We start from the raw sequence: 576716 nt of genomic DNA on the forward strand, positions 1-576716 counted from the left end.
CACTAACTTTTCTGCAGTTTAAGCATTACTGACTTAATCCTAAATCCAGTGATTAAAGCAAAGAGGCCGGGCAGCCTGAAGCGACTCTGCCCTGTCAGGCTATTAAAGAACAATTCTTGGATTTAGCAATAAGAGCCCAGCTGTTTTCTTGCCTCCAAAGGAGGCCCTCTTTTTCTTGGTCCTGGAAGTCACCCAACCTGACACTGGTGTCTAGGAATCTTGCCATGGGTTACCAGGATTCAGACCTTGCTGTTCATGGACAAACCTTAACGATAGACCCGCCCCCAGGCAAGCTATTTCCAAACGTCTGCATGGAGACCTTGTCCTTAACAGGAGTCAGAAAATCCAGGATGAAGCCAGGTACTTTATGAGCTCTGAATCATCCCCTGGGTAAGAAGAGACACAGACCACTAGATTAAATGAAACACAGATAACAATCCCTTCCAAAGTTCTCCAATTCAACTCCACAAGTCAGAGATGGGAGGTCTCCACATCACCTCCCCTTCCCATTGCCATGTGACAGAAGCACACAAACCGTCTGTTCAAATCCCAGGCCTGCCTTTAACTAGCTATGGGACTTTGAGCATTTTACCTCGAGACTCAGTTCCCTTATCTAGAAATTAAAGACAAGTTATAGCTACCATAGGAGAATTGCATGGAGGTTGAAATGAGGACTTAATGCATCATCAGTACTCCATAAATAAATATTGCTACCCCTTTCCTTCTCCCCACCCTCTTCACAGCTGCCCCAATGATAGGTCCTCAGGGTCCAGAGGGAAGTGGTTAATGACTTGTTTGGTGAGCACACATAGACCAAGTTTTTGTCCTTGAAACCTAAATACCTATACCTGTTAAAAATGATGTGTAGACAGATGTCAGGATATTAAATTATGGTGGTGAAGAGAAATACGTCAACATAGCTCGTGGAAGAAACTCCATCTCCTCCCCCTCTTAGGTTTGAACACCACTGTTACAAGACCTGTCCTCAGAAGACCTACAGTGAAGAATCTGAATGCAAAGCGTGTGAGACCAACTGCGGCAATTGTGACCAGCATCAGTGCTATTGGTGTGAAGAAGGCTTCTTTCTCCTGGGTAAGCCTGAGAACCGCATGGTGCAAAGGAAGAACAAGGCTCCAGAGCCCCACCCAGAAATAAGAGCACTCGCTTGATTGGCTTCAGACTCTTCCCGTGCCTCTTGTCCAAGGATGGATTTTAATTTGGTTTGAAAATAAACATTAGCCGGACTACTTCCTTCTGCTTTTACTACTGAAGCAGAGTTCCTATGTCACTCATTCATTTCCAACATCTCCAAGCTGATGGAAACAAGAGTGACAGGGGCGGGTGGGGGGAACGCTGAAGATAAATGCCTTAGAACAAATCACCTGGAATATTCAGAACTATGACTCTTTCCCGGAGACTTAACCCACGCTATATATTCCTGAGCAGTGTTAAAGATCAACAAGATCCTTTGTCTTTGGTTTTGGTCAGATGGTTAGGGAAGAACTATGCTAGCAGCCTTCCAGTGGAAGGACTCACAGCCCAGTGCTCTCGAACGTTTGCAGGATCAGCCCACACTGATCTCCAGTGCTTCTACACAGAGATTCGTTTGATTTGCACTTTTTCAAGGCCCTGAGAATTTGAAGTTCTTTACTCTGTGCTCTTCACCCCTTCACCCCTTGAGCAAACTGAAATGCTTGGTTAAGAGAGGACTGACATGTTGGATTTAAGACACGTTTCTTGGTTGAAAGAAGCTTATGCCAGTTTGGTTTCTTTAAAAACAAATTCAAACAAAGGGTGTTCCTGAGATTCCCCGCGGCCTGTTTAGAACTCGGCCTCGCATAGCGCACCAAGCCAGCCGGGGACCCACCCTCATGCTCCCTCTCTGTGTGCCCCTGCAGGTGGCTCTTGCGTGAGCACATGTGGTCCTGGCTTCTATGGCGACCCAGAGCTGGGCCAGTGTGAGCGCTGCCACCCAGCCTGCGTGACCTGCACTGGCCCTGGCTACCATCAGTGCGGCAGCTGCCGGGAAGGACTGCAGCTGCGACACGGGACGTGCTCGGAGCCTGCCCAGACCCAGGTGGAAGGCAAATTCTGGAACGGTATGTGCCTCCCGAGACAGAGAAAGCAGGTGTCTGGCCACCTTCTCTGCCTGCCTGCCTCCCTCCCCCTTTAACGCTTGCTTTTGGGATATCCCAAAAGAGATGAAGGCAGGGCAGTGAACCAAAGCTTGGAGTGGGAAAGGGTAGGAGGCGGTGGTTCATTGTCATCCGACCTGGAGGGAAACCCAAAGCGCAGCCTACGGTTGGTGTGGCCTGTGAGTTCCTATCGGGAGGAGGAGACCTCAGATCAGGTAAAGAGATGGCCCAATGACCATTCTCAAAGATTTCAGAATAGCTTCTATCTAAGGTAAAGGAAAATGACTGGTAAAGGTGGGCTTTTTCAGTTGGACAAGGAAGACCTGCTCTAAAAGTACTGGACTTTAAGCTGAGACAGCTGATCTTTCCGGCTGGCTGATTAGACCTTAGCATCATCCAAGCTTGCCTTTTAAAAGATCCCCTCCAGGGGCACCTGGGCGGCTCACTCAGTTAAGCAACCGACTCTTGATTTCTCCACGTTGTGAGATCGAGCCCAGAGTCCGGCTCCATGCTCAGCGGGGAGTCTGCTTGAGATTCTCTCTCCCTCTCCCCGTCACTCCCCCCAACTCGTGCTGTCTCTCAAGTAAAATAAAAGTCCCCCTCCAGTTGCAGTTGGGGAAAGTGGGGATTTTGATGGGGGCTGGAGGAAGGGTGTGGGAGTTTGCAATCTAACAGTAAAGGCTTGCGCGTGCTCATTCCTACCTGCGTCTTCAGTACTGACCTCACATTGAAGCCTCAGTCACGAGCTTCCTTGCAAGGTAGTTACAAACTCCAGTGACCTCTCTGTGTCTCTGGTGGTTAAAAAACCAAACCCTCTTCCTGCTGGAAAAATCTGACTCACATTCTATGCAGAGACGCTCATGAAAACAAGAGATGCTCTCCGTTTGATTTCAAGGCAAGGATTTGTTAAAAAGGTCATTTCAGTGCAATGGCAGTGGAGGTCTGCTCAGGATGAGTCTTCAAAGGGCCCGGGGTGAAGGATAGATCCCGGGCAGGAGAGAGGCTCTTGCCGGGTCTGACGAGGGACATCCATGGCGACCGTCCACCACGACAGGGTTGCATGTGTGACTTAAAGGAAAAGCAGCTCAGAGACCATCACAAACCCAGCAGCCAAAGGCCATGGAGAACACGGGCCAATTTCAGAGGCATAGCTGGGAAGAAAATCATTCAATCCAGATTGGGATATCTTCCGTGAATTATAGCTGGACCCAAATGCTGAAAACGAGCTTGTCTGGCATTCAGGCATTTAAGAGGCAGGGCAAGCCAAGAGGAAAATAGTCTGGTGCTGGGTCTCTAGCTCAGAACATCTGTATTTTATCTGGCATCCAGATGATGAAAAGGTCCAGGGATCCAAGAGTCAGAGCAGATTTGATTCCCCAAATGATTACACGTCCCTTTCAACTGGACTACGCACTTTGCAAGCAGAAATCAGGCCTTGACTGCTCCCCTTTGTCAGAGCACCACACCCACCCCTCTGCATTTTCTACTATCAAAATACAGTGTTTTTGAAGAAAGGAAGGAATTAGTCCATTTGGGGAGTTAGCACTACTAAGGGATTTGGGAAGCAGATGAGAATGTTTCTCATGGCTGGACAAAAGCAACAAAGTCAATGCCATGGCTGCACTTTTCTATGACCTAGGAAATCAGACATGCAGACTATTAACAGTGAGGAAAACTCTTTCTTCACTGAGCAAGGTGAGGCCGGAGCTCAGCTTCCCCAGCAGAGCTTAGACACCACTGAGGGAGACAGTAAGTGGGAAATGCACTCCATCAAGTCCTGGGAGTATTTGAGCCAAATGCCTACATCTTTCCCCTGACTTCTAACTCTTAAAAAACAAAAACAAAAAAACAAACAAAAAAAACCCCAACAAGGTTGAGGGTATAATAGGAGGGCAGAAGTTTCCAGAAAACAGGCACTAATTAGCCACCCCTTTAAGATGATGCTAAGCAGGTTGCAGTCATCCTGGGTCAACTCAGTGGGAGCCCAGACAATGGACAGAATGATTTTAGAAGAAGAGAGCTGCCTAGGTGCTCTCAGCAAGGTGGTGGTGTGGTTTTCAACACGGTTGCAGAAACACATAGGAAAGGTAAAATGGGACAAACTTCAGTCCACTCCTCCACCCACATGACCTCCCAGAGGAAACAATCAGATCCTGTTTGCATCCAGAGACTACAACCGCCCCCCACGGTCTGTGCCGGTACATGTTGGGGAAATAGCCTTGAAATAAAAATCCAACTAGACTTCGCTAAACCCCTCTCTTAATAAAGGGTCTGCTCACGATGGGAGGGCCATAATTCTTCGTTAATTACACACACGGTGGCATCACCTCCTGCCCCAGTCCAAGGATGGAGATTTCCCTACACATTGGACCATGCCTGGCCAGGCCTCCAACCAAGACTAACTCATCTCCAAAGATGGCGGCTCAACTCTGTTCTTCCTGCCAGCAAAGAATCACGTGCACCAGAGTACGGATCCCTACCAGCTCCCCTGTCCTAGTCACTAACACCCTGTGAAGATTCCTAGGCCCGTGCCCCTGTGTGGCAGCAACAGACCCAACGTGAAATAGGCTGCTAATGGCTTCCACAGGGACTCAGGCATCACGAGCCACCGTGGGTGAAAACGTTCAGGCGTGGCAGGCCACAGGTTCGGCTGCTTTCCTGAACCATTGTTGGGAATGGAAACAGTTTACTCTATGACTGTTAAATCATTTGGATTTTCTTTTTCTTTTTTTTTTAATTTTTTTATTGTTACGTTAATCCCCATACATTACATCATTAGTTTTAGATATAGTGTTCCATGATTCATTGTTTGTGCATAACACCCAGTGCTCCATGCAGAACGTGCCCTCCTCAATACCCATCACCAGGCTAACCCATCCTCCCACCCCCCTCCCCTCTAGAACCCTCAGTTTGTTTTTCAGAGTCCAATCATTTGGATTTTCTTAAGTGGTTTTCCCCCTGGTAGTGCCGGAAAGTCCTAAGAATAATTCCTGCACATTTCCCCTACCCACCTATTTCCATCATCGATTAAAACCGCGTTTGTAGCAGGCTCTAATTACATATGCTGATGATAGTTTAATCTACAAAGCGCAGACACAGGGAATTAACTTTTTGACCACATCCTAACAATTTCTCACTAGCCTGTCTTTTGATCTTGATTCCTATGCCTGAGGAAGCCTGGAATCCCAGAGCCAGTCACGAACACTGAGAGCCGTATGTAAAAAATAAATCTCAGCGGTGGGCAGATATGCCGCCTATGTGTAACTGAATCTTCGAGGGCTTTAGAGATGCCACGAAAATCTGATTTTTAGAAGGACTTTGTAGATATACACAGTTGCCTCGCGTAGAAATGAGCACCTCATTTTTACTTAACTAACCAACAAGAACTCCGTGAAGAAAACACAGGACTCTGGATGAGTAAATGATTAAACCTTTGGCCCATGGGATCCCTGAAGGAACCATGTGTCTCCACTTGCCCTGATTGTCAAATATCCAGGAATTTCAATAGGGGATCACTAAACCATCGGCAGCTTGAAATCAACTACGATGGGAGTATTTACACCACGGAAATCAGCAAACACTACAATTTAAGGTTTTTGTCATGTGTTCCAAAGAGCCATTTTACTGGTACACCACTGCTTTGACCTCGACCGAACTATTTTAAAATCCAAATTAATTACTAAAAAGTCTCTCTAGTGGATGTAGGCTTTACAGGTAAGCATACCAGGGTTCAAACCCTGGCTCTGTTCTTTACTGGCTGTGTGACCTTAAACAAGTTACTCATCCTGTCTGAATCTTAGTTCCCTCATCCATAAAATAAGAACATGGAACTGCTTCAGCCAAGGTCATTCTGAGAATTAAATGGGAGAGCCCACATAAAGCTCCCAGGACAGAAGAGGACACAAAAGTTAAACTACTCCCTTGCCCTTTAACCTGACCCAGTCTTAACACGGGAAACACTAGTTCACTTTCAAAACAGTCTTCCCTGTCAAAAGCAAGTAATTTGGGGGGCCCTAGGTTGGGGAAGAATAGTCCCAGAAAGAAGGCAGCAAATAGTGGTCAGCTGGGATGCCTAGGAGCCAAGCAGGGTCCTGACTTAGCCAATACTGTGTATAAAGATGTCAATGGCAGCTTTATTTATAATAACCAAAAAAAAAAAAAAAAGATGGAGCAATCTAAAAATGTAACAAAAGAAAAAAATTAAGTGAATTATGGTTCATGCAAATACATAATCCATTAAAAATAGTGTGTACTAAGAATTTTAATAGCAAGAGAATATGCCTATAAAATTTATAATAGCAAATGCAGGGGCGCCTGGGTGGCTCGGTCGGTTAAGGGTCTGCCTTCAGCTCAGGTCATGATCCCAGGGTCCTGGGATGGAGCCCCACATCCAGCTCTCTGCTTGGTGGGGAGTCTGCTTCTCCCTCTCCCCACCCCCTGCTCGTGCTCTCTCTGTCAAATAAATAAATAAAATCATTAAAAAAAAAAAACGTAGGGTCGGTATTATATACACAGAAGACAAATGATTAAATACATATACGTGATTATACTCACACATTCAGGATGAAGATGGGAAATCTACGTGCTGACGTCCACATCGCAGGCATCTCTGGGTGGTAAGGTGATAGGCGAAACTGACCTTCTTCATCTTTCTTGCATTAAAAAAATAAAACACTTTATTTTTCTTTTCTAATAAAAAAGAGCCTGTGCCCACTGCAAGCCCATCTTTGGTGAGGAGCCTGCCACAGAAGCGACGGCGGAAGTTTCAAATCAAAAGAGGTAACAGGGAAATAGGGAGAAGATCATCACACTGAATCAAAAGCCTCTGTGACGTAGAAACCAACCCAAAGAAGCTGGGCTACAAGGAGCAAATGGGGGTGCCCAAGTAAAAACAGAAGGAGGTGGTGACCACAACGTAGGTGCTCAAAGGCCAAAGACCCGGGAGGAAACTCAGCAGTGGAGCTTTCTGGAACATTTAAGGGCGTTCCTGATGTGCTGAGTGGTTATATCTGGGAGAGGCTATCAAGAAAAGCCTCTGTCCTTGCAGATCTGTAATAGGCTGGAAAAGCACCTTTGGCCTTCCCAGTCACTGTAGTAGTATTTGAAATAGCAGAGATTGGAAAAAAAACACAAAAAAAACCCGAAGTGGTCAGCAACAGTTACCAGTTAGAAAAATGAAGTATGATACATCCATGCAATGGAATGCTGTGGAGTCATAAACAAGAGGGGGTTCTTTATGCGCCGATAGAGAATGAGCCCCAAAATACATTATTACCAAAAAAAAAAGCAATGTGATAAACAGTGCGAATAGATACAGTTTATATAAAAAGGATGGAGAGATACTTTATGATATATTCCCTTTCTTCAGTTTTGTTGGCTTTTTTTAACTGTGTGAGTATTGCTTATTTAAAAAAAATTTTTTTTAAATAAAACTCCCGTTTTATATGGTTTAGCTATAGTCATTTCTAAAGGACAGACACTATATTTTCTTGGTCAAGGTGATTTTTTTTTCTTTGAGGTCTTGTCCAGTCCAGAATTTCTGGAGTGGAAAAAAAAAGAGAAACTATGATCAAAGTCAAAATTTACTTGTGATTAAGTCACTAATCTTTTATGATAAAAAGCTGTGGCGGGGAACGACAATCCCTTGCCCACACTTAATTGCTGTTAACTGTGTGTACGGAGCATCCTCTAGTGGACATACGCTGACATTACAGAATTTTATATCCAGGGTATCCCAGTAAAATCTCAAACTGCCAGAATGTGAGATACACGTAATTATAAATACATATGTAGATATATACATTATATTTTACAAAAATGTGAGAAAACCCATTAAAGCTCATGTCTTTCTAAATAAAAAATTTAGTATAAAAATGATAAAATCAGGGCGCCTGAGTGGTGGCTCAGTCAGTTAAGTGTTTGCCTTCTGCTCAGGTCATGATCCCAGCTTCCTGGGATCGAGCCCCAGTTCCGTCTCCCATATCGGTGGGGAGTCTGCTTCTCCCTCTCTCTCTACTCCACCCCTCCACTCGTGTGCTCTTGCTCGCTCCAGCTCTCTCTCTCTCTCTCTCCTTCTCTTTTTTAAGATTGTATTTATTTGTCAGAGAGAAAGAGAGCACAACCAGGGGGAGCGCCAGGCAGAGGGAGAAGCAGGCTCCCCACTGAGCAAGGAACCCCACGTGAGACTCAATCCCAGCACCCTGAGATCATGACCTGAGCCGAAGGCAGACACCAACCGACTGAGCCACCCAGGCGTCCCTCTCTGTGTCTCACATAAATAAATAAAATTAAAAAAAAAAAAAACAATAAAATAAAAAATTCAAACCCTGAGGGGAAAAACATTCAACCCCTGGCCTAGACATATAATAGTAAAGATGGTCAAGGTGTTTCTGATAAGCATTATTTTGCTATTATTTTTTAAGAACGCTCAGCCATTAAGTATCTTTTTTTCAGTTCCATTGAAATACAATTGACATACAACATTGTCAGGCTTAACCAGCATAATGTGATGACTTGATATACATATATATTACAAAATGATTACCACTATGAGGTTAACACATCCACCACCCCCACAGTTACCTTTTGTGTGTGTGTGCATGTGTGTGATGAGAACTTTTAAGAGCTACTCTCTCAGCAACCTTCATGTACCCAGTAGAGTATTAGCTGTAGACACCACGCTGGACATTACATCCTCAGCACTTATTCATCTTATAACTGGCCATTTGTACCTTTTGGTCCACTTTCACCCATTCCCCACCCCAACCCCGACACCTGGCAACCACCAATCTACTCTAGGTCTTTGGTTTCCTTGTAGGTTCCACATATAAGTGAGATCATATGGTATTTGTCTTTCTCTCTCTGACATACTTCACTTAGCCTAATGCTCATGATTTATCCCTTTGTTGCAAATGGCAAAATTTTGTCCTTTTTTATGGCTGAATAGTGTTCCTTTATAGACATATGACACATCTTGATCCATTCATCCATCGATGGACACTTAGGTGGTTTCCGTGTCTTGGCTCTTGTAAATAATGCTGCTATGAACATGTGAGGACAGGTATCTCTTCAAGGCAGTGATTTCATTTCCTTCAGTTATATACACGGAGTGGAATTGCTGGATCATAGGGTAGTTCCATTTTTAATCCACAGTGGCTGTGCCCATTTATGGCCCCACCAGCAGTGCACAAGGGTTCCCTTTTCTCCACATCCTCGCTGACACGTGCTGTCTCTTCTCGATCCTAGCCCTTCTAACAGGTGTGAGGTGATCTCACATTGTGGTTTTGATCTGCATCTCCCAGGTGATTAGTGAGGACTGATGTTGGCAACCGAATTGTTGCTCATCTCTGCCGCCTTCTCGTTTGGGTTAAGTGAGACTGTCAGTTTAAAAAGGCCTCGGTCCTGTGGAGCTTCCTGTTGTCTGTGAGAACCCTGTGCCTCGCAGTGCTCCGCACAAGGCTAATTGAGCTCTTAACAGCTCCCCCCAGGGAGAGTACAGCAGTGAGTCAGTCTCCTGGAAAACCAAGCCATATTTCTCTCTCCAGACTAGGAAGACAACAGCCACTTAGCATGGCAGGATGATCATTTATGTCTACACATCTATATCTATATCTACATCCACACCAATCTGTCTGTCTACCTACCTACCTCTGAGTCTAGTTTCCTCTGGAGCGAATCTCAGCAGCTTATTAACCATAGCGTCTTCAGGGAAACCAAGCAAACCCTCCCGGTGCCACTCGGGTATGGAACAGAGGGAGAAGAGAGAGAACTAAAGCCTAAGGTTGGGAAATGGGGAAGTATGGTAACCAAGGAGGAAACTGGGAGGAAGGAAGCAGAAGGTCTAGCATTTACTGAGCCGCTGTGTGTGCACGTTACACACTGTTTCATTTAGCCTCCACGACAGTTCTATAAGGGAACGATCGTTTGCTCTCATTCTAGAGACATGGAAAATAGGACTCTCGGAGTTTAATTACCGTATCCATGGTTACCCTCCCATAAGTGGCACAGCTGGGCTCTGACAGCAGGTGTACCTACAGAACCCACTTTGTCAGACTGACTCTCAGGAAGAGCAGGAAGGAGCAGGAAGCAAGAGAGGGACGGTGATCGTAAGATGCCAACAGTAACAGTCAACTGAGGGTCTGGATCATTCCTATCACACGTCCTGAGCTAGATCTTCTTTTTCTAATTCTCTCCTATGAGACTTAGGCTGATTCCCAAGCAGCTCCTGAGATTTGGTCAAGATCTCGTGGACTCATTGAGTGATGTCACCAAGGCTATTCTGTAGGTCTTTGAAATTGTCCTGTGGACTTCCTGACTCCCTGGAAAAGCCTGGTCACCAAAGGAATGCTCTTGGGGGGAAAGGGAGAGAGGAACACCTCAAATGTTTCCCAGGGGAATGGTGTATTGACCTGGGATGGCCTGCCTATCACCTGACCAACCAGAAAGCCCACAGGTGGCTCCATTAGGTGAATGTTTAATGATGATTTGAGAGGAGATAAATTTAGGTTTGCATTCCACAGTGATTACTCTGAAGAACACAGAAACCCAAACATTGACGGATTTTGAAACCTGGTTCCAAAGAACAAAAAAAAAAAAAAAAAAGGGAAAGAGAGGAAGGAAGGAAGGAAGGAAGGAAAAAAGAAAGTTACCCCATAAAAGACACAATGAATTCTGTTATCCTCTTGGAGTGAAGAGAAATGGTCATCTAAGACTCTTGGTGAAAGAAGTGATGACCTTTAACTAGAAAACTTTCATGCATGCATGCACACAAGCACACACCCTCACAGATTTTTAATATATGAAAGAAGGAACACCTGTTAGTTCAAACAGCCCCGTTGCATTTAAGACTATCCTGTCACTGGAAGTTTGCAAACCATGTCTTGATAATCAACTGGAAGGAAAAGAAAAAAATAAATGAAATACATGAATAAATGAATAAAGCCCACCGTGGAGGTTTAGCCAATGCAAAATTGAAAGGATTCGATTCTGGGCAGGGAGGAAGATGAGATTACCCATGAGATCCTTTCCAACGCTGTAATACTATGAGCCTGTTCAAAGGATACTGACTTCTGGTTTCTGTCTACACAGACATTATGAGAGGACACCAGCCTTGTCATCCTTCTTGTAAAACCTGCAATGAATCTGCGACCCTGTGCACTTCGTGTCCAAAAGGTCAGTATGGAGTATGATAAGAAGTGACTGTGGCCAAGCCAATTCACTGTCACTCATGTGTATTGGCATTTTTACGTAAAAGGTTTGCAGGACTTGATCCAGTCCTCACTGTTCCTATCACCGTGGCTACTCTGGAAAAATGCAGGGACCCAAACAGTGACCTCTAACAAAAACTGGTATTCAGGAGTGCATGGTGGGTTCAGTCGGTAGAATATGTGACTCTTGATCTCAGGGTTTTAAGTTCGAGTCCCACATTGGGTATAAAAATTACTTAAAAATAAAATCTTAAAAAAACAAAACTGGCTTTCAAAGGACCAAAAAAAAAAAAAAAGAGAGAGAGAGAGAGAATGAAAAGAAAAATGCCAATGTTCTTATCCAAAGGCATGATGAAGTCATCTGTTGATCTGGCCACAGATTTTGTTAGGGTCTCTGGGTACCTGACATTTCTAGAGGCTCCATTACTCTTTAAAGTGCATTAGCCAAAACAAGAGAACTTAGGGTAGAACTTAGGGTACGGTAGAGGGTAAATACCCTACTTATTCTTTCCTTCTTCATTTCTGAATTTAGGAGAGAAAAAAAAACCCAAGAACAACAACTTTTTTTTTTTTTTAAGATTTATTTGAGAGAGAGCGAGAGAGAGCGCGAGCAGGAGCAGGGGAGAGGGGCAGAGGGAGAGGGACAAGGAGACTCCCCACTGAGCAGGGAGCCCAATGCGGGACTCAATCCCAGGACCCTGGGATCATGATCTGAGCTGAAGGCAGATGCGCAACTGACTGAGCCACCCAGGTGCCCCAGCCAAGAACAACAAACTTAACAGGTCAACAGATGGACTGCTTCATCATTTACAATAACAAAACATCAGAAATAGCAACTTCCCTGAATTCTGGGGATATTTTATTAACATGGTACACTAACAGTGAGAAGTTAAGAATCAAAAGTGACCATTAAAGTGGTCATTATGTTGGAAGGTGCAATGTTCATCGTGAGATGGGGCACAAAAGTTTAAAATTTCAGGTGTGCCATGATTCTACCCCTACGAAATATAAAAGTTTACAACCAAAAATTGAAGGAATTTTCTTGGGATTTGGGAGTGAAGGGTGATTTTAAAATAGTTTTCTTCAATAATGATGTTATCTGATTTTTTTCAATTAAGAAGCACTGGGTGTTACATGCAAACAAGGAATCAGGGAACACTACATCAAAAACCAATGATGTAATGTATGGTGATTAACATAATAAAATAAAATAAAATAAAAAAGAATAAGTAGGCAGACCGTCCACTCCAGGTGGCGCTGGGTAGTGGAGGGGTTGCCACTATGTTAGTGTCCTAGCAGGAGAGGATTCCAGAAGCAGAAGAATAGACTCTATTGAGCTGCACATGTATAACGGCCTTACACGAAGACAGACCAAGGTGTTAATAGACAGATCAACTGGGGAAAGGGAAGCCCCATAGTGACCTGCACCAATATCAGCAGGAAAGTAAAAGAAACAGGGCAAGCGGGCACCTGGGTGGCTCAGTCAGTCTTGATCTCGGGGTCCTGGGATCGAGTCCCGCATCTGGGTCCCTGCTCAGCGGGGAGCCTGCTTGTCCCTCTGCCTCTGCCCTTCCCCCCCATCATGCACTCTCTCTCTCTCAAATAAATTTAAAAAAAGAAAGAAAGAAAGAAAGAAAGAAAGAAAGAAAGAAAGAAAGAAAGAAAGAAAGAGAAAAAGAAAAAGAAAAACAGGGCAAAAGCCTGTTGTTGGTTTCCTTTCTGGAGATTTAACTCGATGTGGAAGACCGAGCCTCACTAATAAATACTTTGGTTTGCCGGAAAGCAGCATTCCACATTCTCGGGTCTTTGCAGAGGTTCAAAAAAGCTGCCGGGGGCATCCATCCTCTGCATGGACCCCTGCGCCATTGGACCCGACACGTGATGATGGTCTGCTCTGCCTTCTTCCCTGGGTTTCTAGGCACGTATCTGCTGGCCCAGGCCTGTGTCTCCTCCTGTCCTGAAGGCACGTGGCCCTCGGCGAGGAGTGGCCACTGCGAGAACTGTATGGAGGACTGTACCTCCTGCTCTGGAGCCCATCTCTGCAGAACGTGCCGGACGGGGCCGGACTTCCCTCTCTTCCTCCACGAAGGCAGGTGCTACACCAGGTGCCCCGAGTAAGTGTCCCTCTTCCTTCCATGTCCCGCTCGGGTTCATTCTCCTGCTGTACTTGGAGGGCAATTCCTTCTCGCACCAGAGGACGCCTCCCCGTCCTGGTTACAGAGCCTTTGGAACTGTCCCCTCGACACGCAGTCGCTCTCGGCCACGGCAGCCAAACCAGGCCCTTGTGACCGTGATATGTACGTGTTTTTGACCTTTGTGAAAATACGCTCTTTTTCCACCTTGTGGTTATGATCAAGGAGTTGTCTTCCTTCCGTGACAAAAGTTAAGGCTGTGAATACATGAATGTCTTCTTAAATGTTTACAGTAGGTGAGGTGTGAGGTATAAATAATAAATATGGAATCATACCTGGTGAATTATTGATTGATTCCTCATGGTGTCCTCAGTCCTCTGGTTTATAATTCCTCTTCTCTTCCCATCAACGGGTCCAGCTCCAGGATGTAAAAAAGAAGTGGAAACAGCACATGGAAAAGTTTATCTGGGAACCTTCAGTGACAAGCAACAGAAATTCTAAGTAGAATGACTGAGACAATGTGGGGTTTACTATCTCACGGAACAAAAAGGTTAAAACCCAGCACTGGTCACATCAGTGGCCAACACTTCATTAAAGACCCACAATCTTTCTGTTTTGTCCTTGAATCTTCTTCAGCTTGTCCTCCCCTGAGCCCCTGAGCCACGTTGTCTGCCCCGTTTCCAAACCTCACCACCCTACGTGACAACAACCAGAGACAGAAAAGGGCACGTTTCTCCTCCTCCATCTCTTTTTAAAAGGAAAGAAAACTTCCTCTGACTTCCCTTCACATCTCATTAGCCAGAATGCTTCACTTCCGTCTTCCAAAAATGATCTCTGGCGAGAAGGACGGAAATAGAAGGATCGGTTTAGGCTACACAAAATTCACCCCTGCACACCCCAATAAAATCAGAACACTGTCAGGCAGGAAGACTGGAAAGAGGGAGGTGAGGAAGGAGTTTGGGGAAGTGACCAACAGAATCTGTTTGAAGCAATTAGAAATTTCCCATTGATTAAAAGAACTAGATGGTAGAGCTACAAGATCTGTGATAGAGGCAGATCATTAGTGTCTGTACCCACCGCTGAAATAGATCCTATAGGGTAAAAACATAAGTCAGGGTACTCAAGAAACTTCCAGCCCAGTGGAGAAGCCAAGCATATTCAATTCAGTTCCGCAGATAAGTAGTTAGCACCTACTAGGTGTAAGAATTGACATCGGAAGCTAAGTTATAATCAACTGAAGGTTCTCCATTTGGTCCAAAAAAGCTAAGACACTAGATACTACTGTATAAGGGAGCCTGGTCTTAGCTTTCATCTGGGTACTATTTGGTTTCCTCTCTTCTACTAATCTGCTCCTTCTCCAAATTTTCTTTCGTAAAACTACATTAGATACGTAACCTTTATTCACCCCGTCCCATCTCTTCCTGATACATTCAATACATTTTTGTTTCCTGAATAAATATAAGAATGGCTGAAAGAATGACGAAACAGACGTGAATGAGTTAATTAAAACATCAAGTAGAGATGCCGTATAGGATCCCTTATTGGCATTGATTCAAAAAGGACTCTAGCAGACTGAGTTACTTGCTACAATTCTTCACCTCCCCATGTACCTGTGCCCCCTGCTCGTCACTTTGCAGCAACTTCCACAGACACAGAATGGACTTCCCTGACCCTTGACTTTGGGCCGGGTTGATTTGCTTTGGCCAACAGGATGTTAGCGGAAGGGAAGCAGAGAGGCTTACAACCTGTTTGTCTGGATGAACTTGCCCTCTTGTGCTCTGTCATGGCTAAGAGAAGAATGTGCCCCAGGAGGTCCCTGTGCAGGGAAGATAAAGGGACAGGAAGAAGACCTGAATCCAGTGTGTATCTCAGGGCCCAGCCTCCTTCTCCCGGAGTACATGCATGACCTCTGCCCCTACAATGACATAGGCCTCTTTGAGCGCAAGCTCAGCCTAGATCTGCCTTCCCGCAGATACATGGGTGATGAGTTTGGGGGTGTCCTGCCACTCAGCCTATTATGGCAACAGCTGACAAATAGAATGAAAATTATAGAAAACAACTGGAATAGATGCCTAGAACATCGGGGGGCGCCTGGGTGGCTCAGTCGTTAAGCGTCTGCCTTCGGCTCAGGTCATGATCCCAGGGTCCTGGGATCGAGCCCCGCATCGGGCTCCCTGCTCGGCGGGAAGCCTGCTTCTCCCTCTCCCACTCCCCCTGCTTGTGTTCCTGCTCTTGCTGTGTCTCTCTCTGTCAGATAAATAAATAAAATCTTTAAAAAAAAAAAAGATACCTAGAACATCAGAAGTCCATATTCTCTACAACGGTTTATGATTTTCCTGCTTCTGCACGTTCCAGTTCTTCCCGCCAGCTTTTTTCTTCAAAAAACTGTCGGAATTTCCCCCATCTTCCAAATCTATTTGAAAAGGTTGAGGTTTTCGTAGTTACTGTGTTCATCAGTCAGTGAGAGATTTCTCTGGCGTGATAATGTAATCACTAGAGGTACAATATATATATACAGACGCCAGATTCCACCTGGAAGAAAGTCACTCTTATAAACATATCCTCCACGAGCAGCTACTGCAAATATGTTTGATGCTGTGTGCAGACATTATATGTGCATGTTTGAAAAAAGCCACCAGAGGCTGGCTGAGAGCATCCGAAAGCAAAAGTGGTTCCAATTTTATAGGGCATTAAACCTTTAGAGCTTTGTAAAAATAAGTTTTTAATTATGAATGAACATTTTATATTAAGGACTAAATTCAGTAATTTATTAAATTAAAATTTTTCATTAAAAATGTATTGGATAAAAAGCATTTTCTACTCTAACATAAGGCTCTAATTTAAAAAAAAAAGAAGAAAGAATAAAAATTGGGAGATAAAATAGGGAAACCAGAAGGTGGCTAAACTATATACACATTAACAAAAGTGGTTTTCAAACCAACCAAATTCACAAGGATAACACCTGTCCCTTTCCTTTTTCTCTTCCCGGATTTGGCTTCTGACCCCTCCTTCCTCGGCAAATCTGGCTGCCTCGTTCTGCCCCACAATAGCTGCCGTCCTTCCGGTGTCTTTCAGTCCCAAGCCCTCTGCCACCAGGCGGGACTCACTTCCCTGGATGGAAAGCATCTCCAGTTGTGCTCTGTCTTCCCCACAGGGGCTTCTATGCAGAAGACAGCACGTGTGAGCAGTGTAGCTCTCCTTGCAAAACATGCGAAGGAAACGCCACCAACTGCCACTCTTGCCAAGGAAGCCTCATCCTGCACCAGGGAGCATGCCGGGAAGCCTGCCCCGAGAGGCATGTGGCCGTAGACGGGGTGTGCAAGCATTGCCCTGAGATGTGTCAGGACTGCATCCATGAGAAGACATGCAAAGGTACGTGGGAGCATCCCAGGGGAGAGTGTGGCTCCCCCAAGCTACCGCCCCTGGGGACCAACCATGGCGGGGGGGGGGGTGCTATGCAGAATGGAGGGAACCAGTCTCCGTATCTTTCCTGAAATATAACCATCTCCATGCACATCACTGAGGCAATCAAGGGCGTTCTTCAAGCTAAGACAAATGAAAGCCCCTCTTCTGCATGATTTCTTCTGCACAGGTGTACTGAGCACTTAGGGATGCTCAGTCCCTTGGCAGCACCATCCCAGCTGCTAGAGATCTAGATAAGAACCCGAAGTTCCTGCCTCTTTGTGCACAAAATCTTATAGGGAGGCTTATATTAATGAAACACAGAGGAAGCTAGAGAATTGCAAGTGTTACAAAAGATAGGAAAGAGAAGGTCAGGCGAAGACAGTAAGACTCAGAATAGCACTCTGGCTAGGAATTCTTTCTCTGGAATTATCTCCAAGAAGGGCTAATTTCCTCTCCAGAGCAAGACCCACTGAACTGATGCTGTTCTATCAAAAGGATTCCCTTGGTGTGACCCAAAGCGTTTTCTTGGTTTCCCCCCAAATAAGAGAATGAATACAGATGAAAGAAACCCACAACGCATGCCTCACACTGAGTTACCATGTCTATGTCACTGACCTACCCTATCAGTGAATGAAAACATAACTAATGCAAGAATGTTTAAGCCGCTTTTGGGCTGAATAGAGCATGCTTTTCGGGTTTTCAACAATACCTCCAGCATCTCAGCCATAGACGGTCTGCCACAGCTCTGCAATTTTTTACACCTCTGAGGGGCAGGTCATTTCGGGCTGTAAACCCAGCACCATGTCATCAGGCCACCGTATGTGGTCTTCTCTCCCAAAGCTTAGAGATGTGGGGGATGTGCCCTGGCAGGCTTGGCATGGGGCATATGCATGGAACACTCAGGTCAAAGGAGCCAATGTGGTCCGGACAGGCTAGCCCACTCCAGAAGGAATGAATTCCTTTCTCCTGTGCCCAAGGGGGTAACTTGCTGCTTCCTCCTTCCTCCAGAGTGTATGCCTGGGTCCTTCCTGTACCAGGATATGTGTCATCCATCCTGTCCCCACGGCTTCTACGCGGACATACGCAAGTGTGTCCCCTGCCACGAAGACTGTCTGGAGTGTAGTGGCCCCTCAGCGGATAACTGCGACCTCTGTGTCGAGCCATCCCTGGTTCTCTATGATGGACGGTGTTTGGACGAATGTCCAGTGGGAACTTACTATGAAAAAGAGACTAAGGATTGCAGAGGTAAAGACTTGCGTGTGTATGGCCAAGCATCCCAGGGAGCCTGCCACAATGATGGGTTTCTGCTGAGACAAAGCAGGTGCTGGGGTTTGCAGGGTTCCAGCCCCGGAGCTGTCATCCCATCCGTTTCCCTCCTGCTCAACAAAGCAGATTTTTGAATCTGCTCTAATTCATTATTTATTTTTTAAATGAATCATTCATAAGCTTTGACCATGTAATTTTTCTTAATAACAAATCAGATTGACCCTCCTCACAACATGGGCCCTGAACTGCTGATAAAAAAGAATTCTCGGGCGCCTGGGTGGCTCAGTTGGTTGAGCGACTGCCTTCGGCTCAGGTCATGATCTGGAGTCCCTGGATCGAGTCCCGCATCGGGCTCCCTGCTCAGCGGGGAGTCTGCTTCTCTCTCTGACCCTCCCCCCTCTCATGTACTCGCTCTCTCTCATTCTCTCTCTCTCAAATAAATGAATAAAATCTTTAAAAAAAAAAAAAAAAAGAATTCTCATGTGAAGTTTCACAGCAGAGATGAGCCTTCAAAAGTCACCCAAAATGGAAGTTGGTTGTTTTTTTTTTTTTTCTTAAACCTTGAAGCCACTAAAGGTTGACAGCAGCTCAGGGAAAACTGTGCCACAGAGGATTTTCTTGGTGCCTCTTGGGTCCCTTATCAGTTTTCTCCCTGCGGTCCCCCCCCCGACCCCGTGGCTCCTCATCTGCTTCAGCAGCTCCTGCCCTGGGACCCCCACTCAGCACATCAACCCCAACCCATTCAGGGAGGGATCTGCTCTCGTTTATGCCTCCTTATGTTTTCCCTAGGTATCAACTGTTGGCCTCAGAACAGGAAAAATAGCAGGTCTATTATGAGAATTCTCAAACCACTGAATCACTCTGGGTGAACTTCTCCAGAGTTTCAGACTTCACTCCAGCTAGGCGGCCAGGGGTAACCTCGCCCCATGTCGCCACCTAGCAAGCACTAGACAGCTATGCACAGGTGGTCCCAACAGCAGCGAGAGCTTGAGGGTGAGAAACCCCAGTGCCCCCCCCTACGTTCCAGAACGTACTCAGGAGACTGATTTGCATGTCCTAGGACATGAAGATGGAGCTGACTCCTCACAGCTTTCTGCTCTAGCATGATGATCAACACACCTTGTTGTGTGTTTTATGTAAGGTACTCTTTACTGTCAATGTTCCACCTGAAAGACCACGGACTAGAACATGGCGGAAGACAGGGCAGCAGTGAGCTTGGGGCCAGTTTCCTTGAGAAGTTTAGCAACTTGGCCAAAGGCCGTCGTGCCTGTACTCAGACAGGAACTAAGGGTCAATTTCTGCCTTTCTCTGGTGTTTGCCATACAGAGAACTTTGCAGGCCTCACAGTACATTTACTTGACTTAATCTTCTCATTGAGAAAGGCCCCTGGTTCCCATCCCTGGTTGCCCATTAGAATCACCTGGAGAGCTTCAAAAAAAAAAAATACCACTGTACAGATGCCTGGGCTCCCCTCAGACCAACTCAACCATAGGGAACTAACTTGAGGGCTTTCCCTACAAGGCGATGGCTCCTTCCACCAGTCCAAAGGCAGGCTGAGGGAAGCTGGTACTGGAAGAAACAGGGTGGCCACCGGACTTTCCAGAAAGAAGAAACAAAGAACCTGACCTGAAAGATTAAGATTTGGGTAGATGTGGAGAAGCATCCAGAACCAAGCAGGATCTCCTCCAAGAAACACAAGGGCTTGGGATCCATTTGGATCATCCAAATTATCCTCTATGAGAGAGCATAGGCACCTCTAAGAATCCCACACCTATCCCAAGGCACTGGGGCAGAAATAGCAAGAGCTCTGATTAAGGTTCTGGGTTCAACTTCTAACCCTGCCCATTTCCAGCCAAGTGACTTAGCACCTTCAGCCTCAATTTCCTGATCTAGATAACATGAGATGACCATAATGCCATGTGTCTATTCATTCAGGGAGCACTTACTGGGGGCCTCCTATGTACTGTGTGCTCCTCTAGGCCTAGGGAAAAGCAAGGGACAATACAGACAGAATACGGGGCGGGTGGGGGGGCAGACAGACCCTAAAAAAGATAAGTCAAAAGGAAAAGTTAGTCAAGGCAGGGGAACAGGAAGTTGGACAGGATGGAGTTGAAATTATAGTGAAGGCATCCTGAAGACCTCATAGAAAAACAGAGGGAACAAGCCACACATACATCTAGGAGAACCACACATACACTCTAGGCAGAGGGAATGGCAATGGCTAAGACCCCGAGGTAGGAATGAATTGTTTTGATTTTATTTGTCTAAGAAAAGTTACTGAGTGCCTGTTACATGCCCGGTCCTCTCACAGGTACTGTGCATTCATCAATGAATACAAAAGAGGCCTTTTTTTGATCAATAGGCAATTACAGTACATCCCAACAACTGTTGTTAGTGATAAGCTCGAGTTGTTCCAGGAGGTCAGTGGAGGGCCACAGAGTGAGAGTTATGGGGTAAGCAGGCCACAGATCAGTGTATGACCATACCCTACAGAATTGCTTATTGTTTTGTTGCAGTTTTGGTAACTACACTGAGTCTAATATTTCTGGATGTGGCAAGAAGGGGTTCTCTAGATATTACAGAGAATGTGAAATGGCCATTTTTCTTCTCATTTGACAAGAATGCTCTACCCAGAGCCTAAGGGCTCTACCCAACTAGTGGCCCCCATGCCCTGGACCCAGAACCCTAGAAATCTCTGAAAGAAAAGGGGGAGGGGTGTGAACACACCTTCTAGGGGCGCCCTGGACCTCTCTCACTTGGTCTTCTGCCCCCACCATGCCCACAGATTGCCACAAGTCCTGCCAGACCTGCTCATCACCTGGGATTTGCACGGCCTGTCAGGAGGGCCTTCTCATCAACCACCATGGGGACTGCGTGCCTCATAAGGAATGTGCCCCCGTTGAGTACTGGGATGTGGAGGCTCTGGGATGCAAGCCCTGCCATGCTAAGTGCTTCCGCTGCACGGGCCCTGCCGAGGACCAGTGTCACACCTGCCAGAGGGACAACCTTCTTTTCAGTGAGTCACGTGTCCTCTGAGGAGGGCTCTCTCTTTCCCTCCATCTGGGAAACCACCTTGCATGACGCCTGGTGCCCAGATGTTTGGTGTCTTTCTAATTTTTCACTTTGTATTTGGAAAATTTTCAAACCTATAGAAAAGACAAAAGTATGAAGAATGCCACACACGTGCCCTTCACCCACTTCGGCCACCACTAATTGGGTGTCCCATTTGCTTAATCATTCGCGTGCTCGGTCTTGACTGTCTCAATGTGTAATGCCTACATAATCCACAACAAATTTTTTCCTGACCATCTGAGGATGTGATATACACATCATGACTCCTTTTGCATAAATACTTTAGTATGTATTTCCTAAAACTAAGGATACTTTTTGACATAGCCATGGTACAGTTGTTGATGCAAGTGAATTTAACATCAATACTTCACTATATCATCTGTTCTATAATTTTGGCAATTCCTCCTTGGAACAGGATCCAGTCTCCAATCAGGTATTGCTTTCAGGTGCCAGGTCTCTGAAGCTCCCGTTAAACTGAAACATTTCCACAGACATTTTTTCTATAGAATATTGACATTTTAGAAGAATACAGTCCCTATTCCTCCATTGAAGTGTGAGGTGTCCCACAATTAGACAGAGATGATTCATTCTCAGCCAGAATACTTCACAGGTGATGTCGTGTCCTCCTGGAGACCCAGGATGTCACCTGCCCCTCACTGGTGACGCTAACTGTGGTCATCTGTTCAGAGTGCTGTCCAATGTCTCCACTGCTTAGTTACTATTTTCCCTTGTGATTAATAAGCAATCTGTGGAGAGACACTTTACAAACATGCAGGGATTCAGCCCCTCATCAAAATTTCCCCTGGATTTTGCATCCAGGGATTAATAAGTCTGGCATGGTCTGAGGTTGGCCACCTTCAGCAGATCTTATCACAGATGTGAAGCAATGCCCTCAGGTTTCCAGGGATTCCATGATTAGGCTAATACAGGTATGTGAGAAAGAAAATGAGACAAAGCGCACTCAGCTAAAAGAAGGAGCAACGGAGGGGCGTAGGAGAGAGGGAAGGAAGAGATGAACATGCTGAAGACCTGGAAAGGGTTAGCATCTATCTCCCCAACCCACGCAGATCTGAGAAGCAAGACCCTCACAAGGACACCATCTCATTCCTCCTGCATCCTCCCTTCCCACCATGGTTCACCCTAGGGAGCACAGAGAAGAGGTCTGGGAGACGTTCATCATACTTGATACCAAGACAGACTCTTTTCCTTCCTTGGCAGACAGGACCTGCGTGCAGGACTGCCCCGAGGGCTACTATGCTGATGAGGACAGCCACCAATGTGTCCCCTGCCACAGCTCTTGTAGGACGTGTGAAGGGAGACACAGCACACAATGCCTCTCCTGCCAACCAGGCTTGCTCCAGCTGGAAAAGGAGTGCCTGCTGCAGTGCCTGGAAGGGTAAGGTGCCCAACACACGTTTCCCTCATTTAATCCCAAACCAGGCAGGCAGCACTAACAGCAAACCCATTTTGCAGATGAGGAAGCTAAGTTATATAACACCACGTTGAAGTCTCAGTGCTAGGAAGAAATGAAGATCAGAGGCCAACCAAGATCTACTGATCTCTAAAGGATTTCAGCTAGGGGCACCTGGGGGGGCTCAGTCGGTAGAGCACATGACTCTTGATCCTGGGTTCATGAGTTTGAGCCTCATGTTGGGTGCAGAGATTACTTAAATAAATATCTTTAAAAAAAAAAAAAGATTTCAGCTAATTCATAGTAATGGATGAGGACATAGGAGAGGCAGAGTGACCCAGTGAGAAAACATGAAGGGTTGATCATCAAGTTAGAATCATGCGTCAAACTTCACTACTAATTTGAAGGTACAAGCAAACCCAAGGCAGAGGCAAAGCATTCTTCCCTTAGAGAAGTCTAAGACCATAAATGTAGGTTCTTCCTCTTCTGCATTAGGATTTGTTCTGATCACATTTAATAGGTGAGGTCTAAGCAATGTATGCAGAGCATTGATTTTACAAAGGGAACAATTTCAATTAAATATTCCCACTCATATGCCACCAATACTCCAACCTACCATGCCCCCATACATCTACAACTTACAGGTTTAATTACATAAGCAACCTAGATACACAGATGTATGCTCCTAAAAGCACGTCACAAATAAGAACTCTATCATTTTTTGCTAGGAAAAACTTTTAGTGTATTTATTAGAAGGTCTGGTTACCAGCATATTTGAAAGAGGATTTGAGTGGGTCATCCCTTTTCTCCCGCCAGGAATGCCCAGTAAAGAGAAAGATGGATTACAGGCCCGTTGCTAATTCTTCCTTCCCAATCAGTAACCTAAGGCACTGAGCGTTTCCAGACCCAAACTGAAAGGCTACCACCTTGGACTTTCCCCAGTGCTTCTGCCCAGATGAGACATCACGTTTCTTTCCTTCGGTTCTATAGCAATTCCTGTCTGCATTACTCACCATGGTGCTTTACACGGCCCTCATCCATTCACCCATTCATTCCACACATGTCTAATGAAGAGCACCTGGATGTAAAATACAAAGATTTTGACCTTCAAGAATTAATTCTTCCTGGGGCGCCTGGGTGGCTCAGTTAAGCATCTGCCTTCAGCTCAGGTCATGATCCTGGGGTCCTGGGATCGAGCCCCGCATCGGGCTCCCTGCTCAGCTAGGAGTCTCCTTCTCCCTCTCCCTCTGCCCCTCCAGCCCCACTCATGCTCTTTCTCTCTCAATGTCTCCCAAATAAATAAATAAATCTTTTTAAAAAAAAGAATTGATTCTTCCTATATATTTCTTACCAAGAAAATTATAAGCACCTGGAAAAAAAAAAAAAACCCTCTTATTTTTCACACATATTTACTACAATGCTCAGCACAGAGTCACACACCTCAGCCCTGAAAAACACCAGCTATATGGATCCACGAAGAAAGGGCCCTACCCAACAAGAAACGGAATAGGGCCACCCGGCTTAGCCTTTCCCCTTCATTCCAGAAAGTGCCCGAAAAGATCTGGATCCAATGAAAGGAATCTCCATCTCCCCCAAATCAAGTCATTAAATACTTTTTACACAAAAGGGCATAATCCTGTCATCTAAATAGTTGTAGACCATCAAATTAAGAAGACATTTTTTACATTGGGAAGTATGTGAAGTTACCCACTGGGGAGGAGAGGCACGGGTTGCCATAAACCTCTTTAATGGGGTATTAATGAGGTATAAGTGGAAATATTTAACAGCAATGGTTCCTTTTATAAAATTGATGTTCCATGTGCGTTGCATCAATCTCATATGGTAAATCTCCTTGCCTCGGAAAGGCAGGTATATGATCCTCCGAACCCTTTACCCACACCCATAATTATTTTAGTGTTTAACCTCAGAGCAGGGTTTTTTTTTTTTTAATTTTTTTTAAAGATTTTTATTTATTTATTTGTCAGAGAGAGAAAGAGCACAAGCAGGGAGAGCGGCAGACAGAGTAGGCAGAGGGAGAAGCAGGCTCCCTGCTGAGAAGGAGCCCGATGTGGGACTCGATCCCAGAACCCTGGGATCATGACCTGAGCCAAAGGCAGACACTTAACTGACTGAGCCACCCTGGAGCCCCAGGGCCTTCTATCTTAAAAACAACTTATCACATTAGTAACATTAGTAAAGAACATGTATGCTGCTTTGGAGTTTACAAAGTATTTCTACTCAGAATATATTTTTATATTATGATTTGGTTCTCCAACAATCCTCGGAGATCGACTTATTCTCCCCATTTGACAGATGACAAAATTGAGGCTCAAAGAGGTTAAGTGACTTGCCCAACGTCACAAGGCTACTCATACACAATGGGGCCAAAACAAGAAATCAGATCTTCTGACTTCACGCCCCTGTATTGTCTGTGTGGGAAGGTGTGCGTTTCTACCTTTTCCCATGGCTTTCTCTTTCAAGTCTTCTGTGGCTTTTATCGGCTCTTTAGTTCCCGACTGATGCTTTCTTTGTCCTCCCTTCATCACCCTGTCTCTCTCACCCCCCAGGCTTACTGATTGACTCCGCAGTACTTTTCCTCACCTAATGGCAGAAGGTAAAACAAGGCCTGATTTGCCACAAGCTGGGCCACTGAGGTACAAGTGCTCAGGTCAGGGACAGGTGGCGAGGGAGAGGCAGACTCAGCACTGCCTTGCCCTGCTTTTAGTTTCCAATGACTAGTGGAACTGAAATAAGCTTTAGGGAACCTCATGTGGCAAATAGTTTCAGGCCAGAGAAGCCAAGGGCAAACCGTCAAGTTTCAAGGAGAGCTTCAATGTGCCGGGGTCCAGAGATGCCAAAAAGGGTCAGATGACGTCTAGAAGTTCATCTTTGTCAACGATTTCTCTTCTCTCCTCTATCTAACTTGAAAAATTTTTATTTACTTTGCCCTGCTTTGTTATAGCGGTAAACAGGTTCAAATCACATGAGCCCACTTCATGAGCTGTTTGACATTAAGCCAATTGTCTAAATTCTCTGAGCCTCAATTTTTACTTATATAAAATAGGGATGATAATATCTAAATCATGAGGTTTCCTTTGAGATTTAATCATACGATTCATAATTATCATGAATATGTGTGATTTATAATGTGCCAGGCGCTGTTCTAACAATTTTCTCAACAATAACTTGTTTAGTTTTAGCTACTAACATTAGCCACGTATTACAGACCTGAGACACAGAGATGTTGTGAGACTTGGCCAAGGTTGCACAGCTCATAAGTGGAATTGCTTGGCTTTGACCCCATGCAGTTTGTTCCAGAAGGCAAGCTCCAGACTGCATGGCTCTAGTGTCTCCCTTTTAGGTTCAAGAAGGTGAAATAATGTCTATGAAGTCCCTAGTGTACTACCAGGTACATAGTAAAACGGCAATGAACAGTGATTATGGTTATATTTAGCCTCCAAAAATTTTTTCAGAGGTTACATCTATTATGATGTAAACATTAGCATCATTCATGTCATTTTCTATTTCAAGATAAATTTTTTTCGAAGATTTTATTTATTTGTCAGAGAGAGAGACAGCATGCACAAGCAGGGGGAGGGGCAGAGGCAGAGGGAGAAGCAGACTCCCAGCTGAGCCCGATGCGGGGCTCGATCCCAGGACCCTGGGTTCATGACCTGAGCCAAAGGCAGACGCATAACCAACTGAGCCACCCCCAGGCGTCCCTCAAGATAGGAGATGTTTTTTAAAATTGCGAAACTAGAAGAATCACTCAGAGGCACATCAAAAACATCTTGCATACCCTGATCCCAGTCAACAAAACGTGAAGCTTGAATTTTCCAGTGGAGAAGCACATGGGTATAGAGAAGGTAAAAGTAGTGAATAATTACTGTGGTTCTACTGCATGTGATAAGTCCTTTCGTGTGTGTTACCTAATTCAAAATTCACAAATAGCAGAGGAGGGGTTGTAGTGCCCAATTTAAAGATAAGAAAACTGATTTATATTGTAGTGCCCAATTCAAAGATAAGAAAACTGAGTCATTAGATTTATTAGTGTCATTACAGGAATACCTTGGAGATACCGCAGCTCACTTCCAGACCACTGCAATAAAGTGAATATTGCAATGGAGCTCGTTCAAATGAAGTTTTCAGTTTCCCGGGGCATATATGTAAAAGTTAGGCTTACACGATACCGTAGCCCATTGAGTGTGCAATAGCATTATGTCTAAGAGAGCGATCTACATACCTAAATTAAAAAATGCTTGATTGCCAAAAAATGCTAACCGTCATCTGAGCTTTCAGTAATCACTGATCACAGATGTCCATAACAAGTATTGTAATAATAATGAAAAAGTTTGAAATATTGCGAGAATTACCAAAATGTGACAGAGACATGAAGTGAGCAAGTGGTATTGGAAAAATAGCACTGAAAGACTTGCCCCAATGTGCAATATCTGCGAAGCGCAATAAAGCAAAGTGCAATAATATGAGGTGTGCCCACAGTAACGTATCTACTGAGTAACGTTAACGAGTAGAGTCTTAAGTCACCCAGCCTGGAACCGAACACCCCATGCAACTCACCCTGATTTTTCCACCACACCCAACTTAAGAGCAAAGCTTATTCAGTCTTTGCTTCCCCGCTTGGTTTCAGATACTACGCAGAAATCTCCACGGGACGGTGCAAGAAGTGCAGCAAGAGCTGCAAGGCATGCCGGGGCCCGCAGCCCACCGACTGCCTGTCTTGCGATTCGTTTTTCTTTCTGCTCCGCTCCAAGGGAGAGTGTCATCGCACCTGCCCAGAGCATTACTATGCGGAGCAAGGCACACAGACGTGTGAGAGATGCCACCCGACCTGTGACAAATGCAAAGGTGAGGGTGTATCTGTCATTTTGCCTGTGTAGATGGGAAGATGAGGATTCCTTTGTGCCTGGCCCCTCTGTTTCATCACCTGTAGAGCTTTCTCTCGCTTGCCAACCCAGCCAATCCTCTCCAGCATCAGCACCTCTCCCCTGGGCCGCCCTGCACTATCCTGCCGTCTCTTCAGACCCTCCCAGCCTTCTAGGCCCAGATACAGGCATCATCTCCCCCAGGAGGTGCTTCCCACCTGCTCTGTCCTCTGCTTGTTGAACTTGGAATCTGCCTAGAGAGTTTTATTTTTATTATTACAACAGCTACTTAAGATGTCTGTCTTTAGCTCTCCCAAGCTCCGTTCTCACTTTCCTGAGACCGACTTCTCTGTCCCAGAGAACCCTAGAATCGACATGTCCCAGAGTAAACACAATCTGGGTTTCCTCTGATAGTCACTCTTTCTGTTAATGGACCCGCTATCCAACCAATACCTTAACGATATCCTCCCCTTGCCTCCTGCCCAACCCACCTGCTCTCCAACAAAGGTAAACTTCAAGATCTGCTGATTTTCTCTCCTAAGCATTTCTGTACTCAGATCTCTCTCATTCTTACTATCCTCGTTCTCCATTCTCAGCATCTCTCAGTCAACTTTCTGAAGTACCAGCAATGTGACCTCGACTCTGGTCTTGCCACCCCCAGGTCATCCTGTACAGTACTGTCAGAGTGATCAAAAATTCCCATCTGCTGGGCATGGAAAGATGATCAGTGTGAATTACTCTCAACACTGAAGAAATACCTCCTACAATGTTTTAATTGTTAAAACTTATTAGGTTAATATTTGTAGTTGGTACGGTACATTTCTGCTATCCTTTTCAAAATTATCTTGGCTATTTCCAGCCCCATTTTTTTATAAGATTTTATTAATTGATTTGACAGAGAGAGAGAGCACAAGTAGGGGGAACAGCAGACAGAGGGAGAAGCAGGTTCCTCGCTGAGCAGGGAGCCCAATGTGGGGCTTGATCCCAGGACCCCGGGATCATGACCCAAGCCAAAGGCAGTCACTTAACCGACTGAGCCACCCAGGCGCCCCTCCAGCCCCTTTTCTATATAAATTTTATACACAGTCACATTTCATTTAAAAAAAAAAACCCCGGGGCACCTGGGTGGCTCAGTCGGTTAAGCGTCTGCCTTCGGCTCAGGTCATGATCTCAGGGTCCTGGGATCGAGTCCCGCATCGGGCTCCCTGCTCCACGGGAAGCCTGCTTCTCCCTCTCCCACTCCCCCTGCTTGTGTTCCCTCTCTCGCTGTCTCTCTCTGTCAAATAAATAAATAAAATCTTTAAAAAAATAATAATAATTAATAAATAAATAAATAATCCCTTGGATATTAACTGGCTTTAACTGAATTTATTTGGGGGAGGGGAAATCCATCTTTATGATCCTGAGTCATCACATCTATGAACATGGTATATCTCTGCAATCTATGCATTTACTTTTTGTCCTTCAATAAATTTCCAATAATTTTTTTTTTATTTTTAAAAGGTGATTAAAGTCTTTCCCCAACCAGTCCTTTTAGCTTATGACCTTGTCTCTCTTTCCATGTACTCTAGAACCTAGAGCCACTCAGCAGCTACCAAACACGTTACACTCTTTCATGCCTCTGTGCCTTTTGTCTTGTGTTTCCTCTTTCTGGAGAATGACGCCGTAGGCAACTCTCAACTTAGAAGACCCAGCTTGGGCGTCATCTCCTCCGGGAAGCTTTTCTTGGTCCTCCCAGCAATGTTCTTCCTTCTTCTGGTTCTGTAATATACTGCTTTATCATAGCTCTTTTTACATTAATTTTAATTAATCATGTCCATCTCACCTAGTAATTGTGAGACCTTCAGGGCTAGGATTGTGCCACATTTACTTTGTATACCCTGTTCTAGTCTAGACTGTAACACATAGTAAGTGCTCATTTAGTGTTTGCTGAATGAATGAATGAACACAAAACAAACAAATCCTAAAGTCTTTTTGCAAATTGGAAAATTCTCCATTATTATATCTCCAAATGTTGCTTCTCCACCCTTTCCTCTAATCTCCTTTTCTGGAATTCCTTATTTAATGTCACTCAGACTTTCCTGATCTCTATGTCTCCTACCTACTATTTTATATTTCTATTTCTTTGACTCTCTGTGGTTTATACTAGGTTAATTCATCAGTACTTTATTCCATTTCCCTAATTTGTTCTCTGTGTTTAGTCTAAAGTTCAGCCCATCTATTATTTTAGGGTTTTTTTTAAATTTACATAACTTACTTTTAAATTTTTAAATTATTTCTTTATACCCATCTCTTTTTGTTTCATATCTTCCTATTTGTATTACCTAATATATCCTTTCTTTATAGGTATTATGTCTTTTTATTTTTTGAATATCTTTAATATACTGACTTTTAAAATTTGTCAAGCTTCTCTATAAAATTGAAGTTTTTTTTTATTTGAAGTAAATTCGTGTTCTAATTGTTGATTGTGTTTGTCATCTTAGTGTTCATTTTCTCCATATATTTTGGATTTTTGGTCCTGAGTTCCTTCTGAATGGGAAATTTCATCCTTCATTCCCCCCTTCTCTCTCTCTATCCTTACTCCTTTCAGCCTAGCAGTATTTTGGGTTAACTCTACCCCTTCCTCCCACCCTGAAACTCAGTCCAGAAATAGGACATCCCAGCATTCCTGAAGGGGATGCTGATGACAATGAAGATCCCATCAGCAACCCAACTGGCAGCCCCGGAGAGTTCCTGGTCAGGGGGTGAGGTCTATAGGGGCAGTGTCCCCCCTTTGACTCTTGTTTTAAGATCTCAGCCTGGATTTTGGCCCACATCTAACATGAAACACTTTTAGTTCCTATTATGATAGAAAAGTTAAACTCACAGCCACCATCCCCTATATCTAGACCCAGAGCAAAGCAGGTGGGCAGCATGAATCAGACAACTATTATATATTTATATTCCTTTTCTGGTCCAAAGAGATTTCATCTTATTTTTGAGCCCACCTAGCCTTTTATTTATTTATTTTTGGTTCTTTTTATATTTATTCTACCATTTCAGTATGTGGAGTGTATGGGTTAGGTCAAAATCTGAATTCACATATGATTTTTTTTTAATGTATGTGTGTTATAATGGATAATCAGATTCTTAGAAAAGCATTATGCCCTAAACTATCCTTCTGCTAATACAAATGCCTAGGGGGTCAGTATATTTTAGAGTGTTTGTTTTGGTTTTTTGGAATATAATACTTTTAAATGAAATAAGCAAAGGCCAACCTGTTAGAGCCTGCTTCTAATCTTTCTTCCTTTCCCTTCCAAAATGATTCATCTTGGAGCAGTTAGTTGACCACATAGAAACATCAAGAATGGAGATGAGAAATCAGCTCCTTCCCCACACTGGGAGAAGATCATCAGCCACCTTTGCTGTATACCCACTAAACTGACCTTCCTAAGTACTATCTTGATGATATTTTAAAATAACTTCTCCCTAGGTGCTTCTCAAGTACACAGGAATATAGTCTTCTCCAGATTGAAAGTGGCTTCCATTATCACTTATGCCTTAATGCCCCCAAATCTACTTCTTTCCCAAATGGTTTTCTGGAGCTCTAGTTCCATACATCCAATTGCCTGTTAATCTAATGAGTTGCTCAACACCTCGAACTTGAAATGTAAATGCATTTTTCTCCAGCCCACCTCACCCCATCCATAGACACCTTTTTCTATGCTCCCCATCTTGATGAATGGTTCTACCACCTACCCAGTTGCCTGAGGCAGGAACCTGGTCATTACCTTCTTATCCTCCTGTCTCAACCCTCACATTCGATTTGTCCTCAAGTCCTGTCAAATCCATGCCTATCTCTTAATTCCCTCTCTCCTCTCTTTGCTTTGTGGTATTACTGCCTTAGTTCAGACTTGTATGTCCCCTTACCTGAGTTATTCACCAATCTCTAATTGACTTTCTTACTTCCAGTATTAGCCACTCTATAACCAACCAGTCCTCCATTATGTTCTCAGATTGATCTTTCTATGTGACAAATACCATAATGATACTTCTCTGCTTAAAAATGACTCTCTGGGGTGCCTGGGTGGCTCAGTTGTTAAGCATCTGCCTTCAGCTCAGGTCATGATCCCAGGGTCCTGGGATCGAGCCCCATGTCGGGCTCCCTGCTCAGCGGGAAGCCTGTTTCTCCCTCTCCCGCTCCCCCTGCTTGTGTTCCCTCTCTCACTGTGATTCTACCAAATAAATAAATAAAATCTTTAAAAAAAAAAAAAAAGATTACTTAAAAAAAAATGACTCTCCATTGGGGGCGCCTGCGTGGTTTAGTCAGTTAAGCGTCCAATTCTTGGTTTTGGCTCAGGTCATGATCTCAGGGTCCCGGGATCAAGCCCTGCATCAGGCTCTGACTCAGCAAGGAGTCTGCTGGTGCCTCTCTCTCTGTTCCTCCCTCATGCTCACTCATGTTTCTCTCTCAAATAAATGATGCAATCTTTTTTAAAAAATGACTCTCCTTCCATTGACTTTGGGATAGAATCTTAACTTAGTAACTCTGCATATGAGGTTCTTCATCCTGGGACTCATCTCACCCCTCACCACCTTCACCACCTTCTAAATCCAGGCAAAATTAGTTTCTGTAAACCTGAGCCAACCTTGCCCTTTCTCCTCTCTGAATACTTTCTCCAGCCTACTGTGCATGGCTACCTCTTTCTAATCCATTACAGTCAATATTTCCTCTACAAAGCCATCCTTAATCCCTTTATTTTGTGTTCCTTTAGTACTCTGAATTCATCCATCTACTTAGTTATTCAACAAATGTTTCTCCTGCAGTATGGCCCAACAAGGATTCAACTGTGAACAAGGCAGTCAGGGCCCTGGAGCCCAGAGGGCATATTTTATGTTATTTATTCTTTATCTCTCTCTCTTGAGACTGAGGTCCTCAAAGGCACAAAGTAATATGTCTCACTCACCTTTGTTTTTTGTTTTTGTTTTTTAATCTATTTATTTATTTATTAGAGAGAGAGAGAGCATGAATGGGGGTGGGAGGGGTAGAAGGAAAGGGACAAGCAGACTCCTCACTGAGCAGGGAGCCCAACATGGGGCTCGATCCCAGGACCCTGAGATCATGACCCAAGCCGAAGGCAGCTGCTTAACTGACTGAGCCACCCAGGTGCCCCATCTCACTCACCTTTGTATCCCTACCACTTAGATGGCCACAGGGACAAGCAGTGGCAGCAGCCAGTGGCTCTAAGGGCACCTCCAGCAAACAGTGGTGGTGCCAGGCAGGGGGGCCATCCATGCCTGCTGGGCTAAGGCAGCAGCTACCATAGTCCACGACACGTCTGGGACAGTGGAGCTCTGTCCTCTGTAGGCCTCTATCTCCAGCCCATCATGAAGGTGACAATCAGCGTGGCCCTCCACGGCTGAAGCAGCAGGGGAAGTCCATGTCCAGCAGGTGGGGGCGGGAAAGGCTTAAGGCCATGGTGCACAATCACCAGTTCTCCACCCTGTGGATTTCCAAGGGCACCATGGACTTCATCTACTCGGAGGGCAAGGTAGGCAAGAATGTGGTCACGTCTTTCCTGGCCTGCCTCCACGGCAAAGTCATTAAGCTTGGTGGCTTCTGGAGTCCTCAAGGTGCTGCCACCAAGTTCAAAATCAATTTCCCCACATGCCAGGGGACTCTTTCTTCCATGACACAAAGGAAGAGAATGAAATGCTGCCCAGAGAGAGGCCAGGCACGAGTCACCTGGAGCAGCTACCCTGCACATTGTTTGCCCCAAGAGTCAGCCCAGCAAGGAGGTCCTGGTCAAGGTGCTTGAGAAGTGTGGGGAGATGGAGAACATGGACATCCCCACGCTGGACCCACAACAGGAGGAGATGACAGGCCAGAACTTCCACACCTTCCGTTTCGGGGACACTTGAACTTCCAGGCCAAGGTCGCATACCGCGCGAACGGATGTGGGCTTCATCCAAGCCCCAAGCACCCTGAGCCGCCTGAAGCTCTTGTGGGAAGGCAATGAGCGCCAGGCCACTCTGCCTGCTCCGTAAGGTTCCTCTTGATTCCAAACACCTGAGGGACGCCTCGCTGAAGACACAGCAGCTCGAGGGGCAGAAACTGCAGGAGCTGGAAGAACAAAGAAGATCAAAGCACCAAGAGAAAGGAGGCAGAGGAGAGGCAGAGAGCAGAGCCAAGGAAAGACAAAGAACAAGAAGAATTGGAGAGAGAAAGAAAAAGAGAGGAGAAGCCTCTGTCAGAACCAGAAAAAGCTCGAGAAGCTACAAGCAGAGGAGCAGAAAAAGCTACAAGAGAAAGCGAAGCTGACAGAGCGGAAGTTGCTGCTCAGGATACCCGCCCGCGGGGCGTGGCTGGTCATGATCTTCAGCTCCAGAGCCACCTGAGGGTTCCTCTGACATGCGGGGTCAACGTCACGCCCCCCCCCCCCCCGCTTTCTTCGGCTGCTTGCAATCTTAACCCCCTCCCCCCACAAAAAAATAAGTCTTAATGCCAAGAAGAAAAAAAAAACTCGGAATACTCAATAATTTTTTATTGTTTTAGAGTGACTATCCGTGACGTAAACATTAAATTACTCTTAGCTACAAAGTGCTTAGACTAGTGGACAATCTAAACTTAGCCTGAGAGTGGTCACGTGCTATTCATACCACACCTAGAATTTCTTTTAAGTAACTCACAACATGGTGTATCAGCACTATCCAACTGAAACGTAATGCAAGCCATACACACATTTTTTAATTTTTCAGTGGTCACATTTTAAAGAATAAAAATAAATGGGTAAAATTATTTTTCATAATATATGTATTTAGCTAATATATCCAAAATATAATCATCTGAACATGAAATCAATGTAAAAATTGAGACTTTTTTCTTTAAAAAAATTTTTTTTTATTATGTTATGTTAGTCACCAGACAGTACACCGTTAGTTTTTAGATGTACTGTTCCATGATTCACTGTTGGCATATAACATCCAGTACTCCGTGCAATACGTGCCCTCCTTAACGAAGTCTTTGCGATCCGATGTTTATTTTACATTAACAACACAACTCAAGTTGTCCTAGCCACATTTCCAAGGCTCAGTAGCCACATGAGGCTAGTGGCTACTGCACTGGCCAGCACATGTCTAATTTAGAATAACGGTTTCAGATGGGATTTTAGTGGCAGACCATCTTCTTCAGATAAAATCTTAGGCTGGGTCCTATGATGTAAATTGACCAGAGCAGAGCAGCTCAGATTGGAGCGTGGAGCGCAGGCGGAATCTCAAGAGCCCCACTTAGAATGCCCTCATCTGCCCCTCGTGCCACTCCCAGGCAGTCCTTGAGCAAGTCCACGAAAACTCTGCCATGCAGTGGCTCTCACCCTTCTATTGCGCAATTGACTCCAATCTTTGAAAGAATTGGCCTTCCGAACACACTTGCATTAAGTAACCATACACTTGTGTTCTCTTGTTTTCATTCCAGAAGCACCTATAGTCGCTGCTCAATACTTCTAATCAGAATAAGATAAATGAGAGAATACATTGAATTGGGGGTGGGGGTGGGGTGGGAGGGTGGTGGAAAGTTGGCATTATCACTAGTAAATGTGGAGTTCGCTTTCCATTAGATTTTCTGATACCACCATTACTAGATGTGTGGGGCCTTTATTCTAAGTAAGATTGCCAGATAAACCCTATACTTTGATGTACTAAATCTGACAACCCTAATCCCAATGCCCTAGGGCGGTGCAGTGGGCTGGAGCCCTTGGGTTTTTCATCAAGACCAGGCAACCATCACTAGGTTAGTTAATGTCTCAACCTCAGCCAATCAAAACAGAACACCAGCTTTTTAAGATTTTTTTTTTTTTTTTGCAGGGATTGTAGAAATTATTAGTGATCTTGTAAGCACAGTTTGAAAAACTATAAATTTCTTTAATTGGGTTTGAGACTTCCCCAGTGGATTAAGGATGATGGTTCTTGGGATTCCCAGTATCAAAAGTTCATCAACACATCCAGACAATGAAATCCTCTCCAGTGCTAAAAAGAGATGAGCTATCAAGCCATGGAAAGACATGGAGGAAGCGTAAATGCATATTACTAAGTGAAGGAAGCTGATCTGAAAAGGCTACATATTGTATGATTCCAACGATAAGACATTTTGGAAAAGGCGAAACTATGGTGGAGACGGTAAAAGGTCAGTGGTCACCAGGGGTGATGGGCAGGTAGAGATGAATAGATGGAGCACAGAGGATTTTAGGGCAGTGAAAATATTCTGTATGATATTATAATGACAGCTATGTATTATTATATATTGGTCCAAACCCATAGAATGTACAACAGCAAGAGAGAACCCTAAGGTAAACTAGAGACTTCGGGTGGAAATGATATGTCTATATAGGTTTATCTTTGGTTAAAAAAAAAAAAAGTATCATTCTGGTGATTGATGTTGATAATAGGGGACCCTATGCATGTGTGGGGGCAGAGTCCATGGGAAATCTCTGTACCTTCCCCTCTATTTTGTTGTAAACCTAAAACTCCTCTAAAAAAAAAAATAGTCTTACAAAAAAAAGTGCATCAACACATTCTCCCTGAGAATGTACTCAAAGGATGGCTGGTCCAAGCTGGGTGCATCTTGCAGCCATTCTGAGGCTTGTGCCTCCTCCTGTATTTGACTTGAACCCTCGATGTGCCTGGTGGAAGTTTTCCACATGTGGGGCTCATCGTGTCTACCATCCTTCCTTCACCATGCCACACACGTCCTGTCCTGCTTAGTGAATCTTTGTGTTGTCTTCCAGTTTTGCAATATCTAGATTATAAAACTTGGGTGCAGGTTTTCTCCTAGGTTATAAACTGGGTGGAAGAAAGGGTGAATTCCGAGATACCTTCCTAAAACATTAGCTGTCGTACTAAGAAATGAAGAGGCACAAAAATTACAGGGAAAATTTAGCGACCTAAATAAGCAATTTACCAAGCAGATTGTATTTCATTCACATTTGACTGCCCAATGGTATCAGAGTAGTAAAAAAATACGCCAAAGCACTGGACAGGGTGAGGGTAGGGCAGAGATGGCACAGCAAGGCCTAATATTCCCTTTGTATGCGGTTGGTTCCTCCGTAATTCGCTCATTCCTTACCTTTACACAATTAACTTTTTATTTATCCTCCTCACAAAATTGTTTGAAATAAAAATCCAGGCTGGTAGCCAAAACCGCCTAAGTCTTTCCAGCTTCCTCTTCCTGTGCGGAATGACAACGTGGATGTCCCCGGGGGTTGCTTTGCATTGCTGAACTCATCTTGTGGGGGTCAGTCCAAGGGAAAGCCAATAGTGAGTTCTGAATTCTAAAGAAATATCAAAGCCATCTTTATGGGTCCCACGGTTCCTGCAGATCCTTAGAAGCAACGATAAATGTAGGTTGTTAAACTTGGAAACAATAGAAAACAATCTGGAAATTAACAAACTGCCTTTGGCAAAAGACTGTGTACCCCAGGTGTACAGATTTTGCAATAAATCAATGTAGGAGATGTAACTTGTGACAGGTAGTGCCTTTGGGGATCACCCATGATATGAGATTCTGCCGAATTGCTGCTGGCCTTCTGGAAAATAGAAACAATCTTAACACACATATGTTGTGACCTAATCTTTCTACTACACTTTTCTCTTTTAATTTTTCCTACCCTTCATTTCTCTTCATTAAAAAAAGAACTTTAGTATTTTAAAAATTGGAGTAAGCCATCTAAGCTATGTTTTAGAAAAATGTAGGTTGGAAAAGGAAGAAAAGGAGGGGAAGATTCTTTCATCAGAGACCACAGTTATGTTCCAGAACATGTAAGAGAGTCTGTATGGGGCGCCTGGGTGGCTCAGTTGGTTAAGCGACTGCCTTCGGCTCAGGTCATGATCCTGGAGTCCCGGGATCGAGTCCCACGTCGGGCTCCCTGCTCAGCAGGGAGTCTGCTTCTCTCTCTGACCCTCCCTCCTCTCATGCTCTCTCTCTCTATCTCATTCTCTCTCTCAAATAAATAAATAAAATCTTTAAAAAAAAAAAGAGAGAGAGAGTCTGTATGAAGCTAGAGGTAAGATAAAAATAGAATGGCTTTCTCAGATTTCAAACTATACTATAAATCGATAGTAATCAAAACAGTATGGTACTGGCACAAAAATAGACACATAGATCAACGGAACAAGATAGAGACCCTAGAAATAAACCCATGCTTACATAGTTAATTAATCTATAACAAAGGAGGCAAGAATATTCAATGGGGAAGAGATAGTGTCTTCAATAAATGGTGTTGGGAAAACTGGACAGTCACATGCCAAAGAATGAAACTGGACCACTTTCTTACACCATACACAAAAATAAACTCAAAATGGATTAAAGGCTTAAATGTAAGACCTGAAACCATAAAACTCCTAAAAGAAAACACAGGCAGTAAACTCTTGAACATCGCAATATGTATTAGCAAAATTTATTAGCAATATTTTTCTGGATCTGTCTTCTCAGGCAAGAGGAACAAAAGCAAAAAATAAATAATTGGAACTACATCAAACTACAAAGCTTTTGCACAGCAAAGGAAACTATCAATAAAACAAAAGGACAACCTACTGAATAGAAGAAGATAGTTGCAAATGATATATCCAATAAGGGGTTAATACCCAAAATATATAAAGAACTCATACAACTTAACAAAAATACAATCTGATTGCAAAATGGGCAGAGGTCTGGAATAGACATTTTTCCAAAGACATGCAGATGGCCTACAGTCACATGAAAATATATTCAACATTATTACTCATCAGGGAAATGCAAATCAAAACCACAATGAGGTATCTACCTTAGACTGGTCAGAATGACTAGTACCAAAGAGACAAGAAATGGCAGGGGGGCGCCTGGGTGGCTCAGTCATTAAGCGTCTGCCTTCGGCTCAGGTCATAATCCCAGGGTCCTGGGATCGGGCCCCGCATCGGGCTCCCTGCACCACGGGAAGCCTGCTTCTCCCTCTCCCACTCCCCCTGCTTGTGTTCCCTCTCATGCTGTCTCTCTCTCTGTCAAATAAATAAATAAAATCTTTTAAAAAAAGAAAAAAGAAAAAAGAAATGGCAGGTATTGGTGAGGACGTAGAGAAAAGGGAATCCTTGTACACTATTGGTAGGAATGTAAATTGGTACAGCCACTACGGAAAACAGTATGGAGATTCGTCAAAAAATTAAAAATTGAAATACCATATTATCCATTAATTCCACATCTGTGCATTTATTCAAAGAAAAATGAAAACACTAATGTGAAAAGATATATGCATCCTAAATTTATAGCTGCATTCTTTACAACAGCCAAATTATGGAAGCAGCCCACGTGTCCATTGACAGATGAATGGTTAAAGAAGATGTGGTATATTTATACAATGGAATGTGACTTACCCATAAAAAAAGAATGAAATCTTGTCATTCATGACAACATGGATGGACCTAGAGGGTACTATGCTAAGTGAAATAAGTCAGACAGGGAAAGACCAATACCATATGATTTCACTTTTACGTGGAATCCAAAAAAAAGATAAACGAACAAACAAGTATATTTATAACTACAGAGATCAAACTGGCAGTTACCAGAGGGCAGGGGGTGGGACGATGAGTACAATTATGAAGGGGATTAGGAGGTACAAACTTCCAGTTATAAAATAAGTAAGTCACCAAGATGGAAAGTACAGCATAGGGAATATAGTCAATAATATTGTAATAACTTTGTATGGTGGACAGATGGTGACAATATTTAGCGTGGTGGGCACTTTATAATGTACATAATTGTTGAATCACTGTTGTATACCTGAAACTAATATAATATTTTATGTCAACTACACTTCACTTGAAAACTTAAAAATAATAAAATGGCTTTAAATTTCTATCACTACAGGCAGCCCCCAATCTAAGAAACAGTTGGGTAATAAAGGTTTATTCTCTAAACTGTTGTTCAGAGCTCAGAATTTTATTTCCATAGAAACATCATAAATGATTGAGCTCAAAAATAAATAAATAATAAATAAATAAATAAATAAAAATAAATGATTGAGCTCATAGACCAGACATGAAAAGTTGATTTAACTCCATAATGATTGTGAAGGACAGGACTCATGGATCTACTTCAAATTCAACTAACTACTCTGTACGGTATTCTTCTGATGGTGAGACCTATATCACGTTCTGACTCAGAATACTAGGCACATTCCATGCCCCACCCCCCCACCCCCGCCATCTATCTCCTTGCTCTTGTTTTGAAATTCTCAGCAGAAACACCAGGACCTTCCTAATGGAATGAATGAGAATACAGGTCTCCTGTCTCCAAACCCTTTCCAGAAGTTATCCCTCAATATCTGGGTAAAAGGTAACACTTGGGTCAGTCATTCTTGGGGTCTCTGAATTAGGAGAGTGGGGTATTACCTCCACAGAAACAGAGCCTGTAGATTCAGACCTCCTCTACTTGGTGGGTCATAAGGTGTTAAGGTAGATAGTATGACTGAAAGAGCATTGGACTGTGTGGTCAACAAAACTGAATTTGAATCTTGACCATTACCTATGTAACCTTGAATGAATGAGTTGACATATCTGGGCCTTACTTTTCATTTATTTAAAAAATAATAAATAAGGGAACCTGAGTGGCTCAGTCGGGTAAGCATCTGACTCTTGATTTCAGCTCGGGTCGCAATCTCAGGGTTGTGAGATCCAGCCCTGCATGGGGCTCCATGCTGAATGTGGATTCTGCTTGGGGTTCTTTCTCTCCCTCTCCCTCTGCCCTTCCCCACCTCTCTTCTTCTGTAAAAAAAAAAAATAAGTAAAAAAAGAATAATAATAATAAATAAATAGTATGTCCAATTTTTGAAAAGAAAGTTTTTAGCTTTCAATAGAATTTCAAAGGAATCTATCACCACCACCACCACCCTTCCCAAATTAAGAACAACTGGACAAAATGATGTGCTAAATTCTTTTAACCATGGCATTTTAAATTCTAAGTCTAGTATTTCTTAGAATCTGCCTAACCATGATTTCCTCACCAACTGAGTATCAGGACCCTCCAAATCATCTGGTATCATCCTCCTCCTCCATATTAGTTAAACAACAAGCAGAATGACAAAAGTTTTATAACCTTTCTACATGACTTCTCATTCTCTGAAAACCTTTCTTTTTGCTGTCATAAAAGATCTATCACTTCCAAACCCTCAATTTCCAAATGAGAGTTTACTTTGATTGGACTAACTGGTAATTTCTAGGTCTGCACTTGGTGTCTTGTAGACATTTTTTCCCCCATCTCCTCAATCAATTCATCCTTCTGCTTCAATTTGCTTGACATGTTCCTTGCTCCTTAAGAGTTTTGGACCCAAGACAGAGGTTGAAATCTAAGGTCAGCCCTTATAATTTAGAATCACTCTTTTTTTTTTTCTTTCAGGAAAAGGAGCATTGAATTGCTTATCCTGTGTGTGGAGTTACCACCTAGTGGGAGGAATCTGCACCTCGGACTGTCTGGTGGGGGAGTACAGAGTGGGAGAGGTACTGAGAGCTGGGCATGCTCTGCCCTCCCCCGTTTCTGCAGAGCCATGGGAGCTCGCTCCCACAGGTCATTCTGGGCAAAGTCAAGAAGTCCCAAAATTCCTAAACTTGCTCTAGTTTTATAATCTTCTACCACTGCATCACAGAGGAATGGTGCTACCCATCTGTAGCCTTAATCCCAGCCAAAGGAACTGAGATGACCTGAGATAAATAATGGGGAAGTTAGATAATGAGCACCCCAGATTTACCTCTACATTCATTGCTCGTGACCTTAGAAGTTTCAGGTCCACTTAAGAATATTATATCAGGGGGTGCCTGGGTGGCTCAGTCGTTAAGCATCTGCCCTCAGCTCAGGTCATGATCCCAGGGTCCTGGGATCGAGCCCCGCATCAGGCTCCCTGCTCGGCGGGAAGCCTGCTTCTCCCTCTCCCACTCCCCCTGCTTGTGTTCTCTCTCTCGCTATGTCTCTCTCTGTCAAATAAATAAATAAAATCTTTAAAAAAAAAAAAAAAGAATATTATATCAGAAATAAGAAATATTGGGGTGCCTGGGAGGCTCAGTCAGTTAAGCATCAGACCTTGATTTTGGCTCAGGGTCATTATCTCAGGGTCCTGGGATCAAGCTCCAGGTCGGGTTCTACGCTCAGCGTGGAGTCTGCTTGAGATTCTCTCTGCTTCTCCCTCTTCCCTTCCCCCACTCAATCTCTCTCTCTCTCTCTCAAATAAATAAATAAATCTTAAAAGAAAGAAAGAAGAAATATCTTCTCTCCTACCCCTCTGCTGTCTAACCTGAAGTGCCTGAATAATGTCAAAACTACACAACTGCTGTTGGTCTTTCATTTCCTCCACCCCTGCCCAGTGTATTAGGAGAGATATATTTCATTTCCTTGCCTAGAAACCATGGATATTCTGAGTTCACTAACTTCTTGTGTTTCCAAACTGTAGAAATTAAGTAAATCTCTCCATGGTGAAATTAACATGACCCAACCTATTCACATAGGAGCTCTCTTCACATCCTTACACCTTGGAGAAACTCCTGTTTCAGAGAGATTAGATAATTTGCTAAAGATCACATGAGTAGTAAGTAACAAGGCTGGGATTGAACCCAGGGATCCTGACAGCTAACCCAGGATTTGATAAGATAATAACAGCTGAGAAAGCACCTTATCAGCACCTGAAACATGCCCAAGTGCTCAATAAAGGCAATTTCCATTCCTTAATTTTTCTACCATCCTTCCAAAACACAGAAAAGAGGAAGACCTCTTCCCTCATCTACATTTCTAGCATCACCGGAGCAGCAACTTGTCAGGAGGGAAGCCACTTTCTCCTTATCTCTTATTTCACTGTCTTAGCTAACCAGTCACAAATATAATGGGGCAGGGCCACAAGCATCTAACAACCACAGAGGCCAAGCTGATTAGTGTACCTGAGTGAAGGGTGTTGGGTCAAAGAAAACCCCAGCGAGGACTTGATGACAAGTGGAATTTGTTGGTGACATTGGAGCAAGTGCTGGGGATTCTATCAACTAGGAGAGCACAAAAAGAGGGTCACTGCCCCTCAGCTGTCTGGGATGTTGCCACGTGGGAGTGATGACCGTGTTGACAGTCTAGTTTTTAAAGAGAAACTAGGAACTGACTGACAAGTGAAATATCCCAATTTTGAAATGTGGGCAAAAGAATTGAAAATTTTTTAAAGTGTGAAGGTCAATTTTAGTAATGAGCCAGACACAACTTTTCCTTGACCAGGTACAGCCCATTAGCTGTCAGTTGGTAACTTGAGCCATTCTAGAAGCCTGTTCTCCCACTATTGTTACCAGCAAATCTCAGATGGAGAGACCCAGAGATGGTTTCCTCCAAGTGCAGACAGTTTGTTCTTTCACCCTGAACAGTTAAAATGGACCCAGAACAAGCTATCTTTCTTCTGTCCCCCACATGCCTCCCTCCCTCATGGAGACAAGATGGAACTCCCACCTGGGAACCCCGGTGGCTTGTTGATTCCTCCACACTCAAAAAGAATCTCCCGATTGTTCTTACCAGGGCGAGAAGTTTAACTGTGAAAAATGCCACGAGAGCTGTGTGGAGTGCAAGGGACCTGGCACCAAGAACTGTACCATGTGCCCCGCCAGCCTGGTGCTGCTGATGGATGACAACCGTTGCCTACACTGCTGTAACATGTCCGATCCCGCCAACGCCCAGGACTGCTGTGACTGCCGGAACACCACAGGTGAGCAGAGAGGAAGAGCAGCCTGCAGAGGAAGGGCCTGTGCTCTGGAGGGGGATGAGAGCAGAGGGGAGGGGAGGAGAGTTCCAGAGAATAAATAAAGCTACCTTCTTCTTGCATGCCTGCTGTGTACCTAAAACTTTCTGTCAATCACCTCATAGAAGTAGATATTTTTATTTTTATTTTTTATTTTTTTTAAAGAGTTGTTTATTTCAGAGAGAGTGTGAGAGCACAAGTGGGGAGAGGGAGAGAGAGAATCTTCAAGCAGACTCCCTGCTGAGCGTGGAACCCGACTCGGGGCTCAATCCCAGGACCCTGAGATCATGACCTGAGCTGAAATCAAGAGTTGGCCACTTAACCAACGAAGCCGCCCAGGTGCCCCTAAGTAGATTTTTTTGAAGGAATCTCTACACCCAACGTGGGGCTCTAACTCATAACCCTAAGATCAAGAGTCGCATGCTCTACCTACTGAGCCAGCCAGGCGCCCCTATAAGTAGATATTATTAATCCCCTTTTGAGGATGAGGAGACCAAGACCCAAAGGGTTTGATTAGCATGTTCAAGTCCATAGCAATGTTAAGGGCTCATCTGGAATTAGACTGTAGGCCCTTTGGACTGCAAAGCCTGCATTCTTTCCACTGGTGTCTGCGTCTAAGATAAGAACTCAAGTCTGTCTAGAATCTCATGTTTTTAAAAAGATTTTATTTATTTACTTCAGAGAAAGAGAAAGAGAAAGAGAGAGCAAGTGAGTGAGCAGGGTGAAGGGCGGAGGGAGAGAGAGAATCTCAAGCAGACTCCCCACTGAATGTGGAGCCTGACGTGGGGGCTCGATCTAATGACCCTGAGAGCATGACCTGAGCCGAAACGAAGAGTCAGACGCTTAACCGACTGCGCCACCCAGGCGCCCCTAGAATCTCATCTTTATAACTTTACTTTCTTCTTTTTTATTCCTCTCTCCTGGAAAAACAAGGAAAAGAAACAACTATCCAAAAAGTCGATGCCAATATTACCTTGATTCTGCTGCAGACTCATTCTATGGAAGTTAGCCAAATTCTAGGACTCCCCTTAGAGACTTAAGGCATTTTAAAAATGAAATTTCATCAAGGGCTAAAAAGAAACAAAACCCTTTTTACCAATTCCCAGGCCCCCAACTGTCTCCTACCCCCGACCTCATCTATATGTATATGGGTACTTGGACTTCATAGGCCACAAACTCAGAAGGATCCCATATGGAGTGATACATAAATATAAAATATTTTTATTTATATGTTTATTATATATTAGATATTTGTTTTCTTAAAATACATTCTCTAGTCCAGAAGCAGATCATTTCCTTGGGGTTCAGATGTATCGTGGACTGACAAAGAGACATCATATTTATTTGAGCCTGTCCATGTATAAGTGAGGTAAATCTCAGACCCATAATTGCTACTAGCCATTTCTTTATTTTTTTATTAGCCTTTTCAATTAAACTCTAAATATCATCTTTCCAAAAATGAAATATTTCCTTCTTTTAGCTTTCCTACCCCCCAAAACAGCTGGTCTCTCCAGCCCCTCATACATATCCACCTTCAGGGTCTGATTGCCTAATATCCACGCTATGTCAGCTAAGAATAATAACCCTCATTACATCAATGGCTTTAAATGAAACCAGAAGTGTGTGTGTGTTGGGTGCAGAGTTTCTCCAAGACTGTTCCAACTATTTAGTCAGCTTTCCTGGGCCTTCTGTGGCACTTGAAGATCCACCTGGGGCAACTCTGCAAAAGTCTAAATACTCTTGATTACCTGCTCATATTTTTACTGAGACTCTGCTCCTTTAAAGAAACCAGATCACAGAGGCTGACCCTGACTCTGCAGACCTACGCCTGGAGAAGAGTAAGACATGATTCCATATGGCGCCCTAGTAATTGAAACAATCTCGAAACATCTTTTATTGATTCTCCTGCCCTAGGCAGTATTTACCTCCAAGTACCACATACAGATCGCGTATCCATCCCTCTGGTGCTTTAATATTTCCTCCAGAGAAAAATTCTGTGCTGATATTGTTAATGACAAAAACAATTATGATAGTGCTATTATTTTAGAAGAGGAAATTCTGCTTGATGGGCAAAAATCCCATGAGGGTGGAAATTTGGATAAAATAAGCAACTTATTTATCACTAGCAAAAAGAGAGGGAAATACATAGTGGTGATGAATCAGACCTAATTGGCCAGTATGTAATAAGCAAAAATAATGGCCCCTAAAATAATTGGCAGCAGAATTACATCCATTAAGCTAGTATATGTAATGTACCTAAAATCTCATAAAAGAATCCTGGGGGCAGACCCAGGTGGTTCAAAAACCACTTATGGAAGACTACCCTGTATTTCAACTTGTACATCCTACAGAGCCTGCTAGTTTTTTCCCTGGTGTTCTCATACTCTCTTTCACTCTTCCATTTGGCAGGTTGAAGAATAGGGGGAAAAAAAGTGGGTATCTTACCCAAATCATACCACCTGAATAAATGAGTGAAAAGTAAGAAAAATGAGCTCATCACTGAATTTGTGGCTTGGTCCTTCCTTTTGTGACAGTTTTGGTTACTCCATGTTCTCAATCAAGGCATCAAAACAGAGGCTGGTGGATGAACGACAGGGAGTAGAGCTCTCAACTTTAGAAATCTTAATTATGACACAAGAGTCCCCTATCACTCAACTTGGTCATCAGAATTTAAAGAAGCTACCTCTCTTCCTGTCAGATTAGGGCTACAGAATGCATGACCCCAAAAACACAACTGTCAGAGTGTTTGCCTGAACACCTCCAGTCCATAGCATGCAATTTAGATTCCTGGGTTTGATTTTTTTTTTTTTAAGATTTTATTTATTTATTTGACAGAGAGAGATACAGCAAGAGAGGGAACACAAGCAGGGGGAGTGGGAGAGGGAGAAGCAGGCTTCCTGCAGGGCAGGGAGCCCGATGTGGAGCTCGATCCCAGGACCCTGGGATCATGACCTGAGCTGAAGGCAGACGCTTAATGACTGAGCCACCCAGGCGCCCCTGGGTTTGAATTTTAATTGTTCCACAGACAAGCTTTTGCCTCTGACAGGCAGCTATTCACGTCCTCTCTGTGGGCCTCAGTTTCCTCAACTGTCAAGCAAGAGACTGACCTAATTAATTTCTTTTTTTTTTTTTTAATATTTCACTGAGTTCTACTTATTTACCAGAGTAAGTTAACTTGGTATTTAAAACAAATCTTCAGGGACGCCTGGGTGGCTCAGTTGGTTACACATCAGCCTTCGGCTCAAGTCATGATCCCGTGGTCCTGGGATCGAGTCCCGCATAGGGCTCCTTGCTCAGCGGGAGCCTGCTTCTCTCTCTGCATGCCACTCCCCCTGTTTGTCCTCTCCCATTCTCTCTGAGACAAATAAATAAAATTTTTTAAAAATCTTTTTTTAATTTTTTTTTTATTATTATGTTATGTTAATCACCATACATTACATCATTAGTTTTGATGTAGTGTTCCAAAATCTTAAAAAAAAAGAATAAAAGAAATCTTCAGGGGCACCTGGGTGGCTCAGTCGGTTGAACATCAGACAGACTCTTGATCTCAGCTCAGGTCTTGCTCTCACATCATGAGTTCAAGCCCCATGTTGATTTCCACTGGGAACGTGGATCCTACTTTAAAAAATTAACAAACGAAAAATAAAACAAACCCTATTCTCCAGCTGATTTGCTTTTTCTCTACATTTAGCTGTGGAGATTCTCTTCTGCCAGTCTTCAGGTGATTTCCTGGGTTACTTACACTGATGTGGGTGTTATCTAGATGTGATGAGGTGAGCCTAGGATCCTCCTACTCCACCATCTTCTCCAGAAGTCTGACCTAATTTATTTCTAAGGCCCCACACAACTGTAAGAGTCAATGATTTGGGGGCACCTGGCTGGCTCAGTCAGTAGAGAGAGCGACTCTTGATCTCAGGGTCATGGGTTCGAGCCCCATATTAGGTATAGAGGCTACTTAAAAAAAAAAAAGTCAATGGCTTTATAAATAATCTTCTCTGACCTTGAATGTTGGACCAGGTTGAAGGGTACCTGGGGAGAGGAATCAATCTTAGAGAAAGTCAGAGTTGAAACGAAAAATAGAGCATTTAGCAGTAACTGAAGCATGGCCCAAGATGGAATATTTCTCTTAAGAAGGAGATAGAAAAATCGATTGGTCAGGTTGGATACTTGGTGACTGACTCATGAGGTATGAGGATGAGGGGACTCTATTTCTCAAACTGACCTTCATCCTAGAAGGGTTTGTTGGTATCATCAGACACAGACTGGGACTCTCAGGGGGTACACAGAACAATTCTGTCGAGTGGTGTGCCCTCTAGGGAAATTAGAGATAGGGATTCTACCATTTTAGTTTTCAAAGATAAAGCAAAGCTTTTTACCTCAGAAGCTAATTTTCCTCATTCCATTTCTTCTCTCCCACCCTTCCCCTCTCCGCTCTTCCTTTGGGGTCTTCTTCCAACAGAGGAGTGTATCCTTCAAGCAAGTGAAATTGGGCCTGCGGGCAAACAGACCAAGATAGCCCTGTTCATCACCTCCTCTGTTATGCTGGTGCTTCTGCTCGGGGCAGCTGTGATTGTCTGGAGGAAATCGCGGGGCCGAGTCCAGCCAGTAGCGAAGGCCGGCTATGAGAAGCTGGCTAACCCTAGCAAGTCATACGTTTCCTATAAGAGCAGCCCCAGCTTTGAAGAGGATCAGGTGATTGAGTACAGGGACCGGGACTATGATGAGGATGATGATGATGACATTGTCTACATGGGCCAAGATGGCACTGTTTACCGGAAATTTAAGTATGGGCTGCTGGATGATGATGAGGAGGATGAGCTGGAATACGATGACGAGAGCTACTCCTACCAGTAGACAAGAGGCCACCCGCCCCTCACCCTTCCCCATTCCACTCACAGGCATGCATTCGAGCGTTACAGTTTTGGAGTTTTATCCCCACACATCAGGCTGATGGGTGGGTGTTTGTCTTTGTCCTCTTAACCGTGAGTCCAACTAGAGTATGTAAGAATGCTGAAATAATTTGTTCTTCTTTTGAGTGGCTAAACTCAATTAACCATAACTGAGGAACAAGGATAAAATTCAGAGAGATTTCCCTCAAAATAATAAGTCAAAATACAGGAAGTGAAAAAAGTGAGATTTGTACATTTCATGAGATTAAAAAATATTGGACCTATAGGAATTCTGTTTCTCAGCTGTCTTGTGGAGATATTTGCTGCCTTCTGGGATTCTGATATTTCTGTAAATGATTTGGGGGTATGGGGAGACAAAAGAGTTGTTTGTCTCAGGGGATTTTTCTCTCCTGTCAGCCATCTTTAGGCAAAGGTTGGTTCTGCTAGGGCCAGCTAAAGAGGGTTCTCCTCCTCGTGCCCTTTATCACTCGCCTCCAGACTGCCCCTGGGGAGCAGAAGACACTACCTGTGCTAAGGGTGTTCCCAACCTACTTGGAGTTGAGGAAAGAAAAGGGAGCCAGCATTAGAGCCAAGGAACCATGTGCTCCCAGGGCTCTGGTTCTTCTCCAAGAATCCACAGCCATCCTGTTCTAGGGACAAAGCAAGCTCAGGCAGGACATAGATAGCAGCAAGCCAGTAGGACAGAAATCACTACATTTCCAAGAATTGCAGCATTACACCCTCATGATTTTCTAACAGCTTTTGTGGTGGGAAACACCAGCTAAGACACTGAGTAATAAAAGAAAAATGGTAGTGTTAACCTAACATAAAATGGGATAAAATGACAAGAACTGCATCTACTCTGAGAGGAAAAAAAAAAAACACAAAACGTTTTTAGCTACCAAATCAAAAAGATTTCATTGACAGCCTGTCATGGAGCTGAGAACTCCCTGTAGAAAAAGTTGGAGCGGATTCTAACGTGGAAAATCCCAACGTCCTGCTCACGAGCGTAATCCAGTTGCCCACCAGCCTTCCAACACTCTCTACCACTGTGATCCATTTCTAGACATCCTAGGCTCTCCTTGGTCCACTCTCCTGTCAAGTACAAGCTCGGATTTGGGCACAGGGCCATTTTCTACCAATAGTAATACAGAGAGAGGGGCTTTTACTCTGTGAAATCATGTAAGCAGGGTTTTGCAGATTTTCTTGTCCAAGCAGAAGCTAGAGCCAGAACTGGGAGGAGATCACGAAAAAATGACATTTTCAGATGACAATGTTAAAATGTCCTTAACTGGGTTTGAGATTTCCTAAAAAATTTATCACACACCTCCTATGTAATTGGTATCGAGCTAACTAATTTGTTTAAAAAGTCACCTCACTTAATATCATGACTTCATGAGGTTAGCACCATTATACCCTGTTTTTATAGGAAACCTAAGACTCTTGCGAGGTTAAGTAAAAGAATGGCCCTGAAGTGCAAATTCTTAATAGCTATGCGATACTGGCATAAAATAAGAAGCAACCTAAATATAGTATAAAAGAGTGTATATTATTTTATTTCATGATATGACAACTATATTATCTTTACTAAATTCATGCATTTTGCTTTTCTTTTAACATAACGTATCACTGACACGAAATCTCTGTGAAGAAGCCTTCCGAGTACTGAAGGCCTCCATGTTTCTTAGGGGAATGCTCTTAAAACAAAGGTTGGCAAACTTTTCTCTGGAAAGGGCCAGATAGTAAATACTTGAGGCTTTGCACAACGATCAGCTCTGCCATATGGCCCTAATGCAGCCAATCCAGAACAAATAAGTGGGCTACGTTCCAATTAAACTTTATTTATGGGCACCGAAATTTGGATTTAAGGTAATTTTCACATATCATGAAATACTGTTCTTTTTTTTATTTTTTTTCTTCCAGCACTTAAAAATGTAAAACCATTCTTAGCTCGGGGCAGTACAAAATCAGGTAATGGGCCAAATTGGCCAACAGGCTGTAGTCTGCCGACCTCGTCTTAAAAAAAAATCCTTAAGAGCCCATGTTGTATTTATACACACTTGATATGCTTCCAACAGTTTTGATCATTTAAAATCATCTCTTCCAAATCTATCTGAAGTTCTGATAGTGCCCTTTTCGATTCTTAGAAATTAAAAATGGATGTAGGATAGCCATCATATCAATGAGAGACTTTCTCATCCCTTGCCGTGTAATTACAGAGTGTAGCTTATGCAAGAGTAATTTTGTTCATTCTGTGTTGTTCTTCTTCCCTGATAATTCTGAAGCCCTGATAGACTGAGTTGGACATTTCTTTGTGTAGCCTGGAAATGGTTTTCCAAGAAAAATCTGTGTTTATGATACACAGTTAAAGATTAAATGAGGTTGAGATGACCTTGAACACCAAGAAAAATTGTGTTATTACCTTGTGTGAGCCCGAAAAAAAAAGGCTTGTGCTGTGTGTTGGAACAGTTTGACATTTCCTTCTTTGTTCTTGGTCCTGCCACGTTATCCTCAGACTTCTTCTGAATACTATGCTACCTACTGTCTAAACAGATAAATGTGTGCTTGGAAAACAATGTCCCTTTTTGGTTTTCTGTTTGCAAATAACTTGGAAATATCAAGAGGATCCTTATAGACTGGAAATGCACCAAGACGCTGAGCAAGGGCTTGGAAAGTTCCAGTTCATAGAAAGCAATTTTAAAATTGGACACAAAATTAAATCAAGATCAGAGAAGGCAATGGGGACTGGCTTATTAACAGCCTATTTCTGAGCACATTGCATGTGTGGTATTATGCTTTACCAAGTAAGAGACACAAAACTATGCTGTTTGTTAAGAGCGCTGTTTTTTCTTTTTATCTTTCTACCTCCAATGACTGGAGCTAGTCATAGTAGTTATGAAACTTCTTCCTAAAAATCAATCCAATTCGTCTGTCAGCCCCACCACCACTGACTCGTTAGGTCCCCAGTCTCTCTCATCTGGACGTTTCCTGCTTCCTCCTGAATTTTGCTGAACTTCAGTCTTTTTTTCTCCCAATTTACCCTCCATCCCTATATCAAAGATCCACCAGGTCTTTGGTCCACCAGCCCACTGCATTCAGGGCTCCCCACCATCCACGCTGACTTTGACATTCAAAACGTTGCAGGACAGAGCCGCTGCCTCTATCGTCCACCATTTCCTACCCCTCCTTGTTTCCCAGATCTCCCATTTGTCCTGAATCGCTTCTAAGTTCCCCAGGATAACATCCTGTTATCTCCTGTCCTTGCGCACACATTGTTCACTCTCCTTAGAATATTCTTTCCTCACTTTGACCAATAGGAAACTTTCTGACCACCCTTTAAAATCATGTTCCCTTCTTACAACCTCTCCTGGGAGGTCTCCCCTGACTACCTTGAAGATGAATCACAATCTCACCTCTCTGCCACCTAGGTGCTCTGTGCATACAGTTCACATCATATATCTGTATCTACTAAAAGTGGGGGCAGCTACTTGATTCCTTGAGGTGGCTACTCTTTCCAGAGCTGGCACAGTGCCCGGAACTTGGTAAGCAATCAAGAGCTCTTGGTGAAATGGAATTTTAGGAAGACAGGACTCACATATATGAAACAACTAGACAACGATAATGGTCCTGAGAACAGTGTTAAGAGGGAAGGGGGAGGAGGGGTGGTGTCAGTTAAGCAGGAGGAGTACAAGATAACTGCAAATTAGAGCCTGTAGGGGGTGGTTTCATGGGGGAGATTTGTGCTTTGACTTGATTTGAAAAAGAGGATATAGAAGGTATTCCTCAAAATACCCACTGGAGTTAATAAGTAGTTGGTCTGACTTTCATGATGATAGTAGTGATAATATTAACTTATCAAGTATGTATTAAGAATTGCCCGTGGGGTCCCTGGGTGGCTCAGTCGATTAAGCGTCTGCCTTCGCCTCAGGTCATGATCCCAGGGTCCTGGGATCGAGTCCCGCATCGGGCTCCCTGCTCAGTGGGGAGCCTGCTTCTCCCTCTCCCTCTGCCTGCCGCTCCCCCTGCTTGTGCATGCTCTCTCTCTCTCTCTGTCAAATAAATAAATAAAATCTTAAAAAAAAGAAAAACAGAATTGACCATCTGCCTGACATTGTTCTAGATACTGGGAAACACCAGCAAGTGGAACCAATCAGATCTTGGGTCTTAAGGAACTTGCGATCTAGTTGGGGAGAAAAAAAATAAATCATAACCATACAACTATCATACAACTATCATTTTTGATGCCTTCTATATGCCAGGCATGGTCTTAGGCACTTTTTTCATTTGATCTTATTTAGTCTTTACAACACAAATGCTATAGAGCAGTTATGAAGCTTCTTCCTAAAATCAATCCAATCTGTTAGCCCCTACCTATGTCTACCTTGCATTGTTCTCAACACAGGCCAAAAAAAAAAAAAAGGAAGGGGTGGGGAAGGCCAAAAAACAGTCATAAAGATGAAGAAAGGTAAGAGGGATGGCGTCTGTCTTGTTTAGTTCTATTGTCTTAGTGACTAACACATCCAATGGTACAAAGGCAAATATTCATTGAGTAATTCCTGGTATAAAAATAATTGTGCATGTTTGTGCTTCTGAGCTCAGAGTACACACCAGAACTAGGTCCTGTGGCCACACTCAGCTGTAAGGAAGGCTTGAAAGCAAAAATCTGATCAAGAGTAATGAGATTGATTATCTTATTGGGTTTATAAAGCTCATGACTCATCTGGGACTTTGCCACCCACAGTAAAAGTTTTCTGTTATCAAGGAAGAGGAGAATAGTGCAGTGGAGCTGTTACATAACCTAATAAGAATGTCTCCCACTCTAACAAAGGAGTTCATTGATAAGAGCTGATCCCTGCTGCCAAGGGAAACGATAGAAGGCTAATGAAACCATTCCATGGAGCAAACATGTGTTTGTAGAGCAGAGAATTATAAATCAAGCGCAGAACAAGATGGAGGTCAGGAGGATTCCCATCTCTCTACGTTACGGTTATCAGTGAAGTCTCCTCCCTAGCTAGGAGTGGGATTCTGTGCCTGATAGAAATTCTGCGGTATCCTTGAGGCGGCTGTTAGTTAAAAATTACAGAAAGGTCAACCCAAACTGGCTTCAAGACCAAAGGAATTTAGTGGGGCTCATTTAATCAAAAAGCCTAGGGTGGGATCGGCTACTGCTGGAAATGGAGCTCAAAGCATGGCCCCAGGTACTGGTCGATCCCCATCGTCCCTCTCTGTCTTTTGCTGTGTTGGCCACTTCTAACTGGAGACCTGCCCTCAAAGTGGCAGACATTGCATTCGCTTGGGTTCCACATCCAATAGGAAAAAGGCACCACCTTACCCACAATGCAAGTCTCAAAAAAACGTTCATGGTATCTCATTGGTTCGGAAAAGGCATTTGCCAGTTTCCGTGGTGTAAATACACCCACATGGTGTATTATGTGGCCAATTTCAAGGTTCGAATGTGATGTGAAGCCTGGAAGAAACGTGAAGAAGCAAACCCTTACAATATTTCTGCCATACAGATGCATGAGAGACAAAAATAGCCTCAGGAGCATAACTAATAGTAAAATGTAAAATGATTAGGAAGTGATGAGTTTGGGGTATTTGTTACCTGTGTTTCTGATATAACATCTTCAATTGAAGGTTTTATAACTGAATTTTTAATAATTGCCATGTCTAACAACCGACTCAGAAGATTCCTGAACAATTAACAACTGGCTTTCATAAGCCCAGACGAGCCAGCTTCAACACACCACTTTTTTTAGGTAGAATCTCTCCCTCTGTGATTTTTCTCTGTCAAATCTCTTATCCAGAAATTCCTTTTTTTTTTTATTAGTTCCCTCACTCCAATGCTATCAGAAGGCAACAAAATAATGACTTGTTTCCTCATTTCCATCAGCAGTCAAAGAAAAACAAACTTAACAAATAATAATGTTTTAGCAAAGACTTTTAATTGCAGCACATGATTCCGGAGTTCTGTCCACTGCTACCCGTAGAGATGTGGACAGTCTCGTGTATTACTTTGTATAGAGTAAGACAATGTATTCATTTGTATTACTGCATGACAAACTACCACAAATATGGCAGCTTAAAATAATACACATTTATTATTTCACAGGTTTTTTTTTAAGATTTTGTTAATTTATTTGGGAGAAAGAGAGCATGAACGGGGAGAGGGGCAAAGGGAGAGGGAGAAGCAGACCCCCTACTAAGCACAGAGCCGGATGAGGGGCTCAATCCCAGGATCCTGGAACCATGACCTAAGCCGAGGGCAGATGCTTAACCGCCTGAGCCACCCAGGCGCCCCTATTTCACAGTTTTATAACCCAGAAGTCCAACTAGGCTTGACTGGGTTCTCAGCTTAGGGTCTCACAAGGGCAAAATCAAGATGCAAGCCTCTTACCTGGAGGCTTTGGAGAAAAACTGTTTTGCAAGGTACTCAGGTTGCTGGCAGAATTCAGTTTCTGGTAGCTCTAGGATGGAGGTCCACGCTTACTTTTCTGGCTGTTGACCGGGGATCACTCTCAGCTCGTGGAGGCCACTCTGGTCTTGCGCATGGTGCTCAGCCCTCTTTCAAGGCCAGCATCCATGCACTGAATCCTCACGCTTTGAATCCTTCTGACTTTCCCTCTTGCTACCGGCTGGAAAAAACTCTTTGCTTTTAAAAGGCTGGCGTGATTACATTAGGCCCACGTGGAGAATCTACCTTTGGCCTTAACATAGCATAATTACAGGCATGAGATCTCATCATATGCACAATCCTGGGGATTTGAATGGGAAATCTCGAGGGGCCACTTTACAACTCTGCCTACTATAGCCAATAAAACTCTTTTGGAAATCAATTTAACAAAAACTGTGTTGAGTCTTTTCAATATTTGTTCTATTTGAAGCCACTAAGTCCTTGCCAGGAAATATAAACAGTACCAAAGCATTTACAAAAAAAGTTTCACTTTTGTTTGTAATTTAAAACTACTTTACAGTACTCTAAAAGTAAGTGTATAAAGACTATACAAAAAAAAAACCCTTCCAACATAAAAAAAAGACTATACAAAATGTTATAATAGTTACATGTAATAATAAGCAAGATATAAAAGTTTATATACACTGCCATTTCAAGTGTATTTCTAAAATTAAAAACCTATGTGGATTATGTAATCTGAATGGTAGCAACAAACAAATGGTAGCAGCAAACAAACAACATTATCTGCCCCCAAATAGTTTAATATTAAGGTAAAAAAACAAACAAACAAACAAATGTGTACACAGGTAACCACAAAATGAGGGACAATGCAAGCAATGCAATTAGGGGGAAGAAAAAACAAACCATTAGAACACAGAGACTATGAGAAAAAGCAAATTGATGCCTCTATGTGCTTTTTTGGGAGAAAAACTAAGGGAAGTGTTTGGGAGAATAAGTGTCTGCCAAGCTCGGTAAGAGGGAGCACTAAGTCTCTATCTCAACTTTCCTGCCCTCTCTAAAATGACAAGCACAATGGGGGGCCTGGCTGGCTCAGTCGCTAGAGCGTGCGACTCTTGATCTCGGGGTGGTGAGTCTGAGCCCCACGTTGCATGTCGAGATTACATGATAAAAAATAAAATAGAATGATAAGCACTTCTCACATGAATTTGAACTCACAGCTCTATTTCAGCTACATGTGATAAAGGGTATCCGTCCTCCTGCAAACCAGGGGTTAGTAGAGAGGTAAGGCAGACCTGGTAAGCAGACACTGTATTTGGGGGACCCCACCTTCCCTTCACATCATTTCCCCCTCGTGTTCTTGTTTCTCAGAGAACCCAGCGAGCCTAAGTGGGAAAGCTGCTCAAATGTCCGCACATTCGGCTCAGTGCCAGCTCCACAAACTATGGCCTCACCTCAGTTTCAATAATTACATCTCATCCTGTCCATTCATAAACTGTTCCTAAGTAGGAAGCCCCCCTTTTTTTAAAATCTTGGTGGGTGATGCCCTGATTAGACTCACCATGTCTGTATTCATTTTTATAAAGATGATTCAGCGTAACAGAAATGCCACGAGTTTGAGAGTTCGGGATTCCTGGGATAGAATTCCGGCACTGACCCTTCCTGGAATCTTGAACAAGTTACTGAAGTCCTGATTCCTAAGTGTGGGAAACTTGGAACTCCAGACCTCGCAAGGTTGCCCTGAGGAATGAATGACATTACATATGCAATGGGCCCGGTATATAGAAGGGGTTCTACAAATGCTAACTCCCCCCCACTTCCTCCCATATCATTTTAGTAGCAGTGAAAGCTTGTTAATAGTCCCCCTCCCACGAACCTGTATTTTGAAAGGATTTGTGAAGCAAAACAACGCGGATGGAACTAGAGGGTATTATGCTGAGTGAAATAAGTCAATCAGAGAAGGACATGTGTCATATGACCTCACTGATATGAGGAATTCTTAATCTCAGGAAACAAACTGAGGGGTGTTGGAGTGGTGGGGGGTGGGAGGGATGGGGTGGCTGGGTGATAGACATTGGGGAGGGTATGTGCTATGGTGAGTGCTGTGAATTGTGCAAGACTGTTGAATCACAGACCTGTACCTCTGAAACAAATAATACATTATATGTTAAAAAAAAAAAAAGATGGCAGGAAGGGAAAAATGAAGGGGGGGAAATCGGAGGGGGAGACGAACCATGAGAGAGTATGGACTCTGAAAAACAAACTGAGGGTTCTAGAGGGGAGGGGGGTGGGGGGATGGGTCAGCCTGGTGATGGGTATTAAAGTGGGCACGTACTGAATGGAGCACTGGGTGTTATACGCAAACAATGAATCATGGAACACTACATCAAAAACTAATGATGGAATGTATGGTAATTAACATAATAAAATAAAATTAAAAAAAAAAGATTACATGAGGGAGAGAAAAGGAGACTTAACCTGCTCTACATACTTAATCTGTAAGCAAAGACACAACGGCTCAGCACTTTTTTAACAATGCCTTCTCAGCAAAGCAAATACGTTGGATGAGTGGTTTTTAGTAAGCATATCATTAACTGGATTGTCTTACTCAATTTCTCAACAGGTAGGGAAACAGGAGATTGTTCTTTCAGAAATCCAGTGATTTGCTCCAAAGCCAAGAGGAAATCAAATCCTTTCCTCACTGAAGTGATGAAAGTTCTGGTTCAAGGGCCATATATTCAACAAACACGTTGGTCAAATGCTTGACCTCTGATGAAATCTGTTCATCTCTCCACACCTCCTCACTCTCTAAAAACCAACCGTAGTCCCCCCCGCCAGCAGAATAGTGTTCTGTTCTTGTTGTATTTAGGAATCCCCACACCCAGCACGGGGCTTGAATTCACGAGCCCGAGATCAAGAGTCGGGTGCTCTGCTGACTGAGCCAGCAGGAGCCCCAGAATAGTTTCTTAAGGTTATACGCAACTAATGAATCACAGAACACTACATCAGAACCTAATGATGTACTCTACAGTGGCTAATGGAACATAATAAAAAAAAAAAAGAAAAGAAGTAAACTTGGAAAAACATAAAAAAAAGAAATCCTATGCATACCTAGACTATCCAAGAGAATCCACGCTTCTCCAATAAACCCCTCCTTTCTCCCCAAGTCACGAAAAACCTCACGTTGGAGTTTGCCTACGAAGCCACAGGGAATCTTTGGCACGTGCTGAGAACATGGACAAGGAAGGACAGCAATGCAGTCTGTTTTTGGGTCACTTTGTGACTCCATGTAGAAAAGGTGACAGGATTTGACAGTGGACTGAGAAGAGTCAGGAAAGCAGGCCTGTCCGACGGCTGGTGGGGCTGAGAACTCATGCCAGCATCCTCTCCTTTGCCTCTGTGGTCCCCAAAATGGCTGTGAGTCGAGGACAGCCTTGCGGGCATCCCGGTGCCCAGTGAAGGCAGCCAGCATCTGACACCCGGCAGCAAGGAGCAGTGGTCTGGACCTTAGACGTCAGCTTGCAACCGGGGCTGTAGTGACAGGCCAGGCCGGGGTGGGGGATCATAAAGTCAGGCAAGCAGGTGGAAGCAGTGAAGACCCCCAGGCCGTGAGGTGGTCCCCAGGTGCTCCAGCTGATACTTGAACAACACGGGTTTGGACGGCGTGGGTCCAACTTTCATGTGGATGTTTTCCCTAAGTACAGGGCAGTATCGTGCATAGGTTTTCTCTTATGATTTTTTGAATGATGTTTTCCTTTCTGGAGCTTTCTTGTAATACAGCATATAACACATATAACATACAAACCGTGTCTGTCAACTGTTGGTGTTATTGGCTAGGCTTCCAATCAACGGTAGGCTAATTAGTAGTTAAGTTTTAGGGGAGTCAAAAGGCAGAGGCGGAGATCTGAAGCCATGGGAGATGGGCGCCCCAACTCCAGTGCTGCCCAAGGTCAATTGTATTTAGTCTGGGGCCGGCCAGCTTCTAAGGGGGCTTGAGCAGTGTTGTCAGTATTGATTTGTTCCTGGAACAAAGGAACACAGAAAACAAACCAAATTGCTCATCAAAGAATCCTTGACAAAGGAGTTTTCAGCCGGACTTGGTGATGCACATCCCTGAGCCGTGAGGGACCTTGAGGGATCTTGGTGACTGATGCTCTACGGACACGGTCTTTCTCTCTCTCTCTCTCTCTCAGCCTGGGATTGGAATTTTTATTCCCTGTGATCCCTGTGGTCAAACTCCACGCTGAGTCCTTTATTGCCTCCGTGACCTCCCTTTGCAGCACAGCTGTAGAGCATCTGGATAATTTCTCCGTCCTGGTTTTCTGTTGATTTTCACTTTTAAAGAGCTGTTTGCCTGTGAAATCGATCAGTTTCGTCCCCTGTAGGTGGATCTCCGGTGGCCTTACATAGGCTTGTCTCCGTACATTTGCTGGTGAGCAGGAAATGACCTCATGCATGGGAAAGTCTGTTGCAAGCTGGAAGGTGCTACACCAAGGTTATCGTTCCTCTGTTCACCTGTGCTCTCACAGGGTAGAAACGGGGAGAAATCAAACAATATCCTCAGGCCAACCATCTGGAGGGGGTTTCTCACAAAACTGGGCAGCCACATAATGCGTGGGGCCCGGTGTAAAACTGAAGCATTCCGGTGAGCAGGAGAGCACGGAACCCGAGCCTGGGGCCCTTGCCCCACTAAGCCGCAAGCCCTGTGTGACTGCGTAGGGGGCTCGCCCCTGAAGCTGAGCCTGATTTCCATAGATCTTCAGAGCCATGCCAGGCTTGCAAAATGCATTAGTTGCTGCATCTACCTCCACCTGCCAGGAGGTCAAAGAATTTAGATACAAGGCTGGTAGGGTCGGAGGAGAGGGAAGAAGAGCTCTTTAAGAGCTACAGAACATGGAGCCTTAAGGAAACCCCTCAAGGAAGGTGGCTTGGTGTAGAAGGAGAATTTCTTTTCTGACATGAGAAGCTGCATTGAAAGAGAGCTGCTCTCCGCTCCGAGGCTATCTGCGTTCTTATCTTAGCCTGTGTGACGCTGGCCGTGTTATCTGAGGTCTCGGTCGTGGCTGTTCCTCCTGGATTGTATTTGTAAACTGCACATCAGCTGAAGTATAAACTCCTCCTGGTGCCGTTTTAAAGATGGTTCCTTGGCCCTTTGGGGGTCATGCTGACTTGGGGCCTCCCCTGGGTGCGGCTGTATACTCCTTTCCAGGCAATGGGTAGGGAAGGGCTTTACTTGGTCCCAACTCAGCCTTTTTTTTTTTTTTTCCCTCCTGGTTTCACTCCCTCTGGGCTACAAACGAAACCAAGAAAGAGCCCCCCCCCCCCCCCCCCCCCCCCCCCCCCCCGTCAATTTGTTCATTTCCTCTGCCAGCTGCTCGGAAGTCTCCATCACCCTTGGAAGGGCAGGAGAGGGCGGGAGGGGCTGGCTGTGCTTACCTGGCGTGACCTCCCTGGGCTTGTGACATCAGAGCTCTGTTTATAGAGCCGAGGGACTGGCAATGCTGGAAGGGAGGGCCGAGAGCACGGCACATCCCCCACTCTTTTTCCTGCCGGCGTCTCAGCTGCTCTGAGCCAGCAGAGTGGAGAAATCTGGGACTCGCCACTCTCATTTGGCACCATCTGTTTCCTTTCTCGTTCTTTTCCTGAAAACTCTTTTCAGTAAACACTGTGAAATAAAACACCAGAGGATGTATACAAGAGCAAATTCATCTTTTCCTGAAATGCTGGCTTTTGGAGACCTTTGGCATCTGCAGGAAAGTCTCCAGGGCTGCTTTTTCTTCCACATTTGGAAGGTACTGGAAAAAATGAAGGGACGTGATGCTCCTTTATTTACTGCAACTGGGTGAGGTAAGGAGAGTCCATGATTCCTTCCCGGGAAATGCACTTAAATCCCCTATTTCCCAGAGACCTAAAATATACCAGGAACCACACGGAGGTGAGGACGATAAAGTCAAATAAACTGGAATTTCTCTGGGAGACTGCCTGTAGGTAACACACAGTAGTCGCTCCGTAAATATTTGTGCATACATTTTCTGCTCACAGAAAGCATTGTCTACCGCTGACCAAAAGTAGACTCTGCATATAACCTAGGGAAGAGTTTGCTGTGTTCTTAAAGTTGCAATGTTATCTTTGGCCCGAGGCAGAAATAACCACCTTGCAAAAGTAACCAGCACTGGGTTTCCGGGACTATTGGAAGCACTTTGCATGGATCAGTTTGTTTAATCCTTATAATCATCATAACAACCCTATGAGGCAGGCACTGTTCTTACCCCTGTTTCACAGATAAGACTCTAAGCCACAGGGAAGTAAAATAACTTGCTATAAGGCTCAGTGTGTAAAGACTTTCCCTCTTGAAATAGGCTGGGCTCCAACACCCAACTCTGAAACTTTCCCTACACAGCTTGAGTTGGACTGAGTTGATGTTTTCATTTCTTCATTTGAAGAGTGGTAACAATATCTAGCTAGATGGCTCAGACTTACTGTGAAGAACCTTGAAGTGATATAAGTAAAAGCACACTGAAGTTCCTGTTGCTACAAGGGCTAAAATTTACCTCTGTTCCTAGATGGACTGTAACCACTCGTATCTTGACTATGGTGAAACACTGGGTCCTTACTCTTCTTTTAAACGTTCAATGTGCACCCAGTTACCTGCGTTTGACTTTTAAAACTGTGCTCTTACAAAAACCATGATATCCTCAGTGTAGTGAAGCTGTGACAATAACAGATATTTCATTATCATCCATCCTTTTGCAAGACTGTAAAAAGGAATGAAGAAAAGAAATTTTAAGGGGAGGGAATCCAAGATAACACTTCCTTCCATCTTCTAAAACCTCGAAAGAAGTACTCAAACGAGTTCTATACGAAACGGTAGAGAACAGGCCCAGCTCGTCGGGCTATGGGCCAGGGAAAGTCCTAGTTTTGAAATACGTGGAAATCTCAGAATAGTAGGTTTTGTTGGGTTCGGGAGAGGTTTGAAAACACAACAAAAACTTCATTTGACAGCAATTCCGTACTGGTTGGAGAGCCTTTAATAAACTTGAAATTCCAGCAAAAAAGATGAGGGTCTCCCACAGACGGCAATAGTGAGAGCTCAAGACTGTACTGGGACTGGCACCCACCCCTTCCCCACACCCCCCAGCAGCTCTGCCCCCCCACTGTGCTGGGTAACCCACAGGACTAGTGCTGGTTTACAGCACTGATTTTAAGAACACAATAAGGACTAATCTCCTGGAGGACGGCAATTTGACATCTCAAATCTAGTTCCAAAGCAAAAAATTACAAATATTTTATAGATGATGCCTTTGTACCTTCTTCACTCTCAACCCAATGGCTCACACCTGTTTCCATTAGAGAAAAGAGAGGGGGAGACAGAGGAGGAGCGGGGGGGAGGAGGAACGGGAGAAGGGAGAGGAGTGCAGGGAAGGAGGCGGCCATCTATTTTAAGCTTCACATCAGGTTTCCTCTGTCTGTTCAGGCTTCTATAACAAAATACCCCAGACTGGGTGACTTAACGAGGACAGAAACTTCTTTTTCACAGTTTTGGAGCCTGCAAGTCTGAGCCAGCATGGTCAGGTTCTGATGAGATGCTTCCTAGGTTGCAGACTGCTGACTTCTCCTTGTGTCCTCACGGGGCAGAAAGAACGAGAAGTTCTCTGGGGTAACATTTTATAAGGGCAATCCCATTCATGACAGCTCCACCCTCCACCAAAGGTCCCACCTGCTCACACACTGGGTGTTAAGACTTCAACGTATGAAGCTGGGGAGGGGGGCACAAAAATTAACTTCCCATCCAGCGTTGGCATCTTGTAATCATCTACACCTCCAACTAAAAGAGTAAACATTTAAATTCACCTGGACATTCCAGATTTGAAGATATGAATACCACTTTAAATTCATGCTTATTCTCCCCAGGTTTTTTTTGGGGGGGGGGGGAGTGATATTTATTATCCTGACATTGATTTTACAAGTATGTATCCATATATCGAAACTTACCAAGTCATACAATTCAAATACGTGCAATTTGTTATGTCAGTTATACCCTAATAAAGCTATAATGTATTTAAATTAACATAGTGTTATATTAGTTTCAGGCGTACCACATACTGATTCAACAATTCTGTACGTTACTAGTGCTCTCCACGGTTACGTGTAGTCACCATCTGTCCTCATACTTTATTAATTATATTCCCTGTGCTATACTTTTCATCTGTGACTTATCTTACAACTGAAAGTTTGTACCTCTTAATCCCCTTTATTTCTTCATCCCCCACCTATCTCCCCTCCGTCCAATTTGTATAGACCCTCATTTTACCGTTTTTAACACTCATTTCTTTATACATATTCAAGTCATGTCAAATTCTATCTGATAATCCCTGTATCTGTCATCTTTGTAGAGCTTGTTCCTTGCTGCTAACTCTTGCTTCTGATGGCATCTCTTTACAGGGCACCTTTACTTATTATTTACGGGGCGGGGAGACAGGAAAAGGCTAGCACTTTTACCAGGAAAGCAAAACTGTCCTCCTGAGTTCCTAGTAAACTTCCAGCTTACGTCTCCCTGATCCCAGCTGTTCCAACAGCAGCCCTAGCTGCAAACGTGTAAGCCCCCAGTGCGGATAGTGCTGGACAGGTGCTGAAAGAGCAGCGTGTCCCTCTGCATATGCCGGACACAAGCAGGCCTTCCCAGGGGCTGCTAATCACCGAGACTGCAGAATCGTTTTGGAGCAGGAGTTATGGAAGGGAACTCAGACTTCTATTCCTCTGGCTCTTAGGACTCAAAATATAATGGGGACCCTCACCCTCAGAAAAGTAGACTTTTGAGAACCCTGTGAATAGATTGCTCTCCAGGGGCGGCGGGGTGGCTCAGGTGGTTAAGGGTCTGACTCTCGATTTTGGCTCAGGTCGTGGGATCCAGCCCCGTGCTCCCCCAGCTTGTGCTCTCTAAATAAATAAAATCTTAAAAAAAAATAAATTAGAATGCTCTCCAAATAAACCTGTGCTGCAGGCCTCAACAGGGGCTTGTCAAGGCAACGCCCCTGGTTCTAGAACTACCACTGCACGGCAGGTTCCCCACGAGCGGCCAACTGCAACTTGCCAGTCAGACTCTCGAACACACTGGCAAGGGACCACCAGCCGGCACATGAGGAACCTACACACAGACAGGGCAAAAGATTCAAACTGACACAGGGAAAGAAACATCATTTAGATTTATTTCAAGGCCTGAAATCAGATTAATCAAAAATGATACTACTGCCATTTCTTATAATACATACTTAATACAAAACTTTAAGAGAAGTATAGACACTATTAACTAACTCTTAAACCTCACAATATACGATTTTCAAGTTGTCAGGTGACAATATCCAAGACTTCACACATTTAATGAGGACATAATTAGCAGCAGGCTATTCAAACACACACAAATCTGTTTTTACACTTTCCATGTCTGTTTTTGTCTTTGCTTTATAAAAGCCACTAATAATCGCGGCTTCTTTCAAGTATAGGATCTCTAACATTAAATTACATTTTCTAAGTCTTTTTATAAAAGAAAGTCACATACTACATTGTATGCCATAAATTCATATACCAAGAAGTAAAACACAATCCAACTGAATTTATTCATGCTTCCCCTTTCTCCAGATGTTTTAGGTGTTTTTCTAAATACTTTATATTTTTCTTAATATCTGTTCTCTATGCAGATCAGGGAAAATGATTGATAATGAGTTATTTTTAAAATTACCTTCTCTATACTTCTGCTCCCTTTCCCCACACTAAATCTGGTGCTTAAGTGAACAATAATGAAAGGTACTGTTTCAGGAGACCCAAACAATCTGTAATCTTAATTTCCTAAATACCCAAAGATTTCAACTTCCTGCCAATACAAATAAGAGTCTCAAGTAGCCAAAAATTACTTCTTAATCAGGGGGAAGAAAAAATGCGTAGTATGAGGATTATGTAACTAAAATTTTATTATTTACGCCTTTCCCCCAAGCTACAAGCACTGCTTAGCATTAAATCACATTGTGCGTACACAGCTACAACAGTTTACATTTGCTCAGGAACATGTAATTGCATTAAAAATAAACAACTTCCATAACTTAATTGGTTCTTAGATGGCTTCCCTAGGGGGAAAACAAATGTTTTGTGTTCTTTAAGAAAATGGTATATACAAATGAACTGCTGTGTGCTCATTTAAACTTGAGGAAACCTAATGAGGTTTTGGGGATATTTTTCCTAAAATGCAATATGGATATGCACTTAATCACTGCTTATATAGTGAAGGGATGGAATGGTAGCTATAGATGCAATCTTTTGTCTAAGTGAACAGTTGTAAGGTATTCTAAATGGGATAGAAAAAAAAAAAACACGGACAATTGTTTCAAGGAAAAAAGAACCAAAGTCAAGAAAAATACTGAACGTCGACCCTTAAAACGGAGAAGTGCTATACAACATAAAAATGAGACCTAGAGATTAGAAAAATACTCATTTTACCGCTTCAGGAGGTAAACAAAATGATAAGGAGGGGGAGTCTCCAATTAGAACTGAGGCAGCTGTAAAACAAAATGGAACACAGTGCAATGATTTGACCTCATAAAGGAAATGACTAACAACAATGAAACCACACAAGATGGAAAAAAAAAATTCACACGTCTACATGTTTGCAATAATATATTAACCCACAAATTATCAAAAATATAAAGTCTGGATTTTTCCCCTCAGGTTTATAATCAACTCTCAAACCTCTGTGGAATACATTTACTTTCATAAGCCTCCTCTGTTTAGCAGAACATACTACACAAGTACAGACGTACTACGATGTACCATGAGAATTATTAGTTCTCATCTCAAATCTAGTGACTTGCCTTTTTACCCATACTTATATACATTTTCATTTCCATTCTAAGACACTTAAGACCTTTCTAGTGGTACATTTTAATCAACATATTACATAAAAAAGAATCTTGATTTTTAAAATGAATCACTTTAGTACTATAGCATGATGGGTTTAATTTGAATGGTTGAAACATAATGTGGTAAAGACACTGTACTGTTTAAACTAATTCACAGCTGTAGGAAAATGTCTGATTTTCAAAATATAACGACTGAGGAGTTATAAGCAGTAAAATATTAGAAAACAGTGAATGAATAAATAAGAATAAGATGATTTTTTTATCAGTGGCCATTCATTATTTTGTTTTTAGGAACCTGGAAGAAATTGTCTTCTTTGAATTTCAAATGTTCTGGTAAGTCTAGTCGTCTCTTAGCTTCCTCAATATCAGCTTGAATTGCTGAAATAAGGGACTCTGTGGAGAGAAGAGAGCAGGGAAATGATGAAAAACTGCTGCCACGCCTTTGTTCGGACTCCTAAAAACCCAAAGGCTGGCAGCGTCTTCAGTGCAGGGAGATGCCTGATAAATGTTTATTCTATCCCTTCTTCCAGACTTAAGGAAAAGTCAACGGTCCACAAGAGATGTCCCTGATCTTCTCGCAATTTCTTAGAGAAAGGCATTAGCACAAAGGTATGTCACAAATACCAAATGGAAGAAATACCTGTGGACCAAGCCTCTTCAGTATTCACATTTGTCAAATTCTACAGAATTGACACAACCACACTACACTAACATCCTTGATACCATTAGTTTCAAGTATCGATTTAGTTTCGTACACTTTAAGCATTGCAAAGCATCCATTATTCATCTCAGCATTCATTCCCACTTATTCCTTAAAATATGAAAAGGAAATAAAGATTTCACTAACTTCACACTGTTGGGAGAGAAGCAGCCAGCCTGCTGGGTTTGAATCTAGGCTCCATCACATACTGATGTGACCCTGAGCAAATTACTTAATCCCTCTCTGCCAATTTCCTCATCTGTCAAATGGGCAAAATAATTCCTCATATATTTCGGTGGGGGTGAAAGGACTTAATGCATGTAAGGCACACAGTAAATGCTCAAATGTTCGCTCTCCTGCCATGCTGTTACTAGGAGAGCAGTAGAAGTAGCTGCAGTAATACTTAAGAAGACCTAAACAGAACTTACCTAAAGAATCAAAGTTCTTTTCTGGTCTGAGGTAGCCAACAATGGCCACATTAAGGATCTCCCCATAGAAGTCCTCTTTGAAGGTATGCATGATATGAGTTTCCTAGAATTAAGAAATGTTAAAAAAGGTTACCATCAAATTATAGAATACCTGCAATTTGAAATATGTCTCCACATTTATGGTGGGGATAATTTAAATGAAACAATCAACCCTTATGAAATTTTTAAAGACAGGTTAAAATCTAAGTGCAGTTTTTTCCTGAATTCTTCCATCAGTCCTGTTCTTGCCCCTGACCTTACATATAAACATTGTAACTGAGTAAGGCAGATGTTATACCACAAATCTGGTATGATTTGCTGTTTATTAAAAAAAAGGGGGGGGGAGCACCTGACTGGCTCAGTTGGTTAAGCGTCTGCCTTTGGCTCAGGTCATGATCCCAGGGTCCTGGGATCGAGCCCCATGTCAGGGTCTCTGTTCAGCGGGAAGTATGCCTCTCGCTCTCCCTCTGTGTTCTCCCTCTTTCTCAAATATATAAAATCTTAAAAAAAAAAACAAAAAACTAACATGCAGGGGCACCTGGCTGGCTCAGTCAGTAGAGCATGTGTCTCTTGATCTCAGGTTGTGAGTTTGAGCCCCACGGTGGGTGCAGAGATTACTTAAAAATAAAATCCTTAAAAAAACTAACATGCAGAGTAATTAAGTCTTATCAAGGCAAAAAAAAAAACACAAAAAACAAAACAGCACCAAGTAAGGAGCAAAGTATTAAGAGAGATTACTATTAAAAGAACCATTTCTGGGGCACCTGGGTGGCTCAGTCGTTAAGCGTCTACCTTCGGCTCAGGTCATGATCCCAGAGTCCTGGGATCGAGTCCCGCATTGGGCTCCCTCTCAGCGAGGAGTCAGCTTCTCCCTCTGCCCCTCCCCCCTGCTCGTGATCTCTCTCTCTCTCTCAAATAATTAAAAATTAAAAAAAAAAAATAGACACATTTCTGAAAAGGCATACTATCGAAACTTGCTTAAAGAAGAAATAGATGGTGATTAACGTAACATAATAAAAAAAAGAAGAAGAAGAAATAGATAGGGGTGCCTGGGTGGCTCAGTCATTAAGTGTCTGCCTTCCGCTCAGGTCATGATCCCAGGGTCCTGGGATCGAGCCCCACATCAGGCTCCATGCTCAGGGGGAAGCCTGCTTCTCCCTCTCCCACTCCCCCTGCTTGTGTTCTCTCTCTCACTGTCTCTCTGTCAAATAAATAAAAAATCTTAAAAAAAAAAAAAAGAACCATTTCTAAGGTTAATCAGGATCCATGTGTCTCTGACACACACCACATTATAGAAACCTCCTAGGGTTAGGCAGAAGTGAAGACTGACATGTAGGCAGAAGAGCCAACGCAGGATCCTGATCAAGGAACAATGTTGACAAATGGGTACGGGACATGTCGAAGCAAAATGGTGGAGGATGTAGATGATGTTCTGCAATCTGAATTTTAGTAGACTTTTACAAAGAAATCTAAGTCCAAAAGCAGGAGAGCCAATTAAGAGAACAAACAAATACAGAAGATGGTTGAGACTGGACTAGGATGGTGGCACTGGATGTTGAGAAGTTTAAACAATCTCGAAACATGAAACTTAGTGATAGAGGCATATTTTGTGTAGGACTTAAGAAAATCTAATATATGAAGTGATACTTAAGACGGAAGCATCAACAGTGATCATTATAAAACATTACTGAGAAAAATGGTAAAGATGTCTACTCTTCCTAAATTCATCTACATATTCCACGCCACCCCTGTCAAAATCCTAGTTGTTTTTTTTTTTAATGATGGAAAGTGTCAAGTGATTCTAAAATTTATAAGGAAATGTGGAAAGTTGAAATTATCCCCCCAAAATCTTGAAAATAAAAGTAGAGGACTTACACAGTCAGAAATCAAGACCTAGGGGCGCCTGGGTGGCTCAGTTGGTTAAGCGACTGCCTTCGGCTCAGGTCATGATCCTGGAGTCCCTGGATCGAGTCCCGCATCGGGCTCCCTGCTCGGCAGGGAGTCTGCTTCTCCCTCTGACCCTCCCCCCTCTCATGTGCTCTCTCTCTCTCATTCTCTCTGTCTCAAATAAATAAATAAAAAATCTTTAAAAAAAAAAAGAAATCAAGACCTATTATAAAAGCTATGAAAATAAAGACAATGTGGTAATGGCCCAAAGACAGATCAGGAGACCAAGTCTGTATGAGCGCATTTTGGACTCTCACACATATAAAGTCACAGGGTTTATGCTCAAGGTGACAGTGCAGTGCTGTCATGAAAGAATGGTATTTCAAGAAATGGGCTGAGTCAGTATCCAAATGGGAAAAAATTAATTTTGACCCTTACTTTGCACCATACTCAAAAATCAATTTGATGAGAAAAGTTTAAGACAAGTTTTTAGAAGAAAACAAAGGTATCTTTATGACTTGGAGTAGGCAAAGATTCCTTAAACAGGATATAAAAGGCACTAAACCATAAAAGAGAAATGATGAATTGGATTACATTAGCATTAAGAACCTCTGTTCTTCAAAAGACACCACTCCATTAAAACAAACCAAAAAAAGCAACACAGAAAGCGACAATATCTGCACACATATTCCAACAAAGGAAGCGGATCTAGGACATACTAAAGAACTTCTTTAAGTCAATTAAAACAGCCAATCCAATTTTTTTTAGAAGGGTTTGAAAAGACTTCAACAGGCACATCATAGATATCTGATATTGGCAAGAAAAGGAAAAAGAAAACCTGAAGAGTATGAACCTCCTACCGATAGAAAACTGAGTTTCTTCTAACTCTGGCAGGACTTGGAAGGCATTCCTTCACTGGCTTGCCACAGTAATAGTCCTGTTACCTGAAATTTATCACGGAATAGCTTTCCCTCTACTTTTCATTTCCTCCCCATCTACAGAAAACTATTTTGTGTTTTTTTATTCGTTCTCTTCCTTATCTACTCCAAATAATTTCCACATCCTTAATACTCAAAACTAAGAAATACTGAACACAATGTTAAGCAATTCTGCACCATTTCTGTTTGTACCAGGATTTAGCCCTGTGGTTTTCCAACTGTGACAGACTTCTACAAACCCTTCAAAAAGGACGAAATTTAGATCTACTCGTTTTTGTTTTTGTTTTTTTAAGATTTTATTTATTTGACAGAGAGAGACACAGCGAGAAAGGGAACACAAGCAGGGGGAGTGGGAGAGGGAGAAGCAGGCCTCCCGCCGAGCAGGGAGCCCGATGCGGGGCTCGATCCCAGGACCCTGGGATCATGACCTGAGCCGAAGGCAGACGCTTAACGACTGAGCCACCCAGGCGCCCCTAGATCTACTCGTTTTTGCCACACACTTAACCTGACCAAGATCCAGCCCTATCTAGCAGATTAAGCTCTTAAGTGGCATGTGTACTACAAAAAGAGAAGGGTACACCCTCAAAGTAGTTTGAGGAAAAAAAAAAAAGCATCACCTCGCAATTTTATTAGAAAGCACCATCTATGAAGAAAGCATTTCTATCTTAGCAGGGTGAGCAATTAATTAAAGGGTGAATGAACTATATTAACTGTAGCAAGCTCAATTTTATCAAACATGCTCTTAGGTATTTCACTTTTTTTTTTTAAGGGGAATGTGGAAGGAGAGGGAGAGAGAGTGTCTTAAGCAGGCTCCACGCCCAGCACAGAACTGACGAGGGGCTCCATCTCACCACCCTGAGATCATGACCTGAGCCGAAATCAAGAGGCAGACGCTTAACCAACTGAGCTACCCAGGTGCCCCAAGTAATTCACTTTTATCTCCAGTTGAGGTAAACACATGGACAGCTATAAAAAATATTACAATTAGGCTTGAAACTCCACTTTTTATTTTCTACATGATTTAAAAGATACATGCATAAAAATATTACTGTATGTTACTGGGCACACAATGTATAAGGATGTAATTTGTGAGTTTTATGTACTATCAAAATTGTCATAAATCCAAATTAGATTTTATAACTGTAGAAAGTTAAATGCACTCCTCATGGTAACCGCACACACACAAAAATTCTATAGAAAGTACACAAAAGGAAATAAGGGAATCAAAATGTGTCACTACAAAAAAAAAAAAGGTTAAAAAACAAAAGGCAGTAATGGAAGAAATGACAAACAAAAAAGCTGTAAGGCCTATAGAAAACAGCAAAATGGCAGAAGTCCCTCCTTACCAGTCATCAGCTTAAATGTAAATGGACTGAACTCTCCAATGAAAAGGCAGAGATTAACAATGACCAAAAAGCACAATCCAATTATACTTCCCCTTTTACAAGAGACTCACTTTATTTTCTAAGATTCACTTTAAGATCTAAAGACACAAATTCACTTTAGATCTAAAGACACAAACACACTGAAAGTGAAAGGATGAAAAGTTAATCCAGTCAAACAGTAACTAAACCCTTCACTTGAAAATCCTTCAAGAAAACTGCCAAAAATTCTAGTTATTTGGCCAATTTGTGAGTACCACTGATGATTTCTGTGTGCCTCTAATACTGAATATTACCTTAAATTACTATCCCATTTTCAGTGATAGAGCTAAATAGAATTCTTACCATAGACTTTTTTGTATTCTTGTAGTATGGGTTCCATCCTATGCTCACCACCATCTTATGAACTTCTCCATTTCCAACACTGGCCCAGCCATAATAAATGCCAGTGGATACATCACCTGGAAGATTATCAACTACTTGTTCCGGAAAGTTAGCTAAATAACAGAAATAAATATTCTGAGTGTTAACAGTTTCACAGCAAATATTTATAAAAATCGCATGAAGGCTAGCCTAAATTGTTATGCTCATAAATTTCCCGGAATCCTACCTATGATTATCAATCTCACCATTCTACAGTCTGGCTTGGGTTTTTTGTGTTTTTTTTTTCTCCTCTTCACGTGGCCAGGTTAAGAACAATTAAATGTATAAAGCTCTCCAAAAAACAAAAAACAAAAAACACAGACACACTCTTGAGGTAGATGAAAACAGGTGCATGAACAGCGGGGGTTTTTTTAGACCTAGTCTTTCTTAAGGAGATTCAGAATCTCTTGAAAAGATTCTTATTTTCAAAATATACGTGGCTGGGTCCCAAACTCAAAGACTAGGGACAACCCTGGGATGTATTTTTAAGGATGAATTATTCATACAGTCAGGTCCTGACTACTGAACCGAACACAGACAGACCAAAAAAGATATCTGATTCTCATCCAATTGCTAACAAGACATACAAAGAGAACAAAAAAAAAAAACCCCTTACAGTTGGCTTAGAAATTTAACCAATCTGGTTCACATTACGTTTCCTAACCGGGATGACGCGTGCCATGCCTGGCAGCTCTAGCCTGGTTGGATAGGGAGGCGGGAAAGGGGGATCCCCGGAACTCAGCTCGGCTTTCTGCCCTCACCACCCCTCAAGCCGGGTCCCCGGTGAGCCCCGAGCGGCGGATAAGGACGCGCTTCCTCAATCCGAACAAAGATCCTCCGCCTCAACAAAGCAAGAACCAAGCAGAGGAGAGGGCGTCACCTCTGCCCGCAGCCCCAAGTCCCGCGTCTGACGTCGCGGCTCCCACCTGACCCAAGCCCGGGAGCCGGGGGCGGAGGCGGGGTGCGCCGGGGAGGGGGGCCCCGCGACCTTCCGCGCTCACCTGTGGGGATGCCCAGCTGCTTGGAGCCGCGGCCGAAACCCCGCACCACCTGGCCGCGGCAGAAGTACGGCAGGTGCCTCATGACGCCGTCCGCTCGGGGCTCGGGCTGCCACCCGGTCCGCGGGGCCGGCGAACCCGCCGTCGAAGCGGTGCCCGAATCCCCCGGACCGGCCAGGGAACACCCGCAGGAGCTCGGCTGATGCCCGAATCCCCCCAACGGCCGGCCGCGAGGGTAGGCGCGCAACGGGCCAGGCGGCGCCGACCACACGCCGCGGTGAGCCCCTCACGCCACTGAACCAACCGAAGCCGCCGAGCGACTAAAAGCTTGTGTCTCCGCCCCGAGAACGGCGGCGAGGGCGGATATAAGTGCGGGCGTGGGTGGGGAGAGCGGAGGGTCAGCGGGGGAGGGCCTGAGCCCGCCCAGCGCCGCAGGCCTGCGCACACTTCCTCAGCCAAACGCCTCGCAGCCCGCTCGGCTTCCGTAGCCCCGCCCCCGCGTGGCCCCGCCCCCAGCCGTGGCCCCGGAACCGCCGGTCCGCCCCTCCTGGGCTTCTCCGGGCCCCCGGCGCTGGAAACCGTAGCGGGAATCCCTCTTCGATCTTGGTTGCTCTGAAAATGCCGTTCTCCGACAATCCTGAGTGTTTCTTTTCCCTTTCTCCTTTTCATTACGATTCTGACGCCATAGACGTTCTTTAGCTTCTTGGCAACCGCGAGCTCGATGGTCATTCGTCATTCATTCGTTCTTTAAACATTAAAGTTCCAAAATTCCAGCTCAAGATCACCACTTCGTAGAGGCTTTAACTATCTGCCGGAAATGGCCCTCCTCTCCCCCAGACCACCTGCCCGCTGTCTGAAGTTATATGGGAATGTAAGCGCCAAGGGAGCGAGTCCTAGTCTAATGCTGCAACCCCGGTGACTAGTGCAAGGTTGCAGTAATGCAGTTTTCTTTCAGGAGGGGTGCAGCTGCCTACCTAACCTTCCTTCCGGGAAGTGTTACCTTGAGAATTTAATAAACCCGACAAAAGGCGTCATCTCTACTGCAATGCAATTTGTGGGCCTTCTAACCCTTGGAGCTGTAAACATTACCTAGGGAAGTAACTCAAGGGAAATGTCTTTGTCGCAAGAAACACAAAGGTCAGTCACAAGGTGCATCCTCTTGTTCTTGAGAAAGAAGTTTTCATTGTTCTCTGTGCTTTTCTCTCTGAATCTGTGTGAAATCCTGTCCAGACTTGGCAGTCGCTTGTACCTTACGTGCATGTAACTATGATAATGCTTACCCAATGGTAAAATTATATTCTCTCTATATTGGTACTGAAGGGGTCTTTGTGGGCAAGACTGTCCTATTTCCCTAGGACTAGTGTAGCACGTGTTCATAGCAAACATGCCCTAAGTATTTGCAGAAAGACCGAATTAAGAGCCCAATGTGTGCCAAGTACAGTGCAAGGTGCTGGGGGAGCAAAGGTGACTGAGACAAGTTCTTGGCCTCAGAGACTCAGTCTAGTGGGAGAGACTAACTGGTGAGCCTGATTCCGGTGCTATGCTGTCAATACTCCCAATAGAAGACCTGACAAAGTGCTTGGAAAGCTGCCCTTGTATAGTTAATGGTTAGGAGCACAGGTGCTAGCTAGATAAGCCAGGGTTTGAATACAAACCGTGCTTGCCTCATTTATTTGCCGGGTGACCTTGGGCAAAGTACGCTGAATCTGTGTCCATATCAACTAATTGGGAATATTAATTTTGTGGGGTTTAAGTGAGCTCATGCATGTACAGCACTTAACAAATTGCCTGGCCTGTCCTAAAAATTATTATCATCATGGTTGTCGTCAGTGATATACCAAATAAGAAAAGCCTGGAGGTGAGAGCCTGGTAAAGCAGCCCCGGGTCCTAGTCCTCCACACCCCAGAGTTCCAAGGAGGTCTGGGAATTAAATGAAATAAAATAATTAAATGAGTCATGAGAAATAAATGAGGAAGGGTGGTCTTAAGAATTAAATGAGATAATGCTAGATACTTTACATACTATGTCCTATAATCCTCACATCAGTTTTGGAGGAAAGAATTAACCCCAATTTATAAAGAGGGAAGGGGGGGTTGGGGAATTCCTAAGATGGAGCATTTAGGCTCCAGTTGTTTTTTTTAACCCTGGTGACATTTCAGTGACTATGCATAATTACTGTGTAATCAGCATAGGCTACGGAAGGCAGCAGCCTGATCCTTTTCCACTCCTGCTCAATAACCTCAGTGGCTCCCCTGTCACTCTAAAATAAAATAGCCTCTCAAGGGTTCCCTTCAATCTACCATTCTGAGCTTTATCCCTAAAGTACTTTACTAGTTAAATCAGACCTCTGTGTAGAGGCTGCTTTTAGACAAATAGGCGTGAACGGTGGAATGTAGAAAGGGCCCACAGCGACCACCTGGCTGAATGCAGACAGGCCCCTCAGGAAACCACCTCAAAATATCCAGAGGCCCTAACTGACCAATGGTCTACTTACTTAACACCAGGCACAGTTATCAAAAAAGGGAAAATTCCATATGTCACCCTACCTCCTCACCTTCCCCCTTTAAATGCAGCCCCCCAGCCCACTGCCTCCTTGTAGACAGCCTCTCTCTCCTATGCTGTCCTGTTCACCACTACCTTGCAGTGTATTCAATAAGCTTCTATCACCTTTGTTCTGCCTCTGGTGAATCCTTCCACTGCCCTCGCCGCTTGCTTCCACCCAATGGATCATTGCCCCACATTTGGAGCCCCCATCCAATCGGGAGAAACACCATATTTTGACACCCCACCCTGCACTCCACCTCAGTGGCCAAAGGATAGGCTCGCAACAATTCAGGTGATTATTCTGTAGCCTTGTAGGATACATCCCTTTTCCCAGTCATTTGACTACAAAAACACACTACCTGGCATTCACAGTTCCCATTGTATGTGTAAATCTACAGCTGAAAGAGTGTGAGTGTGTGAGTGTGTGCGTGTGTGTGTGTCTTTATCAAACTTAGTGCTTTTAACCAAGTATTCAAAATATGTCTTGTACTTCCCTGTCTGAGCTGCTTTAACAGCATCCTTTCTTCTGCTGCTGGGCAAAGAGCCTGCTTCTCTGATGTTGAGTTTTCTCTCTGCGGGAAGAAAGATCACAAGTGGGAATCGGGAGTGAGCAGAACTGAGGAAACGTGAAGGGAAGAGAGAAGGCCCACACTAAGTAAACAATAAAGAAATGAGTCTAAAGAACTCAAAATTTGACAATAAGTAAACAAACAACTCAATTAAAATGTGGTCAAAAGGTCTGAACAGACACCTCGCCAAAGAAGATATCAAGATGACTAATGAGTGTATGAAAGATGTTCCACATCATGTGTCATCAGGGAATTACAAATTAAAACAGTAAGATACTGGGGCGCCTGGCTGGCTCAGTCAGAAGACCATGTGACTCTTGATCTCGGGGGTTTTGAGTTTGAGCCCCATGTTGGGTGTAGAGATTACTTACACAAATAAAACTTAAAAAAACAGGGCGCCTGGGTGGCTCAGTCGGTTAAGCGTCTGCCTTCGGCTCAGGTCATGATCCCAGGGTCCTGGGATCGAGTCCCGCATCGGGCTCCCTGCTCTGTGGGGAGCCTGCTTCTCCCTCTCCTCCCCACTTGTGCTCTCTATCTCACTATCTCTGTCTCTCTCAAATAAATAAAATCTAAAAAAAAAAAAAAAAAAAAACTTAAAAAAACAGAAAACAGATTCCACTACACATCTGTAAGAATGACCCAAATCCAGAACACTGACAACGCCAAATGCTGGCAAGGGTGTGGAGCAACAGGAACTCTCATTCGTGCGGGGGAGGGGGATGTAAGACGATACAGTCATTCTGGAAGACAGTTCAGCAGTTTCTTACAAAACCACCATATGAGCCAGCAGTCACACTCCTTGGTATTTACCCAAAGGAGTTAGAAACTTATGTTCGCACAAAAAGCCACTCCAGCTTGCCAAAATTTGGAAACAACTAAGATGTCCTTCAGTAGGTAAATGCATAAAAGCTTGTGGTACATCCATATAATGTGATGTTACTCAGCAATAAAAAAGAAAGCAACAAAAAGACATGGAGGAACTTTAAATGCATATCAGACTAAGTGAAACAAGCCAACCTGGAAAGGCTATGTATGACATGATTCCAATTATATGTGGTTCTGGTGGGGACTAAACTCCAGAGACAGTAAAAAGAGTGGTTCCCAGGGCTTAGGAGGAAGGGAGCAAGAAGTAGGCGGAGCCACAGAGGACTTTTTGCAGAAGTGAGACTCTTTAATACTGTAATGAAGGGTACATGACATTATATATGTGTCAAAATGCATAGAAGAGTACAGCACTTAGAGTGAGCCCTAAGGTAAACTATGAACTTCAGTTAATGATGATTATCAATATTAGCTTATCAGTGATAACAAAGGCCCCACACTAATGCAAGATGTTAATAATAGGGGAAACTGCGGGACAAGGAGGAGGTGGAGAAAGGGCCACATAGGGGAACTCTCTCTACTTTCCATTCATTTTTTTGGAACCCTAAAACTGCTCTAAAAAATAAAGTCTATTTTTAAGAAATGCATCTAAAAATTGCTGATCTTTAAGTCTGACATCAGAGGTCACAGCCTCCATATCTAAGCAGTCACCAAGTGTCTCCTGACCCATCTTTCTCCCTCGCACCAGCTGAATCCAGGTCACCTCCCCTCACCTACGCACTAGACGCAGCCTCTTTTCTATTCTCCCAAGCCTTAGATTTGACCCCAGTCAACCGCAATCAGTTATTTGAGGTTCAATGACCTTTCTCAAATGCCATTCTGATCAAGCCATACCAATGGCCCTTCCATGCTTCCCATTACCCTAGGGTAAGTCTAAACAAAACCATTATCCCTCCCTACCACCCTCCCCTGCTTCTGCCTTCATGCCTCTCCTGAACTTTTGCAGGTCCTCTAACACACTTTTGGGCCTTTGCACAAACAGGCTTCCTAGCATGAACCAATGCTACAGTGGACCCGAGAGGCGGGGGAGCCCCACAAATCAGGCAAATTGGAACATGCTTTCCGGAGGTAAGGCTTGAGCTGGACCTTCAGGATGGCTGTGAATTGGCTAAACAGGGAGGAGGAAGGAATGGTGTCAAGCTGAGGCAAGCTGCATTAGTCTCCTTGCTGAGGCAGGAATGTGCAATATGCACACCGGGGCAGGAAGATTCTACGTGAGGTGACAGAGCTCCGTAGCAGGTAAAAGGGGGACCCCGGCTTTACCACTTCCTTAGGCACCTCAATTCACCTCTTTGTACCCCAATTCCGGACTGTAAAATGAGAGTAATAACACTGGCCACCTCATAGAGCATTGGAAAAGATACAAGAGTTAATGTGGGAAAAGCCACTAAATCAGTGTTTCATGGATAGTAAGGCTTCGGTATTAGCTATACTATTAAGATTACCTGTTGGTCTGTTGTAGAGAATTTATTATAAACAGACTATAAGACAAATGAGCTAGCTGAGGGGTACAGTGTCTTCAGAATTCCCCCCTTGAAAACAGACATGTAGAATCTCACACGGAATCCCTATATGAAAAAGAAACAAAGAAAAGTGATATTTTATTGCCTCAAATGTATTTTGGAGTTTGAACTTGGAAAATTTCCTTTGTATGCTATAAATTTCCTCAGTGAGGGCACAAAAACATGCTGAGAGCCTCAAACACATGCAACTTTGGGTCGTATCCCTGTATATACTTTCGTAACATGATCAATTCAGAAATTTTTGTAATAATATTGTGGAAATGAAACTGATAAGATATATATTTATATTGAAATTTGAAAAAAAAAGAAATTTGGATCAAACATTTTGAAACCTCTTGAAACACACAGTTTGCAAATAACCAATCTAGTCTATCATTTTGTACAAAGGGAAACTGAGACCTGAGCCTGGGACTTGGTAAACCCAAAAGAATGTAAAGAATCTATGAAATACCAGAGGGCCATCCAGTCCAGAATTCAGTCTTCAACAGTGGACCTAAGATCACCCTTTCTGGGAGAGTTAACTCATCTCCTGGTCTTCTAGACCCATCTATCCCATAACAGCCCATAATGAAATGTTTGTTTAGTTGATTAATAAATACACCCCTCTGGGTGCCTGGGTAGCTCAGTTGGTTGAGTGTCCCACTCTTGGTTTCAGCTCAGGTCCTGATCTCAGGGTTTTGAGATTGAGGCCCCCCCCCTTTTTTTTACAGGCTCCATGCTCAATGGGGAGTCTGCTTGAGATTCTCTCTCTCCTTCTCCCTCTGCCCCTCCCCCTGCTCTCTCTCTCTAAAATAAAATAAAATACACCCCTCATTTGGAAATGGACAGTTATCAATAGTATTAACAAATAATTTTTATACCTCTGTGGAACATAAACATAATTTTATCTTCTAGCCAAATGGGACATGAATAATATTTCTGGAAGGTCAGACCCTAATGTCAGGCCAGGCCTGGAAGCCAACAGCTGACCTGAAAAATCAGATTTAGAAAAATTCACTCCTTCACTCACTATGCTGCTTCAATAGGGTACACTCCAAATCAAGATTGGGATGATTACTAATTTTTTTAATACAATCCACTCATATTTGAGTATCCACTGTTCTTTACGCTTTTCCTTTATTTTTCTCAGTCAATAATTATTCCTTCTGTAATTGGGAAAAACAAAAATACAGTATTAAATTCTCCCTAGGAGGAAAAAACCCCAAACCAAAAACTAGGATAGTTCCATTCCACATGCATCCACAAGGTGGCATGTTACCACTTTGTTTTTCCCTTCACAGGTGTTTGCCATGAAAAATGCAAACAAAAAAATTCAAATTAGGGAACTGCACTATGCCCTGGAGAATTCTATATGGGAAGCCTGCTTCTCCCTCTCCCAATCCCCCTGCTTGTGTTCCCTCTCTCGCTCTCCCTCTGTCAAATAAATAAATAAAATCTTAAAAAAAAAAATTCTATACTCTGTAGAAGAGTCTGGCTTACTCACTGCTTCACACACTTGGACTTGGTTCCTCAGTGAGTCATGGCCGTGGTAATGTCTCCTCCGTCACAGAAGTATCTGGTAACAGATTGTTTTAATTTGAAAAGTTATGCTTTTTGAAGCTTCCTTTGAATCTATGTTTCATTAAGAAGTATAAGGTGGAGAAAAGAAGCCAAAATTATACAGTGAAAGAATTCAGATTTCTTTCCCATCAACAAAATATTTGAAATTACATATTTGGTACGGTGACGGTACAGAACCAGAAGATATGCCAAAAATTTCTGAGAAGAGGATAAGAAATACTTCTTATTCTTAGGGCCCCGGAATATTTTCACAATAATTAGTAAATACGTTTCAGGTTCTGGATGTAAATTTCCACTTCTCCGAAAACTTCTCCCTCGTAGGGCAGGATGTACTCATCCAAAAAATTAGCCATTCTTCAGCTGCAGTGAGACCTCCTATTCCGTGTTCTCTCACCTTCATGAAACCTCTGCCACATGACAACCATGGCAAAAGTACCCATGTTACCAAAAAGAATTACATATTTACTCATTTGGGTTTGTCTCTGCAATTACTGGTGTTTCCTTTTTCCTTTTTCGCAATTGAGATATATAATTTTAGGCTCTACCGTTTTATTCTACCCAGTATACAAAATAACAGCTGCACAGAAAAGTTCTCTAGAGTTGTTTTCGGTCTGGACTACAGCTGTATTTTGAAGAGAAAAAAAAGTGGGGCACCTGGGTGGTTCAGTCGGTTAAGCGTCTGCCTTCGGCTCAGGTCATGATCCTAGGGTTGTGGGATCAAGTCCCGCATCCAGCTCCTTGCTCAGGGGGGAGCCTGCTTCTCCCTCTGTCTGCCGCTCCCCCTGCTTGTGCTCTCTCTGTCTCTCTCTCTGATAAATAAATAAATAAATAAATAAATAAATAAATAAAATCTTTAAAAAAAAATAGACTTTGTTTTTGGGGTGCCTGGGTGGCACAGTCGGTTAAGCATCTGACTTCTGGTTTTGGCTCAGGTTGTGATCTCAGGGTCGTGAGATCAAGCCCCGAGTTGGGCTCCACACTGAGCCTTGCTCTCTCTCTCTCTCTCTCTCTCTCAAATAAATAAGTAAATCTTTAAAAAAAAAAAAATACTTTGTTTTTTAGAGCAGTTTTAGGTTCACAGCAAAAATGAGCAGAAAGTACAGAGGATGCGGAGAGTACCCCCACACAACTTCCTTCACTATCAACATCCCTCACCGGAATGGCACGTTTGTTACGAAGGATGAACCTACATCAACATCATTTTCACACGAAGTTCCTAGTTTGCGTTAGGGTTTTCTGGATGTTGTACATTCTATGCATTTTTGACAAGTGTAAAATGATTCTATCCATCATTGTAGTATCATACAGGATACTTCCACTGACCTAAAAGTCCTCTCTGCTCTGCCTGTTCATCGCTCCCTTCCTCTGACCCCCAGCAACCACTGATCATTTTACTGTCTCCGTAGTGTTGCCATTTCCAGATGTCATAGAGCTGCAATCATACAGTATGTAGCCTTTTCTTCTAAATTTGTTAGGATGTATTTTATGACCAGAATGTGGTTCTTATTGGTGCATGTTCCATGTGAGTCTGAGAAGAATGTGCCTTCTGCTCTTGTGGACTGAAGTAGTCTATAGACGTCAGTTAATCCGGTTGATTGATGGTGCTATTGAGCCCAGCTATGCCCTTACTGATTTTCAACCTGCTGAATCTATCTCTGATAGATGGCTGTTCAAGTCTCCAAGCATAATAGTAGATTCATTCATATCTCCTTAAAGTTTTATCCGTTCTTGCCGCGCATATTTTCATGCCTTTTTGTGAGGTACATATGCATTAAGGATTATTGTACCTTCTTTGGATAATTGACCCCTTTATCATTATGTAATACTTGTCTTTCTTGCTGATAATTTTCCTTGCTCTAGAGTCTGCTTTGTCTGGAATTAAAATAACTACTCCCACTCTCATTTGCTTAGTATTGGCATGGTATTTATTTCTATTTTCTTTTACTATTAACTGATATGTGTCTTTATATTTAAAGTGGGTTTCTTCTAGACAAAATATAGGAGGTTGGTTTTTGACAACACTTTCACTCAGTTGCTATTATATTTTGAAAAATTATTTGTTTGATCAATTAAGGATAAGAAAAATAAGAGGCACCTGGCTGACTCAGTTGGTAAAACATGTTACTCTTGATCTAAGGGTTGTGAGTTTGAGCCCCACATTGGGTGCAGAGATTACTTAAAAATAAAATCTTTAAAAAAATAAATTAAAAAAAAGAAAAATCCAAGTCTTTACTTTTTATTTTACTTTACTTACTCTTCTTCTATTGGTGGTTTTTTCTTTTTGACACTTTAAATATTTCACTCCACTCTCTTCTAACTTGTGTGGTTTCTGAGGAGGAGTTGGATGGAGCTCTTATCTCTGCTTCTCTACAGGTAAGGTGTTTTTCTGTTGTTATTTTTTTTTAAAGATTTTTTTTTATGTATTTGACAGAGAGAGAGCACAAGTAGGCAGAGCGGCAGGCAGAGGGAGAGGGAGAAGCAGGCTCTCACTGAGCAGGGAGCCTGACGTGGGGCTCGATCCCAGGACCCTGGGACCATGACCTGAGCCAAAGGCAGTTGCTTAACCGACTGAGCCACCCAGGCGCCCCTAGGTAAGGTGTTTTTATCTCTGGCTTCTTTTAATTTTTTTTTTTTTTTTGTCTTTGATTTTTCTGCAGTTTAAATATGATATGCTTAGGCATAGTTCTCTTGACATTCATCTCACCTGGTGTTCTCTGAGCTTCCTGTGGTTTGGTCTCTGACATTAATCTGGGGAACTTCCCAGTGATTTTTCCTTCAAATATTTCTGCTGTTCCTCTCTTTCTTCTCTGGTAATCCCATTATGCATATGTTACATCTTTTGTGGTTGCCCCATTGTTACTGGATATTCTGTCCCAATTTTTTCCATCCTCTTTTCTCTCTGTTTTTCAGTTTTGGAAGTCTGTATAGACATATCCTCAAGTTCAGAGTCTTTCCTCAGCCCATCAGAGGTGTTCTGCTACAGATTTTTATTTTTTAGCTCTAGCATTTCTTTTTTTTTTTTTTTTAAGATTTTATTTATTTATTTGAGGGAGAGAATGAGAGAGAGAGAGCACATGAGAGGGGGGAGGGTCAAAGGGAGAAGCAGACTCCCTGCTGAGCAGGGAGCCCGATGTGGGACTCAATCCCAGGACTCCAGGATCATGACCTGAGCCGAAGGCAGTCGCTCAACCAACTGAGCCACTCAGGCGCCCAGCTCTAGCATTTCTTAATTCTTTCTTAGAATTCCCATCTCTCTAATTACATTGCATACGTTTCCTTGCATGCTGTCTACTTTTTCCATTAGAGCCCTTACATATTAATCTTAGTTGTTTGAAATTCACTTTCTGATAATTCCAACATCCCTGCCATATCTGGGTCTGGTTCTAATACCTGCTCTATCTCTTCAAACTGTGTGTTGTTTTTTTTTTTACCTTTGGTATACCTTGTAATTTTTTGTCAAAAGTCAGACATGATACACTGAGTAAAAGAAACCACTGTAAATGGGCCTTTAGTAATGTGGTGGTAAGGTGTGGAATGAAAGGAAGCATTCTATGGTCCTATGATTAGTCCCTGGTGAGCTCCAAACTATGTAAGGCTTGTTATATAGATGACTTCCCACTGGTAAGAGTTCTTAAGTTTCCTCTCCTTCCTAGTACAGGAGAGAGAGACATCTTTACAAATGGAAATTTTTTTAGAAATATAAATTTCCTTTACAAAAGGAAACCTGTGTCCTGTTTTTACTTTTTTTTAAAGATTTTATTTATTTGAGAGAGAGAGCACAAGCAGGGGGAGGGGCAGAGAGAGAGGGACAAGCAGATACCCCGCTGAGCAGGGAGCCCCATGTGGGGCTTGAGCCCAGGACCCCCAGATCATGACCTGAGCCGAAGGCAGATGCTTAACCGACTGAGCCACCCAGGTGCCCGTGTCCTGTTTTTAAAGCTTTTCCTGTATCTGCTGGCTCTCAGTGGCCTTTAGCTCAAAATAATGCATGTGCCAAAGAGGCATACTTTTGGGGTGGCATATTCTTTTTTTTTTTTTTTTAAGTTCTATCCATTTATTCGAGAGAGAGAGAGAGAGCACTTGGGGAGGGGCAGAGGGGGAGAGAGAAGCCTGAAGCAGACTCTGCACTGAGTGCAAAGCCAGATGCAGGGCTCAATCCCAGGACCCAAGATCATGACCCAAGCAGAAACCAAGAGTCAGCTGCCCAACCAACTACACCACCCAGGCGCCCCTGGTGTGGCTAAGTCTGATGCCCCTCACTGTGTAGGATTTTCAAAGGAATTTGCTGACAAAGAATTGCACAACTCTTGGATCCCTGATCCAAATCAAGTTTAAAAATAGAATATGGAGGGGCGCCTGGGTGGCTCAGTTGGTTGGGCGGCTGCCTTCGGCTCAGGTCACAGTTCTGGGGTCCTGGGATCGAGCGCCACGTCCGGCTCCCTGCTTGGCGTGAAGCCTGCTTCTCCCTCTCCCACTCCCCCTGCTTGTGTTCCCTTTCTCGCTGTCTCTCTCTCTCTCTGTCAATTAAATAAATAAATAAATAAAATCTTTAAAAAAATAGAATATGGAGAAGAGGGAGAATTTATGAAGAGGTTTATTTATTTATGAAGAGGGCTATTGTGGCTCTCTCAGAATCCACTGCTTCCAAAGGGAAGAGGTGTGGCAGTAGGAAGCCTCAAATTAGTTTTGAAGTTTGGGTAATGCATGTGACTGAACAAGCAAATTACTGGACTGAGAACATGTCCCCTGTTAGCGGCATGTGGCTGAGCCTCATGCACCTGCTGAGTGTTCATCCCAGAGCAAGAAAGTGAATCCTATCACGTAAATTTTAAATGGGCAAGAGGAGGCAAATATAAACTTTAAGCACACCCCCAGAGTCCTGTGTACCCAAAGTGTCAGATAGATACAGAATGCTTAGATATGTGCACAACTTCTTACACAAGAAACTGGTTGTATTGACAGCTGGAGGTGGAAGGAGGGGGAGTAAAATGAGGTGGCAAATACATTTTTCACTATTGCATGTGTTTCCTATCAAAGTCAATTTTTTTTTTTAAGATTTATTTATTTATTTGAGAGAGAGAGAATGAGAGAGAGAGAGAGCATGAGGGGGGGAGGGTCAGAGGGAGAAGCAGACTCCTCGCTGAGCAAGGAGCCCGATGTGGGACTCGATCCCGGGACTCCAGGATCATGACCTGAGCCGAAGGCAGTCGCTTAACCAACTGAGCCACCCAGGCACCCTATCAAAGTCAATTTTTAAAACTTTGATTATTTTTCAAAATATAGTCCTAAAAATAAGCTGCATGAAGCATATATTTAAATATGTACTAAATGAAAGTAAACGTTCTATAATATAAAATTTTATGCATTGTTATGGAGTCTTGTGAGTTCTCCAAATTGTTTGCTCTTTATGTTGCCAGCTAACATCACAAGTTAAGTTGTTATCAGGTGTGAAAAAACAAAATTCAAAGGTCTTAATGGCTTTATTCAATAATTCATGGATCAGGCAGCATCCAATATAGCAGATGGAAAAGAGCTCTGAGGAGATGTACAAAATGCAAGAATTTGGGGCGCCTGGGTGGCTCAGTCAGTTAAGCGTCTGCCTTTGGCTCAGGTCATGATCCCACATTGGGCTCCCTGCTCTGCCAGGGGCCCTGCTTCTCCCTCTCCCTCTGCCTGCCGCTCCCCCTGCTTGTGCTCTCTCTCTCTCTTTCTGTCAAATAAACAAACAAAATCTTTAAAAAAAAAAATGCAAGAATTCTATAGGCAGAATGAAGCAGGAACAAGGAAGTTATACTGGGCACAAAAGCAAGTTGGTTATTACAAGATTCCTTTCCTTTAGGGGATGGCCAGGGTCTCTTAGGCAGATGACCTAACTGGTGCTGAGTAGGCAATTCCTGATTAGCTGGTTTAAGGTACCATTTCTGAGAGAACCAAAACCATAAGTAAGTTAAGTCTTGGTTTGGTGACATGGGGCTTAGCATTTTGAGCCTGTTGTCTTGTCTTTGACCAACTGTTTTTTTTGTTTTTTTTTTTTTAAAGATTTTATTTATTTATTTGAGAGAGAGAATGAGATAGAGAGAGCATGAGACGGGGGAGGGTCAGAGGGAGAAGCAGACTCTCCGCTGAGCAGGGAGCCCGATGTGGGACTCGATCCTGGGACTCCAGCATCATGACCTGAGCCGAAGGCAGTCGCTCAACCAACTGAGCCACCCAGGCGCCCCGCCTGTTGTCTTGTCTTTAACATGGGTAAACAGTGAGGTAAGTTAGATATCTTTCTGAATGAAATTAGAATATTTACTATTATAGCAAAACTGTTTTATAAATCAGTGTACCAGTTTTAATGTTTTTCTTTTATAGTTAGAAAAGCTCTGACTTGAAATATACAATTAATATATTCATAACATTAATATGAGTTGCTTAGTTAAGAACTTGGTCCTTTTTTATCTCATTTGGTTTCTATATATACCAGACTGTTCTGATTCCTCTAGCAATATACATAATATAATTCATCAGTACCAAAATATAAACTTTAATATATAGGGAAATTAAATTAGCTTCCTTGAATAAGAGATTTATATTAACTCTGTTATCTTAAAAATAAGTTGTAGCATGATATCAAAAGACTCTTTTGATATAAAATTTGCCTACATTCTAAAAAGTTTACTTAACTGCTCTAAATTTTTCCAGAAATTTTATTAAAAATGTGAAAATAAAGTGGTCAAATTTCCTTCATAACCTTGGGGCTTTGCTTAGAAGATTGAGCATTGTTTAATGACATGGAAACATGTCTTGGTTTTGAAAACAAATAGCAGAAGGTAAACTCTTAACAGTTAATGGGTAAGGTAAATAGATACCAAGAATAATTTAATACTGTGCTAAAGCATTTCTCTCCACCTTCCTCAAAACACAGTAACAAAACAAAACAACAACTCTTGGGATTTCCTGTATGTCTTTACATTGTGAATTCCTCGTCTCTGCCCTCAAATCACTGTTATTCAGTGTTTTGAGTTCCATTCCCAAGTTTGTTTTCCTGCATCCCAGCAATAAGAGGGGATTCAAGCCATCACAGCTACCTCATATTTAACTAAAACAAGCCTTGCAGGGCTTCCTTTCTGTTTGTTTACATTATAATGTAGACACCATTAAGACTTTTTAGTTTTGAGGAGAATGAGAACACTTCTTTTGTGATACTTAGCAATTAAGAAGGTATGAACCACATGTGGTCATGACTTTGTCCTTTACTTGCCTTAAATCTAAACAACGAAATAAGAAATCATTTTCTTTGGAATCATTTATAGTTAGCTGTTGTTAAAAAGCAAGCCAACAGGCCCCAAATGAAGTCACTTATGCTAAACCCCACGTCACAAAACCAAGACTTCATTTAATTATAATTTTGGCTCTCAAAGAAATAGGATCTTAAACCAGTCAATCAGGAATCACCTGATCAGCACTACTAGTCAGGTCATCTGCCTGATAAACCCTTGCCATCCCCTAAAGGAGAGTGACCTTGCAAGAACCAACCTTTTGCCCAATATAACTTCTTGTTCCTTCTCCTTTCTGCCTATAAAAGTCTTTCATTTCATACAGCTCCTCAGAGCTTTCTACCTGCAAGATTGGATGCTGCCTGATTCGAACTGATTTTTGCTCAAGTAAACCCTTAAAATGTTTATTATGCCTCAGTTTACCTTCTGCCACTATGATGTTTATAAAATTATTTGCCTTAATAACTATAAGTAAAATAAAAGGAATCCTCCCTCAGCTCCCTCTTTAAACTATAAGGCAGGGTTATCATTTACGGAGACAGCAAAAGTAGCATGTGGATGAAAAAGGCCATCTTGGCAGCGGTCAAGTGTGATGGATATTCAACAAAATGCATCCTCATCCTTTTTCATGCACCTCAGTGTTCATCCCAGTATTTTCCCAGCAACTCATTGCAACCCAGCAAGATTATAAAAAATCTCACCTGTTATTCCCATGTGTGACTGTTTTGTGGGTTCCTGCTTAATCTGCCTAACTCAGCAATCTCTCTTTTCACTCTCTGTGCCCTTCATGATCTTCACCATCTTTCTTACATAATCATTGGTTGATGACTGCCACAGAGTTGTTACTTAAATATTTGTTGAATGAACAAATGAAACAAAAAATAAATTGTCTAAAGTGTAAATTGTTTAAAATGTAAATCCGTTGTTTCTATCTGGTCCAGATCATATTGTTATGCTCTCACTTGCATTTATTCCAAATGTAAATTAGCCCTAAGGTAAAAATTACTGTTTAGAAATAACGCTTAAAAGAACTAAGTCGTTTGAATATGTGATACATGCACATAGTATAAAATTGGAAAGGTACAAATTATACAGAGTGAAAAGTAAGCTTCCACCATTATCACCGTCCTCTGGCCTCTAACCACCACCAAATTTTCCTTTTCCAAGTCATCACAATTACCAGTTTCAAAAACATCTCTCTCCCTCTCTTTCTCTTTTAAGTAGGCTTCATACCCAATGTGGGGCTTGAACTCACAACCCTGAGGTCAAGAGTCACATGCTCTACCAACCAAGCCAGCCAGGTGCTCCCCAAAAGAACTTAATGAATAAAAGAATCATTAGATTTGTCTCCCCAAAATGGCATGTTCCTTGCGTATCTGCAACAAGAAAAGCTCCTGATTTTTTTTCATGCCTCCATGAGATGGGTATTCCACAACTCTCCTAAGAATATCATAAGCTATAACATAATTACATGAAATCCACAGACATGAGTCAGTGAGACACTATGGTTAAACTTTCCAATGTGGAATGGCAAGGAGTTTATTGAGATAGAATATTTTTGTTTTTCTGAAACAATTTGATCAAAGGCTTGTTCTTGCTTCAGGAAGCCAAGCTGACCAAGCTCCTTCACAGTGAAATTTACCGTATTAGAACTATGTTTTGACATTTTTCATTTCTACCTTGCATTCGGCACAAGGTGGTACAGATTCCAAAGCGTGGTTTACCTTTGAATCAAAGGTAATGGCAGTTGACTACGTAAACATTTTCTTAATTGTGATGGTTTCTAAGGAGTCACCAGGGGTGGGGGAAGGAATAAAATAGGCTGCTTTCCCAGTCTTGTGAAACGAATATCCATCCTCATGATAAGACAAAAATCAGCCTCTACTCTCTTGTTGAGTGTATGAAAAGTATCCAGTACTTCAATACTTAAAATGTCTGTTCTTTTTTCAAAAGCTAAAGAGAACCTGTAAAATAAAGCATTTGTATGCTGCAGAGTGCTCTGAGTAATACAGACCTGGGTGATAGGTAGCTAAATCTTTCTTTTTTTACCCTATTCAAAGTGGAAAGGCCAAAAGTTACATCTTGGTGTTAAGGCAAACATGATTCATTTATCCTACCTCAGAAAACAATAAAAGTGAAATCAGCCAACCCACAAGTTGACAAATTTTGACAAATCAACAGTCAAATGTACTTTTCTAGAATTTTCAGTAAAAAATGTTCATTGAACCACCACAAAAGTTCACACGAAAAACATTACCAAAAGGCTAATAAGGGACAGTAATTTTATTTTTATTTTATTTTTAAAATACTTAATATTTACCCAAAATATGGGCTATCAAGTTTAGGCAACTGGCTAAATATTTAGGAAAAAAATGAACTTAGCTCTAGACTTCATAACGTACACTAAATGAATTCAACCTGGATTAAATATTTAAATGTAAAAAAAAAAAAGTTGTGTTTACACGTAAAAAAAAATACCGCAAAAGTAATGTAAATTATAGGTAAAATTTATCTATAAATTATAAGTAAAATTTCTTAGTGTGTATTAGATATTTAGATATTCATAAAACTTTTTGGGACCCTCAATGCAGAAAACTATAAAGGAAAACATTGTTTCATTTGACTACATAAAACTTCTGCACAGAAACAAAATCCTTATCACCTCACAATTAAATAACCACTGACAAACTGGGAAAAACACTTTGTTGAAGTATTTTTCAACAGATGGAGGGTGTGGCTCCTGCCCAGAGTGCCATGTCAGCAAGTCAAAACTTAAATACCTTCCATTTTCCTGTAAATGCTCAGATGGACCGGAAACAGAGTATATAGCCAGGCAGCCAATCCCCAAATGCCAAGCCAACTTTGTGCTCTGTACTTACTTTTTGTTCCTTCTCACTCTAAACAAGGTTGACTATATGGCCCCAGCCAAGTACATATTTTTTTTATTTTTCTCTTCCTTGCTCTTTATTCTTTATCCCATAAACACTTCCTGCCTTCTGCTTTATTCTGTGGTTTTCTAAAAGAACCCTACTTCATGAAGTGCCAAATAAAGTTTGTTTGTATCACCTAAATTGTCTTTTTTTTTTTTTTTTTTTAAAGATTTTATTTATTTGACAGAGAGAGACACAGCGCGAGAGGGAACACAAGCAGGGGGAGTGGGAGGGAGAAGCAGGCTTCCCGCGGAGCAGGGAGCCCGATGTGGGGCTCGATCCCAGGACCCTGGGATCATGACCTGAGCTGAAGGCAGACGCTTAACGACTGAGCCACCCAGGCGCCCCTAAATTGTCTTCTTTAATAATTTTTTAATAATATGCAGATTTATGACAAGTAGTCTAACATATAATAAATTCTTATAAATCAATAAGCAAATGTCCCAATAACAGGATAATTAAAAAAAGCAAAGGGGCTCCTGACTGGCTCAGTCAGTAGAGTATGCGACTCTTGATCTCACCGATGTAGTTTTGAATGTAGGTGAGGTTTGGTGGGGTGAGGTCCAGAGCCAACGGCCAAGAAAGAATTCTTGAGACCTCTTTGGGGCAAAATGGTGGCTTTATTAAAGCCTGGGGACAGGACCCGTGGGCAGAAAGAGTTGCTGCACCGGGGTTGTGAAGGGTGACTGATTATATACTTGGGAATTGGGGCTAAGGAGAAAGGGAAGTTTTCAAAAGATTTTCTGTATGCTAAAGAGGACCTACAAGATATTGGAGCCTTGCCATTGTCAAGTTAAGGTTGTTTTTCCCTCTAGTAAAGCATTAACATTAAGACAGTTGGGAGTTTCCTTCTGGAAGTTAGGTTATTGATAAGATTGCTTTTTTTCTTGTAAATCACTAAGACATTTGTAAACTGAGGGAGACTCCTGTCTTGCGGGAGTATGATCTCTATTATTTAACCATTTGTTTTTCCTTCCCTTAGCCTTAGGGCAGCCGGGAATGCTTGAGGAATGTCACAGATCCCACCTGGGAGTGGGAGGCGGGGGTTGTGGGATGTCAGCTTGTGCTTTGTCCTCAGCTAGCCTTCTGCTCCCTCATCATCAGGATCATGAGTTCAAGCCCTACGTTGGGTATAGAGCTTACTTAAAAAAAAACAAAAGACACAAAGACGAAATTTTGCAAGAGAAAAATTCAGTTGGATAATAAATTTATGAAAAAAAGTTCACTGTCTGTTATGGCCTGAATTGCGTCATCTCCAAATTCATCTGTTGAACTCGTAACCCTCAATATCTCAGAATATGACTATTTGGGGGTAAGGTCGTTAAAGAGGTAATTAAGTTAAAACGAGGTCATTAGAGTAAGCCCTAATCCAATAAGACTGGTTTCATTATATGACAAAATTGGAACAGACACACAAAGAGGGAAAACCACATGAAGACACAGGCAGAACAAAGCCATCCACAAGTCAAGGAGAGAAGCCTTTGAAGAAACCAAATCTGCTGACACCTTGGTGTCAGACTTCCGGCCTCCATAATCGTAAGAAAATAATTTTCTGTTGTTTAAGCTACCTAATCTGTGGTAGTTTGTTGTGGTTGTCCCAGCAAACTAATACACCATCACCATAATCAAAAGAATGCAAATTCAAACACCAATTATAACTCTCAGATTGGCAAAGAGAAATTACCAACTATATCAGCCAGTGTTGATAAAACAGTCATACACCGCTAGCAGTAGTATAAATTGGTATTCCTTTCTGAAGGACAATGTAAAAACAAGTATTGGAAATTTTAAAAAGTGAATACACTTTGACCCACCAATTATACTTCTGAGAATGAGTCATATGGAAATAATCAGTGCTACACAGAGATGTTCATTACAGCCTACTTTAAGCATGTGAAAAATTGTAAATCTCCTAGACAACAAAAATTAAAGGGTTAGTTTAAGAAATGTTAGCTGCTGAAGCTGGAATATTAAGCAGTCATTAAAATGTTATTTTTGTGGATGAATTAGAAACATATAAAGTTATTAGTTTGTTTTGAGAGCTATTTAAAACACAAAAAATAAACAGAATAATATTTTGAAAATGTTAATATTTTGACATACTTGCTTTGATTAAAGAAATAACACATTACAGATCCAACTGAATGATCTTTTTGCCCTTCTTCAACAGTATTTTTCTTCTACTACCATCCTCATCTCCTAAAAGTTAACTTTTCTTAAAAATTAACACTCAACATTTTATCTTCAAGATCCATTCATTTTGGGGACACCTGGGTGGCTCAGTCGGTTAAGCTTCTGCCTTCGCTCAGGTCATGATCCCAGGGTCCTGGGATCGAGTCCCGCATCAGGCTCCCTGCTCAGTGGGGAACCTGCTTCTCCCTCTCTCTGCCTGCCACTCTCCCTGCTTGTGCTCTCTCCCTCTCTCTCTCTGACAAATAAATAAAATCTTAAAAAAAAAAAAATCCATTCATTTTGTATCATGTAGCTCTAGTTCATTCCTTCCAACTGTGACATAGTATTACATTATATGAATACACTATAATATAAATTTGTCTTCTTTTGATGAATCACTTGGGTTTTTCCGATTTTTTTCCTATGACATGTGCAAGGCTGCAATGAACATTCTTTTTTTTTTTTTTAAAGATTTTATTTATTTATTTGACAGAGAGAGACACAGTGAGAGGGAACACAAGCAGGGGGAGTGGGAGAGGGAGAAGCAGGCTCTCCGTGGAGCAGGGAGCCCGATGCGGGGCTCGATCCCAGGACCCTGGGATCATGACCTGAGATGAAGGCAGACGCTTAATGACTGAGCCACCCAGGTGCCCCCGCAAAGAACATTCTTGTGCATATCTCTGTGGGCATATTTGTGACATTTTCTCCAAGGTATATATTTAAGATCTGAATTGTGGGACACTAAATAGATGCCTCTTTAATTTATATATATTTATTTATATTGCCTCAAAGCTTTCCAAAGTGGTGGCACTAAAGTTACACTCCCATTGAATATCAGTTAGTTTTTGCTGTATGATAAACCATTCTTTAACTCAGTGGCTTAAAAAACAAACATTTGTTATTAAATGCCTTTTCCAAGAGCCCTGAATTACCTGTGCCAAGTAGTGAAATGTATTTCTTAGTTACCGTTAGAAATATCTTAACTCTGAAGGGAGTGAGGCATATTCTGGCAAGACCTTGTATTATAGCGTTAGTATAAGTAGTACTTTTGATTTCAATTGTGGGAGTTTGTTAAGCAAGAGATTCCTAGAGTTTTATTTTATTTTATTTTACCTTGAAGGGGAATATTTTTAGGTAATGGTTTAATAGTTTATAATAAATGTGAAGATGGGATCATTTGTTTGCCAAGGCATTCAATGCCAAGATGACTACCTGAAGTTCGGCTAAGTGTATCCTTTCTCAGATCCCATCCTTTATTAGGAATATCTTGGCTGAGGGATGAAAAATGGCAACATTCCACTGAGCTCCATTACATATGATTGTTAGTGCCATTAGTATGGTCCCCCATCTGCCACTGCTGTTCACTTAATCCCAAGAGGCTCCTCAGATAACCAAGGGCCTGGGGGAGGGGTGTACCATGGCATCTATCAAGGGACTGAGGACAGGAGAAGCCACCCCTCCTCCAGGTGGAATATACCTGAGTGTCCAGCTTTGGTTCCATCTTGCCTTAAGGAGGTCTCCATTGCTGACAGCACTCATGTTTTAAAATAACATACATACACACAGAAAAAAGACTGGAAGAATATATATTGGAATAGCTCTATTTGAGGAGGGAATCACAGGTTATTTTTATTTCCTCTTGTTTGTATTTTTTTTTTTAAAGATTTTATTTTTAAGTAATCTCTATACCTGGGGCTTGAACTCACAATCCCCAGATCAAGAGTCACATGCTCCACCAACCGAGCCAGCCAGGCGCCCCTCTTGCCTGTATTTTCTAAAATTATTTACTATTAGAAAGAGATTAAGAAAGTAAACTTACATGTTAAAATATTTTGGGAAAATTCCCAATGAACTAATACCAACTAGGTGTACTGCAATTCCGTTCTGACACTTAACCACCCAGAGTTAGCATCATCCAACTCCACAGATAATGGGCTCAGTCCTCCACAAGACTGCCCTCACTTCATATGCCAGCCCTAAGTGGGGTTCCCAGGAAACCTAGCAGGGTTCCACTTGCACTTCTGACCTATTGTATGCAGATTTGGGAGTTCCTATAACCCACTCACGTTTGATGATTTGTCAGATCAATTCATAAAACTCAGAAAAGTAGCTATACCTATGATTAGAGATTTATTATATAGGACTCACACAAGGTGAGGTCTGGGAGGGAACACAGAGCTTCCTTACCCTCTTCTTGTATCATCAGGGCACATCATCCTCTCTGCACATCAATGTGTTCACCAAGCACGAAGCTCCAACGAGCTTCTGTAGCCAGAGTACTCATTGGGGTTTCATTATGAAGACATGGCTTGTATAATCACTGGCTACACAACTCAACTCAATATGCAGCCCCTCCGGAGATCAGGAGGTTGGTCTGATATCAAAATCCCAACCCTCTAATCAAGTGATTGATCTTTCTAGTGACCCTTCCCCAACCTGAAGCCACCTAGGGCCTGCCCAGAGTTATTTCATTAGCATAACAAAGACACTCCTGTCTTTCAGGAAAGGGTTCAGAAGCTTTGGGCCAGGAACCTGGGACAAAAACCAGACAAATTTTTTATTATGCAATATAAAATATATTACATCAGTCCAAAAAATATGTGAGCGATCGAAAGTAAAATTGAATAGTGAAAAAACAGTAACTGAATTTTAAAAAGTCTAGTATCTACTTTCATATCTTTCACATACCAGACAGAATAACATGTGATAGATTTAAATAACATAAGACTGGGGCCCTTCTATTTTTTTTAAGTAAACTCTACACCCCACATGGGACTTGAACTCATGACCTCTCCCAACTGAGCCAGCCAAACACCCCCTCCTATTTTCTAATGGCTATGACTCTTCCATTTCCAGTCCTCCAATAAAACTTACATCCTTTAATCATTGTGAAGTGCACAATTATGAGGTCAGGAATAAGTAGGCTAGAGCGAGTTCCCTGAGCCATAGGTCAGGGGTCATGTTCATGACCCAGTGGTTCCAAGTTCAGCCCCAAAAAAGAAAAAAAAAATTATATTAGTCAACTTGGGTTGCCACAACAAGACACTACAGACTAGGTGCCTGAAACAACAGAAATTGATTTCCTCACAGTTTTGGGGGCCAAGATCAAGGTACCAGCACAGTTGGTTTCTGCTGAGACATCTGGCTCGTACATAGCTGCCTTCTGGCCTTTCCTCTGTGCATGTACAGAGAGAGAGAAAGGGCTCTGGCAGGACATTGGTCCTATCAGATTTGGGATGCAAACTTCTGACCTCATGTAATCTTAATGATCTTTTTAAAGGTTGTATCTCCAAATGCAGTCACGTTGTGGGGTTGGACTTCAACATATTAATTTGGGGGGGGGGAACACCATTTAGTCCATGATCCATTCAGTCCGTGATAAAGACTGGAACCATGAGTGGGAAAGAGCCCCCGAGATCAGGGTTGTCACAGAAGAGGACCTTAAATTTATCAATAAATTCAGCCCCCAGATCCCTGCCTTTAGTAATAAGAATGGCAAAGTGCTCATCAGTAGTTCCTACACCTTTTAAAAAGATATCTGTGAGACAAATTACGGTAGAGTTCTCCAAAGGGTGTCCCTGAGGCACAGCCTTCCATAAGTAATAGAAAGGTTGGGTTAGTCACAGCTTCCCCTTAAAAAGTCACAATGCACAATAGCATACTAAAGACAAAAAGTTTGGGGTGCCTGGCTGGCTCAGTCAGTAGAGCATGCGACTCTTGATCTCAGGGTTGTGAGTTCAAACCCCACACTGGGGGTAGAGAAGATTACTTAATATTTAAAAGTTTAATAAAAAAGAAGAGAGACTAGGGGCTCCTGGGTGGCTAAGTCAGCTAAGCGTCGGACTCTTGATTTCGGCTCAGGTCACGATCTCAGGGTGGTGGGATTGAGCTCCGCATTGGGCTCTGCACTCAGCATGGAGTCTGCTTGTCCCCCTCCCTCTGCTCCTCCCCCTGCTCTGTCTTTCTCTCTCCATCTCTCAAATAATAAATAAATAAATAAATACAATCTCTAAAAAAATTTTTAAAAGACTAAAGATTTCATTCTTTTACTCACATAATATTAGTAGGCTACTATTTTCTAGACACCTTTCCAGGCTGTGAATAATTCAGGGAGTAACAAGGGGGACCTAAACTAGTGTAGGAAGTTAAGGCAATAGGTTGGTTTTGTTGTTGTTCTTACCAATTTTTTTTTTCCTGGTTTTATCAAGATGTAATTGACATGTAACATTGCGTAAATTTCAGGTGCACAACATAACGATTTGATATACATATATATTGTGAAATGATCACCACAGTAAGTTTAGACAACATCTATCACCTCACATACTTAACAATTTTTTTTTCCTCATGAGGAGAATGTTTAAGATTTTTTCTCTTAGCAACTTTCAAAAGCAATAGGTTGTGGAATCCTGGCTCAAAAATGCCATCAAAGTAGGCTGTGGAGAAAGCCAGGCTTAGCTGAATGCTTGTCAAGGTAAGGGAGTTCACTACTGTTACAGACTCTTCGTAGTTTCTCAGGAGGTTGAGGGCAAAGGCAGGATATTTAGGAGGTTTTGGGGGTCTGGATTAAGGTGGCTATTTTGATGGAGAACTTGATCAGGATGAGGCAAGTCTGTGACATAATAGTTTCAGATAGTGGATACACCAAGGCGAGAGTTAAGAGTAAATAATGTTTACATGCTATCTAACCTCCTGGGAAAGTATATTTACTTTTAGGGCAAATTGAATCATCTGATGTTTGGATTAATGGGTTTTCAGACAGTTCCTGGAACAAACAATAAAATTATTTCCCATTTCATTTTTCTGGTTAAGAATTTCCTGGAGGGGCGCCTGGGTGGCTCAGTCGTTAAGCGTCTGCCTTCGGCTCAGGTCATGATCCCAGGGTCCTGGGATTGAGCCCCGTATCGGGCTCCCTGCTCCGCGGGAAGCCTGCTTCTCCCTCTCCTTCTGCCCCTGCTTGTGTTCCCTCTCTCACTGTGTCTCTCTCTGTCAAATAAATAAAATCTTTAAAAAAAAAAAAAAAAAAGAATTTCCTGGAATAGGAAAGTCAGACAAATGCAGACAGTAGGCTGTTGCCTGTGTAGGCAGTAAGTTATTTCAATTTCTCAAAAGAAACCTCTTTTAACTTCTTTTAATCCAGTATTTTCCCAACTCATTTGACAATGACACTCTTCCTTTCTCATGAAACCTGTTAAAAATTTTTTTTAAAGATTTTATTTATTTGAGAGAGAGCAGGAGCAGTGGAGAAGGGCAGAGGGAGAGGGAGAAGCAAGTCCCCGTTGAGCAGGGAGCCTGATGCGGGGCTCGACCCCAGGACCCTGAGATCATGACCTGAGTGAGACCAAGTTAGACGCTTAACCAACTGAACCACGCAGGCACCCTAAAACCTGTTTAAAATTTTAAAGACCTGACCATAATAAACACTAGACCAGGAAAGAATTTCTATGAGAGCATTACGAACCAGTGGTTCTCAAAGGGTGATCCCCACCCAGACCAGCAGTGTCAGCATCACTTGGGAACATGTGAGACCTGCGCCCCATCTACTAAATCAGAAACTCCGCGGGCGGAGTCAGCAGTCTGTGTTTGTCACCCTGCCGTGACTCTGATATGGGCTCAAGTTTGAGAACTGATGCCCTAAACCTTCTCACCCCTGACTTCCTTGTTCTGTTTTCATTTTTCTGCCCGGTGCAGAAGAGAGACATGAGGGTGTTAAGCGGGCTAACACCTGGTATTCCTTCAAGGAAATAATCCTTGAATATTTGTCCGTATGAACTTAGTGGAGATGAGGGGCAAACCCAAGTCTGTGTGCCCCTTTCTTTCTATGGGATTCCTACTCTGATGTTCTATCATCTTCTTTGAGCTCTTCAAAAACCAATATTCTCCTTGCACAAGGATTAATGCAGCAGTGCACTAAAACCTTGCTCAAGATTTTAGAGCAGACCTGGAGGACAGGGGCTGGATACCATGGTAGCAGGATTTTGTTTTTATCTTATTTATTCATCCACTCATTCATTCATTCAGTCAGTCAGTCAGTCATTGTAGAGAGTGGAGGGAGGGGCAGAGGGAGAGAGAATCCTGAAGCCAACTTCCTGCTGAGTGCAGAGCCTGAATAGGGACTCAGTCCCAGAACCCTGAGATCATCACCTGAGCTGAAATCAAGAGTCGGATGCTTAACCGACTGAGCCACTCAGGCACCTCCCAGATTTTGTTTTTAAAATAATATATCCCCCCACCCTCACCCCAAGGTGTCTCTTTTCCCAAACTTCTCTTATTGGCTTGGCAACTCTTGGGTGGCCTTTCTCTTCCTGCTCCTGACTCCACATCTTCTCTCTGACCCTGACTTCTAAGAGCAGTTCAGTTCATTTCCCACAGAAGTTTTGTAAGTATTTACTGCACTTACAAGTTAATACCTACTTTAAAGAAATAGAAGGAATTTTATTGAGGCTGAACACATTGTTTGCTTTGTGAACAAAAGCTTCTCCAGTTCCAGGGCTTCACCAAAGCTGTGCTGAGTGAGGATAATATCAATTTTTACATTTCCCCACCTGGGTGGGGAGGATTTCTGAGTTACAATGGTGTCATGTTTCCAGTTTGTTTGGGTCAGATTCCAGGTTCCCTCTAGGACTGTTGTTTCCACTAGACTACACTTCCCTTACTGTGGTTCAGGTCCTATGCTTCACTGTTCTGCACCCTCCTGGTGGTTATTGGGAGCAAAGCCCAGCAGGGAGAATAAAGGCCATGCCTATACGTGCAGACTTTGTTGCACATTAGAATCATCTGGGGAGTTTTAAAAATGCTGATTCTCAGGCCACACTCGCCCCCCCCCCCCCCCCCGACTTAAATCAGAATCCTTGGTACAGACTCCAGGCACCGGAAATTTTTAAAGCTCCCTAGGGAATTCCTGTGGACAGCGAGTTTGGGGACCCCTGGCCAAACGGCTTACAAAATCACACACTATGCTCAGATGTTCTAACCATTTTGTTCAAAGCACTTTAAGTAACTGAGAGTTACAGCTGTGTCACACTGTTTCGCCCCGTATCGGGAAATTTGAGACACATGCAAAAAATATGACTCAAATGAGAAAGGCCACAGGTGAACCGTTGAAGGGGGTACAGAAAGTGTGACCTTCTACCAGTTATTGTTCCCATTAAGGCATAAGATGTGGGAAATGCTGTTATTATTCTCTGAGGTTTCCTGGGACCAAAAGACTCTGTAGCATCTTAATGCTGATGCAGGAAATTTGAATGGAATCATCATGCATTAATTTCTGAATTAAGGCTTTATACCTGAGAAACCTAACGCCTGAAGAGGTTAAGTAATCATGATTTTTTTTAAATTAATAATATGGTTTTGGTTTTATTTTTTTATTTAAATTCAATTAACCAACTTACAGTACATCATTAGCTTCAGATGTCATGTTCAATAATTTATCAGTTTCCTGTAACACACAGTGCTCATCACATCACATGCCCTCCTTAATGCCCATCACCCGGTTACCCCATCCCCCCACCCACCTCCCCTCCAGCAGCCCTCAGTTTGGTTTTGGTTTTAGTAGTACAATCTGACAAAGAGCTATGGAAAATGCTCACATATGGTCAGACTCAACATCAAAATAATTTAACCTTATTCCATAGCAATTCACACCATGTGATTCCAGAGATACTTTTGTTCACCGGTTCTGGCTTGAAATAAGTGTCATAAAATTCACACCAAAGGCACTCTCAGGCCACAGAATCCATGTCTTGGTGGTTATAGGATATTTAAATTATAGTGGGGACGGTATGAGAGGAAATGGGTTGATAGGGGTAGAGTTTTTATTCTAAAAATTAATGTTTTAAATTTAATTTCATATATTTTAAAAAGATTTTGTTTTTAAGTAATCTCTGCATCCAACCTCCGGGCTCGAACTCACAACCCTGAGATCAAGAATCGCATGCTCCACCAACCGAGCCACCCAGGCGCCCCATATTTCATACTTTTAATTAACCTTTTTTTCTGATAGAGTGCTTAAGTTGTAAATTACTAACCTCATCATTACCATCGTTGGACCGGTGAAAAAGAAGGCCATGGATTAATTTGAGCAGACCTGTATTTTGGTTGCTTCTGTCATTTTCCTGTTTTCTTTCCATAGTCGAACAATTTCTGCACTGGAACAGGCAGGATAGAAGACACTTGCTGGAAAGGAGAAGCCATTCGATTTGGGATTATTAGAGCGGAAACCTCCCGCAACCCCACTGAAAACCGGTTTTTTTGTTTTTTTTTTTTAAGATTTTATTTATTTATTTGACAGAGAGAGAGACAGCGAGAGAGGGAACACAAGCAGGGGGAGTGGGAGAGGGAGAAGCAGGCTTCCTGCTGAGCAGGGAGCCTGATGCGGGGCTCGATCCCAGGACCCTGGGATCGTGACCTGAGCCGAAGGCAGACGCTTAACGACTGAGCCACCCAGGTGCCCTGAAAACCGGTTTTATCTGGACATTGTGTAGGATATCCTACAACTATAGGAAGGGAAGGTCAAAATGGAAACCCCTAGACTTTGTCACAGAAGAGTTCCCCCACCAGCCTGCCATTGAGTCCTGAAATTCTTCCACCAGCAGCTCAACTTTAAAAAAAAAAGGCCACGGCACCTGGGTGGCTCAGTTGGTTAAGCGACTGCTTTCAGCTCAGGTCATGATCCTGGAGTCCCAGGATCAAGTCCCGCATCGGGCTCCCTGCTCGGCAGGGAGTCTGCTTCTCCCTCTGACCCTCCTCCCTCTCATGCTCTCTGTCTCTCATTCTCTCTCTCTCAAATAAATAAAATCTTTAAAAAATAAAATAAAATAAAAAAAAAAAAAAAAAAAAAAAAAGGCCAGTGCTCTCACAGCAGATCTTGTGAGTTCCCCCACTCGGCATCCCCTCCTTCTCCTTGCTAACCTAGGGTTGCCAGAGAAAGCACAGAATGCCCAGTTAAATTTCAATTGCAAATAAGTAGCCAGTGATTTTTAGTATAACTATGTCCCACATACTACATATTGATACTTAAAAAAAAAAGCTTCGTTGTTTATGAGAAAATCAAATGGAACTAGGCATCTCATATTTATTTACTAAGCCTGACACCTCGATGCTGACCAAATGGAACTTCTGTTTGCGGCAGCAATGTGAGCGTCTGCAGACATCAGGATTAGTCTAAATCAATCTGTGATTATACAGTCCTTTGCTTTCCCCGACTTCTTGCAGCGGGGAGTGTCTGTGTGGTCAGTCCTGGCCATTGAGACATTAAGGGAAGTCTGAGAATGTGTGGGGTGCAATTTGAAGAGATTTTTTTTTTTTTTCTGGCAAGAGAATGACTAGTGGTGCCATCTTTGCTCTTCCTTCTTGCCCAGAATGCGGATCTGATGATGCCTGGTGGCAGCAGCCCCATCCTGGTTATAAGGGCAAGCAAAGACAACCGTAGAGACACCAGTGGAGGTGACATCAAGTCCTTAAAGTCAAGGCCAGCGGCTGCTACTTCCAGAGACCTTACCTGTAGGAAAGACAAGCCCTTCATTATACAAACCATACGTTTATATAATGTAACTACAGCTAGAAAAACCCTCTTTTTTTTTTTTAAATGTTTTATTTATTTATTCATGAGAGTCAGAGAGAGAGAGAGAGAGAGAGAGGCAGAGGCAGAGGGAGAAGCAGGCTCCCCGCCCAGCAGGGAGCCCGATGCGGGACTCGATCCCAGGACTCCGGGACCATGACCCGAGCCGAAGGCAGACGCCCAACCATCTGAGCCACCCAGGCACCCCGCTGGAAAAACCCTCTTAAAGAATGCAAATACCTGAGGAGAGGAAACCTTTTTATGCATACCTTGATGTGAAGTCATTTATTGGCACTGACGATTGGTCAGCTGAGAGGGAATTTTCATTGAGTGGTCACTGGGAGGAACCATCAGCTTGGAGCAGGAGGTACTCCCCAGAGAAAGCAGTGGAGGAGATCCTGCCTGGCAGGACAGATTCCTTCACAGAGCCACTGCTTCAAAGCAACACTGATCCACAGGGCTCTTGGTTGATCCGGAATGAGCTGTGAATCCTGAGGAATTCTCGTGGATTCCCACCTGTGGGGGGCAGAATAATGTCCATGCCCACATCCTAATCCCTGGAACCTGTTAGTAGATTACATTACATGGCCCAGGGGAATTAAGGTAGCAGATGGAATTAAGGTGGCTCATCAGTGGACTTTAGGAGAGGGAGATTATCCTGGATTATCTGGATGAGCCCAGTGACATCACAGGGTCCTTCAAAGAAGAAAACAAAGGCAGAAGAGGGAGACAGAAAATCAGAAGATGGGAAAACAGTACCAGGTGTGGGAATGATGTAAGACGCGACTGACCATTGCTAGTTTGAAGGTGGAAGAAGGGGCTGCAAGCTAAGAAATGTGGGAGACCTCCAAAGGTGGAAAAGGCAAGGTAATGGGTTCTCCCCTAGGGCCTCTAGAAGGGAATGCAGCCCAGGTCACAGCTTGATTTTAGACCAGTGAGACCCATGTCAGACTTCTGCCCTGGAGAACTCCCTTATTCATTCAGCAAATATTATTGAGCGCCTACTTTGAGTCAAGCACTTTTATAGACGTTGGGGATACACTAAGAATGAAACAGACTAAAAACAACCTCTTTGGAGCATCTGGGTGGCTCAGTCGGTTACATGTCTGCCTTCTGCTCAGGTCATGATCCCAGAGTCCTGGGATGGAGCCCTGCATCGGGCTCCCTGCTCAGCGGGGAGCCTCCTTCTCCCTCTCCCTCTGCACCACCCCCAGCTCGTGCTTGCTCTATCTCAAATAAATAAATAAAATCTTAAAAAAAAAAAAAAATACAACCTCTACTCTGACAAAAAGCTTTCTATTTATTGGAGGTGGAGCAAGGTTTTTTTTTTTTTTAAATTAAGTGAAACCTACTCGTATTATGTATTGTAGATGCTAGAGGTGCTATTGTGGAAGAATAAAAAGGTGAAAGAGGACAGAGAAAACTGGGGAGGGGAGTTGTCATTTTAAACCAGGCATTCCGGGAGAGAGTTTGTGGAGCCGGCTTTATAGAGGACACTGTGAAACCTCTGGCATTTACCGTGAGTCGGGAGCCCTGATCTGCATCTGAGAACGACCGCTCTTGTTGCCGTGTACCTATCCGGCTGCTATGGCCAGGAGGGGAAGCAGGGACATCTAGCAAGGAAGGGGGGTGGGGGAGGCACCGGTTGATGAAGTGGATCTACACCATGTGAGACGGAGAGCCAGGGCAGGGATGACTGCCCAGTGTTCGGCCTGAGCAACTGGGTGGATAGGGCTGTGAACAACAGAGTCAGGGGACAGCAGAGAAGCAGGTTGGGAAAGATTAGAGACTGCACGTTGGACATATTTGAGATGCTGATCTAGCCTCCAAGGGCAGGTGTCAACTGAGTAGCTGGAAATAAGCGTCTGGAGTTCAGAGGAGAGGTCCAGACTGGTGATCAAAATTCCGAAGATGGCCATGTTAAATACAGGTATATTGAACAGCCTGAGGCTGGGTGAGTTCACAGGGAAGGACCGTGGAGAGAAAGGAGAAGAGACTTGAGGCCTCAGTCTGGAGGCTTTGCAGTGTCAGAAGGCCTGGGAGATAAGGAGAAACTAGCAGACTTGGGAGGAGTGACAGGAGAGAAACAGGGAAGATTTAGTGCCCAGTTGAAGAAGGGGTTTCAAGGACAAACTGATTGTCTGAAATGCTGCTGAGAGGACCCATCGGATGAGTTGGATAAATGCCTACTGGATTTAGGAACAACCTGGACCTGACTTTGACAAGGATGGTTTTCCCTAGGGGCACGCGAGGAAGCAACTGGATTAGGGAGAGTTTCGCAGAGTTTGGAGACGGCACACACAGCCAGGTTCTTCCAGAAACTCCCTTTGCCATCTTCCCCGGGGAGGTTTATATCCGCTGGGGCCCTCTGCACTGTTCTGGAGATCCCAGCTAGAAGCCTGCTGAGCGCAAGGCACAGGAACAGCTGCGGCTACATCCTGCTGGATCGCCTGGAGCAAGGGTGAACTCCTGCTGGTCTTCAGGAAAGTGAGGTCAGGGAGCTCGGAGGAATGGCAGCCCCCCGCGTGTTCACTTCTGTGACAGAGACCACACAGCCCACAATGCTTACGATATTTACTACCTGGCCTTTCCAGGAAAAGTTTGCCAAGCTTTGCTCTAAAATAGAGAGAGAGAGAGAGAGAGAGAGAGAGAGAATGAAGGAATGAGGAAGGGCTAAAGAAAGAAGGGGCTCTTGAAAAGGTCTTAAGAGAAGGGAGTTGTAGCAGAGAGGATTGTGGGTGGATGTTCTCAAGTACGACAGAAGGGTGGGGATCTCTTCTTTTACCTAGGCATAAGAAACTTGTTTCCCCTGCTGTGTCTGATGCTATCTTTTGCCAGTCACCTTCACCCTTGAAGGTAACAACTCAGAGGGTAATATCTATCAACTTTTTAAATGTGCATACATTTTGAGCAAGCAATCCCACTCCTGGCAATTTATCCTACACATATATTTCACACATGTATGAGGCTCTGCATTGCAGCGTTGTTTGTAATAGCAAGAAACCGGAAACAACCTAAATACCCATTAAGGATATATTTAAACATCACGATACATCCCCTCCTCTGTGCAGACATTGGGGGGAAAAAAAAAGAGGCTTTACATAAACTGATGTAGAATGATTTCCAAAATTTTATGTTAAGTGAAAAAAAAAAGGTAGGTAAAGAACAGATATGTTAGACAGGTATTGCTAAATTGCCCTCTATATGGTTCAAGGGTGAAAAGTATCGTCAGAAGCAGGCAAAAGATATACATTTGATAAAATGTCCAGAACATCTCTGGAAAGATATCAGAGGGAAAAAAACCAAACCAACTCCCCCAAAACTTCCAACAGTGATTGCCTCTGTAGGGAAAGTGGAGGGCTGGAGGCTATACCCTTTTATATATTTTTGAATTCTGTATCTGTGCATGAATGGCACTCAAAAAAGAATATATTGGGGAAAAAATACATGTTTTGATAGGGGAAAAAATGAAGGGAGCCCTTATTAAGTTCTTAAGTAAGAATTTACGGATCAAAACTGTTTTAAAGATTAGTCAGGTGGGAATTGCTATGCACTGAGTGAATTGAAAGAAGAATTACAATGGAGATCATCAAGTTATTGAAGTATTCCATGCTTGAGGTGTTAATGGGTCTAGACTAGAGTGGAAATGAAGGGAGGTTAAGAGCCTAAGACCAGACCATTTGGCAGAAGTTATAGAGAAAACTGTTTCAGCTTAATATGAGAAAGAGGGGTCTAAAGATTAGAGCTGCTGATGGTAGAATAGAGAGGGAAAAGTACCCATCATGATGGTGTTTACACAAAAGCTGGACAACTATATGATAAAAATATTGTAAACATAAATCAAATGTTCAACAATAAGTGGGCCAGACTAGATAGTGTCTACGATCTCTGCCCAACCGTGAAATTTTGTGACTTTATGACAAAGGCTTAGGGATACCCAAAATTCAGGGGCAGAGGAGGGAAGGAATCAGATGAGTGACGCCGAAGTTTTGGGGGAAGGCAGGAAATTTATCAACTTCAAAGAATGAGGGTAGTAAACAAGGATTAGGATTCAAAGATTGGGTAGCAAACAGTGTTATTTGTTGCCAAGAGGTTGGAGAGCCATTGGCTTTCACAGGAAGATGGAGTTACATGAAGTCTTCACTGTGTTCAGTTATTGCAGATCTATTTAAGAGTAGTTTTAGTAGTTTGCGGGTGGAAGTTTGAGGGATGAATTGTGTTGTTTTTTTTTTAATGGTGAAAGTGGACACAGTAGAAAAAAAGAGTTTGGAAACAGAGTGGTTAATAGAAAGGATAGTAAAGACTCCAATTACACATACACTATTCTATTAAGTGATCCCACAGCCGACTGATGCTGTGTTCATTTCTTTAGTCTTTTTTCTCTCTGTGATTAGTTTTCTATTCCTATTATAGTTTCTATTGCTGTTTCTTCAAGTACACGAATCTTCTTTCCTCCCTAATCTTCTGTGAATTCCAGCTAGTGTATTTTCTCATCTCAGATATGATATTTTTGATCTCCAGAAGTCCAATTTTAGATGATCCATATTGCTACTTAACATGCTCAATCTTTCTACCTTCTTGAACAGATGGGATATAGTTATAATAACTGTTTTAATATCCTTCTATCATCATTTAGAAAGATCTCTTTCTATAAATTGATTTTTCCCCCTTCTTATTATGGGCCATATTTTCTGGCTTCTTTGCACGCCTAGTAAATTTTGATTGAAGGCCACACATTGTAAATTTTACTTTGTTGGGTGCTACGTTATATTTTGACTCCTACAAATATTCCTGGCCAAGGAATGCCTGGCTAGCTCAGATGGTAGAGCATACAACTCTTGATCATGGGGTTGTGAGTTCAAGGCCCATGTTAGGTATCTATCTATCTATCTATCTATCTATCTATCTATATATATATAAAATATATATATATATATATATATATGTATTTTTTTTTTCTTGGCCTTTTTCTGGGACACAGATAAATTACTTGGAAATAGTTCGATGATTTTGAAGTTTGCTCTTAAGTTTTCCTATTCAGGACCAGAACAACTATTATTCTAGGGATAGTTTTGCCCTACTACCATGTTCTTTATCTAATGTCTCTTTTTTTTTATCTAATGTCTCTTGAATTACAACAATTTCCACTCTGGTGGTGGAAGCAGGCACTGTTCTCTGCTCTTTGTGAGCTCTAGAGATTGCTCCCTCTACTACCCCCAGATAGTTCTTTCCTAGTACTCAGGTAGTTTTCTCATAAACATGCAGTCTCAGATGAAGACTTGAAGAAAACCCTCTGCAGATCTTTGCAGTTCTCTCCCTTTGTTGTTCTCCCCTTTCTAGTATTATGCCCTGTGGAGTCTAGCTACCTTGATTTCTCTGGTCTCCTTGATCCATTTCTATATCTCAGGAGATCTGCTGAGCGCTGCCTGAGTTACCCTTCCTTGAGTGGTGGCCTGGAAACATTCTCAGGGCAATCATTAGGCTTACCTCACCTTTGTTTCCCATTTTTCAGAGATCACTATCCTGTGGTGCCTGATGTCCAATTTCTGAAAACCATTATTTCAGAAATAATTTTAATATATTTTGTATGATTTCTTATTTCAAATGGGAAGTGTTAAAACACAAAATTCAACTGAGTAAATTGTAAAGATCTTACTGGTTTCATTCAATGGTTTATAAATAGGACAGTATCCAATCTAGTAGACAGAAAGGATCTCTAAGGACCTGTACAAAATGAAAAACTTTTCTGGCAGAAAGGAGCAGGAAAAGGAAGTTATACTAGGCAAAGAAACAAACAAACAAACAAACAAAAGGTTGGTCATTGCAAGGCTACTTTCCTTTAGGGGAAGTCAGGGCTCTGTAAGGCACATTACCTAACTAGGGCTGATCAGGTGATTCCTGATTGACTGGTTTAAGATTCTATTTCTGAGAGAGCCAGAACTGTTATTAAGTCTTGTTTTGGTGACATGGAGCTTAGCATAAGTGACTATTCAGATCCTGGTGTTCTTTTTTTTTTTTTTTTTTTAAAGATTTTATTTATTTATTTGAGAGAGAGAGTGAGAGAGAGAGAGAGCACAAGAGGGGGGAGCGGGAAGAGGGAGAAGCAGACTCCCTGCTGAGCAGGGAGCCCGATGCGGGACTCGATCCCGGGACTCCAGGATCATGACCTGAGCCGAAGGCAGTCGCTTAACCAACTGAGCCACCCAGGCGCCCAGATCCTGGTGTTCTTAACAGAAGGTAAATCTGATCCCTGTTACTCCTTCTTGACTGGAAATGGAATTCTACCAAGCTCTTTATTTTAGATAATACTAGCTAAGTGTAGATTTTTTTCCATGGTAAAAATCGACTATATTTCCTTCTCACATCTAATACACATAAAAACTAGAGATGATTTTCATCATATTTCTCAACTACTCTATGTTTACACCTTTGGTTTCAGATTCTACCACCAGAGGGCACCTTGGCCACATGTCAACCTCCACTTGCAAGTCAGTATTAAACAATTTTTTTATCTGGGACATTCTTGTGCATCTAGCATGAGAATTATAGTGCTTGGCTTGAAATATGCTGTGAGCCTACCTGATTTTTATGCCTCCTTTAACAGAGCAGCCCATTCCCTGATGTCCAGGATACAGCATTCATGGGTTTCTCCTCCACGCTCTCCAGCCCTTTCCTCTTCCTATGCTGTGCCAGGGCCTCATAATAGTAAAAATTCCCCACAACTGGGGCGCCTGGGTGGCTCAGTCAGTTAAGCGTCTGCCTTCGGCTCAGGTCATGATCCCAGGGCCCTGGGATCGAGTCCCACATTGGGCTCCTTGCTTGGCAAGGAGCCTGCTTCTCCCTCTGCCTGCAGCTCCCCCTGCTCTCTCTCTGTGTCAAGTAAATAAATAAAATCTTAAAAAGAAAATTCCCCACAACTTCTCCTAGGGCCCTCTCGCCCCCAAAAGATTACATTTAGTGTCATGGCTGCACCATGCTTTTCCAGGTGGCTTCTAAGTAGGAAACTCTGGAGTCCAGGCATATTTCCAGAAACCTAGAACCCCTCTGCTCCTTGAGAGTTTATCATCATTGCAAACTCATTGTGTTCAGATCCTCCCCAATATATGCTTTCCCCCTTGTTTACCCCTTCTAGTTTTCTCAAACAGGTATTTTTTTAAAAATCAATTTTATTGAGGCATAGTTTACATATGAAGGAGAGCAGAATTTGTCACCCCAACACATGCCTCCTAGACATAAAGATTATATCTTGATCTGGTTATTTTTGAGAAACAGCAGATACAGGAGTAGCTCTGAAAGCCCTGTAGAAGCTATCTTTTGTAAAAGATATTTACATTTATAAAGGAAATCTCCATCTGTAAGGGTCTCTCCCTTTCTGTACCAGGAAGAGAAAAATGACTAAAACTATAGAAACCGGGCAACGGAGAAGGCAGCAACTTAAATCTACTTAAAAACCTTACCTATTTACTGTGCTTTTTCTGAAACTTCCCATAACCACCCCCCACCCCTGCAACATCTTTTTATCTTTTGCTGGTGATGGCATTTAAAGTGGTGGCTTGGGCCATTTCAGGGAGTTACCCCATTTTCCTGGCTATCTCCTGTCAGGGAGGAAAAATTTTTCCTTTGTCTTTCAAGGTTCCTCTAACTGGACTAAATTAAATTGACATGAGACAGATCAGAGAAAATCAAACTTAATTTTGTATGTCTGGGGAATCCACATAGACATAGACAGGCAAAATGAGGTATATATGTCACCCTGAACTAAGAAGAAGGGGAAAGGAATCTGATACTTCAAAGGGAGGGACTGGAATTCACAGGAAAATGAAACAGAGTAAATGTTTGGTAAGCAAATGTTTGCTGGGCCCCTCAGAAACAATGGGACAAGCCCTGCTAGGTTCCTCCCTGTCTACAATACCTAGCTCATATTATCATGTAGTTAGCTATGATGATAGCTCTCTTCCTGGAGCAAGTCCTCTAAATTCTTTTAGGCAGTATGGGGGTAGGTCGAAGTTTCTTTCTGAGTCTTTTGGGCTTTGATTGTTTTCAGCTCAGCATGATCTGCATGCCAAAATGGTCTGTCTTAGGGTAGCTTGCCCATGGCTCCTACAGGAGATACACATAGTATTAAACTTGTTTGTTTTCCTCCTGTTAATCTATCTTTTATTATAGGGGTGTCTCAGCCAAGAATCTAGAAGAGTAGAGAGGAAATTATTCTTCCTCCCCTACACAGGCAATAAAATACATCCCTTTTAAGTGGATAGTTCATTGAGTTTTGAGAAATGTATGTATCCATGTAATCACTACCATGATCAAAATAAAAAACACTTCAGTTATCTCAAAAAGTAAGCCCACCCCCCTCAGCCCCAGGCAAAGACTATTCCCCTTTCTGTCACTATAGATTTACCTGTTCAGACTTTCAAATATATAAATATGAATCAAACAGTATGTACTCTTTTGTGTCTGGCATCTTTATCACAGCATAAGGTCTGTGAGATTCATCTATATTGTTGTGTGAATCCATTTCCCCTGCTAAACTAAGTGGTGTTAAACCATAAAAATAAAACTGCCAGTTTTATTTTACCAGCAAAAATGGGTTTATGCAGAATAGCAAGAATTGAAATCCAGGACAAGCAAGTTACAGCAAAACCACAGGCAGATGCACAGAACAAAGGAGATGACCACTCTTTTATGGGGGTGGGGGGAGGAAGTTGAGAAGGCTGTTATAAACAAAATGTCCATTGGAGTAAAGGGGGAGTTGGAAGTATGATGGCTTTTCATTGGCTGAATCTCTCATTGACTAGGGGAGGAGGAAAGCCTTTCTTCCACCTACTGGGATGGTAAAGTGGTATTCACCCTGCAAGGCCTGGCTCTTCCTGTTGTGTCTACAATTGATCACAAGTGGTAGACTGTGAGAGCTTCCTCTACTGGCCTCCCAGCTTCATTCTAAATGAGGATTCCTTTCATTAATTTTCAGATCAGAGCAGTATTCCATTGCATGAATATGCCACAGTTTGTTTATCCATTTAGACAAGTACTTCTTTCAAGTTGTTTTGTTCTGATAAACATCCTGATAGGCTTCTTCTCACTGTAATTTTTTTTCTATTTTACATAAACGTTAAATGTACTATTGCCTAGTTTATTTAATCATGTATTTATATTATTTTTCAAAAGAGAAATATATTTTTAAAGCTATGATAGTTGTAAAAAATGTATATATATACATATATAATTTTTTTTTAACCCAAACATTAAGAAGTAGAAAAGTAAAAATGCCTGGAAATGACTGCTTATGTATTACTTGTCTATATCTTTTTTTTTTTAAGATTTTTATTTATTTATTTGAGAGAGAGAGAGAGAGCATGAGGGGGGGAGGGTCAGAGGGAGAAGCAGACTCCCCGCTGAGCAGGGAGCCCAATGTGGGACTCGATCCCGGGACTCCAGGATCATGACCTGAGGCGAAGGCAGACGCTTAACCGACTGAGCCACCCAGGCGCCCCTTGTCTATATCTTTGATCATGAGAAATAACTATACACAAAGTGATTGTTCTTATTTTTAATCTAATGATACAGTAACTTTACTCTATATGACAATATAGCATGATATCCCTACCATTTTTTTACAACTGCATGATATCAGTGCAACCTAACAACCATTTTCTATTAATAAAACTTGTTTAAAAATGAAATTCTGTTTTGGGAAACCTGGGTGGCTCAGTTAGACAGCTAACTCTTGATTTCAGCTCAGGTCTAGATCTCAGGGTCATGGGTTCAAGCCCCGTGTTAGGCTTCACGTTGGGCATGGTGTCTACTTAAAAAGAAATAGTGTTTCTATGAAGCACTATACATTTGTCTATAGCATACCACTTTGGGTTATAAATTCTAGCTCTATTTATTTATCATCTTTGAGCTACTTGCTACTCTTTATAAAGTTGTAGGTAACTGATAGATATGTAAATTCTGTCCTGTGTGGTAGTGATTTAATTGACTTCCCTATCCCCACTCCTATAGAAAAATCACTTTTGTCTTCCATTTGTAATTCATCTCAGCATTCTTATCCTCTAAATAAATCTGTATTTTTGACTCTTCCTTTGACCTTCGTTATAACATTTGCCCGATCCCGTCACATCATATATGTAAAATGAACTCTTTAACACATCCTCATTTTTATATCTGTATGAGTCATGATTTTACCTTTTTCTGTGGTAAATTTTTCTGAAAATCATCTTTTAACAAACCTTAATTTTTCCAATATTTATAATACAATCAATGAACGTCCTTATTAAAAAATCTTTGTGCACTTGTGAAATTCCTCACAGAGGGTAAATTCCTAGAACCAATGATTGTTATATGTTTTCACCGTGTCCAAAGCCCTTCCAGACAGCTTGTCGGAATTTGTACCACTGAGAGCAGTGACATTAGCAGTGATTGGTAACAGCCCTCAAAATGGTATGAAAATTACCTTACACTGAACATATCTGAACAATCATTAACTGAAGAAGAAAATATTATCTAAACTTAAGCAGAGCCTCTGGAAAACACACCTGCCATCGAACCCCCTCAGAGGGAGTTTCCTGATTGGGAAAAGAATGACTCTTAGTACATGGAAGTGCGAATTCAGTGGCATTAGCATCCAGAAGCTTAACTGAACCTTCCATACCTTCCCGCTGAAGCCCTATGTGGCCCCTTCTATAGGTGAACCTTTAGCTCTCTGACAGTTACTCATTACAGCTCTGACAGGCTCTTAGAAATGAACGTTATCCTGTCTCCTATTAATCTAGTTATTGTCACTTAATTTGCAGGCCCCCCAACCATTCAAAGGAACCCTGGATAGTAGAGGACAAGTTCTCCTTCCAACAGCATTTATAGAAGCCTGTATCCCTATGCCCTCATTAATATTAGGCTTATCAGTCGTTTTCAACTTTGCCAACCTGCTAGGTGCAAAATGATTTCTTGTTTTAATTTGCATTTCATAGACTTTGAAGTTGAGCAACTTTACATATGGGTTTCTTCTTTTGTGAATTCTCCAATCATGTCCTTCGCCCGTCTTTCCCCTGGGGCATGTTGCTATTTATGTGAAAAGTTTATTTGTAAAGAAGTCTCCATTAAGAAAATTAACTTTTGCTTGTGTACCATTGCATACAGTTTCTCCTTTGTTTTTGACTCTTAAGTTTGTTTATATCCTTTGCTGGGCACACATTTAACATTTTTTTTTTTTTTTAAAGATTTTATTTATTTACTTGACAGAGAGAGACACAGCGAGAGGCGGAACACAAGCAGGGGGAGTGGGAGAGGGAGAAGCAGGCTTCCCGCCAAGTGGGGAGCCCGATGAGGGGCTCGATCCCAGGACCCTGAGATCATGACCTGAGCCGAAGGCAGACGCTTAACGACTGAGCCACCCAGGCGCCCCCACATTTAACATTTTTAATGTATGAAGTCCATCAAGCTTTTTTTGTGGTTTTTAGTTTTATCACCATTCTGAGAAAGGCTGCCTGTTCCTAAATCATTTTTCTTTCTTCCTCTTCTTCTTCCTCTTCTTCCTTTTCTCCTCCTTCTTCCTCTTCTTCTTTTAAATTTTAAGATAGGTTTTATGAGTTTTAAAAACAAATTTCAGTTTTAATTCAGTGTGGAATTTGTATGCTTGAGACTCAACCTTTTTTTCCTAAACAGTACATTTATTACTGAATTTGCTTTCTCCATCTTCATGCTTTGAGAGTGACACCGTACTCTTTTACACTTTTCTCCTGTTCCAGCCAAGGTAATTCTGTTGAATTTTGTAAATGATTCAAAACTAATTTTGTAGCTTTTGTTAAAATAAACAATCCAGATTTTGGTAAGGAGAGACTTTATTCAAAAGGATTATTGCAAGGAGAGGGGGACTATTTCGAAACGGTGGGGCGATTTCTTTAATCATCGCTGCTTCTCTGGAGCACGAGCTCTGAGAAAGTTCAGCATTGTCATTCTACCATTTGGTTCAAGATGAATGAATATTATTTATCACTGAACAACTCACAGGCAATCATAAACCTGAGCAGAGCAAGTCAGGGACTAAGAAATAGTTTCTCGAGGCCTCTTGTTGGTATTACACCTGCCAAATCGATTGAACAATCTGTTGAGAGGTAGTTACAAAGATCAGGCTCTTAAAAGAGGGATGCTTTACAATGGGAAAAAAGAAATACTAATGTTAAAGGCCTAAGAGATTAGTAGGTGAAATTCTTACTATACAAGCACTGCTTATTGAGTTTCTGAAAGCTGCAATGACAGTGTGCTTGGTGACGTTACCACAGGCTTGGTTTCCCCTCATCTAACGGTATGTGTGAGCTGAGCATTTTGCCAGACTTCCTCATGGCCCAGGCAATGGCTTATATCGGGAAGAATCCATCCCAAGTCAAGTTGTTGGGCTTCAGTTCCCAGTGCTTCTTGAGATCCTGGAGCCAACTACAAGGCAACCTAGCATCCTGATAAACACCTGGGCAGTCAGGTTTTAGTTCTTGGTCAAGAGGGAGGGAGATGTTGCAGGAAAGTGGAAGAATTGAAAGTCTGTAAGGGTTGATGTTTTGTGCAAGGTGACAGGATCTAGTCCAATTTATAGGTAGGCAAGAGAACTGGCTTTTCCATAGTGATAAAGAAACCAATTAAATCTCTACCTGATGAGAGAGTTTGCACAACCATCAGTGGACCTGCAATTTACAAGATGTGAAAAATAGCTCAATGAATGGAACCAGAATCTGATCACCCAGAATGATGTACTGTAGTTTTCTACTGAAACACAAAATTTCTCTCTACATTCATATCCTTTTTGATCCAAGGTAACCTTAAAGAAAGATTATTCTTGATCACAAAATAAGGCTGGCCTCTTTAGGACTGACCTGATTATTTACCCGGGTACAGCAAGAATGTTAATTTAGCATATAGACCTTTGTAAGTTTGCTTCTCTGGAATTTGTTATAAGGAATCTCAGGTTGGATTTGTACAAACTTGTTAAGGCTAGAAAGCCAAACCATAAACTTGCCATCACATTTCACCAGCAGTATCTATAGATTTGGGCCAGTCCTTCTCTTCTCAATGTCCCCAAATCATTCAAGGGTTCCTAGGCCTGCTAGGAATTGACATTCCCTACTCATCTGTAAGGCTAGAAACCTGTAAGCGAAGTACCAGGCCACTTTTCCCAAACGGGTTTAAGCATCAGCTCCACAATAAAGTCAACATTAGCTTCTTATAAGTGTCTAGTAAATGAGCAGTATTTGCAAATATGACATTCCAGCCAAAGCCTTGGTTTAATAACCAATGTTCCCAATTATAGCCTATTAACAAGGAAGACAGACTCTTACTGAACCTAAGCAAATAACTATATTGCCATGACAATTTTTTAAAAAAATCTCTTACTGAATACTCTTTTTTTTTTAAAGATTTTGTTTGACAGAGAGAGAGACAGTGAGAGAGGGAACATAAGCAGGGGGAGTGGGACAGGGAGAAGCAGGTTTCCCGCTGAGCAGGGAGCCCAATGCGGGGCTCGATCCCAGGGTCTGAGCTGAAGGCAGACGCTTAACGACTGAGCCACCCAGGTGCCCCTCTTACTGAATATTCTTAAGTAGGCTTTGTGCCCAGCATGGAGCCCAACATGGGGCTCAAATTCACAACCGTGAGATCAAGACCTGAGTCGAGATCAAGAGTCGGGTGCTTAACTGATTGAGCCAGCTAGGTGCCCCTCAGTAAGAGATTCTAAATTCTGAAGGGGAAAGCAAGAGGAAGAAAAATAAGTTTCATTTCTGTTTACAAAAGCATAGTCTACTAAATTGTCATGAGTTATAGATAAAGGGAAAAGAGTAAGGGGTTTTGTACATCAAGAAAATACAGAACATTAAGGCATCAGAGATATTCCAAACTAAGCTCATAATCCTCCTTCATCAGATCTTCATTCATCCCTAAGTACTTCATTTCTGATCTTGGTTGGCGGTCTCATGAATGCATCTGTTTCCCCACTAGAGTTCAGGAAATCTCAACTCATACCACCAGTATGTTCTCAAAGTCATTTAAGTGATGCCATCAGAAGTTGTGCCCAAGGGTATCTGGTGGGCAGAGTCCTTTTCCACGGGACCCTGAGATAGTCCTTTTTTGTTGAAAACAAAGTACTCTTGTCTGTGGCTGATTTGCACGCACTTTCAGGGAAGCATCAAAGTAAAACAAAAAACTATCAGTAGATGAGGAAGCACTTAGAATGGCCAGGGTTAACTTATTGATGATTTTCAGAAGTAAAATATCTGCTGAGAACACATCCCAAAAATAATGCAACTGGCAAGAAAATTTGCTTGTTTATGTGGCCTGCAAAAATGAAGTCAACCTAAAATCAAAGTGGCAATAAAAGATTTTAAAAGTAAACACAGGAGGTAACATGACTGTAAAGAACCAGAGCTCTGTCAAAAGGGTGAAGACTCTTACTTTAAATAATCAAGAACACGATACCACCAACATAAGGCAAAAGAAATCATTCTGCTAAGACACAGAATCTCGCCTTCTAGGCCTGTGTGGCTCTGAATGGCATGCAATGTCCTCCACTCCCAAGGTGTGAGTCTCTATGACTAATAAACTATCAATCTCATCTGTCGGGTACAGGGTGTCATGTGTTTGGCCATCTTGTACTATTAAGGGTAGGAGATTCTTCCTTCAATGGGGTGAAGAGGAGGTGAGCAGAGCAGAAAGGGCCCAAATCTCAAGTGATGATGATGCATTGAAGGACTGGAGTGGGTAGGGAAGGGTCTGACAGCAGTGCATAGGGGGTGGAGGAGGTAGACGTGTTGAAGGTGGATAGTACAAAAGATTTTTTTTAATTTTTTATTGTTATGTTAATCACCATACATTACGTCATTAGTTTTTGATGTAGTGTTCCATGATTCATTGTTTGTGTATAACACCCAGTGCTCCGTGCAGAACGTGCCCTCTTTAATACCCATCACCAGGCTAACCCATCCTCCCACCCCCCTCCCCTCTAGAACCCTCAATTTGTTTCTCAGAGTCCATCATTAGAGCAAAAGATTCAAGGCAGCTGAAGAGAAGGTTAAGGTGCTAAAAAGGAAGAGGAGGGGACGCTGGGAAAAGAGAAGTCTCAGATGATTCGGTTTGGGGAGATCCCAAATTTCCCAAAGAAGCCTTTGAAGTTCTAAATTGCCTTTAGTAAATTTTGCCAATTTTTGAAGATATTAAACTGAACTAGTGCCATGATGACACGGGAGAGAAGAGAAGGTACCTGAGAAAGTGAGAGTTACCTGTGGGATTAACCTGAGGAAATAAACTGTAAAGAAGCTGAAAGTCTCACTTGATTAAGACTCTCCCACGGTACCTGGGTTGAGGAACCCAGGAAAAAGAGAAGAGGCCTCATGAGAAGACCAAAGAAAGAATCTTCGCTAGAAAAAGATTCTCTTTTTGCTTCAAAGCCCGAGAATAACAATACTGTGCTTCAATAGACAGGACATCCAGAGCATTAGCTTGAGACACGAACTCAGGGACAGATCCTCAAATTGCAGGACAGGGTATATCATTACCTGTGTGGGGATGGTGGAGATCCCTAGGTGAGTTCTACTCTTGAGCCAAGTCGTAGCACCAGAAAACTGTCCAATAAACAACAAACCTGGACTTAGGGAAGGCAGAGACTTCATTCAAAAAAATTATTGCAACTAGGGGAAGGGGCTTACTGCACTTGGGGGAGAGGGATTATAATAGGGAGACTGGTTTGATTGTAAGATCTTCAAGCTTCTGAAAGGTCAGGCAGTAAAAGTCTTTTCTTTTATAAGGAGGAGCCAACAAGGCTAGAAAAAACAGGTCTCAGGTAGGAATGAGCAGGTGCCAGGATCAGACAATTGGTCAAAAAAGGTTTCTTTGAAACCAGCTAGCAAGGGGTTTGTTGGTAGGGTCCATTAGGGGTGTATTCCTCATCCCACTGCTGGCTTAGGCTGAGGATGGATGAAAGCTCGAGGGTGTGGGGAAGGAGGGAAGCTTGAATAAAGTTTCATCAAGTAAAGCGAGCAGGCCCTTTGTGCTGATTAGTCAGTGGGGCACAAACGGCCCAGCTAATCATTTCTGAGACACAAAGGGAATTTGGATGGTCTGTGTCTGACCTTGTCATAGACAAACAACTCTCTGTGAGTCTCACCTAAGTCATTTGAGGAAAGGTGGTGGTTCTTTGCAGAAAGCTGTCTCCCGGAACACAAGGGAGTATGGGTGTGGGAGTTTCTTTAACCATCACTGCCTTCTGGGAGCACAGGTTTTGGGTCACGTTCAATGTTCTCTTATTTGAGTGTAATTTTAACTGTAGTTTTATTATGATATATTTTTTTAAAAGATTTATTTGAGAGAGAGAGAGTGGCGGGGGGTGGGTAGGAAGAATCCCAAGCAGACTCTCCGCTGAGCACAAGCACAACAAGGGCCTTGATCCCATGATCCCAAGATCATGACCTGAGCCGAAATCAAGAGTCGGACACTCAAAGGACTGAGCCACCCAGGCACCCCTATGATATTTTTAAAAAATGTATAACAATCATATTAATCATCAGTGTAACAGCTCCATTTATTACCACTTCCCTACATCTGTAATATGAGGACAGTTGGTATTTATAATCATGAATTTGCTCCTTCTGCTAGTTATTAAGGTATGTCTAAGGTACTCGGTTGGCTGAGGCTATGGCTCTGCATGTTTTCTGTTAAGGTTTTGCCGATAGCAGGTGCTTGAGGAGACCGGGAGGCAGGAGAAAGGAAAAGGGACTTGCTCCTTGACATTTGCTTTGCCATGCCTGCCATTGTCACCAAGCAATGGTCCCCGCCCCCCCCCACCCTGCAGCAGTTGGTTCTGATTTCTAGTATTAATCCACCCTCTCAGATCCAGCCTCAACAGTTGCCTTCAAGAAATATCACCACCAGCTGGGTACCATCCCTTCCTTAGAGGCCAGAGTCCCAGCACCCCAGGGGCCTTCTAGCAGGCAGGCAGCTCTTAGTTTCCAATACTAGCTCCTTCTCTCCAACTCTCCCTGAGACAGCTGCTTCCTGTCCTTGCTACCTCCCCATTACTGCAATGTGTCCCTTTACGCCCGTTTAACCAACTCCCTCAATTCTCTGTAAAAATCTCTGCTGTGATACCTGTTTTCTGACAGGCCCCTGAAAGATATGCCCTGAAGAGATCCAGAAAGACCTCGTGGACTACATGTGTAGATTTATGATAGGTTTATGTTGTTGTGGTCATTAAAAATAAGTAATCACATTTATGGGATACCCACCGTACCCCACTGACCAAAAAGACATATTCTAAAAGTTAATTTACAAATCCACTGGTTGGATCTTGAAGTCAATCTTCCTATCAAGACAATATTACACATTAAACTGAGATGATCAAATCAATCCATCAATGCACATAATATACCTGAAACACAATGTTGTACAAATTATGTTAGGGAACAGAACTAGCATTGCTTTGGCAACATATATTCATTGTTCCAACTATTAAGCCAGTAACAAATTTTATTCACCCTTTTATTTTTTTATTTGAATATTTAAATCAATATATCCAAAATATGATCATTTCAACATATAATCAATATTTAAACAGAGGTATTTTAAATTCTTTTTTCTTTCTTATTAAATCTTCAGAATCTATTGTGTATTTTACACTTACCACACATTTCAAAGAAGTCTGGACAATTCCAAGGGCTCACTGGCCACGTGAGCCTTGTGGCTACTACATTAGACAATACAACTGTTGATTTGATGCCAAAGAGTAGAATTGCTGGGTCATAAGATATGCACATTTTCTTTTCTTTTTTAAGATATAAATCTTTAATGGTAACTCAAAAGCAAGCAAATTTGATTACTCCTTTAGAAATTAAAAGGAGTTATTCTTTCAGGCATACTAAGGAGTGTTGATTAAAAAACAACTTAGGGGGTGCCTGGCAGGCTCAATTGGTGGAGCATGCAACTCCTGATCCCAGGGTTGTGAGTTTGAGCTTAACAATAAAATCTTAAAAAAAAGAGAGAGAGAGAGAGAGACCTTAAAATATCCTTGACATAAGCCCAGAAAAACAAAACAAAACAAAAACTAATCAAGTGGGGATGAAAGAAATATGGTTAGTCCAGTGGAAAGAAGTGACAGGTTTAGCTTCAAACACTGAATTATTAAAATTTATGAATTTAATTTCGTAATTCATTATGAGGGTTTTCACAGCTCATTTGCCTTCTCAATGTCTTTATTCAAGTTCTTTAGTTAAAAAGGTCATCTGGGTTAGCAATCGATGGAGAAAACAAACTACAATTACTTTTGTTTCTAATTCTGACCAAAATGCAAATTCTGCACAAGATATTTTGGGTTCCACTTTTGCTTTCATGATAAAAATATAAACCACAGTTTAAAAGGAACTCATGTGGTTCCATCGTCCTCACTCTTGCATAAAATGACTATAAGAAAATTACTTAAAAAAAATTTTTATTATTATTAAGTAAACTCTACCCCCAACCTGGGGCTCAAACTCATGACTGGAGATGAAGAGTCGCATGCTCCACTGACTGAGCCAGCCAGGTGCCTCAGAAAATTACTTTTTAAAATAAAATTAAAGCAGTATGTTCCAAGATTGTCACTCCATGGAGGAGGAATGTCCTTGGGGAAGGGACAAGATTTACCTTCCCCCAGGAATATTTCATTAGCCCCTCTGCCATTGTCACTAGAACCGGCCTACGTCGTGCTGCTCCACCCGTAACACTCCGGCACAAGGGTGGGAAGGGGGCTGAAGAGTCCAGAGCAATCTTCCCAGAATTTTCCAAAGCCGTGAAGAGAAAGCTGGGATCTTCACAAAAGAGGCGGGTTAACTTGAAACCAATTTGCTTTCTGTGAAACCAGTATGCTAATTTCTGTCCCACTGATAAGATACGGATCTGCGCGTACCTTCCGGGCCCCGCCCCACCCCCCCACCGGGGTCGTTAACCTCTTCGAGTCCGAAGCCCCAGAAGATGAACCCCGGAGACTCGGTGGTTCACTTAGCAGCCTGGCCCTGCTCTCCGCGTTCAAGCCTCTCCCCTGAGCAATGACCTTCCGGAAGAATGATGGACACCAGGCAAGCCTTCGGTGGCAGGGAAACCTACCTACTCAGAGGGCCTCCGATTTGCCCTACGACCCCAGCAAGACATGGTGGGCGGGGAAGGGTGTAGGCACTCCCACCCTTCACTTACTTCAATACACGTGGGGTGAATGCATACAGGACACGAAGATGAGTAAGAACCTGTTCTGCTCCCCAGGAAGTAAAAGTCCAGTGGGGGTACACACGGTATTCCTCTCGCTACCAAGAACACCGTGTCAACTTTTATAAGTGACGGAGCACTATGTGCTATAAGGTAGGGAAAGAGGTGTTTTCTACTTTGCACGGCACTGTGGACTGTTTCACAATTTCTTAGTTTTTATGTAAAAACACACATGAATGCAATAAGTTTTTAAAAAGGCTCATCAGGAAAAAAGAAACCTGCATGGTCATCTCTAAATTTTACATTATATAAAGAACCTTGGCATTTGCTTTTTTTTTTTTAAATCAGAAAACGCTGTACTTGTCGCGTTTGCTGCCTCCGCGGAGAAGGACAAAGAATATTGAAGAAGACCGCACTTACTCACCCAGCCCTTGTGCAATTTGGGGAACTAAGACCAGGGCGAACCTGAGGAAGCCGGACAGAGGAAGCACGCGGACGCCAGCTCTCTGTCCACAGCGCGGTGAGACCCAGAGGGCGCGCTGTCCCCGGCCAGGAGCCGCGTGCGCGCCCCCCTCACCCCGCCCCGCCCCGCCCGCAAACCTCCGAGGTGGGCGAGGCGGGGAGGCTGGGGGCGGGGCCTCGCGGGGCGGGGCCAGGGGCGAGGCAGCTGGGTAGGAGGCAGGGAGACGCGAGGCGCGGTCAGCCAGCGCAGCCAGTGCGCCGCGGTTTGGGGTGCCGCGCGGTAGCGCGCCCTTTTGCGCCCCGGCGGCCAGAGGTTTGCTGCAGGTAACCGACTCCTCCACTCCGTCGCACCCGGTCGCAGCAACCCGGATCGCCTGCTACGGCGCCCGGTGGCGGGTGGAGGGATGGGAAGGATGCGAGGGAGGGAGCCGGCTCTCAGCCAGGGCTCCGCTGCCCCCGGGCGGGGTGGGCTCCGCTGGGGAAGAGGAAGCAGAGCCGGGGCCGGAGGGAGCGGACACGCCGTGGGAGTGAGCCGGGAGCGCGTGTGCGCTCTGGATGCCTTCCCTGGGCCTTACTCCTGGTCCGATCCGTGGAGCCCGGGGCCGGGACTCCGGTGCCCAGTGTCACCTGAAAGCCACTTTTTCTGGCTTCTTTCCCCCTGGTCCAGGTAGCGAGTAGGAACTGAGAAATCAGAGGAGTTGGCTGCGGGCGTGGATAGGCAGAAGAGCGAACAGTTACTCAACTGCCGTCCCTTGGGTGCCAGCAGCTTTAACTTCATTTACTCCTCCCGGTAGCCCCGCGAAGAGGCATTATTACCCACATTGTACTGATGAAGAAGCCGACACCAGGATGAGAAATGACTCGCCTTGGGGCAAGCGACTGGAAGGGGGCTTCGAAGTCCCCCCCCCCCCCCCCCCCGCTTCTCCCTCTCCTGCTCCCTCTCTGTCCTTCCCCCGCGGGTGTCGGAAACTCGCGCTGCTGGGTCTGTTAGGAAAACAGGTGATTGTACTCCCTCCTAGGTTACTTTTTTTGTTTTTGTTTTCTTTTCTGTTAGCACCCAGTTTCTGACTCCAATTCTTCCAGTTTTTGGTTATTAGCTTTTTGAAGTGAAAGCTGCCCAGGCTCACAGCTTTGTCTCCTTGCAGCGCTTTCTCTCGATGCCGAGCGAGCCCCAGGCACCCTCGCCGGCCACACACTTCTTTCTCACGGTGGATGAGGTCGCCTGCACATCCGGGCTGGACCTTATGGGCTGCCCAGGTGGAGGTAAGTTTTGTAGTCACCCGGCAACCCTGGCATCCTTTGCTTGATTCCTTTGTAGAGGGAAGAGAGGCTTCATTTTCCAGCTGTAAGACAAGAGGCCAACGGGGAAGGATATACGAGGTTCGCAGAAGGGCACTGGTTCCTTGAGATGAGAACAGGCGACAAGTTTCTGGGGCCTGAATTTGGCTAGTGGTAGGTGAGGCATTTGGTCGGGGACTTGTCCCCTGCTCTGGGCATTCTGTCCCCCTTTCAGAGCTGTTCTGAAAGGCAGATTTGTTTTATAGAGGGGAGGAGGAGGGGTGAATGGTTTTTAAAGATCAGTGTAAATTACCTGCTAGGAGCCCAGGCAGTTCCAGACAGGCTCCCCTGCCAGAAGATAGGGTAACAGATTTCACTTCTGGCAAAAAGAAAAAAACAGTGAGCTCGGTGGATGTCTGCTATTGCTTAATGGATTTTTCGCAGCCCTTCCAGATGCGGTTTTGGGAAACTGAGTTCTTAGAAATAGCTGACTTCGCAATTTTTAAAAACAATGTAATATACTGTAAATTTACTTTTACAAAGTTTTATTGGTAGATGGAAGAAGTTGATTTTTTTTTTTTTTTCTATTTCATGGGGAGGGTTTGAAGGTTGCCCCCAGCTCATCTGCCCTTCCTTCACTGGCCCTGGGGAGGACCTCCTTAGCCTGGGCCCCAAATCTCTAGTGGATTTCATCCTTCATTAATTATAATTCATCCGTTACTGATTATAAGACTACTTCCAACCACAAGTTGGTTTTTCCATTTGTAACTTAGTTGCTTAACATTAAGAAAAATGTCCTCGAAAATTACCAACAATCTACAAAATCAACTATGTTACAGGGACTGAACAGGTAATGGATGGGGGATCTAAGGGGGGCCTGGTTGGGCACAGGTGACCTACGGAGGACCTGCTAAAACGATCTGTGTGGTATCGGCCATTCCCTCCCCATAACCGTGCAGGGATTCTGACCCAGGGTGTCTAGATCTTTCTCCCCTCCCCCAAAATAGCTGAAAATTTTTCATTTTTTTTTACAAAGTAAGACTTGATTTAAATATTGACTCTTTTTTTTCTTTTTTAAAACACAGGAACCAATCATATTTGGTTCACGCATCATTCATTTTCAGATCTGTCTTAGAAACTCCTATACCTGGTGATTGCATTCTCGAGGGGAATGAAAAATTCTGACCTATGATGTAGATATAATACACTTGTCATGAAGTGAGGTGGTGGGAAGCCGAGATTAATGCTGTTGAAAATGATTTCTTCTGATTCTCAATTCCTGTTTTCTATGAAGGATGCAGTACTTCCGCTGCATAGAGGAAAATAGTCTTTTATGGGCCAACCAAGGAATTGTGTCACTGCTGCTAATGGTCATTCTAATGAAAATTTATTCGTGGTTCTAGATCAGGATGTCGAATACCTAACTCCCTGACTTAAAAGAGGAGTTCCCCAAATGACTGCTCATATAAATCAGATGTGTTTCTCATGGGGACTATTTGTATTCTTAACCATTGGCTTTGGCACCAGATGAAACGCTTAAGGTTGTCTTGTTTCTTTGTCGCTCATCTGTGGCAGATGCTACGGATGTTGACATTTTGGGCCAGTTAAGCTTTTGTTGTGGAAATTGTCCCGCATTTGGTGGGATGTGTAGCAGCATCCTGGTCCTACCCAGTAAATGCCAGTCATCCCCTCCCTACAGTTACAACAACCCAGATGTCTCCAGATGTTGCCACACATCCCCTGGAGGACAAAGTCACCTGGTTGGGGAAAAGAATGAGCCGACATTTAAAATGCTCTGGACGTTTATGAACTAAACCGTAAATACAATTAACTTTTAAACTTCTAGTGACTAGAGAAGCTATCTGTAATGTATAAACAAACATCTACATTTTAAAATACTTTTATAATAAAGGTAACTAAATAGTGTTCTTCGTGCACAGCCTCGTGTGTCCTGCCAGGATTTTATCTCCAAGGAAATTTCAGGTGTTCGATGGTTGTTGAATTTCTAAAGTTTAAAAAAGTGGAAGCTAAAAAGGAATTCTAGAGTGGTTTTCATTTTTCTCCTTTTATTTTATGTTTTTAAAGATTTATTTATTTTTATTTGAGAGAAAGAGAGAGCAAGCTAGGAGAGGGGCAGAGGAAGAGGGAGAAAATATTCAGCAGACTTCCCACTGAGCAAGAAGCCCAACTCAGGGCTGGTCCCCCAACCCCGAGATCATGACCTGAGCCGAAATCAAGAGTCAGATGCTTAACTGACTGTGCCACCCAGGGGCCCCCATTTTTCTCCTTTTAGTTTACTTGATGTCTTTTAATTTAAGATGATAAAATATTAATGAACCATGCTTATTGATTTGTGAAAATTGACACAATCCCTAATAGAACCACAGCAAAAATTCTAAGCAAAAATTTTAACAATGAGACTCAATGTAGATCATGTTCAGAGTAGAATTTAGTTTTAGGAAACATAAAAAGCTTTTACCTAACAGCAATAGCTAAGATAACCATATATTTCTGTAGTCTGAGAAATTCTAATTTTGTGGAAGAGAGCCCTACATAATATAAAATATAATGCATATCAGAAGAAGAAAATGTCCTGAATATATAACCAACCCTCTTTTTTTAGACCTTAAGTTCAGGAGGTTGAAAACACAGCCCTAGTTATTGAAAGATGCATCCTTAGATAGGGATTGGCTACCCATTGGATCCCTTCCAGAAATCAAACTAATTTGTAAGACTTAGGATTGGCTATATAATTTGTGGGGCCCCATGTTTAAAAATTATTTAAGAACACCAAGATGGCCGGGTGCCTGGCTGGCTCAGTTGGAAGAGCACATGACTCTTGATCTCAGGGTGTGAGTTCGAGTTCCACATTGGGTGTAGAGATTACTTAAATACAACTCAAAAAAAAAAAAAAAAAGAATATCAAGATGGCAGCAGATAGCTTGAGTATTAAGTGAATCACAGGGCCCTGTGCAGGTGTATAGGTCCCATACCCATGAAGCTGACGCTGGCTCTTTGCCCATAGCTCAGAAGAGGATTGCAGTCACTAATGCAAATCCAGAGGAGAGATTACTGCTGCCCCAAAGCACTGAGAGTTTCCGATTCACGGATGTACTAATATTTCCAATCAGGAGTCCACATGTATATGGTAATTAGTACACTAAATTTACTAAGAAGGGGCACCTGGCTAGCTCAGTCAGAAGAGCATGTGACTCTTGACCCCGGGATCATGAGTAGAACCCCACGTTGGGTGTGGAGAGTACTAAAAAAATAAAAATAAATAAACTTAATAATAAAAATAAAAATAAATTTACTCCCATGAATAAAAAAGAAATTCCTCCCATGAGTAATTTTTCTTTTGCTAAAGAGTTAGCCACATTATGTATGAGGGGCCTGGGTACCTGAGCGACCTGTTTTTTCAGGCATTCATTGAACCATGACTTACTGAGCTGAGCACCTGTACATGACAGACGTTGTCAGCTCTGACCCTACGGCTGTGAAGGATGGAGGGTCCCTGCCTTTCTGAGCCTTCTAGCCTAGCGCCTAGAGGAGGGGGTGGAGATAAATGAGCCCATAGTCCCACAGGCTGTCCCAGTTGTCAGTGGGACTCCGGAAGAGCCCAAGATCCAGAGAGCATTTAATCTGAGGGGAGGGGATTACTCAGGGTAGGTCTCCCTAGAAAGTGGTATTTAAAATAAGGCCTGAAAAATGAATAGAAAGTAGTCAGGTGAATTAGGGGCCTGAGTTCCATGTTAGAAGGGTTGAGACCAAGGCCAGGAATATAGCTTTGGGGTGAGGCCTCTCAGGTCATTTTCAGGACTTTGGACTTAGACGGAAAGGTAATGGGAACCTTTTGAAGGACCTTAAATGGTAGATGAGATGTGCGACTAAGTTTGGGTTTTTGAAAAGATCATCGTCACTGCTGTGTGGAGAATGGTTTGCAGGGTTAGGCTGGGCTGGTATGTGTGATGTCTTTGTACAGACTAGGTAAGATGCACTACTTTGTCCCAGCTGGGCCAGACCAAAGGCCTCAGGCCCTCAGCCTGTCGCTTTGCATACATACCCTGCAGAGGGGCAGGATGCGGTATGGGCAGAGTGCAAAGGTTTTTGCTATCACCAGGGCATGGTGTAGTGATGCTGAATAGAAGCCAGAGGCAGAGGGGTTGGGGGGAGGAGGGAAAGGGAGAGAGGGTGAGTCTGTAGCTAAAGTCAACATGAAAGTGGTGATTATTTGGATGTGGTTGATGGACAGGGCGATATGGAGGATGTTTTGAAAGTTTCTGGCATAAATAACTGAGTGGGATGGGGTGGTGAGGCCATTTATGGTGTTAGCGAACCCTGGGGTCGGGGAGGGAAGGTGATCCATTGGGATAGGTTTTGCTTGGGAGACACCCAAGTGGAGACCAAGGAATTGGCATCTGGAACCCTTGAAAGTGGTGGTGTGGAAGGAAGTCCATGTTGGGAGCTGTTGCATGTAAATAATCATCACATACCCAAAAGATCATGTGAGGAGGGGTGTGGGGTGAGAAGAGAAGGGGGCTGGCCTGGAGAAAAAGACCACTGTGTTTGGAAGAGGAAGAGCAGCTGGTTAAGGCAACTGAGAAAGCAAATAGACATGCAGGATAGGGAGGAAATGTGGGATCTGTGGTTTCCTTTTCTTTCTCTTTTCTCTCACTCTCTCGCTCTCTTTCTCTTTCGCTCTTTCTCTCCTTTTCCACTTGAGATTGGAGAGACTTGAACAAATTCTAATGCCGCTGGTGAGTTTCTGGTAGAGAGGGAGAAGCTAAACATGTGGGAGTGAGAAATCCATGACTGAGCCTGCTTTCAGGGAAGGTGAAAGACGTTGGATTCCATTACACAGGTGAGGGGATTGGTCTTCGATGGAAAGAGGAAGGGAGAGGATGGATTAGATGACTCAAAGTTGAGCTCTCTGAAGGAGGCGGCAAAACCATCTGCCGAGTTTGGTGTGTCAGCTACTTGTCAGAAGTCAGCTACTTCATCAACCAGTATTCTTCAAGCATTTTCTAGTGCCAAACTGGTAGATTATGAATGATGATGACCCTTATGCTCAGCCCTGATAGAGTAATAAATATATGTTTGGTCTTTGTCTCTGGTTCCTGACACTGGGCTCTGAAGCCCTTTGAATTTCCTGAGGGATTGTGATGATAGGAATGTCTTTTGTTATTCATAGAAGGATCTCTTTTCTACACCTGTTTATGCTAATGAGGTGCTGAGGTTGGGGGGGTGCCCTAGGTGGCCTCAGGATGGGGAGGTCTCCAGAAAGAACCAGTAATTAGAGGGTTGGAGCTTTCAGCCCTACCCACTGTCCTCTGGGAAGGGGGGAGGGGCATGCCTAGAGATTGGGTTGTAAAAACTTGATCAACACTATTTGGAGAGCTTCTGGGTTGATGACCCCACGGAGGTGCTGGGGAAAGTGTTTACACCAAGAACAATCCAAGATAATTGTGATGTTTTTCACAGTGAGAGGGGGTGACTGCTTTTTAGAAGAATTCATGCTACAGAGACGCATTTTGGAAAGAGCTGTTTGGAAATGTTTTCACTGTAATGTAAACGTTGCCAAGAAATATGGTAGATTTGTGACTGATCAAAACTTTTAAAAAACCGAAAACCTCTAAGAACTTGGAAAAATAGTTGTCTGACAAAATCTTTTAAGTGAGGATATCAGTGGGTTTTGAATCCATCTGTTAGATTCATAAAAATGTGACACCTACTGACTAGTTTGCAAGGACAATTGATTGAGAACTACCAGCTGAATCTCACCAAAAAAAGACTTTGTGTAATTGGTGAATGGACTGAAAACGAAGTATCAATATTTAGGTAGCAGAGCCCAGAGTGTTCTACTGTTTCTCCAGTGGATCCCTGTCACCCCAGCCATTAAAACAAAATGTTAGGATACAGGAAACTTGGAAGCAGCCCTTAACAGGGCTCTAGAACAAGATAATTAACCAAGAGTTTTCAAAAATAAAGCGTATTTAGGGGCGCCTGCGTGGCTCAGTTGGTTGAGTGTCTAGGGCTCAGGTCATGATCCCAGGGGATCGAACCCCGGAGTCTGGCTCCCTGCTCTCTGCTCCTCCCCCTGCTCATGTTTTCTCTCTTCCTTTTTCTCAAATGAATAAAGTCTTTTTTTAAAAAAATAAAGCATATTTAATCTATTGCTTTCGTTACAAATATTAATAACCATTTGTATTTGTACCATAAGTGATTACACTGATAGGTGTTATTTCCTCTTTTCCCCATCTTTTTGTTTTATAATGTGCAAAAGTTATTACATGGAATTTTTAAAGAAATATACATATCTAGATGGGACTTACTCAAAGCTTTTACTCCTGGTGTTTGTACTAAAAAATTTACAAGCATATCATTAAAAACTGAGTCAAAGTGTCCCCCTCCCCGTACAGCAATTTGAGAACTAGATTTCCTTGTAAACTGTAAAACTGCCTCTTCCCCATGACGTGCTCCTATAGTTCATTCCTGGAAAATAAAATTGCTACTAGAGCTTCTACTCTGAAAAGTAACAAATACAGAATGTATGTGTGTCTTGTTTCTCTTGAAATGTGTACCTTAAATTTCCTTTAAATAATCCACTTTAAAATGCTTTAAAAAGAAAGAAAAAAGAAACTCCTGGGGGTGTTGTGCCCAGTGCTCCGCTCCAGGACAGGTAAATGCTTTTAAGTCATTTCTACATAGGCCTTGTGGTTCTCATTCTTTCCTTCACTAGCCACCTCTGTGCTGTCGACAGAGATCCGCCCCAAGCCATTTTGGATCTTTTGGGGAAGGAGATTGGAGAGGGCTACATTCTCCTCTGCAGGTAAAGGTGAGGGTTAAAAAGCAAGTCTTGAGTCACCTCTGCTCTATCGTGGGGCTCTGGCTGCATCCCCCACAAAAAGTTCACTTGGGGTAGCTGTAAGATTCAGCTGATCATGGGTTGGAATCAAGTAATCACGAATTTTCTGGAATCAGCGGCTGGACCCAGGAATGTGCCTAAGGCACCATCCTAGGCTATCCGACTTGGCAAGCGTGTTTGTCCTTCAGGTATTTGTGCCTGAGAGGCCTGTAGGATGTTTCTATTCCATCTGGAGCACACTGATCTCATCTTCGTTTACTCTTTCCCTATGTTATGCTAATCGAAGTCATTCAGTTCACTCTGGAAGATTCATTTCTAACGTTACGGCTAATTAACAAAACACCTGGCTAACAATGAGAATTCCTGAAGCACGTGGTGTCCTAGCTGCCACTGGAGTGTGGCCATCCCAGGAAGGAGTCCCTGTAAACATCCCTCGCCCCCAGGGGGACCCTCAGCTATGGTTTCTGGCCAGTCTGGCTAGATGCTCTCACCTGTTCCTTTCAGCACTACAATGGATGCATTGTTCCCCAAATAGTTTTTATCTATATTGACCAAGCCTATAATTTCCCCCAGAAGGCTCAGCAAATAAGCATGTGTGGATTCCTTGAGATCAGGAAGATGCTTTATTTATGATTGTACTTGCCCCCCCCACCCCAAAACCCAGACCCTAGGATTCTGTTCTGTATAATAGCTACTAGGTGTGGAATTAAATTGAGTGAATTTGTTAGTAAACTTGAAATACAGTTTCTGATTGTGGAAGTCTAAGAAAAGTTCCCTCTAGGCATGAACTAAAGATTTGAACATGTCCAGACAAGAGAAAATATAAATCATAGTGAATAAATGGCTAACCTTAATGAAGGGCCCACGTGTCAGATACAGTGTAAGCGTATGACCGGTTGGCTCACTTATTCTTTATAAAAACTCTAAGGCACACATGACCCTAATTCAATCAAACTGCCTAAAATTATTATTATTGTTATTATTATTTACTATTATTTTTACCAGCAAAGAAGCTGAAGCTTGAAGTTAAGGGCGTACGGAAGCCTTGAGTTGGTGGATGATGATGCCCAGTTTTTGAGCTGAGCAGTCTGGTTCCAGAGCTAAAATCATTGCTACTAAGCTCTCCTTCTTGCATGTAAATATACTCAAGAGAAAATATGGAGCCACTGGGAATCAAAGAAATACAAAATGAAACCTCATTGATGTACCGTTATACAGTTGTGATGATGACAAAGATAATTATACAGTGGATGAACATGTAGTACATAATTAAGATAATCATATAGTAAATGTAGAAAAAATGGTGCTCAGATATTACTACTGGCAGTATAAGTGAATGTGGTCCATTTGGAAGGCAGTCGAGAGCCATAGACATTTATGTGTTTTTTTTTCTAAGATTTTATTTATTTATTTGACAGAGACACAGCAAGAGAGGAAACACAAGCAGGGGGAGTGGGAGAGGGAGAAGCAGGCTTCCCGCTGAGCAGGGAGCCCGATGCGGGGCTCAATCCCAGGACCCCGAGATCATGACCTGAGCCAAAGGCAGACGCTTAATGCCTGAGCCACCCAGGTGCCCTGAAATTTATAAGTTTTGATTCAAGAATCCTACTCCTGGAAATCCTTTATAAAGCCAAGAGAAAACAAATTATGTGTATCTTCAAAAGGATTCATAGTTCATGTTTACAACAATATAATTTGGAAATATCCTTAATATCCAACCACAAGACGCATACTAACATTGGCAAAAAACAATAAAGACTGTGATGTCCATTAATAGGAAAAAAAACAGAACAGAAAATTGAATCCCAGCTGCTATTACATCTTTGCACAAATGTAAGTCAGGAACGTCCCTGGACAGGCATTAGAAGGGAACTTGAAAATGATGTGTAAGTGGACTAGAACTGTAAGTGGCTTTTTGTTTGTTTGGAAATTATCTTTACAATAATGCTTTGCCAGCATGCTTCATTGGAGCTTATGTTGGAGAATTGGGGCCATTTTATCTCACTTTGCAATTTTAGAAATTCCTGAAGTGAAATTAAAAACATTTCAAAAGTGCTTGAATAAATACCCCACCCCCAAACAAAAAGATGATCACTGAATAGTTTTGGGTATGTCTGCTCAAATTTTTCTAGTGCACATTGATGGTATATTTGGAGCCTTGTTTTTTAATGGGTTTATTCTATACAAGCTGGAGTGCAGCTCCTGTGGATGCAGTTTCATCTCAAAAACCTTTTTTGTGTGTCATTACGTAGAGAATTCCTTCATTCTTGGCTTTGGCAGTACTTTGAAATTCAACGTATATACCTAAATGTAATCTAGATACAATGAAAATGTTGGATCAAGTTTGCCACTCAAGTTTATGCATCCGCTTCAAGGGAATGGTTAGGTCTCAGATCACAAATGGTTCCCTGTATCTTAGGACTGAAGCCCTCAGGAGGAGAGTTTGTCATATTGACACCTGCAGGAATATTTGGAAGGTTCTGGGGCCCCTTGGAAGGTTTAGGAGGTAAGGCAAGGTATGATTCAAAGCTGTTAATAATAACTGGACCCAGTATTCTTGGCCAGAAAGTGAGACTGCTCTGTTCCCTCTACCCTCTGGGGAGTCAGCCCTGGGCCGAACCCCCTCCCACCTCTTCCCTGCTGGTAAACAGGAGCAGATGACCCAATTCAAAGCAGCCTAAAGCCTCAGTTTCCTTGACTGTGAAGTGAGAGAGAAAGTAACTACTTCCAGGGTTGCGAGAATTGGAGGCAGTGTATGTAAAATGCTTGTTGCGAAGTTCTTGCTAACCCTTCACCTGAACAATCTCCTTAATCCCACAATAACTTCCATTGTGAAAGCACCATCAATTTTAATATGTGCTTTTAAGGAAATTAAAAAAAAAACCACCATAGTAGCGAACACATGATGCATAAGTGCCTATCAATTTCAGAAGCTGTTATGTAAGAAAGTCAGTCCTCAGACTTAGGCAAGTACAGCCTGATTAGTATGTTGTCTTGCAGCGGGTCCTCCCCGTCGTCCTCCACTCCAGACAATCAACCTGACCAGGGCTCAGCCTCCCCGTCCCCGTCCATCATCCGCCCGCTGAGGAGTAGCAGAGTGCTGTATGAGTTGGGAGTTGGGGACCCCTGACCCAAACCCAACTGCCCTTGTGCACAGGTGAGGAGCCCCAAGCGCAGGAAGGTAAGGTCAGTCCTGAAGACAGGATGAGCACCATCTAGTACGAGGCCGGTGGTTTGGGGTTTCTTGATAGCTACTCATTCTGTCCGACCTGACACAGGGGGCTCAGAATTCACGGTGTGCTCCCCAACACACTGTAATTGGGAGCATCTAAATACTGTACTCTAGTTTCCTTAGCTGGCAAACACTCTGAGCTTGAAGGCACATTTAACCAAAGCAACCACAGTCCCGCTGTACCTTTCTTTGAGGGAAGGGAGGGATTTTGGACAACTCGGACTCTTTGTTTCTCTCTTTCTTTCATTTTTCAAGTTGAATACGCCCGTGGTCGGCCCAGGGAACAGCGTGAGGGGAGGGAGTGGGCAAGGAGCCCGAGACTAGGTCAGATTACCAGGAACTCACCGAGGACGTGCTTTGGAACAGTTTAGACAGGATTATGTGGAATTCAGTGCTGAAATGGGAGATGGTGGTGAGGACACCTGTTCTGTTTATCCAGGAACTGCTGCATACCAGTCTCTCTGCCAGGTGCTTGACAGGTTTTTGAATCACCCCCATCCCAACGGGGAGCTCCACTTTTCAGATGAGGAAACCAAAGCTCGGAGAGATGAGGAAGCTTGCTGAAATCCTACATTAGAACATGACATAGGATTTATCGTTTCTTCTGTTTGACTTCACACTGCTGCTGTAGTTCCCACTAGACGGTGAGGTTTGAGCTCACGGAGGGTGGTTCGGGAAAGGGACCACGTTGCAAGAGGTTGAGGAGGATTTTAATATGTTAAAAAGCATTTCTCATTCTTGCTCATGGTTAGCTTTATCATTTTTTGCATAATAAAAGAGAAAATCTACTCTGACCATTATATTTAACCAGCCAAAAATCCAGACACATGCTATGACCTGGAATTTTAGGACTTCCTTTAAAAACAAAAAGGAATCCGGTATTTTGGATTGGAATTTCTGGGACATAGGAAGCATTTAAAGCCTGGAATGTTTAAATTGGGGTTGTTCAGAAAACCCAGGACCTATGGGCTGTGTGATGAGCAGGTGGGACAGAAACCAGGGCCGCTGTTAAACTGTCTGTGCTAAAGAATTGTTCTGGACACGTGGCTTCTGAGCCCTAGTATTCTCATCTTCAAAATTAAGAGCAGACAAAAGAAACTTGAAAGTACCTTTCAAATCTAAAATTTTGTTTCCATAAAACTGTGGTGCTCTATTTAGCATTCTAAACCACCTAGTAAAAGGTTTTTAAAAAAATGAAAGGAAAAAGTTTATTACTCTTCAAGTCTGGAATTTTGAAGTGAACAATAGATCTTTTATACTCACTTTTGGCCTGCAGTGGTAATGAGGTTGAAGATTTCTTAAAAACAAAACAACCAAACAAACAAAAACAGGGACACCTGGGTGGCTCAGTCAGTTAAGCAACTGCCTTCAGCTCAGGTCATGATCCCAGGCTCCTGGGATCGAGGCCCGCATCGGGCTCCCTGCTCAGCGGGGAGCCTGCTTCTCCCTCTCCCTCTGCTGCTCTCCCCCTCCTTGTGCTCTCTCTCTGTCAAATAAATAAATAAAATCTATAAAATAAAAAAACAAAAAAACTGTGTGTGTGTGTGTGTATGCGCAAAGTAGATATATTTCATTCAAGGCTACAAAGGTCTGCCTCTACAAATGAACTCTCTTGCCTTAGAGGACAGGTTTTTCCCATTTCAAGGTTTCCATTGCTCGTGCATTAACAAAACGGGAGATAACACGAAACCTACATAGGCAGTAAGAAACACTAGTCTGAGAGGGAGGCAGACAGATGATCTTTGTTCTTCATGTCCAAAATTTCATGACACTAAGCTCAAAAAAGACCCTTTTTTGCATGTTCAGACAACCTGGTTCACTCCTCCCAATGCTCTTGTAATAAATATCCTTTAATGTCTGTCTTCTCTTAATTTCAAAAGCCTCTTCTAAGTAACATTTTCTACCGGTAGTCACCCACTCTGAAGGTCTAGTCTAGTTGTAAGCCAGCTGCTTCTTTTAAAAAAATCATAATAAAGAGGTTTTAAAAAAACTCTTGAGGTTAAAACTATGTAAAACTCAGTGGCATTAAGTACATCCATCTCCACTATCCATTTCCAGAACTTCTCATCATCCCAAACAAACTCTGTACCCAATAAACTGTAACTTCTCCCCCTGCACACATACTACCCCCAGCCCCTAATAACCTCTGGTGTACTTTCCATCTCTTACGAATTTGATGACTCTAGGTGCCGCATTTAAGTGGAATCATGCGGAATTTATGTTTTTATGACTGACTGACTTCACGTAGCACGTCTTTAGGGCTCATCTGTGTTGTAGCTTGCGGCAGAATGTCATTCCTTTTCAAGGCTGAGTAATATTCCTCTGTATGTATACCCCATGTTTATCATTTGCTTTTCCTGACTACTAATATAATGCCTTAATTCTGGTACTTTTGTGCAATTATGGGCATTCTTTTGGCTTTCAAGGGAGTGTATAAAACTTGTGAATCCATATGTATTCTTTTTTTTAAAAGATTTTATTTATTTTAGAGAGAGAGTAAGAGAGTGCGAGCGGAGGGAGGGAGAGGGAGGTAACCCCCAGCAGTCTCCATGCTGAGCACAGAGCCCGACTCGGGGCTTTATTGCAGGACCCTGAGATCATGACCTGAGCCAGAACCAAGAATCAGCCGCTTAACTGACTGAGCCACCCAGGCACCCCCATATGCATTTCTAGCACTGAATTATAAATTTGAAGAGGATTCAAGATATCAAGAAAGCATAGGTACTAACGGGTGGGATCAGTGGGACATTTTTTTGCTGTGGAAAACACAATTTTTGGTCTGAAGGGCACATAATTCTGGAATCCTGTTTGAAGTGACCAGCTATATTCCTACATTTCCTCATTTCCATGTCTGCCTTGTACTGAGCACGTGCTTTCAGCCCTCTACTCCCTTGGTCACACCATCTGGCTTTAGTTGTAATATCTTATTTCATGTGGAAAGCCCCCTTTCCAAAGAGGGCACAGGAAACTAGGATCCAGTGCCGGTCCTAGAAGGTTTTCCCTGTCGCCCCTGTTTCCGTGGCTGGAGCCCAAGGGAACTCTGGAATGAACTCTGGGACACAGTGACCTAAACTGTGGAGCTCGGTGTTTTTAATCACGGTCCTAAGTTTTGGGGACTCCAAGCGCTTTTCCTGGCCAGTCGGGAGGAGCAGACACTGTTGGGGGGGTCTCAGGAGCTTGCGTTAGGTGACACCTCAGAAAATCTTGGCGCCTTGCTGCAGTGAGTCACAGATAGCAGGCGGGCGACCGACCAGGTTCCCCCAGATGAGGGGAGGCCATGGAGACACACAGGTGGTAAATGGTAGGAAGTCGCCTTGAGATCTCATCCACTTCCTTTTCCCTCCCTCGGCTGCTTCAGGGTGCTTTGGGGTCCCGATCCCCTGAGATGCTTGGGCAGCTTTAGCATCAATCGCAGTGGTGGGTATTCTGCTCCGGGCACAGCAGCCTCTGGGTCACGGAATAATAGTCCTTGGGAGTCTGTGAACTTGAGTCACAGAGGAGCCCTGACTTAGCCATCTGGCTGTTCAGTTACGCTTGCCTGTGCGGCCACACACGTGTGTGCATCTACTTGCCTGTGTGTGCGTGCGCATGTATTTTTTTTTTTAAGATTTTATTTATTTATTTGACAGAGAGAGAGAGAGCACAAGCAGGGGGAGCCACAAAGGGAGAGGGAGAAGCAGGCTCCCCGCTGAGCAGGGAGCCCGATGCGGGGCTCGATCCCAGGACCCTGGGATCATGACCTGAGCCGAAGGCAGACGCTTAATGACTGAGCCACCCAGGTGCCCCTGTATTTTTTTTTTTTTTTTAAGAAAAAATATTTCCACTATTAAAAATGAAACAATAGGCACTAGGGAGAGAGAATTAGTCCCATGTATAATAGTTTTGTTTGGACTTAAGCCAGAATGACTGTGGTGGAAATGGTTGAGGAGAAAAGAGTTTACCCCTTTGAAGTCCACCCTTTCATTTTTACAGTTGACTCACCTGTCCGCTCTAACCTGCCCCAAGGTTAACAAAGCTAACCAGTGCAGGGCCCTTTTTATCTTGCCCCTTGTCTGGGAGTCTTGAGAGTAATTAGAGGCTGAACAGGAAAATCCTGATTGTTCTTAGGGGTATGTACGTTATATGCAAATTTATGTAAATAGGGTAAATCCTAGTTTGAGGTCTAAATATTTTATGTCCTATTAGTTTATAATAAAATATGCCTTAATCCCTTCTCCCTCCCTCTTCCTGCTTTGCCTTTTTAAAAATTATTAAAAAAGGAATTTAGGAAAATATAGCCTGAGCCACAGATAGCTCGTTTCTTTAATTTTTTTTCATTTTCTTCTCTTTGTAGTGATACTTCTCTAAATTCACTGAAACTAGTGTGTGATTGGGATGAATGTCATCTTTTGGCATCGGTTTATTTAAAATACTGAGGCTTGTGCTAGTTCTATCTAGGTCTTAGTTATTATATCGCAAAGTCCTCTGTGTCCTGACATATTCCAAACTGCAATCTAGATTCGATAATCTAGGGTTTTAGACTTCCTTACACAGATCACCTCATGTATTTATCCTTGTGAAAACAGTCCCCTACTTTACTTCTGTCCCATCCTTACCATGGTGAGCTGTTGAAGACGAGAGGTGGTGAATTAAATTAGGCAGAGGCCTTTCGCTTGGAGCAGTAATGTACTTTAGAGCCTCTCCCATGGGCAGTTATGTGATGCTGGGCAAAGCACACAACCCATTTCTTTCAACAACCATCTTTCCCATTGCTCTGTCCTCCTAATAAGGTGTCGGTGAATCTTGTTGGGAAAATCGTGCTTATAAGACCAGTGCTCTTCAGAGCTAAGCCACAGAGCACAGTGATGGCTTTTTTCATCATTGCATGTCTCTGATTTCTTTGGAGGCAATGACTATCACCCCAACCCTCCCTCATCTCCTTTGTTTTCAATGTAGTTATAAATTCACGACCCAAACTGCCAGTTTTTTAAATCAGTTTTCAATATGCTTATTCCCATCATTTATTCCATCAGTTTCATCTTGAAGACATCTCTCCTGGGGCCTTTTTTTTTTTTAAATATTTTATTATTTATTTATTTATTTATTTATTTAAGAGAGAGAGCCTGCGAGAGCGCATGCCCCCAGGCTCACGCATGCGAGACGGGGGAGGGGCAGAGGGAGAGGGGAAGAATCTCCTGCAGACTCCTTGCTAAGCACGGAGCCTGACTCGGGGCTTGATCTCACGACCCTGAGATCGTGACCTGAACTGAAATCAAGAGTCAGTCACTTCACCCACTGACCCGACAGAGCCACCCTGTCCTGGGGCCTTCTCATCTGCCCCAGCCTGCTACGGTTATCTGTTGGCCTGTGATATAGTCTAGGATGTTCCTTTACCATCATCCTGGGATGTACCTTTTCTGATTGTTATGTTTTCCCCTTTCTTAGTTTATACTTTAGTTGTTTTTTGGTTTTTTTTTTTTAAGTAAATTCTACCCCCAAAGTGGGTCGACTTACAACCCCGAGATTGAGTCACATACTCTATGGGCTGAGCCAGTCCTGCGCCCCCATACTTTAGTTTTTTTTTTTTTTTTTTTTAAGATTTTATTTATTTGAGACAGAGAGAATGAGAGAGAGAGAGCACATGAGAGGGGGGAGGGTCAGAGGGAGAAGCAGGCTCCCTGCTGAGCAGGGAGCCCGACGCGGGACTCGATCCAGGGACTCCAGGATCATGACCTGAGCCGAAGGCAGTCGCTTAACCAACTGAGCCACCCAGGCGCCCCCCATACTTCAGTTTTGATGGAGTTCATCCTCCAGTAGCTTCCTGAGATAAAGTGCATAAAGGTAAATATTTTGAGACCTTACCTGTCTTAAGATGTAAAATGTTTTTATTTTACCCTTAATTGACTTAGTAATTCACGTGGTTCAAAGAATTCTCCTCTGGAATTCAGTTTCCTTTAGCATTGTCGATGCTGTTGCCATTATCTTCATCATCTGCCTTCTGTGGATGGTTTCTATGAAATGTGAAGACAACTGTGCTTCTGAATCCTGTCTATGGGGCTTATTTTTACCCCTCTGGAGATCTACGTGATACTCTCTTTACCAGTATTCCAGTATTTCATGATTCAGGAACGTGTCTTGGTGTGGATCTGTTTTCACCCATTGTATTGATATTCCAAGGAGTGTCAATCTGGAAACTATTCCTTCTTTGTGATACATTTTTCCCCCTCCAATTTCCCCATCAGTTGGTTTGCCTATTTGCCTAACTAACTCCCTGAGAGTTTTCCTCAACTTTCTTTTCCAACACTGCCATTGAGTTTTGTAGTTTTTCCTCTCATGTCATTAATTTTTAATAGCTTTTTTTTATTTGCTAAATGTTCTGTTTCAGATTAGTTGGAGTCCCTGCTGTGAGGCAGACCTCCCCAAATGTAGTAACGTGAACATTTCCATTTTATTTTTTGCTCACACATTCTGTGGGTCAGGAATTCAGAGAAGACTTGAGTGACTATCGGCTGGAGTCATCTGGTGACTTCTTCAATTACATGTCTGGCACCTGGGCTGGGATGAATGAAGGCTGGGTTCATCTGGGACTGTTGACTTGGGTATCTTGGACTCTCTGTGTGGCTTATTACATCACGGAAGCTGGTTCTGAAAGGAAGCCTCTGGAGAGCAGATTTTCTAAGACAACCAGTTGGAAGCTGCTTAGTTTTCCATGACCCAGTCTTGGTGGCCACATCGCATCACTTCTGCCGATCTCTACTGGTCAGTGTAGTCATAAGGTTGTCCAAATTCAAGGGGAAAGAAATTTTGACTATATTTTTATTGGTGAATGGCAAGGTCACATTGCAAAAGAGCATACGGGATGGGAGTATTGTTTTGCCTATTTTGGGGGCCCTATAATCTTACTGATTGATTGAATGCAATATTTTTTCTTCTCTCTCTGAGGTTATTATAATTAGTTTTCTTCCTGTACGCAATCTGTTTCTTTGAACATTTGGGGAAATTTCTAATTTAAGCAATGTATTTAAGAGTTGGCCTGGTTGATTCTCTAGTAAATAAACTCCTGCGTTGGCTTGGCTGTCGAAGTTCTGGGAGCTGGTAGCTGCAATAGGGAAGGAGACCTCAATACCTGTTGTCTCTGGGTTCACTCGGTTCCACTGTTTCCTGGTTGGAAACCCTGCTTTCCATTGTGCCTGGTGTGTCCCAGGCTTCAGAGACTAAATCTTGGGTCATGGCCAGTTTTCAGGGTAGAGACCCAACTGCTTTTAAAAAAGCTGCCGGTCAATACTGTTTTGTTTTTGTTTCAGAAACTCTCATCCCTCCTCTGGAATCTGTGCTACCATTTCCCTGAACCTTTTGAAGATCCTGTAGCAAAAATAGAGCTGGTTTTTTCTTTCCCTGCTGTCAGTCTGGGATTCTTGGGTCTGCTTAATCAGTTACCTTTCGTCTGTCTGCTTTTCAAATATTACTTGCTGCTGCTTCTCTCACTCTACCTGAGGACATTTTGTCTGTCCTCCCACTCCAGTGAGTACTCAGCTGCACCTTAGTCCTGACCAGTTGGAATTGCTCATTTTATGTTGGAACACTTCTAGAGACTGTATTGTTACCTCATGTGTGTTCCATGCTTTTCTTCTTGTCCCCTTCCTTGACTCCTCCTTAGTACCAGAATTAGAAAAGATCAGAGTTTACTTTCAGTTTTTATAGAACTTAGTATTCTTGTGCTTCTTAGTTTTAATTTCAAAAAGCCACCTATTAAGAATGGCCTTTAAGTCTTGGCTTTCCCTGTTTTCTTCACATGGTAGAATTATTTTCTTCTTCCGTTTCTCCTTAAGTTGGGTTTTTCTACTTAAAAATATTCATGGTGGGGTCCACATGGAAGTCTTCTCTTTCAAGAAAGGCATCAGTGTTCAAGGGAGGGACTTTCTCTAGGATACTTGCTAAGACAGTTGCCAAGTCCTGTGGTACATTCTGGGCAGGGAAGGCTTGGCGGTGTGTTTGGGTCACATAGCAAAATGGCAGATTATGTGTAAATGGACTAAGACTTCCAAACACAAGGCAAGGATTGGCAGAATCGATTTTTAAAAAGTGATCCAACTATAGGATATCTACAAGAGAAATGGTTTAGATTTAGAGACACAGTTAGATTGCAGTAAAAGAATGCAAATAGATATGCCATGCAAACAAATACCCAAAAAGAGCTAGAGTAACTATACTAAGAGCTGACAAAATAGACTTTAGGGCAAAAATTATTAAAGACAAAGAAAGACATTTCATAAGGAATGGCAAAAAGGAATCAGAAGACTTGAACTCCACTATAAACCAGCTAGGCTAGTGGACATCTGTAGAACACTCCACCCAACATCAACAAAATACACATTCTTCTCAAGAACACATAGAACATTCTCCACGATAGGCCATATCTTAGACCATTAAACAAACCTAGGAGTGTGATTGCCGTGTTGAGAGGATAGCCTCTGTTTAGCTTTATAAGAAACTGCCACACTGCCAAAGCGATTCTACCATTTTGCGTACTTGGAGCTCATTGCTCCTCTTGGATGTGTAGATTAATTCTTTAAAATCAAACTTGGGGAGATTTGCAGCATTATTCAGATATTTTTTTCTACCTCCCATGCTCATGTATACAGCCCTCTCCCCCCTTCCTTTCCTTCTGTAAATCCTATTATACATTTGTTGATAATACTTAATGGTATCTCACATGTCTCTGGGGCTCTGTTCATTTTTCTTAATTTTCTTTTTCTTTTTGTTCCTTAAACTGGATACTCTCACTTGACCTGTCCTCAATTCTCCTGATTCTTTCTTCTGTCAGTTTAAACCTACTGTTGAGCCCCTCTAGATAATTTTTCAGTTCACTTTATTGTACTTTCAATTCCAGATTTCTGTTGGGTTTTTTTCTTTATCATTTTCTGTCTCTTTATTGAAATTCTCAATGTGGTTAAATATGATTCTTATACTTTCAGTTCTTCAGTTCTTTGAAAATATTTATAATAGCTGACTTAAAGTCTTGGTTAAGTCCAATGCCTGGGCTTCCTCAGGGACAGTTTTTATTGACGGCTTTTTTCCTTATATGGGCCAGACTTTCGTGTTACTTGACATACTCTGTAATTTTTTGTTGTCAAAGGGACATTTTAGGTGCATATGGGTGGTTCAGTCAGTTAGGCATCTGGCTCTTGATTTCAGCTCAGGGCCATGAGATCGAGCCCTGCACTGGGTTCCATGCCGAGCGTGGAGCCTGCTTGAGAATCTCTCTCTCCCTCTCTCTTTGCCCCTCCCCTACACCCCTACCCCCGCTCTCTTGCATGTGCTCTCTCTAAAAAAAAGAAAGAAAGAAAGAAAAGGGAGATTTTATAATATGTCAACTGGAAGTCAGACCTTTGCTCCTACCCTGCCCGGGGTTTGGTGGTGTTGCTCTTTGTTTAGTGATTTTTCCAGGTTAATTTTCAAAAGTTTATTTTCTTTGTAGTGTGAGGCCACTTAAGTCCCTGTTCAGTTAGCTTGGAGATCAGATCACTTAATGATTGGACAGAGATTTCTTCAAATGTCTGAACCAGTAAGGAGTAGGAGCTGCCTAGTGGCATCATTTTGTTTATGATGATCTGATGTTTTAATGGTTGCCGTGCTTAAGTATTTTTGCAGAATCTACCCACGTTTCTTGCTAATACAGGTTTGGAGTTGGGTGGTGGACAAGATAGTTGGAAGAAGATGAGATAAGCAGCTAACTCAACTGCAAGATTGTTTTAATGGGCCAGTGAGCACCAGGAATCTTCACAGTGGGGATAGAATATATTCAATTTTCCAGTAGTACTGGACCATTACACGGTTCCTTGGCACCCACTCTGGGACATGTTGCTAGAGTTTTCTTTGGAAAAGCTTGACCCAAATTGTAAATATTTTCAAACCTTTAACAATACACAACCAGCATTAGAAAAACAAGTTAAGATTGGAGAGAAGGAAATTTTAAAAGCAAGAAATGAACCAGCCATAATTTTGAGGGAAAAAAAGTGAATACCTAGGATTAGTTCACGAGCATGCTTTCTGAGTGTGTGTATACTTAATGGGCATTACATTCCTTCACATATTTCCCTTTTCATTTCACAGATTTTTTTAAAAGCCTCATGGGACAGCACTGTTGCTGAATGCCTGGTACATATAAGAAACTTGACTGCATGAAAGGCACTCTCCAAACACAGTATGTTACCTGGAATCCAAGAACTAAATGAGCCAGACTTTCTTTAAGTCTAAATGGTAAAAAAAAAAAAAAAAAAAAAAAAAAATCTAAGTACTTTTCATAACATTATTCTATACTAATAATGTCCAATTATTTATTTGTATTTGCATTATTAATATTCACAATTTATTTCCTAACTAAATATTTAAAAGTTCTAGTGCTAATCCTGGTATTAAAAACCAGTTTCAAATCTCTATAAAGCTGATATGGAGATGATCAATGGTATTTGGCTTTATTTGTTAGAACAGTAACACTTAGGGGTGCCTGGCTAACTCAGTAGAGCATAGGACTCTTGATCTCAGGGTTGTAAGTTCGAGCCCCAAGTTGGATATAGAGATTAAAATAAAGTCTTAAAAAAAAAAAGAACAGTAGCACTTATTAGTTATAGAACCAATTGCCAAGTTATAAAATTGATTTTTGACAACAAAATATATTTTGTAATATTTGTAAACATAATAAAAATGGGTCGGGTTCCTCATTTGAATATAGACAATAGGTGTGTCATACATTATAATTTGTATACAACTGTTGTTTCTCACAAGCATTAATTATTATAACCTGTAAAAGCAATGTAGGAAATGCAAGGCTATGTCTCTATTTTGGACTGTGTATGTCTTCTCTTCCTGGGGTACCTGGTATGGAACTGAACTAAGAGAGATTCAAAACAGACCCAAATCTGGCCTGGTTTCAGCTGGGTCTTCCTGGTTTAGTTTGAAAATTCACTTGACTTGCTTTTCCTTCAGAGATTCTTAGAAGTCACAGCTATTTTTGAATTTCTCCTTAAGAGCACCTCCAGTCCTAAGTTGGTGAAGTGCAGAATGAAGCTGCTTGCTTCAAATATTTGGGGCTGCTGATGCCAACTGATGGACATTAATGGATGCATCAGGAGGAACCCAGATTAGTAATGATTTCAAGGCAAAGGGTGCTTTAGAACTGGCACAGGAGGAAAAACTTATCTCACCAACTGTGGAGAGTTCATTGTAGCCTAGGTCTTCAGCTGTGATTTGTACCTCAATTTTCCTGAGAGGTAACTTCCTAAGAGGTATAACGTAGGATATTTTAGCACATCCTTGTATTTTTTTTCTTTGTTTTTTTAGATATTATGTTTAAACAATCTCCATACTCAACGTAGGGCTCGAACTCACAACCTGAAGATCAGGGGTCATATGCTCCACCGACTGAGCCAGCCAGGAGTCCCCCCTTTTATGCTTTTTTAAGAATCTGGTATTAATATTACAGACTGTGGGTTTCCTCTAACACTAGCCTTTTCTGCTGATTGACCAATTTTGTTCTGTTTTGAACATTTGACCTCATAACAAAGAGGATGGTTTTTAAACCTGAGATGTCGTAAAAAGACTGTATTTATATACATTCCTTCTATTTTTCTTTTAGTGCTGTTCTCCATTTCAAGATGCCTTTGCAGTTTGATAAATGCGAACTGACAACTCTCAGGGCCACGACGGTAGAGAAACCATGACTGCTTGAAGCCTGGAAGACTGCCCTTAATTAAGGAAAATCCCTGATTGTTGTTTGAAATGCTGAGAAAGTTGCTGCGGAAGAGACTTTTCTCTTATCCCACTAAATACTTCTTCCTCCTTCTTGTTTTTTCCCTAGTCACCTTCTCTGTTTTAAGAATTCATCAAAAGCCCGAATTTATAAGTGTTGGACATTTGGAGCTGGTTGGAGAGAATCCTAGTAGTAATATTAATTGTACCAAAGTTTTACGGGGGGATGTAGATGAAATCCAAAAGGTACAACTTGAAATTCTAACGGTGAAATTTAGGCAGCGCCCTCGGTGGACAACCAATGACTATATAAACATGACCAGAGATTGTAATTCTTTCATCAAGAGGCGGAAATATATCATGCAACCCCTTAGTAAAGAAGAGGAAGAGTTTCCCATAGCATATTCTATAGTGGTTCATCACAAAATTGAAATGCTTGACAGGCTCCTGAGAGCCATCTATATGCCTCAGAATTTCTACTGCATTCACGTGGACAGAAAGTCAGAGGATTCCTTTTTGGCCGCGGTGATTGGCATCGCGTCCTGCTTCAGTAATGTCTTTGTGGCCAGTCAGCTGGAGAGTGTGGTGTATGCGTCGTGGAGTCGGGTTCAGGCCGACCTCAACTGCATGCAAGACCTCTACAGGATGAGTGCAGACTGGAAGTACTTGATAAATCTTTGCGGTATGGATTTTCCCATTAAAACCAACCTGGAAATTGTCCGGAAGCTCAAGTCGCTAATGGGTGAAAACAACCTAGAAACTGAGAGAATGCCATCCAATAAAAAAGAAAGGTGGAAAAAGCATTATAGAGTTGTTAATGGGAAGCTGACGAACACGGGGACTGACAAAATGCTCCCTCCTCTCGAAACACCTCTGTTTTCAGGCAGTGCCTATTTTGTGGTCAGTAGGATGTACGTGGGGTATGTGCTAGAGAATGAAAAAATCCAAAAGTTTATGGAGTGGGCTAAAGATACATACAGCCCGGATGAGTATCTCTGGGCCACTATTCAGAGGATCCCTGATGTCCCAGGCTCACTGTCCTTAAGCCAGAAGTATGACATGTCTGACATGCATGCAATTGCAAGGTTTGTCAAATGGCAGTATTTCGAAGGGGATGTTTCCAAGGGTGCCCCCTACCCACCCTGCAGTGGGGTCCATGTGCGTTCCGTGTGCGTGTTCGGAGCAGGGGACTTGAACTGGATGCTACGCAAGCACCACTTGTTTGCCAACAAGTTTGACACGGACATTGACCTCTTTGCCATCCAGTGTTTGGATGAGCATCTGAGGCATAAAGCCCTGGAGACATTAAAACATTGATGGTTCAGTTTAGTCAACTTTAGAAATGAGAAGACGTGTGCATGAGATGCACCCTACCTGATTCTTCTGCCTGGTAATAAACAGAGAAACTATAGGGGGCGCTCTGTGGGTTAGGGACCTCCTTGAAGCTGTGTGATTTCTGCCCAGCACAGCACCATGGGTTAGAAAGGTTATAGCATTAAATGTTGACCTTGAGTTAGCATGGGGTCAGGGTAGGTTGGGAGGCACTCTGGGGGGCAGTGGCCCACGTAGCTGGGGATGCGGCTGAATGCAAAAACCAGCCTGTTAAAAGAACTCAGGGACTTAACAAAATGACCAAGATTTCATCTGTGCCAAAATTACTTTGAGAGCTTTACTTATGACAATTTTCTTGATTTGAATAAATTTATAGCAACAACCAGTTGTAAGGATATAATTTATCTTGCAGGTTTTATGTGGTGAAATAGAAATTTGACTTTAAATGGTCCTCGTAAATAATTTACTTTCTGCTGTAACATTGTGTTATGTAGCATGTCGGTATGTGTCATCTCAGGGAACTTGAAAAAATGGGGCTTCACTGAACGTGAATATTTCTAATTTTTGCTTCTAACAATGTCTATATGTTTTTAAAAACAAAAGAAAAAGTGGCAATGTCTAGCTTCGTTGATTCTATGAATCATCTTAGCTTATTAGAAAAGATACCTTAAGTTATTTAAAAAGTTAAGAGATCTTTGTTTATTATTATAGTCTCTACAGAGAAACTCAATTTTCCAAATACTTGTCTCGACTCACCCCTGCCCCTGTCTCCTCAGACCTGCTATCAAGCTATAGAAAAACTTGTTTTCATAGTGCCTCAGTTCTCTTAACGTGATCCAAGACAGAAAGGGAGTAGTGTGTATGGGGAGTGGGGATCTAAGACAGAAAGGGTGTAGTAGGTATGGGGAGTAGGAGAAGAGGCGGCCATGTTTGGGCAGTTTCTGAGGCCTATGATGAATGTTCTAGCAGTCATTCATCTTACTATAGCCAGATAGTAAGGCTATTGCTCTTGGGACCCGCTTAGGTCCAGCTTCCCAGGGACTTGCATCTAATGTCACCTGTGTCTCCACTTCAAAGGACTGGCTGGCTTCTGCTGTCCTTGCTTCTTCATGTTACCTGCCCCTTAGTTATTCCTTAGCCCTTGGATTGTAAGTTTCCTTCTTCCTTAGAAGGCATAAGCTGTTTTTTCACATGCCTATGGTGTCTGCTCTACTTTTCCACCAAAAGACAAATGATTCCAGGTTGCCATTGTGCTATCTCATATCTCAAAGTAAATGAAGATTAGAAAGAAAACGTTCTTGGGTGCCTGGGTGGCTCAGTTGGTTAAGTGACTGCCTTCGGCTCGGGTCATGGTCCCGGAGTCCTGGGATCAAGTCCCACATCGGGCTCCCGGCTCCGCAGGGAGCCTGCTTCTCCCTCTGACCCTCTCCCCTCTCATGCTGTTTCTCTCTCTCTCTCAAATAAATAAATAAATAAAATCTTAAAAAAAAAAAAAGAAAGAAAGAAAATGTTCTTTTGCTAAGCTGATAGTGTTCAGCCAGAGATCTAACAGGAAATGGGACACCTTATCATTTAGCTGAGGCTCTAAATGATCAAAACTATGTACTTCATTATAAAGCATAGCAAATTTAAGTGATACAGAAGAAATTCATAATACAAGCAGTTTTCAGGCATTCAACTGAGAAAATATTCTTTATTCCTTAAAGTTAGAGAACATTTTCATTTTATGGAGAGCTTTGTTCTACCGACCCTCCTGAATGAAATTTTCACATTTTTAAAAGCTTTGTCATCATGTGTAAACGTGCAAGTCAGTAGATTGCTGTTTTGCATAATTAGATAAGGCAGCCAATGTTGGACCAGGAAAACATACTCTGAAAACTCAAAGATGATGTCCATGAGGGCATAAGATGATAGTGCTGCCTCTCTCGCCTTCTAAATCAGTTTGTTCTTTTAATGCATGTCAAATGTTTCTCCCATGCTCTTAGCAGAAGGATTTACCTATGGATGGGTCCTTTTTTTTCTCTAAAATTAGTGGTATTCATTGACAAATACTTTGTCTTATATTTTTACTGCATTCATGGTGTCTTGTTTTATGTGCATTTTCATTTCTTATTTTGAAAATTTGCAAATTTACAGGAAAGTTAAAAATAATAGTACAGTGAACACCATATAACCCTCACCTGGAATCGCTGATTGTTAACATCATGTCCCACTTGCTTTAAATTATATGGATTTTGGAATTTAGCAAAAATTGAAGGTTAAATCTATCTTTTTAATTTACAAATATCCAAGGTTATTTACCTCAACACTACTTTGTAATGTGACGGCAAGTGATTTACATTTAAAACTGATAGGTTTTGAGAGATTTTTCTCCACCATAGATACAAAAATAAGACTTTAGAGTGTCATCTCCCCAAGTCCCACACTAAAACTATGGACCTACTGTCTTCTATATAGCTGTGGTACCTCAATATTCTAGAATGGCACTTGGTGAGATATGTCTGAACATTACCCTATTGCTAATGCCTGTTACAGGAATTATATAAAATCTGTTTATTGTGACTTCCTTTTATACATTTTAGCATAACTTAAAGCAAATAAAATTCATACTATGGGACATGGGTGACTGGCTGGCTCAGTCAGTAGAGCATGCGACTCTTGACCTCAGGGCTGTAAGTTTGAGCCCCATGTTGGGTGTGGAGATTACTTAACAATGAAATCTTAAAAAATAAAATTCATACTACTGGGACAAGCAATTTGAAAAATCAAAAAGACCGTTTCAAAAGGAAGCAAAAATGCAAGTTGAGAAAGATATAAATTGTTCCCTGTATGTCAGTTATTAAACACTGCTTTTACCGTCACTTAAGGTCTTACGTAGGGAATTATTAGGAATCATTCACAAAACATAAACTGCAATTTTGAGATGGAAGGTTTATTCTAGTTAATGAAGTAATGCATCAAATAACATCACTTATTAAGTGCAAGAGTTAATAAAAACTTCTTTTTTAGGCAGTTACCCAGGCTCTTCCACACCATAGCAAACAACTGTTAAACTTTGCAAATGTGAATCGTTAGGCAGGAAAAAGTTTTACTCTACCCATTAAGGTTCTTCTAGCTGGTCTAAGAATCAAATTGACATGAGACTGAGTAAGGAGAAATTAACAAGAGAAAATCAAACAGGGATGCCTGGCTGGCTCAGTCAGTAGAGCATGTGACTCTTGATCTTGGGGTCATGAGTTCGAGCCCCACATTGGACGAGGAGCCTACTTAAAAAAAAGAAAAAAATCAAACTAATAAATAACATGTATACCTTCTGTGTACATGGGAGAGACCCAGGAAAGCAGTAACTCCCTGGCTGAAGCCATTACCTTAAACATCATCTCCAGTTAAAGACAAAAGGTGTTGGGGGTGGGGAGTCTGTTATGGGAGGTTACCAGAAAAAGCATAATAAACCAGGGTAAGGTTACTATACAGATTTAAGTCCATGCCTTTTCCATTGATAACAGTTTCTAGAGATTTAGAGTCTTCTCCCTCTTCTTGGTACTGAGGGAGACACCCTTATAAATGGAGATTTCTCTTGTATATGTAAATGTCTCTTAAAAGGGTAACTTATACTCAGTTTTCAGAGTTTTTGAGTCTGCAGTCTCTTAAAAATAATCAGCTTAGGGGTTCCTGGGTGGCTCAGTCAGGTAAGCGTCTGACTCTTGATTTTGGCTCAGGTTGTGCTCTCAGGGTTATGAGATCGAGGCCCACATAAGGCTGGGGCTCTGCGCTAGGCAGGGAGTCTGCTTGAGATTCTTGTCTCTCCCTCTGCCCCACCACTCACTCATGCGCCGTCCCCCCCAAAAAAATAAATAAATAAATCTAGGGGAAAAAAATAACCAGCTTGAAATAATTAATATGCCAAAGAGGCACATTTTGGGGCAGCAAAATTTGCTCCCTCTCCAGAAGCATTGTCTCCAAACATGGATTTGTGTCATTCATCAAATACAATTCACTCAAATAACGTAAGTAGATGTTCTCTTGTAGTTATTTAGGGGAGGAGGAAGCCATGTCCCATGTTTTAATTTATTTCATCTGTAGGGTCAATTAAACTGGATTTTTGTAGTTTGCTTAGAAAAATAACTTATTTCTCATTATGTTAAATATAAAATAAATGCAACACTGTTTCGTGGCAAAAGTGGCTACCATAGGTTTTACTCTTTTGATTGTGGGCAGGACTGAATGCATTTGTAACTAGTCATATCACCATTAAAATCAGCCATTCAGAAATCAATGCCTTGTCTCCACAAATTACTCTTTTTTCCTTAGCTACCAGCACTTAAATTTAGTAGCTGGTGTGGTACTTTGTAACCAAGAAGTGTTGTGTATGAGTATTGATTAAAAACATTAATTCTCCAGGCAGAGATGTCTGAGAGGAAGAGGGTGTGGCAATGGTAGAAAATTTAACACAGATTATGCAAAAAGATTCAGACCAGGCCTTTAGAAGAATGCAGTATCTGTTGATGGGGGAAGGGCACTTTCCCAGTCAGTCCCATCTCAATGGCCACAAATACTAACAAGATCTGTTATTTGCTGTGGTCTGTGGAGGGTGCAGTGGAGGGAAAAGAACCACCCCCACCCTGACCCCCCCTTCCCCGCCAAAAATATTAAGTACAGCTCCAAATGTCCTCTCACCTGATCTGTTAAATCCTTCTGGTGCTCTTTGGCTTCAGTTTAGATGAAACACACTCCAGAAAGCGACAAAGTTGATTAACCTTGGATCTTTCTCTAACCCTTGAGACTTTTAATATATATCCTTCATAAGCTTGCTTGTCAAAGATTCAGTTTTTAATATGTGCTTTCTTAAAGTTTTCAGGGCTTGTCATCGGAATACTGATTTAATATTTTTTGATGCAATAAGATTGAAACTAGAAATGACATAGCTGTTGGGAAGGAGAAGACTTTTCATTACTGCAGATTGTATGTTTGTCCAAATAGAAAGCCCAAAAAATCTTTTCTTAGGATTTTTAATTAACCAATAGATCCAGATATTCAAAATTAATACGGTTTCCATATTCAAGCAAAAAAATAATAGTTTGACAATATAATGGGATTATGTGAGCATTTATCATGGCAACAAGCTCAGAAAATGTTCAAATTTAATGTGTGTGGGACTGTGGAGGAAAACTACATTGCACTCTGAGACAATTATTTTAAACATGGCCCTTCCCAAATCAGTCCATCTGTTAAATGGAAATCCAACCATATTCTCAAACATTAGTAAAATTGTTCTAAATTTCATCTGAAAGAAAAAATGTGCAAGAATAGCTAGGAGGGGCGCCAGGGTAGCACAGTTGGTTAAGTGTCCAATTCTTGGTTTCGGCTCAGGTCATGATCTCGGGGATGGGGTAGAGCCCCGTGTCAGGCTCCCTGCTCAGCAGAGTCTGCTTCAGATTCTCCCTCTCCCTCCGCCCCTCCCACTCGTGCTCTGTCTGTCTCTTTCTCTCAAATAAATCTTGAAAAATAAAAGAATAGCTAGCAATACTTTGAGAAAGGAAAGTAATGAAGTCTTGGGGCGCCTGGGTGGCCCAGTTGATTAACCGTCTGCCTTCGGCTCAGGTCAGGATCCCGGAGTCCGGGATCGAGTCCCGCATCAGGCTCCCTGCTCAGCGAGGAGCCTGCTTCTCCCTCTGACCCTCCTGCTTCTCATGTACTCTCTCTCTCTCTCTCATTCTCGATCTCTCAAATAAATAAATCTTAAAAAAAGAAAAAGAAAGAAAGTAATGAAGCCTTGGGTTTGTTTGTTCGTTTTTCAAAGATTTCATTTGAGAGAGAGGGAGAGTGCACCAGCAGGGGGAGCGGCAGAGGGAAAAGGCGAAGCGGGCTCCTCACTGAGCAGGGAACCCACCCTGGGACTCGATCCCAGGACCCTGAGATCATGACCTGAGCCAAAGGCAGACACTTAACTGACTGAGCCACCCAGGTGCCGCTGAATTCTTGTAATACTAGATATGAAGCCATGTTTTAAAACTAAAAATTTAAAAGTGTATTACTAGTTTACATTTGAACTCTCAGACCAATACAATAATAACTCAGAAATAGATGTTATTATATGTAAAATATTGCAAAGGAACTAAAACTGCTTAAAAGCATAAAGTTGAACAAAAATCAAAATGGCTGCACTCATGCTTCAGCGAAGCTTGATTTTTCAGCAACCTTTTTCCCCTCTTCCACAAACAACCTCTCCTCCTTTCTTAGGCTTTTCTTTCAGGAACCCGGAGCCTCCCTAAGGACGGAGGAGGCAGGTACCATGTACACAATTCCTGTCAAAACTGGTTAGATCCTGTATTTCCCTATAACCCCTCCCCCACCCCCCCCACCCCCCCCAGCCCTTTCCTCCCGACCGGCTTGCAGTTTTTGAGGCCATAACCTGCTGCAGCGTCCTTTGCCTGGCCAAGTGATAAAGCTATTGTTCCGCTTTATCCCAAACTGTCTTCATGTTGAATTTGGGTTCCGAAGCACTGAGGTCCGTTTTCGAGAACAGAACCATCCGAACACAAGAAGGGAAGGGCAAATTTACTTTATTCAACAAATACGTATTAGAGAACATCGATTATAGCTTCATAACCTACACCAAAGTCCAGATGGATTAAGAATGAAATAAACTAGAAGAACGTATGAGTGACTATCCACATGTGGTGGGATTTTGCAAATAAAACCAGTGGGCATATTCTTTACGGAACAGATTATAGATTTAACTAAAAGTATGTATCTTCTGAATATGAGAAAGCAAAAGGCAATCAGAATTGGAAAATTTGCTAACAAGTTTTGAAAGAGGGAGGCTGAATACCTTAATATGGAAATAATTTATGCTAATGTTTTAAAAACAGCCTTATTGATATAGAAATCATACACCATACAATTCACCCATATAAAGTTTACAATTCGATGGTTTGGGTCTTTTTTTAAGATTTTATTTATTCATTTGAGAGAGACAGAGAGAGCATAAGCAGGGGGAGAGGCAGAGGGAGAGGGAAAAGCAGACTCCCTGCTGAGCTGGGAGCCAGACATGGGGCTCAATCCCAGGACCCTGGGATCATGACCTGAGCCGAAGGCAGACGCTTTATCATCTGAGCCACCCAGGTGCCCCTCCATGGTTTGTTTGTTTTTTTTTAAGATTTTTAAATTTTATTTATTTGACAGAGAGAGAGAGAGACAGGTAGAGAGGGGACACAAGCGGGGGGCGGGGGGGAGAGGGAGAAGCAGACTCCCCGCTGAGCTGGGAGCCTGACATGGGGCTCAATCCCAGGACCCTGGGATCATGACCTGAGCCGAAGGCAGACGCTTAACAACTAAGCCACCCAGGCACGCTTCGATGGTTTTTAATAGAACCATCACAATCAGCTTTAGAACATTTTCATCACCCCCAAAAGAAACCATATACCCTTGCGTGGTCTCTCCTCATTACCCCTCAGCCCCCTATACTAATATATTTTTTAAAAGCATTAAGATGCCAAGAGTAAAATTAACAAAGGATGTCACAATCCATAGAAGGTGAAGTACAAATGGTGAATATGAAATATTGAAATTCAATACAAATAATCCAAATTAAAACAATTTAACTTTTATATATATACACCAAACTAGCAGGTTTTTTGTTTTTGTTTTTTTAATGAGAGTTTTAATATTCACCCTCATAATTATGAGACTATGTTAAGAAACATGCTCACGCTGCAGGGAGGAGTGTTAAAATCTACCCAAAAAGCAGTTTGACCCCACGAAAAGCCCTTAAAAACATTCAGATTCTTTGATCATTTGTTCACTTCTTGGAAAATATCCTAAGGGAATAATCAGAGATCAGGATCCATATTTAAATGCAATGCTAGTCCATATCCTTACTTGTGGTGAAATGTAAAAATACACAAATCTCCAATGATAGAGAAATAAATGTGTACTTTTTTTTTTACATTCATACGATGGGGTATTGTGGAATGTTCTTACAGTATACCTAGTGCCATGGAAAATTACTATAAGTTAAGGGAAACTGGAAGACTACATATATGATCTCAATTATGAAAAAAAAATTATATCGAAGACAAAGGAGCATTCAGAATTTCCCTGAAATATCACATCTTGATATCTTGAGAGCAATTCCTTCCAGCTCTATAAAATTGTGGCTTGCCAGATATTTATTTGGAGCATTTTCCACATATCGTTTGCCTTAGGGAATCTTATTAAGACTCCTCACCCCCAGCCTTTATTGGGGGAGGGAGGAGCCCTCTTTTGTCTCCATTTCTCTTTCACCCACAAATGTTTTTAGCTTTAAACTTTGGTGCTTAGCAATGTGTCTCAAGGCCTTATCCTCTGGGTAGCCCTATACGATACTCTACCTGTGTATCTTGAGTGGAGAAAAACTTTTTGCAGCAGTAACCGGAAGATCAATTTAACCAATCCTATAGGGCACCGTCAGCCTGGCTTCAAGATCCCAGGACGCCTAGATTGGCACCAGCTTTGCCTACAGTTCCTTTGAATGTATATATGTAATTTCATTATCTGATACCAGATAAATGATCATTTAATCGGTTTAATTCTTTCAGCTGCATACCAATGCAAAACAAATGTTCCCTTCAGCAGGTGGACTTAAAAATAAACTCTCTGGTGTTATCCATCCACCCATCGGATCAATCATGGGAGCAACTTGGATGAACAATATCAGTGCAGAAGGAGGGGCCTATTTAACTCCAGAATTTGGTACATTTCATGGAAAGGCTCAACTACCTTCAAGATCAGCTAAGAAATAGAAACCATTTTTTTTTTAATTTAAAAATTTTTAAATTAAAAAAAAATGTTTTGTTTCTTGGGTTTTTTGGTTTGTTTTTTTTTAAGGATTTATTTCTGCAAAACTAATCACTAGCTTAAATGTTACTGGGTATTTATAACTTACTTTCTTTGTCCTCAGACTTATTAGTAAACCTTCTGGCCCAGTCAGAATTCCTTCATTTAACTTGCTTCAAAGGAGAAATATTTTCTTTAGGGGTAGCTTTTGCTACTCCCCCACCCAAAGAAACATGCCCCTTCAAATATGTCCCTTAGAGCCCACTGAGTTAATGACAACAGCTAACCTCTGACAAGCATTTCCTTACTACATGTTCTAGGCACCTAGCACCTTCTTTCACTTCACAGCCACCTTGGGAGTGGATGCCACTCTTGGCCCAGTTTACAAAGGGGGCAAAGAAGTATATGAATCTGTAATAAAGGGCATCTAAAAAACCAAAAAGTTTTCCTGCGATCTGTTTTTCCATCTGAACATTCCATCTCCTACCCTAGACCCTGCCCTACTTTGAGTGTAGTGCTTCTTCGGTCTTTAAACGCGCAAACACATTGAGGAATAAAGGGTGGAAGAAAGAAGAATTAATTCTTGAGTCTTGCTGAATCACCCCCAAGAGCATGTGGAGAGAGGAAGAGAAAGAGCAGAAGTGGGAAGTGTGGTGAACATTAAACCAGTGAGGGCCACACCAAGGAGGAGAAGCGGGTGAGAAATTCTGAGTCAAAATAGTCCTAAAGGTAGGAGGAAAAGCCAGAGGAAGGAATCCGGAAGCCACAAAAGGGAATAGTTTCAAGAAGTGCTGTCAGTCTTAACACTCTAAGCTTAGAAGGTTTGAGAGGGAAAGATTTTGATATAAAATATATGGCAGTCGTCAAACTCCAATTTCCAGAGTCCATCTAAGTAGGCAAGCATTGCTTCTCTAGCTAATGTAATAAATACACCCCCCAACACACACACCAGAAAGGGTGGCCTCAGGACTGTGAGGAACCAGAAGCTTGTTTGGCTGAGCCCTGTAGGGCTGGCTTTTGTGTGGCTGAATTCTGCATACTGCTGGGTTCTGCTAAGGAATTCTGCATACTGCTGGGTTCTGCTAAGGAATGTGAGAGGAGGAGGTATTGGCTTCAAAGACCACAGAGCGCTGTTGGGGGCAGGGCCCCGGGTGGGCTAACAGCCTATGCAGAAGCACTTGAGGTCAAGGGGAGGCTGTAAAGGGAGTCTTACCCTTCTTGATCACAGGTGACCAGCCATCCTGATTTGCCCAGAACTGAGGAGGCTCCCAGACCCAGGACCTTGAATGCTAAAACCAGGATGGGACCTTTGTCTTTCCCTCCAGATCTTCAGGAAAATTGACATCAGTGCTTTGAGAGTGGAATTTATCTTTTCTGGCACTTCAGAAATTGGCCTATAAGCAGGCACAGAGAAAGAAGAGGGGATTGGGGTGGCTCAAGTAGGAGAGAATTATAAAGGAGCCAGGAGCATGGCATGGGGATGACATCCTCTTGTGCAAGCTGAGAAGCCCAACCTAATCTTCCACCTCTGAAGGGGTCTTTGTGGGCAGAGTTTGTGGATGGGAAGAAATCAGAACAAGCCCAACAAAGCTGGCTCCAATGATGAAATGTCAATGCATATACTGAATTACACCAACCAAACTTTGCAGGTTCTCCTTTGGAAAACCCTTCTATGATGAACCCAGTACTGAAGTTACCAACCTGAGAGGCATCCCTGAGTTTCCCTCTCTCCCCCAGCCAATCACTAAGGTCTCTCTTCCAACAGTGCCTTTTCAAACTCTCCCCTCTTTTCCTCAAGCCCTGTTCAGTTCCTTATCATCTCTCACCTGGAGCATTGCCACTTCCCAAGCTGCCTGTTCTTAAATGCTGGCTTCCAGGAAATGTCACCAAAACAGTCTGGTCATAAGACAGAGCAGAGTCGATGGCTCACTACAGTAATGGAGAGCTTCCATCTCCAGGTTCCTGGTAGCATCTCAGAGGAAGGAGAGCCAACCGGGGCTATTTATGAGGTTTTAAATTCTGCTTAAGTTGGGTCTGACAATGTGGGATCTCGTGTAATAATACTAATAAAATAGTCTAGGATTGGAAGAAACAGCAAAGGTGAAGCAAAAAGTTCAAATGGTCTTAGGGCACAAACTGTCATGTGATGCTTTTTATTTTTGCAGAATTGATGGGTCTTGAGGATGTTCCTGGAGTGAAAAATGAAGTTATTTGCAACTTTTACCTCGCAGGGCAAGAATTTTCTAGAATGGTAATGTTATGTTGGTGAAGATAGTAAACTGTATGGGTATGGATGGTTTTGCCTCTCACCTCCTTACCTTATCTCTCACTCTTCCAATCCAGTAACAGCAACAACAACAAAAATAATAGTAGCAATAATAGTAGCAATAAATAGTTACTTAATTGTCATTATGTGCCAAGCAGTGTCCTAAGCATTTTAGAGATATTTGCTCATTTAATCCTCCACAGTCTGACGGCACAGGCACAACTGTCCACATTATACAAATGTAGGAATGAAGCAGCTCATTCTTTTTGGTGCCAAATAATATTCTATTGTCTGAGTGTACCATAGTGCATTTATTCATTGACCCACTGAAGGGCATCTTGGTTGCTTCCAAGTCTTGGAAATGCCAAAGAAAGCAGCTATAAACATCTGTGTGCAGGTTTTTGTGTGGACATAAGTTTTCAACTCTTTTTTGTAAATACCGAGGAATGCAATTGCTGGGTCATGTGGTAAGACTTACGTCAAGTAAGAAACCTCCAAACTGTCTTCCAAAGTGGCTGTACCGTTTCACATTCCCGCCGGCCACGAATGAGAGTTCCTGTTGCTCCACATCCTCACCAGCATTTGATGTTGTCAGTGTTCTAGTTTTGGGCCATTCTTGTAAGTACGTAGTGGCATTTCATTGTTTTAATTTATAATTCCCTAATTCCACTGATGTGGAGCATCTTTCCAAATGCTGATTTGTCATCTGTATATCTTCTTTGGGGAGGTGTCTGTTCAGGTTTCTTGCCCATTTTTTTTTTTTTTTAAGATTTTATTTATTTATTTGACAGAGAGAGACACAGCAAGAGAGGGAACACAAGCAGTGGGAGTGGGAGTGGGAGAAGCAGGCTTCCTGCCGAGCAGGGAGCCTGATGTGGGGCTCGATCCCAGGACCTGGAATCATGACCCGAGCCGAAGGCAGACGCTTAACGACTGAGCCACCCAGGTGCCCCCCTTGCCCATTTTTAAAATTGGGTTGTTCGGGGTTTTTTTAAATTGACTCTTAGGAGTTCTTTGTGTATTTTGGATAGCAGTTCTTTATCAGATATGTCTTTTGCAAATATCTTCTCTCAATCTGTAACTGAATTTTTTTAACAGAAAACTGCATGTTAAAATGTCTAATCAGTAGCTGATATTGCTTCTTGGGAACAGGGACTGTACTCTTCATTTTATATTTGTAGGCCTAGCACAGAGCATGATGTACAATAAATGCTCATTAAATATGTGGTGAATGAATAAAAACAATTATTTGCTTAATCCTGATTACCCTTCTTAAGGAAAAAAATCTCCTTTTAGACATATATTTTCCCTTCAAATTGACAGAAATCATAACAGTAGAAGGGAAAAAATATAAATTTACTCACGACCATCTAACATTTGGCTGAATTCAGCTTGTTTATATTCTCACTGTAAAATACAACCTTCCTGAAAACGAAATGCGGCACCCGAATTAAAGCATTCTGTCATTTTCTTGCCCCTCCCCGCAAATATGTCTCTTCAGGTAATTTGATCTTTTGGAATCTGGTGTTCTTTCCTCACTGCCTACGCACGTGACTGAGGTAACTGGAGAGTAGGCCCAACCCAGCAGGTGGGGTCAGAGAGTTTGAGTCTCTGGCAGGTGGAGGAGGTTCCTTTCATTCGCTAGCGGAGAGCAAGTGGGAGGAGGAGACCACATGCTCGCGGGTCCCTGGATGCATTTTTTTCCCAAGCCATTTATAGACACTCCACAAAGGGGGTCAGGGTACACCTGTTTCCTACGAAGCTGGACTGCACTTTGTAGGAGGTGCAAGCAAGGAAACAGGGGTGGGTAATAAAAACAAGGAAGATGAGCGTGTGCAAATACTCAGGGGAAAAGGGGCGCCTGGCTGGCTCAGTCGGTAGAGCATGAACTCTTGACCTCAGGGCTGTGAGTTTGAGCCCCACATGGGGTGTAGCAATTACTTAAAAAAAAAAAAAAAATCAGGGAAAAAAAAATACGTGCATTCTTGGCTTAGGACTAGTAACAACAAACCAGTGGGATAGGAGAGAGGAAAGCTTTCTCTAGAATCTTTCCACATTATTGTATGGTAGGGGGTTGTGGGGAATGACTTGATTCAGTAGTGCTGTGTCACGTTTTTGGAAAATATTTAATTAATTAATTATTTTTAAAAGATTTTTATTTATCTATTTGAGAGAAAGAGAGACTGAGCACGAGCAGCGGGGAGGAGCAGAGGGAGAGGGAGAAACAGGCTTCCCGCGGAGCAGGGAGCCCGATGCGGGGCTCGATCCCAGGACCCGGAGATCATGACCTGTGCTGAAGGCAGTCGCTTAAAAGTCTGAGCCACCTGGGAACCCCTACTGCTGTGTCATTTTAACGGCAGACTCTGGCAGGAGTGTAGTGTTGGAGGAAGAGAAATTGCCTTCTGTGATTGTTACATCCATTGAAGTGGGTTTTCTTCAACCTGGGCATTATTAACATTTTGCACCAGATAATTCTTTGTTATAGGGGTGGAGGCTGTCCTGTGTATTTTAGGATGGTCAGCAACATCGCTGGCCCCTATGCACTACATACCACTAACACCCCCCCTTCCCGTCCAGTTGTGACAACCAAAGATACTTCTAGATATTGCCGAATGACGTTGGGGGAGCAAAATCATCCCTTCTTGAGAGCCACTGATTTATAGGAAGAATTCAATTTCCATCACAGTACCTGGGCAGAGTGTCTCCTATACGAAAATTCACTGAGTAGGTATTAGATTTATGCCGGTGAACCAAAAACTCATGGTTGCTGCCAATAGGCAGCTTAAATCTGATGGGTGTGAAGATAAATGGATGGATGTAGGATGTCTCAGTAGGGAGATGCTATTTCTCTTAGGAATCAGCCAGTATTTAGAATTATATGTCATCTAAACTACTTCCTTTCTAGCCAATCACAGGAGGTAAAAGAATCCTTGTGTGAGGGCAGACCAAGTAGTCCACCATTAGATCCTAATAACCAAGAAAAAAAATGATACCTATCGAAAATATGATAGGCTTCCGGAAATATGTGGAAACCAGTTATATCAATGACCCTCAAACACCAGAACTGCTTCCGAAGCAAGTGAAGAGATTGATAAAAATACAGATGTCTCAGGGGTGCCTGGCGGGCTCAGTCCGTGGAGCATGTGACTCTTGATCTCAGGGTTGTGAGTTTGAGCCCCACGTTGGGTATAGAGATTACTTAAAAAAATAAAATCTTAAAGAAAAAAAAATACAGGTGTCTAGGCCACACCTTATGTTTCAAAATCCATGAGGGTAAACAAGGTACAGTCGTTCTTGTTCTTCTGGGTACCTATGTTCTATAAAATCACTGCAAACCCTAAATTAGCAAATATTAAACTACTGCTGCAACAGGAAATATGAGCTTAGGTTCTCGAGAACTTCTGGTCACCACACTTTTGTCAACTGACCGTTTGCACTAACACAGGTTTGTCTGCCAACGTCTTGTAAAACAAGCCAGTCTCCTCGGCATTGAAAATCTGCTCCCCCACACACCCCTTTTCCTATACAATACTTAGCGGTTGAAGCCTCCTGATCTGCAGAACCAGCCTCCCCTGCAAGTTGGACATGTTTCAGCCTTGCGGTCCCTCTGAAACGTGTGACGCAGGCAACGCTCGCCCAGAAAGGCTTGGCATTCCTTGAGTCCAGATAACAGGACCACAGATCTCTTTGGCTTGCAGCCTCACAATGCTGCTGCCCACTATGTGCCTTTTTTTTTTTTTTTTTAACTTGTTAGCCGCCTTTCCCTCTTTTCCATAGCTTCGTCATGCAGAGCAGGTGGTCCTTCCGCACTTTCGGAAGCAGCCTCACCCAGATCGGCAAATTCGCTCTCCCTTGCTGGATCTATGATGATGTTGATTCATTAACATTGAACTCACAGCCAACAGCACTAAAACTCATGCCTAATGGAAGCTTCTCTAGCACATGTATTTTCTCTGTAAGGCTTATCGCCGTTTTCTTGTGCTTAGAAGCCATAGACAATACTTTAGCACTGCGCAGTGGCGGGGGGGGGGGGGCACTTTAAATGAGATCACCAGGAAAAAGCACAAAAATGCAAAAAACATGGCACTAACTCGACTGTGGAGAGGACACTTGTTTAGAGTATGAGAGCAGAAATGGAAGACAGAGCATCACCTCGCTCCACCTCAGCTGGGAATGTGTATATTGAGTAATTTTGCCTCTCTGTACATGAGGATGAGTGATCACAAAAGTGCCACAAGGAATGATTTTGGAGTTACAAATAAATTTAGCGAGGATGCAGATTTGCAAATACGGAATTTATGAATAATGAGGATCAATGGTATCTGTATTTTTATCAAGCTCCCTAAGGTACTGGGGTACACAGCCAAGCTGTGGAAACTCGGAATTACATACTTGGTGAACATGAAGTAGTGCTTCTATTTGGTATTGGATATGATAAAATTTTCTGAAGTGACCCCACCTGACATTCAGGTTTATTGTTCTGCCCCAACTAAAAATGTTTTTAAAGCTATGCCTATGTTTTATGCTGCATGGGCAGCTCTTGAGATTTTATTGGAGAAATCATTTTTATTCTTTCAAACACAGATAAGTGGAGAGATTTTAAAAATATTCTTCTAGGGGCGCCTGGGTGGCTCAGTCAGTTAAGTGGTTGACTCTTGATTTCAACTCAGGTATTGATCTGAGGGTTGTGAGTTCAAGCCCTGTGTTGGGGCTTAAAAGAAAAAAAGAATTAAAAATATTCTATGTGATGGAAGTCCACAAAAGTTAGGTTACCAGCAGAATTAAGATAGGAAAGATAGCACAGTTAAGTCTTTCTCTCTTGGAAAAAGGCAACTAAACCTAATGGGAAAAACACCAGTGTACAATGAATATTTCTCTTTATATTTGATACTGAGGAGAACTGAAATACTATGGTAGGGTTTTTTCTCTTTAAACTGAAAAGAGTGGCGCCTGGGTGGCTCAGTCGTTAAAAGTCTGCCTTCAGCTCAGGTCATGATCCCAGGGTCCTGGGATCGAGCCCCGCATCGGGCTCCCAGCTCTGCGGCAGGCCTGCTTCTCCCTCTCCCACTCCCCTGCTTGTGTTCCTGCTCTCGCTCTCGCTCTCTGTCAAATAAATAAATAAAATCTTTTAAAAAATAAAATAAAAATAAACTGAAAAGAAATGATCAAAAGATTCCTTGACTATGACATCTTCCTTCACTTATTTTCAGGATTTTCATAATTGCAATTGCTCTTCATGTCTTTTTGTGCATAATTTGTCTATCCTGTAGAATGTAAGCATCAGGGATTGTGTTTGTCTTATTCCCTAATACCATATCCCTAATACTTGACAAAGGGACAGGTCATAGCAGGTGTTCAAAAAATGTTTTTAAATAAGAAAAGAGGAAAGTGAATAAACATTTGTTGAGCACTACTCACTGCATGCTGAGCAAATTGATATCCCATCGCTTTCTCACAAACCTATATGGCAGATATTTTTAACCCCATTTTACAGATCAGAAAACTGAGGCTCAGAGAGGCTTTGTAACTAATCCATATCACCGCATCAGACATCATTAGTTATCAACTTATCTTCCATCTCTCCTTTTTTCTTGCCAGTGGTGCCTCAATTGTGTTAAGTATGGAACACACTCCCCACCCCCATGCTCACATGCTTCAGAGGAAGGCCATCCCAGCCCACATTCCAAGTGTAATTCCTGATTAATTTTAAAAAATCAGGGTAGAGTTGTTCCCTTCGTCAATGATTAGTCTAGGGGTTGACATATGACTCAGTCTGGCTAATGAGATGCAAGGACAGGTCTGCTGAGGGTTGGAAAAAGGTTTGAAACTCCTAAGAGGACATTGGGAAAGATTCTCTGGATTTTGTATTTCCTGGATGCGATGCAGTTATTTTGTGACCTGAAATGGCAACATGGAGAGATCGAGGAGCCGGAGGGTCCCTAATGACATGATTGAGACACTGAATTAACTAGTTACCTGACCTCTGAACGTAGCAGGTTGGAAAATGAGCTGCTTTACTGTTTTAGGCGTTCCGAATCAGGGTGGTATTTCCAGATGAGGCCCTGCAAACTGACATCATCCGGTAGCTAAGAAATGGCAAACCCAGATTTCATCCTAGGTCTGGCTCTGACGTCTGTGTTCTTTCCACTCTATTCCACTATCTTTTGGAAGGTGAAATTGTACAGAAAAAGGCCTGGAAACTTCTGGGTCCTGTGGGGGAACTAAACACTGGTGATTATTCTAAATCACTCAGCTGTCCACTGTAGCGCATTCTTCATAGATTTGATGATAGATTTATCCACTGCATAGTTGTATGCGCAGTAAGTACAATGGAATGCTTAAATATATTTTAACTTGTATTTTCTTCTGTAATTGTTTCTGTCTTTCCTTATGAATCATAAGTTCTCTGAGGGCAGTAGTCCTGTCTTGTTTTTCCATAAATCAGTACTTGTCAGTTTCCGCTACGTTCCAAGTGATAGAAACACAAAGTAAATGAACTTAAACAGTGAAAAGCAATGTTCTGGCTCCAGTGACCAGACCACGGGAGGGGAGCAGGCCTCATGCATGAATAGACCCAAGAGTGGCTTGTGACTCATATGTAATCAGGCCTCTGCAGTTCACAAGGCTCTCTCTGGAACTTCATTATGCCTTCAGGTTTCCCTGCTCGGCTGGGACCGTGACTGTTGCCCACTTCCAAGTCGACAGTCACACGGTTCCTGACAAGTGAGAAAAGAGAGGCTCTTCTTCAGCTTCTACAGAAACATCCTGGAGAATGTTCCTGATAGGTTGGGCTTGGGCCATGTGCCCATCCCTGAACCAGTCACTACGGCTAGGGCACCATGATTGGCCCACCCCTGGACTGTATATCTGCTTCTGTGTTTAGAGGGATGGATATGTTAAAGGAAAGAATTCACAAAGGAAAAGGGCCACTGTATCCTCTCAAGGACTTCTGAGTGGTGGGTAAACAGTGGTCACTGCAAATAGCTAGAGGACTAAGAACCACAAATTCGTGTGTCACTGGTCACAAACGAGAACACACACCGCAGTGCACAAATACCCTGCTCTTTCCCAATTTCAGAACTCCGTGCAGACAAGACACCACGAGAAGAGCTCCAGCACCAATATTTTATTTTCTTTTTATCAATTTTATTTATTTATTTTGAGAGAGAGAGAGAGAGAGAGCAGGGGGAGGGGCAGAGGGAGAGGAAGAGAGAGAATCTCAAGCAGACTCCCCGCTGAGCACAGAGCCCCACTCTGGGGCTCTATCTCATGACCCTGAGATTGTGACCTGAGCTGAAACCAAGAGTCAGAGGCTTAACCAACTGAGACACCCAGGCGCCCCGAGCACCAACATTTTAGAGCTGGGAGCCTTTTACTCTCAACCCTTCTGCTCACACGCCCAGCCTTGATGAGTGCCAGATAGCAGGGACCTTCCCCCACCCCCCACAAAGAACGTAGCAGGGAGAAAATTCCACATACCAGCTTGCACATGTAACTGTTCTCAACACTGAGCAGCCCAGGCTTGGGTCACAAGCGTTTGCCTTCCTGCTTCGGGATTGAGGATTCTCACTTTTGAGCCACTTAGCCCTCCAGTGTTTCTCCATGGCGCAGTGAAGCCTGTTCAGTCGCCAGCATGGAAAAGAGAGAGTGGGCAGCGATCACCTTGGAACGTGAGTGATGGGAGAGGGGGTTAGGGGTGGGTAGGACATGGGACACGGGTTGAACATGACAAAGTTCCAGGGACCATCAATCCTACAGCTTGCCTACCCTTGTGCCAAATGCAAGGGAGGCAAGGAAGGGAGGAAGCTACCCCTCCTTTTTTTCTCTTGTTTCCACCAACTAGTAAATAACACTGTCAATAGTGACGTGCTAGAGACTAAGAATGCTTAGTCCAGCCCAGACAATGATGCCGAAATTCTTAGCCCAGCGTGGCTTGTAGCAGCCCTAAGACAGTTTCCATAGCGGAATCTCAGAGTCGGTTAAAAGGAATTTTGGTTTGTTTGTTTACTTTATTCAAAAATCATGTATAAATGTTATCATTGGAAGAATGGTTATTATTCATTTTCAATGAGGTATGTGAGGGTTGGTTTCTCCTTTGCTGGACCACCAGTATAGGTTAAGCAAGAGGAGATTAATATCTCCGCTGATGTGGAGATCACCTTTGACATGAAAATTGACTTGAATAAGGGCTTTTCCATGCCTCCATGAAAAGCAAACCGAAGAATTCAAAAGACTAATAGTTGAGGCTCATCTTCTTTCCCCTTTGTGTTAGTTTCCTATTGCGATTGTAACAAATCGTCACAAATGCAGTGGCTTAAACAACACATAGTCCCTACGGTTCTGGAAGCTCACAGTCTGCAATCAGGTGCACTGAGCTGAAGTCAAGGTGCGTGCGGGACTGTTTCTTCTGTATCTCTAGGGCAGGATCTCTTCCTTTTCTGCCTTGGCTGGATTCCTTGCATTCCTGGGCTCAAGGCTCCCTTCCTCCACTTTCCCAAAGCCAGAAAGAAACTCCTTCAGAGCTCTTCTGTCATCACGTGACCTTCTGTCTGCCCGACTTCTCCTGAGTCCCTCCTATTAGGATACTGTGAGTACACCAAATCCACTCAGGATAATCTGAGATAATCTCTTTACCTCAAGGCCCTTAATTTAATCACACCTGCAAAGTCCTTTTTACCGAAAGGTAACGTAGTTACAGGTTCTGGGCTTTAGGATGAGGGTGTCTTTGGGGGCCATTGTTCATTACCGATCCTACCACTCCCTTTTACTAAATTAACAATATAAATTGAGAGAGAAATTATAAATCAAGAGATGTTTACTTTAGATTAGTGAAAAAACGACTGAAAACGTGTTACATATCAGGCATGCCTTGTTTAGCTCCAAAATTTTTCCCTTAAAATTTTGTTGCCTGAAAAATACACTAGAAAGTTTTAAGATTGTATTTATTTATTTGAGAGATAGAGAGAGAGCATGAGTGGGGGGGGGGGAAGGGGCAGAAGGAGAGAGACAAGCAGACTCCCCGCTGAGCAAGGAGCCCGACATGGGACTCAATCCCAGGACCCTGTGACCATGACCTGAGCCAAAGTCAGATGCTTAACAAACTGAGCCACCCAGGCACCCCCAAAATCTGAAAAGTCTTAAGACCATACACTTTGGGTTATTTTTCATTTTTTCATTTTTAATTTTATGTAATCTAAATTTTGGTCACATGAAGGTCACCTACATTTGTTTAGACAAACACTCATTTCTCTATAATCACTGTCAAAGCCACTTTTCATCTTTTTCTATTTTGGCTTTTTAAATTTTTATTCATCAACTCATTGAGGTCACATCTACCATTCAGTAGGAAATAAAGCATTTCCTCTTATTGAGAGATGTTTTCCTGTGGAGGGGCTGTCAGAAAGGGAATAAAATTAGCTGAAGAGTTCTATGGACAAACTTCTCTGTCCATCTGCAATTCTATTAACCCCACAATCCTAATTAATCTGGCTTTCCACAGTGGGCTCTGTTTTATCCTAGACCAAGACACTTTTCATCACTTCCTCCTCTGTCACTTTCTGGCAGGGAGAATTCTTTCAAGTGTTTTCACTTCTTGGATCTCAGTGTAAGGAAGCAGATCTTTCATAAAAACAAAGTACAGGTTTAGGTCTAAGGATATTTATCACAGCATCGTTGGCGTTTGAAATAATCTCAATACCCAAGTAAAAGGGAAGAGCTAAATACATTCATTCATCCACATGATGAGATATTCAACAATCAATGTGATGGTGTAGACCACAGCTTTCAAAATGTGCTGCCCAGACCAATAGCATCAGCATCAACTTGTTGGAAATGCAATTCTTGCACAACCAGCCGCCCAGCCTCCATATTCTCCCCTCTTCCCCCATGACTGCTGAAGTTGAGAATGGGGTGGGGGGGTGGGTGGAGACCAACAGCCTGTCTATATCCAGATCTTCTAGTGATTCTGATGCATGCTCACATTTGAGGGGCACTGGAGTAGACAAACATTTATTCATGTGAAAAGAGGTCCACGGTATAAGTCAAATAAATGCAGATTACAAAAGCGTATATACAGTGCAATCTCAGTTTTGAAATATTCACACATATATACGAATGTATACAAACAGATCGGTAAAGATGTACATTAAAATGTTGACAGTGGTTATCACTGGGCGGGGACATTACAAATGACTTCATTTAAATATACATTTTAAAGATTTTATTTGTTTATTTGAGAGAGAGAGAGCAAGCAAGGGGAGGGAGAGGGACAAGCAGACTCCGTGCTGAGTGCGGAGACTGACGTGGGGCTCAATCTCACAACCCTGGGATCATGACCTGAGGCAAAATCAAGAATCAGATGCACTTAACTGACTGAACCACCCAGGTGCCCCTAAAAAAAATATTTTATTTGGACTTTCAAGTGTTTCTACAGTAAATACATATTACTTATGTAATTTTAATAAAAACAAAATAAACATTCTCCATTTGGAAAGATTTGGCAGATCAGAAGGACCCATCTGTGCCCCTGAGTTTCAACCATCATTTGGGGGATCTTCTCATTACTGCAGCTGTCAACCAATGGGTACCCCGAGAGCACCATTTCCCTTCTAAATCTCTCAAGCAGACAGAAACAAAATTGCCTTTCTTGATCTCCCTTAGTATGGCTGGAATTTTCAAAACCACCTTGCCAAGAGATACTTACTAAGAGATAACCAAAGATGAGTTGGCCAGAAAATAGAAATTAAAATTTCAGAAGATGGTTTCCGAGCCTAGCACAGCTATCCACTCCTTTTTCCATTTCATGTTTGGCATGAGACGTCTCTATATCCTGGCTATCGGGGCTGGATCACTCCATCAACCCCTCCTCATCCAGATTTCTTCTGAGGCTACAGTACTAGCTGCACAACCAAGGCTGGGTTCCTTCCCAAGTTGCTGCTGGGACATAATAGATGCATTCACTCCTCATGCGTGACTCTGACTTTAAGGGAGTCTGAGCCTGCGTTGACCCTATGCCAAAGCATGCAATTACTCTGTAACAGGTATAACTTCATAAGCACATCAGTCCACAAAAATCAGGGGTGCAAAAATAAAACTTTCATTTGAAGTAAGTCAGCTTAGTGTAGAAGATCATGGCTCCCATTTCCATTTGAAAGAAACATTTAATTTTGTTAATTCTGTTAATAAAGGTTTAAATTCTATGAATAGCCCAATCTATTGATTTTTTTGGATTCTTCAGAGTTAAACAGCTATCCCATTAGGGATATGCCTTTTTCCAGAGTTTTCTTCCTAATCTCCTTCCCTCTCAATTGGTCCTAAATTCGTGGATTCTTATGCCACTGCCAGTAATTGGGAATGAAGAAGAAGTCCCCTTACTTCTAGGAGGGTCTTTCTCTTTCAGTGGCCTTCAGCTCCCAGTGTTTCCTTGGCATTTGTGTGTGATCGCCAGACTCTTCTAAGTGGTGGCAGATCTGCAGGTGTGGATCATGGCATTGGGGCCCGTGGAGGTGCCACCACGTTACAGTGGCTAAAATTTGTTTTAAAATACTTCAGCATATACACTGTGATATTTTGTATCCACTTTCCAAATTAAGCCAAAACCTAGGAGGTAATCCAGAACGCACAGTCAAGGTGTGATCAACTAGGATTAAATCAGAGACAATTACAGTCCAGAGGCGCCTTCATCAAAACAGCATTTTGCTAATCAGCATAGGGGATGTCAGAAAGGGACTTTATTGGAGAAACTAGTAATTTAGTTTGTTAATAAACTGAATTACTTAGCATGACGATTCTTAGAAATGAGGTCTCATTGGGGATGTTAAAGGGATTCAAAATATGCAGACTGAAAATACCTTAAAGGTACCCCTCTTATATGTACAGGGCGTAAGAATTCGGGAAAACCTAAAATTTCTCTTGATCCCTAAATAGTTGCTCAACTATTGGCATAGCAAGATTTCTGAATGATAGCAACTAGAAGCCATAGACTCTGAAGAGTCTGCTCCCTGTGAACATTTCCTGCAGTGTGTGATTGAGTCCCCTGAAAGGTACAGAGCTAGAGTCTCATCGAGCTAACAGGACGGTGTCAACTCTATGATGACCACCAACGCACATGTGTGTCATAAACATCTGTCTGGGTGGCAGAGCTTGGCCTGTGATTGCTTTCTGTAACCTGACAGATTATAAGGGTGTAGTTAAATCTCACTTTCTCAAACCTCTTTAGTGGCTACGGTTTTCCAGCAAAGACAGCCTAAAAGTTGGATATGACCAAACTGGCTTAAGTCAGTTCACAAGGAGACTGTCCTTCCCCGATTCCCAATAAGGACAGGAAGTCTTCACTCTTTCGATGTGTCTTTCATCTTGGTCTAGGATCCCTGGTGAGCTCTCCTTATTATCTTTCATACATCACTCGAAGACCACTATAATCTTCCCCCATGCCATTCCTGAACCCTTGGAACCTGGTAGGAGGGGAGCTTCCTGTCCCTTCTGTGGGACAAAAAATTGAATGTGGGAAATCATATCAGCTAATATCACATGTCACCCCTAATACTTTTTTTTTATTAAAGATTTTATTTATTTACTTAGAGTGCTTGCAAGCAGGGGGAGGGGCAGAGGCAGAGGGAGAAAGAATCTCAAGCGGACTCCACGCTGAGTGCGGAGCCTGACGCAGGGCTCCGTCTCACGACCCTGAGACCGTGACTGGAGCCGAAGTCAAGCATGGGACGCTTGACCCACTGAGCCACCCAGGCGCCCCTCATCCCTGATACCGTTAACATCTATGCAGAAGCTAAACACAATAGCAGGAAGGCGTGGAGGCAGCTCCGGGGATCAGCCGCGCTGTTTGGGCCCCTCAAGGGAACAGCAGTGGACAGAACAGCTGAAGTAGGTACCAGTTGAACGCTGTAACATTGGTGTGGCGTCTCCTGACGTGGCTTCTTGGCACTGGAAGTTAATAATGGGGTGGCACAAACAAATCCAGCCCGGTGACCCAGCAAGTGGGAAGGGGCTCCAGAAATAGCCAGGGAAACTTCGAGATGGGTGCTGAGATCCCGCAGCGCTGTGGATGGGGCCCACCCAGCCAGCGAAGTCAGTGAGCATTATCAGTGCTAATGTAACTGAGGACATTAGGGTTATGTTTTCTCAGGTCTTGGAGCCAACATATTTAGTAACTGCTGGGGGCCCCTTTAGGACTTTCGGGGTCCCTCAGCACTTTTGCCTCCCTGGGCTCCTTCCTCCATAAAAAAAAACAATCTTAAAAATGACATTGTACAACTTCATGAGTATAAAGTGAAGAAAATCGAGGCTGGATTCATTATAATACGTTCGTTTTTTTCTTCTGATTTTGAAAGAAATAAAAATTAAATAATTTGTGTGGGTTTCTAAAAGTATTGTGGGGCCCAGGCACTTTGCCCACTGTGACTAATGGATGCGTTGTCCTCTGGTTTTTTCCAGCAGCTTCTCTCTTCTTCCCTCACTTATGGCCCCTCCTGACTACACTGGTTTCTATCCAAATCGGCCTTTTCACTAAGACTGGAACACTGCCTGTAAGTTGGCTATGTTTAGTCATTTGCCAGATATTTAAAAGAGGCAGTCATTAAATTAACAAATTGTTTTCTAAACAATTTGCCACTTTGAAAAAAAAAAAGATACCTATACACTCAAAACAAGTTTTCTTACAAGTAGGAAGCTATGGTTTTTCTAGAAGTTCCCATGCACCAACCCTAAGGGTTTTTAAGTTTGTTTCCTAAATCCCAAACCCAGGTTGTTTGTGTGGGATCCAGAACCAGGACGTGCAGTCCTGTGGGCTGTTATATTCAGAAAACACCGCAGCAACTGAGTCAACCTAACCCTCCTGCCAGTCCCCCCTGGGGTGACTAGTTCTTCCTTGATGGGGAGGCTGGGGAGGCACTGCCAGAACGATGGCTTTCAGATAAAAAAAAAAGCAAAGCAAAATAAAAACCCACCATGTTTTCAGAAAAGAACATTTCCCTTAGATTTCTGTTTGTCCTCTGCTCTCCCCATGTCGTTTACATTATATGAGGAAAAGGTTAGTGGATAGGGCTGATTTCTTTAGGAAAGGGGGAACATCAATCCACTCCTGTCTGAGTGAAGAAAACAAAATAAAGGAATATTCTTATAATCATCTAGAAATACCAACTAGGAGTCAGAAGGAAACCAATCGCTGACGTAAGATACAGTGTGCTATGTAGAAAGTGGATCTGAGTGTGTGTGAGCCTCCCGAGAACATTTAAGCTCATCAACGCCCTTTCTCCTAGGGTGCAAGAGTTAAGGACAGCATGGCAATCATTTGGCTCATACTTGCCCATTCAGTCTCACGACTGACGTGTTATTTCCTGTACTTGGCTTCAGCCACCTCGAATTTTTCATTCTTCCTTGAGCATGAGAATACATTCTTCCAACTCAGCAGGACACACGTCACTACTTCCGCCTGGGATGTGCCCTCTCCCCTGACACCTACTCCCTCATCTGAGCACCCCCTCCTTGTCCTTCCAGACACAGCCGCCATGCTCCTATGGGAATGCGTTCATTCTTCTATTACGGCACTAACCAAGGAAGATGGCAATTTATCTGTTTATAAGTCTGTCTTTTCTTCCTACCTAGCCAGACTGGAATTGCCTACTTTATATGTTGTTCCCCTTCAAGGAGCACAAAGCAAGTATGAAGGAATAGCACACACGAGACCAGTGTGCTCAGCAGGTGTTCACAGTGGGGATGATGGAGAAGAAGGGGACCATGGTTCCCAATATCATGGCTCTCCTTTTTGTTTTCTTAAAGATTTTATTTATTCACTTGAGAGAGAGAAACAGAGATAGCGAGAGAGCACGAGTGGGGAGGAGAGGGAGAAGCAGTTTCCCTGCTGAGCAGGGAGCCCGACGTGGGACTCAATCCCAGGACCCCGGCATCATGACCGAGCGGAAGGCAGACGCTTAACCAACCGAGCCACCCAGGCGCCCCTATCGTGGCTCTCCCGAGGCTCATATCATGAGGCTCAATTCTGCATGGGACAGAACTGAGAAAGCACGGCAGGACTCAGGAATTCACTCAAAAGGAAGCACAGAGAGATAAAGAGAGAAAACACACACATAGCTGGAGTTCCTGGAGGTGAGAAGAGAATGAAGTGGAACAGAAAAAAATATTTGATGTAAGCCAAGAACGAACACTTGCTTGAAATAATGAAAACGTTTAGTCTCCACAATGAGAAATCACATCCTGTCCTTAGGAAAAACTAAGAGAAGAAAAGTTGCTGAATGTCAAGACTAAAGAAAGAATCTGGGGCGCCTGGGGGGCTCAGTCGTTAAGCATCTGCCTTAGGCTCAGGTCATGATCCCAGGGTCCTGGGATCGAGCCCCACGTCGGGATCCCTGCTCCGCGGGAAGCCTGCTTCTCCCTCTCCCACTCCCCCTGCTTGTGTTCCCTCTCTCGCTGTGTCTCTCTCTGTCAAATAAATAAATAAAATCTTTAAAAAAATAAAAATAAAAATAAAAAAATAAAGCAAGAATCTGATGGGTTTCAAAGCAGCAAAAGCAAGTCTATGGAGGACACTTAACACCCCCAGCGTACTTCCGCCCAGCACCGCTCAGCACCAGAAATCAGGACACAGCATTTCCTGTGTTGTCAGGGAGCCCTGCACCCAAGCTGCCAAACCTGTCAAGCAAGAACTTAGGGGCCAGGCTACAGCGACCACCTGTCTCTGTTTACTGGGGACCGACGGGTTATCTGGGACACAAGACTTTCAGTGCTAAAATCCAACAGAGAAATGAGGATGGTTAATCACTGTGTATTCAACACTCATGAACCTTTCATGAAAAGGAAACAAAAATGATTTGGGGAGGAAAGAAAGGTTTGTTGACAACATCTAGCCAATCAAGAGAAGAATCAAAATTAAGAGATCAGAAATATAGAAGGCTTAGTACAAGAAATGGAAGGAACCATCGGATGTATTTATAATATAAAATAAGTATAATATAAAATAAGTATACCATATAATATAAAATAAGCATGCATGTACGTGTATGTGTGTGTGTCTGCTTGTGGGCATACATGTAGGCAGGTAGGTAAGGAAAACTCACCTGTATCTCCAGGAAGAAAAAGCAACCATTATGCCCGGGCCTCCTTACCCATGAGGAGCAAGAAAATACTTTTGTGTTACTAAAACTTGAGTAATGTATAGAATTGTTGAATCATTATATTGTACACCTACAACTAATGTAACGTTGTATGTTAATTATGCTTGAGTTAAAAAAGATAAATTAATTAAAAAATAAAACGCTTTTGAATTTGGAAAAAAAACAAAACTAATGGTCTGGGATGCCTGGGTGGCTCAGTCGGTTAAGATCCCGGGGTCCTGGGATCGAGTCCCGCATCAGGCTCCCTGTTCAGTGGGGAGTCTGTTCTCCCTCTCCCTCTGCCCCTCCTGCTTGTGCTCTCTCTCTCAAATAAATAAAATCTTTAAAATAAAACAAAATTTAAAAAAATTTAAAAAAACTGATGGTCCATTAACATGTTTCAGACAGGTTCACCAAAAAAATGTTAATAGCATATTGTGTGGGGGGAGGGTAAGATGCTTTCTTTTCTTCATTCCCTCCCCTTCCGTAGTGTTTGCATTATAGTTTTTCAATTATGTCAATTACTATTTGTAATAATTCTAAAATGTAGTTTAAAGTAAAAGGGAAAAGATACTTAATGCCACTGAATTGTATGCTTAAAAATGGCTTAAAAGGTAAATTTCATGTTATATACATTCTAACAAGAAAGAGAAGGAAAGAAAGACAAAAGAAAGAAAAGAAAGAAGAAAAAGAAAGAAAAAGAAAGAAAGAAAGAAAGAAAGAAAGAAAGAAAGAAAGAAAAAGGAAGAAAGAAAAGAGGAAGAGAAAGAGGGGGCAGGAAGGACAATCTTAGATTAATAAATGTAGGACTAAAAACAAAGGTATAAAAATTGATCTACTTTTCCTGAAATTGTCCAATTGTCGATGTGATATGTGCTAAAAAGAAAAAAGCCACCTGGACAACTAATGAGCCTTAAGCAATGAAAGGCAAAAAGAGCAATCTCTGGTGACAGTTTTTCTTTGCCCCATTCCTGCTTCCAAGTTAGTTCTGTGGTTGGGCCAATGGAAGCCCCAGCCAGGCTTGCTGAGCCTAACTTTGCAAAAAGCATCTCTGCATTTGAACCTTGCAGGGTGCTCCCAGGGGCTGCCAAGCCAGCAGCAGGACATATCTGGACCTGTGCCCACATTGTTATGTCCCACATATGTTATATGTTTATTTTCCATTAAGACAAAATGAAAATGTCCCAGACCTGGGATCCATGAGGCATTGGAACCCGCACCTGCAACCTTCCCCTGGCCTCGTGCCCGCAGGAGTAGGGAGGGAAGAAGGGGTCAGGGTGCACACACTAGACCATTGAGGAGACAGATGCTAGGGCTGAAGCAGCTTGCACGGAAGCCAGGTTGGAATCATCCAGCAAAGCAGAGCTCCCATCCTGTTAGCTGCCTTATCCTTCCAATGGCATTACGTCGAGGAGGCCCTGCCTGACCTGCCTCTTGCCTTTCTCTCTCCAGCTTCATTTCCTGGCCTCCCTGTGTCAGTCACACAGGACTTCTGCACCCAATGGCCTTCACCCTTGTTGCCCCCCCTGCATGGAGACAAGAACTGACGCAGACATTTGGACATAGCGTTTTCTTTTCCACAAGGTGAAATACACATGGCAGAGAATTTACCATTTTAACCAATGTTAAGTGTATGATTCGGTGACATTAAGTACATTCACAGTGTTATGCTTGACATAACCTTTTGATGAAGGGGACTTTTTAGAAAATATTTTCTTTATTTATTTGAGAGAGAGAGAGAACAAGAGAGAGAGTACAAGTGGGGTAAGGGGCAGAGGGAGAGGCAGACTCCCCTCTGAGCAGAGAGTCCTCGATCCCAGGACTCCAGGATCATGACCTGAGCTGAAGGCAGACCCTTAACTGACTGAGCCACCCAGGTGCCCCTGATGCAGGGGACATTTTGAGGCAGCCTACTTGATGCTCTAATTTTCCCCCAACTTTTTTTATTTTTGAAAATTCCCAAAGAACAGGGCAATGAACAGCCATTCACCTACATTCTCCATTAGTTCACATTTTCCTTCGTTTCTTGCTCTCTCCCACTGTGTATACTAGTTTGGTTTTGCTGAAGCATTTGAGATTAAGTTACAGATACTAACCACTTGGAGTTAGCACAGACCCCACAAGTAGAAGGACAGTCCCCAACAAAACTGCCTTCATTTCAAATGTCAGCTGTAAATTCAAGGGATCCCCAGGCCACCCACACTTTTACTGATTGGCTGCAAATTCAGGGGTTCGTAAGACCCCCTTAAGTTCAATAATTCACTAGAATGACTCATAGAGCTCAGAAAAGTGCTATTGTAGGGAAGGAAAAATAATTTTCCTTCTACCCTTCTAGGTTCTTGGCCAAGACCCTCCCCTCCTCCCACATTTTTCTCCTTAACAGGAGAAAAAATAACAGATGTTTAATAACATCTCACAGGAGAGACCCAGAATTAAATAATTCCCCCAAATGGCCCAAGCCACCATCTTAACTATTATCTCCAGCTAAAGAACAAAAGAAGATGTAAGAAGTGGGGGGACCAATTATGGGAGGTTATCAAGCAAAACACGGGAAACTAGGGTAAGGTTTTTTGAAGATCTAAGTCTCTGCCTTCTCCATTGATAAGAGTTTCTAGAGATTTAGTCATGCTTCTCCTCTGGTAGAGAGAGAGCCACCCTTACAAATGGAGATTTCCTTTATACATCTAAGTGTCTCTTACAAAAGGGTAACTGCTACTTGGTTTTCAGAGTTTTCCCCCGTCTGTGTTTTTAAGAAAGTAACCAGCTCAATATAATCCTTATGCCAAAGAGGCATATTTTGAGATGACAAATTCTGCTCTCCTTCACTATATTTGTTATTACAATTTTATTATAAAGGATACAACATAGGAACAGGTAAATGAAGAGACATACAGGGTGAGGTCTGGTCTTAAAGTCAGGGCATCTGTGCCTGTCCTGGGACATCAATATGTTCACCAGCCAGGAGAGGTCACTGAGCTTCAGTGTCGAGATTTTTTATTGGAATTTCATTATGTACGCATGCTTGATTGAACTGTTGGCCACGTGATTAAACTCAGTCTCTAGCCCTTTTGCCTTCCCCAGAAAATGGGTTGGCTCAAGGTCTTGATCCTCTAATCATGTGGTTGGTCTTTCTGGTAACCAGCCCCTAGCTTGAAGCTATACGGGAGTCCACCATGAGTCACCTTGTTAACGTAAACTCTGGTGCAATCCAAGGGGTTCTTGAGTATCAGAGACACTTCTATCACTCAGGAAAAGTCAAGGGTTTTAGGAGCTCTATGCCAGCAACCAGGGACAAAGACCAGACAAATCCTTTATTTTGCAACAACCACCTAGGTTATTTTGTGTCCTTCTCAGTTTATTATATCATGAGGCGCATAGTGTCAGTTTGTCCTATCATTTCTGATATAAAATTTGGTAATGTTTGCCATATTTCTTCTTTGTAAAGATATTTTAGCTTTGTAATTAACAAGTAATATTATGTGTGATATTCTAAATATCCAATTTCTCCACAACTTTTCACTCAAAAGTATTAACATTTATTTATAATTGTTGGCTGAATCAGCTATTGCAAAATGGTTATTTTCTAATTCAGTAGTATCATTTACATTTATTCGTTGGCATTTTTCTGTAAAGAAGAACCTTCTCCTTGCCCTCTCCCACTCTATTTATGTTTTAAAATAATGTATCATGGGGCGCCTGGGTGGCTCAGTTGGTTAAGCGACTGCCTTCGGCTCAGGTCATGATCCTGGAGTCCCGGAATCGAGTCCCCAATCAGGCTTCCTGCTTAGCAGGGAGTCTGCTTCTCCCTCTGACCCTTTCCCTTCTCATGTGTTCTCTCTCTCTCATTCTCACTTTCTCAAATAAATAAAATCTTAAAAAAAATTTTAAAAAAATTTTTTTTTAAGATTTTATTTATTTTTTTGACAGAGACACAGAGAGAGAGGGAACACAAGCAGGGGGAGTGGGAGAGGGAGAAGCAGGCTCTCCGCTGAGCAGGGAGCCCGATGCGGGGCTCGATCCCAGGACCCTGGGATCATGACCTGAGCCGAAGGCAGACGCTTAACGACTGAGCCACCCAGGCGCCCCCCAAAAATTTAAAAAATAATAAAATAATGTATCATTATGAACTCATGGGTTCTGTTACTCTTATTTTTATTTTTATGCTCAAATTATCCCACATTTGGCCAGTGAGAGCCCCTTCAAGCTCTATTGCACACTTAACTGGTAATAAAAACAATTTTTAAATCAACACACTTTTGTCAAAACTGAAGTTTCAGAATATTCCCTAAATAAAAAGAACCCAATCAAGGTGACTGCCTCAAAATGTCTTTGCTTTAGCCTTGTTACTGATATTATAGGTCACTCGTATCAAAATAGCTTTCTTTTTTTTTTCCTTCTCTCACTTGGTTTATCTTTTTAATAAAGTATCATAATGAGCTCATGAACCCCCAACCCCTTTCCTTGATGACTCCTGCCTCGAATCTCCATCTAAATGCCACTTCCTGGGTCATTCTCAATTCAAACTGATTTCCGTAATCCTATTATATGTTTCCATTACATCCTGTCCTTTCTCTTGTTTATTATACACTCACATTTGGAATTACCTGTTCCATGTCTATCTAGCTTAACTGACTGTGAGCTCAACAACGACAGTGCTGAGGTTGATTACATCTCATAGAGTCTGACATTAAGTCAATATGTTAAAGAAATATTTTGAAATTAATTTTCTCTTTGGCTCCAAAATTTCTTCCAATCCATAAACTCAGTATAATGCACCCTTTTAATTCTAAAAGTGAAGAAATTTTTCAAGAAAAATCTCTGTCAGACTTCCCTCATGTCTCATGAACTTGATGGGTCACTAAGCTCAAAGTAGGTCATTGTCAAGAGGAGTAAGGTTGACATGACACACAGTTTTTAAAACTTGCCTCATGACCTATTAGTGAGTTGGGAAATCAAATTTAGTGGGTCAGAATCATCATTAAGAAAGAAACAGAAGAAACATATCAAACTATAATGCACATTGTATAGGTATTGTTTTTTTAAGCATCTTTTCCATTTTCTATAAAAAGTATATAGAATACTCATGTGTGTACTAGGTTGCCATGTGGAATTTGTTTCTTTCTCTGGGTTACAGTCTAAGAAGTCTGTAGTCTCAGATTTAATTCTGAGCTGGGGATAGAGCCACCCTCTTTGATGGCGAGAGACCTGAATAGAATATAGGCCTTATTAGTTAGGAAGAGGGGAAGAGCAGATATTGAATACTCACAACAGCAGCAGAAATTGCTACATCTCCTGATATATATCTTTTTTTTCTTTTATGGTGAAGTCTCCATATTTCCCTACTCCACTTGATGAAAATACACCATTTTGCCCAAGTCGAAGGATCACAGATTACATACAAACAAAAATCTTCTATTGTTCAATTAGGAGGAACTAAAATACAAAAGAAAAATTATTGGTTCGCTTTTGGAGATAGGCAACAGAAACAGGAACAATGACCCTGAAAATAACTGCCAGACTTAGAAAAAAAGAAATCAGTTCTATATTTCAGATAGACATTAACAGGTAAGTAATCTGACAAAACAGAGAGAATGTTTGTACTCATCAATGCAGTCTTACCACATTGACATTACTTAAAGCTGTAATATAAAATATGAGGTCCCAGCTAATTGGTTGTGTAAGCTGTTAGCCGATGGTCTATGAATGTAGTTTGGTGGATTCTCAGAATCAAAACCTTTGAAGATAAGAAAGGAATTTTGTTGCTGAATACCGTTTCTGGGCACTTGCCTTGTTAAATCAAGTTCTCCTTCATAGCAATGAACAGACTTAATTTCAGTCAACTTAGAATTCACAATTTTGGCACGAGAATCATTTCTAAATGTCAGGTAACAAAGACATTTCACAAGCCTTAGAAATGGCATTTAATAAAGTTTACAACTAAACGTGGAGGTCAAATTTCTTAAATCCAAGAATCAGATTTCTTAAATCAAAACCTGTGAGGTTGTGTGATCCTCTGACACATGAAGAGAGTCTTGCATTCTGTCCTATGTTCCCTTTAGTGCAAGGATGTCCTGAGTGATCTACCTCACAGCTCCTCACGGGACAGGAAGAGACTGGATTTGACTAGACAGTTCCCAGATAAACACAATATCAAATGGGTCTGTTTCTTTTTTTTTTTTTTTTTTTTTTAAGATTTTATTTATTTGCGAGAGAGAGAATGAGAGACAGAGAGCATGAGAGGGAGGAGGGTCAGAGGGAGAAGCAGACTCCCTGCCGAGCAGGGAGCCCGATGTGGGACTCGATCCCGGGACTCCAGGATCATGACCTGAGCCGAAGGCAGTCGCCCAACCAACTGAGCCACCCAGGCGCCCAAACGGGTCTGTTTCTAATTTGGCCGGAGGTTTCTGCAACAAAAGCTTCTTTTTTGCCTTGGTTGTTTTCTTTACTAGAAAATTCGTGGGACTTACACAACCACCCCATTGACTTGTGTATGTGTAGAATAATCTTTGAGGAACATTTTTTGCATCATACCTGGTTATAAGGAGCCAGTTAGATTTTTGGCTGAAGATCAGACTACTCAATTGGTAGATATAAAGGCATGTTTGTTTCACATCGGTACCAAAGAATGTTTAAAGTAGAGAGGGGGCAGGCGTGGGAACCCAAAACAGAACAACCCACTCCAGGACCTATTTTATAGCCTAGAACAAAAATCCCCCTTTTCTCCTTCCAGATTAATCTCTATGCCAGCTAACTTTTGGAAACTTACACATAAACATTTACTTAAACTTAAGGTCATGCTGCAACTTAGAAGAAACTGGGAAATTCCATCTTTGATGGACACAGCTGTTAACCAAGAATTTGCTGGATTTCATGGTAAATATAAGAGGCTTTTCAAAAAGTTCAAATGTCCTAAAATGCAGCCTGAGAATACTACAAAAGTAGATAGTGTCTCTCTTCTAGATTCATCCCATGTTCTTGAGACTTCTGAACAACTTTGCATTTCCCTGGTTAGATTTTGTAGTATTTTCTGCCCAAACAATTTAAGCAACCTCCTGGACTTCATTGTTGCTTTTCTACCCTGGTTGGAGGTGTTAAGTATAGCCTCGGTGTACCTTGGGCTCCGGCGTTAGAGAATTCTTCCAACCCAGGTCCAGTAAGTGTTTATACCTTTAAAATCACAAACACCAAGTCTGGAATACGATTGCTTTTCAGAGCTAATGACATTTTTTAGGGGTGTTTGGCTTAATGGAAGGAGGAATTCAAGAACTAGGGGAATGGGGGAGCGATATATGTAGTAATAATGGTTACAATGTATTCCCTGCTTACCCTGTCCCAGGCACCGAATGACATTTTATTTTATTTTATTTCATTTTATTGTATTTTATTTTGTTTTTTAAAGATCGGTTTATTTATTTTGTGAGAGAGAGAGAGAGAGAGCATGGGAGGGAGGGGCAGAGGGAGAGAGAGTCTCCCAACAGACGCTGGGCTAAGTGTCAGGTTGGTCACGGGGCTCGACCCCATGACTCTGAGATCAAGACCTGAACCGAAACCAAGACTCAGTTCCTTAACTGACTGTGTCACCCAGGCACCCCGCCCAAACAACATTTTACATACATTATTTCATTTTAATCTTTACCTGTGACATAGGTATTATTTATCCTTTAAATAGAGCTTAGGTAAATTGACCAAGAGCACACATCTAGTATACTCTTCATTTTAGCCTTCTTGAGGATGAAGACATTTTGTTGCTCCTCATTATATCTTCAAAATTCAGAACCAGGCTTGGGAGGTAGGAGGACGTCAATAAACATTTACTGAATGAATGGACACATGAACAAATGTATTAATCAAAATGCAAGAGCCAGGATTAAAATGTGGGTCTCTTCTCTGATTCTCTTCCCGCCATATTCCATAGCGTCCTCACAGGGGAGGACTGGCTCTCTTTCCAGCATGTTGGCTTCTCAGAGCGTCTGTTGGCTCCTCTCGCTGCAGGTGAGGCTGCAGAGGCCCACAGATGGACAGCAGACAGCGTCTGCAAACTCTGGCTTTTGATTTCTGTCTGGGGCTTCTTCCAGGTATTTCCTCCTAGAAAGCCCTGTATTTTGCAAACTTCTGTCCCAGGGAAATGATAAAGGTGGCATCACAGGGAAACGAATTGGTGGTGAGAGTCGATAGAAGGAAAGGGAAACCCAGTCTCAAACCTAGAGACTCCACGAGAAGTCACAAACTTTTGAAATGGTGCAAACATGGGGATTTCCTCTTTCCGGTATTACTGCTGGTGGTCAGCAAGCCCTTCGGCTTGCTGAGAAATAGAGGGTGGGAGGAGAAGGGAAATCACACAGTGCAAATTAACATCCAGATGAGGAGGTCAGAAATAATATCAGTAATACCCATAATCCTTGTAGTTGAAAGAGACAGTACTATTTGTGTTGTCAATGACGGGGCTGGGAGAAGGGAAAGGAGCATGGCGACTCCTTCCCATCCAAGACTTGGGCACCCAACTAGGTAACTTTGCAGTCTTCTGTTTAGAATTCCATGGAGCAGAATGTGGAGATTTCTGGGAATTGGCTGAGCTCTCTCTCTAAAGCAAAACATGAAGGTGAATTGGAAGAAAAAGTGTGGCAGAGAAGGAAAAGGTGCCAGAGCCCCTGGGGCTTGGGATTCTGGCTTGGGACATGCCATCACCACCTCAAAGGGAGAAACGGAGCTCTGGGTGGGGGTTGTGCAGAGGAGGCAAGAGGCTGCCCATCGCAATGGAACCCCGTTTGGTGCCAGAGAGAGCTGTGTTTGAATTTCTATCCTATCAAGTGCTGGTTTTGTGTTCTTTTGTTGTTGTTGTTTAAAGTTTATTTATTTATTTTTTTAAATATCTCTACCCAAGGCGGGGCTTGAACTCACCACCCTGAGATCAAGAGTCACACAGTCTTCCGCCTGAGCCCGCCAGGTGCCTCTGGTTTTGTGTTGTAGAGTGAGTCTCCCAGCATCCCTGAGCAGAACCCATAACTGCCAATTTGGTCCAGAAAACCAGTATAAAATGTACTCTCTAATTGCCATTGTCCTTCATGTCTGGCTGACAGGTGGATTTTCTTAACAATGGCACCTTCCTGGTAGCTTTCTACTTCCGTTATTCTTACTAAATATATGTTCTGCTCTGTTATTTCCCTGCTGCTGAAGCAGCGTGTATAATGTCAAGAAGCATATGGACAAGTATTTTCATCACACAATTAAAGAGACCATTATTTAAAGATTTCACCTTCTAATTCTGGTTGCTCAGAAGATGCTGCCTTAGGTACCCTTCTTTCATTACTTCCTTTCCTGATACTCAGTTTCTTCCTCTGCATACTGGAGGATAAACAATCTTTATCTTGCTTGATATGTATTAGATTCTAAATAAACAGTGGCTGTAGTAATAATGATGGTGAGGATCATAGGGGTTCCGTGTGGCTGAAGTCTTTCAGAAGCAGAACGTACTAACAGAACATACTAGCATTCTTCAAAAGCAGAACATACTAGCATTCTTCAGGACTGGTCAGGTGCTGCTGCTGTCCATATAGCAGAGAGAATGTCCTCCTTTTTTTTCTTTTTTAAAAGATTTTATTTATTTATTTAGAGAAAGAGAGAGAGAATGGGAGCACGGGGAGAAGCAAAGGGAGAGGGAGGGAATCTCCAGCAGACTCCCCACTGAGCCAGGAGCCCATGCTGGGGCTCGATCCCACAACCCTGAGATCATGACCCAAGCCCAACCCAAAAGTCGGGAGCTTAACCGACTAAGCCCCCCCCACCCACCCACCCAGGGCACTGCAAGAGAGCTTTCTTCTTGGACCCCAGAATCAAAAACAGAGTTGCCTTCTGTAACCACTGTCCTGTGAATAACTTTTTAACACTTGGTGTTGAAAAGTTTTAGCACTTTTTTGCAAACTTTTTTTATGTTACAAGTTTGCACTTAAGACACAGTAACTATATACTCTCTGAGAACTGCTCTTTTGACATTATGGTTTTAGGCAAAGACACACACACCAATTCACTTGACACAACAGTTTCTAATCAGATAACATCTTTGTGTACCTCATTGTGGTGGAACCCAGACATTTTGCTTTGCATGAGTGAGCCAGGCAGGCAGGGTGAGTGGATAGCTCCTCCAGGACCCTTCAGTTCCCTTACTCACGTAGTGTGGCCAAATGTTTCAAGGCAATCTTGGGTTTAGTCTTTCTTTAGCTCTACCTGTGTTTTTCAGTGCTATAATCTTATTTTTTAGTGCATGTTGAGTGTCAGATAACCATGAAACACAAACGTTGAAAAAAGTATGAAAAATTATTTTTTAAAAAAGAATACACATCCCAGAGGGGGACTGCCGCCCCAATTACCTTCTTCTACCATCCACTCTCAAGACTTTTCTTCCTCACTCAATGACTAAAATAATTTTTTACTAATTTACATTTCATATAGAGTATCTACTTATTGACTTTCAATTTATCCTCTATTACTTAGACTTGTTTTCAATGATACATTTTTCTATTTGTGGAAATCACTTGGATATCTCGCTTGGGTTGAGATAGACCATATCATAATTTTTTTTTCCATTAAAATTCATGGAGATCCTTTTTTCATATAATGGCTTCTCAGAGCATGAGGGTTCATAGGATGAGTTGAAGTCATTAGGGGTGAAGGATAGATTGGAGAGGTAAACAAAAAGATTTATGTTCCGGATGTGACATCTTCTATCAACTCCAAGGGCTGAAACCTTTGTGAAGGGAGAGCAGAGAAAGACCATAGAGAAGTCTCTCGATGTGAAAAAAACATAATAACCTTAGACAAGAACACCACACTCTTTTGCTATTCCTCCTACCTCATTCATATTCTAGCCCTTCTCAATCTCTTATACAGTTTCTTCCTGCTTTTCCTGACCTCTACATGTGAGGGTCCCAGGCAGTAGTGTGCTGCTTAATGTTTAACATGGGCTCCATGGGGAACAAAAAACGCCTGGGGTGTGGCATTCACCAATGCATACAATGCAAATATTTCCACTATGGCTGATTTCCAGCTGTTAGCGTGCTGCTGTTGATGGGGGTTGGGAAAGAGTTGTGCTGCACCAACTCTCACTAGCAGCCTAGCGTCAGTTCCAGCTCGCCACTAGCCCAAGGGCTTAGCAATCAGGTCCTTTTCTTTATTTGTAGTGATTTCCTAGGTGATCTCACCAAATTCCATGGCTTTAAATACTTTCCATATGCTGATGGGTCCCAAATTAGATTTGATGCCCAATCTCTCCAACTTGCACATATTCCTATCCAACTGTCAACATGACAGCCTCATGTGGATGTCTAACGCATGTGAAATTTAACAAGAACCAAACAGAACTCCTGATTTCACCAGGGCTTGCCTCCAAGTCTTCCACCGCGTCAGCAGACGGCATCATCGTCCACCCCGTCACTCAATACTAAACCCTCGGAATCATCCTGGGCTCTTTCTTTCTCTCCTCCCCGACACCCAGCTCTTTATTAGGTCTTATTAACTATGCTTTTAATATTTGCCCCAAATCACACTGATGTGTATGTACCATCTCTGGTCTCTGCCGAGTAATCTAGACATGATTTCTCTCCTGTGGTAGCATCCCTGCCTCCACTCTGTTCCTTGACAGTCAATTCTCTACCTGGCAGCCAGATTGAGCCTTTATTTATTTATTTATTTATTTATTTTTTAATTAAAAAAAATTTTTTTTTGAGAGAGCAAGTGGAGGTTGGGGAGGGGTAGAGGGAAGAAGGAGAATCTTAAGCAGACTCCATGCCCAGTGCAGAACCTGTTGCTGGGCTCGAACTCATGACCCTGAGATCATGACCTGAGCTGAAATCAAGAGTCAGGTGCTTAATCCACTGAGTCACCCAGGTGCCCCCAGACTGAGCCTTTAAAACAAATCAGATCCCATCACTCCCTTGCTTAGACCACCCCCACACCGCCGCCCCGTGAACTTTCCAACATATTCAGAATAAAATTCAAACCCTGCCGCCTCCAGTGAGGTTCTCCTACTTCATCTGGTCCTTGCTACCCCTCCACTCTCAACTCTTTCCACTCTACCATCTGCTTCACCTGCTTCAGATGCACTGGCCTGCTTGCTGTTATCAACACACCAGCTTATTCCAGCCCTGGACATTCACATTTCTGTCCCCTCTGCATAGAAATCTCTCCTGAGAGCCCTAGCCACATCTTCACACAATTCATTCACCTCATTCAGGTTCTTACTCAAATGCTACCTCTTAAAGGAAGTCTTCCTTGATTACCATATCCCAAAGAGACCCCTCCACCCTCCTCACCAACCTGTACCTCCATCTTCTTCCCATGCTTTTTTTTTTTTTTTTTTAAATAATCTCTACCCCTAGCCTGGGGCTCGAACTCACGACCCTGAGATCAAAAGTCTCATGCTTTACTGACTGAGCCAGCCCGGCACCCCACCGTGCTTAATTTTTCTTTAGAGCACATATTGCTATCAAATTTATATTATTTATTGATTTGTTTCCATGAAGGCAGGTATTTTGTTTTGTTGAATGCTAGATTCCCAGCACCTATAAAGGTACCTTCCATACTGGGAGTGCTTAATAAATACTTAATACATAAATAAATATTATGAGAAATGGAACCATGAACTCCCACACAGCTAACGGTCTGTGTATCAGGGGTCGCAAACTTTTCCTTGTAAAAAGCCCGATGGCAACTCTTTTAGACTTTGTGGCCATCGCATCTGTGTCACACTTAACTCTGCATTTGCACTATGAAAGCAGACACAGAAAATACTTTAAAAAATGAACATGGCCATGTTCCAATAAAGTGTTACTCATAAAAACAGGTGCCAGGCCAGATTTGCCCTTTGGGCTGCAGCCTACGGACTTGGGTCTAAATGACTATGACTGTACTATTCTGCTATCTTCATTAACATGACCTTGCTCTTCAACCACCTTCCTCACCAGGCCTTTCTATTCCAGGAAATTCTTGCTCAAGATAATAAAAGTTGTAAAGAACTTTGGAAAAACCCAATTGAGTGAACCTCAGACTGCCCAGTCTTTCATTGAATAGCATCAAATGACAATTTTCCCTGTAACATCCTCTAAAACTTACTATAAAACCCTCCCCTGGCTGTGTTTACCAATCCTCAACCAGGATATCACAAACCGGCGTTGAAAGACCTGCCTTCCACCCGACTTCAAAACCTCACCAATACCCCAGCTTGACTCTCTTGCTCTCAGAGATGCTGCTAAGAATATCATGGTGGTCTCCGTGAGAACGCGGAGCAGTAACCTCAGAGCTATTTGCTGGTGTTTCCAAGGAGTCAGCCATAATGAAGGACAATCCCAGAGGAGGTTATCGTGTTGTTTCTGTTAGTTGTGCTATCATGATTTCTTGGTCCTAAAATTAAAGGACATGTTCATTCATTCACTCATTCAACAAATATGCATCGGGATCTTATTACACATCTGTCCTCATACCAGCCTGTCTTGATAGGAGTCTGTAAGTACAAATCAGGCAGCTTTGATCCCCCCTCCCTCCCGGTGATGAATGACTTTCATGTTTGCTTTTTTGAACCTTAAAAAAATGATGTTGCCAGGGCTTTTAACAGGGAAAGAAAAATGGACTCCTTAAAAATGAGGACTTCTTGGTTTGCCCTAAGCTTTTTAGATCTCTTCTCCAGTCTCCGAAGTTCGTTGATCCAGCAGTCTGCAGCTAGGGGTGCATGTGGCCAAGAGTTTTCTGGAGGAATGCCAGGCATGGCTGAAACATCAACTTCCTGACTACGGGGGGGGGGGGGGGGAGAGGCAGCCCTCACTGCCATCATCATCCATAAAAACTCTGGAATTAATTTGCACAAAGAGCTCATTGAGAGCCCACGGCTCTACTACAGCGATTCCTTTATTCTCATGGAGGAAGCCTCAGAAAAACCAGCTTGTGCCATTTCTGCAAATGCAGGGCTCAAAAGTCTGTGCCTGGTGGGGAATCAGCAGGCCTGGCTTCCCACATGGGTGGAGGGAACCGAGCAGGCCTGGGGAGAGAGCCCAAGACTCGAGTCAGGGCCTAACTCTGCCAACTGAGGCAAGCAACCGAGCCACCCAGGGCCTCCCTGTCCTCATCTTGGACATGCAGATGGGAAAAAAGCAGCTGCTCACCTCCAGGCAGCTTGTGTTAATCAGCTGACAACACGGAGATGAAATTGTGTTATAGACTCAGAGTCTTGTCGCCAATGCCAGTCATTCTTTCCAGAAGACTGTGGTTGGAGTTGCCATTTTAGCAGTTCTACAAAAGATACCCTGTCCGCCTCCCCCCCCCCCCCCCCCCCGCCCAAATCTTCTCAGGAGTGCCGGGATTTCAGTTCATAGAAAAACAATCTTTATTTGTTCTATTCTTGTTTGGACTCTTTTAAAATGCAAGCACCTCCTAGAAGGCATAATACATCAAAGTAATCCACACTACAACACATGGGCCTTCTCAAATGCCTTCCTTTTCTCAAGAGGGATCGAGTGGCTAAGGATGGATAATGACGAGAGATTACTGAAAAGTTGGGGAAAGTCATTTTAAAAAAGGAGGAATGCCTACTGAATAAGAATTGTAAAAGCCTGGCAGATTATAAGGATGAGTGGGTTTTGAATTGAAATCTTAGGCAGGTTCCCTTTATGTAAAACAGAAAGTAACAAAGCTTCTCCCCATCCACCATCGTGGCCTCATGCAGATGCCCCTCTGTGGGATCCTGGGGCTCTGAGGACTAGAGTTTGGAAATCTCTCTACTTAGCCTGTACCCCATCTGTGGGAGGTCTCTGACTTTCGTGCTCATGGCTCTGCAGAGGAACGAAATAATAATAATGAACATTGGAGATTTTACCATATGCCAAGCTCTCGGCTAAATTATGCGCACGATCTGATTTAATCTCCAAAACAAGCTTGCCAAGCAGGTACTATTTTCCTTCCCATTTTACAGACAGGGAAACTGAGGCTTAGGGAGGATTAAAAAAAACCTTGTAAGAAAGTCAGACGGAGGGCTGGTATCCTCAACTCCATCCTCTGTCTCCTCCATCAGACTACTTCCCCGAATAGAACTTCTGTCCCTGACACTGTATCACCACAATGTCATCTAGAATCTCCGTAGATGCTAGATTTGGATTTCAGTGGAGATTTGTCTGCAACACCCACACATTATCTTTAGTCTGGATTTATGTTTTAGAAGAGAGAGAAAGAGTTTGAATTAAAATAGAAAGTTGTATTTCATGGGCGTAACAAGCGAGCATGCAGTCTTAGGTACAAGATGAGGCTCAATTTTCCTCCTATGTTGCCAACTCTGGGTCATTTCTTTTTTTCTTTGCAAATGTAGCATAAGCTTGCTGACTAGAAGACGGGGGAAAAGTTGACATACTACAACAAACAAAATACCCCACCTTAAAATCAGAAATTCAGACGGGAGTGTGACCCTGAAAGCAAAATAACATTGAGTCCGTTAAAACAAAACCAAAAAACGCAAAAAACTCAAACTTAGCTCACTGTGGAAAATTTTAAGTGATCTCTAGAAGAGAGGGAAAGAAGGAAAGACACCAAATGAATAAGGACATTCTTCTTTCAGGTTAAACAGCAGGAGAGAAAAAGTGAAAAACATCTGATTCCCTCATGGGCAGGAACAGAGAACCATATTTGTATTAGTCATCAGTAAAGTCATCATTTGGTAGAGACAGCTACAGGATTATAAAGATAACAGCATTTTAGAGCTCTGAAAATGGTCTCAAGATGAGCCAGCCTCCCTTAGAGATGGAAGATGGGGAAAGGGAGCAGCTGATGGGCAGGAGAGCTTGCTGGTTTTAATCGGTTATTAGTCTCATTCCTGTCCACTTGCAAGAGCTCCTTGTAGGACGGAGGTATGGACATTTGGCTTTGGCATGACACATTTTTTTTTTTAATCATATTTATTTTTTCTGTCAGTTGATTTTTACCCGGCACATTTTTCAAATACGGGTTTTTCACTTATTTATGTTCAAATTTGCTGTCTTTTTAAAAAATAGCATTTGGGATTCCAATCTGTGTTAAGATGGAAGTCCTTATCTCTACACTGTACATGCCTTGGGTTCTGTTTTAGTTTCCATTTGAGACTTTATTCTTCAGGCAATTTATACCATTTTGTATTTTGTGAGATGCAAGTCTACTTTTATTTTCTTTTTGTGACTTGTTATGCTAGCATTGTTTATTAAATAACCCATTCTTATCTTGAGTTGAAATAGCACTTTTGGGCTATACACACACACACACACACACACATATATATATACACATACACACACATATGGAATATATACTGAGATATCTTTCTGAATTCTTTATTCTGTTCCACTAATCTATTTATTTCTCTGCCATATTATATTAATTTTATTGTAATGTCTTCAATGTGTCCCCTCCCCCCACTTACTTTTTTTTTCATACATCTTGGCTCTTCTTGGGCATTTACTCTTCCATAACAAGTTTAAGAATCATATTAGTGTTTGTGGTAGACTAAATAATGTACACCCCTCACCCCACCCAGTAGGTTCGTCCACCACCTAATCCCTGGAACCAGTGAATGTTACTTCATTTGGCCAAAGGGACTCCGCAGATGTGATTAAGTTAATGATTTTGAGATGGGGAGATGATCCTGAATTATCCCATGGGTCTGCTGTCATCCCAACGATCCTTATAAGAGAGATACGGGAGATGGGGCGCCTGGGTGGCTCAGTCGTTAAGCGTCTGCCTTAGGCTCGGGTCATGATCCCAGGGTCCTGGGATCGAGCCCCACATCGGGCTCCCTGCTCCGCGGGAGGCTGCTTCTCCCTCTCTCTCCCCCCCCAGCTTGTGTTCCCTCTCTCGCTGTGTCTCTCTCTGTCAAATAAATAAATAAAATCTTTAAAAAAAAAAAGAGAGAGAGAGATACGGGAGCAGTCGGAGCTGGAAGAGAAGGCGATGAGATGACAGAGATTGGAGTGATGTGCTTTGAAGCTGGAGGAGGGGCGGCAAGCCCAGGAACACAGGTGGCCACCGGAAGGGGAACGAAGCAAGAAAATGGATTCTCTCTTCAAAGCTGCCAGGTAGAACCCGCCCTGCCCACACCTTGATTTCAGCCCCGTGAAACTGATTTTGCACTGCTGACCTCCAGGAATGTGAAAGAATAATTTTGTGTTCTTTTAAGCCACTAAGTTTGTGGTAATTTGTTACAGCAGCAATAGGAAAGGAAAACAGCGTGGCAAGAGAAATTAAATTTATATATTCATTTGTGAAAACTGACATTACTATGGTATTGGTTTCTACACTCAAGAACATAGTTTCTCTTTGCATTGGTTCAGACCTGTTTTATTTTCTTCAATAAAATTACATGTAATATAAAAATTAAAAATATAAAAATATTAAAAATGAAAAGAATACTCTCATTCGGGATTTGTTTCTTTCTTGCTAAATCTGTTCTGAAATATTTCATATTTTGCCATTGTTGTGAATGAGACATTCTTCTGTTTCTACTTCTATGTAATTAATGTTAGGATATGGAAAAGTCCACAGATTTTTAAAAATAGTTATTGTTTGTCCAACCAATTACCAAATTCTATTACCTATACTTGAGTCTCTTGGGTTTTGTTGTTGTTGTTATGTGTCTTTTCTTATTTGTATTTTTCCTTTATGTATGTATTTATTTTTTTAGGAATACAATCATATCATTAGCAAAACCAAAGAATTTTATTCTTATTCTCAAATGTTAGGTCAGTTATTTAATTTTGTTGTGTTAATGAGTTTGGGATCTCTTCCAAGTCAGTGTTTAGTCATGATGATGATGGGGAACATCCCTATGTGTAGTTTGTTTAATTAAAATGGGTTTAGGGGGCACCTGAGTCGCTGCCTTCAGCTCAGGTCATGGTCCCATAGTCCTGGGATCAAGCCCCACATCGGGCTCCCTGCTCAGTGGGGAGTCTCCCTCTCCCTCTGCCTGCCGCTCCCCCTGCTTGTGCTCTTTCTCTTGCTCACTCTTGCTCTATCTCAAATAAATAAATAAAATCTTTAAAAAAATAATAAAATGGGTTTAGCCTTTTGCACTTTAGGATCCTATCTGCCATCAGTTTGGTAAATAGCCTTTATTATTAAATAATTTCTTTAATTCTTATTTTATTCATTAGGAATGGCTGCCACTTTACTAAACACATTTTAAGCACCTAAAGATATGGTCATCTGGTTTTCTTCCTCAAACGACTGATGTAATAGATTGTGTCGCTAGACTTCCTGGTACAGAAACGCCCTTGACTTCGTGGAAGAAGTCATGGTCTGCTTTTGTTTTTTCTTTTTGATACATGACTGGATTCTATTTGTTAATATTTTATTTAGATTTCTTGATTAGAGATTGAATATAGATTCGTGAACTTGCCTGTAATTTTCCATTTTTGCTTACCTTTAACAGCTTTGATTCAGTTTATTTTGACCTTATAAAATGAATTGGAAGCTCTTCATCCTTTTCTTTGGCTTAAAATAGTTTAAATAAAAGTATAGTCAGTCCTTTAAAGGTTAGATAAAATTCAGCTAGAAATTCATGCCTGGTGAGTTTTCAAACATTTGTATTTCTCTCCTCTTTCCCACTGAACTTTCAATGCCTCAATTTTTTTTTTTTTTTAAAGATTTTATTTATTTATTTGAGAGAGAGAGAGGGAGAGAGCACGGTTTGGGGGGAGGAGCAGAGGGAGAGGGAGAAGCAGACTCCCTGCTGAGCAGGGAGCCCTATGCAGGACTCCATCCCAGGACCCCGGGATAATGACCTGAGCTGAAGGCAGTTGCTTAGCTGACTGAGCCACCCAGGCACCTCTCAATGCCTCTATTTTTCTGATATTATTTGGCGTTTTAATTCTAGATTGTGATTTGAATTATTCTTATAGTATAAATCTTCCATTTCAAGAGCCTACATTTAGACTTAGTTTATCTATCTCTAGTCAGAATCTTCCTATCTATGCAATATATAGACATGCATAAAGATTCACTGCTTACCAGTCAGTCTTCCTTCTCATCTTTTCCCGGATTGAAGTTTACATTCTGATTTTATTTCATGTTCAATTAGTCTTTCCCAGGACATTTTCCTCAAATGGAGTACATCACAGATATACTGATATACTCTCTGAAATCTTGCAACTCCTCCTTATTATATTTTTCTTTTGCTCTCATAGATTAATGAAATAATGCCTGGGCATGGAATTCCTCTCAGTGCTATGTAATGGTATTTCACTCTTTTCTGGCTTCTAGTGTTGTGGTCTGATGTGATGCCTGTCAGATTCTTTTTCCATTTAAGTAACTAGTTCATTCTTTCTGGAAGTCATAAAGTGTTCTTATCTTTATTTTTTTTAAGATTTTATTTATTTATTTGAGAAAGAGAGAGATCATGAGCAGGGGGGAGAGGTAGAGGGAGAAGCAGACTACCCGCTGAGCAGGGTGCCCGATGCGGGACTGGATTCCAGGACCCCAGGATCATGACCCAAGCTGAAGGCAGCTGCTTAACTGACTGAGCCACCCAGGTGCCCCTAGATCTTATCTTTAGAATTCAAGACTTATTGGGAAAAGGCTAAATGTGTATCTTTTCTCACAGGACTGCATTGCCCTAATGATGTTGAGTGTCTCTCCATGTGGGCATTGGTCACCTGTCTCTCTTCTTTGTAGATTTTATTCAAATGTTTATTCAAATGGTATGTTCATTTTCTAGCTGGGTTATTTGCCTTTTTATTGTGGCTATTGATTGTTATATTTTTTGTTGCTTGATTGAATTTATGACTTCCTACCATTTTCTGGGTAATGATGATTATCAAAGGAATACATTCTTTATCTTTCATCAGAAGTTGGAAAAAGTACTTTATGATATTGACGGAGAAAGGCAATCTGATATTTAGGGCTGAGTGAGAGTAAGAAATTAATTCTCAGAGATCTAAATTACATTTTGAAGGGATTGCTCTAGAAGGTTTTTAAGTATTTACTGTAAGGAAATCAGGGTAGAAGTGAGTAGTCTAGTTAAGGATCTGTTACAATAATGTAGGTGGAACGTGAAGGTGTTGGGACCATGATGGTAATGGAGAATAGGATTGTAAGTGATCAGGTAGAATGAAGAGAATTTGCCACTGGATTGAAGGTAGGAAGGAGAGAAAGAGGAGTCAAGGGAAACTAAGGTTTTGTCCTAAGAATGGAATCATTTACTGAGCTTAAGGTGACTTCAGGAGACATAGTTTGAGGATGAAAATTAAGAGCTCTGTTTTTTTACATGTCAAATATGAAATTTCTATTAGATATCCCAATGGGGATATTGAGTAAGAAGTTGGCTCTCCTTGCTGGAATTCAGAGGCAAAATATGACTGGAGAGAAAAACTGGGGACTCATCATTAGATAGATGGCATTTAAAATCATGATCCTGCAAGAAAATGTAGTATATACATATGATGGAATATTACCCAGCTTTATAAAAAAAAAAAAGGAAGGAAATCCTGCCATTTGAGACAACATGGATGAATCTAGAGGGCATTATGCTAAGTAAAATAGCCGAACAGAGAAAGACAAATATTACATGGTATTACTTATATGTGGAAGAAAGCAAGGAATAAAGAAAAGAAAAAAAAAATCAAACTCATAAAAACAAAGTAGAAAAATAGTTGCCAGGGGTTGGGGGGAAATAGGAAGATGTTGGTAAAAGGATAGAAACTTCCAGTGATAAAATGGATATGGTCTAAGGATCTAATGTGTGGACAGGGTGACTGTAGTTGATAACACTGTGTTATATAGTTGAAATCTGAAATTTGCTGAGAGAGTAGAACTTAAGCATTCTCATGGAAGAAGGAAGGAAAGGGAGGAAAAAGGGAGGAAAAAGGGAGGAAAAAGGGAGGAAAAAGGGAGGAAAAAGGGAGGAAGGAAAGGAAGGAAAGGAAGGAAAGGAAGAAAAGGAAGAAAAGGAAGAAAAGGAAGAAAAGGAAGAAAAGGAAGAAAAAAAGGAAGAAAAGGAAGAAAAGGAAGAAAAGGAAGAAAAGGAAGAAAAGAAAAAGAAAAAAGTAAACTTGGATGATGGATGTGTTAATTAACTCTATGGGGAGAAATCCTTCAATGGTGTATATATATAGCAATCAAATCACCGTGTTGTACACCTTAAATATCTTACATTTTACAATTCTCTTTGTCAATTATATCTCAAAACTGGGGCGGGGGGAGATCTTGATCATGTATGAGATTACCTAAGGAATGAGTGTTGTATAGAGAGAAAGAGATCTGAGGTTGGAAAATGAGGGTCAAAGAGCAAAAGTGGCTGAGAGGACACCGGTGATACAAGAGAAGAGCCAAGAGCGAGTGATGACCTAACACCAGAGAAAATGGTGCCTCAGGAAGGAGGGAATGATCTGTTTGTTGGGTCAAAGGCCACCAGAGGTGGAGTAAGTTGAGCTGGAGAACTGACCTCTGGATTTGATGATAGGGAAGTCACTGGTAGAGCTGACCTTAACTGTTTGGCTGCCGTGGTGGCAATGAAAGCCTGTTTGGAGTAGGTTCAAGAGACAAGTAAATAAAGGATATTTTTAAAATTCTATTATTGGGGCATCTGGATGGCTCAATCGGTTAAGCGTCCAACTCTTGATTTCGGGTCAGGTCTTGATCTCAGGGTCCTGAGAGGGAGCCCCGTGTTGGGCTCCACGCTCAGCACAGAGTCTGCTTGTTCCTTTCCCCTGCTCTCTCCCTCTCTCTGTCTCAGATAAGTAAATAAAATCTTTAAAAAAAATTATATTATTTGCACTTCAAACAAAAATGTTGAGGTGTATTTTTTTTAATTTTTTTATTGTTATGTTAATCCCCATACATTACATCATTAGTTTTAGATGTAGTGTTCCATGATTCATTGTTTGTGCACAACACCCAGTGCTCCATGCAGAACGTGCCCTCCTCAATACCCATCACCAGGCTAACCCATCCTCCCACCCCCCTCCCCTCTAGAACCCTCAGTTTGTTTTTCAGAGTCCATCGTTTCTCATGGTTCTTCTGAGGTGTATTTCTTAGTACCAAAACCTAGTCATACTCTGGTAGGCAACCTCTGCTAATTTAAATTAACACAGATTATTCAAAAATACTTGCATAAATCACCTATTTGAAGACACCACAAACACACTTCACAGAACTAAGTACAAGACATCCTATGGTCCTCCGGGACTTCTTTTGGAATATTTGCATAGAAAGGGGAGCAATTTTACCATGAAGGCCAGCCGAGAAATGAAGCTGAGAGGAGGAAGTGAATGGAAAATCTTTCTTTTAAAGATGGGGAATTTGGGGCACCTGGGTGGCTCAGTCGTTAAGCATCTGCCTTCGGCTCAGGTCGTGTCCCAGGGTCCTGGGATCGAGCCCCACATCGGGCTCCCTGCTTGGCAGGAAGCCTGCTTCTCCCTCTCCCACTCCCCCTGCTTGTGTTCCCTCTCTCGCTGTGTCTCTCTCTGTCAAATAAATAAACAAAATCTTAAAAAAAAAAAGATGGGGAATTTTACAGCCCATGCAGTGGACAAAAATTGATGCAACAGTAGCAAGATGGGGACAGCGGCTGGAGCAATGGCTTTGTGTAGATTAAAAATGATCTAATCACAAATGGCAGCATTGACCTCAGATAGGAACCAATGTTCCAGTCAGAGTAAACAGAAGAAAGCAAGCATGTATGTGTAGAGAGGCAAGGAGACTGTGCATGTCGGAGTCGGGGTCTTTGGGCTCAACAGAGTCCTTTAGTTCTTTACTGAAGTTTTTCGTTCAAAAATTACATTATTTTACCCTAGAGAGGAGTGCTCTGTATCCCAGACTCAAATGTAAGTGCTCTTACTATTTCCATATCCAAGATACGGTCTTTCCCTAGAGCAAGGTTGTCTCTCTGGATAGGCGTTCTGTGTATTCACGTTCATGTTCCTCTCTCTGAGTGTTGGTCCCTTCAGATGACTCAGATCTTTCCTCATTGGCTCTTGCGGATGAGGCCTAGCAGTTTTGCTACTCTACCTGGCAGCACATGCAGAAAGCGTCCCTCTGTTCACCTGTTGTATAAAGGCAGGCAGGTGCCAGACCCATTCTCTCCCCTTCATCTTCTTATATTTGCCCAGACTCGACAGCAGGGACACCCAGCCCACCCATTGCACGGCTTTCCAACATCTTAGGTCTCAGGAAGAACTGGCACAGTCACGTGGTCAAGTTTAAATACCTGGCTGCGCTCTTGTTGGGATCCTCTCTTCTCTGATCCTCACCTGGTGCTCTGGCCACTGTGGTCTAGGAGTTGTCCAACCCATGGGGGTAAAGGACCTCCATGTACGTCTATTCCTTCTCCCAACCAACCCCTGTAGGTTGCCAGGGCCTTGCTTGCACCCAATATCCTATAGACTCTGGCAGCCATTTTACTCAGGAGGGTCAGGAGGCAGAGGGCTAGCACATAGTGCAAACGGGAGAGCTCCTTTATTCATTTTGAGAGGTACTTCGGTGGTCTCCTTACTTCACACATTTGGTAGACATTTGTTGATTATTCACCATGTACCCAACACTGTGCCAGTTTCTCAAAGTATGTGCAGCAGAACATGAGCTGGGCAGGACATTAACAGGTGTGTCCTAGAAAAGCTGCCTTTGTGGTTAGTTGGTTCAAAGAAAACTTAGAGAAGTGACTGCAGGACTTCTCATACAATTTACAATACTCATGGGAACACTGCCCCAGGATGCCACCTTCCAGAGTGATCTCAGTATTTTCTGATGGCGAAAACTTTTCTTGACATATATTTAACAGAACACGTCACGAAACCATTGTTTCATGGAACAAACTTGGGGAAATATTACATTCCGGGAGTGAAACTCTTAAGAATGAATATTGATGAAATCGGTTATCCAGCCCAGGCTCTTTGTTAGGCATTTAATGTACATCAGCTCAGAGTTTCTTCATGGCAGTCCTGTGAGGTGGATAGGACTAGAAATGGAAACTCTAAATAATGGCAGATTTAGGATTTGACCTTGTTCTGGGACACCACCAACTCACCCCTTCTTCTCCAAGCTATTAGAAATTGCACAAAGGACTTTAAAAATCATTTAAGTACTGCTTACGGTTGTGTGTGAACCATTTCAGAAACCTACTCCAGTAAGAGCGAAGCGTTTCTAGATTGCCAGAGGATCACTGTCTTTTTTGCTGTTTCTTTTCATAGAATGTAGAAGAGACAGTCAAAAGGTGTTGGAGGGGCGCCTGACTGGCTCAGTCGGTAGAGCGTGCGACGGTTGATCTTGGGGTTGTGAGTTCAAGCCCCACGTTGGGGGTAGAGTTTACTTAATAAAAAAAAAAAGGGGGTGCCTGTCTGGCTCAGTCAGTAGAACGTGCGATTCTTGATCTCGGGGTTGAAAATTCAAGCCCCATGTTGGGTGTAGAGATTACTTAAAGGTAAAATCTTTAAAAAAAAAAAAATTAAAAAACAACAACAACAGACAACCCTAAAGGTGTTGGAGTTCTTCTAGGTCTTCTTTTAGAACCAAGCCTAAACAATCTGCACCCGAGTTATGCTAGCTGCTGTAACGAATATAAACAAAAACGGATAAACAAGGGCTCAAACACTATAAAAGTTCATTTCTCATTCATTAACAGTCCACGATGGGGTTTCTGGTTGTCAGGGGGAGGTTTCTGCTCTATACAGACTTGTAGGACTTAATCAAATGACAGCTCTGTCATTTTCAAAATATTATTTCTACAAGGCGGCTGGGTGGCTCAGTCGGTTAAGGGTCTGCCTTCGGCTCAGGTCATGATCCCAGGGTCCTGGGATCGAGCCCCGCATTGGGCGCCCTGCTCAGCAGGGAGCCTGCTTCTCCCTCTGCCTCTGCCTCTCTCACTGTCTCACATGAATAAATAAATAAAATCTTTAAAAAATATATTATTTCTATAGCCACACTGGTGACATGGGGTGCTGCCACTTCGGTGAGCCTAAAAGGGAAAGGACATGGAGGACTGTGCGTGGGCAGGGGCCCGCATTGCTTCTCCTCAGGCCCTACTGCTAGAACTCAGTTATGTGGCACATCTCACCACAAGGTGTCTGGGAAATGTCATCCAGCTGTGCGCTCAGGAAGAAAAGGAAAGCAATTTTGTTGAACAGCTAGCAGACTCTGTCACGCCGACCACTGAAAGAGACACATACCAAAGCTTTCCTTGAGCTTCTTTTTAGGAGCCACTTATAATAATTGCAATTATGACAATGATTTAAAAACATGGGAAAGTGCTGGGGTACCTGGGTGGTTCAGTCAGTTAAGCGACGGACTCTTGATTTTGTCTCAGGTCATGATCTCAGGTTGGTGGGACTGAGCCCCAGGTCGGGCTCCATGCTTAGAGCTCAGTCTGCTTGTCCCTCTCCCTTTCTCTGCTCCTCTCCCCACTTGCTCTCTCAAATAAATAAATAAATAATCTTTAAAAAAAGACATGGGAAAGTGCTTTCAAATTAATATCAGGTATTTACCGAGTACACAAAATGTGCAATGTACCATCCTAAGTGCTTTATATCCATGATCTCATTTAGTCCTCTCCTAAACCCCAAGACAAGGGAGTGTATTGACTCTCTTTGATACAGGAGGAAACTCAAAGTCACAGAGTGGCAGAAGCCAGATGTAGAACTTGGTAAGTCAAGTTCAAAGCCTTTGCGTGACCTCTTTGCTACGCTCAGCAAACATGGCATGCTAGAATCACAACCACTTAAAAAGGAGGCACATACAAAGACTCAAAAGGAGCATACAAAATGCATAATTGGCTTTGTGTCTGGGTGGTGCAATTTTTTATTTTCTCTCTTTGCCAAAACTGTGCTTAAAGAAGCTTTATCCTCGTTCAAACCTTTTGACTAAGAGGACATTTTTCTTTAAATGAAAGGAGACCAATTTTTCCCAATTACAAAGTAGTAGGTATAAAAACAAATAAGACAAACCATTCAATAATAATGAGAATGAGACCCTTTCCTTTTCCTGGAACTTGCTTTTGTATAACCTTTCTGGGACGTGTCTGCGGTTATGGACTAAGAAAAGCTTTTTAGTTGTCTTCTTTGTAACAGGTGTGGCTTATACCTTGTTCTCCACCTGGAGTGAGTAACTTACTGCAGAGGGCATTTTATTTGCTCAGAAAGGGATCAGCGTGGGAATCCTACCACTTAATATTTTCCCACCCCACCGCACGGCATCTCTTGATGTGATGTAATATTTTTTCCTTTCTCTTCTGTTGCTGTTGTTCTTCTTAACACTGGCAACTAATATTGTCTAAAGCGAATTTTATTCTGAGCAATCTCAAACTTACAGAAACTTCAAGAATGGTACAAAGAATTTTTTTCCCTTGAACCATTTGATAGTAAGTTGACTACATGGTACACTGTCCCTGCCCTGCATACGACTGACCATGAGTATTTTCAAAACAAGGACATCCTTTTACAAAAACACAATACACTCATTGAAATCTTCATATTAACATTTTTATATCACAGCCATCTACTCCCCAGACCCCATTCAGGTTTTACCAACTGCCCAGTGAGTCCATTACAGCCGAGGGTCCACCAGAATCTCTGGTTGCATTTCGTTGTCAACCACTTTAGTCTCCCCAACCAGCAACCATTAGCTCCTCGGTCTTTCCTTGACTTTTCTGACTATGATGTCTTCGAAGATTATAGGTATATTATTTTATAGGCATCGCTCAATTTGGGTTTGTCTGACATAAGATTTAGCTTACGCCTCCTTGGCAGAATTTCTCAAGTGATGCTTTACTCCTATCAGGAGTACAGGACTTCGGTTTTCCCCATTACTGACGACGCTCACTTTGATCACTTGATGGTCATGTCTGTCACCTTTTCCAATAGGAAGTTACTCTTGTCCCTGCGGTAGTTAATACATATTTCTTGGGGGAGGTTCTACATAAATATCCCCTTCTCATTACACTTGCAATTTATTCATATATTGACATTGCTAAGGGCTCACGGTTTTCCATTTTACTCAAGAAGTTATAATCCATCATAATGACAACTTATTTTGGTATTGAAGCTGGCTTCTGTGTCCTTTTGATATGTCCCTATCATTTCCTTGCCTACCAGCACAGAGTCCAATCTGTAAGCTTCCTGCCTAGGCCTGCAATCAGCTGTTTCCCCCAGGTTGGAGAACAGGATCGGGAATATGAAATATAGGCTGTGTTGATTGCTATTAGAAGCCCTCTTAGCAGACAAAATTGTGGGATATATGGAAGTATACAGCTACACACACAGTTATATAGATATATGCATATATATATGCACACACACATTTTCATCTATACTTAGTTTTATGTCTATCTCTATCTGTCGAAAACTCTAAGTCTACCCCAATACATCCAGTTCCCATCCAACACCACCTAGTTTCCTCTTTTTCCACATTTGTAACTCCCGGCTTCAACAGTAAGAAATTTGATTCCCAATATCCCTAAATCTCATTTGCTCTGTCCCCCAGTATAAAACCAGTGTCTGGTCATAGTCACTCCCCCCCATGGCTCTGAGTATGCCCTCCTAACCCTGCCCTTGCCCTGACTTGTCAACACCCCCTGTGGAAAGCCATTCTCACCCCCTTTAAACTCTGCTTCCAATTCCTGCACAGGCGCCTCCCTCATCCCACTGGGGAATGCATTCCCTGCAGGGGACCCATGTGGAGCTGCCCTCCGTGCACCCTAGGCTGTGCCTCCCCACACAAGGAACGCCATCCTCACCCAGCTGCGGCCCCGAGTCCCCATGGCAGCTGCAGGGCACCCTCCTCAGCCTACGCAGCCCGACTCTTCACAGGGGAGAATTTGCAACCCTAAAATATGCCTCTGTGGCATTAGGATTATTTTAGGCTGGTTATTTATTCATTTTTAAGGGTTTTCTTTATTTGACAGAGAACAGGAGAGAAAGCAAGAGCGAGCACAAGCAGGGGGAGCAGCAGAGGAAGAGGGAGAAGCAGGCTCCCCATTGAGCAGGGAGCCCGACACGGGACTCGATCCCATGACCTGAGCCTACGTAGACGCTTAGCCGACTGAGCCACACAGGCGCCCCTTAGGCTGGTTATTGTTAAGAAAGAACAGACACAGAAGAAGCTCTGAAAACCGAGGAGATAAGAGACATTTATATTTATAAGGGAACTCTCCATTTGTAAGGGTGGTTTTTCTCCCTGGACCCGGAAGAAGGGGATAACTAAATCTCTGGACGCTCATCAGTGGAGAAGATCCTTAAATCTGCACAATGACCTTACCCTTGTTTGCTGCCCCTCCACACACTGGAATCGGGTGCAGGACCCTTACAGACCTCCATCATCACCATGACAGACCCTGAGTCCACTCTTCAGGTTCTCTGCTTCTGATCAAGTCTATTTCAGAGACCATCTCTGGGCACGGAGTTGAGGTCGGAGTGACCCCGGGCTTTGGTGGGTAGGGCCCAGACTAGAAGTCCTGGCCCTGCACTTTGCCAGTGCTGGGAAACCTGCCGTAGCACCCGTGGTCTTTCGTAGAAATGTAGGGCTAAAGAAATAGAATGGTCAATAAATAAAATGTCTGATAAGAGTCCCTTTCTCTGCAAACATAGTAATAGTTGTTGGGAGGATAAAGTGAAATAAGGCATTCTAAAATGTTTTGAAAACTATAAAAACCTAGGCAACTATGGCATTTTTCTAAGAAATTTGTCAAAAAATATTAATGTAAGGCAAGTTTTTGGTAGGACAATCCTATTTTCTTTATGGCTTACAAAATTGAGGTGACTAAAATATATCCCAGTGCACAGAACTGGAAATGTGTGCTGGGGAGATAAAATGGGGGGGGGTGCCACTGTGGGGGTGGGGGCAGCATGGGCTGGACCTTACTTATCATCCCTGTAAGCTTATGGGATGAGCTTGGAAGAATTTCCAATTTAATTCAATTTGCATCTTTATTGACCATTTTACTATAAACTTAAAAAAAAACAAACAAACAACTATTTAAGTAATCTCTACACCCAATGTGGGGCTTGAACTCACGACCCTGAGATCAAGAGTTGCACGCTCTTCTGACTGAGCCAGCCAGGCGCCCCAAGTTTACTATAAACTTTAAGAGCAAGATTCTTCCTTCAGTGATACCCCATCCCCAAATTTACTTCTATTTATCTCCTCTGTGGAAATTTCCTTTGTATATTGACACCATTGTGGCAGCTTCTAGAACTTCCTTTTTCATTTACTGTCAGATATGTGTAATATCTAATTAAACTAGCTCCTATTTCAACAAAAGCCAACTAAATGGGATCTTGCAGTCTGACAATTCCTTGATTCTCCAGGCTTCCATTTATGCAAAAACAATGAATTTAAGTTTTCCCATATCTTAGGAGTGAAATCCCTCTTTGGCATTTTTGATAGTCTAATACATACTGAAATTGCTTTTCACTTACTCTTGGAGGCCACAGTAATGAAATAAGAAGCACCACCAAACCAAAAAAGGGCCCTGAGGCCCACCAGCCCTAGATGGATTACATATAAAGATGGGATTCTAATGTTGCTCTATGTTAGAGGGACTTAGGTTCATTTTTGAAAAGCCGCAGAAAGAAATTCAACACCTTTCAAAAGGAGAAATGAGGTCAAAGGCTGGGGAAGGCAGAGTTAAGAAATCCCCACGCTAGAGAAGGCAAAAGGCAGCATGAAGATTGCAAGGAAGTGGTCAGTGCTAGTAGACGGTGGGGTAATGAGGTTGAGAGGAGGTGAAAACAGACTCATGGCCCCTCTTCCACTTGGTTTTCTGCTGCTGAAGGCCTTTGCTAAGTGCCAGTTACTTCCGCCCGTCCGTTGTGACTTCAAGGGGTTTCTTAGCTGGTGGTACCTGGGAGATGGTGTGCAGGTAACTGAGCTGGGCCAATGAATGGGACAAGGAACAGGCTCCCCACAGGGTGACCCAGAGGGGGTGTGTGTGTGTGGCATTAGTTTCAACTGGGTTGGGCGACATTTGAAGATGAAGTTACCCTCGGATATGTCTCATTCACCCATTCATTCCTTCAGGAAATAATTATTGCATACATAGGGTTGGCAGACAGTTTAAACCAAAGCACCAGACTCACTTAATAAAAATGCGTAGGCCGGCAACAGACACATGAAAAAGTGCTCAACATCGCTCGGCATCAGGGAAATCCAAATCAAAGCCTCAATGAGATACCACCTCACACCAGTCAGAATGGCTAAAATTAACAAGTCAGGAAATGACAGATGTTGGCGGGGATGCGGAGAAAGGAGAACCCTCCTACACTGTTGGTGGGAATGCAAGCTGGTGCAGCCACTCTGGAAAACAGTATGGAGGTTCCTCAAAAAGTTGAAAATAGAGCTACCATACGATCCAGCAATTGCACTACTGGGTATTTACCCCAAAGATACAAATGTAGGGATCTGAAGAGGTACGTGCACCCTGATGTTTATAGCAGCAATGTCCACAATAGCCAAACTGTGGAAAGAGCCAAGATGTCCATCGACAGATGAATGGATAAAGAAGATGGGTATATATACACAATGGAATATTATGCAGCCATCAAAAGGAATGAGATCTTGCCATTTGCAAGGACGTGGGTAGAACTGGAGGGTATTATGCTGAGTGAAATAAGTCAAACAGAGAAAGACATGTATCATATGACCTCACTGATATGAGGAATTCTTAATCTCAGGAAACAAACTGAGGGTTGCTGGAGTGGGGGGTGGGGTGGGAGCGATGGGGTGACTGGGTGATAGACAATGGGTGTGTGCTCTGGTAAGCACTGTGAATTGTGCAAGACTGTTGAATCTCAGATCTGTACCTCTGAAACAAATAATGCAATATATGTTAAGAAAAAAAAAAAGAAGAAGAAGATAGCAGGAGAGGAAGAATGAAGGGGGGGAAATTGGAGGGGGAGACAAACCATGAGAGACGATGGACTCTGAAAAACAAACTGAGGGTTCTAGAGGGGAGGGGGGTGGGAGGATGGGTTAGCCTGGTGATGGGTATTAGGGAGGACACGTTCTGCATGGAGCACTGGGTGTTATGCACAAACAATGAATCATGGAACATTACATCTAAAACTAATGATGTAATGTATGGTGATTAACATAATAAAAAAAATGTGTAGGCCGGGGCGCCTGGGTGGCTCAGTCGTTAAGCGTCTGCCTTCGGCTCAGGTCATGATCCCAGGGTCCTGGGATCGAGCCCCGCATCGGGCTCCCTGCTCCACGGGAAGCCTGCTTCTCCCTCTCCCACTCCCCCTTGTGTTCCCTCTCTCGCTGTCTCTCTCTCTCTCTCTGTCAAGTAAGTACATAAAATCTTTAAAAAATAATAAAAATGTGTAGGCCAAATTAAAAAAAAAATACCCCCAAATTCCAGCAATATGGAAAACTTACTGATTAGTGGTTGGAGATGGTGGCTCGAACATCTAGGTTTATCTCAGTTCTCTCTAAAGACCCCACAAAAATGACTATGAATGAATTATTTTAAAGCACAAATCCACAAAGACTAAGAGAGCAGAGGAAACAGCCGGAAAAGGGAAGGTAGAGAGCCAGTGGGTGAGCGGGAATGAACGAACCAGCTCAAAGAAGCCCAACCCTAGGCTGGCAGTGGTGGGAAGGGGGCCATCTGTTCCAGCTGTACCACACAGTCCCAGGAATGCTCAGGAAGGGGGGACACCAGATACCCCTAAAATGGGGGCGAATGGAAACACAGGTTGGAAGTCCCTTAAGACTTAAAGCAGTTAGACTCCGCTTTCTTCTCAAAGCCTGTCTGCAGAAAACCCATCCTTCTCCCACCTTCGCACAGGACCCGGAGGTTAGTCCCCCCAGCAGCACCACCCAGCACGGGAACCACTGGGCACATGGGGTTTCTGAACCTCTCCAAATGTGGTTCTTGTAAACTGAGATGCGCCGTGAGTGTGACACACGCAGTGGATTTGATGGTGGACTACAGTAAAAAAGGATGTAAAATGCCTCTCGATACATTTTTCTGAATATTGATGATATGTTGAAACAATAATGCTTTTGATATATTGGGTTAAATAAAACATTATTAAAAATCATTTCTCCTCTATTTTTTTAAGAGCCCCGAGAGATAATTTAAAATCGCTGTCTTGGCTCCCATGCGATTTCTATTGGACAGTGCAGCTCTGGAGAGTGTGGGCCGGTGGTGATCGGGCACTAGGGCACAGCTGAGGAGTTTCCATCCTGAAAACAGGGCTGCAGAGCATAAGCTAGCAGGTCCTAGTGGGAGCCCAGCCCCTCTCCCCCAGTCAGATCCTAGAATGCCGGCAGCTAGCCTCCTAAGCTGCAGGTGGGAGCGGGGAACACTACCCCCAGCAGAAGCTGATCAGCAGGGAACACCTAAGATCCTAAAGCAGATCCTGCAGCCTCTTCTCTGTACCCCCAGCATTTCACTCCTGCACCCGCAGACCGGTTCCGGAAAACTCCTGCCACTTTCTTGGGGCAGGATGTGCCTCTCAGTCTGCCAACCGCTTGTTCTTCCGTCGGGGAGACATCCCTGACTTCATGACCTGCACAGACTCAGATCCCATGTGGCCCTGAACTTCAGCTGCCCACCTCCCCCCAAATCCCCCCCCCCCCACTGTGGGCTGGCCTCCTTCCCTCCTGGCCTCACTTCTCTGCCTCCATACCAGGTTTTCCTGAAAACAGACATCCGGGGGAATCCTCTAACAATTCAGAAAGCAAAAGAAATGTGTTGTTCTTTAAATGACAGTCTATATTGTAGCTCGTTTTTAATGCCCTGCTTGTGCACAGAAGTCATAGTGTGCCGTAAGAATAATACTAAACGTGCAGAAAGGGCGCGTGCACGTCTGTGCTGGTCTCAGCGGAGACCTAAAACCCCGGGCTGTGGGTCTCAAAGTTCCCACCTGGAGCTCTCTGAGCACCCAGGAGGTGCCACTGATGGAATCAGGTGCTGAAATAGAGAGGGGAGATCCAGTCCCTACTGTCCACAGAGGCACAGGCTAAGGGAGAAGTCAGGGACACGGGAGAAATGCTTGATTGTACGGGGAGAGCAGGGTAGGGTCTGCAGAGCAGGCAGCCCTTAGACCCAACAGGCTGGAGGAGGAGCGAGAGGAAACATTTGCAGAGGGGGTCCGGCTGGCTGCAGCCAAAGGAAGGGCATTCCCAGCAGAGAGCACGAAGGGGCCACATGCAGGAAACTGAAGATCTCTTAAGCCAGCTGCAGAGGAGGGGAAGGGGAAAGTGTCCAGGAGGAAGGCTGGAGGGGGCCTGGGCCTGGCTTATCATGCCAAGGAAGCAGAATGATCTACAGGAGCCAGGACATCATTGAAATGCCCCGGCGATTTCACCTTAAGAGGAGAAACCTCTGCTGGTCGCCATATACTTTTCCTTAGCGGCTGGTTACCTCCCCTCCCCCCATCTAGCAGTCTGTGGAGGGAATGAAAACAACCACTACCTCTGTATTTTTTGAAGGGGAAAATACGTGGGCCTGTGGGACCGGCTGAAGTGGGGAGAGGGGGCAGCTACCTGGAAACACTGTAAAGTGTGCCTTTAAGGGGTCCCCCCTCCCCACACCCCAACAGCCCACCAGGACTGATATCCACTTTTTGCACCTGGTACTCAGCAGCTCCATTTGGCCCGGGGCCTCTGACCAAGGAACTGAGCTGCAGGCCTTCCTCCTCCTGAGACTTGTTCTGTCTGGGCCCAACCTCCACTGAGGAGCAGTGGATCAGATGCTCTGATCCTGGCTAATGTGGAATTCTTCCCAAGTTTTAGAACATCTGAAACTAGTGACATAAGAAAGGTTTCTAGAAAGCACTAGGAAGCAATCTAAAGGGGAGCATCACGTGCCTCACAAGTGACAGGGAAGAGATCTGGCAAAACTCTTCAAGGCACCCCTAAATCATCACACAGACACAGGGGATCTGGAAAACCATGTCAAAGCAAAGGAAGTAAGCTGTTTGAGGTAGCTGAGAGGAGTCTTCAAGACTGCCCTTAAGACCATCTGCAGATAACACAGTCGGCCCTTCTGCCATCACAGAGCAGAACATGGGGGTGGCTGTTAGAATAAAACCGAATTTACAAAAATAGGTGGTGGTGGGCAAAATATGGCCATGGGCCACAGTTTGCCAATCGTGGTAGAGAGGTGAAAACAACATGGTCTTTGGAGACACCCAGACTTCAACTCAAATCCTAGCTCTAATAACCTTCCTGTGAAGGGAAGTTAACCTTGCTAATCCTCATTTCTCTTGAATGGAATAGTAATTCCCACCTCTAGTAGAGTGACAAGGCTGAGATGAAATTCTAAATATAAAGACCTTAACACTATGTCCAGCCCATGGAGGACCCAACACATATTAGACCCTCTTCTCTACTTTGGCTTTTCCTTGAGCAGGCATTAACACATGTGGGTATCAATAAATACTTGTTCAGTACAATGGCCATAGCAAACACGAAGAGAAAGTTCTCACATTCAACAAAAGGTGCCAGGATTATTGGGCTGAAAGACTCCTTAACTCTCTGCTAATGGTTTCTCACCCTTGCGCTCCTGACATTTTGGGCAGGATAACTCTTTGTCTTGGGGAGCGATCCTGTGCATGGTTGATGCCGAGAGCAGTGCTCCGTCCCCTTGATACCCCCGGGGCAGGGGCAGAATTACCCAGGGTGAGCTCTGTGGGGCTGGCTCATAACCCGGGAGTCCTCGGAACCAGTGTGCCTGGTTTGGTCCTGGGTAACCATTCCCTCAAGGACTTGGTCGGCCTTGAGGAGAGATTCCATTTAGTCCTTGAGATCCACTCTGCTTCCCCAGTGGATCCAACATTATTGAACTCACCACAGAATATTTTAATAAACACTTGAATAGGACAATTTCTAAACGTCCTCAGGTTCAGGTAAGGCCTGCCTCTCCAGTAGCCTGGACACTCAGGGGGAATATATGAATAAATAATGAAAGAATACATGAATGAAGAGGGAAGACACATCCAGTTTTATCCTGTCTGCACACTGGCTGTCGTCGTTCTTGCTTTTTGCTCTACCCCAACCCCAATGTCTATTCTTCCCTTCTGATTTCTCTGACGGAACTCTCACAGACTGTAAAAATCCAGGTCCTGCTCTCCTCCTGGGAAAGACCAAAGTCCCTGGGGGGAATCTTTCTCTTACATTTGCCCTGCCCGATGCCTAGTGGCATGTGACCCAAGCTCAGCCAGGTAGATCTTTGTCACAGGTGTTTGAGTGCTAAAGAGCCAATAAAGGAGAAGGTTCGGGAAAGAAGAGGAATGGATAATTTTGTTATGTTGGCTTCCAAAGGGATTTGGAGGGTAGCTGCTTCGTCGTCCTCCCGCCTTGAAGAAGCAGAAGGGGCTCAGCATCATGAGGTGATTTTCCTCAAGTTACTCTGTCAGGAAAGAGTGGGGCTGATGGGGTCTTTGGGGGAAGAGAAAAAAAAGAGAGGGAAATCCAGGCAAAAAGGAACAGAAGGTGTTGCTCCTGAAGGGCAGGGGTGTGGATCCACCCACTCGTGACCCGGGGCTGTGGCTTACCCGCCAGACCTCGGGGGGTATTGAGAAAGAGTCCCTCAGGGCCTCCCTCATGATCCTTTCATTATGTCCTTTGGAAATGCATGAGGCTGGGCTTCTGGGCAATAGCTTCCCCTTTGTTTTTTTATTTGTATTTCTTTTTCAAGATTTATTTGAGAGAGAGAGAGAGCATGAGCGGAGGGGGGAGGGGCAGAGGGAGAGGGAATCCCAAGCAGGCTCCCTGCTGAGCACAGAGCCCAGTGCGGAGCTCCATCCCAGGACCCTGAGATCATCACCTGAGCTGAAGTCAAGAGTCGGACCCCTAAACGACTGAGCCACCCTGGCGCCCCAATAGCTTCCCCTTTAAAACACTAATTACCACTACACCACCATTGCTGTTACTTGTATACCCTGGGCTGTGAGCTCATTGCGCGTATTCTCCCATGGATTCCTCCCCCAAAGCCCATGAGATAGGGAGTCATGCTGTCTTATTTTGTAGATGAAGATACTGAGCTTCAGAGAAGGGCAGAAAACAGGATTTGAACCAAGGTCCAACCAACTGCAAAGCTTCTGACTGCAAGCAGTGGGGGACTCCCCAGCCTGGACCCGCCCAGCTCCAGGACCCAGAGCAACAGAGAAATGGAGGAGAAGAAGCGAGTTCCCACATCCCGGTACGTCTCAGCCCACTCAGGTCTCTCTGCCTGCAGCTTTTTAAGCAGGACTTAACTTCCTGAACCTGATTTTGATTGGGCTTTGGAAACAGCTGTCTCCTGATGAAACCAGCCCCTTCTCCATCTGGTGGATTAACTTGCTTTTCATCTGCTCCTCCCTCCCTTGGCCTATGGGTCAGCAGGCTACTTGATAGCACCTTGGCCAGAGAATCAATGGATAAGGAAGGGAAAAGGAGGGAAACTTAGCTCAACTCTTGTTACCTGAGGCAGCAGGTGAAACCAATGCCCACAAAAGGGGTTTTGTATTTCCCATGAATTTAAAATGTCCCTGTCACTCATGCTCCCGAATGTCCTGAGTTGGTGATCCAGAAGAGAATGCAGTCATTGTGCAAGCAGGACAACTTATAAGGAAATACTTCAGAGCACATGGTTTTGTGGTAAAAACTCAACCTCAAAGAGCTAACAACTCAGCTGTCTCTGTTGCCCTTGCCTTAATTGTGGGTGGGGGAGGATGAAGCTGCTGAAAAGTCCAGAACCTTCAGGAGGTCCCAGTCAAGGTCACACCGCCCTCCCCCCCACCGTGGGTCTCGGTCAACACCCCTTACTCCTCTGTGGGCCACCGAGTCGTGCCTCCGTTCTCTCTGTGCGTCCGACTCACACCCCTTCTCTCTTTGTGGGTTTGAGTACTGTCCCCCCTCTCTCTCTGTGGGTTCCAGTCACACCCCCAGCTCTGTGGGCCCCCGTCATGCCCCCACTTCCTCACACAGAGGTGTGAAGCGAAGTCATCCCCCCACTCCCTCTGTGAATTCCAGTCATGTCCCCTTCTCTCTGTGGAAGCCAGTCACACCCCCATTCTCTCTGTGGGCCCCAGTCATGCTCCCCACTCCTTCTGTGGACCCGAGTCACACCCCCACTCTCTGTGTGCTGCTTCCTCACATCCTACTCTAGGTAGTCCTTTCTGGATGCCGTTTCCAGTTCTTGTCAGGGAGCACATAAGCTTGGTTTTAAACTTGAGATGTCTGAATGTTAGAACAGTACTGATCAGTTATAAGCAGCGACTTGGCCTTGACAAACTTGGCCCTTGGGCTTAATCACGAAGCTTTGGAGGAGAAGGAAGCCATTCCCATCCAGGGTGTCTTTTCAAAACTTCTTTTTCTTTTTTTCTCTTTCTTCTTGGTCTTTTTCCTTTCACTTCTTTTCTTTTTTTTTTTTTCTTTTTCTTTTTTTTAATGCTCCCTGACACAGGAGAAGCACTACTGTGTAAGAAAATATCGTATCGGCTTGCAACCCAGCAGGGCAGTGAAGCTTTGCTCCCAGACTGAGGGATAATTCTGAGTTAGCTCTGGAGAAACTCTGTTTTCTTTCTGAGGTTGAAAGTGAAAGAAGAAGAAGAAGTTTCCTAATTCTGACCTGATTTCTTTTCTCAAATTATTATTCTTAGGAACTGTGAAAGAGAATGTCAGAATTACACTTTGCACTCCCTTCCTTCCTCCTCTTAAAGATTTTCTGGGGTGGGGGGGAGGTTAAAATTACTTTTCTAACTTTTTTTTTAAGGAGGCTCTGTGCCCCTCTAACTTTTTGTTTTTAATCTAAAATCAATTAATTAACATATAGTGCATTATTAGTTTCAGAGGTAGAGGTCAGTGATTCATCAGTTGCATATAACACCCAGTGCTCATCACGTCATGTGCCCTCCTTAATGCCCATCACCTGGTTACCCCGTCCCCCCACCCACCTTTCCTCCAGCGACCCTCAGTTTGTTTCCTATGATTAAGAGTCTCTTACGGTTTGTCTCCCTCTCCAATTTTGTCTTAATTTATTTTTCCCTCCCTTCCCCTATGTTCATCTGTTTTCTTAAATTCCACATATGAGTGAAAGCATATGATATTTGTTTTTCTCTGATTGACTTATTTCGCTTAGCATAATACCCTCTACTTCCATCCACATTGTTGCAAATGGTCAGATTTCATTCTTTTTGATGGCTGGGTTATATTCCATTGTGTGTGTGTGTATGTGTATGTGTATATATATATATATATATATATATATATATACACCACATCTTCTTTATCCATTCATCTGTCGATGGACATCTGAACTCTTTCCATAGTTTGGCTATTGTGGACATTGCTGCTATAAACATTGGGGTGCAGGTGCCCTTTCGAATCTCTGTGTTTGCATCCTTTGGATAAACACCTAGTAGTGCAATTGCTGGGTCGTAGGGTAGCTCTATTTTCAACTTTTTGAGGAACCTCCATACTGTTTTCCAGAATGGCTGCACCAGCTTGCATTCCCACCAACAGTGTTAAGAGGGTTCCCCTTTCTCCGCATCCTTGCCAACATCTGTTGTTTCCTGAGTTGTTAATTTTAACCATTCTGACCGGTGTGAGGTGGTATCTCATTGTGAAAGGAAGCAGTCAACAAAACTAAAAGACAACCTACAGAATGGGAGAAGACATTTGTAAATGTCTTATCAGATAAAGGGCTAGTATTCAAAATCTATAAAGAACTTATCAAACTCCACACCCAAAAAACAAATAATCCAGTCAAGAAATGGGCGGAAGACATGAACAGACATTTTTCCAAAGAGGACATCCAAATGGCCAACGGACACGTGAAAAAATGCTCCACGTCACTCAGCACCAGAGAAATACAAATCAAAACCCTCTATCTTTTGATTATGAAAAATCTCAAACCGAAGTAGAGAATTTGCATTCTGGGTAAATTCAAAACTAGCAAAAGCAAGGAAATAATGGAATTAAATAGCAAAGGTGGAGGAAAACAAGACTCTCACTTTTGAATTCTTAATAATTAGGATACCTCCCTTACATATTGATGTGTAAGTTAACAAGACTTTCATCTTTTGGGGGCCTCTGCCTCTGGCCCAACCCCTATGATCTGTTTTTGCAGTTTCTTCCTTGGGGTTCAGGAATATACAAAGGATGGAAGGCAGATGAAACTTGAAATTTTAGTAAAGCCTCATAAATAGGTTTTCAGAAAAGCCAGCAGGCCATGGGTTGCTAACATCCTGGTGGAGCTGGGTTGCTAACATCCTGGTGGAGCTGTACGCAGACCCGTAGGAGGGATGATGGATCAGAGAAAACATTTCCACTTAACCCAGCCAGGGAGGAGAGTCAGCAACAAGCTAGGGAGACAGAATCTTCAGTGGTCTGGACTACACCAGAGCTTCTCAAACTTTAATACACCCACAAACCACCGGGCGATCTCGTGTAGATGCAGATTTTGAGTAAGCTGGAGGGTGGGGGAGCTGACAACCTGCATTGCTCGCAAGCTCCCATGCACAGCCAGCTTCCAGCTGCAGCCTGTGCCCACAAGGCTGTGAGCTCAGAAGGGACCTGAGCTTCGTTGGATGCTCTACTGTGACCTTGAAATTTTTATTATTTATTTATTTATTTATTTATTTGAGAGAGAGAGTGAGTGAGGGGAGAAGCAGAAGGGGAGGGAGAGAGAATCTCAAGCAGACTCCGTGCTGAGTGCAGAGCCCCATGAGGGGCTCAGTCTCATGACCCTGAGATCATGACCTGAGCCGAAACCAAGAGTCAGCCGCTTAATTGACTGAGCCATCCACGCGCCCCTTGAAATTCTTGGTAATTTAAACGTGAACTTGTGTTTTGTAAGTAAAGTCACGTGGTACAGATAGCCAGCACAAGCAAGGAGGAGATCCCGCAACGCAGTATGAATGTGCCTGTCCCGTCTCTCGCTGCCCTATTTGTGTATGTATAATGATGGAGATGCCCACGAGTACAAAATCCTGGTGGGAATTCTGCAAATCTCAAAGCAAGTACAGGGTAATGTTATGTCTGTGGCTTAGGAAGGTTGAGGGTGCTGGCAGCCTTAGAACCTGAATTTACTGTGAATACAGAAAGAAAGAAATGTTCTAAGAATCATGAATGACTAAGAAACCCTAGCATATCCTTTCTGTTACTTCTCTCTCTTAGCCAACCACTTATGCCCAAAGTTATGCCACACAAGGAAAGGAAAAGTTCCATTTCCTTTCAGTTCTTCCTTATTCATCATGAAGCAGAAGGTAGAGATTATTGATAGAATATGTGCTTATTAAGAAGTAAAATAATAAGAATAATTGAGTTGCTTTGTTCGGTGTTTCCTCTGTTCTGATGAGAACAAAATACAAATGTGTGTACAAGTTACAAAATACAAATGGTGTAATTTTGATGATTCCACGTATGAATTAACTTTACGTTCCCATTTAAAACTGGCATCACATGATAAAAAGATGAATGGTAAATCCATGCGAGTAATTTAAAATCTGAAGGCTTCTTTTCTTAGAATGACATTAAACAGCAAATATAAAACATCGTAAGTTGAGCGGCTGTGGAAGACAAGGAAAAACTTCATCTTTTGGTACCTTCAGTGGTCCTTTTTTCCTCATTTTGAATAAGGCACCCAGAGTTTTATTTTGTACTGGGCCATACAAATTATATAGCCAGCCCTGCTCCTAGATGATGATGTTCTTGGCCCACTGACTACAGGTTTTTTGTTTTTTTTTTTTAAGATTTTATTTATTTATGAGAGAGAGAATGAGAGAGAGAGAGCATATGAGAGGGGGGAGGGTCAGAGGGAGAAGCAGACTCCCTGCCGAGCAGGGAGCCCGATGCGGGACTCGATCCCGGGACTCCAGGATCATGACCTGAGCCGAAGGCAGTCGCTTAACCAACTGAGCCACCCAGGCGCCCCCAGACTACAGGTTTTGAAACCAGGAAGACCTGGAGTCAATTGTTGACTCTACCACTTGCTAGTTGCTTTTGTGATCTTAGGTGATCCTTAAAGGAATGTGTAAAAGAAAGGCAGAACATACTTTTATGGCTTATCAGTAATGATGGTCTAACTTGGTATGTGATATTTTTGCTCACAAAGGATAGTTCTCTTATCTATACTATGTGGATCATAATTCCTCCCAGGCAGGAATTCAAAAAACAACCCCCTTCTCGAAACTCTTCTTGCCCTTGGCAGACCCTGGAGCTGAATGAGGGGTCATCCCTCCTCTACTGTAGTTGGTGGTTGACCTTTTAGTCCCTCTGCTTGGATATAAGCTCTTTGAGAACTGGGTCACGCCATGCCTCCATCCTGAACCCTATGGCTGCGCAGCCAAACTCAACCACAGGCAGCGTTAAGAGTATTATAATGCAGATGTTTAATATTGAATGAATACACGTTCTCCGCTTCAACCAAGCAGGGTGCCATCATTGAAGTACACAGCACATTCCCTCCAGGTTCCTGCCATCTGTCCCAATACCAAGAGTCTCCCTTCTTTTTTTCCTATTCAGATCATACCCTTCCAGGGGTAGCTATGTGAATTCTTTTTGGGCCTCTAGAAGACTCTGACTGTTTTCCTATCAGCCTCTTGGTGACGCTCTCCGTTGGCATCGACTCAATCTCTCTCCTGAGTGACTACAGCCTTTCCAGGCTTTCCCACTGCCCAACCAAAGAAGCAGCTCTGCATCCGAGAATTCCCAGCAAAAATCCTGCACTTCGTTCCAATTGGCTGCATCCTAAACCAATCCTAGTGGCTAAGGTCATGCTAGAGGTTGGGGATCTTAAACCTTTACCTAAACTACTCACTTTGACAAGATGAAAGCCGTTCTGTTGATCCATTTAGGACACTTCCTTGCTGATAGTGCAGTTAATCCCAGACAAATGCAACCCCGAGGGCAGGGGATGATCAAATAGCTATTGGTAGACAACCGGAGTGCTCTCCATCCTCGCTAGGATGGCTGTTAGTAAACATTTCCTCTTCTACGCCTTGGCTCCCTAGCTAACTAGGCCCTTTGAAATAATAGCTCAGCTCTCTCATTTTAAATATAAGGAAATGGGGCCCCATGGGGCGTAAGAGAGGGCCCTGCTCAAGGTCACGTATCTAGTTAGTGGCAAAGTTAGCACTAGACCACACTGCTCCCAGCATATTTAGCTCTTAGTCATATATCCTACTGCCTTATGGTGCCATCGGAGGATGTTGTATTTATATATTTTCTCCCCTTGTAGACACTGACTTTCCAGGGGCCAAAGACAGTATCTGTCTGCACCACAGCATTTAGTTCAGGATTATAATGAAAACTTAGCTGAGGACTATAAACATATGAAGCAGCCTTGATAATATTAGTGGAATGAGAAAAAACTATGTTTATCACCCAAGTGCCAAGCAAAAGTCAAATAATAAAACAATTATTATTGATAAGTTATTACTGTGTTGTGACCAGAGAGGGAATGTTTTGCCTTTCCTTTAAGTAAGAATGCTACAGGAATTTAACCTAAAAGCCCCAGACTTGTGAATAATTTCTGTAAATCAGACGTTCTTTATAACCTTTATTGTATGTATGTATCCTTATATTTCCATATCTATCTAGCTATCTTTATTTCCTCTTTAAGAAATTACCTGTATGAAAAGAGAATGGAACTTGTAATCTTCAAAATGTATAGAACTTTTAACTATTTTCTAGTTTTGTCTGTGAACTGAGAAACTTGGTTGAACCTGCTCCAAATTCTTGTTTTCATTTTTCCAAAGTATTGGTGAAGTGAGATTTCTCTTCAGCAAATGGAGAAACAGAAGGAGCTCCACATCACAAATGACATTAAAAAAAAAAAAATGCCTAAAGAAGAGATCTTTGGCCATCGTCTGAGGCACCAGTTGCGGAAACGGAAGCGGAATTCCTGCGGGTGGGGGAAGGGCACAGGGGGAAGCTAGACGCTCTGACCCCTCTCCAGGGCCCTCACCCCCAGGGGATGCCTGCACCCCACCTGGGCCTAAGACATCCCTCCACACTTCTCTTTGCCTTCCTATTTTCCAAATCCACCTTGTCATCATACGTGTTTTTACACTAGTACAGTTTTCTGTTTATTCCACGGATAACCCAGATGACGTCAGGGCCTATCCTTCCCCATTGGTCATCCCCACCAGCCCCACAGACTTCAAGGGTGAAGTGTGCTCAGGAAGTTTTGCCCATTCCCAGGGAAGTGCATTCAGAACCTCCTCTGTCCTCCAGGGCAACGTCCTCCTATCATGGATTCTGGCCTTACTTCCACCGAGGCCTGAGCAAGCTTTCGAGTTTGTCCAGAAGGATCCACTTCCATAAAGAAGCATCAGTGAGCAAAATGGACTTTATTAAAGACACGGAGAGTGTGACAAAGAGCGAGCGAGATGCCAGCCATCCCCGTGGCCAAAACATAACCCACCCCCCCCCACCTTGGTGATTGTATAACAGATTCTCTCCTGGGCTAGGTGTTCTCAGGTTTGTACCCACACCCCATCCCCCCCTTCTTACCTCCCTCTTGGTATCCCTCTCCCCGACCCCCCATCATCTAAATTCTCTTCTTTTTATACAGAACAATTCAGTTCTCCCAAATCCCTGTCAGCCCGCACACCTCATGTTTTCCCGACATGACCCATGGGTCATATCTCCCTGCCTCATAATCATCCTCTCCAGAGAGTAACTGCAGTTTATAGCAATATTCTTTGTTTTCAGTCACGCCGGGCTTACTTGCTCTGTGAAGGGTTTCCTGAATTTTCCCTCCGAATTTCCGACATTTCAACAAAATCCCCATTGATCTCTTGATACTTCGAAAATGTGATTAATGAGATCATTTATTTGATGGCATTTTTCTACTCCTCCATCTCTTCCCAACACCGCATTCAGTGACTACTTGTTGGGATCTTGGGGTGCGCCAGGCTCTGGGCAGGAGAAGAAGTGGGGATCCCTTAGCCTGCATTAGGTCTGAGGGGTCATGAGATGTCCCCTTTGAGTAAGACAGAGGGGTCTCTGTGAGGAAGAACCACCAGAGACAAGGCCGGTTGCCACCCAGACGCACCCTGCGGACGAGGACATCCCTGTGCCGGCTACACCAGGTGCTATAGGCATCGGACGCGGGCTTGCCATGGCCCGTGCCCCTGCTCCTATTTGCCTTTTTGTTTCCAAAGAGTTGGATGTCCTGCTTGTCTCTAAGGTGTTGCCAGACTTCACTTGGTAGCCTGACCTCGGGAGGCTGGGAAATGACCCCCCTTCCCTTTCTCCCAAATTTGGAAGTTGTCTTCCTCGGTGACTGGTATTTCTGGGTGCTCATGGACGTCAAGGAGGAGGAAAGCATCTAGCAGCCTCCACCTGCTGCTTGCTGGACCTCTGGCAAGTGGGTAGAAAAGAGCTCCTGCAGGAGGAGGCAGGGGGAGAAGGGGCGGACGGGACCACAGCAGATGCTGCCTCCAGGGGAGGCTGAGCAGTCCGTGCCTGAGACTGTGGGGACAGGAGAAGCCAGCCGCCGGGGCTGTCTGCGGAGCGGTGCCCAGCTCCGGGCTCAGTAGGACTGGAATCTCGTCCATGTGAGTCCAAGCTAAGTGGAGTCCGAGGTGGAGCCAAGAGGTGAGGGGTGCAGCTGACAGTCGGTGAGTCAGTGATCCACAGGGCTGGTTGGAGAATCTTTTCCTAAAGGGCTGTTGTACTTAGCCTCCGCAAGATGTCTTTGCTCTGACCTTCACCGCGTGTCCCCTGGGCTCCTATTTTCCCAGTTTGGAACACTTGCCCAGAAGGGGCTGACCTGAGCTAGGACCCACTGTCTCTGGGGAAATGGTGATTAATCTCTTGCCTTCCTTCCTGTAACTTTTTTCCCAGCCTGGCCTGTGTCAGCCAGGGTCCCTGTACTGTCAGGGACAACCTGCGATGACAGAGCAGGGAGACACGTAGGGAGGAGACTGTGGGAGAAAGCCTCAGGGTAAATGAAGGAATCTGGTGAAGTTGGGAACATGGTGGCCGTACATGGCCGGCCACCCTGTCCCTTGTAGGGCTGCTGGCTGTAGCTGGTGTCCCCAGTCTTCTGCAGTCACCTGAGGAAGCCCCCTGTTGAAGGTAGCTCCATGCGAACTTTCTATCAAGATTGTGGCAGAATGACCAGGTGAGCAGGATTTCCTGTGTCATGGAAAGATGTTGTTCCCGCTGTGCCCCTGGCCCCGGGACACCCCAACTCCCTTGCCAGAGTCCCCTCTACCCTTAGCTTCCTCATCTCTGGCCTCCGCCATGCATCCGCCTATCACTGTCCTTTTTTTCTTCCTCGCCACAGGGTGTCTCTCTGCCACTGGATCTCGATTTCTTAATGGCCTGCTTCTCACCCCATGATGTGACATTTCCTTCCTCGCCACAGAGCTTGCTCAGCTGCTAAATCCAATTACCCAACCAAACGTGGTCCCTGACCCAGTCTCCTCACCTAACCTCACCTTGTCAGGTTCTTAATCTCTCACCTATTGAAAGAGCCATAGTTGTGTTTGTGAGGCAGCAACTAGTAGGAGTGGGGAGGAGAGGGGCCCGGCCTGGACCCCCTCCCATTATTGCCATGGGTTCCACTTTGCTTCCCCAACCTAGAAAGCCTAGAGGCTCTTGGCCTAGGAAGAGAGGAGACCCAGCCTCTGGCCTTCGGCGAGAGGACCAACTCACAAATCCCCACTCCGTGCTCATGGTGCTAGGGCCACTCGAGTCTCCCTTGGAGCCAGGCTGGCTGGACTCTGGGACTCTGATTCCAAGCTCTGAGCAGGTCAACTTGGGTCCGAAGCTCCGCATCAGGGGCCCACCTTCAGGGCTCCAGCACGAATATTAATGAAAAAGGCACTGGGGCCTTCTGTCAGAGCCCCATTGCCCTTTCTACTTAGAGGAGTGGAGGGGGTCTGGCTTGTGGCTCCCCCAGGCTGTTCACCTGCCTGAGCTCCGAGAAGATGATCCTAGAAAAACAACCCTTAGCTCCTGTCAAGTGGGGAAGGCTGACAGCAAGTGAGCCTAGAGCCTGGGAAGACTCATTTCTGCTTTTAATAATCCAGTCAATAACACTATAATCCATCATTTCTTTTGTCCTTCGATACGCCTTGCAATTTTTCTTGAGAACTGGGCATAATACAGTGGATAAAAGGAATGGAGGAAAAATGGGTCTTTAGTGGGAGGTTTTATAGGAGACATAAAACGCTTCCGGCGAGGCATCGGGCTGCGTTTGCCGCTTGATGTAACTGTACGTGTCAGAGGCAACTTCCTCTGGCGTCTTTGCTTGTGTCACCCCTGTTGTTTTGGGGATTTCCCTAGAGACTTGTTAAATATTGTCTGAGACGTGTAGTTCTTTCTGTTGTATTCCCCTGTGACATAGGAGCCCTACGGATAGGATGGTGAGGTGTGGGGAAGGAGGAAGTGCTCTGTGAGCCTATGATTAGGTCCCAGTCTTCAGTGAGCCTGTGTCCCTGGGTGGTGGCCCTCCCCAGCGTGTCTCCACCTCACAGTGTCTTCTCCCTCAGGTGAGACATGAAAGCTGGTGGGGGAGGGGCCGGAGCTGGATATTTGCTCTCTTTCAGGTCCTCGGGCTCTGGTAAAACCTCAGGAAGTTAGGCTCTCTTGAGGGCAGATCTTGTAAAGAACAAACTATCCTGGGTACTTTCCCCTCCCCTTGCTGGAAGCACTAGGGAACTTTTCTTTGATCTTCGTTGTGAATCTGGTAGGGCTCCTGGATATAAAACTCATGATGGGGCAGGGTTCCCCCTCTGACTGCCCACCCCCTAGAATCTCTAACTCTCAGACTCCTCCACACCGAGCCTCCAGCAATGGGCCAGTCGCCGTTTAGATCTTGCTACCCTGGTGCTGTTTCCCTGGGGGTCTCTGCTGCCAGACTTCTGCTCCAAGAAGTGGGATTCTCTGTGTCTGCCTCTCTGTCACCTCCATTTTAGGGCCGGCTCTTGGTCCTATGACCTCAGTTCGATGGGATATGAGTTGCTGGGGTTTTTTGTTTTTTGTTTTTTTCTTGTGTGGATAGGAAAGACAACTTCCAAGCTCCTTACATGCTGGACTGGAAGTTGGAAGCCTCCCCACCAACATTTAATTAGATTTTTCCCAAGTGAAGTTAAGAGATACTCAGTTACCACCCATTAGGTATGTGACTCCCCTGCTGGTGATCTTCCTCATGTTCCTGAGGCTCACCAAAGGTGAGGTGGTGCATTAAAACACCTCAGAGACTGGCCTCGGGTCCCCCAGGAAGTCATTAGCGGATCCCAAACTTTGCTTCTTTCCATAGTCATCATCAGATAGGATTTCCACACCCAGGCGCTAGTAGGACACCTGTTCCAAGGGATGAGAGAGGTTCAGCAACCAGGAGAAATGCCCGGGTCCTGCTCTGTTTCTAGTGCTGTCTTTTCCTCCCCTTTTCCCACTCTTGCCCATAGGGAAAATAGGAGGGTCTCCCAAAGCAGGAAAGCTCATTTGCTGAATAAAGATGGAGCGATCAGGGCACATTTGACTAGAAGATGTTTTCAGATGTGTTCTGCCCACACCCAGGGCCCACAGCGTGGTACCCATCCAGACTCCGTTATTCGGTCTTATACAGAGTCGGAAGGTGGTGCTGACATTGGACACAAAGGCAGTGGGGCTCCCCGGGGTTACACACACAAAGCCCCCCCACCCCCACACCTAGTTTTAGAGCACACTATGCACGAATGTACTGAGACCTTGCTGGTGGAGACCGACACAGAGTCCCAGAGGCCAGTTTCTTGGACCGCAGATCACTCCCTGGTGTCAGGTGCTATGTGTGGGGCTCCTATTCCTGGAAGCCGCCCTTCATGGAAGGCTTTAATTCCCCAAACTGCCCCAGAATCTCTAGGTTTAGGGCAGGTCCCCTGGTAGAGGAGGGAGTTCTAGCCTTTGAGGACTTTCCATTATCCCCGGAACCCCAAAGTGAAACCAGCTTGTTTCTTGTGGCCAAAGGAACAGGTTTGGGTTTCTTTAGGAAGGCCAAGGGGCATTTTAGGGCCTCAGGGCAGCTGCCTCACCATGGTTCCTGTGAGCATCAGACTCTGTTCCTTCCTTCCCCTGGAAGGAGGGCACTGATTATCATGCAGTGTAGGGAGTGTGGCTGTTCTGGACTGTGGAAGGGAGTTTGGACTGTCAATGACAGATGGTGGTGATTTCCCTCTCTAGATTCTTGTTATACCTACTGACATGGCTGCAAGTAATTGTGCTTGTCACACAGTAATTTACTAAGCAATTTATTGGTGTTTCCTACTCCCTGCCAGAAAAGACTTCCAAAAGGAGGAAAAGGTAATTTTACCCTCTTTTCCAGAAAATTCGGAGCTACTGATCTTCAGGGCGGTTTATTAGTTGTCTGTGGCTGTATACTGAATTATTCCAAATCTTAGCATCTTAAAACAAGTAACATTTATTCTCTCACAGTTCCAGTAGGTCAGGAATCAGCTGCCTAGTTGGCTCAGGGTCCCTCACAAGGCTGAACCCAAGGTTCTGGCCAGGGTTAGAGTCATCTCAAGGCAGATCTTGGGGAGGATCGATCTCTCTGCTTCCAAACTCGTTCATGTGGCGTTTGGCAAGCCTCGGGTCCTTTCTGGCTGGGGTTCTGGCTATCAGTTCCTTGCCACATGGGTTTCTCTGTGGGGTCGCTCACAGAACGGCATCTGGCTACCCTCAGAGCAGCGTGGGAGAAAGGAAGAGAAAGCAAACAAGAGAGATGTTACTGTTGTTTGAGAGGCTAATTTTGGAGATGTCATTCTCTCCCTTGTGCTGTATTCTGCTTCTTAGGGGTGAGTCACAAGGTCCAAGCCCCCAGTCCAGGGGAGAGGATGACACAAAGTGTGAATACCAGGAGGCAGATGATGGGGAGTCCTCTTGGAGGCTGCCTACCACCAGTTATTAATTCGTGTGTGTGTGTGTGTGTGTGTGTGTGTGTGTGTGTGTGTGTTTCCCAGCCCAAGTCAGAAGCTACCCGGCATCCGTGGTACGATCTATCTAGGCTTCTATGTGGGAGGTGAATATAGCTGGGTGTTCCTTAGACAGAACAAAGAGTGTGCGGATGGAGTCACTGGGTTGAAAGAGAGGGAGTTGCCTGAGACTTCAGGGCTCCAGGGACTTGAGGAAAAATGGGCAGAAGAATCCACACGCATTAATGTCTTGTATGCGGATCCCCGAGCAGAAGCAAGACTTCTGATGGGGTGAGCTGATGCGTTTGCTGGGGACACTGAATATCAAACTGCTTAGTCTCAGGAGCTGGGCACAAGTCACCAGATCCCCCAGATGGCCAAGAGGCTGTGGAGCCACCTGCCTTTAGTGGACCACATGGTCTTGGGCAGTGACCATCCCAGTGGCAACCACGATAGACCAAAGACCAAACAATCTTTCCTAGATAATTTTTGACATTTTTTTAGCCCTAAAGAGTAAAAGAGCCCTCAGTAGTGACTAGTATGAGGAATCTTTTCATCCTAGTAAATGGAGGGCTAGAAAGAATTTAATTTAGAAAAGTTAAGGTATATGAGGTTTCCTTTACCTTGGCATTGTAAAAATATTTTATATTTATATTTATTATATATTTAATCTTTACGACTCTTTGTAGGTATTGTTTACTCCTTTGATAGAAGGGAATATCGAAGCACAGAGCAGTGACTGTTTCGGTGGCTAGCCCAGAAGAAGCAGCGAAGGTTCGAGAACCTTCTTGTATTGTGAGGAATCCATTTACCTCGCTTAAACAAACCAAAAAAAAAAAAGAAAAAGGGAAATCTATTGCCTATAATGGAGAAGTCCGGGATTAGGGCTGCAATCCGGCAGCGGGGGCATCGGCATGCTGCTCCCCCCACAATGTTTGTCTTCATTGTTCCACGTTCTTCCTTTTCAGGCTCTGTGTGGTGCCAGGATGTCTGCCAGCAAGTTCCGACCCAAAGCCTTCCAGATTCAAGGGCCGTGGAGAATGTGGAGGCTCTCACCAAAGTCTCTGTGAAATCTCACTATCATGTGGACTCCACTGGGGCCACACGGCCCTGTCCTAATCTCTCAATGGGGGAATGGAATGCTCTTTTGGAACAGAGATAATTTCCCCAGAAATGCATAGTATTCGATCAAGACACAATTGATTTCCACTAGTAGAAATGATCACTCCAAACATTGCGTTTTATTGCCTTATTGGATAGTATACTGATTATACACAGCTATTAGCAAATTCATGTGATCATTCCTGATATACTCTGTAAAACCCTGCTTTTCATCCACTTCACCGGCCTACAAATCTCACTTAACGTAATTCATTAATGGTTGGAGTATGTCTTTGATATGTTCATTTTATATTTGTGTGAAAGTCACATTTTTAACTTTTCAAAAACTGTATTTTAGGAAGTGTGAGTCGGCTACTTTGTTCCTTTTATTTACAATCCTCATTTTCCTTTAAAACCACCTGGATAATATGTATCCTCGGGAGAATTGTAGCTTTAAATTTGCTGAATATTTCAAACAACTTGCCATCCGGGTTAGTCAGACTTGAACCTGGATCCTCCAGCCCACCCGCCAAGTTGCTCAGGCAGATGCTGTGCAGAACAGAGATGAGTCAGCCCTACAAAGTCCTGAGCAAATTGTAGGTGAGTGGGCAAAATGAATGAGTGTTATTATTCTAAGCCACCCAATTTGGGCTTCATTTTCAACAGCAATAAATGACTGATACAAAGGGACTTTTCTTTAAACATGTCTTTGTCTGAAAATTTTATGGCAACCACGTGTTATATTAAAATTCTTTAAAATATGTACTTGGGGGAAAATTCAAATTAGAAACATAGCAAGAGTTTCTATTTGTGTTTCCCTTACTGGTATCTTAAGTGACTTCTAATTTCCAAGTCATCTAGTGGTCAAAAGGCATACTAAAGGTGAGGACTGCGGGGGAGGCTACTTTTTTCTTCAGATCCCATCAGTCATTCCAGTGTTCCTCAGGAGTGACTTGGGAAGATTGACATTCCCCATGACCTTAGAGAAAGCTGTACTTTTGGAAGGCTGGCCCTTGATGTCTCCCACCTCCCCTAATGAGCTTGACCTTGAAGACTCACTTTGACATGAAACAGGTAGACCACATCAGTCCTCCAACTCTATCTTTCTTTATTCTTCCACATGTGAGTCCATTAAACTCACATTTCTGTAAGCCAGCCTCTAGGTCTTTCTGTCCCAAACTGTATCAACTAGAAGAAAAATGAGAAGCAGACAGCTCTTTGAGAGGGACTTGCCTTCTATTTCAGCATAATCAATTATTCTTGCCCTCTCCAGCATGGGAGAAAGGAGTGAAACAGGGAGAAGGAGAGGCTTGTGGTCAGAAACTTTAGGCTTGGTCAGAGCTCAGAGAAATACAGCTGGTTGAGCTTATGAGTCTGGTCTACTGTCCAGAGCTATTACGTACATGCCTTTAGGAGCCAGGGGCCCCATAGTGACCTCCTCTTCTCAGAGAGTCTCAGGGACAAAACGTTGGGGTAGAGAGTATAGCAATTGACTGAGTTTGTTGCTTTCTTGATTTGATACTTACAGGCATGGGAATAGTATTTGAGCCTATAGAGAAATAATAGGTTATTAAATGTCAAATGTATTAAGAACAATTTTCTTATCAGCAAATAAAGTTTGTATAGTTCATATTGGTTCTTTGCCATCATTAGAAGTAATTCATGACCACTTTTTTTTAATTGAAAGATACTGAATAGAAGGCAAGAAGAGGAAGAAAAACAGCATCTCCTGGTATCACCACCTAAACACAAGCACAAATAACATTTTGGGAGAAGCTTAATGCTTAATGTGACATACTCATGATGACATGGTTGGTTAGTAACAGCACTGGGACCTCAACACAGGATCAATGGTCCTTGCACATCTGAATCTTTCTGATGGTGGCCACTGATATCTCTTGGTGTCATGTTTATACATCCCTGGCGCTGTACCTGTCTTCTCTTTGATGTTTACTTTGCCATGAATTCCACATATTTGTGTGTTTCCATCTCCTGCCTTCGACAGGATTGTAGGAGAACAGTCCTACAGTGAAAGAGAGAAGCTGAAAAATAGTTCCAGACTGAAGGAGACTAGAGAGACATGACAAAATGCCACGTGTGATTCTGAACTGGATCCTTTTGCTATAAAGGACATTTACTGAGACAACAGGTAAAACTTGAATGGCGTGTGTGGATTCAGTGGTAGTCATGTTTCAGTGTTAACTTCCTGGTTTGAATAGCTGTGTTGGGTTATGAAAATGCCCTTGTTTGTAGGAAACACACCAAACATTTGGGTGTGATGAGGTGTTATGTAGACAACTTTCTCTCAAGTGTTTGAGGAAAAGTAATTTCTTCTACTGTTCTTGCAAATTTGAGGTTGTTTCCAAATAGTAAAAACCAGAGGTAAACCAAGCAAAAATAGGAAATGAAAGCTGGGAATGAGCTAGGGGAGGAGTAAAAGAGATGGACTAAAATAGCTCTGGGAGAAGAGGAGGAAGGATTAAGGAGAATTAGTCTATTTGGAAGAGGGGGTGGGATAGGAAACAAGATGCCAACATAGTTGACAGAAACTAAAGGTGGGGTTGGCAGTGGATTTGGAGAAGTTGGAACATTAACAGAGAAAAGGGCGGGTATGTGGAAAGATGAAGAAAAAAAGAGGGTGGGGAAGAGAACTAATATTTATTGAATGGCTTCCCTGGGCATTTAAATCCCATTTAACTCTTACATAACCATGTAAGATGAGAGTTTTATCCACATTTTAAAAAAATGAGCAAACTAGAGCTCAAAGAAGTTAAGTAACTAGCCCAAAGTAATACAGCTGGTAAGCAGAACCAGGATTTAAATCCCAGTATATGTGATTCCAATGGCAATGGGATGGTAGAGAAATGGTCTCATCAGGTCAGAGAAGGGAGATTATTAAATTTTTTTTCCCCTCAGGGATTGCAGTGGGCACAGAGACCAAGTGAGAAAATGATTGTAGGAGTTTGGAGGTTGGGGTTGAAACCAGGATTTGAATAATCTGAAGAGATGTGTTACTTGAAGTCATGGGAAGATGGCAGAAAAAAAGGAAGAAAAGAGAAGCATTGAGATCTGAAGAGATGTGTTACTTGAAGTCATGGGGAAATGGCAGAAAAAAAGGAAGAAAAGAGAAACATTGAGAAATATAATTACTTGTAGATGAGAAGAGACAGAGGAGATCAAAGAGGCATTTGCAGAAGGCTTGAGGGATATGATAGGGCAACTTCTAAGATGGTATCCAATGATCCCACCTCTTATTATTCATACCCTTGTGTAATGCTCTCCCCTTGAGTGTGGGCTGGATCTAGTAATTTGCTTCTAACCAATAGAATACAGCAAAAGTGACACAACATCACTTTGGTGATTAAGTTACAAACAATGGTAACTTCCATCTTGCTGGTAGATCCTTGTTGGTTTCAATGAAGCAAGCTGTCATATTGGAGAGGACCAAGAGTCAAAGAACTAAGGGCAGCTTCCAGTTAACAGCCATCAAAGGATAAACGCCTTAGTCCAACAACCTTAGAGACACTGAACCCTGCCAACAATCAGGTGAACTAAGATGGAAGCAGATTCTGTCCCAGTTGAACCTTGCCCGAGCCTTGGGCCCACACTGTGATTGCAGCCGGTGGGACTTTGGTGTGGAGGACCAGCTAAGACGTATCTGGATTTCTAACCCACAGAAACTGAAATAATAACACGTGCTGTTTTAGGTCGCTGAATTTTGGCATACAATGGATGTTCATTATTCAAGGATTCCACACTGCAAAATCACCTATTCACTCAGACTTATGTGTAACCTCAAAATCAATACTCATGGTGCTTTCATGGTCATTTGTGGACATGTCCAAAATAGTGAAAAATTTGAGTTGCCTGACGTGCACTTTCCCAGCTGAGGTCAAACAAGGAGAGGTTCTGCTTCTTGTTTCGGTCTCATACAGTAAACAAGTGTCCTTTTCATGCTCAATTTAGTGCCGTGTTTTGTGCATTTTTGTTGGTGATGTCACTGTTTAAAATGGTCCCCAAGAATAGAGCAGAAATGCTAGTGTTCCTAAACACAGGAATTTCTCCGTATGGAGAAAATTCATGTACCAGATAAGCTTCATTCAGGCATGAGTTATATTCAGGCTGTTGACTGCAAATTCAATGTTAATGAAGCAACAATATATATTAAAGTGTATGTATACAGAAACACACATTGAATAAGGTTATGTGTTGATCAGTTCATGGAAACAATATGATCAGCGGCTCACAGGAACCTAACCCTGTAACTGAGGAGCAGTGGGTCAGCATTTGCTAATCCAGTGTCCTCAGTGACTTTATAGGACATAACTACCTCAAATAAAGAGAATCGACTATAATTTGTTTTGTAGCAATAGATAACGAATACAGGCAAAAATGGGAATTTATAGTTCACCGATCTAAGGAGGAAGCCTTTTCACAAGGGGGTCATGATCAAGCATCAAGGGTGCAGGTTGCTTACAAGTGGTAAGGCTAGACAGATAGTACTTGGCAGTGATTAGTGTCTGCCATCTAAGTTATCATTAAAATGGTCACATATTAAAAAGAAATAATTTTGCCTGGCCCAAGAGATTTATTTCTGATGAATGTGAGTGAAACTCTGGAGGAAAATTGGCCTCACAAAGCAGTCTCTTTGCTCTGTAAAGCCCACAGCAGGGTGAGGAGTGGTATGTACAACCCAAAGGTCCCAGCTCAGTTAAACTCTCTGTGACAGTCCAGGGTGATGAAACCTGGGGTGGCTCTTGTCAAGCACACGGTCACTGCCCACACAGGGAGACGGTGCAACTGCAAGAGAGGCTGTGGAAGAAACAGTCCTTTGGGAGACTCGACGTGCCTCGACATGCCTCGATACAGCTTTTCTATGATCTGGGGCTGAAAGCTTAACATTTTATTTTATTTGCTTTTAACTTCAACCCATAACATAGTCTTTTTGATTTTGTTTTTTAATGAGGCTCCCAACTTCATCCTGGATCCCTACTCCTAGCGCCACCCGGTACTCTAACGAGTGTGCTAAATCCCTACATAGGGATGAGTCTTGTATAATACGTAGCATTGGTGTCTGCATGTATAGGTTTAGAAGTTACATAAATGACCCTATTGAGATTTTTGAGTTGTATTGAGGTTTTCTTTCTTTTTCCACTCTACCCTGTAAGTGTGGCTCGATGGACGTGTAGTTTGTTGCTTTCTAACAGCTGTAGAGTATGCCACAGAGTATATTCACCACATTTCTACCCATCCTCTTCCCTAGTGTTGGACTCCTAGCCTGCCTCCAGTTCCCACTACCATAGTTAGGGTAAGGGGGAGACGAATAGAATAGTTAACCTTGCAGCATCATGCCCTTCATTTGACCATAATCACTTCTCTGTCTTCTCTTGTCCTTCTTACCTTCACTGGGTAGGGGGCAACATCCACCAGGACTCATTCCTAGATCGTGAGAACGTGCAATGTCTCACTTCCTGTAGAGCAGCTGCTCCTTTGATTACTCCGACCACTTCTGGAGAGGCAGGGGTACAGATCTGTTTATTAATTTTTTTTTTTTTAAAGGCACAGGGGCTAATTCCCAAGTCTGATTTTGCCTGAAGGCTGTATAAGTGTGTAGGTGGGGGAAACCCAAAACTAAAAATAAAATGCCACTTACTATATTTTGATTTTAAAATAAATACATGCCCCCAAATGGCAAAGGACAGAGAAAGGAGAAGTTGACAAAAATCAAGTAACCACAAAAGCCAAAGATAGTTCTGTCCTCAAGTACCAAGTGCCAAGCTAGACCGACAGCCACTTAAGTCTTCAGCAGAAGTGAAGCTAGAGGAGGACTCTCGCTGACACAGAGAAAAGAAAGCCCATGACTTGTGGAATCAATTTTTATTTCTGAATTATACAGAGAGGCTATATATATATATATATATATTTTATATGGTGGTGTTACATATCTTTATATTATTAATCCACGCTATTTAGGGAGAAATTATTTATTTATTTACCAAAACAGAGTCTAATACTTTATTCTGAGCAATCCAATACATGGTAGAAAAACTTTCAAATATATAAAAGATTAGTCTGTGCACGTCTAAATGTTTCTAAGGGAGCAAACTACCGAGGCATTGTGATTAGATGAGGCGCAAACATAGTGCTGTAACCGAATACTTAAAATGACGTCTTAATAACACAAAAGCTTAGAGTAGTGACTTCCTCACACATGTTGGAGTGTATCTCAGAAGGTCACCCCACAAAACATTGTATGGCTTCAATAAGGAACTTCAGGATCTTCTCCCACACCCAGCTATTGCCCTCACACAAACTTTTTCACTCCTTGATAGTATCTTCTGTGTAGATTTAGGTTCTTTCTTAATCAAGGAGCTAAGCAAAGAACGGTTGCCACCTTGGGAAAACAAGACGTTTGCCCCACGACCCCTTGATTCCCTGAACTACAAACGTACAGGTAAAGTGTAGAACCGTTCCCAGAAGTCAGAACCAAAGCAAGAATGCTCAGAATGCAAGAGCTAGATAGCTACTGATGTGAATGTTTACATCTGTCTACCTATCTGCTTAGGGATTATTTTTTCAGGATTCTTCTAGAATTCTATTTACTTGGACAGAATTTACAGAGTGGCTTTTCTCTAGCACGTGCACTTAAATTAATGTGTCTTTTTAAGATAATAAAATAGCAGATGCCTATCGGAACAGTGGTGCAGCCCATAGAACAGCCCAAACAAAATCAGTGACTGGGAGAGAGGCTCATAATTTCCATGAGGGAAGATGAAGCTTCCAACAGAATACCACCTGAATAGTTTTCCATGAACAGGCTAGACAAGCTCAAGGAAAATGTGAATGGTGGGACTGTTTCTGTGTCCGGTTGAGTATAACAAGACCCCTCTATCAGTAGCTCTGTGTCCTCAGGTTTGCACCAACTGAACACAGCCCTGATTTCCTCATTCCTTTCTGTAGTTAGGGGGCCCACTTAATTCATTTTCCAAAATGGGACAGAGCTGAGCAAAAGGGACAATTGTCAGTAACAGCGCCAGAGCAACGGTGCTCAATGGGGGAACCTACCAAATGTTAGGTCACTGGTCTTATGTCAACACTGAGCTCTGGGAGAGGCATAATTTGGGCTTCCAAAGGTGGAGGTGGGCGGAGAGAGAGCATATGTTCTGGGGTTCTTCTATTGGATAAGACAGATGTTAGGAGGGAGGAGACCCAAAAGAACACAGTTCAGCAAGATGCTCTCTTGAAAGGGACACAGAGGGGAACTCGGTGAAGTATGGCTTATGGAGGAAAGAGCACCGACCTGTGTGTATGAGCGCACATCTGGAAGGTGGGTGCGAGGCAGACATGAAGCGAATGAGGTCAGCCACATGCAGTCACCCTACAAAGAGGTCTACCTCAAGGTGTTTGAAAGCTCCTGACACCCAGGACTCAAGTGCCCCAGAAAGCTCTCCTGGATGTAGCCACCACCCCGAGCCCATGGTGGAACCCTGGCCTCCGCTACATTTTTACTGTTGCTAGCTTATTAGTAACAGGTGATACCAGAGAGTAAGAATGGCCCTCGGAGTTAAGTCCAGGACCTCGGCAACCCCCCTAAACAGCCAAAAGCCTTCTAAGCAGGCTTCACTTGGGGTCACGTAAACGAACCCCGAGCCATGCTTTTGTGCGGAGGACTCCCTGTCTTTTTCAGCAGGTCATTTATTTTACCGAGTACGGAGGCCAACATGTTCTTTTTAAAGAATAAATGAGTTTGCAGGCTTACTTATACATTCTGTTACAGAAACTAATATCCAAATCCTAAATGGGAGAAGGGGGGAGAATGGGTGCACTGGGGCAGGAAGGGCCCAGCGAACTCTTTCTATAAAGAGAGTAAATAGTTTAGGCTTTGCAGGCACCGTTCAGTTCAGCAGCTGCTGTGTATTAGTGGCCCCGGGGAGTCTGTGAACCAATTCGTATGGCCCCGTTGCCACAAAACTTTATTTACGGATACTGAAATTTGCAGAATTTTCATGTTTCGTGAAATATTAAAAAGATGTTTTTTGACCCCAATGTGAAAGCCACGCTTAACGAGGAGGCTGTGTGAAAACAGGTGGTGTGCTAAATCTGCCCACGGCTTTGCCAACCCCTCTGCTAGAGGCCCGCAGATTTGAAAGCATGTTGGCATTTTCAAGGGCATGTGAAGACTACACAGGGGAATTTTGCAAATGATAGCACGCACTCCTATTTCATGTTAGACCTCTGATCAGATCCAAGTGATTGAAAGCAGATTGAGATAAATGAAGGTTCCCAAATAATGAATTTCTGAGCGGGCCACCTTACACCCGAGTCCTTGGCACTTACAACGTAACATTTTGAATGAAGTTGACGGCGTGAAGCGCAGAGCGCTACCAAAAAACGCCGACATCGACCCTTAAGTTTCTCAGCGTGGAGGTCCTCAACATTCATCGGAGAAATAACGATTTTTAAAAAGACAATTCACAGAAAACACGACGCCCGATTTGATAACTAAAATAAAACTGAGGTGAATCAGAAAACCTGGGTCCCCTTGAGACGTTAGAGACGATTCACGGGGACAAGAACCAAGGTGGCTTCACACCTGAGTCTGGTTTACAGCTGTGCTAAGCGAGCCGAGGGTTTTAAAGGCAGAGTTCCATGGGGGACACAACTTGCCTGGGGAGCGTTGAGCCCCAGGTGTTTTAAGCCTAAAATGATCACCAAGGAGAAATCCAGCCAATCTCTGGAAACGGATCCACTCATGATTAAGAGTGGACGGAAGGTATCTGATCGGTCAACACCAGTCTAAGAGAGGAGACCACCGCACCAAGGGCTAACAGAATATTGAAATGGAAGGTCCTATTGTCTTGCTAAGGTTCAACTGAAATCTTTGAGGCACGTAATTGGCAAAATAGGAAAATACACACAATTTCATAAAATATGTGAAGAGTAAACAAATTCCCTTACTGTTTTTCCCCTTAGAAATTTAGAATGGCACCAGGTAGTGCAAAGTGGAAAAAAGGAGAATCAGCCCTGTCTCTTCCAGGTAGGTAGGCTTCAGCAGAATCACGAAGCAGAAGAGTATCTTCTTCCAGCCATGGCCAACTAGGGCTTTCCTTTTAGCTTCAGGTCAATACTTAGGGAAAAAAGGGAAGAAAACAATGAGAAATGTGAGCAATTGAATATGAAACATTTAGTGATGATTCGGAGTGGCAGGTGTTTGTTTTTTTTTCCCTCAAAGGACTTACTGACAATAAATCATGCAAATCTCTTATGCTAGAAAAACCTGGTAAGTCACAACCCTCCCCTCGTTGCCAAGGTTTCCCCTAAAATGTGGAATCTGTTTATTTTTTACAAAGCTGTTTCTGGAAGCATTTTACGCCTCTTGAAATGATCTAGGGAAGCAACAGATGTGTGTAAGGGCTCGTTTCTGAAGTGGACTAAGGAACATTATTGCATTTTGGGAATAAGGGATCTACCTATTTCTAGTAAATGGCCTTCTCTTGTGGGGCAAATCCATGATCTGCCTGAAATAAGTAACATGTGATAAGTGCTACATAGCAAGAAAGTGGTCAACAATGAAACAATAGCAAAACAAAACCCTCAAAACAAAAACAAAAAATCCAAAATAAAACCAAACCATAACACTTTCTAGAGCCAAAGAATTTGTTTGAAATGGGTTAGCCTAGCTGATTGAGATGGATTCTTACAACCTAAGAAAAGGTTGTTTTTAAGAAAGTCTTGTGGGTTCCCAATTATCTAGAAAATAATTCAAAGATCTCCTTGGGCCACCATCTACTGCGACTTATTGAACCTATCAGAACTTCCTGGCACCTACCAGAGAAGAGAGCTCCAGCCAGGATGCTCAAAAGAAGAATGTCAGCCATGAACAAAGAAAAACACCGTTTGAAAGAGGCAATTTGGGAAGTATCTGTGGATTTCGCTGAGACCTGCCTTCCTGGCCCTTCCGTCCACACGCTGCACAGGTTCCTGTGCTTTGCTGTGGGATCTGTAGCAGCTGAGGGGTTCCTTCCTGCAGCTTTGCAAATAAAACCACTGGGGGCCCACACTGCCTGCCCATCTAGTTTACAGGAGTAAAAAATATCTTTCCTTTGAAATGCCCTCAATTCTACCACTTATTAGCTCGGGGCCTTGGCCGAGTTACCGACCTTGCCTAAATGTCTATGTCTGTATCTGTAAAATAGACTACTCCGACCTCTCTCAAGGCTTGCTAGGGATTAAGTCTCAAGTGTTTTCAATTGTAAGGAGGAGGAGGAGCCTGAATTGTAGTAGAATACTAGTAGTGGCTCAGGGTCCTTTTGAAAGGGGCCCGGATAAAAATCTGAGGACAAACAGAACACTACAACCAGGATGCCTATTCTGAAACACCTCATTTTTCACTTTTTTTTTTTTTTTAAGATTTTAAGTCATCTCTACATCTAATGTGTGGCTCGAACTCACAACCCTGAGATCAAGCGTCCCATGCTTCACTAACTGAGCCAGCCAGGCGCCCCTACACTCACTTTCCGGTAAACCTTCCAGGGTTTTAGAAATGTATCCCTTCAACTTTTGGTAAACAAAAAGCTGAAACACGAAAACCTATTTACACAGTTTATGGAAGAAGCCAGAGATAGTCAAAAGTGGACGATTTTTAAGTAAATACAGGAAACCACACTGAAGATTAATTTTTGAGACAACAGTTGTCCTGTGGGGCTAATGAAGCTACCAGCGATGCTACTAATTTAAGTTTCTCCCAATAGTACCACATCCCCTGGGTTGGATACACTTTTTATTTATGTGAAAATATTTTAAAAGCATACACAAGTCTTAGGACATGAACGAACAAATAAAATCCAAACTTGAAAGGGAAGGAGACAAGCACCTGGAGATACTTCTTAAAATAGAATGCTTTGGGGGAAAAATTTACCTTGAATCAGAATTACAATACAAAAGGAATATCCCTCCCCTCGGGGCAGGTGGGCTGAGATTTCTACAAGCAACTTTCCAGGGAGACATAGAAACTACAGGCCATTTTGGCTTCTCACATGTGTTAAACGAGGTTCCTTACAAAGTATCTGACAGTATTGTTTAATGATAAATACAAACTCTTGTGTTTTCTGGAGGAAGATGGGGGGATAGGCATAACTTCCCTTCTTTCTCTAAGGAAAAGGAGAGGGGCACATTTCATTGGAATCTTGGCTTGATTGAACTCCCTGAAACCCCCTTTGCAGGTTATCCATTCTATACTCGCTATAGAAGGTGTAAAATGCTTCCACGCAGGAGCCAGACAAAGGTAAATGAAGCCCCTTAGTCTTATACTAATGAAAGCCAGAAATCCAGGGCTAGAAGTCAGCATAAGAACTTCTTGGCCACTCTTGCCCCTCAGCCTGGATCTCCTGTGCTGAGATCAGGCGCCTGATAGGAGCTTGGGAAAGACAAGGCTCAAGAAAACGGAAGCGAGGTGAAGAGTATGTTCTAAGAAGCGGGAAGTAACATTAAGCTTTGCAGCATCCCTCCCTCCCCCATGCCCAGCCCTGCAATGAACCCAAACAAAAAGCAGTGCTCTGCTCCCCCCCCCCCAACCCAATGAGCCCCACGTACAAACAAGGAGTCAAACAGACAAGACAGACAAAGGAGTGGGTAAGCCCGCAGATGTTGCAGCCGGGGTCAGTGAGCGACCACCCCTCCGCGCAGCTCGCGAACTGCGGGCCTAGGACTCTGCTCTAGGGGGCGCTGCTTTGCCGAGGGAGGGGAAATTTGCAGAAGAATGAAGGTGGCCTCAGGGACTCTGTTTTGGCCTTGCAGAACTTGTGTGTGGCAATTTGCTTGAAGCAATTGTTCGTGGGACAGGTGAAACCTTCAGAAAAATAGCTGTGTGATTCCAAAGGTCCCTGTACAGCCTTTGTTCTTTACTCTTTTGTGGGGACCCTCTCTCCGGGGTTTTTGCCCATAAACTTCCTTAAACTGTAAGGTCATCGCCGTCCCCACAGAGCTGCTGCACTATGGTTTTCCATCCTGGCTTGGGACCTCGAGGGAAAGGGGGTCCAAAGAGAACAAAACACGACACTAGCTGCCACATTTAAGTCCCATCTTTGCCCCTCCTGGATTCCCGGGAAGGACTGCGTTTCATTCTCCACAACTCAAATCAAATTAGGAGCCGTCAGCTGGATGGTCAGTTTCCCTCGGAGGGCATGTTGGTGACCACACTTTAGTCCCTGAAACTGACAACTCTGTTCCCGTAGGCAACGAATGTTGTCCTCCTCGAGTCTAACCAAAGTTAGATCAGAGGCTGCACACCCATTCCAGAATTATGACCACCTCTCTCTGATTTCACAACCACTGGCCCCGGAACTGCAGACTCAAATCCCAGCTCTGGGACATTTTTACAACTGTAAAATGTGGGACTGGTCAGTTAATCTCTCTACTTCACTCTTTCCATACCTGTAAAATGTACCTCATAGGCTTATCCTGAGGATAAAAATCAGATACTGTGCCTGAGGCTTTTCACATAGAACCCGGCACGTGGTGAGCACTCAACTACGTGTTCGATTTCCATTTCTCACAGGATGAGGCCAGCTGGACTAGCTCATTCCTCAAGTTCCATCCAGACTCCACTGCCTCTTGGAATTTTCAAAACAAGGACCTCTTCTCCCCCATCCGCCAAAATACGAAGCTCAAATGGAAGTGCCAACTTTCACTAATTAAAATAGATGATGTAATTCAGAAAGCAGAGTTGCATTCCTCCTGCCCAAATGCTCTTACATCTGGCTCTACTATTCATTTTCTGCCCATTTTTGGATCGGAAAATAGAATGCCAAGTAGATTTAAGCTGTCCTTAAGGATTGTAGTAGTGATCATCAAAGAGACGGTGTGAAGCCGGCACATTTCTCTTTTAGGGTTCTGATTTGAGAAATAGAGAACCTGAGAGCCGAACATCTGAACAGAGTTTACCCAATCCTTGATGTATTTTTGTTTTCTTTCAGAGCCCAGCCATACAATGCTACAAGTAACCAAACAGGTGTTATGGATGGTGAATTCTTACTCCTTCTCCATGGAAGACATTTCTGGATCATTGTAAAGGCAGCTAGTTCTGAGTGCAAGGAGAAACAAAATAGGAAGCAAGTAAACATTTTCTCCACTGTTACCACTTTGTAAGCACAACAGACACGGCATTTTAAACTGTTTGATGTTGTATCATTGCTAATATGGAACAAAGCTATACCTGAGTCTTTTACCATCAGTTTTGAAACGTAGTAACTGCCCATGATTTGAAAGCATAAAAGGAAGACTGAAATTCCAAACAGCTCCAGTAGTCTCTTCTGGTCTTGTTACTTTTTCCTGACTTTTCAATCTACCTTATTCAGAAATCATGATACTGCAAATTTTTATTTGGAATCCAAATAACATACTTTATACACAAAGGACAGTCCCTCTCAAGGAGCCTAATTTTATTTGCACACGAACAGTTAACTTTCACTTTGCACAAGAATGAGCATTCTCCTAGACACTAAAAGAAAAAATGCCAGTGTCAGCTTTGTTTCAGAAAAATAATAGGACACTCACTACTATACGGCTGAGCTGTGTTTGGGTAATCGAGTGAATCCTAAGATTAACCTAAACTGAATGTGTCCAGAAAGAAAAATGTAACTATATGAAATAATGAAATGAGTTTTGTTACAATGTATGAACGTGTTTATGCCTTTGGTGTATTATTAGCTGCTTCTGATAATCCATATTGGTGGGATTCCTCTGTAAGCAATTTTCACGTGTTTTATATTAATTTCTGATTAATAGGACATTTCAACTTTTACTTTGTCCCCTCTGGTCATATTTTATTATTGGCAAACAAACTAAAGAGATTCTACGATCTTTTTATTTCGTTTTTGTTTTTAAAAAAGAGAGAGAAAGCGAGAGCACACGAGCAGGGGAAGGAGCAGAGGGGGTGGGTGGGGGAGGGGGAAAGAACCTCTCCCAACTCCGTGCTCAGCACGGAGCCAGACTCGGGGCTTGATCTCAGGATGAGATCATGACCTGAGCCAAAACCAAGAGTCAGATATTTTTATGGTGATCAGGTATTTTTATGGTGGATATTTGGCAACTTGAGTGAACAAGGACAGTCAGGCAAGTGTTAAAGAGTATGCTAGAAAAACCTAGCAAAGCTGGAATGGAATCAAGAAAAGGTATTCTTCTGAATTTAGCTTTTCTGTTGTTTTTTTTTTTTAACTTTGCGTAATCCTTACAATGAAAACAGCAATTTGCAATCCATTTAATACTGTCACCCCAAAGGCAGCTGATGGATTCTTTACCATTTTCAAAATAAGCATGGCCCTCTATACCCCACTAGTCCTTCCCACGTATTTTCCTTCCTGTATAGATATCAAGTTTTAAAGGAAAACATAAGGCAGGCTGAAGAAATCACCTTCTGAAAGCCAGTTAAGAGGTGGTGTGTGAGTACATGGGGAAAAGGTGAATGTTTGAAAATAAAGCAAAACAACAGAAAGATGGGTTTTGTTCCCTGACAAGGTAGATGTTTGCCTTTGGTTAGAATCAGCCTGAAGCTTTTAAATAGAGGTCATGTGGAAGGACAGGGTGTGTCTGTTAATAGAAAGAACCTGGGTTATCTGGCTTCTAGAACCTAACCGTATGTCTGCAGTGACCATGTTTTCTGAACCCCAAATCATCATGTACAGTCTGTCCAAGGATTGGGAGCCACTTCAGAGGCCAAAAGGTAGTTAAGGAGATGTAGTTAGTATGCTGAAATGGCAGGATTTAGGGGCAATGAAGTCATCTGTGGGGTCAACAAAGTTCTTGCCCCCTTACATTTTGAAATGTGCAAATATATTTCAAGTCCTCACACATGTAATGTCACCATCAAAAGAAGGAGGATCAGTTGGAGGGGAATTCAGACAGGTGGCTTACCCACTGAACCCAAAGCAAGAGCATCGACTCCTAAGACAAATCTAGTTATTTTTGTTCAGGCATTTACATTAAGGTGGGGATTCTCGGAGCGTGGTCCTCAGATGGGCAGCATCGGCATCACCGGAATGGGTTAAAATTACAGATTCTCAGACCTGCTGACTCAGAAGCTCTGAGCTGAGTCTCGGGACACTGTGTTGGAGCAAGTGCCCCAGGGATTCTGCTGCACAGCGAAGTCTGAGAACCCCTGCTCCATGATGATGAACGTAATTTTATGCACATTCGTCAGTTTATGCAGTGGAAATTTACGGAGCATCCATTATGTACTAGACATGCTTGGTGCTTCTGCCAGGAAGGAGATCAAGTCATCTCAGGACCACCTGAGACCATGTGGATACCTGGGGAGGGAGTGTGTGGGGGTGGGGAAGAGAAGAGAGGGAAAGATCGGAGAGGACAGAAGAGAAAGCTACACAAGAAACCCAAAGTGATAACTGTTTCACTAGGCAGCTAAGCAGGAAGGGCAGAAATATGGAGGGAGGGAAAATTCTACTGAAGGAGGCAAGACTGCATGGTACTAATGAAAGAACATGGCAGTATGACTTTACAAGGGGTTTGACTGGAAAATTATTGATTTCCCTCCCCTCAATCTTTTGTTTTGAAAACAGCTCTTTAATTTTATAAATGTTATCATCCTAAAAAAAAAATCTGAAAGAGAAACTGATTGCTCTTTCTGTCTCTGCAGAATCTCATGACACCATGCAAATTGAGTGCAAATAAATGCTAACAGGGCGCATTACGCCAACATCTGGTTCCTTGGTTCCTAATGTCTTCCTTTCTTTTCCAACTTCTGGTTTGTAACAGTTGGGTCAGAGACTAAGAAGATTCTGTTAGAGTAGAAATTCAAGTACTTTTTTGAGTATTGTTAGTGTAAACGGGTGTCAGTTATCTTGAAAGAAAACTAAAAGGAATATTGTAACACGAAACTACACTTATGTCAATGTTTCTAAGGCAAATATCTTTCCTTCAATTAATTAATTAATTAATTTCAGTATCTCTCTTTTTTTTTTTAAGTGAGCTCTATGCCCACTGTGGGGCTTGAACTCATAACCCTGAGATGAACTTCCAACTGAGCCAGCCAGGCGGCCCTTTTCCTCAAATTTTAACCCAAAAGATCTGTTCTATAGGCAAATAATTCTATAGATATCTGCAATAAAAGTGTGCTGTAGGAAAAAAAATATCTCAATGGATTGTTCTCAGGAAGAATGGGCATTTACACTTATATAGAAAATAAAACCTTTATTTATTCAGAATTTGTAGCTGTTTGGACATTGCCCAGGTTTCTGTTTTTGCAATATCTACTAAAATGGGAACTAGTTATAGAAATTAACAGTGTAAGCAACATTTAAAATGGAGAAAAAACTTTAATATAGTAAACATTCCAAATAGTACTTGTCTACATTTAATGCGTAATGTCAGAAAAATTAGTTTTTGGACTTGGAAATAAGAAAAGGAAATTACTGGATTTTCTTTCAAAGCAATGCTGAGTTGACTTTCTGTTGATGGGCTATTTTACAACCCTTCAGGGGCAGAGGTTACTTGTACATTTTTGTCAAACAGAGATGCAAATAATTTCTGTCCAGTGGAAAAGATAATCCTAGGTTACAGTTTATTGCCCTATGGGACACTGATTCATTTTGTATCTAAACCAATAATCTTATCCTAACATTCCTTGATAAATCACCCAATGAGATCTAGCTTTGCAAACGTTCTTTGAACTGGTTTTAACACTTCACCAGTTCCTTCATTGAATAATTAGTTGAATAAAATCATTGGCATGTATTCATTTCATAGTTGCATTAAAGTTAAGATTCTGCTTTTTTGAAAATTATACTTTAATAATAGTAATGATTCTTTTTCTATTCATCCAAATAGCTCAGAAGCATTATTTTGTTAAGCAATATTTCCAAGTCACTGAATAACATGCATAAAAAAATCTTGGAAAGTCACAAAATGGGTTCTCAAAAAATTCCAAATTTTGACATGTCATCATTTCGAATTAGTGAGCTTTGAATTAGTATGAATTAGTGAGCTTTCGTTGTCTCAAAATATCTAACAATCATGAGGATGTTATGCTATGTGGCAAGCCTGTGATGTATTCCTGGGCTGTGGTGCCAAAAACTGCATATACATTAAAAAAAAAAAAAAAAAGAAAGAAACCACAGTAACAAATGCGTTCCTTAAGATAACCAAGATCACAGGTTGTATAAATAGACTGTAGTACGGATACCAGAAATTGCATCTATCGTGGGACAAAGGGAACATTTCAAGTGCAGCATTATTATCGGGATGCGAGAATAAAACACCAGGCATGCAGGTCCTCCCAATTCATTCCTGCAGTGCAAGCCAACATCACACCAGCCGCTGAATGAAAACCAAGTCTTACTTAGCTGCTTCTGATGCTTCCCTCAGTTCTTCATCCAGTCTGCATGAGCAAAAATTATCGGTGTAGAAAAGAAACAAAAAAGAAGCAAGCACAGCGTGAGAGAGTCACCCAGCAAAGCGGAGCCAAACATAAGTGGACCATATGTGCTTTTAGAAACCATCCTTTGGAGCATCGAGACATGCTCCTTCGATTAGACATGGTGCCATTTTGTCCCATTTGGTGTTTCTGTACGTTTACTTTGCAAATTCCTTCATAAAGGTGGATATACAAGTTGCAAGGAGATCAGAAACATGCGGGCTGAATAAAGCCGAAAACATCCACATCAGTCTGTTGGGTTCGGTTAGAGCTAGCTTGCAGCCTGGGCCAAGTCAAGGGTGTATCTGGTTGAGTGGGTTTTGGTTGCAGATTAGGCTGACCTCAACAGCTTTACACACAAGACAAAGACCCGGAATGGCAGACTACAAGGGGCTGACAGAATGACCTCGCGCTCTGGTAGCATGTTGAGGTCACCCACGAGTAAGACATTGGTGCACACACACAGAGGGTCCAGCGTGAACTGTAGCTCGGGAGATTTTACCTCACACTTCTCTTATAAGATCTCTCTTCATCGTACCTTACGAGATAAAAAATGAATGCAATGAGGAAAACGAGCAAACAGATGGAGAAAATGACAGGTATGTGGTTTAAAGAACAGTCAAAACATGAGATCAAAAGCCTACCCCCCCTCACCCGCCCCAAGAATAATCAAATTGCCTTTTGGGAGAAAACTTATTTTTCATTTGACGTAATCAATGGTTTAGAATTCGTAATGATATACAGCCAATCCTCATTATTTGCAGAATCTGTGTTTGCGAATTTGCCTACTTACTCAACCTTTACCTGTAACCCCAGGATCAATACCCGTGGCACTTTCATGGTCACTTGCTGACTTTCACTGAGTGGCAAAAAATTTGAGTCACCTGATGTGCACGTTCCCAGCTGAGGTCGAACGAAACAAGGCTCTGCCTCCTCGTTTTACCTTTCGTGCTGTCAACAGGCGTCTTACTTGCAGTCTATTTAGTGCCATGTTTCCCTGGTTTGTGCTTTTCGTTGGTGATTTCACCATTTAAAATGGCCCCTAGGCATTGTGCTTCCGTGGGGGCTGGCGTTCCTAAGCACGAGAAGCCTGTGATGTGCCTTACGGAGAATATATGTGTGTTACAGCAGCTTTGTTTAGGCAGGAGTTGTGGTGCATTGGTCGTGAATTCAATGTTAGTGAGTCAACAATATACATCAGATAAGGTGTCTTTAAACAGAAACACACATAGAACAAGGTTATATATTAACTGGCGAATGAAAATTAACCAGATGCTTGCAGGAACTTAGCCCTGTATTTCCCCTAGGAACAACGGTTCAGTATTTACCAGTCAGGGTTCTAGAACATCACTGCCACAAATAACAAGAATTGACTGTAATCAATGATTAAAAATCTGATTCCAGATTGGGCAAGTTTTTCTTTCATGTAAGCCCTTTGATGACAGGCTCCATCCCAGCTGAATACTGGCCTTGGGACTGGCTGAGACCGGACTCTCCGAATGTCATTGAGTAACGGGAAGGGGCTATGGCTCGTATCAATTTGAAAATGCCGTAACATGAAAATGAGACAATGGGGGCCAGGAACAGGAGTGGCAGAGAGGACATCCAGAGAAGACACGTTGCACAGGACAGGAGAAAACATGGACACATGGGGAGGACATAGATGGTTGTCAATTTCTTCCAAATGGAACCCTTCCTTCCGAAGAAACTTCTCCTGAATGGGAGCCTTTGAAAAATGATGGGTGTCGATGAATGAAAAGTGCCCTGGACATGTTTAACTTCTCATTTAAATGGTCCCATATGTTAGTCCCTAAAAGCAACATCAGTATAATAAATAACATTCTGGATTGCCAACTGAGGCCGGGAGGCTTCCTGAAGGCATTATGTACATTTTCATTCAATCCTCGGGACCTTTCTGTGAATTGCCCCCAACACGTCCCGTTTTCTGGATGCTGCAGCTGAGACATGGAAAGTTTTAATAGGTAGCCTGAAGTCTTAGAGACATCAGGGGACGGTAAGAAGATTCAAATCTAATGCTAAGTCTCCAACACACATTCCCTTCTCTTTTTCCAACTGCCACACCATGGAAGCATTACTCTATTGCCTAGAAAGTGGCCATTTCCCTTTCAAGAGAGAATGTCCTTGTCATCTTTTGCAAATGAGACAGCGTTATAAGAGGTGGGTGCTCCAGTCACTTTTTTTTTTCTCATGACCCTGAGATCAAGACCTGAACTGAGATCAAGAGTCCGACACTTAACCGACTGAGCCACCCAGGTGCCCCTCCAGTTACTTTTTTTATTGAAAGAGTAGGAGTAGCTCTGGAGATGGGATGCACCTTCTTGAGGCAGCAGGATAGAGCTGTGAGGTATGCTGGGTGCGGGAGCCCCATAAGCTAATGAGGATCAAAGCCATAGTTAGAATTACAGAAACACTGCTTGATTCGGCTGAGCCAACTGGCAGTTCTGAGCCAAATCACTATCCTGTGTTCACCTCGTATCAGCACAAGGAAAACCAAATGCATCTGCTCCTGAGCTTTGACTTCAGATAGATACTTTAAGGGAGGTCAAGGAAACTACTAGAAAAGGGGATGGGAATTCTGGTGCCAGGCTGACCTGGATCTGAATTCTAGTTCCATCTCATCCTTGCTCCTACTTACACTTTGCATAAGTAACTTTTCTTTATTATTAGCTTCCCTGATCTGCAGATGGGGGTTTACTGTGGAGATTAAACACACGATATAAATAAGCACGTCTATCTCCGACAAAGTATTGCCGCTAAACATGAGTCCTTTCCTTCCTGTTTCTTTTCCTTTTTTTAAATATTTATTTATTTATTTATTTATTATTATTTTTTTTTTAGTAAAGGAACTCTTTTTTGGAAGTGCAAATTGGGAGATCCATTTTGCTATCCGTCTTTTGGAGGAAGGGATGGGGCGGGGGGGAGGGGCAGTTATCCTTGTCTGTTCTCTTTGAGCTAATGGTTAAATTCCTCCCATTTTAATCAAATAAAAAAATGAGTGAATCAGACACAGTGGAAGAAAAGCACGATCCACACGAAGCACAAAACAATGGTTCTTTGCAACAATGAACCAAGCAGGAGGGTTCATTTGTCAGTATCCATATTTTTAAGTCTCAGCTCCAAGTGGTCGGTGTTAACGGTTACTCATTATTTTCGCAGCAGGATCCAACGACCTTCAGTCTCCATGCTCCGTTTTCACAGGCTGTGGCTCCATTACCCTATCCTGAGGAAGGGGGTCATCCCTAACCACGCCATCTACCACCCGCCTTACCTTTCACCTGAAGGGAACCGTGTGAAAAAGGATGTAGAAGAAAACAGAGAAAAGGTAGTCCCCCCCACCCGGTCTTTTCCCAGGGTCATGCAGGTAAGTTCTTTTCTATAAGGCAATATGGAAAGCAAAGCTATGCTCAGACCCAGCTGTTTGTGTGAGAGCGGGAGACACAGGTGACAGATTCACTGATTAATGTTAACTTCACGCTGTCCCCAAAATGGTGGCAAAATTCAAGGTGAAATGAGCAATAATCAATAACCCCAAGAGAAGATTATGTGAAAGAGGATCTGAAAGAACAGAACAGTTCTCTATGGGTTATGAGAAAATATCTATTTATTGGAAAATATTAAATATTCATTTTAAATAGAAGATAATGCCATTTCCCCAGTATTCCAGAAATGAGTTCTTTTCCAACCTCCCTCTCCAAACATGCAGTATTTCTTACCAAATCTTGGAAACCATCCAGACTTACTTGATGATGCTCTCTGGAATATGGATGCAATCCATTGGGATCAGCCCACTGAGTTCTGATAAGCTATTGACATATTTAATTTTACTGCTGAATTTTGAACTAAAAAAAAAAAAGAAAAGAAAAAAGATATCATTAGTGGCTACTTCATCCTTCCTAAGGCTGTTGCCTCTTGAAAATCCTGAAAAATGCAACACCTTGGCCCAGCACTTACTAAAAAGAAAGACTATATATTTGAGTAGTTACAACATGCCAGATATTGTTTTAAGTGGTTTATATTTATTAACTCACTTATTTCTTCCACAGCCTTCCAAGGTAGGTGCTATTCTTCTCTTTCTTTTAAAAAGATGCTCCTAGGGGCGCCTGGGTGGCTCAGCTGGTTAAGTGACTGCCTTCGGCTCAGGTCATGATCCTGGAGTCCCAGGATCGAGTCCTGTATCGGGCTCCCTGTTCAGCAAGGAGTCTGCTTCTCCCTCTGACCCTCCCCCCTCTCATGTGCTTTCTCTCTCTCATTCTCGCTCTCTCAAATGAATAAATAAATAAAATACTTAAAAAAAAAAGACGCTCCTAGTGGTCTTTTTTTTTTTTTAATTTATTTTAAGTAAACTCTATGCAACACATGGGGCTCGAACTCACAATCTCGAGATCAAGAGTCGCATGCTCTACTGACTGAGCCAGCCAGGCATCCCATTATTCTCTACTTAAAGATAAGGAAACTCGAGACACAGGCAGTTAAGGATTTGCCCACGGTCTCACCTTCAGTAAGTGGTAGAGGCTGGATTCAAACCTGGGCAGTTTGACTAGAGTCTACACTCATTTTTTTTTTTTTTAAAGTTTTTTTATAATTCCAGTTCGTTAACCTACAGTGTTATATTCGTTTCAGGTGTACTATATAGTGATTCACACTTCCATACATCACCCGGTGTTCATCACAACACCTGCAGTCCTTACCCCCATCACTGATTTCACCCATCCCCCCACCCAGAGTCTACACTCTCGACCACACATGGCATGGCGCCCGGTGGTTCCTGCCACTCTCCATAGTCATTGCTTTATGGTTTTGTTTGGCTTTGTTTGCTTGTTTATTTGTTTTTACCAAACAAAAATCTTGTCATTAGTTCTTTCAGAATTTACCAAGGTTGAGTTATTTTTAAAGTATATGTAAACTCGTTTACCTCTTAAGGTTTTAGCTTAAATTTTTTTTTTTTTTAGTTTTTTTTCTCCTAATTTTAAGTTTTAGCCAGGGAGTTCATTCCAGATGCTCCAATGTTCAAAACCATGTTCTGGTAACTGAATCTGAATTACAAAAAGCTTTCATCTAAACATTGTCATGTTAGATGTATGTACATGTACAGAAAACAACATGAAATACCACTGAAAATGATCAAGGAATTTGCCTCTGGGAAGGGAGTGAGGGACAGGAACTGGAAGTTGTTGAAGGAAAAACTTGGTCTTGTCCTTAATGATTGGATGTTTTGTAAGAAGAAGGCATTTGTGTATTATTGCAAACTAATTTTTAAAATTCATCATTCTACTTGAAAGGGAACTTGACCAAGCACTGACTGAACTTTCCGAAGAGTTCCCCATGAAAAGACCTCCCCCAGTCTACTGACCATGCTGAGCTGTCTGCCTCCTGTTCAACTATGGGGCATTCTAGAAGGAAGCATCTGCAGGGTCGTTTCTCTCTATATTTATCTTTCACGTTGTACTTGCTGTTTGACCCTGGGCCACTGGCTGTGACTTGTGAATAACTTTTGTCTTCACACAGTCACCTGTAGGCCTCCTGATCAGTCGTGGGTGAACACACACCACCAGTGATATGCGTGCTGCGTGAGGCCTCTTCCTTCCCCTGGACTTTCTGAGCTAAATTCAGGTTTTGGTAAAAGATGGAATGGGGGGCGGGGGAAGCCTCCAGCTCCAGGGTTTTATGTTCACTAGCATGTACGGTTCTCCGAGCACGCCATATTGTCTCCTTCTTGGTGTGTTTGTACCTGCCGTTTCTACCTGGTTTCAGCTAACCAGTCCTGTCGGTTCCTCAAAACTCACCTTGATGGCTCATTCTTCTGGAATGCCTCTCTTGACTCAGACTCTCAGCCTTTACTCTCCCCGTCACCCCAGCCTCACCTGTGCCCTGAGTTATCGCCACCACACCGCTTCAGTGGTACCCTGTATTGTAATTGCTTACCTGTCTGCCTATGTCAGCTGCCAGGCCCTGAGCTTTCTGAGGACAGCACCTGAGCTAATTAATCTCTCAATCTCCGCCTCACATTTGAAAAAAAAAGGAATGTCCCATCTACCTCTATCATAGGAGTTACCTGTTAGCAGGGAAAAGACCTAGAATACATTTAAAAAAATTTTTTTATTGTTATGTTAATCCCCATACATTACATCATTAGTTTTAGATATAGTGTTCCATGATTCATTGTTTGTGCATAACACCCAGTGCTCCATGCAGAACGTGCCCTCCTCAATACCCATCACCAGGCTAACCCATCCTCCCACCCCCTTCCCCTCTAGAACCCTCAGTTTGTTTTTCAGAGTCCATCGTCTCTCATGGTTCTTCTCCCCCTCCGATTTCCCCCCCTTCATTCTTCCCCTCCTGCTACATTCTTCTTCTTCTTTTTTTCTTTCTTAACATATATTGCTAGAATACATTTTAGTGACCTCTTTTTTCAGGTCTGAAAATTGGTTACGCTGACACAGGCTGATTGACAGGGGAATCTTCAAAGAGGGTCTCCCAGGATGAGACTGTAGGATACAATGTTTAAGTGCTTGAAATGTGTTTTCTTTACAGTGAGGCAGACAATTGGGTTCAAAGCCTGAGTCTATCACTCATTGACTATATTACATTAGACCTGGGATTGGCAAATACAGCCCATGGGCCAAAGCTAGCTCGCTGTGTTTTACAGCCCTCCAGCTACCGAAGGGTTTTTACATTTTTAAAAAATATTTGAAAAAATATCAAAACAAGACTATCTTATGGCATGTAAAAATTTTTAAGAAATTCAATTTCAGTGTTCCTATATCAAGTTTGATTGGAAGACAGCCACGCTTACTCATCCACATGCTGTCTATGACCGCTTTCAACCTAGCATGGCAGAGCTGAGCAGCTGTGACTGGGACCAGATGGCCCACACAATCTAAAATATATACCATTTGATCCCTCACAGAACGGGTTTGCTGGCTCTTGCTGTAGACAATTCATCTGACCTCCCTGAACCTCAGGGACTTTTCCTTTATAAGGGAAACAGTAAACAGGACCTCCTCCAGAGCACTGTCATTGCAAGTAAATGAAATAATGCCTGTAAATACCCAATAAATGTAAGCCATTGTTCTCTGTAATTTACCACAAGACTATTTGCTATAATTTTATTATTATTGCTGGACTTATTGCCTTGAAGCTCCCTTCAATAAATAATGTTGGATTGTAATTATTTTTCAGTATTCTTATGGTAACAAATATTTACCATATTTACCAACAATATTTATTTATCAAGAAACATATTTGTTTTATAATTATAACACCCAAACTATTAAACAGACATCAGTGAATGAATATGAACACTAATGTTTACTTTTTTTACCCATTAAACTTAAAATTTTTTTTTTTATTTTTAAGTAACCTGTACGTCCAATGTGGGGCTTGAACTTACAATCCCAAGATCAAGAGTTACATGCTCTACCACCTGAGCCAGCCAGGCATCCACCATTAAACTTTTTATAAGCTCTTCAGTGTGCATTGATTCCTACTCTCCTATCAAAGCATTTTCTATTATTAAAATAAGTGACTGGGGTGCCTGGGTGGCTCAGATGGTTAAGCTTCTGCCTTCGGCTCAGGTCATGATCCCAGCGTCCTGGGATCGAGCCCCACATTGGGCTCCCGGCTCAGCAGAGAGCCTGCTTCTTCCTCTCCCTCTGCCTCTCTCCCTGCTCATGCTCTCTCTCTCTCTCTCTCTCTCTCTCTCTGTGTCTCAAATGAATAAATAAAATCTTTAAAAAAAAAAATAAGTGACTTTTTGTATACCTTAAATATTTCATATTATTTTTTAAAGCAATTGAACACAGTATGGTAAAGAACTAAACTTTGCCAGAGGAAAACTAGGTTGAATGATGCTACTCAACTGTTGGAAGTAGGAGATGGAAATGCTGCATCTATGTAAGTGCACACTGAACACAAAAGGATAGATGCGGAAGGCACAGGAAACGCTATGTAAAAAATAAATAAAGGTTTTTAACTTTTAGTTGTTTTTTTTTCTTCCAGAAGTGATCAGAATGTTTCTTAGAAATTCATTAGTAATTAAAATAAATAAATAAATAAATAAATAAATAAATAATAAATAAATAAAATGGAAAAAAAGAAAAAAAAGAAATTCATTAGTAACTTTGAAACAGAAAACTTTCAATTTATCTAATCTGCATCCGGATGTTGGGTAAGACCGTATTTTATTTGGAAGTTTGCTAGGAAATACATACTGTCCCTTTCATTTAACTGTTCCAAGTCTTACTACATTATGAGGCATGTGTTATTTTTCTTTGCTTCCCCAAAACGTAAGGTTATATGGTATCGAACACAACATAGACGGTGAATAAATATTCACTGACTTGAAACTGAATTGAAACCAAGAATCCTCCTGGGCAATCAAAAAAAGCTCTCAAAGTGACTGCCCAGCCTCTTTCCCTAAGTTTGGTGGCCTACATGATATTTGCTCAGAAGAAGAAAAATTAGGACAGTCATTGCTCCTGATTCTGTCCTTGGTTTGTCTTTATTTTCCATTGTTGTATTATGCTGCCTTTTCTATTCTCTACAAAATACCATATCACTTTAAAAGTATTATCTACCCTTCTGTAATGTGGCATGGAAATCCCACCACCTCATTTTCTGTGTTATAGCAAGCAATATAGAGTTCATGTTTTGTAAAAAATGGGGAAAAATAGTCATTATAAAATAATGCTCACTCTTACTTAGGGTTTCTTGCTAGATCGTCCAAAATATCTTTCCAGGAAAGCCAGAGACAAAATATGTCTTCCTAAATACTCTCTCAGTTTATGAACTCTTGTTCATAAGTAACGTATTTTGGAAAACTACTAGTCGTACTTTTACTTTTTCTATAACAACAACATACCTTATAAAAGGTCGTGTCACTGCAAGGATTGTTCTGATGAACCAAGATGGATGAACAATGATGAATGATTTCAGATTCTTCCGCAATCTGTTTTAAAAAAAGAAAAAGAATTACTCATAACCCATTTCCAGTAGGAGTTAAAACAGAAAGTATATCCCCAAATAAGAATATTATAATATTAGAGAGTTCTAGGTAAGTTACTATTACCTGATGAGAAGGTATAGAATGACTATGATTAATAAAAAATACTTTGAGATATCACTTGTAACTTGTATGATGCCAACCTCATTTTCCCATAGGAATCCACGTAAAATAGAATGGTTGTATCAGTGCTTAAATCTAGAACTATCATGGTATATTTTTGCTTAACAATGCTTTTCATTTTTGCCAGCATTATCTTTACTATTTTGAAAAGAGCACACTCTTACTAGCAACTCAGCCGATTTATTGGATCAACTAAGCCTTGGTTTCTTCTTCTGTATAATGAAACAGTATGTCATGTGGTTATTTGTCGTTCAGGCTACCATTTTAACATTCTTGACATTCAGGCATGTTTTTCAGCATTAGCAATGCTGCTTTATAAATGTTTGGATCATCAGATGGATCTTCGTTAATATAAGATCATGCAAGGAGCCACATCTGAGGGGACACCACACTTATCATAGACACCATAAGTCTGTATATTTATGATAATTTTCCTGTTGCTGGCAATATAACATGTTTTGTTTTAGTCCAGCCAGTATGGATGGAAGTAAAGTATCTTGACGAAAAGGTGCACTAAGGCACCAAATGGGCAAGCGGTTAACTTGAATCATCAGTGAATAATGAAATACGAGCACGACAGTTGCCCAAACCAAAACAGTCCCAGTGAACATAAAGCAGCGTCAAGATCATGTGAACCAGTAAAGAATCGTGGCTACTCTGGTTTATCAACATAAATTGCACCTCCATGTGGCAAAGGCATATGCATAGTTTAGGACAGACTTGGTCATCAGGTTTGAGATGAAAACATCTAACAGAATCTAGATTTATTTCAGATTTGGGGCATCAAGTGACACCTTTCTTAATATTTTTATATACTTATAATTTATTATCTCAGCTCTGCATAGTTCAGTGTTCCTAAAACGTGATCACGTTCTTGGTAGATGACAGGGAATTAGAAATGGGAGTTACCGAGGAAGTCAAAACAGGGATTAAATAATGGAGCCCACATACCGCCTGTCAATCATCTGGTAGCATTTCTTCATCCAGCCCAGCCCTGGCATCTTCCGTCTTGGGGTTGCTCCATTCAAGTACACAATCATATAGTCCTCAGCTACCATCAGCTCTAAAGTACTTATTACATATCTGATCACAGGAAGGAAGAGGAGTGTTTTCATTTCCCCACGTGAAACAGTTCATCTTATTTACACTCTAATTATATAACATTTAAATTATAGGGAGTATGCCATTGAAGAATGGTTGTGCATATTACCTCTTTACCTTGAAAAGAATGCAGTTTCCTAAGATGATTTCCCTGAGAGTGAGTATTGCTCATTTATTTGTACGGTTATCTTTTTTTTTTTTTTTAAATGCAGGTACACTAAAAAAATGTGTAGGTTAGAACCTGAATTTCAAAAATGTCAACCATGTTATCATATACTAAGGGCCCAAGTGAATGATATAAATGAACCTGGATTATCACCAGCTGACTGACCAAGAACATGTTATCGAGGAACAAAAATAACACTTTACCCAAAGGAAATGTTACAGAATTTCAGAGTGCAGGCAAAACTGTGTTCATTTTGTTTTCAATTCATCCTGCTGACAAAAGAGTTCTTTTAAAGGTTTTAGCCTCTTGAGCAATATTCCTTGACAGAGATTTCATTGACTTTTCATCAAAGGCCGAGAATATTCTACATCATCTACTTCCTCTTCTTAAAGACGCTCTATCTGCCATGACATGCCACAGACATTCACTCAAAGCACTTTGTCAGAAGTATCACTCACAGGAAAAGATTTTCCATGACATAGTGGTAATCCGCCCGGCTGCTGTCTGGCAGAAAACAGGCAGCAAACACAATGATGGCATTTAGGCCATCCCCATAGTAGCCTGGGGGACAAACAGAAAGACATTTGTAACCCAGCTGAAAGCTCTTAATAATATTTAACCTAAAGGACAAATCTGGAAGCCCTGACAAGTGTGTGTATATGGATGTAAGAGATACATCTTTAAGTGAGTATTATATCGACTATCCTTCTATATGTATAAACACATAAACTTACTTTTCAGGAGTTAAAGTGTATGTTATATAGAGTCTTAAATATACAGTGTGAATATATTTGCATATATAGTATATCCACTTGTGGACGATTATATGTGTTGTACATCGTCATGAATGGGGTATATAAATATTCAACTTATCAAAGGATGGGTTGACTTATGGGTATCTAATTTATATAATGCTTCTGTCTTTTACCGGCTGAGAAGTTCTGTTTGATCCTCTTTAGCGTTTTTTAATTTTAGACTCTGGCTAATTTAAAGGGAAAATCTAGTCACTGAATTGCAATATAATCAGATACACGTACTCCAGTGACCAGATACTAGTAAGCTGACAAGTAAAAGCACCTTTACTTTGATTCTGAGGACTGGTTCCCTTGCCTGTGGCATCCCTGGGGTCTCCTGATTCAACAGACAGTGCAGGGACACATGGAAAGTTCTGGCCAGGCCTAGAATAACTGAGCACAGAATTCAGAGCCCCGTCTTTTTTAAAAGGAGCAAACTCAAGAAGGGCCTGGTTAAAGCTGACCTCTCTTTGAGTTTTATGAAAATACATGCTTTGGGGAAAACTTGAGACTTACTTCCTGGTAGGTAACGTGGACAGGGAACGGAGGTGGAGGTCTACTTGCATGTGGTGCTGAGAAGATAAAAGGCAAGTGTGGAACTCCTGAGAGTCAAGGACAATGTAGGGACATCTCAGGACACTTTACCCACATCTGAGAGCTCTGTCCCCTTCTTTAAGCTCCGTGTTCCCTCAGAGCTCATCTTTTGAAACTCATGGCAGCTGTTGGTCAAACCCCACAGGTTAATGAGTGGAATCTCACGTGTCTGTCAGACTTAAAAATGGAAGCAATGCACTGTTTTCATTTTTTTTGAGACTTATTTATTTTAGAGAGAGAGAGAGAGATCACGTGCACAAGTGGGGGAAGGGGCAGAGGGAGAGAGAGAGAGAGAGGGAGAATCCTGAGCAGGCCCCATGTTCTGCGCTGTGCCCGACACAGGGCTCAATCTCATGACCCTGAGATCATGACCTGAGCCGAAGTCGAGTCGGCCCCTTAACCCAGTGAGCCACCCAGGCGCCCCACTGTGTTTCCATTTTTTTTTTTTTTTAATATCCCTTTTTCAGCACTCGGCATTTCTGTCCCATCACACAGTTCTGGATTTCAGAATCGTTAGACAGAGCTGCCTCAGAGCTCTGAGGAGGCGGACAGGACCTACCCGCCAGCCTCATCAGAACTCAGTGCGTTTTCATTTTTTTTTTCCCCCCAGGACTCTAAATACCCCTCTGGTGATTACATGGCAGTAAAATACTGGCTGGATATAGACTTGGATGGGCTTAACTCTTGAAAAGCAGTTTAATAAGATGTTCTCTACAAAGAGAGAGCATGACACTACCACAAAAGAGGTGGGGGCAGAGAGTGATACCAACTAAAAATATATCAAATTATGGGTTTGTGTGTATGACTAATCTGAGGTTGTGGTATGCAGTGTTTACTCTCCATGTCTTAGAAGATGCTGCCTATGTAAGTACGCACCTGATGTAACGCATGTTTGCAAAACCAGATTGGGGTAGCTTCCCTATGGATTATTTGCCTTGTTTTGTCTTTTCCAACATGTGGGTATTTACCAACTTCTTTTTTGAATGAGATGTGAAGGAAATAAATCTCCTTCTCCAATGGCAGAAGGAGATTTATTTTAATACAACGAGAGTTTGTTTCACCAAACAATTGCATTTAAGGAGGTTCATAACCGAATGAAAACCCACAAAGGGTAAAGCAGCTTTGATCTGCTAATGCTAACACCACAAAAGTACGCAATTTGGACTCAGCTCAATGACAAGGACCGGGTCCATTAAAAGAGATAACAGAAGTAATGAATCCAACTTGAAAACAAGTACAAAAGCATCCTTTCAAAAAGCATCTTTCTAGGAGGAGCTGCCTGGCCCCAGGGTGTCAAGATAATTTCAAGGCCATGACCATGCAGCTACTTTGATTTCTTTTTCTGTTTCTGGAGAATTTCTAAGATTTTTTTTTTTAAAGGACAGTCTGAGGTTTATAAACAGTACTTCAGAACTGGTCATCTTAAATGGCACTTCAGCTCTTTGCGTCAGTGTGTCTGTCCTTGGAATGCTGTGGTGTTGTATTCATTTAGGTTCATGTAATCGAAGGAATACTGAAGAATCAGCTCACCACTTCTTGGTCATTGTCTAAGTCAGGAACGTCTCTTTATAGAAAACTTCCTGAAATTTACAAATGAAGGTGGATTTTTGTACTTTTGGGGAGAGGAGCTGTAGGAAGGGAAGAAGAGGCAAAAGACAGAGGAAGAGAACAGGAGGAGGTTAAGACCTAAGATGTCAGAAGGAACTAGAAGAAAAAGATATCTTCATGGAAGTTTTCCTTCCAAACTAAGATCTGGTGCCACTGTTATTAGGCTCTGGAGATACTTCAGATCATCATTGCTGGCAAAGGGCAATCGCGGGAATGAGTGGTCCCACTTGCTTTTTGTCCCCCACAAATGCCTTCAAGGGGGTCAGCTAAGCCAATTTCTATGTTAACTATGCAGCTTACTCAAGTGAAGTTGGCTTCCAGCAGCTGAATAATTCATTTGAAGTTCAGTTTTTTAAAACATGTGTTTTATCTGACTCTCTTCTTAGTAACCAGGAGGTGAGTTCGGGGTGTGTGCGTGGAGGTGCATGCGCAATCCCACCATGGGGCCTCCTGAGACCCTCTGCAGCAATAATGCAAACCTTACCTGAGGCAGAACAGAGAGGAAAGGGACGTAACACAAATTTGATGGCCAGCAAATGGAATGGAGAGAGAAGGGAAGATGTCACAGTCGCAACCAAAACATACACACACACACACCAGCCCGCAACTCTTCTCCTCATTCTTTCCGGGGCCATTTGTTCAGCAACACTGCAGAGGAGTTACCTGAATCTCCTATAATGAAATAAGAGAAGTAAAGAAAGAAGAAAGGAAACTTCTCATTATAATGCTTTGGTGTGACCGTCCTACGTTATTTAAATGCATCCTCTGTTCCAAGGTCAGAAAAGCCAGTTTCTGGCCTTAACGTGACCCCACACTATTGTTGATCAAACCCACCCAGATCTCTCTTTGTCCTTTTATTGAAGCAGATAACAGGAATATTGCTCACGGGCTCATGGGAGGTGACACTGACTCTGAGATCACCCTCTTTTGACTGATGACATAGTTAAGGCCCAAGATGTCAGGTCACGTACCAAGGTCATAGAGTAATTAGCAGCAAAGACCGGGCTTGAACTCTGTTCCTCTATATCCGTACAAGGCCTCTTACAATAGCTCCCATCAAGGTCACCAAAGCTGAAGCCTGAACTATTTGTCTCCATCCTGCTCTCACGCCTATGCCCAGCTGGTAGGGACTCCTGGCAGGGCCTGGCTTTGCAGCCAAGTGAGGCAGCGATTTTCATGACCCCCATCTTGCAGTTAACGCTGAGCACTGTCCCGCCGCCCCTTTCCTGTGGGCCTCAATGGGAAAACCTCGTCCGAGCAAAATGGCAGACACCCAGACGAGACCCAGGCCCACTGTGGAGCGCTCCCTCTTAAAGGCTCATCAGAAGCCAGGCTCACAAAGGCAATGGATTGGTCTCTAGGGAGGACTGCTTGATGATCCTTAGAGCCTAAGAAGGTGTGTCAGCTTCCAACACAGCGGGCCGAGCTCTGGCAAATTCAGAACTAAAATCTGCATTGTCTTTACCTACGGAGCACAAAAGCTGCTCAGGGGGTGGGGAGAGGCGGCGTCTCGCTACCGTCCCGGCTGGGGAGGGGTGGGGGTGAAGCCAGGGACACACTCATGCAGGCCAGCGCCTGGAGGAGGCCGTGGGGCGGGGGGGGGGCAGCCGGGCAGAGGAAAGGCGGCCTTTTCTTCCACACAAACTGGACAGTCACACGGACAAAACTGGGCTCACGGACACAGAACGGAGGGGAGCGGACGCCGGGGGAGCGGGGGGCAAGGATGCAGGGCACAGCAAACCACGTTATCCCTGAGGGGTGCGCTGCATTGTCACAAGGAGTGTGAGAGGCAGAAGCAGTGGCTTTGTTTTGACCCTGCTGTGTTGATGATCTTTCCTGATTCGGGCAGCAGATCAGCCGATAGATGGGCTCAACCCTCTCACCCAACCCACCTGCTTTCGCCGGGGTTGAAAGAACAAGCAGGTGAGTCTGCCAGGGAAAGGAGAGATAATCCGGCCTCAGGAAAACAGAGAGGCCGTGAGGCCCCTTCTTCACAACAAAGGGGCTCTTCATTTAAGACCAGAGTGGTAAACATTCATATGGATTATCACTGGGTGACTCTGATTTACTTCGACAGACTTTTCTCCTGTTTTTGACCTTTTTTGGAATGGGCACGGGCTACTTTTATTGTCAGCCTCCGTTTTGTTTTCTTTTTATTTCCAAAAAGCAAACAAACCAGAAATACCCGATGGGTGGTGCAAAGGAGGGATGAGCTTCTGGGAAGATCTGGGATGACGGTCAGGTTGTGGTTTGCGTCATAAGAACGAAAGGGTCGACTCTAGGGCCCGTGGTCTGTCCCCTGCAGCATGAGCAGGCCCGCTTTCATTCTGCAGGGCTGTGGAAAGGTTTCCCTTAGAGGGAACGGCTTTCAGCCCCACAGCGGCTATCATGGGCCATATTACCATTTCAGGTCACAAATAGTGAGGCAGGGCAAAGGAAGGTCATGGCCAGGGGCACCTATGGGCATTTTCTTTCACTCTCAAGGTGGGGATCCCTGGCCGATGCTGATACTTACGTGGAGGGAGCAATGCAAGGGTGGAAGATGGATAATCGGCTGGTGGAGGGAAGTTTGATTGAAAAAAACAAAATGTCCTTCTGCTCGTTAGAAAACAAAAGCTATGGGTTTAATGCAGCGCCAAGACACTTATTTCCCTGTCCTTGTTAAGGAAGAAAGAACAACAATTGCCTTGTCAGCTTACACTTTTTCTGGAACAGCTGAGTGTTTAGGGTGGTGCCTCAGGCCTGCAGGAAAGGAGTGCATGCAGCAGAAAAATAAAAAAAGCCGTTTCCTGAAGTTGACACATTAAATGTGTTGCTTGTGCTCATCTGACTTTTTGTGATTCCAAAATTAATCAAGGCTCCTGGAGCTCCTAAAAAGCACTGGAAATACGGAACACAATTTTTTTTCTCTCCCTTGTCCCTCCCTAAGGAGGTGGAGGCTTTTACCAGAAATGCCTGTTGTCAGGCCCGGATATAATGGAGTCTATAGAAAAGCCAACTTCAGGTAGGGGAAAAAAACGACCAGGCCGAGTCTGAAGAGATTTCCTAAAGCTCCTAAGAGGATTCGAGAGACCGTTTTGTTATGAGAAGCACCTCTGGGGTAGTGATCTTACTACAGGCTATGCTGGTAGAGACTCGGAAGCGATTCAGTTAAACCCTACAAACACGGTGAGTGTAGTCACCATCTGTCACCATACAACATTATTACAATACTGTTGACCGTATTCCCTGTGCTGTACTACTCATTTCCGTGGCTCATTTATTTCATAACTGGAAGTCTGCTGAGCATTTCATAATGTGTATATATATATATATATATATATGTGTGTGTGTCAAATCACTAGGTTGTACACTTAAAACTAATATAATATTGTATGTTAACTATATTTCAATAAAAATTACCCTACGACTGACCCATATGAATTCCAAACAGATATCATTAAATTGGACAACTATAGTTTTCAAGAAATTTGCCCAGAAGATTATAGCTGTCAGATATGTGGTGTGAAAAAGCAGTTTTCACATCGGAGAGCTATTTTTTACATAGGCTTTGCAATATTTATAGAATTAAGTCTGAGGTAATGTACTTAGCTCTACAGTCCCCTGAATACTGACTGCAGAATAGGTTTTGAGGATGTCATGATGCAGAGAACCCTAATTTCATTTTCTAATTAAAAAAAAAAATATATATATGGCTGCCCTGGTCCCCACCTCCCCGATTCACAAAGCTTGACTACCTCCGTGAGAAATGACTCTCCTGTAGGGCTCGATGACCTTCATGTCAATCCGTTGTTCCTGTTCTCCAATCACCACCGTCCTCCACAACCGATTGTCTTCTCTCTCCTCTTCGGCTGTATACTCTGGGATGGACTCTGACTCTTGGCCAGAATCTTTGTTAGATGTGGAACCCTCTGGAAGCGAAGCACAGAGAAGGACTGAAGAGCAAGACTCCACAGCTCAGGCAGTTCAATGAGCTATCTCCTGGCAGAGCCAACCCGAGGGCACTCCCTGTTGGGCACAACTCTTACAGAGCCGAACACCATCGTGACCACATAAAGGATGTTCAGTGAAGTCTTATTGATTGATGGATTGAACCACCAAGTCCATGCTAAGGCCAGGCTGAGGGTGGGGACAGGTGCAGGGCTAGAGCCGCCTTGTATCAGTGGACCAAGGGAGTATCGGCCGGTACCAATTCATCCTTGATCATTCAGGTTGAAGACTGGGGACCTTTCTCATGGGGTAAAAGGTGATTTATCAGGCCCAGATAATTTTGTTTTCCTTGGGCCACATATCCTGGTATATCCTAAGTGGTTACTATCTTGATGATACCACCGTCCTAAGATCCCCCCTCCCCCCTCCCTCCCCAAGACTCTTACAAAGGAATTGAGCCCCCTTCCTTATTGGGAGCAAATTTGGGCGGAAATACGGTATTACTTCCAATGGATTTTTCAAAATATGCTACAGAAAGATTTTATGTTAAGCAAGAAACAAACAGCTTCATAGACCAGAAATGCTCTAAGGCCAAAAATTCCTAACACTCCTATTTGGTGGGTGCATGTGGCAATAAAAAAGTCCACTGAACGTTCTTTGGAGAAACATTTACTACCCACTCTTGTGCATCCAAAAAAAAAGCAACAACGGTGCTGTTGGTTTTTTGTTTTTTGTTTTTTAAAGAATAAGCAGCAATTGTTTTCATGTTTACTTCAGCTACTCGTAGAGTTTAGCAGTGGTTATTCTTTGTATGTTTAAGTAATTTGAAGGAAAACATTATTTCTAACCTTCACAATAATTCTGTGAGATATTATCATTCTTATTTTTCCATTCATGGGAAAGGATCTTTGATTTATATTGTACTTTACTTATATTCATTTTATGGCACTTTGATAATAAGAATAGTAATACTTCATTAGATAGCTACTATGTGTCAGGCATGGTAGATATTACAGTAGGGATTGTAGGGATTATAGTAGGCATTAAAGTAGACATGCCCATGCAAAAACTGACTTTGAGTTCGTTTGCTATCACACTATACCCTAAGTGTGTGATTGTCTCACTCTCTTTATTCTACCACCAGCCTGGGAATTCCTTGGGCCAAGAAATTGTGCCAGAACCACCTTTTATTATTCACCTCCACCAACCAACTCCATACTTAGCTTGGAAACCTGCACGGAGCACTCAGTGAAAATTGAGGCGAATGGGTAAATAAAGGAAAGCTTGGACAAGTTCCTGAAAATATAGGTAATTGGTGAGGGGACCACAACAAAGCCATTATGTTCTGGAAGACTCCTCAAGACACATTCAAACGTGTCTAATTACCTGGGACTTAGAAGAGCAAACTGAAAGCCAGCTGGGAAGCAATCCTAGCCTTTTTTGCCAACACCAACAGCTACCACCACCTACAGAGCCTTGCTTCCCTCTGCGTTCCCGCCAGCGCTCCTCATCTTACTAAGGACAGGAAGCAGCAACTTTTGGCTTCAGACCAAGCTCTGTGTCACTGGCGCAAATCCATCCATCTGTACTGGACTCCCAGTCTGGAATCCCTTCCTGCTTCTCCCTTCCTCTTGGCTGAGGGCCCCTGGATGCTTATCTTCGCTCCCTTCCTGGGACCCTGTTTTCCATCTGGTCTCTATGCCCTCAGAACTCCGGGCTCGGATGTGGGCTTGTCTTCAGTGTTCCTGTGCATACATGCTCTGCCTTGTAACAAGCTCACCATCCTCCAGCCCCTCTTTATCCTTATTTGGGACTTTCTGGCCTGGTCTAGCTTGACCCAGGGGATCTCTGTGGGGTGACTGTTTTGTTTTCTGCATGCTTTTACTGAGGCTACCTCATTTAAAAAAATTTGTATACCATATTCTTTTTTCTGGTTATAAAAATAAAATGCTAATAAAAGTTCAAGCAATGCAGACATTGTTCATCAAAACCGCAGAAGTCCCCAGGGCCACTTTCACTCATTATTGTTTGCTGTGTAATCTTTTCATTATGGACATGCACACAAGCATACTCCCCTCCCCCAAAGTATGATTATTCTATATATTCTGCATGTTCTTTTTTTTTTTTTCTTTAAGTAGCTCCACACCCAGCACGGAGCCCAATGTGGGGCTCAACTCACGACCCTGAGATCAAGACCTGAGCTGAGATCAAGAGTAGGATGCTCAATCAACTGAGCCACCCAGGTGTCCCTATTCTGCTTTTTTAAAAAAGATTTCATTTGAGAGAGAGAGAGAGAGCAGGGGGAGGGGCAGAAGGAGAAGCAGACTCCCCGCTGAGTAGGGAGCTCCATGCGGGGTTTGACCCCAGGACCCTGGGAACATGAACTGCCCGAAGGCAGATGCTTAACTGACTGAGCCATGCAGGTGCCCCCCTATTCTGCATATTTTATACATATTCTTCTATAAGGTACTTCTACCTAAAAATATAGCATAGGCTTCTTTTCATCTCAGTGGATATAAACCCTCTCATTTTTTTAGTTAGTTTGTTTATTTATGGTACTCTCTATCCCCAACTTGGGGCTCAAACTCACAACCCCGAGATCAAGAGTCACAGGCTCATCCAACTAAGCCAGCCTGGTGCCCCTAAACCCTGCTTATTTTACAAAGGAGCCCTAGAGTGTTCCATTTGACTGATGTTTTTTAGCTTATCAATCCCATAGTGATGGAAATTTAGTTTTATTCTCTTTTGTTGTTGTTCTGATAAAGAATTTGCTTCAGTAAGTATCTTTGTGCAGGTATCCTGTCTCACCAGTGTGCATACTTCTAGGGGTTAATTCCTAGCAGTGGGATGCTGGCTCGGAAGCTGTAAGGACTTAAAGTTTTCATGGGTATTTTTGCCCTTGAATATGTCACACCAAAATACATGAGTAGTTGTTTCTTCATACTATCAAAGACTCTAGAGGATAGCAAAGTTTTTAACCCTGGACAAATTAGGGTGAAACTTGTCTTTTGATTCTTTTAATTTGTATTCCTTTAATTATTAAAGAAGGTAAAAATTTTTAAGGTCCCCTGCCTAGTATGGTCCTTATTGATTTGTTGAGTTCTTTATATAGAACTTTGTCATACACCATAATTATTTTCCTCCTTTGTGCTTAGCTCTTCTTCTTTCTTTCTTTCTTTTTAAAGATTTTACTTTTAAGTAATCTCTATACCCAACATGGGGCTTGAACGCACAACTGAGATCAAGAGTTGCACACTCTACCTACTGAGCCAGCCAGACGCCCCTGTGCTTAGCTTTTAAACTGATATTCTTATCAAACAGAAATTTCGTATTTTTATATAGCTGAATCTTTAATTTTTGTCTTTATGGGTTGTTGTTTTTTTTTAAAGACTTATTTATTTTAGAGAGAGAGAGAGAGAACACGAGCGGGTGGGGCAGAGGGAGAGGGAGAGAGAATCCCAAGCAGACTCCACACTGAGCACAGAGCTGGATGGGGGCTCGATCCCACAACCCCAAGATTATGACCCCAGCCGACTGTGCCACCCAGGTGCCCCATCTTTATGTTTTTTGATCACTGTATCATAGTAAGAAAGAGCACTTCTTCCTAAAAATATGTATGTAATACTAGCATTTTCCTGTAGTTTATTATTTTTTTAAAGCATTATTACTCATTTTGGGATAAAAGTGTGGGCCTTTTTATGAAATGTTACCCCAATTGTTCAGAGAGGGGGAGCTGGTAAGGTTCTGGGGTTCCTTCTCCTTTCCCCACCTCTTCTGATTGATGTAAATGGCCAAAAGAAATTATTGAAGAGCTAGGGGTACAGTAAATTCTCAAAGTGTTCATTTTTAAAAGTCCACAGTATAAGCTAGTAAGAAATAAAGATGGCTTTCTTTACCCCCTTGAATTAGTAATATGCTCCCGATCTTCATAATTCTTCTGCGTTACTCTAACCCCACCCCCGAACCCCCCCACGGCCATCATTTTCTATTTTCAAAAATTTCAGTACTCATTTAACTTTCTATCCCCAGGGCTGCCAAATTTAACTTTTGGTCCGATGCCCTCTTCACTGAGAAATGCTTGATTTTCTTTGTCTTCTTCCCTTAATAACAAGCTTTTCTCCCGGGTGACTGCTGAAGTCAGTTAAGCCCTGGGGAGGAGTCGACTTGAACGTTTTCCTTTGTCTTTCGGGGGATGATTTACTACACAAGCTCCCGAATGGCCCGTGCTGTAGGGACCACGGTGGGGAATGCATCGTCCGTGTGCAATACGGCCTCCCTAGAGGTGGTTGTCTGCGGGAGCCTCCAGCAGGGACCTGTGTCTGGGAAAGGTGACTAGCTCTCTACATTGTGATCAGACACCGAGAATGTGAATAATCTTAGTGGACATTGTTTGAACTTTATCTTGTTGGAGGAGAGGCATCCTGTATGCAGTGAAGGGAGCTTTTAAAGTTGTTTTGCTGACAAAGAGCAGGGAGGCAGTTAATTTGTCTGTAAAACCCAGCATTGACCAGTACAAAGAAGAATCCTCCTTGCAGACCACACCCTGTGGCCTAAGGTTGCTTGTGGGTAAAACAAAATAAGATTAACGCTTATTTTAGTTAGGGGTAGTTTACACGTAGTTAAAACATATAAGCTGGTTACTTGCAGGCTGTTAAGGGCAGTGGAACATGGTAGGTGGGGAAGTTAAATGAAGTGACTGCCTGATTGTCTGGAGAAAATGGTGGAGCACCTTTTTCACCCTGTTAACTGTTTGTTATTAGGGGTTCTAGAAAAGGTAGCTTAGGGGTGCCTGGGCGGCTCAGTCGGTTAAGTCTCCTACTCTTGACTTTGGCTCGAGTTATGATCTCAGGGTCTTGAGATCGAGCCCTGAGTTGGGTGATGCGTGGGGCGTGGAGCCTGCCTGAGTAAGATTCTCTCTCTCCCCACCTTCCTCTGCTGCCCACCCCCTCCCCCACGCTCTCACATGCTCTCTCTCTCTCAAATAGAGAAATAAATCTTTAAAAAAAAAAAAAAAAAGAAAGAAAAAAAGAAAAGGTAGCTTAAATGAGGTCACTAACCATCACTTAGGAGCCTAGGAGGAAAAAATAAAAGCACATGAGTGTTTCTTACAACATCCTTATCAGAAATATTCAGGCTAGAATTCTTTATCATTTTTCCATTTCCCCTATGAAATGCTTTTGCTGAGATCTGAGTTATGGTAAAAAAAATAACTGAGGTGGGTTTGGAAAACAGAAATAGGTCATCATTTTTCTCACCTTTGGATATTTTTAAGTTTCTAGGACTAGTATTAAATAAATAATTTTTTTTTTTTTTATAAGAAGGCTCAGATCTCCCTTAATTTGAAAGATTGACCTCCTAAATCCTTCAGTATCTACATGTTTTTGGTATCTCTGGCACTTAAGGACCAGAGGAAGTCAAGCTTTAATTATATTGGTACTTTGAATGGTATTTTCCAACTATTTGGACACGATTATTAAAGAAAATTGCTTGGAAGTGGAGACCGATTTAATGTCTTTTGAGAGTGAGATTCAAAAAATGTTTCATAAGCAAAACCACATTGTGGGCAAATAATCTGCCAGGAATGCTTGGTCATCAGCTACAGAATAAAACAGGCAAATGGCATGAAAGTTCTTCAAGTGCTTGGTAAAGTAAGAGCCTTGAAATCAGGAAAATGGCCGGGTAAAAGGGCATGTAAATAAATGTACGGGTAGGGACATGGGGCTTGGCTTCTGGAGTGTTAGCCTCATCTCGTAAAAGACGTCTCCTATTCATCGTCAGCATACTCTGGAGAAGCAGCATGGCCCAGAAGTCAAGGACGACAACTCGGGGTTTGAATGCTGGCTCTGATATTTACTAGCTATGTGACCTGAGGTAAATCATTTAACCCGTGCCTCAGTGTTCTCATCTTAAAATGGGGTAAACAGGATACCTGTCCATAGAGCGGACATTCATCGAGCTGAGGATTAATATACTTAATATTTATAAAGCACCTAGCCCAAATCCTGGTGCACAGTAAGCACTTGGAAAGGGTTCATTAAAGAAATCACTGACCAAATATTTTGAAACACAGTGCCTCCAAAACTCCAGTGTTGTTTAGGAGGTATACACTTGGTTCCAAATGCTCACACAAGAAACCCACAAACGTGCCTGCTTTCAAGCATTGATTTCATACTCGGGGACTAAAATGAACTCACTTCTCTTCTAGAGTCTGTTATCTATTGCTGCCTGTTTACAAAATAAAGCTACTCAGATGCCCTTTGTGTTCTCCAAGCTTAATGTTTTTGTTGGTTTAAAACAGCATCTGACCATACATCCATCATTTGAAAATCAAGGTGGGCTTTACAATTCAACTTACATTAAAATTCCATCCTTTGAATTTAAGACCTAAATGTAGGGTTATGGTTGTGAAACTGGTTCCTTCAACAAAACTGTGTCGACGGAATAAAAGGAACTGTGTCAGCCAGGGGCAGCTTTAATTACCAGTTCGCTCAGCTACCGCCACGTCGCTTGGCAGTTTTGCTATTTATAAACAGAAAAGGCTCCGATGTGGTGTGACACGGCTCTCTCTAGGGCACAGGGAAGTGCAGGGGGAGAGAGGGAGGGGCCACCTCACGCTGCAGCTGTCTTCTGTGGGATGGGAGGCAAGGGAGGATTCTTTCACGTGGGAAGGTATTAGCAGTTCAAGGGCTGGGGCAGCCGGGGGGCCGCCGGGGTGGATGGAGTAGCTGGGGAAGAGTCTCGGGGATGGGAGGAAAGAATACGAACTCAAGACCTTTCACCTTCTCTTTGTGTCTTTCCACTTACAGGGTCGAATACCCAGATGACTGCAGAAATTTGAGAACACGGCCACGGTGCAATATAAAATCTCTACTTAAACAGAAGAAACTGTCACACAGGTAGCTTAGCCATTTCCCGTTCTTTTGACTTGGGGAAAATAAGGCTTAGCCTCTGTAAAGGCAGGGTCTGAATCCGTGCTGGTCATGGTGGTAGTCCTGGTGGCTCAATGATCGTTGGTTGAATTAATGAGCGAATTTGATGAATTTCCTAATTTCCTACTTATGTTCTCCTAGGAATGACACTGTGTAAGTGTCAGGACATCATTGCATATTGTGGCATTTGTTTTTTGACCGTAATAATTTTCCTAATGTATAAAAAAGCAATAGCTTTGTCCAGGATATTCCTGCTTTGAATTTCAAATATTATAAAGTCAGAGAATACCACCCTGTAAACTAGAAACTATGGAATGCCATTTTATAAAGCAAAAGCTTTGTATTTGGATATAATTTCTTAACAAACCCAATTTTACTGAGCAAGAGGAAGAACTAAAGTGAGACTGATATTCCTATCAGGAATGTCAGTGTTTGATCCAGCAACTCTTACTTGTCTTCCTTTTTGTTCTTCACCCCGAGGCCATCCCTCCTTCCTTTCTATTTTACGGGAGATATAGCAATGAGCAGAATAAAGTCCCTGCCCTCACAAAGCAGATATTCTAGTGGGAAGGGAAAGACAATAAACATAAACCAAATAGTTAAATGATAGGATTTCAATTACTGACACATGGAAAATAAAATAAGTAGAGGGATAGAAAGTGACTAGGTTGGGAGGTGGGGAGCTCCTTTGGTGACAGAGGTCAAGGAAGGCCTCTCTGAGAAGGTGACATCTGATTAAGATCTGAATAAAGAGAAGGAGCCAGCCATGAATGATCTTCAAGGAAGAACATTCCAGACAGGGGGAGCTTGTACAGAGAAATTAGTAAGCTCTAATTTTTCTGCTCCAAATGTTATCTTCCAGATTCAATTCTCTTTCTCTGCAAACCCAGCCCCAATTTTCTTACAACACAGCATGTAATAGTTTTCCCGCAACCCCAGGGCTTACCACAAGGCTTGCCAAGAATAAGCATTTAACAAAGGAGCAGTGGGTATGTATGATCTCTGTGAACCATACCTGTTCTATTATATTCTGAACTGTCAATCACAGCCACCTATGACCTGAGATACAAACAAAAGCTTTTAGAAATCACAGAAAGGAGCCACCAGCAACAAAATAGGAGGATTGTTCCCAGGGCCACTTAGATAATCTTTCACTTTTCACATAACTTTGGCCTTGACAACTTGGTGACTTACCATGCCCAGTGTACTCAAAAGAATCTGCTTCGTCAGGGGTATCGAGTTCATCCACGTTGATATCGATTTCATCTGGACTGTCTAGGTTATCATCAGAGAGAATAGACCCTTCACTTTGGTCCAGAGAAAGATTGATATTTGGGGCTGTGAGTTTGATTCTCCGAGGATGAGCGTCGTTAAGATCCAGAGAATTAGGAGGTTCTAAAGAAGAAAAAAATAGGAACATCAAGTATTAGACCATATACATGGCTGCCAACAGTGGGTGTGGGAATTTGGATCCCCTTCTTGACCAGCAGGCCTCAGTACTGGCTCATCCCAGCCACATCAGTCCTGGGCACATAGAAATAAAAAGTGGGAGCCATTGCGAAAGGAGCAGAAAACCAGTTTTCAGACCTGCCCTGTTCAAGTTTCAGAACTTGACAGTGATACAACAATGAATTGAATTTTTATGATGCATAAGAAAAACAGCTAAGTGTACATAGATCTCATAATGGTTCTTAAAGACTTCACTCCTATGGAATGAAGGATAAGAAATTTATCTATTATGTTCATGGGCACTCCCAAAATTCTTCTCTGCAGTTCCTGACAATTCTGTGTATGATCTGTAGTGATCTTTCTTTGACTGGAATTTTATTTTATTTTTTTAAATAAAACTGGGGTATCTTCACAAATTACATTATTTGCTCAAGTAGTCACTACCTTTTATGCTAATATTTCTTGACATTGGTTCCTACATCATAAGTGACAGTCTTCATATGTTAAGGCTCATGGAAGTAGCTCCCACCCTCTCAATGTAATCTGCACCTTGCTCCTACTGTGACTTCCACTTATCACAAAATTTTTGAAAGGCCATCTGGTATACCCCTCAATTCTGGAATTGTAACTCTGGTCTTGTCCTAAGGAAAGTAATTCTGTTTCTTTGTCATTAAAATTTTTTCTCTGTATAGAACATCACCCGAACTGTGTTCCATGTAATGTTTTTATGTATTATACTTGAAAAAAGTTCCTATTGACCAATAAGTTTGAAAAACATTGGGTTTCTATAGTACAGGAATTCTCAGAGCAGTGCTGTCCAAAAGAGTTTTTTGGTGATGATAGAAATGTTCTATATAGCTGTTGAGCACTTGAAAAGAAGCTAGTGCAACTGAAGAACTGAACTTTTCAAGTTTATTTTAAATTTCAATTAATTTAAATAGCCACAGGTAGTGAACCACTACCATATAGGATAACCATAGCCTTAATACTGTATCATTCACAAATGCATTGTGAAACTTTAAGAGCAGTGTGGATATGCAGTGGCTACCAGGCTGGTTTGACCAGAGAACATTTAAAAATAATTATGTCACATGACTAGTATCTTGAAAAATGCACTTTAAATACTTGGACTGAAAAATAAATAAATAATTGTCTCACTTTTTCCTGCTTCATTCTAGGCTTGGCTGATAACATTAGGGTTCAGGATCTTGGCATGATCCCGAAAGCTGGTACAGTGCACAGAGTGACTTTAGTACAAAGTGAGAGTAGGATGCAACTGGAAATTTAAAATTCTTCTTATATGTGCCTTGAGCTGGAAACCCATGGCAGGTAGGGTTGTACTTGTTTGTTTGTTTGTTTGAATAATCAGGATACTGAGCCTTCTCGACATCACGTTTTTTAATTTCACACATTCTCACACTGAAGTACAAATCTGGGGAACGTCGATGTTAGTTAGAATTTGGTATTCTGATATATGGTAGCCACTTATCACACACTGGTGGTTACAGCTGTGGCCCAGGAGGTCAAAGGTGGCCCACACTAGTGAGCATCAGTGGTCAAGTCAACTCGAAAATTAACCAAATCCAGCCTAACACCCTCCTCACGCATATTTTTTTTTTCTCTTCACTTTTATCACTGAAATCACAAGTTGGATGCATAGGAAATGGTTCTCTCACTGAATAATGACAAGGTCTGGATACAGACTAGTGCTGAAGGAAATGAACAAATGCTCCTCTCACCAGGCCTCATGTCTGCAGCACTGGGGCTCGGCATTCCCTCCTCAAAGGGGATGTCCATGCCTACATCCTCTGACGGCAGTCTGGAAAAAAAAAAATGCAGAGAGTGTAAAAAATTGTGTGGGATTTAATTTTCTCTGAAAAGGCAACTCAGAGATTCCAGGATAACATTTTCAACTCGCTTGGAATAAACCCAAGTATGTATACTGAAGCCATCGTTAAGTGGCCCCATTTAGAATAAAGACTTTCTGCAGTTACTGTGAATGAGAACCATGGGTACCCATCTTACTCTGTGTACAGAGCAAGTCATTTCTCCTACTAGCTCACACAAGTAAGCACACACCAAGGGAAGAATCAGAAACAGGAAAAGCAAATAACTAATAAAATATACTTACGGTGGGCATTTAATAATACTTTTTCAACAAGAGAGGAAACACACGTGCTTTGGAGTAAAGACAGACCTGACTTCGTATATATCTCTTCCTCTGTGTAAATTTGAGCATATAAAATTGCTGTCAGCAGAGGAAAGCAGACTCTGGTCTCTCTTTATCAGTAAAACAGAGATATACCATCTAGCTCGTTGAGTTGCTGAAAAATTAAGCAATAAATGTAAAGTGCCTAACATTGCTAAGAAGGCACCAACTGATGTTATTTCCTATCCTTCTTTGAATATGTAAAGATTTGTGGTGAATTATATGTTGGTGAAGACATTCCTGGTCACAAGACACCATCTCTTCTTTCTAAATAGTATTGAGCCCAGGACTGTAGGGGAATAGGAAAATACCGGAGAAAACTGTGACAAATGTATATGTTCTCACAGGAAGCTGACCACTGATCACAGTGAATTCCCCTTGACCTATTTTTACCTCCTGTTCCTTGTGTAGTACATCCCCACTTATCATGAGAACATATTTTTCTTCTTGTTGCCTTCCATGTAACTTCACTCATCTAGGGTGAGTCCTTGTGATGTAGGCACTAATCTAAATTTAAGCATGATAAACCTTTGTGTTAGTGTTCTAAATTTAATCTCTCCCTCCCTGTTATTGACACTTTTCTCCACTTGAATCTAGGTCTACCATATTTGGAATTTGCTTACCTGGATGATCAAGCTCCAGGATTCAAGTCAAAGCCCTTATTGTCAGCAAAGCACTATGATGAAAAAAAAAATGCTTCGTCTCTAGTGAGACGTAGTGCTTCATTTATTCGACAAATAGGTAGTGAACACCTACTCTGTGCTGAGGATATAGAGGAACAGAACAGATGAGCCTCATTCTTGTGGAAATGGGACAATGAGGTTAAACTAGTGACTATCACCGATCACTCGGTGTTGCTCCCTGAGAGAACTGAATGCCCATGTTGTTACCCATCAACCCCAAAGAGTCCTTCAAAAACACAACCTCAGGGAGTTTCTTTCTCCATACGCTTGCTGAGGCTTCTATCCTGTGTGTTCCCTAAAATGAATCCCGCACCCTGGCAGAAAGACAGTGAGCAAGAGGTTGGTGTGTCAGTCAAAGACAATAATATATGGGCAGGAACAAGATAAGCGGTGTCAAACAGAGACACCATACTGGGTGGCAGCAAACCAAATTATCCAGCAATAGAGGTGGGGTGGTGAACAAAGAGAAGACCTGTGCTAGGCCCCAGGTTTGAAAGTCCTGGGACCCAGAGGGATGGTTTTCCATGATGCTGCAGCTTTTCAGATTTTTTTACAATGATTCTTTGTCATGTGAAGCAATCTGTGTGTATTCTCCTTGACATACACCCTGCAGTACCTAGAAAGTAGCAGATTGCTATGTAAGAGCAGCTGGGTTCCAATCTTAGTTCTATCACTCACTGTGTGTCCTATGGCAAGTTGTCTAATCTTTCTGTGTCTCAGTTTCCACACCAATAAAAGAGGGAGAATGTGTGATGTCTAAAACTAACACTAAAAGGAAAAAAGAAAAGTTATCCATTATCATTGTAGTTCTTTTTGTCATCTAACTGCCTGCTGTATTAGCCTTGAAGCTTCATGAGGACAGAAACCATGACTGTCTCTACTATTTTGTCTCCAGCACCTGGTAGAGGTCAATGCCCAATAAATATGTGTTGAGTTGAATTACTGAGCTTGAAATTACCTAAAGGCACATGTACATTATTTCCTCTAGTCCTCTATGAGTCAACCTTAAAAAAAAAAAAAAAAAAAGACATCATAGCTGTACCTACTTCACAGAGCACATAAGGGTGCTAGCCTTAGCTCAAAAATAAATATGAGAGCTTTAAAATAAATAGATAGTATCAGTCTCAAATTTTTGTAGGTTTTATGTGACAACACGGATGGACATAGAGGGTCTTATGCTAAGTGAAATCAGCCAGTGAAAGACAAATATGATTTCATTTATATGTGGAATCTTAAAAACAAAACAAACAACAAGACAAACAAAAAGCAGAAACAGACCCACAAATAACAGAGAACAAAGTGGTGGTTGTCAGAGGGGAGGGAGCTGGGGGATGGGCAAAATGGGTGAAGGGGAGTGGGAGACACAGTCTTCCAGTGATGGAAAGAATAAGTCACGGGGATGAAAGGCACAGCATAGGGAATATAGTGGTATTGTAACAGCATTGTATGGGGACATATGACAGCCACACTTGTGGTGAACATGGCATAACATATAAAATCACTATGCTGTACACCTAAAACTAATGTAACATTGTGTGTCAACTATACTTCAATTAAAAAAAAAAGATTTGTAGGTTTTGTTACTGTTTGTAAGTTATGGGCAACATCATGAAATAACTGAATGAGTCCTAGATATGAGGCTATAGTTCTGGGTTATATTCTATGTTAATACTGACAAACTCTGATTAACTCTGAGAAAATTATCCAACCACATTTCTGATTTTAAATAGAGATAATAAACACCTAATATCACAGTGACTGTGGAGAATAAATATAATACATGTGAGTACTCCATAAATTATAAAGCATTGAATAAGTTTAAGGTATTACATTACCTCATTTTAGACATAGTATCAGGATTAGGGATTTAATTGAAGTATGTGTCATGGTTGGACAAAACATAATGAAGGTTACTACAAGCTGGGTAAGAGAAAATTTCAGTACGGCATAGATCTCCATAGAGCCTGTAAGTGCCCTTGAACTCACTGATTTTAGTGAATAGAGCCTTTTTCTCTCACTACTTTTTTGCAACACAGAGCAGAGACCCTGTTAAGAAGGTGCTGGAAAGCCAGTGTTGGCATGCATGGGAGAAGGGAAAGCTGAAGGTTGTGGTCAGGGGTGACCAGAGAAGAGAGACTCTCACAAACTACGGATATTACAGAAGGCCATAGGGACATTTTAGGAAACCCACAGGGAAAGAGAAGGAAAGCTGAACCAAAATAGCCCAGAGACAAACCTGAAAAAAAACGTAAGTTGTGTTCATTGTAAATACTTCAACCACATTCATGCTTTGGGTCTGTAAATATTTACAGAAATGACATAGCCAACCAGAGTTGTTGGCAATTCAGCAAAATGGAGTTTTAAGATCAGTAATGTAAGCCTCTCGGGATCTATTAGGTAACAAATCAGTCCAGAGTGAAGATAAATATTTTACCTTATCCATCCATAGCCACTATTTACTTTGGGGTTTTCTGTATACAGAACGGCGCTACCGAAGAGGCTGAGGGAACTGTAAAATACAAATCCGATTCTTCTACGGCTGACCTCCCAAACAGATGCTCAGCTCCATGTCTCCATCTAGAGGATGGATCCAGAACTGTTTGTTTGCTGGATGGTTTTATGATCCTTATTGCTCTTTATCAAATAGTTCTGGCTCTTGGCCTTCTGGGCACATGGTAAAATTGTACTTTCCTGCTCTCCTTTGAAATTAGGGTGGTCAGGTGATTTGCTTTGAGAGATGAAATGAGAGTAGAAGTGGCAGGTGTAGGGCCAAAGAATTAGGTATGAGCAAGTATGAGGGCGCCATGGGCTACCTACCGTCTAGGTGGTTGAGTTGGACACTGTCAGGTCGCAGCCAAGTGGCTATGAGGAGAAGAGGGCCCTACTTGAAGCTCATTGAATATGTAAAGAAGAGAGGAATTTTTATTGTGTTTTGCCCCTAAGATGTTGAGTTTCTCTGTCACCACATCCTAATCCAGCCCATTCTGACTTGTGCAGCTGGACTTTATTATTTGTTTTGAAGGGAATATCTGACTCATACTCTGCCCTAATTTGTGAAACCCATTTCCCACATTCTCAACCGAGGCTCATATTGATGGTACACATCTTGTCTGGGTTACTAAAGCATGAAAGAACACTTCAAAAAAACGAGAACAAAAGCTCAGAAAGACATCAAACGCTTTCAAGTGTTTTATAAACTTGAGTATTTATGTACCATCTTTATGGTTTTTCCATCTAGAACCTGTTAATTTACTTAATGTTTTTCTTTAAATTAACTGATTTTAGTTAAGTAAATTTATTGTGAAAGGAAGATTTGCATCACTTGTATATATGGAGACTTAAAATCACTCGCTTAAAATAGTCACATAAATTAAATATAATGAAAATAAAACAATGCTATTAAATTCAAGGAAGAAACACCTGGGCTCTGACTCTGAGACTTTCTCTCTTTGCTAAAAAAAAAAAAAAAAAAAATTAGAAAGTGTCTGGCAAAGTGTAATGCCATGTACCATTATAAATACAAAGAAAAATGCTGTGTAAGATAAAGCACCCAAAAAGTAATTAATATATTTCCAAACTTGAAAGAAACCAAAGGAAATCCCCAGGTGCCAGAAACAGTGTTACTCCAGAAAGCTGATGAAAAAGGAGTCCACAGGATTTTGGACTGGACACAGGAGTTAGGGCTCCACAGGAGAAGTGACCTCCAGGTGCTGGAAGAAAGGTCTAGACCAGAACTTCTAAATAAGGCACTGGACCTTAAAGAACTGCCCCCTTAATGAAAAGGGGATGAAAAGAAACTCTAGTCTCTGGCCTTGGAAAGTAAGTCTGCCTGGAATCTTGCGTAGAATATGAAGAGCAACCTATGAGAATTAGAGACGCTACTTGTATGCCAAGCCTGTTTTAATTTATATTACCTGAATGATGTAGGGAACCCAAGTCAAGAGATTCAAGTTAAAATTCATCTAGAACCATTGAAGGCCTAGAGCCCTAGAGTTCCAGAAGAATCAAATGTGAAGCCACTTGATAGTGTTACTTTTACAATCTAGGATTCACTGGAGATTCACTTAGGAGAAAGAAAAAACCCTCTGAAAGATGAGCTCACACCAAAAAACCAAAAACCCAAACCACAAACTACACTAGGGAAAAAACACCACGAGGTATTGCCATCAGATGCAGCAGACAGAAAAATTAGCAATACGAGTACCCACCCCCCTCCAAAAAGGAACACTATGAAAGAGATCCTAATGATTAAAGAATAATTTTTAAACATTCGTTGTGCGGAAGCACTGAGCTTTGGGATTGTCATAGCTGGTAGTGGCACTTACCTGAGTAGCCATGTTGCTTTAAAAAGGAACATCTAAAAATAATAATGCAGAAGTGTTGACAAAGAAGTGGCATAAAAAAAGTCAGAAAAATATTAACCACAGGAAGGCAAGCATCACAATATTAATATCAAACGAGGTAGATTTTAGGCAGAAAAGCTTTCTTAAGCCTTAGGAAAGTTATTATTTCATGATAAAAGGGATAACTCTTCAGAAGATGTAATAATCCAGAGTCTACATGCTTTCAACAACATAGCCCAAAAATAAAAGCTGAATATAAATTATAAGGAAAAATTAATTTCATGAGGGAAAATTTAAATATACTTCTCAAGAATTTATGAATCAATCTGAAAAAATGCATACAGATATACATCTGAACAATGTAATAATATAGCTTGATCTAATGGATGGATCTGCACTCAGTAAAAGTACACCATATTTTTCAAACTTACGAAAACTGACTATATAGAATGTCTCATAAAATTCCGGAAGTCAGTATCACATGTACCATAATCTCTGACTTTAGGGACGTACATCTAGAAACCAATCATGAAAGACAATTTGGAAACTGAGAAACACATTTGTAAGCAACTGACAATAAAGCTCTATGAATCAAAATTTGTGAAGGCAGCTAAAGAAAATCCTAAAGGAAAATAAACAGCTTTGAATTCAGATATTAGAAAATAAAGTGGACTGAATTCGCTGACTTCAACTCAACCCAAAGAAGTCAGAAAAAGAACCATGCTCTTCTGTGATTCAGTGCTGTTTGTATTGAATCTGCGTACCACCTCTCATGATCACGAACACCAACAAGTGGGGGAACAGTGACATAAACAGATTCTCCAATCTGAAAATGGATCCCATGTGCATTAGCTGATTTTGTGTTTCTGGTACCTTTGCTTCTTCCTAAAGCAGCTAGCATGCAGGACCGTGGCAGTCAAGACACCACCTAGTGAAGAACCACAAATGCAAAACTCTTGGACATAATTAAATGCGCCTCCTTAGACCAGGTACAAAAGTAAGCACAATCTACATTTTGCATCCTTCCGGTATTTCTGAATCTGGAAGGATTTCATGGTTGTTGTAGGATTAGCCCGGCCTGAAATCAGGTGCTTTTCAATAGCAAACGAGCAGTGAACCAAGACTTGGCACACATGCATCCAGCATTTCTAGATGGTAATGTTTCCCGACAGGCATGTACGCCTAGAAGTAGGCAGCAAGCCTTTTGGAGAAGACTCATTCTGACAAGATGGGCCACTAAGAAATACAGCTCCGAAGAGGCAGGTTAAGGCGTTAATTGTTCTTTAGAAAAATATCGGATGGTTATGCTGATATATTTAGGAAAAATGATTATATACAGAGACAGTTTCTTTACGTCAGAGTTCCTAAAATTCTCCTGGCTTCCTTCTAATCAGGTAAGATCTACTGGACTGAAAAAGTTGCTTTTTCTAGAAATGGCGATAAAAAGAAGAAAGAAAAACCAAACAAAACTTTTCATGAGGTGCCTGCCTTCCTTTGTGAAGTACATCAATTAGCCTGTTAAAGCCCAACAGTTGGAGAACTGCCATTTCAGGATTCTTGTCTGATAAAGTAGGCCGCACAATTTAAGGTAAGAGTATTTGCCACTCTGTGGACCCTCGGGCGCTTCCCGAATTACTCCTGCGGGAAGCTAGCCAGAGGCTGCACTGGGCTTCACACTCCGCTTAATCAAGCTGATCCCAAGGAAAGGATGGGAGCTTAGGTCCCACAACAGGAAACTGGGTTTGAGCCCACAAAATGAGCCTCTTGGCAACAATGAGCTGCTCAGCTGGGCTTCCTTGCCCTAGAACAGATAAGCGCTGTGGCCTCTAGAAGCCAGCCAGCCAGGGCAGATAAGAAAGTGGTGATGAAAGGGAAAGTAGATGACAAAGTAAGGGAGAGAAGCACTGGGCATTTGCCCAGACACCGACCTCTCTAGGGATTTTGCAGAAACCCACACACCATGTCATCTGTTCTCAGCTTCTCAGAGGAGCGGAACACAATGCAGTCTCCTTACCCAGGGTCAGATTCTAAAACTCTGCAGGTAGCAAAGATTACTTGTAGTCCAAATGACCCTTGGATAAGTTCTTGAATTGTTCCCTAAATTATAATATACGTGGTTAAAATCCTTTGTGTATAAAATCCTTTACAGTAAATTTTATGGACACTAAAGTTTGAGGAACACTGAGCAGGAACAGGAGGAGGCCATAATATCATTTCAACCATTTGCCTTTCAGATAATATTTAAATCATTGGCTGGGAATAGAGATGCATGGAGAATTCTACCTCTTGCTTGTGGGGTATATGCCATACTCTCTTCCTGTGTTTTCTAAACCTTAATACCTATCAGTCCTTTGTGTGTTGAGAAGATTATATTAAGTGGCATATTCTCCCACTGGGGATGGGCATACAGTTATTTATGAAGTGAATTTATGGTCCACAGCTTGAATTACTCACAGGCATCTCAAACTCAACGTGTACAAAACTGTATTCAGCATCTCCTCTATACAGATCCGCTACATCCTATATTCTCTGTGGTGGTTTTAAAAAAATGTCCAGAAATTCTTTGACACTCCTTGCAAAAGTTGAAGCCCAATTCCCCTTCCCTTAAGTTTAGGTTGAGTTTAGCGACCTGCTTCTAAAGAACAGAATAAAGTAGAAGTGACAGTGTGTGACTTCTAAGAGTAGGGTCCTAAAAAGCACCATGGCTTCCTCTTTGCTCTTTCTTGGGTCACCCATTGGGAGAGGTCTGCTGCCATGTTGGAAGGACACTCAAGCAGCCCTATGGAGAGCTCCATGTGGCAGGGAACTGAGGCTTCCAGGACAAATCCAGGAAGGAACTCAGGTGGCCTGCCAAGGTGTGAGTGGTGAGTGACTCACCTTGGAAAAAGCTCCTCCAGCCCCCCTCAAACCTTCGAATGACTGCAGCCCTAGCTGGTGTCTTGAAAGCCACTTTCTAAGAGACCCTGAATCAGAACCACCTAGCTGATCCACTCTTGGATTTCTGACACCCAGAAACTGTAAGAGAATGTTTGTTGTTTTACGTTGCTAAAGTTTGAGATACATTATTCAGCAATAGCTAGTTACCACGTTCCACATCCCAGTGAATGTCTCTACCTATTACCTGAGCACCCAAACCTCCAAACTAGCATTCATTCTTACTTCCCCTTCTTTTTAAACCACGTTTTCCCAATCCAGTTGACCATCCAGTCCCGTAGATTTGCCCCACCTCTCCTGTCCATTCTCACCAATGCCACTTACACGAATGTGTAAATGCTCACGTCCGTTCCTTCCTTGCAGGAACGTTCCCCTTTTTCTCCTTCTGATTTTTTACTCCCTACGCCCTCCAAAGCATTCAACTGAATATCCTTCTCAATCTAACCTTCTTGTTAAATCCCTTCAGTGTTCCCCACTGCCTGAAGGAAAGAGTCGTGAGGCCTTCCTGCTCTGCTCCTCCCTCCCCCATGCCAATCTAGAGCCTCCTCTCCTCTTGCCACGCCCTGCTTGGCTCTGCTTATCTTGCTTGTCTTCTACAACTCAGCTTGGACATCTCGGCCACTGATCTCTCCCCCAGCCCATACAGTTGGGTCAGTTTATAAAGCACCCTGTGCTCACTTCAAATTGGCTATTTTTCCTATTTTTACAATCACCTATTCTTAACTGGTCTACTCCCCCGCCCCGACTGCCTCCCCACTCCTATCCCTCCCTCCACACAGGCACACAAAGCTCCATGTGGTGCTCAGCACTGAGCCTAGCATGTGGCGGAGATGAAGAAATAACTCGAATAAATGCCTTAATAAATCCTCTCCCCACACAGCGCAATGCAATGGGCGCACTGACTTAGTTTTATTTCCTTCCCCTCAGACGTTCAAGAGCCTGCAGACTCTGGCACCAGAAATATGAATAGAAGCCTACAGAGATACTCTTCCAACTGCTGCTCAAGCAATTAAATTTGCTGATCCACAGGGTGTGGTAGAGGATTGAAGTCTGACTTCTCTAGAGCTGGGCTCAGCAGCTTCTCTCTAAAGGGCCAGACACTAAGCATGTCAGGCTTTGCAGCCCGCACAGTCTCCGCGGCAACTACTCAACTCTGAGCGCAAGAACAGCCATAATGAATATGTAAATGAAGGGGTGTGGCTGTTTTCCAATAAAACTTTAGGTACCAAAATAGGTGGCAGACTGGGCTGGACCTGGAGGTGACAGTTTGCTGAGCCCTGCGAAAACAACTTGAATAAAATTTCATTTCTTAAAGTTGGATATATATATATATTAAAATTGTGAAATTTTATATATATATTTTTTATATTTTATATATTTATATATATATAAATTTTATATATATTAAAAATATATATATATATATTTTAAAAATTGTGAAACTTTAATGTTTTGTGTAAGTGGCACCCCCAGATATGGCTGTGTGAGTATAAAGAGTTTAAGATGATGTATAGTTTGGGGCTTTATTTATCAAAATGTTAAATGTAGATAGCTTTTGACCAGTTATTCCAATGATAAGAATACACTGAGCAGAATATTCACAGATGTACACCATGATATATGTAAAAAGATGTTTACTGTAATAAAAAAAAAATGGGGTTTTTTTTTGATTAGTATGAATTTGATGGTGACATAACCAGGAACTAGTTGAAATTTTCCCTAATTACTGCTATCCCATCTGTGCTGTTTTCATCTCCCTTCCCCACTTCATGTTATCTTGTCACTTTCAGCTATTAAAATCTAATTCAGTTTAGAACTGCTAATTTCTCATCTTAAAATCTTATTTCTTTCACTCTCCTAGTGGTACTGGCCAAAGCTAAGTCTCAGGGAACTCGGGATAGGGAGGGCTCTTCCCTCCCTCCTCCTACTCGGATGTCTTAGGTCCAGAGAAGGGGCTGGGTGGGTGGGTGCATGCGGTGGGCACTGGGAGAGCCTGGGCTGTCCTACTTCCACTTCTCTCCCCAGCCAGGATTCTGGGAGGCAGCTTGGTTCTCTCTAAACCCCCAGCCTCTGCTCCCTTGATGAGCTCCTTGAGGGCCCACGGGATCTCCCCACTGCCTTCTCCTCTGGTACTGGAGACCTGGCCTGACTTCATGTCTTCACTCTGTCCTCAGCTCCTGGCACTGCCTCTGGCTGGGGCCTTCTCACCTTGGCTGGCATATTAGTCTGCTGGGGAGGCTGCCATCACAAAGACCACAGGCTGGGTGCATTAAACAGCACAGTTTCTCACAATTCTGGAAACTAGAAGTCCAAGAGCAAAGGGTCAGCTGGGTTGGTTTCTTCTGAAGGCTCTCTCCTTGGCTTGGAGGTGGCCATTTTCTCCTGTATCTTCACATGGTTTTCACCTTTATGTGTGTCTGAATCCTAATCTCCTCCTCCCCTTCTTCTTTTTTTAAGATTTTATTTATTTATTTATTTATTTATTTATTTATTTATTTATGAGAGAGCAAGCACGCGTGCAAGTGTGTAGGGGGAGGGGCACAGGGAGAGGGACAAGCAGACTCCGTGCTGAGCGCTGAGCCTGACTCGGGGCTCCCCATCCCACGACACCGAGATCACGACCTGAACTGAAATCAAGAGTCGGATGCTTAACCGACTGAACCACCCCGGCACCCCTAATCTCTTCTTATAAGGACATAGATCATATCAGATTAGGGTCCCATCCTTAATGACCTCATTTCAATTTAATTACCTCTTTAAAGACCCCCATCTCCAAATATTAGAGATTAGGACTTCAACATATGAATTTTTTGGGGGGGTAACAATTAAGCCCATAACAGGTGGGGTGCTACAAAATGACTCAAGTCCACTACTGTGTCCACACACAGGATACCTGTATCACCCTACCCCACCATGCTGTGACAATGCAGGTCACCCCTGCCACCTTCCTCAGGGCATACACCCAAGTCCACTGCCTGTGTAGACATCCAACTGGGTGTAAGAAGACTGTCTCCCTTGTGGAAGGTTTTCTGAATCTCTACCCATGACTCTCTTGCAGCATGACCCTCACTTGGCTTTGGAGGGGCAGAAAGGGACTCACCCCACTATTCTTAACCAACAGTGACTTTTGAAAATTCCCTCACTCTTTCTCCTCCCCAATCTTCTGCTCATATAGGCTGGGGTGATGGTTGAGCTTGGCAAAAGTGGGTCACTTTTTAAGAGGCCTTGGGGGAAGCATCCAACCCAACTGTTGAGAGCTTCTTGCCATCTCTTTCTTTGCGATATGGGGTACTTCACACCATTATGCCCTTAGCTTTGTGTCCAAGTTGTCCATTCACTGGCTAAAGGAAATTTCTACTTAAGTAATTTATTTTTTTTTAAATAATACAAGGGCTAATCTAAATGCCCATTAATAGAAGAGTGATTGAATATAGCATGAAATTCGTTATGGTATATCAATGTAAAAAAAAAATTTCTAAACTTACTGACATGGAATGGGACCTCAGATATATTTAAAAAATAAATCAAATCACAACATGGTATGTTTAGAATGATAGCATTTGTATAAAGTTATAAACATTTATACATATTTTGGGGGATAGATAATATCTAGAAGGAACAGAAATATATTAATAGCAGCTACCCAAATGGAGTAGGTACAGGGAGAAAGGGGCTTTTCTGTGGCACCAGCATGTGCCACATTTTAAAATAAAGAGGTAATGTAAATATAATTAGATGCTATAAGAGTTTCTAGAAATCTTCTCTTGGGCAAAGTCACGTTAACATTAGAAAACATAAGTGCTCAGTAAGGAGTAATTCAGGGGTTTATCGGTAGCGCTGTTAGGCTGTCACATCCCACTGCCGTATTACCAGGGATCTTAATGTTTTCCAAAATAAAGTGTAGAAAGCAGCAGGCATAAACAAAAACATGAAATGTCAGCATCACGGAAGAAAGGCCGAGAAGACCAGCCTCCGACCGGCCTCCCATGATGGGGCTGCCGCTGCCCCCTCTGGTCACATGTCTATCACATTCGTTTATCCTCACAAGTACTTCCAAAGGTCTCTGATCTGTGCAAGCAGTGGGGGTATGAAAATAAATAAGACACAGACACGCTGCTTGCTTGTCACGGGAAGTGCTGATTCATCTTTGCAGTAGGTCGTTTTACTTTTATTTAATTCTACCCTTGTTTTATGGTCTGTATCTGACCTCTACCCTCGTCTTTTCACGTTGGCTCCTTTGACTCTTGCTTTGTTTATTTCCCTAGTTTTGTTGCTTTCTGTGTTTTAGTCTTGCATTTTGTTTCCTTAAAAGATAAATTTTTTTTTTCTATTTGGGGTTCTGAAAATGTCACTATTTCATTTATGTTCTTTTCCTTAAAGAAAAAGAAAAAAACTTGATTCCACATTGCATCTCTCTGCCTCCACAAGTCTTTATACTTTTGTGGGGGTTTTGTTTTTTTGGGTGTTTTTTTTTAAGATTTTATTTATTTATTGGAGAGAGAGATCACGAGCGGGGGGGGAAGGGTAGAGGGAGAAGCAGACTCCCCGCCGAGCAGGGAGCCCGATGCGGGGCTCGATCCCAGGACCCCGGGATCACGACCTGAGCCAAAGGCAGATGCTTAACCGACTGAGACACCCAGGCACCCAAGTCTTTATGCTTTTGACATTAACATTGGTTTTGGGTAGCAACCCTCTAAGTCACTGTTGTTTCTGGTTCTCAAATGAAGAAACTGAGGCAGAGAACAGAGACACTTCTTTCTGGATGGGCCGTCAGCTCCTAAAACACCAGCTGGTACTGTGCTCCCCATAAAATCTCAGGGGGGCAAGAGCACTGCTGGGCAGACTGTACCCAGGGAGCACTTGTTGAATACCTGATGGATGTTCCAGTGTTCTGTACCTTTCGTAACACCAACCTATTTTTATTTTCTGGATTTCCTTCCTTCCTGATGGTTCAATGTTTCCTTGCTTTCCTCCCGCATAAAGTTCCTTCATCTTTTCATTCCCACCCTGTCACTGGCTGTGAATTACAACGGAGTCACCTCTCAGACCCCAGTGACCCCAGGAAGCAGGCTGTGGCAAGACAGGGGCAGATTTCTGGAATCCGCTCCTGCAGTCAGCTCCCTATGAGCTCAGACCTGTGACGGACAGGGACACACACTGAAATGGACACACGGGAAGGAACTGTACCTGAACATTCCAAATGGTCCCGGTGGTGAAAGAGACACAGAAGGGGCGCTTCCTGTCACTTTTTTAAGCCACTGCTTCCCAAAGCCTGTGCCCGCAGGAGAGATTCCACAGATCTATGCAAAAGGGCTTTGTGCCAGGTAAGTTTGGGAAACACCATGTATTATATCCTCCTTTTGAACCTGTCATAGATTCTGAGCTATCCTACAGAAAATGAATCTGTTTGATTTTGTTTACCTCACAAAGGTAAACCAAGGAACCTTTCTTTTCCTTTCCTTTCCTTTTCCTTTTAACTCTCTCTCTCTCTCTCAAGCTGTTCATACAGAACAAAATTTCAGAAGCACAGCTCTGAGGCCCACATACCCAGCATGATATGTGGGCCTCTCCACACATCTTGGACTGCATCTACCAAGAGCCTAGCAGATGCAGCCTCAACTACTGGCATAGTTACTCTTCTTCCATACCAGCAGCTGAGGCAGACAGCCTGCGTTTGAGTCCTGGCTCTGACCTTTTGAAAAGTGGGACCTTCATATATATCAGTGAAGTATTACTCAGCCATAAAAAAAGAATGACATCTTGCCACTTGCGACAACATGGATGGACCTAGAGAGTATCGAGCTAAGCAAAATAAGTTGGTCAGACAAAGACCAATATCTATGATTTCACTCATATGCAGAATTTAAAAAACAAAACAAACGAACAAAGAAAAAAAGAGACCAACAAAAAAACAGACTCTGAAATACAGAGAACAAACAGGTGTAGTTGCCAGAGGTGGGGGAGGGGAGACGATGAGCGAAATAGATATAAGGGGATGAAGAGCACACTTAACTGTGATAAGCACTGAGTAATGTATGGAAATACTAAATCATTACATTGCATACCTGAAACTAATAAACAATGTATGTTAATTATATTTTAATTAAAAAAAAGTGTGACCTTAGGCAAGTTACAGAATTCCTGTGTGCCCCAGTTTCCTTACCTCTAAATGGGAAGGTAACACTACTTACATAGGGGTTTGTCAAGATTAAGTGAGCTGATTTAGGTAAGGAGAGAAAACACTGCTTGGCACATCACAGTTGATGCTACAGAGGGGTTAGAGATTGCTGTTGTTATTATCTCAGCAATTTCACTAAAAATTATAATAGAAAAGTGGTTTTCAAAAGCAGGTGCCTTGGATCGCAAGAGCATTTTTTTTTCCAGAAATAGAAAAATCTATCCTAAAATTCATGTGGAATTTCAAGAAACATCAAATAGTCAAAATAATCTTGAAAAAGAAGAACAAAGTTGCAGGTCTCACATCTCTGACTTCAAAACTTATTACAAAGCTATAGTAATAAGAGCAGTATGGTGCCAACACTAAGACAGAAATAGAAACCAGTGGAAAGATCAGAGAATCCAGAGATACACCCACACATCTATGATCAAATGATTTTTTTAAATTTTATTTTTACACAACACCCAAGTGGGGCTCAAACTCACAACCCCGAGATCAAGAGTCACATGCCCTACTGACTGAGTCAGACGCCCCTGGTCAAATGATTTCTGACAGGAATAACAAGACCACACAATAGGGAAAGGACAGTCTCATCAACAAATGGTGCTGGGAAAACTGGATATCCACAAGCAAAAGAATGAAGATGGCCCCCTACTCTATACCACGTACAAAAATTAACTCAGAAGTGATTAAGGACCTAAATGGAAAGACCAAAACCTATAAAACTCCTAGAAGAAAACATAGGGGGAAAAGCTTCATGACATTGGATTTGGCAACAATTTCTCGGATATGACACCAAAAGCAGAGGCAACAAAAGCGAAACTAGATAAATGGGACTAAATCAAACTGGAGAAGGAGTTGGCTGCATACTCAACTCCTCAGTTGCAGCTGCAGAATCCTGAATCCCCATCCCGGCCTCTTGTTCTCTTTTCCTCCATCTTGCCAATGGTTAGGGTATAACAGATCCATGTTAGCTGACCTCTTGGTGGTGGGAAAGCTCCAGATCACATCTAAGGTTTCAGTGTCTTTGAAGATTCTGAACTCCCTTAGATCCCCAATTCAAAGCTGAAAAGAACCTCTTTCAGAACTCCATCCCCAATCTCAATCTCCTGCAAGGAATTTCTCCATAGATTTCCAGACCAGTTCAAATAAATAGGGAGGCAACTTATCATGGTGGGGTCAAAGGTATCAACCCCATTTCTTCATCCACAAATTCAGTTTGATAGAGGAGATAATGTGAGACCTCAAAGAGATAATGAGTAAAGTGTTTGGCAATAATTCTATAATATTACTTAATATTACTCATATTACATTATATTTAAATCACTCTTAATAGTATTAGAAGATCTGGGGCTAAACTAAGGCTCCCATAGTCACTATGAGTCTCCAAGATGGTCATGAAACCCCTGAAGTGACCCTTAGACTCAACACAGAAGCATGACAAATGAAGTGTGGGGGCCAGTCACTAATCATGGAATCAACAGGAATTCTCAGCACATCCACTATCACATTCCTAAGGTAACTGTTATGGGCTGGATTTTGTCCTCCAAAAGTCATATTTGAAATTCTAACCGCCAGTACCTCAGAATGGAGTGTATTTGGAAATAAGTTCTTTAAAGAGGTAATGAAGTTAACATGAGGTCATTAGGGTGGGCCCCAATCCAATATGACTGGTGTCCTTATAAGAAGAGGAGATTAGGACACAGACACACACAGAAGGAAGACCGCGTGAAGACACAGGGAGAGAGGAGCCACCTCCAAGCCAAGCAGAGAGGCCTCAGAAGAAACCAACCCTACTCATACCTTGATCCTGGACTTCGAGCCTCCAGAATTGAGAAAAAAAATAAAATTTTATTGTTTAAGTCACCCAGTTTATGATGCTTTGTGATGGCAGCTCGAGCAAACGAATATAGTATCTGATCTCCTCGACTGGCACACCTAGTTTCAAGGAGAATCTTAGCTCTGGAAAGGCGTATCGGCTCTTCCATTCATCCCTTCTAGAAAGCCCTTCTACTGCTGCCTGACAGATTTAGAGGGAAAGAGAGAAGCCCAAGTCAGGCCCCTCGAGACTGAGACAAAGAAACCATCACCTTTACTTACACATATCCCACTGCATTGTATAATTACATTCTATGAAACTAATTTACGGGACTTGATTAATTTCATACTCTCCTGAGGGATGTATTCAGGTATCATATAGCTATGCCAACTTCACAGGGACATCTGAGGCATTTAGCTATTTCTTTTACCTTGGTATGTCTTTATTGTGAAATGTACACAGCTATTTAGGGAGAAAATGTGCTTATGCTTTTGAATAATTGTTTACAGAATTATAGCATTACATGGGATTCCCAAACTCTGTCTGGTCTATCACTCCCCATTTCCTAGTTACCATGCTAGTGAATAACAGTTAGTACTGGCAAATAAAATTAACAGCCAGTCACCTACCCATCGAGCTAGTTTGAAACAAGCCTTGAGCTTATAAACTGGTAAGTACATGAAAAGTGTGGTGACAGCCTTTTTATGCCAAATCTTGTCTCAGGCCTTCTACCAAGGACATGATCTTTGATCATCCCTGAACTTAGTCTAAGGCACAGAGAAAACCTCCCTATGGCCAACCCGGGGATGGGGTTTTGCTCCATCCCAAGCTTTCTGTTTTTCATTTATCAATACTAGCCTTCCCATGGATCAAAAATCTCCAGCGGTCCTCTCATCTCCATGTTACCTGCCCTCCTAACCTACCTCTTGCACAGCTGCTCTCTTGAGATCACACCAGGTTGGCTTCACGCCTGTTTTATTTTAGTAAGCGCTATTTCCAGAACTCCCAATTTCATCAACCCTTCCTGGGTATTTCTGGGAGTTGGATGTAGAAAAAAGTATTTGCTAAGTAACATTTTTATTCCTCTTTGAATAAAAGGTTCTCTTGCTTCATGGGCAGTGGTGGCTTTCTAAATGGGGCTTCCATGTTGGGTTTGGACAACCCTATATCCTGCTATGGGAAGCCTGTGCTCCTTTCTGAATTTTTGGACTGGAAGGGACTTTGAAAGATCTCTGTGTGCAGGCAAAACTATACCTAAACATTCCGATTATCCACCTGAGGCTTCCAAACTAGCTTCCCACAAGCTTTGACAGATGTAGCTTCTCCAGTACTCAGTTTGTTTATCAGGCTACTTTTTTGGGTAGGAGTTCAACAAACATTTCAGTCCTAGAACCATATGGAAAGCATTAAACTAGTCTGGAGGAGGGTACAATACAAAAAGAATGGTTCAGACACACATCTTGCCCTTATTAAAGAATTTAAAATCTAAGTGGATAGAGAAGAAAAGACACACACCAGGTTCACCCAAAACAGCACAAGTAGAGTCAAATGCCACAAGAGGTAACCATGAATTTCAGAGGCAGGAGTAGCACCTCCGACCAAGGTCACAGAGTCCACGAACCCAGAAGCTCCAGACAAGAGGTAGTGTTTGGGCTGGACCTGGTGGATGGGCTGGGGAAGGAGGGGGATAGATTACATTTGAGCACTCCTGTTCCCTTTCTCCCCACTTTGTCCTCAGCCCTCAAATCCACAATCAGGATTTATTCTGTTCTTTCTCTGTATGAGTCAGAATCTTCTCGGAGCTTGTCAGGGTCTCCATTGGGCCCGATTCCTGTCTTCAAACTGGGAGTTCTCCTTCCTCTCCTTGTAAGATTTGAGTTGGCCGCTGCCCCGCAGGGAAGAGGAAGACTAGAGGAAAATGTCACCATCCCCTTCACATCCCAGCCCAGTAGGGACACCTCAGTAGATGCAGAGACTTGCAGGCCTGTGCTCTTGGCAACAGCGGCTAAGTGTAGTCATAGAGACCACAGGCCAGCATGGGACCAGGACTTCATGCTGACTAATCAGATGTGCATTTAGCTTTCTGCAAGTGCTTCCACCCAAGCTGGCTCGATCTTGTTTGGATGGGGGGCATTCACGCTTTCTTCACCTTGCTTATGTCAACTTGCGTCAAGCGCAGCAAAGCTACAGGCTCTCAGTCATGGGGAATGAAACGGTAACCTCTCACCGGATGTGTCCACTCTTCTCCAGGCCCCTCTCCCTCAATTTGCAAGCACTCTACCTCTCTTCCATGTCTGTCCTTCTGGGATCGCCTCCCTTCCTTCCGCCCTAGGTAGAGTTCCAGCCTCTATGATATCTCAGGTGGACAACCACCTCCCACCCTGCCTCCCGTCTCTCCCACACCAATGCCAGTCCATTGCCAATCACAACACCCAGCTCAGAAAACTCTGGCTTCCCACTGCCAATACACATAACACCAACTTCTATGTTTCACCCGCAGGGCTCTCCAGCATTTAGATCAATTCCCCCATGGGTCCCCTAATGCTCTACTTTGCAGACAAAATGAGCTCCCAGTTCTCCAAGTCTTGCTGACAGCTCTCCTGCCCCTACAGCTTGGTTTATATTCCCTTCTGCTGAAGTGCTCCTTCCCCCAACTATTGAATCTACTTTACCCGTGAAGCCTGAACTTGCTCCTTTACAACCAAGGAGAAAGACCAAGGCCCTCCCATCTTTAAGGGCCCAGAGCTCCACGGTTATACCTCTTATGGAATTGACTTCACTCTACCCATTGCAAGCCATTTGTTTTCTCCTTCTCCCCATTAGAGTGAGGGTTGCATCTTGATTACTTTCACATTGCGTGCAGTCCTTAGGGGTAGCATCGTGTCCATAATAAATGCACTAGCTCTGAGAATGGTGTTCAGTTACACTTCCCCCTAATTTTTTTCACCTTTCCCCCAAATTTTTAAGGGTTGGAAAGGAATTAGGAAATGCCACCTTATCCTTAAAATAGAAGACTGCTAGGTTTTTTTTTAAGCCCTGAGACCTTCAAATGCATGGACTAGATTTTGCGAGAGGCTTTTGATAAGGCTGAGAGGAAAGAGCACAAGATCTAAATATAAGTATTCCAATTAAAAATAATAATAATAAAACAAGAGCTAGGCCTCTTGGTCCTGATCTCAGTCTAGCCACTGACTGTGACCTTGAGCCAATCCCTCACTGTAACCGGGGCTTATTTTTTTTTTTCTTTTTTGCCTGTAAACTGAAGAAGTGAGTGAAAATGAATTCTAAGATTTATTTCAGTTTCTATTACCCTAGCAGTTGAAACTCAGGATGTGAGAATGATACAGAGAATCAGGAAACTATCAAAATAGTAGGCAAATGGCTTGCTGGAGCCCTCAAATGATAATGGTGCTCAGACAGGGAGCATCCACTCCTGCCTCTTCTCCTACACCCCTCTTGCACACCTATCTCCCCCAAACCCTCACGATTCCTGCCATTATTAATGCAGAAGGACCTGTATCCAAATGTTCTTTGTCAATTCTGATGCAGACTGGATACCAGGGACAGAATCTGTCCTTCACTGCTTTTCCCTCTGCCCCTTCTTCCCCTTCCCCTTTTCCCCAGCTATACTATTAACTGGAATTGATAAAGAATTGAGAACCCATCCCAAATTCAAATACTACTCTAGCAGGAAGTTGGTTCCTGTAAAGCCTCTATTTACAAGATCTTGGCTCATCAAACAAAGGGCAAGCAATTCCAGACTTGGTAAAAAGAAAAAAAAATAAGCTTCTATTTGCTATGGGTGAACTCAGGCTTTCCTATCATAAACTATATTGAGTACTTGAACCTACGGGCAAACCCCACACCTTGTGTTCTCGCTAGCTAGGAAGTATGAAGTCTAAAGGTCAAGGAAGTATTATGATCCTTTAATAAGAGATTCAATCTTTCCCTAGTACAGAGCCATTCAAGAATGAAAAACCAAATAGAATCTAAAAGAAAATTTACTGGGATATACCAAAGAGAGCCCTCACAACGGAAAAAAGTTAACTGGCTTCTAGTTAATAGGAAGAAGACTCTGCCTTATTATCCTTAAGTACCTTTGAAGCTTTACACCTTATTTTGGACATAAAGGTTACTTTGAGTTATAAAGCAAAATCTCCTGGGGATGTTTAGGTACTGATAACTGTGAGGGACAACAGCCTCATCTTGTTTTATCCATCTTTGAGTTGCAAAGCAAGGTTCAAGCCATTTTAAAGTACAGAGCTTTCACTATCCTGAATACGTGTAATTTACCAATAAGGACAGGGTTTTCCTCCCAGATAAGAAGTCTCTTATCAATTAAGAGAAATTTCATGGGTCATTTTTTTTATTACCAGGAATTTTAATCTAATGATTCCAGATTTTACTTTCTGCAAATATGATCAATTAAGATTTTAAGAAAACTTTCATCAAATTGAACATTTTGAAGTGGTCTCATTCAGTGGCAGCTCCCATTTCTCTCTATGGCTTTCAGGCAGCCCTCCGGGAGGAAATAAGCCTGGAAGCTGGGCTCGCTCACAAGGCAGTTTGCATAAGACTGACAGCACGTCAAGAGTTCAGATGAAAGAAGGGGGCGGTTTACACAGATGCTGTCCCTCTCCCTTGAATCACCAAGACCAACCAGTACTCTGATCTCAGGAAGAATCATACTTTAAATCCCTCCCAGGTGGGAGTCTAGTTTTGTTTTTTTTTTTTTTTTGGTTTCCGCAGAGGAATTTAATAATCCATGTATTTCTTGTTTGAAATTGACCAGGTGGTCATTTTGTTTTAGTGTCTCACATAACTTAGCATCTCAGTGAAATAGCGATATTCTGTCCATAGCGTATTTTATCTCCGGATTTTGAAAAGGTGGGAGAGAACAACACAAGTCCCTTTTTGAGGATGACCTATTTCTGCAGCTTAGAACTTAGGTAAGATTTAAAGATTACAAGATTCATTTAAAAAAAGGAGAAATGTATGTTACTAGCTTCGGCAACTATAAGCAATAATACAAGAAATAAAAATGCCACTGTACCAGGGCCGCTCCTCTTGTTAAACAGACATTGGAATACCCATTAGGCAAGAGTCCTAAAGGGTTTCCAAACTGTCACTTCCTTCGATTTTCTATCTCTATTTTCATCATAGACAGAAAGGAAGACAAAATGTTTAGAGCTGTTCAGAGCCTGTGTTCCCTAATTACCTGATCGCCAAGGGAGGGGCAGGGGATAGCCGTCAAAGACCACAAGCCTTCACAGTCTGAGTTGATAGAGAATGAAACGCAGCTACCAGCTATCACTGGCGAGGGGCTGGGCAGAGCCCCCCATCCTCTCCTCCTCCTCCTCCTCTCTCCCCTTCCAACTTCCCGGCAGCAATCTACCGGTCCGCGAGAACGACACTCTCCATTGCGATCTGGCCTCGGACACCCGATCCTCCCAGAGCCGCACCGGGACCCACCTACCTCCTGAGGATGCGAGGAGGCTGGCTACCCGCGGGGCGAGAAGGATGCTCGGTTGCAGCTCCTCAGCATCCCCCTTCCGGAGCGGTTAACTGGGAATACACATTCGCCTCCATTTTCTGGTCACGTGATCACTGGCACATCTAAATAAGGATGATCACCTGCCTCCCAGATCTCCCAGTGAACCGGCCGCCACCGGTGCTCTCGGGCTGGGGGATGGAGCCGGGGCTGCGCAGAGTTTCGTTTGGGAGCATAAAATACTCTTTCATCCAGGTTGTGGAGTCTGAGAAGCCCCCTTGACTTTCGTGTCTGCTCGGAAAAACTGCTCCCACCCCTGTTCCTGAGTGAGGTTGGATTGTGAATGGGCTCAAAGCACAGGTTGGAAGGAATCTAGTTCCCCTGAAACATCTTAAAAAAAAAAAAAAAAATCCTGTAGCTTCACAGAACACGCAGTAAGATGGCAGCGTGATTATTTTCTTCACATGGGCAGTGGTTAAGACGGTAACAAACTGGACTTTGGAAGCATGGTGAGATACATAAACAAGGCCAATTGGAGGTTCCAGAGAAGTTATGATGTTTGCACAAAATCATGGCTATTGGAAGACAGAGGCCTGGGGCCATAAAGCATGCGCACTCTGCAGTCAGAGGTCCTAGAGTTTGAATCTAACTTCTACTATTTATTAGCAAGTTCGGGCCAGTTACTAAAGTGCCTGGTGCCTCAGACCACCAACTCACAGGTGGATAATAATACTGGCACTTTAAAGAACGATAAATCTAGGTAGAAATCTTAAAGAGTCTAGGTTAAAATCAACTCACAGTAAATGTTACCCACTAATACCGTTATTAATTCTTAAAACGCTTACAGAAATATTTGACAGAGTTAAGGTAAATGAAATAGGAATGAAAAGTTTACGTGCTAGGCATGCATTCATTTGTTTGCTCTCCAAAGAAAAAAAAATTTTGTCAGACAAACCAAAGACTTCTGATCACCATCAGGCAAAATGTCAATGCAGAAAGTAACTATGGGTACCGTCCTCAGAACTGGATTGCTCAGAGTTCCATGTTACCTAACCTTTTAGTTTTTTTGGTGGGGGTGGGGCTGGGGGGAAGGGGGCTATGATAGGGAGATAGGGCAGTTTTAGGTACTCTTCCAATTGATCTACCACTAACAAAATAGGAAAGTGAATTACTCAGCAGAGGACCTGGTCATGGTAAGTACTTAAGAAATATTAACTCCTAGGGACGCCTGAGTGGCTCAGTCGGTTAAGCGGCTGCCTTCGGCCCAGGTCATGATCCCAGGGTCCTGGGATTGAGTCCCACATCGGGCTCCTTGCTCAGCAGGGAACCTGCTTCTCCCTCTCTCTCCCTCTGCTTGTGCTCTCTCTGTCAAATAAATAAAATCTTTAAAAAAAAAAAAAAGAAATATTAGCTCCTATTCTTAAAATGAAGGGCATTTCTTTCCTTACCATGGCTGTTGGGGGTGGTGGGAGGGCAGTGGGGAAGGGAGAAGAGGAAGAAGCAAATTTTTTATATCTTTATTTAAACTAAAAGCCTACAGTCAGCGCCTGGGTGGCTCAGTTGGTTAAACACCCGCCTCTTGATTTCGGCTCAGGTCATGGTCTCAGGGGTCGTGAGATCAAGCCCCACTTGGGGCTCTGGGTTGCTTGTTCCCTCTCCCTCTACTCTTCACCCCCCACCCCCACTTGCACTCTCTGTCTCTCTATCTAAAATAAATAAATAAAATCTTAAAAAAAAATAAACTAAAAGCCTACAAAATTCTTCAGAATTATGAGCAGTTATGAAATAATTTCTCATGTGCCATCTACCTTTCGGCCATGGAGGAGACCTAAGAGGGGGCGGGCATGAGGAAGGTGTGACTTTGGCAGGGTTACTGACTGGCAGAGGTTCAGCAAAAGCCAAGATGAGCCAAAGCTGTCAGGGAAGCATAGATGGCTTTAGAGCTGGTTGTATCCTGGGTGTCCAGGTTGAAGGCTAAAGATGGGGATCTTATCTCTGAGAAGTGCTGGCTCATTAGGAGTTCCTCTTATCAGCTGGGAAAGCACTGGAGGGTACAGAAAGAGGAGTTAAGTGTTGTAGAACAGACACTGTAACTAAATCTATTTTATAATCTGTTTTAAAAGTCAGCTGATAGGGAAATTAAGTCATCACTTCAATCACAGATACCTTTAAAAATTTAAGGGGCACTTTATTAAATGGGGGAAATGTGGACATCTGTTTTCAGCAATGATATTTCCTTTTGCCTTGTAGGATGTTGTCTCAGACCGTGCCAGAGCAAAAGAGCCCTAACTCAGAGTCACCTGGGCACTTGAGTAAATGTATTGTTTTATTCATTGCGTCGAAGCAGTTACAATTATTTAAAAAAAAAAACAACAGAAAATAATTACTGCTTAAATGCAAGAAGTAGCATCCTGATCATTATATAAAGGAAAAGGGTGTGTGGCCGATATCAAATTCTCCAGGGGAGTTTCAGTTATGCTTTGAGAGCCCAATACATCCAAATCATTATTTAATAAATTAAGGTTGAAAAATATGAATAAAAAAGGTCTTTGAAGATATATATTGTCAACTGCTATGTGAGTTGATAGTATGACAGATGACTAAGCAGAAGTATTTTTCTTCTCTGGACAAACTGGTATAGGCAAAGTTGACAAGGGCACCTGCTTTTCTCCATGAGGCTGAGGGAAGTGGATAACAGCACGTTAGGAAACTGAACACTTATGCGAATCTTGGAGGAATTGTATACCAGGAGAAGTACAAGGACACTAAAGATAGGTAATTATGGCCTCAATTTCAAAAGGAGAGGAAAGATGGATTTTGCAACATCTGAAAAGATGCATATTCCTGTTATGAACTGTTTGTGTCCCCCCACCAAATTCATCTGTTGGAACCCTAACCCCACCCCATGTGATAGTGTTAGGAGGTGGGGCTTTGGGGAAATAATTAGGATTCGATGAGGTCATGAGGGTGGAGCCCTCATGAGTGGAATTAGTGCCCTTCTGAAAGGACCCCAGAGAGCTTTCTCGCTCTTACCGCTTCTATGTGAGGGTACAATAAGAAGTTGGCAGTCTGCAACCAAGGAGGACTCTCATCAGAACTTGACCTTCCTGGCACCCTTATTTCAGATTTCTAGCCTCCAAAGCCGTGAGAAGTAAATTTCTCTTGTCTATAAGCCACCTAATCTATGGGAATTTGTTATAGCCTGAACTAAGTCACTCCCAAACTACATTTACCACGTGTTCCTTGGAAAAGGAAGCAGCAAACACCAGAAATGATCCGTTTCATTAAAAGCAAATTATGTTGGAACAACTTGGCTTTCTTTGCCATTCGTTCAGTCAGGTGTATTTCTGGGGCACCTACTATGTGGCAACTGCTTTCCTGGAGAGTACATTCTCACATGTGGAGACAGAAGAAAATCCACTAAACAAATAAACAGAAGGGGGCACCTAGGTGGCTCAGATGGCTAAGTGTCTGCCTTCGGCTCAGGTCATGATCTCCAGGTCTAGGGATCAAGCCCCATATCAGGCTCGCAGCTCAGCAGGGAGCCTGCTTCTCCCTCTCCCTCTGCTTCTCCCCCTGCTTGTGCTCTCTCTCTCTCACATGAATAAATAAAATCTTAAAAAAAAAACAACAACAAATAAACAGAAGAAAATAAAACAGGGCAGTGGGAAGAGCAGGGTTCTCAACCTTGGCAATACTGACACTTAGGGCTAGATAATCCCTTGCCGTGAGGGGCTCTCTTGCGTGTTGTAGGATGTGCAGCAGCATCCGAGGTCTTCATCCATTAGATGCCAGGAGCATCTGCCCACGGTGACATTGTGTGTACAGAAGAAAGAGCTCTCTGGGGACGCATGAATTATAAGAATAAGCCAGCCCTGGGGCGCCTGGGTGGCTCAGTTGGCTAAGCAACTGCCTTCAGCTCAGGTCATGATCCCGGAGTCCCAGGATGGAGTCCTGCATCCGGCTTCCTGCTCAGCAGGGAGTCTGCTTCTCCCTCTGACCCTCCCCCCTCTTGTGCTCTCGCTCGCTCTCAAATAAATAAAATAAAATCTTAAAAAAAAAAAAGACATCTTCTCTAAAAAAAAAAAAGAAGCAGCCAGCATGTCAAGAGAAGTGTAGACAGAGTACAGCTGGTGTCAAGTCACTGACCTGGAAATGGGCTGGTGTGCAAGCCTGAGGGCTGATGGCAAGAGTACTCTCAGCGACCAGAAATGTAAGCAGCAACTAGGACACATGGGGCCCTACGGGTGGTAGTAAAGAATCAGAATTGTGTTCCAAAATGACATTGGACGGTGTGAAGAAAGTGGGCGGTGAAAGGAAGATATTTACATTTGAAAGGCCTCACTCAAGCCTGTGAGTGGAGTATGGATTGTAGGAGCGGGTTGACAGGAGGAGATAGGAGTGTCGTTGAAGGATCCATGTGGGCCAACCAGGGCAGGGCTGCCATGTAAGGTTGAGTGGAGTGGAGTGTGTGTGTGTGTGTGTGTGTGTGCTGGACTGATTGGGTCCTGGGGCTCAGGGAGGTCATTATACTCAGCCAGATCATCATAGGAAGTTGAGAAGGAGGCCATGTCCAATAATGTTAGATGAAAGATCCAGGTCTGACAAGTAATTCCAGTCTCCAAGTTCTCTCTGGGACTGGAATTGTTAGTTAGCAGTGGGAAACGTGAGCATGATGGGACTGTATGAACGTGTAGTGCGATATGGAGGTGCTGACCGAAGTACACAGTAATTGGTGTTCAGGGGCAAAAGTAGGGGCCTCTGAGATAAATAGAAAGAACATGAAGCATACTGACAGGAAGAAAACCAGTATAGCAAAATTAATATCAAGAAAACAAAGATGAAAGCAGAATTTAATAAAGTGGAAAATAAACAAAAAACAATAAGAAAAAATCGAAATCTAATCGAGTTATCAGGAAATGAACCCATCTTTAGAAAGACTGAACAAGAAAAAAAAAAGAAAGAAGATACAAATAAATAATATTAGAGAGAAAAGAATGTAACTGCTGAGTGAAAAAAATAATAAGAGAATATATGAACAACTTTATTATGAAAATTTTGATGAAATGGACAATTTTCTAGAAAACTACCGAATAGCAAAGTTGACACAGGAAGAATGAGAAACTCTGAATAGGCCAGTAATCATTAAGAAATCACATTACTAGTAAAAAAAAAAATCTATCCCTCCAAATAAGCAACAGGCACAGACAGGTTCTAGAAATATTACCTAATCCTCATGTATTAGATGATCCCCCTGGATTATATAAATTATTCCAAAGAAGAGAAAAAAGAGAGAAGTTTCCCCAGTTTGTTTTATGGTGCCAATGTAACTGTGATTCCCAAACTAGACAAGAGCCAGATGATGAAGGAAGATCACAGGCCAGTGTCATTTATGAAAATTTAAATGATTTTGAACAGCAGAAGGAAACTAGATTCTTCACTAAGGTTTCTAAGATCCACTCATCTAAATGACTTTGCTATCCCCCTTCAATTAATATTTGACTTGAAGCCACAACTTCATGAGTATAACTACTGTTTGTAGCCGTGAGGGAAATAAAGATGTGGACACCCTAACCACAGCCTCGAGTGACTTCCATCCAAGTATGTTAGTAAGAGAGACTCTAATAAATACAACAAGAGGCAGAATGTGAGGAAGGCCACAAAACAGGTGCAAAGCATAGGAAGATTCAAGACAGAGAAGGCTTACTTCTGTTTGAAAAGACTGGAGAATGTTTTAGGAAGGAGGAGTCATTTGGTCTGGGTCTTAAATGAGAAGTAGAATTTCAATGTGCAGAGAATAGGATGGAGGAAGATCGAGGAATTTAAGGAGGTGTTAAGATAAGAGCAAAAAGCAAGGGGAAAAAAAAGTCTCTTCAGGGGAACCATGAAGAGTTCTATGAAGAGGATATATGCATTTATTTATACCTCCACTTCAAGGCAATATTGGTAGATATGTAAAAATCCACCACGACCACGTGACTTAAAAATAGCTGGAAAAGAAAAATAGTGGTAGGATCACATCATGGAGTTAGAACTTGGACAAATATAATAAAATACACATTCCAGAATTCTATACATTTGATACGGGCAAGTGATCCATCTGTGTGTGAAATGAAAGCTTTCAAGGAGCCAACTCAAAAGGATAAACATAAGCAATTATATAAATGTTGTTAATTAAAGGAAATCATGTTCCTTAATAGTCAAGATGGAGCCTGAACTGGACTTGCTCACGAGAACACAGGTATTCTGATTAGAAAATCATGCTTTCAAAGAAAAAAAAAGACAAGAAAAGAGAAAAGAAAAGATAGGAAAAGAAAAGAAAATCATACTCTCAACAACATCCTTGGCACAAGAGATGAGTTTCACTGTGCTGACCTAATGTCTTGCATCAGCGTGAGCCAATGGGAGATAAGAAAAATAATACAGGACAAAGAAACTTTATGGTATCCTCTGCAACCTGGGACAAGTACATAGTTCTCTGGTTTGCGCTTAACCCTGGGCAGATTTGGGGACATGTAAAGAAACATCTGCATTACACATTTTTCACTCAATCTTCCATAAATTTTGATTTGGAGTTGATCAACATATTGAGATAGTTTACGGGAGTGAATTAAAAATATTCCTGCTGGGCCATTACCTAGAACAAAACTCTCTAAGGCGGACAATTAAAAGAAGCCACATCCCTTAACCAACAGTTAACATGGAGAGAAGGTAGCGTCCTGATTTCTTCCGTTGGCACAGCCTGGATTTCTACAAAGCATGACCCAGTCCTGGGGTGACTCTTCGACAGCCCTTGTTCTAAGAGAACTCTCCCGTGGATCTTAGAACCAGGTCCTCCGATGCACTGGAAGAATAGTTAACTACCCTGTACGTTCACAGATCTCAGTACACTTTTCCGAAGCTGAGGTTCCACGGCTTTCTAATTCAGCCAGCTGTGTGGAATAACATCTGGGTGCTGCTTCAGCTTCACTCTCTTACTTTGTCCCCCTTGCTCTCTGCCCTAGGAGGCTCCCTCCCACTCTGAATTCCACTTGGTTTTGGGGGCCCTGGTGGGAGATCAGAGGGAGGAAGAGGGGAGGCAAGGATCTGCTCTCCTCTGGCTTCCTCCCTGTGGGAAGGCCCCTGGCTGGCCGTGCCCCTCAACACTAGGCCACGGCTATTCTCAGGAAAACTGACATTCTTGTTCTGGGTTCTGGAAAGCACCCTCTCCTTGCCCCTGAGGCCTAGGAACGAGAACAGCTGTACTGTTTCTATTCCTGAGCTACTACACCATTCCTTGTGAGCTCCTCACACTTTGCTTCCATCTTTGTAAATACTCCCTTTATTAAATATTTCTCAAATTACCCTCATTCGAATGTGTCATCTCTCTCCTGCTGGGTCCCTGATAGACTGACGTATCCTGCTTTTGTAAGCCATGACTTCTTGTCTTTCCTCAAATGCCATCAATTTTCATGGAAGTCTTTTTTTTTTATTTTTTATTCCTGACATCAGTTTTGACATTTCACTTTTCCAGCTGGAGAAATACCTTGGATTCTTCCTCAGACTAGAAGCCAACACAACACAAAAGGGCTCCTCTGTGGGTGTTCCTCCCATGGGACAGCCGACTTGTACCACCTCATCTTGGTTTTCATGGCCTTTTCTTACTATAAAATCCTTTACCACAAAATACCATGTCTATAAATATTTGGAAAACTTAGCCGTACATTGAGGGGCTTTGATTCCCTCACCCCTCTCTGGTCTCTGGCCACTTGAGTTGGCCCCACAAACCACAGATGGGGAACAGCCCACTGACAGGGCAGTAACCATCACAAATGAGCTGTGGTGTAAAATGTGCATTCAGGCCTGGGAAGGGCTCAGTAGGTCACACGACAGAGTGAAGGCTCAGCGGTGAGTTCTGATTCAGTTATTCTCCAAATAACACTCTGGGAATTTTGGCTATTAAACGCGATGCACTTCTCAATGGGACAATGGAAGAATAGGAAGAAATACATCAACCTGTAGAATACTTTGTAAAAAATGATTGATTTGGCCTCTGTGTCTTATTGACAAGCACTGGGCTGGAAGGGAGAAGACAGAAGTTCAAGTCCTTATGTTACCACTGTCTCATTTCTGGATGACATTAACGGCTCATTTACTGAGCTGGTTTATCTATGAAGTAAGCATAATAAAACTGGCCCTGCTGCTCTCAGTTGGCGATTGGGTGGGACCAGACTTATTTGACATCTGTCCTGGGTAAGGCTGGCCAGTAGTGGAGAGCTAACACGGGCTGGTGGGGAGACGCGGAAAAAAACCAAAAAAAAATTTTTTTTTCCCAAAAAGGAGACTAAGGCCTGAGTCCAAGTACAAATTTAAAGAACATTGAATGATATTTAATTATCGCCACCACGCCACCAAACTCAACACATCAAGTGATCAAATATAATTACAAAAATAAATGAACACAGAGTCAATGCCAAGTTTGGTGTTGTAAGTTTGGTTCAGGGCAAAGCCAAATAACAGTGAATAAACAAGGGACAGCTGTCGTTTATGGAATATCAACTTACCTTGGAGAAAAGGCGAATGTTTGGAACTGGGATGCAGCCCATCCAAACAGCAAGACCCAGAGAGGGGGTAGTATGTGCTCAAAGAGCCTGATTCTTCTGCTTGCCCAAACATATCGTTACCCAACGTCGAGAGAAAGCGTCGACAGATTATTTCTTTACCTGTTTTTCATTTTCAGCATTCACATGGGTTTAAGACCCATTGTACTAATTCCTCAGCTGTAAGTCCCAGACAGAAAAAGTCTGGTTTTAGAGGGTCTCGTGAAAACTGTATAAAGATTTAATGGGGTCACTCACAGGGAGAAAAGGGAGTTACTTCCCACAGTCTTGTCAGACAGAAAAAAAAGGCCAGCGTCACTAATTTAAAAAGAAAGAATGCACAGCGATGACCATAAGAAGCAGGTTGTATGCAGTATGACTCTACTGCGTTTGAAGGTCATTTTTATTTTAGGGAGTACCAAATAACTCACCTCACAGGGCTAGGAACTGTAGCTCCACAAATATAAGGATCAGGTGATTTCTTCTTTTTTTTAAAGATTTTATTTATTTATTTGAGAGAGAGAGAGAGAGAGCAAGCAAGCACAGAGGAAGAGTGAGAGGGAGAAGCAGACTCCCTGCTGAGCAGAGAGCACGATGAAGGGCTCGATCCCAGGACCCTGAGATCATGACCTGAGCCGAAAGCAGACGCTTAACCAACTGAGCCCCCCAGGCGCCCCTGGATCAGGTTATTTCTAAATACTGTTTCAAAAGCACATGTGCCAGAGCTCCCCCTCGTCCTCCTCCCCTCTGCCTCCCACTGCCCTGCCCCCACCCCTGCGTGTATCTACAAGAGACCAGATAAGTAGAGTCAGTTTACTTCCTCCTCTTGGAAATTATTTCCATTTATCACCCCTCACAGCTACTTCCTTACCCCACACCCAGAGAAAGCCAATATATTTGTATATTGGTCAACCCACTTTTATATAATTTAGATGGTAGTGAGTTTACAAATGTTAATGGTTTCATGTTCACTTAGCATGTAGTTAGTTCAGGCTTTTGAATATAACCTATGATTATTAATATTATTTGTCAACTTGGCTAGGCTATGGTGCCCAGTTATTTGGTTGAACACCAGTCTAGGTGTTGCTGGGATGGTATTTTTTTCAGATGTGATTAACACTGAAATCAGCAGACTTTGAGTAAGGCAGATTATCCTCCAGAATGTGGGTGGGCCTTGTCTAGTCAGTTGAAGGCCTTAGGAGCAGGGTCTGAAGTTTCTCAAAAAAGAAGGAACTCTCCTCAAGTCTGCAACACAGAGACTCTGCCTGTTTCCAGCCCACTATCCTGCAGAATTCAGACTCAAGACCGCAACAACTCTTGCTTGAGTTTCTAGCCGGCTGGCCTGTCCTATAGATTTCAGACTTGCCAGCCCCTAAACCTGGGTGAGCCAATTCCAATTCCTTAAAATAATTTCTCTCTCTCTCTCTCTCTCGATCAAAGATAGATGGATAGCTCCTATTGCTCCTATTAGTTCTGTTTCTCTGGAGAACCCTGACTAGTACATAACCAAATGACCCTTTTTTCGCAGGACATTCTTGCAACCATGTCTTTTTTAAAAGAAACCTATTAACTAGTTCTTCCCTATTTTAAGAACATTGTGTGTGGTGCAGATTACCGTGCCGATGTTCTCTGTGACCCCATCGGAAAGATTGGGCATATCCATCACCGTCTTGGGAGTTGGGGTGTGATCCTGAGCTGGCGGGTCTATAGCTGGAGGATGACCAAGGTGTTGGCAAAGCCTCTGGGAAGAGGGAAGATGGATCCTAGGAACCAGGACCCAGCGCTGCTAATCTCAAGGGAGAGAGTTTCTCTCCCCACACTCATAACGAGTTCTGTTAACAAGAGGAAGTCGGTGAAGTACAAGGAGAAAAACCACCTTCTGAGGCCTCCTTGCATTTTGACAATATGGCTTGCAGCTCTCAAACCAGTGTGGGAACTTGAGTGAGGGGGTGCAGCGGGGGGGGGGAGGGTTCGAAGCCAATTTGTAGCTGGTATGTCATATTGCATATACTATCAGCCTACTTCTCTTTTTGAAGCCCAAACTTCAGGACAGTCTTGGTTCTGCCCTATGACCAAACTCTGTGTCAGAAGATGTTTCCAGCTTTTTAGTCAGAAAAATAGGACTATCTTATATTGCTTCTGTGATGATCTTCCTGTGTCCATGGTTTCCTTCATCTCTCTCTTCCTAGACAGCTTGGCTGATCTCTTACCCTCTTCTTTGCCTTTCCAAATTATGACCTTCCCTTAATGCCCATCTCGAATTACACCTCTCAGGGCCACATTATGCCTTTGGTGGGCCTTAGGCACTGTTACTTTCCCGGGCTCTTTCCTTCATTAAAAAAAAAAATCCAAAACTTTATTTTACCTCTGCATTGGTAGGGAAAAATATAATCCACACAGGAGCATAATCATTTTTTTTCTTTAGATGTTAAAAGAAATTCAAAGTTTCACGTGGGCCCTTTAAACTCCTGGGGGTCCTGGGCACTCTGCCTCCTGATGCGGGTGGGTACTAAGCCACCCAGGCTCCTCCTCTGTAAAGGTGCCCTATGCAGATGCCTCCCCTCTTAATTCACTAGCATGAACACACACTCTGGACATGGAAAAACTTAAATTCAAATCCCAGCTTCTTCACCTTCTAACTGGAAACCAGACCAAGTGATTCAACCGTTTTATTTTTTTTTTTAAGATTTTATTTATTTATTTGAGAGAGAGAGTGAGAGAGAGAGAGAACAAGCAAGGGGAGAGGGAGAGGGAGAGGGAGAAGCAGACTCCCCGCTGAGCAGGGAGCCCGATGAGGGGCTCGATCCCAGGACCCTGGGATCATGACCTGAGCCGAAGGCAGACACTTAACTGACTGAGCCACCCAGGCGCCCCTCAACCTTTCTAAACATCAGTGTCCTTCCTTGTGTAATCCCTGCCAGGGTAATATGAGGTAGTGCATACATAGGGCTTAGTACCCGGTCCGTGGCAAATGCTCATGATAGGTAGCTATTCATATTTCTACATATGTTGGTCATTAATTACTTTGATTTACATGTTACACTATTATCTACCTCTTTACCTGTGTTTAACTCCCTTCTTAAACTAGAGGGCTGTGAGGAAGTTTTAGACCAGTGGTTCTCAAACTTAAGCATGCACCAGAATCACCCGTGTTAAAGCACAGATGGCTGGACCCCATCTCGATTTCTTGATTCAGGAAGAGTAAGGAGTAGGGTCAGTAATTTGCATTTCTAGCAAGCACCCAGGTGATTCTGAGGCTGCTGGTTTTATTTAAAAAAAAAAAAATTTTTTTTAAGTAATCTCTACTGCCAACGTGGGGCTTCAACTCCCAACCCCCAGATCAAGAGTCCCATGTTCTACCGACTGAGTTAGCCAGGCACCCTGAGGCTGCTGGTTTTAGGACCCCACTCAGAGAATCACTGTTTCCCACAACTCCGTACCCTCTCAAAATCTAGCACAGAGGGACCCTTTCAAATACAGTCAAGAGTAAATTATTTATGCAAAAGGTAATACAAATGCTGGCGGGAAAATCTGCTCCCTCCCCTAATTGTGAGAAAATTGTCATTACTGCAGGGGCTGAGCAGAAAAATATGAGCAAAGAAATCTTCCAGAAAGAAAGGGGGCTAGTGATACAATTGAACAGTCTCATCTGTCGAATTGCAGGGGCATGTGCAAAAATGCAGACAAGAAGCCAAACAATGGCTCAGCCAACTCGAGGCTGCCTGAGTTCTGAGCTCAATCTATAACAATGTCAGAGGGGCTGCTGGGATCCATCTGCTACTCTCTTTCTGATAACGGATCTGCGGTCTCTCTGGAAGGAAATAGCTTGACAGGACGAAAGACAGATTAGGCCAACTGAAAAGGTCTGGATTTAGGAAGCTGACCTTGAATCTGAGCTTTTAACTCTTTATGGCACTTTACTAACCCTTGATATATTCCTGCTGTTCCTTCTTGTTTTCTTATTCCTTTCCTGGAGAAATGCAATTTGCGAAGACCAAAGCTCTCACGGACACATTCTGTTTGTACGCAAGTGAAGCTCGCACAAATGGGAGCTTGAGGAAGGCCTGAGGTCCTCCAGCCCAAGTCACCAATTTTATGGAGGAAGAAATGTAAGCCTAGGGTTAATGCCCAAATACATGGCCAGTAAGGGCAGAGCCAGGCTGGAATCCAGAGTCTTTGACTCATAGTGAGTATGTGGTATGCACAGTCTTTTATACTCCTGAAATGAGTAGGAAAAAGAGATCTTTTTTTCCACTACATTTTAAAGAGGAAACATGATCTTCTTCTTGTCCCAATTTGCCTTTTTGTCCCTGGGAGCAAGAGGGCTCCATCAGGACAAATGAAGAGAAACGAACAACCCTTCATGGTGTCAACAGGGCCTGGGAAGCTCGAGGGCAGAGATGACATTCTGTTCCATGACATTCTGCCATATATCCACTGGCTACCCAGAAACTCCATACAGAGCAGACTCTCTGACACCACGTGGGGAATGAATGAATGAATCCCTAGTTTGATGGTTGTTTGCCAATTTTTCAGCCAGTTGGGGAGTGAATGTTTCACGTGAAGATTTTGAGCCTCAGTTAGCCCTCCTCGTAAGTGAGGTAGGACATACAACCAGATTTGCCCTTTGCGTGAGATAGGCTGTGTGTCTGCTGGAAAAGCATGGACTCTGGAGGTGAAAACCTTTGAATTCCAGAGCGTTCACTCTGGTTCCTTAATTCAAGGCACCCCCACCAGCATGTGGAAAGTAAAGGTAATAATGCCTACCACCTCAGGGCTGTTGTAAGTATTAAATGAGATGATGTGAGCAAACTGTTTGACGCTCTATGAAAAAATGTTAGTGCCCTCCCTTCTCTGGTTCCAGCTGCCTGTTTAAGAGTAATATAGGGATTGAGTAGGTTGAGTACGTGTAAGTATCGGAAGGGTAAGTACAGACTCTGGATGGAAACTGAAGGGTTTTTGTTTTTGTTTGTTTGGCTGAAAATACACACAAATCGTCATTATCTTTATGGTTATCTAGCAGCTGCTTTTACGGATGGTACACTTGGCCATACATAGAAGCAAAGCTCCCGTCATCATCTAGTTATTCTTCATATTCCACAATCCCTCACCTTTTCCCCAGATTCTAACACAGTATTTTTCAGGAAAAATAAATAAATAAATAAATCTAGCTTTTGCGCTTACCCGTTTGGCCTCGGTTTCCTTGTTCTGGGCTCCAGAAACTCTGTCTCCTCCTCCATTTCCGTTTCAAGGATCCTGTTTTTCTGAGAAGGCTGGGGTGGCAGCATTTCCCATTCATTGTCATGGGCGACAGGCTGTCGCAGAACTGCATCTGGGCCAGCCCTGCCTCGGCTCTTGCTCTTCTGGGGTTGGCTGCCCAGACCAGGGGCCTCTTCTAGTGCTAAAGATTCCACAGGCTTCATTCCTCCTAGAACCTGCATTTGGGGACCTTGGCCCAAGCCACAAGCGGAGGTCAGCTCTACCACCTTGCCAGACCATCCAGGCCCCGAGTTCCTAGCTTCCAGTGACTGATCACCGACCTCACCATGGCCCAAGACCATCCAGCTCTGGTCTTGCCCAGGGCTCTCAAGAGATGATCTCTTATCACCTTTGGGAGACATTCTATCTACAGGATGAGAATCTTCTCTTTCATTTAAGGAGGCAGGCTGACAGGAATCTGGGAAGCCTGCTAGCTGAGTTCCTGGCAGCCCTGTTCCTTCAGAACCTGTGTGAAACTCTCCTAATTCACACATGTATTCTCTGGCTTCACTGGGCCCTGGAGTTGGGGGTGAATTTTCTTCATGGTTTACAAGTATGTAATCCATGTGTAGTGCATGATGATCTTCATTCTTCTCCATGTACACTACTTCCCTGTATTCTGGTGTTAGCTGCTCAGGCTCTTTGACAGGAATTACTTTTTCTTCTTCCAACTCTGATATTCCCTCGGTGGTACCTAGAAGTGGAAGATGAAGGCGAGAAGGGGCGAACAAGGCTGAATTAACACGTTATGTGATTTGTGATGTTTGCAAATGATCCATTTAAGGAGAGATAATTTAAGAATTTTTATTTATTTGTTTTTTTTTTGGTAGAGCTGTTGTATTTTCTCAGGCACCCTCAAAGAGAGGTATTAACAAGGAGCAGACATTTACGGCTGCCACGCAGGACTTGGTGAAGCATGCATTGCAAATGCAGTTAGTTCCTCTTTTTTACCCACAACGGTAGGAAGAGCTCGGTTTACAAATATGTTAATTGCATGAAAGCAGCAGTTTCTGGGAGTGGGGGTGGGGTGGGGTGGGGTGGGAGGGGTGGAGGACCCGGTTGTTTCTTACCATTTGGTGGTCCTACGTCTCCACCTGCTGGTGAATCTGAGTTATCTGTTTCTACTTCCCAGTCAATGTTTGATGGAGACAGCTCAAGGTTGGAGTCGGCTCCCTCTGGCAAAGAGACCGACTCAGGATCTTCATGAATATGCAGCACAACCAGCTGTCCGGGCTGGCTATTTTGGGTTCCTTCGTGCTTTTCCTTGCTCCTTTGATCAGGAAGGGCAGAAAGCAGGATCTTGGCTGCTTCGCTCCCCAGAGACTCATCCTCTGGAGACCCAGCCTCCTCCGTTGTTTTGACACCAGGAGTAGGTTCTGTGAGATAGGACAAATCAAAGGGGGGTGTGTAAGGCGCCAGAGATCGCTTCAGAGCATCTTCTTCCAAGGGAGGGTCACCACCATAGAGAAAATGTTCAGGCTCTTTCATCAAATCTTCATCGATATTTTGGCCCATGACATCATATTCAAAATCACCCCACGAGGCTTCGGATGAACAGATGTCTTGCTTCCCTGTATCCCCATCACCTGGCGTTTCGGGATTGCCCTCTGATAATGTCAATTTACTCATGTCATCTATCGTTCCCGTGGATGTGTTAAGACCTGAGGCATCACTGAAACTGTGGTCAAAAGCAGCTTCACTTACATCCAGACAAGTGTCGGAGGCTAGCAAGGCGTCATGACCAGGGGCAGAATTCTCACTAGCAAAAGGCTGCTCGTGGTCCAGCAAGGCTCCTGCATCTGTCTGACTTTCCGGGGAAAAGCCCTCTGACATCAGCGAGCTGTTGCTGTCCATAGTTGGCTCTTGGAGAGTTACAAAAATACCGGTTCCCATGTTTTCAGTCATTGAGATTGTTCTGTCCACAAGCTGCAGAATTGGTGCTGTATCTGGGGAAACTCCATTCTCGGATGCTTTGAAACCTGTGTTATTTCCACCATTGATTTCAGAAGGTTCAGGGGAACCTTTGTGAGAGGCAGGCTGAGATGAGCCCCTTGTGTTCGCTTGATCACTGATGGGAGGCAGTGGAATCACGTCTTCAGAAGATAGTTCTGAATCGTATGGGACAAATTCCCGCCCAGGCTCCGGATTGGGTTCTTCATCCATCTTCGGCTCAGTGAGATATAACTCACCAGCTTCCCCTTCAGGTCCCACTCCAGCCTTGATGTGCAGCTCAGTCTCTTGCTTTACTTCGTAATCATGACATATATCAGGGCTGTTGGAAGCCTGAGAATTGCTGTCATGGTCACAGTGAGTCAGTATATCTGGATTCTCACCATCTGCTTTCAAACTGAAGGGCTGCTTAGCATCCATCCACAAGTCAGGCGAAGCTGAGGCCAGTTGCCCACCCTCTTGGAAGTTGCCATGTAAAATATCTGGAACAAATGTGCCTTGGGGGCCCTCACTAGGGGGAGAGACATCCCATTCAGAGCTTGACTTCTTTATCAACTGGGTGGGAGAACTGACAGCGGGGAAATCTGAGGCAATGGTTGAATTCGTTATTTCACCGGGATATGATTTTCCTTCTTCCCACCAATTTGTTTCTTGGCACTCAACTGTGGAGACGTTAGATATCACACATCCATTTTCATCTGTGTGAGTAAATGTTGGGTCTGGCTGATCCCAGACGGACAGCATTGTGTTCTGACACTGCTGCTCTTGGTTAGGTGTTTCTGGAGTCAGTTCTTGACCAGCAGAAGACACGAAGCTTTGCTCTCTGGAATCCTTTTCTTTAATTTGGTCCAATATTATCAGCTGGCTAAGCTGATCAACTTCGGGGTCTGGCTGCCTTGGTTGAATGTTCCAAAGTTGCTCATGGGAGTTCTCATTGCTATCCAGGAAGGGGGACTGATGTTCCTCGGTGAAAGGATTGGTACATTGCGTTTCCATGGGTTTGGTATCACCCTGAACGGGCGCTCCCCAAGGACTCACGTTTTGGTACACTGAAGAACTCATCTCTAACACAGTACTTGAGCTAGGTAATTCCCTTTCAAATGCACTCTCAATTGGTCGTCCTCCTTGTAGAGAGGCATTCCACCACTCAGTGCTCTCGGTTGAGAAGCCAAGCACTTCCAATTTAGAATAATTCTCATTCTTCGATTCACTTTGGGGGGAGATTTGCCATGGGGTATCTCCTGTATTCGCTGTTTCCGGAGATCTCATCTCCTTATCCACTGCTGTGATCTGTAGTTCAGTCTCCTTTAGTGGCGAGAGATTCCAGTGATCGGGACTGTTTTGTTGATTGTCACAGAACGGGGTTGACTTATTCTCTGTTGGTTCTGAACCGCCTCCATAGGCAGAAAATTCATCATTAGGATCAGCTGTGCCCAAGAACTTATTAGGTTCATTCAGTGAGTCCCAAGCCCCGGGTTCACTCTGAGCAGCTTGGCAAGTGCCCAGATGGATCTCTCTCTCCACTGACTCTTCATCGCCTATGCTGTCGTCATCAGAACCTGAGCTTGTTGCAGTGAACCTGGCATCCTCTGGCTGCACAGTTTTAGAAATGTCATGGTCGTTTTTCTCCTGATGGCTAACCACTAGATTTCCTTCTTGATAGGCATCGGAATATTCTGAATATTTGCCTGTTTCAGGGCTGGATAAAGAGGAAAAGGAATCGCCATCTATGGAGTCATTCCAAATCTCTAAAAATTTAGGAACCTTGTGATCTAAGCTCTTTTCCAACCTGTCCATTCTGGTTTTCTCCAGGTCCTTCATTTCAGCAATTACTTCTACTTGGCTGTCAGTAGTAATTAGTGCAGATTCTTGGTGATTCTGTTGGCTCCAATCATCTTGATGCTGCTCCTGATGCCCTGTATTGGGTCTCTGGTCCCAGGAAGGCAATGCAGCTGAAGAATCGTATAGGCCAGGACTCGATGCACTGGAATGTGTATACTCACTAGAAATACTATCTCTGCGATAATTTCCTGATGGAATAGCTCCTGGAAGGTTGTCTTCAGTACTCTCGACTTCAAGATCCTTAGTTATCTCAGAACTTGGTAAATTGACCTGCACGTCACTGTCTACAGAGGCATCCCAAATGTCAAGGCTTTGGGGACATTCATGGGGTGGCTCTTGGTTCACTCTCTCTGGCTCCAGAACGTTACATTTTTCAGTTTTCTCAAGATCCATTTCAGGTAAAGATACAGTTTTTGTTAAATTCAGCCCACCTGAAATTTCAGTGGTTTCACCTGAATTTCTGTGATACATGAGGTGCTTTTCGCAGGTCTCTTGGGCCTGCGGGTCGTTTGTGGACACCTCTGTGTGCCCATCACAGGGATCTGGATTGTAGGACCCCCTCTCATGCTCTAAAACCTCCTGGGGTTCCTCAGTCTGAGGACTAGAAGTGAGTGAAAGAGAGCTGACTTTGCCCGATTCATCGCAGATTTCCTGATGTTGAGATGCCACTGGGGAGGAGTGTTCCCCATCACTTGGCCCTTTTCCAGAAATCCCCGAGGCTCTGTCTAGCATCTCCTCCTCACTGAGGCGCTCCCTTGCAACAGCTCCACGGGCTTCCTCCTCACCTTCACTTTGTCCATAGCTAGGACCTTCCCATGGATCTGAGTGTGCAAAATGCCCTGGATTCTCAAGGGTGGTTGCCCAGGATGCTGCATCACTTGGCAGGGTTCCTCTACCCGTGTTCTGCTTCTCGGGATCAAGTGCTCCCGACTCATTGGCTCCAGAAGCTTCTAGCACCTCTGGGATAGAACCGTCCTTACTTTTTTCTGATGAGTTGGGAGTTTCAGGAGGTGATTTGTGTCGTTCAGAATCTGTAACATAGGATGGGCCTGGTAACATTAATGAAGACATGTCATTATCTCTCATGACGGAATCCCAAATATTATTCGCGATTAGCTGCCCACTTCCTTCATTCAGGCTGTGATATTCGTTGGCAGGAGGGTCCCTGCTCTGCTCCGGAGAGGCAGGGAGTTCCCAGTCTACCTGATTTGCTTCCTGATACTCCACACCCCATGGTTCCAGATGTCTCACGGAAAATCGGGTCTCAGGTTCGGGACCTTCAGCCATGTATCCTTGCGCCTGACCATCGCTGGAGATCGCCACACCAGCACTGCAGTCATCCCAGTCCAAATCGTTATCCATATCGGAGATGGTCGCAGTGGACTGCGTGTCCTCCAGAATCACCCTGTTCCACAAGTCGAGGCTGTCGGGGACCGCCTGGCGGGAGTTGGTGCTGCTGTGCAGAAGCGTGAGCTGACGGTTGGTTTCATTGTACAGCCGCATCATGCTGGGGTCGTCGTAACTGGACAGACTGCTTTCCCCGACGTCATCTTCCAGGGAGATGTTCTTATCATCGGGGGGCTCCGTCTCGAGGAAATCTTTATCTGGGCTATGAGTGACATTTATTTGAGAACTATTATCTGCATCAGGGGAACCCCACATTTCTAGGTCCCCGGGGCCTGAGCTAATTCGATTCCTGGGTGGCTGCTCTGGGGACCGAGGAGGCATTTCAGGCTCCCCCGTGGCAGAGTTAGCATCTTTTGACTCCAAGCCTCCCTCTTGAGCAAATGGTTTGTTTTCTGTTTCTTTTTCATCTCCAGCAAATGTTGGTGAAGTGTAAGAGTCAGACGTGGAGTAGTTGGTATCTAAGGGGGAAGGCACTGAATCTTCCCCCATGTTGGATGCACTGTAATTGGAACATTTATATAAGAAGGAATCTTCCCAAGGTGCCAGGACATCTGACCCTCCTTTCTTGATACCCTCCTCAAAAAGGTTCCAGGAATCAACCTTTTCATACACCTTCCCCTTAACTTTTGGATCCACTAAACCATTCTGATTTTCCTGGGTTGGCTTAGAACTATTCCACGCGTGATCCAGATCAGAGCTGGGATTCCCAGATATAAGGATATCATCCCTGGGGGCGTGGTTCTTCTTGCCCCAGATTTCTTCATTATTTGCCTCGCTGGGTGAATTGTCTTCTGAAGGAAAAGAAAACCCACTTTTTGCCATGGCCCACTCGCTCGGGTCCCTCACAGAAGGTGTCTCACCACTGGTTGGGTGCAGATTCCAGGTATTTGCCAGAGCTTTGGCACCATCTTCTTTACCAAAGGCACTCCAGGCTGGGAATGACACCACAGCAGCTGGGTCACCATCTTCTGGGGGATTTCCCCACGGCTCCGGCATCGCTGTGGGAGAGCGATCAGAACGCCACAAGGCGGCAAAGTCTTCTATCAGGTGATTTGTTCCCTGGGGAGAAGCATTTGGCAAATTCGATTTCTCCGGGGGCACATTCTGAAACTTCAAAGGGTCCTCATTCTGGTCTTGAATATCATTGCTGCCAAGCCCAGGCCGACCGAATTCAGACTCCCAGGGACTTGACTTTGGGAATTCGAGACTCTTTGGTTGAAATATAGAATCTGAGGCTCTCCTGTCTGCTGGGCTTGGCTTATGATCTTTCCATGACTCGGGGCTCTGGAAGACAGACTCCTGCTCACTGGAACTCCATGCATCTGCAATATTTTTAGAGTCGATTTCCAACCCCCCCCACCAGCTGCTGCACCTCGCACGGGTCTGTGGTGGCCCGATGTGACCTGTGTCTGTTGCTTTTTGAGTCACATTTTCTGGATAGAGTAGAGCTGGTTCTTCGGTAGATGGCGAGCTTTCTACAAAGCTATTCATAGGTGTTGGTGGGACCCTCTTTCCAATATTTTTTAGCCTTTCTGGTGAAGGAGATTTATCTCGCACAAAACCTGTCAGGCTCAAATTTCTTTCAGAGTGATCCTGGGGACTTTCTTGTCTCTCACCAAACTCCTCATCAAATTCCATAAGGTTATCTTTGCCAGCCCCTGACAAAAGCGAACTGGATGAATAATTAGACATGTCCATCCCTATCCCACTGGTTTCTTTAGGCCCTGTGGGGGGTTGTCCTTCTGATGAATCACTATTGGGGAAGAAGTCGTCTGCGGGAGAGTAGTCTGCAGAATGGGAAGATGGTTGGGATTGCCCAGAAGCCATGGGCGCTTGGTCAAAGTTGAAGAGATCAAAGGATTCACTGTGTTCTCTGGACTGGGCAAGCTCCTCTGTTATTGCTCCTTCAGGGATGGGACTATAGGAGTCAAACCCTGGGAGGAGGCTGTGGTGAGGCCCCGCACCTTCTCCCACTGGGCTGTCATCACTGAGGAAAACCGAGCTCTCCTTGGATGAACGGCTGCTCCTAATGGTGGCCAAGCCACTGTCCGGGCTGACGAGGTCTACGTTCCCGTCCACCTGAGCCTGGTTAGAATCGTTCAGATCTGGAGGGTTTTCTATGAAATTCACGGAGCTGGGTTGTGGCTCTATGTCAGAACCATACAACTCCATAATCCCGGAAGATCCCTGGGACAGTGGGGCGCTGCCTGCCACGGCTTCTGTTGAGGACGTTCGGCTGTTGGAGGCCATCTCTGGACACCTCCTGTTGATGACTTCCTTGACAAGAAGAACCACCTGATCACAGGTCACCAAAGGGTTCTCCTGCTGGTACACCAGGATCTCATCACAGCCACATTCAAAGGGCTCCAGCTCTAGGCAAGGGTTCTGGCATTCTTCCAGTTCACAGCAAATCTGTCAGGGAGGCACAGGGGTTCATGTGAGCACTGAGGCACTCTGCTCTTTGCAGTTTGGCTTTCTTAATTTGCCTTAATATAAAATTAATCTGTGTGCATCAGTCTACAAAGAAGATCTCAAACAACGGAACACCGAGTAATGTAAGACACGGAAAGTCCCACTTAACATACCACCACCTCTTTCTACAATCCCATCGAACTGGCTTTTCTTTTAACTCAAAATCCAGCAGCTCAATGTTGTTTGCTCCTGAAAGTTACAGGTGAAGAGATGTAAAGCATTTTAATCCTTTTCTTGGTGTAATATAATATCATCTTCCAACAGGAGTGAAACTCAAGTTTGCAAAAAGCAGAGATAATGCTGGTTGCTGAGAACTGGCAGGTGGGGGGGCGGGGATGAGTGTGGGCATGAGGGGAAACGGGGCGGGAGGAGGCACCCAGGACCTGCCTTTACCTCCGAAAGCCTCATAAGGCAAAGGAGAAAATAGGAAAGAGAAAGCTACCAGGGATGGAGCTTTCCAACAGCACGCGAGCCCCCACTGTCTCTTGCTGCCCCCCGGGAAGCATCAACATGGAGCTCAGAATAGACAAAGCTGCCCTCGGAGGTCAAGAGAATGTGTGACAACTGGTGTGAGGCCAGAACCGGGCCTCAGCTCTATGATTTTTAGGAAACGTCAGGGATATTTTGCCTACTGGGCTTTCAAAATGGCCCCACAGGATTCGTGGAGGTGATAGCAACAACACTGAAAATAACTCCGAGCTCACATTAATAGTAATAATAATAATTAACATATATTGTTTCTGTATGCCAGGCACAGTTCTAAGGGTTTTATGTGCGGTATCTCCTTTAATCCTCATAATAATTCTGTACAAGGTAGGGATTCTTTATCCCTGTTCTGCGAGTGATGACACCGAGACACAGCAAGGTCAGATACCTTGACCAACGCCATGCAGGTGACACATGATGGAGCCATGCTGTGAATTCTGCAGAAGCTGGCCCTTAATCACCTAAGGTCACATGGACACAGAGGGTTTCCTCTAGGGTAGTGTTGACCTTGTGTTGCTCAAGATTCAGAGGAACTGTCTCCCAGGTGATTGGGGAGGGGAGCATGGGGAAGAGGAGAGGTATGCAGAGCGGGCTCCAGGGCTTCTAATCCCTTCATCTGCTCTTCTACTTTTGTTTGTTTAAGATTAACCAATTTTTAAAGCTGCTTTGCTACTAAAAGCGATTTGAAAAACCACCATATTGGAGGCTTAGGAGATGTAAGTTGGTCCCTAGGAAACCAGTGACCAGACATAGAATTCAGCTTGGAAACCCAGTGCAGAGCAAAAACATTGAAAAAGCCACAGGTTGGTGATGCAATGCACAGGTGTGTGAGGGTCTGAAGGGAGGGTACAGAACACATCTGCAGCAGGAGCAGGGGCTCTTTCCTGTTTCACACTTGGACTTGAGAATGCACAGAGGAGTCAGTGAGTACCTACAGTCACATGCAATACAGCCAAGATGGGTCTCTTGGGGGACAGCAAGTGAGGATGTAGAATGAGAAAGGAGTCTCCTGAGACTTTGCCTATAGCCACCTGCAGATAGACAGGTGTCTAATCCATTAGTGAGGAAAGACAGTGATGAAACTGCTTTGTGTTCATGTCGTCCATATTATAATGAATCATGTAGGTTCTCATATTAGTTGTTAAATATGCCTGGTTTGGTATAGCCGGTGCCCTATTTTGATTAATTGTGTCTACTTCTTATATTATTTCTAAAACGTTGGGTTAAAAAATTCAGTTATCAAGCAAGAGGAGCTAATTACCCAGTCAGAGTTATAGTACTTGGAGACAAGCCAATTTCGATCAAAGCATTAGATTACCAGTTACTAAACACTGGGCATCAAATAGGTATTTAGACAGGGACTGAATTTTTTTTAGGTATAACCAAGTAGCAGTCCTCAAAGAAAATATCACCCCCAGGAGACCTTGCCTTTCTTTGGGTGAAAAAGATACATTCTTTCCCTCTATGGATTTGGTCTAGAAGACAAATAGATATGGGAATCTTTTAAAAGGCCCCATGTGGTGAGAGACGATGGACTCTGAAAAACAAACTGAGGGTTCTAGAGGGGAGGGGAGTGGGAGGATGGGTTAGCCTGGTGATGGGTATTGAGGAGGGCACGTTCTGCATGGAGCACTGGGTGTTATGCACAAACAATGAATCATGGAACGCTATATCTAAAACTAATGATGTAATGTATGGGGATTAACATAACAATAAAAAAATTAAAAAAAAAAAGGGCCCATGTGGTCATCAGGATGGAAGGCACAGCACAGAGAATATAGTCAATGATATTCCTGCAGTATGATGACAGGTGGTAGGTAGCTACACTTGTGGGCACGGCATAACATACAGACTTGCTGAATCACTATATTCTATACCTGAAACTAATGTAACATTGAGTGTCAACTATACTTCAATACAAAATTATTTTAAAAATAAAATAAAATAAAAGGCCTTGTGTGTGTGTGGGGGGGTGGTGGTGGTGAAGGGAGCCAAAAGGTACAAGTTTCCAGTTACAAAATAAATAAGTCCTGGGAATGTAATATTACAGCATGGCGACTACAGTTAATAATACTGTATTATATATTTGAGAGTCGCTAAGAGAGTAGATCTTAAAAGTCCTTTTTTTCTGTAACTATGCATGGTGATGGATGTTAACTAGACTTACAGTGGTGATCACTTCACAATATGCACAAATATCAAGTCATTATGTTGTACCCCAGTAACTAATATAATGTTATATTCAATTACACCTCAGTTTTTTAAAAAGGACCAATATTTATCTCACTGCCAATTCTAATTAGGTGATTTTTGGGTGGCATAGCCTCAAAACTGAAAACTAAAACTCTGAGGCAAATATTTGAATATAGTTATATTATTTATATAATATATATTAAATAATATACAAATATTATAATTTATATAAGTATATTTTAATGTTTTATTATTAATAACAAATTAAATAATATAGATATTATAATTTATATAAATAAATTTATATAAATAAAAATATTTAAATATAAATATGTACACACACAAACGGCCCAATGTACAAAATATCCCCAACATTTCTTAAAATTCACACTCTAGGACCTTATCTCTTGGGTCTGTTTCCTTGAGCCACCCATCCGTTCCCATGTCCCACCGCGTGTTGTGACAGCCAGCAGGTTAGGAAGCAGTCACATGGGCCGGACCGAAGGAGGTCTTTACCTGACTGCACAGCTCGAGGTTCTGGGAGTACACAGCGATCTGCCGTCTGGGCTGCTCTTCCTCCAGCAGGTAGCTGGCCAGGAGGATGAGGACATCAAAACCGAACTTGTCTGCAAATGCTTTCAAGTCAGTGCTGATACTGCTGTGAAACATACAGTCCTGAAACGACAACAGGCCAGTTGGTATTAGTGCCAGACTCCCTCGCCTCGGGGAGTTGTGCCACAAATTTGTCCCGCGTTGTGATGTGTCGTGACAGCTCTTTATTATCAGAGGCAAGTGAGAGAAACACACAAGTTTGCAAACTTTCATGCTATGGCTTAAAATGTCCTTTGCTTGTTTGTTTTCCTAACCCAAGGAAGGAAGGAGTCTTGGCCATTATTTTTTATTTTTTAGAGAGAGAGAGAGAAAGTGAGTGTGCGTGAGCTGGAGGGGAAGAAGGGGAGGAGCGGGGGAGGAGGTACAGAGGGGGAGAGAGAGAGAGAATCCCAAGCAGACTCCCGGCTACGTGCAGAGCCCCCATGAGGCTCCATCTCACCCTGAGATCCTGACCTTAACTGAAACCAAGAGTCAGAGGCTTAACTGACTGAGCCACCCAGGCACCCCAGAAGTCTTGGCCATTATTAAGATAGTTTAGACAAGGACTAAATGTCTTAACAGTTCTTTCCTAAAATATTTATTCGAACGTTGACTTTGTAAAAAATACTTTTCCTTTTATTGTTCACAGGATTAGGAACAGCTCCTGACTATCATAACAACCTATCACTAGAAAAATAGGAGGAAGTTATTGTTCTTTTTTTTATAATTGTTTTCCAATGATTATTATAAAGCCAAAAAGAATCCCTAAGGATGAATCTAGCTAAATGCTTTTTATTCCGGTGTAGGAGGCCGGGAGATTTATGGAAGGCTATGATTTATCAGATCTTCCTGCTCTATGTGGTAGCTAAGAAAGAGTGAATCATTGTGGAAAAGGAGCCCACTACCACAAACCTGTGGCTCACATCATCTTCAAATATGTGCTGGCCTTTTTCCGTTTTGTTAACAGCAATGAGAACCACTTTGTTGGCATAGTTAACTCTCTTTTTTAAAGAAATGAACTGAAGACCATACGTTAGCTCCTAGCATAATGTCTGGCATATACTAGTTGCTCAAAAAATGTTTTTGTTTTAAAGATTTTATTTATTTACTTGAGAGAGAGAGAGCAAGCGAGAGAGAGAGGGCATGAGTTGTGGGGGGGAGGGAGGGAGAGGGAGAAGCAGACTCCCAGCGAAGCAGGGAGCCCAAGATGGGCCCCGGGATCATAACCTGAGCCGAAGGCAGACCCTTAACTGACTGAGCCATCCAGGTGCCCTTCAAAAAATGTTTTTGAATGACTGGAGAGATAGACACACAAAATCAACCTTTGCTACATAATCCTCTATCATATATGTATACACACACACACACACATATATATATGATCATCATAGACAATCCACTGACAGTTGAAATCACCATAATGTGCACTCAAGAGATACAAAGAATTCTATCAATTTTTGTTCTGATATAAAAGGCATCAGAACTGTGTGTGCCACTGGTAAAGTATTAAAGTGACACAGAAATATGTACCATAGGAAGAGAAGGGGCCACGTACCCCCTCCCCAGATAGCCGTGACGAGGAGCTAGACAGTGCAGTGCATGGAGATGCAGGCATGTTCCGTGCCCAGATTTATGTTTGTGCGTGCTCGTTCTTTGAAACCTGTGGATTTCATATTTGTGGCTTAGATTATTTACCGGCTGCTTAAAATATCCATAACACACGTACTCTGTCCTTCTGCTGAGTTGAATGTCAAGGTCTATGAGGCCTCTGAGAGGCCACACGAGACACCTGACAGGTGTGGGGGCCCAGCCCATCACGAGCGTCCAGCCCTCAAGGAGTGGTTGTTGTCTACTTCTGCTAGGCATCTCAGGAGAACATTGCCCTTTTTGGGCACAAGGACTTGCAGGTGGGAATTCACAAAGCTCTCAGGATACATTGTTGCTGAATACCAAGGACCTATTGTACTGACTTGGCCGTGAAATTTACGATGTTCCAATATAATAGCTTTTGGCAACCTGTGTCCCAGAAAGCATGCTGTCAGTTTTCATGCTTTTTATTTATTGTCCAAGTGTCATAGTAATAATCTTTAAAAAGATACTTAAAAAATTAATTCACCCACAATAGAAATAGATATTTAAAATGATATATTTTTAAAAATATTATTTATTTATTTGAGAGAGAGAGAGCACGAGCTGGGGGTGGGGACAGGGAGAAGCAGACTGCAGACTTCCCGCTGAGCAGGGAGCCTGATGCGGAGCTCGATCCCATGACCCTGGGACCATGACCTGAGCTGAAGGCAGACGCTTAACCGACCGAGGCACCCAGTGCACCCCTAAAATGATATATATTTTTTTAAATTGGACCTCATACTTTACACAATGCACATTCAGTAGATGAAATTATTTCAAATCATCACAGATGTTGTCCCTCAAGAGGACCTCAATGCTGAGCTTTTTGCCATCATGAATTATAAAAGAAGCTATGGTCCTGAAGGAGAACAAGAATGGACAGCAACTACCTACATCTTACCTCCCACATCCTCCAGACTGAAGGCGTTGGCCAAAAAGCTTAGCAATTTTCCTTTCAAATTTTTTTTCAGTATGTACATAAAATCCCCCACATACAGTTATAAACACTTGAAAGAATATATAACACTTCTAAGAGATTTTTCACATATAATAACAATTATCACCAGACTCCCAGCTAGGTCACTTGAACAAAAGAAGGCAAGTGTAACTGGTAACTGAGCGCAGGATTAGGATTCAGTAGATTCGGCATTATTCAAAGCCATACTTGTGGAACATTTGCTATTCAAAACTGTTGGCTGAGCTCCAATCTGTTTGGATTCTTCTGTGTGCAAATGGCAGCTCTAGGCTCTTGCTGGACTCGAGTCCAGTGGCATTGGCAACACCAAGCATCTTGTTAGGAATGCAGAGTCTCAGGCCACGCCCCAGACCTACTGAAGCAGAAACTGCCTTTTCCAAAACTCCTAGGTGATTCGAATGCACATTGGAAATTGAAAAGCCATTTCAAAAAGGGAGGCATTTGTTCTTTGATGTATTTCCCTCTGACCCTTTCTTTGAGTTCTTTCAATGCTGTCATTTTACTGGGATTTTTATTAACTCACACCCTCAGCTCCTTGTTCCTCACACTGCCTTCATCATAAACATCACCCCGGGGCGGGTGTGTGTTTCTCTACCACTTTGCCAGAAGCTCTCCTTTATCGGGTCGGGGATTGGGTCCAAGATTCTGTATTTTCATTATGTACCTCAAGTGATTATTCGGATCAAGCTCCTTTGGGTGACACTCAGTTCTCCTCTGGGTGGCCCCCAAATCCATACGACCATATGAAGTATTGAAAAAACAAAGATTTATGTAAATCACTTAGGCATGTTTCATGTTACATTACCTCCAAAATGGCGATCATCAACAACTATGTCCTATCTACCCTCATAGAATTGTCCAAACCAGAGTTGATCTTACTGACTTTAGGAGTGTGTCAGGAGGATCATGTTGAAAACAGCATCAAACAAGAGAATGAGTGAGAATCTTCAGGAATCTGGGAGGCAGAGCCTGTTCTGCTTTTATGCCGGTGCTGTTTGCATAGGAGATAATTTATTATTGTCTTCTAGCTACGCAGGGAGTCATATGCTACCACGGCTCTTATGTTGCTGACAAGCTAGGCTGGCCCTGAATAAACAGCACTTCATCATCAACACAACCCAACTGTAGATAGAGGTTGGCATTTTATTCCCCCCATCTGCCTTCTACCTGATAAATTACTGTTTTAGTTACATGTATACAAATACTATTTGTTAATCTGCTCAAATGTCTCCAAAATGTCTCCTCCACCTTCAGTTAAAATTATATACATACGCGTATGTATAACTCACTCAATTTGCCAAAGGTTTAGAAAATGAAGAGCTCCAACTGTAACTTACCACCCCCACCATACAGCCTCCCACCTTAGCAGCGGGACCTCAGCCTGAGATTGCTGCAAGGAATTTACAAAGTTACTTTACTAATCATTATAGCTGGGAACTAACTGGCTGGCACAAAACCCAGCCCATTCCAATATATCAGCTATGAAGAATGGGAAGTGCTCCCTGTCACTGTCCTTTGTCACCCATGGGTCCAAAGATTCGATCATTAAACATTTTTAGAGGTCATGAGTCCTTTTGCCCGAGTGATTTCTAGTTTTGGAATGAGTTGGAAGACCCTGGAAGTGTGGGGAGAAAAAGGCTTTATTATTCCCCAGCCAAAAGCTAAGGTGAGATTGATGATCATGATGACAAAGAGCCAGGGAACAGAAATGATATGGCTCTAACTTTAACTCATATAACAACCGAGAGAGTGATGGTGATAGTGTCCAGGAGATTTATTATATTTGTGGTTGAAAGTTTGCAGACAGATGCAGTGGGAAAATCCATTCTCTCACAAAATCCTGTTTTAGTTCTTATTCCATTGCTCTGAAAAATTGAGTCTTTATGCTATAAAGTGCCAATAAATGTAGTGCATTGCATGAAATAAAGGTGATCTAACTAATGTCTTGTACACATTTGAGTACTGAAATGTGGCTATTCCCTGGGAGAGAAAAACCCACTCTTCTGACATTGCTCATATATTCCTATCCTCTATTGTCTTCTGAATCCCTCTGTCCGGTTTCCGCCTCCATCCTTCCATTGAAACTGCTCTTCTCAAAAGTACCAATCGCTTCCAGGTGGCAATATCCAAAAGTCACTTTCCTGTTCTTACTCTATTTGACTTCTCCAAAGAATTCCACGAGGTTGACCCTCCCTCCTTCTTAAAACACATCATTCCTTCACTTTGCTGACATCACACTCTCCTTGTTTTTCTCCCAGCTCCCGGGCTACCCTTAGGTCATCTCTGCTGGTTCCTCTTCCTTTTCAACCTCTAAATGTTCATGTCTCAGACTGTGTTTTCACAACTCTTTCTCTTCTTTACCTACACATTCTCTTTGGGGATCTCATCCAGTTGCCTCGCTTTCAAACCATCTGTCTACCAGTGACAATCAAGCTACGTCCACCTGAACTCTATCCTTGTCTATCCACATGGTATTTCTATGTAAATGTCTAATAAGCATCTCAAATTAAAAAACAAACAAAACCAAACAAAACCTACCTCCACCTCAGTTTCCTCCATATCATTAAATGGCACCACCAGGCATTCAGTTACCCAAGCCGAACATCTAGAAATCATTGATTCTTTTCTTTTCTCATTCCTCAGCCATCAACAAATCCTGTGAATTTTACTTCTAAAACATGGCTCAAGTCCAGACCCTTCTTTCCGTCTCTGTTACTGTCCTAGCCACGGTCACCATCATCTCTTGCTTGAACGGTGGTGACAGCCTTCTGACTGGTCTCCCTGCAACGGCTCTTTTATCTTACAATCAGCTTTTCCCGCCGCACCAAGAGAGAGCTTTTAAAAATGTAAGCAGAATCACGACACTTCTCTGCTTACAGCCACTCAAAAGTTTTCAATGTAACTGTTGTTATTTACTATCATTTTATTTATTTTTTAATTGGGAGGAGGAAGTCTTAATGTCCTCAAAATTGAGTTCTTATAAATCAATGGGAAAAAGTAAACATAGCAACAGAAAAACATTTGACCATAAGACTTTCACAATTGAAATACAAATGCCAGTAAATATCTGAGCTCACTGATAATCACAGAAATCCTTTGATAGTAAAATATTTCATCTTCTCTTTTCCTGTTATTGGTAAATATTTCCTAAGGGGCATTCTCACACACTATTAGAAACACATTCTAAAGAAATAATCAGATATGTATACAAAAGGTTTGTGGACAAAGCTATTCACTGGATTATTACTTTAATAACTAAAACTTAGAAACAACCTAAATGTCCAACAATAAATAAATGGTTACACGAATTATCAAAGAGTCTCACAAGAGAATAGTATGCTGCTATTTTACAAATTTTGGTGTAGGAACTGGTTATTCCTATTAAAATTACTTGCCTTATGTCCTTTATAATATATATGAACTTTCAAATCATAGTCACATACATTTTTAAGTCACTTAAGTGACTCGCATGTAAAATCTCTAAAGGTGAGGGGATTGAGGAAGTTATACAAAGTTAAATGTGAAGCAAAGTCATTTAAAAATGATATAAGATTTAAAAATTGGGTAAACAGTGTTTATCTCATTAATGGAATCTTTATTTTTGTCAAATTTTATTTATTTGACAGAGAGATAGCACAAGCAGGGGGAGCGGCAGAAGAAGAGGGAGAAGCAGATTCCCCGCTGAGCAGGGAGCCCGATGCGGGGCTCGATCCCAGGACCCTGAGCTCATGACCTGAGCCGAAGGCAGCCGCTTAACCAACTGAACCATCCAGGCACCCCTGGAATCTTTATCTTTATTTCCAAGTTACACTCAGTGAATGAGCTTCTGTTTGCCAATACACAAATAACAGCTTTTAAAGCATCAAAAAATTGCGTGGTGATTTCTCCTTCTGCTAAATCACCATGGGGAGAGCCCGCTCCATCATTCCCACTGTTTCATCTCCAAGTGCCACATGCCCTTCCATAGATGTTACTCCTCATGCTAACAATTCCAATTCAGGTCCATCTTTCTGGATTACACAAATAATCCAAAAACAGTTGTCTCTCTTACAAATTATAAGTGAAATATATTGAGTAAGGCTTTTATTAAATGAAATAAATTATTTTCTAATGTCATGGACAAGCTATGCCAGGATTTATTACGTTTGAGAGTCTTTTCTTCTTATAGGAAACAGAAAAATCAAGTGAGCAGGTATTTTTTTTTGTAGGTACGATAAAAATCATTCCCAAAATGAAAACAGAAGCATGTATACCTTCATTTTGGGGGAACAGTGAGTCTTAGAAACATAGTTTGACAATCCATAACTACCTTGCAAGCACAGTGACCAGCATGGATTGCTGAGTTACTGAAATTTAAGAGTATAGTTTGACATTTATACTCTGCATGGATTTATTTCTAGACTGAGGACTATTTTTTTTTCCATCAAGATATAAGAAAAATGCTGAGGTGTGTACACAAATGTTCTAACTGAAAGCTTTATGATTTATGCTACCAAAATTCCATTATGATGTTTAAAATATTCAGCAATAATAAAGTCTGATAATTTTGACAGGAAAATGATTTATGAGAACACAAAATGCATAAATTAAGAGATTTCATTTATTCTGTTTTTCATCCACTCTTTAATTGGTAAGCAAAGATATTTCCCATGTTTTTACCAGATGTCATTTAACAACAAAAAAAGAAAGCTCTAGTGTTCTTATTTTTATAAGCCCGCCAAGGCATTTTAGTAGTAAAAACTTCACTGGGTCTATTAAAACTATATTATACATCATACTTTGAAAATAGAGTCAGACAGTACATAATATTCTTCATAGCTAAAGAGAGAGCTCTATTGGGAAAAGATTTTGTGAAAATTGAAAATGCTACATTATATAAATGAGTATGTAACATATGTATATCAATATGATTTTCATTTAAACCAGTAGTGAATTGTCTATCATAATTTAATCAAGCACTGTGTCTGCATTAAGCACTCTGTTACATGCTTTGCATCATCTCATTTAAACTTTAAGATGCCCTGATGAGGTGGGTAACATCATCTCTGTTTCACACAGAGAAAAAGAAGGCTCTGAGAAGTAAAGTAACTGATGTCACACGGCTCATCCAGGTGAAAAATGGGAGTTGAACCCATGTTCTAACCTCCACATTATCCTTGAATGAGAAATACTTCATCACCAAAGATACTACTAATGAATTCTGCTTTTAATGTAATAAAAAACACTTTTTTGTTACTCCATGTATGACTATTTAGTATAGATTTGCCCTCATTACTATACACAAGAAAGCCACACCCCTGATTTTAACAAATGCTAATAATAATGAGCTGCTTATATTTTTTGATGATTCAATATTATCATGCTTTATGACCAATTTCCAGTTTTTCATCTACTCTCTAAAATATAAGTGTAGGCTGACCATTAACGGTATGTATAGGCCTAAAATTGAAAACTCACCCAAAAAACTGCTATGAAGAAGAATGTTGTGACATTTTTGCAGCAATATGTACTTTTAAAAAGTTGGGCATGCATATGTATGCAGAAAACATAAAAAGCAGGAGAACCGGCATGGTCACGGGTTACCCAGAGTTACCCCCATGTAGTTTTGCTTCCTTTGGTAGCTTCGACACACCATGGAAGAATCTCAATTTACATTCAGGATATAAAAACTCTAAGGATGCTCCCAACATTACGTTTCTTCTGCTCAAAAGCCCAGAGAAACCAGGAATTAGGCTTGCAGAAGATGGATGGGGAGAAAAAAGAGGTAATTTTTAACCAGAAGGGAATGGGTATCTTAATAGGAAGTGTTAAAATTAATTAAAAGGGAAAAAAGTAAAAAAAAAAAATTAATAAAGGGAACCTTATTTGGAATGATGTCAGGAGGGTAGCAAGGGAAGCTCTCACACTTTACCGCTTGTTATCAATTGTAAAGCCAACAGGAAGAGACAGACCGTGCCCATAAACACTACTTTACTACCCCAGCGGGAGCAAGAAAGGCTTTCCTTCTGCCTTGGCAACAGCCCCTAGAGACTGTCACAACTCAGCCAATGAAAGCCATGAACTTCAAATCCCAGTTTACTCCAATGGACTTGTTGTTTACAACAAACAGCCTTCCCTGCTCCCCCACTTCCTCTGTAAAAGAGTGTTCCTCTCCTTTGTTCTGCTGACTTGCCTATGGTTTTCCATAGCTTGCTTGACCTGGATTGCAATTCTCTACTATTCCTGAATAAACCCATTTTTGCTGGTAAAATAACTGACAGTTTTAATTTTTAAGGTTAACAGAAGAACCTACATCGTTTCAAGCAAAGTCCTCCTATAAAAGCATAAGCATCCAAGACAAAATAATGTATCAATCCGCAAATAGATGCTTCAGTGTAGGTCAAGCACGTCATAAGTATTAGAGGAGAAACCAAGAGTCTTTTAAACAATCACCCTAGTAAGGTCATCATTTGGGTCAAAGAATTCAAGAAGAGAAGGAGAGAGCACATGTTTGCTGAAAATTGAAAATTATTGTTTTCACATCATGGGAGAAATAGTTACTACCTCCTATAACCATATCATTAATGAAGAGAGAGAGCAAGGGAGAGAGAGAGAGAGAAGGGAAGGAGGAGGGTAAAGAGTTCATCCGGAAGCACAGGTTTAAATTAAGAACTTCTTATTTAAAATGAAGTGGAGCGGTTTCAGGTCAATCTGAAATTAAGCAAGTTGAAGTCTTGCACCATCCTTACTGTCTCCATCATAAAGAGAACCAATGTTACAACCACAGAGAGTTGCCCTGAAGAATGATACTTCATAGAGAAGATGTGCTAGGCAGACTCTCACAACTAGTTAATAGTAGATTGAATACTTGCAATGGGGAGGTTCACAACCAATTAAAGATAAATAAGTCATGATCTCATTAACGATCTCAGCCTAATTTACATTTTCTTTAAGGACAGACCTATAATCATCAAAACTTTTCGATACAATATGGATGCAAGGACTCGGCAGGAAAAGGGCTACACCGTTGTTCCCCGCTAAGGGCCCCTTTGTTAGAATTTATGTGTGTTTATAAGGACTTCTATATGGGAATGAATAACTCAGGACCCATGCGTAATGGAAAACCCACTCATTAGTCATGCTTTATTTTTGAAATGGTGGCGCCTGGGCAACACTCCAGCTACCAGATAATAATACTGAATTATTTCCATAATTGTGTGTAGATGTTAAAAAAATCCCCATTGGCTTGTTTTGAGCCATGAGCTTGAAAACTTACAGCTTTATTTATTTTTCTTTGTAAAAATAAATCATCTAGTTTGAACAATATTTCGAGAAAGCAGGAAACCTCCCTTCCTCTCTGGGTACCCTTTTCTGATTTATGGAAACCACCAGGCAAGTCTCCAGAAGACTGGATGTACGTGTACATTACACACACTCCTGATTTTTCTAAGCTGTGTCAATATTAACCTGACCAAATGAAGATCAAACTGTCTCTTTTGTTCCTCATGCTCCTCACATGGGGAGCACAATATGGCTCTTGTCAGAGGTGCTTCATCATTTTGGCTCAAGGAAACTGTCAGTACAGTTTGGGATTCGTTCTTCATGGGCAGATATCCTGATGGGTCTAATGAAGCCTTTCTGCTGACAACTCATTTGCTAAAAATACCCAACCATCACCAAGTTTAAGTGGAGGAATATGGTTGTGTCCCCTTTGCTATCAACCCGATGAAAGTGATTTTTTTGAAGTCTAAAAAAAATCTACGTATCAAGGCACACGCCTCTCACCACTTATATATGTGTTTTGTTAGTTTCCATTTGCTCACTGATAAACTTTATGACATTCTTAAATTGGAATCTAATAGGGTAAACACCAATCTTAGAGCACACATGCAGAGCCAACAGTCTGTGTGTGCCATTTGTTGCAATCTAAGCTAATTACCAGAAACCCCCTCCTGCAAACAGATACACTCTGGGGTTTGTGGTTTTATTTTCATTTGGAGACGTCTGTGTGTGGGGAACTCAAGGAATTCATTTTCAGGGAAGGACACTGTATTGTCATAACTCTCTTGGTCCCAAGTCACAGAAACTTACAGCAACTTAAGTTAAGAGAAAGAAAGTCAGAAGGATCTGGGGAGCATTCTCAAAAAGGCAAAGGAAGAACTGGGGAGCAAGTTGGGAGGAGGGCACGGGTTGCCGGGGATGTGCTTCTCCTTTCTCTTCTGGCTTCATTCTCCTCTCGTGTGACCAACTAGCGTCTTCTATGTGCCAGGAAACATGAGCCCCTGCAGCTCCAGGGTAGACCTTTCAGTTTCAGTCAATGTTCATTCCCTCTTGGTTTCGAGTTTGAAAACCCCAGAGAAGAAATTCTGGTTGTTCCCATTTTGGGTTGGATGCCTGGTCCTGCACCAAGCAACTGAGGAAAATTGGAAAGACCACAAAGAGAGATATGGCATTCATCACGACGAAGGGGATGGGTAAGAGTCATTTCCTAGAAGAGGAGGCTGAGCAGATCATCACACGGGGGGCCCCCTAGCTACCAACCACAAAGGACTCTCTCTATCTCTCTCTCTGTCTCTTTCACACAGACCAGATAATTTCCCAAATCCCCATTTTCTTTCCAGCCAACCAAGCCCAAGTCACAGGGAGAGACATACAATGCTTGGAAAGTTAACTTGAGTGAAGTGATTTCGTTAACTTTCATTTCATGGTGGTGTGGACCCCAATTAAGAGAGGTATTATAAAAAAGGAGTGACAAAGCAAATCTACAAAAGCGTTAAGCTTATAAAATATAAGTTATGCTTCATCAATCAAAAATACATAGTACCAGCTATTGAACCCAGGAAAAAGAGACCAAGCCTCCTTCACCTTTATCCTTTCTGGTCAATGTGAGGAATCCCCTTTCCGGCACCCGATGTCTTCAGATGCTCTGATCTCTCTTATAATGGTCAAACTTCCATTGCTATTTGCACCATACATATGAGACACCATTATGCTTTAAATACAAATGAGAAATGATCTACAACCCCTGCCTAAAAGGCAAAGCATATTTGGGACAGTTGTGTTTATATGTTATCATTTTATACAAGAGTTATTTATAGAAGGGCTTTAAGCAGGCCAAATGCTGGGGGGCAAAATCTGAATTCATAACAGGTAAAAAAGTAATAACTTTAGAGCAGGGTTTCGCAAATTCAGCATTATGGACATTATGGCTGGAAAATTCTTTGTTGTGGGAGCTGTTCTGTATATTTCAGGGTATTTAGCAGCATCCTGGCCTCTACCCACTGGATGCCAATAGCAAACTCACTCCCCCAGTTGTGACAGATACGTCTCCAGACATTGTCAATTGTCCCCAAGGGGCAAAAAATGCCCTAATTAAGAACAACTTTAGAGAATAATAGTGGGAGTATCTTGCAAACTTAATAACTCAAATCACATCCAACTTTTTCAGAAACATTACTGCATAAAGCAAGACATACCCTTAATTCCATTTGGTTTAAGAGGTAGGAGAAAAAAAAAATGCAGGGATGAGGGCATCTACATGAATACATGGCACTCATCAGCCAAATGTTTCCTTTTTCTAAGCAGGCAAAAATTAAAAATTCCCATCAATTGTCTTTTAGTTTATATTAGCATGCTTGTAAAATAAACAGCATTTTGATTTGCTCAAACAAAGGAAAAGCAGGATGATTTTCTTAAAAAAAAAAAAAAAAGCCAGGATTTTACTAAAACATCAACTTCCTGTGCCAGGAAAATAGTTTTTCTCTGGGTATCTTCCAGATATTTTTTTAGTCTAGAAAAATTCTATTAGCCCAGGTCAGTTATGGATAAATAAGGCATTTTTAAACACCAAAACTGATATTTGGGATGCCTGAAAATGATATGCATACTTATCTTTTAACTCTGTTGTGGTAACCCCCAAATATGGTGGGTATTGAGGGTAATGCAACATGTTTGGGGCATTGTGAGTATTCAGTGAATGGCCAGCATCCATGTCTGATAACAGACTACAGGGAAAAATTAATCAAAATCCATTTCTGAGCCTGAATTATCTGAAACTCTATGTCTACAGCACTGGTTCTTAACCTTGGTTGTACCTTAGAATAACCCAGGGAGCCATGAAAAAAAAAAAAATACAAATACTCAGACCCCACCTTTTAAAATTTAAATTTAACTGGCTTAAGGGGGGGGGGCTGGGCACCCATGTATTTTCCAGAAAGTTCAAGCCATTATTCTAATGTGCAAGTAGGGTGCAGAACAGTGGTCTATTTGATATAAAGAAACAATTTTCAATTCGTGCCATGTAGGCAGTTTCTCTATCAGTGGTTCTTGTTTCTATTCTCTACCCATTGAGTGAACTTGCATACTCACTGGGAAACCACAAATTCCAAAAATATATGTTCCCATTTTATTTGTAAAATAAGTAGATCTAACTCTCTCAAATGAGCAGATATTAAAATGCGGGGCTTAAAAGCATGGGTTTTGACATCTGACAACCCAGAATTCAAATCCTAGCTCCATACCCTGTTATCTCTGTGCCTTTGGGCAAGTTACTGGATCAGGCTAAGCTTCAGTTTTTTCATCTGGAAAATAAGGGTAAAACCTACTTTACAAACCGAGCTAATCTCTATAACGCTCTGTCCGGGATCTCGGAGAGTCAACCGTCAGTACGTGCTAGTGAAGCAGCAGCAGGACCAACAGCTACAATGATTTTAACGGCAAATTTCTCTGTCAATTAGGTCAATGAAAATTATCCATCTTTAGGTAGAGTTTACAAATTATCTCTTTACCTGGTGTCAGTTAGAAAGAGTCCTGTTTTATCTAAGATTCTTTTGTTGTAGCCCACTGTTTACATCATGTGAGCTCTCAAATTTCTGATTGAAAGAAGGGTCAGGGGGCGCCTGGGTGGCTCAGTCGGTTAAGCGTCTGCCTTCCGCTCAGGTCATGATCTCAGGGTCCTGGGATCGAGTCCCACGTCCGGCTCCCTACTCAGCAGGGAGTCTGCTTCTTCCTCTCCCTCTGCCCATTCCTCCTGCTCACTCTCTCTCTCTCTCAAATAAATAATCTTAAAAAAAAAAAAAAAGAACAGTCAGGTTTAGAGAAAGTGCCTGACCAATTTGCCAGATAGCATAACGGTCCAGATTGATGGAGAAATGGGTTCTTCTCCAGGTTCTGATTTTACTGTGTGGTCATAGTAAATTGATGGGTGTTAAATGTTAGCTGTATCACATTCACCCAGAGGGCTTCTGAAAACAAACACCTGGGTCCCACTCCCAGGGTTTCTGATACCATAGATCTGGGGCCAGTTGAGAATCGTCATTTCCAGCAAGCTCCCAGGTGATGTTGATATGGCTGGTATAGAGACCACATTTTGAGAACCACACCTTGATCCAAAACAAGACATTTCCCCTTTCCGGACCTCAGATTCCTAACCTGAAAAGGGAAGAGTCTATTAAAGTCATAAAACTCATTGCTTCTACTTTCCTTGACTCTTTAAAAATAAAGCTCTGCAGTAGAAGCCTTCTACTTATGTTTTGTTTTTAAGATTTTATTTACTTATTTGAGAGAGCGAGCGAGCATGAGCAGCGGGAGGGGCAGAGGGAGAGGAAGAAGCAGACTCCCTGCTGAGTGGGGAGCCTGACCCGGGGCTGGATCCAAAGACCTTGGGATCATGACCTGAGCCGAAGGCAGATGCTTAAGCAACTGAGCCACCCAGGCGCCCCTCTACTTATGTTTTTATGTATACTAGCTGATAGGATTAAGAAAAGCAGTTAATTAATTAAAAATTTGGTTAAGGAGGGAAATTTCTTTTTATTTTTTAAAGTTTTTATTTTAATTTTAGTTAATGGTGTTATATTAGTTACAGGTGTATAATACGGTGATTCAACAATTTCACATCAACCGGTGTTCATTACAAGTGCACTCCTTAATCCCCATCACCTATTTCCCCCATCCCCCACCCCCTCCGCTCTGGTAACCATCAGTTTGTTTTCTATAATTAAAAGTCTGCTTCTTGATTTGTCTCTCTTGTTTCCCCTTTGCTCATATTTTTAAAAAGATGTTATTTATTTATTTTGAGAAAGTGCAAGCGAACATGAGCTGGAGGGGGCAGAGAGAGAGAATCTCAAGCAGACTTCCTGCTGAAATTATGTATTCTTCTTTAATCGACGCTGGGCTTGATTTTATGACCATGAGATCATGACCTGAGCTGAAATCAAGAGTTGGATGCTTCACTGACTGAGTCACCAGGCACCCCTCATTTGTTTTGTTTCTTAAATTCCACAGGAGTGAAATCTTATAGTATTTCTTTTCTCTGACTGACTTATTTCACTTAGCATTATACTCTCTAGCTCCAACCATGTCACTGCAAAGGGCAAGGTTTCATTCTTTTTTATGTCTGAATAATATTCCAGTGTGTGTGTGTGTGTGTGTGTGTGTGTGTGTGTGTATACATCTTCTTTATCCATTCATCAATCGATGGACACTTGGGTTGCTTCCATATCTTGGCTATTGTAAATAATGCTGCAATAAACATAGGGGTGCATGTATCCCTTTGAATTAGTGTTTATGTATTTTTGGGTAAATACCCAGTTAGTGCGATTCCTGAATCGTAGGGTACTTCTATTTTTAACTTTTTAAGGAACCTCTATACTGTTTTCTAGAGTGGCTGCACCAGTTTGTATTCCCACCAACAGTGCAAGAGGGTTCCCTGCATCTTCACCATCATCTGTTGTTTCTTGTATTGTTGATTTTAGCCATTTTGACAGGTATGAGATGATATATCATTGTAGTTTTGATTTGCATTTCCCTAATGCTGAGTGATGATGAACATCTTTTCATGTATCTGTTGGCCATCTGTATGTCTTCTTTGGAGAAATGTCTGTTCATGTCTTCTTCCCATTTTTTAATTGGATTATTTGTTTTGGGGGGTGTTGAGTTTTAATAAGTTCTTTATATATTTTGGATACTAACCCTTTATCGGATATGTCATTTGCAAATATCTTCTCCCATTCCATAGGTTGTCTTTAGTTTTGTTGATTGTTTCCTTCACTTTGCAGATGCTTTTTATTTTGATCTAATTCCACTAGTTTATATTTGCTTTGTATCCCTTACGTCAGGAAACATATCTAGAAAAAAGTTGCTAAGGCTGATGTCAAAAAGGTTACTGCCTGTGTTCTCTTTTAGGATTTTTATAGTTTCAGATTGCATATTTATGTCTTTAATCCACTTTGAATTTATTTTTGTGTATAGTGTAATAAAGTGGTCTAGTTTCTCTTGCAGTTTTAAAGAGGAAAATTAAAAAAAAATAAATGTTTTATAATAAGATCAATTTCATTTGATTTCAAATGTAAGAGTATGTATTGATTTTTAATCTTTTCAATTAGGGTCAAGACCTTTTAAAATATTGGAGCAGGGTCTATAGGAGCCACCCATCCTCTTTGTTGCATAAGTCATACATATAAAGTATAATGTTCAATTTCTAATTTCAGTTTCATTAAAATAGGATAAAATCTTAGACATATGTGAGATGATCTAAATGCAGACTCCTTCTTCATTGTTATAGTCCCCTCCTAATTTTTGATAGTCATACTGCCCTAATTTGAAAGCACATTTTCATTGACAGTATGTTTCATTTCACTGAGTCTTTCTAAAGCATTTATCTTAGAAAAAATGATCTTTCCTACTCCTATTTCAATTTATTTAAAGTGTGTGATTATAGGGGAACCTGGGTGGCTCAGGCATTAAGCGTCTGCCTTCGGCTCAGGTCATGATCCCGAGGTCCTGGGATCGAGCCCCGCATTGGGCTCCCTGCTCTGCGGGAAGCCTGCTTCTCCCTCTCCCACTCCCCCTGCTTGTGTTCCCTCTCTCGCTGTGTCTCTCTCTGTCAAATAAATAAATAAAATCTTTAAAAAAAATAAAGTGTGTGATTATATTAACCAGTACAACTGTTATAAACAGGGTTAGGAACAAACACAGCTGATTCTTGGTAAACACTGAATTCAGTTAACGGGGACACACCCCCCCTATGCATAGAGAGTTTTCAGTGAGTTTGAAGCATTCAACTGAGGTTATCAGTCAGTATATATCACAGAGCATAAGGAGAATGTGTTTAGTTCAGCACATTAGTTAAGGGAAGATCAAGAGCTTCTACTATCAGAGTCAAGATGTATAGCCCTACCTCCTCACCGCTCAAAACTACAGATCTCGAGTCATAAGACATATTAACCCAGAGCCTCTCAAACTTTAATACAAATCACCTGGGAATCTTGTTAAAATGCAGATTATCAATTAGTAGGTCAAGGACAGGGACTGAGATTCTGCATTTCTACAAAATCCCAGATGATGTCTGTGTTGCTGGTCTGTGGACCACACTTTGAATAGCATGATATTAACCACTGCTGTTAGAAGCTATAAAAGAGGAGGGGCCCATCCTGAAAGGAAAAGCAAAAAGGATGATGCTAACAGTGAATCTGGAAGGAAATACTGACTATTCTTTTTCTTTTTCTTTTTTGAGAGAGAGAGACAGAGAACAGGAGCGGGGGAGGGGAGAGGGAGAAGCAGACTCCCTGTTAAGCAGGGAGCCTGACATGGGGTTCCATCCTGGGGCTCCAGGATCATGACCTGAACCGAAGGCAGCCGCTTAAATGACTGAGCCCCAATATTGACTATTCTTAACATCTTTCTCTCGGTTGAAAAATGAGAAGTCTAGAGAATATAGGATTTATCTAAGTACAGTGCAGGATCCTAATGTGAGAGAGGAAGTGATTTCAAGCTGAGAATATGGCAAGAGAATAGTGGTTTGCAAATACATTTCATTAAGCATCAAAGCAAACCTCCTTTGCTTATTGGAAAGGACTCAAACCTTTATATCCAGACACCTCCACCACTCCCAGCACCAGCAAACTTCCAGTCCCCTAAGGGGTCCTGATGCAGGCATTTCTATCATAGAAAATTGCACTTAGACACATTCTCTGGGAAAAGGAGTGACCTGGAGCAGCAAGCTTCTCTTTTTTCTATTCTGGTCTGGAACCTCTAAGAATCCTCCCACCCTACCTCAACGTGCGAGCGTGCACACACACACACACACACACACACTTTGGCTTGATTTTTGACACAACTTTTGAATTTTCCTATTTTGTTGCCTTTCATTTGCCCTAACTTTAGAATCAGACCATCGCTAAAGCCTCTTTATTTCTGATACAGCTGCAAAGACAAGCAACCCAGTTCTCCATAGTCTGGTTAGCAGCCCAGCTCACTTAAGAATGTGCAGCGGCTCGGTTGTGTAGTTTGTCTGTGTCTAGTTTTTCCTGCGGCTTGAGATGTCTATTAGTGAGGCTCAGAGAGCATCCATCTTCCCTACTTCCGGCTTCCAGCACATCTCTGGAACACAGCTCCTTCTGAGGTGGACTGAATGAGGGAGAAGTAGATCTCCAGCAACCACTGAGACCTGTGTAAAACTAGTTGACAAACAAGGACCATAGCTAGGATGGCTTCTGTGCCCTCTGAAGTCTCTTCTTTTCATGGTGCTAAAAGTATCTAAATGAATATATTGTCCAATGAAAACAAATGAAAATTGCCAGCATTTCTTAAAGTCTGGATAAAACAGCTTAAAATCTCAAGGCAGATGTTTGACACAGCATATGAGGTAGTGACCATGGTACTTTCACATTTGAACACTGACCCTCCCGATTAAGAACTGAGATAAGGCTTCTGGGCAGCTTTCTGCACTAAGCCTAGCCCTCCACCTGCTGAGGGGGAAAGAGGAGATCTACAAAAATACTTCTCGGGGCGCCTGGGTGGCTCAGTCGTCAAGCGTCTGCCTTCGGCTCAGGTCATCATCCTGGGGTCCTGGGATCGAGCCCTGCATCAGGCTCCCTGCTCGGCGGGAAGCCTGCTTCTCCCTCTCCCACTCCCCCTGCTTGTGATCCTGCTCTCACTGTGTCTCTCTCTGTCAAATAAATAAATAAAATCTTTAAAAAAAAAAAATACTTCTCAAGATCAATTGGGACTTCTGCTTCTCTTTTCATCTCTGTCATTTATATTGATTTTTTCTTAAGTTTTATTTTAAATTCCAGTTAGTTAACATACAGTGTAAAACTAGTTTCAGGTGTATGGTATAGTGATTCAACACTTCCCTACAACACCTGGTGCTCATCACAAGTGCCCTCCTTAATCCCCATCACCTATTTACCCACCACCCCCTCTGGTAACCACCAATTTGTTCTCTATAGTTAAGAGTCTGTTTTCTGGTTTGCCCCCCTCTCTCTTTTTTCCCCCTTGCTCGTTTGTTTTGTTTCTTAAATTCAAGGAAACGATCAACAAAACTAAAAGGAAACCTACAGAATGGGAGAAGATATTTGCAAATTACATATCTGATAAAGGGTTAGTATCCAAAATACATAAAGAACTTATAAAACTCAACACCCAGAAAATGAATAATCCAATTAAAAATGGGCAAAAGACATGTATAGACATTTTTCCAAAGAAGACCTATAGATGGCCAACAGACACATGAAAAGATGCTCAAGATCACTAATCATCAGAGAGATACAAATCATTTATATTTTAAAAATTTCTGAAAGTAGCTACACAGCTGGATAGCTGGGAAAATAACAGTAGGATCATTTCTCGACCTGCTGAGAGAGACCACTCTTATTCTACCTGACTGAGTATACCAACAGGTGTGAGTCCTTGGGAGGGGACTAGAAGCAAGCTTTTTGCCTCCTGTGTAGCTGGGCCCAACCTCCTCCAGTACCATCCCAACACACATACAACAGCTCTACCTCAACATCTGAAGAATAGACAGCAAGCATCTTTAAGAACTAAAATGATACTGCTGACCAACAGCTTGTTCCAAACTAGAAACCTATGGCTTTGTTACTTCATTATACAGTTTCTCTGGAATCATCATAAAACTACAGATCTTTCTTTAAATTTTTTAAAAGATTTATTTATTTATTTTAGAAAAAAAGAGAGTGAGCGAGAGTATGCGAACATGTTGGTGGGAGGAGGCAGAGGGAAAGGGAGAGAGAGAATCCTAAGCAGACTCTGTGCTAAGTGTGGAACCCAATGGGGCTTGATTCTCACAATCCTGAGATCATGACCTGAGCCAAAACCAAGAGTTGAACGCTTAACCGACTGTGCCACCCAGGCACCCGCTTTCTTTAAATTTTTAAGAGCCTAAGTGAATAAGGTGACATTTAAGGTAATTAACATCTTCACCTACAATGCTTCAGGATAATCCTATGAATTCTTGATAATGTCAGAGGTCAGATGACTGATTTGTCCTTATCTTTACATGATTTCCTCCCCAGCACTATAAGACATAATGAGTGTCATTTTGTTCTTTTAGGGTTTTTGTTGTTATTAATTTTGTGATCCATAAAGTCATTTCTTCCCTAAAGCAGTCTGTTTCTAAAAGGCTTTAGGTTTTCTCTTTCTGAAGCACAGGTAGCATTAATGAATTAAGTACTCCAGTTGCTAAAAGCTAGTTTGATTATCAAAGAAAAGTGTTTACTGATGGCCTCTTATGCAGGGGATTCAGGTTAAGTACTATTGAGTAGAAGGGCAAATCAAGTCAAGGCATCAGGAAAATGAGTTGTTTTTTTTTCTGTTTCCAGATGATCTCCCTTCCTTCCATTGAAATGAGGGGATAAGGTAGGTATTTGTACGTTTCATCAAGTTGTGATATTCAATGATATAATAATTCGAAGATGAAAGGATGTTCAGAAGCTAGGGTCTATCAGGGACAGAAGAGAAGATGAGAGGGGCTCCTAGGTGGCTCAGCCGGTTAAGCGTCCCACTCTTGATTTCAGCTCAGGTCATGATCTGAGTCGTGATATTGAGCCCTGCATCAGGCTCTGGGCTGAGCACAGAGCCTGCTTAAGATTCTCTCTGCCCCTCCCCCGCTCACATCCCCCCTCTCTCTGTCTCTTAAAAAAAAAAGAAGAGAAGTGATAAAGGCACAAAAAATGTTTAAATTTTAAAATGATTGGACTTACATGAGAAAAGATGGTAACATAGTGAAGCAATGAAGACCCCTGGTCCTGACACAAGGCAGACTCTGATCTGATTCTTGGCTATGTCATTAATAGTTACACAGTTTGGGGTAAGTTACTTATCTTCTAAGCCTCAACTTCTGCATCAGAAAAATATAATACTAATAATACTTACTTCATAGTTTATTGAGGATTAAATGAGATAGTTCATATAAAATACTAGCACAGTGCTTGGAATATTGTAAATAATAAACATTCAGTTTCAAATAAAAAGAGGAGTTTAGTTTGTCATAAACATAAGCAATTTTGTCTGACCATCAGTCCTTCCTTTGGGGGAGAGCCCTCCTCACTTCTTGTGGCTGACGTCAAGCTGTCCTTTCTCCCAAGCTGAGCTCTAGGTGTGGCAGGTGAGTCGGACCTAGCCAAACGGTACTACACCTATTTGGCTACATAATGATTTCAGGAATGAGATGTAACCCACACTAGGTCAATTAGCACCTTTATAGAAGTTTTGTGAAGCTCCCTCTTCCTCTGAGATCTTGAGATCTAAGGATCACCATAAGTTTGGAGCTACCCATGACCATTTTGGGGGATCATGGAGAGAGCTACCTGAGAATGAGGCCAACACTGAGAAACACAATGGCAAGAGGTAGAGAAAAAGAGACAAGCTCTGATGACATAGTTTGACTTTGAGTCCAAGAGTATCAGAAGCTGGGTCTACCCAGGATTACCACTTACAAAGGCAGAGTAATTAGCACCTTGTTTACCTTAAGCAAATTCGAGTTGAGTTTCTGTCACTCACAACCGAAGAACCATGAATAGAGGGACAAATTTCTAATTTATGAGAACCTACAAAGTGATTATAATACTAGAACTGGACATTCGCAGGAGCAGAGTCTGCTTCAAAAGAAAGTCTTTTATGGGGGGGCACCTAGGTGGTGCAGTTGGTTAAGCGTCTGACTCTTGGTTTTGGCTCAGGTCATGATCTCAGGGTCATGAGATCGAGCCCCCACATCAGGCTCCACACTCAATGCAGAATCTGCTTAAGTTTCTCTCTCCCTCTCCCTCTGCCCCTCCTCCCCCTAACCCATATGCACCCTCTTTCTCTCTAAAATAAATCTTAAAAAAAGAGAAAGTCTTTTGTTTCTAAATCATTAGTTTTTACATTTTAGAAACAGAGCCTCTCTTTTTATTGAAGTTGGATTTTTTTTTTCTCATTAGTCGTAACTGGTGGATAGCTTCATGGTGGCTGAAAATTAAGTCACTGAGACACCAAAATTGCTGAGGGAGCCTACCAGCTGGACTCCTAGAAGCCAAGGACAGGGAAATAGCAGAAGTAACTAGAAGACTGACCGTGGAAGGCTTTAGGATCTCCTGTTAGGCTGCACCAGCCTAGAAAGCTATCATTGAACAAAAGTTAACATGTAAAGGATCAAAACCTAAATGTGTTACAACACTTAAGGGGGGAGTAAAATTTTATGTCTACAGAGCAACACTGTCTTTTCTATACATGTTCAATGTAATCTTAATTGATGTTTACTAATTTTCTAGCTGGTAGCAAGATAAAAATTAGTGGTATCCATTTAATAGATGTGCAAGTTGAGGCTCAAGAAGCTTCAGGAATATTCCCAATGTCACACATAATTATTTGATGGTAGAGCAGGAACTGGAACCCAGATTTTCTGAGCTTTGTTCTAGTTCATTTGTATATGCCATTTGTCCTCATTTGAGGTTGAGTGCCATGTCTGACATGAACAGAAAAGGAAACTAATTTAACATCATCTTTCTTTTAATCACTTCTCATTCTCTTATTGTAATCTAAGGAGAAAATATCAGAAGCCAAATTTGGATAGTTGTTGAAATTATTTTGCAGCCTAATGGCTTAGCAGGGTGTGTGTGTGTGTGAGTGTGTATGTGTGTGCATGCGTGCATGTACACCTGAAAACTTTTCAGAGAATTTCTCTATACATTTATTTTTGAAAACAGTATAAGCAGTGTGGTGGTAAGCACACTCAGGAGACTTGGCGTTTGTGTGTGAATAAAACATCCACATATTGCAAAGTTAGGAAAAATGTTGTATGATGTGCCTTACGCCATAGATAATCTCTGATCTGGTATCTAAAAGAAAGAGGGAGTGGCGGTGCTAACTGCTAGAAGGACAAAATGAACAGGAAGTTGCTACGTAATTTATGACTGGCTTCAGCCTTCAGCTTTCCAGTATTCCAGTGTCTGAATGTGGTAGCAGAGAAGGTCTACATGGAAACATTTATAGCATCATCCAACTGCCCAGAGGTTCTGAGAACCAAAAGCCGTCCTACCCTTCACAATGACCCAGAAAAGGTCACACATGTGGCCTTTTCTGGGGAAGATATGAAGTGGAAGGGAGAGAGTCTATCCCTAGTTCTACTCTCACAAAGTTCAGCTGTCATCGAGAGCAGCCTAGGTCTTTTCCTGTGTAGCTGTAACCCTTCTTGGTGAGATAAAACTAAGAAACATGCTTATTTGTAGGCTTTCTGTAAATAGAAGCACAAGGGGATACCTTGTGCCTTCTCTTCCTTATTTAAAGGTAAGAGTCTATAAGGAAACTGCCAGGTTGATGAGTCTAGGAATTATCAAGCTTTGGCAGTTGGTTGCCTCCAGCCCCATCCTTTCTTGAGAGGGGCACAGATGATCACTCAAACCAAGCTCAATATTGAATCACTGGAAGTGCTTGACTTTACTACTAATATCAGTGAGAGCAGACATTTATATAAACCGCTATAGGGCAACCCGTAAGGGTGTAGCGTACAAGACCATACAAAAATATTACAGATCCCATAGTCAAAAACCTCACCAGGAGCTATCTACTTTAGCAACATAGCCTCAGGTACAAATTTACATGCAATAATTCATATTCTACCAAATAAATCCCAGGCAAACAGAGTAATGCAAAAACACATTTCCTGCTGTCAAGAAAATTTCTGGCAAAATTAATCAACCATTCATCCATTCAGGCTCTTTGCATACCCTTTTGTCAAAGAGGGAATACTAAGATTTCTTTTCTCTTCCACGCACTCATTTCAATGAATTGAAGAATCCATCAAGCTTGAGTTGATTTATTGAACTGTCTCTGAGCTCAGCAGTACAACTACAGCAAATGAACTGGTAACTTCTCCTAAAACCAGCAGCGATTCAATTCAACAATATCTGATTTCTTTAACTCTTTGTAATTCCAGATTTAACTTGTTCTTGCATTTTAGCTCTATGCACATTGATTTTCAGTGTATTTCTAAACAGTACAAATTTTGGATAAAACCTTGCACATTTACATGCATTGTTTAGTGTTCTGATGGCAGTAATCGAAGCATATAGATTCTAGGACCTCTTCCTTTAAGGGACTTTAAAAGCATATTGCTATTAGGTAGGTCAAAAAAAAAAAAAAAAAAGGATTTCTTTAAAGATCTACAGCTTTCCATAACACAAACTGTTGGTTCTGGTGGCTAATGTTTACTGTTAACATTGATGGCCAGTCACTTTGGTTCAAAGCACTAAAGACACATAAATTTCTTGTTTTTGTATTTATTTTAACCATTCTACCAGGTGAGGAGAATCACCACAAGGAGATATTTAAAGTGTAAACATCAGAGAGAAACCCAACTGACGTTTAAACACGGGTTTTCTCACCAAACCTTGTCCACTGAGCCCCATGGAGCCCATTTATCACATACCAGCTTTGCATTTTTCTTTGTAAAGATATATGACCTTTGCCTATTAGATTTCATTAATGGGGCACCATACAAGGCTCCTTTGCACATAGCAGGATAGAAAGCTCAACATCCTCGCCTGAAGGATTTGCAGAAGCAAGCTCATCTTCAATCTTTGTCCCTGGGAGGCACTTCTAACACCTGCCAACCACAGCACTATCATCAGAAAAACATTTAGAGATTTATCTTCGGGCTGGTAATTATAAGAGATAATTTGTTTGGAGTATGGATAAAGTTGGTCTAGCATAAACAAACTAGAGGCTCAAATTACATGACGAACATCATTAACTATTGATTTAACCACTGCGGGCCTGCAAGCTCAGCGACACTCTCTGAAGATGGCCAGTTCCCAAGCCACAACTTTGGCCTAAACTTTCCTGGGAGCTGAGGAATGTATTTCAGGGCCCGCTCAGAGTCACCCTGGCTTTCATCGTTCTCCTTCTTCCTTTGAGGGTTCAACTCTGGGCAACCTCTGTTTAGAACCCTGAACATTAAGCATTGTAGACTATCACATTTCAGAAGTCAAGGTACTTTGCTTTGGGAAGGTATTTGTAGGGGGATGAAGTCAAAGTCATCATGTGTCACAGACCACATTTTACCTTTCACAGCCCTTCATATGTGATCTCATCAGAGCCTTGCGGTCACTCTGTGAAATGGGCAAAGCTGGCTTCTGAGCCCATTTTATAGGGAGGAAACTGAGATGGGAAGCAGCTGAGCATTTAAGGACCTTGACCAAATGGCATTATGAATGGACTCCTTAGGCTAGTCCATTATTCTCATCCTCAGGAAAGACGAGTGCATCAAAGTGCCTCAAGAAACCAAGAGGAAAGTCATTGACCTCTTTGCCTTTAAGAAGATACTTGTGGGTTTGGAGCTAAGATGTGACTTTGTATATAATCCTATTTTCTGCACAGAATACCCACTTGCAGGAATGAAACAGGGACCCACAGGTGAAGAGAAAAATCTCACGGGCAAATATACAGAAGATAGTAGAGTAAATGCTGGAATTCCTGGTTGGGATACTAGCTGTATTCAACATAGCTCTGTCTTTACGTGTCTCAAAGTGAAGAGTTATGGCCTCAAGCTCTCAGTTTAAAGCAGTGTCTACTCAATAAGTGATACTACTAATATTCTTTAATGCCATCATTAATAATGGCAACAAAAACTCCACTTAGTCTTCCCCAAATATAAGTCTATAATTTCTTATCAGAAATCCCTGTGGATATACTTTATAATTCATATTTTTTTTATTTGGGAAAGGTAATATGATGCATATAATGTATAATATGCTAGGGCTGCTCCCCTAAGACACACAAATATTTATGCAACAAAATGTAGATAGTGGGATAAAGACCATAAATACCATGTCGGAGTTCACTGTCAAAGATTTTCAAAAACCCTAGGGTTTTTCAGAGCTTTCTGTGTTTCAGAATTGCAGATGAGGGATCATAGACCTGGACTATTTTTCAATAAAATGTTAAATATTGAACATCCATTTTTCAGTGAAAAGAGCAGAGATCACTTCCAATACATGCTGAGATAAATTTAGAATTAAGCATTAGAAGGTCATCTAGTTGACCACCAAATGAGTCAATTCAAAGGAGAGAGCCAAAAGGCATTAATGTAAAATCTCATTAATACAAACTTTACTAATTAATTCAAATGGTGGACAGCTCAAAATTTACATTTGCTTTCTCAGTGAAAACATTTAGTGGTTCCCAAATGCTGCAAGAGAAATTTTTTATTTAAAAACAGGTTTGGTTTTGGGCACCTGGGTGGCTCAGATGGTTAAGCGTCTGCCTTCAGCTCAGGTCATGATCCCAGAGTCCTGGGATCGAGTCCCGCATCAGGCTCCCTGCTCCTTGGGAGCCTGCTTCTCCCTCTGCCTCTCTCTCTCTCTCTCTCTGTCATGAATAAATAAATAAAATCTTAAAAAAAAAAAAACAAACAGGTTTGGTTTAAAAAAAAAAAAAACAACCTTTATATGTAATTAAACATTTTTGCTATTAATTAAAATTAAAATTTTGCATTTAATTAGAAATCTCTCTTAGCTAGTGACCAAGAAATGCCCCAATTTCCTCTCATTATCAGATTATCTGTTGGCTGATTCAAGCTTTCTATGTTTCTGAAAGTTAGCAAACTTACTTTTATTGAAAAAATAATCTCTAATTCACATCTCTCTTTTTGGCTTTTTCTGCATTTATCTAAATTAGTGAGGTTTGAACTTTATATCAAATGGATTCTTTTCCTGGAGCTGGGGCTGTGGATTTCTGGCCTTGATGGTTCAGGTTATACCCATAAAAATTTTTGAAGTAATTTCTTTATGTGCACAACCCAGAGTATTCCATTCAGTATGTTATATTTGCCGATCACATACAAATATGGCCTGTAGATGAATTGTAGCTATAGGTAGTAATCATTCTTCCATCAGCTGAGTTTTTAGATCAGATAAGCTAACAGTATTAGGTCTCAGGTCCTGAGGATGAGCAAGAGTTTGCCAGATAAAGGGAATGAGGGTGGGGAATGGGCCAGATAGGGAAAGTGTTCCAATCAAAGACCCAGAGATGAAGGAAAACATGCTGCATCATAAATCTCTGCTATTGCAATTTTGCTTTGATTTGTTCTTCCATCTGTAATTTTTTTCCTCCTCTTCTACACTTGTTGAGATGCTTAGCCTGTTTTAAAACAAATTCAGATTATTTCCAGTGGGATTATTTTTATACTTGAAAGACATGACAACATTTTTCTTTTAGTTGTCTAATGCGTGTATTGGATGCAGCAATTTCTGTGGTAATTTTGTAAGCTAAAGTAGATATTTGATATATGCTAGAGATAGATGAGATAAATTGGAGAACATAAGCTTATCTGCCATGATTCTGATAGATTATTATTATAAACGTAAAGAGGTTAAAATCATACCATATGTAATATTTAATCTGTTTCCTGCTTTAAATAAATAGAAGCAACCAAGTCTAATTTTGTGAAGTGGGTTTTGAGTTCAATGAGCTTTGTTGTACCATTTCATCACCTTGCAAAAACGAAGATAAATATGGAATTTTAAAAAAGTGTTAGTTCTCAACTATCACAAGGCTATGTTTTTCTTTATGTGATTCTTTGCTAAACTACAGTATTATAGTAGTGCTCTCTCTTGGCGTTGCTGAGCTATGCTTAGTATGATCACAAAAAGAGTGTCCTGGAATAGATGCAGGCTAGCAGCACCAGCTACTACATTCATGAACCAGATTCCAGAATCCAGAAAGCATATATAGGCACTTAATACGCGACAAGGGTGGTGTTGCAAACTCAGTGGGAAATGAACATTTTGACTAATAAATGGTGTCAACATAAGTGATACCCTTCGGAAGAAATAATGTTAAAATTAAATTCCAGATGGATTAAAGATCCAAATGTAAAAACATTGGATAAAAAAAACTACTTGAAGAAAATCAAAGGAGATTATTTTTATAATAGTGTATTCAGTAGAGTTTATTTAAAATACTAAATATTCCAAGACGATTAAGCAAAAGAGACATATTTAACTACATAAGATTTAAGTATTTAAAAACTGTGTGTTAACATGTCAGAAAGTCGAAAGATAAATAATGGACTGGGAAAATTACCTGTAGTACTTGGGACAAGCAAATACTAATCTCTAACATACATAACCTTCCAAAAAAGTTGCTAAGAAAAAAGGCAAATAACCCCACTGAAGAATGGCCAAAAGAAATAAACTTGCAATTTGAGAAGATAAAAAAAAGTAAATGGTTAATGAATATATGAAAAAAGGTTCAATCTTACAAGTAATCAAGGAAAAAATGAAATTAAGCAAAAATGAGATACCAGTTTTACTATCGGATGTCTAAAATTTTAAAGGGAAAGAAAATCTAGGGCTGCTAAGGATAGAGGAAAAGAGTTCTCTCAAATAAAGCTGGTGAAAGTGTGGATTACAACAACATTTTGGAAAATAATCTGACATTGTTATTAAAAAGAAACATAGCTATGAGTCAACAGTAGTTTGAGAAACTATTCTATAATATAAAAGAAAAACTACATATATATATAAATATACATGTATATATATAGTATGAGACATAGTGTACAAGGATTGTTAACACAGCATTGTTTCATAGTGGCAAAAAGTTAGAAATAGTCTGACTGTCTCTCTAAGGGGACAGTGTCTCCCTGTAATAGGATAGTCATGCCCCATCCAACCATGGAAAGGAATATTGTTTGATATTAAAAGACTGAGTTAGATATAGATCTTTACTTGACATACTGTTAAGAGACAAAAAAAAGAAAAGAAAAGAAAATTGTGTAATAATGTATATTATATGATCCTACCATATACATCGAGAGAAGCACATATTTGATATTTTCATATATATATATATATATATATATATATATATATATATATATATACTTCCATATATGTGTCTGTATGTGATTGTGTAACATAGAATTTGTTAATTTTAATTACACTGGGGGAAGGTAATCGAGGGTGTAGGAGTGCATGTTTCTTTATATATTTCATATCACTGTTCTTAATAAAACAAGCATGTATATTTTTGTAATTTAAAAACTAGATAAAGGGACAATGAGAGAATAATAGAAAGAACTATGAGATTTCTATATGGGAGAGTCTGGATAACACGCCCAAGTTTGTCTAAGTGCACCAATAAGCACTTGTAGTTAGGAGAGTTAACTGAGCCGCCGTTAGCAACTCATTTGTTAAACAGTCAGTTCCTCCTGAATGAAATATAAGTCATTATCTACCCATACAAGAAAAAAAACTCTGCAGATGTGTCTCCTATGCCAAGTTCAGAGGCTGTGTTATTATAGTCGTTTATTCAGTTGGCAAATATCCCATAAGATTTAAACTAGGCAAACCAAACTTTCCAAGGTCAAAGCAATAAAGGAGGTTGAAGTTAAAAGCACTGAATGAGTGATTAGGAAAAATTCCTTCTGGAATGAAGGATGGACCACAGAAGACTTCCATTAGTGGGGAGATGCGTCACTGGTGATGGGTTGGAGAGCAAAGGTCTCAGGACTTGGGGGATTACATAGATGGGCGCTTTGTCTACCTCAAGGATGGGGTGATCTGCTCCTGCAACATTTCCATGCCTCTCCACAGCTGTCCCTAATCACTCCTCTTGCACACTCTGTGTTAAAATTAAGTAGCCCCCATACCCATTCCGCTCTAAGTGAAGGTATGGAATTAAATTTGAACTCACTGAAACTCACTGCAGGGTATTACAAAGGCACACCCTAGCATTGCCATCCAAGTTTCCACAATGTTCCCTGCATGGTGGATAATCTCTTTCTTCCTTTCCCTATATGCCACTCCTACACCTACCATGAACCCCTGGGGTTTGTTTCATCCTGCTTGGGAAAGACACTCTGACTCTTGAGAGTTCTCACCACCCATTCACCATCACTATGCCTCACCCATCTGCCAGGGCTCCAAACCACTCTGTCTTGGACCTCGTTTGCAGAGAGCAGATCAAATGATGCTGCCCACAATTCTATGGCTCCATGAACCTCTTTAGTTGGTCCCTCACAGTTGGGTGGGCTTCACCTAGAGGGCGCTATTCTCTAGGGGACGCTCTCAAGTCAAGCCACAGACTCTCCCCACCAACTTATCTTACTAAGACCATTCAGCCATTGCTTTGGCGAGTCCTGACTTTGGCTTATAGTTCTACCTTATAGCAAGGAGGACAGAAAATAGTAGTAAGTACCTGTTGCTTTTTGTCTGGCCAGCATTTTTTCTCTCCTTTTGTTAGCAGACCCCTCTGACCACAGGAATGGGGAGGGGATCCAAACTGGACTAATCATAATAGCTTACTCTCATTACCCCTGGTGACAGGTAAAGGGAAGGGGCACGTGTCCCTACAAGCAACAACCAATGTCTTTCTGAGCTTAGGGAGAGAAGCTCTTTGCTCTGATAGCGTCTAGAGCAGTTGAGAGCTTCTATGCCCAGAAGGGGAGACTGAGGGAGCCCCAGAGGGAAGCAAAGCCAAAGAGGTGGAAGAGAGTCCATGGCTTAGTAATATGAGCCAATGAAACCCTTCCCACTTAAACATTTTATTTATTTATTTAAATTATTTTAAAATTTATTTTGCTTAATAGAGTCATATTGGTTTTCTGTCTTTAAAACCAGAATCCTCATGAATGCAAAAGTTAGTATCGATGGAATCTTCAATGTGCCAGGAATTGTACTGGAGTCTTTAAACACATTATCTCATTTTAATTTATCTTCCACAACAATCCCATTATATTTCCCATTTTATAGGTGAGGATACAGAGGCCCAGCAGGGACTGGTAACCTGCCTCATGTCACACAGGGCGTCAGGAGCTCCCTTCAGATTCAGTTCTACTGGACTACAAGGCCCTGCCCTCCGCTTCACCACGTGGGTTTCCATAACAACATTAGTTCCTGGATGTGGGAAGAAGCTTCTCTAAGGGAAGAAAATCAATCAGTCCCCTTAAGAAATGGATTCCTGAAAGAATTCCCAGCAATACTGCTTTACAAAAGCAATAAATCCCTTTGTGGGGGACTCTGAAGACTCTTTCGTCTTCCTTATTTCCCACCTTTCTCTCTCCACACTCTTCACCTGGCTGGTGCTAGGAATTCTGGTCAACGGCCAGACTTTTCCTATCCCTAGGAAGGCCTTCTTCCCCTAAGATGATGAGAAGGAATCCGGATATTTGAGGAGGTACAAGTTGGTACCAGGATCATAGTTAAGTGCCCTTGTCTGCCCCGCAAGGCAGTTTTACTTTACCTGGAAAAATATGGAAAGCCACTGAAGGATTTTAAGAAGGAGGCAGGGTACGATTCGATTTGCATTTTAATAGGAGGGGCACAGAGATGATTTGTATTCAAGATCAAAAAGCCAGTTACATGCGCATGGTTCACAAGAACCCCCTACCAGGGCCAAAGCTTGTCCAACACCAGGGGTGAGTGGCACTGAAATCCAACCCGCGACCCGCTCACAAAGTCATTTTGCGGGGTGGGGCTATCGACTGACGGAAGGGGCCTTACCCTAATTCGCACAATGGCGCCCACGGGCTAGCTGCCGTCCTAATTGCTATATTCTGGAAAAGACAAGACAAGGCACTGAACAAAGCCAGTGGCAATGGGATTAGAGAGAAGGGGACAAATTCACATTGGCCTCGTGGAGTCTGAGGTGCTTATGTGTATGAGAGCCTTCAAAAGATACCCTGATGTGACTAAAACTTAATTAAAGCCTGGGTCTAAAAATATAATTTGGAAGTTGCTAATGCATACCCAGAGGATAGTTTACGGGGACGTGGGCTGAGATTGGGTCTCTGCTGCAAAACGTGAAAGGCACGGACATTCATCGTTACTTACAGAGCTGTACTAGGAGGCACGTAGAGAGTTCAAGGAAGAAATGATTAATGTTCAACAGAAGGTCCCTGCTGGATCAATTTGCCAAGCTTATTGGCTCCACACATTAGCCCACCTAAATCTAAACCCGTAACATACACATAATGCAAAAGAAGTCGAACTTTCCTCCTGCCTCCCAAATAGCCTCTTCTCATGCACTCTGCTAAGCAGTCTGGACGGATACAAACAGCTGTTCTTTGCAAGAATGCTAGATATTCTTCACTGACAGATGGCAGCAATCCCCTAGGGTGTACATACACACACACACACACACACACACACACACACACATAAACTTTAGTAAGGTCAATAACAGTGATATTCATCAATGGAGTTGCTAAAATTTAGAGTCAGAAGAAAGGCCTGGAATTAAAAACCTAAGTGTGTGTTTCTTCTGGGCTCGATGTCAGCAGGTTTTATTTTGGAAAGTTGCTGTGAACAAAAATGCTTTCCATTTTATATTTCCCTTTTAAAGAGTAAGAGATAATTTGTCACAGTCAGATCAGTGAGTGATTGTCCCATATACCTTAGATTCCCTTCTGCCCTTGTCACAGAGACTAGAAGAACTTTAGATCTGTGTCTTCTTGGGAAGCATACCTGAGAAATCCATGATGGAATGTGGCAAAATGTTTGTTTGTTTAAATCACCATATTTGGAAAAGTCTCTCGTAAAAAATATTACTAGACATTCTTACTGATCCCTCCAACCGCCAGCCCAAATGAATAACCAAAAAGATTTGGTTAGATAGTTGTTATGGTAGAAAGAAAATATGAGTATCCAGATCATATTCTTTATAAAACTCTATAAATCAAAAAACCAGTGGTGGTTTTCAAAACAGTGGACTTTTCTCCTACTATTAAAATGTAGAGAACGATCGAATCTTGACCTTAAAAAAAAAAACAACCCATGATACTATTTGGGAGCATCCACTGAAATTTCTTCTCCTCAAGAGAGGTAGATTGGCTGGATTCTTCCTAGAATCATATAATTTTAGAACTAAACTGAGAGCAAAATTAAATGATAGGTTTGAGATGGGCCCTAAAGGCCATGTAGTTCAATCGCCCACCCAATTATTGAATTTCTTCTACCTCATTCTGTGGTTATGAACACTTGTACAGATGGGAAAGTCGTGACCACCTGAGCTGACTCAGTCCGTCTCTGGATAGTTCTATTGGACAGTTTTCCCCATATACAGAGGCAAACTGTCTCCTTAAACATTTTCTTACTGGCTTTGGGTCTCCAAATAGAATGTTGATAACAACAATGAATATAGAGGGCTTACAACAGGCAGGTACTGCTTTGAGCATATAATGGATTAATTTATTACTCAAAATAATCCTTGGGATAGGCTAATATTGATATTAATATCATTCCCAATCTACAGAGGAAGAAGACTGAGGCACAGAAGAGTTAAATAACTTTCCCAAGACCACATGCTTTAAAAGTGATTGATCGAGGGTTTGGAATCAGGCATACTGACTCCAGAGTCCAAGTTCTATACTTTATTTATTTTTTTATTATGTTCAGTTTGCCACTGTATAGTACATCATTAGTTTTTGATGTAGTGTTCAATGATTCATTAGTTACATATAACACCCAACCAAAAGATTGGGTGACTGAATCTTTGAGAGTGTTTGAAGAGAGTCATTGGGCTTCCTCTGAAAATTCTAGTAAAAAAAAAAAAAAAAAAAGACAACTGTAGCTTTTAACATCATCTACAATTAAATATTTAAATGATCTATTTACTCTAAAGAAAGTATTACTTTTTAAAGGATATGTTTTTATATATATTTTTACTAAAGGATGCAATTATATCAGACCTACAAAATTACGTTAGAACTGAGAGCAATCTCCTTATATAAACCTATGTTTGGGGCACCTGGGTGGCTCAGTCATTAAGCAACTGCCTTTGGCTCAGGTCATGATCCCAGGGTCCTGGGATAGAGCCCCACATCGGGCTCCCTGCTCTGCGGGAAGCCTGCTTCTCCCTCTCCCCCTCCCCCTGCTTGTGTTCTCTCTCTCACTGTGTCTTTCTCTGTCAAATGAATAAATAAAAATCTTTAGAAAAATAAAAAAATAAACCTATGTTTGGGCAGCAACAAAATTAAAGCACTCTTACTCTCTGTCATGAGTTAATAAGGAAGCTTACGGAACAGCTGATCCAAGAGTTCTCCATTCTGGATGAAGGTTAGAACACCTGAGGGTTCTTTCTGAATAATGACCACCATGCCTATCCATGCCCACCTCTCTCCTGAGATTCTGATCCAAATGGCAAGGGGTAGACCCAAGCACCAGTAGTGTTTTAAAGCTGCCTAAATTATTCCATTGCGACATCAGGGTTGAGAACCATGGGTCAGTGACTAGTCATGTCTCACACTGCAAACCTATAAAAGGTCACGTGGCCATTAACAGGCAAAAGGTAGGATTGGAACTTGGGTGTCACGACTCAAACAATCTGGAATTGTTCCCAACATGCACTATTACCAGCATCTCTTCCCAATACGTAGTTCCTCAAGAAAAAAAAAAAAAAAAAAAAAGCCAGCCCTTTGCAGTGGGAAGGACACGCTAGCTTTAGGACCAACGCAAGTGGGGACTACACAGGACATACTGATCTGGCGAAGAGAAAGAAGCAGACTAACAGACCAGTTCCTGACACCTTAACACTAACCCTGTCAGCTTTCACTCTTTTATTCATGAATTAAAATGTCCCAGGATATTCCAACCTTACTATTTCCACAGAAATACTCTAGCATATCCTAGTGAATCATGGACTTTTCTTTCTATATGGGCAAACATGAGCATCATTTTTTTTAAAGTACTCTCAAGTAGCTCTCACATTAACTCAACTTCTTGTTAGATTTTACAGGCCAAACCCCTCTTGTTATTTCCTTCCTTTGGATTCTTGCAGAGCTATCCCAGCAGGTCATGTACTTGCCTTTAATTTCATCACTTGTACAGGACATTTCATAAATTGATTACTCTGGTTCTTAAAATCCTGTTAAAGATTTATATCATTCCTTCTTATTCTTTTTTACCTCATTACTTATCTTGTTTTATCCATTTAACTATTTATTAGACAGATACTTATTGAAGGCCCTCTGTATTTCCTGACCCAGGTTTATTTTTCTTCAATGCACTTTTCAAAGCCTGAGTTTATATTGTATATCTAATTGTTTATTTTGTTGTCCATCTCCCCTGCCCCCAACAGAATGTTAAGTCCATGACGACAGGAAACTTTGTTGTGTTTATACTGTATCCCTGATACCTAAAATACTGGGGGCCCGTGGTGGATGCTCAGTAGATATTTACTGAAGGAATTAACAAATGAGTGAGTGAGTGAGTGAGTGAGTGAATGGATAAGAAAATGGATGGATGTGAGAAGTGAGAAGATGGATGGATGGATGGATGGATGGATGGATGGATGGGTGGATGGTTGGGTGAGTGAGTAAATACCACATGCCAGACTCTGGTGATATAAAAAAATGTGTTGAGCTTCCTGCCCTACAGGAGTCTGCAGTCTTACTGCAGCTAAGCATACAAGATGCTGAGCCATCTTGTAGAGGGATGAACAAAGAACACTGAGAACAGAGGGGAAAGAATCTGGGAGCCTGCCTGGAGAAGTCAGGGAAAACTCCCTCACAAAGCTAATTCTTGAGATGAGATGTGAAGGAGAAGAATCTGGCCAGTGTCCAAGCTGGGCCCGACATTAACAATGGGAAGACAGAGAGCAAAGGGCAGGACTCTTGAGCAGTGAGGAATAGACAGAAGTGGAGATTTCAGAATATTCCAAACAGAGTTCATTGACAGATTGAGGCCCAACAGTGATTTCATCTATTCTGTGATGAGAAAACACCCACTTTGGCTGAAACCTGATTTTTAATGTCAAGAACAGACCTCATGAGTGAGGGCTGGCTAATATACAGAGGTCATCTTGGTTCATTTATATATTAATGACCTGGGGTAGTTTCCTTCACTTCTCTGTCCTCAGTTCCCTCCTCTATAAAAGGAGGATAAAAAAGTAATTACTTCACTAAGTCATTGTAAGGAATAAACGAATTAATCTATATGTAGCTCTAGCCGAGCCACTAGTGAGTTCTGCTAGAATGTGGCACGTGATTCCTAAAAATTCCCAATGCAAAATTGCACAGTAAAAACCAGAATTTATTGGAAAAACAGGGATGGGGCACAACCTTTAACTTTATCAGTGACACATTTAAAAAAGGAGAGAAACCCAATAAAAATGGTAGCACACTTGTGCACATGTTAAGTGGTTAACAGATACTATAATAAATATGGCACTTTACCTTGAAAAAATCTAAAGTCTTGCTTCTAAAAATGGGCATTGGAAGGGTTGCAGCTTGTGAGTTACTAGGGTAGGAGGGGTATCTGAAATCGGACTAAAGTTCTAAAACCACACATGGCTGGATGTGGCTCATAACACAGCCATGAACAGCGGTAGCTGATAGGTGTTTGGTGTGTGTGTGTGTACGTGCACGTGCGTGCACCTGTGCATTTTGTATATTCCTACAAGCCTCTGTTAGTTAGGTGTTGTCTCCTATGTTCACCCGGTGTTTCTTAAGGACAAAATCGTGCACAATCAAATGTGAAATTTGCATTATGCTCAAAATTGTTCCCTAATACATTCATCACATTGGAATAAATTCACATTTTCAAAACTGGCATTACAGAACTGACTATAAGTGTTCAATAAAGAATAGCAGTTACAAAAAATTTTAGAGCTCTATAATATGATTTTAGGTACCAACCAGCTGACAATATAAATTTCTTTAACAACTTGGGAAGACTCTCCTTGCCTGGACCGCCCCTCTCCACCCCCCCAGCTTTTGAACCCAACAAAAGCAGCTCCGAAACTAGTTGGTGTTTTGAATTTGTGTCCTTTTCTTATCCTTCAATGTCCCTTAACCCCAAACAATTGAGAAAACACTTTAGAATAATATGCTAAATACAAAATGCAATTTCATTTAAAAATAATGAAATACCGCACTCCCCCATGCCCCACCAACTGCTGGCTTGTTATTCACTTACAACTTGAGCAGATAATATGGGACTGTAGGGTACAAAGGGTTTTTAAGAACAGAACTCAATTTTCAAGAAAAGAAAAAAAGGAAGAACTTTTAAAATTGCCAGTTTTTTTGTGTGGTTTTTTTTAAGATTTTTTTTTTAGAGAGAGAAAGAATGGCAGGAGGGGCAGAGGGAGAGGGAGAGAGAGTCTTAAGCAGACTTCGAGCTGAGCGAGAGCTGGACACAGACCTCCAGGGCTGGATCTCACGACCCTGAGATCAGGACCTGAGCTGAAATCAAGAGTCAGATGCTTCACTGACTGAGCCACCCAGGAGCCCCTAAAATTACCGTTTTCTTTCTTGCATACATTAAAAAACTAAAGCTCTCAACTAATAAAAATCTGAATACTAAGACTCGAAGTCCCATACTCCAAGATTTGGGAGGGAACTGGCTCAAGGTGCACACGTAAGATCTGGTTAAAAGTACTTTAAAAAATTGATCATGGCTAATTTTAAGTAAATTTGTATTTAAAGTCAATGCTTTGCTGCCCTCATATAAAATATTGATAAATATCACTTTAGTGAGAGTTATATGAGAGTTAATCTAAAGAAAAAAGTGAAAAAATACCCACTAAGGCTTGAAATCTCTGTTCGGCACCTTCACTGAGGGGACAGGTAACTGTCTCATCCTCTCAAGCCTGCCTCTTCAGCTTGAACGGGCCTTCAAACACCCGGGGTCTTCTTAACATGCAGCTCTTTTCAGAGTCTTTTCAGTGAAAATCTGAAAATCTCCCAGTTGACGAATGGTCTAGTAAGGGCATGTGTCAAAATAAATTGCTTTTTTGAGATACAGAATGACACTTTGATTTCATTCACTGGACCTATAGATTTGCCCTGATTTCTCTTGTGATCTGCGTGAAACGTATCCTTGCATCCTCGATCACACGGGCACGCACGCACAGGAACTCCGGGCTTGGCATCAATCCGGGCGGAGCGCTCCCGCGTTTGGATTAACAAAGCCCCTGGAAGCTTTCTGCTTCGCTCACCCGCCAGATGGCGCTACTGCCCCATTCTTCCCCGCGGCCCGGGCCCCTCCAATTTCACCCCCGCGTTTGCACGCTCCCTCCACCCCCGGAACAGCTGCATTCTCTTTGACAACACAGGCGTTTTTTCAAAATCTCATTAGATAGCTAATATTTTCGGCCGAGTGTATGTCCCGAGGGCGCTGGGGGACTCCTCAGAATCTGGCAAAGGTACTAGGATGAGGGAAACCCGGGTTGTTAAAAAGTGGGAAACAGGGGACCCGCTTACAGCGGGCGAACGTTTGTCATGGAAACAAAACGGCTGTGCGAAGACCCTGGGGGGTGTCCTGAAGCTGTCTCGTTCCCCCCAGTGATACTTAATCTGTAGTATTTGCGGCGTTTCTCAAGGCTGGATTAGCCAGCGCGGGCAAAGTGTGTAATCGGTATTAATCTCCCAGAATGTCACTGCTACTGCCTATCAATCTGCATAAATTCTACCACAAAACTTTAGGAAGAAATGCTATTCAGAGCAAATGATGCATCCAATTCAAACAGGCCATGAAGATTGCTAATGGATTTTAATAGCAGCTATTACAGCATAATAGTATTTTCCCAACAGCTGTTTGTTGATACAATTCTCCGTTTACAGGACCTTTATGTCCAATCCCAGGAGATGGCCCGCCATTCATTTATAATCATTTGGTTCCACCTACAAACAAATGCTACTTTATTTGCCTTTGGAGACTGTGAATGGTCTGTAGATTTGACCCACTCCCACCTCATTCGACGCAACCAGCAGTGAATATTGCAGAGTAATTAGTTAATATTTAGATATACTAACTACTTCCAGAATAAATATTGTCAACTGGTGAACTCAAAGGGAAGATTTTTTTATTGATTTCTTGGCTACATTCTGAATGACGCTAGTTGTTGAAAACTGCCTTTTACTCTTCTGTAAGTGAGGAAGGGGCCTACACCGGAATCAAGGCGAAAATTTTTGGAACTACTGGACGCATAAACCATCCTGAGTTTTTCTGCTGGAGAGGACTAATATTCAAGAATTCCACTAAAGCCACAGCCAGAGGGAAGCCCTTGATTGGCAGGAATCATTGTGGTAAGAATCGAGGCGAGGCAGAATGTATCTGTGAAACTTAGCTTTGTTTCTTGTGGAATGATCGAGAGATGATAGCACTGAAAATAAATATTAGTTCACGGGTTCACAAAGAATCGCCTAAGGAATGCGTTTAAAATGTGAATTCCTGGTTCCTGCCCCAGAGGTTTGAGTCAGGGCCCAGGAATTCACATTTTAACAAGCACTCCAGGGGATTCTGGTGCCGGTCATCCATGGACCACACTTTGAGAAAAGCCAAGAAAAAATGGCATCAGGTTATAAAGTCTAATTTATCCCCCAAGTCTTAATGCACTTTTGAACTGTAATGGCCTCAGAAGTACATGTTTTAAAAAGTACATAAAACATCATTTGGAAGTTTATTTTATTCCTTTTACACTTACTTATTTCTGTAAGTTTGAAAAAAAATTATTTTTAATTATAGTTTTTTTCTTCCAGTTAATGTTTGCAAACTTTAATCAGATTAAAAGAAAATAGAAAGCTTTAAGATTACCCAACACTTAACAAAACTACGTAAGTGAAAAAGAAAGGAAAATAACTGTATTTCCAAATGCAGTTCTACGTTTAAGTTTATAGGGTTTATGTTTCTGACACCATTCATGTGTGCGATTGCACCAAAGCTTTTGGGGCAAATGGTATAGCAGCACTTCTTTAGATGCAGGCTTGATGAAACTAAGAAGTAGGACTGAACCCTCTGTCCTGTCTGGCCGTTACTGGTTTGGTTTCAGAGGAATACACATGCATTTGCAGTCTGGCAGGTGTTGCGGGTGATCGCTGGATCAGTGCCGCGGAATGGCAGAAGAATGGAGTGGGTATAACCAGGAGAGGGGATGAAGGTTCTGTCGAGTCAGGGTATTCGGAAGGGATGCAGGCATCTTACACTCCAAAGAACTTTACACCCCCTGAAAGCACTTCCACCCACATTATCTCATTTAACCCTCGCCATCCTCAGGGGCAGGTAGTATTTTTCCCATTTTACAGATGAGAAGGCTGAGGCCCTGAGGATTTTCTGTGATCTGTCCAGGAAAAAAAAAAAAAATCACAGGTAGCAAATGGCTGAGAACTCAAAGCCAAGGCTCTGACCCTTCTCTATGCCATGGTCACCCTTGACCAGGGGTCCAGTCCAGGCAGTGAAGCCTGGGAGGTCTCAGAAAGTTCAGGAGGGAGCAGGTCAGAAGGTGGCAAACAGGGACAAGTACTGTAAGGCCTGCTATGCTCTAGAGCAAGGCAGAGCCGGAGAAGCAGCCCAGATTGGAAGAACATGCCCCTTTTAGCTAGAGGTCGCTGAGCTGACGGGGCACAGGTAGACCTGTTGGCTAGAGAGGCCCTCCGTGATGCTCGCCTCTTTGTCTGGGTCTCCCTCCCTGGGGACAATGGTAGGAGTGCTTTGGAAGCCTGCCTCTGTCACAGAGTTCTGGTGTGACGGTAAACTCATCGATGCATCTCTTTGACTTTGAAGCGCCTCCTTGATCCAGTGAACATAATAATAATTACCTTTCAGAGTTGTTATGGATTTTAAATACATTAATTAAAATATGATGATGTACTTGGCAAAGAGCTTGGCCCTTGGATCTAATCTGGCCGCTTGGGGCAGAAGCGGAGCCGGCGTCCTCCTCCCTGGTTGGAGCCTCTTGGTGTCTCTGCAGCACCTGCACTGGCGGGCCCTCCATACATTCTTCTTCTGAATGAATGCACGTCCAGGACCAACTCGTACTCTCCCCACGACATGCCATCTACTTCCCTGGGGTCCTTATTTCTATTTCTATTTCTAATACCTTCCACTACTCCCCCATATCAGTACCAAGATTCTTCTTCTTTTGTGTGACCATTGTTTCCCTTCTAATAATTCTAGGTTGTATGCTTATGAATTCTGCCCCAAACTATGGAAATAACCTCACTGCTCTTCCTGCCATCTCTATAGTGTGCAAGCTGCATCCAGTTTAATCTTCAGAAATCCTACCATGACTTTAGTCAAAAGTCCCTAGAAAGTGCCACAGCATTCCACATCATGGTGGTACCCTACCCCTCCCACCCTCGACTCCTATTATGTTCTTCCAGACTTACTCTACTTCAACCAAACTGAACACTCTGGCTCCCTAAACACAGCTTAGGTTTACCACATCCTTGCCTAGCAAGAAACTTGTACATATTAAGACTCAGTAGAGGTTTGCTGAATTTCATCAAACCCAATTGAATAGAATTGCCTGAATCCTTAAAATTGAATACGAATCAGAAGCTTCAATGAGGCAGTGTTAACTTGCTCATATCCTCCTCATTCCTTCCACCATCAGCCCTATCTTCTGTAGGACCCCCTTCTCTTTTTTTTCAGGAGATAAAATACATAGACTGCTTCAGAGTAGAAGGTATTATCAGGAAAGAGGATATGAGTCTGTGGGGAGTAGTAGCTTATAGTTGTGTAGGTCACACATATCTCATATAATAAAGTGGCATTTTTACTAAAACTGCAAAAACTCATCATACATACCATCTCAAATCTATATTTGGAGTCTTTAACCCCCAAATGAACCAAAGACTTAGTCTATCGAATTTATGGGAACTCTCATTTTGTAGACCTGAGCTGGGTGTAATTTTATCCTCAGGCATTGAAGACCAAGGTCAAATGATTGATTTTCTCTTTTGCTAGAAGGGTTTTTTTTGTTGTTGTTGCTGTCATGTTTTTTATCTTAGACATTTTGTTTTTGGTCACTAGGTGGCTCTGAATTTCCATTGGAAAATAAAAATCTAGAAAACATTGACAAAAATATGCAATTCTCTCCAAACACTTTAAAAATACTTCTTTCAACAATTTTTGACTTGAGAACATTAATCAAGGTAAAAAAAGAAAAAAGCCACATAAGCTCCAAACAGCAATATATTTGTCCATCTACCTTATCTAGCTTTGAAATACATCATTTTAACTTTATATGAAATTATAGCTATTGCATTGGTTACAGGTACAATTTGAAAATGATTCATAAACTATTATTTAAATAATGTTACTTTGAAGCTGTAACATATTATGTATCCCATGTGGTCAAACAATTGAGTCTATCACATGTACAAGGAGACTTCAAATTATTGTCATCTAATTTTAACTGCCTTAAAATCTTTCCTAGCCATACATTAACAGCCTGTGAAAGGTCTGGAACAAATTCTGAAATCATTTTTAAGGTTGATAACTTTAAACAAAAAGAATTGTTGGAACAAAGATCTTTAAGCCAATCTGGAAATCGCCATACTGGTGTTATTGGGAAAAGTTATTTATTGCCCTAAGTTCTACTTCATCCATAAAAAATGCTGCATTTGAGTTGTATAAGGATTTAATGTATTTCCAAATCTTTAATGGCAATACTCCCATTTCTCATCAAAAAGTGTGTTAAGGGGGACCTGAGTGGCACAGTTGGTTGAGCGTCCGATTCTTGGTTTTGGCTCAGGTTGTGATCTCAGGGTCCTGAGATTGAGCCCCAAGTCAAGCTCCTGCTCAGTGCTGAGTCTGCTCAAGATTCTTTCCCCTCTCACTCCCTCCTCCTCTACTCCCCCTGCTCATGCTCACGTGCTCGATCTCTCTCTCTAAAATAAATTTTTTTTAAAGTGTATTAATACAGGATGATGTCATCCAAAGTCATCCCAGATAACCTATTAATAAAGGAAGTGGGAGTGACATGTGGAGAAATGTGCAGAGAGAGTGACTATCACCAGCAATAATCTAGATGTTATCTATTTGGCCTGAGATTTCTGGAGGAGGTCCATCTTTAAAACCCATGTTTAATACCTAGTAGTCCTGCGTCAATCTAGATTCCACGAATATTACTTTCATCTCTTAACAAATTCAGAAAGAGGTTGTGAGATGCTCATGGTAATTTTACCCCATCCCCTAGCCTACTCCTTTCCAAATCTCCCAAGTTTTTCCCATTTCTTTGACGTGTTCAAAATGTAGGCTATCTAGAGTGACTTCGCATCCTTTCGTCCTGACTCCTGTATGTAGGTGTAGGTGTAGTAGGTACACACCAGCTGAAGACAAGACCAGACTGAGCACCGTGAGCTCTACTGCTGACATGTGAGAAGCCTACAGGGGTACACTGGTTTTCCAGCAATTTGGCTATCTTTTTCCAGGCAAACCACACAAGGCACTTTTTGTTACATGAAAGATAAATCCCAGAGCAATCTTCAAGCGAGAGCAGCAAACACTCCACATTCACTTTCTGATTTGAAATTTTTTTTTTTTTTTTATAAAACAGCCTGTGTGACATACCTCTGTCATCTCCACCTGGCCCACCACGATCTCCTCCTTCTCCACCTGACAAACGACTTTTCCTTCAAGGCTTATCTCAAGGGATTTGAAGACTGAACTCTGCCAGGGCACTATTGGAGTGTAAGGATAAAGCACCCAGGCACCCAAGTTTAAGGCCATGTGGGTTTGAAGCCCAGTTAAGTCATTTATTGGTTATGAGTTCTTGAGCAAGTTACTTAATTTCAGTTTCTTTATCAAACAGGATAATAATATGAATATTGGCCTCATAGAACTATGTGAAGGTTTTTTTTTTTTTTAAAGATTTTCTTTATTTATCTGAGAGAGAGAGAGAGAGAGAGAGAAAACACAAGCAGGGGGAGGGGCAGAGGGAGAGGGAGAAGCAGGCTCCCTGCTGAGGAGGGAGCCCGATGCGGGACTCGATCCTGGGACTCCAGGATCGTGACCTGAGCCGAAGGCAGATGTTTAACTGACTGAGCCACCCAGGCGCCCCTGAGCTATGTGAAGTTTAAACAAGTCACCTGAAAAGGACTGAGTATGCGCCTGTTGTACTGTCCACCATGTAGGTGTTGTTAAATTACGTAGGAAGCTCAAGAAACTAAGTGTGCTATAACTTAAGTGTTAGCCATCACCTGGGAGTGCTTACCCCAAGTCCAAATTAAATTTGGTTCCTCTCTACTCTCCCCCAGAGAAAACCCAATCATAATATTTAGAACATCTACCAGAAGTTCACAGTTGACTTGACTTGCCCGGTTCCTCCAATGGACTGTCATGGAACAAAAATAATGAACAGGTGAGGTTTCATATCCTCCATCCCCAGTGGAACATTTGGGTGTGATCTCCTTAGCTTCCCTGCCTCCCTTGCTCTAAGGAGTAAGACTGTACACCATGCTGGTAGCCACCGGAGAAGAGCAGTTGGGGTGGGGTATGTATTACATGTTATAGCAGTAATGGGATATGCTGGGGGGTCCCAGAATGGAAAAAGAGAGCACTGAATGGGAAGATGGGACAGGACCAGGGGAGGGGACATTGTGGGGTAGAGGAAGATTTCTTCTGTGGTTACACAGTGAGCAGTGTCCATGAGTCAAGGAATAGGAGAAGAAAGGCTACATCGGTGAGTTGCCACGGGCTGTGCACTTGATGCATGTTACCTAGTTCGGGAGATACTACTGAAGATGGGCGTTCTGGTTCGGACTAGGCTTCACTAGAAGGAACTGTGGGTATCAACTTCACACGGTTTGTAAGATTACATGTTAGGCAAGCGTAGGAGCAGTGTCGTCCTTCATTAGTATCATTTATTCACTGGTCTACAGAGCAAATATTTACAATTTCTCTCCGTCAGGCACTGTTCTAGGCACCGATCATAAGATAACCCACAAGACAGACCATGCAACTGCTCTCATGGAGTTACATTTTAGTGCACGGAGACAGTAAGTAAATAAATCAATCAAAAAGATAATTTCTAATAATGGTAAATGCCAAGGAGTATGTAGCATATGTGATGGGAAATATCAGGATGAGGTAAAAGGGAGGTTTAAATGGGGAGAACTGGCCAGTCATAAGATGACATTCTGAGGTCAGATAATTCCAGAAAGAAGAACCAGCAAGTGCAAAGGGTTTGGGATCAAACCTGCGCATTAGAGAAACAGAGGGACAGTTGGAGTGGCAGAAACCAAGACAGCAAAGGGCAGATGTCAGTGGCAGGAAGGTCTCCATGACACAGAGCTTTGTGGGTCACAGGAATGAGCTTGGCTTTTATTCAAAGAGTGAGGGGAAGCTACTAGAGGTTTTTTTTTTTTTTTAAAGATTTTATTTATTTATTCATAAGAGAGAGAGAGAGAGAGGCAGAGGGAGAAGATGTGGGACTCGATCCCAGGACCCTGGGATCATGACCTGAGCTGAAGGCAGACACTTAACCATCTGAGCCACCCAGGCACCCGCTACTAGAGGTTTTAAGTTGGGAGTCAATTTAAAATCTATGTTTATATATGAGTTTTAAACAAATTACTCTGGTCATTATGTAGAGATTGGGCAACAGATGAGTAGGAACAGGGAGACCAGTTAGGTTATTACATTGACCAAGGTAAGAGGTGGTGGCTGGGCCCAGGCCTTTTGGGATTGACCTAGCCGTTGCTTGGCCTCCATGAGATCCTTAAGGATTTCTGTCTCATTCACCACTCTGTTGCCTGTATCTAGAATAGAACTTGCATACAGAAGACACTTACTAAATGCTGTTGAATGAATTTATCAAGAGCAAGAAGAACGGTGCAGGGCAGAGTTAGGGAAAAAAAGTCAAAAGTTCTATTTAGGATGTGTTAAATACGAGATACCTACTAGACATTTCAATGGAGATGTCAAGTAACCAAAGTAGAGATGCAGGTTTTGAGCTCAGCAGAAGATGAACATTTGGGGATCATTGACATATGATCGTCTAGAGCGGAGACTGATTTTTGTCTCCTAATCCCTGCTTCTTCTGCTGACTTCTCTTCCTTCTCCTCTCCTAATACGGGGGACTTGAAAGATTCATCAGCTTTCTCTGTGTGTATTACACAGTCCCTCATGAGTCTTTAAGTGAATCCAGCCTGCCCAGCACAACACTAGCAGTGCTACAAAACCCAGCCAATGGAAGTAGACTTTGGCTCCTGTATTCCCTCAGACGACTGTTCCATTTACTCCTCAGTCCCTCTGCTACTCCCTTCTTCCCTGGCTTCCCAATGCCCTTGGTTCCTCGCTTAGGCTCCTGAAAGATCAAGAGCAGCTGAAGGTAATGATGAATTACACAGTCCCATTTCTTGGACCTTGCGCATGATTTCTTGCATGATTTGGGAACTGCTGTCCAGCTACACGCACCCCAGTGGCAGGTGAGAGGAGGTCCCGCCTCCTTGCAGTTCCACCAGTCATGCTGGCAGAGCAGGATCACACAGGCACGATTCTCCTCCCGGGAACACTGTTCACACTCTGGACTTGAACTAGCATCTCAGTGTGAATAGACTCCCAAATCTCTATCTCCAGCAAGCACTTCTCATTTTCTCTCAGGTCTTCTATCTCCCTTCAGCTTGCCAAGGAAATTGAAATGGAAGCCATCTTGTAAAAGACTCACTTTGGGAAAAAAAATGTGTAAGTCACCTCCCCCTACTCTGACCACTTCCTTCGAATTTCTTATCATCTAAGTTTGGATCGCTCTATGATTTGATCGTAAATCGTGGGACATTTGTGTGGTGTGACACTCTGCATGGATTTTAGGCTTTAAAAAAGAACTGGCAAAGCTTTACTTTGCATAATTCCTCCTACCAAAAACATTTTGCTTTGTCAAAAATTTTAATTACAAACACAATACATGCTTGTTTTCACAAGTTAAATCTTCCAAAGCTGTTCAATATGAATTATTTATCTAAGCATTCGGTAAAGATCGAATGAAGTCCTACTATGTGTTGGGCACTCTCCTAGGAGTGCGAGCTACAGAAGGGGACCAAGTCCCTACTCAAGGTAAAGCGCATGCTAGCCAGGAGACAGACACAGACCATAGCAAGGTCACACGGTGGGAAGTGCAATGAAGAAAATGAAGGTGGGATCAGGGTGAGGGATTACCAGGGTGGCCGCAAGGGAGTGGTTATTTTAAGCAAGAGCGTTCAAGGATGGGGTTAGGCAATGCTGAGCAGAGTCCTGAAGGGCTGTAAAACGCCTACATCAAAAGAGTTTGTGGCAAATCGCATTATTTTTAAAATCTGTGAAATGTCCATTCAGCAAAATGACTTTCAGAAAATCCAGTGAGAGCCAGAAAACAGGAAAACCAAACCTAAATGTCATTCCAGCTGTAGGCGACCCAAGAGTCTGCTAATGCATTCTGTTTTTATTTCTAGTCGTTTCCGGAGGGGAGAAGCCACCACACTCCTTGTACTGCCCACAAAGGCCACAACCCACTCAGGTGTGGTTTGCAGACTTGGTGCTGAATGAGGGAGAAAAAGCCACTCCAGCTTACTTGATTAAAAGGCCGTGCAAACATTCACTTTGTGATAAGGACAATACAAACAGTATGCGACTCAGTGGGCTCATTAAGATCCTTCTAGTATACTGCGGCCAAAAACAAAGCAACATTGCAGCTTTTCTGCCACACAAGGAGTCAGAGAACAGAGTGCTTGGTGCCACACGCACTGTCTTTTAACCCATGAATCCCTGACTTCCACTCCTGGCTTTAGACCATGGCGGGGCGGGGGGGGGGGGGTAGGCGGAGAGGGGCAGCTGGGAAAGGCCTTCCCTCTGCAACCTGGCTGCTGAAGAAAAAGATGTTCTTGTCTGTTGTTTGTTGTTTTCACTCTATTCTGGGGCCAAAGGGAATGCTCTTTTCCTGCGTAGACACCACTGCCCATTACAGAAGTTGGAGTCGTCACAGCTTCTTAGCTCCTGGTATGGGGATGCCCTCTGAGGAACGGATTCTTCAATTCAACACTCATGATCATTTTGTCAAAAATATTTATTTTAATTGTGTAAAAACATTAAACCATCTGAACAAATCTGAAACCATAGCGAGACAGGGGTTGAGCTTCCTCAACCTCTTGTTATAGTTCATACATAGCCTTGAGACCCTGGGAACTACTGGTCTCTAAGCTCTAGCAAATTCTTCAAGGCAAATCAAAGACAGCCTCTATGACTCCACAGAAGTCTTCTCTCCTGGGGAAGGCTAAATGCCACTTTTGATGATATAAGTTATTGATAGGCAGCCACATGAGGATTTCAAAAACTAGGTGACTCTCACCAAAGGTGGAAAGCATAAGCAAGTCAAGTTTTGCTCTTTTCCATTAACTGGAAAAGTTCATATTTGCCCCCAAACCTTCCCATCTGGGAAAAGGAACAATTTATGTGAAGAAACAAAAATCAAATCAAATCAAATCAACAATATAATTTCTTAAATCAGAATTTATTATCTGAGATCCCACCACCTTCCTCTACTTTCTATGTACTTTAAGCACATACTTATATCTCAAGTTAATTTTACTTTCTTTTCTTTTTAAAGATATGTTACATTTTATTTTAATTCATTAATTTATTTTAAGTAATCTCTGTACCCCATATGGGGCTCAAACTCCCAACCCTGAGATCCAGAGTCACATGCTCTACTGACTGAGCAAGCCAGGTGCCCCCAAGTTAATTTTACTTTCACAAAGTGATCTTCTGTTGTCACTGTTGGGATTCATCCAGCTCAAGAAAAAATTCTGAATTAATATAAGTACCAACTGAGAAAGAATGAAAGAGACAGCTCACAGTACCCACAAACCTTTCCCACTGAAGGAACAGAAATCTTTGGGAACCCTGGGAGGTTACCAGAATGAAAAACGGGAAGAAAAGTTGATCTATGTTGGACAATCTATTCTTTATCCATGTTGTCTGGCTTTCTAATTGCCATACATTCACCCTGTGGGTCACACCACACACAAAAGAATATACCTTATATAAATATGTGCAATAATAACGTCAGAACCTTTTGTTGCCTGTTACTATGCTGCGACTGGTTGGTAAAGGGAATTTAACAAGGAAACTTACTTAGGGGACCACCACATGTGTTAATTAATTTTGGTACAAGTAACCCTACAGAAAGAAGGTGGAAAGCAATTGATGGGATAAAGCAAGTACAGAAATGGGAATTATAAAGAGAAGGGGTGAATGTAAACCAAACAAAATGACTGTTTAGAAGACAGATCTATTTTAAGTCTGCAGGGCTAGGAAAGGACAAGTATTTTTAAACTTAATTAGATTGTCTCAAATAATAACTAGATTATCTACTTGAAAACTTGGGCAGAAAAGAGGGAAAGGGGTAGTCTTACTTTTCTAAATCAGGGAGAAATTAAGATTTTTTTTTTTTTTTAAGTTAAAATGGAGGGACCAAGGGCGCCTGGGTGGCTCAGGCGGTTAAGTGTCTGGCTTCAGCTCGGGTCATGATCTCAGGGTCCTGGGATCGAGCCCCACATCGGGCTCCTTGTTCAGTTGGGAGCCTGCTTCTCTCTCTGCCCCTCCCCACCCCGACTCAAGCTCTCTGTCTTTCAAATAAATAAAATCTTTAGTTAGTAAATAAATAAATAAATAAATAAATAAATAAATAAATAAATAAATAAATAAATAAAAATGGAGACGCCAGATGGGATCTAGTGCCTGTGGGGAGTGAAGAGATTTCAGATTATAGTGACAGAAGAACATCAGTTCAAGTCTGTTATCAGATGTGAGTGACTTTTTGTCCCTGAGCCTCAACTTCTTCATCTGTAAAATGGGTATGCTAATTTCGGTCTACAGAGAGGTTATAAGAAACAAGTTTTTGGTACACTGTGATCACTCAGTGAATTATAAAATAATACTTCAGTCCCAAAGAGGAAGAAATAGTCTCTCTGTCACTTGCCAAATGGAGATGAGTAGGATTAGACAGAAAATCAAGTTTACATGGGGAAAAAATGGCCTTGTTCACTGAACACCCATGAGAAAGACAGGAGGACTGAAAAGAGAAGTCTCAGGACATGGGGCCTATAGATGAAAGCATCCAGCTAGAATGCACCTCATTGCAGTGACAAAGAGGAATATCACTAGCAGAGGACCATTTTATACTTTGTCATTTTAAAAAGCATTTTCTTCCTCTACCACATTTCCGGTATGCAAGGCCTACATTATCTCTACATTTGCCCTTGAACTCCTGAAGCTTTCTTAGGTGTAAACTTGGTTTTATATCATCCCATTTCAGGCATATCCTCCTACGTCATATATCTTCTGGAAAATGCAGAGGGACTGCTCACCTGGTCTTCAGGCCAGTGACACAAGTCCATTTCTGAGATATGCTCTCCCTCTTGGCTCCGCCCAACACCAGGTCCGACCACATCTGTTGTGACTGTCATCACTACCCCAATCCGACTACCTCCATTCCTAAGGAACATTCCCAGCTCTATACTCTCTTACTGCCTTTCCAAAAATTCAAATCAGTTTTCTAGGTACCAGATTTGGAAGAGATAAGAACCAGAATACTGACTTCACTTTTATTTATTTATTTATTTATTTTTTAAGTATTTTATTTATTTGAGAGAGAGAGACACAGCGAGAGAGGGAACACAAGCAGGGGGAGTGGGAGAGGGAGAAGCAGGCTTCCCGCCGAGCAGGGAGCCCGATGTGGGGCTCGATCCCAGGACCCTGGGATCGTGACCTGAGCCGAAGGCAGACGCTTAACGACTGAGCCACCCAGGCGCCCCCTGACTTCACTTTTAAACATTGCTTCTTCACAACTCTGAAAAACAATGTCTGGTTTTCCAGAGTAATCAACTCATGAGGAAAAAATAACTCAGTAAATACAAATGAAATATTGATTCAGTAGAATACATAAAGCATTACACGGAGTACAGTGATGTAAATATTCAGAATGGATTCATAAACACTCCTTTCCTAACTTTCAGAAGCTTAGTCCTGATTAATGGCCAAAACTACTAGGATCTTTGTTATTCAGGTCATTGTTCTTTCTGACTCTTTTGAAGTGATGGACTGAAGACCCCCTAAGTAATCAACAAATGATGATGATTGAATATAATTCCTGTTTGTAATCAAATACAACATATAGTTGTTGGCATATAAAAATTTAACACTAGAATATAGGAATTTAAGAGAAATGCTAAGGAGTCCCAGAAAGCGATACTGATTTTAACCAGAGAATCAAATTTTTATTTTTCTGCTGCTGCCCACAAATATCTATAATTTCCTTATGGTTCATTGATTTTTTTCTTATATCTTGTTAATCAATGATTAACAGCATTCTAAAGATGGAAAGGCTTTAATGACACCCCGGATTGTCAGCTAATCCTGGAATATCTCACACATCATATCCAGGCAATGGTCATCTATCCTTTCTTTGAATGTCCCCCATAATCAGAGACCTCACTTTCTTACAGGGGAACCAGAATAATTCATTATATTGTTAGATAATTCTAGTGGTATAAAAGGACTTCCACAAATGGAGTCAAAACCTGTGATTCTGGGATTTCTACACTGCTGTCTTCGGTTCTGTTTCCTGGAGGTAACTTCCTGACTCTATAAAGTTTTTTGTATGATTAAGAATTATCAAAACTTCCCTTGAATTCCCTTTCTTATTGTCATCATACACTGAAAAGGGGCCTGGATCTTTCTCCCACTCAGCTGAGATTCTCTGCACTCGTAGACTATTCCTCTTGGGTCTGGGTTCCCAATCTGTGGCCGCACTGCCATCTGGCCAGCTTCCTGTAGGGCCCTTCTCTTTCTTCCCTGCCCCATGGCCCCTGAGGTTGCAAACTGCTGAGGAATGAAGGTATGGAGAGGAGAGAAGTGGGAAGCAGGCAGAGAACAAGCAAAGACACGCAAAGACCCCAGGCATCTGGGACTGCCAGGGACAAAGGATCAGGGAAAGATTTCAGGGACCTCTTGTGAAGTGGGAAAGGGTCTCTCTGGAGGTAGGCTTGGGAATATAAAGTTTTTAAGTTTCTTAGGTGAGTCAAAGCTGAGGACCACTGCTGTAGGCCACTGTGCTTTTGAACAGAGGACTGAGCTGATCCAACCTCTTCTAGAGGCCGTTAGCATTCTCTTAGGGCAGAAATGCAGCCTTTCACCCCACAGGAAGACACAGCACAAATTCAGCAAATTAACTCTTGGCATGGATGATTTTCTCTTGAAGTCTAAAAAGATTAATTGTCTCTTTTTTCATAGAAGGAGACAATTAAAAACTGGAAGACACTGAATGTCTACTGGTGTAGAAAAAGAAGTCTCCAAATTGGAGTACAACTAGAACAATGAGATGGTGGGAGGTGGGAGAGATCAGCTTGGAGCAAGCTCAATAGCAAAGCAGTCTGATGAAGACTTTGGGATTGCACAGGGCTGGATCTGAGGCTTAACCCAAATGTCTACTGACTGGGTGAACCTGGATAACTGGATGACGGTTTTCACCTCTGAGCCTCAGGTTCCTCGTCCATAAAGTAGGTCATATGACCTACTTTGGGGTGTCTGGGTGGCCCAGTCAGTTAAGCGTCTGACTCTTGATTTTGGCTCATGTCGTGATCTCAGGGTCGTGAGAGCCCCATGTCAGGCTCTGAGTTGGGGGTGGAACCCGCTTAAGATTCTCTCTCTCTCCCTCTCTCTCTGCTCCTGCCCCCTCCTCCAAAAATTAAAAAAAAAAATAGTATGACCTACTTTGCTGGGTTATTAAAAGAATGAATTATTTATTCTATGTGCTCAGAACAATGTCTGGCTTAGCATATATGGCGGAGAATTGAGAAATGGCATGAAATCAAATTTAAGAAACATCAGATGTTATTATGATTATTAGCTTTCACTGTTTTGACCTGATTTGTCCTTACTTGAGCCTCAACCACGTTGAGCTGTTAACAAAAGAATTTCTGGTTCTGGGCAAAGGCTGAGCACCATGGCTCTACAACATTTCCTTTCCAGTTGACTTCTTGAGCTTTTCAGCTGTGTCACCAGTTACCATAATTTTAATATTTCTTCAACGATTCTTTCTCACTTTTGAAGATGCTATTTTATATGATTACAATTTTTAAAAACTTGAGAAGAACAGGTGTCAATGAAATATAAAGTCAATGTAGACTCACATTTTCTGGATGGAAAATTCTCATGCTCACAAGAAACAATTTAGAATATGCACAAGAGAATTAAATGGGCAATAGGCAGAGTAAAAAGCCTAGAAAACAATTTTTCAGGTATCATCATAATGTTCTTTTTGTCATTTGGTAGAGGATTGAAAAACAGCCGTTACTTCTGCATAATCTAACCTGCAGGACTGAGATTCTTTGGGGGAAAGATTGAGATCTCTAAATGTATAGTTTTCTTCCAAAGTCCAGGTTCTATTCAGAAAGACATCAGAGCCTTTCTTCAGGACAAATAATCTATTGTACATCTTTGCTATGGAATGGACTTTCAGGGAAATTTTCAGTTGTCCATCTTTAGTCACTACAGCTCTCAAAATACTTGACTTTAATAGAAAGTTTTAGAATCTCATATATATTCCTGTGGAAGGAAAGAGTTGTGGTCTGGACTCTGTAAGTTCTTTATTCATGATAAACTATAAGGTAAAGAAATCTCCATGACAGGAATCTGCAACATTGTCCCTGGTGCTCATAAATACTCCACTGTATTGTCTGAAATGACTTATCTCAGTCCTGACTGTGGGCTCAGATTTACTGTACAGTTCATCAACTTCTCAGCATGATGGATAATGAATGTTTCATTTACATCGCTAATTGCCAAGCCATGGTTCCCGCAACCTTTAACCCGTATGCTTTATCCCATTATCACCATATGTCAATATAATTGCATTTAACATTCCAAATGATAAACTTTCTTCTCTACAGAGAAATATTTTTCACAAAGAAATCATATGAGGGCCGCTGAGAAAATGCAGGTCTATTACAGGAAATGACAAAAACTAACCCATAAGAGTAGGTAGATTCTGATAACTACTCAACTTCACCTTTGGACAAGGAGCCTTGATTTCATTGTTAGGAAAAACGATGGTATTTTCTCAAGGAGTTACATTTGTTAGCTTCTAATTCAACAAATGCATAAAAAGACATTCCCAGCATGGTGTGATTAAACTTTCAGGCCTACGTAATATCCAAAAAAAAAAAAAAAAAAAAAAACACCTAGTTAATGATAACTACATGATCCAATTATATTTTCTATCTTTATCTGATTATTAGCCAGTAAATCAATCATAAAATAGTCCCCAGCACCACTAATTCGGAATCACACACATTTGTAGAAATGAGTGAAATCTATCAAAAAACAAAACTCCTAAACTGGAAGAAAAGTTGCGAGATCATTTCATGGGGCCACCCTGTATCTAAGATTTATTTAAAACCAAGGCACAAGGTGAAGCTAAAAAAAGATGGGTGTTTGTAGGCATGCGCAGTTGTTGGCACGGAGATAGCCACTGCGGCTACAGCACAGTCAGCTCACGGGGGCATCAGGAGTCATCTGCGTGTGGAGTTGTCAGCCACGCAGACTGCACTGCAAAGCTGGGGTGTGCCTGCCACCCCGACCTCCAGGCTTTCCATCTCAGTTAATGATCTTGTGCATCCCCCAAATCTCCCCCACCGGAGATTCACCCATGACATTGTTTTCTCCCTAATCACCATGGACAGTCCATCAACAAACCCCATTGATCAGAACTCAAAAGTATGTCTTCACTTTGTCCTACCACTGCTCCACTCTACCCACCCCCCCCCCCCGTCCTATTTCAGGTCATTGTCTCTTCTCCACTGGTCTCTGAGTTCTTACTTTCTTCCCATTGATTCTTTGCAATGTCCCCACCTTTATGGTCCTCTGATGGCTTCTATTGTAATTAGAATAAAATCCAAACTGTTGACTCTAGCCTGGGAGGCCTTGTGGGATCTGACCTGGTCACCTCTCCAGCCATTCCATGCCACTCCCCTCCCCACACTCACTGTGATCCATTCAGTTCCTGACGGATGTTCTGTCACTTTCCTGAATGTGCCGATCTATTCCTGCTCCAGAGTCTTGCTCTGCTATTCCTTTTGCCCACATATTTACCCCTAGTCTTCTCCTACTATAGTGTACCCTTGATTTATAAGCTTAAAAATTAGTTTCAAGGAAGCTTTACACAACCTCCCCATCTAATGTAAATCAGGTTATGTTATTATGTACATATATATATATTTAAAGATTTTATTTATTTGCCAGAGAGAGAGAGAGCACAAGCAGGGGGAGTGGCAGGCAGAGGGAGAAGCAGGCTCCTCGTTGAGCAGGGAGCCCAATGCAGGACTCGATCCCAGGACACTGGGATCATGACCTGAGCCAAAGGCAGACGCTTATCCAACTGAGCTAACCAGGTGTCCCATATTATTATATTTTTTCAGAGCAGCACCCTATATTTTTCTCCATAGAACTTACATTAGCTTGAAATATATGTTTATTTGTGTGATTATTTAATGTCTAGCTCTCCCACTAGACAGACTGCTCCACAAGGATAAGAACTGTGTGTATTTCCTCTCCCTCTATCCTTACCACTTAGCATATAGCGTATAGGACAGATGAAGGTGCCAGTTAAAATGTCTTGGTGTTCCACCTTTTACCCTACTGGACTCTAATTCCCTGTAACTGATGTAGACAGCAAAGAAAATGAAGATGTTGGGCTCAGGATGGAGATGTTGGGGTCATGATATAGGTAGGCAAGATAATCAGAATGGACTTCTGGTTCCTTAGAGGAGAAGTGAAATAGAACTTCCAGAAAGGGAGAGAATGAGTGAAACAATGCTTTCATTGGGAGAAACATTTGATCATTTTTGAGAGGCAGTAAAGTGAGGTGGTTAAGAGCATGAATTCTGGGGCCAGATTCTGCTTCTTCATATTTATATGATTTGGGGAAAGTTCTTATTCTCTCTGTGCTTCATCTTCTTTATTTGAAAAATGGAGATAACAATAGTACTTCTTCTTCCCAGAGTTAAATGAGTTCACTGTTATAAGACCCATCCAAGAGTACTTGCCACGTGCTAGGGTCTATAGACGTATGTTATATAAAAATAAAACTTTGGATTTATGAGCAGTATAACTTGGTTTGGAGATATTTCCTTGGGTTCTTCTGCTTTTCATCCTAATTAATTATAACACATATTTAGTGTCTCAATAAGCACCAAGACCAATAAGCAAAGAACTAGTCCACTCTGAGTCCTGGTAGTGATGTGGTTTTAGATTAATAGTCATTACTATCAACTCCTACCATCAGCTACACACTGCTTGCACTATTTCTCTGAGTAGTTAGTCAATGCACCGAAGACTACTGGACATCTTGATGGCTGGGATGAGTAACGTGGTAGGATGAGGATCAGACCAGAAACCAGAAGTCCTGGCTTTTAACCGTAGCCCTGCCATTACAGAGCTGTGCGACCTCACCTAAGACTCCTCTTAGTCCCCCAAATTATGTGTCTTATATTTCTTTGCTTTCTTCTAAAATGCCCAAACCAGTGCACATAGTAGGTATTGTACTGATTCAACAGAAAGGCACAGAGCCAGAAACAAAGTAGACACTTAATGAACATCAGTTGTGTCTGGTTATATATTCCTTAACCAGCAGTCCTATGACCTATTCAGGGATCTATTCAGGGAGCTCAAGAGAATGATGTGTGGAGGGCCTAGGATGTGCCAGGCACCGCGAGAACAGCTTTACGAAGGTTACCTCATTTGTTCCTGCCAACAGCCCCGTGATGACTTAAGTACTAACATTCTGTGTGCTCAGGGAAGAAATAGAACAAGTGTTTGTGAGACCCAGAAGCCTACAACATGGGTAGTTCCTGACTCAAGTTCAGGGTATGGCTGACATCTGTCATTTGTCACCTCAAATGCTGGCATACGTTTCTAGGAGGAAAATAAGAGGGGCTGGTGACTTTACCAACTGAAGCCACACATCTACTGCATCTGAGGTGACTGATGTCACTGGAAACAGCAAGATGAAAATATAACATCTGAATGATATGTTTTTGCATATGTTTTAGCCCTTTTAAGTACCCCATACATGAATACAAAAGGAAGCACAGAAATAACTACTTTATAAAGTGACACTGAGCACCTGTTTCCTGCTCAGAAATGACCTGGACTTCCTCTGATCATTTCCATGCTTCCTAGTCATTGGCCTCCCAGAATTCACTGCCCATTCTCTGGGATCCCATGGTCTGTCTTGCCCCCTTGGATTTATCCTCACAGAATCTGGATTCCTTACCTTGGCTCAGTCCCTGCCCTGTATTTGTCTTTCACTTTTGCATCTCAGGGAGAGGTACGCTGCAGCCATCTTGTGACATCAACAAGTCTTGTCCTATGCCTACCTTCTGCTTGTGGGGAAGAACAGTAGAACATAAACTGCTATGTTCTCTCAGGGCTAAACAGGAAAATCGATCCTGTTGTGGATGTTTATTTGACAATGACTCAGGGTTTGAAATGCAGTCACTAAGCAAGCATTACCAAGGAGAAAGAGAAATAGGCAAGAAAATCTTGATGGTTTCACAAGTCATATAACAAATCTAACTGAACCCTGTGTTGACCATGAGGTGGGCAAGCAGAGGATGCAAGAACCATGGTTACAAGGTCAGGATCCTGGCCCTGCCACCTGAACTGTGTGTCCATGACCAAGTCTTTCATATGTCCTAGCCTCCACTTTTGAACCTGCAAAACAAAGACATCATAACATTTGGTCTCTCTGGATGCCCTGGTGCCAACACTCTCCATGTATGTAGCCACATTCATTTTGAATGTTTAGCTCCTAGCTCTCCACTGTGGCCCTTCTACATTGGTAGAATAACATTTTCCATTTGGTTCAAAGACCAAATATAAGGGTGCCTGGGCAGCTCAGTCAGTTAAGTGTCTGCCTTTGGCTCAGGTAATGATCTCAGGGTCCTGGGATTGAGCCCCACGTCGGGCTTCCTGCTCAGCGGGGAGTCTGCTTCTCCCTCTGTCCCCGCCCCCCCATGTGCACACATGTGTTCCATCTCTCTCAAATAAATAAATAGAATCTTTAAGAAAAACAATAAAATGTATTCATCCTGTTGCCCAACATTTGGCTGACTTTTTCCTGAAGTGCTGGCCCAAGGCCTCTGTAACGAGTCTCAGGACCTTCCCAGGGCTATTCGATAGCACATAGCATGATGATTATGGAGTGAATGATCTAATCGCTATCATCTTAAGTGCCTTCATACACATTAAAATTCATTTTTCACATGTATGCCCATTTCCAAGACTTGAAAATGTCATTCCACTTACTATCTACCCAATCAACTTTTTTTTTTTACCCTGGAAGAATTCAACATTACAGGCAGTTGTGGGAATTTAATTACATATTCTATCTTTCACATCCTTATGCAAATGGTTTTAGTTTTAAATAATCCACTGCTGGAACCAGAAAACTCCTGAGGGATACCACTGGCATTTGACAATCTGAAGATGATTGAGTCCTTTATCCCTCCCCCTTTGTTTCCTTCCAGCAGAAAGTTCAAATGCCTGGTCTTGCACTAAGGCTCTCCAGGACCTCGCCCCATTGCAGCCTTGAGCCTTATTTGTCATCACCATCAGCACGCCCTTCAATGAGCTCAAGCAAAATCTCTCTAATTCCTAATTCCCCAGACATGTCAGTCATACATTACTCTCTCTGCCTGAGAGGCTCTTCTTCATCTCCTAGATCTTGAATGATGTAAAGTTTTTACTAAATCGAGTATCATACCTCATGCCAAATAGGAACACTTACGGGATTCACTATCACACAAACTAGCACACACTGAAAGTACAACCTGATTACAGAAGGTTCAGATAAATTTATGGGTTGCAAAAGCCACAGGGGAAATGTGTCCAGAGCTTGGCGTGTGGGGCAAAGACAGAGAGAACCTTCTATTATCCTATATAATACAGTTCATTTCTCCTTCTATCCATACTTCTCCAAGGGTAAACCAGAGAAGGAGGAAGAAAGATAAAGGAAAAACACAGAGAAACAGAGAACAGACTACCGGTTGTAGAGAATACTTTGACAATTCAGAACAGCAACTACAGTGTTCTCCCGTGATCCCCACAGCTATTGGGTGACTTGAACATTTGTTTTCACAACATCAAACAAGCTTTTTACAGAATCGACGCAGTGCCAATCCCTCAAGGTAACCTCCATCCATTTCATTCTACACACAGTGCTCCTCAGAATTTTAGCAAATCCCGCTGGTCACTCATCTCAACTCTGAGATGTCTTTTTCCCCTTCGTTAATTGGGAGAAATAGGGCACTCTTGTGAGCCACTACTGAGGTTCACTCCGGCAATAAAGCATTTACAAAGAGTTACTCAGGACTAGCTGTTAAAAAAAAAAAAAAAAAAAAAAAAGAGCTGTGCTCAGGGCTGTGTGCATGCCAGAGTGTGCCTCTCTCTCTTTGACCCATTATTGCAGATTTAAAAACAAGCATGTTTTCAAATGGCGCTATGAGCTGCCAATGATGTATCACCATCATATCTCATTATTCTCCGCTAAATGTGATAATAATGTGATCTGTTAACATAAAAAAAGTTTGACTTCACAAAAGCAGCTGGAAATGGACAACCACAATATGCATAAATCTAACTCCTACCATCGGCTACACACTGCTTGACACATATTGTTAGAAGCACCTCGCATTTGCGAGTTCTCTTAAGCAAAATACTTGCATTAGGTCTCAGCTGGGGTTGTGCACCAGGCAGTTGGGGAAATATTCAATTCTCAGTGGAAGCCAGAATTTGAATTCTCTCATCTTTTAGGAATCATTTACCAGGTTTGGAGAGTATCCAGGCAGCTCAGGTGCTCCCACAGATTTCTCCGAAGTTCCAGGCCTCTTTGTTCATTGATGGTCTGATGAATGAGGTTATCTTTAAACTGATGCTTACAGGGAATAAAAAAAGAACCCTAAATGATACCAATGGCTGAGACTCAAAGAAATATTAGATTTAAGCTCACATTGGTCAAAAGAAACAAGGATACAAAGAACTTTGAGAAATCGTTGTCCCTGTCTCCATGAGCCATAGTCAACAGCGGGGCTCAAGTCAGGAATCTCTGTCCGTCAGAGTTACACTAATGAGCCCAGCGTCATGAATTTAATTTTCCTAATCCTGGCACTAGCTTCTGGCCATCTTTGACTCCTTTCTTGACACACATCAGCTTCTAGCCTTGCTTGCATGTCTTTATCTTTACTCCCAACACAGCACTTGCAATCCTCTCTTCTCTCTGTTGCTTTGACCTTCTCCACAAGAACAACATTGACCCTCAAGTCTGTTTTCATCCCCACTACTAACCTGTGTGCCCACACCTGTATTTATTATCTCCAACAGACACTGCTTATTGGCTCTATCACCTTAGATTAATCTTAGGTGTTTAAAATTCAAAATATTCAAAATCAAACGCATTATCTTCTCTTTCTTTTTCCTCCTGGACTTGCTCCCTTGCCTTTATTACTGATGGCACTTAACAGCATGATCCTCAATGGAGTCATGCAAATTAGAAACCCAGTGGCTCTTTGTGGTACATGTGTGCAAGGGTCTGATGGGAGACAGTTGAGGAAGCCAGAAGGATGACGGATTACCCCTTTGGATGGAGGGGATTGCTCCTGGACCTTCAAAGTCCTCCGGGGAAGACCTGAGATGCTTCCCGTCCCCCAGGGGCCTCTGTATCTCCCTTCTCTACCAAGGAGTCACAGAATGTGCTACATCTGAGAATTCCAGTTAGGAATTCACACTTTTTATTTGTCCTATCAATTTTTTAAACTCGCTGAAAATTTCTTTATCCAAAATTCTACTTCCAAATTATTCTTTCTTACATCTTATTATTAGATTGCGTTACTTTATTACTTATCTACTATTATCTTATTCTCTTAAACACCAGTTTATTCAATGTGGTATACAATTATCCTTATTGGTGACTTTAAAAAAATTAATCACTGGCCATGTTTATTACTATCTTTTTGGTATAGGTTTCACTTTTTCTGCTTGCTAATTTCTGTTCATTTCTCTTTTTTTAAGATTTATTTATTTGAGAGAGAGAGAGAGCATACGTGAGAGGGGGCAGAGGGAGAGGGAGAGAGAATCTCAAGCAGACTAAGCACAGAGCCAGATGCAGGGCTCAATCCAACAACCCTGAGATCACGACCTGAGCCCAAAACAAAAGTCGGAAGCTTAACTGACTGCACCACCCAGGCATCTCTGTTCATTTCTTTTTTGAGGTAGGAAAGCCCACACAGCACACACTTTCATCCCTTTTTCTCCATAGCCACAGGCACTGCTTTTGTTCAGACCTTGGGCAGCTGCAGCCTGGCCCGCTGATGGCACCATCCTGCGCCCAGCCCCCACAGGCACCCCTCAGCAGTCCAGGCTCCCACCCACTCAGGAGAAACCCAGGTCTAGTCTCATGGTGCCCAAGGCCCTTTACAGTCATCCTCCTCATCTCTTCACCTCGGACTACAACCTTCCATTCTTCCTGTCCTCGGCAACACTGGCTCCTTGTCATCTCCAGTAACCATGCTTCCTTTTTTCACATGTGGCCTCACAACATTCTTCATCTAGGATGTCTTCTGTCCCTTCTTCCACTCGGCTCTTCTTGATCCTTCAAGAATTTTCTCAAGAGTCACTGGCTTCTGAAGCCATCACGAGCAGCTGAAGTTCTCTGTGCCCTTCCCAATTTTATAATGTTTGTGCCATAGTATGGGATAGCCTCAGAACTCACAGCACCCCTTTCTTTGAAAGATTTTTGTCTCCTAAAGACATGGCATTTCCTAAGTCATCAGTGCCTTACTTTTACCAAAGAAACGAGAGTCAAAATGGCATGCAGTAACCAATGTTAACTCACTAACCAGATCCATTCCAGTAAAGAGACAAAGCTCTTACCTCAGGTAGAGTTAGCACAGGTAAAAACATTATTTTTAAAATATTAAAAACATCTTGTGAACCAGGTTGATAATTATTATGTTGGGCCTTAAACTCACAAACCACTCATTTCCCTTTTGCAAAGCTTCCTGAGGCCAAGTGCTGACATGCTTGATTATAGGGCCAGACTTCCCAGGTTGCAAAGCTCCTTTACTTACTAGTCATAGCCTTTAGGTAGAACTCAATCTTCCTCATCTGTAACATGGGGATGTTGATGACAGTGTAGTGTCTTAAACAAATACACAGCAAGTACTTAGAGCAATGCTGGACATAATTTAAGCACCGTGATGTGTTAGTCATTTTGATTATTCCAATTTGATGATGATAACGACCTGAGTATGGCGACACCTGGCAACCGGAGATCACAGGGATCACAAATCCGATAGTAAGAAGAGAGCAAAGGTCAGATTTGCAGGTCAGAGAAACTAGTAAGTTCCTGGCACATAGCCAACACTCAAACAGGTTTCGTTCATTGTATTCAGTGAACCAGGACCCAAATCAAAGTCTCTGTTTTGCTGTTTTAACTCTCAAAAAAAAAGATGTGTATATAAGCTTCATGATGGAGTTAAGACAGTTGTCCTGACTAGGCCTCGCTGGGAAGAGAAAGTACAAACTCCTGAGAGTCAACTGCTCCTAGGGGAAGACCCAAGGAAGGGTCTAGTGGAAGCTTGAAGCTTCTTCATAATTGCCTTCAGGCTACATCCCCATATTTTCAGATGGACAATCAATACTTCTATACTTCTGTGGAAAATGTTTTGCATGCACAGCTTCAAGACAAGTCCCTTACAAGTACATTGCCAGCTTGAGCCAATATAAACATCAGGAAACTTCACCTTCAAATAATCCCTTCCACTTTGGTGGTGGCTATAGACTGACCATCTGTATGTCCACCCCCACACTACCCCAGTGCATGTGGTGAAACCTAATCCCCAGCGTGATGGTATGAGGAGGTGGGGCCTTTGGGAGGTAATTAGGTCATGAAGGTAGAGCCCTACGAATGGCGTTAGTGTCTTTATAAAAGAGACCCAGAGAGCTCCCTTGCCCCTTCTGCCATGTGGGGACATAACAAGAACTAAAAAGCAGACTCTTGGGGTGCCTGGCTGGCTCAGTCAGTAAAGCATGTGATTCTTGATCTTGTGGTCATGAGTTTGAGCCCCACATTGAGGGTACAGTTTACTTTAAAATAAAAAAAGGGGGGGGGAAGCAGGCCTTCACCAGCCACCCTTGAACTTGGACTTCCTACCCATTAAAACTGTGAGAAATAAATTTCTATTGTTTATAAGCCAGTCAGTCTATGGTATTCCGTTATAGCAGCCTGAATTGACTAAGACAGTGGTGTTTTGTCCCACCCATTGTCCCATCAGACCTCACAACTCTTGGATGTCGCCAGAGCAATCACAATCATTCCCACATTGCAGGAGAACAAATGTGACTCAAAGAAGTTTGGGCTTGCTGAAGTTCACAGCACCAGGAAGTGGTGGGGCCAAGACTCAACCCTCAGACATCAAGCTTCTCATCCAGCGGGCTTCCCACAGTATCAGGAAATCATGCTCTCTCCAAATTAAAGTTTTTACTCTAGCAGGCTCCCATATGGAGGTATCCCTTTTCAAATGGACCTTCGTGAATTAGCAACATTCACAACAAAAAAGACTGTTAGAATATGCAGCATCCCTTAGAAAGCCCTCCACCTGGAGTCTACCTGGGAGCAAGATAGAGAGCTCTTCAGTTGGATACCACCAAGCATCTCCACAAGGTTTTCCTGCATGCTCATGGCTATGAGACCTTAGTCCTGGCCAGTGAGGAGGCTTTCCTACTTTATCACTGTTGTCTGGGCCTCTGCTCTTCCCTGTCCACTCACATGGCATCTACTCCTGCACGAGGTTGGGCAGGGGTCCTGCTGTGAGGAATTCAACTCTCTGGTTCTAAGGATGAAGTAATGAAGCCCACAGATAAATGTGCAACCCCATGTTTACAAGAGATAATATATATGTGGCAACCATGAACAAGGGTCAAAAAGCAAAGTCAACATAGATGGGATTATTTCTTAGTTAAGAAGAAATCATGAATTAATTGAAAGATCAATTAGTGGTAATTCAACTATAGAACACTGCAGAGTTTGTAGCTGCAATGACCCCTCATTGGCAATGGGGAATCTTCAACCCAGGAAACACCAGAACATCTCATTAGTCACCTCTGGTGTTTGGATTCTCACATCTAAGAAGCAGGCCATGATAAAACTCTGGGATTCTCTCCATCTCTTTAGATGCAACTTGATGTTGTTGATATTCTTTCCCTACCCATCAGCGGCAACCCACTTCCCACCCCTATTGCCAGGAAACCTGCATTTAATTAAATTTGAATCAGTGCAGGCAAAGCAAAGAAAAAAGTCTACAGTCAATCTTATAAAAATAAAGGAGAAAGAGGCTGTGTTTTCCCATATTCGCTGAATGTGGATGTGTGTTTGCCATAAATTACCCTGCTGCGTGAATGATGCTGAGCTTCCCATATGGCAAATATCAGATTGAGATACACGAGGAGAAATGGTTTTTTTATTCTTGAATTAATTCTGTTCGGTTTATTTGGAGTGTCATCATATCCAGCAAGCTTTCAGGAAACAACACAGTTAGAAATCCAATGAGGCTTCCAAGTACAATGAAAGATAGTTAATGACCAAACTTTTTGAAGTCAAGAACAGCACATTTCATTGTCATTTGGAGCTCAAGTTTAAAAATGATTCTTTCACTTTTCTATTATTTTTATTGTGAAGAATAATATAGGGCAGGGATGGGAAGGAGATTGCCAAAATCCATTAGAACAAATATGTAGAGAACCCCAAATTCATGTCTTAGATCTAGAGATTCTTACTTCTGATGCAAAATGCCCTTTATTCAATCATTCATTTTTTTAATTTTAATTTTTGTTCTCGTTGTCCTTCTAAATGAACAACTCAGGAGAGAAAGCAAAAGTGCTGCTGCCCTTTCATATCCACAAGAAGACTGCTCCCTGCTTATTGCGGAAAGGTTGTGTCCACAAAGTCTGGTGAGCAAAACCAAAGAATTACAATGTCAGATGTGCTCCAAAATGGGAAGGAGAAAAATCGATCTACAGCCCAGCGTCCTTGTGAGGGTTCAACAGGATCACATGTGGAATCCCCATCGTGGCGCTGGACAGAAGCAGGTGCTGAGTTCAATAAATCTCTTCCCTCTTCACTTCTACCCCTTTCCTCACTCTCTCCTTCAATTAATAGATAGTTATAACTGATCTTTGGAGTCAGATTGTCCTTGACCGCCATTGTTTCTTCCCTTCCTTTTGTGGATTCTAAAATGTGTTAGCCCAGGTTGACCAGTTTGCCCAACTGACCAAAGGAAACCATCTCTCCTTGCTGGTCTCCGAATATATTTTAGTCTATGGCATTATAGCCAGAGCCAAAGGAAGGCAAGAATTGCCCCAGATGATCTTTATCCTCTAGTACATACACAAGAAGTACGAGATGGAGTATATAATAGAATGTTATTTTTTAAAAGATTTTATTTATTTATTTAGAGAAAGAGAGAGTGAGTGAGCAGGGGGAGAGGCAGAGGGAGAGGGAAAGAGAGAATCTCAGGCAGACTCCCCACTGAGCTCAGAGGCTGATATGGGGCTTGATCTCAAGATCCTGAGATCATGACCTAAGCCGAAATCAAGAACTGGTCACTTCACCGACTGAGCCACCCAGGGGCCCTTATAATCAAATTTTAATACAAGAAACAGTATGTTTTTCATTCCTAGTATTTCACTTAACTTTTTGGTTTCTGTCTCACAGAAGTAGATCATGGGGTATCCACTAGTCATGGCCAACATGATGCAACTGAACAACAGAAAAAGGACTCAAGGAGTGACTGGTTTGGAAGATGAGACAAAGAACCAGACCACTGTCTCCAGACTAGACTCAGAAGCTCTAAACCAAGGGAGGGGTGAAGAATCAGAAGGGGAAGGAAGAAAGCTTCGATTCTGGGGCACCTTGAGAAAGATGTGGACAGGACCCCAAGAAAGGGCTGGGGAGAAATAGGAAGGGAAGGGAGCATGATGAAACACCTCAAAGAGGTGTTTGCACTACACTGGCCTGTGCTCACTCTCCCAAAGAAGGTCTAACAAAGTAGACAACATCAGCATTTCCATTCTCTTCATGAAGCCAGGGCAGAAGCAGTGGATTCATGGAAGGCTGAGGCAGATCAAGACTAGTGTCACAAGACGGCAGGATGTGGGGGAGTGAGGGGCTGCAGAATTCTCCCATGTGTCCCACAGTGGCATCGTCTGGGCAGAGAGAAAGAGGCCTGATGCTTGGGAATCTAACGCCCTTGTCATCATAATTAAAAAAATAAATAAATAATGCCTTCAGAAAAAAGTATATATTAGGGTTTAAATGCACATTTTATCCATTACTTGTAAAGCTAAATATTTTTTCATAGACGTATTAGCTATTTGTTTAGGACCTCTGTCCATTTTTTTTTTTTAACTTAGGGACTTAGCTATTTTCTTATTAATTTGTGAAGATTTTTCATACATTAATGATATTATTATTTGACAATGAGTGGCAAATATTTTCTCAACTTTTGTTTTCATTTTGGTCTTTTAATGTAAGGCTTTCTTTTCCCCTTTCTAGATTTGGGCCTTATTGTGTTAGCTGCTTTGTGAATGCCAGCACTCATTATGTGCTGGCTTGGTGCTTCATTTTAATGACATTTTCTCTAAACCCCATGATGTCTCTGAAAGGTGGGTCTTCTCCACTTTACAGACAACAACACTGATGCTTCCAGTTAAGTAATTTATCCAAAGTTAAAGCGTGAGGATAAGGAATTGCTCAAATCCAAGTCTGTTACACCATGCAGAGTTTCGTACATCTGCATCTATAACATCTAATAAGGGAGAAGGCAGAAGGAGCTTTCAGACCATTGCTTCTTAGGCTGGAAGGGGTTGCAAATTAGTAGGATAAAAGGACGCTCTTTGAAACACAAGGCAATAAATATACAAAGAATAAAGAAAATAATGTAAATAATATGGCATACAGCAAGCAATAAGCATGATGGATATTAATCAAGAGGAAAAAGATAAGCTAAGGGCACCTGGGTGGCTCAGTCGGTTAAGCATCTGACTCTTGATTTCAGCTCAGGTCATGATCTCAGGGTTGTAAGATTGAGCCCTGCATCAGGCTCTGTGCTCAGCAGGGAGTATCCCTGAGATTCTCTTTCTCCCTCTACACCTCCCTCCCACCAAAAAAAAGAAGACAAGCTAAGGTTAGAGTCAGGGGGCTAAGGACTGATGGATGTTTTCCTGACAGGGTCATTCATGACTGAAAAGAAGAATGAAATTACTCAAGCTAACATGAGGTCCATTGTGCTTACCTAGGGACCATCTCATTAGACCACTGATGGCAAGGCACATTGTCCTGGAGCTTCCTGGAAGTGGCTCAGAATGGTGACCCTCTGATATCTGACCAGGTTCCATTCAGGCAAGAGAAAAACCAAGAGGGGACCAGGAACTCCAGGCATCATTTACTCAACTACCATAATACCAAGCTGAACTGGCTTAGATTTGGGATCACAGAATTTCTTAATCAAAAGTTCTACAGAGTACATCCAATTTACTAGCTCCCATTCAGGCCCTTATTGTTCTTTAAATTCCAGGTAGTTAACAACCAGTGCAATATTAGTTTCAGGTGTAGGATTTAGTGATCCACCACTTTACATACAACACTTGGTGCTCATCATGACAAGTGCAACCCTAATCCCCATCACCTATTTCATGCACTCCTCACACACCTCCCCTCTGGTAACCATCCATTTGTTCTCTACAGTTAAGAGTCTGTTTTATAGTTTGCCTCTCTCTTCCCCCTCCTCTCCCCCCTGCCATGTTCATTTGTTTCTTAAATTCCACATATAAGTGAAATGGTATGGTATTTGTCTTTCTCTGACTGACTTATTTTGTTTAGCATAATACTCTCTAGCTCCATCCATGTCATTGCAAATGGCAAGATTTCATTCTCTTTATGGCAGAGTAATACTCCATTGTATTTACATGGAGTAAATACAGCTCTTTATCAATTTATCAGTCAGTGGAAATTTGGGCTGTTTACATAATTTGGCTATTGTAGATAATGCTATAAACATTGGGGTGTGTGTATCCCTTTGAATTAATATTTTTGCATTCTTTGGGTAAATATCTAGTAGTATGATCACTGGAACATAGGGTAGTTATATTTTTAACTTTTGGGGTAAATTCCATACTGTTTTCCAGAGTAGCTGCACCAGTTTGCATTCCCACCAACAGTGTAAGAGGGTTCCCCTTTCTCCACATCCTTGCCGACAAAGGAAAAACAAGGCACAGGGGGGTTTACATGATTAGCTTAAATTCACCTAGCTAGTTCATCACAAATCTAGCTTTAGAATTCCAGTCTTTTAATTCCTACTTCATGGTTCTTTGTTCCATACAACATTTATAGAATCTCAGCAAATAAGATATTCCTTCCAGTCTGATTTTCCAAAAGGCATGGGCCTGTAAAGATACTACAAAGCTACCTGGTGAGGGCTTTAGACAATCACAGCTAGCCTTTGGCTTCTTCACAATGCTTTGCTTGGTCTAGAGCCAACCAAGTTGAGTTTCTAAAATTATTTAATAAGACTAACTACTATTCACTGAGCACTTAAAATGTATCAGGAACTACTAAGCATTTTACATATAACCCTTCAAAGTAATTCTATGAAGTAGGGTTTTAAGTCTCTTTTCCACAGATGAGATACTGTAGTTCTGAGAAAATAAATAAATGTATTTATAAAGTAAAAGGCAGAGGCAGAAAATCTGACTCAGGCCACATGTCTTATCATCGGGACGCACCCAGAGGCAACATGGTAGCGAAGCGCTCAGCCTCAGGACACGGAGTGCCTGGGCATATATCTCAGTTTCTCCACCAATTCCTAGCTGAGTCACCTTGAGTAAGTTACATACCCTCAGGCACCTGCTGTATAAAATGGGATTATTAATACTAAGTACCTCATAGAGTGGCCATAAGAATTAAATGGGACAATTCACATGAAGTTTTAAACAGTGTCCAGAACCTACTCAGCATTAAACATATTACCAATTATTATTATTATTCCCCCAAATTATCAGTCTCCTAATCTAGATCTACTAGAAGGAAAAGATCTTCCAATGTTCTTCTGCCTGCCACAAAGAAAGTCTCTAACATATGGCCAGGGCTGAGATAATAGATAGGCCTTACCTAGGAATGGGAGTTTAACTGAAGAAATTAACTGCCCAGGTGGCTGGACTTCAGCTGTCAGAGGCCGAGAAGCAGCTCTGGCCAACTTCCAGAATGAATTAGCATAAACTATTATTCCACCTAGGACTCGGCTATGGGCAACTCGGGCATACAAGTGTGTGAACATCAAGTCTACCTTCTGGATAATGCTACCATCTATGGCACTGGGCTTCAAAGACATCTGCACACTGTCAAAGCACCATAACTTTATGGTTACCAAACTGGCAAGACCCAGACCAACATTGAGAAGAATCACGTACTAACCCCCTGCCTTTGAGAAAGATTCTGCCTCATTCCTGCTCCTTCCAGTGTTATTCTGTAAACTGCATCTTAACAGACACAATTGGGTCTTGAAACAGCTGAAGACATGCCTCCATCCACAGAGAGTTTGTGACTCAACTTGTCTTACTTGTGATCTAATCTAATTTCGAGTTGCCAATAGCCCCCATGAGAGTCAGTGTAAGTTCTCTGGAAGTCATGCGACTGCATTATCTCTACCTTATGGTTTCTTGGAAACAAGTCTGAGAAAGAGACAGAGTGAAGAACAGGAAAGGACAGATGAAGGAAGGAGAGAAAAATGTAAATATTTTGTTCATTTAACCAATATAGACTTTTGGGGGTATTGGCTGGTACAGTTGGAAGAGCATGTGTTTCTTGATCTCGGGGTCATGAGTTTGAGCCCCACTTTGGGTGTAGAGATTACTAAAAAAATAAACTTAAAAAAATACAGGCTTTTATATTCCATGTTCTATAACTGATGGTGAATATATCCCGTTAATTCAAAATCTCAAGTGTACACAAAAATCACATGTGACTTTGTAATCAAATGGTAATCAGAAATCACTCAGTGTTGAATTACTCACTTCTGCCTAGACTCTGATTTTTCATATTGAAAGAATGAGACTCAGATAGACATCGAGACCAGGAGATTACTGTCAAATGATTGAAGGATTTTATAAATCCAAGGGAACTTACGGAATGCTTCAACCCCCTCATTTTTGCTTCATCGAGACTCTTAATACTTAAGTTTGTGTATAATTTGGGTAAACAAAGTCCTTTTCTCTACAAAAGATGCATGGTCATTAATAAAATGTTGTCATGTAAAATGATGAAGAAAGCATAATGCTCTTCTAACAGCCACCCAAGTTACAAATCCTGCCAATTCCAAAGGAATTTTTTAAATAGCCAAGAAAAGGGACTGCAGACGGTGTCATGGAACTGATTGAATCAATGACCCAAAATAAGAAACATGGCAAGGACTGTCAAAATAAGAGCTCACTACAACAGTTCCCCATATATCACTATGATAGATCCCCTAGGATAATACACAGGAGACGCAGGAAAAGGATGGTGAAGGTGATAGGGAAGGAAAAGGATAAAAAAGGATCTGAATGAGGAAAAGAATGAAAATTAGAAGACACCAATTTGGAGCTAGCATAGGAGTCAAAGACCTGTATTCTTGAAACCTGTGTTCACAGAGAGCCTACGAGGTGCAGACACTCTGCTAAGTCCTGGGAATTCACAGTTAAGAGCCAGGAAAACAAAGTTTCCATACTCAAAGAAAGGCGCAGTACGGAGGAGGGAGGCAGGTAAGCAAGCCAGAAGCTTCATTACAAAGCGATAAACACTCTGATAGAATAAGATAAATGGAACTAGGAGAGCGAAGAGGCAGGGCTTCCGATTCTTCCCCAAGCAGAGGAGAGCCGAGGAGGATGTGCAGCGCTGAGCCTCAGGGGCTCAGGAGTTAAGAGACGGGCAGGAGGAGTAAAAGCAATGGAGGTGAGTGCTGTGTTCGCCGTGAGAGCACAGCGCCTCCAGCCTCGCCTGCAGGTCACGTGGCACGGTAGGCGGGTGCACGCGGCTCCTACCGAAGAGGGGAGAAGGTGAATCCGACAGATTGGACAGGGGCTCGTCTAAAGAGGAGGAGGACAGAAAGGCAGCTTTGCAACACCGTCCAAGGCATGAAGAAGGACTTGAACTAAGGTGGAAGCCTTGCAGATGGGACGAGGTGAGGGCTTCCTCAGTCGTTAGGCAGAGCAGCTGACAGGACTTGATGGATGCTCGGTAGGAGGTGAGGGGAGGTCCGAGATAAGGGGCAGCGAAGGGCACAGCTCGAGACACACAGTGTCAGAGTCCCCAGCAGCAAGAAGTGGCTTCTGAGACCAGGGACCCTCAGGAAGGACATGCCAGGAAACAGCATCGTAGAAGGCAGGAATGTGAGCGGACTCCAAGAAAGAACCTGACTCACCACCTACCTTCCCCTGACTCAGCTCACAGTGTCTGGTGTATACTTGAGGCCACTCCGGCAATCTGTTTTATTATGAATGGTTGGGGAGAAAGAACGCCTGCTTAAAGCTAACCTTGATGTCTTTTTCCAGTTACTAAGCTTGCTTCCAAAATGAAACCACACACACAAGCACTGCACAGTGTTACTCTTGAGAGAGAGATCGGGCTTTTTGACACTTGGGTACTCTTAAAATTACCTAGCTTTTAAGTGTCTTATTTTTTTAAAAAAACAAAACAAAACAAAACAATAGCAATAAGAGTTCCCTGGCCAGAAAGAATATATTCCTTTATTTTCTTTTTTTCATCATTTCATATATATACATATATATATATTTCTACAGATACATTATATGAAAATCCACAGAAAAAGAACTGAAAAGAAACCACTTACCAAATGGCAATTACTTTTGGTTTGGGATTGAGGTGATAAGTGGGATTTCAGCTATCTTCTTCTTCTTTTTTTTTGATAATGTCTGCATGTTTTACAACAAAAATACAGTTATGTGCTTATTTATTGCTATGCAAGAGAAATACAACTAAATAATTAGTATTTTTTTAAATTGTTTTCCCAAAGTCTGGATACTTAGAAGTTACATGCACCAATCTGCATTCCTGCTTTATATAATAACTCTGCTTTATCATTTGTAGAGGCGAAATGTGGTTCTCTAGGCCAATGTCAAGGTTTCATTTACATATGTCTCTTTCATAGAAGCCCTGAAACCTCCCTAGGTACATAGGATCATGAGGGGCCTAGCCACTGCCAGCTAAAAACGCAGCAGTCATTCCTGAGTACATAAAACTCCCTGAGCCTTCCCTGGGGTGAGATGACTTCCCAGACCCTGCGAGAGTTCTGCTACCATAACTGGAACAGGAGAGAGAGGAGGTGGTATATCATCTGGTGTTTTAAATAGAAATCTTAAGATAGGGCGCCTGGGTGGCTCAGTCGTTAAGCGTCTGCCTTCGGCTCAGGTCATGATCCCGGGGTCCTGGGATCGAGTCCCACATCGGGCTCCCTGCTCAGCAGGAAGCCTGCTTCTCCCTCTCCCACTCCCCCTGCTTGTGTTCCTGCTCTCGCTATCTCTCTCTCTGTCAAATAAATAAATAAAATCTTTAAAAAAAAAAAAAAAAGAAATTTTAAGATATTTACACATACACAAGCAGGGAATGAAGGAAAGTAGGGATGGGTATTGTCTGGCAAATACTCTTCTCCTTTGTAGCCATAGACACCCTTAGCTACCTTTTTGGTCACACTTCACTTTTTTTTTTGCTTTGGGTCTTGCTTTCTTGTTTGTTTTTACATATTTCACGGATATGATAAGCATGCAGGCTGACAGGCACCCTCAGAATGACATTTCTCTCCTCCTGTCCCCCATACAGAGCAAAGAGCTAAATCTCTTGAGCAGCGATATAACAATTGCATTGTTAAGACTTTTTTTATTGTAGTAAAAAAAAAAACCATCACATAAAATTAGCATCTGAACCATTTTTATGTGCAGAGTTCAGTAGTGTTAAGTATATTCACATTTTTGTGCGACAACAGAAGTTCTCTAGAACTTTCTTATCTTGCTCTGTACTCACTAAGCAATGACTCTTCTTTTCCTCCTTCCCCCAGCCCCTGACAACCACTATTCTACTTTGTTTCTATGAATCGGACCACTCTTGGTACCTCATGCGAGTGGAGGTATTTGTCTTTTGTGCCTGGCTTATTTCACTTAGCATAATGTCCTCCAGGTTCATCCATGCTGCAGCACGTGTCAGAATTTCCTGTCTTTTTAAAGCTGAAGAACATTCCATTGTATTATATATGTCAAATTTGCGTATCTATTCATCCATCGATGGACTCATGTTGCTTCCACCTCTTGGTTATTGTGAATAGTGATGCTATGAATATGGGATAATAATTGCATATTTTATTTTATTTTATTTATTTATTTTTAAATGTTTTATTTATTCATGAGAGTCAGAGAGAGAGATAGAGAGAGGCAGCGGCAGAGGGAGAGGGAAAAGCAGGCTCCCCGCTGAGCAGGGAGCCCGATGTGGGACTCGATCCCAGGACTCTGGGATCGTGACCTGAGCCGAAGGCAGAGGCTTAACCATCTAAGCCACCCAGGTGCCCCAATAATTGCATATTTTAAAATAGGAAGTGCTTACCAGGAAGAAAACAGCTAAAGATTAAGCATCAGAATATTCTCATGGACCTTCACCAGAGCACCTTAAATGGCCATAGAAAGCTCTAGGTTGGGCGCCTGGGTGGCTCAGATGGTTAAGCGTCTGCCTTCGGCTCAGGTCATGATCCCGGGGTCCCGGGATCGAGTCCCGCATCGGGCTCCCTGCTAGGCGGGGAGCCTGCTTCTCCCTCTGCCTCTGCCTCTCTCTCTCTCTCTCTGACTCTCATGAATAAATAAATTAAAAAAAAAAAAAAAGAAAGCTCTAGGCTCCCTGGTTCTCTCTACTATCACTAGAGAGTTCTTTTTTTTTTTTTTTTAAAGATTTTATTTATTTATTTGACAGAGAGAGACACAACTAGAGAGGTAAGACAAGCAGGGGGAGTGGGAGAGGGAGAAGCTGGCTTCCCACTGAGCAGGGATCCCGACGTGGGACTCGATCCCAGGACCCTGGGACCATGACCTGAGCCGAAGGCAGACGCTTAACGATTGAGCCACCCAGGCGCCCCTATCACTAGAAAGTTCTTAAACACACAACCAGACCCTCCTCTAGGAGGAGGAGGTTTCTGTAGTAAATGATCTGGGTTGCTACAAAATCTCTCTTTCCTTGGTTTCAACTTCCCCTGATTCTTTTTCATACTGGAAATGGTAAGACCCCCAAGGCCAAGATCAGGAGAGGCTCTGTGGAAAAGGGACGTAACCCACTGTCCTGCTTGCTGCTAACTTTGGCAAGAGAACTAGAGAGTCCTATGAGATCCAGTCTAGGTCACCAGGGTGGAAGACTTCCTATGTAGGACAATGATATTCAAATTTAAGATCACTGATTTTCAACGAATGTGTAAGGAGCAAACCTTAAGTGTGCTGCCAGGTTTTGATCAGGTAAATGTATCTTTGCCACAATTGAACATACAGATTGTTACTATAGAGCCTGAATGGAATATTGAACAGAGAAAGCTGTGAAATTCAGGGTTGGGCAGGGACGGGGTTAATCCTTTGTGAGACATAGGAGGGGCCATGTTATACCATGCTGGACTCCGAGGAAGGGCATGTGTATGTCAGAAGGTTAAAGAACTTTGACCCGTGAGCACAGTAAGCCAGGATGGTCTGGGCAGTAAGAGTTCTGCTCCAACTAGAAGGGCAAACAAGACAATGGGGCGATCACTGTGGCTATCTTTACTGATACCATAAACTCTGTTTTGTTCAGTGGCAATTGTGTTAAAGTCAATACTGACTTGCTTAGTATAGTTTATAATTTATTTATACTCAAATGTGATATGCACAAAACAGATTCCTGCCCAAGTGCCTATTTTTAAAAAATAAAGGGGCAAATAACCTGGAATGTGCAGCAACAGCAGCCGAGAGACCAAAGACTCAGAGATTAGAAGCCCAGCCTCTGTCTTTCTATCAGAGACGTGATTGATAATTTATTAGGAAATAGCAAAGCAGTATGCAAATGAAATGATTTTTTTAATGCCATTTATGGGTGTTATTATTTTAAATTTAAAATATCTGAATTAATTTTCCAATTCGTGTTTTTTTTTTTGTTTTTATCTTTCATCATCACCCCAAAGTGCTGCTGTCTATTTTGGCAATGGATTGCTAACCTCTGTGAGGTTAAATAACTTCCGTATCAGTTAGTTTTTTGGAAAAGGAGAACACTACACCTGAGTCTTCTGGACATAGAATTCACCTCCGCAGCAAGCCTCGGCTTGTCTGTTCGTCCACCTGGATTAATAGAGGATCAAAGGCGATTTTCATCTATTTAAGATCACTGATAAATGTTGGACTGTGCGCCTACATTGTCAATGAGTGGAAACAAATACTGAATCACATATGAATACATTACAAAATATACTTCATGCTTAACGTTTTTTCAAAAAACACCTCCTGCTGTTAAAGCCTATGCCCCATAAACATCTTCAGTAAAGCAGTGATAAAAGCAAGAATAACAACCCTCAAATGATAAATTGGTCAAATTTAGAGAAGTCAAAATAAGTAGTATTTTCCTTAGCAGCCAAATGCAAAGGTTACACACACACGCTCACCAACTAACTACCTTACTCCTTGCATTAGATTATATAAAACAGTGATTTCATCTGTGTTCAGAAACAAATATGAGTGAAAGCTATCAACCAAGGTCTAATAGTTATCTAATAAATATTTTAATTGAATGATATTTCAAAATATGATAGGATAGCATTAAGACTGCTTGAAAAGGAGGGGCGCTTGGGTGGCTCGGTCGGTTAAGCATCTGCCTTCAGCTCAGGTCATGATCCCAGGGTGCTGGGATTGAGCCCCGTGTCGGGCTCCCTGCTCAGCGGGGAGTCTGCTTCTCCCTCACCTTCTCCCTCTTTCCCAGGCTTGTGCTCTCTCTCTCTTTCTCTCTCTCTCTCTCTGTCAAATAAATAAATAAAATCTTCTTTTAAAAAAAAGACTGCTTGAAAAGGAAATAGTGGGTGCATGTAATCGAGAAAGTTTTTTGTTCTTTTTGAAAATGGTAGCCTCAAATAAAATTGATTAGCAGAAAAGAGTATTAGAATATATTTATGCTACATGTGGAAGATGAAATAGAGAAAATTTAGCATGGATGCAACAATTCAACATCATGCGGTGGGTCATTAATGAAAAGTAATAAAAATTAACTGTCATCACTATATAATTTCTTAAAATGATCATTTGTTTAGTAAGAGCTATTTCTATGGGACAAACATCAGAGCTATTCTTATGAGTTGCGTAACTATATTTGAAAAGGGTATCAAAACCATTTGGAATCATTCCAGAATCTCATCTAAAGAAGACTGTATCTATCTTTAAAATCTTACCAGATTAGAATTTATTAAGTTTCATTGGTCATTGTAAAAAGGATAATTTCCACTTACTGTAAAAAGGAGAGAAGATCCAAAGGTAAACTCTTATGGCAATGACCTTGTGGATGCAGTAATATGTACAATGAAATCGTTTGATATGATACAGAACATTTCCTGCCACTTTCTTTTTTTTTTTTTTTTTTTTAAAGATTTTATTTATTTATTTGACAGAGAGAGACACAGTGAGAGAGGGAACACAAGCAGGGGGAGTGGGAGAGGGAGAAGCAGACTCCCCGCCAAGCAGGGAGCCCGATGTGGGGCTCGATCCCAGGACCCTGGGATCATGACCTGAGCCGAAGGCAGACGCTTAACGACTGAGCCACCCAGGCACCCCTTCCTGCCACTTTCTATCTGTAACTGTAAACATGGTGAAAGTAAGTCAAGAAGAGAGCAAAGCAGCAAAGCCCCTTGCTTAGCTAAAGCCATCAATACTGCATGATGATCAGAATCTGACCTAGGGCATCAATAAAACAACCAAGACACGGACTCTTTCAACGGTGCATAAGCATTATGTCATTAATCGAGCTTGGACTGTAACAGTCTATTCTTATAAGGTGACAAATTAACCATATGGCTACCTCATAGATGACAGAACTAAAATATATTAAACTCTGTGGGGTAAATATACCCACAGGCAATTCTAATATACTGACATTTTTAATACTAATTGAAGCTGATTGATTTACGTATTCTACGTTTTCAAGTCTCCAAAATGATGTATTTAGTGTTTTATTTTTAAACACAATTAAAAAATAATATATAAATATATACATACTGCAAATGTAATACAGATAACAAATTCATTTAAGCCCATTTATGCACATTAGTAACACACCATGTGGCAGAAAGACTAGGACTACAAGAAGACCCCTTGGCGATTTATTTTATATTAAATCCCTAATGGCCTCTCCTTATCTTTGCAAAAATATGCACGAAAGTCCAGACTACGCAGCCATTGAAATGAATGGTTATTTATTTGCTAAACGAGAACCCTATGTTTAATGTTCCTTAGACATAAGGTAGTCTGGAAAAGTCGCATTCCTACGGCTCCATACATCATTTATTTTACATACCCTAACTTCTCACAACAGGCAGTGGAAAAATATCTCTGAACAGCATTGTAAGTTGCTGAGATTTTTGTTTCCAATTCCATTACTGGAAGATTAAATGTTAACATGTTTACTTGCTTTTTTAGCAACAAAAACAAATTCGTGTACCGTGTTAGTGCCCAGCACGGGACATGAACATAAAACGGAAGAAAGTTTGCAAATATCCACAACTAAAATCAAACAATGGGTGGATATCTAAAGTTGAAACTTGTAAATAAATCTTCATTAAACACAAAAAAAGAAAGCTTCATGTACTTTAAATTTGTCTGCAAAAAAAAAAAAAAAGTACTAATCATTGGAAAGTTCTATCAGCGTGTTCCAAGAAGAAAGCTTTTTTCCCCTCCTTTATATGACATGCTTAAAATATGCCACAAATCTTGGTCCTGGACATATCAGCTTTTAATATTCATGCTGATACCAACACACTTTCCTGTCAAGTATGGTTCAGTTTTAAATCCCTTCACTTCGGGTTCATACAGCCAAAACGGTGTAAGCCCAGAGATATCATTAGGAGACGGGCCTTTAAGCAAAAACACATTGTTTGCCCCCTCCTTCACTGCCTTCTCCATGTGGCTTCCAACAGATTCTCATACAGAAAAAAATCAAGACAGTTTTTAAGAAGAGAGAATTCACAAAGGAACAAATACCTGGCAGAAGGAATGTAAGGAATGGGGAAAGGAACACCACCACCTTCCTTAACTCGGAGAAGACAGTAACTCATGTTTCCCTGCAGGTATAGAATACAAATCCGTACAACAAGCAGGACTCACAAGGTGCAAGCGTAGGATCACACTGTGGGGCTAATTCTTGTCCTGATCCTATAAAAAACATCAGGCAAACCCCATGATTTTTCTGGACATGTTTTTGTTACTCTCAGGTGTCAAAGCTTCTCTGGCATTTCAATCCACAAGATAGAGTCTCGATTTAGTAGTCAAAGATGGAGTCTTTTATGGAGTTAGGCTTCTACCCTCCCCTAGGGAGGCCCACTGCTGATGTGAGGCAGTAGGTTCTCTCCTCCATTCCTTCCCCACCCACCCCCTCTACTCCGCATTCATCTTGCTGTCATATTGGACCCTGTGGGGGTTGGAGACAAGGAAGTCAGATGAGGTAGGAGAAGTAGAAAAATTGTCACTTCATTGTTACTTTATGGTCTACCTACATAGTAGAGCTTCCTGCTCTTCACAGCTGGGTCACTTTCGTGGGCTCCCCGTGGACCATCAGAGCTCTTGCATCGTTATCTCCCCTACACTCCTGGATGGTTGGAATCCATACCTGTTCCTTGCTTCCTCAGCTGTGCGGAAGCTGGCTCTGCTTCTAGCTTCTCCCAGGTGAGATCTGCTCTGTTTTCACTTCAAGTCAGCCCTCTTGGGCAGGATCTATTACAAAATGTACCCTGGCTGTCTCTTGCACGTGGCTCAGATCTGACCCACATAAATATTCCTGCATTCGCTTTACCCCACCAGTTTTCTTGGTGAGGGCTACTCCGGGAAGCCACCTGTTCTAGATCTCTCTGTCAACACAGCTTGTCCACATGTGTCTCGCCCTTCAGATTTTGTAGGCAGGAGTGAAACAAATGCCCAAACGCAGGGTCTCCCCAACTGAAAGGGGCACATATGCGACTCTCTGAGGAGGCTCTGCAGAACCTGTTGCCCAGGGCTTGAGGTGAGGGATTGATGTCCCCTCAGCCTCAGTCATACGGGACACACACATCTCGAAATGTGTCCTCTTTTCTATTTCCAAATTTCAATCCTTTTATTTCTTCTAAGATAGTGAGAAGCCTAAAAGCACTTTAATTAGGGTTCATCCACTTCTTCGGAAAATTGTGTATCACGGCCTCACACATCACCTTGGGAAGGGTTCTGTGCTGCCTTGGCAGGTCTGTTGAGCCTTCTACCTGAATTCAGTTAGAAGGTCTGTCTACAAGCTGTCTTCCTTGTGTCCCCACAGAGTCCCTCTCCGCCCTCCTCCACCCTGCTCTCTGCCACAGCAGTGGCTTCATAGACAGCATCGAGAGTCTCTTCCAAGCCTCCTGTTTCCTGCTGGTTTCAGCCAATGGAAAACCCCAACAGGTGCTGGGATCACCTTGAACTTGGCCACTCCTTGGCCAAAGACTCCTCTTGAGGTGGCCCTCTCTTTTCAGTCTTCTCCTTCCAGGCTCTGGAAATCTTCTCCCTTCTCTTCTCTTCTCTTCCCTGTCAGGGTTAGGGTGTCAACCCCTGGGATACCACTTTCTTCCTTGCAGCATCCCTCACTCTGCCTTCAAGCTGATAAAAGGGCTCACCTCAACAGCCTTTCCTCAAATTATCTTAATTGAACAGGCTGCCTATTCTGCTGAGACCGATATGGTCTCATTACAAATATATTACCTCGAGATGTGCAAACGTTATAATATTTTTGAAACTATACTCTCCATACACAAATGCGAACTTGCCCAGTTTCCTCTTCCACAAGTGTTTTGAATGAACATTTCTAACCTGATCACCCAGATGTCCTTTTACACTATAATTTCCTATTATTATGAATTCTTGAAAAATCAAAGTAAATCTTTTTTTAAGGTTTTATTTATTTGAGAGAGAGAGAGCAGGAGTGGGGGAAAGGAGGAAGTAGCAGACTCCCTGCTGAGCAGGGAGCACAATGTGGGGCTCGATACCAGGACCCTGAGATCATGACCTGAGCTGGAGGCAGACACTTAACCGACTGAGCTACCCAGGTGCCCCTCCAAGTAAATCTTTATAAATATTTTAAAACTATTTCATAAGAACCTTCTTATTACTGAAGACCTTTTAGCCTGCAAGGAGAATACAGACACCCTGAAGCCCCAGTCCCATCCTCGGAGACAAGATGTATCATCAGTTGGATCAGTCAAAAAGCAAGGACATCATTTCAGCACTGTCTTCTCCCAATGTTCATTAGTCATGTGACTCTTCTAATGGGCTTAAGAATACTTGATAGGATGGTCTTTATCTGAATAAAACCCAAGACAACTAAAACCAAGAAAAAGTGACAAATACTTAAGAAACTAGATAGCTACCAGACAGTCCTGTTCGGAGGTTCTAGCGGATTTTAAATGGCCACAAATTATTTCCAGTTCCTCCCATCTGGAGGTGGAGTCTCTTTCCTTACTCTTTGTCTGGGCTGGCCCCATGACTTATTTTGACCAACAGCCTGTGGTTTCACCTTATAGAATTTGAGAGCCCCCAAAGTTCTTGCTTCCTACATTTTGAACGCTCCTGTTTTCGGGCAAAGAAGATGGGACGAAAGACCGCATCTAAAGAGGGACTCAGCCACCCAGCCATCCCTTCCAACCTTCCCAGCTGAGGCCCCATCCATGTGATGAGGCCACCCTACATGACCCAGCTGTGGCAGAGCCATCAGCTGACTGCAGCTGCATGAGTGAGCTCAGGCAAGACCTGAAGAATCATGAGAAATACTAAATTGTTGTCTTTGAAGCCACTAAGTTTTGGGAAAACACAGCCTTTCTTATCTTCCATATCAGAACTTCTCTCTCCTACTCGATGAGAAGTAACAATGATTATGATAACAATAAGCTTATTCTTCTGTGACCCAACATAGAACAATCAGGAAAGAATAAGGACTTTGGAATCAGAAGTCCCTGGGTTGGAATGCCTACTCTGTGGCTTGAGGTAGTTCATTTTCCCTCCGTGAGTCTCAGTTTATCCACCTGTAAAATAAATTTAATAACTGCCTATGTCATAAGGAAGGTTTCAGAATTTTTTTGTATAAGGTTTCAGAACTTTGAAAGATAACTAATATAAAGCACCTATCATAGTGCTGGGAACATAGTAGGTACCAGTGAACACCAGTTCCCTTCCTCAGTATCTGTGTATGCACACCCAAAGGCTGGGACCTGAATCAAATGGCTCCAAGCCAATGGTACTCAAAGTGTGGTCTCTGGGTCAGCACATCAGCATCCCAGGGAACTTACTAGAAATATAAATTTTTGAGTCCCACCCCAGAGCTATTGAGTCAGAAACTCTGGTATCCTACATTAGCCCATTAAAGCCAATTAGAATTACCAATTCATAAGCTTAGGGAAGACGGAAACCACTATATTGCAGTATCAAGTCCATATTTCAGCTACATAGTAGCTGCTCAATAAATGTTTATGACAAATGACCATGTTAGTGAGTGCTTAAGTGGATAATGAAGTGAGTGCATGCATTCAAGTCCTCCTTTTCAACCCTGATGTACCAAGGACACATTATCCAATCTGATGTGTGGTAGGATGAGCCAGTGATGTTAATGACTGTAGTATAAGTTGGGAGCCTCATTGTTTGGGCTCCATGGATAGGTAGGTAATGACATGGGTGGGTAGGTAGAAAATGACTGTTTCATTTTTGGTTTGAGGTAAAAAGAAAGCACTTTTAAAGGCCAGAACAGATGTACTTGGCGTGGGTATTTGAGAAGAAACTGACAATTAGATTTCATAATGGTATCGTGAAAAGAATGCTACTGTAATATGTTGGAAGGCAAAACATAGCTGCAAACACTTAATGTCATGAGCTACTTTTTCTAGAAGAGTCTATCACAATCCCTTTATAAGATGGAAATAAAAATAGACCCATCTTAAAGACTAGTCATGGAGGGTCAATGAAAATACAATGTATGGTACATAGTAAACACTCAACAAATGGTTGGCTACTATTATATTTATTTTTATAACTTGAATTATTCAAGGTATCAACTAGCCCCGTGCTAGGAATACAATGTGCATTAAATTATTCATTTGAAGGAATAAAAGAAGACAAGAATAAAGTACCAAATCCTAGTTCTAGCACCTTATCTGTTTTCCTTTTTCCACCACTAGGCGACACCACTGACCTATCATAAGCCACTCTTCTCCACTAGACTTCAACACAGCCAACCTTACCCATCACTGTTGATTAAGGAACAACAAAAAAGAGGTCTATTCTAGAAAGTAACTATCCTAAATTATTCCTTTGTTTGAGTCTCCTTATTTCTCTGAATCGCCACTGGCTGTTTGATATAAATTTATTCTTTCATTTCAGCGTGTACTGGAAAAGAGTCCTTGTTACTCAGGGAACCGATTCAGCATTTACCTACATGGATAGGAAAGGGGCATTCAGACAACCACTGTCTCTTTTGTAGAGGTTTCTTCTGTCACAAGAAAAGGGAGCAATTTTCCTTTAGCTTCACAGCCTGCTTTTCTATGACAAGTTGATGTAATGCAGTAATTAACCATTAAAAGATTGCATGTGATTCACAGGAGTGTTACAGACAAATTAATTTAAACAAAGGTCAGGTCTCCAAATCAGCAAAATAACTCTGAAAGCGGGAGAGAGAGAGAAAATAAACAAGAAAAAAGGTAAGGAACAGCTGCTATTAAAAGTAACGCCAGGCAGCTAAAACTGGTCTGAATACATTCCTAAAAATGTAATTAGCCAAATCCTTCCAGAAATTAAACCATCAAAATGACATTATAGTACACTTAAAAAATGTATTTACAGAGTGAAAGAGCAGTCATCCTAGCATATCGCTATGTCCTGAGGGTTTCCCTCCTCATGAAGAGAGATGCAGAAGAGAATTTGATATTGTGCCACGAAGAAAGTTCAAATTGTCACAGATGTATTTTGTGAGATGCTGGTTCTTAATTCCCTCAGATGGGCTGAAGTGGAGAGGGAAATGAACTTAATAGGGCTGTTTTGTGGTTTCTTTGTCATCTTATGGGAAGATTAAGGTGACTAGAACCAAAGTCAACCTATTAGCTTTCCAAATACCAACACTTCTTGAAGGGCTAACAAGAGAGGTGCCTAATTCTACCAATTTCCTGGAGCTCACTTCTCAGAAAGATGGGCATTGAAACTTGGGTTCCTTCACAAGGTAAGAGTCAACCGACCTCGTCCTACAAAAGGATTTCAATAAAACGGAATTGCCTGCCTATGACTTTTGAAGGTCTAGAAATGTACACTTGGTATTTACATAAGATGCAGTGACACAAGAATTTATTCAGAATGCCTTCTGATAATTTGCTCATTTCCCAAAGGTGAATGTGAATGTAAATGAGAGGTCCCCAAATAAAGTTACAGAGGTACTAGAAATACCACATGCAAATGGAGAGCCATAGGCATTCTGATAACATATAAAAGACTTTTTTTATTGGCTTTTTAATGATAAATATGCATTAGGAAGTTACTGGAAGGAAGTGTGGTGATACTCAGGCGGTGAGGACTGAGGCAGGGATTCTGAGGAACAGGTGGACATATGGAAAAGGGAAAGGTGTGCAAAACCTACCGACACAAGAAAAGGCAGAGAGCCATGAAGTGATACAAACAATCCATGGTGTGATCCAGAGAGGCTTCCAGAATTCACTAATGCAGCGCGTGGTTATTGAAGCTCAGGAGGAAAGTGGTGACAATGTGTAGCTGGAGAGAGCAGCACTGTGTCTCCAGCCAAAGAGAGGAGAGCAGGGAGCGGGGGAGACAGGCTGCCAGGGCAAGAGCCCGAGTCCCCAGCATGTGTGGTGACTGAGGAGTGAAGGCGGGGGCGGCTGTGATGTTTTGTGTCCAAACAGGAAAGGCCTCAAAGACTAATTATTTGATGCTGTTCAGGACTATACACATGACCTGTTATCTCCCGCTGCTGGGTGGCCCTGCCTACTCTTAATCTGAGCTACGATTATTAACAGTTGGAAATATGGAATATTCACTGTTGGCCAAAATGCACGAAAGCAGATAAGTAAGTTCTGAATCATAAATTAAGGTTCTACTTTTCCTTGATTTATAGAAAAAAGTCTGGGACTGAATAACACAGCCTTGGATACCAAAAGCAATTCCCTCGTTGGGTAAGCGGTCTCCAAAGATAGCCACCTTCAATCTCTTCCCGCTGTCCATGCACATGCTCCTCCTCATATCAAGAATTGGGGCCTAGGGGCACCTGGGTGGCTCAATGAGTTAAGTATCTGACTTTCGGTTTTGGCTCAGGTTATGATCTCAGAGTGGTGAGATCGAGCCTTGCCTCAGGCTCCATGATCAGCATAGAGTCTGCGTGTCCCTCTCCCTCTGCTCTTCCCTCCACTCTGTCTATGTCTGTCTGTCTCTCATAAATAACTTAAAAAAAAGGCATAAAAAGTTGGGGTCTAATTCCCACCGGTGTGCTGGAACTGACTTGTACAGGTTAATGAGAGACAGTTATAAAATTGGGGGAAAATCTGCAAACCCACCATTTGCAAATTAAACACAGCCATTACAAAAATTAAATTACATATTTTACATTAAATAAGTTGTATCAAAAACAAAAGTCAAATTCTGAAACGCATCCCTTCATAATTATTTTATTATCTGTGTTCTTTAGATTATTTACATCTATAGTATCTGCATGGCAGAAATGCTATATAATGGGAGGCTTCTGCACATCTCTTCCCCCTTTGTACTGTTTGACACATTAAATTATAATATATTTAAAGCTAAAATTTGATGATTTGATATATGTATACATTGAGAAAGGATTCCCATAATCAAGTTAATTCATACATCCATCACCTCATATAGTTAGATTTTTATCTTTTCCTTTTTTCCCCCTTGGTGAGAACAGTTAGGACCAAATTCCAATTATACAATAAAGTATTACCAACTATTCCCAACACTGTTTTGATGATATCACATTGGTGCTTTCAAATCAGCCATAGTAAGAGTATTTACAGAAATTGGCAAACACTACACATCAAAGCTTGTTTTATTGTTTTATTACTTCTCTAGAGCAGGTTGGCAAACTACAGTCCACAGACCCAATGCAGCCCACTGACTGGTCTTGTAATGGCCCATGAGCTAAACATTTTCAAATAGCTGCTATTTGAATTCCTATAGAATATCCTCAATCTTGCATCTTGGACCACAAAGTCTAAACTATCTATGATCTAGCTCTCCACAAGAACAATCTGCCAGGTCTGGACTTAAGAAAGTAATAGAGAAAAAGTTAAAATGAAAGTTAAACTTCAAAGCATGTTGTATCTCTGGCCATCCCATGGTGAACAGCACATGCGCAAAACCCAAAAAACCCTGAGGACATGATCTTCCAGTATTTGAAAACTATTCTTTAATTTGGCAAAGAAGTCTGTCATGTTGTTGCCAAGCAGGTGAAGTTCAGAAAAAAGCTTTTGTTGTTTCACTTTCTTGTTAAGGAAAACAAAAATCTCAACTATATTCTTGTTAAAACCATACCTGTTCATCGACTGCTATGCAAGAGTTACACAAAAATTAACTAATTCATTCATGAGATTTAATTGATGATATGGTTATTTACAAAAAAGAGTGTTTTTTTGTAAATTGTGTGCTATATATTATTTATAACAGTAATGTGTGTGTGTGTGTACTTTTTTTTCCAGACACCTACCAGCACACCACTGCTAATTTCCCTTGTCATCAGTCTGGGCTGATCTCTGAGGCTTAAATGAACAATAGAAAATGGTAGAAGTCATACTCTGAGATGTTTTAAGTTAGGTCACAAGAATTGCAGCTGTCACCTGAGTCTCTCAGAAAGCTCGCTCCTGTGGCTCTCTTGGAACCTAAGTGTCATGCTGGGAGAAACCCAAGCCAGGTGACGGTCAAAACTGAGCTCACACTTAACCGCCATCCAACTGTTAACCGCATGAGAAACCACAAGCAAGCTCTGCCCAGCTGAACCCAATAAACCCATAGACCAGGAAAAATATTAATACCTTATTTTAAGCCTCCAGGTTCTTGGAATGGCTTGCTACACAGCAGCTCATAACTGGAACACCATTTCATTGTGAGGAGGAGGCAGGAAGAGGGGAGCCAACTGGACCCAACACATCATGATGTTAAGAATCCTGGCTCAGGGTATTGCAGCCCTGTTTTGTTCCAGGCTCTTGGAACAAAAGCAGGTGCAAGGACATGTTGGGGGGGGGTGAGAACAAAATGTAATGAAAAGGGGGGAATGGTAATGAATCATACACATCTACCTTTGCCTATAAATCTGAATCCCACAAAGCCGCTCTCCCGCTAGAGACGCAGCAAGTAAAATGCCATCAGGTGGGGCACTGACATTACCTTGTTCATTCACTACCCATCAACCATATCTGGGCTTCCTGGAACAGCATGCAGTTCCTTCCACAGCTTGCTCACTTTCTACACTGAGCCAAAGAACCATTTTTTGAGGCTAAGCCTCACTTACATTTCCCACAGCCTCGTTGCATCTTATCTCATTATCTTATTCTCGCTGCACAGTTGCCCAGAGAAGTCAGTGGGGGATTTCTGGGCCCTGAGGAGAGGTTTACCCCCCAGGGCAGGCTCCGTGTTTTCTCTACCTTCCTTCCCATTCCTTCCATGTAAATGCATTTTTGTCAGTGTTAACAGGAAAGGACAGAGATCTAGGGCACCACCCTATGCCCAAATAAGCACAGTGCATAATGAGTAACTTTATAATCTTTAAACTTTGGGTCACTATTTATCTCATTCCTGCTGCAAAATGATTGCTAGAAAAAAGCTGTACTGAGGTATTTTGTACCGTTTAGGGAAATAAATACAGAGAGGTATGGCTAGATGGGTTAAGTTTCGTGAATCATTTAAGTCCACTTGAAGTTGGCCAATAGGTAAAACAGAGAAATTGGGCAATAGATAAGAGGAAAGTTGTCACCGAAACAGCAACTTGGCTCCAACTTAATTCAAGCTGTAGATATGAAACAGGAATTCCATTATAAGGTACTTCTAGATAGGCTGGTTTTGCAGGCTTTATTTGGTGTCTTTGAAATATTTTTGGCCATCTGCAGAAGGAGCTACCTACATAAAATTGTAAGGATTCTAAATATGATAAGATTTAGCTGCTTAGTACATTTTGTTTCAAAGACAAAGTGCTGTTGCCACTGATATGATAAGCCATTCCTTTTTAAAAAAGATTTTTATTTATTTATTTGAGAGACAGAGAGAGAGCGAGCATGAGCAGAGGGAGAGGCAGAAGGGAGAGGGAGAAGCAGATTCCTCATTGAGCCGGGAGCCCGACCAGGGCTGGATCCCACGACCCTGGGATCACGACCTGGGCCAAAGGCAGACACTTAACTAACTGAGCCACCTGGGTGCCCCTAAATAAGGATTTCTGATTCTCTCACCTCAGTTATGACTTACTATCAAGAACCATACATTGTAGCTCAAAAGGCATGCAAGTCTACTTTTGTGGTTCTATCTTTCATTTTTTCATCCTGCCACTGTCCTCAAGAAGCTATGAATTATTAGCTCTCAATTCATACTTCAGATGCCTCACACATAACTGATTATTAAATTCATACCATGAAAGTTACCTGTGTTTGGCATTTGCTTTAAATTCCTTTGGACCCTTGAGCCAGGTATGAATTGAGAACTCCTAACACTTCAACTACTCAGAACTTTTGTTATTTGGAGTTAGCATTATGCTCAAAAGTAATACTGTTTTCTTTCAATAAAAGATCTCTACCACTGAATTTTTTTCACTAACTGATTAGGCTGCTTTCCATTTGAATGCCAATTTGGAAAAAGTTATATATCACAGCAAGGCAAACCAGAACACTCATATCCTTGAATTCTAGAGTCAGGCTGAGAAGAAACATCACACTTCTTTCCTCCCTACATGGTATGTCCTACCCAGTCCCTTGTCCCAAAGTCACTGTTATATACTTGATTTATTTACCAAATTTCCCCCAGGTCAGGGGCTGATAATTACTTTCACTATGAATACTTAGAAGTTATATATTACAGATCAAATTGAAATGATTTTTAAAAGAAGTAAAGACATGAAGGTAAAGAGGAAGGGGGCTTGGTAGGGGAGTAGGGAAAGGGAGAATTCAACCAAGGACTGCTTGGGGAGGTTTAGGCTATCTGACACCAAAAATTTGGGGTAATCACTGACTCTAGATGATTCACTAGTGAAGCCCTCGGTGGGCTCCAAGACTACAACTAGTCTTGCCCATGGGTACCATATCCCAAGCAGTGAAAACAGTACTGGAACAAGACAAACCTGGATTGTAGTTCTGGTTCTACATTAGACAAATGTTTTAATCTCTCCAGATTCCAATTTCCTCGCCTCCAAGATGGAGATTGTGGAAGAGACAGGCTCAGTATTCTTCAAGGTGGTTCTTCTTCTTGGGCACATAGCTAGACCCTGCAGTTAGATGGGACCACGTGACTGAGCCAATGCAAGGTGACCCAGAGTGATGGGTGCTACATCCAGACCAGATCCATAAAACCTCCCACCTGTGGCTCTCCAAGCTCTTCCCCATCCTGCTGATAGGAGGGAGGTGTCCACAGGCATCTTAGGAGATGCATTTTGAACACAGTCTCTGAATCACCCGTGGCCACCGGACGAGGAACACCAAAGTGGATCACTACACAATCAAAAACAGAACAACATCTGTGCTGAGTCCCTGAGAGCTGGGGTTTATCTGTTACAGCTGCTACAGCTACCTTAACCAGTACAGGGGTGACCACAGCACCCTGGCCTCACGGGCCTTCTGGGAGGATTATATGAGATGATGCTTGCAAGTCCTCATTCTACTGTCTGGTACACAGTGAGCACTCAACATCAAGCGTTAACTCTTTAGCAAGGAGGAGGTGGCTGGCCTGGACCCAAGAGGAAATGGAGGCAGTTATGACCTAAAAACCTGGAGGAGAGGTTGCACGTGTTTCCACCGGTTGGTCAGTTGGCTTTGAAAAAGCACCTGCCATATTCTTCACAATAATGTGCTAATCAAAAATCATCTACGCTCCCCCCAAATATTCCTACTACATGTTCTACAACACAACAAGGTAGGTAGTAAATACTCTAGAGGTACTTCCATCTTGATCTCCAAAAACTCTAAGCTCCAACAAGGAGAAATCACATATGGTGCTTAAAATTGGTAAACCGGATTTCGGACTGCTTCACTCTGTCTTAAAGCACTGCTTACAGTGGTTCAGTGATGCTTCACTGGGCCCTGAGTAAATGTTCCCTTTTGTTTGGGAAGAGTTTAGCAGTGATCTTGGGCATTCATTCTGCTCTGTGCTCTGAATGCTGAGGGAGAATGTTGGTATTTTTCCCTCTGCAGCATTCCAAGGTACAGCTTTGCTGGTAATCTCTACAGGGCAGAATGAGTCAGCAGTCTGAGTCACTTTACCAGAATGCATCCCATGTGTTCTATTCCAGGTTTCAAATAGCAGAGTGTCTGGTCATGAGGAGGCCCAGGGCTGAGAGCACAGTGGAGCCCCAGAGAGAAAACAAGCCTGAACGCCTCCCTCACACTCCAGCTCCAAATAAAGGAGACAAAAATCTCAAGAGTAGAAAATCCCCACTGTTCCTCATTTAAAGGAAATTGATTTGAAATAAAAACATGTGGAAGCATAATGATGTACTATATGTTGGCTAATTGAATTTAAATAAAATAATAAAAAAACATGTGGAAGCAACAGATGAAATGTGCTTAGCAGGCAACAGATTCATTCAGGCAGTCCTGTATGTTTTATCCTCTTCAGTTGTCTGGAAAATTACTACTTTATGTTATGGGTTGAATTGTGTAACCCCCTCCCCCAACCACCATCAAATTTATATACTGAAGTCCTAACTTCCAGTACGTCAGAATGTGACCTTATTTGGACACAGGGTCGCTGCAGATATAATAAAGATGAGGTCACTGGGGAGGGCCCAAATCCAGTATGACTGGGGTCCACACAAAAAGGGCAAATTTGAACACAGAGACAAGGAGAGACGAAAGACGACGGGAACATGAAAGCAGAGATGGAGGTGACACTTCAACCAGCCAAGCAATGCCAAAGACGCCAGTGAACCACCCGGAGGTGGATGAGAGGCATGGAAGAGACTCTTGGCCCTCAGAAGGAAGCCGGCCTGCCAACACTTGAACTTCTCACCTCCAGAGTTGTGAGACACTACATTTCTGTTGTTTACATCACTCCATTTGTGCTGTTTTGTTAGGACAGCCTGAGCAAACTGATACAGTATATATGCTGGAATGAATCCTAACATCATTGATCGTAACAAAAAGTAATCAAGTCAGTGCCTGCTTATGGTCCTTGCTGAGGCAAGATGCTAATGACTCACAGCTTTTCGGAGATGCTTAAAGGAGGCATAACCATACTGGATGTTGGCAAGGGAACTGTTAGTGTGGTTAACCTCAGTTGCTGTAGTGGTACCTCATTGGAATGGAAAGCTGTGTCCCTTCCCTTTAACGGTATACTAGGCCCACGATGCATAATCAGCACTTCATTTCTGGTAAAAGAACACAGGCGAAGTTTGTTCCAGTGAAGCATATGCTCTGATAACCATAAATGCTTTTCTGTTTTTTCTGATTAAGGCTTTATTATTTTTCATTTTTATACTTTCTAGTTTTTAATATGGATTTAGTTTTTGGCCACTTTTATTCCTCTCTACTGGTTCTGCTGCTAAAAGGCAGGATTGGAAGCTGCATTGTGGAGAGCATAATATAACATGTAGACTTGTCCAATCACTAGACTGTACACCTGACACTAATGTAACCTTGTGTGTCAATGACACTTCAATAGAAAACAAGATGAAGGACTGGAAGAGAATCAAAACCACCTGTGTTTCTCTTGATAATCAAATTGGCAAGCACTGAAAAGGGCACAAAGGATCAGGTACAACGATAATCAGTGAAGTGAATTCCAGTATGTGGTGTGTACGCCCCACAAGGTGTGTGCTGTATTTGGACTGAGAACAACCTGGAGGCCACGTGAGACGGGACATCCATGTCTTCCCCATGGTCCTAGCCTCCAAGTCCTCTCTGTAAGAAGGGTTACCCCTCTGGCCATGCTTCTGAGAACGCCACTTTTCATCCACTGCTCCTCAAAGTCATATTCATTCTGACCTCATATGGAGCAAAGTACTGAAACTCTGCATTATTATAATTATTTGCTTTCTGTGGTAGATCTTTCAATAGCATCTGTAACCTTGATGAGATTACAACTCTTCTTTATGATATATACTACCATGAACATGAGAGAGAAAGAGTTTAGTAGCTTTCTTTTTACAACATAGAAGGTCAGAGTTAACGTGTCTGTCAAAGCAATGGTCTCTACCTCCTAAACTAGGGGTTCCTTCTATGTATATTGCAAGGACACAGATTCTTCTGATTTTCTCAATATTTTTACCTCCCAAAATTAATTGGGTCATCAGTCAAATAAAGGCCATGATGCATACAACTGTGCACCTGCAGCATTCCAAAGGACCACTGAAAATTTAAAGAATCTTTTTCCCCATTTCCCTGACATGTCACAGAATTTCCAGTGGATTCCTTCCAGTAACAACTATTTTGCAAAGCTGCCTGATCCACTTTTGGACAGCTGGATAAGCAGTACTATCTACAAATACATGGACCATATTTGATCTATATTATCTCAGCCTTCAGACATAGTTATCTGGAAAAAAATTGATTAGGAGGGAACAAAGTAGATTATCTTGGATGCACAGCTAGGTGGCTTTGCTTCCCTAGCTGTTTATTTAAATTGGAAAGAAAATAAAAATCAGATATCATAGGGACAAACTGCAAACACCAATATGTACTAAGTATTTCTATTTACTGAGCATCTACTATATGCCCAGCACTGTGCCAGGAAATTAAAGGGAGATAGAAGTCAAAGATACGAGGGCCTCTGGGTGGCTCAGTCGGTTAAACATTCAACTCTTGGTTTTGGCTCATGTCGTGATCTCAGGATTGTGAAATCGAGCCTCATGTCAGGCTCCACACTAGGCGTGGAGTCTGCTTAAGATTCTCTCTCTCTCCCTCTCCTTCTGCCACCCCCCCACACACCGTGCTCTTTTTCTTAAAAAAAAAAAAGAAGTCAAAGATACCATCATTATGCACAATTAACTTAAAATATTGTCTAACTGTGATTAAATAAATACATGACACTAAGCTCAAAATTAATGGAAAACTATTTCAGTCCTAAGTTGGTCCTTCAGACTAAACTTTGCAAGAGTTCAGAGGATGGTTATAAACAATGGAGAATTTATAAAAGTTATCACAAAATAGCTAGGTCTTGACATGCTTTGGAGGACAAATGAGACCTAGACACTCATTGGAACTAAAAATATTTCTTTGAGAATCTATCTAGATTTAAAGGGTGTTTAGACAGCTGTTTCAAAACACACAAAATAAGGTTATGGGGATTCTGTCATTATTTTAAAAAAGTGAGGTACATGGGGATGGGACAGGAAGGCTGAAATAGAATCATATGTGAGTGGGGAGGAGAAAACATCACCTCACAGGACCCTCTGTGGAGAAAACCAAACTCTGCCCTTAACTGGGGGATTTTTCCAACAGACAGACTGAATAAATAATGTGCATTTGCTCTTTCAAAGAAGTCATACGATGTTACTAAAGAGTTGCTTCCCCATTTCTCAGTCATCTTTACTATCCCCATTATGCACAAGTGAAAAGCCCTCATTCAGCTGATTGGTGTTTAATCTGTATACCCTTCTTTTACACATACAAATGTTCTTCTTCCTCCTCCCAGAAGATCATATAGTGTTTCCAGAGATGTACTTAATTGCCTGATTAATTACTGGACCTGTAGATGTAGATGATCATTTTATCGCTTATTCAGCTTGACAAACATTTATAGTTTAACAATTCTGACAAAGCCATTCATATACCCTTGTAATATAAAGGTATGTTAAAGCTATGGGAAGTCTGTAATAATAATAGCCTTAAAATAATTTGCTAAGTACAGACAGTTCCCTAAACAATTATAAGATGCTCTATGTTAATTTAGAAAGGAATTCCAAACAAGGCATTTAAAACCTAATAAGATGCCATTAAGTGAAGGGAGACAGGGGAGGGGGGAGAGGAGACAGAAAACCCTAAGGCTTGAACTAGGAGAAATGATTCTCTGAGCTACTGACCCTTGCAAGATCCATGTTTTCCTTGGATTTCTATACACAAAGCAGATTTCTAATTGGAGGTGATTATCTAGTTACTACATCCCAAATTGCATGTATTTCTTATGTTGAATCACATCAACATCTAATTATAGGGAGCATCTATCAATTTGAAAGTCCACAGAAACAGTTTCGTCCATCTACCAACTACACCCAATGAGAACATGCTCTATAAACTACGAGGCACAACGTGTAACTACCAAATATGATTCTCTCTAGTGACAACAGTCTGCCTCCTGATACTCATATGGATCTATGACCTGAATTACCGTGTCAATCAACTGGGAATAAGTTTTTCAAAGAAATTATAGAAAAAAAGCACCTGCTTTGCTCTTGGGTTTTCTGACGTATGGACACCCCATGCATGCCTGCTATTCCCTGGAAATATACACATGATATTGTCATCAACACCATTAGGAACAAGAAAAACAATGGTGATACATAATTCTAAAAACCAAAAGATGAACTGCCATACAGCAATTTTTATCTCCATAAACTTGAGAGCTCAGTGCCTTGACCAAGGCAATATAACAGTACAGAGATACACAGAATTCGGCATGGCACAAATGTGTTTCTGTAAAATATCATCCCCATTAGTTAGGTTAATTAAGATTAACATACAAGTCATTGAAAACCCCCAAAGTAGAAAAAAGATAATTTACCAAGGCAACACACAACGACAAGAGTAATATGCACCCTGAGTCATTCATTTAATAGATTGGAAGGAGAGTTTTATGAATACTTGAGCTGTCACCATTGATTACCAAAAATGACATGCATCCAAATCGCTTACAAGGGCCAAAGGATAACTTGTTTTCTTCGAAAAGTTCTATGGACGCTGTGGGGTGGTGCACAGAAAAACTGGAAGTAAATCCAATCACATATATAATCATCGCTATTAAGCAGACTACACATATGCACACATACAAATGTGAATGTTTGTGTTTTAGGTTTTGTTTTACTGAGATGAATGAAATAGCACTCGCCTTGGGAATCCATGTTTGCCATTTTTCATTTGACTTGGCACAGTGGTTTCATCCAAAATAATAACCCACATTCCTAGTCAAATATATCATAAAGAAGCATTCAGAGCAAAAGACTAACAGTGACCTATGCTGTAGAGAGTTGTAAACCAGTTGCTCAGACTGCAGTTCTGTACAATCTGTCATTGCCAAAAAAAAACCCAACCAACCAACCAACCAACCAAACGAACAAACAAAAATCCATTCCTACCCTTACCTCAAGGGTCATGTTCACGGTACTGATGGCCACTTTTATTTCTCCATCTGACAGTTCCTTTAGATCTTTCAGCATTGTCTGTTCAATACTTAAACCTGTAGATGAGAGGGGAAAACATTATGTTACACCTGGGGAACTGTTCTTGGTAATATCAAGGGATCATGTAAAGAAGTCACCCTGTTAATTTCAATATTCCACCCCCCGCAACCACGATCTCTTTTACCCATAAAACACACATTTACACACAGAAAGGCAAAAATCACACCGGTGACAATATTTGCACCAGTTAGGATCCCAGCAGGAAATAGAATTCACACTTCATGATGAAAGAAAAAAAAAAGATTTTTTAAAGGCAGGACCCTTACAGAGATGTGGGTAGGGCTGAGAAAATGAATAAAAGATGGTGAGGCATTCAGACACTAGCAAAACGACAAAGGAAAGAAACAGAGACCTGAAAGTAGAGGAGAGAGGCTGCCAGAAACTTAGCATCAAATCAGTAAGGAAGCGAAGAAGAAATACTACAGCCTCTCTCTTCTCCTTCCCTTGAACCTCACGCCCCATGTGTTGCTAACTCTTCTCACTAACCAAACCCAGCCAGGGGCCACATGACTAAACGCTCAGAAGTACAAGCCTCTAGAGACCCACAGCAGACAAGGGCAGAGAAAGGAATGGGGAGAGGTGGGCAAAGGTGGAAAACTTAATGTTATCAAGCAAACTAGCTAAGTCATACCTCACGAGGCCAAAATTTGCTTTCAGGTTGGATTTAGTTGAGGCCCCATATTTTCTAGTGTAATTTTATTCAAAATGCACATTTTAATTGTAACCCATAACACTATCATGATAAATTGGTCAACCTTGTAATAGACTTTGGCAATCGGAGCCACTGGACTCCTTAAATGATGGGAAGAATAATCTGGAATGGCTGAATTATCCAGAACTGCATAGTTTGAGTCAGCTGACCAATGTGTTTCAATAAAATCTATCCCTGAAAAACAGGAAAAAGTCTGGCTTGACATTTAACTCTCACCCTAGGTTATTATATCTGATTAGGCCTAACCTCTTGGGGAGAAGACCCATAATAAAGCCCAGTAGAGCACATATATTCTTCCCAGATGCATGTTAAGACACCAGAGTTGCCTATTTGCCCTCCCAACTTAGAACCCTCTGTCAATCACAGCAGTGTGGGGAAACAGACGAGTATAAAATCTTTTCCTTTGACTTTAAGACTGAAAGGCCACCATCAACTGAACTGCAGCATAAAATGATTTATAGAATATACTGTGCATTAAAAGCTCGGTCTAGTTTTGGGGCACCTGGGTGGTGCATTCGGTTAAGCACCCGACTTTTGGTTTCAGCTCAGGTCATGATCTCAGCATATCACTGGACTGTTGAGTATTGAGGGCCACTTGGTCCCAGAAGCTGTGAATTCCCCAGAGGAGGCTCTGGTGGCCAGAAAAAGGCCCCAGGAAGAGACGCAGGTGCTGGTGTTGGGGCACCATGCTGGGGAGATCTGAGGAAGAGTGAGTGGGACGCTGACGCATCTGCTACAGATGTACGTGTGTGGATGTACGTGTATCTTGTCATTCACTTTCTTCTTTTTTTAATAAAAAATAAATTTTATTTATTTATTTGACAGAGAGAGAGAAAACAAGCAGGGGGAGTGGGAGAGGGAGAAGCAGGTGCCCTGCTGAGTAGGGAGCCCGATGCGGGGCTCGATCCCAGGACCCTGGGATCATGACCTGAGCCGGAGGCAGACACCACCCAGGTGCCCCTTGTCATTTACTTTCAAAACTGGACCAAGCTTTTTTTTGTTTTTTAGATTTATTTATTTATTTGAGAGAGAGAGAGAGTGCAGGGGGGAGGGGCAGTAATCTTAAGCAGACTCCACACTGAGCCCAGAGATCAGCAACAAACCTGATTTGTAGCGTTTGCTCGTTTCTGTGGGTGTCAGTACTTCCTCCATGGCGGCTTTCAAGCTGCCAACCCAACATCGCCCAACTCACAAAACTCCTGAAAATTTACCAACCAGCCCCTGGAGCTTGGACGGACAAATTCCAGCACACTTTCGTGTGGGATAATGCCGAGGTGCGATTTCACACATTTTTTCCTCAGGTTCCCTAGTGGGATGAAGGCACGACTTCGCACAGAGCTAACCTGATCAACCACGCCAACCCCTGTCAGTGTGCCCCGGGGATCACCTGCCAGATACACTGATTTGCCTTGGGCTCTGCCCCCGGGGGGATTCCAAACTAAGGGAGAAAGCTATGTCTACGTCTGGGTTTCAATCCTGGCCTGGTCACTTGCCAACTGTGTACGTGATGACAAGAAAGCAAAGCCGCCTCTCTCTGTGCCTCAGTGTTCACATCTGGAAAATGGGGATAATAATAGCAGCTGACTCTCAGGGTTGTCATGAAGACTCAGTAAGATAATCCATGCAAAGTTACAACAGTAAAACTTTGTGTGCATCAGGCACTCCGTGAATTATATCTATTTGTGATTATTATAAAACAACTGGGCTAGGAAATCCACTGTCTTGGTAATGCTTAGATTGAGAGAACAATTTTATCTGCTTAACTGTCTTCTCTCTTCTTTTTTTTTTCTAAAATTAATTGATTTATGAAATCCCATTGTGCTTGACATTGCTCCTGCCACATTCTCAGAATAGAACCCGCTCAGCACAGGGATTTCATGTAATGAGGCATCTGGGGTGCACATTAGATGCCTGAATTAACCATACATCCAGACACAAAGGCCTCAGAGGAGAGGTTGCAGTACGGGCTGCCTGCTTCTAGGTGAGCCGACATTATGTGCCTGGAAATCTTCCACAAGCACAAACAATGGGGAAGAAAATGAAGGCACACTCAAGTTCACTTTCTGGGCCCTGGCCACATGCCATCCCATAAACCGTCCCTACTCAGGAGCTGCGACAGAGCTGGGGGACAGTCACTCACCCTGAGCACTGAATTGGGTCTCCTGCAGGACGTTGATAATGTCCTCTCTTGGAGGCAAGTTAGGAAATTTCTCTTCCAGGATAGAGAGAATTTCTTCTTGCTTCTCTGAGATCTTCTCGGATTCCATGGTCATCCACTTGAAAAGGATGCTACCTAAAAGGCATGAATGAAAATGGCCTTAAACTTTCCAGCCACTCCAGGAAAATCAATGTTTTCTGGCCTCTTGATCTATACGTCCCCTTCCAATTTCTTGCCTGGATCAGAGGCCTCCATGGAGTAGCATTCAAGAGACCGTTTGTAGAACACGCTTCAGATACTATCTGCCCTGCCTCTTTGTTCACCAGGTATTAACCTCCACAACTTAACTGACTATAGCGTACTCTGTGGTACAGAGCTTATGGATAAAGGAAGAAAATGCATAGCTTTTCCCACACAAACATACAAAATGATTTATGTTGTTTTATGATTTCAGAATGGAATTGAATGACCAACTATTTTAAGATATTCAAATTATTTAATATTTCCCTTTAAGAGACCACAGAGAAGACTGTTCCCACTCACCACATTATTGATTTCACACATGAACTTCTTCCTTTTAACAACCAAATGATTGCAAAGTCCCACTGTCCACAGCAAAGCAATCTGACAAGGTCACCACCAGGAGCCCACTCTCCGACTTCCAGGCATCACACACTACTTTGAAGTCACCACTATCTATTTGTAAGAATTCACAAGCTGGGTCTAAATTACAGACTTTGATTACAAAGTAATTTGCCAATATGAACGACCAACCTCTGACAAACTCCTGGAATTTCTATGCACAATCTCACCTTCAAAAGGAGGAGTTACCACCTGTCACATCCCCTTGCCCTACCTCCTGATCCCAGGCTAACACGGAGCCATGGGGGAAAGGAAAGTTTTGCTTAATGATGAATGATTAAACTCTGTAAAAATCCCCACACCTATGGATTAATCAAGGTGTCACCAACTCTCTGGCTTTCGGTGTAGCCTTAATGGTAATCATGGGGGAGAGAAAAGAAAGAAAGAAAGAGATGAGAATAAAAAAGGAGAAATGATGTAGTGAGCAAGGAAAACCATGGTACGCGATCTCGACATCTATCCTAAAACCTACAGAACTTAGAGATTAGATCTATGCTCACCATTAAACATCTTGAAAAACTCCACACAAGTCATCTGGCCTGTTACCACTGGCCTATTTTAAAACAGAAATAATACTGCTTTCACAGCTTATAAAGTTATACTGGGAATCAATGAATGTAAACATCAAAATAAAAAGTAAATAATGCCTAATATATTTAAAACATTCATTCATTCATTCATTCATTCATTCAACAAAGAACTAGTCAGCACCTACTATGGGCCAGGCACTGTGCTAGATGCTAGTGATTCAAGACTGAAATAGAGATAGTCGTGCGCCGTGAAGCTCAGAGTAGTTTAGGGGCTACAGACAAATAAACACAGACGATTTCATTATTAGGGGTATAAGAAATAGCACTGGGGAAATACACAGCACTCTAGATGTAGGCCAGAATTTAGGAGTCAAAAAAAGTTTTGTAGAGAGAGTTAACCTTAGCTGAGACTGGAAGGGTATCTTAAGGTGAAGGCAAAGTACGCAGATCCCGGGTCAGGTAGACCATGTGCAAAGACATCGAGGTGGGAGAGGCTCTGACCACCTCAAGGAACGGAGAGCAATTATTTAGAACCAGGTAGTATGGTTTCAGAAAAAAAATGTTGGAAAATTTGGTTGGAGAGGTGGACAGGGGCAAGGTCATGAAGGGCCTTACAAGCCATCTTAGTTTGTGTTTTATATTCTAAAGGAAATAGAGAGACATTAAAGAGTTTGAAGCCATGAGCAGCTCCTGGCTGACTCAGTCAGTGGAGTGTGCGACTCTTCATCTTGGAGTCATGAGTTTGAGCCCCATGTTGGGCCCAGAATTTACTTTAAAAAAAAAAGAGAGCTTTAAGTAGCAAGAGATAACATGCTCACATTTATGTTTTATAAGAATCCCTCCAGCTACCATGCAGAGAATGAATTAGACAGGGCATATCAGGAGAATTAGAAAACCGTTTTTTGGTTTTTTGTTTTTAATTTTTTAAAAGACTTTATTTGAGAGAGAGAGAGCACGAGTGGGGGAGAGGGAGAGGCAGAGGTAGAAGCAGACTCCCTGCTGAACAGGGATCCCGATGTGGGACTCGATCCCAGGACCCTGGGATCATGACCTGAGCCGAAGGCAGACGCTTAACTGACGGAGCCACCCAGGCGCCCTAGAAAGTGGTTTTAGATGAGAATTAAGCAAGGAGCAGTCAGCATGAGGAGAAGTGAATGGATTTGAGACAAATTATCATTTAAAGGGCAGAGAGTAGCCAGCTGGATTCTGAGTATACCCTTCAGTCTGACAATTACTGACATAGAATCCGAAACATAAAGTTGGTTTTTCCACTCTTTGTTAAGGCAATGGTGAATCTGAATTTCAAAAAAGACCCTCATCTGCTTCTGGCTCTGATAAACTACCTGTACCAAGAACAAGGGGAAAAGCTGGATTTAAAAAAAATAATCTGTGATGGTGTCAGATAGTTACCCAGGTGACTATCTTAAAAGTTAAGATCCTGTCTAGGGTGTCTTTAGTGAGGAGGACCCCTGCGGAATCGTGAATCCTAAACCACAAGATGGCAAAGAGACAAAAGCAGCCGATGCACCAGCTGAGAATTCGTCCCCTCCCGAGGCTGAGCAGGGCGGGGCTGAGTAAATGCCAAGTTACCATCTCTACCATCATCCGGTTTAGTCATCCAACACAAAGAAATGAAGATGAAATTCCAGCAATAAGAAATGAACAAAAGATTGGAGCTGAAGGCCTTAAGTGCTTGCTTTTGCCCATTGATCAGATAAATAGAACTATCTGCATTATCTATGCAGCATGGGGTTTTTACTATTTTTACCTAATGACTTCTCTTTTTGGTAATGACAAATGTATTTCTTTTTTAAAAAAAATAACCCTGTTTTTTCTCAATACACCTTTAAAGGTTTTCAAATTGTTTCATATCTGGTCAAGTTGAGATTTTTAAGAACCCCATTTTTAATTTGTAATAAAAAGTTTACAACTTGATTTTTTCAAAAAAATCAACAAACGGCAAGCATCCGTTAATAAAGGTTTAAAAAAAAAAAAAAAGATCCTGGAGAGAAGGTAAGTGCAAAAAGTGAAGCCCACATTTGGTGTGGTTTCTCCTCTCTAGGTATTTGCTAATTCCTAAGTTGTAGCCAATGAGATAAGAAGGTTCACAGATCTAATAATCATTTCACAGGAATAGTGAGACAAAAATTAAAGTTTAGGGATCTCTACAGAAAAGGAGTCTTGGTTAAAAAACCCAGGCTTTCAGAGGAGGCCCCTGGAGAGTTATACCCTGGGATAGAGGTTGGAGAACTATGGTCTGCAGGTAAATCTGGTCCACTGCCAGATGTTATAAATAAAGTTTTATTGAAATACAACCACACTTACTAATATTGTTTATGGATATTTTTGTGTTATAATGATAGGGTGAGTAGTTGCAACAGAGACCTGTAGGCCTGCAAAGTAAATAGTAAAATAGTAAAGCAAAGTAAATAGGCCTGCAATAGTAAAATATTTATTATCTGACCACATACAGATAAAGTTTCCTGACCTCCGCCATAGCAGAAGGATGAAGCAAAAATAGATTAGTGTTCATGATGACTGAAATCTTGATTCGAATCAGATCAAACACAAAATAGATTAAGTTTGTCTGATACCCTTCTAACTGCCTCTGAGGTGCAAAAGTAAATACTCTCTAGAGCAAAAGAATCTCATCAACCATAGACAGTATATTATTCAGCAATCAATAAAAAATTACCAGACATTAAAAAAATATGATCTAATGACTGAAAACTCCAGAGGGGGGAAAAAAACTCATGAGAAAAAGAATGGAAATGGAAGTAGAGGGGATTAAAAAAAAAGTAGCTGGAGAATTAAGATAGAGTTAGAATCTATAAATAGAATATTCAAAAGAAATTTTTAAACTGTAAATTTCATAATTGAATTTAAGATACAAAAATGTGCTTAACAACAGATTAGATGAGGAGAAGATTAGTAAATTGGAAAATATATCAGAAGAAAATATCCATACTAAGCTATCCATACTGAAGTATGGAGAGAAAAAAAAGGAGGAAAAATATAGAGAGGAAAATAAGGGACCCTGAGAACATTGAGAAAAGGTCTGACATACATACAGTGGGAGTTTCCCTTGGAGAAGAAAGAAAATGGGATTGAAATTATATTTGAAAAGGCAATGGTCAATCACCTTTCAAAATTAATGAAAGCTATCACTCTACCATTCATGTTAAACTATGAACCCAAAGCAAGATAAATGCAAAGAAAAAGACCTCTAGACACATGACACTAAAACTGCTAAAAATTACAGAGAATAAAAATCTTCAAAGTGCGGATATAAGATAAACGCCAATCTAAAATTCTATACTGAGTGAACACATAAAAAATGAAGGCAAAATGAAGACATTTCCACAGAAATAAACTGAAACTGTTTGTCAAGAGAAAACTCACACTAAAAGCAATAGTAAAACAGAAGAAAACTACTATAGATGGAAGCAAAGAAATGCAGGAAGGAAAGAAAAACACTGGAGAATGTGAATATGTGGGTAAGAATAAATCAACATTCATTGTATAAAACAATCACAATATCTTTTTAAAAAAATTTTTTTTATGTATTTTAGGGGGGAGGGGCAGAGGCAGAGAGAGAGAGAGAATCTCGAGCAGACTACACTGAGAACAGAGCCGACGAGGGGCTTGATTTCACGAACCTGAGATCATGACCTGAGCTGAAACCAAGAGTCAGAGTCTTAACCAGCTGAGCCACACAAGCACCCCAACAATGGCAATATCTTATGGAGTTTTAAATATATGTGTGATTAAAATACATTCCAGGGTGCCTCGGTGGCTCAGTTGTTAAGCGTCTGCCTTCAGCTTAGGTCATGATCCCAGGGTCCTGGGATCGAGCCCCGCATCGGGCTCCTTGCTCCGCGGGAAGCCTGCTTCTCCCTTTCCCACTCCCCCTGCTTGTGTTCCTGCTCTCGCTATCTCTGTCTCTGTCAAATAAATAAATAAAATCTTTAAAAAAATAAATAAATTAAATAAAATACATTCCAATAGTAACAAATTGCAGAAGGGACCAGGCAAATTGTTCCAAGTTTCTCGGATTGTCAGAGAAGTGATTAAAATATCAATTTGATTGTATGTTATAATCTTGTGTTGTAACTAATAAAATAATTTTTAAAAATAATTCATATCTCACAAGCTAATGAGGGGAATTGTAGTAGTAAAAATATTTTAGTATAATAGTAGTAAAGAAATGAGGAAATGGAGGCAATGTGAGACATATTGAAAACAAACAGCAAAATGACAAATTGAAACCCAAATGTAAGAGCAATTGCATCAAATGTGGAGACAATTAGTGTTTAGTGGGTACATCATTCAGTGCTACACGATGAAGAACTTCTAGAGATTGAATGCACAACAATACGAAGATACTTAACATTACAAAACTGTACACTTAAAAATAGTTAAGATGGTAAATTTAATGTTATGTCTCTTTGCCAATGTAAAAAAGACAAAGTACTTAAATTAAAAGAGAAAAATTATCAAAGTGAATTGTAAAAGCCATAATAGCAATATACTGTTTGTAAGAAAAAGCCTTAGATACAAGGATTGTGAAAGGCTGAAAGTAAAAGGTAGAAAAAGGTGTAACGTTCGTATAACATACTAATGTCAGACAAAGTAGACTATAAGGCAGAGAATTACTTGACATTAAGCATTTTCTTTAAACTATTAAAGGGTTAACTCTCAGGAAGATACGTCAATCCCAAATTTACATGTGCTAAATAACACAGCTTCATCTGCAAAGCAAAAACTGACAAAACTGGATAAAGAAAGAGATAAATGCACAGTCACAGTGCGAAATTTTAGGACATCCTTCTCAGCAGCTCTAAGAACCAGTAGGAGGAAAATCTGTAAAGATGTAGAATATTTGGGGGGGTGTCTGTATGGTGCAGTCAGTTAAGCACCCCACTAGGTTTCGGCTCAGGTCAGAACGATCCTGCCACCGCTCCAAGCTCAGCGCAGAGTCGGCTTGAGTTTCTCTCTCCCTCTGCCCTGCCCCTCCAACTCTCTCTCTAAAATAAATAAATCTTAAAAAAAAAAAAAAAGATCTAGAATATTTGAGCAACATGAGTCACAAACAACCTAACTGGCATATGTTGAACACTGTCATCAACAATGGTGGACCTATATTTTCTTATCTAGCACAAATAAGCATTAACCCAACTGACCATCTGTTGAGACATAAATCAAGTCTTTTTTTTTTTTTAAACACAACTCTATATTTATATATTAGATACAGGCATGGGGTGGGGCAGGGGCATCAGGCTCTCCTTGTGTCCCCACCTCCACTTCTGTTCATTCGCACACAGAGGCAGCCATGGATGTTAGATGTGGCAGCTTTTGGGGAGAATCAAGTCTTAACAAATTTCAAAAGCTTGCAATCACAGAGTCATATTCTACGGCCACCATGATCATAGTCTGAAAATCAGTAATAGAACAAAAGTAGAAAATTCCCAAATATTTGGAAATTAAACAATACACTTCTTACTCGTGGTAAAAGCAGAAATTGCAACATAATGAGAATATATTTTAATTAAATGATAATGAAAATATGACATTTAAACTTGTGGAGCACTATTGGAGCTATGCTCTGAGGAAATATATCTTTAAAAGCATCAGATGTTAAAAAAAACAGCAAATTCAACTAAAAAATGTAGAAGGAAGGATATAATAACAATATAAATATATAACACAAATTTATATATAATACATAATATATAATATAAATTTTATAATTTATATAAAAATGTAAATAGTTCTTCTGAAAACTGCTTAAGAAAAAAAGAGAAGAGTGAGAGAAGGCGTAACTTACCAAAATGGGGAATGAAACGGTGACATACTACAGATTCCATTGATACTAAGAGATAAAAATAAACTGTAATAGATTATAAAATTATTTTGAAAATACTTCTGAATAATACTTCTGAAAAAAACTGAACTTGCCAAAATTGGCAGGAAAGAAATTTAAAATCTGGATGGCTCAGTCAGGAGAGCATGTAACTCTTGATCTCAGGGTCGTGAGTTTGAGACTCACATTGGGAGTTGAATTTATTTAATAAAAAAATAAATTTAAAAAATGAATCCATTAAACTTAATATGCATAGTTTCAAACTTTTAAGAGATACACGAATTTTTACACAAATTCTTTCAAAGAATAGAGAGAACAGTTCCCAACTTATTTTCTGAAACTAGCATAATCTTTTTTTAATTTTTTTTTTGTTTTTTTAAGACTCTATTTATTTATTTGAGAGAGCGAGACAGAGATAGTGAGAGAGCACAAGCAGAGAGGAGAGGGATTAGCAGACTCCCCGCTGAGCAGGACCCTGGGATCACAACCCGAGCCAAAGGCAGATGCTTAACCGACTGAGCCACCTAGGCGCCCCAAAAGACAGTTTTTATATCTTCTTTTCCTTTCCTTACACCTTCTTGCCTTGTTGCTCTGCCCAGGGTTCACAGTGCAGTGTTGAATAGAAATAGTAATAGCAGGCAGGCAACTCTGTGTCATTCCTAATTTGAGGCGGAAGGCTTTCAATACTTCACAGTTCAATACAAGGTTTGCTTTCTTTATTTGGTTTTCATAAATGCCCTTCAGCAAATTAAGGAAGTTGTGTTCTATTTCCACTTGGCTGAGATTTCAATCTTGGATTTTATGAAGTAGTTTTACTACTTGACATCTCCTGAGGTGATCATATGATTTTTTTCTTCTATTAATATGGTGAATTATATTGATTGATTTTTAAATGTTAGTTTGTCTTTGAATTCCTAAGAAACCCCTACTTGGTGACTATATAATAATGTATAATATAATGCTAATTTGATTTGGGACTAGTCTTAAAAGGCTTTTTTTGCTATGTTTATGAAAGAGACTTGCCTTTAATTCTTTTTTTCTTGCGATGTCCCTATTGGGTACCGGTACCAAGATTATGCTAGGTTCAGGATGCTCCCTCTCCCTCTGCCTGCCCCTCCCCGTGCCTGTGCTCTCTCTGACAAATAAATAAATAAAATCTTCAAAAAAAAAATAAATAAAAAACCTGTCTTTTCTCATAGATGATATGTTTGTGTATATAAAAACTCAAAAGAACCTATAAATGAGGGGCGCCTGTGTGGCTCAGTCAGTTAAGCATCTGCCTTCAGCTCGGGTCATGATCTCAGAGTCCTGGGATCGAGCCCTGCATCGGGCTTCCTGCTCTGTGGGGAGTCTGCTTCTCCCTCTCCCTCTGTGCCCTCTCTCTCTCTCATTCACTCTTTCTCAAATAAAATCTTTTTTTTTTTTTTAAGAACCTATAAATGAGCTTAACATAGTGAGTAAATTTAGCAAGGGTTCTTGATATGTTTAATAATAATACAAAATCTGTATTTCTATAAACAATCACAATTAGAAAATTGAATTTAAAAATTAAAAAAAAAAACCTGTAATAGCATCAAAATGTAAGATCCTTAGGAATAAATTTCACAAAAATGTGCCTGGCTTATAGTCAAACCAAGAATCCAGTTTCTTTGATTTGGGGATCTTAATTTTAAAATACATAAAATAGAAAAGGAGTATTCAGAAATTAATCTAACAGACACTGCACTAAACAGTCTTACAGAATAATTCAATGAAAGAGACTTCCAACACTGATTTATGATTGTGACTTGACAATTCGAAAGATGATGATGTACTGATGTAAGTGGGAAAAAATAACTCAGAAACATGCTCTCACCACACTCCCAGCTGTTTTTACTGCAAAAGAATGGCTATGGCCCAAATTTTCTACTTCACATTAAAGACTCATTTAGCTATATACTTAAATATCAATATCAGGATATAAAGCAGCCAAAGTCACCTCTTGGCAAAAGCAAACCTGTGTTTGGAGTCAGAGTTGATTTAACTTCCAGCAAATTCTGCAGAACTACAAAAATATTTAAATCCATACACATGTACCCAACAGCGTCCAGGCTATCCACGGGCCAGGAGGGATTAACAAGAAGCAACAAAGAAAGCAATTATAATAAAACTGTAACAAACATTTCATTCCATTAGAAAAAAATCAACCACAATGTTCTTTGTTCAATAGAATGGCAAAGTGAAGGACCTCTTGCCAAAAGCAATTGTAGTACATTAATATTAAACATGATCTAATGAAGTCAGAAGTTGTTTGGGGAAAACATTCAACACAGTAAAGGCATATTCTGCATGATAAATTCTTAGCAGAAAAGAAGGGATTTAAACCTCTTTCCTTGTTTCACTTGGGAATGATTTTTTTTTTCATACTGAAACAAAAAATAAATAAATAAAAGAATAATGGGCGGGGTGGTGGGGGGAAGGAGAAGGAAGGAGAAAAAAAGATGGAAAATACAACAGCTCACATTTTTGCCTGAAAAGGGATAAAAAAAAAGCATATTACTCAAGTGCTTAATAATCTTATAAATTTAAAACGTCTGAATTTAATAATAAGGCTTATCTTGGCATGGCATAAGAACTCTGAGGTTGAGAAATTGTTCTGATTTTATATCTAGCAAAAAATTAAATAAATAAATAATAAGTAATCTCTTTCCTTTACCCCCAACACAGAGCTTCCCTCTTCCCCAGCAAAACAGGATGGATGAAATTCCCTTTGGACTTTGTAACCTTTTCGGGAGACAGATGATTCACTGGGAGAGGATGATTCCCTCTTTGGGCAGGAGAGAAAAAAAAAAAAAAAGAAAAAAATCTGGCACCACTCCTTTCCCATTTGACCTCCTTAAAAGGATCTTTTTTGAAGCTGTTAATCCAGGCTACTAAAATAGCAAGCAATGATTCTTTATTAAAGTTCAAACGCAGCTGCCCATAGAAAGGAGAGCATGTGTTTCTTAAGAACCTAGGGCAGAGGTTTTCTACGTCCTAAGCATGAACAATTGCCATTATTTGTTTCCCTATTCATATTGTGGCTCTGTGAAGGCCTTATACAAATAAATGTGACAGGCCTTTCGGGGGGAAGTGTGGTCTTAATGGAAACCCGACTGGTAATCAGCAGCTGCAATCTCCTCATTGCCAGTTGGTTTCCAGAAACATACGCACACACACGCGCGTGCACACAAATACACATGCGCACCTGCACACAAATCCCAAATGTGATGATTCAGCAATTTAATGGACCTTAAATTTGGCAATCATCCTCCAGTGCACACCTCTGGGGAAATTAAAGAACACAGGTTGAGGATTCTGGCGGGTTCATAATCGTTTGCTTTTGGCAAAAACTCAGGGCAAAACTAAACACCAACTTTAGGCCACTCTGTCGAGGGTGACTTTTAAATAGGTGCAGGTTGCAGCTTGTCTGAAAATGGTAACAAAAGGATCGCAGAAGCAGAGAGTAGGAAGGGAAAAAAAAAAAGAAGAGCAGGAAGAGATGAAAAGGAGAAGCAGAAGAGGAGAAAGAAAGTAAAGAAAAAAGAACCAGGACAGCAAAAACAGACGTGCGGGAGAGGAGAGAAATAAAAAGACATTTCCAAAAATCAGGGTCGTTTACCATCCCGTCTGAATGAACACATTCTCTTCTTAGACAAATAACTTCGTAGACAAATAATTAGAAAGTAATCTATGGAAGTAAGTCTGTGTCTTTCCAGATGAACGTGATGCTAATGATCTGGATCTTGAAATTTCCGAGTTTGAAGTATGTCTTATTAAAAGACCACAGCAAGACCTAGCTTTTGTAAGACGTATTAATTGAAGGAAATGCAAATTATGTCGACTTCATTAAATCTGCTGCACAGTCTGAACACACATTGGCCATGAGTGAGTCACCTGTTGACATTTACCCAGAGGGTACAGGGACAAGGGAAATTATTAGAGAAAAACAGCAGGTTATTTCTACCCTGGCAACACCATGCCTACTTCTAATTGGTATATAAATGATCTTTTAACAACATCCATAATACCCAGGTTCTACCTCAATATTTGAATTTGATCTTCTCCCACAAGACAAACACTGTGATAGGTATCTACAGTTTTCAGTATAAGACTACAAAAGATTCTAATATGATTGAATTTAAAGATTTATTTCCTGTACTCAGTGAAAAATAGCAACGTGTAGAGAAAAGAAATTTAGAACAGAAAAATCAGGTTACTAGACCAACAGTGAAGTTGATTAAAACAACACCCCTGCACTGATGGACTGGGGACTGGGAAGTATCTGACACATTACGCTCAGTTCCTGTACAAACTTATTACATGGGTTGGAGAAGGACTATGACATTATTAGGGGTATTATCCAGAAGACTGATGCAAGGGAAAACTACTTAGATTTTTTTTAAATGAGGAACTGGTGGTCTATGTATTTGTTTTAGTAATGATATAAATACGACAGTTAATTTGCTTTCTATTTTTTTCCAGTGGCTCCAGGAGCCTCATATGCCACATTTTGGACTGAATACTCTTTTTACTCCTTCGATATTTTTATTCTTTCTTGATTTTATTCCTTTCTTGACACATTTTTGTTTTTCCTGACTCTGACTTTTCTTCCCCTGTTTTATTATATTTGCATGCATTTTTGTAAACCACGTCAAATACTCTATGCGAGAAGGAAGGACACAAATAATAAACAGATAAATGATAGATGATTGACTTATGCAAATAGATACTCATTTATTTATTTAAAGATTGTATTTATTTATTTAGGGAGAGAGCATGTGTGCACGGAGGGGAGGGGCAGAGAGAGAGAGAGAGAGATAGAAAGAATCTCAAGCAGACTCCACACCGAGCACAGAGCCCATCACGGGGTTCGATCTCACAATCCCAAGATCATGACCCCAGCTGAAATCAAGAGTCGGATGCTCAACCAACTGAGCCCCTCAGGTGCCCCAATACTATATTTAATATAAATGCAGATTTCTAGTAACAATGAGAGTATAACTATATGATTCCATTTATATAATATGCAAAACAGGTAAAACCAATCCATGGTATTAAGGGGTACTTACAGGGTAGTAAAACTATAAAGGAAAGCAAGAAAGTGTGTGCCATAAAAATCAAACTGGTTACCTTTAGTTACGGAGAAACTGAGTAGGTCTTCTCGTTCTATTTCTTTACCTGGGTAATTGTTAAAAGGATGTTCCTTTTGTGATAATTCACTGAGCTTTGCATTAATGTTTTGTCTTCTTTTCTGTATGTGTATTATACTCCATGAAAGGCTTAAAATTATATATATAGGGGCACCTGGGTGGTTCAGTCGGTTAAATATCTGCCTTCGGCCCAGGTCATGATCCTGGAGTCCCAGGATCGAGCCCCACGTTGGGCTCCCTGCTCAGCAGGGAGTCTGCTTCTCCCTCTCCCCCTCCGCATCCCCCTCCTCGTGCTCTCTCTCACTTGAGCTCTTTCTCTCTCTCTCTCAAATAAATAAATAAAATCTTTTTAAAAATTATATATACAATTATATATGTGTGTATATATATACACAACAAAAAGATGAAAATAAAAACAAAGACTTGCAAAATAACAGAACAAATTCTACTACGATTTCTAAAAGCTAAAAAAATAGGGGCGCCTGGGTGGCTCAGTCGTTAAGCGTCTGCCTTCAGCTCAGGTCATGATCCCAGGGTCCTGGGATCAAGCCCCGCATCGGGCTCCTTCCTCAGGGGGAAGCCTGCTTCTCCCTCTCCCACTCCCCCTGCTTGTGTTCCCTCTCTCACTGTCTCTCTCTCTGTCAAATAAATAAAATCTTTAAAAATAAAAAAAAAAAGCTAAAAAAAAAAATAAGAAGAGGGTTTATTATTGCAAAGCACAATGTCCGAATTCTGGACATTAAGAATGTTGGAGGGATGGGCAGGAATGAAATGGATAATCTCATTTCACAGAACTAACTAAATCAATACAGTCATAAAAATAGAAAGTATATACACAATCATGCATAATCCATTTTATGACTGTATTTATTGAGGGTCTCCTATGTGGCAGGCACTGTTCCAGGCACCAGAGACACATCAATGGAGCAGTGAACAAAACAGAGAAGGTCTGCTTTCTCCTGAAGCTTGCATTCTGGAGTGAAGGAGCAAAAGGGAGGAAGAAAGTCGTGACAGGCAGAAAGATAAGTAGATAGAAATACAAATTCCAGAAGGAAGGGACAGCTTATGTAGATCCTCAAGAGCGGAAAGAGTTTGGCCTATCTGAAAGACTGAAGGGCCCCTGACCCTGGAACACTCGAAGGGAAAGGATAGGGCGGAATCCATGACATGATGTCAGGGCAGGCAGGGGAGAAGTCATATTGTGGATTGGGGGCTTGGGGAGGGTGCTTGGATTTTGAGTGTGATGGATTTTAAGCAGGAGATTAACACAACTGGTTTACACTTTTAAAAGGCCATTCTGACTACTTCATAAACGATAGATTTTATGGAGGGAAGAGGGCAACACTCAAGGCGGCCATTGCTTTAGTGGAAGAGAGACAGAATGGCAGCTTCAACAGCATCGCTGCTGGTGATCACAGGAAAGAGGATGGATTCAAGTTACGTTGTAGATGGAGAGTCAGCAGGCCGGGCTGACGGATCAATGTGGGAGGAAAGAAAATTGAAAGAATCAACGATCTTAGATTGTGGCTGGAGTAAAGGGTAGTGACTGGCAGTGTCTTCTACAGACCTGGGGAAGCTGAGACAAAGCAGGTTTGGAGGTAGAGGGGACTACAGGGGTCCATTCCAGCCACGGTAAGGTGGTGGGTTAGTTAGACATGCATGTGAGATGTCAGCAACTGAGCCATGCGGGCACCCCAATTTAGGAACTTTTAAAAACTGGCCTGCTGCCCTTCTTAACTCTGAACAATGAGTTTCCTCTTTAAAGTCAAACTTCTTAGGACGCCTGGGTGGCTCGGTCAGTTAGGCGTCTGCCTTCAGCTCAGGTCATGATCCCAGGGTCCTGGGATCGAGTCCTGCCTCAGGCTCTTTGGTCAACGGGGAGCCTCCTTCTCCCTCTGCCTGCCACCCCCCCCCCCCCACAGCTTGTGCTCTCTCTCTGACAAGTAAATAAATAAAACCTTAAAAATAAAGTCAAACTTCTTGGATCCCCATCCTTTAGTTCCTTCTTGGCACAACTGCTCAGTGATGTTCCATGGCCTCTCCACAAATGTATGCACACATAGGCATGCACACATGCATACTTTGGCTAAGGGTCTCCAGAGCCTTCTTTCCACTATAGTAGGCCACCTTCCAGGCTTAGTGACTCTGGACTCTCTCTCTCATGACAGTATCTATATTTGCAGTCTTTGCACATAGAGGCACTTCATCTTCTTACATCCCAATGTCCAGGTAGCAATGAAGCGACGTCCCTACTCTGCCAGGTTCCTATTGGATGCCCTTCAAGCCCAACCTTAAGAAAAACCTCCAATGATAAGAAAAACCAAGGCCCTTTACCGTACCTCGGATTCTTGGTAGCTCTGCTAACGAAAACCAACATCACTCATAAAAGGGTCTGCCTCCCTTCTAACTCCCCAAATCTGAATATCATCATCATTATCATCACTGACAGCAAAATCATACCTTTGTACTGATGTATCACAGTTTGATCTGATTTAACTATTTACAGAAAAACAGGATGATGAGCGATTGGTGGACTACCTTTTTTCCCTGTTAAATAAAACATGTATTTTTTGAACAATAAACCAAGCTTCTTAGTTTGCAAGAAACTTAAACAAAATACTCTCTAGCGTTTGCCTGAGCTGCACATTTGCGTTGTCAAACAACTTCCCTCTTGGCTGGGATCCCCAATTACCTTTATTTTCCTTCTGCTCTGTCACAGAGATAAATGATCGTATTTACTTGGTTTGGTTGAGGGCACAGTTTCCCACAGAGCGTTTTTATAGATGTCCATTGCCAGAAAAAATTTAAAACAGGTTTACTGGGGCCATTAGCTCTAAAATATTTGCAGGAACTACATAACTTTTGGACATTTTCCTCTCCACATTGTGAAAGAGACAGGAAGTGAAGGAAAGCATCCTCAAAAGACTGGTGTCAACATTCTCTTGGTCATCTCCTTCCTTTTTAAAAAAATTGTCTGTTAATCACTGTTTTTCATTTTCTTGGGCTAAATACTTCTGAGAAAAATCTATGTCTATCATGTTCAAGATGGATTACTGAAAGAAAGAAAAAAAAAAAAAAGCTTTATACAACACCCAAAGCTGTCCTATGTGAGACAATACTGAATTTTTGTGATAATTTTGTGCCACCAAAGTCAACTAACAAGGTTAGGAAGCCAGGTTAGAAAGCCCTTTTGGAAGTGGTGTGGGCTCCACGGACGGAGATGAAAAATATTCAAAGGGTAATCGATGACGATGTGCTGGGAACACAGGGCTGAGTTAGGATGGGAAATGTTACAAGATAGGGGCTAACAAGTGACAAGGTAAAAGACCCAACATCAAATTACCAACATGAAAGGTGTTTATTTTGCCATCCAAGCAGTAGTCCACAAACCAAGCATATATAAGTATTAGGTGCTATTTCAATATGAGGACGTGGATTCTGGCCCTGAGTCGCACTGCTGTGGGGCAAGAATCACCTCCGGAAGCTGCTGGCTGGCCAGAGGAGCCCACAGAGGTGGTGGGCTCCCCAACAGAGGTGCAGTAGTTCCATTTAAAACTCCTGTCTAGTGAAACAGCAAAGATCCTTCATGCCTATTTTTAAATGCACATTTTTAATATGTAGTATAATGCTACTCTTTAACAAACTCTTTACTCCCTGCTTCTCTGATGAAGCTTCCTGTGGTCTTTAAAGGGGTTGTTAACCCAAGAATGGATCACACTCATTCTGCATGAGCAAGTCGAGAAACACTCCATTAAGCCTTCCAGTATTTAATAGAAAGAGCCATCTCTCACCTCTGAGGAGATGAGCCAGCTGCTCGGTGATGAGCTCAGGAGCCTCCTGGAGAATCTCTTTCACCACAAGGGAAGAGGAAGACTCTCGAAACTCAAGGCCGCCATCGCTCTGCTCCACCGGATTAATGACTTTGACAACCGCTGATTCTAAGGTTTTGTCCTCACTGTAAAGCAAATGGAAGAGAGGAAGACAAAGAGATATGGCTTATTTTCTTACTTTCTGGAAGTATTTAATCTCCACTCCCGCACAAATGACTTCCTCTCAACAGCTAAAAATCTGAGTAAGCTCACACGATGCAGAAGAGAGGACCCTTATTCTATGTGCCTTCATACTCCATTTCAGTGAATTCACTCCCCAAGGGTCTTAGTAGGTGGCCCCTCACACCTTAGCACTTCTAGCTCTTGTTTTGCTATGGAAAATAATAATAATAATAATAATAACAATAATTGATAATAGCTAATATTTACTAAGGTTCCGCTACAGGCCAGACACTATTATCAGGCCAGACAGAATATCACCACGTCTTAGACTATAAAATGACCCTACGGAATGGGTTCTAGTAAAACTCCCATTTTAAAAATGGGGAAACGGAGGCACAAAGAGGTTAAGAAATTTGTCCAAGGTCACAAAGCTTGCAAGCAGACTAGCTTGTGTTTAAACTCTGATAATCTGGTTCCAGAACTTGCACCTGCACTCTCAGGGCTGGAGAAAAGCTACTACGGGCTGATTTACTTCCACTGTCATCCTTTACACGTGAGATAAGTTGGCTTTATCAAAGGCAGAAAGAAAGATGTGAATAAGACTGACGTTGGTCTTTCCGTCTGCCAGAAACAAATGAGTGGCAAAGAAGGAAATAAAGATCTCAATTTCTTTTTGGAAAGCATTCTGTTTCACAAACAGTCCTAAACCTGGAGTTCACAGCATCAGTCCCAACACCAGCTTAAGTTCTTCAGTTTATTTGGGAACAAAACTCTTCCAAAGATCCTGACTGACACACACGTTTCGTAGCTCACTCCTCTGGCTTCTTGCATTACTTGCATTAGTTGGTTTGAAAAAGTTAACACATAAATTTAGTCAAGCAGGTGATCATCCTGAGCACTGATAATTGAAGTCAGTCAAATAAACTCCCAGTAACTCTCAGTCAGTTGAACAACAACTGATTAATAAATATTCAAAAGAATTTATGTTTCAAACGGCATGGGGATAAAAACAGCCCCACACAAGCAGACTGTTTTCAAAACTCTTTATAATGAATGAACTGCATGATTGGAATTACCATGTATTTATACTTAAATATGCTTCCTAAAAAGGGTTAAATAAAAAATTAGATAACTGTACAAGTTTTTCGTTCATGTGTACTTATATCAGTACCCACTGGTTAATGTCCTAAACCATTAGCAAATTGGCAAAGTGTGCAAAAAACCTATTGTCTCAAACTAGAGGTGTTTCACTGGTGACTCTTCATTCGGTAGCACCACGGAGCTTATCGAAAGAGCATTTGTGTTGGGTTGGATAAGTCCCTGAAGGCAGACAATTTGTCTCATTTCTCTTTATGTACATTTAGATTCTTGCACCAGTTAGCAACTCCTGAGTACTTACTGAAGGAGGCAGAAGACCCAAGTTTAATCCAAACTACTCTAGTAACTGCATGAGGTACCTTGGATAAGTCATTTGCAACAGTGGGGTTCAGATTTCTTGTCCATAAAATAATGAATTCGAGCTCCATGAACTTTAAAAATCCATCCTGCTCTTATAGTATCAAATGCTATGAATGAATGAGCCAATGATCAGATGACTTCCATAGGTGATCCATATGATTTTTCATTTCACCACTGAGATATTTTTCTTAAAAACCTTTCCGTTTTATTTAGTGTTTAATTTCAGTTTTCATTACATATTTACAGCATCAATACATAGGACTGTTGTGTTGCTATAATACACTGTTTGAAATGGTTCAAAATTGGGGCGCCTGGGTGGCTCAGTCGTTAAGCGTCTGCCTTTGGCTCAGGTCATGATCCCAGGGTCCTGGGATCGAGCCCCACATCGGGCTCCCTGCTCTGCAGGGAGCCTGCTTCTCCTTCTCCCACTCCCCCTGCTTGTGTTCCCTCTCTAGCTGCCTCTCTCTCTCTCTCTCTGTCAAATAAATAAATAAAATATTAAAAAAAAAAAAAAAAGAAATGGTTCAAAATTACAATCTTGGTCACTGCTACAAAAACTTTCCACTCAAAGATGTCATATTTGAAATGCAAAAGTCAAAAGGGAGGACTGGGATAGCCCACATTTTGCCATAAGAGAAGAAAAAATATTCTTTTTCCTCTGATGTCGTCTGCCTTTAATGCAATTCCCAAAGTCATAAAAATCCTGAACGAGGTGATACTGTCCCCACAAGAGCCTTGGTTCAAGGATCAAACCTCCCTCCAGAGCCTTACCTGGCCAGCACGTTGCTGCCAACAAGTGTTATAGATAACTTCCCTTCATCATTGAGCTGATGCAGATTAATTTCATCTCGGAATATGTGGAATGATTCAGAGATATTTAGCTCTTCTAAAATAAACCTTGTCTCGGTGAAGTAACTGAATTCAGTTCTTGGTATGTTCAGCACTGGCAAACAGAGAACCCCAGGCGGACTGACCTGCGAAGAAGAGAGTTGACTGATTCACCATTAGCAGCAGGAGGAAAGAGCACAACTCCATTTGCTTCAAGCCTGAGGGCAATGGTAAATGGAACAAAAGTCTTTTGGCTTCACTCACCCACATGACATGCAGAATCATCTCTTCCTGAACCCAATTAGCAGAGCATTAGCTACAGGTAAATGGCCCCTAATATTTTTTAACCTCTTGTTACTCTTTTATATCTTATTTCAACCCCTCCACAATTTAAACACACACACACACACACACACACATATTCTCCTTTTCAGGGGAAACAAATTCATATGTCCTTATGAAATTGGCAGACAATTAGAATGATCACAGTAGGGCAGATGAGGACTGTGGTGACACAGAAGGGCATATATGTCCCATCTACATGGGATGCCTGCCATTCGTCAGGCTAATCCTGAATACAATTGTGCAATAATCATTAGAAGTTTATGTATGGCAAGTTATTTTTCTTAATTAATTGAGATCAAACTCCTGAATCTGAAACTTGAGTCAAGTGCATGTGGCCTGAGAATATTGTGGGGCAGGACCTATTTTGAGGTTAGGATCAGAACTAGGTTCTAGCCCCAGCCTCAGCTGTGTGACTTGGAGAAAGCCGTTTTCCTTTTGGAAACCCAGTTTAACCCATCTGTAGAATGGGGCTTACCTACCAGAGTGAAAAGTATTTAAATGGAGTCATACATGGCAAGTTGCAAAGCTCTACATTGTTAATACTCTCAGAGAAAGTCACCACGTTCTCGGGGAAAAAAAATTCAAATGGAGATGCAGACCTTTGCTCAGGGGCAGGGCCTGGTAAACTAAAAGGAATGCCCAGAAATAGGACAAATTCTAGTATGTGACCCTTCAGTAATTCTGTATTTGTTCCCATGCTGAGTGAAGAGCCATTTTATCCATCACAACTACTTTCCCATTCCTTGGGTCTCATGTTATTTTCATTCAAGACACTGCAGTAGGTGGTGGTGGTGGTATTTATAATTTCCTTAAGAGTCCATGCCACTGTTGGTCTAAAAACCAGTCTGGTTCAGTTAACTCTATGTTCTCGGAACAAGCAACATTTTTTTTTCTAGGAGTCAAAGAGTCCAGTTAATAGGATTAAGCGTTTAATATGCATTGTCTTGACATAGGCACATTTATCTCCTTATGCCAATTAATCTCCCTTGTAAAGTTCACAAATTTTATATAAAGTCCGTATGTAGAGATCAGAATATTTTACCTGGCATTTTTGTCAGCTGTTGTCCTAAGCCATTCTTGCCACCCACAGCTCATTCTGGAAGACTGGGTTTCATGTGAATTTAAATTACTCTAGATCAGCTATGTATACTCTCAGAGGCAAGGATCCAAACAAAATTGGAATAAAACAAATCAGACTCCGGAAAATTAAAAATTCTGTGAAATTGGAAATAGCACTAAGACACTCATACTGTGCTTTTTTAGACTTGGAGGTGACGCATTATCATGGGCTGATGGATTTTATGAAATTGAAATTTTAAAACAATTTATTAAAAGGTCTTTTCCACCTCTGTAGGGATGTTATAGATTTCACAGAGTGCAAAGATTCTCACTCAAGGGAGATTATCACAAACTGAGAATGACCCTTGTCAGGGTTAAAAGGCAAGAACAGAATATAGATGTGACATGTAATACCTCTGTTACTGAAAACTCCAGCCAATATGCTCTGTATTTCATGTAACGTTCATGCACACATTTTTCTATTCCCAACAGTAAAACTAACCAACAAGGATGATAAAGGAAAACAAGAAATTCTGACCTACTTTTGTTAGTTCTCTGAATTCCCATAAAAGTAAACAACTATCATATATTTTTTAAAAAAAATTATTTGAAAGCATTGATCTTAATGAAATAATGTTTCATGAAGAAAGAAATAACTAGACAATGCCTAACATATAGTAGGTGACCAATAAATATTTGTTGTTTAATGGATTATAACACATTATTCTCTGCAACAATAAACCAGAACATGAAAATTTAAGTGAATGGTTTCCTCACTTTTCCAGAAAATGTTTGTTCTTATGAGTTCCATCATAATTCAAATACAAAAAATATAATCTTCTTTCCCCTCACCTTGTCTAGAAAGTAAGCATATGTGAAGGCAGAAATGAGAGAATCCAAGTCACACGATTTATGTCCAATAACCACATGGACCTTTTCCAAGCGTTTGCTTCGATTCTGAAACAAATTCAAACAAAGCATCACAATTTAGCGCACAATAGATCAAGATAAAAAGGACATTTTTCAATCTTTTTTTCAAAACTATTCCTTAGCTATATTCACACACAATTGCAGAAATTCATAAATTTATCATGAAGTTTTATACGAGGACACAAAATTGCAGAACATGTTTAACATTCAGAAATGCTAAAATTCTAGTGCATCGTCAGGAACAGAAAATTGTGGGTTCACAACTTCGGGAGGTTCCCCAGGTGACATCTACAAGTGACCTCCACATGCAGAGGACAGGGAGAGACCAAAGAAAGAGGCAGACCCCTCCAGATGGGTAGGTGGTAGTTTAATAAATAAGGAAGCCTACTTACAAGGCTTATCTTGGGTGCCCGCAAGATAGGTAGATCTTCACACCCACCTGCCAGAAGCTTAAAAACTTATACAGGGGCCTTCACTGGGCTCAGTCATGTGTGGTCGCAACATCACATTACTCTCTCAAAGCTGTGTCCTTGGAACAGCTCCCACTGTGGGAACGGTGGACAAAGTGCATATCCAAGGACAGGGTAGAGGACGAGGAGCCTCCAATTGTCCGGGTCTAGCTCATGAGTCAGCCATTAGTCATGTCCTCTAGATGACATTTTCCAACAAAAATGTGGTCTTATTAAGATTATTATAGTCTAACTTGGTATGAATTGTGTCCCCGAGTCATGATTTTTTAGTAAAAGATTATTTTGGTTGAAAGGGAAGATCCATAGTGTAGTGGTCCTCCTTTATCTGCAGGGGATACATTCCAAGACCCCTGGTGGATGCCCAAAGCCGCTGATAATACTGAATCCTATATAAACTCTGTTTTTTCCTATACATACATACCTATGTCAAGTTTATAAGCTAGGCTAGTAAGAGATTAACAACAATAACTAATAATAAAATAGAACAATTATAGCAATATACTGTAATCAAAGTTATGTGAATGTGGTCTCTCTCTCTCTCTCAAAATATCTTATTATACTGTACTCACCCTTCTTGTGATGATATGAGATGATAAAATGCCTAGGTGATGAGATGAAGTGAGGGGAATGACGCAGGCACGGTGACATAGCATTAGGCTATTACTGACCTTCTGACAATGTCAGAGGAGGATCATCTGCTTCCAGACCGCAGCTGACTGTGGGTAATGGAAACCATGGATAAGGGAGAACTACTATATTCTATGTCATGTCCTTAGATAAGATGTTCTTTTTAAGATTTTATTAATTTATTTTGAGAGAGAGAGAGCATGCCTGAGTCAGGGGAGGAGCAGAGGAAGAGGGAGAGAGAGAATCTCAAGCAGACTCCGTGCTAAGCAGGGAGCCTAACGCGGGGCTCGATCCCATGACCCTGAGATCCATGACCTGAGCTAAAATCAAGAGTCAGACCAACCAACTGAGCCACTCAGGTGCCCCTAAGATGTTCTTAATTTGAGAGATGGAGTGACTTTTTTCATATGTCCTTGGCTTGCAACACACGATTTGGTAATGATTTATTTTTTCCCGCCACATTCTGGGTGACAGGTTATGTTCTCCCTGCATTATATTCTATAGTTTAGCAAATGAAAGTGGTAACATTTTTTCCTCCCCCCAGGAAAGGGATATGATTAGTATTATTGCTCTAAAAATACAAATCAGTTGCTATTAAAAAGTGTACATAGTCACGTCTCTGGAAGAGAAGAGATACTGTTTTCTTTCCTGGTTAACTCAATAGTTACTTAAAATTACTTTATAGAAGGCTGAACTCCTTGTGAAATACTGGGTTGGAAATGCCAAAGAAGGGCCTGCTTCTAGAAAGTTCCACAGCAAAGCTGTCCAATAATGATAATTGTAATCTAAATTAACTTCTTTATAGTACATATGTGTAGTTCCCCACTTCGCACCCTTTGTTTTAACTTCTCTTTTTAGGACTGACTAGAAAGCCTACTCAATTGCAGTATTGCTCAAAGAGGCTATATAAAAAATATATAAAAAATTGCACTGTTCATTACTATTCCAAAAAAGCCACTTACTCTTTTTTCTACCAAACAAAGACAAAGTATTATTTAGTAACCTACTAGGTATTTTACAAATGAATCTATGAAGTTGTTATTAGTATGGAACTACTGATGTCAGGGTCAGAAACAAGTTTTTAAACCAGGCTGTGGCCCAAGAAACTATTATAATAAAGTAAATCTTGAAAGAGTTTAAAGAGTCTATCAATACAGAGAGTGAGAGCAGGATCAATATTGCAGATGAGTCATCTAATATGTGTTATGGCTAAATTAAAATAAACATGTATTTTTTCAAATATATTGAGATACTGATCTTTAGTCAACCAACATGACTTGAAAGTATGATATAAACTCTCTGAATGTAAGTACAACTCACTCTCCTTCATCACCACCAGCTTTAACTCCCCTTCCTTCCTCTTCCAGCTTCCTTCACTTAACTTCATAAATTTATAGCTGACTCACTTGTACCCGTGGGGGTTCTAGTCTAGGCCCAGTTCTCATCTGAAAGCTGGACTGCTTCCCCTGTGCAAGACTGTCAGATATTCTAGAGGTACCTAAAGAAATTTAGGTAAATGGAATTGTACTCCATTACAACACAAACAAATGCATTAGGAAATCTTATTACTGTAGAAAGCTGTTCTTCCGAGAAGCTCAAAGGTCTAAGTAGACATTACCTCATTTCTCCTCTCAGAACTTGTAAGGCAGACAGTAAGAAGATTAACAATACTTTTTACAGGTCAGTGGAGTCTGTGATGGGGCCAGGATCATTCTCAGACCCCATGACCCAGTACAGGGAGCCCTTTCCTGTGCCCTGCACCAGCCATTCCACAATGCCATAATGACTTCAGCATCTACAACATGAGTGAGCACGGGTGTTGAGGGAGAAAAGAGAATGTTAAATATGCATTCTAAATACAGCAAGGCTTCAGACATTTATAGCATCAGAATTACCCCAAAGCTGACCTATCTGCTTTCTTATCTGAGTTTGACAATTCGTAAGCACAGCTGTTGGTTCAATAATCAACTTTCATGAAAGACACGGGGGAAATAAGATTTGTGTGTCAATTCATTTCCAAGTCTAAGCCAATTATTTTTTTTTTTTTTTTTTAAAGATTTTTTTATTTATTTATTTGAGAGAGAGAGAATGAGAGAGCAAGCACATGAGAGGGGTAGGGTCAGAGGGAGAAGCAGACTCCCTGCCGAGCAGGGAGCCCGATGCGGGACTCGATCCAGGGACTCCAGGATCATGACCTGAGCCGAAGGCAGTCGCCCAACCAACTGAGCCACCCAGGCGCCCCTAAGCCAATTATTACTTAAAAAAAAAAAGAAAGAAGCTAACTAAGATTGTGAACCCAAAGCATGGTGGACGAATTCTCTCTTCCAAGACTGTGATTTATTCATTCTTGTCCAGTTAAAGAGAAAAAAAGTATGTATCATCTTACCGGTCAGACTATAGAAGATCCCGGTACAAAATCTTGAGGGTTCTCTGTGGTGCTGCATGCCTCCCTCCTCAGGCTCTCCCGCGTCTCATCTGACTCCCTTCTTCCCACATGTCAATGTCCCTCCTACTCGTGGCCTCTTTGAGGCATTTGCTCCTGTCTGCTGTCGGCAGTCAGTGCCCCAGGACCCAGGCTCCAACTCCATCTTTCCCCCACCACCCACCTCCACCAAAATGTGCCATGCTGGTGCCCACGTTATGAGGGACTGATCTGCTTCTCCGTAAACAATTCCACACTTTCATTTTAAAGAGACCTCCCAGGGATTATGCCACAGTCCAAAAAGATGACCAGAAATTTCAAGTTGGCTGAAAATGTTGGACCAGACAAAAGAGACATCACAACCAGAGGTAACTTTGGTGCCTGCCAATGAGCCTTAAGAGTGAGGGGCTCAGGGGCACCTGGGTGGCTCAGTCGGTTGGGCTCCCGGCTCCTGATTTTGGCTCAGGTCATGATCTCAGGGTCCTGGGATCAAGCCCCGCATTGGGCTCTGTGCTCAGCATGGAGTCTGCTTGGTATTCTCTCTGTTCCCTCTGCCTCTCCCCCTGCTCCTGCTCTCTATCTCTCTCTAAAATAAATAAAATCTTAAAAAAAAAAAAAAAAAAGAGTAATAGGCTCAGCCTCAAAAAGTCTCAGATATTTGTAAGTGCCTGAACCTTACCAAAAAACACTAAGATATAATTAAAGTGTAGCAAAAGTTAGATATTATCACAACCATGTTCCAAAAGACTTCTGCCTGCTTCTAGGAATAAAACATGAAATTAGTTATGCAAACTCAAACATAGGTGAGCTCAAGGAATGTATAGGATTTGGCTTTTCAAATTGGGGTCAACAACCAGAGAACGCAGGCTCCACTTTCAAGCTTCCTACCACAAATGATCTTGGCAGTGTGAACAGACCAAGCACAGGGGTCAAATCCTGGCAATAAAGTCTGGGGACTGATTTCAGGTGTGTCCAAGGATGGTAACGGGGGTCTTTACGATGCCTGGTCTACTCTGGCAGTGGTCCCATCTACAGGGGCAGCAGTGAACCTGGTTCCTGGAACTGAGCAGGGACTCTTGACCACAGTGACACTCTCTGGATCTGTGCCTCTCCTAGCGGGTCTGTGGACCCCTTCCTATTTCACATCTCCACATATTCACAGACTCGAAGATGTCCAATCTTAGTAACTATGTCCCTCGATACAGTTCAAATTAGGGTCTGAATTATTCACAAGCAGACAAATTATGCCCAAATAAAAGTGACAGCTTTATCAATTCAATTAATTATTGTCATTCAACTAATAAAAATCTATTTGTGCTATCCAGCAGTAAACCAAACAGATCCCAGCCCTCGTGGTTCTCGCATTTGAGTGCAAGGAGATATGACGAACCAAATAATTAGATAATAAGTTGAGGGGTAGCGTTCACTGGGATGAGGATCATTTGAGAAGGTAACATTTGAGAAAGACCTGAGGTGAAGAAGTGGGACCTAAGGATATCTCAGGCCAGGGGAATAGCCAGGGCAAAGGCCCTGAGGTGAGATTACATCCAGCTTGTCCAACAAATATTTATTGCCTAGTGTATACATTTTCTAAATGTGACCTTGTAAACTCTTAGCCAGGAGTGAATGGATCTGGCAAGTAAGTACCCACTCCCTATTATTGACACAAGCACAGCAAGCATTAAGCAATCTCAGGAGACAGAAGATTCATCACTAATGTTACAAGCCCAACACAGAATGGAATCCTGATAATGGGTAGAAATAGGTACTATACTGCTTTGTCATCTATACTTCCAAATAGATGGGCAGAATCTCTCCTTAATCAATGTATAAAAGAAAATATATCGAATATGCCAGTATTCCAGATCACAATTTTGATATGCTTTCAAAGTGTAATCCCATACGACACGAAAATGAGACTTCTTAATGAAGTTTACTCATCTCTTTTAAAAAGCCAGCAAAATGCCTACACATTCAGATGCAACTGCCCATTAAAAGAAATTGCACTTGTCAGGCAAAAGCACTTTCAAATACACCCACAGAGAACAGAATCGATCGGAAAAAGGGCTTCCAGGGTCCTGCTAGAGGCCTCAGCCCCTCCATCAATTTTTTCATAACCGTATCCTCAGAGAAACAAAGCTGCTCCAACCTATAACTTGAACATTTAAAGTCCCATAATTAAAAGTTTGGGGCACAGAGGGAGAGAATGCTGGAGGGAATAAAGGACATGGAATCTACTGAAGTTAAAAACAAAAACAAAAACAAAGAAGGAAATGCTTATCACTCTGAGCAGGTCCCCAGAACACAGGGATTTTTCCTGCTATTTGAAACCTTTATATTTTATTCTTTATTTTCCTCATTTTTCCAGTAAGAAAAAAAATACAGGAAATTATTAAAAGTCAGACACAACAAAAATTAATAAAACAAAGATAACTGCCGTTAACAGTTCATTATTGATTATTCCACATTTTTAATTTATGCATATATATTAACACATGTACTTTACAAAAATGGGGTGCTTTTATTCCCACTCTTTAGATAGTTCCTTTTTTCCACTTAATAGTCTGCTATGGACTATGCTCCATGATCAAAACTGTAGAACTTCTTTATTCTTTTTAGCTCAAGGGTGGCAATTGTCTGAACACGTATGTGTGTATAAAATTTCTGGAATCAGCATAAGTGCCTTTAAAAAAAAATATGATATCACCAAATAGGATACTCTATCCCACTGGCCACCTAGTCTAGTTTCATTCTAATGGTCATAATTAATTTCTTCAGAGAGCTGTATCTCAGGTCATGTCTAAAAGCAAAAACATTTACCAGAATCTGAAAATTCAGGACACAGACATTTTACATTAAATTTTCTCATAAATGTCCTAATTTACTTGGTGACGTACTAGATGAATATGAACCAAGGAATCAGGAAAAGGCAAAAAACTTTCAATGATAAGACTAATGATTTTGAGGTAATTGATCTCACTTACTGATAAAACTGAAGCCGAATCAATTCAGATAAGTATACATTGCCTATAACCTCCCCCCTCACTGCCCTCCCAGCTGACCCCAATCATTTTTCCCCTCAGGCTTCTCTTTACTAAGCTGGACTACTATCTCTCATGTGGGGACAAATAGGAGCTGGGAGTCAGTCTGAGCAAACTCAGCTATAAATAGCTCAGATCCTATGCACCTGCACCTCCTTCTTTATTGTCAAATGCAGAGGCCACAGTGGGTAGGCAGTGGGGGACCCAAAAGCCAAACCCAAGCATTGCCTGAGACCCTTCTTTCTTGGGTGGGTCATCTGGTTCCCTGGTTCCTTTGGGATGAGACTCCTTTTAGCTGGAGCTTTGGACACCTTCTCAGCTGAATCCATTCTTCCTCAACCTGTTTGTTGCCCATCTTAGAGTGTTCTCAAAAGGAGTGACCTCATATATGGTTTATATACTTCTTCTGGGTCATAATAACGATGGGGGCTGGATTTGTTATTTACTTACAGCATTTCATTTTTATATTTTCGTTCAGGATTCTCTTTCTGCCAATGTCCTTGAAGGACAGTTTTGGGGGCAGCACCATTATTTTTCCCCCACAGCTTCAGCCATAAAAGGTCAAGGATAATCCCCTCTCCAAGTCTTTACCTTTCCCAAAGAGCCCCTATAGGAATCACCCTACACAGCTTGTCTACATATTATTATTTCCCAGACATTCCACTTTGGGGGGAAATGTGTCCATACATTTATTACCAACTGGATGGGATAGCTCTTCAATTTCCCATTTATGTACCGCTCCCTTCTATTTGAAATAGATGTCCAGTCCCAGAAGTTTGTCCTCCATGGTTTTACAGGTCTCTAAATCTCTCAACCTTTCCCTTTTCAGACTCAAGAACCATAGTCTTTTTCATCTACCCATATGAGCATGCATCCAGGTCCATGAGCCTTTCCTTTACCTCCTCTGATCTTCTGTGTCTGTGCCCCATTACTGGGTTTGGACCTTGCTGTGGACTGAATTGTGTGCCCCCAAAATTCATATTTCAAAGCCTTAATCCCCAACGTGATGGTATTTGGAGATGGGGATTTAGGGAAATAATTAGGTTTAGATGAAGTCTTGAGGGTGGGGCCCTCAAGATGAAATCTCTTGTTCTCCCCCCATCTCTCTCTCTCGATCACAGGGAAAAGACAGCCACAAGCCAGGAAGAGGGCCCTCACCAGAACTCAACTATGCTGGCACCCTGATCTTGGACTTCCAGCCTCCAGAACTGTGAGGAAAAAATTTCTATTTTTTAAGCCATCCAGTCTGTAGTATCATTTTGTTATTTTGTTATGGCAGCCCGAGCAGACTAAGACAGACCTCCAGGTTGGAGTCATTCCAGAATTCAAAACCGCCTAGCAGATAACTGAACTTTAGAGGAAGCTTTGAAGAGTTTCTTTTACTAAATGATTGCTGTCAAAGCCATACAAGGGTTTTAAAAACCTAATGAAAAAGAATAGCCCTCATACACATGTATGGAAACCTACCCCCATGTCACTGAGGGCTAATTTGTGCTGTCAAATTTATAGTTATACTATACTATCAGAGCAGTGTTAATTGCTGTAGAAAATATATTCATTATAAAACATTTGGAAAATATAAAAACACAAGAAATAAACCCTCAAGACCCAAAGGAATCACTATGAACATTTAGTGTACTCCTTTCAACCTTTTTCTATACTTTAACAAGAGTTCTCTTTTGTAATACTGTGATCATATTACACAGAACATTTTGTAACGTCTCTTTTTCAACATTTTAGTATTCTTCTAAAATTCTTAAATATAAATGTTGTGACGGTCAGTGGTAACATGTGTTTGCTTTTGTAACCCCAGCTCCCAGTCTATTGCTCTGCATACAGTAGGTGCTACCAACAACTATTGAAAACCTGAATGATGAATGAATTATGGTATTTAGTGGATATAATATTCTTTCGTAAGTATCAATATAATACAGTTAGTCAATCCTCTACTGTTGTAGATTTAAGTTATTTTAATTTCTTATAATATAAATAAGAATGCAGGGAATATTCGGAAGATAACATTTTTGTGCTCATGCCTAGTTATTTCTTCAGGATAAACTCCTGAATTTTACATTTCCGGGTCAAAGAATGTGTTTTAATGCTTACCAGAAAGGTTGTAAAAATTTACATTTTCGCCTATAGAGATACCTGATTTTTAAGGCTTCAACTCTGTGTTTAAGCATTATCATGTTCACAAGTGAAATAGCATCTTAAAGTGAATTTGCATTTATTATGATTATGAGGGTTTTACATCATTTTTTTCATATGGACACTAAACATTATTGTCTTTATATGAGATTTTTCTCTGCAGATCTTTGAGGATGTTTATCCTACTCTCATTGGCAAAGAAACTCTTAAAATATTATTAACATATTCAACTCTGGCAACATCAATAAGATATTACTTTGTCCTTCGGTTTTGGGCATCTGCGAAGCAGTAAGTTGCATTAGGGATGCAATAAGCATGCATTATTTAATAGGCATCACCATTTCGAGCACTAAAGAACAATGATACACTCTGTGCCATCTTTTCTCAAAAAAGGAAAATGTGCTTTCTGAAAATGTTGCAATAATACAGGTCAGACTCTGTCTTGGTCTCTTAGCTCTTAATTGGAGTACATTTACTCCTCTGTTTTGCCATTAGCCTCAGGTACAAATGCTAATGCAACTTAAATTTAAATCTAAAGTGTGAAATGTATCATCAGTTAGTATCTTTAAATGCAGTGCAATTTTGGTAGCAAAACAGCACCCAAAAAAAAGATAAGACTAAGAGAGTAGATCCTGAAATGCTCATCACAAGAAAAAAAAAATTGTGACTGCATGATGATGGATGTTAACTAGACTTATTGTGGTGATCATTTCACGACATATTCAAATATTGAATCATGTGATACACCTGAAAATACACAATATTTACATCAATTATATCTCAATAATATATACACAACGTGTAATTCAGCTAGTTCAATTTTGTATTAAAAAAAGAATAATAAAAGATAAACAATAGAGGGGAGATATTTGCATAATATTTGTAAATTCTTGCCATTAGAAGGGCAGTATTCCTAACATACAAAGAGTTCCCACACATTGATTCAGAAAAAGACAAACCAATGGAATAATCAGTAAAAGATGTAAATGGGCAATTAACAAAAGAAATGAATAAATGAAAACAAAGTCAACCTCATTAGCAGTCATGAAAATGGAAATCAGACCAACAAGAAAATGTCATTTTTTTGACTATCAGATTGGCAAAAAATTAAGAGTATTAACATCTACTGCTGGTTAGACTGTAGGCAGCAGTGAGGAATACCACAACCAAAGTGGGAATGATTTGACAGTAGCCATTAAAATGCAGAATGTTCAAATTTTTTGATCCAACCTTCTATTCCCTCTCCAGGGATCTATTCTACAGAAACAAAATCACCAATATATATGGATATTTTTAAATTCCTTATTATTATTTAAAATCCATTGCTGCATATGGATATTTAGTAAAATCCCAAAGAATGCTTGTTGAAGCAGTATTTGTAATGGAGAAAAAGAAAACAAAGTAAGAAGTAACCTCCATGCATAACAATCAAGGAATCTTCGGATAAATTATGGAATATCCATAAAGTAGAAGCTAAGCAGCTACTACCAAACAAGTAAGTCAGATCAATATCTAATAACCTGGAAAGATGTATTCCAATATTCTTCCCATTTCATCACATGGCTGCTTCTTCCTATCTGGATCCTGCCTCTCAGAAGAAAAGCAGGATGTGGTTTCTTCGTGGGTAATACTACTGTCTTGCTGACTGCACTAGGATCTCTTACTAAAACATTACCTAAATGTAAATTTCTGAGCCCCACCCCTAAAATTTAGATTCATAGGTTGGCAGTAGAGTCTAAGAATATTGTGACTGGTCTGGGCTTTCAAGACCCATGATTAGTTCCCAGGGACCATGTGGTTTCTGTCAACTACAGAATGTACGTGAGTTGGTTTTTTTGAAAGGGATTGCTTAAGTTGCTCCAGATCAAGTAAAATTTCAGAGAAAACTACTGGTGTTACAGTATTTAGATTTACTTCAGTTTCAAGTTAGGAGAGATCTTAGGATCCACCCAGTTGAAACCCATCAGTGGTTTCCAAAGTAGGCAGTAGACCTGAGAGCAACGGAAGAAGCCACACACATTCCTATTTATCTCATCCTTTTAAACTTTGATTTTTTTAAAAATACGTTTTGCAATGTGCCTTAAATGTTAGTGTAGTAATACAGGAGTAGAATTTAGAAATAAATACATGTTTTGAGAATATGAAACCTTCAGTTCCGAGTCACTCATGCATTTGGGGGTCAGCTACTCTACATCAGAGGTCCAGTTCCATCAGACTGATGGTTCCTGGAGAGCCCTGGAAACATCTTGAACTTCATACCCTCCAGAGTTCCTAAGGTAATGCTCTGTACACACCAGATGCTCAAACCAACATTTGTTAGTGAAAATGACCATATCGGATATAACAGTTGGGCAGAAGAGAGTTTTCAATTTTACATCATCTGTTTGTTATGTTCCTATAAAATAACAGAACTAGGAGGAACAATTTGTTACAGGTTGCAGGTAATTCTCTCTCTCCCTAAATCTTTTTTTTTTTTTTAAGATTTTATTTATTTATTTGACAGAGAGAGACACAGCAAGAGGGGGAACACATGCAGGGGGAGAGGGAGAGGGAGAAGCAGGCTTCCCGTGGAGCAGGGAGCCCCATTGGGGGTGGGGGGGCTCGATCCCAGAACCCTGGAATCATGACCTGAGCCAAAGGCAGACGCTTAACGACTGAGCCACCCAGGTGCCCCTCTCTCTTCCTAAATCTTAACAGACTCTCATTTGGTGGTGGGATAGATCTTCTCTCTCTCTCTGTCTGTCTGTCTACATACACACACCCCAGAGCATTATACCTACTTCATGCTATAAATTTCCAAATAATGCTTTAAAATGATTTTATAAAGTGAAGGATTTTACAAGTACTATGTCATCATAGATTTTCTCCTTTCCTCCCAAGACTTAAAACACTTGACTTGTGAATCCATTCCACATTCTAATATATCCATATTGTGAAGACAAAACTGTTGTAATAATTTTGTTTTTAAATGTCTCAAGCAGTGTGCACAAGTATACCACAGAACTCTAGATCAAAACATGACTTGCTATTAGTACATGTATATCTAACAGCCCCAATTCTGGGCCCTGAAATAGCTCCAAAAAGCACCATAGAAGGGCAGAATTGTAATTAGCTGCCAGATGTCATCTATGAAAGGTGGAGACATAGCCCCAAATTGTGATTTCAATCATGATTCACTAAATCACTCAGACCTGCTTCCCTATTTTCCACTTTCCCCACCTATGGAAAGAAGAAGTGTCCTCTGGACACAAAGGTGGATATAGAGGGGGCGGTGTTCTTCACAAACCGTTTCTTATCAAAATATCATGGGAAAACTGTACACACATTACATACACTAAATGTTTCTGTAAAACTTTTATAGTAACTAATATCGAGAGCAGAGGAAAAAGAATCCAAAATAGCAAAGAGTCTAATGCTCTTTGAACTCTTCAGTTTACTTGGTTGTTTTTGTTTTTGTTTTTGTTTTTTTCCTCTATCCTTTCAAACACACTTTCAGGGCCTTTTACTAAGGATATAGAACCTTCTGGAAAATAAGGTGTTCATCTTTGTGCAGATACAAGCTGGTGGGTTGCTCAGTAAATGTCCACACCTACTCTCAGGTGTGCTCTGGTTTATTGTGTCCATCATCACAAATAACCTCTTGAATGAGGTGCTTACAGGAATCAAGGGAAGTGACATTACCATTAATACTTATGAAGGATTTTGGAAACTGGGGGAGTCAGCCCCTTCCGCCAGTAGCTGAACCTGAGCATCAACATGAGCTAAAGGAATTCTATGAGACGGAGGAGCAGCCCTGTGGGTCCCTTACACAAGCCTGCTGGAGGAGCTCACCTTTGTCTCTGGGACAAAGGACTTCTGCCCCGGGATGAGCACACCCAACCCCCTGAGCTGCGGAATACATTATCAATTAGGAAAAGAAAAAAAAGAAAAAGATCAGAAAGCTGCGCTTATGGCACGACTTCTCAAATTTGCTCTGAAGATGAACATTTTAATATTAAATTATAGCCCTAGTTTTTGTTGCTATTTTCCTCTCCTTTAAATTTGTTAGAAGTTGTAGAAATTTACAGCAGAGGGAGCGGCTGAGGGAGAGGCAGAAGCAGGCTTCCCGCCGAGCAGGGAGCCCGATGCGGGGCTCGATCCCAGGACCCTGGGATCATGACCTGAGCTTCGGGCAGACGCTTAACCGACCGAGCCACCCAGGCGCCCCTTTATTGGAATATTTCTGATTCATAAATATTTTAAATGTTTTTTAACCGGTCCTTATGGAAAAGGAAAACAAGGCTTCTGCCGCTCCACAACAAGTTCCCAGAACTTTTTTGTGTGTGAGCCCTCACTCAGAACAGGTTCTCTTAACATGTTGCCCCCTCTGAAGCCAGCCGCTGTGTGGCACAGTTTGCTCCAGATACTTTAATTATTTCTTCCCTTTTCAGACTGGAAGGCTGGAGCTAATTAGTCGAGTTTTCTACCCCCGTGAACGAGCCAAGATATGCTCAGAAGACTTTTCCCAGAAGCTTTGCTTTTCTGCAGTCAGCTTTTTGTTGTCATAAGGAAGATCTATTGCTTTAATACTCATCCGTGTAGATGTCTCTTGTTTGGAACGGACGTCAGGCAGGTGACACCACACACCTGGCATGTCTGAAACCCGCTCAGACATGACAGTAATGAACAGATGAGCGGCTGGAAGCAGGCTGGAGGAGAAGATGTGTTTCCAGCAAGATGCAGTTATGCGGGTTCACGGGGAAATGTACAAGGGATATGCAGAGCAATTACTGTATTTTGCAAAGATGACAGTTTTTAATGATGCCATTATTTATTACACTGTGTGTTTTTCAGTGACAGAAGAACCCTCACCTTCCAGGTGACCTCTTATTCTCTCTCTCCCTCTCTCAAAACATTTTGCAAGATAGAAAACTCTTTTCAAACTGAACAGTAGCTGGAACACAGTAGTTAGATATTCAATAAGGTTTATTAAAATACATGTCTTGTGGCACAGAATAGTGCAATAGGCTATAGACACAGATGAACACAGATATAGAAATACGGGTGTATATAAATTCTATATTAATTCTGCTGATATTTTAAAAGCCTAAGTATGTTAACATTAACTGGGTACAACATTCTGATAAGAAGAAGCTTTCCCAGTGAAAAGTTTCAAGTCTCTAAGCATCAGATCTTCCCAACCTTGAGATAATATGATTTTATGGTTTTAAGTAGTAAATAACCTATTTTTCCATTGCCTAGACAGTGTGTCTTTGTCTGCTCTCTCTTATTAAGAGAATTGCCAGAAGTCTCCACATATAGCCCCTCAATATGGAAATTTTTCAATATATCAATTTGAATTTTGTTTTTTGTCATTTTATGGGGCATCTTCAACTGAACAGATTATGGAAAAGGCCTATAATATGAAATATTTGAACAAATCTTTCTGCCTTGATGTTTTAAATATATCAATCACGTAAAAAAGAAAGCTGTCATATGAGAGAAAGATTTTGTTATTTTAATTTTTAAGTAGGTGTCATATTAGACTTTCAATAAAAAAATACACATCTAAAGATTGGCAAAGAAGAAAGCCTTCAAAATACTATAGAAAACTTAACAATTCATAATAAAAATACATCAGACTACCAAAGTCTTTCACCATAATAAAGAGCTGTAAAATGCCTGACATCAGCTTTTAAAATTTTTTACTCATCTTATAAAATAAATCTTTTTCATTTATGGCTATGTTCAATGATGAATTATGTAGAACTCTTGAAGACTCAGAGTTGGTTACCATTTTATTTTCTGAGTAATTTCCTTAGCAGAAGTCTAAAATTCCAGCAACAACCAGAATATTGCATTTTAATTTCTTAATACTGCGGTGTCTGTTCTGAAAATCTAAAATATTTGAAACTACTTAGTAACCTAACACTTCTACTCTTATGACTAATGCAAACCCACTGCTGAAAGTACGGATGTAAAGACTTCGGAGGTACCAATGTAGGGACAGTCTTATTACACATAGTTCTCAATAACTCATCAACCAACATTGGAGACGTGAATCCACTGTTTGAAGACCCAAAGGAGTAATAACATCTTAGTAGCGATCTTGACTTGATTAAAAGAAAGTATCATTTGTCTTCACAAATCCATCAAAGTCCTGCTCTGTGCTCTCCTACCAAGTTTTTTGTTGTTCTTGGTTTGTTTGCCTCTGTTTCAGAGGCCTGTAGCAATTAACAATCCTTAGGTCGTATTAAATATTAATTCTCATCAAAAGAAAAATAGAGCAAGACACCAACATTGTGTGTGTGTGTGTATGATGAAAAATGACTTTTTAATTCACTTATATCTTGAGATTTTCAGAGTCTCAGAGTGGAAAGGAGGGAGAAAATGCTAAAAAAAAAAAAAAAGCCTTGAGGGTTACGCTTCTGGATGTGGTGGTGGGAGGGCACTGGTAGTAAATAAAATGTGGATGGGAGCAAGACAAAGAGACAATGCGGAAGCATCGGAAGGGGGAGGTCATCCCCTCTTCCCACTTGCTTGGTTGTCAAATTCCAACCAACTGGAGAGAGAAACCCAAGAGGCAACAGCCAGTTAATAATAACAATGACAGCAGAGAATAATACCTCGCTGTCTCACAACTCCAGGGGCATCATTCAAACTCCACGGGTCGTGCTCCAGGGAGAATCATTCACGTGCACATCAAGTGAACAACCATGGAGCCCCTTCCACAGATGATGCAGTTTCTCTGATCCTGGCATCACTTCACTAAACTCTCAGAATCCCAGGCAGGAGATCTTTTATCACCCCCCTGTGACAGATACGAAGACTGGTCCCCAGAGCCTGCCTGAGGTAACTGTCCCAGGGCTGGGATCCCCAACGCCTGTACATGTGACCACGTCCCTGCCCTGCGGACTGACAGCAATGTGGAGTTTCTCCGGTAATCCTGCATCTCCACGGCCATGCTCAGTCCTACCTCACTCTACCTCTTAGGCCATTTTGTCCACATTGAAAAATGACCATGGTCAACTCCATTATCTGGGGGGAAATGGGGCAAAGGTGGATTACTATAGTAATTTGGAAAAAAAGATTGCTATAGGTAATACCATCGTAAAAATGAAAATAATAAGCATTTATACAGATGAGCAGAGACAACTGCATATTTAGAAGGTGGCCATTGTTTGTCCCCTCCCCTCCCCCCCCCTCCCAGCCGGCAACAATGGACACCAGGTCACACCTACTAGAGGACTTGCCAACTGGAAGGTCATCCTGTGGAGGACTGTCTCCTCACTGCCAGCAACCCCACTGACAATAAAACATCAACCAGCTCACCACCAAGGCCTCCTCAGGTGTACCTAGCAATCCCCCCCCCCCCCCGCCCCGCCTCCGGCAGTCTGCCCTCCCTGGGCTTCTCAGCTCCTTGCCCTTCCGTGGGCTTTTAGAAAAGTATCTCCTTCCAGCCAATGGAAGGAGACAGGAAAATGAGGTACAAGAACCAGTCTGTTCTCATTTCTATTTCACCCTGCTACAAAAACAGTGTGATAACTTGTACGTTACAGGTCATTGGAAAACAGTGTGTGATCACAGGGGACAAGAGCCATTAACTGCCCTAAAGGGTCAGGATGTATCTCAGAGTAGGTGACTTTTGTCTTTTTTCCAGGGAAGACAGGTAAGAAGTAGCAAGCTCTTTTCATGCTTCTACATTAAGTTAGAAAACACTGAATGCCATATTTATGAAACACACACATACCCCCACACCCACAGATGTACACACATTCACCCACAAAATCCTGATCGGTCAGAGATGCATACTGAAGAATTTATAGGTAAATGGCATGATGCTTGTGATTTGCTTTAAAATATCCCAGGAAACATAAGCATTCGTGTATGGTGTGGAAACAGATGAAACAGACTGACAAAACACTGATGATTATTGAAGGCAAGTGTTATGCATTGAGCCGTGTCCCCTCAAAATTCATATGTTGGGGTTCTAACCTTGGTGCCTCAGAACGTGATCTTATTTGGAAATGGGGTGGCTGAAGATGTAATTAGTTCGGCTGGGATGAGGTCATTCGGTGGGCACTCATCCAACATGACTGTGTCCTTATGAATAGGGGAAATTTGGACGGAGAGCCACGCATGAGGGAAGACAACGTGAAGACCCAGAACATCTACGAGCCAAAGAACATCTGAGACGGCCAGCAGTTAGGAGAGAGGCTTGGAGCAGATCCTTCGCTGGTGCCTTTGCTAATGATTGTGCAGACGGCACAACTGTGGAACGATCGATTTCTGCCAGTTTTCAGGACTCTGTTTGGGCAGCCCAGGAAAACAACTACACTAAGTCCTAGGTCCACTGAGGGTTCGCTATGCACTTCTTTCCATTTGTGTATAGGTTTGACATTTTCCATAATAAAAGGGTTAAAAAAAAAAAGAAGCAGCCGCCTTGTACAGAGTCTCAGAAATATTAATAATTCAGCTGCACTCTGCTCCAGCACTCCCTGAGGAAACCACCCAAGCACCGGAGTGGCTCTAATATCCAAAAATACAGCTGGTCTCCTCTTCAGTCCGGGAGTCTAATTTCACATCTGTAATCCCTTTTCAAGGAATCGCTGGTAAATCTCCCAAGTAAGGCGCCAGAGAGCTCAATTGTGCCCCTTGGCTCTTTGGGGCTCCAAACGGCACATCCTCCTCTGACGCATAATTGCAGGCAGCCTCGCAGAGCCTTTGAAAACCGCCCGCGAAGCGAGGAGGGAGAAAGCATCTCGCCGCACAAACCCGCAGTGAACGCTTTTGTGAATCAGTTTTCCGCCCGGAGGTGAGCAGGCTACCAGATACCCTCTAATGATGGCATTTAACACTCGGAAGGCAGGTTAAGTAAAAGCACACCGTAAAGTGCATTAAAGAACCTCATCACACTTAACGGTTATGCGAACCAGGGCCACCGCAAATACTAAAACACACGATAACAAAAGCAGTCAGCATTTTCCATACCATATGCTTGTAAATGTTATTCTGCAGGGAACCAATTAAAACTACGGAATACTTAGAACACAGACATATGGAACAAAACAAGGCAACTTATCTTGTCACTGTGGTGCTTGCTCAGGACATCTATTAGGGAGATGTGATTCTGAAGTATTAGTACACATAAATGCTATCTTAATTATGAATACCAGAGGCAACACCATCGCTTTGAGCCTCTGCTTTGGTCACTGGCATTTCTTATTGTTTTAAATGGAAGGAGAGCCTGCTGCTTCCAGAGTCACGTACAGTGACTATCACTCGCATTAACCATCAAAAATATAATCACCACAGCAAACCGTTAATCGGGCTAGGTCTCGATTGTCTCACCTGTTACACTGGGTAAATAACAATAACAACATTCCCCAAAATTCACAGGATTCCTAGTAAAACCATTTAAAAAGTGCATGCAAAAGGGGGAAGTATAAGGCTTTGAGCCAGTGCTGAGTGTTCTTGTTGCTGCTGCTGATGGACAGAAGACATGCAGATAATACAAAGTAAGCAATTATCAAGACTGGCTCTGATGGCCATTATGTTAAAAATTTAGACACAGCTTTATTAAGTTTTCCTGACATTAAAAAGAAATGAAAATTATTTTTTTAAAATCTAAGTTACATTCATAGGTCCATCTCATCTGTAAAAGACAGTTGGCATTCCCCATCTCATCCCTGGAGCTTCATCTGGCATTACTGCTTAATTTAGAACTAACAGTTAAGGAAGTAGAACGTATAAATTCTAATATGATGGTTCAAACCCAGGAATCATGCTAGAACTGCAGGCTCAAGCAATCCCTCAGATACAGAGTGCACGAGACATAGAAAAGAGATTGAGGAAAAGAGGAGAAAGAGCTTATAGCTAAAGGAGTGCACTAATTATCCCAAGATCAGAAAGAGGGGCCCAGGAGGGGAGGTACTGCAGTGCCCTGGGACCGCGTTAATTAATAATAAATTACCACCAAAATGTCAGCAACCGATTTCAAAACACTAATTCCACACGCACACGACGTACTTTCATATCAATAACCCTGTTGTAATTATTTCTTTTTTTAAAAAAATCTATACTTCCTAGGCCTGTGTACCCATTTTTTCCAGGATTTTCTCCTACATACCCCTGGGGGTGTTTCAGCCGTTGAGAGCTACCTGAGGGGCTGTAAGCTCACACAGTTTAATCCCCCAGCCTCGGCCCTGGCTGGTCCCTCTACCTAAGAATTCCCTTTCCCCTTGTCGGTCCCAGAGAACTGGGACTCTTCTTTCAAGAACTGCTCAAATGTTCCTTTTTCTGTGAAGCCTCTCACCGCCCCCGCCCAGCCCCTGCCCAGCCCCCGCAGTACTGGAGATTTCTGAATTCTAAATCGACATCAACAAAGCTATTTGTGAGCAACCTGAGGGCAGGGCGGTGTTTGAGTTATCTGAGTAAGCCCAAAACCTAACATCATTCTGTGCTCACAGTAAATAGCTGCTCAGTGAATGTTTATAAAGGAAGGAATGAGGAACTTGGACCCAGGGGCTCTCCTAATGCTTAAACCATATCCCCACTAACCATCCTTCTTTCCTATCTCCAACCCTCTGACATGGACCTCAAACAGGAAAACATCAAAATCACAGGGCGGGCACAAGAGGCATGAACAACTTTTAAAACACACAGCCCTGATCCCATTCTATATTCTGATCAGGTAGATCTGAAGTGGGGCCCAGGTGTCAGTGTTTTTAGCAAGTTCCCCAGGTGAATGAGATGCACATCAGTATCTTAAGAATCATAGCTCTCTGACATATTAATAATAGAAATTCCTATTTCCCTGAGGAAGAGAAAATCACTTGCACAAATCTGCTTGCAAAACCCATGTAAGGAGCAAGGATTCACCTAGACACAGAGGGGCAGTCTTGGGTTTTCGAAGAAAACTATTTTAATGGTTAAATGCAAATAAAAATATACAACTAATACTCAGAATTCAAAATCCCTTTGGATTTAGCTTAAGTGAATCACAGAGAATTGTGATAGATATTTCCATATATGCAAGGAGTAGCTTGTTCTGCTTAGCAATACCAGAACACTCCATGCCCATTACCCACACTACCAGAGAGACTGGGGACACATTGCTGCCCCTCTCTGGGGCCAGGTTCCCTTGAACTTTTCAGGGCTTTCCCACAGCAGGCAATGGGTAATGCTGACTCCATAGACATAATCTAATAAACAAATCTAATCGCCTTTTTAAGTTTCCCTCTCCTTCCTTCGATTCATTCCTTTTCTGTGCTCCCCAGGGCTCCTCCCCTCACGCACACAGACACACCGATTACACTTGGTGTTGGTGGGTGCGGTTGAGGCCTGGCGCCATGCCACCATTTTTAGTGAAATTGACACACAGATCTTCAGTGCCTGCCAATCATTCTAATTCTTCTGTTTCTAATATCGCTGCTTCCCAAACACGCCACTTTATGCACTAGTTTTAAAATAACCATTGGATCTTGGAAGTGACTTAAACCCAAGGGGAGGTTTTATATAAAATTACCCCAATGCCTGCCATCTCTAGGATTGCAGCGACTCTAGAGAAACACTAATCAAACTGCATTACATGAAATATTTTTAGGCACGGAATTTAATACAGGTTGACATATTTTAAAGAAAGTTGTCTCCTCAGGATGCCATAGGATACATAAAGCTTTCAGGGAAAAAGGCAGGAGACACAGAGTACTAATCCTAACTCTACTACTAACTAGCTGTGAGACCTTACCGCAGACACGCCTGTTTTCTCAGCCTAGGATTCTTCATATCTAAAATAAGGAGACTGGAGCAGATGATCACTGAGATGCTGTTCAGCTTTAATGCTCTAGAACGAGTCTACGAAAGAAGATGGGTGCAGCAGAAGGATTCCAAGGGAACTTGCATTTTAAAAGAGGACCTATACATTTTTCATTAAAAAAATACATGTATCATTGGGCGCCTGGGTGGCTCAGTCGTTAAGCATCTGCCTTCGGCTCAGGTCATGATCCCAGGGTCCTGGGATCGAGTCCCAGATCGGGCTCCCTGCTCGGCGGGAAGCCTGCTTCTCCCTCTCCCACTCCCCCTGCTTGTGTTCCTGCTCTCGCTATCTCTCTCTCTGTCAAATAAATAAATAAAATCTTTAAAAAAAAAAAAAATACATGTATTGTTTTATACTGGTGGAATTCCAGGCATCATTGCACTCAACACTTTGAGGTGACCTTTTATGAACCCCTCCAATCATACCGCCCCCAAAAGATCTCTCTTGGCTGTTAACTTTCTCCCACATTTATTTGATTAATGCTCGGAAAATATCAAGATATTAGAGCGCAGTAACCAAGTTTGGTCAAATGAATAACCAGCTATTTGAAAAAGGAAATTTTTTACAAATAATGCACAATTAAAGGCTTTGGGGGAGATAAGCAACTGCCATCTTTTGTAAAATCACTTCCAACCACTGAGACCTGCAAAAAGTATCTGTCTAGTGGGTACACTTGGCTCAAGACAGAAAAAAAAAATCTATTTAGGTATAGTGTAAAGATATACTCTGACCCTTAGTGGGATCTGGACCTAGCAGGAAGTAGGTGTTTTGCAGTGGTGTTGGTATTGACAGATTCTGAGGCTGATCAAGCTCTTTAGTCAGGCAGAGTTAGGGATCAATAGCCACGTAAGCAAGATGCTGAAGGTCTGCTGATTTCTCAGAAATTATACTCTGCAAAAGAAAGGTCAGCACTGAGGTCAATCAGATGGTCCTTGAAGCCACTGGAGATGCAAAGCAGTGAAGATTCTGAGCACAAGAATGCAGACTGACCCCGAGGACAGGGCAGCTGGTTAGAGAACCAAATTTTCTCTTTAAATTCTGCCCAAGAGAAGGAGAAGGAAAAGGGAAGGACAGTGGAGCAGTCTCTACTCTTAGAGAGCATGGACATGTATGAGACTCGAAGGTGGGAATTCTCTAGAAGGGGGGAGATTGTCCTGAGCAAGAAGGTGAACCACATGTTCTTATGAAGAAGCAACTGCCCCCTTTGGCTTGGATTTTCTCATCCACAGTGGAGCTGAGTTTCTAGCTACACAATGGAAAGTTACTTAATGACCCAGTATCCAGTGAGTTCCTGAATCCCAAGAGCAATGCTCTGTCGGCAATTTTCTAAGAGATGTATGGTAGACCACCCACTTTAAAGGATTTCTTATGAGGAATAAACTTATTAAGTCATCTGTAGGGATTTTCTCCTTTTATGATCTGTAAAAGCTGAAGGAGATGAAATATTAATTCCTCTGGGTTTGATTTTGTGACAGGTGCCAGTGGGATTAGATCATTTGTCAAACTCTCTTCTAAAAGCATAAAAAGTCCAACCATTTGTCCTGATTAACCCTCACTTGCCCACCCTAAAGCGATCCAAACAATTTGCATCACCAAAATGTCTTACCAGCATACAAAATTAAGAATTATGACATGAAACATTTTGATTTTCTATTGGATGAACTAATGACAAAATCTTATGTTGGACCAGTGCCCCAGGGTATAGTGAGGAAATTCATTGCTTTTATCTCAATTGACCTTCACACCCATGCTGAAAGGTGAGCCAGCAAGGCTGTGTATAGGAAATCATTACCCAACGCATGTTCCAGAGAACACTAATAAAGAGTTTGGAAAACACTGAATTTAAAGAAGCAACTGCCCCCTTGGCTTGCGTTTTCTCATCCACAGTCGAGCTAAGCTCGACATGTGTTTAAACACATGTGTTTATCACAGGGCCTTACAACACTTTGTGTTAGTTCATTGCAAATCTCTCTGTGTGTGTGTGTGTGTGTGTGTGTGAGAGAGAGAGATAGGCCCGTGTGGGTGGGGATGGGCAATATTTAGATAAGGTGGACAAAGAAGACTCCCCCAGGTGATGGCTAAGCCCTCAGAGCAGGTGAGTTATTCCATAACTGGAATAAAAGCATTCTGAGCAAAGGGGCCAGGAAAGGCCCTGAGGTGGGAGAGTATCTGAGAGAACGGGTCAACATTTGATTAAAACAAGGTCCTATTTCTCATTTCCACTGTAAAGATCACTCAGCCTTTTAATAAAGAGGTCTCACATTTTAAAAAGTCATGCATGTTTAAAAAAAAAAGCCATGCATGTTTTACATACTCATAATTCGTGAGTCTTGTACTTCATTGTGAGGAATCGGAGTCCCTCAGAACCCTGGGGACCCCTGGGACACTTTCAGGAGGCTTTGTGAAGTCAGACCCATTCTCGTGGAAATTAGAAGACATTATGTGCCTTTTTCACTGTGCTAGATATTTGCACTGATGGCACAAAAACAGTGGTGGGTGAAGCTGCCTGCGACTTAGCAAGAGTCAAGATGGTGGCCGTTAAGTTAGCCCAATGCTTTCTACCACTGTATTCCTCACAGCCATGTCCTCACATGACAAACACTGCCACCTTCACTTAAGAATGTCCTTTATGAGGGGCACCTGGGTGGCTCAGTCAGTTAAGCATCTGCCTTTGGTTCAGGTCATGATCCCAGGATCCAGGGATCGAGTCCCACGATGGGCTCCCTGCTCAGCGGGGAGTCTGCTTCTCCCTCTGCCTCTGCCCCTCCCCACTGCTTGAGCTCTCTCTCTCTCTCTCTCTCTAATAAATAAAATCTTAAAAAAAAAGAACGTCCTTTATGAAAGAGTAAAGAAATTAAGTTAATTAAATCCCAAGCATTGAATATACACACTTTTTAATACTCTGTGATGAAATTGAAGCATACATAAAGCATCTCTGGTGCATTCTAGAAGAAAATGGTTGTCTAGAAGAAAAAGGAGCTGTTTGAGTTGTGAGCTGGTTAGCTGCTTCTTACAAAATATTTTTGTTTTGGAAAATGCAGTTATTTTTCATTAAATATTATTTTGTTAACATGTAATGGGTTTATGTTATTTTTAATGAGTTAGTGAATATTTTTAAATGTTTCCATTTTAATTTCCAATGTGGTGAAGATTGATAGACATAACACACATAAACAGAAGCTTTTGTCATCCTCAATGACTTTTAAGAGCATAAGAGGGTCCTGAGACCAAGAAGTTTGAGAAACCTCTATACTAATAAAAGAGTCTTGCTTACACCTTACATTACACATTCATGGACATGGGTATAAGTGTATACCAATGTTTATGTATATATTTGGGGTTTTTTATTGAGGTGAAACTCACAGAACATAAACTTAACCATTTTAAAGTAAGCAATTCAGTGAGGGGCAGTACATTCCTAATGTTGGGCTACCACCATTCTATCTAGCTCCAAAACATTTCATCACCCCACAAAACCCAGTCACTATCCTTTGTCCACCCCTCTCCCCCAGCCCCTGGCAATCCCCAATCTGCAATCTGTCTCCATGGACTTACCTACTCTGGACAGTTCATACAATAAGTGACATTTTACAATTGGCTTCTTTCACTTAGCATATTTATTTTCAAGGTACGTCCATGTTGTAGCATGGATTCTGTGTACTTCACTCCATATATATTCGTTTTTAATTAGTTATTCATCCTCACATATTCTTTTATTTATTTATTTATTTTACAGATTTTATTTATTTATTTGACAGAGAGAGACACAGCAAGAGAGGGAACACAAGCAGGGGGAGTGGGAGAGGGAGAAGCAGGCTTCCCGCAGAGCAGGGAGCCCAATGCGGGGCTCGATCCCAGGACCCTGGGATCATGACCTGAGTTGAAGGCAGACGCTTAATGACTGAGCCACCCAGGCACCCCGTCACATATTCTTTTAAAGGTACATATATGATCTCCAATTGAAAATCTTGCTCTCACCTGATACAGATACACAAGTATGTGTTTATAAGGTAATATCTGTCCCAGTATTTGTGTATTACAGACTTCAACTGTGCACAAACGTATTTCTGTTTATAGCATGAAGCTACAAAAAAAATGCTGAAGTAATCCCCCTGCCAATACTGAGGTGAATGTTAGTCGATGTATGATGATTATCATCACTATTCTCATCGCCAAGTTTATAAAAAGTGCTTAATGTAAATGGTGGAAAATATTATTCATTTTGTAACATTTCCTAAGAAAATGTATTTGCACACATAAGTAATTTTTGTTTATTTAAGGTTGTTGATTTAGAAGGAATGGGAATTTAATATAGTGGGGGAGAAATGAATTTTGAGACCGGAGACCTGGGTCAGAATCCATATACTGTTCCTTATCGGATATGATAATTTCGGAAACTGACTTCCTCTTTCTGGCCTCAGCTGTCTTACTTTGAACAAGGGATTGCCTCTCCATGCTTTTGTACACATGGTTCCATTTGCCAGGAATAATTTTACATACCACCTTTAAAACTTTTTTTCCTATCCATAGAGCAGCTCTATTGTTGGCTTACATTTTAATTGACTCCATTTTTTATTTAAGCAAATTTCAAAAGAAAAATGTATTATTATGACTAAATATGGAAAGTCAATGTCACTTGCAAATAGAAAAATAATCAAGGAATCACCTCAAGTCATCCAAGGATGTACATTTTATCATCTTGCTTCCTATAACACAAATCATCTCACCTTTTGAATAACACTGTTCAGCCCTGACCAATCCTTTTCATGAATCAATACCCTGTGGTCTTGCTTACTTTTAGAAGTTAAGATTCATGACTCACTCTCTTCTCCTTGGAAAGGCTAGTAGAAATATTTGTAGCTTTGGGTACCACACTAACCACATAGCACTTGGCAGAGATTTGAGATTACAGATAAGTGACATTCTTAGCTGGGGGCTTGTTTTAAATACAAGAACCCAAGAAATTCAGAAAACAGAAAATTCCCCACATAGTTGCAATATGACTCCTGAGTATATCAAATAATTGGACGACATTTTAGTTAATTTGCCTCTTGGACTCTATCTGTAATGAAAGGAACTCAAGATGCTAGGAGGCACTTGGAAACTGATTTCCCTTTTCTGGAGCACAGAAGATACCCCAAGGAAACAGGTGATCTTCTGTACTATTTATACTACAGAGACTGTTGCAAACTGATTGCAAGCATGGTCCCTCCCTTTATCCATGCACCTACAATGACACATTGCAGTTCCTCCCATCAAGAGAAGGGGTGAGTGTATTTCTTCACCCCGTGAATCTGGACTGGCCATGTAACTTGCTTTGGCCAATAGATAAAAGAACTTGTAGTGTGGCTGAGAAAGTTAAAAGAGATAGTGTCTGTGAAATACTCAGCACAGGGCCTGGCACATAGTAAGTCCTGGTTAAATGGTAGCGATGATCACTGACAGTATGTATGCTATAAACAGCATGTACCAGGCAGGCCACTCTGCTCCAGGAACTTTGGCCTCCATATACTTCCTTTGCTCTTCTCTCCTCTCCCTCCTCGCCTACTCTGACTGTGCCCAGATGTTCCAGTTGATGGCATATCCAGCTGAAGGGCTTGCACAAAGCACACTTGGGTTATAGTCCCCCAGAAAGCGGAAATTAACTGGTCCATTCCTGAGTTCACCACAACCCCAAAGAACACAGGTCTACCCAAGAGTTAAGGATATTTATGATATAATCTAGTGGGGGCTAGTTTGATCTAAAATATCCCTCTTGGATAATTCTGAATCCACACTGAGGAACTAAGAAAAAAATCACAATTTATTGACTGCCATTGGCTAAGTGCTTTGTAAGTACTATCTCATTGAAGCTTCACAGAAACTTTCTGAATTCCCTGAGATATACTCTAAATTGTCCACCCTTCACAGATGAAGAATCTGAGGCTTGAAGATAACGAACGATTTGCCCAATTATGTGGATTGCACTGTAAGGAAAATAAATAAGTAAATAATAAATAAGAATAAATAAGAACCAATTCATATTCCCCAACCTCCTGCCACCAAAGATCTCTCATTTTCTCTTTCCTCTGTGGAGTCCACGTCTTGAAAATTTTTATTTACCATTTAATGGCATTATTAGTTTTGAAATACTGAAATGGATCTCCGCCTTGGAAGATCTTGAAGTGCTAGGAGTCCCCGGTTTGAACAGCTGGACTAACTCCTCATTTTGCAAGTGAAGAAACAGAAGCTCAGAACGGGTCAGGGATGTGCAGAGGTCACACTGCTCCCATATGGAAGGGAAAAAGCACTATAATCCAGGCCTCAGTATTCCCTGTAGCCATTCCTTTCTCCACTACTAAATTCTACCTCTGGAACGTGCCCTAGGCACAGGGAAAATTGGAACCAAATCACCAGTAGGAGGAGACAGAATTGAGGAAATAATCCTTGCAGTGCTTTATCTCGTATTTAAAATCTTCACCGCTGCTGCTCTCCACAGCTTTTGGCTTAGTGGTTATTTACCCCAAGGGAAGGAGAGGGGAAGTCGCCCTTTTGATGCTGAGTAAAAGGCAAAATAAATAAATGACTTTTTAAAGGTAGATGATGCCCAAAGCCAATTAAAAATACATATAAAACACATCATCCATGTGTGAATGGAGTGAAAGGTTTCCATGTGGGGCTATAATGGTGGGCTGGGAAGCACACTGAACGGTGCCATCCTTCTTTTCCATTTGGAGCTTGCCTTACAAGATGACGTCATATCCTCCAGCTTGGTGTGGTAAAGGCCAGAGCAGCGGAAGAAAGCTTTACACAGTAAATAGGACAGAAGCAGGACTTTGAAATACAAGGTACATTTGAGAGTTGTGAGAAACCCTTCCCAGGGAAGATTCAGGCTGATGATCTCCCATCCCATTCCTGAGCACCCACTAATCCTACTTCCTGGGGTCTACCAGGACAGCTGAAAGGAAGAGGAGAGGAGAAATAGCCATACATGCTTATCGACCACCTACTTATTGCATCAGGCAGTGGAGCAGGATTTGGAAGAGGTAAACAGATTGACTTTCCAGCAGCAACCCCAGGCAAAGTTCTTACTGCACCAAGAGGCCACGAAAGCATGGTGGATATGAATGTAGCCTTGGGAGCTAGACTGCTTGGGCTTGAAACTTGGCTCTTCCCCTTCCTACCTGTGTGAGTGCGGGCCAGCTACTTACCTTCCCTACTTCAGTTTCCCTGTGTGCAAAATGGGTATAATTATACCTACCAAACAGGGTTATTGTGGACATACAATTATTCTGTGAATATTTAAAGAATATATGCTCTTACACATGGCTAGATAAATATTAAATAATACTACATTTATGAGTAAATCAAGGCTCAAAGAGGTTAAAAAGCATACCCAAGTTCACACAGCTGAGAAGTTGCTGAATTTGACATTCAGACTCCAGGACCCTTGTTCCTTTCCTTTCATGTTGAGGTTGCTCAGGCTGAGCTGATGGAACACGAGACAAAAGCAGCCATCCAGGCCAGAAGCCTCATTATCTTCCCTAGCAAACTCCCCATGCACACTAACCTGCATACGTCTACCCATTTCCCCCAAGACCAGTCCTGGAGGGCCAAGCCACTGACTTCCAGACACAAGTCCTATGGCTCTCCTCTCTGCCCTTGTCTGGAATTTCCCAGCAGCCTGTCCCTCTCACACAAGCCCCAGGTGCACTGTGGTCACCAAATAAACCGAGGACTTCATATAACAATTAAAGGACTTTCACTCCACACAAGAACTACAAGGCGAGAACACTCGACCTAGAGATTAACTTCTCCAAGAGAAATTACTGCTAGTCTTATCAGGAGGCTAGGAATTTAAGCCCCTACTTTTGTGTTGATTTTTATTTTATTTATTTATAAGTAAATCTTAAACTCAGAAACATAAGTCTGATTGTCTGTCAGCTCTAAAATTGGTAGTTTTGGAATCCCCCATATGTTTTACAGGGGTTCAGATACCAAAGTGGGAGAAGTAATCATAATCATCATCATCATCATCATCATCATCGTCATCACCACCATCAAAGCAAACACTCAAATATTTATACGTATCACAAAGTTCTAAGAGTTGTACATCTATTACCTAATGTAATCCTCAAGACCTCCTTCAAGGGGATATCTATTGTTATTCTCCATTTATATATGAAAGAAACTGAGACACAGAAAATTTAAAGGATTTTGCAAGGCAGTCTTGTTCCATAAATGCTTCCCTGGTCTAAAGGAGTTAAGCCAGCTTCCCCAAATCCTAAACTTGGCACACAGATGCAGCGTAAAGTTATCCCAAATGTGGCCATGGAGATGTCCCCTGCCCAAGCCTCATCTGAAGGCATAGGAGATGACTAAATAGCTAGCAGAGATTTTCATTGGTTAATAATATTAAAAACTGCCAAAGAATTTCAGGATTCTTAAAGTTTTTATTGGGTGAATATCTACCCTTTGATATGACCATTTATAGAATGTAAGTGTTCTGTCCAGTGTTCACCTGACAGGATGAATTTTAACTTTAGAGCATGTAGTAAACTGCAATGTTATTCCTAATCATTAGCTTTCCTTCCTATAGAAGCATAAGGATGTGTCCCCACCCAATGCCATGGAACTTGCATTACCTGCCTATGGGTGGAGTGTACGTCCTGCTCCATGATCAATGGGCTTGGCCATGTGACTTGCTTTGGCTGATGACAGGCAAGCGGCTTATTCCAGCTCCAAACAGAAGCTCTAAGAACCACTGTAGGATCCTACCAGCTTTCTTACTCCTTTCTTCTGCTGCAAGAGCAGCCTATCCCAGGTAGTTGTTGCTCCTTTAGCCTGCATCCCAGAATGAGGAAGGGTCTTGGGGCCACAGCTCACCCTCAGCAACTTGTAACACGAGTGAGAACTACACCTTTGTCATTGAAAGCCACCGACACTGGGGATTTTTGCTACAGGAGCATAACCTAGTGAAAGGTGACTGAGACAAAACAGGACCTAAAAATGACGCCTAAACACTCGAAGATGCCGCCGAGTATCCCCAACTCCGTGAGGTTCTGCAAGCCACTCTGGGCTCCCCACTGTATTGAGGGAAACAGAACTCTTTATTAAGGATAAAGGAATTGGACAAGGGCAAAGGGGCTGTAGGAAATAGTGTGAACAAAGAACACATTAGAGAAGCAGAGTGACTAAGCAAAAGCCATCGACAAAAGAGGAAAGGCATAAATAATAAAGGAACACCGTCAGCAGCAAAGCATCCTTTACAAATGTTCACGACAACAGTGGGGAGGGGGGGCAGCAATGAAACAGAAAGCAAATCAGCATCCAGATGCCAAAGGACTGCCTGCAAGATGATATCAAATAAAGACAAGAAACATTAAAAAATAATTTAGACAAAGAGACAGTGGTGAGGGGAACTGTGAATGGTTTTGTCCTAATAGAGAAAAAAGTTCGATTCAAATATTGTTTCCCTGCAGCAAGTCCTTGGGGAAAGAGCCACAAACATGCTTTCTTCCTGAAATAATTCAAAGGACCTGGTGAGCACCCTGCAATTCCTAAGACACTGCCATTTCCTTCAGGTCTCTCCTCCTCCTCCTCCTTCCCTAAAGCCCAGTAACGTATTTATTCGTGGTCCCCTCCATCTCTGCTAGGCCCTGTGAAGCCACGCCATGAGGCTCCAGTGTTTCGTATGGGCAAAGCATAAGGAATATTAGATCATTTTAACAGCAACACATATTAGAAACGGGCATTACGTGCACAGCCTGTCTTAAGAGTTATTAGAACCAATGGCTGTCTTTGTGGTGTGACTGCAGAAGGATTCTTTTTTCTCCCAGACCAATTCTTCTGCCATCTGTAATAGGAACACTAAAGACTGCTTTCTTCGCCTTAGATTTTTTTCTTTCTTTTTTTCTTTAAATTCAATTAGCCAACATATAGTACATTATTAGTTTTTGGTGTAGTGTTCAATGATTCATTAGTTGCGTATAATACCCAGTGTTCATCACATCATGTGCCCTCCTTAATGCCCATCAACCAGTTATCCCATCCCCCCACCTACCTCCCTTTCCACAACCCTCAGTTTGTTTCCTGGAGTCAAGAGTCTCTCGTGGTTTGTCTCCCTCTCTGATTTCTTTCCACTCAGTTTTCCTTCCCTTCCCCTATGATCCTCTGCGCTATTTCTTATATTCCACATATGAGTGAAACCATATGATCATTGTCTTTCTCTGATTGACTTATTTCACTCAGCATAATACCCTCCAGTTCCCTCCACTTCGATGTAAATGGTGGGTATTCATCCTTTCTGATGGCTGAGTAATATTCCATTGTATATATGAACCACATCTTCTTTATCCATTCATCTGTTGAAGGATATCTCGGCTCCTTCCACAGTTTGGCTATTGTGGACATTGCTGCTATGAACACTGGGGTGCAGGTGCTCCTTATTTTCACTACATCTGTATCTTTGGGGTAAATACCCCGTAGTGCAATTGCTGGGTCATAGGGTAGCTCTATTTTTAACTTCCTAAGGAGCCTCCATACTGTTTTCCAGAGTGGCTGTACCAGCTTGCATTCCCACCAGCAGTGTAAGAGGGTTCCCCTTTCTCCACATCCTCGCCAACATTTGTTGTTCCCTGTCTTAATTTTAGCCATTCTAACAGGTGTAAGGTGGTATCTCATTGTGGTTTTGATTTGTATTTCCCTGATGCCAAGTCACGTGGAGCATTTTTTTCATGTGTCTGTTGGCCATTCATATGTCTTCTTTGGAGAAGTGTCTGTTCATGTCTTCTGTCCATTTCTTTTCTGAATTATTTGTTTTTTGGGGGTTGAGTTTGATAATTTCTTTATCGATCTTGGATACCAGCCCTTTATCTGTTATGTCATTTGCAAATATCTTCTCCCATTCCATAGTTGCCTTTTAGTTTTGTTGACTGTTTCCTTTGCCGTGCAGAAGCTTTTTATCTTGATGAAGCCCCAATAGTTCATTTTTGCCCTTGCTTCCCTTGCCTTTGGCGATGTTTCTAGGAAGAAGTTGCTGCGGCTGAGGTCGAAGAGGTTGCTGCCTGTGTTCTCCTTTAGGATTTTGATGGACTCCTGCCTCACATTTAAGTCTTTCAACCATTTGGAGTCTATTTTTGTGTGTGGTGTAAGGAAATGGTCCAGTTTCATTCTTCTGCATGTGGCTGTCCAATTTTCCCAACACCATTTGTTGAAGAGACTGTCTTTTTTCCATTGGACATTCTTTCCTGCTTTGTCGAAGATGAGTTGACCACAGAGTTGAGGGTCCATTTCCAGGCTCTCTATTCCATTCCATTGGTCTATGTGTCTGTTTTTGTGCCAGTCTTCGCCTTAGATTTTTAACATCTTAGGAGTCAGTGCACCGGCTCAACGCGCATCTCTGTCACATTTTGGTGGGACTGCACTGCTGCCTGAAGGGAAGTGCAGGGAGGCAGCACCTCCTCTGTGGGAAACACCCCATTACAGTTGGGGGCAGTTCCATTTCAGTTCCATTGCCCCCTGAGAGGGGCCCCGAACAGGGCCCTCTTCCACCCCAGCCTTGCACTCTGGGCCCTCCCTACTCAAACTGTGGTCTGGGGGCCAGCAGCATCAGCATCACCTAAGAACATGTTAGAAGGACAGGCTTCCAGGTCCCCCTACCCCACAGGGCACTGAATCAGAATCTGAATCTTAAAAGGATCCCCAGGTCCTGTGCACGTGAAAGTTTAAGAACTGCTGCTATCATGCCCACTCCTTCTTAAAGTCGGTCTATTGTGCCCCCTGAGGTGTGTTGCAATGAAAATACAAGTTGAGGCTCTGAGGTAGAGACTACCAGAAATTTAGCTCTAACATACATTACTTATGTGACCTACAGCAAATCACTTGATTTTTCTGAGCCTCAGTTTCCCCCTCTATGCATTAGGCATAGTAATGCCTGTCTCAGAGAATTGCTGTGAAAGTCACATGAAGTAAAATATGTAAACTATACCCTTGCTTCCTGGCCAAGGGCAGGTTTTGCTAACAGTTAAGTGCCCAGGGGGTAAGAAGCAGGATAAAGATGTATTGAGAAAACTGAGGCAGAGAGAAGGCCCAGTCAGGGATATTGGTCATGGCAAGACATCAGCCTAACTTGAATGTTCCTATTTGGTCCTCCATGTTCTCTGTTCTTTGTCTTTTAAAAAAGCAGACGTGTACTCAGAAAGGAGTTGGATAGCTAGGAGTTGTGGCACAAGAGGATTTACTTCCAGAACCTCCTGCCCCACAGCATGCTAATTATTTAGCAGATGTGCATGATTTAACAACTACACAGCTAAGTCTCTCAGAGTCACTGATTTTCATTCCCATCCCAGCACTTACAAGAAAATATCATCCCAAGTATATTTCCCTCAGCATATTTTAAAGCTTCCCAACACGACATCTATAAAGGAATTACTGTACTGTATACAAATCATCTGTAGACAATAGATTTCTCACTAAAAAAAAAAAATCATGTTAGGTGTTCAGGACAGCTGGTGTCCTATACACCTGAAATTTTTATTAATACAGAATTTCAAGCCCAGACTAACCTTGAGCTCCATCCCCTTAAATTTCCTTCCAGTAATGTATGGCTGTTTCACTTTTTCCCCAGTGTGAACTGAATTCTTCTTCTTTCAGAAAGAAGATCAAAAAACACAGGCCACCCAGGACCTCTAACCATAGACAAATATGTCCGATGCATCTTCACCTCTGTGAACACCGAACTTAGTAATCATGTGGTCTTCGTCATGCCATGGCTGTACAAAATGCTGGTCCAGAAATATATGTGTTTCTTAGTGAGAGTCTTTTTGAAAGAGAAGAATTCAGCTTATACAGCATTAAACTGCACTATGCTAAAATTACGCCCTATCGCATCAATGTGGGAGGCACTTAAGTCTTTGGCCAGTTAATAAATATGATCCAAATAGGGAAATAGTAGGAATAGGGTGGGGGGATGAAGAGTGAAAGAGAGAGAGAATTTGACAGAATTACACCTCTTTTGTTGCAGGGAAAGATCTCGTGTTACAGGCAGTTAAACTTTCTTCCCCTCATTACCTAGAACTCTGAGCTGGAGTCAACACAAGCAGCATCCAGTCACCTGTTGCCCCGTTACAGTACATGGGATGATGCCCACAGGCCCTCCAAAGACCCACCTCTCGGGTACGTCCTTCCCATCACAGATGACACTTGGTGTCACAGCACCTGTGGAGCTCAGCATGTTTCTACCAATGACACATCCATTCATCTCACACTTGCAAACTGTTCATCAGAACCCATCACACATTCCCCACTTGGAAAAGTGCCTGTAGTTTTACTGGGCCATTTTCTTTCATGGAGATGAATCCAAACCATCAAACTCTCAATGAGAACTTTAAACTTTAAAGTATCTAAAAAGTGCGAACCAATTTTTAGTTCATACAGATACCACTGGAAGCAAGGGCTGAGGAATCAGAAGACACAGATTCTACACACCCAGTGTTGCCACTTGCTGTCTGCATGTGCTTGGACGAGGCTGGATTTCACCTCTCTGGCCTTGTTCTTCTCATCTGTGATGTAGGTATAATAACATACGTCCTATCCAAGGTTGACCGAGTGAGACCACACAGGTGAAAGAAGTTATGAAGTGCAACACCATGTCTTCAATGACCACACTAGGCAACTAGTGAACAGTACTGCTGACTGCATCATAAAGCTCAATCCTTTTGAAAAAGAGGAAGTGGGGGGGAAAAAAAGAGGAAGTGGCTCTCTGGTCAGATTCTACTTCATGATTTCAAATAAGAGCTGTAACTGGTGTGGTATAATTTGTGTTATGATCATCTTAATTTAGCAGCAAGGCAGTTTCAGATTATTTGCTCAGATCCATATTTTTTTGAGAGAGAGAGATTGCACGTGCACAAGTTGGGGGAGGGGCCCAGGGAGAAGGACAAGCAGACTCCCCACTGAGCGCAGAGCCCATCTGGGACTACATCCATATTTTTAAAATTAGCACGGTACTCTTCCTGCTATATTATACTGCCTCTCAAATTTGTCAGGAGCACAGACCTATGTGTCAAGAGACCTGAAATCTATGCTTGACTCTGTTACAATGTTCTATGGAACAAGTTAACCTTTCTGAACCTCCCTGGGTCCTGAAATGTGGTGGATTTCATCCAGAAATCAATTTGGAAAGACTTATCAAAAAACTTAAGGCTATCTATATCTTTAAAAAAAAGAATATTTGTATATTTTGCTCCAATAATTACATTTTTGAAAAGCTATTTTAAGGGCATTATTCTACACAAGATAAAAAGATTTTAGCAACAGAGATGTTTGTTACAATGTAATTAACAATAGCAAAAAATTAGGAGGGGAGATCAAAATGTTTAACCATCATATATCTTCCTTATTACACTGTATGCTATGATTTAAAATGCTGATTTGGAATATAATTCAATAACATAGGGAAATAGTTAATGAATAATGTTAAGTAAAATAAAAATCAGGGTACTGAAATGTATGAATATCCTGATCCTATGCACAAAAAAGAAAAACTAAGAAAACTACTTGCCAAAATTTGCCAACAGTCACACTGGAATGAAAGTGGGTAATTTTCAGGATGCCTGGGTGACTCAGTCAGTTGAGAGCCTGACTCTTGATCTCGGCTCAGGTCATGATCTCAGGGTTGTGAGATCGAGCCCTGTGTCGGGCGGGCTCTGTACTGGGCATGGAGCCTGCTTGAGATTCTCTCTCTGCCTTTCCCTCTGCCCCTCTCCCCCCACCCTTAAAAAAAAGTGGGTAATTTTCATTTTTAGTTTTTATTTCCTTTAATGTTTATGGTTCATTTTTTAGCTTTCCTCTATTTCTCAAATTTGCTTTAACATTTAAAAGTGTTGAAACCTGACACTTAATACCAGGAAGCTGAAATAGACAAAGTCTAAAGTCATCTGTTTCAGTGTTAAAGATCTGTGCTTCCACAGTAGTTTCACATGCAAAGGTCTGTGATCAAAATAACTCACAGTTTCCAAGCAAGAAATCACTAACAAAAGACTGTGGCTAAACACGTGGAATCCTGATGCCTATTTCCACACCACTCCCTGAAGTGATGGGTCAGGGTATGTCCAGTGTGACATAGCGATCAGAGTGGCTGAATATAAATCGTGCTGAAAGCAAAAGTCCAACGAAGGGGCCAGTAGTAATAAGCATGGCTCAGTGTTTATGAGATTCATCAAAGCTATGTAAATGATGGCATCTGAAACCCTACCACTGTGAAGTGGTTTTTACAGCAATGTCATGCTTGGTCAGAAGGCTACTTTGGCATGAAATAATTCCACAGAAGTGAGAAATATGCTTGTCCCCCCATAAGGCTCAGAGTGACCTAATACGTTGGAAGGCTAATGAATTTTTCAAAGTGTTTTAAAAGCCAGTTCTGGGATAGCATTTTCATCTGTATCCACCACAGTGAGTTTATGTCTGGATTTTTTTAGAGTGGAGCCAAGATAGCTGGAGGGAGCTTCAGGCCACAGTCCAGCGATATCAGCCAAGTGGCAAGCACAGGATCAGTTACAGACCAACGAAGTTGCTTTGCTCTGTGCATGGCTTTATTATGTTAGGGTCTTACAAAGCAAATTCACAATTAAATAATAGAAGGAATATTCAGCTAGAGAATGAAATTCTCCCTCCCATTTATCTTGTCCTATGACCTGTATGCATTTTCTAAGACCATGCTTTCATTTGCTTACAATTTTATTTTATTTATTTATTTTTTTTTAAGATTTTTATTTATTTATCAAAGAGAGAGAGAGACAGAGGCAGGCAGAGGGAGAAGCAGGCTCCTTGCTGAGTAAGGAGCCCGATGTGGGACTTGATCCCAGGACCCCAGGATCATGAACTGAGCCGAAGGCAGAGGCTTAACCAACTGAGCCACCCAGGCGTCCCTGCTTACAATTTTAAAGGAAAAAAACCAGGGCGTCTGGGTGGCTCAGTCGGTTAAGCGTCTGCCTTCGGCTCAGGTCATGATCCTGGGGTCCTGGGATCGAGTCCCTCATCAGGCTCCCTGCTCAGCGGGGAGCCTGCTTCTCCCTCTCCCTCTGCTTCTCCCCCTGCTTGTACGTGTGCTCTCTCTCTCTGTGCCAAAAAAATAAATAAAATCTTTTGAATAGAAAAGAAAAGAAAGAAAACCAAAGAAGTTCCCCCAATGAGCTTGGTAAATACTCAAAAGATAAAACAAAATCTGAATCAAAGTTTAAGCTTGTATTAATCCACAAAAATCAGTTGAACTGCTGTTCACCTCTCCCTGAAAGAATCCAGCTCTCCACAAGGCAGCGGCTCTGCGAGTCCATTTTTATGGTAGCTGCCAGAGGGTGAGAAAATCCTACCTGGTATTTCAATCAGGAGATGCCCAACACAAACCAAGCGAGGCTGCTAAGGGCCAGGGGGAGGATGAAAGTATTAAAGCAGCAGAGATGTAATAATGTACAACATGATGACTACAACTAACATTGGCATACCATATATAGGAAAGTCATTAAGAGAGTAAATCCTAAGAGTTCTCATCACAAGGAGAAATTTTCCCCCTTTATTCTTTTATTCTTTCTTTTCTTTTTATTGTATCTATAAAAGAAAACGAACGTTAACTGAACCTATCGTGGTAATCCTCTTACAATACAGTAAATCAAACCATCATACTGTATGCCTTAAATGTATATAGTGATGTATGTCAATTATTTCTCAATAGAAATGGGGGGGGAAGAAGCAGAGAGTTTGGGGGCAATGAACAACTTGCCCCCTTGTCTCCCTGGAGAAGGGCCCAGGGACACTGCCTTCCCAGGGAGCAGACAGGCATGTGTCCTCTCAGACATACCCTTGGCAGGGAAGCGGCTGATCTGTGCACCTGCCGTGACACTTCTGTCTTCCCAGAGGCAGGTGCTGATCTGGCCAGCACCACCGGCCACTGGCGGGGGGAAATGAGTATGAAGAGCGCAAAGAAGAGCAAAGACGCTTCTACATTCAGAATGAACTTCAGCCTTCACTCTTCTTTTCCATTTTGGGGAGCAAGATGCAAGCATGCACATTTCACTTTCATACCCTTTGATTAGTTGATAGATAATTTTCACAACAAAATAATTGGATCTGATTGAATTGATGGGCATCTTTTTTTTTTTTTTTCAAGCCACTTATTCTAAAGTCATGGGGTTTATTTTTGTTTTGGTTTTTGGGTTTTGGTTTTTGTTGTTGTTGTTATTGAGTAAGGTAAAGAAATGGTGTCTGCAAATGGGAACTCTCTCACAAAAACATTTCAAATAATTGAAAACCCATCAGCAGGTGTCCCTCCCTCTCGGGCTGTTCTTAGGGAACTTTTTTACAGGCTCATGGGCCCTGCTGCAACTTTTTTGTGGAGTCCAGAACCAGATTATTTCTTGACTCAGGATGGGAGCAGGGAGTGGGCCTTCTTGCATCTTCTACATGCCACAGGCCTATTTCTGCCTCCTCACATCAGGCTCACATTTTTAGCACCATTGCCCTCCCTCCTGACTCATGATCACTTGTTATAAAAACCATGACATTTCACATATCTGGCTTCCTGTAAGAACGAGGTCTCCTGTGCAAGCAACTTTTCCAGACAACCGAAGCTTGCCCTCCACGTGACAATGCCTTTCTACTTTTTTTTCTCTTTTAATTATCTGAATTAGAAATTTTTCTGAAACTGCTTACATGCTCCACCTTTCTCCTTAAGCAGGACACTGAGCTTAACTGATCTTTCCTCCTTGATGATATACAGGGTTGTTACTGTGAACATCAGCAACGTACCTGATGTCACTGATGTTGTGGCCACAGACACTGTGTGGACACTTAGAACTATTTACCCTACCCCAGATGGAATGGCACTTATGGAGAGCCTAGGCCGGCTTCTTATAGGTTCTGTTTGATTTGGGTTTTGTTTGTGCAATTCCTCCACTGTAAGTTAGCGGCAATTACAATCTTGGGCAACCTCTTCTTCCATTGCTGCGCTCTGAGAAAATCAAGCTTGTGGATATTTTGTCAAAGCACAAACTAAGTGATGATGATGATGAAGATGATGATGATGATGATGATGATGATAGCTAACATTAGTGAGTCTTTCCTATGTCCCAGCATTGCTCTTGAGCGTTTTACAGACGTTAATACACAAATAGGCTCAGAGATAGAGTTCGGGCGATTTTCCTGTGAGGAAAGAACTAACTTTAAATATATGTTTTCTTTTTTTTTAATAATTTCTTTATTTGAGTATAGTTGACACGCAATGTTACATTAGTTGCAAGTGTACAACATGGTGATTTGACAACTCTACACCTTATGCTGTGCTCATCACACGCTACCGTCTGTCTCCATACAACACTATTACAGTATCACCGACCATAAACCCTATGCTATGTCTTTTATTCCCGTGACTTATTCACCCCATAGCTGGAAGCCTGTGCCTCCCACTCCCCTCCACTCATTTTGTCCATGCCTCCAACCCCCTTCCCTCTGGCAGCCATCAGTTTGTTCTCCGTATTTATAAGTCTGATTCTGCTTTTGGTTTGTTTAGTCACTTGTTTTGTTTTTTGGTTCCCACGCATGAGTGAAATCATACAATATTTGTCTTTCTCAGCCTGACCTATTTCACTTAGCATAACACCCTCTAGATCCATCCGTGTTGTTGCAAACGGCACAATCTCATCTTTTTTATGGCTGGGTAACACTCCTCTGTGTGTGTGTGTGTGTGCACATGCGTGCACACACACATCTTCTTTATGTATTCATAAAGATATGTTTTTAATCATCAATTTTGGCTGCTTTAAGGAAAGCTGCTCTTGCATAATTCCACCCTCCAGGAGACTTAGGTTTGGCTGATGTCACCAGATGAGTGAACTCCAGAAACAGGAAGTGCTGGGCCTGCAACTCACTGCAACTGCATTTTGGAAGGATGTTCTATGCCTCACCACTTCTCCCTGTGCCCCCCCAAAACCCTTTTCTCCTCCTCTTTTCTCCTAGTTCCTTCCAATTCCACGTCCACCTTCCTTCCTTTCTTTCTTCCCCTTTCCTTCACTCCTACATGTGTCTTGAGTATAACCAGCAGTTTTCAGGGGCGCTGCTAAGCTGGCAGACTCAAGAGCCAAAAGCGGGCTTGGCACAACTGGGAGCTGTGGCTCGACTCCAGCTCCTCTCCTCACTAACTGTGTCATTGGGATGAGTCAACGTACTGTACGATCGATCCATCAGTCAATCAATCAAAGTAATCCTTAAGACCTCCAGCAACACATTACCAGCTATGAAGACATCTGTAAAACCAAGTGTTGTGCCAACAATCTTGATGGTAAGTAAGGGACAACTTCAAACTTTTTTTGAAATGCATTCTCTTTATTAAAAACTCACCAAATTCCCACAATATTTCTGACCACTGTAAAAGCTAGTCACACGCCAATTTTCCAACTAGTTTATCAATCTTTTATATGCCTTTCTCATGGGTATACAGTGAGAAATGTCTTCCAACTTGTCCAACCAAATCAGAGACAGCCAAGCCACAGATTTTTCTCATAGCTAGTTCTCAATAATATTCACTGATGACTCAGTTGTCCGAGGGTTTTTAATATAAAACAGTCACCACAAAGAAATAAACCTCTCTTGGGTCAAAGTGAACTTACCATCATCCAACCCTCCTATAAACCTGTCAAGTTGTGGAGGGGAAGAATGAAGGGGGGGGAATCAGAGGGGGAGATGAACCATGAGAGACAATGGACCCTGAACAACAAACTGAGGGTTCTAGAGGGGAGGGGGGTGGGAGGATGGGTTAGCCCGGTGATGGGTATTAAGGAAGGCACGTATTGCATGGAGCACTGGGTGTTATACACAAACAATGAATCAGGGATCACTACATCAAAAACTAATGATGTAATGTATGGTGACTAACATAACATAATAAAATAAAATGAAAAAAAAAAAAGAACTCCGAAGGTGATTCTAATGTGCAGCCAGGTCAAGACGGTGATTCTGTAAACTGCCTACCTCCTGTCTTTAGAGCACTATAGAAATCTAGGAGGAAGAAGCCTCTTGAAGTAGTGGCTCCAATATTGGATCTCTTCAGAGACAACAAAGCCATTTATAACTATAATAACTCTTCACATTTATTTAGCACGCAATACATTTCAGAGTGTTTTCCAGGGCTTTAGATTATATTAAATTGGTATGGACATATTTGAAAATAATTAAAATATACAAAACCAATACCTCTCAATATTGCCTATCATTATTATCGTTTATTTTAACCCTTACTTAGTTCCCCTAATAAACTAGAAATTCCTTAAGGTTAACTTCTGTATCTTATTTATCTTTGTATTCTATACAAGTGCTCAATGAATGTTTTTATTTGGTAAGTGTTCAATAAATTTCTCTTGAATAAATTAAAAAAAACTAATGATGTACTGTATGGTGACTAACATAACATAATAAAAAAATTATTAAAAAAAAGAATTGTCTATGAAATGTCAGTAGGGCTTCCTGGCTCTCTTGTCCACCAGTGATCTCTTTCATGTTTTTATTACTTTATTACTCAGCTCTATGTCTCATCTTAGGACATTCACACCTGCAACAGCCCTAAGAGGGGAGTGCTAATATTGTTCTCATTTTATAGATGAGAAAACCGAGACTCAGCAAGGCTAAGTGACTAAAGTTGCCTGACGAGTAAATCAAAATGGCAAAGTCAGGCTTTGAAATCCGGCATCTGGCTTCAGAGCCCACACCATCAGCCACCATGCCAAACTGCACTTAGGGGAAAAAAGTGATGAGGAAGACAAAAGGATCTCCAAGCTTCCTTCAAATCCAAAATGCTCTATGAAATTCTTCCCAAACCTTCCTATGTAGGCCTGGCCGCTTCTCCTACGGGCTGCATCCTGGGCTCCAGGTTATGGGCTTAGGTACAGGAATGTGTGATCACTGCTGCTCCCGAGGAATGCAGCAGTCCTTAAGGATGAGAACAAAGATACAGCTTGGATTGTGTTGACTGATGTCTAATTTCAGCTACATGTTTTGAAGCCCCCACATGATATTTGCCATCACAAAAAAAAGCTGATTGCCAAATGTAAGCAGATAAACCCTGAATTATACCAGACCAGTTGTCAAAACATATTCACGATCATATGCATTATAGTAAAATGTATTTATTTATTCTTGTCAGGGTCCAAAAGGATAAGCTGCTTGTAATAAAAAAAACACATACAAATTAAGCAAAAAAACAAAAAAACACACACATTAAAATAAGTATAACAAGCTAGAAACTAAGCAGTAAAAATAAGAAAAACTTACTACAGAAATACTAGGCTAAGGAGTAAGCATCAACATAGCTTTGAGCTTCCTGGCAGCCAAAGCAAGAAATAGAAAATACATGGAGTCAAAGATGTGCAATTTTTCTGGACACCATCATTTCAAAAAGACTCTTGCATCATAGGCTAGTAAGAGCACCTGGGAAAGTCTGGTCACATCCCTGAGAGTTCGATGAAGTGGATGACCATGATCATGCTCTACCACAAACAGTGCACTGGTAGGACAAGGGATCTGCTTCAGGATGATGCATGGGTTGATCCCATGCACGAGGTCTGCCGAGTCAGGGATGGACAGAAATACTAATGAGACTAGCCTGGAATGCCTGCACCTTTCCTCTCAAGGACTCTGAAAAAGCTTACCTGCCAGTCTCTCTCATGCCACTAGTACTGCTCCAGAGGAAGCAGAATAGGCTGGGTGGACTTGGTGTGGTAGCTGGGATTGGGGAAGTGTAATTTTTCGTCTTTGAACCACACAGCGGAGGATCTACAGCACTAATAAGCTCCATCTGCTGATCTACCCAATGTGGTTTTGCAGAGGCTTTCAGTGGCCGATTCCCTTCCTTGCCTCTCTCCGATCCATTCACACTTGAATTCAACCAATATTTGCAGATTCCCAACAGTCATGCGTAAAAACTAGCCTCATTAGTTTGCAGTAACATTTTGTATGAAGTACACACTCTGTGCAAAGTGCTGGATGGCACTCCTTGACCTTAATGTTTCTCACCTGCTTCTAGTAAACCAACCTGGGTTTGTGCATACTGTTGTCGGCCCTTCTTCAGATTCAAATCACTAGGAGTCTGCACCTGTCCATCCACTTATTCATTTTTTTTGAGCCACTACAATGGGTTATGATTTGTGCAAGACTCTTGCCTTATGTCCTCATTCATTCTAAAAACATTTTGCTCCTTTTGTGTCTAGCACAGGCATGGCTCATGGTCCCAAGAAGCAACTGAAGCATTGGAAGCAAGAAAAACTGACCAGTGTGTTTGGTCCTCGTCCACCTCCTGGTCCCCACAAGCTGAGAGAATGTCCTCCCTCATCTCTTTCTAAGGAACAGACTTAAGTACTCCCTGACAAGAAATGAAGAAAGAAATCTGCATGCAGCAGTTCATTACGATTAATTGCAAGGGCCAAACGCTTAGCCTACTCTGCTGTTTTAGGGAGGTCATCAGCACTGACAAGAAGGAAGAGAATTTCTGTCTGATCTGTGGCACCAAGTGTTGCTTTGCTCTTCTTCATTTTGCACCCAAGGAGGCCAAGTACAAGTTGTACAAAGTGAGAAAGATCTTTGTGCACATAAAAGGAATCCCTCATCCAGTGACCCATGATGCTTGTTCCATCTGCTGCCCTGATGGCCTCATCAAAGTGAACGATGCCCTTCAGATTAATGTGGACGCTGGCACACCACACAGAACAGCCAAACAGAGCAACGGGTGAGAGAATCTCTAGGTGACATAATTGGAAGGCTCTTTGTACTTAATTAATGATAATATGGCATGATTAACAACAGCCAAAACAAACAAACAACTTCCTAAACATCAGGCATTGCACCAGGCCCTGATCTACAATGGTGAACAAAATCATACAGAGAGAGACCTGTTTTTTACTCTGATTAATCAAACAAACATGCCCAATAGAGATATAATGACAAGCTGCAGTAAGGGATCTAAAATCATTACCCCAAAACCCAACTTATGCTCATGAAGTGAAGGAGGCGGAGTGGGAAGAGGTACTTTGGGGAGACTTCCCTTCGTCACCTCATCTGAAGAAAGGGTAGGAGTTTTCTATGCCAGGGAGGAGGAGAAGCCCAAGGAAGCTGAGCAGCACCGTGGGTCAGATCCCAACGTCATGTTACAAGTGCTATCTGCTTTCCTAAGAGCAATAGAAGGGTCCTGAGGTTTACAGAGGTGCAAAAGGAGCTTTCGCAATGATCTCCGTGGCAGCAGTGGGAGAGTGGTTTACCGGAGACTGGCGAGCCCACCCTTGCAGTCATCCCGATGACTTGGTGATGCCTGGGATAAGGTGCGTGGGGACGGGGTGGAGGAGAAGGAAGTTTCCAGTTGGAGAAACTGGATGGATAATAATGCCATTCAGTGAAATAAGGAACTGCAGAGAATGACCAGCTGTGGCAAATGGAGGGAAGCAGCCACTGTTCCAGGTTCTGTGCTGACAACTGTAGACATAGTATTTTGGCTTTACAACAAACCTGCAAAGTGGGTATCATTATCCCATTTGTCAGATTAAAAACCCAAGACCAGGGACACCTGGATGGCTCAGCTAGTTAAGTGTTGGCCTTGTTTTTCTTTCCCATAAGGACTGGTTAAAAAACATTTAAAATATTTATGAATCAGAAATATTTCAATAAAGGGATGCCTGGGTGGCTCAGTCGGGTAAGCATCTGCCTTCGGCTCAGGTCATGATCCCAGGGTGCTGGGATCGAGTCCCACATGGGGCTCCTTGCTTAGCGGGGAGACTGCTTCTCCCTCTGCCTGCCTCTCCCCCTGCTTGTGCTCTCTCTCTCTCTGACAAATAAATTTTTTTAAAAATCTAAAACAAAACAAAAAAACACCCAAGACTGTGTTATCAGCTTATTTTCTCCAACCCAGGCTTTATGGTTGGATTTTTCAGAGCAATCTAGTACCCAGTTTGCCTCCCAAGATCTCTTAAGAAAAAAGTTACCTTTCCCTGGAAACCAAAGCCCAAAGCCACAAGGCTCAGATAGAAAAGGATTTGGCACATCGCCAGAGATTCTGAGTAGGCTACTCTGGGACCTGGGGCAGGGAAGCCATGTATGATTGTGCAGGGTGTGTACTGCACAAACCCAGAGGGTGTCAGTCATATCAAACTCCATGTGAATGCTGCCTCCTGAATATGTCAGTCCTGCCCCTCCCCAGTTTCTCTTCAAAGATAACTCCAAACTCTATGACTCTCCCATAAACCCCAGGGTCCAAACAGAATCAGTGGCAAAGGCAACACCGTACACTTCACCTCTCTGGTCCCCAGATGTTCTTTCCATTTTTGCAGCCTTCACCCAGACCCAGGTAGTTCTTCCTCACCCTTGTCTCTGCTCAGCTAGCACTCCAGGGAGGAGTGGATGTACAGGAAGAGCGATACCCCCATCACCAAGCCACCATTGCTTACAAGAGCTCTCTAGACTGGCACACCAAACCCCAAACAATGTTACTATCTGCCCAAATAATGCTACAAATAGAAATAAACAGGTTATACCAAAGCTGTCGCCTTTCTACCCGATTAACATAAAATATTCCCAAGTCACTACTTAAACGGTGTCCTTGCTCACCTAATCATGTCCTCCAAGACCCAAGGTACTATCTGAGTGGCAGTGACCGATTCTTTACCTTTGAGGCAGACCAATCCCCTGTGAGATTTACACTGAAAAACTCTGACTCTTCTCCGAAGCATTCCCTGCCCCCCCCCGGGGGGGGGGGCTGGATAATCCACAGCTCTTGGTCTGAAAGCTCCAGCAGGGAGAAATGGAGCTGATTCCGTGGTTAAAGCAATCAAGGGGTCTTTTCTCCTAAGGGGGGGGGCGGTGGAAGGTGGAAGCACCACGTTCATAGAAGCGCTTTGGATTCCTGAGTCTCTTCCCTGCTCGCCAATGCTCTGGCAAAGTCTCCAGGGCACCAACCCTCACTGACGATGGGGAGGGAGCTGATCCCGTGGTCTGTGATCAGAATGAGCTCAGCTCCCCAAACGAAACTACTAGTCCTCACCACAGTGGCCCTTTCCAAATATCGGCAACAGTCACCTTAAAGACACTTTTTATTGACAAGTCCAACTTTTCTTCCTATAAAGGAATCAAGAATATATTCCTCCAACTTCAAATGAAGATGATGACTCTGCAGACAGGCTGCTGTGTTTTTCTTTCTTTTTAAAAACCCCATCTCCTCTACAATTCTAATGTGCTTTCTGGGTCCCTATGCCACGTACCACAGAGTCTAAGTTGACATTGAGGTCACGTGGAAGTCTTCTTCTACACAAGTCCACGCGATGACTAATACCCGCTGCAGAACAGAGCTCTGCACCTGCAGCTGTCGCCGCAGAAGGGACAGATGCATTCCTCAGACTGTAGTGGCGACCCGATCCCCACCCTCTCTTTGAAAACAGCATTCCTGAGACATTGATGTTCTCTGGATCCTTCTAGCAGCAGCTGACACTCCTCCAACACACCCAACACCCAAGGCTGGCTAGTGATCTACATCTTAGGGCATGGGACAGCAGTGACCCCCCACCCATTAGCAGCTGCTTGAATTGCATCAGCTGTTGGGGTCCAGGCAGTGGGAGGGGCTCAGTAGACAAGTGTGGGGACCTCAGTTTCCCACCAGCCAGAGCCCTGGGGCTCTGATGCTTCATTTATTTCATTTCTTCCCCCCAAAGTTCATGGAAACTTGGACCATTTACTGCCACCATGAGGTGGTCTTGGCCTGTATACTTTTCTGAGCTGACCACTATGAAAGGGGAGGACATTTCCCAAATCACAGCATAGGGTGGGCAGGGAACCCTCATTCCCTCCCTCCCTCAATTTTTCTTACCATAGAAATGGTACAATTAAGAATAACTAAGACACCACCATAGAAATGGCAAAACTAAAAATGGAAAGCATAGCTAAAACTTCAGGACAAGCCTGGAACTATAGGATTTGATCTCTGTCCCTATTCCAGCTCTGAATAGGCAGGTGGAAGAAAAGCCAGGTGGGCACTGGCAGGAGAAAAAGAAAATGTGTTTTTATTCTCATTTCCAGTTCTAGCAGTGGGTGTCCAAACCAGAAACATAGCTGAATGCTCACATCAGGGGAATGCACCCAGGTAAAAAGCATCACCCACCCTTTGATTAGCATCTCTACACTCTCAGGGGTCTTGTTCTCATACCGCTTACTCTACTGTCTTGATTATTTAATAATCATTTTGTTAATTTCCTATTTGTCATTCCATATTTGTCAAGAAGGTGCCATTTCGGGAGACCAAGCTCGGAGTAAGGGACTACCTCCCTTGCTGCCCTCCACCATCAGCTAAGGCTTTTTATCAAGAAGATCTAGGCACCCAAGCATGTCCTGACCAGGTAGAAGGCAGGCCCCCTAGAGAAGCATTTGAGTGCCAGGAGGGATCCCACTGAGGCCACACTTGGGGTCTGCTTTTGCCATTTCTGATAAATACAGCATATTCTCAGGAAGGAAGGGTATGTATTAGAAGGAGAGATCTAGGGGAAAGGGGGTGGGGATTATGTCAGTGAATCTGCCTCAGCTTGAGGATCAGCAGGAGCAGACTGGGAGGAAAAAGAATTGACAGTGTGCTCCCCTAATTTCAACAGAAATAAGCTCCAAACTACCTGATAAAAATCCAGAAACAACCCTTCCCCTTCAAAGATTTTTGATCCACACCAGGGCCTGGCCTAGAATGGGAGAGCTGCTTCTCTCCTCACAATGACAGATGAATAATAAATGCTCCTAGTCAGGAGGAAAAATGATGCAGACTTTCTCCAAAGTTTTGATCACTGGAAATTTTATCCATGACTAAGAGTTACTCCATTTTGCAATTTAAAATTTCTTTTGTCTACTGGAATTAGCTAGTTCCAATGATGGTGAGGTTATGTTAGGACTTTGGAAAGGACATTGACTACTCCAAACTATTAAAAGATACACATCATGACTACAGAGTATCAAAGCAAGAAGTCAAGTAGGTAGGTAAAAACCTTGCCAGCTAGACTTTTCAAAGGTATCATGCGGATAAGCCTATATTAACTTCTGACAGAAAACAGCTTAAACATAACACCTAACTTCTATCTAATTCTGGTCTAATCAGGCTTAAATGAAAGCCAGAATAATTTTCTTATCCTTAAAAGGTTTCCAAAGTATTAGCCTGATTTTTTAAAACAGTACTATTATTATGAATATACTTCTCACAAATGAATGTCATAATAATTGAGTTATTTTTTTCTCCAAAACAAAGATTATCTATCCTCTAAAGCAAAAGGTTATCTACTACTATAGTTAATGTTGCAAATTAAGTAAAAAATTTTATTTACCTAGAAAATATCATTTGTCAGGAGAAATATGACACCAAAATTGACCAAAACACCTTTTCTGTGGCTATGAAAGACTAACTGTGATCTCTAACAAGAAACCTATTCCAAGAAAAAACAAAATTAGCAGTAATTGTCCTTCTGGCTAACACAGGAAACTAGGAATAGTATTTCAAACAACCACTTCTTTTTCCTATTTTTTTTTAATGATGTAGAGCAAATTGCTCATCTAATGAAGGGACTCAGTAAATAAACTTACCCATTACTTTCAACTGCTCTGAAATAGGAAATTTTTCCATTCCAGCAATTGTTCTTCAGAAATTAGGCAAATCTCTTGCTCACATAAGACCCCACAATCTATATGTTTATTGTTAAAATACATGTTTCCGGAGTGGAACACAGGTGCAGTCTAAATCTACATGTATCAATGATGGCCATTCATTTTCACCCACCCACAAAATAAATAAATAAGTAAATAAGTTGGCTCGATCGACTTTCCTTTTTGACCCTTTCTCATTCATCATTAGGTAAAAAAACAGAGAGCTTACTTACACGATCAGAAATGCACGCAATTTCTGAAATCACTATTTCCCTTCCTGTGCTCAAGTAAAACTATATGGGGGTCATCAATAAACACAGAAATGACCACCAACTTTCTCAATTTTGAAATCCCCACAAATGTTTGACTCTCTGGGAGGTTTAAGGTAGAAAATAAAATACATTAGCATTAATCAACTCTAATGATCTTTTAAAAGATACAGTTAAATCATTGTAAGAATCACACTTGGGTCTACACTCCCTTTGTTGTGCAAGCATAAATACGTTACAGTAATAACCCTGCAAATATCCTGCCTTGTGATGAAGATGTCACCTTAATGCAGACTTTGTATTTTGTCTTCTATGAAGGTTTAAAGGTTAAAGACATCATAAATTATGCATTTCCTCCTATGCCAAGCCCAGGAAAGGGACTTTCACTGTTCATTAAAGATATTGCTTCTAAATGAGCAGAGGCTTTTCCCTAAGTGTTGAAACAGAAACATTTCCATTGTGTTTATTACTCCTATGCTGGAGAGCCAGAACAGTTTGGAATCAGGAAGCTGCTAGAATCCCTTGTTTCAGAATATGTAGCAACTGTCAACACACACAATAAAATCACAGCTCACTCTTTGGACAGTGGTACAGTTGTACGGGACCAACATGCTGGTCTCCTCCCAGGAGAACAATAGTCTGGCAAACCCCACATCATCAGCAACAGTTGGGGCTTTCCCCTTCTGCCTCTGCCCAAATTACAGATCTGAACAGGGACGGGGAGTCGCATGATTCACACTAGAACATCCCTTACTCCTGCACTGGAGCAAGCTCTTTGTGAGGGATGCTTGGGTAAACTGCGAGTTTGCCCCGCACATCCTTCCTAGCCAGCACCCTAACTTCCTTTCTTGCGCTTTGCTACCACCTCCAGCTAAAGTACAGTTCTAAGAGATTCTTTTTCCTCCTCTTTACACTTACAGGTGCTGCATCAGCAGAAGGCTGGGCTCATTTTCCAAAGGAGCACCACACCCATTAACCCTCTAGCCTTCAGAAGCAAATTGCAGTTTGGCTGGATCTACCTCTCTCCAACCTCAGGCCAAAGGAACCAAAGCTGGACACGCAGGACCCAACTTCTGCCAGGCCGACCACCCCCCAGCTCAGCACTTTGTCTGCCTGCGGGGGAGGATTCTGGAGACAGACCGCCTGCTATAAGGACCAGAGTTCCAGAGATTCCTTCCAGGGGATAGCCCGCACACCCTGACAACTAAGCGGCAAAGTTGTTTCTTCCTTCTCTGCTGCAATGCCCTTTCCTCTTCATCAGCTAGCGCGCGCACGCACACACACACACACACACACACACACACACAGGCGCGCGCATACACACACACACACACACACACACACGCACACAGCCTTGCTCCTCCAACTTACCAATTTAGATTTGGCGCGTTGCAAAAATTCTTCCATGTCTTCGCGAGAGGTTTGGACTAGGGGTACCGGCGGGGCGCAGAGGAAGATCTCTGCCGGCGGAGAGGAGCGGGGTCTTAGGAAACTGGCCGGCCGGAGCGCAGCAACCGCTGCTCCCTCCTGCCGCTCCGAGGCGGCTGAGGCTGTGGCTGCGCCCTCGGCTGTCGCCTCCCAGGGCTCCCCGCCCCACCCTCGCGCCCCCGCCGCCCGCTCTGCACGTCTGACTCTGCCCTAATAAGGAAAGTGGGTGTGCCGCCCGGGAGCCCCAGGGCGCGCCCCGCGCGCGCACTGGCACGCGCCTGCGGGGCCGAGGCTCGGGGCCGGGGCTCGGAGCCCGGGCGCGAGGGCGGGGGTGTTGGGGGATGGCGAGGGGCTCCTCCGCCAATCGCAGGGCCCCGCGGCGGCCTCCTGACGTGGCGCGCCGAAAGATGCTGCAACCATGGACAGCGCCCAGAAGTGCGAGCCAAGTGCAAGGGGCTGCTGCATAGGGAGGCTCTGCCGCAGGCCCCGCCGCTATCCGCCAGGGGAGGTGGGAAGAGGGAGAGAGGGAAAAGAGGTCCCCGGAGAGCCCCCCTCCACAGCCAGCGCCTCCCTGGCGGGCTGGCACGTTACAGAGAGCTCCAGCGGTCACTTAATGAGCTAGGTCTGCGGGCCTGGCCAAGGGATGCACTCAGCTAGATTGGGGGTTGGAGGGTTATTGCTGAGCTAAAAGCAGTACGACCTTGATGGAAAATAATCATCAGAGCAGGCTGGGAGGTGGTGCTAGGATGCATCTTTTCTCCTTACCCTCAAAACACACCCACCCAGCAGCGGGCATCTGCAACTCACCCCGGCTAGTTGCCCTTATGTTGGCCCTGGGCTGAAGCATTAGCTCTATCGTTCTGCAGTTCTGACGTGCCTGCTCAGGGAGAGCTGGGGCCATAGAACCTTCCCACTGCATAAGGGTCTGTGTTTCTACAAGATCCTCAGATAATTTTTATGCACATTAAAGTTTAAGAAGTACTGCAATAAACACTTAAATTTATAACTATGAACCTTATTTTAAGCCATGGAGTTTTGTTGTGTGTATTCTCCAGCCTTATCAAATCCCAGGAATCTTGGGCTTTCTCTCACATCTGGGCTATAATACCCTTCCTGCCCTCTCACCAGCCCTCACTGCCTGGCTAACTCATGCCTCAGCTGTCAGCTTAGAGAAGTGGTCTCAACCTTGAATGCATGTTAAAATAACATTATAACACCCAGGGTTTTAAAAATACTGATTCCCAGGCTCTATCCCAGACCAACTGAATCAGTGTCTCTGGGAGAGGGGCCACAGCAACATTCCTCCAGGTGATTCTAATGTGCAGCCCAGGTATGATCCTCGGGTTCTCAAACTTTAGCGTATATCTGAACCACTCAGAGATCTACTAAAACACAGATTTTGGTGTCTCATTCCCCAGGATTTCAGGTTTAGTAGGTCTGGCTTAACAGGCCTGAGAATTTCCATTTTTAACAGTCTCCCGGGGTTTGCTGATGCTACATGCTACTTAGAAATTATCTTCCTCAGGAAGCACCCCCAACCCTGACCTACTCCTCCTTTTCCACCCCCACACCGAGTCAGTTGCCCTATCCCTGATCTCCTATGCAAACCTATATTTTCTATTCTACTGGAACCTACCCAATTACTTGTCTGTGTTCTCTACCAGGCTGTGAGCTCCATTAGAACAAGGACTTTGCCTGCCACATTCATTGATGAATATAAATATAAATCCTCAATAAATGTACTTTAATAACTAAATGTACATATGAAGGTTTTTGGTACTGTGTGTGTGTGGGGGGGGTGAGATTATCCAATTATCCACTTATTTTTTTATTCAGGAGGACCCAATGAAAAACCATCAGCAGAGTCTACAGATCTGATTAAAGGAGAGTGATAGGAATATTAAGTTCCAGTTTACATTCAGGTGATGAGCTGTGTGGAAGCTGCAGATTCTATCTGTTTCTTTGTTGACTTAAGTAATTTAAAACCATCCAGGTAAAACAAGTGTTTTGTCAGCCTTTAAATCAGGGAAGTTGATCACAATTCAAGTAACACTGTTGAGAAAAATTCCCCAGAATTTCTTGTCTCTGATTCCATCGAGGAATTTAGTGACAATCACATAATAGTTTTATTCTTTTGACTTTTGATTTTAAACATTCTGGGTAGGTATTATACAGCCTGGAGATTTAAAAAAAAAATCCTCATGGATTTAAATTCTAACATCTAAGAGTTTTTCCTCCATTAACAATGTCCCTACATAACAGTTCATCAAAATTTATCTCCTCCAAGAGGACTTCTTGAACTGACCACTTGTATTAGAGACCACAAATTCGGTGGCTTTGAGTAACTTGAGTTTATTTTATAGTTGTGTAGGTCAGAAGTCTGACACAGGTCTCACCAGGCTAAAACAAAGGTTTTAGGCCAACCAAGCTGCATTCTGCTGCATTCCTTTCTAGAGGCTCTAGGGCAGAATCTTCCTTTTTTTTTTTTTTTTTTTTTACCTTCCCAAGTTTCTAAAAGCAGCCCCATTCCTTGATTGGATGTACCTTCCTCTATCTTCAAAGCAAACAATGTTGCATCTTTCTGACTATTCTTCCATAGCCACCTTTCCCTCTGACTCTTCCTCTACTTCCCTTTAGGGGAATCCCTTGTGATTACATTGGACCTATTTGGATAAAAAAGGATAATCTCCCTGTTTTAAGGTCAGTTGATAAGCAACTTTAATTCCTCTTTGCCATGTAACTTAAGATATTCACAAGTTTTAAGGGTTAGATTGTAGGCATCTTTGGGAAGTCATAATCTACATACCATACAACCCACACCCCAAGTTATTTGGTGGCTATCAGCTTTATCATTCCACAGCAGCCAGAAATCTATGCCTTTAACTCTAATTAGAAACTGTCAACCCTGGCTGCACAGTGGATTTGCCTGGGGTCTTTGAAAGATACTGATGCTCCAGTTCCATCTCCAAAAAACCTGAACTGAGTTGTCTTGGGAGGAGTCCAGGCATCAGTATTTTTTAAAAGCTCATCAGATAATTCTCTGTATAGTCACACTTGGGAATCGCTGCTGATGCTAGGTAAATTTGCATTCCCCATCACCCAGGTACAAACTATGGAGTCCACTTTGATCTATAACTTTCTCCTACCCCTTGTGGCCAAATAGTTCCCAAGTCCAATGTCCTCATCCTTGGGAAAGGCCTCCATCAAATTCCCTACTTCTGATCCAAGTGCTATCAGCATAATTCAAGTATTTGCATCTAAACCTAAAGTCCATCCCTTTTCTTAATCACATCCTTTTCTCTTGTTAATAAAACAATCCCTTCCTTTACTCCTCTTTTCATTCTCAGGCTTCGTTGACTCCTGGACTCCTCTCATTGAGATCCCTATCTGAGATCTCTTTATTTTATAATTAATTATCTTGAGTAGATTCATAGAATGGTTGTTATGGACTAAATTGTGTCTCCCAAAATTCGTATGTCAAAGCCCTAAACCCCAGTGTTATGGTATTAGGACACAGGGCCTTTGGACAGCAATTAGGTTTAGATGAGGTCAGAAGGGCAGAGTGCCCATGATGGGATTGGTGTCCTTATAAGAAGAGGAAGAAGGACTAGAGCTCTCATGCTTTCTCTCTCCCAATGTGAGGATATGGCGAGAAGGGGCTGTCCGCAAGCCAGGAGGAGGGTTCTTACCAGGAACCAAATCAGACAACACCTTGGTCTTGGACTTCCTGGCCTCCAGAACTGGGAAAAATAACTGTCTGTTGTTTCACCTGTTGATTTGTGGCATTTTGTTATAGCAGCCCAAGCACACTAATAAATGGTAGTGCTGGGAAAAGGAAGACTATAGGGATCATCTAATCTCATCCCCTTATTTTACTGTGCAAGTAACAAGGCCCAGAGCAGTTCAGTATCCTGCTTGGGCTAACAGAGCTCCTTCGAAGCAGAGCCAGGGCTAGAACTCAGCTGTTCATCATTCATTCCTTCAGCTTTACAGATCATCAACTACACTTAGGTGGGCATTATGCCTCACCTGTGATGTAAAAGGCAAGATCCTCGCTCTCAAGGAGCTCATGGTCTCGTCACTCTCATACAAAGATAAACCCAGTGATCGAGAAATGCACCTGGTATTGTACCAATGGAGATACAATACGGTGTCATGACTATAATCTGGATTCTCATCCTTGCTGTGGTAGATTAAACAAGGCTGCAAATTCTTTGACATTCCTCCCAATGACAGGTCAGGTCCATGTTCCTGTCTTTTAATCTAGAACTCTATGACTTCCTGAGCAATGACATATAGCAGAAATGACACCATGACAGTTTGTGGAACCAAGCCTTAAAAGAGATTGGCAGCTTCCACTTCTGGTCTCCCGGAATACACTCTTGGAACCTAACCAACATGCTATGAGGAAGCTCAAGCAGCTACATGGAGAGGCCCGCATGGAGAACAACTAAGTGCACTGGCTAGCAGCCCAGTTGCCTGCCATGTGGGTGAGCCATCTTGAAATAGATTATCTAGCCCCAGACAAGCCATCCTTGCTGGTGTCATGTGGAACGGAGTTCGGCCCTCTCTGCTGAGTCCTGCCTAAATTACTGACCCACAAAACTGTGGAAGATAATAAGACAACTGTTACTATAAACCATGAAATTGCTAGGTAATTTTAGTCTTAGTACCGTTAGGTAAGTTATCCTCTCTAGGCTTCAGTGTCTTCCTCTATGAAATAGGTATAATCCTCTCTCTAGGATTGCTGTGAAAGTTAGATGCAATAACACATGCAAAGGGCCCCATTACTGGCCCACAGATGCTATTACAGTCATCACAAAGCATCTGTCAAGGAGAGGAGAAACTTAATGAAGTAGCTAGCGGTGGAGACAAGGGTGTCCATGAGGAGAACCCAACAAGAGGGAACTCTCTGGATGAACTGCAGATGGATCAGCAGTCACTAAAAATGTGAAACTGTTTTATTATATTATAGATACATAGTATATGTTATATATAATACATATAATACAACAGGTTATATTATAATTTGTGTCTATCCTACAGCAGCAGCACCTCCTAAAAGTGATGCTCCTTTGGCAATCAGGGCTTCACGCAACGACATGCCTATTTCAGAGAAAATCACCGCAGATACTCCAGCTAGTGATGTTTCTCTGCAATAACACACCTGCTTGCACTACTCACTACTCCTGTAATGTAAGCTCCTTATGGCAAGTTTGTGTATCTTATATTCCCAAACTACCAGTCCCCATCCCCATGCGGCTCTCACAAAAACACTGCAGCTCTGCATCCACCGCAAGGGGCTCCTTCTGCAATCAGTGCCATGGGGGGGGGGGTGCATCTGAAGTTCTCCTTATCAGAGCTAGCTCCCCTGGAGCTCACACCAGCATGATATCAGAAAACGTGGGTGTGAGACCTGGCTGTGTGCTTTTGGGCAAGTTTGTTGACCCCTGTGATCATCACTCTCTTCATCTGTGAAATGGAGAAAATAATACTTGCCCTGGTTACTTTACAGGATTATAAAAATTCAAGGGTGCCTGGATGGCACAGTTGGTTGACTGTCTGACCCTTGGTTTTGGCTCAGGTCGTGATCTCGGGGTCCTGGGATGGAGCCCTGAGTCAGGCTCCAGCCTCAGCATGGGGTCTGCTTAAGATTCTCTCTCTCGGGGAGACAAACCATGAAAGACTCTGGACTCTGGGAAACAACTTGAGGGTTAGAGAAGGGAGAGGGGTGGGGGGATGGGGTAACCAGGTGATGGGTATTAAGGACGTGTTGTGATGAGCCCTGGGTATTATACCCAACTAATAAATCGTTGAACACTACACCAAAACTAATGATGTACTAAATGCTGGCTAACTGAACATAATTAAAAAAAAAAAAGATTCTCTCCCTCTGCCCCTCTCCCTGCTCATATGCTATAAATAAATAAATAAATAAATAAATAAATAAATAAATAAATAAATAAAATCTTAAAAAAAATAAAAATTCAAATGCTAACATCCCTACATATATTGGAAAATGTTAACAAGGGAAGGGAGAATAAGGAGTTCTTTTTGTTTGGTTTACAAAAATACCTGACAAACACCACCCTTTAAAAAAATTGGAGTGTGGTTGGAATGGCAGGAGCCGCTGACTCACCATTTGGGCATATTCCCGTGCGAGCTTCGTTACTGACCAGCCACGCTTCTGACAGGTGTGCTTTCCTTGGTGAGGATGTGTTATATTCGCTGCTTGTAAATTATTTCATGTGACAAAAGATGTTCAAGAAACTGTGCCTCTCAGACTAGATTTAAAAAGTATTTCAAGTTTGTTTCTAGGACAAGAGACTGAAGGGATTAATGTGCATTAACTACTTAACTAACGTGGTTAACAAATGCTGTTCATTTAACTTTTAAACAACTACTAAATGCTTGCTTTTTGCCCTGTGGATGGTCAAATGCTCCCATTCTAGCCAATAGTATCAAGAGAAATTCATTTTTTTTTCTTATGTGTTTTGGCAAGAATATCCACATTTTTTACAGTAGGCTTTGCAAGACTTTTTGTTAAAGGAGTCCGTGTAGCCATAATCCTCTTTGAGCTTCTGTTAAGAAAGAAAAAGGGGGATTCCTGGAATTGTCAGTGGCTGTTATAGTGAGTGGCAGGGTACAGATCACTTGGGAGACTGCCCTGAGAGTCAAATGTCGGCTTTGAATAGGACATATACCACTTGCGTCATTTCTGGGAACCACAGACATCTTGTAGAACAATGAATTTAATTTGAAAGGACAGCAGAGGAGAGCGGAAGTACTCTGGCACTGTGAGTCATCAGGATAATGAGGCAGTGGCCCTGCTTTCAGATCTGTGTGGCCTGCTGAAAGATGAGGAGTGATGGTCTTAATGTCTCTGCTTCACTTCATTATTCAGGTCAGGTGGTGCAAATCTGATACACTCTCCTCCTACAGAAAGGTATCTCAATCCCTTCAAAACACTACTGCATGTTTCAGAGTTAGAGTATAAATTTTAACTTATGTTCCCATCATTCATTTCCACTGGGAAAGTGTTTGGCAGGGAGAGTGGAACACCAATAATTCTCAAGTCTTCAGAGTCTACCTACGTGATTTCTTAGCCTTACAACAACTTGAGTTGGGGAACGACAGAGACTATGCAACAGTCTCTATTTCAGAGGTAGCAAAACTGAGGTCCAAAATTGTTCATTGACATGCCCAAAGATTGAAATCCAGACACTGGATTAAGAATCCCAAACCCTTTTGGAGCACCTAGGTGGCTCAGTCAGTTAAGCATCTGCCTTCGGCTCAGGTCATGATCTAAGGGTCCTGGAATCAAGCCCCACGTCCAGCTCCCTGCTCACTGGGGGCATCTGCTTCTCCCTCTCCCTCTGCCCCTCCTCCCCACTCATGCTCTTTCTCTCTCTCTCTCTCAGCTAAATAAATTAAATCTTTAAAAAAAATTCCAAACCCTTTTGATTAAAAAGGCCATTTTTTTGAGCAAGAAATATTTTAATCTTAGAGCATTTAATCCTTGTAACAAATGTATAAAGTAGGCTCTATTATTATCCTCACTTTATAAATGTGCAAACTGAGGTACAAAGATGCAATGTGCCTTAAATTATTCAAGTAAAATTATCCAAGTAGCCAAACCAGGATTCGAACTCAGTGATGGGGTCCAGAACCCAGGGGCTGAACTACTACACATCACTGCCTGTTCACTGCTGCACACCTGAAAAGATAGAGATGGAGTCTCGAGAAAAAATAAGTATTGACTGCATTACTCTTTTAGTTGCTCTTCCACCACACTCAAGAATGAGCTCACCCACCCAATACTACTTGACCACATAGCTGTCACATCTACTGTTTGTAGAGGCCCCAGGAAATTCACCAGACAGAAAGAGGTGAATGTCCCCAAAATATGGGGATCATAAGTCATTAAATAATTCCTGCCACAGTTCACAGCTCAGCTGAACAGCTGCTTCTTTCCACCAAGTACTCCTTTACCCAGCCCCTAACCTCACCATCCCCACCCTGAGTAAGTGGATAACACCATAGAATGATGATAAAAGACTTGAGTTTTAGCCCTTTAGATAATGATTTTAGCATCTCCAGGTCTTTATTTCCTAGGAAAAATTAGAGATTTATTTGTGTGGATGTTTCCAATCTTAAAATTCTAGTTACAAAACTAAATCATGCAATCATTATATATCCATCAAGAACATGAAAAAAAATTGAGGAGAAGTTAAGTTTTACTGTCAATAAAAGTCTTTGAAAATTTTTGTAGCTTTATATGTTTGTGTAGAACTCAGAGGGATTATATTAAGGTGGCATAAAAATGTTTACCTCCAAAGAAGAATGAAGTGTTTTAAGGAACATCAACTTATAGCTCCGTAAGTAAGAGATGTAAAGCAATAAGCTTGGGTGTTATACGCAAACAATGAATCATGGAACACTACATCAAAATCTAATGATGTACTGTATGGTGACTAACGTAACTTAATAAAAAAAATACAAAAAAACAAGCTTGGAAAGAGAAAACTAGCAGGATTTGTTAAAGGTATCTGGTTTCTTATGTTTCAAATGCTGATATCCTCAGAGGAATTATCTATTCATGAGAGAAGGCCTTAAGAAATGACTCGAAATTCAGGTTAAAAGATGCTAAGTTGTTTAACAAAAACTCTTGGTCTCTCTTCTTATACAATGGTGACATTTTACTCAAAAAATAAAAATAAGAAAGGAATCACTAGGGGCACCTGGGTGGCTCAGTCATTAAGCGTCTGCCTTTGGCTCAGGTCATGATCCCAGGGTCCTGGGATCGAGCCCCACATTGGGCTCCCTGCTCCGCGGAAGCCTGCTCCTCCCTCTCCCACTCACCCGGCTTGCGTTCCCTCTCTCACTGTGTCTCTCTCTGTCAAATAAATAAATAAAATCTTAAAAAAAAAAAAAAAGGAATCACTATTCAATGTGTTCCCAGAAATATTGTATAGAAAGTAGTAAAATAGAAATGGATATTTTTTACAAATCCAGCAAACCACGGATTTAAATGAGAGCAAACCAACTTGCTCTGAATTTCCATACTCTAAATCTTTGCATCATAAGACCACTGGAGTTGCAGAAGGAAAGGAAGAAAATCTAATTACATTAACATAGAGCCATAGTGCCCAGCATCTCTTTGCTTCTATTTTCTTCAACCTCAGCATCACAGCAAAGGACTTGCTTCCCAACCAACATCTCTATCAAGCTCTCCTTGAGCCACTCTCTAGATTACACCATTTGGAATTAAGCACAGCTGGGAAATGCTGCCATCCAAGTACTCTGAGTCACTAGCTGAAACCTTAAGTTAGAAAAAGATACTACCTTTTCTGGATTCTGGATTCCTTCTTCTGTGCTCCAACCCCCAATACCTTACTTTCCATGAACAAAGGGAAAAAAACATCCTAAAAATTTTAGAATGTGGAGTTGGTAGATTGGGGAACGCCTGCTTTATTATCACTCCAAAACTGCAATAAAAACCTAATTTGGGGGCATCTGAGTGGCACAGTCAGTTGAGTGTCCGACTTGGTTTCAGCTGGGGTCATGACCTCAGGGTCATGGGATCAAGCCCTGTGTTGGGCTCGGCACTTGGTGCGGAGTTGGCTTGAGATTCTCTCTCCCTCTGCCCTCCCCCCACTCTCTCTCTGTCTCTTTCTCAAATAAATAAATATATCTTTAAAAAAAACTAATTTGGTCATTTGCTCATTTAATGATAAATTGATATAGATCCATTTGCCCCCATAGTGCAGTTAGTTGAAAAACTTCCTTTATATACAAACCACAAGAGGAAAGTCATTGTTTTATGGAAAATTGTCATGGAAACCACCAAAACCATTCAGTAACAATTGGCAGCTTTGGGGGATGGCAAATGTTTTATGCCATCTTAAGGTTATTAGTCCTGATATCTCCCTCCTGTGGAACTATGGGGCTCCAGAGGACAGGGCTTTGGTCTTATTCCTCTCTGTATCCCCCCACTGTATCCAGGGGGAAAGTGCCCTTTCTACAACAGGAAATAATTATAATAATAATTGTCAACCAATTCCTTTCTAGCTGAAGGCTGAAAGAAGAGAGGCTCAGTAGCCAGGTAGAAATAGGAAGAAATGCAGTGAGCTTGGAAATCTTTTATTAGGTTCTATAAAGGGATCAAAATGGTGGTTTTCAACTATATTCAAAGATGGCGTTTTCCAAAACCCTGGCTCAGGTTAGCATAGACCTGAAAACACTGATGGAAAGACACAGAGTCCCTAAAGTCAGAATAAATAGTGAGTCATTGGGGCGCCTGGGTGGTGCAGTCGATTAAGGGTCTGACTCTTGATTTCACCTCAGGTCATGATCTCAGGGTCTTGAGATCAAGCCCCGTATCTGGCTACATGCTCAGCCACGAAGTCTGCTTAAGATTCTCTCTCCCTTCCCCCTCTGCTCCCCATTGTGCACTCTCTCTCTCTCTCAAATAAATAAATATTAAAAAAAATAATGAGTCATATAAGAAAACAGGAAGCCATCAAGATATTTTTAAATAACCTCAAATATACATCTGTTAATTGCCATTTCAATTCCTCAAATATTTGTGTGTCCAAATATGCCCATTCAACACTGAATAATTAAAATTGAGGCACAGAATAACTCTGCACACAGTAGAGGCAGTCTGGAATAGAGAAACCTCACTAGGGGAGGAGAAGGATGCAGGAAACCTGGTTGCGATAAAGGTCCTTCCCAGGAAGGACCCAGAGAGGCTGGGAGTTCAAGAAAGCAACAATTCCAAATGAGGGAAAGACACCTAGAAGGAGGGGGAAGGAATCAGGCTTTGTTTGGTCTTCACAGATATGGCTGTGGCAAATTCCTGTACATAGGGATAATGTTTATTATGCTCCTATTATGTTCCGGGCACTAGAGATACATCCAGGCATGTAGTCTTACAGAGGCTGGGTAGAGGGAGACAAACAATAAGCAACTAAATCAATTAACAATCAGTTCAAAATATCAGAGGGTAGTGGAGGGTATGAGAAACAGCAGAATGACATAATAATGACTGGGGGGGGGGCGGGGCGGGGCAGGTCTACTTACGATGAAGTGCCCAGAGAGTTCCTACTGAGACTCAAAAACAAGAAGCAGCCAGATACGTAGAGATGGAGGGAAGGCACTCTAGGCAGATGGAACATGAGAGCAAATGTGCTAAGAGAAGGCAGGCCAGTGTGGCTGCAACACCTAGCACAAGGAGAGAAGCAGGTGTACTTAGAGATAGAGATAGGGCCGGCTTGTTAGGGCCCTCAAGGTCAAAGTAGGGTGCTAGAATTTTATTCCAGATAAAATCATGGTGGGAAACCATCAGAGAAATCACATGGCCTCATGTGTGTATTTATTAAGACCACTACCCAACTGCTATATGAAGGGCAACCCTGCTGTGTAGGGGAGGAAGTCTCACAGACCTTTCAGTGGTCCATCTTCACCTCTATACAAAAGATGGGGATGGCTAGGACCAAGAGAGGGAACGAGGGAGATGGAGAAAAAGAAGACAATAATAATAATAGCAACAAATAATAATATATTTTGAAGGTAAAGCCAACTTAGGAGTAAAATAAATTAAAAAATCCATTAATTGACTAAATATATCTAACACTATATATATTGACACAATGGCATTAGTGATGCTAAGATGCATTGTACTAATGGGCATATTCCAGCCATGTGGAAATTGACCACTCATTTCACACAACGGAAACTACAGAAAGAGGCCCCAAAAAACAAATCAAAATGATCCAATGTAGTAGATATTGGAAATTTCTTGACTGTCTACTATTTGAGCATTCTTCCTTTATTTGAGGGATTCTTAGAAAAAACAAATTCTTGGTGGGAGGTATACATCCAGTCTGTAGTAGCCATTGCAAAACATCCTCATGGTAGCATGAATTCATCAATTATTCTTAGCATGGTGCCTTTACAGTTTTCATTCATGCATTATCTGATTCCACACTGACCAAGCAGCCTTTGGTTATGATTTGTCTCTACACAGAAGTCTGTCTACAGAGAAAAGAGTAAGAAGAGGACTAGCATATTTTTGGTTGCCTAAAATAGGCCAGCACTGTGATAGAAATCTAAAATACATTATTTTGGGGACGCCTGGGTGGCTCAGTTGGTTAAGCGACTGCCTTCAGCTCAGGTCATGATCCTGGAGTCCTGGGATGGAGTCCCACATTGGGCTCCCTGCTCAGCAGGGAGTCTGCTTCTCCCTCTGACCCTCCTCCCTCTCATGCTCTCTGTCTCTCATTCTCTCTCTCAAATGAATAAATTAAAAAATCTTAAAAAAAATACATTATTTTGTTCCACTTAATCCTCAAATCATTTTTACCAAGTTGGTCTTACTGGCTTTACTTTAGGAAGGAAGGAAGGAGGGAAGGAGGGAAGGAAGGAAGAAAGGAAGGGGAGGAAGGAAGGAAGGAAGGAAGGAATGGATGGAGGGAAAGAAGGAAGGGAGGGAGGAAGGGAGGGAGGGAGGGAAGGAAGGGAGGAAGGAAGGGAAGGAAGGGAGGAAGGGGAAGAAGGGGAGGAAGGAAGGAAGGGAGGGAGGAAGGGGAGGAAGGGGAGGAGGGGAGGAAGGAAGGAAAGGGAGGGAGGGAAGGAAGGAAGAAAGGAAGGAAGGAAGGAAGGGAGGGAGGGAGGGAGAAAGGAAGGAAGGAAGGAAGGAAGGAGGGAATCACAGAGTTAAGGGTGACTTGCCCAAGATCACTTAGCTAGTAAGTAGCAAAATCAGACTGCTCAGTTTGAATCCCAGTTAATCCCCAATTTTTCTGTGTAGGTTTGCTTCATGCTTTGTGGATCTGATTTGGGGAGGGGGGGGAATAGTCAAGAGAACTGGAAAAAAAAAACCGCTAAAACCATCTCAGTGATTTACATTTAAAAGGGCAGGAAGTTAAGATCAGAAAAGCTAGAGGTAGAGGAAAGAGAGAAGAGCCAGAGTGCAGATAATTTTGGGAGAATTAACAGAATTTTAAAAGATGAGAAGTGGGAATTTTAGTCAACTGCCATCTGTGATGTGCAAAATATGGGAAAAGGGATGAGAGAGAGGGAATTTTAAGAAAGTATACTGTGTACTGTGTACCGTGTACGAACTTCCTCTTTGGTGCATCTTCATGAGATTTCAGTAGAGATTCAAACTGTTTTCAATGTGCTGGGGGATACCAGACTATTGTTTCCTTTATGAGGGCACCATTCAAATGAACCATGAGGCAACCCAGCCTTTTGTAGGTTGTACAAGTCTCTTCCGGAATTTTCTGTATCACACAGAAAGGGGTGGTTGAATCTGAACTCAAACCCAGACCTGTCTGATCCCCATGTCTCCAACCACACAACAGTGACTTCTAAATAAACAAGCAAAATATCCCTATAGTCTCCTCTGGCTCACACAGTTTTAGAAGTTTCCAATTGCTACATTTCTACCTGCTGCTCATGTGGTTTTGGCTAGAGTCACATGAAATACATTTATAGGGGTGCCTGGGTGGCTCAGTTGGTTAAGCAGCTGCCTTCGACTCAGGTCATGATCCCAGGGTCCTGGGATCAAGCCCCACATCAGGCTCTGTGCTCAGCAGGGAGCCTGCTTCTCCCTCTGCCTGCCTGTCTGCCTACTTGTGACCTCTCTCTGTCAAATAAATAAATAAAATCTTTTAAAAAAAAAGAAATACCTTTAAAATTTTCACAAATTTAATTCTGTAAACTTGGCAAAGGGAAAAATAAAACAATTGAAATACTGTTAGAAGAAAGCTAATCACCTAGGGTGTGTTCCATTCATCTTCATCCTATGATTGCTAGTTATGTCTGAATCACTTATTCAAACATAGAGAAAACCATGTGAGTGTACTTTAAGGTGTTTTCTAGGGCAATTTTGACTCTACTTGACTGTAATCTTAGTGACTGACTTGATAGCATGCAGCTCCACTGAACATCCAATCCAATGCTGGGTGCGACCAGGGACAGACAATGCCTACGATGTGCTTGAAGAGATAGCCCACCATGTTCCAGGAACATAGTCAGTGCTCAATAAAGGTTTGCTAAATGGATGATGAACTGACAAGCAGACAAATGGGAAGCCAGAAAAACCAACACCCACATGATGGTTCAGTTCTAGTCACATTCCTAGGTTTTCTGTTGGTACCAGCAGAGAACCAGTGATTTGTCAGGCCAACGAATGTGGTTGGCAAGGAGAGCTCTAAAGCAAAGTTTTCTCTATGTGTTACCAACTCCCCTTTCAGAATGTCCATCCAGTAAAATGGAAATTATGTCTCCTTCTCCCACCCCCCAGCCTTTCCCCCAATTCCCACCGGGTATCTTGATGCTACCTTTTTAGGTATCAGGATTTTTATCAGGGTTTCTCTTGGTATAGTGCCTCCCCCTCCAAAAATATGTGTCCTAACCCCTAGAACCTATGAATGTGACCTTATTTGGGAAAGGGTCTTTTCAGATATAATTAAGTTAGGGTTCTCAAGATGAGATCATCCTGGATTTAAGGTGGGCCCTAAATCTAATGCCAGGTGACCTTATAAGAGAATGGCAGAGGAAGATCTGAGACACAAAGAGCAGAGAAAGTAATGTGAAGTAGGAGGCAGAGGTTGGCATGATGTATGTACAAGTCAAGGAACACCAAGGATTTCTGGCAGCCACTAGAAGCTAGAAGAGAAGCATGGACTGGATTATCCCTTAGTGACTCCAGAAAGAACCAACACTGCTGACACCTTGGTTTTGGACTTCTGGCCTTCAGAAGTATGACCAAATAAATTTCTGTTACTTTAAGCCACCAAGTTTATGGTAATTTTTTACCCCAGCCCTAGAAAACTGATACACTTGGCGATTGCACTGTCCATTTCTGGGCAGTGTTTGTGATCAATTTATATCGCAATATTCTTCACAAGGGAATGCTGGAGATAAAAACCTAGAAAAAGGATTTCTCCATCTCAAGTGGCAAACATTTCAAAAGCATGGATAGAAAAGATATTTTGGGGGGGTATGGTGGTGATTTCAGTTGTACCCTCCAACTTACATTGGGTGGGCAGTTGTCATTGATACTTATGAGAAAAGAGAGCAGTGCAGAGGCCATACAGTTTGAAATGCTCCATAGGTGATCAGCATGAAGGGCAGCTCCGATCCAGAATTTGATCTTACTTCATATTCCTACTATTTAATACATCTATATTTTATAGATGACTCTAAGATAATTAGAATTTTCCCAATGACTTTGCAATAACATTTGATGTCTGTGTGTAAGTGAATTATAGCCTTTACTGTCACAGGGCACAAGCATTCCCCCTTGGCATAATCTCATAAACAGCCTCTTACATCACCGCTGCTCTCTTCCAGTGAGAACCGAATTACAGTGTACATAAAATATGACATCTTAGCATCATGTTCTCATACAGCACTCTGTGCAAGCTAGATCAAATGCTTCTTACAAGGGAGTTTAGCTTCTACTGGTCAGGCTATTTTGATTCCGGTACATTTGCTGGGCAGGTGAATTGGTTCCATAGAATCTTTGCATTGCAGGGCTCACAAATTGAATCTTATCCTCACACACCCCCATGCTACTGGTGAGAAATGAGGCTTGTCTCAGAGCATATAGTTAGCTACAGGTAAAGTGGCTACTCTTATGCTCTTATCAGGTAGAAAACTATTACTCTTCTACATGGGAATTTCTTGAGTACCTCCTTGTAGGTCCCTGTAGGAAAAACCTAGGAGGAGTAAGGGGATGCAGAGCACCAATTTAGTTGACCAGATCAGTGAATCAAGACTGTGGAGTAGAAATGTGATAGAGGAAGCTACAAGATTCCTTACACAGCCCAGTGACAAAGTACGACCTAGAATTCTGGAGATCTTGACTCCCAAGTTAGTACTATTTTCATTGTGCCAGGTTGCCTCCCTTTCATTTATAATTTCTCATAGAATTATAGCTTCCTAGACCTAGATTACTCAGTGACCCAAACTTTCATTCCACCACAACAGAAATGATGCAATCTGATCAATAGAATGATTTACTAGCTACTGGGACAAGGTACAAGGGTCGAAGTCTGGAAGAACCCCACCTGTGGGCTTCAATGGAATGTATGAGATGATCATGGAAAATTAGATAAAGACCTGGAAATTCTGATCCCGCTCCACCCTTTCTTCTCTATGAGTCACCAAGTTTGATGTTCCTTACAAACCAACAATGTGTGCCAAAGCAATTATTTAAAATGTTTTTATAAATAACAATTTTCCAAAGTACAGTACCCTTTGGAATTATCACACAGTCATGCCAAATCTCTGCAAAATTTGGTTGTCCTTAATGGACCATACTGATCTGGTAGGGTACAAAATATATCCAAATATACCCAAAATTGTTTTCCATCTCTATATAAGCTATTAAAAAAATCCGGAGATAACAACAGGTATTATGAGTTATCAGTATTGGAATACACAAGTTACAACTGGAATTATTACTATTTTAAGCACTGATATGGATTTTGAGGTGAAGATAACGGGCCCTCACAAACTGTTAGGATTGAAGATTTATAAATACTTTACAGCAGTGTACTAGCAAATGTTTCACACTCAGCTCTCCAGGAGAAGAAGGGAAAAGGGTTCTTATTTGTAGCATTTGTTGATTTCCATGGTGTAAGTACTCCCACTATGGCTGATTTCAAGATACCAGTATGATATCAATGACTAGGAAGTTGGGAAGAAATGCACACTACTGTCCCTCATAAGCTGTAGGTTCTAGCCACTGACCTTTTCTAAAAATATATATATATTAAAAGTGTTTACCATGTGCCTATCTGACTCAAGAAGGTCTACTGTACTAGAGTAAGTCTCCTTAAAGAATGTATTCTCAAAAACAGACAAAGAAGTGTGAAAAGATTTATATTCAGGAATATTTGCCACAAGTTTTTTTATAATATCAAAAATTTGAAAAAAACTCATTACTCATAGAGAATTAATTACTTCTACCTATGAAGTAATATCATGTCATCAAAACAATGATTTTTTTTTTTTTTTAATTTTTTAATTGTTATGTTAATCCCCATACATTACATCATTAGTTTTAGATATAGTGTTCCATGATTCATTGTTTGTGCATAACACCCAGTGCTCCATGCAGAACGTGCCCTCCTCAATACCCATCACCAGGCTAACCCATCCTCCCAACCCCCTCCCCTCTAGAACCCTCAGTTTGTTTTTCAGAGTCCATTGTCTCTCATGGTTCTTCTCCCCCTCCGATTTCCCCCCCTTCATTCTTCCCCTCCTGCTACATTCTTCTTCTTCTTTTTTTCTTTCTTAACATATATTGCATTATTTGTTTCAGAGGTACAGATCTGAGATTCAACAGTCTTGCACAATTCACAGCGCTTACCAGAACACATACCCTCCCCAGTGTCCATCACCCAGTCACCCCATCCCTCCCACCCCACCCCCCACTCCAGCAACCCTCAGTTTGTTTCCTGAGATTAAGAATTCCTCATATCAGTGAGGTCATATGATACATATCTTTCTCTGTTAAAACAATGATTTTATAGATATATATACGTAAATACATGTGACCTAGGATGACAATGTTACATTGTTACATGAAAAAAATCATGTTAAGAAAATTGTAAAATTAATATGATTTTTTAAAATGTGTGTTTGGCAAAAATTATTGTCTACCAGTATCCATTTTCACTTTCCTTCTTAGTACAATGTCTGATGGTTAGTTAGGCAAAGGACCACTTGGAATAAAAAAAAAATCCGTTCCCCAACTAAGTTCTGGCCAGTGGGGTATAAAGAAGTGCCTTTAAAGGGAGTGGGTGTGCTCTTCTTCAACCCTTCCTCATTCCTGCAGGATGAAATAGATATGATGGCTGGAGCTTGGGTAGCCATCATGGACTTAGAGCTGGAAATGTGCATACAGAAGGGAACAGCAAAACCAGGGGGATCCTCGGTCCCTGGACAGCTGAGTTAACTCTTTAGAGTTAGTTTATGTGACAAACCCAGTAATATGTGATACATATGCCTATTTTTGCATTGGAAACATTTAGAAGGACATACACATATGTCAACAGTAGTTATTTCTAAGTGATAAAAGTTCTGTGATTTTATTGTCTTTTTATTCATCTCTATTTTCTAATCTATATCCTTCTATCAAAACTATATAAATAACTATCACTTGCATAGAAGTTACAAGATGGGGGAGGGAAGAGTATCAGTAATTACAAATTTTGATAATAGAATCTCATTTAAGACATAAATAAGACATTATATACAAAGGGCAGAAAAATTAGAGTTTCAAGGGCTTTAGCGTATAACACCATTCCCTCCTCTCAAAGGACATAAAAATTAGATAGTAAAAGGGTAGTTCTCAGTTTAAACAGCTGGCCAAATTATTGTTTTTTATCAATGCACGTTTTTCCCCAATATCAGATTAAAGTTAAACCAATGCCTTTTTTACTGTTATTGTTAAGAGATCGCCAGGCAAGTAGGATTGGTCCATGTGAAAAGCACTTTATTTACCTTTGGAAGAAGCAGATTTTTCATGGTGTACAATCCATGAAAAACTTGAAACTAATTACTTAAAGATGATCGAATTAACAGTTCCCTAACAGTAAACCCATTAAATCCAATTCAACATTATCAACTGGGAGCACTTCAAGAGAACCCCTAACGACGAAGAATGAAGCAGACATGCGACTCCTGGGATGAGAGCATCACTGTCAGCTTTTAGACTGGTTTATGAAAATCTGAGAGCACCAGAGCCTCTGGAACTCACAGTATCACTTAAATCTCATGTGTTCTTAGAGCCAAACATTTCTAGATTACCCACTGACTCTGCCACGGGCAAGCAGGGCTAGTTTTTTACAGTTGTTAATTGTTTTGTTAGATGTCATTTCTAAGAGCAATTTAGGTTTACAGAAAAATTGAACAGAAAGTGCAAAGTTCTCATATACTCCCACCCCCGTCCCAGAGTGTCCCCTATTATTAACATCTTGCATTAGTTGTAGTACCTTTGATACAATTGATGAACCAATAGTAATAAATTATTATCAATGAATTCATAATTTACATGGGGTTCACTCTTTGTGTTGCACTATTCTATGAGTTTTCCCAAGTGCATAATATTATGTATCCACCATTATGGTATATAGAATAGTTTCACTGCCCTAAAAACCCTCTGGGCTCTGCCTATTGATCTCTCCCTCCCTCCTCCTCCCCATCCCAACTCCCATAGACCACTGATCTTTTAACTGTCTATAATTTTGCCTTTTCCAGAATATCATATAGTTGGAATCATACAGTACGTAGCCTTTTCAGACTGGCTTCTTTCGCTTATCAATATGCATTTAAGGTTCCTCCATGTGTATTCATGGCTTAATAGCTCATTTCTTTTTATCACTGAACAGTGGGCTAGTTTTTGAAATTCTTTGAATCTCATTTTCTCATCTGTAAGAGGAATAACAGTGTCCAATTTGAAAGGTTGGTGAGAATGTTCAATAGATGATATATATGAAATTCCTGGCGCATAGCAGATATTCAAGAAACATCGGTTCCCTCCCTCACCCATTTGGATAAAGGCAATGTGGCAGGCTGAATAATGGCCCCCCAAAGAGGTCAACATCCTAATCCCTGTGGTTAAGTTACCTTATTGGAAAAAGGGATTTTGCAGATGTGATTAAGGATCTTGAGAGATTGTCCTGGATTACCTGGTGGGCCCAATGTAATCACAAGAGTCCTTGGAAGAAGGAGATATGAAGGTTAGAGTCAGAGAAAGTGCTGTGACGATGCAAACAGAAGCTGGAGTGATGAGGTCATGAGCCTAGGAATGCGGACAGCTTCTAGAAGCTGGGCACGCTGGGCATAGATGGATTGTCCCCTGGAGCCTCCAGAAGGAACAGAGCCCTGCTGCACCTGGATTTTAGCCCCGTGAAATGTGTGTCAGGCTCTGGCCTCCAGAACTGTAATATAATAAATGTGCGTTGTTTCAATCCACAGAGTTTACTGTAATTTGTTACAGCAGCATTAGGAAATTAGGAAATCACACAGGTGATTAGCCTCAATCAACATTCTCTTCCCCCACCTCTAAGTGTACCTTCCTACGTACAGAGGCTAGAAGTCTAAAAACTACATCCCCACAATCTCTTGCAGCTACGGTTCTAATAGGGTTCCCTAATTAGAAGCACTTGTGCAAGTTTTAGAACATGGAAGTGAGAGACAGGTTGTTTTCCTGCTGCTTTTGGCTGAATTCCACTGGAAAATAAGCTTTCAGAGATGTATTTCTGCAGCCAGCTGGGTGCTCTCAACTCCCAGCTTCATGGGAATCAATGGCAGAGGTGGCAGCAACAGATTCCTGATCCAGAAGTAGCCTACTGATTCCCCTTCTTCATAAAAGAGATGGTTGTTCCCCAGGCTGGCAAGTTCTGCAGTATCCCAGGAACCATTCCTAAAGACCCATCCTAGACCCTGCTCCACCAGCGTTTCCCCCGATTTCATAAGCAGCTGAATTAAGTCTGAATTAAGTCTCTTTCTATTTAAAATAACTAGTTGTTCATCTTTGCGGCAACTGAACACTGGTCGATACAACCTCTATTCCTACCGTCCCCAGGGAGACAGAAGTTCTCAGCTGGGAATGCTGGATCCAGGTCTGAGATACTTACTATACATCAACCGGCAGGCAGCTCTGAAAACTCTATCATGGTCTCACGATCAATGAGCTTTTCCCTCCTGTCGCTGTATTACATCTTTTACTCACCTTTCTTTAACCAGAACTTCTCAATTATAAATTTTCCCCTTAAATTGGATAAATATGTGATTATGATTTTTCTGAGTACAGAAAGGAAGGACTGCTTTTAGAAAATTTAAAGACATCATATAATGTAATGTCTCTGAGCCTTATGGAAAGAATTTTAAAATTACCCACACTAAAGCAGAAATGTGTGATTGACATAACTGCTCTCATAAAGAGAGATGAATTTTAAAAAGTTAGTAAATGTTTCAGTAATTTACTTATATTGATTTGGATCCCGATTCTGAAAGATATTCCTCTTTGGTATTACTATTCAACCATGTAAATACTTCTGAGAATGCCTATCAACCACAACTGTCAACATAGTCTTCTAGATTTCCCATAAATCATTTTGAATTAAAAAAATATATATATATACATTTAGGGGCACCTGTGTGGCTCAGTCGTTAAGCGTCTGCCTTCGGCTCAGGTCATGATCCCAGGATCCTGGGATCGAGCCCTGCATCCAGATCCCTGCTCACCAGGAAGCACGCTTCTCCCTCACCCACTCCCCCTGCTTGTGTTCCTGCTCTCGCTCTCTCTCTCTCTGTCAAATAAATAAATAAAATCTTAAAAATATATATATATATATTTAATCCACATATTTCATACTAAAAATATGGCATGTTATATAACTTCTTAGTATACTACAAGAGAGTAAATGCTAGGGAAATCATGGTCCCTAGAATTAATAAATTTAGTTAAATTTATTATAACTAATACATTTAGTTAAAGCATCTTGTGGGCTAAGTTCCATAACACTTCAGGCATCTTTCTAGGGCTCAATCCTGCTCTGGGCTTCCTCTCTGGTGTTCTACTCCTTTGTTTTTCAACAGCTTAGGACAGGGCTCAGCAAAATGTTCAAAACAAAACCAGCTAGTAAAAGTTTTAGGCTTTGGGGGCCATATGTTTTCTGTCACAATTACTCAATTCTACCCTTGAAGCAAAAAAGCAGTCAGTGCATAACAAATGAGCATGACTATATTCCAGTAAAACTTTCTCTGTGGACATTGACATTTTAGTTTTATGTAAGTTTCACATATCTGGCTTTTTATCAACCATTTAAAAATGTAACACCATTCTTAACAGCTCTTGGGCTGTGCAGAGCAGGGAGCGGGCAGGTTTAGCCCACAGGCCATAGTTTGGCAACCCCTCCTACAAATCTGGCCACGCCCACTCCAACTCACCCTAAAATTATCATCATGCTAAAGACACAGTGACACAGTCATGACGGACATATTGCCTCTCAAAGTTCAATGTTTCCTGGGAGAGAAGGAGTGATTTCTCTTTTGTCTTTTCTACCCAGTGCTCAGCCCTTCATAGTTTAGCAGCCACCTACCCTTTTAACTCCATCTTCTCTTTTTTGACCCCCAAACTGGCTTCCCTACACCATATAATCTACCTTTAGTAATATCTCACCACTTGCCTGTCCCCAAATAAGTCAGCTATAAATCCCCATAGCTTTATTCATGCTGTGGCCTCCAACTAAAATAACCTCCCCCACATCTCTACCTCATAGATTTTTGCTTGTTCCTCAAGACCCAGTTCAATGTCACTTTTCCTTTCCCCAGAAAATGAGGTGAGGACAATGATTGGCACTTGGTCAAGATGCACAGAACTGAGTGAATTAATGCACAGACCCAGGTGGGGCATCCTGGCTGTAGAAAAGAGGTTTTAGAGGGGTGCCTGGGTGGCCCAGTAGGTTAGGCATCTGCCTTCAGCTCAGGTCATGATCTCGGGGTCATGACCCCAAGTCTCAGGGTCCTGGGATCCAGCACTGCATCGGGCTCCCTGCTCCGTGCCACCCCCCCCCCCCGTGCACTCGCACTCTCTCTCTCTCAAATAAATAAATAAATGTTTAAAAAGGAAGGAAGGAAGGAAGGAAGGAAAGGAAAGGAAAGGAAAGGAAAGGAAGGAAGGAAGGAAGGAAGGAAGGAAGGAAGGAAGGAAGGAAGAAAGAAAGAGAAAGAAAGAAAGAAAGAAAGAAAGAAAGAAAGAAAGAAAGAAAGAAAGAAAGAAAGAAAGAAAGAAAGAAAAAGGAAAGAAAGAAAGAAAGAAAGAAAGAAAGAAAGAAAGAAAGAAAGAAAGAAAGAAAGAGAAAGAAAAGGGGTTTTAAAGAGTCACCACATCACCACAAAGTGCTGATGACAGACATGGAGGGCGAGAAGGTACTGAAGACAAAGAGCTTACTCCTCAGTACTGCCAAAGCCTACTCCAGCCAGAGGAATATCTCAATAAGCAGAATGGGTCTGTAATCCTAAGTCTCTAGAGCACGTGCTACTGCAGCTTAGCACCTAGACTTATCCTCTCTTTGGCACCTGCTGAACAGTGTTACCTCTGGAATTTCATGAGATTTCTTACAGAGCTGGCCTTTAACATTTTTAACAAAAATCCCAACCCTTTTTTCTTTTGTTTTCTTTTTAAGAAAGCTCATGTAAACTTCGAGTCTATAAAGAATTTGTTCATAATCAATCCTGAGAATATGAAAGAACTGGGAAAGATTAATTTTTAGAAGGAGAGTAGAAGGGCAAATTACAAATAAATTAAAGTGTTGTAAAAATAAAATGGCAGCATGATGTAATCACAAAAAGAGTAGTGAGTCACAGCTCTCTTAGGTCAACATGAGCCATAGTTATCTGACCACTTTGATAATTAAAAAGCAAAATTCTATAATCCTGAAGTTTAGAGGGTTTCAGATTCTAACACCATACAATGTAAACTTTTTATTTTTAACCAATTTTTCTACATTTCCTAAAAACCAAGACTGAACAGAGCCTAGATTTTCTAACAATTTTCCAATCCTGCTCTCTTTATCACAATTTTACCTATATTTTCTGCACACAATACCAGCTGAGCTATATCAGCTTCTAGGTTCTTGCATTTTCTGTTATGAAGTCTTGAGGCTTACACTAAGATAATGTGGCAACTGCAGAAAGTTTTGCATATATTTTCTGCATTCATAGCATTATAGTTTACAGTCACTCACAAAACTTTTCAACCAAGAATTTCTGATGTGAATCTAACAGTTTGGCCATTAATAATCATTAGCGCCACATCTAAGAAACAATTCTAGTTGGTTTTATTTATTAAAAGCAATCAAAATGTGCCATTATGGTCCTAATTACAATATGTATTCAGATGGCCTTATTTATCCACAAGAAAAAAATAATGCCAGGCAGCTGCTAGAACGTCTACACCAGGCATGTGAGAAACATGAAGTCCTAGTATGGTAGGATAATATCCTTGAAGAGAAATACATTTTTAGAACACTTTGTTGATAATAGTAATAAAACCTTATCAATGCATTGATTGCATTTTCACATATATATGCAGCAGGTTGAATGAGATAAGACAAAAAGGAGCTAGAAGAAGCTTCTGCCCCTGATAAGATGGTGGAATGGCAAGGTTGCTGGCCACAAGCCCACCCCCTCCAGGTTCATTCTGGAGCAACCCACTGTATTGACTCTCCACTCTAGTCTCAGCTCTATTTTATTTGTTTTTGTCTTTTTTTTTTTTTAACTTAGAACTTACCTTATTCTCTTTGAGTTTAGCAATGAATTTAAAAGCACATTTGCTTTAATTTATCCATCATCTGATATTTTGGGGTGGAGGGCATTTTGAAAGTATCGAGTCTTGTTAAACTCATAGAAATGATTATCTCATAAATTTTGTTTTCAAAACTGGATTTTGTATCAGAATTACCTGCAGATTTTACAGGAAACCTGTGATGAATCCTCTTTTTTTTTCTTGGCAAGAGTTCCACATTAATTTTTTTTTAAATCAGAGTAATGCATATACTTTGTCTCAAAAGTCAAACAGTGAGAGGTGTCTGGGTGCATCAGTCAGTTGAGCGTCCGACTCTTGGTTTCAGCTCAGGTCATGATCTCAGGTTGTGAGACTGAGCCCCACTTCGAGCCCCACTTCGAGCCCCACATTGGGCTCCACGTTCAGCACAGATTCTGCTTGAGATTCTCTCTCTCCTTCTTCTCTGCCCCTACCCCTACTTGCTCTCTCTCAAATAAATAACTAAATAAAACCTTTTTTTAAAAAAGTCAGTGAATTTTCTAGACAGAAACAGACAGATCAGAGAGAGAGAGAGATCCCAGGAAAATCTTTAAATTCTAGAATCAATAACTATAGCCAAGTCTCCCTCCTTCCTTGCCCCCAGGAAGCCTGTATCCCCATACAGGACCCACCAGAATACACCAAAGATTCCAGGGACCTCAGGGCACTGTCACCATCTCTGGGGACTTATCTTTAATTATCAAAAAGAAAGTCCTCCTCCAATCCCTCCAGAGGAAAAAAAAATTTGCTCAAAGAATTATTTCCATCCAATTTTAGCAACTTCATTAATTCTCTCAGGAACACATCCTCTAAAAAGGATGAGCTCTTTTTTTTTTTTTTTTTTTAAAGATTTTATTTATTTATTTGACAGAGAGAGACATAGCGAGAGAGGGAACACAAGCAGGGGGAGTGGGAGAGGGAGAAGCAGGCTCCCCGCAGAGCAGGGAGCCCGATGTGGGACTCGATCCCAGGACCCTGGGATCATGACCTGAGCCGAAGGCAGTCGCTTAACCAACTGAGCCACCCAGGCGCCCTGAGCTCTTCTTTTTTAATCAATGATGGTCAACCTTCATATGTTCATTTTTTTTGTTCTAATAGCAGAATGATGTCCCCTGTCTGTGCCATGGTTTATGTTGAGGTTTGGGTTATCCTAGGAGTTTGGGCTTTAAAAAGGAAGAAGATAGCTTAACCAAGTGCCTGCTTTGGCCAAGCACACAGATGGAAATTGAGATGGTCTTTGCATACCCACCACCATCCAGGGTTCCTTTATTTCAATCTCCCAGGAAGACCTTTTTTGAAATATGTAATTATTTTCTAAAATGGTCATTAAGGGTAAAAGTAAGAGATACTAGCATGCAAATCTTCAGGGACTTTTCAGAGTGAGAAAAATCAAGTAAAAACCCAACCAACCATGGGAACTGGCGAAGGTGATGTGGGAATCTCCATGAATGCCTAATGAGAGAAGCAACTGAAGACGCCCAATATACTAATGCTGTCCTTTACATCTAGATGGGTAGAGAAGTTAGGGACAGTGTGGTTCAAACTGACTCCACCCTGGACTCTTGATCATAGTCCTAGAAATGCAAGCTTTAGCTCCTTTAGAATAAGGCAGGTTTAGAGGGCAAGCCGAGAGCCTTGGAAGATTAATTTCTGCTTTTAATTATCTATTTAATAATTAATAATTACTATTAATAATATTAATAATAGATATTAAACACCTGTTTAATACATATTAATATTTAATAATAATCCATCATTGCATTTGCTCTTATCAACCTGAAGTTCAGAGATACTCAGTCACCCATTAGGCAGAAAGGTCTAAAGATTAGAGAGTCAGGGGATGCAACTCCCATGTTGGTGATCTTTTTCATGTACCTGAAGCTCAAGAATCTCTTACCAAAGGAGTTTGTGGCTTGAAAAAGCTCAGAGAGTCAGTCTTGAATTTCATATCTTTGCATATCTCCACAGACACATAGGGGGTGAAGAAATCAAACCAGATTTTCATATCATGGGAGCTAGTACAAGATCTGTCCCAAGTGGAGAGGGGAATCTCCAGGAGAGATGCCCCAGTCCTGCTCTGTTTCCAGCACTGTTTCCCCTCTCCTTCCTGAAATCTTGCCCAAATAGACAAAGCAATTTTGAGACAGAAGAACAAAGCTGGAGGCATCACGCTCCCTAATTTCCAACTATATTACAAAGCTATAGTAATCAAAACAGTATGGTATTGGCATAAAAACAGACACACAGATCAACAGAATAGAATAGAGAATCCAGAAATAAACCCATGCATATATGGTCAATTAACTTATAGCAAAAGAGCCAAGAATACACATGAGGAAAGAATAGTCTCTTCAATAAATGGCATTGAGAAAACTGGACAATCACATGGAAAGAAATGAAACTGGACTACTATCTTACACTATACACAAAAACTAAATCAAAATGGATAAAAGACTTCAGTGTAAGACCTGAGACCATAAAAATCCTAGAAGAAAACATGGACAGTAAGCTCCTTGACATCAGCCTTGGTGATGATTTTTTGGCTCTGACATCAAAAGCAAAGCCAGCAAAATAAAAAAACAAAAACAAAAACAAAACAAAAACCAATGGGAACTACATGAAACTAAAAAGCTTCTTCACAGCAAAGAAAACCATCAACAAAATGAAAACGCAACCTACCAAATAGGAGAAAATACTTGCAAATAATAGATCTGATTAGGAATTAATATCCAAAATATGTAAAGAACTCACACAACTCAGCTTCAAAAAAACTATCTGATTTAAAAATGGACAGAGAATCTGAGTAGACATTTTTCCAAAGAAGACATAACAGATGGTCCACAGGTCCACAAAAAGGTACTCAGCATCACTAATTATCAGGAAAATGCAGCTCAAAACCAAATAAGATATCACTTCACAGCTGTTAAAATGGCTATTATCAAAAAGACAAGAGATAACAAGTGTTGGTGAGGATGTGGAGTAAAGGGAACCCTTATGCTCTCTTGGTGGGAATGTAAATAACTTCAAGTATGATGGAAAACAGTATGGAGATTTTCAAAACATTAAAAACAGAACAACCATATGATCCAGCTATTCCATTTCTAGGTATTAACTGAAGAAAACAAAAACATTAACTTGAAAAAATATATGTGCCCCCATGTTTGATGTAGCATTATTTACAATAGACACGATATAGAAACAACCCATGTGTCCACTGATGGATAGATGGATAATTAAAACATGGTTTATAATAGAATAATACTCAGCCATAAAAAGGAAAGAAATATTACCATTTGCAACAATATGGATAGACCTGGAAGGCATTTTACTAAGTAAAATAAGTCAGACAAAAACAAATAGTATATGTTCTCACTTATATGTGGAATCTTAAAAAAAAAAAAAAAAGGAGCTCATAGAACAGATTGGTGGTTGCCAAAGGTAAGGGGTAGGGGGTCGACAAAATGGGTAAAGAGAATCAAAAGGTATAAACTTCCAGTTATAAAATAAGCCCTAGGGGAATGTAATGTAAAGTATAGTGATTATAGTTAATACTATATCATATATTTTAAAATTGCTGAGAGTAAATGTTAAAAGTTCTCATCATGAGAAATTTATAAGATTTTATAACTATGTATGATGATAGATGTTAAATAGACTTATTGTGGTGATCATTTTGCAATATATACATATATCAAATAATTACATGGTACACTAAAAATTAATATAATGTTATATGTCAATTATATATCAATATATTTTCATTTTTAAAAAGACCATGAAATGTAGAGACAACCTGGAAGGGATTCACTATTCAGGAGAATAATTAATCCTCCCCCCCCTTTCTATCTTTTTCATCATTTCAAAGTCTTCCTCAATATTTCATAACATTCCAATATGCCTCAAAAAACTTCCCATTTAGTAAAAGTAGATGTGCTCCTTATTTGTGCTATATTCTATTATGTTGGACACCAAAGCTGTGATTTCTCTCAGCCTCCAAATCTCACACTATTTTTAGGAAATAGTTCTCTCAGTTTTTGCTTGAATCTTCCTCTTCCTAGAATTGATTTCTAAGTCCATTGTGTTTAAACCAGTCTGGTGTTTTAAGTCCCCTGTATTATAGCCAAAACCATCCATCCCCACTATATCAACATCAAATCACATACATCTTTCTTTAATTATATTCCCTTGACAATTTGGCTCTCCTCAACAGTTCCTTGTTCTGTAGAATTTGCTTATAAAATTCCTTGTAGTTGTGGGGCGCCTGGGTGGCTCAGTGGGTTAAGCGTTTGCCTTTGGCTCAGGTCATGATCCCGGGGTCCTGGGAGTTAGCCCCGCATTGGGTTCCCTGCTCAGCGGGGACCCTGCTTCTCCCTCTTCCTCTGCCTTTCCCCCGTCGTGCTCTCTCTCTCTCTCTCTCTCACACACACATGAATAAATTAAAAAATAAAATAAAATTCCTTGTAGTTGTGGTTCCAATTGTATTAGAACATAGTTTCTACAGTGACCACATTGAACCTATTTCAATCTTTTGTTCATTGAACATTCATTAATGAGAAAACACATTCAACATTAGCATCCAGACCAGTATACTAACCACGAATTGGCAACAAGTTCACAACTCTGAGAATTGCTCTTCAAATTTGATTTGTCTTTTTTTTATTATTATGTTATGTTAGTCACCATACAGTACACATAATGCCACCTTTCAAACACAACTTGCTTTTTCATTTTTTAAAGTTAAGTTGAACCGCTTGGCCAACAAGTTTTTAGAATGTTGCCCACTGACAGAAAAAAGCATTTTCATCAATTTTTAATCCCTTCCTCAACACTATACATGATTCCACCTGGTCCCTAAAAGCTGGAAGGGTATTTAGTAACATCAAGGTAAAAGAATCAAATTCTTCAAAAGACATTCATGGCAAGAGCTGTAATGATTATCCTCCTCAAGTTAAGAATTTCTTTTCCTATTTATAAATAATGTTGTCCCTTTTAAGAACAGCCTTGACACTTCAAGGAGTAAAAATATTGTCACTTCTTTAACACATTCAGCACTTCTTTTAAGCGAGGGAGTACTTCAATAACACTATTCTTCAATTTGCATAATTCTATTGCTAAAGAGATTTTAAAAAGTTTGAACATAAAATAAGTAGGTTTCCTTTAGTAAATTATTTTAACAGTCAATCTAATTTTTGAGGTCTTTTCTTCAGAACGAAAGTATGATTTGAGTGTTTCAAATAAACAGGATTCTCTCAACTGCATTTGCTAGAGAGCCATGGTTTTGAAAGTGAGAGAAATGAAAAATACTTACTACCAACTGTTTCACAGATGTTTTACCAAAATTTAAAGGAACAGCTTCTTATGCTAGTTTGTTCCATAAAACTAGCTACCCAGCTCAATTCATTAGGCTATCATAACATTAATTCTAAACTAAAGAAAATGCAAGAAAAGATTCACTTGTAAACATAAATACAACTATGCAAATAAAATATTAGCTAAGAAAATCCAACCATATGTTTTAAAAATCATGTTCAATTATTAGGGTACATCTCAGGAATTCAAGAAGGGTTCAACATGACCAAATTTATCGATACACTTTACCACAATAAGGGATTACAGGAGAAAATCATATAATTGCTTCAGTAGACACAGAAAAACATATTTTTGAAAGCATAAGTGTAAATTTATTATTTCAAAATGTTTTATCAAACAAGGAACTTCCTTAAGTGGGTAGCAGTTATATACCAAACATGTGATAAATACTAAATAGGGAAAATTTAATGATTAACTTTTAAGATTGGCTATGAAGAATACACATTTTAGAAAAAAAAATTTCTTTTTAAAATATCCACCTGAATATTTGGTTGAAAGTTTATTATATGTATATATTAATTTAGGGTGAGATGGCATATTTATAATATTAAGTCATCTCAACCAAAAGCATGAAAAATCTCTCCATTTATTCAGACTTGTTCTATGACTCTTAGTAAAGTTTACTGTTACTTCACAGAGGTATTGTGAATTTTTATTGATTCCTAGATATTTTAAAAATTTTGTTAATACTATGAATTTTTAAAATTATATTTCTGTTTGATTATTGTTGTAAAGTTTTTATAAGTTAATCTTATATCCAGAAACTCTAATAGTTTACTATTTATTTCATTAGTTTTATTTGTAGATTTTATATATATATATATATATATATATATATATAACATATAACAATTTTATTCCTTCTTTTCAAGTTCATAGATCCATTTTTTTCTTATCTATTAGAGTCGACGAGGACTTTTAGTACCAACTTTTTGTTTTGGAGAGGCAATTTGGCAATATTTTTTTTTCCCCAAATGACAGCTTTAATGAGACATGATTCACATGCCATACAGTTCACTCATTTAAAGTGTCTAATTCAATGATTTATAGTATTGTCACAGAGTTGTACAACATCACCACAGTTGAAAAAATTAATTTGACTAATTCAAAGTTAAGGACTTCAGTTCCACAAAGGACACTATGGACAAGGTTAAAAAGCAACTAATGAATTGAGAGGAGATATTTTCAACATGTAGAACTAAAAAGAGACTAACACATAGAAGAAGAGGAATTCCTGGAAGTCAACAAAAAACAGGAAACTCATTAGCAAAAACAATGGACAAAAATGTAACAGGGAAATCACACAAAATGAAACAAAAAAAGGCTGAGAAACATCTGAAAAGATGGTCAAACTCTTTTGTAATTAGACAAATATAAAATTTTTAAAAAATGAGAGACAATCTATCCCCACTGGATTGCTGAAAATTAGAAAGTTAAATAATATGAATGTTAACAGAATGTGGGATATAGGAGCTCTTTTGAACTGCTGCTGGGGATGGATGTAGATTGGTGCAATCATTCTGGAGCTATATCTGGCAATCTGTTGTGAAAATAAGTATACATACTGCTAGGTCTAAGCACATATTCTCAGATAAATTTTCACACAAGTTCTTGAGGGGACATGTACAAAGATGTTCATCACAAGGTCATGTATGAAAGAGAAGAGTTGGAAGCAATCTAAATATCCATCACTAGGAAGAATGGATAAATGCACTGTTGTAAAATACTATGCAACAATTAGAAGCAATAAGCTACATAAATATACAGCAACATGGTGTCCAATCCTCTACCAGCTATTAATTCACCCCACTAATATGTGTCTAGGCAATTACTGGGGTTAGTAATTGCCTAGACACATATCTCATTTGATACAATAATCTTGTGAGTTAGACAAGATAGATCTCATTTACCCATTTTTACCAATTAGGAAGCTGAAGCTGTGAGGTGACTTGACATGTGACATATGATTTAACATGTGACTTAGCAGTCACAAAGGTAGCAATTGGTAAATCTTGAACTTCTGCCCAAGGAGCACTCCTACCACTCCACCAACTCACTCCTTATATTAAGTTCTAATTCTCTCATCACATGCTTATCTCCCTCAAGAGCTCTTCTGGAATAAATGTAATCTTAGCTCAACACTTTTTAAAAGGTATAGTTGGTAGCAAGGATAGGTAAGACATAAAAAATATACTTTATTTTGTTTTGTTTTCTGGAATCAGAATCTCTATAATGCAGAGACAGAAGACAGGAGGCTTTTTTACATGGTTTATGGACAAATCTGTTCAAGGCTAGGGACATCAAGATCCCTTCTTTTTTATTTTATTTTTTTAATTTAATTTTATTATATTATGTTATGTTAGTTAATAGTGTAAGGTAGTGAAATGTTAAGCAATGCAAATAGAGTAAAGAAACATAGAGAAAGGCAAGGCAATGTCAGTAATCCCATAGGAAGAAAAGTTTACCTCTGCTCCTCCCTTTGTTTCTTTTCTTCAGATTTTTTTCAGAATAAAAGAAAAATCTGGGATCATGAAAGAGCTGTTGGAAATTAAAATTATAATAACCAAGATTTAAATTTCTTTTTTTTTTTTAAAGATTTTATTTATTTATTCATGAGAGACAGGGAGAGAGAAAGGCAGAGGCAGAGGGAGAAGCAGGCTCCCCGCTGAGCAGGGAGCCCGATGTGGGGCTCGATCCCAGGACACTGGGATCATGACCTGAGCCGAAGGCAGACGCTTAACCGACTGAGCCACCCAGGTGTCCCTAAATTTCTGAGATTGTTAAAAAATAAACTCAAGGAAATCTCTCCAAAAATATAATAAAGCAATGAAAAGTTGAAGAGTCAGAGATGATAAGAATAATTTTAGCAGATTGATCCAGGAAGATAAATACCTACATAATAAAAATACCAAAGAGAGAGCATGGAAATGAAAATGTGTGTGTGTGTGTGTGTGTGTGTGTGCGTGCACTTTTTTTAATAGTAAAAGAAAGTTATGCAGAACTGAAATACACGTCTCTAGGATAAAAAGGCAGAGCCTATTCTACAAATTTCCAACAGGAAAAAATAAATCACATGACCATCAGCCTTCTCAACAGCAACACTAGAACTTAATGAAGATTTGCCTTCAAAATTGTGATTCAGAAATAGTTTCAACCTAAAATTCTATACCCAGCCATCATATCCTACTTTCATTATCATAACACTCGGTTTTGTTTTGTTTTTTTTTCTTTTCACATATAAAAATCCTTATATTTGGAATGCATCTTGCAATTACTGCCAGTCAGGTGGCATCAAGACCTGGTTGTATACCTTTGATATTTTCTGGTAAAATTAAGACAGAGCCAACATCAAAGAATCAAGAGTGAGAGTAATAAAGACATTTTCAGATCTGCCAAGATTCAATTTAACTTCCAATATACTCTTTCTAGAGCTTCCATAACAAATCACCACAAACCAGTAACTTAAAAATAACAAAAATGTATTCTCTCATGGTTCTGGAGTCTACAAGTCCAAAAATTGTCAGCAGGCTTAGTTACTTCTTGGGGGCTGGGGGAAGAATGTATTCAATGCTTCACTCCTAGCTTATGGTGTTTGCTAACAATCCTTAGTGTTCTAGGCTTGTGGCAGTACCACTTCAATCTTTGCCTCCGTTGTCATGCAGCATTCTTTTTCTGTGTCTGTTTGTATCTCTTCCCTTCTTATAGGGACACCAGTGATATTGGATTAGGGTCCATGCTAATGACCTTGTCTTAATTTGGTTACATCTGCCAAGACCCTATTTTCAAGTCAGGTCACATTTAAAGGTATCAGAGGCTAGAACTTCAAAATATCTTTTTGGGGAACATAAGTCAACCCACAACACTTTCTAAAGACATTATGAAAGATATGCTTCAGCAAAACAAATGAATGAATCAAAAACAAGGAAGACAAAAAAATCCAGGGAACCAGGGATCCTTGGGGACATAGGGTCCCAGGATGACAACTAAAGGATGTGCCCAGGATGATAGCTAGGTAGGAGAACTATACAGCAACCAATCTAATTTACAGGATGGAGAGCAAAAGGATGGAGAGCTCTGGGAAGAAGAAAGGAGAACTGATAGAAACTTAATATATTTAAGCATGTGGGAGGGAAATCTTTTGAGAGATATAAAACATATTAAGGATAATTAAGATTGCATACAAAAATACTCAAATTTTTAAAAGCAGAAATTAATTCTAGAAAAAATAAAATGTTACACAAAAAAGGAGGGAAACAGTCATTTGGAAACTCTTGGCTCTGCAGTGAACAATATTTACATGATTATAATAATGTAAGCACCAAATATTGATTTAATCAAGAAATTCTTTGGAAGGGAGGAGAGTGGAAAGTGAGTGACATTTAAGAGGGTGAAATTCCCATCTATCCTAACAGGAAATCAATAGATAATGTCAAAATGATAATAAATCAAGAAATATCATTACAAGCATAATCTTAAGAAGTACATAGACCAATACAAAACAAAATAGCTGAAATAGCTAAAATGTTTACCTCTAGGGAATGAGATTGGGGTGGCAGGTGGCATCGGTGCAGGAAATTACTATTTGGCGTTATAAAGCTTTTGGTACTATTTCATTTTTTTCAACTTTGATTTAAAATGTTTTTGAAGCATTTTGGGGGCACCTGGGTGGCTCAGTCATTAAGAGTCTGCCTTCGGCTCAGGTCATGATCTCAGGGTCCTGGGATCAAGCTTCACATCGGGCTCCCTGCTCGGCAGGGAAGCCTGCTTCTCCCTCTCCCACTCCCCCTGCTTGTGTTCCCTCTCTTGCTGTGTCTCTCTCTCTGTCAAATTAATAAATAAAATCTTTAAAAACAACAATAATAATAATAATAAAATAAAATGTTTTTAAAGCATTTTTAAAAGAAAGAATTAATAAGGTGGAAAATGTCTGCTGTGTGTGAAACCTAGCCCAGCTCCTTTAGAGAATTCTTTCTTTCTCCATTGAGCCCCAATTAGACTTGTACATTGCACTATTATAGCCCTTCTCATGTTTTATCACCATTTACAGCCATGTTATTAGCCCTGTGCCCTTCTCTGCTAGCTCCTTCCTACCTTCCTCCCCTTGCCCACCACCATTTTTGAGTTATTCCAGTCACAACAGAAACAATCCATTTGCAGTTCTGCCTCCACCACTCTTAACCATGATATCCTGGAGTTTCCTGTCCATTTGTCTCTCTCAGTGCTTAGTTCAAAACATGGAGCATAGTAGGTGCTCAGTGAATGCTTATTAAAGAAATATATTAGGCAAAATATTGAATAAGTAAATAAATTTCTGTTTCTGAGAACCTCAATACAGCCTACAAATGCATTTTTCCATTCATTAAATATTAATATAGAAGAGAGAGCAAAGTTTCCTGTAAGAACTGTTATCTGTTCTTTAGAAAATGTTTTAGTTATCCTACTACAATGTAAAAGGATAAGACTGTTTAACATAAGTTGCTTGGGAATCCCACATACCCGCTAGTGTCAAGAGGATGAGATATCTTACAGGTGCATTCCCAAATGCATTATGAGATATCTCACAGGTGCATTCCCAAATGCATTATGACTGAAAATACAGCACTGCTGTATGTAACTATAATTGTTACAAGACCCCCTTCAGGCAGTGAGACCACCTCACCAGAGAGGCATCTCCTAAGTGTCCTCTTTAAAACTGTTACCTGAACCCCTTCATCGCACTGCCAGAATTCCCTGTCACCTTCCTCCTCTACTTTTCTCTATAGTGCTTACCTGCAACAGGGAAGTTCACCTAAGCATTGGTGTCCAGAGTCTTTATTGGAACACCATGGTCAACACAAGAACCTTCTGGAGTGTTGGACATAATCTATATCTTGATGTGGATAATGGTGACTCATGTGTATATACACTTGCCAAAAACCTTGAACTGTACACTTAAAATGTGTGCATTCTACAAATACAAATTACACTTTATTAGTTCTCTTGGCATTAAAAAATTAAAGAGCTGTAAAAATAAAATTTGTGCAATTGCAGTATTATATACTGCAATAAAACATGTTTTTAAAAGATGCACCTCTCAAATCTCTGGCTGTAGGTAGTTACTATGGACTAAATGTTTATGTCCCCACAAAATTCATATGTTGAAATCCTAAACCCAGTATGGCTGTATTTGGAGATGGGGCCTCTAAGGAAGTAATTAAGGTTAAATGAGCTCGTAAGGGTGGGGCTCTCATCTGATAGGACTGGTGTCCTTATAAGAAGAGAAACCAAAGAGCTCACTCTCTCTCCACACAAAGAAGAGGTCATGTGAACACACCGTAAGATGACAGCAGCCTGCAAGCCAAGAGAAGAAGTCTCAGAATGTAACTTACCCTGCCAGCACCTTGATCTTGGACTTCCTAGCCTCTGGAACCACGAAAAATAAATTTCTGCTGTTAAAGCCCCTCAGTCTGTGGTAGACTGGTAAAGGAGTTCAAGTAGAGTAATCTAGAAGTGTAATTACAAACATCCCCCACAACTGCATCCTGAAATCCATCAGTCTAGTGGAGCTGAGGCCACTCTTCCCACAAGCTACTCCCTACCAGTCACTGAACATGGCAGGGATACTAAGGCAGGTCCATTTCTGGAAGAGGAAAGACTCCTCTGATGGGCCACTTTGGCTCTAGACTCCCCCTCAGCCTTACCAAAACTTTCTTAGAACTGCACCACAGTCTAAGATTTTTCCTTCCTTCCCTCACCGTAACCTCCTCCAGCTCCTTCCCATTTTCCCTAACAGACATTTTCCCTAGTAAATCTCCACACGTGTATATATATAATACTGTCATGGCATCTGCTTCTCAGGGGACCCAAACCAACATAACTCCTTAGAAGAAGGAAAAGAGATCAAGTCAACAAGTTATGCGGCAGGAAAAAAAAATCAGCTGTCAGTTAACAAGAAACATTAGAATATTCGAGAAAATGTAAACATCAACCACACATACAACAAATTTGCCTGTCTATTCACTTAAAGTGGTGTGAAGTGTGAGATCCAAAGGAATTGAGCCTCTTTTGAAACCAGTTTTTTTGAAACTTTAGTTTATTGAAAACTGCTACCCTGTCTCAAAACACTTCAAGTTTTGCTTCTCACCACAATGTTACCCCAATCTGAAACAAGCCCAAAATGATGGTCTTAGTCATTATCCATTATCAAGGACATGCTAATAAGGTTGTTGAAAAAAATCGGGCCCCAGAGATCAGGAAGCAGGACATTCAGCTACCAAAGACCTTGAGGGACTGGCTGTATCTGGATAGCTCTGGAAACGTCTCACCTTATTGAATTACTTAAAGTAATTCAGTCCATCAGGCTACTTCAGGCAGGAACAGAGTGTGTAACAACAGCACTTAATCTCATCTTGCCTTGCCAATGACTCCTTACTGTAGCTTTAGTTCAAATGATAGGCTCTTCTGTCATTACCCATTTGCAGAAGGGTCTTTTCGATTACTGCAGTGTGGTTTGGGATTGGTCAACACATCATAAACTTTCTTCTTGGAACTCTGTACATTCTGTCTGAAGAGTCATGTTTTGCAGGACAATATGTGCTTCTTAAGCACTGGGACAGAAAATGTGAAGTGCGTGGGATCCTCTAACCAAATGGTCATGTCTTCCAACTTAGAACTACAGTTTAATTCCTGGTTGCTGTTTTCATAAAAACAAAAGAAAGGGACTCAAGGAATCCATAGGTTTTGTTTCTCTAGAGACAAAGGACAACCTATTTTACTCTCTAAAACAGATGTTTATTCTCTGACTCTATCACAAGAACATCCTATTATATTTCCCAAGTTCATTCCCTCACTCAAAATCACTCATTTTCCTTTAGCCTCAAACCTCCAACACCCCCTTTCTATATTCTCACATTGACAGCTGAAGACCTTGCATCCTGCTCCCTTGAGAAAACTGAAGCCATCAGCAGAGAACTTCCACATCCTCCTATCCTCGCAGATTCATACATCTACCAGCATCACACACATATATTCCACCTTCCTATTATTACACGGAGTGTTTGTGCTCATAGCAAAAGCCAAGCCCCCCTGCCCTCACCTTCTCAAGGCTGTAGCAGTTCTTTATTCTCTGCTACATCATCAGCTTTCTCACCACTGCTGGATCATTCCCTTCAGCACACGGACATGCTACTGTCTTGTCAACTTTAAAAACAACAACTAAAATAGCAATATCCATGAAAACCATATGAAAGTTTTTACTCCCCCACCCCCAGAGACTACCCCATTTTTCTGCTTCCCTTCACAGCAACATGACGTCTCAGAAATACTATCTCTATTCATTGCCTCTAACTTCCCTCCTTCCGTTCTCTTTCCAATAAGACTTCCTCCCAGCCACCACCAAACTGCTCTTGTCAAGGTCAACAATGGCCACATCATTGCTGAACCTAAGATTAATTCTCAATCGCATCTTATTTGGCCTATAAGCAGTATTGGACACTGCTGAACACTCCCTCCTCCTTGCCATATATTTTTCACTTGAGTTCCTGGTTTCTGTCCTACCTCTCTGGTTGCTTCTCGGTCTCCTTTGTGGATCCTCTTCTTCCCACTTTTGGAGCACCATAGGACTCAGCTTGGTCCTATTCTCTTTTCCATCAACACCCACCCAGTCTCACAGCTTTCAGTAACATCTATATCCTGAGGGTTTCTCAAATTTACATCTCTACCCTGGACCTCTACCTTGAACTCCATACTCACACCCACTTATCTGCTCCACGTATCTATCCACTTGAATGTCAAAAAGAAATCTGAAACTGAACATCTCAAAAAACCAAAATACTGACCTTCCCCATTTCAGATAATAGTGATTCCATCCTTCCAGCTGCTCAGGACAAAAATCTTAAGTCCTCTCTCCTTCTTACTTCCCTATTCAATTGGCTGTAGATTTCTGCTGACTCTAAGTTCAAAATATATGCAGAAACTGACCACTTCTCAATACTTCTACTGCTGTTGGTCCAAACCATCATCATATCTCATCAGGATTATTGTGGTAGCCTCCTACCTGGTCATCCCACCTTTGCCCCTGTTCCATCAATTTTCAACATGGCCACGAATTATTTAAAAACAGAAGCCAAATCATCTCACCTTTGTACTCAACACCCTCCAATGGCTCCCACTTCTTTAAAAATAAAAGCCAATCCTCTAGATTACCTGGATACTTCTTTGGCCTCATCTCTTACTAATCCTCTTCACTCAACCTCATTCCAGCCACACGGATCTTCTTACTTTTCCTCAAATTGGCACAGCATGCTTCTACTCCAGGGCCTCTGATTGCTTTCTCTGACTGAATTGCTCTTTCCTCAGATGGTCTTCCAGCCCCCCGCCCCACAATATTTCCCTCTCTGTGCTTCAGTTTCCTCCTTGATACACTGATAGACTTGAGATAACAGTACAACCCAACTCATGTACACAGGTAAGACCGTTTGGGCATCAGAGAAATCACACTATGTATATTATTCTAAAATTCTCTTTTCAATGTTAAAATTAGTCCTTGAAATGCTAATTCACACTTCATGTAATCTTTCTCATTTTTAACCTCATTTATTTTAACTGCTGCATTGTATTCAACAGTAAAGATACATAATACTTTATAAGGACACTCGGATTATAATCTATTTTGCCCCCACTGCAAACAATTCTTCAAGGCCTCTTTATGCACAGTTGCAAGCATTTTGGGGGGATGAATATCAAAATGGAATTGTTGAGTTAAGGCATGTGCATATTTCTAAAAGAGATCCTAAGAAAATACTCTCCATAAAGGTCATGCCTGATTACATATCTATACATTTCTCTGTATCTTCTCCATTAGTTGGATATTAGTAATCTTTAATCTTTGCCAATCAAAAGAGCGAATCTTATCACTTCCCAATGATTTGAATTTTCATCTATCCCATACACCATATTACTGTATATGCTCAAGTACCATATCTTACCCTTTGATGTTTTTGTGTGTTTTAACACCTTTTAAGACAAATACTTCCCATTACTCTTCTCTGGAATTTTTGCTAGCTATTCTTGCTTGTTCATTTTTTTCATATATTCTTTAGGATCCAACTGCCTAGTTTCAATAAAGATCCTATTGGTAATTTTTTGGAGGGATCATGTCACTTTTACAGATTAATTTAGAGACATTGACATGTTCATAATGTTGAATCTATTGTCCAAAAACATAGTGTGCCTTTCCATTTATTCAAGTTTTCTTTTTGTATCCTTGAAAAGCATTTTTAAATTTTATCTTGATCCTTCATGTGTCTTGCTATTATAAGTGTTCCATTTATTCCACTATATCATCTATCAAACCATCTACTTGAAAATATAGCTGTTTAATTAATTTTGTGCCAGCTAACTAGCTGTATTCTACTCTTATTTGTGAAAACATTTTAGTCATTTCTCATGGATTTTCTAGGAAAATAATTGCACCAGCAGCATACAGTTGTAGTTTAATCTCCTCCTATTTGATTTTTATATCTATTTTTATTTTTTCTCATTGTGCTTGCCAATACCTCCAGAATAATTGAAGAATCGTTATTAGTGGGAATAGGGGTGTTTCTGGTGGACGAATGTCATTGTTTTCAGTACCCAGCATCTAAACCCTTTTCTAGGTTTGAGGAATTGTCACCTTATAAGTCTTGATAGACAAAGATCTTCTCTAACGGAGGTGAGAATGCTAGATATGTAATTTGTCAGGCTATCTTACAGCTGGAGCATAAACATGTGACCTGGGCTTTGTCATTCAGATGCACTCATGCCAGGAGTTGGCAATGCAAGAGGGAAGGCAAGGGATTCTCTCCCTTTTGTGCCAGTAGGAGCAATAATAACCACAAATTTGAGCTCTTGGTGCAGGAGGGGCAGTGGTACAAACATATGCTTTGGGGAGGATTGACTCTTTGACAACCTTTCCTATTTCTGCTAATGCAGTTGGTCTGTAGATTTTTAAAAATCTATTCATCTATCTCATTCACTTATGGAGTCTTCTTTAATATCTCTTGATAGTGTTTTATACATTTTTGGGAAGAGGTCTCAGACAACTTGCATTAGACATATTGCTAGATATTTGAAGTTTTTAATGATATTGTAAATAATACATTTTAATTATTCTTTTTTAATTATTCTTTTTTAAATTTGTTGCAATACATAAAAATTTAATATTGTTTTTCTCTTGTTATATCCAACAGTTTATCTGTAGATCTTCTAAAAATGTCTATGTACACGATCATATCATCTGCAAATAATAAAAGTTCTATTTTCCCTTCCATTTTTCACACCTTTAATATTATTGTCCTTGTTTCCTTGTAAAGGCCTCCAGTAAAATGTTGAACAAAAACAATTTTAGCAGAAAAATCTTTCTCTCATTACTAATCTCAGAGGGAAGTCTCATAAAAATTCACTTGAGATGTATTTGTTTTATGGGGGTTTTTTTGTTTCATTTTTTAGATTTTATCAAATTAAGAATGTATTTATCTATTCAAGACTGTTTCTAATTATTAATAGATACTGGATTTATATCAAATGCTCTTTCTGCATCTACGGAGATGGGCATATGATTTTCTCCTTTATTCTGTTAATCTGGTAAATTACATTGAATTTTGAATGTTAACCCAGTGTCACCTTCTTTAAATAAACCATATTTGGGGGCACCTGGGTGGCTCAGTCAGTTAAGTGTCTGACTCTTGATTTCAGCTCAGGTCATGATCTCAAAGTTTTGAGATTGAGCCCCTCACTGGGCTCTGCTCTGGGCCTGGGGCCTAGTTAAGATTCTCTCTTCCTCTCCCTCTACCCCTCCCCACTCTCTCTCTCTAAAAAACCAAAACAAAAACACATTTGGTCATGATATATTACCCTTCTAAGTATCACTAGATTCAATTTGCTAGTAAGTCATTTAGGATTTTTTTGTACCTATGTTCATAAAAGACATTAATCTTTCTTTTTTATAATATTCTTTGCAAACTTTGAGATCAAGATTGCATAAGTATCAAAAATTTTGGAAAGTATTTCTTTTTTTTCTCTTCTCTAGAAGAATTTGTGTTAAATTTTGCGTTATTTCTTCTTTTTTGAGGGGTAGAATTCACCAGTATGTTTGTTCCATCTTGTTCTTTAAGAGTTCCTCCTTAAAAAAAAAAAAAAAAGAATTCCTCCTTATGGAGAGGGGCTTTATTTATGAAGAGGTTTTTAATTACATATTCAATTTCTTCATCACATACAGAGCTGTGCAGACTTTACATTTCTTATAGCAGTTTGGGGTAAGTTCTGTTTTTCTAATAATTTTTCCATCTCATCTAAATTTTCACATTTACTGGCATGAATTTGCTCATAATATTCTTTATATACATATATTTATAGACTTTATTTTTTTAGAGCAGTTTTAGGTTCTCAGCAAAACTGTGAGGAAAGTACAAAGATTTCCCATATCCCTGCCCCTCCCCAACCTACACAGCCTATCCCTCTATCAACATCCTCCACTAGTGGTATATTTGTTACAAACCACAAACCTACACTGATACACCACAATCACCTAAAGTTCATAGTTTGCATTAGTGTTCCCTCTTAGTGTTGTACATTCTATAGGTTTGAATAAGTGTATGATTAAATATATCCACCATTACAATATTATACAGAGTATTTTCACCACCCTAAAAATTCTGTTTCATTTTACCTTTTTAAGCCTACGTATTATATTCCCCTTTTAATCCTAATATTGGCTATTTTCACCTGCTCTCTTTATTTTAGACAGTAGAGATCAGAATCTTTTTTTTTTTTTTTTTTTTAAGATTTTATTTATTTATTTGAGAGAGAGAGAATGAGAGACAGAGAGCATGAGAGGGAGGAGGGTCAGAGGGAGAAGCAGACTCCCTGCCGAGCAGGGAGCCCGATGTGGGACTCGATCCCGGGACTCCAGGATCATGACCTGAGCCGAAGGCAGTCGCTTAACCAACTGAGCCACCCAGGCACCCCAAGATCAGAATCTTTTGGACTATTTACAAGGTGGACTCTCCTCTATATTGCCTACCTGACAGAAAGCCTACCTGAAAATATGGCTTGTCTCTGTGATTCTTTGGTCTCACCCCATCTGCTCTTCTTCATGGAAAGCTTGGGAACTCATGTACCCATCCTGGGATTGCTGGGTTTGCCTCTTAGATGGAGCATTTACTTTGGAGAACCGTGCTTTGCCAATTTTATTTTAATTCTCCAATCATCGGGATCCTCTTGGCATCTTCCTGTTTACATTCTATTATATTTTTTAGTGGTTTCTTCTATACTATGATTCAGAGTTACAGATGTGCCTCCCAGTTTCTCTGAAGACAGTGTTTATGTCTCTGTTTCTCTGCTTTGGGAACTTTGTTGCTGTTGTTGTTGTTGTTGTTGCATTTAGAGAATTTCCAAGAACAAAGGTAGGAAAATACCAACTTTAATCTACCTTCTAAGATAAGACCAAATGATTACTACCCTCAACTTTGTAGGATTTGACTGGGATACATTAAATGTATAAATAATTTGGGGGGATTACCATTTTTGAAACAGTGAATTTTCCAATTCCAGAATATAGTATTTCTGATCATTTATTTAGGTCTTCTTTTATATCTTCTAATCACACTTTATAGTGTTGCTGTTATTGCTACTTTGAAATAGTATTGTACAGATACTTGCAGGTTTCTTCTTAACCATTTCATATATTTTTTAAATTTCTATTGGGAACTGGATGGTCTAATTGGATATGGTCATATATAGAAAATCTCTTACTTTTTGTACATTAATCTTTTATCCAATTAGTCTAGCCATGTAAAATTCTATCAGTGTGTTATTTTACTATCTTGGATCTTCTAGGAAGATAACCATGTTATCTGCAAATGCAATAATATGGGGTTTTTTTCCTCTTCCTTTCAAATATTTACCTACCTGATTTATTTTTGTGTGTTATTGTACTGGCCAAAACCTCTAGGACAAGTGGTGGCAATTTTCATCCCTATGTTGTTTCCACAGGTAAAGAGAATGCTTTCAGTACTTCATCATTATATATGATTTTTGCCACAGGTTTCTAAGAGATACCCTTTATAAGGTTTGGAAAGTTTCGGGCGCCTGGGTGGCTCAGATGGTTAAGCGTCTGCCTTCGGCTCAGGTCATGATCCCAGGGTCCTGGGATCGAGTCCCACATCGGGCTCTCTGCTCCTTGGGAGCCTGCTTCTCCCTCTGCCTCTCTCTCTCTCTCTGTCTCTCATGAATAAATAAATAAAATCTTTAAAAAAAAAAAAAAAGGTTTGGAAAGTTTCCTTCCATTTCTAGTATTTAACATGAATTTGTGTTGAATTTTGTCAAATATTTTTTCAACATCTATTGAGATCATATATGATTTTTCTTCTTTGAACTATGCTAGTAAATCAAATTAGTAGTTTTTTAATAGTGAAAGTTATTTGTGTTTCTACTATAAGCCCTACTTTGTCATAATATACTATTTTCAAATGCATGAGTAATTTAATTTGTTAGCTTTTATATAAGAATTCTGCTTGCCAAATTTATTAGTGAGTTCTGCCTGTGGTTTTATTTCTGTATGCACAATCCTTGTTAAATTTTAATATAAGGGTCATATTAGCCTCACAGAATGAGTTAAGATTGTTTTCCAGCTTTTAGATTCCCTGAAGCAGTTTACATAATGTGGGAACTGTCTATTTCACAAAAATTTCATAGATATCACCCTTCAAAATTTCTGGATCTGGTGAAATTTTTAAGAGATAGATCTTTCGGGGGTGGAGCAAGATGGCAGAGGAGTAGGAGACCTGGATTTCGTCTGGTCCCAGGAATTCAGCTGGATAGGGATCAAACCATTCTGAACACCTACGAACTCAACAGGAGATCAAAGAAAAGAATAGCAGCAACTCTCTGAACAGAAAAGTGACCACTTTCTGGAAGATAGGACATGCGGAGAAGTGAATCCGAGGCGATATTCGGGAGGATAGATGGCGGGGGAGGGGGCCTCCGTCGGCCGCTTCTGGCAAGTGATAGAGCCGCGGAGCACAAAATCGGAACTTTTACAAGTCTGCTCCACTGAGGGAGGTCGCTCCAGTGGCTAAGCGGGGGGTGGAACCCTCGCGGGACAGTGTGGTCTAAGGACCCTCGGGGTCACAGAAAGACCGGGGGTGCCTGAGTGTGGCAGAGCACCCAGGTATCGGAGCGGGGAAGCTGGCTGCAGAGACGGAGCCGAGGCGCGGGCTCTCAGCTCAGGGTTGCCATAAACCATGATCCGCGTCACAGTCGGGCCACTGCTCTTCCAGCAGGGACCCCACAAGCTGCAGATCCAGGGAGACTCCCCTTCCTCCCCCGGAAGGAGCGGAACGGGAGCGCACCGCAGGGATCTGCTGGGTTTGGAGACTCCACTCGGGGTCGGGTGCCAGAGATAGAAACGCTCAGTCACAGGCCGGGTGAGCACGGAGTGCGGTCAGAGACCGGGGAGATGGGACTGACTGACTGCTTTTCTCTGGGGGCTCACTGAGGAGTGGGGCCCCGAGTTCTCTGCTCCTCCAGGGCGGAGATTGGGAGGCCGCCATTTTCACTCTCGGCCTCCAAAGCTGTACGGAAAGCTTGCAGGGAACAAAAGCTCCCGAGAGTAAACCCAAGCAGATTACTTAGCCCGGACCGGGCAAGGGCGGGGCAATTCCGCCTCCGGCAGAGACATTTGGGAACCACGGCAACAGGCCCCTCCCCCAGAAGATCAGCGAGAATAGCCAGTCAAGACCAAGTTTACCGATCAATGAGAACGGCAGACCTCCAGCGCTAGGGGAATACTGCACATAGAATTCATGGCTTTTTCCCCATGATTCTTTCATCTTTCAAAGTTAATTTTTCTTTTAACTGTTTTTTTTCTTTTTCCCTTTTTCAACCAACATCTTATCAATCCCTTTTTTAAAAAACATTTTTATTTTTCATTTTTAGAGTCATATTCTATCCCTTCATAGTAGTTACCCTTATTTTTGGCATATATATATAAGTTGTTCTCTCTTTAAAATTTTGAGATACAGTTTCTTCTAACAGATCAAAATATACCCTAAATCTCTAGTGTATGGCTTTGTTCTAGTCTCCTGCCTGACCACATTCTCTCCCTTTTTTTTACTTTTTTTTAAAAATCCTCTTCTTTCTTTTTTCAAACAACTTCTTATCAATTCCTTTTATAAAATCTTTTATAATTTGCATCTTTACAGTCATATTCCATCCCTTCATCATATTAACCTTTATTTTTGTACATATATAAATTTTTCTTTCTTTAAAATTTTGGGAGGCACTTTCTTCTAACAGACCAAAATACACCCAAAATCTAGTGTGTGGCATTGATCTATGCACCAGCCTGATCATACTTGATCATATTCTGTTTTTTCTGTTTTGTTTTGTTCTGTTTTTGTTTGTTTTGATCTTTTTCTTTTTCTTTTTTCTTTCTTTCCCTTTCTTTTCCCCTGGTTTTAGGTCTTTTCTGATTTGTTTAGAGTATATTTTCTGGGGACGTTGTTACCCTGTTAGCATTTTGTTCTCTCATTCATCTATTCTCCTCTGGACAAAATGACAAGGTGGAAAAAATCACCTCAACAAAAAGACAAGAGGCAGTACCAACTGCCAGGGACCTACTCAATATGGACATTAGTCCGATGTCGGAACTAGAGTTTAGAATGATGATTTTAAAGATACTAGCTGGGCTTGAAAAAAGCATGGAAGTTATTAGAGAAACGCTTTCTGGAGAAATAAAAGAACTAAAATCTAACCCATTCGAAATCAAAAAGGCTATTAATGAGGTGCAATAAAAAATGGGGGCTCTAACTGCTAGGAAATGTGAGGCAGAAGAGAGAATTAGCGATATAGAAGACCAAATGATGGAAAATAAAGAAGCTGAGAAAAAGAGAGATAAACAACTACTGGATCACGAGGGCAGAATTCGAGAGATAAGCGATACCATAATACGAAACATTAGAATAGTTGGGATCCCAGAAGAAGAAGAAAGAGAGAGAGGGGCAGAAGGTATATTGGAGCAAATTATAGCAGAGAACTTCCCTAATCTGGGGAAGGAAACAGGCATCAAAATCCAGGAGGCACAGAGAACCCCCCTCAAAATCAGTAAAAATAGGTCAACACCCCGACATCTAATAGTAAAACTTACGAGTCTCAGAGACAAAGAGAAAATCCTGAAAGCAGCTCGGGAGAAGAGATCTGTAACCTACAATGGTGGAAACATTAGATTGGCAACAGACCTATCCACAGAGACCTGGCAGGCCAGAAAGGACTGGCATGATCTATTCAGAGCACTAAATGAGAAAAATATGCAGCCAAGAATACTATATCCAGCTAGGCTGTCATTGAAAATAAAAGGAGAGATAAAAAGCTTCCAGGACAAACAAAAACTAAAGGAATTTGCAAACACAAAACCAGCCCTACAAGAAATATTGAAAGGGGTCCTCTAAGCAAAGAGAGAGCCTAAAAGTAACATAGACCAGAAAGGAACACAGACAATATACAATAACAGTCACCTTACAGGCAATACAATGACACTAAATTCCTATCTTTCAATAGTTACCCTGAATGTAAATGGGCTAAATGCCCCAATCAAAAGACACAGGCTATCAGATTGGATAAAAAAACAAGACCCATCGATATGCTGTCTGCAAGAGACTCATTTTAGACCCAAAGACACCCCCAGATTGAAAGTGAAGGGGTGGAAAACCATTTACCATGCTAATGGACAGTAAAAGAAAGCTGGGGTGGCAATCCTTATATCAGACAAATTAGATTTTAAACCAAAGACTGTAATAAGAGATGAGGAAGGACACTATATCATACTTAGAGGGTCTATCCAACAAGAGTATCTAACAATTGTAAATATCTATGCCCCTAACATGGGAGCAGCCAATTATATCAGGCAATTGATAACAAAAGCAAAGAAACACATCGACAACAATACAATAATAGTGGGGGACTTTAACACCCCCCTCACTGAAATGGACAGATCATCTAAGCAAAAGATCAACAAGGAAATAAAGACTTTAAATGACACACTGGACCAAATGGACTTCACAGATATATTCAGAACATTCCATCCTGAAGCAACAGAATACACATTCTTCTCTAGTGCTCATGGAACATTCTCCAGAATAGATCACGTCCTAGGTCACAAATCAGGTCTCAACCGGTACCAAAAGACTGGGATCATTCCCTGCATATTTTCAGACCACAATGCTTTGAAACTAGAACTCAATCACAAGAGGAAAGTCAGAAAGAACTCAAATACATGGAGGCTAAAGAGCATCCTACTAAAGAATGAATGGGTCAACCAGGAAATTAAAGAAGAATTAAAAAAATTCCTGGGAACCAATGCAAATGAAAACACAACTGTTCAAAATCTTTGGGATACAGCAAAGGCAGTCCAAAGAGGAAAGTACATAGCAATACAAGCCTTTCTCAAGAAATAAGAAAGGTCTCAAATACACAACCTAACCCTACACCTAAAGGATCTGGAGAGAGAACAGCAAATAAAGCCTAAACCCAGCAGGAGAAGAGAAATAATAAAGATGAGAGCAAAAATCAATGAAATAGAAACCAAAGGAACAGTAGAACAGATCAACGAACAAGGAGCTGGTTCTTTGAAAGAATTAACAAGATTGATAAACCCCTGGCCAGACTTATCAAAAAGAAAAGAGAAATGACCCAAAGCAACAAAATCATGAATGAAAGAGGGGAGATCACAACCAACACCAAAGAAATACAAACAATTATAAGAACATATTATGAGCAACTCTATGCCAGCAAATTAGATACCTGGAAGAAATGGATGCATTCCTAGAGATGTATCAACTACCAAAACTGAACCAGGAAGAAATAGAAAACCTCAACAGACCTAACCACTAAGGAAATTGAAGCAGTCATCAAAAATCTCCCAACAAACAAAAGCCCAGGGCCAGATGGCTTCCCAGGGGAATTCTACCAAACATTTAAAGAAGAATTAATACCTATTCTTCTGAGACTGTTCCAAAAAATAGAAATGGAAGGAAAACTTCCAAACTCGTTTTATGAGGCCACCATTACCTTGATCCCAAAACCAGACAAAGACCACATCAAAAAGGAGAATTACAGACCAATATCCTTGAAGAACATGGATGCAAAAATTCTCACCAAAATACTAGCCAATAGGATCCAACAGTACATTAAAAGGATTATTCACCACGACCAAGTGGGATTTATCCCTGGGCTGCAAGGTTGGTTCAAAATCTGCAAATCAATCAGTGTGATACAATACATTGATAAAAGAAAGAACAAGAACCATATGATCCTCTCAATAGATGCAGAAAAAGCATTTGACAAAGTACAGCATCCTTTCTTGATCAAAACTCTTCAGAGTATAGGTACAGAGGGTACATACCTCAATATCATAAAAGCCATCTATGAAAAACCCACAGCCAATATCATTCTCAAGGGGGAAAAACTGAGAGCTTTTCCCCTAACGTCAGGAACGTGGCAGGGATGTCCACTATCACCACTGCTACTCAACATAGTATTAGAAGTCCTAGCCACAGCAATCAGACAACAAAAAGAAATCAAAGGCATCCAAATCGGCAAAGAAGAAGTCAAACTCTCACTCTTTGCAGATGATATGATACTTTATGTGGAAAATCCAAAAGACTCCACCCCAAAACTGCTAGAACTCATACAAGAATTCAGTAAAGTGGCAGGATATAAAATCAATGCACAGAAATCAGTGGCATTCCTATACACCAACAACAAGACAGAAGAAAGAGAAATTAAGGAGTCGATCCCATTTACAATTGCACCCAAAACCATAAGATACCTAGGAATAAATCTAACCAAAGAGGCAAAGGATCTGTACTCAGAAAACTATAAAATACTCATGAAAGAAATTGAGGAAGACACAAAGAAATGGAAAAACGTTCCATGCTCATGGATTGGAAGAACAAATATTGGGAAGATGTCAATCCTACCTAGAGCAATCTACACATTCAATGCAATCCCCATCAAAATACCATCCACTTTCTTCAAAGAAATGGAACAAATAATCCTAAAATTTGTATGGAACCAGGAAAGACCCCGAATAGCCAGAGGAATGTTGAAAAAGAAAAGCAAAGCTGGCGGCATCACAATTCCGGACCTCCAGCTCTATTACAAAGCTGTAATCATCAAGACAGTATGATACTGGCACAAAAACAGACACATAGATTAATGGAACAGAAGAGAGAGCCCAGAAATGGATCCTCAACTCTATGGTCAACTAATCTTTGACAAAGCTGGAAAGAATGTCCAATGGAAAAAAGACAGTCTCTTCAACAAATGGTGTTGGGAAAATTGGACAGCCACATGCAGAAGAATGAAACTGGACCATTTCCTTACACCACACACAAAAATAGACTCCAAATGGTTGAAAGACCTCAATGTGAGACAGGAGTCCATCAACAACCTAAAGGAGAACACAGGCAGCAACCTCTTCAACCTCAGCCACAGCAACTTCTTCCTAGAAACATTGCCAAAGGCAAGGAAAACAAGGGCAAAAATGAACTATTGAGACCTCATCAAGATAAAAAGCTTTTGCACAGCAAAAGAAACAGTCAACAAAACCAAAAAACAACCAACAGAATGGGAGAAGATATTTGCAAATGACATATCAGATAAAGGGCTAGTATCCAAAATCTATAAAGAACTTATCAAACTCAACACCCAAAGAACAAATGATCCAATCAAGAAATGGGCAGAAGACATGAACAGAGATTTTTCCAAAGAAGACATCCAAACGGCCAACAGACACATGAAAAAGTGCTCGACATTGCTCAGCATCAGGGAAATCCAAATCAAAACCTCAATGAGATATCACCTCACACCAGTCAGAGTGGCTAAAATTAAGTCAGGAAATGACAGATGTTGGCGGGGATGCAGAGAAAGGGGAACCCTCCTACACTGTTGGTGGGAATGCAAGCTGGTGCAGCCACTCTGGAAAACAGTATGGAGGTTCTTTAAAAAGTTGAAAATAGAGCTACCATTTGATCCAGCAATTGCACTACTGGGTATTTACCCCAAAGATACAAATGTAGGGATCCGAAGGGGTACGTGCACCCCGATGTTTATAGCAGCAATGTCCACAATAGCCAAATTGTGGAAAGAGCCACGATGTCCATCGACAGATGAATGGACAAAGAAGAAGTGGTATATATATACAATGGAATATTATGCAGCCATCAAAAAGAATGAAATCTTGCCATTTGCAATGACGTGGATGGAACTGGAGGGTATTATGCTGAGCGAAATAAGTCAATCAGAGAAAGACATGTATCATATGACCTCACTGATATGAGGAATTCTTAATCTCAGGAAACAAACTGAGGGTTGCTGGAGTGATGGGGGTTGGGAGGGATGGGGTGGCTGGGTGATAGACACTGGGGAGGGTATGTGCTATGGTGAGCGCTGTGAATTGTGCAAGACTGTTGAATCACAGATCTGTATCTCTGAAGCAAATAATACATTATAAGTTAAAAAAAAAAAGAAGAAGATAGCAGGAGGGGAAGAAGGAAGGGGGGGAAATCAGAGGGGGAGACGAACCATGAGAGACTATGGACTCTGAGAAACAAACTGAGTGTTCTAGAGGGGCGGGGGGTGGGGGGATGGGTTAGCCTGGTGATGGGTATTAAAGAGGGCATGTTCTGCATGGAGCACTGGGTGTTATATGCAAACAACGAATCATGGAACACTACATCAAAAACTAATGATGTAATGTATGGTGATTAACATAACATAAAAAAAATATGTAAGTGCTAAAGTATCTTACATTGTCTGACAAATTAAATGTTCACAGTTTATGTTAATAAAAAAAGATAGATCTTTCATTATATTTTCAACTTCTTCAATTCTATCTATTCAGATTTTCTGTTAAGTCAATTTTGTCTAATTTTTTAGAAAATTAACAATTTGTCTAAATGTTCAAATTTATTTTAGAAGATAATATATTAATGTAGGTGATCAATAGATATTAATTGAAAAAAGAAATTAATCACATATTTTTAATATTCTCCAAATCTGTGATATTTTCTTTCTTATTCCCAGTGCTATTTATATAAGAACTTTTTTTTCTTGATTAGAAATACCAAAAATTTACCCATTTTTATCATTTTTCTGAAAGAAACAAGATTTGTTATTTCCAAAAAGAAAGAGGAATATTAATATTATTTCCAAGGAAATAAATTTTTCTTGCAGATATTTATATTCCTTTATAATATTTTTACATTATAGCTGGTACAAAGACTAAATGATTTTATTTCTTGGAATATATATTGAGATATATTTCATTTTGTTTTGGTCTAATGGATGGTAAATATTTGTGAATGCCCCATTTTGTTTTTTAAAAATGTCTTTTTCAATTTTGTGGGTGCAAAATTTTATAAATATGGATATATACACATATACATATAAAAAGGCCTTTATATATAATATACATATACTATAGATACGTACACATATATACATATATAGTTTGTTAGCTATGTTACTAAAAGCCCTTCAATTTTGATCATTTGTTTATTCAATCTATTAATTTCTGAAATCTCCCACATGGTTGGAATTTATTCATCCTTGTATTTTTAAAACTTATAAGTTTTTGCTCTCTACAGCATGAATCATTGCTTTTGGTGACAAAGTTTTCAGGAGTGTCAAAGTTTTAGTTATACATATTATCAATATTAAATATTTCTTTTTAATTAATTTGTTGGGTTTTTTTGGCCTTGGATTCTTTTAATTGCTATTAATTAATATCACATTTTTATTTTTTACTTGAACATGTCTAGTTTATTTTTTCTTTCTTTTTTTTGTCCATTTTCAACCTGTACATGTTATTTTGTTTTAGGCGTGAACTTTATTAACAGCATATAACTGTATTTTATTTTATTTTAATTTTTATCCTACCCAAGAGTCAGTTTTTGTGATTATTGATATATTTGGATTTATTCCCAACTCTCTCTAAGCATTTTAATTATGAATCTTTCAAAGTTTCCTTCTGATTTTTACTTCCTCGGGTATAAGTTTTGTTTATTGGATCAAGTCTCTTTCATGTCATTTGTTTTCTCTAACTGTTTGATGATCCTGTACTTTGGCTCAGCTTTGAATTTGAGATTCTGTCCCAAATGTGGATATTTTCTGATGTCCTCAGTCTACTTCTGGTGACTATGAGAGTGAAGCAGGACATACTACAAGTTACGATCTAAAAACAGTCTGTTGTCTGGAATAAGGGTGCCCATTCCTGCCAGGTGTTGCCATTCTTCCAGAGCACAGCCTTGATTCTTCTGCCCACACACCCACAGTCATGGCTATAGCCCACGGACAAGTCCTCTACTGCTGAGCACTTAGCACAAGTGTTCTTGGTAGACGTCAACCCACTTTACCACACCAGAATATTGTTCTTCAACTAATCACCCTCACAATTACACCAGGGATAGTTTCTCTTCCATCTTCAAGATCTTAGGATCCCCATTGCTACTCTCACCTCTTGCAGCCCTCTTCTCCTGGGCCTATCTCCCACCTACCTTCTCTCTCCTACAGTATGAGTGGTAAAGGGAATGGTTACTCTTCTTTGGATCCTCATTCCAATAAACCAACTTACAAAACACACCATTTAGAAATTGTGGAAACTTAAACTGGAATTGGATCAGTGGTTCATTAACCAGGGATGTCTTTGCCTCTCCAGTCTGGAGACATCTATGGTTGCCACAATGGGGGGAGTGCTACTAACATCTAGTGATAGAGACCAGAGATGGCCCTAAATATCCTACAGAACAGAACCCCAAAACTGAGAATTATGTCACTCAAAATTCAATAGTACCAAGGTTGAGAGACCCTGTATTAGATGATATTAAGGAATTCTTTTAAAAAAAACGGGGAGGGTATACAAAGATGGAAAATATTAATTTTGGGGGGGTGGTGGTAACATTGGTGTTCATTATATTAATCTTTGCTTTTATATTTGAAAATATAATATAAAGCTAAAATATTTTCATTAAATTTAAAAAGGCAATACATTTTATGATATTTTTACAATGTTTATTCCTAATAATATGAAATAAAATAGATATTATTTAAGTTTCAATAATTTTATTAAAATGATGGGTTTGGAGGTCTGAAAGACCTTGGATGGAGTTCCTCTCTGCCACTTAGAAGTTGAACAGGGGGTGGAGAGCGTTTTGAGGAAGGGAAGTCATCAATGAAGGTAAATCACAAAACAGTGAGAAAACCTGCCTACCCAGAGGAGCTGATGTGCTACATGGTTGGAAATAGGGCTCAACAAGGCAGAGCCACATTATAGAAATGCTTACACGTCAGGCAGAGAAGTAAAGATTTGCTAAGGTAGAAAATAAGGCATTGTAGTTTAAGGGGCAGATTAATTTTCTGAAATAAGTCAAGTTGCCTGGAAAAAAATCTATGCAAAAAAATCCTATTACATCTAAATTAACTGTATTGAAAAGAATGTTTATGGTACTTTTGTCTTGTTCTGTTTTGTTTCATTTTTATCCTGCAAACACAATTCTTTCTGGGATACTGAAGACAATGGGAGACATTGCAGATGATGTGGATGAGATCCAGAGTCAAATGGAGAGATTGGCCTCTGCAGGGAGGGCACAAGGTTTACCAGTTTTGATGAGCCAAGAAAATAAGGGACTTTGAGTCTGAGAATGCTGACAGAAACATGAGATGTTCAAAGAGAAAAAAGAAACTAATATGAGGAAGAAGAAAACAAAATAAGATTAATGCCCATTTAAGGCTTAAGATCATGAATTTCCAGTGAACCCAGTCTAAACACTTGTGTGATTTGTCCAGCAACATTCAACTACTCAAATGGAGGCCCAGAGAAGAGAGAGGGTAGGGTTCTTCCAAGGTTGGGGATTTGTTAAATGAGCATGACAGAAAGTGGGGAAGAAAGTTGATGGTATTTGCAAAAAAAAAAAAAAAAACTGACTCTCTTAAACCATAGAATCTACCTGGAGAAGAAGAAAATTTGATGAGAAAAAAGTGGCAGGGACCAATGGATTTTCAAAATAATGTCAAAGTATTATGCCCGTGGGTTACCACAGTAAGCAAACTAGAACAACAGGAGGTGGTGGTCAGAAAGCAAGATATCCAAAATTAAGCTTCTAGATGGAGTAGTTCCTGGCAATGACAAGGTTCAAGGTGTGACCATGGGACAAAGTGGCTGGACTGGAGTGAAGTTACTAATCATTAAGGTGGATGATCACAAGACACCCAGGGTTAGCCCTACCAGCCTGTTCTTCCCTCTTCTGATTACTTGTCTTTGATGAATGAAAAAGCAGCTATGACTCATGCTGGGCAAGAACCATGAAACCAGGTTTCCTTGGTCCTCAGACCCTGTGATGCTCTGTAATTCCTTTACTAAAAACAAAAGGGTGCTTTTTATAGGATAAGGGAGGATACCTCTATCTTATATGAATGCGTGATGATCTCATTTAATCCAGGGTTAGGTGGGGTACTGAGGTCTGAGAGTGGGAATTTGGGGAACAAGAAGGTGGCATGGGGTCCTTCTGGGGCAAGAGTAAGAGAGTTTAAAGGAGAAATGAGGCAATGAGGGAAATACTCCCTAAACGTGCCTTAAGGCCAGCTTTGGCCAACTTTTACATACTGCACACTGAATTTGGTATCCATCAAAAAAAATTTATAGGGGCGCCTGGGTGGTGCAGTCAGTTAAGCGTCCGACTCTTGGTCTCGGCTCAGGTCGTGATCTCAGGGTCGTGAGATCAAGCCCCGGGTAGATCTCTGTGCTCAGTGCAGAGTCTGCTTAAGACTCTCTCTCTCTCTCCCTCCGCCCCTCCCCCCTCAAATAAATAAATAAATCTTTAAAAAATGTTTATGAACTAAAATTAGTCTGATAAACTTGATTTTATCATAATCGGTCATTTTAATAACACCACGAAGAGCCTCACCTATTTCACAGAGGATGACTCAAAAGGTTAACATCTCTTTTTGTACCAAGAGTAGCTCAAAAACAGGATCTGACTTCAGGCTAGATGCGAACAGATTCTTTTTGGTACTCAGTGGCTGTCCAATAGCAGAAAGGTCAGTATGTACTTGATAAATTATGAACAACAAAAGTAGTCTTCTGCTTTCCTATGGCTGCTCAGGGCAAATACAACTGTACCTGAACCAGAACTGCCTACTCAGCCATATGAGTATATTAAACCATCAATAATTTCTGCTCTTTTCCATACGTTTTTACTGTTAGGCTCAGTGCCTGCCTCTGGGGATAAGTGAAGGGAAAAAAGACTAACTTAAAGTGCACCATGTTGCAAGGATGTCCATTTTGCTTCATTCATTCATCCAAAAAAATATTTATTGAGCATGCCCTATGAGCTGGGCATTCTGCAGGTGCTATAGATAGAAACTAGAAAAAATTCCTGTGCTCCAGAGATTCCAGTCTAGGGAAGAGGGAGAAGCAGATACCTTTAATACTGAGGGAATTAATTAGTAAGATTCATTCATTTCTTCCATAATGTTTGTAAACTATGTACAAGTACTTTGTTATGCAGATATATAGATGTAGTCCCTGCCTTGGTTGAGTCATCTTATGAACAAGCAGGACGTAATCCTGTCTCTGGTGCTCAGGGAAGTTACCTTGGAGGAGTTGCTCTCCTGTGGAACATGGAGTGCAAAGGAGAAGCCTCAAGCAAAGAGGCAGGAGAGAACATCCCAAGCAAAGCACTGGAGTCAAGATATCACACTGCATGTGAGAAACTGCAAGTACCGTAGAATGGTTGGTGTTGGGGAGCAGTAAGAGATGAGGCTGAGGAAGACGCACAAAAGAACGTGTACAGCATGTGAAGGAATTTAAACTTCACTTTGGAGATGAAGGTAAGCAAGAGAATAATATAACTAGCTTGCACTTTAGCTAGATCATTCTGCAACCATGTGGAAACAGGCTTTGTGTCAGGCAGGACTGGAAGCCAGGAGTACAATTAGGAGCTCAATACAATGATCCTGACAAGAAATAACAAGGACGTGAACTAAGATAATGGCACAGGGGATAACACAACAAAATAGGACAGGCTTGAGAAATATTTAGTAAGAAGAGACAGATTTTGGTGTGTGGTTAGAGGAAGAAGCTGAAGGACTGGAGGAGTCAAGGATGACTTCCAGGTGTCTGTTTTGGGTGCCAGCTAGATTACAGCACTGTCAGCTGATATGGCAGTAGGAAAAGAAACTCAAGGTAGATGTAGTTTTCAAGATAGAGGCACCACGATACAGTTTTTGCACTGAGGGAAAAAAATATTGGGAGTGAGTTAGGTTAAACATGTTAGTTGAATCTATAGGAGAGAGACCATATCAAAGTTAAATTATTTTTTTGCTCCACCGAAGACTCTGAAGAGTATGAAAAGACAGGCTATCCTGGGAGAAAATATTTCCAAACCACATACCCAACAAAGGCTTTGTAGGATATATAAAGAACTCTCAAAATGTAGCAGTCAGCAAACAATCCAATTAGAAAATGGGCAAGGTATTTCATCAAAGACATGAAAAGACATTTTATCAAAGAGGATGTATGGCAAATAAGCATACAAAAAGATATTCAACATCAAGAACCATGTTATCAAAAATTAAAGAGGAATGAAATTTTAGACCACCTTAAGATATCCCCACACACCTATCAGAATGGCTAAAATAACAGTGAGGAATACCAAATGCTGGCAAGGACACGGAGGAAACTGGATCACTCACTCATTGCCATGAATGTGAAATGATACAGATGCTCTGGGGAACAGTGTGCAGTTCTTAAGAAATCCAACCTGGACTTGCCATTCAACTCAACAATTAAACTCTTGGGCGTTTATCCTAGAGAAACGAGAACTTATGTTTACTTAAAAACATGAATGCTTATAGCAGCTTCCTTTACAATACCCTAGAAAACTAGAGGGCAGGGATGGAAGGCAGACATCCTTCAATGGGTACATGGTTCAACAAACTGTGGTATTTCCATACCATTGGAATACTGTTCAGCAAACACCAGCAACAAACTACTGATACAAGAAACTGCGCTGGATTTCATGGGAATGATGCAGAGTGAAAAGAGCCAGGTTTAAAAGGTTACATGCTATATTATCAACATTCTTGGATGTCATATAAATTATATATACACTCACTCACTGAGCGCATACAAAAGTGGTGAAATCTGAATAAAGTTTGTAGATTGTACCAATGTCTATTACCTGCTTTTGGTACTGCATTACAATTATGCAAGATGTTATCATTGAAGAAAACTGGGTGAAGGGTACACAGGATCCCCTTTACCTTTTTTCCAACTTATGAATCTATAAGTATCAAATATATGTGTGTATATATTTATATACATAACACATATATAAGTATATAAATATATATTTATAAATATAATAATATAAATTAAATAAATATATATATAAAGGTAGGTAGGTAGGGTAGATAGTTAATTGATAAAGTCTGGTCCTTGAAGACACAGGAGAGTTGATTCTAAGGCACAGATGGAGGGATTCACAGTAAACAGGAAGGATGTTGCTTCTCCCCTAAGAAAGGATGGTAAATAGGTGCAGGTGCAAGGAAGCAGGTGGAAGGGATAGAGGGCCAAGAGGTAAAAAGGTCAATACCTAATGTTGTCTATTTTCCATGTAAAGTAAGAATCACAACTACCTGCCGCAAGTGATGAGGAACTAGGGTACAAAGCTTGAGTGAGCTGAAGGTTTGGAATACCCACTGAGGGAAATGGGAGAGGGCATATCGTAGGAATGTATTACCCCAGTTTCTTAGCCTCACATTATTGTCTATAGTGCTGTCCAGCAGAACATTCTGCCATTTCTATCATGAAATGTGGCTAATGTGACCAAGAAAGTAATTTTTAATTATATTTAATTTTAATTTAAATAGCCACAAGTGGTTAGTGGCTACCTTATCGAACGGTGAAGCTAACAGATGCACAGAATAAAGAAGCAGTAAATTTTCAACCACAATCGGTCCTTCTGGGCAGTTAACAGAGATCTAGGCCTAATATCCAAAGTATACAATTTTCTTTCCTCTCTGCATTATTCATAATTCAGTTTGTACTGAAGCTGCAAATCAGTATGAAATCCTTGGTTCTTGAAGCTCCAACAACCAGCTTTCAAGCAATCCCATCTTCTATCATTTCTGAATTTCAAATCCCTTTGTCACACTTACATCCCAAATTACGTGGCAGCAAAGTCTTAAAGCGCAGCCTGAGAAGATCTAAAGCTGTACCCCATATGTGTTTTTCAGAACATTCTAAGGCTCAGGTGGTACATGAGCCTGTCTACTCTCAGAGTGACAGCAATGTTGAGTCTGTCCTAACAGGTGTCCAAGCCAATGACAGAACCTCCAAACTCGACCATGCAGTGACTGCCCAATTTTAATTCATACCATGCCCCTCACATCTCACTGTGTCTCAAACACAGTGGCTGCCCGACAGCTTATGGGCGCTCCATAAATTACTTCCACAAGTAAACAAACAGATGAACGGTCAAATACATGATGTAAACCAAATTCATGAGTGGTGCTCCTCCTCACCATTACCACCCAAGTTCCAAGTCAGGCATCATGGTCCCAGCCTTTCTCTGACGCTGTTCTTTACAAATCCATGTCCCATATAAGGTAAAGGAATGGGTTGTGCTCACCTATGACAACATTTAACATAGAAATCCAGTTTAGTCAAGACACAACTCCTCATTCAAATGTGGCAGAAACTCATCAGGTGACATGTGTGGGGGAGAAACAAGGGCGTGACTCACTGCGGAGACATTCTCACTAGAGCCCCTAATTCCACCAATGAAAATTGCTGTGCTGGACTGTTCTAGACGATTCTCCTCCGGTCAGCAATTCTTTGCAAGAGGTAAGCCCTAAGTTCCATTGACTGAAGAAGTGCCCAGGCTTGCAGGTTCCTGAGGATTTGACTGGGTAAAGCAGTTTTGGAAATAGAGGCTTTAAGTGATTCAGAGCCAGCCTGCCCTCTGCTCACAAATTGGCTTTTCAGAGACGCTCTGAGGAGGGTTTGCAGTGGAGTAGGCCTTTTCCTTGTAACCTGAGAGCTCGCCTAATGTCCCTCAAGTATTTCCCTGATAGGGCAGAGCAACCTAACAGAGCCTTTCAAGGACAGTTTGCACATTAAAAATTGATGTAGCACTTTAAAGTTTAATATTTAAACAAAATGCTTAGTGTTTACAGGCACCACACATTTTCATAGGTACCGATGAGGGGAACAGTCTGTTGGGCTGGTGAAGCACCTACTGAAAAAACTGGTCAATATCCATGGTACAGATTCCTAAAAAGTTAATTCTGGGTTTTTTATCCTCTGAGTATTCTGGGATAATGGTTTTTCTTCAGGCTATGGACAATATTTAGGTGGGAGGGACTGACTGCTATGTCTTCCAATGGACACGAGTAGTGGAAAACCCCAAAATTCTTGGCTTCTACACCAGCCATCCTCAACCTCTATTTCTGCAGGACATGGAAGGGTTGTCATTAGCTGTAAATGATGATACAAAAATCCAGTTATTGAAAAAATCCACACAGAGTAAACAGTTCTTTCTGAGACAGGGAATAAAAGGTACATGGCAAAAACAAACACTGGCCCAAATCTCAAAGAATGGGAATTGGATATCTGTCTGTAACAAGCCAGGAATAGGAAAAACAAACCAAAAACAGGATGATTAAACAGTCCCATGTTTAAATAGTCCAGCTATATTCAGGTGGTATTTGAAGGGTAAAATATTAAGTGTGGTCTATAAAATACTGAGGCTGGTTCCATAAGCCACACAGAGGACCAGGCTCAATATGTTCTCGTAGCCCCTTTGGGGTGCAACAGTGAATGACCTACCACTCACTGCTTCAATGCCTTCACTTATGAGTCAAAATCCCAGGAGAAAGGGCCTGATCTGTCAAGCTCAAATCACCCATTGCCAATCACCCAGGCTAACTGCCTGCCCCTTGACTGTACTAGAGATGGGCTCATTCATTCAGTGGCTTTCATTTTCTGAGTGTGGACTACAGGCTAGGCACTAGGGATACACCAGAACCAAGTAGACGAAATCTTTGCTCTCCTGGTGCTTACATTATAGACCATCTGGGGACAAAGTGCTCCAGGCAAGAAGAACATTGATGGCAAAGTCTCAGAAGCTGGAATGAGTTTGTCATGTTGGAGGAATTGGAGCAATGGCAGCCATGGGGAGAAGAGTGGTGTTAGAGTCATGCTCGCCTCTCCTGATGTTTCTTGTCACGTAGCAGGAGCTCCACTAGGAGAGCACCCCTGGCCATTGGATTTAGTCACCCACTCACAATGCAGGAGAAACTTCCCAGTAGGAAATGGAGATGCTCTTAGGGAATGGGGCAGCCTTCTCATAAATCAATGTCTACTAGAATTCTCATCCCCATCTAGCTTGGTCCTGAAGTGAGTCCTGAAGTGAATCTACAGTTCAATGGTCAAAATGACTTCCATTATTTCCTACCGAAAGATACAGGAATGGGGGCAATAAACAATCTACAATAATCATTTGGGGGCAATTAGATATAGAAAAGGCAGTAAATACTTTTGGTACCCCAGTAGACTCTTTGCTAAGGATGCCTGACTTGGAATTAGGGGACTAAATTTTTAAATATATATATATATATATATATATATCAGTACAGGTGAACTCAAGGAACTTAATACCAGGCTGGTTCTCTGTAGAGAGAACTCTTCTCAGTAGAGCACCCTGCTCAGCACTGGTTTCTGGTTTCTGAGCCTCTCCTCCATAATGACTGCCCAAAAAGACAAGTGTTCAATTCATCCAAGGGCAGAGGGCCTCTCTGCTTCTTTGTGCTTTTTTGCCCCTTTGTCCAGTGATGGAGGAGCAAGCCTCACAGAACTCAGGAAACCCATTTACTCCCTAGATTACTGGTGTATTATAAAGCATATTAAAGGATATGAATCAACAGCCAGATGAAAAGATACAGAGGGCAAGGTCCTGAACAAAAAAGCTACTGCCCTAGTAGAGTTTGGGGACCCACATGGTTTCATGTGGAAGCATTCTGGTTGCCTAACCTACAAGCTCTCCAAACCCTACTCTTTTGGGTTTTTATGGAGGCTTCATTATTTAGGTATGATTAAGTCATGAGCCATTGGTGACTGATTTCAATTTCCGGCTCCTCTCCTCTCTCCAGAGGTCTGGAAGTAGAACTCAAAGTTCCAACCCTGTAATCATTGAGTCAGTTCTCCTAGCAACCACCCCTTCCCCATCCTTAGGTGCTTTCCCAAAGTCTCCTCATTAATATAAACTCAGGTGTGGTTGAAAGGAGCTTGTTATGAATATTAAGACACCTTTATTGCCCTTATCACTTAGGAAATTCCAAGGGTTTTAAGACTCTGTGCCAGAAGCAGGGATAAAAACCAAATATATATTTCTTATTGTAAAACACAGTATCTTGTGCCCCATGGCTAAACTCCCTGCTCCCCACCCTCTGGCCCAGCCTATAGCAATCTCCCCCTCTTCTGAATCGAAAGCACTTATTTCCTAAGGTAATCATTTGGCAATTACCCATACCAACCTCAAAATTACTTTCAATATTCAATTCCTTCTTCTGCAATTAGGCCATGAATCAGCAGTAGGGGCACAACCTATGCCTTTGTGGTATTAAACAGGGTTACTTTCTTCTAATAACACTTAGGATTTCATTGTTATTACCATTTCTCCACCTCTTACAGACCACCCAACTTTGCAAGCTTGTTATGGATCAAGAACATTATGCCCTGACCCATAAATATCTGTCCCTTCAAATGTTCAAGAACTCTGTAAGGATTTTAAAATTTCTACTTGGAGACAAAATCAAGACACAGAATGTTAAGTAACTTGTCCCAGTCACATTGCTATGAAGTGACAGTGTTTGAATTATTATGTGAGTTCATGCTGCTCTAGAACATATCCCCAGAATCTGACAGTGTTTAGATCCCCACAGCACTCTACATAGGAGGCAAAAGGCATCTTTTTTTTTTTCCAAGAGAGATTGGGGTTAAAGAGTTGGAGGAAATAACAGATCAATATTGGTAGAGAAATCACAATGAATATATAATTTAGAACTAAGGTTCTTATCCTGTAATTGAACTTTTTGGGAATCAGTGAGTAAGCTTCAGGATGCTTGTGAACCATCTGAAATAGAAATGAAATGTACCAAAATATGTATATGTGTACATTTTTTTGGAGGGAGGGTCCATAGTGTTTTTTTAGATTTATTTATTTATTTGAGAGAGAGAGAGAGAGAGCAGGGGGAGGGGCAGAGGGAGAGGGAGAGAGAGAATCTCAAGCAGACTCCCTGCTGAGCACAGAGCCAGACACAGGGCTCAATCCCACAACCCTGAGATCATGACCTGAGCTGAAACCAAGAGTCAGACCCTCAACTGACTGAGCCATGCAGGCGCCCCGGGGTCCAAAGTTTCAATGAGATTATTAAAGTGAGTCTATGGTAGTCATTAGGGCTGATCACATATCTTCTGGCTTTCTCTCTGCCAGGTCCATTGCGAACACCTCTCCACCTCTAGAAGTAGATATAATCATGTGACTTTGGGCCATGAAATGTGAGAAGGAACTTACGGCACTTCCAGACAGAAGCTTTAAGAGACAGGGCTTACCACCTTCCTTTTCCCTCTGGTAGAGTAGTTGGTGATGGTTAAAATGGCAACAGCTCCATTAGTTTGACTCCTGAGAGTCTACAGTCTGCTGGTGCCCCCTGCCAACTCAAAATGGATATGTAGTATGGGGGGGGAAGCATTAATGCCTTATGCCACAAAAATCTTAAACTTATTTCTTACTTTGGTATATTGTAATCTATCATCACTGAGACACACCTATAACCCCCCAAATGTAAGGAGTCACTTGAATCTTAATGAATGAAGTCCTAACAAAAGATGATTTCCAGGAGTAATTTCTTCTCACACTGATGAAAGCAAGAGGTATAATACTGAATTCTATTTCGATATTTCAATTATCTCTGAGCAAAATCTTCCCCCTCAATGCTAGCATAACACAAATTACTGTTCCTTCTTTATAAGTCACAGAAGCTCGTGAAAAAAAAAAAAAAGCATACATAAGTGCCAGAAACTTCTAGAGAAGGAAGCATGAGTATGAACAGGTCATAGAGGTGAAGAATTCTTCAAAGAAGTTGGACCATTTTCTCTGCTTGTCCTGATGGGAGCTCTTATCACCTTGTGCATGAAACATTCCAATAATCACTTTGTTGATTTCCTTGGCTCAAGACTAACTCTCCAATCATAACGCATTATGTGGCAATATTAATCTTTCTAAATTGCCATTTGCAGCATGTCATTTTCTTGGTCATTATCAGGCCAAGTTTTCCAACTACCAAGAAGTACAAAGGTGTTGCCTTAACATCCAAGCCCATTCTAATATGGTGCCAACTAATATCTTAGGCATTGATTCAACATTCTGACTTCCCTCCATCTGTACACTCCATACCAACCAGACCAGTTGTGTTACAGTCCCCTGAACAAATTAGTCTATTTCCGCCTCAACGCCTTTGATTACAGTGTTCCTCCTGCCTTTTCAGCAAAAAAGCTGAAAGAAATGCTTCTCAGGTACTCTGGCCTTCTTGAGCATACTGAAGCAGCCTTCCAAAGACTCTGAGCAGGATAGGGGCAGATATCTCCAGGCATAGAATATTGGGAACAGAACTAGAAAGCAAAGAAAACTCCCAAAGACTCAAAAAGCTGACAGCAAGGCTACAAAGCCGAGAAGGATCTCCCATAGTTCAAAACTCAAACAGTTCATCTGTACAATAAAGAGATTCCTGGAATCTCACCAGTGTTCAGACTCCAGTCCCTACTGAGGAGAAAGTCCTAAATATTTGAAGCCAGTAGAGAATTGAATAAAGCTAAAGCTGCCACAAAGCCCAGACCCAAGTAAATTACAAATTAGTACTCTCTTCGTAGCAGCCTGAAAGAAAAAAAGAGTGTGTCTTTTTATTGGAGTAAATGCTCTTTATCTCAATCTCAAACTTTATCTCAAACTGCTTAATAAAATAGCTGGTACACAATAAGAAATTACAGGTTACATTAAGGAGAAAGAAACACTCAGATGAAGGAATCATCAGACAGGGACTTTAAAATAAATATGATACATATGTTAAGGCATCTATTGGTCAATTTGGACAATACACATGAGCTTATGAAGGATTTCAGCAGGTTAATGGAAATTATAAAAATAAACAAAAGGAAATGCTGGACATAAAGATTATACCAGAAATGAAGAATTCACTTAATGAGCTTAACAGCAGATTGAACACTGTGGAGGAAATGAATTATTACTTGAAAACAGAAAACTATACAAAGAAACTATACAAAAGGAAACATGAAGGTGAAAAATAATGGGAAAAACTGGAAGAGAGCATCTGAGATTTGAGGAGCAATACCAAACAGTGTAATATACGTGCTATTGGAATCCCCGAAGGAGAAGAAGAGAGAAAATGGGGATAAAAGAAATATTTAAAGAGATAAAGATCAAGGATTTTCTAAAATTGATCAAACACATCCAACATCAAGCAGAATAAATACAAGATCAGCAAACCTCAAGCAAGATTTTAAAAAATAAAAATAACTAGGCATACCATAGTCAAAGATGAAAATAAACTTCAAAGCAGTCAGAGAAAAATGACATATTACACACAAGGGGCCAATGTTACAAATGATCCCTGACTTTTCTCATCAGAAAAAAGGGATGACAAGACAATGGAATGATATCTCTAAAGTACTGAAGGAAAAAACTATCCACCTAGAATTCTATAACCCACAAGAATATCCTTCAAAAACTGCGGTAAAATAAAGACATGTTCAAATAAATAGCTAAAAGAACTCATTGCAAATACTGCACTAGAAGAAATTCCAAAGGCTGGAGGCAAATGACACTGGATAGAAACCTTGAATCTGCAAGAAGAAACTAAGAACACAAGAAAAAGTAAATACCTGGGTAAATATAAAAGAGTTTCATCTTTCATATTTTTAAATTTCTTTAAATACTATTGATTATTTGAAGCAAAAATCATAATATCTTATTAGTTTAAAAACCATCCAGCCCTATTCAGCCCCCAAATTAAGTGTTTTCCTGATTTTCCCATATAAACTATATCTCAGGGTAACCAAAGAGTTGATAAGGGGAAGTTCTCTTTACAGAAGTATACCAGTTAGTAAAGAAAGAAAGATACAATTAAAACATCAACATTTTGCAACCTCTAATGAATTAAGGGATTTAGGCAAATATCATCTACAATTGCTAACAGAACAAAAGAGAAATAACCAAACACTCTATGAATATATATATATATATACACACACATATATATACATACACACACACATACACACACACACACACACATATACATACATACACTCACTACTATCTATGGAAGTATTGTTGCCAAATCTGATCAGTCCTCTAGAATTTTTTTTAAAGATTTTATTTATTTATTAGAGAGACACACAGCGAGAGAGGGAACACAAGCAGGGGGAGTGGGAGAGGGAGAAGCAGGCTCCCCGCGGAACAGGGAGCCTGATGCGGGGCTCCATCCCAGGACCCTGGGATCATGACCTGAGCTGAAGGCAGACACTTAACGACTGAGCCACCCAGGCGCCCCACAATCCTCTAGAATTGACAGACTCTAGATCTAACTACCAATTTACAGAAAATACAGAAGACTGAATATTCTCCAAGAGGCATCATATGTGAATATATGTGGCCACTTACTAAAAAATTCTTTATCAGAAAGAGAGGTACATTTTTCATTTTTATATCCTACCCAAAAATACTGAATGCATTGTATCTACTAAAAAAAAAAAAAAAAAAAAAACTCCAATTAAAAAAAGGTCACACCAGCCTTCACATGGCACTCACCCAAACCTACCAGAAAGATGTTACTTAAGCATGCATGAGCTCAAAAAAATAAAATAGCCATTCTTGATCCCACCAGCCAGCCCTACTCAGCCTCAAATGCCATCTCACTTCCTTATTGGAATGCTAATGAACAGAACACATTACAGAGTCTTCTTCTATCTAATAACGAAGTGACATAGTTGAGAACTTATGCCTCAAGATCCATCACATGTCCTTTGTAGTATTGTGAGCACCCTCACATAAATATCAAGACACTGAAAATAAATAGTGTTGACTACACTGTGACTTGGCTGAGAATGTATCATTCCAGGTGATTTGTTGCATATCTTAGTCTTATGTCTCAACTTTCTACTATAACTGGAGGGGAAAATGGAGATCATTTTCTCAAAGAAAAATAAAAATGAAGTGGAAGCCACCAATACATGAGCTATAGAGACATGTAAACATATTTTAAAGAGAAGCTCACAACAGCTGCAGCTTCCTTAACCACACTGGCTGATCAACTCCAATTCATCCACCATAACTGATTTAATATGAGAGTATAATTAGTACTGTTGATCACTATCTGGTGCCAGATATCCCAAATGCTCCACCTTTGTGCTAATTAATCTTGAAAACTTTCCAAGCTTTCCTCTGCGCTGCCTGCCTCTGTTCCTCGCATCAGCACTCACAGAGCATTCTACTCAAACTGGGCAATGAGTGGCATTACTTGGTCTTGCACACAGTTGGTACTCAGTAAACGTTTGTTTATTGGAATCACTGTTCCTTCATCACAGTAATTTTCATTAGAATGGAAAACCAAGAATCAAGATTTAGGCCTGTGTTGGTTTAACTGGCATTGATTTGAAGGCCATGGAAACTGATGTGTTCAAGTTGTTACTAAAAAGCCATCTTTAGAAAACCCAAGGAGTCATCACAGGGGTAATTTGGTGGGAATATTCAGCATTGAGACCCTGAAAGCTGATGGGTTATACCATTAGGGTGTATTTATATGTCACTAACCTAAATAAAATCAGTGGAAATCTAACAGAACTAGCCAGTGATGCTATTAAAAATCAGGCCTAAAGACTAGAGACACTGCATAATCTAATTTTTTATGTGAACATAATTTTCATTAAAACATCTGCAAAATAACTAAGTACATTTGATAAATGATAGGACATACATCATCTTCAATGAAGATATGGTTAACAACCTTGACATCCTGTGGTCCCTTCCTCATTCTGTCCTGTCTTCCTGAAAAGTCCTACAACCTCATAAATCCAGCATTATTTTTCCATTCTAAGTCATCCCCTACACATATAGTGGGCTTTTTCCAGGAGCCACCACTGCAAACAGTCATTTAATGTTCTCTTAGGGAACTAGGTGTTGTATGGAAGTGTTGAATCACTATATTGTACACCTGAAACTGATATTATATTGTATGTTAACGAACTGGAATTTGAATAAAAACTTAAAAAAAAAAGAACAATAAAGTTCTCTTAGAGTGGTAAAGGTGGAAGGTAGAGGATAATACCAAGAATGGGCCCAAGAACTGGAAGAAGCAAAGTCAAAATATCCATTTTGGACAATTATAGTTCAGCACCAATTGTGGTGAGCTCTGTGGCTCTTGCTCACACTTCCTAACGGAAAGTGCACACTGCTGCTTGGGGGAACTACACTTTCAATTTGAGAAACAATAGCCTTATAATTCAGGTTACTTAAAAACACTTCTTGAAAAGGGAGAGAAAAGGAACAGCCAAAGATTGGGGTTTTATGGCGTTTTAAGTTCGCAGCACTAACTTCTCTTGAAAAGACAGTGATTGTGAGTGCTAAAATGAGTCTAGTGAATTACACAAAAGCCTGGTGCAACGTGATGTACCTCTGTCACGCACAAAAAAATGAAGCACTTTTTCTCTCCATCTCAACATGCTTGTCTTCAGCTGTGCCTAGCAGCATCTGCAGGAATGGTCTTGGAGTTCAGCACAGTGGCAAGGAAGACGAACGCCCCAGCAGGATCATCATCTTACATTTTCATTAGGCTTTACTCTCTTCAGAGGGCTTAAACCATGACAGCTCTCTCAGGCACCTCTCTGCTTAGTTCTTCATTGAATCCACTTTCTCCTTCCCTCCCTTGCTGTGGGCATCCCCCAAACCTCAGTCTCATCCACCCCAAATCTTCTCTCTCCATATTTTTCCCAGAGTGCACTGCTGTAGCCTCAGAACTCTTAACTAGTACCTAAACTAGTTACCACCCCATTCTATATTGCACAGTTAAAAATTTGCTACAAGGCTAGATCTTATGTCAAGTAAATAAATAAATAATAGTAATAATAATAATAAGAGGGCAGGAGGAAACTTTTGGATTTGATGACTATGTTGATGGCATAGATTGTGGTGATGGTTTCATGGGTGTAAAATTATCTCCAAACTCACTAAGTTGTATACATTGATTACACACAGCTTTTTTTATATTAAAAAAATTTTTTGGAGAACTTATCACTAAGAAAATAATCATCATACTTCTCAAAACTATTTGTTTATACTTTATTTCTAAACTAGTCTTTAAATAAAATTTTTTTTTAAGTTGGTGGGGGATGCCTGACTGGCTCAGTCTGAAGAGCATGTGGCTCTTGATCTTGGGCCATGAGTTCAAGCCCCACATTTGGTGGAGAGATTACTTAAAGAAATAAAATTTTAAAAATAAATAAACTAGCCTTGAAAATTAAGATTTCATTTTTCATTTGTAATATAAAAAGAATGCCCATATATTTAAGGAAATATAGAAAATATAATACCTACAGAGAAAAATTTAGTTCCCAAAGACAATAACTATAAATCATTGGTTGTATTTTCTTTCTAGAATTTCCTATACATATTTTAATGCAGTTGCATATATATAATGCAATTCATATATATATGAATATACCATTTGGATTCTACTTTAAAATTTTTATAAAATAGACATATTTTCATGTTAGTACAAAAAAAGAACTTTAGCTCTAACCCCTATGATAATTCTCTCATCTTTAACTCCCAAATCAGAATATTTATGAAATATTTACAAGAGAATATATTTTTGAGTTTAAAAGTGATGGAAGGGGACACCTGGGTGGCTCAGTCAATCTGCCTTTGGCTCAGGTCATGAGCCCAGAGTCCTAGGATTGAGACCCTTGTCCAGCTCCCCGCTCAGCAGGGAATCTGCCTCCCCCTCTCCCTTTGCCCCTCCCCCCCACTCATGCTCACTCTCTCAAATAAATAAATAAAATCTTAAATAAATAAATAAATAAAAGTGATGGAAGAAATCATTTAAAAATTCACGTATGTTTGTGCAAAATTTGTAATGTCTACACTCCCAAAAGTAAACAAAAATTAAAAAGCAAACACTTCACCATAAATATACTGCCTTAAGTACAACAAATTAACATATATAAATATTTAATATATAATATAAATATTATGATATATAATAGATAAATCACAAAAGAAGAAATGCAGATCTCATACATATATGGGAGGAAGAAAACACTTGAAGAAATGCAAATTTAAACAATTTAAGCAGAAAAATAGCCATAATGTGGATAATTCATGCACCAAAATGCTCACATTGTGTTATTACCATAATATCAAATTGGAAGCCAACCTAGATGTACAACACTAGGGTAATGGCTAGCTAATTATGGTACAACGTATAGTAGGATCCATGGTGGGCTTTAGGGGATCTTCACATATTTCATAAAAAGAATACTTTTTCCCAAATAGTGAAGAGTTACGCCTACTTGAAGAGGCTCCTGGGTAAATATGAAGGACTGGATACATGCATTATATCTGCTTGTTTCTAAAACTCCACAGGAAAGGGGACAAGGGACAAAGAGAATCAGAGAAGGGACAATAGTGGACATGATAATTCGATAAAATTTCAGAAGGTGAAAAACAGATGGAGAAGTCAAAAATGACTTGGCAGAGCTGAAGGAAGCTGAAACCCAAGGGCCTGTGAAGGAGAAACCAATGAGAAAATGCTGATTCACCCCCCACAGAACCCCTGAAAGAAATCAGAAATCAGCAGTTTCAGCTACAGTGTGGGAGGAGCAAGTGAAAAAAACTGGAAAAATCTTGTGGGGAATAGTTAGTCCTAGGTCCCTCCTTCTAGTTGAGCGGTCAGACAACCTTTATCTCCCCCCAAAGAGATAGGAGATTTATTCTCGGCAGCATAGAAACAGAGATTCTGTACTTAAAAACACAGGCATGGCAGAGAGTTGCGATGATGATGTCTCAGACTAAAAATGGGAATTAAGGGAAAGCCTGCACCCTGAGACTAAGCTCCCTTCCCCAGTCCAAGAGTGCCAGAAACCAGGCTTACCTCTTCCAAACCCTGGACTCCAGGACCTTTCTCTGGAAGACTGAATGGTCACAAAGAGCAGCTCCATAGACTCATGCATTTGGGGGCCCCTCAACAGATCCAGCTTAGTCCTGATCATCCCATAATCAAGCACACCAGTTAACACGCCTCACCTACCTGCACACAGATTCCAGTCAGCATTTTAGTGCTTTACTCTTTAATAACAATGCACAGCTACAGACTCTAGAAATGTCAGGCAAGTCTTTCCTCCAAAATAGACAGATCCCAAAACAATCAAATAAGAAAAAGTAGCTTGGAGGAAACAGAGACAATGCAGGAAACAAGAAAACTATAAAACTAACACTCAGAGGAATGGGAAGACATAGCACCCATCAAGTAAGAACAAAAGAAATAATCGGAAAAACAAGAAAGAGCTGTAAGTAATTAAAAATGATGGTCAAAACTGACTAATGAAACTGTCAGAACCTTGTCTGAACCATATATGAAACTTCCATGTAGATTCCATTTGAACAGAAAGAGGCTTACTGATAAAAGTAAATTTTTAATATTCTGCTCTATATAATGCATTATTTTCAGGCATTTTAAAATCATAGTCAATAGGGTTCTTCATAACACAGAAAAATGCTTATGATATACCACTGAATATGAAAAGCAGAAAAATTTATATTAAGTATTACAGGGATATGCTCAGGTATTAGAGGTATATACAGGTATATACAGGTATATATTACAATGTATTTTCACCTGTATATATGTGCCCATTGCTGTGTGTATGTGCTGACCTCTTCCTAGACTACTAGCATTTCTACTTCTCACTCTCTCCATCCTCCACCGAATCGAACTTATCTCCAGGGCAGGAAAGATTTTGCTACTTCAATATGGAAGTATGCACGATCCAATTTCCAGAAAAATTTATACGGAAAAAAATGCACCTTCTGCTGATAATCTGAATGTACCTTAGAAGTATGAGGGTAGTTTTGGCAGAAAACTAATATAAATCAAACAAAACAGCCAAATAAGGCATAAAAGGAAGACATTCAGAACCTAAGTTTCTAGGTAGGTCTGGATGGATAGTTTCCCTCATAGGAAAGCTCCCTGGGGCCTTGCTCATGTCTATCACTCCTATTTTATAGGCAATTGTTACAGGTTTGGTGATCTAATTTTCAAGTTCAAGCAAATTAGCAGCAACTAACAAAACCAGATGAGAACCTGAGGCATCAAGAAAAAACAGAACTCTGTTTATAAAGTTAGAAAAGTATGAAATACATTTTTTAATTTCTATCCAAAATTATCAAAATTTTAAAAAACATTTCCAAATAACCCATATATCTGCCAATGGGTTGAATGATGAATGGAAGGAAATGGATGAATCAACCATGACACATCCACACAATGGAGTACTATGCAACCATGAGGGTGGCGTGAGAAAGACCTCTATATACTAATATGGGGTGACATTTAGGATATCTTATTAAGTGAAAAGAACAAATTGTGAAACAGGATATATAATATGCTATGCTCTGTGAGAAAAAAAAACAGGAGGACAATACATACTTGCCTGTTATTGCAAAAATTAATAGGAAGAGTAAACCAGAAACTAATTTTTAAAAATGGTCATCTATAGGGACAGAGGAGAAATCAGGTAGAGGGGATAAAGATGGAAGTAAGACTTCTATGACTTTACATCTTTATATAATTTTGATTTTTTTTACTCCTGTAAATGTTTTCTATAATTCAAAAAATAAAATTAACCGAAAAGGGAAAGAAACTAAATATTTAATTTAAAACAACACAAAACAAACTTAAATATTTATCAAATTTTTAACATAACCATGCGAGGACAAAATTATTTCAAATGTTTTTTAAGCTTAGCACATTGTTATCCAATCATTAGATATGTTATAAAGATAAAAGAACCACAAAGAAATCTTTATCTTCACTTAGTTTTTTGAACTAGTAATATTGGTGCTATTGTTTTAAAAAATTGTAAGGTAAAGCAAATAAGTAAACTGTTAGTGTTATTAAGAATTTAGATTGTTAATTAAGAAAGAAGAGGTATCTATGTAAAATCAAAGGTAAGAAATAATGTATAATGTTGAATTTGAGTTAGAAATATCATTATTATTTACAGCACATAAGCCTTCCTCTCAGGCTTTGATATCTGAGGAACACAGGTTAAGAACAAGCCTATAAGGAAACAATCAGACAAATCCAGAATGTGGAACATTCTAAATAACAGGCTTGGTCTGTTTAAAAAAAAGAGTGGGGGGGGGCGCCTGGGTGGCTCAGTTGTTAAGCGTCTGCCTTCAGCTCAGGTCGTGATCCCAGGGTCCTGGGATCAAGTCCCACATCGGGCTCCCTGCTCAGTGGGAGGCCTGCTTCTCCCTCTCCCACTCCCCCTGCTTGTGTTCCCTCTCTTGCTCTCTCTCTCTGTCAAATAAATAAATAAAAATCTTTAAAATAAAAAAAAAAAATCACTGTCTTAAGTAGAGGTGAGTGAGCAAACAAAACAACCAAAAACAACATCTGAGCCTTGATTGGATCCAGTTAAACAAAATCAACTACAAAAGATACATGGGGATGGGGCGCCTAGCTAGCTCAGTCCTTGGAGCGGGTGACTCTTGATCTCCGGGTATTGAGCTCTAGTCCCATGTTGGGGGTAGTGATTACTTAAAATAATTAAATAATAAATAAAATGATATAGGGGTGATAACTAGGAAATTTTGACTAGGGACTCGATATTAGATAATACTGAAATTATTGCTCATATTCTTAGGTGTGATTACGGTTTAGTAGTTAGAAGAATGTTTTCATTCTAAAGAGTCGCATGCTGAATATTAGGGCTCATGTGTCAAAATGTCTGTAACCAACTTCCATATGTATATTACCCACACACACATATTTATACATTAAGGAAAATGGTAATGTTACTAACTATTGAATCTATGTCATGTTAATAATTGTTGAATCTAGGTGATAGGTATGGTATATTACGCTTATGTATTGGTCTTTCAAGTATTCTGTATATTTGAAACTTTTCATCGAAAATTTTGAAGAAAAGTGTTTATAGTTAAGAAGGTAAATAGTCGGGCTGGCCTCTGGCTCCTTCTTCCTCCGATGTGGCTGGTGGCCACAGAGCAGTTCAGTTCGTGCAGTCCTCACTGCCTGCATCTCCTTCAGGCTCTCCTCATGTCACTGCAGCCACCATGCTGAGACCAATCCTGTGGCATCTTCCATATCCAACCAGGATTGTGGCCACCCTGGGGCATGGCCCAGGGGGGAACTGGGTGACCATACTGGACATTGTGGAATAATTCATCCAAATGTTACCATATTCATTGGAAATAGCATGATAGCTCATCTTCCCAGATTATTTGAGGAAGCAGAGAAAAAAGGAAAAGGTCTGGAAGGCTGGGAAAAAAGGCTTATCCTATCTGACAGTGCTCATATCGTATTCAATTTTCATCAAGCACCTGATGGTCTCCAGGAGCAACAGAGACAAGAACAAGCAGGAAAATTTGGGGTACCACAAAAGGTATTGGCCCAGTTTATTCTTCCAAAGCTCCTGGGAGTGGACTGCGGATGTGTGATCTTGTTTCTGACTTTGACGGCTTCTCAGAGAGGTTCAAAGTTCTGGCTAACCAATACAAATCATATAGCCCACTTTGGAAATTGACATTGAAAGTGAATTACAAAAACTCAAGGGCTATATGGAAAGGATTAAACCAATGGTGAGAGACGGAGTTTATTTCCTTTCCAAGGCCCTAGATGGACCACCAAAGAAAATCTTGGTAGAAGGTGCCAATGCAGCACTACTAGATATTAATTTTGGAACTTATCCTTTTGTAACCTCTTTGAACTGCACAGTTGGAGGTGTGTGTCCCTGGTTGGGTATACCCCCTCACAATGTTGGAGAAGTGATGGGGTCATAAAAGCTTACACAACTCAAGCTGGCATTGGTACCTTCCCTACAGAGTAAGACAATGAAATTGGAGAATTATTACAAACAAGAGGTGGACAGTTTGGGGTAACCACTGGCAGGAAAAGAAGGTGTGGCTGGCTGGACCTCATTTTGCTCAAATATGTTCATATGATTAATGGATTTCCTGCGTTGGCACTTGCCAAATTGGATATTTTGGACATGTTTATGGAAATCAAAGTTGGAGTTGCTTACAAGTTAGGTGGTGAAATTTCCCAGCAAACCAAGAAGTCTTAAATAAAGTTGAAGTTCAATATAAGACTCTCCCAGTTTGGAACACAGATATATCAAATGCAAGGACACTTAAAGAACTACCTGTTAATGCAAAAAATTACATTTGATTTATTGAAGAAGAGCTTCAAATTCAAGCTAAATGGATCAGTGTAGGTAAATCCAGAGAGTCTATGATTCAATTCTTTTAAGGATTTCCCGTGACGCGAGAAACATTCCTTGAGGTGGGGGGGAAAGGACTTTCGTAAATATTTCATTTATGATCTGCAAATTTCAAGAATAAGACACTGAAGTGAGTTTTAAGCCCTACAATAGTTTCCAGTCATTTAAGACGGCTGGCTGGTGTGGAGAGAAACTTCGGCATGTTCCAGGTCAACCACCTTTGCTGGCAGAATCCCCGAGTCATGTGTTGCTCCCGCTGCTCATGGTGCCATGTTTTCTCTCAGTGTTTAGAAGTAGTATGACCCATGTTGTTTGAAATTTAAAATAGAGTTCCTTTCAGTGTAGTTTTTCTTCATCATTGTCATTGTGTGTTCTTAAGTTTTACCTCTATTAAATGGTAAGGACAATTAACGCAGTTTTGCACAAATATTTTCTACGTTCTGGTCATTCAATTTGTCATTTTGATCTTTGCTGTTAGAAAAAAAAATGACGAAAAGAAAGGTTCTGAAAACTTTTGTAATGCTATAAATTCTGTTTAACCTGTAAACTGTTTATTTTCTGCTGAGACCATAGCAAATTTGAGCTTTGGCAGGGAAGGGGGCTTATATTCATGTATCCCTTAATTTGTACAGATCACAAAACTTACTTATCTGTGTAAGTTATTTAAAAAATTTAACATTTAATTAAATGTCCAGAGGAAGGTAATTCCCTAAAACAGCAATCTTAATGTTAAAAATATTAGTTATTAAAAGATCATTGTGATAAGTGGTGGATATTTTTCTTTAATTTCAGACATTAACTCTGAAATGTATAGCTGCCCTTTTTAATTTAACATTATTTCTAAATCCACTGGATTGATTTTTCAACATTTTGCCTGTTGGTATGCCTACAAAATCATCTTTAATGTCCAAATGAACCCAAATTGTTGGTCATAATTTTGATCATACCTTTATTTTTTCTTTCTTGGAAAAAAAGAGGTGTTGTTTTGACAATTAGGCTTAACATACTGCGTTGTAGGTTATCCTTCAATGAATTATTTTAAATGCTTAAATTAGGTGCCGCTTAAATTTATTTTATTATACAATCAATAGCTGATAAAAAAGGACCACATATTTCTAGTAAAATAAATAATAATAATAATAATAAGGTAAATACTCAGCTACATATTATTAAAAGTAGCTATTAAATTAAATTTATTAATTATGTATTATACTAAAGTAGCTATTCAGAACTACTCATTCCTCAAAAGTTATAATTTTACTATAGAATTCAGTAAACCAACCACTATATATAACAGTGAAAGACTGTAAGAGAGTCTTTCAGAAGGAAAAATGAGTACAAATGAAGTCAGTTCATATGTTGGAGCAAGATGGGTGAGTGAGCAGGAGGAGAGAGCATATAATCCTAAAATATCCATCTGGAAGAAGGTGCTCAGATTTTTTTTCTAATTATCCCTGTGTTTAAAAAATAAAAGTTTCATTTACACTTAAGCCTGAAGATTTCAGTTTGTTTAACTGCAGTTAAGATGAGTAAATTTCATAGAAGAGAAACTGGTTACATATAAACATCTACGGAAATCCGCTGTGAGCTCGCACATTGATGGTCGAATGGCAGTTCAAACTAATTCTGGTTCCATTTCCTAGAAAAATGGCACCATCTGCTGGCTGGGCAAAGGCAGAATTCATAGGCCTGACCTGTTTCTTTCCTAGGTCAGTGAAAATCAGTTCCATACTGCAAAACTTTCAGGATTCATCTTGGGGAAGAGATCAGAGTACCTTCATGGATGTTTATCACTTGTGCAGAAGAGACAGATAAACTCTCTCATTTTAATGCCTTAAAATTTTATATGAGCTGCTCAGAAGGCTTCTTCTTGTTTTTTAACAGAGAATGACAATGTTAACCAAGCTTTCAAGGGTAACATGACCAGAGTAGATCACTCTTTTACCAGCTCACCCCTGCACCCCCCATCATTTACTGAACAATATTCTAACATCTCTGATCTCAGATTTGCTTTGCTTTTGTAGAAACATCCAATAATTTGGTGATAAGTTCAACAGAATGATATATTTTTTATGTCCCCAAGGAGGAGACAACCAACATTTCAAATCTTCAAGTGGCCTCAATACAGCCACAGATTTAAGAGGGTGATGTGCCCAGAACAGACACAGACACTCTGGACAAATGAAAATGTGTGTATTCCTCTCTGGTTTCTTAACCTGGTGGGCTATACAAAACCCAAGAAGTTAAAACTGACTTTTTTTTTTTTTTTTTTTGCATCCTTTCTCTTAAACCCTACACTGGGTTCTCTCCTGACTTTCCCTGAGTGGCAACATAGTCCCCAACAAAAGAAATCACTTCAACCCACTTATGGGCTGAATTGTGTCCTCCAAAATTCATATGTTGTAGTCCTACCCCTAGAATCTCCGACTGACTGTATTTGGAGATAGGGTCTTTAAAGAGGTAATTAAGGTGAAATGAGTTCATTCGGGTATAGGCCCAAATCTAATGTGACTAGTGTCCTTAAAAGAAGAGCAGGTTAGGACACACTCACACAGAAAGAAGACCGTGTGAAGATGGTGGGGGGAAGACGGTCATCTGCAAGCCAAGGCGAGAGGCCTCAGGAGAAACCAACCCTGCTGACACCTTGATCTCAGACATCTGTAGCCTCCAGAATTGTGAAAAAAGAAATTTCTGTTGTTTTGGCCACCCAGTCTGTGGTGTTTTCTATGGCAGCCCCAGCAAAAATACCAATCCCATGTTTATACAGCAGCTGAGAGAAAGGAAAGCAAGAGAAGTAACAGGAAGTGAAGCTAAAGCAGCTGCTTGTCACAGAAAGAGGGAGCTTTGGATGTCTTCCTCACTCCCACCCAAGCTCCAACCACTATGGCTCGTGGTGAGTTTCTAAGGACTCCAGTATGTCTTTGCCCCACGTCAGAGCTCCTCTTCCGTGGAACGGAAGAAAGATTGGGAAGCTTTGAGCTTCACCCGGAGATTAGAGAAGGTAGCCAGCAATTAAATTGTTATTGCCCTGTACATAACAAGTAGCAAAAAATGTGTTGCTGAACAACAGGTAGGCTGTGAACAGGGACAGGGAACCTCTTTCCTTCTAAGTTAATTGCAGCCCATTCCTCTTCTCTAATTGCAAAAGTAAAACATTTTTATTGTAGAAAATAGAAAAGATATAAGATATAAAGAAGAGAAGTCATCTGTAATCCTCACTCGGAGACAACTATTTACTGTTTTAATGTTTCATTCCAGTCATTTTTCCATGTATATGTTTAACCAAATTAGATGCACATACAGAGTTTTATATTTTGCTTTTTCCCCTTATCATATGGATAAAAATGTTCTCATTTCATTAAATCTTATTCTCTTCCCTATTTTCTTGGGACTTGTGTGAGCCTTAGCAATGAGGCCAGTGACTCACTTCCAAGCAGGGGCTCCCAGCTCCACGTGACCACCACCAGCCCACCAGTGAAAACGGTCTACTCAGAGTCACTGAGGCAAGGAACATTTGCTGACCAGCCCCCTCTCACTTGTAGATGACACACATTCCACTGGAGTGAACATGAGTGGCCACAGCAATGACAATGGTCATTGGGGGTCACAGAGAAACCCCCTCTTTCTTCAAGTAGCTGGTTAGAGATTTAACTCATTAAACAGAGGCTCTGAGGCTCTCTATTTAACTCTCTTCTCTGATGACCTACTTTGCCTGAGTAAACTTTCACACTCCTTTAATGCAAATTCGTCCTACCTTTGACACCAGGCCAAGGTGGAACCAAGTTCACCTCTCTCTTTCAGCTCCCTTGGTCTCTGGAGAATCCACCTGTGCTTCTGTCTCGGCGTTTATACCCATATCTCTGCCACAGGTGGAAACTCTCTTCTCTTGTCCTTTTTTCCATGTACCTTATCTATACAACTCATTTATATAACATAGAGACCAACACCAACCACCCCTACACACACACACACAAACACACACACGACCATACACAGCTCACTTCACTTCCCTTCTGAACTCACAGGAGCCTCAGGAGTTTCTCTCCCCCACTCCCCACTTCCAGGTACTCCACTGCAGTAAACTCAGTGGACTCTCACAGTAACGCTTATCTATATTTTAAAAATAAGAGAACACAGAGGCACAGAAGCAAAATGACTTACCCAAGGCCACATAATTAATAAGGGGATGAACAGGAATTTGAACCCAGGCTTTCTTGCTCCAGAGTTTGTGTGCTTAATGGCTATATTTTGTTACTAACAATGATTAACATTTCTTGAGGATGCACTCTATGCCAGATGTTGTGCTAAGCTGAATCTCGGAGCAACCCTGGGAGGTAAGTGTTAGTATGAGCTCCATTTTACAGTTGAGAAAATTGGATGTATTACAGTCACTACACCTTACCTAGTCAATCATTGGCTTTATTGGCTATGTGATAGTGGGAATTTTTGTTTTGTTTTCATTTTTTGAAACTTATTTTTAAATATTTGTTTTTATCTACAATAACATTCACTTTTTTGGATGTAATGTCCTGTTGATGATTGCACAGAGGCAGGTTCAAGACACAGAATAGTTCTGTCACCCCTAAATTTCCCTTGTGTTGCTCCTTTGTAATCAAACATTCCCCAGTCCCATCCTCTGGCAACCCATGATCTGCTTTCTGGCCCTGTCGTTTTGTCCTAAAACAGCCCAGCATGCTCTACATTCACACCCTTCTCTGCATTTTAATGTGATTATGTTTATAGACTTCATAATATTGAACTACCATGGACATTTAGAATAAATGTCTTTGGTTATGGTGTATTTTCTCCTAGTGCACTGTTGGAATCCGTTTGCTGGTATTTTATTAGGATTTTGCATCAACAATTATAAGTGAGGTTAGTCTGTGGTTTCCTTTCTTGTGCTATCTTGGTCAGGTTTTAGGTCAGTGTCATACGAGCCAAATAAAATAACGGGGATGCTTCCTTCTTTCTCTGTGGTACAGACTAATTAAAATAACACCAGATTCAGGGCACCTGAGTAGCCCATCAATTGAGTGTCAGACTCTTGATTTCAGCTCAGGTCATGATCTCAGGGTTGTGAGATCAAGCCCCATGTCGGGCTCTGCACTCAGCACAGAGTCTGCTTGAGATCCTCTCCCTCTCGCCCTCCCCTGCTCAAGCTCTCTTGTGCGCTCTCTCTCTCAAATAAATAAAACTAAAAAAAAAAAAATAACGTCAGATTCATCTTTTCCAGAGAGGTTTGTCAGGTACCTTTTTGACAAGTAAAACAGGTTTTCTGACACAAGATGCAGACACAGATCATCTCTGCCTCCACACATGGGCCTTCCTTCATTTCCACCCCCCACTTTATTTTCCTCGCTTGCCTCAGCCCTTCCTTCTGCTCCTCCCCAGAGTCTCCGTAAGAGCCTGCTTTCAAACTTGCCTTTTCATTACTCCCCTCATTTCACCAGAAAAATGCCAGTTATAACATATTTAAATTTCTCATTTGCATGTCACATTACCAAGTTCATTTGAAATTACAAAACTTTTCACCAAATTAGTTTAGTTTTTTTGTTTTTTTATTTTTGTTGTTTTGTTTTTTTTTAGAGACAGAGAGAAGGAAGAGGGGCACAGGGAGAAGGAGAGAGACAATCTCAAGTAGACTCCACGATCATCATGGAACCCAACATGGAGCTCGATCTCATGACCCTGAGATCATGACCTGAGCTGAAACCAAGAACTGGACACTTAACCAACTGAGCCACCCAGGTGCCCCAAAGTAGTTATTTGAGAACAATATTTTGTAGTGGGAGAAAGGTGGCCAAAGGGTATAAAAGCCTACAGAGTGTTTCCCACCATGCCACGGCCAGCCTAATTCCACTATCTGGTTTTTGTTTGTTTCATATTGTGAAGAGAGGAACCAGAGAGCAAATATAAGACTATAAAGATTTCTTGCAACAGCAGTTATGTTCATAGAAGCAAAAGTGAATGGAGAACAGAAATAATTCTGTGACTGAAAGTGCAGGGATGGTAGATGCAGGAAATTTCATGGCATGAAATGTCCATTTAACTGTGTTTATACAGATCTGGCCTCAGAGTGAAATCAGTCAGCTGCTTTTAAAACCTCAAGACTATTTTCAGACAATGGTATGTTATAAAATATTTCATTTTTGATAATTCTATAAACTGTATTTTGGATGACTCAATCTAACTTTGTTTTTGCCTTGAAAAGTAAACTCTGAAGGGGCTCCTATAATACTTTGGGGTTTTTGTGTTTTTTTTACAATTCTTCTCTAAGGTAATAAGCACTAAAAGGTGAATTTAAATAAATTTGAATGTGAATCTATTTTATTTGCTTATAAGACCACACAGAGATTTGTTTATACCCCTTTTATATTAAAAAAAAAAAAAGAAGACCACACTTGTCACCTAATCAGAGAAATAAGTTTGAAAAATGATATCAAGAGTCATCAGTCACTTTAAAAATTGGCCCACCACAGGATTTGCTGTGCTCTGGAACAGCGTGGCCACTGTACAGAGCACAGCATGCATCACAGAGGCTTCGAGATGCGGGCTGAGCTCTGCAATTCCTTTGTTGACTCCTACTCCCTCTGCTGGCTCCACAGCTCAGTGACCATCCCGAGACAACACGTGTGTCAGGCCCCCAATGGGCCTCAGGAACCGGCAAAGACTGGTAACTAGTACTAGTCAGTCAGAGAAAGACAAACACCGTATGATCTCACTCCTATGTGGAATTTAAGAAACAAAACAGATGAACATAGGGGAAGGGAGGGAAAAATAAAATAAGATGAAATCAGAGAGGGAGACAAACCACAAGAGACTCTTAATTCTAGGGAACAAACTGAGGGTCGCTGGAGGGGAGGTGGGTGGGGGAGATGGGGTAACTGGGTGATGGGCATTAAGGAGGGCACATGATGGAATGAGCCCTGGGTGTTATATGAAACTGATGAATCACTAAACTCTATCTCTGAAACTAATAATATACTCTATGTTAATTAATTGTTTAAAAAAAGAAAAAAGACGAATACAAATGGGCAAGCTGAGCCCTAATGGGTGACAGATCTTGGTCAAATTCACGAAGTCAGTGACGGGGCCAGTGCTGTGACCACAGGCTATTCACTATGCCATACAGCCCTCACACGGCAAAATATTCAGAGCTGTTCAAATATTCTAGCACTTAGTGATATTCCTAACCTATGAGTTGACCTATGTTAAAAAAAAATAAAAATATCTTTCAAGGTGCATGTATTATTAATTTATAATGTATGCATAATGGTTGACATTTTAGCAGAGTTAAAAGAAAGGTTTAAAAAAAATAAAAAGGTTCTGCTACTGATAGGAGTGATACATAAAACAAAAATAATGACTCTCCAAAACATTATGCTGAGGAAAACAAGCCAGACAGAAAATAGTTCATTCATAAGATTCCATGTACATGAAAGTTCTATTTCCAGAAGAGGTGCATCTATGAGAACAAAAATCAAATCAGTTTGGTTACCTGGAGCAGGAGAAACTTCAAATGGACATAAACAAACCATTTGGTGTGATAGAAATGTTCTATACCTTGATTGTAGCATTGGTTACACTGTCACCCATGTTTGTCAAAACTCATTAAATTATACATTTTAAGTGAATGCATTTTCTATTGTAAATTGTACATCAACAAAGTTGATTTACAAAAAAATTCTGGGGTTGCCTGGGTGGCTCAGTTGGTTAAGCGTTAGACTCTGGATTTTGGCTCAGGTCATGATCTCCAGGTTGTGGGATCAAGCTCCGAGTCAGGCTCCACACTGAGTGTGGAACCTGCTTGCGGATTCTCTCTCCCTTTCGTTCCACCCCTCCCCCTGCCTCTGCTCATGCTCTAAAAAAAAAAAAAAAAAAAAAAAAAATTTCTGTACTAGTTAAATCATAAAATGTAATCTGTTCTTTCAACCTGAATATACTCAGACTCATTTTTTTAAAAGAGGAAAAAGAACAGATACCATCTTCATCATTTAGCCACAAACTTGTATTTCCTTTAAAGAACAAAAATCTAGATCCAAAAGGCAGGGTTAGAGAGGGGAATCAATGTCTCTGCATGCTCTGCCAAAGACATTACGCTGACAGGACAAGGAAAATTATGACATGAGTATAGCGCTGGATGAGAAAGTCTTCCTCGTCCCAACCCCTCCTGTCTCGGTGGCACTTGTTCATGTGTGAGCCAAAGGCCTGCATGCATGTGGCAGAGGCAAAGGCAGGACAGAGTGAATGCGCTGGAGTGCCCAGGCCCTCGCAGAGGCATGTGCTCTAGGGTGGGCACTCGGCTGGTGGGTGGTACTGATTCAAAGCTGCAGGCGACCTGGAGGAGCCACTTTCTCTCTGGTGCAATGGCACCTACATTGCAGAGTGACCCTGCTTTCATCTGCCACTCTTCAGAAACACCCTCCCACAATTATTACTTTATGATACCAGGTCTTATGCACGTGAATTAGGAGTCAGATGGAAAAGGCCGTTCCAAATTCTGTGATCAAATTAGCTTGTTGGGCGCCTGGGTGGCTCAGTTGGTTAAGTGACTGCCGTCGGCTCAGGTCACGATCCTGGAGTCCCGGGATCGAGTCCCGCATCGGGCTCCCTGCTCAGCAGGGAGTCTGCTTCTCCCTCTGACCCTCCCCCGCTCATGCTCTCTCTCTCTATCTCATTCTCTCTCTCAAATAAATAAATAAAATCTTTTAAAAAAAATTAGCTTGTAAAAAAGTGAACTAAACAAGTGTTTCCTGTTATATCTATCCCCCCCCCCCCCACCAAGAGAGGGATACTTTATGTTTTACAATTTTATCTGACCCCTATGTCATTGGTGGGAGACATTACTTTGGGCATGACACAGTCCAGAGAATGCTAGGTCATCTGAGACAGCTAAGAATGTGCCGGTAGCAACAGAGAGTGTACTCACAAGGCGGTAAATAAACTAAGACTAACACATATTATGCTTTAGGCACTGTTATAAACTCTTTATCTCATTTAATCTTCATATCAACCCTCTTGTGGAAGTACTGTTATTTCCCCCATTTTACAGTTGAAGAAACTGAGGCAGAGAAGTTCAGCAGCTTGACCAAGCTTATAGAATTAGTAAAGGTCAAGGCAGAAAGCAAACCCAGGCTGTTTGGCCCCAGAGCTCATGCTTTTAATAATCATGTTATAGTGCCTCTCGGCAGAAGAAGGAAATAAAGGAGTGGGCACTTCAGACCTTCACTACTCAAAGTGTGGTCCATGGGTGAGCAGCATCATCATCAACTGGGAGCCTGTCAAGACTACACAGCCACAGGCCCCACTTGGGACCTATTAAATTAGAATTAGCATTTTAACAAGATCTTCAGGTGATCCATTAAAATTTGATAAGCACAGCTCTAAACAAGAAAGCCTTAGGTATTTCTTGTTTTGGTTTACTTTTGTTTTAGTCCCAGACTCCTTTGAGAATGTGATGAAAATCATGGAGCCTGAGCATAAGGTGCATAGGATTTCAAAGAGCTCATGGACTCATGCTTACAAAACGTTGCTATATGGACAGTTTGAAGATGCTGGAACCAGTCTTTTATGCTTTCCATGCATTAGCACATTTAGTCCTTATAAACCTATTATTGATAACAGAAACTTGAAGAGGTTAACTTGCCTTAGTCATAGCTAAGAAGAGGAGATGTCAGGGTCAAATCTGGACATTCTGTTGCCAGGGTCAAGCTATCACACCAAGCTGCTAGGAGTAACTCAGCCACAGTGATTCTGAGGTACATCCCAACAGAATTTGCCCTCTCTTTGACTAGCGTGCAGTTCTGAAAGAAGCACTGATGGAGTGAAGAGGAAAGGGACACTGCCTAGAAGAAGGAGGCTGGCCAGATGGATCCTAGCAATCTATGGATGGTGGATGTCCACCCAGATCCCCCTGGCATATCTTACTGACCATTTCCAACCTGCAGAGCCTCAGCTGACACGCCAATCCATGATCTGTGCCTACTGCACTATTCTACTCTAAGCCTGGGTTGACAGACCGATTTAATGTCACGGGCCAACTGGTTAACTGGTAGTAGCTTCTTGGTGTTTGACACTGAAAAGGAGCCAGTTGGAGACTGGCTTGATTGGTGATTGATTACAGAAGACTGTGATTGATTAGTAATGTCTGCCTCCAAGAGCACAGGATAACATAGAGATAGGAATGCCACCATCACTTATTTGCCACCTGGTACATTTAATCACTGCTTAATCCCCCTGGATTTTCATCCCTTTATTTAACATGCCTGCACTATGTGAATTCTGTACACACAGCAGAAGTACTCTTATCCATCTTAACAGAATAAGGTACTTAACATGTCTGACAGAATGGAGAATTATTAAAATATATATATATATATATATACCTTAAACACCTTCTTTTCAATTAAAACACTTAAATATATTTGTATTAACCAATTTCGGATGTAGAGCTGTCTTTTTTGCTTCTGGGTCTGTTCTTTTGGAGCTCTCCATGGATTTTTTTTTTTTTTTTCCATATTGCACTATCGCTTGAAGATTGTCCCAAAGCAATCAGAAGATTTTTGACTGACTTTTTCCCCCAGTTACAATTGGCTTCCCTGCACCTAATCCAAAATTTACAATTTTATGGAAAATTCATCTCTATAGTCTTTCCAAGCATTTGACTTAGTTTTCAGAGGAACAACTCTTTTCTTTCCCCCTTATAGTTACCAAATCACATAATATTTCATTAAATTATATAATTATTGTAACAAGTGCAATTGGTACAGAGGGATTTGGGAAGAAGCACAAGTGATTACTGGACAGGATGCTACTCAACCAACTATAGGGAGCATGCATGGATATGTTTTACAGAGAACTGGAAGGTATTAGTTACTGTGATGAGTCGAGCCAGTGATAGCCAGTTAGAAGTCTTCGTTACGCTACCCTGAGACCTCCCTAGTAGGCACTCAATTAAACAGGACTCTCTACTAACCAGAATTTCCAACATATGATGTCCATAATGATGGTCATAAGTCATTAAAGATCCTGAAATAACTTTGAGTAGAGCGACCGACTCGGTTTCAGCTCAGGTCATGATCTCATGGGTGGTGGGATCGAACCCCATGTTGGGCTCCATGTTCAGTGGAGAGTCTGCTTGGAGATTCTCTCCCTCTGCCCCCCCACTCACACTCTCTCTCTCTCTCTAAAATAAATAAATAAATCTTTTTTTAAAAAGATTCTGATGTAATTTTGAATTATAAAATGAAGGGAACAAAAGATTAAAGTATGTTCAGGAACTTCTTGATATCTTCACTTTTTTTTTTGGTCTTTTGACATTAGTTTGTGCTATCCCGTAATTTAGGAACCCTTGTAATCCAGCTTTAATCATTTATGGAACAAGGAAAGGTTAGAAATACACATAAAATAAGTTCATTATCTCTATACTGTTTAAATAATTTCATTGCATTCAATACCCTGAAGAAAGAACTTCTCTTGGCCTCTATTACCAGAAACCAAAAATAATAGTGGACAGTCTAGGGCTGGAATGGCCACTCCATGGTCATCTGGAGCACAGGCTCTTTCTTTCTGCTTCAGTAACTTAATTGTGATTTCCATCCTCAAGTTTGCCTCATGGTCCCAAGATGGCTGGGCAACTCCACCTAGCATTCTAGGCAGGATGAAGAGAAAATGAAGGAGTTGGCACAAAGGCTGTGCTTTCTAGCCAACTCTGCACCTTCAGAAAAAGGTCCTTGGAAAGCCCCCCTCTAGTGACCTCTGGATGCTTATTATTTGTGCCCTTATCTATCTTGAATAAAATATCATCTTACAGCTAGGCATGTGGCCAGATCCAAAGATTCTGAGTTCTCTTACTGAGGAAGAAAGAAAGAATAGATATTGAATAGACAATCAACAGTGCTTCCCATAAAATATAGTCCTCGCAGGACATTCTAAAAACCTGATCATTTGATAAACGACTTATGTCCTGACTGTCCAGAGAACAGGGAATTTACTGTATATTGTTTTGTATTTATTGATCTCCTGCTTTAGAAAAGTTGCTCCAAGTATATGTTAAGCACCATGTAGAATATTTGTTTTATTCACTCTCTATACCCATTTCTACCCACACACTATGCAGGACATTAGTCTCGGGTGCCATCTCCAGTTCACGTGGATGCTGCCACCATGAGCAGAATTCCATTTCTACGAAGTACATACTGTGCACACTTAATTCTGTGGTTGTGAGCTTTTAGAAGCTTTTAGAAGTGAAGCCCATCTCACCAGTTTTTGCCAATCAGTTGCATCTGAGAGCACTAGATGCTCTAGCCAGGCAGCAAAAAGTAGCCGACTGGACTACCCAGAGTAGTCTGCCTCCAGTTTCTCTTTTCTGATCTTTAAGGAAGCCAATACTTATTATAAGGGTACAATAAGGTCTCTATTCTTCAGTATCCAATCCAATATTTGCTACAGTGTATCTTAGACTCATTTGTAAATACAATTCACCGAACATTTTATAAGCCCTGACTTTGTTAGGGGTGGGGGGGCTGCCCTAAAGGAGGTCATGCCTAGCAAAGGACATGAGATGCACAACACTGATCAAGGTGTAAAAGAAAGGCCTGGAGAAATTTTAGAGGAATGTCTATGGCTTCCTTAATTCTGTTAAGTTAATGCTTGAACAAGCCCCAACCCACAGGCACATTCCTTCCCTGTAGCTGGCCCAGACACTCCACTTAGTTTTACCTTCATGAGAAAGACACTGGATTGTCTTGTGCTCTCTTTTTGGGCATCAAAGTGCAATTCATCAAGCATCTCCAACCATAATCCTCTAGGGGAGTTTTAATCAATTCTTTTTTCTACTTTCCTCATCTCTAACGCTTGCTTCTCTCAGATGCCCAATTGCCTGGCTTTGTCACAAATGACAATCCCTCAGTAGGACCAGTTGATATCATTTTAGCCTCTGTTGGGCCAAAACCATGGTCACCACCACCAATGCCAACCACTTAGCAACCACTGACACCCTTTTGTGCCATGGCTCATGCTCCCAGATTTACAGCCTGAGGGATACAGAAACTCACATGAGCCCCAATCTAGCACCACTCTTTCAGGTACTACATCCATATTAGGTAAGGTGCCTATACCTCCCCGTCCCAAAGTCCAAACTTCCAATGGTGGGGAAATGCCCTTTTTCTTATATTCCTGGTTATAGGAATTACACCCTCCCAATGTATAAGCAAATTGCCTGAGGTCATGTGCAATCTTAATTCCCAGTGAACATAGTAGGGCAAGAATTCTGGGTTACCGATACACAAATAGATAAAAATGCAGTATAAACTAATTAACAACAGATGTGTATGAGGAAGATAATATAATAGTTATATTCTGGCAGTAAGAATGTCCAGAAATACATATTTGCTTTGCTTTTCCATCTAAAATACATTCTTTCTATACAGTAACCCATTTGAGCTTCTCACCTGCCCTGGGATATACACCAATAGTGCCAATATTTTTATCCTTCTTTTAAACACCAGAAAACAGAGTCTCAGAAAGGTTAAATAACTTTCTCAAAATCTCTCAGATAGAACAATAGAATCTTAACAATAGAAACCCAGATATTCTGTCCAGAACTACTGTGACTTCTACTGTATTATCACTCACGTATTGCTCATCACGTTCAGCTAATTGTGGGGTAGCCCTAACTGAGGAAAAATTTTATTATTTTATTATTTTTATTTTATTTTTTTAAGATTATTTATTTTAGAGAGAGAGAGTACAGAGGGGAGGGGCAGAGGAAGAGGGAGAGTCTTTTTTTGTTTTTTTGGAAGAGGGAGAGTCTTAAGCGGACTCTGCACTAAGTGTGGAGCCCAATGTGGGGCTTAACCCCACGAACCCGAGATCATGACCTGAGCCAATACCAAGAGTCAGATGCTTAACCAACTGCACCACCCAGGCATCCCTATTATTTTTTAAAGATGGGAAAAGAGAATTTTATTTTCTTAAGTTCTTTTTTAAATTCCAGTTAGTTGAAATACAGTGTAATATTAGTTTCAGGTGTACAATACAGTGATTCAACCCTTCCATACAACACCTGGTGTTCATCACAACAAGCATACTCCTTAATCCCTATCACCTATTTAACCCATCCCCCCACCCACCTCCCCTAAAGTTTTTTTTTTTTTTAAGCAGGCTTCACACCCAACGTGGGGCTTAAAGTCACAACTCCAAGATCAAGAGTCACACACTCTACCGACTGAGCCAGCCAGGTGCCCCTGAAAAATGTAAATCTCTACCTTTTCCAGTATCCAAAAACTACTATGTGATTTTACACGTCCTCCTTAAGTTACTGAATGGAATTACTCCTTTATATCTTTGGTACTTTTCCCAGTAAAAGATGGAGTAATCACCTTCTCCTTGAATCTGGGCTGACCAACATAATACTGCACAAATGACGTTCTGGGATTTCTGAGGCTAGGTCATAAGAAGCCTTTCAACTTCTATCAAGGCCTCTTAGAACTCACTCTTTGAAGCCTGCCACCATGCTGTGATGAAGGCCAAAGAACCCTGTAGAGAGACCCTTGAGGAGAGGAACCAAGGCTCCAGAAGACAGCCCTAGCTGAGCTCCCAGCACCAGCTTGCCAGCCATGTGAATGAGCCTTCTTGGAAATGGAACATCCAGTCCTTGGCAGGACAGATGGGGCTGCTGTCCCCATGCAGCCCTGCTCAATTTGCAGATTTGTGGACCATAAAAATGATTGTTATTATGTTAAGCCACCAAGTTTTGGGGTGGTTTGTTTTATAGCACATAACTGGAATCTACCTTTCTGAAACTTTCTTGCCCCATAAACCAAAGCAAACAGAAATGTGGAGCACCTGGCTGGCTCAGTTGGTAGAGCATGCAACTCTTGATCTTGGGTCATGAGTTTAAGCCCCACTTTGGCCATAGAGCTTACTTTTTAAAAAAAAATGTGGTGGTATACACCAAACTGGTTATGCACGTATTTTCATCTTTATTTCACTTAGATATTCTATTTTATAGAAGAAAAAGCAAATGAAGAGAGTATCTTCTGATTTGCAAAAGCAAAAAAAAAAAAGGCAATTAGACAAATTGTTTTAAAATGCCTTCAACCCTAAATAATAAAAATCTTATTATAAATATGTTAGTATTTGGTTCAAAACTGTGGAAAGAATTAGGCCCTCAAGCTTTTACAGTTCCATGAAGGCCTTCTAAATATAGGAAAGTAAAACTGAAATTTATGTCAGTTTGTTAATGGCATCACTTAAAACTATAACAGTTAATTAACTAATTAACAACTTAATTAACTCAGCACTTAATTTACTTACTTGAGTTCACTTAAATTCCCTAGATGCGATTTAATGAACTTTCAGTGTAATTCCTGACTAACCATGTAAATTGTGTGATGTATACTTCTTCAATTTAAAAGATATTTCTTGAAATTAAATGATTTAAGGCAGAACACTAAGCCTAGATGAGAGTTTTCATTTTTTCTTCAATAGGGAGTATCTCTGAATTTCTGGCATGTAACAATTTTCCCATTCCACCTTTATCCTTTCAAAGAGAAAATCGTATCTGGGTTTGCTTGTTTAAATGCATCAATGTAAGAATCAGAAATCATCAAGCCAATGTGGGCAAATTTCATCACAGTTTATCAATAAGTAATTGTCCTATATTCTTAAAGAATGGAACCTGAGACCAACAATAGTTGAAAAACACAGGAGAAAATTTGTTATAAAGCATTGCCTATTCCATGGATTGACTTATCTAACGAGCATGTATCCAGGGTGGTTGTGTATAGTCATGCTACTCAGTGTGGGGCCTGTGGACTTATGCCAGCCTAAGTTGGAGAAACTCAGTTTTTCTCCTTTGTGTCTCCTTTACTCTAACGTGACTACCACACTCACAATACTTCTGACACCAGAAGTGTGTGCGTTTTACCCCACCAAGGAATGTTCTGTAATACCAGCTAGTGTCTTACAATTCAACTCACTTCTGACACTCTACTTAGAGTTAGCATCTGATCCCACAGGATAAGGAGTAAGTCCCACAAGACTGCCCTCCACTTCATGTCCAGGTTGTTCCCTGTGCTTCTGACCCAGCAGCTTTAAACCTGAGGTTCCCACAACCCCCTCCTTGGGTTTGATTAATTTGCTAGAGTGGCTCACAGAACGCAGGCAAACACTTATGTTTACCAGTTTCTCCTTATTTAAAGAGTATGATAAAAGATACAGATAAGCATCCAGATGAAGAATATGTCCCAGGGCAAGGTCTGGGAGGGTCCTGAGTGCAGGAGCTTCTGTCCTGGTGGAGTTGGGGTGTGTCACTCTCCCAGTAGGTGGATGTGTTCACCAACATGGAAGCTCCCCTCCAAACCCTATGCTTCTGGGACTTTTATGGAGGCTTCATCATGTAGGCATGATCGATCATTAACTCCATTTCCAACTCCTGTCCCCTCACTGGAGAATGGGGGGAAGGAGATGAAAATTCCAAGCTTCTAATTATGGCTGGGGCTTTTGGTAACAAGTCCCCAACCAGGAGCCATCCAGGTGCCCACCCAGAGTCACCTCATTAAAACAAAAGACACTCCTGGAGTGCCTGGGTTGCTCAACTGCTTAAGCGTCCAACTCTTGGTTTTGGCTCATGTCATGATCTCAGGGTCAAGATCAAGTTCTGTATCAGGCTCCACACTCAGCGTAGAATCTGCTTGAGACTTTCTCTCTCTCCCCCTGCCCCTCCCCTACTGGCTTTCTCTCTCTCTCTCTCTCAAATAAATTAATTAAAAAAAAAAAAAAGACACTCCAATCTCCCAGGAAGTTATAAGGGTTTTAGGACCCCTATGTCAGGAAACAAGATCAAAGACCAAATATTAGAACAAAAGATGCTCCTCGTGCTCTTATCATTAGGAAATTACAAGTGTTTTAGGAGCTCTGTGCCAGAACTTGGTGGCAGAGACCAATATATATATTTTTTCTATTATCTCATAGTCCATGTACTTACTAGCGGGAAGTAAGAAAAGTACAGAAATTGGGTGTTTAAATACCTTTATAGCACTTTGGGAGAATAATTATGTGCCTATTGACTATAATAATGATCTATTTAGGATTGTATTTTGTAAGTCTGGTTTTTATTTCATTTTTCTAATAATTCATTTTTATGATTTTTACAAACATCCTAGTCTGCAACAGATTGCAATTTTTTCTTTTTATTTAAATTTTAGGTAGTTAACATACAGTGTAATATTGGTTTCTGGAGTAGAATTCAGTGATTCATCACTTATATACAACACCCAGTGCTCATCATAAGTGCCCTCCTTAATAGCCATCACTGATCTAGCCCATCTTCCATCCACCTCTCTCCATCAACCCTCAGTTTGTTCTCTATTGTTAGAGAACACTTAAAACTATAACAGTTAATTAACTAATTAACAACTTAATGTTCCCCTCTCTCCTTTCTTTCTTTTACCCCTTCCCATATGTTCATGTTTTCTTTTTTAAATTCCACATATGAGTGAGATCATATGGTATTTGTCTTTCTCTGACTGACTTATTTCACTTAGCAGAATACACTCTAGCTTCATCCATGTGTTGTAAATGGCAAGATTTCATTCTTTTTGATGACTAAGTAATACTCCTTGAATATATATACCACATCTTCCTTATCCATTCATCAGTTGATGGACATTTGGGCTCTCTCCATAGTTTGGCTATTGTTTATAACGCTGCTATAAACATCAGGATGCATGTACCCGTTTGAATCTGTATTTTTGTGTCCTTTGGGTAAAGACCTAGTAGCAGATTGCAATTTTTTTTAAGGGTGGTTTTTCTTCACAGAGTTTGGGAAGCATTGATTTGACTGAGCTAAGTACTGTGACAAATAAAAATATGGGTAAGAAATGGTCCCTGCTTTCATAAAGTTTACATATGAATAAGAAAAGTCGGGTGTGATGGTTGCACAATGAAGCATAAACAGCATGTTCTAGATGTTTCTAGGAGTGAGGTGATTCCAAGCAGAAGAGATAAGACAAGGTTTTGCAGAGGGAACTGTTAAGCCAGACCTCCCCTGAAGGTTGGGTAGGTTTGTTAGAAGTAAAGGGCTCTGTCCACTTCAGACGGAGTAAACCATATGAGTAAAGACGGGGGTGGGGTGGGGGGGAAACACAGTTACGTATTAGGAAAAGCATGCAACTGACCTCATTTGGTGACAGCAAAGGGAACATGACAGATCTAGAAGGGTAGACCAGGGACCCAATTGGGGAAGGCCTTTTGAATGCCAAGCAGTTTGTGCTTGAAGGGGGTCAGTTCCAAGCTGCCATGGGAATTTTTTGAGCAGAGAAGTGGTGTTCTCAAAGCTCTGCTCCTAGTTGATGAATTCAATGAGAGAAAGACTGGGGATTCAATGAGGAAGAACACCCCAGACTCTTCAGATGACATGACAGACCCAAGTCATCTCAAGAGCATGTAGATCAAGATTTGAAAAGGCACACTTTCACCTTTCCAAATACAAAGTAGTGATCAGTAAGTCCAAATACAACAGCAACCCATCCCATAAAACATCTGAGAAAGCATCTGAGAAAGGTTGACTAACATTTGTTAAGCATTCACTGTGTGCATTTTAGGACCAGTATCTTTTTTTTTAATTTTTTATTGTTATGTTAATCACCATACATAACATCATTAATTTTTGATGTAGTGTTCCATGATTCATTGTTTGTGCATAACACCCAGTGCTCCATGCAGAACATGCCCTCTTAGGACCAGTATCTTATGTAATCCTCAAAACAACTCTAAATGTGAGGTTCTATTATTATCCTCAATTTTTTCTCATATGAGGTAAGCAAGTAAGCAATAAGAGCTTGAAATTAAACTACATCAGTCTGATGCCAAAGTCCCTTTCAGCAGTATTGGATGAACCCAAAAAGTAAACACTCAGACATAATTAGATCTTTAGTTCTTAGATGAAAGAACTAAAATCTATACCAGCTATCCACCTGAACATTCAGAAGCCCATTCTTTGCGAAGGTCTGGGATTTTGTTGCTGTTGTTGTTGTTTTAATCAAAAAGATAAGGTTAATTTGGACTAATAGGAAGATGATTTTTCTTTAGTAAAGAGCTGATGATATTTTTATGTC

The 576716-nt window shown here is 41.6% G+C and overlaps 4 protein-coding genes, 1 long non-coding RNA gene and 2 pseudogenes across 14 annotated transcripts in view; 5 read left to right on the plus strand and 2 right to left on the minus strand.

The window, feature by feature from the left end:
- PCSK5 (proprotein convertase subtilisin/kexin type 5) overlaps positions 1–48376 on the plus strand; it is a 456302-nt gene extending 407926 nt beyond the window's left edge. Inside the window, exons 26-38 of one of the 2 annotated variants that reach the window (XM_078062229.1) lie at positions 956–1092; positions 1899–2099; positions 6837–6914; positions 11223–11306; positions 13260–13455; positions 16628–16845; positions 17887–18123; positions 20930–21160; positions 22435–22612; positions 27276–27493; positions 40910–41010; positions 43046–43232; positions 47725–48376. In XM_078062229.1, coding sequence (XP_077918355.1) covers positions 956–1092; positions 1899–2099; positions 6837–6914; positions 11223–11306; positions 13260–13455; positions 16628–16845; positions 17887–18123; positions 20930–21160; positions 22435–22612; positions 27276–27493; positions 40910–41010; positions 43046–43232; positions 47725–48119 — 2461 coding nt within the window. In that variant the 3' untranslated portion in view covers positions 48120–48376. The remainder of the gene's footprint in view (positions 1–955; positions 1093–1898; positions 2100–6836; positions 6915–11222; positions 11307–13259; positions 13456–16627; positions 16846–17886; positions 18124–20929; positions 21161–22434; positions 22613–27275; positions 27494–40909; positions 41011–43045; positions 43233–47724) is intronic. The other variant, XM_036103195.2, reaches the window with a different exon arrangement.
- LOC144380127 (A-kinase anchor protein 17A pseudogene) lies at positions 27805–33888 on the plus strand (annotated as a pseudogene).
- A 15378-nt stretch (positions 48377–63754) lies between the features above and the next one.
- Positions 63755–72620, minus strand: RFK (riboflavin kinase). The gene is made up of 4 exons (XM_036103200.2): positions 72272–72620; positions 71193–71344; positions 66602–66704; positions 63755–65866 (listed from the first exon to the last, which is right to left on the minus strand). Exons 1-4 carry the CDS (start codon positions 72351–72353, stop codon positions 65736–65738), a joined length of 468 nt encoding a protein of 155 aa, XP_035959093.1. The 5' UTR covers positions 72354–72620; the 3' UTR covers positions 63755–65735.
- A 162-nt stretch (positions 72621–72782) lies between these two features.
- LOC144380141 (uncharacterized) lies at positions 72783–75774 on the plus strand. The gene is made up of 2 exons (XR_013443950.1): positions 72783–73409; positions 75395–75774. It is a non-coding gene; the product is annotated as an uncharacterized LOC144380141 (long non-coding RNA).
- A 45056-nt stretch (positions 75775–120830) lies between these two features.
- Positions 120831–149647, plus strand: GCNT1 (glucosaminyl (N-acetyl) transferase 1). 6 transcript variants are annotated; one of them, XM_078062226.1, is made up of 5 exons: positions 120831–120995; positions 122083–122200; positions 123915–124032; positions 142405–142551; positions 143927–149647. In XM_078062226.1, the coding sequence occupies exon 5, from the start codon at positions 144070–144072 to the stop codon at positions 145354–145356; it is 1287 nt and encodes a 428-aa protein (XP_077918352.1). In that variant the 5' UTR covers positions 120831–120995; positions 122083–122200; positions 123915–124032; positions 142405–142551; positions 143927–144069; the 3' UTR covers positions 145357–149647. The 6 variants fall into 6 exon arrangements, with proteins under 6 accessions (XP_077918352.1, XP_077918350.1, XP_077918353.1 ...); XM_078062224.1 differs by lacking the exon at positions 120831–120995 and adding an exon at positions 121154–121261; XM_078062227.1 differs by lacking the exon at positions 120831–120995 and adding an exon at positions 121154–121261 and having other exon boundaries at positions 142405–142495.
- Positions 149648–228367: 78720 nt separating this feature from the next.
- Positions 228368–482338, minus strand: PRUNE2 (prune homolog 2 with BCH domain). Of its 4 annotated transcripts, XM_036103209.2 has the most exons (20): positions 482135–482338; positions 432243–432347; positions 429930–430132; positions 427500–427663; positions 411485–411637; positions 408534–408628; positions 314003–314161; positions 304207–310747; positions 303062–303830; positions 267381–267460; positions 265387–265587; positions 257071–257244; positions 250796–250898; positions 250022–250153; positions 248807–248893; positions 243687–243785; positions 240428–240463; positions 239851–239889; positions 235534–235581; positions 228368–231627 (listed from the first exon to the last, which is right to left on the minus strand). In XM_036103209.2, the coding sequence occupies exons 1-20, from the start codon at positions 482168–482170 to the stop codon at positions 231597–231599; spliced, it is 9255 nt and encodes a 3084-aa protein (XP_035959102.2). In that variant the 5' UTR covers positions 482171–482338; the 3' UTR covers positions 228368–231596. The 4 variants fall into 4 exon arrangements, with proteins under 4 accessions (XP_035959102.2, XP_035959105.2, XP_077918346.1 ...); XM_036103212.2 differs by lacking the exon at positions 240428–240463; XM_078062220.1 differs by lacking the exon at positions 239851–239889.
- Positions 482339–554615: 72277 nt separating this feature from the next.
- On the plus strand, positions 554616–557707 carry LOC118542764 (adenylosuccinate synthetase isozyme 2 pseudogene; annotated as a pseudogene).
- The last annotated feature ends 19009 nt before the right edge of the window (positions 557708–576716 follow it).

The sequence above is a fragment of the Halichoerus grypus genome, chromosome 14, assembly GCF_964656455.1.
Source record: "Halichoerus grypus chromosome 14, mHalGry1.hap1.1, whole genome shotgun sequence".
Lineage (NCBI taxonomy): Eukaryota > Metazoa > Chordata > Mammalia > Carnivora > Phocidae > Halichoerus > Halichoerus grypus.

What these genes read in the sequence shown, in the direction of transcription:
- RFK (XM_036103200.2), bottom strand. Translation starts at nt 72,353, where the DNA reads ATGAGGCACCTGCCGTACTTCTGCCGCGGCCAGGTGGTGCGGGGTTTC. An exon ending in GCAGCTGGGCATCCCCACAG is followed by an intron (nt 71,345 to 72,271) that starts GTGAGCGCGGAA and finishes TCTGTTATTTAG; the next exon opens with CTAACTTTCCGGAACAAGTA. An exon ending in AGAATACAAAAAAGTCTATG is followed by an intron (nt 66,705 to 71,192) that starts GTAAGAATTCTA and finishes TCTTAATTCTAG; the next exon opens with GAAACTCATATCATGCATAC.
- PRUNE2 (XM_036103209.2), bottom strand. Translation starts at nt 482,170, where the DNA reads ATGGAAGAATTTTTGCAACGCGCCAAATCTAAATTG. An exon ending in TGCTGCAGACATGAGGCCTG is followed by an intron (nt 265,588 to 267,380) that starts GTGAGAGGAGCA and finishes TTTCTTCTTTAG; the next exon opens with AACCTCCTAATTCTCTGGAT. An exon ending in TTTTGAGTACACTGGGCATG is followed by an intron (nt 257,245 to 265,386) that starts GTAAGTCACCAA and finishes CTTCGCTTCCAG; the next exon opens with AGGGTTCCACATCTAACAAA.
- GCNT1 (XM_078062226.1), top strand. Translation starts at nt 144,070, where the DNA reads ATGCTGAGAAAGTTGCTGCGGAAGAGACTTTTCTCTTATCCCACTAAA.